This window comes from Trachypithecus francoisi, unplaced genomic scaffold, assembly GCF_009764315.1.
Source record: "Trachypithecus francoisi isolate TF-2019V2 unplaced genomic scaffold, Tfra_2.0 Lachesis_group15, whole genome shotgun sequence".
In the NCBI taxonomy this organism is placed as follows: Eukaryota; Metazoa; Chordata; class Mammalia; order Primates; family Cercopithecidae; genus Trachypithecus; species Trachypithecus francoisi.
This window is the reverse complement of record NW_022681460.1, coordinates 79,862,775-80,307,250: the sequence shown is the minus strand read 5'-3', so window position 1 is coordinate 80,307,250 and position 444,476 is coordinate 79,862,775. Positions and strand designations below refer to the sequence as shown.

At 40.5% G+C, this 444,476-nt stretch overlaps 3 protein-coding genes, 2 long non-coding RNA genes and 1 other non-coding gene across 12 annotated transcripts; 4 read left to right on the top strand and 2 right to left on the bottom strand.

Moving 5' to 3' along the window:
- Window positions 1–6,248: 6,248 nt before the first annotated feature.
- Window positions 6,249–260,656, bottom strand: MAP3K5 (mitogen-activated protein kinase kinase kinase 5). Of its 5 annotated transcripts, none has more exons than XM_033235351.1 (30): window positions 259,330–260,656; window positions 180,481–180,620; window positions 164,400–164,423; window positions 157,757–157,950; window positions 156,485–156,653; window positions 155,217–155,323; window positions 153,407–153,577; window positions 127,106–127,218; window positions 116,404–116,563; window positions 113,470–113,623; window positions 107,889–107,996; window positions 99,516–99,565; window positions 96,602–96,697; window positions 94,346–94,427; window positions 79,644–79,777; window positions 70,619–70,746; window positions 69,579–69,715; window positions 67,418–67,523; window positions 61,027–61,184; window positions 57,648–57,825; window positions 56,860–56,880; window positions 48,682–48,862; window positions 48,417–48,585; window positions 40,211–40,396; window positions 37,021–37,126; window positions 16,790–17,033; window positions 11,655–11,767; window positions 10,595–10,797; window positions 7,991–8,067; window positions 6,249–7,015 (listed from the first exon to the last, which is right to left on the bottom strand). In XM_033235351.1, exons 1-30 carry the CDS (start codon window positions 259,775–259,777, stop codon window positions 6,955–6,957), a joined length of 4,218 nt encoding a protein of 1,405 aa, XP_033091242.1. In that variant the 5' UTR covers window positions 259,778–260,656; the 3' UTR covers window positions 6,249–6,954. The 5 variants fall into 5 exon arrangements, with proteins under 5 accessions (XP_033091242.1, XP_033091246.1, XP_033091245.1 ...); XM_033235355.1 differs by having other exon boundaries at window positions 10,685–10,797; window positions 48,682–48,859; window positions 259,330–260,011; XM_033235354.1 differs by having other exon boundaries at window positions 10,685–10,797; window positions 259,330–259,891.
- On the top strand, window positions 47,367–63,962 carry LOC117097480. The gene is made up of 3 exons (XR_004442950.1): window positions 47,367–47,407; window positions 63,070–63,214; window positions 63,874–63,962. It is a non-coding gene; the product is annotated as an uncharacterized LOC117097480 (long non-coding RNA).
- LOC117097479 lies at window positions 250,760–253,018 on the top strand. Its single transcript, XR_004442949.1, has 2 exons — window positions 250,760–251,266; window positions 252,419–253,018. It is a non-coding gene; the product is annotated as an uncharacterized LOC117097479 (long non-coding RNA).
- A 29,428-nt stretch (window positions 260,657–290,084) lies between the features above and the next one.
- Window positions 290,085–384,786, top strand: PEX7 (peroxisomal biogenesis factor 7). Its single transcript, XM_033235350.1, has 10 exons — window positions 290,085–290,671; window positions 293,104–293,161; window positions 294,242–294,392; window positions 315,072–315,149; window positions 315,527–315,635; window positions 333,795–333,901; window positions 337,034–337,147; window positions 339,691–339,746; window positions 366,225–366,324; window positions 384,290–384,786. The coding sequence occupies exons 1-10, from the start codon at window positions 290,542–290,544 to the stop codon at window positions 384,356–384,358; spliced, it is 972 nt and encodes a 323-aa protein (XP_033091241.1). The 5' UTR covers window positions 290,085–290,541; the 3' UTR covers window positions 384,359–384,786.
- Window positions 323,250–323,383, bottom strand: LOC117098172. The gene has a single exon (XR_004443227.1). It is a non-coding gene; the product is annotated as a small nucleolar RNA SNORA27 (small nucleolar RNA).
- A 6,798-nt stretch (window positions 384,787–391,584) lies between the features above and the next one.
- SLC35D3 (solute carrier family 35 member D3) lies at window positions 391,585–396,948 on the top strand. 3 transcript variants are annotated; one of them, XM_033235349.1, is made up of 4 exons: window positions 391,585–392,081; window positions 392,395–392,584; window positions 392,787–394,154; window positions 395,182–396,948. In XM_033235349.1, the coding sequence occupies exons 3-4, from the start codon at window positions 393,716–393,718 to the stop codon at window positions 395,991–395,993; spliced, it is 1,251 nt and encodes a 416-aa protein (XP_033091240.1). In that variant the 5' UTR covers window positions 391,585–392,081; window positions 392,395–392,584; window positions 392,787–393,715; the 3' UTR covers window positions 395,994–396,948. The 3 variants fall into 3 exon arrangements, with proteins under 3 accessions (XP_033091240.1, XP_033091239.1, XP_033091238.1); XM_033235348.1 differs by having other exon boundaries at window positions 392,387–392,584; XM_033235347.1 differs by having other exon boundaries at window positions 391,585–392,584.
- Window positions 396,949–444,476: the final 47,528 nt, after the last annotated feature.

The following is a 444,476-nucleotide window of genomic DNA, read 5'->3' as shown; positions in this document are numbered from 1 at the left end:
ATGGTCTCGATCTCCTGACCTCGTGATCCGCCCGTCTCGGCCTCCCAAAGTGCTGGGATTACAGGCTTGAGCCACCGCGCCCGGCTACGAATTTTTTTTTTTTTTTTAAAGAAACAGATTATTGGCCGAGGAAAAAACAATTTCGCCCTAAAGGATAAGCAACAAAATACTGAGGGGGGAAAAAAGCCTACACAAATGGAAACATACGGAACAAAATCAAGGAGCGACCAGTTCCGCATGGTTACACTAAAATGCACTCCCACACTCTGGCTTGGCTGAAGATAACCAGCAAGCTCTGAACAGTTTAAAACCCTTCCAAGGACTGCAGCAGCACTGGACACCCAAGAGAGTCTGAGAACAGTATTGGATTCTTGTTAGGGTTACAATTTTCACTATCTTTGCGTGCAAAACTTGCCACTCTGAACCCAGCGAACTATTTTTATTTGGTTTACTTACTGGATTTCTGGATGACTAGGTCGAGATTTAACTAAAGAACACTTCTGCTATGGTCTGTGATGATGAATTTTCCTGTAGTGCCATTTCTATAATGGAATAGGCAAACTGACCATTTAGAATGTGATATTCCTAAATCACATTCAAATCAGTCTTATCAGAGACTTCTAATAAATAAAAATAAAGCACCAGGTGGCTAGAGGTAGTTTTTGACCTCAGCTTGGGCCTCAGCAAAGATTTTTTTTTTTTTTAACTACATTAAAACATCAGAGTTTAAGACACTTTTCTCTGAGCATGAGAAATACTCTCTTGGCTGAATTTAGAGAGTTGAACTATCCGGAAGAACCCCGGAGAAGGAAAGTGAGTTATTTTCAACCTTCTGATTTACCAGGGACTGAAATCAACCAATGGGTTGTTTCTTTGACCAAAAAAAAAAAAAAAAAGAGTCAAGACTTGTGATGTTTGTTTTGTTTTGTTTAGTTTGGTGTGTACTTACTCATTGTCCCTTTCTTTTGATAACCTATATTTGTCTGCCACAAGTTAAACAAAAATAAATGAAATAAGGAACGCACCAAAATCCTGGATACAAAATCCTGTATAGACAGTGTGTTCCAAACCTAAGGAGGTGTCTGCAATGGGGTAGGCTGCTGAGTGACTCTGCAGAGAATGGATGACATCTGTTAAATGTCAAACACCATCACGATGTACTTCAAGTTGTACTTTACTTGGAACATGGAAGCCATCTGTCTGGAGCTCCCACATCCATTTCAAATCTTCAGGGTTCCCCATTCCAGGGGAGGAGCTGAACCTCCTGACACCATCCACTCCCCTCCTGCCTCCTTCAAACATCATCCCTTTTTTCTCCCCAATCCCTAAATGTTTCTGCATCCAGGGGCTCTACCCCAATAAACACAGCTAAGACTCTTTGATTCTGAAAATATCTTCCTTTAACTTCCCACCCTCCAGAATCTGTTGTCATATGTTTTGTTCACCAAAGGTAATAAAAATAAATGTGGATTTTGGTGCCATTATTTTTCATTAAAAAAGTTATATATATTGTTTTTCATGCCTATGTATACAAATCAAATCCTTATTTTTAAATCCATCATTCCCCTAGACTTTCTGCCCCTAGAGTTTCTACAGCACTTGATCCTCTAATCACCTTGCTCTTGGTCTACCATTGGCTTGGTTTTTCTCATTCCTCTGTAGCAGTCCTTTCGTCTTTGTTGACTCAGATTCTTCCTCCCTTCTAATCCCCCAGTATTTTTACCGTCCCCAAATTGTAAGCCACAACCTTTTTATCTTTACTGTCTCTCACAGCCCTCATTTGCTATTACTTCCATCCTGGATCCTGGTGACTCCCAAATCCTGAATATATACCCTTAATCTCACTCCTGACTTCCACTAACACATTCTGAATGGTCCCTGCACAGTTCTATCAAGATACCCTGCCATTAATTTAATATGTTCCAAACCAGATTAATTTTGCAATATATAACCAGTTTACACAGACCCCTCCCTTGCTCAAAAACCTTTAATAGATTCCCCGTTCCTATATAATTAAATATTAACTCCACCTCCTCACCATCACTGCCACCACCCTCTAACTGGGCCCTGAGCTCTCTACTACCCATTTCCACTTTTCACCTCTGTAACTCATATTTCTAGCCAATGGAGTTGTTCATTCTCCAGAATACCTTCCAAATCCCTGCTTTCTAGCCTTTGTTCTTGAAGCCGCTCTGCCCAAAGTGACTTCCTTCATCCTGACATATTTAATAATACTTTCCCTCTGAGGCCCAGGTTAAGGTTTACTTCCTCCATGAAGCCGATTCTTCCTGCCCCGGCTCCCAGCATGCCTGTCCTTTGGACCTGGCCAGGGCTTGCTGGGCTTGGTACTTGTCCAGCTGTTAAAATAGACTAGGCATGAGTTATTGCAAATTTGCCTCCTCAATCTGTTGCACATTTTTGGTAGTAGGGACTTTGTCCTCTACTTCTCTATAGGGTGTCCATAAAGTCTAGAACTATCAGTTATTTTATTTGCTCACAAGTTGCAGATGTTCTTAATGACATCATGTGCACCGCCTGCATTCTGAACTTGGTAGGCATGGTATATATCTTTTGTGTTGCTACCGTGCCTCACACACGGTGGACATTCAAATGGGTTAATAATAATTCCTCAGTGCCCGACTTCTTTATGTGGTGGCCTAGGGATGAATGAAACCAAGTATCCAATGACAGGAGAAAGAGATCAAAATGCAGTTAAAAGGAAACATTAGATCTACTTCTCCCAGCAAATTCCTGTTTTGTTTCTTTTGTAACACTGCCACCACCCCTGCATAACTGTTCTGTTTCAAATCATCTTTCTAGGCTCAGCTTTGCACCTTCCCTCCTCTGGAAAGCTTTCCTTGACCCCTTCTGACAGTAAATGTGAGTACAGCACTGACTGCACCACTGTTGTTTCTGCTTTGTCTTGATTCCTTGACAAGAAACTTCAGGAGAAAGAACTGTATCTTGTTGGTGCACCACAATATGTAGTACCCAGTATTTAATAAATACTTTTGAATGAAGGATAAGTGATGACAATAGCAAGCATATCTCAGTGTTTACTATATGCTAAACATTGTGCTGAGCACCTCTCCTGCATTCTTTTGTGTTCTGAGACAGAGTCTTGCTCTGTCGCCCAGGCTGGATTGCAATGGCATGATCTCGGCTCACTGCAACCTTCACCTCCTGGGTTCAAGCAATTCTCGTACCTCAGCCTCCCGAGTAGATGGGATTACAGGCGTGCACCACCATACCTGGCTAGTTTTTGTGATTTTAGTAGAGACGGGGTTTCGCCATGTAGGCCAGGCTGATTTTGAACTCCTGGCCTCAAGTGATTCACCCACCTCGGCCTCCCAAAGTGCTGGGATTGCAGGCGTGAGCCACTGCACCCAGCCTTCATTTTCTTATTTACATCTTCTAATGGACCTATGTGGAAGGTACATCATTTCCTCCATTTCACAGATGAGAAAGCTGAGACTTGGAGAAGCTAATTAACTTGTTCCAGGTCACAAGTTGAGTTACAGTTTTGCTTCAGGCCTGTGTGTGTAGCCTCCTGCTACACTAAACAAGTGATGAATGTTAACCATCTTGCTATTCCCTCTATAGAAAGGGGCTCTCCATTTCCCTCTCTAGCCGCTGCCTGAAATAAGGAGGTGAGGCTTGATCATGTTAAATTACCTGTGAAACTAATTTTTTTTTTTTTGAGGCGGAGTCTCGCTCTGTCGCCCGGACTGGAGTGCAGTGGCCGGATCTCAGCTCACTGCAAGCTCCGCCTCCCGGGTTTACGCCATTCTCCTGCCTCAGCCTCCCGAGTAGCTGGGACTACAGGCGCCCGCCACCTCGCCGGCTAGTTTTTGTATTTTTAGTAGAGACGGGGTTTCACCGTGTTAGCCAGGATGGTCTCGATCTCCTGACCTCGTGATCCGCCCATCTCGGCCTCCCAAAGTGCTGGGATGGGTATCTGGGCCCCACCCCAAACCAGTAAAAACAGTTTTCCAGCTGGACACAGTGGCTCACGCCTGTAATCCCAACATTTTGGGAGGTCGAGGCAGGATGATCACTTGAGCCTAAAAGTTTGAGACGAGAGTGAGCTGAACAAGTGAAACCATGTCTCTACAAAAAAGTAAAAAAATTAGCCAGGCATGGTGGCCCACGCCTGTAGTCCCAGCTACTTGGGATGCTGAGGTGGGAGGACTAATTGAGCCCAGGAGGTGAAGGATGCAGTGAGCTATGATAGTGTCACTGCATTCTAGCCTGGGTGACAGAGACTTTGTCTCAAGAAAAAATAACAACAAAAAAACTCAGTTGTCCCAAGGTGGTGGCATCAATATTTTTGAAAAAGCATCCAAGTCATTTTAATGTGAAGCTGAGTTGAGAATCACTGGCCTAGATTGATCCGAAAAGTGTTTCAAATGCAAACCTTTCCATAATGGAGCCTTCCATAATGGAACTGTCTTCTTTTGTGCCTGAGACCCAAAATTCTGACAAATGGCTAATGATGTTGGCCTGGGAATGTGTTATGAACCATGTAGGGACACAGGATCATCTGCTCACAAAGACAGGGTAGGAGGAAGGTGCCAAGGGAAGACTGTATCATTGAAGATTTGGTTTAAGATGGGTACCTTGATCCTATATACAGTCAAAAGAAGCACTTCACCATTAGAATTGAGAAGATGAACTGTGGCTGAATAAACAGCTTCCTCTGTGTTTCAGCATGAGCCAAATGACATATCATTGAATTTATACCTCACTTCTTTCAGAATATCCACACAGGATACCAGAGACAACTGTGTCCTCCAAATTAGGATGTTAAAAAAGAGGCCAGAAGCAGTGGTTCACACCTATAATCCCAGCACTTTGGGAGGCCAAGGCAGGAGGATCACTTGAGTCCAGGAGTTCAAGACCAGCCTGGATAACACAGTGAGATCCCACCTCTACTAAAAAATTTAAAATTAGCTGGTTGTGGTGGTATGCCTCTGTAGTCCCAGCTACTCTGTAGGCTGACATGAGAGGACTGCTTGAGCCTAAGGGGACAAGGCTGCAGTGAGCTGTGATCGCACCACTGCATTCCAGTCTAGGCAACAGAGCGAGACCCTGTCTCAATCAATCAATCAAAACATTAGTGAGAATGTTTTGAATACTCTAATGCAATATAAAATATATTGTACCTTGATTTTCACATCGAAATAAAGATGTCTTCTGCTTTGTCAAAGACTGTTATATATGAGTGAAATCATGATATATAAACAGCTCTATGTCATTTCTATCCTGCCTAATAAACAGGTTCCTCTGTATTTAAGAAAATATATTTCATTTATCCATCTAGGAGCATCAGACTTCCTCTGATCAATATGGGCAGGCTCATAAAAATATACTATTCAGCTTAAAATAAATAAAAATATTTCTCCAAATATGAGTAAATTAAGGAGATAGAAAAATATACTATTCTTGGCCAGGCATAGTAGCACACACCTGTAATCCCAGCACTTTAGGAGGCCAAGGCAGATGGATCACTTGAGGTCAGGAGTTTGAGACCAGCTTGCCAAACATGGTGAAACCTCATTGCTACTAAAAATACAAATTAGCTGGGTGTGGTGGTACACGCCTATAATCCTAGCTACTCAGGAGGCTGAGGTACAAGAATTGCTTGAACCCGGGAGGTGGAGGTTGCAGTAAGCTGAGATGGTGCCACTGCACTCCAGCCAGAGCAACAGAGCAAGACTCTGTCAATAAATAAATAAATAAATAAATAGTATTCTCCATTAAGATGGTCTTTGCAGATGCCTTAAGATACACAATAGTCATCCAAGATAACTTGGGGCCTTGAGAAAAATATACTTTCCTTTATTCTTTTTTCTCACCCTCTTTTTTTTTTTGAGACAGGGTCTTACTCTGTTGCCCAAGCTAGAGTGCAATGGCACAATCATGGCTCACTGCAGTCTCAACCTCCTGGGCTCAAGTGATCCTCCTGCCTCAGCCTCCCATGTAGCTAGGACCACAGGTGTGCACAACCACACCTAGCTGAATTTTTGAGTTTTTGTAGAGATGGGGTCTCACTTTGTTGCCCAGGCTCACCCTTTCTTAAACCTCTGTTCCCCTGAGGAACAACCTGGATGTCAGTTGTCCGACTGCTTGAATAGAAGACAGATTTTACTAAATGTTACAGCTGGAGAAACAACTGGAAATTTAACACAGCAGATTATCTAGTTTGTCAATACAAAATAAGAATTCTTTAGAAGTTATCAAAACAGTATGTTGGGAGTCTTTTTAATTTTTAGAGTAAATATGACACAACGGATAGCTTTAGAACAAGCTAACATTACTACGGTTCAAGCATGTGCAACTGGTACAGTTCAGTAGTACATAAATGACTCAAACAAAGGTACGACAGGTCAGAAACTTAAGTTACAAAATATAGTCAATATTACAATTAACACAGAGAAGTAAAAACCATTGCTCTCAGATTCTGCACACTTAAAAAAACATAAACTATACAGTAATTGAAATTATGCATTTCTACTCAGATTATTAGAGCGTATTACAAACACACAGAAGCCAAAAAAGTTATGGTCACATTTTGGTTTTGTTCCAGTGGTGCACAATCACATGAAATGTTACATCCGTTTTGTGTGAAATAAACATTTGGCTGAAGTGCAATAGCTGCTGCATTAAAAATATTTCCATAAAAATGCTTAGATTAAAATCTTCCTGAACATTAGGGTTCTAATGTTCAGGATTATTTTAAGAGTCCTTATGAAGAGTCCTTAAAAATTATAGAAATAGATGTAGTTAGGAAATTTCAGTGTGTTTGTCTGTTTTTTTTTTTTTAACGTGAGTAAACAAATACTGGATTTAAAGTGCAGCTCTTTCTCCTCTCCCTTCGATTTTCCCACCCCCAAGAAGATCAGATCTGTATTAATTTTTAGAATTTCCATTGAAGATTAAATTGAGCAACAGTCAAGTCTGTTTGTTTCGAAAGTCAATGATGGCCTTCCACAGTGTGCACAGCATCCCTCCCCTGTTTAAAGACACAAGAACATGGTGAAAAGAACATTTCATTTGAAACACTGCCCTTGAAATAGAAAAGTGACTTCTTAGCTTTCATCTGCTCTGGTCAGAAGAAGATCCCAAAGTCTGATCAGTTATTATGTATTCTTTTTGTATATATTTTCTCATCTTCCCTCCATTCCTTCTCTTTTCACTCCCACAAACTGCTGTGTCCCAAAACATCATTTTAGATTTTCAGCATTTTTGAAATTTGTCTTTATAATGGTGGGTATAATAGTTTTCTGCTTGGGCTGGGTGCGGTGGCTCACGCCTGTAATCCCAGCACTTTGGGAGGCTGAGGCAGGCAGATCATGAGGTCAGGAGATTGAGACCACCCTGGCTAACACGGTGAAACTCCATCTCTACTAAAAACACAAAAAAATTAGCCAGGCTTGGTGGCGAGCACCTGTAGTCCCAGCTACTCGGGAGGCTGAGGCAGAAGAATGGTGTGAACTTGGGAAGCGGAGCTTTCAGTGAGCCGAGATCATGCCACTGCACTCCAGCCTGGGTGACAGAGCGAGACTCCGTCTTGGGAAAAAAAGTTATATGCTTGGCCTTAGTTAATAATAAATTATATCAGATTATACCAGGCTTTTGGAGGGCAAGTCAGCACCTCCTCCAAATATTTATTGAGTATAACACCATCATGAACTCAATTAAAGCATTTGTTTAAGGCAGCTTCAGAACATCTGCATGGACTTAGTCTGCATATTATTCAAAAAAATTCTTCCAGTTGATTTTCACTTACTAATATAGAAATATTGGTTATTAGAGCCCTCAAAAATAGAATGGTCCAACTAACTCAGTTTACTCAGAGCAGCTAAGAACTAGAGAGCTCTGTCCAGAACTGCAAAGCTAATTAGAGACCCAGCCTGGGCAGGTACTCAGACTTTCTTATATTAGCCTGGTACTCTTTCTATCGTGACAACAGAAAGAAAAGTGGTACCTTAGTCTCAAGCATTTTAAGTCATCACGTGTAACATAGTAGAGAACATCCAATAGTGTATAATCTTCAGCCAAAAACTGTAGAGAAAGTAAAATATGCACAAAAGTAAGATGTTTTATATAACTTTAATAAAGCACAAACTCTATTTATAATGTAAACCTTGACTATAATTAAAAATGAATCTAAAAATGAAATTACTAAAAACACAATCTTCTGTGATTATTAGGGGAAAGGCCTCCCTATTACTCAATAAATACAAATAAATGCATCCAGGCCGGGTGCAGTGGCTCATGCCTGTAACCCCAGCACTTTGGGAGGCTGAGGCAGGCAGATCATCTGAGGTCAGGAGTTCGAGACCAGCCTGGCCTACTTAGTAGTGAAACCCCCCCCCCCACTAAAAATACAAAAAACTAGCTGGGTGTGGTGGCATGTGCCTGTAATCCCAGCTACTTGGGAGGCTGAGGCAGGAGAATCACTTGAACCTGGGAGGCAGAGGTTGCAGTGGGCTAAGATTGAACAACTGTACTCCAGCCTGGGCGACAGAGTGAGACTCCATATCAAAAAAAAAAAAAAAAAATACAAATACATCCATATTAACTTCCAAATGCAAAAAGATTACAAGTGACACAGAACTTCTGAATGGTCTTCTAATGAACAGATGAGACTCACTTGTAATCACATCTGCTGTTCAAAAACAAATCTTGTATTTAGAAGTTCAATGCTATGTAGCTTTGTTTTTTCTCAAGTGGATAAAAAGTGTTCCTGGAAAGGTATTGCCTATGCTTAATTTCTGAACTTATTTTTTCATGGTTAAGCAAAGGCACTTAACTGTAATTCACCATAAAAGCAGAATCTTAATTTGAACTGCACCTTTACATTTTTAAATTTTATTTTTTTATATATAGAGAGAGAGACAAAGTCTCACTATATTGACCAGCCTAATCTCCAACAACTGGCCTCAAGCAATCTGCCTATGCTTCCCAAACTGTTGGGATAACAGGCGGGAGCCACTGCACCTGGCCTGAAGCTTTGAAATCAAATAAAAAAGGGCAATTATTTAGTAGATTATCAATTACTATTCCATAATTGGGATTTGAACCTAAGTTAGAGGAATGTATATTCTGGAGTTGTTTAAATTTATTCAGCTGTAACTTGTTAAATGTAGATGTCCGAGGTGGCCCAAAATTCTCTTAGTTAATAAATTATCAAGTCAAAAGAGATATCTTTCTTATTTATTTTAAAAATTTAAATATAAAACAAATTAAAACAATATTGTATTAAGAGGGCCCCTCTATCAAATATTACAATCTTTTAATGTATGCCTGTGTGTTCATATAATGAACATAAACAAATGCTATTCACGCTCATTACAAAAGTCTATAGGGGCCAGATGCAGTGGCTCATGCTTGTAATCTCAGCACTTTGGGAGGCTGAGGCGGGTGGATCACTTGAGGCCAGGAGTTTGAAACCACTCTGGCCAATATGGTGAAAACCTGTTTCTACTAAAAATACAAAAAATTAGCCGGGCATGGTGGCATATGCCTGTAATCCCAGCTACTTGAGAGGCTGAGGCGGGAGAATCACTTGAGGCTGGCAAGCGAAGGTTGCAGTGAGCTGAGATTGCACCACTGCACTGCAGCCTGGGCGACAGAGTGAGATTCTGTCTCAAAAAACAAAATCAAAAAAAGTCTATATGGAGCACAAAGGAATTAGATTATTATAGGTAAAATATGGTTTATATAGAAAATGTTTCTGAAATAAATCGACTAGATTCATTTTATTAAGTAGCAATAAAATAGCTGCTGCCTAGTGAAGTCTAATAATGTTGAAAGAGAATCAAAAATTTAACAAACAGGCCTGGCATGGTAGTTCATGCCTGTAACCCCAATACTTTGAGAGGCTGAGGTGAGAGAATCGCTTGGGGCCAGGAGTTCAAGACCAGCCTGGGCAACATAGCGAGACCCTTTCTCTAAATTTTTTTTTTTAATTAGCTGGGTATGATGGTTTATGTCCATAGTCCCAACTATTCAGGAGGCTAAGGTGGGAGGATCACTTGAACCCAGCAGGTCAAGGTTGCAGGGAGCTATGATCACTGCACTCTAGCCAGGGTAACAGCGAGACCTTGTCTCCAAAATAAAATAAAATAAAATAAAAATTAACATACAAAGAATTAGAAACAAGAATTTTTAAATTCTATCTTTATTTTTTTCCCACTCTTTCTGGTTCTCATTTCAAACATATTAAATTCCTATGTTTTTAGGATGTTCAGGACCACAGTGCTTTTGCCTGCCTCACTGTCTTTGTACACACTGCAGCCCCACTGCACAAGGTTCTTCCCTGGTCTCCCTCCCACACCCCTCCCGAACATACATACAATTGGCCTATTTACTCCCTCATATTCCGTTAGCCTTCAGCTCTTTCATCCCCTTCTCCAAGAATCTTCCCCAACCTCTCTCTCTCCCTGTCTAATAACACCTGATACCTTTTTCTTCATAGAATTTACCAGTGGAGAATCACATTTGTATCTGTGGAGTTAGCTGATTATCACATGCCTACCCTGGTCTGTAAGCCTCAGGAGGGCAGGGCTGGGTCTGATTTGCTTACCAGTGTCTCCCTTGTGCCTGTCACATAGCAGGCACCCAACATTATGAAATGAAGTGAAAGAATACTTGTCCCAGAGACAGTTTTCTTTACCCGGCTTATAGTGTCTTCATCTGCTCCATTCACTCTCAGCCAGTCGGTAAGCTCAGAATCTTCAGTATTTGTGCCAGGAGAATTTAGGTGAAATACAGGCAGTTCAGGAATTTCTAGAACAGAATTTTGGGAAGATATTCTTAGTTTCACCTAACAGAGGTCATCTGAGACCCTCACAATCAACAGACATTTATTGATACTTTAAAAGATTTTGCTCTATCAGAGAACAGTTCATAGAAACAATTGAGTTTGACAGTATAGATGATAATATGAATAAAACTCAGACAAGTGAATTTACTAGTAAACAAGGAGCAAAAGCAATAATGAAATGATACTCCTACGTTATACTTTCATATCAAATTTATGGTTTCTTAGAATAAACTCTGTGCACCAAAATTATACTGTTTTTCATGCAATAAAGATGAACACAATTAGCAGAGAACTATATAATGATCATAATCTCTTTTTCTACTATGAAAGAGCCATGTATCTAAACAAATAACTGAGAATTCTGTTTTCCTCTAAATGGGCTAAATAACATTCTCCCCACCTATGCCTTTTTACTACTACATCTTTATTCTATTTAAGCCTCTTCAAATTATAAGGAAAAAAGCTAGAATACACAGAATATAGATGCAAAATGACAAAAAAAAGTATTATTTATTCTAGTAATCTCATTGTGAAATCTTTAAAAATAAAGAAAGATTAAAAACATGGAGAGCCCTATTTACCTCAGGAATACGTAATCTCAGGAAAAGATGATTATGAATAATCTATTTTTACTGTACTTATAGAAATGAGTTTGCTAGAGTTAAAAATTGGATTTCTTTTTTTAAAGGAATTCCTGCTTGCAGTCATGGTAGAAGTGACAAATGCTGACTTAGCCACAAATAAAACTTCGTGTTGGCTTGCTTGGTTTTTTGTGGCAGCCTGGCTGAACAGTATTACTATAAAGTTTTCTGCTATTCACCTATGGGTTGGGACTTAAGCTTCAGGTGTTTAATTTCTTGGTCTTTTTCTTCAATAGCTCGATGAAGGAGTGCTTGTAATTCTTTCTCTTTCCGAACCAATTCTTCCAGTAATCTGCAGAAGAAAAATATATTAAGTGGCACAGGGTGACCTTCTATTGTTATTTTTATTTTTTAGATACAAGGTCTCTCTCTGTTGCCTAGGCTGAGTGTAGTGGCCCGATTATAGCTCACTGCATCCTTAAACTCTTGGACTCAAGCGATCCTCCCATCTCAGTTTTCCAAGCAGCTGGGAATACAGGCATGCACCACCATGCCTGGCTAATTTGAGTTTTTTTTTTTTGTAGAGACAGAGTCTTGCTATGTTGTCCAAGCTGTTCTCCGAACTCCTGGCCTCAAATCGTCTTTCCACCTCAGTCTCCCAAAGCTCTGGGATTATAGGTGTGTGCACATGCCATTGTGCCAGGTCTAGGGTGACCTTCTAGACATGAGCTATAATAAGCACAAATACCCCTGATTTTATTGAAATACAGATTCTGGTCCAGTGCCCCTGGAGTGAGTTCTGAGACTGTATTTATAATGAGCTCCCAAGTGACACTGATGTCGCAGGTCCACAGACCCCCGTGTCCAGAAGCAAAGCTTTGGAAGACTGTGCCTACAGACAAGAATTGAAAACCTCCACCACAGATTGTCTGCCAAAATCTTCAGAGATATGTTCTGCTATTTCTTTTCATGACCATAAATGTCAAAAATATAAATATGGGATACAGATATTAACAGACCTATATTTTACATATATGGATGCCCACTGAAAAAGTTGGCAAATGTGCATAATAGCATAATCAATGCAAATCAGAAAGGTAATCACTTTTTGTAAACTATGAAAATTTGAGAAATAGTCATAGGTGAGGTCGCCTAGAATATCTGGCACATACCAAATTCTCAATAAATGTTCATGGTTGTTGCTACCATTGTGATTGTTACTATTAGTCCTCTCCCTTCTAAGGGGGAGGGGGTGAAGCGGGTAAAAGGATAGCTGTGTTCCTGTTACACTCAGTTCCTAGTTGGCATCTGATGCAGTCTCCAAAGAAACAAGGAGAAACTGTGATATTCATACCAAAGTTCTTACCCACAGAAGGTTTGCTATGCAACTGAGAGCCAACTGGTAACCTACTCACCATTTCCAATAGAATTTCTCAAAGAAAACATTCCAAGTTATGAAAAGAGGTGCCCTAATTTTTTAGAAAAGCATCTTAGTGTAACTTGGATTCAGAAATAATAATTTAAAATATATCATTATTAAGATTATCGAGATAAATCGTTGCATAACCTACAGCTCTTAACAAGCTCTATTTGTTTCATTTTCTGAGTATTGATAGATTTAACTCAAGACCATGTTCCATCGAAAAGTTGGTTTCTGCTTCACTTGACATACTCTGAAGGCAGCATCGTGCAACTGACAGATCTGGGCTTGTGTCCTGGTTCAGCCCTGCACTTCCTGTGTTAACCTTACATAAATTACCTAATGCCTCCAGGCTTCAGTTTTCAAATTGTTTGTAAAAAAGAAAACTAAAGCTTTCAGAAAAGATTACTGTGAGCATTAAATGAGATAGCATAGGTACAGTGCCAAGTCAGTGTCTGGTCTTTAATAAGGGCTGTTCTGTTCCTTGCTGCCTCAGTCCCTGGAAAACAGCCTTTCCAGGGCTCAGTGGGAAGGAAACCTGCCCAGACCCCCAGGCTCAACCCAATTCCCACAGGACATAAAGATGAGATCCTCAGATAGGAGAAGGGATCACAGCTGAGTAAGTAGCAGAGGTGGGACAAAAGTAAAACACAATGAGAGGTAGACAGAGAAGGTGGGTGAAGGAAAATAGTTTAACAAAGACAGCTGCAGGGTAAGTGTGGCGCACAATGAGGTGGATGAAGCAGCATGAACTAAAAACTAGCAGAGGGAGCAGAAGGTTGGAGGGAGCCTTCTTATCTACTCCAAAACAAATGATATCCAAAGAAATGGGCAGCAAGCTCCGTGTGAATGTTTAAGTTGGCAGTTTTTTGATCTGGTATGTATTTTTGTCCTACTTGCTAAGTTATACGTATAGGATGGTGATGGTATCTTCTTACTGTTTTCTCAAGGAACATAGTGACATTTTCTAGAGTTTAACCTGTGTTTGTCTAGACTATGTAATTTCCTTTTATCTTTTGTTAAAGTGAATGAAATGTGGACTGAGAAGGACTCTGTACTTGCATATTTGAGTCCTCGTGGACAAACTATAACTTAACAGGTAGACAAGATTGAAAACCTAACTTAGGAGTGTGCGTCTGTAACCATAGCTGAGTCTTGGCTAATCCCAGGAGCCATCTTCAACCACTCATACACTGCTGAGTGTTCAAATAAGGTGAACACCAACCCATAACAAATCTAGCTCTTTCTGTACACTTCTGATTTCTGAACGTCACTTTACTTTTATTTTCTGTAAATTTGTTCTGGCCATGAGGCATCCCTGAAGTCTCCCTGAATCTGCCGTGATTCTGGAGGCCACCTGATTCGCAAATTATTTTTTTCTTGTTCAATTAAACTCCATTAAATTTAATTTGTCTGAAGCTTTCCTTTAACACCTTAAACACCAGAACTTTAACACTGGAAGCAGAGTATTGCCAGCCCACCTCATCTGCTCCAAATCCAGCTCTTAGAGATATGTATCTTAAGAACAATCCAGTATATCAATTTTATTTTTACTTTGTGTTTATTTAGTAGTGCAATATTTTGAAATCAAGGCCACTATCTGCCTTTCTGTTCCAAAACAGTATGGCAAGATCTGCCATGAGGTCAATTTTTAACCTTGGATGGGCAGGAGTGGTGAGGTGGATTGGTGGGTAATTCCAGAACTGCAGAATGGGGAAATTAGATAAAAGGCAGCTCCTCTTGAGATAGGTTTTTGTTTTTGTTTTTGAGACAGGGTCTTGCTGTATCACCCAGGCTGGAGCGCAATGGTGCAATCATGGCTCACTGTAGCCTCAACCTCTTGGGCTCAGGTGATCCTCCGAGCAGGATAAACCTGATTTCCCTTCATCAGTGATCATCCTAAATATTCTAAGCTTACAATTTTTAATATGAGAGCTACAACCTTTCCTAAAAACACAGTACCATTTCCTCTAGATTCATTTTGCAGTAGGTATGCCTTTATATTTCAGGTAGTATTCAACTGAAAATTAAAAGGACCAACATGGACAGGACTGGTCCCTTATTTCGATTACTTGGTTTTTGTACTAAAGCAGCTGTCCTTTCTTCAAATCAAGGATGAAGCAAACATCGTCCCTCATGTCACTTTTCTGCGGGTGATGGAGAGCCGTGGGAGATATTACTGAAAAAGGAAAAACGAGGCTGATTATCTGTAGATTTCACAGATTCAAATGTAAATATGTACAGGAAAAAGCAAAAATGTGTGGGTTGTTGTGAAAACTGCAGTTACGTACTAATGTAATAAAGAAATGTGGGTAAATGCTAGTCTTTTCAACAGAGATGGGCAGATGTGAGCAGCAGGGCCTCAGCTAGAACAAAGAGACCCTCAGAAGAGAAAGGGGGAAGCTGTGAAGAAAGTGGCCGGAAGCCCTCAGAGACTGCAGATGGCCCAAGCGTGGTAGACAGACAGTGGCGCCAGGGTGGTGAGCACAACGCTAACCAAATAGGCCAAGGAGAGAAGGGAAAGGAGTTGTGTCTAGGCTGCATTAGGAGAGGCAGGTCCTATTGACATTGCCGGGTGTGTAGACAGGAGGTTTCAGGACCAGAAAAGCAGATGTACCAGCTCTTCGGTAAACAAAGTAGCTTTGCTATCTGTGTAATTCTAACCAGAAGTCGTGGGTGGGAAGGGGTCAACCAAATCAGTAATGAGTGAACTTTCCTCCTCCAGAGATCACAGCAGGAGTCCAAAAAACACCACCACTTAGGACTGGGCAACAGAGAGTAACCTAGACTATCAGACAACTTCCATAATGATGGGGTGTTATCCTTGGACTCTTGCTTGAGAAGAGGAGGAATGAGGGAAACCAAGATTTCCATGAAGTCTCAGAAGAGAAAAGACCCAAGTTCCTTCCCACTAAATAGTAGAGATAGCAAGAGCTGGGTTTCAGAGGACAAAATTGGGATACGAAAGTCAAAGAGGCAGCTCCCTTTATTAAAATAAGACTGCTCTATGCACATCATAGAAGATGTGTCTATACGGATTTACTTAACCATGCAACCAAATCTCATGTTTCTGAATATAGGATGAGCTTTTACCACTTGTACTCATTTTGGTATACAAGCCTGCCTTTAAAAAGCTAAACTTTATGACTGGAAATAAGATATTTTTAATCTCCCTGGTGAACAACTAGAATTTTCAATTAAGGTTTCTAAATATTTGAACAACTGTTATTGATTCACTTAAAAAAAAGTTTTTAATGCAAACCCAGAGTAATAAAGTTAGTTTCCCACATGTCAACTGTAGGCAGTACAGGAAGCTACAAATCATAAAAATTCAGACCTTGAACTGTACCAACAACATCTGTGAAGAACAGGAAACATTTGCTGTTAACTTAATAATCTGATTTTGTGGGTTCTATGCTACCAAATTATCAAAGGCAAATTATACTCCAGATATGTTACAGTATATCAAAAACAAAACAGAATCATAAATGTGGTCAACTATCTTCCCTTTTAGGTTCTAAAATACAAATCTTTAGCACCATTAATTAGTTTTGTTCCCTCGACCTCAGTAATCTTCCTCTCCTATAAGAACTTGACTGGGCTTTCAAAAACATGAGCTTTCTGTTCTTTCAGCTATCTACCGGAAGGTACATGCTGCTCTGAGCCTGTTTCTTAGACAGTCCATGAGGCTATTAACGAAGCTACTAGAAAAATCTTAGGGCACTTGGAGATGAAGAAGTAATCAAATGCTGCTGAAAAAGGCTTAAATTGGTAGAGGCAGAAAGTGGTATTTGACAAAAGAGGCTAAACTAAACCTCTCTTGTTTTATAAAGAAAGGCATTCAATCAAGTTTCCACGAATGGGATAAGGGAATCATATTCTGTAGACCAAAAACACATGCTCTTTAGTAAAAGTAAAAGAAAAGAAACCAACCCATTTTAGTGTAGGACTTACCTATTGGTTTCTATTTTCATCCTTCCAAGCTGTACATTCAGTGACCGGTGAGCACTCTGGGAATCATGAGACACAGTAGAACTGAGCGTGCTCACGCCTGAGGTAGCCACGGCATCTTCAATGACAGCCTGAGGTCTTCGGACAGTTTGATTTGAAGGCTGTTCCTCATGGTCATCTTCTACATCCAAGTCTTCTTGATCAGCAGTATCACTCTCAGATGCAAGGCTGAAATGTGGCCTTAGTTCTGTTTGGCATAATATCAATAGTAGTGTTTATAAAATATGACTCATTGCCTTAATTTCTTAAGATATGAGTGCTACCCTCCTGCCCCACCATCAATAAGATATATTCCAAACTGCTTTTCCAAAAGTGAGGATGGATTTCTGAGCACTCAGATTTGTTCTTCTATTGAACTTGCAAAATTCACAAGATATGATCTAATTCAAACAGAATGATCTAATTCAAGAATGATCAATACATATTCACATTGCACATATGTGGGGAAAATGCTAGAAATCTGAAAGAAAGGCAAAGATATAAAAACCCTTTAAGAATATTTAAAAGTGTTTATACAAGTAAAGTTCATTTTCAGATTACACAATATCTGGCAACTATTAACTTGCTTACAGATAAGGAAACTGAGATATACAGAGATTATGTAAACACATGTGAGTATGCAGAATACTTTCTGCCTATAACATCCAAAATGTAAGGGGATGCAGAGCAGGTGCTGAAAATGCCACACACAGGCTGATATGTTAGTAAGACTATCTCTCTTTGACTATTAGGCTGATTTCTAGTGCGTGTTCTCCTCTAACCTGTTGACTAACCATTGAAATTTAAACTACAGAAGCTACAAGTTTCCAATTTAAACACACTGTATAACATGAGATCATCTGCCTGTCAGTTTAGAACTTGGATGACATTGTGGCTGGGCACAGTGGCTCATGCCTGTAATCCTAGCACTTTGGGAGGCCAAGGCGGGCAGATCATGAGGTCAGGAGTTTGAGACCAGCCTGACCAACATAGTGAAATCCCGTCTCTACTAAAAATACAAAAATTAGCCGGACATGGTGGCGTGCTACTTGGGAGGCTGAGGTAGGAGAATCACTTGAACCCAGGAGGCAGAGGCTGTGGTGAGCCGAGATCGTGGCACTGCACTCCAGCCTGGGCAACAGAACGAGACTCTGTCTCCAAACAAACAAACAAAAAACTTGGATGATACTGTAAACTAAAAATAAAATTCTAAGCCCCCCAACTGACTGAAGAACCACCTACCCCCAGGTCAAGGGGATCCCCAAGAAAACCTGAAAAAACTAGCTCAGGCCATGATGGGAAGAAAGGTCAGATATTCCTTGTTATACCTCCTCCCTTTGGAGTTTAGGCACGACTGACCAGCAATACCATTAAAATAAAGATCATAAGGCTGACAAAACAGACTCTTTGTAGCAATAAGATACCAAATTCCAACCTGACTCTAGTATACCATCCCATGACAAACAACAGTCCATAAAGGAAGTCACAGTATTTTGCCCCAAAATATATTTATTTGACATATTTTGGAATGGTCCTGCAAAGTCATCACTTGTGGGGGAAATCTGTATTCTGTAGACAATCCCTTCCCTTTCCAGGTCTTTTCCTGATCCAGAAGAGATTCAACTAAGAGTCTGACACTTCTTAAGGTCCAATAAGAGATTTTACCATCTATTCTCTCTGTAGTTTGCTACTTAGGGGCTTCATCTACATAATAAGAACCTTGGCTTCCACAATAGCCCTTATCTTAACTCAAGCATTTCTTTATGCTGACTTCAACTCTTCAGGCAAAGCTTAACTCTTTCAACCAACTGCCAATCTTCGAATCTACCTATGACCTGGGACCCCAACCACCTCCCCACCTCCCAATCCCTGCCAGATGTCCTGCCTTGCTGGGCTGAATATCTACCTTATACATATTGATTTATGTCTTTGCCTGTAACTTCTGTCTCCCTACAATGTATACAACCAAGCTATAACCCAAATGCCCTGGGCACATGTTTTCAGGACCTCCAGAAGCTCTGTTACAGGCCATAGTCACTCATATTTGGCTCAGAATAAACTTCTAAATAATATACAGAGTTTGGCTATTTTTTATTAACAATATCTTCCCATAAGAAAAAATATTATCAATTGTGATTAAATCCTTAAACTTGGTCCACAAAAAGGAATTACAGTCATAATTTAAGTGAAATCAAGGTAGCAGAAATATTGAATTTTGACTCCATATACTCTGGCACATAGAACATTTATCAGATCATGGAACCTACTAAAAATCTGATGAAAGTCATAAAAACTCTCCCCAGAAGAAAAACACATTCATGCAACATTTTGCTTAGATTTCCTGGTTTTACCTAGATTTTGCTATATTTGCACAGACTCCTGAAGCTTCTCCCAAGTTCATGAACCACAGGTTAAGAGCCCCTGTATAGAGGAGGGGAGTCCAGTGGGAGCTATGGAGGACCCCATCCCACCATTCTTATATGGGCACTTTGGCAAGGTCATCAAAGTCCCACCAGCCAAATCCTCTAGGTAACTTTTACCTTTACCCTACTTGATCTGTGAACAGTATTTTCGTCTAAATCTCTGGCTGCTATTTCTCTTCTTCAGAGCCTTTTTATCTACTACCTGCCCCCTTTTTATGCTGGAACCTGGGGTTCTATCCTTCACTTTTTTATGTTTCTACTTTTGCTCCATAGATGAGCTCATTCAAATCCATGAAGGTTAAGTACTTCTGACATGTGGATGACAAACTCTACACCTCTAGCCCCAGTCCTATTACATCTAGAACATCCTGGACATTACTGTTGAGTAGGCACCTTAAATTCAACAATCTAAAGAGAACTCATCATCTTTTGATTGTAACAAAAACTAGAGTGTCCTTCTTCAAAGCCGGGTTTACACAGACCTGGCTTGCTTTATCCCTCCTTTAAAATTCTGTATAGTGGTTTTTAAAAGTGCATGACAGAAATTTCACCATCTTAATCATTTCTGAGTACACAGTCCAGTAGTGTTAAGTATACTAACAGTGCTATGCTACCAATCTCCAGAACATTTTCATTTTGCAAAACTCAAACTCTACCCATCAACAACTCCCCATTACTCCTTCTCCTCAGTTTCTGGAAACTACCATTCTATTTTCTGTTTCTATGAATTTGACTACTCTAGATACCTCACATTTATAGTGACAGGAGACAGACAAATTCCTAGGCAGACAGGGATCGGTCTCCAGTGAAACCTGACCTTAAAGCCAAGGACAGTTTAAAGCCTGAGAAGCAAGCTGCCAATTCCGGAGACAGTCCACAACCAGAGTGAGAACTTCTATCCCCATCTTACCCACTCTCTCAAAATTGCTTCCTTCTGAATGATGGCTTTTAACCAATCAAGTTGTGCTTTTTCCAAGACCACCCATGAACCAATCACCATGCACCCTGCCCCCATTCTAAGCCCATAAAACCCCCAGACTCAGCCTCACAGATGGCTACCCAATTTCAGGTCCCCTCTCAAGGCTGAGAACTTTCTTTCTGTCACTCAGTTAAATTCTACTCTGCTTTACTCACTCTCCAATGTCTGTGTACCTTATTCCTCTTGGTCATGGGACAAGAACCCAGAACTCACTGAACTGTGAGACTGAAAGGGATGTAGCACTCCTGCTCGCCAAGCTGTGGGCGGCAGGAGTAATACAGCTGTAACACTCCCTCCCACTTGCTGAACAATGGGAGAGAAGAAGCCACTGGGTGCCACTCCCTCCCACTTGCTGAACTACAGGAGTGAAAAAGCCGTAAAATTATGGAATCATATACTATTTGTCTTTTTGTGACTGGCTTATTTTACTTAGCATAATGCCCTCAAGGTTTATCCATGTTGTAGCATGGGTCAGAATTTCCTTCCTTTCTAAGACTGAATAATATTCCATTATATGTATACACCACATTTTGTTTATCCATTCATCTGTTGCCAGACACTTGGGTTGCTTCCACGTCTTGGCAATTGTAAATAGTACTGTTATGAATATGAATGTGCAAATGTCTCTTTGAAATCCTTCTTTTAGTTTTTTTGAATATATACCCAGAAGAGAAATTGCTGGTTCACAAGGGTGCTTGCTTCTATTTTTAATTTCTGAAGAGCCATCATACTGTTTTCCATAGTAGCTGTATCATTTTACATTCCCAACAACAGTGTGCAAGGATTCCAGTTTTTCCATGTCCTCACGCTTTAACTCTTAAGGCTAACCAAACATCACCTCTACTCTATCTCATCTCTTATTCCAAAATCCCATTTCTTAATGTATTGATAGTGTAGTAGGAGTAAGTCAAAATCATGTGTTTTAGTTTTGTAAACCCAGCACTGATTGCAGGGGCTAAACATATTACATCTTCAAAAACTGTTGGCAGAATGGAAGGGTATTCCTAATAGGGTTATTTGTATTTAGAAAGTAATAAAGTAATTTAAAAATAATTTAAGAAAGTATGATTCTAGATTAAATTAGAGGACAAGATTAGACCTTTTAAAACTTTCTATAATTATTCTTACATTTCTGTTATGATTTCTAAACTGAATTTTTGTTTTTGTTTTTTTAGACGGGGTTTTGTTCTTGTGCCCAGGTTGGAGTGCAATGACATGATCTTGGCTCACTGCAACCTCCACCTCCTGGGTTCAAGCGATTCTCCTGCCTCAGGCTTCTGAGTAGCTGGGATTACAGGCATGCGCCACCATGCCTGGCTAATTTTGTATTTTTGTAGAGATGGGGTTTCTCCATGTTGGTCAGGGTGGTCTCAAACTCCTGACCTCAGGTGATCCCCTGCCTTGGCCTCCCAAAGTGCTGGGATTACAGGCGTGACCCACTGTGCCCGGCCCTAAACTGAAATTTTTAAATAATGTAAAAAGGTTTGTAGTCCTGTTGACTATAATCTCACTTTTAGGGAAGGAAAATTTCTAATCCTATTATATTTAAATATCCTCTTAATTCTGTAAACTTAAAATTATCATTTTACATATGTATATATGACATTAAAAATTCTCTGAAATAATTTAAAGAAAGTAGAAAATTGTAAGTTCATGCAGTGCTTTGTTATTTTGGTCTTTCATGGTGGCTCCCTGAGTGCATGTCATCGGATTAGACATTGTAAAATATGCAAATGACATAGAACATCTGGTCCTTTTTCTCAAAGAGATGACAATCTAAAGGAGAATTAGGGCAAATATACATGAGAGTGCTGAGAGCACATGCAAATATGACATGAAATTATAAGTGCAAATGAATACAGCTACAAATATCTCAGATTATCTCAGGTATAGACCTAGTTATATATATAATTCACATGTATATTGAGATGGTTAATTTTATATGTCAACTTGACTGGGCTAAGGATGGCCAGATAGCTGGTAAACATTATTTTGGATGTGTCTGTGAGGGGTGAGGGTGTTTCCAGAAGAGATTAGCGTTTGAATCAATGCACTTAGTAAAGAAGATGGCCCTCTCTATTGTGGGAAGGCATCATCCAATCCACTGAGGGCCTGAATAGAACAAAAAGATGCAGAAAAGGTGAATTCTCTTTCTCTCTTCTTGAGCTGGGACATCCACCTTCTCCTGCTCTTGGATATCGGGGCTCTTGGTTCTCAGGCCTTCAATTACAGTCAGCTCCCCTGGTTCTCAGGCCTTTGGAGTCAGACTGATTATACCACCAGCTTTTTTGGTTCTCCAGTTTACTGATGTTAAATGGTGGAACTTCTCAGCCTCCATAATCACATGAGCCAATACCCATAATAAATCTTCTCTTATATATCTCTATGTATCCTATTGGTTCTGTTTCTTTGAAGAACCCTAACACATACATGTAGTAAGGGTGCTAAGGGGTAAATAAAGTACATTTGCAATGACTAAATCCAGTGGTAGTTCCCTTACTCACTGAGGGATTCATAGAGGCTGAAGGGCCTATGCAGAGTTCTGGAGGAGGGGAGCCTTGGCTTGATAGAGAAAGAGGGAGAGGTATTTGAGAGAAGGAAGCTCGAACGGTGGCCCAGGACCCTCTGGGAACAATGTAAAGCAGAGGAGACTGTCAGGAGAGAGCCATGTGTCAGGAAAAACACTGGGACTCAAGGGGGCCTTAAAGCCTATGAGTGGGAAAGTGGAGCCAGTGCATTATTTCCAAACCAGCATGATGGGATCAACAACAAAACTATTCCCACCCAAATGGTTACTTCCCCAGAGGAAAAGAACTAGACCAGATTTCTTTTTCTTTTCTTTTTTTTTTGTTTTTGTTTTTGTTTTTTCCGAGATGGAGTCTCACTTTGTCACCCAGGCTGGAGTGCAGTGGCACAATCTCAGCTCACTGCAACCTCTGCCTCCCAGGTTCAAGCGATTCTCCTGCCTCCACCTCCTGAGTTGCTGGGATTATAGGCATGCACCACCACACCTGGCTAATATTTGCATTTTTGGTAGAGACAGGGTTTTACCATGTTGCTGGTCTTAAACTCCTGGCCTCATGTGATCTGCCCACCTTGGCCTCCCAAAGTGCTAGGATTATAGGCATGAGCCACCACACTTGGCCTAGACCAAGCTGCTTTAACACAAGGTATTTCTAATGCTTAGTAAGATCATAATACTTGTGAGTGCAGTGTATCACACTTGCATGAAGCTCCTCGTACGTACACAATGCTGTTCAATTCACATTAATGTGAACTTGGAGCACGTGCTTGATTCAGTTTAACAACTGGTGGTAATATCAAGTGCTTGAAGCAGCTTTTAACAATTATTGTTAATATAGGAAGTATGCTTACATTATCAATATTCTTACCTTAGCACTGCTATCATAGTCTCTGTGCTCAGCATTACTGCATCTAGTAACCCACAAGCAGACTGTACTAGAGGACTAATGCTGCCAATAATTTAAAAGTTGATTCTTGATGACAAGTGAGAAAATAGTCTGAGAAAAAACAAATTCTTAAGGGACTTGTACTGTACTCTCTGTTCTGTGTGCTCCTTTTGGAAAAAAGATTAAATACTTTTTTTTTTTTTTTTACTTTTTATTTTGAAATAATTTTAGGATAACAGAGAATTTGTAAAAATAGTGCAGAGAGTTCTTGTATAGCCTTCAGCCACTTGCCCTGACCTTAACAGTTTATATACCTCTAGCACTATTATCAAAACCAGGAAATTAACATTGATACAATACTTTTTTTTTTTTTTTTTTTTGAGACAGGGTCTCACTCTGTCCCCCAGGCCAGAGTACAGTGGCGCAATCTCAGCTCACTGTGGCCTTCACCTCCTGGGCTCAGCTTATCCTCTCGCCTCAGCCTCCCTAGTAACTGGGACCACAGGCACACACCGCCATGCCTGACTTATTGTTGTATTTTTTATGTAGAGATGGGGTTTTGCCACACTGCCTGGGGTGATCTCAAACTCTAGGCTCAAGCAATCCTCCCACCTCCGCCTCCCAAAGTGCTGAGATTATAGATGTGAGTCACCACGCCTGGCTTTGATACAATAGTATTAACTAATCTATGGACATTATTTGAATCTCACCAGTTTGCCTACCAATGTCCTTTTTCTGATCAAGGATCCCTCATTATAATTAGTTGTCACGTCATCTTAGTCTCTTCCAATATGTAACTAGTATTTCTTTATTTCTCATGACCTTCATCCTTTTGAGGAGTATTGGTCAGGTTTTTGTACAATGTCTTTTATTTGAGGTTCACTGATGTCTTATTGTGATGAGGTTGGGGCTGTGTATTTTTGGCAAGAACACCACAGTGTGATGCTGTGTCCTTCTCAGGGCATCCTATCACGAGGTACATGACGCTGACATGTCTTCTTAGTAGTGATGCTTACCTTGATCATTTGGTTGAGGGGGTGTCTACCACATTCCTTCACTGTAAAATTACTGTTTTCTCTTGGTAGTTAGTAAATATCTTGTGAGGAGACACTTTGAAAACCATTCACATATCCTGTTTCTCCTCATTCTTTGGCCTACTTTAACAGTCATTGATGGTCCTTGCCTGCAATAATTATTACTGTGGTGTTTGCCTACTGGTGATTTTCTGTTTCCTCATTCATTTTCATTTATCAATCGCAATTCTACTATAACAAAAAGCTAACCTTTCTCATCTATATATTTATTTATTCAATTATTTATATTAATATGGACTCATGGATGCTTATTTTATTCTATAATCTATAATCCAATATGATCATTATTTTATTGTTCGGATTGTTCTGGCTTAGACTATTTGGAACATTTTCAGGTTGGCTGTAGTGTCCTTTCAATAAATCTCCATCCTTTTTGACACTTTCTTATTTCTGGCAGGTATTTATTTATTTATTTATGACATGGGGTCTCGCTCTGTCACCCAGGCTGGAGTACAGTGGTGCAATCATAGCTCACTGTAGCCTCTATCTCCTGGGCTCAAGCGATCCTCCCACCTCAGCCTCCCAAGTAGCTATAGGCATGCACCACTATGTCTGGCTAATTTATTTTTATTTTTTTAGAGACAGGGTCTTGATATTTTAGCCAGGCTGCTCTCAAACTCCTGGCCTCAAGTGATCCTCTTGCCTTGGCCTCACAAAGCCTTAGGAGTACAGGGGTGAGACACCATGCCCAGCTACAATCTTATCTTTTATTTCCCCTGCCCCCAGCCCAGAATCAACCACTGCTCCAAGGAGACCCAATTCCTTTTATTGAAGAATGGCATTTAGAAACCAAGATCTGGGTCTTCTCAGCTGGCAGATCTAGGAAATGAAAGTACAATCATGTGCTGTATAATAACATTTCAGTCAAGGATGCATCGACTATAATACTGTATTTTACTATACCTTTTGTATGTTTAGACACACAAACACTTACCACTGTGTTAATATGCCCACAATATTCAGTATAGTAACACACCATACAAATTTGTAGCCCGGGAGCAACAGGCCATACCATACGGCCTGGGCATCCAGTAGGCTCTGCCATCTAAGTTTGTGTAAGCCCACTCTAGGATGTTCGCACAATGACAAAATTGCCTAAGGACACATGTCTCTGAATATAGCCCTGTCGTTAAACAATGCATGATTGTACTAGCGATGCTATACTTTTTAAACTTTGTGGTCTTCTTTCGTGTGTCTTCTGAAATGGCAGGTTAACTGTAGTATATCTAAAAGGAATTTTTATAAGGGGCATTTGAAGACCGTCTGTTTTCCATGTAGTTTCTTTATATCTTAATTGCATAACAAAATCTTTTAGGACATCGAGAAATTTCATGGAATTGTTGAATGACTGACATCACTTCATCTTGTCCACATATTTCATCATTTATATATTGGTATACAGTGTGTATGGATTTCTCTTATCCTGGGGGAAATACAAAAAGTACTGTCTCCATGTAATTCTCCTCTAAAATTTCCACTTTTCAAAAATAAGTGTTTTTAAACAGTAACTTCAATTGGAATCAGAAACTCCTAGTGGTCTCAAAGAAACCAATTTCATGGTGGAAGGACAAAGTCCTTTCTTTTTTTTTTATTATACTTTAAGTTCTAGGGTACATGTGCACAACGTGCAGGTTTGTTACATATGTATACTTGTGCCATGTTGGTGTGCTGCACCCATCAACTAGTCATTTACATCAGGTATAACTCCCAATGCAATCCCTCCCCCCTCCCCACTACCCATAATAGGCACCGGTGTGTGATGTTCCCCTTCCCGAGTCCAAGTGATCTCATTCTTCAATTCCCACCTATGAGTGAGAACATGCGGTGTTTGGTTTTCTGTTCTTGCGATAGTTTGCTGAGAATGATGGTTTCCAGCTGCATCCATGTCCCTACAAAGGACATGAACTCATCCTTTTTTATGGCTGCATAGTATTCCATGGTGTATATGTGCTACATTTTTTTAATCCAGTCTGTCACTGATGGACATTTTGGTTGATTCCAAGTCTTTGCTATTGTGAATAGTGCCGCAATAAACATATGTGTGCATGTGTCTTTATAGCAGCATGATTTATAATCCTTCGGGTATATACCCAGTAATGGGATGGCTGGGTCATATGGTATTTCTAGTTCTAGATCCTTGAGGAATCGCCATACTGTTTTCCACAATGGTTGAACCAGTTTACAATCCCACCAACAGTGTAAAAGTGTTTCTATTTCTCCACATCCTCTCCAGCATCTGTTGTTTTCTGACTTTTTTTTTAATTTTTATTTACTTTTATTTTTATTTTATTATACTTTAAGTTCTAGGGTACATGTGCATAACGTGCAGGTTTGTTACATATGTATACTTGTGCCATGTTGGTGTGCTGCACCCATCAACTCGTCAGCACCCATCGATTCGTCATTTATATCAGGTATAACTCCCAATGCAATCCCTCCCCCTCCCCCCTTCCCATGATAGGCCCCGCTGTGTGATGTTCCCCTTCCCGAGTCCAAGTGATCTCATTGTTCAGTTCCCACCTATGAGTGAGAACATGCGGTGTTTGGTTTTCTGTTCTTGTGATAGTTTGCTAAGAATGATGGTTTCCAGCTGCATCCATGTCCCTACAAAGGACGCAAATTCATCCTTTTTTATGGCTGCATAGTATTCCATGGTGTATATGTGCTACATTTTTTTAATCCAGTCTGTCACTGATGGACATTTTGGTTGATTCCAAGTCTTTGCTATGTGAATAGTGCCGCAATAAACATATGTGTGCATGTGTCTTTATAGCAGCATGATTTATAATCCTTCGGGTATATACCCAGTAATGGGATGGCTGGTCATATGGTATTTCTAGTTCTAGATCTTGAGGAATCGCCATACTGTTTTCCACAATGGTTGAACCAGTTTACAATCCCACCAACAGTGTAAAAGTGTTTCTATTTCTCCACATCCTCTCCAGCATCTGTTGTTTTCTGACTTTTTTTTTAATTTTTAATTTTTATTTACTTTTATTTTTTATTTTATTATACTTTAAGTTCTAGGGTACATGTGCATAACGTGCAGGTTTGTTACATATGTATACTTGTGCCATGTTGGTGTGCTGCACCCATCAACTCGTCAGCACCCATCGATTCGTCATTTATATCAGGTATAACTCCCAATGCAATCCCTCCCCCTCCCCCCTTCCCATGATAGGCCCCGATGTGTGATGTTCCCCTTCCCGAGTCCAAGTGATCTCATTGTTCAGTTCCCACCTATGAGTGAGAACATGCGGTGTTTGGTTTTCTGTTCTTGTGATAGTTTGCTAAGAATGATGGTTTCCAGCTGCATCCATGTCCCTACAAAGGACGCAAATCATCCTTTTTTATGGCTGCATAATATTCCATGGTGTATATGTGCCACATTTTCTTAATCCAGTCTGTCACAGATGGACATTTGGTTTGATTCCAAGTCTTTGCTATTGTGAATAGTGCCGCAATAAACATACGTGTGCATGTGTCTTTATAGCAGCATGATTTATAATCCTTTGGGTATATACCCAGTAGTGGGATGGCTGGTCATATGGTACATCTAGTTCTAGATCCTTGAGGAATCGCCATACTGTTTTCCATAATGGTTGAACTAGTTTACAATCCCACCAACAGTGTAAAAGTGTTCCTATTTCTCCACATCCTCTCCAGCACCTGTTGTTTCCTGACTTTTTAATGATTGCCATTCTAACTGGTGTGAGATGGTATCTCATTGTGGTTTTGATTTGCATCTCTCTGATGGCCAGTGATGATGAGCATTTTTTCATGTGTCTGTTGGCTGTATGAATGTCTTCTTTTGAGAAATGTCTGTTCATATCCTTTGCCCACTTTTTGATGTGGTTGTTTGTTTTTTTCTTGTAAATTTGTTTGAGTTCTTTGTAGATTCTGGATATTAGCCCTTTGTCAGATGAGTAGATTGCAAAAATTTTCTCCCATTCTGTAGGTTGCCTGTTCACTCTGATGGTAGTTTCTTTTGCTGTGCAGAAGCTCTTTAGTTAATTAGATCCCATTTGTCAATTTTGGCTTTTGCTGCCGTTGCTTTTGGTGTTTTAGACATGAAGTCCTTGCCCATGCCTATGTCCTGAATGGTACTACCTAGGTTTTCTTCTAGGGTTTTTATGGTATTAGGTCTAACATTTAAGTCTCTAATCCATCTTGAATTAATTTTCGTATAAGGAGTAAGGAAGGATCCAGTTTCAGCTTTCTACTTATGGCTAGCCAATTTTCCCAGCACCATTTATTAAATAGGGAATCCTTTCCCCATTTCTTGTTTCTCTCAGGTTTGTCAAAGATCAGATGGCTGTAGATGTGTGGTATTATTTCTGAGGACTCTGTTCTGTTCCACTGGTCTATATCTCTGTTTTGGTACCAGTACCATGCTGTTTTGGTTACTGTAGCCTTGTAGTATAGTTTGAAGTCAGGTAGCGTGATGCCTCCAGCTTTGTTCTTATGACTAGGATTGTCTTGGCAATGCGGGCTCTTTTTTGGTTCCATATGAACTTTAAAGCAGTTTTTTCCAATTCTGTGAAGAAACTCATTGGTAGCTTGATGGGGATGGCATTGAATCTATAAATAACCTTGGGCAGTATGGCCATTTTCACGATATTGATTCTTCCTATCCATGAGCATGGTATGTTCTTCCATTTGTTAGTGTCCTCTTTTATTTCACTGAGCAGTGGTTTGTAGTTCTCCTTGAAGAGGTCCTTTACATCCTTGTAAGTTGGATTCCTAGGTATTTTATTCTCTTTGAAGCAATTGTGAATGGAAGTTCATTCTGATTTGGCTCTCTGCTTGTCTGTTACTGGTGTATAAGAATGCTTGTGATTTTTGCACATTAATTTTGTATCCTGAGACTTTGCTGAAGTTGCTTATCAGCTTAAGGAGATTTTGGGCTGAGACAATGGGGTTTTTTAAATATACAATCATGTCATCTGCAAACAGGGACAATTTGACTTCTTCTTTTCCTAACTGGATACCCTTGATTTCTTTCTCTTGCCTGATTGCCCTAGCCAGAACTTCCAACACTATGTTGAACAGGAGTGGTGAGAGAGGGCATCCTGTCTTGTGCCAGTTTTCAAAGGGAATTTTTCCAGTTTTTGCTCATTCAGTATGATATTGGCTGTGGGTTTGTCATAAATAGCTCTTATTATTTTGAGGTACGTTCCATCAATACCGAATTTATTGAGCGTTTTTAGCATGAAGGGCTGTTGGATTTTGTCAAAAGCCTTTTCTGCATCTATTGAGATAATCATGTGGTTCTTGTCTTTGGTTCTGTTTATATGCTGGATTACGTTTATTGATCTGCGAATGTTGAACCAGCCTTGCATCCCAGGGATGAAGCCCACTTGATCATGGTGGATAAGCTTTTTGATGTGCTGCTGAATCTGGTTTGCCAGTATTTTATTGAGGATTTTTGCATCGATGTTCATCAGGGATATTGGTCTAAAATTCTCTTTTTTGTTGTGTCTCTGCCAGGCTTTGGTATCAGGATGATGTTGGCCTCATAAAATGAGTTAGGGAGGATTCCCTCTTTTTCTATTGATTGGAATAGTTTCAGAAGGAATGGTACCAGCTCCTCCATGTACCTCTGGTAGAATTCAGCTGTGAATCCATCTGGTCCTGGACTTTTTTTGGTTGGTAGGCTATTAATTATTGTCTCAATTTCAGAGCCTGCTATTGGTCTATTTAGGGATTCAACTTCTTCCTGGTTTAGTCTTGGAAGAGTGTAAGTGTCCAGGAAATTATCCGTTTCTTCTAGATTTTCTAGTTGATTTGCGTAGAGGTGTTTATAGTATTCTCTGATGGTAGTTTGTATTTCTGTGGGGTCGTGGTGATATCCCCTTTATCATTTTTTATTGCGTCTATTTGATTCTTCTCTCTTTTCTTCTTTATTAGTCTTGCTAGCGGTCTGTCAATTTTGTTGATCTTTTCAAAAAACCAACTCCTGGATTCATTGATTTTTTGGAAGGTTTTTTGTGTCTCTATCTCCTTCAGTTCTGCTCTGATCTTAGTTATTTCTTGCCTTCTGCTAGCTTTTGAATGTGTTTGCTCTTGCTTCTCCAGTTCTTTTAATTGTGATGTTAGAGTGTCAATTTTAGATCTTCCCAGCTTTCTCTTGTGGGCATTTAGTGCTATAAATTTCTCTCTACACACTACTTTAAATGTGTCCCAGAGATTCTGGTATGTTGTATCTTTGTTCTCATTGGTTTCAAAGAACATCTTTATTTCTGCCTTCATTTCGTTATGTACCCAGTAGTCATTCAGGAGCAGGTTGTTCAGTTTCCATGTAGTTGAGCGGTTTTGATTGAGTTTCTTAGTCCTGAGTTCTAGTTTGATTGCACTGTGGTCTGAGAGATAGTTTGTTATAATTCTGTTCTTTTACATTTGCTAAGGAGTGCTTTACTTCCAATTATGTGGTCAATTTTGAAATAAGTGCGATGTGGTGCTGAGAAGAATGTATATTCTGTTGATTTGGGGTGGAGAGTTCTATAGATGTCTATTAGGTCTGCTTGATGCAGAGATGAGTTCAATTCCTGGATATCCTTGTTAACTTTCTGTCTCGTTGATCTGTCTAATGTTGACAGTGGAGTGTTGAAGTCTCCCATTATTATTGTATGGGAGTCTAAGTCTCTTTGTAAGTCTCTAAGGACTTGCTTTATGAATTTGGGTGCTCCTGCATTGGGTGCATATATATTTAGGAGAGTTAGCTCTTCCTGTTGAATTGTTCCCTTTACCATTACGTAATGGTCTTCTTTGTCTCTTTTGATCTTTGATGGTTTAAAGTCTATTTTATCAGAGACTAGGATTGCCACCTCTGCTATTTTTTGTTCTCCATTTGCTTGGTAGATCTTCCTCCATCCCTTTATTTTGAGCCTATGTATGTCTCTGCATGTGAGATGGGTCTCCTGAATACAGCAGACTGATGGGTCTTGACTCTTTATCCAGTTTGCCAGTCTGTGTCTTTTAATTGGAGCATTTAGTCCATTACATTTAAGGTTAATATTGTTATGTGTGAACTTGATCCTGCCATTATGATATCAACTGGTTACTTTGCTCGTTAGTTGATGCAGTTTCTTCCTAGCCTTGATGGTCTTTACATTTTGGCATGTTTTTGCAATGGCTGGTACTGGTTGTTCCTTTCCATGTTTAGGGCTTCCTTCAGGGTCTCTTGTAAGGCAGGCCTGGTGGTGACAAAATCTCTAAGCATTTGCTTATCTGTAAAGGATTTTATTTCTCCTTCACTTATGAAACTTAGTTTGGCTGGATATGAAATTCTGGGTTGAAAATTCTTTTCTTTAAGAACGTTGAATATTGGCCCCCACTCTCTCTGGCTTGTAGAGTTTCTGCCGAGAGGTCTGCTGTTAGTCTGATGGGCTTCCCTTTGTGGGTAACCCGACCTTTCTCTCTGGCTGCCCTTAAGATTTTTTCCTTCATTTCAACTTTAGTGAATCTGGCAATTATGTGTCTTGGAGTTGCTCTTCTGGAGGAGTATCTTTGTGGTGTTCTCTGTATTTCCTGAATTTGAATGTTGGCCTGCCCTACTAGGTTGGGGAAGTTCTCCTGGATGATATCCTGAAGAGTGTTTTCCAACTTGGTTCCATTTTCCCCCTCACTTTCAGGCACCCCAATCAGACGTAGATTTGGTCTTTTTACATAATCCCATACTTCTTGCAGGCTTTGTTCATTTCTTTTTCTTCTTTTTTCTTTTGGTTTCTCTTCTCGCTTCATTTCATTCATTTGATCCTCAATCGCTGATACTCTTTCTTCCAGTTGATCGAGTCGGTTACTGAAGCTTGTGCATTTGTCACGTATTTCTCGTGTCATGGTTTTCATCTCTGTCATTTCATTTATGACTTCTCTGCATTAATTTCTGGCTATCAATTCTTCCACTTTTTTTTCAAGATTTTTAGTTTCTTTGCGCTGGGTACGTAATTCCTCCTTTAGCTCTGAGAAGTTTGATGGACTGAAGCCTTCTTCTCTCATTTCGTCAAAGTCATTCTCTGACCAGCTTTGATCCGTTGCTGGCGATGAGCTGCGCTCCTTTGCAGGGGGAGATGCGCTCTTATTTCTTGAATTTCCAGCTTTTCTGCCCTGCTTCTTCCCCATCTTCGTGGTTTTATCTGCCTCTGGTCTTTGATGATGGTGACGTACTGATGGGGTTTTGGTATAGGTGTTCTTCCTGTTTGATAGTTTTCCTTCTAATAGTCAGGACCCTCAGCTGTAGGTATGTTGGAGATTGCTTGAGGTCCACTCCAGACCCTGTTTGCCTGGGTATCAGCAGCAGAGGTTGCAGAAGATAGAATATTGCTGAACAGCCAGTGTACCTGTCTGATTCTTACTTTGGAAGCTTCCTCTCAGGGGTGTACTCCACCCTGTGAGGTGTGGGGTGTCAGACTGCCCCTAGTGGGGGATGTCTCCCAGTTAGGCTACTCAGGGGTCAGGGACCCACTTGAGCAGGCAGTCTGTCCTTCTCAGATCTCAACCTCCGTGTTGGGAGATCCACTGCTCTCTTCAAAGCTGTCAGACAGAGTCGTTCGCGTCTGCACAGGCCTCTCCTGCTTCCCCTTTTGTTGTTTAGCTGTGCCCTGTCCCCGAGGTGGAGTCTACAGAGACAGGCAGGTTTCCTTGAGCTGCTGTGAGCTCCACCCAGTTCGAGCTTCCCAGCGGCTTTGTTTACCTACTTAAACCTCAGCAATGGCGGGCGCCCCTCCCCCAGCCTCACTGCTGCCATTTCGGTTAGATCGCAGACTGCTGTGCTAGCAATGAGGGAGGCTCCGTGGCCGTGGGACCCTCCCGGCCAGGTGTGGGTATAATCTCCTGGTGTGCCCGTTTGCTTAAAGCGCAGTATTGGGGTGGGAATTACCCAATTTTTCAGGTGTTGTGTGTCTCAGTTCCCCTGGCTAGGAAAAGGGATTCCCTTCCCCCTTGCACTTCCCAGGTGAGGCAATGCCTCGCCCTGCTTCAGCTCTTGCTGGTCGGGCTGCAGCAGCTGACCAGCACCAATTGTCCGGCACTCCCCAGTGAGATGACCACAGTACCTTAGTTGAAAATGCAGAAATCACCGGTCTTCTGTGTCGCTCGCGCTGGGAGTTGGAGACTGGAGCTGTTCCTATTTGGCCAGCTTGTTTTCTGACTTTTTAATGATTGCCATTCTAACTGGTGTGAGATGGTATCTCATTGTGGTTTTGATTTGCATTTCTCTGATGGCCAGTGATGACAGGCATTTTTTCTTTAGCAAACACTTTTAATAAACAATGTGCCTTGTTCCACACATGGTTGGTCACAGCAGTGTCCATTCCTGGGATACTCGTGCAAGGACAGCTCCCTCTGCAACCTCCCTGCTGTTCTCCCTAAACCTAACAGAGTTTCACCTACAGTTACTTTTGCTTTTTAAACTTTCTATTCTGGAAGAATTTTAGATTCATGGAAACATTGCACAGATAGTACAAAGAATTCCTGTATACCATCCACACAGCTCTTCCTAATATATCTTACATAACTATGGCATGTTTTTCAGAATGATTAAATTAACGTTGGTACAATACTATTAGCTAAACTGCAGACTTCACTCAGATTCTCAGTTTTTCACTAATGTTCATTTTCTATTCTGGATACCACATTACATTAGGTAATCATTACTAAAAGGAAGTTTTTTGTTTTTCTTTAAATTAAGTAAACAGATCATTTATAGGCTATTTAAGTTGTTTCAAAATATACTCTCTTTTTCCTTTCTTCATTTAGGTGTCCTTAATTTAGGGTGCTACTGTATTTAACTCATGGCCCATACCTCTCCCTTTCAGTGATACACACTATTCCCCCTTTATCCCATAGATCTTTTGAATATCTAACCCCTCTATAGCACATTCCATACAACCAGCCTTATCCTAATGATAAAGCATCTGAAGAAAAGTATTGTTTGACTTCCTTAAAGCATGAACTTCTTAGGTTCACATCCAACTACTAATCATGTGCTTCAAAGCCTCTCTAGAATTTTTTTCTAAGTTTCTACACTATACAAAATTTCCATCCAAATTTTTTTTATTTTTTTTATTTTTTTTATTTTGAGACAGAGTCTCTGCCTCCTGGGTTCACGCCATTCTCCTGCCTCAGCCTCCTGAGTAGCTGGGACTACAGGCACCTGCCACCATGCCCGGCTAATTTTTTTGCATTTTTAGTAGAGACGAGATTTCACCGTGTTCACCAGGATGGTCTCGATCTCCTGACCTCGTGATCCGCCCGTCTCGGCCTCCCAAAGTGCTGGGATTACAGGCATGAGCCACTGCACCCAGCCCCTAATTTGTTATAATCAGGTGAAACTCATTTACTTATTGTTTCAACCAACTGTGAATCAGGGATTCACTGTTTTCCATGCACTGTACTGGACAGTATGCTAGGCTCAGAATAAAATAAACCAGAAACAGTTACCCTCTGGTGAGGGTAACAGCTATTAAACTAGAAACAAAAGTAGTTTCAGATTGTGGCATCACAAATTGGTGAAAACCATTTCCAAGGAGAGAGAATAACAGAGGAAGTCTACTTGAGATTTGGTGATAGGTCCAGACTCTCGGTGGCCTGAAGAATGCAAAGGTGCAAGCCACAGGACAGGAGAGACGTGGGGTGGAGGTGTGTTCCAGGTAGAAGTAACATGTTCGGGGATAGCAGAACTTCTGTTTCTTTCTTACATAAGAAATAACTTAATGTTGACCAATGTTTAACATAAAGATTGACACGGATGCTCTCCCTCTCATGTCAAACACTCAAGTGTTCTATGAGAAGAAAGGGAATTCCACAACTCAGAAGGGTTGGCCTGAACTTAAAAGTTTGTAGTACCATTTATAAATAATTTTAATTTAAAAATATTTCAGGGCCAGGTGCAGCAGCTCACGCCGATAATCACAGCACTTTGAGAAGCTGAGGCGGGAGGACAGCTTAGGCCCAGGGATTTGAGACTAGCCTGGGCAACAGAGTGAGACTTTGTCTCTACTTATAAAAAAAAAAAGAAACGAAAACTAAAATGAAAATATTTCATATCGATCTTATCCTTTTAAATTTATATTTTAGAATGCTTTATAATACAGGTACAAATTAGTACAACAGAACATGTTTCTAATTTGTTTATATAAATATATATAAATCTGTATCTATCCATCTATCAATTGGTCAACTGCTCTTTCTTTCTACCTACCTACATACTCATCCATGCATCCACCCACCACCCCAACACTCACACAGGGTGGAAGAGCTTTGCCTACAATTTTTTTATTAAGGGGTAGACTATCAACACATGTTGGAAGTTTTGCCTTAGAGTATGAATACACTCCTCACTTATGCCAAGAAGCCTTGTTTCATCAACACTACCCCTCTTGTATTTCACTGCCAACATAGCTGGGGCTGTGTCTAGACCAGTGATTTCCAAATTTGGCTGTGCATCAACACAACCTGGGAGCTGTATTAAAATCAGGTTCTTATAGGTGGGACACGGAAGATTTTTAGGGCTGTGAAAATATTATTATACTATAATGGTGGATATGTGTTATTATATATGTAGAATTCCTAGAGAATGTACAACACCAAGACTGAACCCTAATGTGAACTATGGATTCTTGGTGATAATAACATGTCAATGTAGATTCATTGATTGCAACCAATATACCACTCTGTGGGGGACCTTGATAATGGAGGAGGCCATGCATGTGTGAGGCTAAGGGGTATGTGCCAAATCTCCGTACCTTCCACTCAATTTTGCTGTGAACCTTAAACTGCTCTAAAAGACTAGTCTTAAAAAAATCAAATTCCTGGGCTTTATTCCTTGCAGATTCTTATTTGGCCTCAGATGGGGCTTTGAAAGCTGTAATTTTAAAGACAATTAAATTGCTCAATGCAATGAGCTATGCAGTGCCTCCTTAAATTGCTCAATACACTGGAAGATTTGGGAACCACTGGATAAAAGATGTAAGAATGTGTTTTGTGGTCCAGATATCTATATTTTGAAATGCATATTTATCTGAGTCACCTGTATATTTTTCTCTTTCTCTTCACATCTAAACACATTCCTTAAAGACAGGGGAAGCAAGCCTTCCTCACTCTTAGTAAATATTTTGCTTTGTGTACCATTATCCAGACTATAGGTACTATTTGGTGACATTGAAAATATTTCTTTAAAAAAGGGTATTATGATTTTTAAAGTACTAAAGTGATATGAGAAATAACAGATGAACACTAATCTAAAATATCCAAGCACTAAATATGTGCAGAGTAATTAAATATCTCTGACCTGGAACCAGGATGGTAATGGCTGTCTGCACCGCCTTCCGGATGATACTGTCTAAGGCAAACATCCAGTGCGGCTTGATGTTATGATTCCGAAGAACTTTATTGACCTGGAGAGAGAGTGATATTTAGCCTGCTTTAATTTTTAATTGCAAATAGCCTAGCTGATCCAAGCAGTTAGATGAAGTTCCATTTACAAAAAAAAAAAAAAAACTAAAAAGTTTCTTCACCTTGAATTCTTTGTAATTCTTCGTCATTGGAAAATAAAGTAAAAATTGCTACTTCAAATCAAAGTTCAGTGAGCCCCATGTAAGCAAATAAGTTATTTAAGTGAAAGGCAGTCTGGTTCAAATGAGAATGTTGCTTCTTTGGGACTCAGAATCTGCAGTTTTTAGCTTTTATGATGTCTACAGAATGGATGGAGGGAGGGGGTGAAGGAGGAAGACAGGCTCTAAGAGACTTTAAATAAAAATAAAGGCTGTTCTTACTGTTCATTATTTTCAGTTATTTATTATTATTATTATTATTTTTCGTTTGCTTTGGAGACAGGGTCTTGCTCTGTCACCCAGGGTGGAGTGCAGTGGCGGGATCATGGCTCACTGCAACCTGTGCCTCTGGGGCTCAAGCAATCCTCCTGCCTCAGCCTCCCAAAGTGCTGGCATTGCAGACAGGAGCCACCGTGCCTGGCCATCTTAGCCATTTTTAAGTATATGGTTCAGTGGCATTAAGTACATTCACATTATTGTACTACCATCACTGCCATCCATCCACAGAACTCTTCATCTTGCAAAACTAAAACTCTATACCCATTAAACAGTAAGTTCCCATTTCTCCCTTCCCACAGTCCCTGCAAACAAGCATTTTACTTTCTGTCTCTTATAAATTTCACTACTATAGGTACCTTCATATAAGTGGAATTACAGTATTTGGCCTTTTGTGAATGGTTTATTTCACTTGGCTTCATCTCTAAGCTTCATTCATGTTGTAGCATGTGTCAGAATTTCTTGCCTTTTTAAGCTTGAATAATATTCCATTGTATGTATTTATCATGTGCATTACCTTTCTAAAAACAAGCTTTTAGCATAAGACTAAGACAAGCTCACTTAAAGTTTGGGTTAACTCTACTACCTGTTGGCTCACACAGACCTCTAAAAAAATAGGCTATTCCCCCAACAGGGCTCTGGTTAGATACCTCTAAGTGCCTATAGTATGATTATGGAAGTATAATTTTATTTAAACTCCAAAAATTTAATCACCATCCCTACTGCAGCTGGGGAGATGGTGACCTAGTCACAAACCCATGCCAAGAGCTGGAGCTCCAGTAGCTCATGCCTGTCCTTGGTCCATCTTCATCAAAATCCCCTAGTTTGGAAGAGAGTCAATTTGAGGACTTCCTTGTAGTAGTTGCACAGGAAGTAAACCCTTGCTAGGTTCCCACTTGTTCTAGAAAATCCATCCAGGCTGAGTTTGTCCTGGTATCTTCATTTCTTTAAATAATTTATATGCTGGCTGGACACGGTGGCTCATGCCCTGTAATCCCAGTACTTTGGGAGTCCAAGGCGGGCGGATCACCTGAGGCCAGAGTTCAAGACCAGCCTGGCCAACATGGCAAAACCCAATCTCTACTAAAAAATACAAAACTTAGCTGGGCATGGTGGCAGGTGCCTGTAGTCCCAGCTACTCTGGAGGCTGAGGGACAAGAATTGCTTAAACCCAGGAGGCAGATGCTGCAGTGAGCTGAGATCATGCCACTGCACTCCAGCCTAGGCAATAGAGGGAGACTCCATCTCAAAAGAATTTACATTCTTATTAGGTGGAAGAGGGATCTGTTATAACCATGACCTGCTCCTTTCAGCTCTTTATTACATAGCAAATTACATCACAGGGCCCATACTTTGGGTTCATTCTCACCCTGGACAGTGAATAAGTAAGACCAGGCGTGTGTGTGTGTCTGACCTGGCCCAAGGCCCAGGAGTACAACCCAATAGGTCTCAGTCTGAATTCTACAGCAAACTTGCTTTCCAACCTCTAGGCTAGAAGCCAAATGTGTGGGCAAGTGCAAATTAGCGAAATTATTTCACTCTATTTGCAGGCAGCTGGGTTTCCCTAGTTGCAGCATAAGCATGCTTTTAGCATTTAATATTAGTGATAGGCTTTGCCAGTTGCTTTAATTTCTTATGCCCTCAATCAAGTCAGGACTCTTGTCCCTGTCCACAATATAGCATAAAGACCACGTGGCTTATACCGTGTCTCAGAGAATGCTAGTGGTTATTGAAGGATTCTGATTTGGCTTTAAATTGGGGATCATTTGATGTTGCATATAAAATTGTCAAGACATTTTCTACGTAGAAGCAATGCACACATTAGGGCTGAATTAATTTTTGGAATTTAAATAAAATTATACTTCCAGATTTATACCACAACCACCGTCAAGAACCTTCTTATTTCAGTCTCCCATATCTTGCTATGGGTCTTCTGGGGGTTGCTTGAGGCTTTTTGGCACTGAATTCCACAGATAAGTCTCACCCAAGAATAAGACAGAGGGTTCTGAATCCGTTACAGAAGACTAGCTTTAGTTTGTGTTGCATAGCAACTCAATTTTAGAGAGAAGATTTCTCAGCAATCTCTCATTAGATCATGTGCTTTAATTTTTAATCAGTGATGCTCTGTACTCTGAAAGTATATTTCTGGCTAGGACAGAGTAGGTATTTATGAAACAAATATGTTAAAAATGTTCTGTATGAAAACTAGAAAAAATTGGGAAAAAAATTACTGGTTTTATTCAGCAGTCACCATTTCAATCTGTACTGTTAAATTTTTCTCAGTGGCCACTAGATGGCATTTCTCATATAGCATTAGAAAATGTATGACTAAAGTGTGTTACGTTGCTAAAGTCGTCAAAATAAACAATGACCCAACATAATTTCATAAGAACGAAGTTCAGCCATGGGAAATATTTTGTTATTTTCCATGGTGATTCGGTTTTATGTGTTTTTAATTTGGGGAATGCAAACACACAAAACAACAAATCAGATACTTAGAAGCACACTGAGAGGCGAATAGCTCACATTTTTCATCCAAAAAGAACAGAGTTCAATGGAATTTTTAAAGAAAAATAACAGAACTTATGTTTTATCTTATTTTTCTAACCAATTTTAGTGTGTGGGAAAACACTGGCAAAATATCATACTTACAGCATCTTGAAAACCAAAGAGCACCACCTGGACTTGGCTAATGCCATGGCTGTCGAAGTCCAGCTCCAGTTTCAGCTTTGACAATGTGGTGGCTATGATTTTTCGGTCAGTGGATCTCACAAATTCTCTGAGGCTTGCAATGAGAGTTGTGATGTGTTCCCATTTTAGTTTCGGTTCTTCAGACCCCTGAGAATAAAAATCAACAATCCTTCAGTCAACATATGCCGGATATACCTGCCATGGGACTCCTATCCCCATACCCCCGTCCCCGCTTTTTTTTCTTTTGGTACAGACAAGGTCTCACTATATTTCCCAGGCTGGTCTCGAACTCCTGGGCTCAAGCGAGCCTCCTACCACTACTTCCCAAAGTGCTGGGATTCCAGGTGTGAGCCACCATGCCTATCCAATTCCCACGCCCCTTTCTGAGAAGAACTGGACTTCCAAATGTCTCCAAAGGAAAGACCACATTTTGAACTATATGGCTCCTCTGCAATCCTCCTACCAACACCAAGAAATAATCAGAGAGAAAAGGTACCTGCCCCACACGCTGGTCAGTAGCCATGACAGTCAGATAACAAAGCTTTGTCCAAAAAGACTGAGACCATAAGATTCTTTCAGAAATTTTAATTGGGAACTAAAAAGAGATTTGAGCAACAAGCTATAGGATCTCAACCTGAAAGTCTGCCCAGAAAGAGAAATTATAAAACAGGGTCATGAATATGTCCAACTATAAGAAAAGAAGCAGAAGCAATGGAATTGAGAAAGACAATAGGGAGTGTATTCGTTCGTTTTCACACTGCAGAAAACACACACCCAAGACTGGGCAATTTACAAAAGAAAGAGGTTTAATTGGACTTACGGTTCCACATGGCTGGGGAAGCCTCACATTCATGGCGGAAGGCAAGGAGGAGCAAGTCACATCTCACGTGGATGGCAGCAGCCAAAAAGAGAGAGCTTGTGCAGGCAAACTCGCATTTTTTAAAACCATCAGATCTTGTGAGACTCATTCACTATCACGAGAACAGCACAGGAAAGACCTGCCCCCATAATTCAATCACCTCCCACCGGGTTCCTCCCATGACACATGGGAATTGTGGGAATTACAATTCAAGGTGAGATGTGGGTGGGGACACAGCCAAACCATATCAGGGAGGGAGAGGAGAAGTGGACAAAAACAGAAATGCGCACCCAGAGGGTCAACAGCAACCAAGCCAGAGAAAAGATGTGCAAACTCCGGGAACTTGAAGTTCCTTAGGCTCATGTTCTGTTTCCAGTGTCTGTGAGACTTGGCTAGGCACTATGGTTGGAATTCCTTAGGAGTCTACTTCCCTTATTGCTATGCGTGTCTACCTATAACATGTCCTTGGTACTTCAGTTGTCCTTACAGTGTGTCAATTCCTTGAAACCACGAGGGGCTGATCTCAAACTTCATTCTTGAAACTACTCCTTACCCATCAAAGAGGCAATTGCTTCTAAGAATGGACTGATGGCCTATTTTATTACACTAAAATATATTACAATGTTCAAACAAATGCTCTTTCTCAAACTGAATTTTTCTTTTTGTTTTTTTTAAGAGACAGGGCCTCTCTTTGTCACCCAGGCTGGAGTGCAGTAGTACAATCATAGCTCACTGCAGCCCCTAATTCCTGGGTTCTAGGTCTCTTCCCACCTCAGCCTCCTGAGTAGCTAGGCACTATAGGCATGTGCCACCACACCCAGATAATTGTTTTTTAACTTTTTGTAGAGACTGGGTTTTGCTAAGTTGCCCAAGCTGGCCTCAAACTCCTGGGCTCAAGTGATCCTCCCACCTCAGCCTCCCAAAGTGCTAGGATTACAGATGTGAGCCACTTTCCCCAACCTCAAATGGAACTTTTCTCCTTTCAGCAAGGCACACTGCTTTTTTTTCTTTTCTTTTTTTTTTTTTTTTGGACAAAGTCTTGCTTTGTCGCCCAGCTTGGAGTGCAGTGGGGCCGTTTCGGCTCACTACAACCTCTGCCTCCCAACTTCAAGTGAGTCTCCTGCCTCAGCTTCCCAAGTAGCTGGGATTAAAGGCACCTGTCATGTCCGGCTAACTTTTGTATTTTTAGTAGAGCTAAGGTTTTACCATGTTGGCCAGGCTGCTCTGGAACTCATGACCTCAAGTGATCTGCCTGCCTCAGCCTCCTGAGTGCTGTAATCTCAAAGTGCTGGGATTATAGGCATGAGCCACCATGCTTGGCCCACACTGCTTCTTTAAGGAAGCATAGTAGGATGTTATTTGTTCCCATTTAACTGTAAGAAACTATAAGAAACTTTAAGAAACTATTATCTCATTTTTATTTTATATTGTACATTTTCTTACTGTACCATTAAAATTAAAATTCCTCAACTGGGCGTGAAGATTATAATTTCTAGGAGTCTATTAAAATAAAAAAGAAATGCACCATTGAGTTCTTTCTCTTAATATATTTTCATTTGGAAGCTCGGTCTCATGTTTATGTTTTCATGAGATAAGATTATACTGAAAAGCTTGAAAGCTGTCATTCAAGGAATATTTTAAAATCACACTGGAACCATTATAAACTTTGTTGGTTTTTTTCCTTACCACAAACTAAATTGCACCCAAGGTAAAGATTCACAGGCGAAATCATAACACCATGAAAATATATTCAAGAAGAAAAATGTGAGTTATGCAGAAATTGGAAGCTTCTCTTAATAAAAAATCAGTTGCAACATGTTTGCCAATAGCAGGCTTCAAATGACAAACTTATTTTTCGATGTTAACTTTGTTTTTACAACAGAAAAACATGTTGCTTCTGGTTTTTTGATGTGTGTGCCACTGTCCTACAAAGGAACATGCTCTACTCTGGGAAATGTTTTCTGTTCAGGCTATTTCATCTACTTATGTCATCGTTTATTTCTGTTCTGACTCCTGTCTCTCCATGTTAACTCATTCATGTGCCTTCAAAAACAAGCATCTTGGCTAGTATCTGGTGAGCCTGACTCAGTGTCAGCATAGATTTGACAGTATGCATTGCCTGCACTCCTAGTACCAGGGTGTGATGGTTAATACTGAGTGTCAACTTGATTGGACTGAAGGATACAAAGTATTGATCCTGGGTATGTCTATGAGGGTGTTGCCAAAGGAGATTAACATTTGAGTTGGTGGGCTGGGAAAGGCAGACCTACCCTTAATCTGGGTGGTCACAGCTGCCAGTGTGGCTAGAATATAAGCGGGCAGAAAAATGTGAAAGGAGAGAGTGACCTAGCTTCCCAGTCTACATCTTTCTCTTGTGCTAGATGCTTCCTGCCCTCAAATATTGGACTCAAAATTCTTCAGTTTTGGAACCAGACTGGCTCTCCTTGCTCCTCAGCCTGCAGATAGCCTATTGTGGGACCTTGTGATCATGTGAGTTAATACTTAATAGACTCCTCTTTATGTGTGTGTATATATATATATTCCATTAGTTCTATCCCTCTAGAGAACCCTAATACACAGAGTCTTCTTCAAAGGTGCTCTCCAGTCTTCATCCTTTAAATTTCCTTCCTCAAAAACCAGGAGTGGATTTCAGAAGGACGTTACAGATTACAAGGCTTTTCATGGTTTAAGGTTTGAGGACCTGTCCAATATCTAGATTTGGTTTTGTTATAAAGTGTAGGCTTAAATATAAATACATATCTAGAAATAATACAATGACAAGAATTATTTCTGATTGATTGTAGAAAAAATTAAAGATATTTAGATAACTATTACTAGCCTGCTTGATAATAACAATAACAGTTAACAGTTGTGGAATATTTTCTGTTATGATTTAAATCACTCACAATCTCCATTACTCCTGATAGCAACCTTATAAAGTAGACTCCTCCATTATAGATGAGGAAGTTCAGGCTCTGAGAGGTTAAATCAGTTGCCCAAACTGCACAGCCTTTAAGTGATGGAACGAGGCCTCAAACAGAGGGAAATCCAAGCTAAGCCCAAGCTCCTAACCATTATATTCTACTGCCCCAATGACCTGCAGTAGCAGCTGTCAACCTGGGTCAGGACCTGTTCTACCACTGAATCACCATTTGATGTCATAGGAAAGGATTCCCAGCATCCTTAACAGCACAGTCAGAAGGGCCCCCACCATCACGTGGCCATCATGGATTCAGCATGTGATTCTGCTCAGCAGTTTCGGGTACTCACTGGTAGCTTCATGCCGGTCCACTAAGGCCTCTGATGGTTGCTTTTAAGGTTTTCTTTCATTTCTTCTTTTACAGAGAACATTCAAATGCACTTTAAAACTAGGAGGTACCAAACAATTGAATATGACTAACCACTCCCACATTTAAGTATTTCAGCACAGTCATAGAAGTGATGACCAAGGCAGTCCTATTCCTGATGGCGCTATGGTCCAGCAGGGAGACAAAGAATAGACCCCAACAAGCTGGCATTTCCTGTACTGGAAAAGCACATTCTTTGGGGGCAGAGATTTAGGCAATTCCTGGATTTTATGTGTTTTTGACCTAAAACCAAGCATCTTAAAGGTCCACAGGAGAGGCCTTCACTCCACAGTGGCTAATGGTGATTTACTTTCCTTCTTTACCTCCAATGCCTACCCCCCACCCCACTTTACGTTTTTCCTAGCACTTATCACCATCAGGCCTACCAGCAAGGCAGAGCAATGTGGTGGTTAAAGCAAAAACTTCGGAGCCAAACTGCCTGGGTCAAAATCCTAACTCCATCACTTAGGACTGCATGACTTTGGCAAACTACTCAAGTCCCCTGTGCCTGTTTCCTCATGTGTAAAATGAGGATGCTAATAGAATTACTGGTATAGTACTACTATCATGAAAATTAAATGAGTACATACACATGGAATAAGAATAGTACCTGGCCTAAAGAAAATGTTAGCTGTTATTACTATATGTTATATATATATATGTATAGTTTTTCTTCTTCCACTAGGATATCACCTTCAAGGGGATGCAGATACTTTTGTTTGGTTCCCCAGGGTATCCCCAGCACATACTACAGTGCCTGGCCTTTGACTGATGCTCAGTAAGTATTTGTGGAATAAATGAATGAACTCCGAGTGCTGCCCAGCTGCTCTCTCCATCCAGCTTTGTTCCTCTTCTTGGATCAACCCAGTCCTGTTCTCAGTCCTTCAATGATCACAGTGAGCCAAAGGAAAGGCCAGAGAGAAAGCTGATGGCTCGAGACCGCTCCAGTCTCCACCGCCACGAAGCATGTATGACACTCAGAGGCCAGCTTCCCCTCACTCTAGAGCACCTTCTTCCTGCGCCTCAGAATAACTGCCTGAGACAGCTTTCCTTTAGGACCCAAGTCAAGGTTTTTGAGAGCGTGTAGAAGACACTCATTTCAGTTTTCCTTGCACCGAGGCCCTACTGGCACATATATGGCCTTTCAGCTCCTTCTGTGAGATCTAAAGAGATGGATGTTAGGGAATTCCAAAGGCGATAAAATGTTCAGCAAAGCAGCACAGTGAGGTTCTCAAGACAGAGACAGGCTGAGATTGTTTCGTAAGAGCCAAGAGAGAGCTTTGCTCCATTTATATCTCAATAAAAGATGAGAACAGGTAAACTGTTGTACTGAGAGACTAAAAACTTGGCTGGACTCCTCCAGCCCCAATCTTTTCTTGCAGCTATTTCCTCAGGACACAGGTAGGGAAGAAGCTATGAGCAGTAGTCCACAGTGATCATGAAGGACAGGTGGAGGCCACAGTAAAGGAGGCAGGTAGATGAGTTCCCAGTACCCACTGAACTAAAAGAGGATGAGAAGTGTCATACCAGGGATGACCGTGTCTGTGGGAGGTTGTATCCACAAGAAGCTTGGGGCTGAGGAAAATCCATTTTTCTCCTGGTGAATATTTGGGAAGGGGATTCTTCCTTGTATCTGTACACAGAATTCCAGGGAACACATTTTCCCAGGTATCATGGTTCTGTGTCCTCCAAATTCACATGTTGAAGCCCTAATGCTCAATGGGATATATTTGGAGACAGGGCCTCAAAGGGGCTAATTAGGACTAAGTGAGTCATAGGGGTGGGGCCCTCATCCAATTGAACTGATGTTGCTGGTGTCCATATCAGAAGAGGAAGAGACATGAGGGCTGCAAATGCACCAGAAAAGACCATTTGAGTGTATAAGCAGGTGGCCATCTGCAAGCTAAGCAGACAGGCCTCAGGAGAAACCAAACCTGCCAACCCCTTGATCCTGGATTTTCGGCCTCCAGAACTGTGAGAAAATACATTTCTGTTGTTTAAGCCACCCAGTACGTGATAGTTTGTTATGGTTGCTTGCCCTGGTTTGGATGTGATTTGTCCTGCCAAAACTCACGTTGAAATGTAATGATACTGAGAGGCGGCAGAGTCTTTAAAGAGGCATTTGGGTCATGAGGCTCATGAAAGGATGAATGCAGTTCTCATGAAACTGGGTTAGTTCTCAGGAAAGCAAGATGTCATAAAGCCAGTTGGCTCTCCTTGTCCCTCTCTTTTTTCCACTCAAGCCCTGCTGCCTTTCTACTTTCTGCCATGAGTGGAAGCACCACGAGACCCTCACCAGATGCAGACGGGCCACCGGATCTTGGACTTCCTAGCCTCCAGAATCACGAGCCCAAATAAACTTCTTTCCTTTATAAATTACTGAGTCTCACGTATTCTATTATAGCAACAGAAAATGGACTAAGACACAGCCCTAGCAAACTAGTATAACAAGGAATGACAGTTTCACTGACAAGCTTTTGTTTATTTCAGAGTACATTTGGCCTTCTAAACTATTATATACTGCAGATCCTCAAATAACATTGTTTTGCCCAATGTTGTCTCATTATAACCTTGATGAGAAAAAAAAGAATTGATTCCTGGTAGGGGCCACTGTCTGTGTGGAGTCTGCACATTTTCTCCATGTCTGTGTGGTTTTCCCTGGGTACTCTGGTGACATGGTTTGGCTGTGTCCCCACCCAAATCTCATCTTGAATTGTAGCTCCCATAATCCCCATGTGTCATGGGAGGGACCCAGTGGGAGGTAACTGAATCACAGGGGTGGGTCTTTCCTATGATGTTCTCATGATAGTGAATACGTCTCATGAGATCTGATGGTTTTATAAATGGGAGTTCCCCAGCACAAGCTCTCTTGCCTGCCACCATGTAAGATGTGACTTTGCTCCTCATTCACCTTCCACCGTGATTGTGAGGCCTCTGCAGCCATGTGGAACTGTGAGTCAATTAAACCTCTTTCCTTTATGAATTATCCAGTCTCAGGTATGTCTTTATTAGTAGCGTGAGAACAGACTAATACATATGGTTTCCTCTGCATCCCAAGGACGTGCACGTTAGGTTCATTTGTGTATCTGCGTGGTCCGTGTGAGTAAGTGTGGGTGTGTGTGGATGTGCCCTACAGTGGAATAGTGTCCTGTCCAGGGCAGGTGCCCGCTTGGTACTGAGCTGCCAGAATAGGTTCTGGCCACCTATGGCCCTGAACTGGGTAGATAGTTATCTTGTTTTTATTAATCTTTCTTAAATGTATATAGAGTTCACATTTATTTCAATGTTGAATATTAGAAGTGTTTTAGTCTTTATTTGGGAGTTTGGTCATTTTTTTGTGACCAGAAATATGCCATAGGAACTTAACTCTTGTTTATATCAATTAGTCTATGGTAACACTGGTTTGGTTATATGTAATTTTGCTTCAGTTACAGTTTTCAAGGACTTATCAACTACATTAAGTGAAGACTCACTACAATTTACTTCCCATTGCCCTTCGCCCTCCATCTAAATGTAACCTCACAAGCTCCAGGCTTCTGTTGTATTCACTGACATTTCCCAGATGCCGAGAGGAGCGACTGGCAGGTAGCCTCGTGCTTCTGTCAGAATTAGCAACTCATGTGGCTTAAAGCGTGTTTATTGATGGAATGAATAAACAAATGAATGAAGAGTAAAAGAGCCTTGTAGGGGCTAGCTGGAATGTCATCAATGTGAAAAATTTGCTTCTGACTTAAAAATAGCTTATGTTCAAAAATGCAGTGAAAAAAGCGTTTCCCTGTTTTCACATTAATATATTCCCTACTGTAGGATTTGCTTTCTTTTTTCCCCTGGGGTAGGTTTGTTTATCATGAGCACTACAGCTTCCTCCTGCCTTTCACATCATCTGTGACAGCTGCAGGTGGTTAGGACACAGGTAAAATATGTAACCTTTGGAAAATGAAGCACCTGGGAAAGGATTTACCTGAGCTAAAGATTCCATTAGATTTCTCACAACTTTGTCTTGGTCTTCTGTCAGGATCCTGTGAAGGGTGGCTCGCCTCTCACTGTCCTTCCTCAGCATGAAGAATCCGGAATCTTTTTCTTCAGGGGAAGGGGGAGCACTGTGATCTTCAAAATTCTCATCTGGAATGCTGAGAAAATTTATGCGGCATACATCACAGTTTCCTTTATAAAATGACACACTTAACAACACACTTCTCTCACCCCAAATAAAGTCAGGTCTTTACCCCAAAAAGAGTGTCCGAATTCCCTTGACGTCTCTTTCTCCACAGGATTTGGCTCTTGTTTTGAAAGAGAAGGGGTCCGCTTTCAACTCCGTGTCAGGTGAAACTGAGCCGTACTCACTGCTGCTGCTGGTGTCCTCCACCAGCACAGGTACTGGCAAAGATATACTCCTGAGATATTCTGCTTGTGATGAGAGGAAGGAAAAAATAATTGAGGCTTAAAAAATGTACACATACTGAAACACCCATTGAAAGAAAGCCATTTTCTTTGTCAAATATCTTGTTGCAATGAGCAGCATAATTATGCTATGCAAGGGGATGGTCATGTGTTACGACTGCCCCCTTGCTCAGCAAAACCCATACAGCAGGACAGCCAGGAAAGGGCATCCCAGGCCTTGGGAGGGATATCTCTGGGGTACCAAAACAGTCAAGGAAGCAACAGGTTCAGCAGGTCTGATCCCCTCATTTTTACTAATTATTTCTATTTATGGGTCTCAGTTTTCATATTTATAAAATTCAGGGTCAGATTGATAATCTTTAAGCCTGTTCTTCGGGGGCTTAAGGGTCTATGTTAGCATCTTGGAGCTGCCTTGGTTGGGATGAGTGAGGGGGATGCTGTAAGTCTAGACCACAGGTTCCAGTCGTGTTATACCTGAAACCAGAGCAAATATGATGACTGTCATGTATCACAGTTCTGCTTAAGGATTCATATAAAAAAGGATTCTTCACTGAAAACAAATTTTGGAAACAGATGGACTAGATGATCTCTTAGGTCCGTTCTGGTTCTCAGATACTATGATTTTCTAGTAGACATGAGCTGCTTCTTTATTTGGATGGAGAATAAGACGGTGGAGTTGCCTATATTTCCTCAAACATTGGTTTTAAAGAACGTAGTTTTTGCCAGAAACATCTTTATCAAACACACATCCTAATGCTACAAAAGTATTTTAATAAAGAATGAAGGTATAAAATTATGGAAAAGGAAATCCACTGTTGCCTGGAATCTCCTTCTTACTTAATTCCTCTTAGGCTGAACTGAATCAACTGCCCCGATCTCAAGGATAGCAGGGGACTCCTGACAGTGATTTCAGCTGTAGGGAGAAAGATGGAAGTATATACAGCTTTCAGGAACAGCTGACCTCATGGGAAACCACCTTACTGGTCAGTAACTGGAAAGTCTCCCCAGGATGAATTGGTTGACTTATCTGCTGTTATTTAAACAGTTCTGTAGCTGAATCACTAGAAGGCAGGAAGCAAGAGGAAACCACAAAGAGTTGCTGAATTGACCAATTAAGTATCAGTATGCAAATGATATATGGCAGGGGAAATGCCTGGCATGTATTGTTTCCAAATATTCTGGAGCAGCTCATGGGCCTAGCATTTCATGGACCATATTTTAGGCAGTGCTGCCACAGCAGAAAGGAAATGGGTGACCTCTTCCGTGCTGATAATAGTAAGGTTGTCTGAGAGAAGAAAGGTTTGAAAGGGGGCTCGAACACCGAACTGCTTTTGAGTCATTCCTGGCGAAAGTCAAGGCCTAGAGTGTGCCTTGTTTCACTTTAGAGTCAACATCATTGCTATTTGGGGGGGGAACAGATTTCAGAACAGAAAAAAACAGTTACTTGGGAGAAAGAGTTTCACTGCTATGAGATGTCAAGCCCCTAAAGTTAAATGTTGCTGATGGAAGAATACAGCTGAAGAAGATCTCTTGGCTTGACTGAGTAGGCGATCTCTTTATAAGAAGGGATGCAAGCCCTTCAGTGGAACTCACTGCTGATCCTTGAGACTTGGTGAGTTTCTTCACCAGCCCATTTTCATAAGATGCATGCCACACTCAGAAATGGAGGTGTGCATCATTCATATTTCAAAGACAAAACTGTTGTTTCTTGGGAGTAAAGAGACTAAATCCTATCTAGAACAGTACAAGATGAGGGATTCCTATCATGTGTTTCCGTGTTTGTGTGTGTATGTGTGTGTGTCTGTGGAGTACATGTATGTGTATGTAAAGAAGAGAGGGAGTAAGGTCTTGAATTAGCCTGTATTTTGGCTTTTTGGTCATATCGTGTGCTTTGATTATCCACTAATGAGAGGACTTGTGTCATACCTGTGAATTTTAATGGTGCTGTGACTACTGACTGCCTAAAAGGAGGTCTAATGAGGTAAAACTGTATATGCTTAAGGATGGAACCCAGTGCCTGTTGCTATGGCTCATTAAGGAAATAAAGGGACTTATAGATATTCTGCATGTTCTATGTGCAGAGCCCTGATTCCCTCCTTGGCTTGATTTTATTTTTATTTTTGAGATGGAGTCACACTCTTTTTCTCATGCTGAAGTGCAGTGGCATGATCTCAGCTCAGTACAACCTCCACCTCCTGGGTTCAAGTGATTTTCCTGCCTCACTCTCCCAAGTAGCTGGGATTACAGGCGTGTGCCACCAAGCCTGGCTAATTTTTGTATTGTTAGTAGAGAGAGGATTTCGCCATGTTGGCCAGGCTGGTCTCAAACTCCTGACATCAAGTAATCCACCCCCTTCAGCCTCTCAAAGTGCTGGGATTACTGGTGTGAGCCACCGCACCCGGCCTGCTTGATTTTAAATGAGTGAACCTGATTCTAGATTGAGTCCCCTTCTCTGTTAGGCACATGCATTCATTCATCTAACATACAGTTGTGGATCATCTACTATTTGTCAGGTAGCCAGCAGGAGTTGCTGATGGACCAGAGTGAAGGGTGTCAAAAGGAAGAATAAAAAATGACCCCAAAGTAGAATTCTGGCCTAAGAAACTGAATGGATGTATATTGTACTTATATACTAAGATAAGAAATAATACAGGCCAAAAAGGAAAAGTTCTTTTTACTGGATAAGGGGTGTTATTTGACAGTTCAGTTTGAAAAATGAAGAAGGCAATTGGTGGGGACGGGCGCGGTGGCTTACGCCTGTAATCCCAGCACTTTGGGAGGCTGAGGCAGGCGGATCATCTGATGTTGGGAGTTTGAGATGCCTGGCCAACATGGTGAAACCCCGCCTCTACTAAAAATACAAAAATTAACCTGACATGGTGGTTTGCCTGTAGTGACGGCTACTCAGGAGGCTGAGGCAGGAGAATTGCTTGAACCCAGGAAGCGGAAGTTGTAGTGAGCCAAGATCATGCCACTGCACTCCAGCCTCCAGCAAGACTCCATCTAAAAAAAAAAAAAAAAGCAATTGGATATGAGTCTCGAGCTCAGAAGACTAGGCTAGATAGAACCTCAGCAGCCTACTGGCTGGAGATGGAATTTAAAGTAAAGGATGACATAATTTGGGGAAAGATAAAAAGACAGCATAGACCCAGCCCTTAAGAATGCCAATATTTAGAGGAAAAGAAGGGGATGAACAGGCAGCCAAGGAGAATGACAAGGAGCAGCCACGAGGTTGGAGGAAAACAGAGAAAATGGGGTGTCATGGAAGCCCACACAGGAGAGGGCAAAAGTAAGAGAGAACGGTCATCCAGGCCGAGAGCCACTGAGAAGTTGAATAGGTTGAGAAAGGCACTTGTTGGATTTGACTGAAGAGATCTCATTAGACCTTGGCCAGAGCAGGCCCAGTGATCATGTGGAAGGGGAGACGCTACATGGGTGGGAAGGAAGAGGTGGAGATCCGGCGACACTGTACTTCAAGACGGGAAGCTGGGATGGGGGGCAAAAAAAAAATGGTGGTGGTATCAGCCAGTGAGGCCATTTGTAGATCAGGGGAAGGATGGGTTTAGGACAGAAGACACTACAGCATGTGTATATGGAACTCATCGGGAGAGGCAGAAGCTGGAGGAGTCACAGGGGCTCCACAGGAGCCAGAACTCAACTGTGGGGGATTGGCCTTCTGCAGGACAATGAGTGTTTTCTCTATTGTAAGGGGTGGAAAGAGCGAGACAGGTGGTGCTGAGACAGGTCGCTTTATACGTTTGTGGTGGAAATAGGATCAAATCCATGCCTGAGATTTCCAGCTTCTTAAGTTACGAATATTTCTAGGCAAGTGAGAATGCATAGAGCCTTTCTGTATCACTGTAAATGGGAAGAAGCTCAAGTATAAATATTTCCAAGGGAGCACGGTGACAGTTTCCAGATATCACAGAGGTTACAAGTTCCTTGAACATCAGCTCATACACGTGAGTGATTGGGACCCCAGGCTGCAAGAGAGGAGCCTGGCAGGATTTCCAGTCACAGGCAGCCTTACTGCTGATGTCTTGCCAGGTATTAAGGAGCCCTCCTCTATGGGGTTGACCATGAAGAGTCTAAAAGAGGCTGATAGAACACGTCAAAGATGCTTCTCTAGGGAGATGATTCTCATTGCCCTATTTCAGGGGCTGATGGGAAGGGGCATGAGCCCCATACCCCTAAGAGATAGCTTTACCAAGAGGCCAGGGGTAGGCTGGAGTCGGGAGGGGTGACTGGCCACTCTACAGACTCTAGATTGCTGGGAGCTCCCGTCTATGGAAGGGAGGTAGTGCAACCTTTAAGGAATTAGACACATTCCTGCTTTGGGCAAGTGGGGATTTTCTAAATCCCTTCCATTGCTGTGAGCGTGGCCTCAAGTCCTCACAGCTATTCATGATCACTAGGGATCTTTATGGTTCTCCTTCTCCTAGACAGTTTAGGAACTAAGTCTGGCCACAACACAGAGTCTCCTAACTGGCCATCCTGCCTCCAGTCTCCAGCTGGCCAAACATAGAATAATGGTTCTCACACTGCAGTGATGACAAGAATCATCTGGGTTTACTTAAAAGTACAGAATTCCAGCTTGCACCTCCAGATTCTGAGAAGGGTCAGGCATCTCAATTTTTAACAAGCATTGCAAGAGATCCATGCAGGCAAGATCTGGGACCAACTGAGGCACAGCTATATTCCTAGTGCCTCGTGCCTATATTCTAGTGCCAAGTGCATAGCAGAGGGTTAAAAATGTTATGGAATAAATGTTATTAAATAAACCATCCTCACACAGCTATCGGAATGATCCATCAATAGCTTCACTGTCCAACATGGTCGCTACTACCCTCATATGGTTATTAATATTAACATTCAAATAATAAAAATTCAGTGCCTCAGCCATGGTAGCCATGTGTAGTGTGTCTAATAGCCACATATGACTAGTGGCTAATGTATTGGACAGGGCAGGTACAGGACATTTATCTTACTGCAGAATCATATATCCAGTGCTGGTCTATAATATTATTTCAGATAAAAAATTTCCCCGGCTCCCCAACCCTCCTTGCTGATTCCTTAGCATTTCATAAGGAGCCCTTTGGGATCTGAGCCTGCTCCCCACTCCAGCATCATCCCTCTCCTTTGACTTTAAGCACCAGTGCTGCTGAGTCAGCAAGGCTTCCTGAATACACAATAAAGTTTCACACATCCTGGCATTAACTTATGCGAGGAGTGGCCTCACCTGGATCTCCACTCCCCATCCACCTGTTAAGTTCACATTTGTTCTTACTCATCAGGTGCACCTCACTGGAAAGTCTGCCTTGAAACGGCATTCTCAGACTGACTTCAATCACTGTCTCTCCCTTTTGACTCCTCTGCACAGACTAAACTACACTATGGTGGAGATGACTTTTTCCAGTGTTTTTCTCCTATAAGGTCAACGGCTCTTTAAAATCAGGAATTCTGTCTTTATCATCCTTATACATTCAGGGCCTAGCACATTTCCTGTGCACACCATAACTGTACAATTAATATTTAAGTTAACGTGAATTACTTAAATCTCTGGGTCTGTGTGTGGCCATGGGAGAGCAGTCAGGATGAGACAAGTCATGTCTCTCTCTAAAGGGGAAGGGGGTCTCATCGTCACCACCCTCTTACTCCCCTCTTGAGGGGAAGCCAAGTGCAGTTATGGGAGGTAGAGAACCTTGAGAGGTGGGCCTGTGCTCTGGACAGAAACACATACATGGCCTATAGAAAGTACCTGGCGAAGGAAGAGGCCTGTATCTTGCACTCATCTAGAAGCAGAGTAAGAGTAGCTAATAGGTCATTGTTTCAATTAACATGAGGCATGCCATTTTCTATAATACCCGGGAACAATCAAATGGGATTTTAAGCAAGGCATGGTGGCTCATGTAATCCCAGCACTATGGGAGGCCAAGGTGGGTAGATCACTTGAGGCCAGGAGTTCAAGACCAGCCTGGCCAACATGGCAAAACCCCGTCTTTACTAAAAATACAAAAATTAGCTGGGTGTGGTGGTGGGCACCTACAGTCCCAGCTACTCAGGAGGGTGAGGTGGGAGGAACGCTTGAGCCTGGGAGGCACAGGATTGCAGTAAGCTGAGATTGTGCCACTGCACTCCAGCCTGGGACTCCATCTCAAAAAAAAAATTGAGGGAGGGATTTTAGCTCCTAATTTGGTTAGCACATCTGTCCTGCTCTCCTAGGGAGGGCAGAGAGGAGGCACACCATCCATGTAATTATACTGTTTTAGCTGAGAGTCTGAACAGTTTAATTATGCAGGGAATTGGGGACTGCCCCTTTTTCTAGGCCCAAGTCCACGTGTGAGCATGAAGGGCGAAAGGGCAATGGGAACCTGACTGACTAGAGTTCAGCAGGTTTACACCTTCCATCTCATGCTCACTCTAAGGTACATAGTCACTGAGAAGACATGGGCAGAACTGTCCACTTAAATGATCGCTCTCTCTCTCTCTCGCACATGCACGCTCTTGCTAAGTGTGTATAGTTGAGTTCACAGAAGCTAAATGCATGTGTGTGATGGGAACCTATTTCCTGCGAACAAAAACCAAGCCATGTGGAAGGGATAAAACAATCATGGACTAAACTTCTGGGCACAGCTCCAAGGCTCTTTTAGGATATTATTTTATTTTATTCTCAGAACCAAATCTGTGAAGTAGGTAATGTTACCAGCAAAGAATGACAGAAGAAATGTGCATGTCCCATATTTAGAAAGTGGGTCAGTGGGATCAGAACCCACTTCTGTGTAATTCTGAAGTCAGTGTCCATTTTAGGATACCAGAAGCAGACTGGTCAGAAGGTTGCCAAGTGCTGCACGGCTGACTTTGTGACAATGCAAGGCTGCCTTCCAGAGCCCAGGCTGTCTGTGGAGAAAAGAGGCACAAGGATGTGCCTTTCCTCTTCTGAGTTTCCCCAGATTCTCAGAATGGAAGACATGGAAGAAGAAAAAGTAGAGAGGCTGTACCCAGGAAACCCCAATTAACAGGCCTCTACTCTGGACTGATTGGCTTTGGGGCATCTGAGCAACCTGCAAAAACCTGCCCCTGCCCCTGGCCTGCAGAACCTATGCACAATGAACATTAAGCCCCCTGAACTATTTAATCAACCACTCATCCAACTTAGGAAAATCCAACACCATGCTGTTCGTTTTTTGTTTTGTTTTGTTTTTTTTGAGACAGGGTCTTGCTCTGTCACCCAGGCTGGAGTGCAGTGGTATAATCATGGCTCACTGCAACCTCCACTACACTAGGCTCAAGCGATCCTCCCACCTCAGCCTCCTGACTAGCTGGGACCATAGGCATGCACCACCACACCCAACTATTTTTTTGTATTTTTAGTAGAGATGGGGTCTCACCATATTGCCCAGGCTGGTATCAAATTCCTGAGCTCAAGCAATCCACCCACCTCAGCCTCCCAAAGTGATGAGATTACAGGAATGAACCACCACACCCAGCCCCATGTTCTTTACTACTCTTTGAAATGCTTTAATGGATCTTCCTAGGGAAAATCTACCTTCTCTACCTTCCTAGTTATGATCCGTAAATGCCAACATTAGAAAACAAAGGCACAATAACTCCTGACCACTAAAAATACAATGTATCACTCCAAAGATGATAGAGGAAAGTATTCGGCATTGATATTTTCCACAAGAAACACATTGGGTAGTCAACTGGCTCCTAGATAAGGAAGCATTTACTTCACTCAAATTGAAGATGTCAAAAACACAGTTACTATCTTGCTTTTAGGGAGAAAAAATTTAAGCCACCCCCACTCATGAAAGAGAAAGATGAGGGGTTTCCAAAGGAACAACCCAGGTAGGCTTGCAGCTGCACACATCCTTATAGTACTCCCCCAACCCCCAACCAATGTAAGCCGGGAGCAGAGGATGAGGCTACTTGATGGGAAGTCTGGAGTTGATCACACGAGACACCAGGTCTCAGCTCAATGGGCAAGGTAAAAACAAACTCACCATTTGATCCAGCTGAAAGAGCTGTGGAAAGAAAAGCAAACAGCCATGAATAAGCACGTGCTGGGTTTGTTGTTAAACTGAGAAATCAACAAAAAGTGAATGCCTGAAATGGGATCAATGTCCTCTCCAAACATTCAATCTGCCCGTTCTCATCCAATATAAACACCAAAAAATGCCAAGAACAATTGGAACCTTTGCTTGTTTTTTTTTCCTGAGTTATAGACAATTATTGCAAAAGTACAATGTACTTATATTTTTACACTGCTGTTTTATTTATAGCTGGCAATCTTTGTTCTCTTTTTCCTTCTTTCCTTTTTTTGGGGGTGTAATTATTCAGAAGTATATACCCTAAGAGACAACAGGTATTTTCTACTGCCTAAAATTAAAAGAACCTATTACCTACAGAGCTTGGAAATTCAATAGCTCTATAATGGCTCTGTAGGCCCATTTATGGTAATCTGGGGTTTCAGCTCCAAAAGGCTAAATTTAACCCCTCTTACACTTGAACCTTAGTATCCACAATGCTAGAGTGACATAGATGCTGACATACTAACTACCTACTAACTATGTCATTGAAGACTACTATGTATGAGGTCCCAGCATTTGTGAAATTGATGGAACACAGCTCCCTGATGCTGCAACCAAATGCCTGAGAACACTGTGCTAATATTTATACCAATTTCCAGTGATATCTGTAAACAGGTTAGTTTACTTCCAGAAAATTCTTCCATCTTAACAGCTTAGGATTTAGGGACTCAGGCTATATCCTCTTCAATGCAATCACATACCTGAAAGCTTAGGTTGTGTCTTTTTCTTTTTGCTTGAAACTTTTAAAAACTCATCAACAAGCAAGTCGTTAGCACAGGCTCTCTTGTCAGGGTCTGGTTCAAAACATTTCAGGATGAATGCCTTGGCCTCTGCAGACATGGATTCTGGGATCTCAGGGTGGACTTTAAACATTCCCACCTAAGACATAAATATAAAAAGTGCAATGTGTCTTCTGAGTGAACACCTCAGCACCTGAACCCCAGCTTCCATAACTTGATGCCCCAATGCAACAAGATCTTTTATTATACAACACAAACTCATGGTTTTTCTCAAAGGGAGATGAGATGCGTTTGCTGTAGGTTATAGAAGATTGACAGAGTGCCTTGGTAACTTTACCAATGGCACAGGCAGAATAATTAGTTGAAGACAGTAGACAGCACTACGGAGTAATAATTTCGTCTTTCAAAGCTTTAGAACATATTGGTACACTGGCACACAAAAAGAATCTTTATTTTCATTTGTTTATTTATTTTTGAGACAAGGTCTCACTCTGTCGCCCACGCTGGAATGCAGAGTGGTGCAATCTCAGCTTACTGCAGTCTCAACCTCCCAGGCTCAAACGATTCTTTCATCTCAGCCTCCTGAGTAGCTCAGACTAAAGGTGCATGCTACCACGCCTGGCTAATTTTTTGTACTTTCTGCAGAGACAGGGTTTCGCCATGTTGCACAGGCTGGTCCAAACTCCTGGGTTCAAGCGATCCACCCACCTCGGCCTCCCAGAGTGCTAGGATTACAGCCATGAGCCACCATGCTCAGTTACTGAGCTGAGACCACTGAGTTGCTCACAATAGCTAAGTGCTGGGCTTTATGCTGGGGTTTCTCCACTTATGAATCTCATCAAATCCTTCCAACAACCCAGTGGATTAAATATTTTCCTTGTTACACCAATGAGGAAAATAAGGCTTAGAAAGGATGAGGTAACATGGTTAAGAAAAGAGGGATCTGGGATTTGAACCTGAACTGTTTGGATTAAAGCCCATGTTCTTTTCCCTATTACATGATTTGTGAATATTTTCCCTGTCTCAAATCACCTACATTAAAAGAGATACTTAAAAGCACTTTAAAATTAAACAAACCTATTTTTATAATAATTAGAATTTACTTCTTATTGCTTCTATTCTAAAAAAAAGTAATGGTATTTTCATTTTTTAGTACAGAGTAAATTTTCAAAAGAAATCCTTTTGTTCTTATATAGCTTATATAAATTCATCGTAATATAAACAATATATAATTATTTGTAAGAATTATATAGCCTATACTATGTGTCAGACACAGTTCTAAGTGCTGGTACATTTTACCTCATATACTCCTCAAAAAGCTCTTACTATACAGGTACTTTTTTTTTTTTTTTTAAGATGGAGTCTCATTTTGTTGCCCAGGTTGGAGTGCAGGGGTGTGATCTTGACTCACTGAAACCTCCCCGTCCTGGGCTCCAGTGATTCTCCTGCCTCAGCCTCCCGAGTAGCTGGGATTACAGATGCCTGCCACCATGACCCTCTATTTCTTTTTTTTTTTAGTAGAGAGGAGGTTTCACCATGTTGGCCAGGCTGATCTTGAACTCCCGACTCAGGTGATCTGCCCGCCTTGGCCTCCCAAAGTGCTGGGATTACAGGTGTGAGCCACCATGCTTGGCCAACAGGTACTATTTTTATCCTTATTTTATAGATGAGGCAACTGAGGCACAAGCAGTTTAAATAATTTGCTCAAAGTCTCAAATATCTTGACCATGCTGGAGCCTGGATTCAAACACTGTAAACTAGTGCCACAATCTATGTCACGCCGTCTCTCTAAGATAGCGTCACTTCCTGTGCACAGCTTAGACTGGCCTAATGTGACAAAAAACACATGGTATAATAATCACTACATTCATGAATTATAAAGCAGCATTTCAGATAAGTCCTAGACACTGGAGGAAACCTGAAAGACTGGCCAAGAAGAGAAAGACATCCACTCATGGCAAGAAAGGCACCTCTCTTGGCACCTGTCATTGCTCTTTGAAGTTTGGTCACACTACTCATTGTTATACCAGCAGTATCCTATCCGATTGTCTTCAAGCATAAAGCCAAGCTTTGCACAAAAGCGGAAGGTCTGTAACAACACATGGCCCCTCACAAGAGGCTACACACAGATGGAATAAGGGCTAGAAACATGGTCTGCAGCAGGGAGAGGAATAACAATTACCATCAAAAGTCCTCTCAGGCCAAATGCATGGCTCACGCCTGTAATCCTGGCACTTTGGTAGGCCAAGGTAGGCAGAGGGCCTGAGTTCAGGAGTTTGAGACCAGCCTGGGCAACATGGTGAAACCCCGTCTGTACTAAAATACAAAAAATTAGCTGTGTGTGGTGGTGTGCGCCTGCAATCCTAGCCACTCAGGAGGCTGAGGCATGAGAATTGCTTGAACTTGGGAGGCGGAGGTTGCAGTGAGCTGAGATCACGTCACTGCACTCCAGCCTGGGTGACAGATCGAGACTCTTGTCTCACAAAAAAAAAAAAAAAAAAAAAAAAAAAAAAGTCCTTTGCCTTGGATACCACAGGAGAGCACAATAAATAAATATATATATATATATATATATTTTTTTTTAAGTTCTCTGCCTTAGAAAGTAGCAGACTTGTGAGTTTTACTACTTGGGAAGCATGTTTCCATTTCAAACTCCCTGTTGGCCTGGCAGTCTGGCAGGGGAGGACTACAGGGATTCAAGACGCAGGTCATAGCCATGCTCAGTCCCCAGATCCCAAAATGCTGGCACTTGTGCTCTCACAAGCCTACTTTTATTATCAGGTACCTCCTACTGCAAAAGGTGGGGCTTCTTCCTCCTCCCATAGGAGTTACTGATGGCCAAATTAACAAGCTAGAGGAGTAGGTATATGAGAATAAGACTGATTTACTTAAAATGGTAATTATGTTCTTTTTTAAAAAATGAAGCCTTCAAACTATTACGGTAGAGAAGAAAAGGAAATTATTAATTTTGATTTAATTCCTAAACAGATTAAAAAATGTTCTTATATCTTCCTCCACAGAAAATTTTCAGACTGTTTCCCAAAGCGCTTAAATCACCTTCAGTATAGTCATGTGTTATTTATACTGTGTTGTTAAAAGGTGGTCAATGGAAGTTACATTGAATCTCACTTTATAGCTGAGAAACTAAGGCACAGAGAGATCCACTGTGTGAGGCACCAGCGCTGGCTCTAACTGAGAGAGACTCTTCTTGACCTTTAATGTGTTCTCAGTTCGTGTTTACTTAGCTCCCTTTATCTAAAAAAAATGACACACACACACAGAACATCCAATAGCTATAAAAAGCTTTATCCATTTGTTTTTAAGAGAAATGAAGTGTGACCTTGAACATAGCTGCTTGTGGTTCTCCCAGTTCATAAAATGGGGGTTTTCCTGTGGCCATTTCGATGATTGTACAGCCCAGAGACCAGATGTCTGCTGCTTTTCCATAGCCTCTTGGTCCTTTATCTATTATTTCTGGTGCCATATACTGGAGGGTACCTGGAAACAATTCAAACACATTTCCATTTTAAAAAGATAAAACAGAAGGATATCTAATGACCGTTTCAATTTTTCTACAGGAATTAGATAACTGTAAAAACATGATTCAAGTCCTAATATATTTTGTGAGTTCCAGTTTACTCTGCTATTTTTTTTTTTTTTTTTTTTTGAGACGGAGTCTCGCTCTGTTGCCCAGGCTGGAGTGCAGTGGCCGGATCTCAACTCACTGCAAGCTCCGCCTCCCGGGTTTACGCCATTCTCCTGCCTCAGCCTCCCGAGTTGCTGGGACCATAGGCGCCCGCCACCTCGCCCGGCTATTTTTTTGTATTTTTTAGTAGAGACGGGGTTTCACCGTGTTAGCCAGGATGGTCTCGATCTCCTGACCTCGTGATCCGCCCGTCTCGGCCTCCCAAAGTGCTGGGATTACAGGCTTGAGCCACCGCGCCCGGCCTACTCTGCTATTAATAAAAGTGGAAATAGCAGTTTTTATAATGGATTTCATCAGTGACATAAAACTACTTTGCCAATATTGTCTGGTTCTGAATAGGTATGCTCTCATTCCCTAGACAGTGGAGTATAAGTGAGGCATCATTTCACTGGGCCTCTTAGAAACTTCTAACAATTAGTCTTTTGAGAACAATAACATCAGCACACATTTCTTCAAATGCATGAAGACTGTTATTATGTATACTTCTAATCTTTTCCAGAAAAGAATATAGTTCATTCATACATTTCCTTAGCTCTATCTCTATTTCTCAGTTCCTAAATTGAATGCTTTAGCTCTTCTGTTTTCATTCTTATTTCTTAATCATGACAGCATGAAGATTCTGAAAGCCATTGTGAAAATTAATGCAAATAAATTTCTGGTGTGCCCTATTCTGTAATCCAAATATACATGACTCCTGCTGCTATCTGTGGTCCATGGACTAACAGGTTTAAGAGATCAAAGACAGGCCATGAGCCATCCATACAGACACATCATCAGATACCGTGACTAAGAATAAAATGAAGGCTGGGCGTGGTGGCTCACAAAGTGCTGTAATCCCAGCACTTTGGGAGGCCGAGGCGGGCGGATCACGAGGTCAGGAGTTTGAGACCAGCCTGGCCAACGTGGTGAAATCCTGTCTCTACTAAAAATACAAAAATTAGCTAGGCATGGTGGTGGGCGCCTGTAATTCCAGCTACTCAGGAGGCTGAGGCAGGAGAATCGCTTGAACCCGGGAGGTGGAGGTTGCAGTGAGCTGAGATCATGCTACTGCACTCCAGCCTGGGCAACAGAGTGAGACTCTGTCTCAGAAAAAAAAAAAGAATAAAATGAAAAGGGAAGAGATTTAAGGTTGCATGGAATCAGACAGGTGGAGAGTGTAGTACAATGGAAAGAATTAAGTGGAGAGGGCCACGAGCCCTTAGTCTGCTTCTGGCCAAGTATATCCCAGGTAAACACACAACTACAATTACCTCATTAACCCAAATGAGAGGCTGGATTTGAACTTCAAATACCCCATAAAGTGGTTTCCCAAAGTCTAGCAATGAGTCAGAAGCATGAATAAAAACACATTACCACATACCCTGCTTCTGATATACAAATAAGAGAGTCAGGAAACAAGAACTCATCCAAGATGCCATGTTGAATTACTTCAAATCATGAGGTGTTTGCCAAAAGAACTGCTTCAGTATTTTCTGATTCATAACCAAAGTGACAGACATTTTGATAAATACAGATGACACCTTTTAGGAATGCCTTGTGCATGGTTTATAGGTGAAAACAATTATGTAAAATTCCTGCAAACTGTTCCTCTGAAAACCACTATCATAGGCGAGAAATGGACTGTTGTTTACAAAAATAAAAGTGTATCATTTTCGTTACATATTGCCATCTTTCTAGGTTTATCCCGCAGACCTTATCACTGCATAGCGGTAGTTCACGTTCACATACAACTGCATATGTCTGCTCTCAGAAAGCCTTTCATCTGGCCAAGGACAAGGCAACCATGCTCCCCAAAGACTCGCCCACCCTTACTACAAAATCGGTATGATTTCTCTTCATTTGTAGCTTTTCCCCAAGTGATAAATTTATGACTTAAATACGCTCAAATAGTCTTTTAGAAAATGCGTTGACGTCTACCACCCGCTTTTGTTGTATCGGGGCCTAGAGTAGAATTCATGAGAGAATTTAAGCTGCATTAATAGCTAAATAGGAATTATAGCAGACCAAAATTTGGAAATTTTTAATTTTTAAACATCGTAAATTGCACAATTCAAGTAATGTCAACAACAAATTATGCAATATTTGATTCATCAGATAACATTTCAAAGCGCTCCATCTGCCAATTGTGTTTAATTATCCCCCACTGAGCAAGTGCCAGAAAAACAGGTTGAGTCATGTGTTCTTATCTGCTCTTCTTTTTACTCCATAAACACATGACACATAGTATTTTAAACAAAGCAATTTACGAAGCTGGATAATGAAGATGAGAGCCAACCTGAACATTGGCGGAAAATCAACGAGAGTATTTGCTCTAAAACTCATACCTCATGTATCTGCATTCTAAAGTTTTTTTAAAAAATTGCTTTGAATTAGCTATTGTAGAATTTCTTTGCTGCTGCAACTACCCAGGGAGGTGGTACAGCTTAGTGGTTAATTAAACTCTAATGTCACATTTCATTCATTCATTCATTCATTCAACAGATCCACATTGAGGGCCTACGATGGGCCAGGCACTGTTCTAGGCACTTAGAATACAGCAGTGGAGAAGACAGACAGAAATACCTGGACTTAGGTTTTTGCAGTAGAAGCCAGATGATAAACTATCAGCACAGTAAGTAAATTACACAGCATGTTAGAAAGTGATATATTATGACCAAAAAAATATAGACCTGAGTGAAGAGGATCAGCAGGAAGGCCGCCATGGTAAATAGGGTGTTCATGGTTGGTCTCACTGCAGAGGGGACATCTGCACTGAGACTGGAAGAAGGTAAGAAAGTTACCCATGCAGACAGCTGGGGTAAGTGTGGTAGCAGCAGGAGGAAAAGCCCGGGCAAAGGCTCTGTGGCGGGGCCCTGCCTGCTGTCATGGAGGAAATGCAGGAAGGTCCACGTTTCTGGCACAGAGTAAACAACAGAAGAAGAGTAGGAAATGAGGTCTGAAAGGGAACAGACTCCGAATCAGGTCAGAGCCTTTTCCCCCACTATAAGGGTTTTGACATTTGTTTACTCTGAAAAAAAAAAAAAAAAAAAGCCACTGAGGGCTCTGAACAACAGGACCCTGTTTGTTTCAGAGGGATCACTCTTGCTGCAGTGTTGAGAGTAGACAGTAGGGGGCAAAAGTGAAGCAGGAGCACAGCTGGGGAAGCCACGGAAAATGCAGGTGAGCGATGAGAGTGGCAGCGGCAGAGGCGGTGAGAACCGGTCCAGTGTTGGTGATGTTTTGAAGACAGAGCCATTAGGCTTCTTGGATGGACTGGGCTGGAGTGTGAGAAAAGAGAAGTGCCCTGGATAACACTATGTCAGGAGTGGCTGCCAACTGAGACAGAAGAGTGTGCCGGGGACAGGTTTGGGGGAAGATAATTAATTCCTTTTGGCCTGTTAAGTCTCGCTTGAGTCTCCGCTCTATTACTAACTAGCTTTGTGACCTTGGGCAAGTTATTCAACCTCTTTGAACCTTCATTTTCTCACCACAAACTAGGATAATGATACCTAATGATTAAGGCTGATATATGAATTTCAATAAAATGTATGTAAAGCACTTAGTGCAGAGCTAGGTACACAGTAAGCACTCCATAAATGGTGATTACTGCTGCATTTTCCCTCATCAAAATCACCAAGAGGTTATACAGACCAATTTATTGACTGAGCACCTGGGACTAAGCTCCTGAGACTTGATGACCACCAAGTTCATGTTTGAAGCCTACGATGTACAGGGCCCTCGGGACCAGTGCTGGGGACAGATCTATGCATGTTAGTGATGCACGTCACTCTTACGTGACACCAGTGGAAGAGGTCCACGCAAAGGGCTCTGTGAGGACTGCTTTCCTACAATTCCTTTGGAGATTTTACAAAAAAGATGTTCCCCAGATTAGTAGCACAAGATATTGCATTAACATCCTGTCCCACAAAGTGTGTGAAAGGAGGGATTTTCCTCTCAGAAGTTACTGAGTCTTGACAGCACTGAAACTGCCACTTGCCAAGTTAAGAGTATGAGGAAAGAAATGTAAAGACATTTGAAGTTATTAATAGGTCAGCACTTAGTTTTTTCAAAAAAAAATATTCAAAATGTGTTAATTCTGTACCCTAAAATATCCATCGCCTTGAGGCGGGACCTGGGTCAGGGGTATTGCTGACTGAATGCTCTGGGGAAAAAACTTGACACAGAATGTCTCTCTCTCCTCCTACAGGAAGGCAGAGAGAAAGATGGACTAAAGCCAGAAGGCAAAAGCAAAGAGCAAACAGTAGATAGCAAACAGTAGATACAAAATCTGAGTTCTGGCTAGGCGTGGGGGCTCACACATGTAATCCCAGCACTTCGGGAGTCCAAGGCAGGTGGATTACTTGAGGTCAGGAGTTTGAGACCAGCCTGGGCAACATGGTGAAACCCTGTCTCTACCAAAAAAACCACAAAAAATTAGCCAGGCATGGAGGTGCGTGCCTATGGTCCCAGCTACTAGGGAGGCTGAGGTAGGAGAATCACTTAAACCCAGGGTGGGAGAGGTCACAGTGAGCAGAGATTACACCACCATACCTCAGCCTGGGTTACAGAGTGATACCCCATCTCAAAAGAAAAAACAAGAACAAAAAACTGGGTTTTGCCAGGCATGACATCCTAGATACCTAGGAGCCTGCGGTGGGTGGACTGCTTAAACCCAGGAGTTCAAGACCAGCCTGGGCAACATAGCAAGACCCAGTCTCAAAAAAAAAAAAAAAAAAAAATCTGAGTTCTATCCGGTAAAAACTGCTGTGACTTCTGACTGCAATGTCACTTCTCTCCCAGGAAATTTTCTCGTCTGCAAAATGGAGGTACTCCCACCTACCTCACAGAATTGAGATGGGGCCATGTTGCTTCATATTAGACCAAAGATTATTCATGATCTTTTTCTCTTCCCTTCCCCTCCTCTTTTTTTTGGGGGGGGAGGGGGCTAAATTTCTCTATAAGAAGAAGAACTTAGCACTTCATGAGAATCAGCATGACGGAGTGATAAGAACTAAGAGTGGAGATCAGGTTTGAAATCTTACACACCCTCCCTATAACTGTTGGGCAGTCATGAATCTCTTGAGTCTGAGCTTCCTCTTGGCTACTGTTACCTTTTTGGAAATCACTTGGTCTCCACCCTCCCAGTACTTTGCACCAGAGGCAGCTCAGTGGCTGCATTGTCTAACTTGTCAGGAAAGCTCTCTCCCTCCCTTCTTCTGAGTCGGTGAGTCACTTCCTCTTTCTGAATTGAAATCCTAGGTTATTTATATTGTGGAGTAGGGGAGTCAACCACAGAGAGTAAACAGTAAAAGAGGGAATTTATCGTCCAAATGGGAAGTGATTAGGGTATGAGTAAGAATCACAGAGAGGTTGGGCCAAAGAAATGTTTAATAAAAAAAAAAAAAAAAAAAATCTTGCTAGAGTTATTGTAGGCCAACCAGGAAAGAAGTAATTACATGAAAAGAAAAACAAATAACAAGTTGAAAATTAAAAAAAAAAAAATCTTCAGTGGCAGTAAGCAGGAGACTAACTAAGCAAGTCATATACATACAGGAAGAAAAAAGGGCCAAATCAAATTCTGTAACACATACCAACATTGGCTAGGCGCGGTGGCTCACACCTGTAATCCTAACACTTTTGGAGGCCACAGGTGTATCACTTGTGCCCAGGAGTTTGAGACCAGCCTGGGCAACATGGTGAAACCTTGTCTCCATCAAAAATACAAAAAAATTAGCTGGGCATGGTGGCGCATGCCTGTAGTCCCAGCTACTCAGGAGGCTGAGGTGGGAGGATTGCTTGAGCCTGGGAGTTTAAGGCTGCAGTGATAGGTGATAACACTACTGCATTCCAGCCTAGGTGACAGGGCAAGACCCTGTCTCAAAAAAAAAAAAAAAGAAAAGAAAAGAAAAGAAAGAAAGAAAAGAGAAAAGATATCAACATTACTGTGTGTGAGAACACCAACTGAATTTCTCTCTCACATTATGCTCAAACTCAGCAATTATTTCTTTAATTACATAAGATCTGTATCATCATTGCAAAAACATACCAGTAAAAGTTTCAGTACAGGGGTTTATGCCAGCAAGCCTCTTTGATGTCCCGAAGTCAGAGATCTTGAGAACACCACTGTAGGTATTAATCAACACATTGTCACCCTAGAGAACAGAGGACTTTAATCACAAATGTTATCTTTCTTCAGATACTGTCTATTGTTGACTTGGTAAGTCCAATTAAAAAAAAAAAAAAAAAAAAAGGTGTCCTTACAGCAACCAACAACATAATTCTGTATTCTTCATTAATAGTTTATCTCAATAGTGAATTCTTGACATTGTTTTTTGTTTACATATTATCAGTTTGAGACCAACCGCCTTTGCAAAAATTGCAACAGTGAGAAAATTATGACAGTAAAAAAGAACTGATCTAACCACCACCATCTTGCCTTAAATTTCCAAACTGCCCTTGGTCATTCCAGGGTGTAGACCAAGCTCACTTGGAGAAATTTAATTTATAATTTATAGTTTAGATGATAATAGCCCTTCCCCAAAACTAAACCATCTTTGTAAAACTAATGAAAGGCCACCAGGTTAAGAGGATGAGAGGGGCCTAAAGTCCACTAAGATGTAGGCATAGCCAAATGATTATCAGCCCACTATTCTGGGGGGGTCACAAGATTTGCAAATTCTCCAATTATTCCTATAATTGACATCACTATTGTAGAACTGAAGACTGGCCTTTTGAGATGTCTTTACAGGCTTCTCCATTTCTGACTATCAGATGGCATCACCCAGACCTGTGACTCTGGACTCAGCCAGTCCTGTGGCCCCCACTCAGAACTAGACTCAACACACAAGAACTATTTTCCACACCTCTATAATTGCATCCCCAACCACCCAGACCCTAGCCCCCTGCTCACCAAACCATCTTTGAAAAACGTTAGCCTCTAAATTTTTGGAGAGGCTGATTTGAATAATCATAAAATCCAATATCTTGTTTGGCCATCTCTGTGTGTATTAAACTCTCAGTTGCAATTCTTACATCTTGAGAAATCAGCTCTATCTGGTCAGTGGGCAACATGAACTCATTGGGTGGTTATAAGTTCTTCATAATCTGCTACTCAGATCACAAGATTAAATATGATTCCTAACTGGTTAGATCTTGTTGCTATTTACAGATATATAATGATGTATGTATAATTAAATTATGATTTTCATAACTTTCCAGTTACTTTATTTTCTTTTCTATGTTTCTTTACTTCTTTTCCTGGAATATGTAGAGACATGATAGATAAATGGGCATTTTGGTTGATTTTAGGGTAGTAATATTAACTTATTTTCAATAGTCCAGACTTTGTAAAAAATGTATTAGTGGCCGGGCGCGGTGGCTCAAGCCTGTAATCCCAGCACTTTGGGAGGCCGAGACGGGCGGATCACGAGGTCAGGAGATCGAGACCATCCTGGCGAACACTGTGAAACCCCGTCTCTACTAAAAAATACAAAAAACTAGCCGGGCGAGGTGGCGGGCGTCTGTAGTCCCAGCTACTCGGGAGGCTGAGGCAGGAGAATGGCATGAACCTGGGAGGCGGAGCTTGCAGTGAGCTGAGATCCGGCCACTGCACTCCAGCCCCGGCGACAGAGCAAGACTCCGTCTCAAAAAAAAAAAAAAAAAAAAGTATTAGTTCTGAATTTTCTTTTTAAAAAGAGAACGTAAAGTTATTATTTTAGCTTATTTTAGAGAATCTATACCTTATAATCATAGTTCAATCAATGAATATGTGATACTTGTGAGAAAAGGGAATTTTTTTTTCTTCTAACCATTCATTTATTGATTCAATAAGTTATTTACTGAGTAGCTACTATGGGCAAGGATACAAAGATTAACCAGCCTGTAAGTTCCTCAGGACCAGAGGCCATCTCCTGTTTACCTTTAGATAGCTGTATCCCACACCACAGAGTTCCTAGGAAACATTGTGTAGTGGGAGCACAATCTTGTTGGCTGAACGCAGTTAAGCAGTTTGGTCTTTGAGCAAAAGCATTAAGACATGAACATAAAGAACTGATTCAGGGGTAAATGATTTCTTATATTTCTGCTGTTTCTAAGATTTACTTATTCACCATTCTAAATTAATACTCATAACACAATATGACTTTTGCAAGTAAAATAATAACCCAGCAAAGAAAGAACTCATGAAAATGAATGCTGGTGCACCTTACCTTTATGTCGCGGTGAACTATCTGATTGTCATGGAGATATTTTAATCCTTCCAGTATTTGCTTTGTATAAAAGCCAATTGTTTGCTCATTATCTTTTAATGGACCCCATTTGGAACGAAGGAGAGCAGAAAGACTTCCTGTAAAGTAGGGATAAATAGTAAATAAATCCTCATTCAAATGAGCTCTTTAAAGCGTATTAATAATGTAACAGTAATTTAAGCTAACATTCATTGGTTCTTCACAGTGGCCCAGGAGCTGTACTAGATATTGGGCTCAAACATGAATTTGCAAATATCCCTACTCTAAAGATGATTGCTATCAAATATGTCTAAGTAAAAGGCCAATGTCTACTGCTAACTTTAATTCAAGTCATGATGATTGATACTGAAATGGTTTCCATATTTATGTATTGTCTCTGTGAAATTATATAATTCACTTGTAAAGCTTCTGGAACTTTAAATTATTTAAGCCTTATTATTATTTAAGGAATGTGACTTTGTGGCCTGAGTCATGTAGCATTCGGTTGTAACTTCTGATTCTGCGATTATAGGCTAAATCTCTTCCGCATTTTTGTCCTGTAAATGATTGGGAAAGACTGAATGGTGCCAAATAAAAGATCCCTTGAGACCATTACCCCTCCTTATGGAATATTAAAATAATCTGCCTTGGAATATAAAGCTGTAACCACTTAAATGTAATGACCTTGTGTAGAAGATGTTGCCACCCTGTTAGTCTTCGGCCTATGTAAGTTCAACATGAACTTCCTCACTTTGGAACACTGGCCCATTCTTTTGGAGTCTGTGTTTCCTGGGTGGCTATCCTCAAGCTGTGCACCAGAATAAACTCCATACATTAGGATATTTTCTAAATCTCATTATTTATGGTTGACATCTCCTAACAAACTGGAGGTAATGTCACATGTCCAATTTTTCTCTCAGTTTAGACAGATGAAGACCTGTACTCTAGTAAATCCCATTCAAGTTTTCTCTCCTTCAAGGCTCTAAAAATTCACACTTTTTAAAGAAAGAAATATCTCTTACCTCCAGGAACCTGCTCCATGAAGATTTTAATGAAACCATTCTCACTGAAAGAGCCCAGATACTGGACAATATTTTTGTGCTTCAGGTGCTTATGCAATGCTATTTCTTCATGCAGGGGCTGAGAGTATCTAAAAGACATGCAGTTGTCAATGAGTTAATTATGTAGCCAGACCTTACTGTATAAATGTAAACAATACAAATGGAAAATATCAGCCAAATATATGTCCATATGTGAAACCAAAATGACCGTTTAAGGCCTTTATTTCTCCTAAGGTAAATTCTATGAAGTTGAAGGTGTGGTAGGATCTGAGGGGAAATGTGTCAGGTACTAAGCCAGTTGTATACGTTAATTCATTTCCATGAGAAGGTAGTGTTGGTATGCTCATTTTACAGATGAGGAAACTGATTCACAGAGAGGATGACTGACTTGCCCAAGATCCCAAAGCTAGTAAGTGACAGAGCTAAGATTCAAACCCAGGAGAACTGAAATCGTCCACACAGTTTACTCTCCATATTAACATATTAACATTAACATGACTTTCTATTCCACTGGCCTCATCAACACAACTTTATTATTGACTATAAAACTTTACTATCACAATTTACTAATGATCAGGAGACTCTTGCCCAGGAAGACAAAACTTGCAAATAACTTTAATGTACATTCTAGAACTTCCTGAAAGGCCCGTCAATTCTTCAACAGCAAACATAAAACCACTCATAGGTCAAATCTCTTTGAGCCCCTTGCATCAAAATCTTCACCTTACTGTGTCCACTAATTCTATTATATCATGATTTTTACCTAATCCTCATGAAGCCTCCACATTGAAAGTGTGACTTCAAAATTATGTACTTGATATATGTTGCTGATTCAAATTATGAAAGTTATTTTATATTTCTGGAGCAGAACAACACTTTTGATGATTATTGGAGGTACTGTAAAGCTTTATAGACTCTTAACCACCCTGAATTTAATGTAGCCCTAATGTAATTATTGTACTGCTTGCCAAAGAACATAATTTCAGCAAATTGAGTTTTAAAAATCAAATTGGCTTTTATTCATGATTCATGAGCCAGGCAGTATCCAATCCAAATAGGAGGTCCACTGGGCATGGCAAAACAGTGGGTTTTCTTTTGTAAGGTAGCTTGAGCAGGAACAAAAACAACACAGAGCAAAAGCCAAGTGGTTAATGTTAGGTTAGTTCAGGTTACTTCCCTTGCAGGGGTTAAAGCAGAGGGGACTGCCGGGCACGGTGGCTCAAGCCTGTAATCCCAGCACTTTGGGAGGCCGAGACGGGTGGATCACGAGGTCAGGAGATCGACACCATCCTGGCTAATACGGTGAAACCCCGTCTCTACTAAAAAAAAAAATACAAAAACCTAGCCAGGCGAGGTGGCGGGCCCCTGTAGTCCCAGCTACTCGGGAGGCTGAGGCAGGAGAATGGCGTGAACCCGGGAGGCGGAGCTTGCAGTGAGCTGAGGTCTGGCCACTGCACTCCAGCCTGGGCAACAGAGTGAGACTCCGTCTCAAAAAAAAAAAAAAAAAAGCAGAGGGGACTTCCTTATCATGCCAGCTCAGGTTGGCTGGGTGCCTTTTGATCAGCCCCTGTGACTCTGTTTTGTTTTTGTTTTTTGAAAATTGGCCTGTTTGAGAATTTGGCTATCATCTCTCTCCTGATTTTTCAGAAGGCCAGATCTTACAAGTAAACTGCTTAGTTTTGGTTTGGTGATGTGGAATCCTAGCATGGTTCCACAGGCTGGTCTGTTGGAGCCCAGTGCAGGAGCTCAGTCCAAATCTGTAGCCGCAAATTTTACTTAAGAAGCTAAATATTGTAGGGTGTCAGCAACAATAAATACAGACTCAAAGGAATTCCTCTCTCTCTCTCTCTCTATATATATATATACAATCTAAATCGAATATATATATCTCCTATAATGGAGGCTACCGGTGTGAAATACACTAATCATTCACATTAGTGCAAACCTGATGTCTCACATTTGCTTCAGTCCTCCATGTAGGAAATCCTTAGATCTTACACTGACAAATCCATTGGTTAATATTGAAGAATGCTATTTTCAATAAGCTTTTTAGAGTAAGTGATATAGCTAAAGCAATTAGTTTATAAAAATTTAAATTTACTTAATTTAAATTAATTTTTATTATCTGTGTAATGTTTCCAGAAAGCAGCCAACAGCAATAAAAACAACCAAATACTTGCATTTTGGATTGATTATTCTTTTTTTCTTTAGAATTGCTTTAGGAACTATGAAGGGCAGGTATTAAAATGAGCACTTTAATATTATACCAGTTAGAGATAGCAACAACATTTTGATAATTGCTTGAGTGAGATAACACCAGAAATACCAATATACAGTGTTACCAATAAGGTATTTAGGTAATGACTGTCTACTATAAGGGTATTTACAAGTTGCTTCTTCCATGAGGGTTAAAACACTTTGATGTTAGTTCATACCTGCTCTTTTTTTTTTTTTTGGAGATGGAGTTTCGCTCTTGTCGCCCAGGCTGGGATGCAATGGCACGATCTCGGCTCACTGCGACCTCTGCCTCGCAAGTTCAAGCGATTCTCCTGCCTCAGCCTCCCAAGTAGCTGGGATTACAGGCACCTGCCACCACACCTGGCTAATTTTAGCATTTTTAGTAGAAATGGAGTTTCAACATGTTGGCCAGGCTAGTCTCGAACTCCTGACCACAGGTGATCTGCCCACATCAGCCTCCCAAAGGGCTGGGATTACAGGTGTGAGTCAACAAACCTGGCTCACAACTGCTATTGATATGGATTAGTGGCAAATACTGTGCCTCTGTATTCTACAGACTTAAGAGATAAAGAAAAATCTGAAACAACCACTAACTCAGATGATGATGATGATGATGATGATGATTATTTAAGACAGGGTCTCTCTCTGTCACCCAGGCTGGAATGCAGTGGCACGATTACAGCTCACTGCACCCTCAGCCTCCCAGGCTCAAGCAATGCTCCCATTTCAGCCTCCTGAGTAGCTGTGACTACAGGTGTGCACCACCATGCCCAGCTAATATTTGTATTTTTTGTTTCACCATGTGGCCCAGGCTAATCTCAAACTCCTGAGTTCAAGTGATCTGCCAGCCTTAGCCTCCCAAAGTGCTGAGATTACAGGCATGCACCACCATACTGGGCCCTCAGTTAATTATTAATCATAAGGCTCCCACCTTCTGATTCTCTACTGAAAATCAAAACATCAATGCTTAAACTTAAGATCCTGGAGAAGCAATATCCTTACCTTATTACTTAAACTAAGAAGATAGGTCAAAATTTGCAATAATGGTCAGAATCCTTAACCTAGCTAAGGACAAGTACTCTTCTCCAATATAGAAAATATTACAAACACCCAGCATTTTCACTAAGTGTAAGTGCCAAGCATTAAACAAGGATGGAATTATAATTTGTTCACATCAACAAATTAGTCTTGTCTATGAGAATTATAAGAAAATCACATTTCTTCTCAATTACCTGTAACAAGGGAAAGAAGAAATGGCCTAGATAATCAGAGATACTTATATATTTGGTTTTGACAAAACTATTAATCCATAGGTATCTCCAGACACTCCCTTTGAGTCAAATCCCCACTGCTAACCATCTAGACCAGTGGTTGCCAACATTAACTGGATATTTACATTTCCTAAAGGGCTTCTAATTTCCAGGACCACCCTAGGATTTTTGGAAGTAGAGCTTGAGCATCAGTATTTTTAAAAGCTCCCCTGTTGTCTCTCATATACAGCTGAGTGAAAAATGTCATAGAAATAACCAGTCCATGGCAGGGTGCAGTGGTTCACTCCTGTAATCCCAGCACTTTGGGAGGCCAAGGTGGGCAGATCACTTGAGGTCAGGAGTTCAAGACCAGCCTGTCCACATGGTGAAACCCTGTCTCTACTAAAAATATAAAAATTAGCTGGGCGTAGTGGTGGGTGCCTGTAATCCCAGTTACTTGGGAGGCTGAGGCAGAAGAATCACTTGAACCTAGGAGGCAGAGGTTGCAGTGAGCTGAGATTACACCACTGCACCCCAGCCTGGGCGACAGAACGAAACTCCATCTCAAAAATAAAACAAATAAAATAAAATAAAAATAACCAGTTCAGGATATGTAGAATATCAGAAGACAAAGCCAACCTGAGATTAACAACTAGTTGGGGGTAGATGATGAGAGCATACTAAATCTACCTCTTCTCTCTTACAACCACTTTGATTCTCTAACAAAGTGGTTTTAGAACATGAAGGAAACAGAGGGGAAATTGTTTCCGTTGCTCTGATCCTTCTTTACAGATGGTAGTTTAGTGTACAGAGGTTGTATCATGCATTATTCACATCACACTACTTTTGTAATTATCCTTTGTAACTGTAACTGCTATCTTTTTCAACAGAACATCCACACCCCTCCAGGTCACATGGATAGAAACAACTTTGGCTGCTGTATCTTCACAATAATAGACTTGTCAGCAATCTCTTTATATTGTTAATAAGAAGATGCCCTGCACCAGCTGTTCAAGGTAAGGGCTTGTCATGCACAAATCACATATACCAACTGCATTGTTACAGAACAGGAGCTGAAACATCTTGTTGGTATTGGTGTGCTTTGTGTGTGTATAGCAGCATTTGAATAAACTTAAACTACAGGATGATTTTAAAAGTGAGTTTCTTCCAAGTGTCCACCTAAATCCATCAGGAGGGGAAAAGAGAGGAGCTGTGGCTAAAGGTTAGTGAATTTGGCTGCAGCAATTTGATAGCGATGACCTCGTTAAATTTCATATTGTTTCAAATCTATACTATCTATATATATGATCCTTAAGAACCTGTAGGACTAAAAGAAAAATTTTAAGATGACAACTTTATATATATTACCTAGGTATTTAATGAGTAATTTCCACTACTGTTTCATAAGAATCCATAATCATGTCTCATGAATGAACTAAGAGGAAATGCTGGAACAACACCAAACAAATATGAAATTGAATGAAACTACACATGCGGCAGGCAGCAACAGCTGTTTGCTTACCTAATATCTATTCCTCCCTCTTTCTATGATTTTGTTTGGAGAAACAAATGGCTGGCTAAAAAGCCGGAGTTCCTAGTTCCTTGTAGGTAGGGGTAGGCATTTTGGGCGAGTGCAACAGAGGGGAAAGTATACTGGGCAGTTCTGGGAAGCTCTGTTTTCCTTTTCCTTCTGGAATGACATATGGAGCCTGGAGGCAGCGTGAAAGTCAGGCACTAAGGATAAAGAGCTGGGATCAGGCACAGTGCTTGCATGGGAGGGGGTGTCTTTTTCAGTTTGGGGTCGTCAGAGAAGACCTCTCTGAGGGCTTGACATTTGAATTAACGCTTAAATGATGAAAATGAGGCAATCCTGCCAAGGTCTGGGTTGATCTTGGTATGCCCAATAGAGAGACACCAGTGTAGCTGGAGTGGAGGTGAGGCCACAGAGGAAGCAGATCGCCTGTGGCCTTGTGATTCAAAGTAAGGGTTCTGGGTTTCATGCTAGTTGCAATAAGAATCCACTGAAGGGTTTTAGGCAGTAGTGACATGATGTGATTTTTAAAAATAGATGTTATTTTTTAGAGCAGTTTGTAAGTTCACAGAAAAATTTGAGAGGGAGGTACAGAGATTTCCCACACACTCCTGGTTCCCAAACATGCACAGTCTCCCCCATTATCAACATTCCCCAGCAGAGTAGTCCATTTGTTACAACTGATGGACCTTCACTGACACATCATTATCACTGCATGATTTGATTTTAACTTCAGAAAGACCTCTGTGACTCCTCAAAGAAGGATGGACTAGGAGTGGAGGAAAGAATGAAAGCAGAGACCAATTACGAGGTGATTGCTGAGACTAGAAGGGAGTCCGGGCGAGAGGCCTGAAGGCTTAGATTAGAGGTGCAGGTGTGGTGATCGGAAAGAGTAGAGAGATGCAGAATATATTGCAGAGGCTGATACAACAAACAGTACAACCTACTGATGGAGTAGATGTGGAGTGCAAGACAAAGAGAGGAATCCAAATGAATCCTGGAGGTTAGCCTGAGCAGCTGGATGGATGGGGAGACAGTAACTGATGACACAAGGAGTACTTTAGGGAGAGTACATTTGGGAATAAAAATCGGGTTCAGGCCGGGCGCGGTGGCTCAAGCCTGTAATCCCAGCACTTTGGGAGGCCGAGACGGGTGGATCACGAGGTCAGAGATCGAGACCATCCTGGCTAACACGGTGAAACCCCGTCTCTACTAAAAAATACAAAAAAAAAATTAGCCGGGCGAGATGGTGGGCGCCTGTAGTCCCAGCTACTCGGAGGCTGAGGCAGGAGAATGGCATAAACCCGGGAGGCGGAGCTTGCAGTGAGCCGAGATCGCGCCACTGCACTCCAGCCTGGGTGACAGAGCGAGACTCCATCTCAAAAAAAAAAAAAAAAAAAAAAAAAAAAAAATAAAAATCGGGTTCACGGCTGGGCGCAGCGGCTCACGCCTGTAATCCCAGCACTTTGGGAGGCTGAGGTGGGCAGATCACTTGAGGCAGGAGTTCGAGACCAGCCTGGCCAACATAGTGAAACTCCATCTCTACTAAAAACACAAAAATTAGCTGGGCACAGTGGCACAGGCCTGTAATCCCAGCTACTTGGGAGGCTGAAGCATGAGAATTGCTTGAACCTGGGAGATGGAGGTTGCAGTGAGCTGAGATGGGGCCACCGCACTCCCGCCTGAATGACAGAGTGAGTCTCTGTCTTAAAAAAAGGAAGTAAATAAAAATAAAATCTGGGTTCGCGATTGGGTAATATACTGACTACCTAGGTATATTTGATGGATTCATTTATACTCCAGACCTAAGCAACACACAATATTCTTTTGTAACAAACCTGCACATGTACCCCGATTCTAAAATAAAAGTTAAAAAAGGAAAAAAATCCAGGTTCAGTTTTGGTCATGTTAACCTTGAGACGCCTCTGAGATCTGTAATTGAAGATGTGGGGTAGACAGGTAACCTGGGGAGCTCAGGGGTGGGTCCTTCCTAAGGAAGGCTGGTCACGTGGCCTATGACCACGGCCACAGAACGTGGACTCAAGGGCAGCCAGAATCAGCCCATGATGTAGCCCAGCATTAAAGCCTGGCTAAATATGGATAATAATAACCATCTATTAAATAATCAAATTCTCTCTCTTTCAGACTTTGAATATACAACACACACAACTGTGTATCATACACTACAACTGTGTTTCACTAATTATAGGAGCACTGCCTTACAGAGAGATGGAAGGGAAGCCCTAAGGCAGCAGAAATCGTAAGGTTGAGAGAAGACAGAATTATTAGTTGGAGAAATAAACCATAAGGCAGAGCACAAGAGCAGTGAGCAACAGATAATCCTATCACCAGAGCGCTTCAGTTTCCTGAACAACATTTTTGTTTCTAAAAAAGATTCCATCTTTCACAAGGCCTCACAACGCGAGGTTCAACTCATTTCTTCAAGTATAGGTTGGTGCAAAAATAACCGCAGTTTTTGCCATTACTTTTAATGGCAAAAATGTATATATTATACATTTTGCAGTTGTCACACAGTTCTTGGATATTGTCCCAGGTTTTTTTGTCTTTTTTCTCTTTGCTTCTTTAATTTTGAAAGTTTCTACTGATACATTCCCAAACTCAGAGATTCTTTAACTGTGTCCAGTCTACTACCACGCCATCAAAGCCATTCTTCACTTCTATTACTGTTTTTATCTCCAGCATTTTTGAAAATTATTCCTAGGATTTCCATCTCTGAGCTTACATTACCATCTGCTCCTGCACAATCTCTACTTTTCCATGAGAGCCCTAAGCGTGTGAATACGATTCACAATCTGATAACTCCAATATCCCGCCATATCTGGTTCAGGTTCTGACGCTTGCTATGTTGCTTAAACTGTGTTTTTTGTCTTTCAGTATGCCTTATAGTTTTCTATAGAAAGGTGGACATGATGTCCTAGGTGAAAGTACTACAGTAAATAGGCCTTTAGTGGTATGGTGGGAAGCAGTCAGGCAGGAGAAGAGTTCTGTAAGTCTATGATTAGGTCTCAGTCTTTTAGTGAGTCTGTGCCCCTGGGCTGTGAATTTTACAAGTGCTTCTTAGCTTTAGCCCCCTTAGATGAGACAGGATAGCTAGAGTTGGGCTAAATTTGGTACTCCCCTTCCCCCAGTTTGGTGAGGCTCTGGTAAAATAGAGTCTCTTGTGGACAGACCTTGTTAAGAACAGAATGCTCTAGTGTATTTTAAAATGGTGACTTTTCCTTTCTTGCTACCAGAAGCACAATGGGATTTTTCTAATTTCAGGTCTCTGTGAGGACCTGGTAAAGCTCCAAAACTCATGAAAGTGTGACCCTCACCCCCAGCCCCCAGTGACTGGGTCCCGCTGGAGTTTTTCACTCAGACTTCACAGTGGCCCTCTAGAGATTTGTTAGTTACAGTTCAGTTTTCCTACCCCCGCACTGGTTCCCACAGAGGTTTCTGATCATGGATTTCTGCTCAGTAAGTTATGAGTCTCTCACTTCGCCAGTCTCTCCAGTTTCAGGGGCAGCTGCCTGCCTTGCAACTTCACTGACAAATCCAACAAGAGCCATTGATTTCAGTCTGTTCAGCTTTCCACTTGTTAAGATAGAATGACAATTTCCAAGCTCCTCACATGCCCGATTGGAACCTAGAACTGGTTCCAACCTAAACCATTTCTGATAGTGCTTATTCCCCATCTATTCATATAATACATCCACCTTTATCCAAGACAACCTGAGCCCAGCACACACAGGGCCATTCTCTTTTGTAGTCTCTGAAAGCCCCGTTCTTCCCCACCAGTCTGGAACTTCAAACATTGAATGATGCAGCAGCTAAACCTCAGAAGGAGCTAATTGACTCAATGAAGTTTTCAGAGTTTCATTCATTAGAATATCATCAATATTTTCTAAAATACGATGAACAACCCAAAGTACTATAGAACAGCTTTTAGTAGCCACAATTACTGTACCTGCTGTCTCTCTCTGGGATTTCCTTAATAGCAATTCTGACTTGGTTGCTCAAGTCCCGACCTGCGTAGACTATCCCGTAAGTGCCTTTTCCTAAAACAACTCTGTCACCATTTTCATCATATTCATAGTCATACTACAAAAGGAAAAACAGGGAGAAAAGATTGAAACATTAGTTCATTCTACAGTTCAAACATCGATTTTTTTCCAAGAGCATTATTCCTTATCTTATCAGATGGCATTAACAGGCCAAAGTTCTAAGAAGCAGCTTCAAGGATGAACAAATAAATGCTCCCAACATAAACAAGATATTGTGTTTATGTTTTTACAACTGTTACAAATACAGTGGGGATTACATAGTTAACTTCATAGAAGTGCTTCTCCAAAAGCCATGTGGATTCTTTTACCCACTCAGTCCTGTTTTTCATTGATTCTGGAGATCAATGAAACTGCAAAACTAGAATGAACATCTATCAGTGTCTATCACATCTAATAAATCATCCTTTTGTTATTCAGCTTTTGATGCTGTTAAAGCATTTCACACTGCCAGGGGAATAAAACCACTGAAAGGCTTTGGGTAAGAAGAAAATTTTGACATCTTACCAGCTGCCAATGATAAAGTCAGGATTATTTTACTTCACCCCACCCCCCACGCTCCAAGACCCAGAAACATTTTTTTAAATGAAAAATAGAGGAAAATGTTTATCTCTGATGTAGAAAGGAAATATCTATATCTCTAAACTGCAAACTGTCAAGTGTGTCAGCCAAATATGGAAAACTGGATTTACAGAAAGGATTCAGTAGAGACCTCCTCAGATCTGGAGGCATCACCCCAAAGCCACATCCTTTGTGTTGGACTGAACTAAAGGATTTAGGGCCATCACATGATCAAGGCATGTCCCTGTAGAAACCCAGCACAAAACTACAGGCCCCTGGGAAAGAACATTAGAACAAGCTTTTCACACAGTCTACATTTTGCTGGAGTTTAAAACTGGCAGTCCATAGTTAGATTCAACTCACAGCAGGGTCTGAGTTGGCCATTAAAAAAAAATATTTCTGGCCAGGTGCAGTGGCTCATGCCTGTCATTCTAGCACTTTGGGAGGCTGAGGCAGGTGCATCACCTGAGGTCAGGAGTTTGAGACCAGCCTAGACAACATGGCAAAACCCCATCTCTACTGAAAATACAAAAATTAGCCGGGTGCAATGCTGTATGCCTGTAATCCCAGCTACTCAGGAGGCTGAGGCAGGAGAATTGGTTGAACCTGGGAGATGGAGGTTGCAGTGAGCTGAGATGGCAACACTGCACTCCAGCCTGGGCAACAGAGCGAGACTCCATCTCAAAGGAAAAAAAAAATTATTTCTAACATGTATAAGTCAACAAACTTAACGTTAATACTGATGAGTAATCTAAGAAGACGGCAATGATCACGAGTTTTTATGCTCTTTAACAACATAGCCTTGAAATATATAAAGCAGAGTTGATACAATTTCAGAGAAAAATACACAAATATCAACCACAATAGATTTTAACAGAACTCTTTTAGAAAGGAATATATCTGGCACACAGATTTTAAAATAGAGAATCTAATGGCACAGTAAACAAGTCTGATATAACATCTACAGAGAGAGCTCTGCACCCAGATACAGATTCCTTTCATGCATATATGAAAAATATATAATTGATCACATATTAGACAACAAAGAAAAATTTCAACAAATTCCAAAGAACTGATATCATAAAGACCATGATCTCTGAGCACAGAATACTAAAAATAAGACAGCCAAAAGTACATTTTACTTTACTTTAAAATAACCAATGGGTTAAAAAGGAAATGACCATGGGAATTACACAATCATTTTTTATATGAGAAGAAAAGCATTATTTACCAAATTCCATAGATATGGAGTTAGGTAGATGAAAAATGTCATGTTATTTTAAAAATCCATTAGAAAATAAAAATTTAACATGAATAAATTTAATGGTCAAGTCAAGGAAACAGAAAAAGAATAACATATTGCTACCAACACAGTAGAAGAGAGGCTCTGGATTTGGCAAGATGGTAGACCAGATACCTGAGAAGCTTCCTGCTAAAAACACATAGGTAAAATAAAGCAGATATACTTTTAAATGTCTAGCTGGGCTTACTAAAGAGTAAAGGTGACTGCAGAAGCTAGAAATGAAGAGGAAAGGAATACTAGCAGGTAATCACAAGAACTCCTGAAGCCCAAAAGGTAGGGATGAAGGCAGGATTTTCAGTTTCATTAATCTAGGGCAGGAGTTCATGCTCGTTTTTTGGTAAAAGGTCAGGTAGTGAATGTTTTAGCTTTGAGAGCCATATAGTCTTTGTAGCAACTACTCAATCCTGCCATTGTGATGTGAAAGCAGCCCAGCTGATACATAAACAAATGGACATGCTTATGTTCCAATAAGGCTTTATTTACCAAGATTCACAGTGAGCTGGACTTGATCCTAGGGCTACTGTTTGCTGATCTCTCATGTGGGGCTTGGGTTTTAATGCCCAGGAGGTGATAGGAAGTATGGCCTAGTGCCTATGCCAGACAAACAGCAGAAACACACAAAACCAGGCCCCTGATGAAAGGGTAGATTAGAAAAGTCAGCCCACTACACTGTGAAACCAAAAGAAAGCTGGTTTGTCTCAAGACTGAGCTCTGGAGGAGCAAAAATAGGTCTTCTCTAAACACTTTCAACCATAGCTGATCCTGGCTGTTTGAACTTCAAATGAACACTTATTGTAATACTCATAATTGCTCCTGAGCCTGGGATATCCCTGGAGTGCCTGGCAGAAACAAAGGAAAAACATTTTAATGGTAGACCCCTTGAAGTTTGCTATGCAGAATTCTTACTGATAATGCACCACTAAAGTTGAATTCACAATCCAAAAAATATAAATTATGTAAGGAAACAATTCAACATCAGTGAAAACATATATGACAAATCCCAATCCTCAAGACTTTATTAAGTCAGAAATGATAGAATATAGTTATAGAATATGTACGTTTAACATAAAGACATAAAATATTTAAAAATGAGAAGATGAGCTCTTCTAAAAAAGGCCAGACTTGAAAGAAAATTGAATACAACTTCCAGAAATTCAGCCCTAAATAGGAAAAATAAAAACAAATTCACTCAGATATGATATAGGGCAACTACAAAATATGAAAGACAAAAAGATCATAAAAGGGCACATTACCTACAAAGGGAGCTCATCAGATCACTCTGCAAACTCTTGGGTACACATGCATGACTCGAGAGGATGGGGCTGGGGTGGAGCATGTTCCTAACAGCTCCAGGTTATTTGTTTCCAACAGGTTTCCAAGCCCTTATAGAAGGGGGTCAGGTGGTGTCTTCTGGGGAAAATTATGTCTAATACAATGCTAGGGCTGGAGTGAGCACTGGCCTCCTTAGCATGAACTCTTCTCTGGCTCAGGACAAAGGCCAAGCTCTGGAAGGGAGATGACTACTTACCCATTGCCAAGTATCCAGTGGCACATTAGAGAATAGCCCTGTTCTGGCTGCCTAACGTAAAGCTGAAGACTGTCTTGGTCCAGGGCAGATGATCAGGTAGGTGGTCAGAGTGAAGGAACAGGCAGCAGGGATCATTTAGCAATATGCCCTAACTCAGAGTTAAAACTGGGCTCCTGTGAGGAGGCAGGAAGCATAATCCAAACAATGCCACCTGAAGGAGCCCAAGTCTCCACACCCAATTCCTGTGGTCTAGACTTTTGCAATGCTGTGCCTGCCACGCCGGAATTCTACCAGTGGGACCTAGTCAGCAGGAGGTAGGGCAGGGACCATCACTAAAGAAGCTCAACTTTGACAATGTGCCCTCTCAAGGATTAGAAACCTATACACTGAATCTAGTACCACCACCCCATTTTATACTACAATGCTTTATAATTTTAAAGGAAAAAAAAAAAAAACTTTCCATAACCCACCTCACTTGACTATCATAATATCATAGTAGGTTTCTGATTACTTTCAATTTACAAATGATCAGATTTTTTTGTTCAGTGAAAATATATCAGAGTTGTGGTTTGAAACCAGCTTGTGAGATTCCAGATTTTGTATCCTTTCCACTACCTATGCCCTAGGGAAACCCTATCATAGAATAAGAGCTTACAGGGTGATGATCATTACTTGTTTCCAAACACCAGTATTATAAAGATATTACAGTATATTGTTAATATAGATTGAACATCCATTTGCTTTTTCAAGCAGACATCTGGTAGCCACTGTCCTCTTAGAATTTTGCTTTTTTCCTTCTCTTACTCCATATTTCAAATTTATTGTCAACTGTTCTCAGATTTTTCTTCTTAAAATCTCACAAATCCATTTTACCTCCTTAATCTCACTGCAATTACCTCAGAATCTCTGTAGAAGTAGCACAGAAGCACTTCTCTGCAAAACAAAGTTCAAAGGCTTTTCTCCTCCATGTTGCTCCATTCCCCAATTTATTCTGCACTAAGTTGACAGTGAACTTTCCAAAGTCCAAAGTTCCACGTGAGCTTTCCATGTCAGTGCTACTGCATCTATTTTATTGGCAGTTTTTTACTTTCTGGATGAAATCAGAACTCCTTAGCACAGCATAAATGCCTGCTATGGTCTGAATGTTTGTGTACCCCCCTCTCCAGCACCTTCAAAATCTGTATGTTGAAACCGATTCTCAATGTATTAAGAGTTAGGCCCTTTAGAAGGTGATTAGGTCATGAGGCTAGAGCCCACATGAACGGGATTAGTCCCCTTATAAAAGAGGCTTGAGGGAGCCCGGTTGAGCCTTCAACCATGTGAACACCCACAGAAGGTACCATCTAGAGAAAGGAGGCCCTCACCAGACACTGAATCTGCTGGTGCCTTGATCTTGGATTTCTCAGCCTCTGGAACGGTGAGCAATGCATTTCTGTTGGGTATAAATTACCCAGTCTAAGGCATTTTGTTATAGCAGCCTGGATGGACTAAGACAACGCCCTTCAAGATCTTAGGGCTGCCTCTGTCATCCTCGTCTGGACACTGAGCTCTTTGAGAATTGGGACTTCATCTTTAATTACTCTATCCCTAGTTTTAGCATGTCGCTTGTAGTGATACTTAGTAATTATTTGTTTAATTAATTAATCAAGTTATAGGAAAATGTGATGAGCACTTTTTAAAAAAAGAGCTAGATCCCAAAACAAAACATTTAGAATCATTATTGGTTTATTCTTGGGTGAAAGCATTTTTCCAATAGATATATTTACAATCTTTTTTTTTTTTTTTTTTTTAAAGAATGTTTTGCTGCTGCCTAGGCCGGAGTGCAGTGGTGCCATCATAGCTCATTGCAGCCAGCCTTGAACTCCTGGGTTCAAGCAATCCTCCCACTTCTGCCTTCTCAACAGCTGGGACTTCAGGTGTACACCACTATGTCCAGCTAATTTTTTCTATTTTTTGTAGAGATGTGGTCTTGCTATGTTGCCCAGGCTGGCCCTGAACTCCTGGCCTCAACTGATCCTCCTGCCTTGGCCTCCCAAGCGCTGGGAGTATAGGTGGGAGCCATCATCCTCAGCACTTTTTTTTTTTTTTTTTAAGAGATGGAGTCTTGCTATATTACCTAAGCTGGACTCAAAGTCCTGGGCTCAAGTGATCCTCCCAAATAGCTAGGACTCAGGTGTACACCACCAGGTCCAACTCTACAACAGGTATGCTTATATAGAAGAGTGAAGAATACATAAACCTCGATGAGGCTGCTAAAGTTTTCATTTCCCCTAGAATCTAAGGCATCAGAAGACTATTTTTTTTAAAGATTATGTATTAGATATAGAAGCTGACTCCTGTTGAGCAAAATGGTGATAGTAAAAATGAAAAGGACTTGTAAAAAGAGCAGTGTGATTTAAGTAAAACCATCTCTGTGGGTAATTGCTGCTTTGTTTTTCTATCTCCCCTTTCTATTCTGACAAGATATAGATAGAAATTGAAATGGTAGTTTTGAAAGAAAGCTGAAAAGACACAAGAGACTGGTTCAGCCTAGAAGGATATAGAATTATCTATGTAATGGCCAGAAATAGTAGAAGAGCGCCTGGACCTCAAACCAAGAAAGGCAAGGTCTATTAATGACAAATACAGAAAAAAAAAAGTGGTGGGGGGGCGGGGAAAGGAGGGTTTTAAAAAATAAAAGGTAATATTACATTGCTTATATATTTTACATTCTATTTCTATGGTAATAGGTTAGCAAATCAGGTTGTTGCTAAGGGAAACAAGAATTTCATTCTGAGGCAATCATGAGAATTTTTCTAGAATCATCTCTTTATTGCTGTCTGCCCAGAACAATCTAAACCGGTAGTGGGAAGAGAATCAGTGTAGAAAGACAACATTGACAAGGCCAAACGACGACGTGGTGACTCACTGAGTCCTTGCACTCTCGAGGGAAACCACCACCTTAGAAAAAGCCATGCACTTTCGGCGGGGGCTTAACCACGTTAGCTGAGTAATCACTTCGAAGACTCCAATGGCAGCTTTGTTAATGTTCAGTCTGTATGGCCTTCTTAATATGTAAATGCCAAAACATTAATAACTACTAATAACATTAATAGAATGCCAAAAACACTGCAGGTACAAATATCTAGTGTGATGGATCTCTCCTCCCTTAGATCTTTATTCATATCTCACCTTTATTTATTTATTTATTTATTTAGAGTCTCACTCTGTCGCCCAGGCTGGAGTGCCTGGGTTCAAGCAATTCTTCTGCTTTAGCCTCCAGAGTAGCTGGGAGTACAGGCTCTTGCCATCATGCCCAGCTAATTTTTGTATTTCAGTAAATGATCCACCCGCCTCGGCCTCCCAAAGTGCTGGGATTACAGATGTGAGCCACCACACCCGGCCTAAATCTTACCTTCTTAATAAGCCTCCCAGGCCTTCCTGTCTAAAATTACACGTCCCTGCTACTCTGTAACTTCCTAAACCCTTCCCTGGTTTATTATTCTCCTTAACCCCAATCACCATCTAACATACTATAGATGGTATTTTACTTATTTGTGTTTATTGTCCGTCTCTCATTAGAAAGTAAGCTCAGTCTACAGCCACACCACCCTGAATGCGTCCAATCTCTTCTGATCTTGGAAGCTAAGCAGAGTTAAACCCGATTAGGACTTAGATGAGAGCATGTAAGCTCAGTGAGAGCAGGAATTTTTCTCCATTTTGTTCTCTGCCGTCTCTCCAGCACATAGAATCATGCCTACCACTCAATAGCTGTCCAAAAACTATGTGAGTACATTAGCGAGATCCACTTGGACCCACTGATGTGCAAGAAGATGATTTTAGGCTGAAAACATCAGAAAAACAGCAGCAGCAGAAAAAAACCTGATCTAAACTTATTTTGCAGACATAAGCAATGCCTCCTAAAATATAACCTCCAGGAGGTTAATGACCAAAGAGGAGAGATGGACCACTTGCACCTAGAGGAGATGTTGCATAAACAAAACCTTATCAAAACTTTCTGTTCCTCACAGTTGTTTCTCATTAGTTCCCCACCATACACTTTCTTAAAGTCCTAACCCTCTTTCTTATTAAGATGATATATAAACACTCAACTGTAGCTGTTTAGGGAGCCAATTCTTTGTGTAAGTCTCTTTCATTGACTTAGCATTGACTACATGAATAAACTTTGGCTAGGCACGGTGGCCCACGTCTGTAATCTCAGCACTTTGGGAGACTGAGGCAGGCAGAGTGCTTGATGCCAGCAATTCAAGACCAGCTTAGGCAACATGGTGAAACCCTGTCTCTACAAAAAATACAAAAATTAATCAGGTGTGGTGGTGCACACCTGTAGTCCCAGCTACTCAGAAGGCTGAGGTGAGAGGATCACTTGAGCCCAAGAGATCGAGGCTGCAATGAGCCGAGATCGCACCACTGCACTCCAGCCTGGGGGACAGAGGGAGATTCTGTTTGAAAAGCAAAACAAAACAAAAGAATAAAGTTTGTCTGTTCTCCTGTTAACTTGTCTTTTGTCAGTTAATTTGCAGGCCCCTGACCATTGAACATAATAAGCTGGCAGAAGAAAAAGGTTTTTCCCTGTTCCCAACAGAATGAATGAATGAATAACAAACTGATACTCCTATCATACAACACTATAAGTGATGTATTTTCTCAGTCAGGGAAGTAACTGGGTATTCAGTTTCATATCTGTACAAAAATCGAAATAGGATGTTAAAAAAAGTTTTCTACATGATGATTCCAAACTGACTGAAATAAATTCTAAACCATAATTACTAAGGTATATGAGTCCAATCATCAGAAAAGAAAACAGTAAGGTCTTTCATCACCCTGCAGATATTTGAGTCAAACGAAAATAATGTCACTTTTTTTTTCTTTGGTTTTAGACAGGGTCTGGCTCTGTCACCAAGGCCGGACTGCAGTGGCGCAATCCTAGCTCACTGCAGCCTTGACCTCTCGGGCTCAAGCAGAGAGGTCCATATGGATGGGAGGCCTTTTCCCATCCATATCTCTATCCTCCCAGTTTGAGATACTAGGTTGGTACAAAAGTAATTGTGGTTTTTGCCATTATTGCTACAACCTAATATTAAAACAACTCTGGTTTTGTCACTGCCCAGCTTCAAACCCTTCAGACTGAATCTCTTCTGCTTGGACACCTGGCACCATGCGAGCTCATGTGATTAAAAAGGGCATAAAGCCACCATCCTGCCATGGGACATTAACAGTCCAGTCCAGTGCTGGCTACCAGATTACAATGCATTGAGAAGAGCTAGGCCAGAGGAGTGGGCCAAAATGCTACGAGAACAGAGAAAAGTAAGATGGGGAGTTGAGAAATGATTCAAACAGAAAAGGACACAGGACCTGGATCTGAAAAAATAAGGCTTTGGTCACTAAGTGGGACTGAGCAGAAAAGCTTGTGAGGTTGGGCATCTGCATGTCAAGCCCAGAGGTCGGAGAAGCATGGCCACCTGGAAAGTGGAAAGGAGGTTGGCACCGCTGGACCACAGGGTGGAAAGCAAAGGGGAAGCTACAGCCAGAAGGATGAGAATGTTGTATGGTGCAAATACCTCCTTCTACAAAAAGGAGCATCAGCTGGGCGTGGTGACTGTAATCCCAGCACTTTGGGAGGCCCAAGTGGACGGATCACTTGAGGTCAGGATTCAAAGCCAGCCTGGCCAACATGGTGAAACTCCATCTCTACTAAAAATACAAAAATTAGCTGGGCATTGTGGTGCATGCCTGTAGTCCTAGCTACTTCGGAGGCTGAGGCAGGAGAATTGCTTGAACCCAGGAGGCGGAGATTGCAGTGAGCCGAGATTGCACCACTGCACTCCTGCCTGGGCAACAGAATGCGACTCTGTATCAAAAAACAAAAAGAAGCATCAAAGGTTTTTAATTTGGGGAGTCACAGGATTAAATCTGTAGGAGAGATTTCTCTGATGATAACAGAGACAAATCATGAGACACATTAAGCTATGACAGAGGGTGAAGACCTGAGATCAGGGGAGTGACCAAGAAGATGAAATGAAGGGGCTGCAGGAAAGAACAGGCATGAGGGATTAAGAGGGGATTGAGAGGGGTTTCTCAGGAAACTGGCTTGGGTTACTGGGTAGATGCCTCTACTCTTAATGAAGACATGGAAGGCAGGAAGAAGAACAATGGAGACCAAGGCTGGTTAACTCTCATCAATTGTTTGATGATTTCAATATAAATGTATTATAATAATAACATATTAAATTACTTATGAGTTCATGATCCTTGAGTCAAAAAGCATAACTTTGAATCAAAAGAAACTGATTTTCTTTCTGTTAAAAGACAGACAAGTCCGTCTCTGAGAAGTGGTATTGCATTATGTTTGAAATAACCTTGTACAATTTATACCAATCTTGGATATTATTTTTTAAATTAGAGGTAGGAAATGACATTAAAGATCTTCTTGCTCTTGGCCTGGCGCGGTGGCTTACACCTGTAATCCCACCACTTTGGGAGGCCAACGCGGGTAGATCACCTGAGGTCAGAAGTTCAAGACCAGCCTGGCCAACATGGTAAAACCGTGTCTCTACTAAAAATACAAAAATTAGCTAGGCATGATGGTGGGCGTCTGTAATCCCAGCTACTCAGGAGGCTGCGCTAGAAGAACTGCTTGAACCCAGGTGGCGGAGGTTGCAGTGAGCCGAGATCATGCCACTGCACTCCAGCCTGGGTGAAGAGCGAGACACTGTCTCAAAAAAAAAAATCATCTTTTCAACTCTAACTTAAGGAATGAAGTAATCTTAGCCCAGCAGGAGTATGAACTTTGGGGTTATGAAACTGACTGTTGGCAAAGTCAGAACCAGGGCCCAAGGCTCCTGACCCCAGCCTGGAGTTCTTAGTAGATCCAGCTTGAATCAGAAGGAAGAAGGGGCTGGTGACCTGAAAGAAGCCGAATCCCTCCCACAGTTGTACTGCTTCAAATAAACTTTATTGTTCCAGTCAGAACGAAAAACAGTTCTTGCTTTGGGCTTCTAAGAAGTCTTTCAAATTCTAGGAATTAGTTTCACATTTGTAGTTTATAGAACCACATTAATAGTTACTGTTTGCTGACTGCTGACAACACCCTAAGTGAAGTTAAAAACATGAAGTAGCATTTCCTGACCTTTCCAACATTTTTATTTTGTTCTGGGCCAAGGTAGCCAAAGGCTTCAAGGATAATTGACACATGTATTGAAACAATTCTAATTCTACCTTCAATTGAGGTAAACATCCGAAAATAATTGTTCTGCATACAAATCTTAACTATTGTGTTAAGACGATCTCTAAAGTAATTCTTCTTGTTTCCACTGTAAAGAACTGGAAGTGGAGGAATTATTTTTAGTTTGTTATTCATGGGCTGAAGTTTGAGTTCAGTTTGTGGTAATGAAATTAAAGAATTCATTTAAATCAAATATGCAGGATGCTGATAAAATAACTTTAATAAAGAATGTTGAAAACATCTAAGAAATGTAACTAAATACATAATGGAGAGTTATAAGTTATGCAAAAATATATGTTAAGGCTTAATAATTCATATTGGAAAGGTGCCCTGGCTACGAAAGGACATTCAGGGAGAGGGACAACCATGATGGATCTCATCATCCTCCAGTCGAGAGCATCCCTGTAAACATGCATGCATTCATGTTTTGCTAACAGAACACCCACAAAAAACATCAGCAATATCACTAGCTGGCACAACGGCAAACTAAGCCAAGACTCTTGAAGCCAGTCTGCTTGAATTCTTCCTACAGGCTCTAAAGTCCATTGGGAATACTGTAGAAGCCATTCTGGGTCAGAAATTTTACATTAATCTAATGAAATGCAAAGGATAGAAATGTAAGAATGTTTTCTTTTTTTTTTTGAGACCAAGTCTCACTCTGTAGCCCAGGCTGGAGTGCCATGGTGCGATCTCGGCTCACTGCAACCTCCGCTTTCCAGGTTCAAGCGATTCTCTTGCCTTGGCCTCCTGAGTAGCTGGAACTACAGGTGCACGCCACCATGATCAGCTAAGTAGAGACAGGGTTTCACCATGTTGGCCAGGCTGGTCTCAAACTCCTGGCCTCAAGTGATCCACCGACCTTAGCCTCCTAATGTGCTGGGATTACAGGCATGAGCCACCACATCTGACTTCAGAATGTTTTCTTTTCTTTTTTATTGAGATGAAGTTTTACTCTTGTCACCCAGGCTGGAGTGCAGTGGCACAATCTTGGCTCACTGCAACCTCTGCCTCCTGGGTTCAAGTGATTCTCCTGCCTCAGCCTCCTGAGTAGCTGGGATTACAAGCACCTGCCACCATGCCCAGCTAATTTTTCATATTTTTAGTAGAGACGGGGTTTCGTCATGTTGGCCAGGCTGGTCTCGAACTCTTGACTTCGTGATCCAACCGCCTCAGCCTCCCAAAGTGCTGGGATTACAGGCATGACAGAATGTTTTCTAACGTTAAAATAGAATCTTTGCACTTGCTTGAAAAGGCTGTTAGGAGCACTTTGATGAATCAGAGCAATATGATACAAGCTGTGTTTTGTGAGGTCAGCAGACTGACTAAAACTCTCTGGATATTACTAGGAAGAAACCTTAGCATTTCCCTCCTTCTTCAGTTGGTGAGAGTGTTTCCCAGTGCTTGCACAGAATTGCCTAATTAGGGAGGGTCTCTCACAAAGCTCACCCCATATACTACCGCATACAGAATAGGAGATCTGGGACTGGGTCCACCTGCTAGCTCTTTGAAAAGTCTTCGCCCCTTTCTTCCTTTACATTATAGAAACCTGGGGCTTAGAAAAATCAGCTAGCTAAATTCTAAGGCAATTAAAGCTGTGTTAAGCTATGCATATGGTTTTTAGAATAGTTCCCAGAGTAGAGCCTGCGAACGGTTGATTCAATCAGTTATAAAGACCAACCTTGTGTAATACGGTTACCACAGCCTGGCTAGGCTATGCATATTTTGGGTAAGAAGCAGTTAATTCCTGAAAGGAGGGTATGAAACAAAGGATAGCTATCTCTGGTTAAAAAAAGAAAAAAAAAAGCCAGAAATTTGTAACATTGCAGAAGACTTTATGAATTTTCCAGTCATCCCCTTCATGATTCTATATTATTGATAGAATCGTTTCATTTTCAATTTCTTTAAGTTTTACCTTGGCAAACTGCTGTGTATCAACTGATGCAAAATTTAACACAGAAACAGAGATAACAAGGTATAATCAAACGAGCCCTGAAGTAGGAGTCAAGAAAGCTAATTCCTAACAATCGCTTGAATAAGAAATAAAAAATTGTAAAATATAAAACATACAAAAATAAGAAGTATTATCTATTACTTCTATAGACAGCAAGCTAATGCATAGGAATTTTTTTTTTCCAAATTAGGTCTGTCATCTTTTAACAACTTTAATGAAAGGGCCTTAGGCTTAACTCCAAATATTAAAGCTATACAATTGCTAGACAATCATAGAACTTAACTACAGGCAGAGTTAACAACTGGCTATTATTATAGGCCAGGTGTGGTGCTTATCCCTATAATCCCAGCACTTTGGGAGGCCGAAGTGGGAGAACTGCTTGAGCCCAGGAGTTCAAGACCAACCTGGGCAACAAAGTGAACTCCCATCTCCACCAAAAAAAACAAAAAAAAAACAACAACAAAAAGTTAGCTGGGTGTGGTGGCATGCCCTGGCTGAAGTGGGAGGATTGCTGAACCCAGGAGGTCAAGAGGATACAATGAGCCATGATTGTGCCACCGCACTCCAACTCCAGCCTGGGCAACAGAGCAAGAGCTGGTCTCAAAAAACAAACCATTGATTATATTAAAAGTTTTTCTCAACTGTTACCTTACTAATTCAGTGTTTTTATGAAAATTTTAGTTTATGAGATGACATTATCAATGTGATCTAATAAATAAGTATGCCAATTAGACTGGTGAGCGACAGTTTCTTCAATTTTACTTTAACATTAAAAATATAATTTTCAGTATGGCTTGGAGGTACGAACTGAGTATTTGTGTCCTCTCCAAATTCCCATGTTGAAATCATAACCCCAAGGTGCTGGTTATTAGGAGGTGAGGCCTTTGGGAGGTGATTAGGTCTTGAAGGCAGAGCAGAGTAATATTAGTGGCCTTGTAAGAGAGACCACAGAGAGCTAGTCAGCTTCTTCTATCATGTAAGGACACAGCAAGAGGGCACCTTCTAAGAAGAACAGGCCCTCACCAGACACTGAATCTACCAGCACCTTGATCTTGGACTTCCCAGCCTCCAGAACTATAAGAAAATAAATGTCTGCTGTTTATAAGCCATATTGTTTATGGTATTTTGTTATAGCAGCCCAGTGGACTAAGATACTTGGATTCAGAGTTCTCTCCCAAGTCAAACACTGGGAAGAGCTTGGAGAAAATGGTGGCCATGTGTCAAGCCTGGAGAAGTGTCATCCTTCAGACACTGAAGATGCTAGAGTCAGCATTCTTGACACACTCTAGCATTGGTCCCTGCAGTGGAGGAAGGCTCCTCTTCACACAGCAGACATGGCAGAGAAAATGGACACAAACTAAAAGTAGGTATCCAGCAGTGAGGTGCAGTGGCTCATGCCTGTAATTCTAGTGCTTTGGGAGGCTGAGGTGGGAGGACTGCTTGAGCCCAGGAATTCAAGACCAGTCTGGGCAACATAACGAAAGCAAGTCTCTACAAAAATAAAAATAAAAACCATATAAAAGTAGGTATCCATAGTGATCTGTGTCCATCAGACATTAGTAAAAGGATTCCAGTTGAAAGGAACAACATTTGAAGTCACTGTTATCCCCTCTTCTCTTAATTCCATTAATCTTCCCTGGTTTCAGGTTCTCTGGGTAGCATATTAATGCCTGCCACAAGGGTGCTATCAACCAGAATCTTCACTGAATCTTCTTTGTCTGAATTGCACATATCTCAGAGGAGAATAGAAAATGTGTAAGGACACCGTGGCCCATGCGTTGACACTGTCATAGATAAAGCATAGTTACTTGCTATCAGATAAGTTAAATGCTAACACTTGGTGCTGCGGAATAAAAATTCTCCAATGTTAACTTTTTAGCCCTTTTTTACCAAAGGGATTCCAGAAGTTGTTTTTAACATTAAAGGAAAGCTTACAGATAGTCTCCTACCCTTCATACACCCTGCCTCCTGCCTCAGTAAGGCTTCAAATAGTTTGTTTTAAAATGAACTCTAAATGTAGATGGACACCTAAGTCATTACCTCCAGCGAGTCACTTTCACAGTCTCCTTCCTCTGTGCTTCTCCCCTTCTCTTCGGTAATGGTGTTCACCATCTCAAAAAACCTACAATACAAGTTAGCACATTAGCATCCATAACACAAACAATAGTAAATATAAGCAAGTACATCTTAAAGTGACTTCAGAACCAAAACTAAGAGCTAAGAGACTTTCTAGAACCAGGCAATAACACACTATCACGATCATGTGAAAAATACAATTTTTCAAAAAGAAAATACAGGTTGGTAGAATTTTCTAGAAATTTCTAACCTAATGCCTCACTTCAAATACATTTTTCTTCAGGAACTCTTCTTGGAAAGTTGTTTTTTTTTTTCTGGAGACCATTTCAGAGACAAGCAAAGTGATTACGGTGACAAACAGATTGGCATCCTGATCGCTGTGGCTAGTCCGTTCAGGGAGGAGGCTGATGGTTCACAGACATAAAGCCGGGAAGCACTCTGCACAAGGGCTGATGATCCCACAGGCAGGTCAAGCTATGCAATGCCACCCCAAGGGAAGAGCAGGTTATGGTGTGACAAGAAAAGTTTCCCTAACACAACTCAGAATCTTTCTTACCCACCCATCCATCTATTCATTCAACAAATACTCACTGAGTGTCTACTAGGATAAAGAACTGTTCTGGTCATTGAGATCATGATGATGAACAAAGTCTGTCTTGGAACTTGGACCCCATTGATGGAGTTCTCATGTGGTGTCAACTTCCTCACTCTTCCTATCTCTATACACATTTCTTGAAGGTCCATGACAAGAAAAAAATTCCCAAGCATGATTGGAATAACAGTATGCACTCATGATGATTAAACAGCACAATGAGTGAGAGAGAAAAGCTAGTTCAACCAAGAGGAAGAATAAAGTGAAAGATCAAAAGAAAAAAAATCTGGTCTTACAGACACAATTTAAGAGCTGGGTTAAGGATTTGCATCAGCCACTCATGTAAAAATTTTCAGTATGAACATCTCTAGGCAGAATATAACACTCAGCAGTGGGATGGGAGCACTAGTGTAATTTTCAGAAGCTTGCATTCTGAAGTCTCCTGTGCCTGGTTCAAACCCCAGATTTTTATGCTTATTGACTACATGATTTTAGGCTATACTCCCCAGGACTACATTTTTTATTCTTTTCAATACAGATATTAATACTACCCATCTAATGGGGTTTCTTTGAAGACTGAAATATTCGTCCTGGGGCACACACTTCATAAATCTTAGCTATAATTATCATAGAAATAAGTCAACAGACTTGAGAGTTTAAGTGTAAACTTCATAAATCTTAGGTGTAATTATCATAGAAATAAGTCAACAGACTTGAGAGTTTAAGTGTAAGTGGAGAATTAGTCCATACAAGAGCTAGGAATTTTCTTATTTCCAAGTGTTTTTTTTCCCTTACCATATGTTTTATGATAATAAAGATAAAGCTTGAGCCAAGAATTGTGGATTCAACAAACACTTTTCTTTTTTACACCAAGATAAAAATGAACGACTGTATATTGTAGCTAGCGTATCAGTCATTTATAATGAAGTTAAATAGTAATTATTTAAATAAGAACAATCCCCAGCAAAATTCTGAGTCCAAACTAACTTTCACCTATACTTTGGCTTCTAAATTATCACTCACTTCTCTAGTTTCCCACAGTCAATCATAGTGTTCTAAAGAAGTAAGAAGAATTTAATTATTAGCCCAAGAGAAACATACAATGGAGAAAAACACAAACATACAATGCAGTCCATGGATTTTTGGATGATCTCTTTTATTGGCATAGATCAGATCACTGGCTCTTAACCCAGGCTTCCCCCCACCAGAATGTCCAATATAATTAGTCTGAGGTGGGGGCCATGTATGTTTTTTCAAAGCTGACCAGGTGAATCTAACTAATATGAGCCAAGGTAAAGAGGTACTATTGTATATAATACTGAGATGATTTATATCAGTAAGTGAGCACTTAAAGTATGCATTATAATATTTAACAATTAACCAATAAGTCTTGGTTAATGTTTCATCTGTGGGAAAATAAGTTATGACTAAGATAAAGTTTGACTTATTAAAGAAACCCCCCCAAAATCTGTTAAATTTATGACATAATTATAAAATATTAGCCCAAATAAAATATTTATATAACCACATAGCCAAGAATTCTTCACAGGAGGTACATGTTCACTCATTAGTTGAAAATAATGATCAGGTAAGAAGAATCTTTTTCACACACAATGATTAATACATACTTTTTACAATGAAGTTCTGTACAGAAATAGATTTGGAAATCATCAGAATTGTGGAGCACATAAAGAAAGCAGCATCTTTCTTCAAATTTAGAAATACTGAAACAAACAAACAAAAAAGCATTATTCAGAGAACTACCAATTCTTCTATGGTCCTATGATGAAAAAGAAATAAGTTTTAAATTCAATCCCATTTATATCTATGTTGTTTATAACAAGCAGTTATAAATAGCACTTTAAAAAGTAACATTTCCTGCACCACACTACTAAAATTATTTACTCTTCTGAGAGGTGTCCTCCTCCTCATGTCTGCACAGGAGGTCTGCTCTAGGGTGTTGTAAGCACACGTAAACTACACATCCTTTCAACAGAGCAGGGAAAGGCATCCTGCCTACTACAGTATTCTGTGTGCTGGGAGGAAAAGCAGAAATATCAACTGGCTGGCCGACCTCAGTGATTCTGGTGCTACGCAATCTGTAGAACAATGAAATGTTTCCAAAGCTAGGCAGGCAATTTGTGGAGGCAGTAAAAGCACCTCATTCGTTAATAGAGATTTTAGAGGAGTGAAGCAATGCACAAGTGCGCTCGGTTAGGACTCAGTGAGTGGCTGACTTTATGGCAATATGAAACAGTTTTGAGTCAGCCCACTAGGCCATGCTGTTTTATGCCAGAGATTGGCAACCATTTTCTGTAACAGGCCAGATAGTAAAATACTTTAGGTTTTGCAGGCCAAACTATGTAATTCTGCTGCTGAAGCATGAAAGCTGCCTAAGAGGATGCATAAATGAATGAACATGGCTATGTTCCAATAATACTTTATTTACAAGACAGGTGGGGGACCAGATGTAGTCCATGGGGCATAGTTTGTCAACCCTTATTTTATGCCTTTGTGCCTGCTGTTCCTTCCATTTGGAATGCATGTCGTCTTTTACTTTTAAAAGAAACTCTATTCACGATTTAAGGCCCAGCTTAGACCTTACCCTTCTCTCCCTGCCCTACTTCTGCCCTAAACAGAAAGACTTCCTCTTACACCTGTGTTTCTGAGTTTACTTCTTTCATTGCTCTTCTCACACTGTATTGTCATGAGTTGTTAAACGTCTGTTCCTCTCCCTGCTGGGCTGTGAGTTCTTCAAGAGAGGAGTTGATGTCTTAGTCATTTTTGTATCTTTGGCAGAACAGGACTCAACATTTGACACGCAGCTCGTGCTCAGTTAATGCCCACTAACTCGAGCTGTGCAAGTTCTGAGGTGACGCAAGGCAAGCTGCTGACCTAGTTGGATTTTCTTCCATAGTTTGTCATCTCTTCTTTATGGAGGAGGAGGCCAGGAAAAATGAGCTCTCTTTGAAGTCACAGACTACAACTCAAGTTTCTCAGCATATAAGCCAGCAATAGTCAGATACTAGCAGCCTATGTCTAAGTCATAAATCACAACAACTGTTACATAGGGCTACCACACCTAATTAAAAAAATGTATTCACTGGAAAACAGATATGATAAAGTGAAATTTACATTTACCATACTTTCTTAAGTGGATTGCTTAAAAAAGCAGCAATAAATAGTGAGTGCCTTGCTAATGACTGGCTTAAAAAAGTAAATATTAAGAGTACAGCTTTATTTGAGAAAGTATCGACCACAAGATATATGAGTCAGTCCATCATCTTGCTTCTTTCTGTTCAGATCATTCATGAGGTAACAGGTAGCTTTACCAGGAGAACTTCAATTATTAGTGACTCAGACCGCTGTACCAATTTATGCTCTAATAAAACCAATTATTATTATTCCAAAAGCAACAGGATATTGCATAACCAGACTGCAAAAATCTGTTGTCTCTCATTGCTATGATGTGGGGGTAAACAGTAGTAAGCACATCTAACTTGGTTTGAAATTTGCAAGAGTTGATTCAGCATGAGCTTCAAGAGAACAATTATTTAAAGACTTAACCACTGACTCTTGATTCTTTAAAAAAAAAAAAAAATCTTATTTCTAAATCCCAAGAAATGGCATTTTCTGAGCTACTGGCATTGGGACAGCAGTCAGAACTGAACCAAACTGAAGTTCACCACTGTAATCTCACGATCAATGCAGGAAAGTGACCTCACGGAAAGTTTTGTTTTGTTTTTTAAATGGACTCCTTATCATCTGAAGTTATTAATATTAGTGGCAGGGGCTGGGTGGGGTGGCTCACACCTGTAATCCCAGCACTTTGGGAGCCTGAAGCGGGGAGATCCCTGAGGTCAGGAGTTTCAGACCAGCCTGGCCAACATGGTGAAACTTTGTCTCTACTAAAAATACAAAAATTAGCTGGGCATGGTGTCGTGTGCCCGTAATCCTAGCTACTTGGGAGGCTGAGGCAGGAGAATCGTTTGGACCTGGGAGGCGGAGGTTGCAGTGAACAAAGATCATGTCAACTGCACTCCAGCTTGGGCGACAAGAGCAAAACTCTGTCTCACAAATAAAAAATAATAAAATAAAATAAAATAAATAAAATTAGTGGCAGGATACATTCTGGTAGATGGCATGTGTGCTTTGGACCCATGCAAGGGGAGATGAGTTCCTGGTATACCAAAAGGACAGAAAATCATCCTATTATATAAACCAACAGCTCCGCTAAAGAGGAACTCCACATGGCTGAGTGTTATCTACATTTTGATTCTGGTCCACAGTTCACATTTACCCCACAGTTACCATATTTTAAGTAGGTCAGGAGCACAGAGTCAGCTCAACCAGCAGTGAACATTTTGTTGCAAATCTTTTCCTACTGGAGATAGTGACGCTGAAGAAGGTCGGGTGTTTCCACCAATTGAATGATTCTTGACATTCTTTGTATTTTAAAATCATGATTAAAAGTTCTATCCAGCTCATGAATAGTGGAGAAAAATATCTTACAAGTAAACAAAATGTACCAAGGAAACTTACCTCACTCCCCTGACAGAAGAGGCACTAAAATTCCACTCATGTATACCTTTCTAGAACAACAACAAGAAAAAATAGAGTCATCCAAATGGAAAATAACATAACAACAATAATTTTGTTTACTTATTTTTAAAGTGATATACACAGTCATTTTTCCTGGTACACTATTTTTCATGAAAGAATTATCTGGATGGAAAGCACGATTCATTCTCAAGTCATAAGGGTAATGTTTACTCTACTTAGTAATTCCTGTACTTCAATAAAATAGCTTCCAAAAGAGCCTAGGAGAATTAGTCTCATTAAATTCTAAAACTTGATTCTAGTAATAACTGTTGTGTGTTAATTTTTAAGTAAAAAAACTCAATGATCAAGGTAATTCTATTAGTACAGTTGAGAAATATTTCTTTTCTGAGAAAGATAAACATTAATTTGAATAACATCTCGGCAAGGTTTTAAAGATAACTATTTCTGAATTATCTTTAGTTAAGATTTCCAACTAAACAGGCGGCTCTATGTCTTCAGAAAGTAGTAGAGCAAGAATGTAGTGCCCATCATAACTACAAGGTATTGCTACCTAATTTATGCAAAATTCCATATGCTAATAAAGTTTGAACACAAAAAATTTGATTGTCATACTATAAACATGGGTGATTTGCAGAGCGAAGGTGAAGAAAAATGTGGGAATTTATTTCTTGAGTTTATTACTAAAGCTAAGATAAAATTATTATCAAATTCACATGTCCCTAAATTAATTACAAAGTGGATCATAATCCCTTTAAAAATGTGTGACAATATAAAATTAATAGCATAAATATTTTTACAGAAATAAAGTAGTTTATCCATGTGTCTAAGTTGAGCAAGTACAGTACAGCAATAAACTGACACTGAAATTCAATTCTATAAATTTAAAACAACCAGGAAAAGGAGTTCTTACCCACCTACTGCCAGGAGGCTGAGGTCTGGCCTGGGTTAATGAAATGGGTGGCAAAGCCTTGTGGCTCTGAGGTGGCCTAGAACCCTCCTTTTGGCTAAAGCAACTCAAAAGCCACAATTTATATCTAGAGCCCATAATTCTTTGCTAGGTCCATGCAACTTAAAATAAAAATAGATCCTCTCAAGTCAGATGTGAATTTACTAAAAAGCTAGTTTCAGTGCATATCAGTCAGGTCACGGGAATGTGACCTGAATGAGCACAGAGCAAATTTTGTTGCATGAAGTCCAGGAGGGAAGATACCATAAAAAGGTACTCATGGCATGTGGTGGCCCTCTTAACCAGAGTACAGAGGGAGTGAAATTAAAATAGCAGCCTCCAGCTTCAGCTGGTAATTTGGAAAGTTGCTTCTAAATCCTGTTGGCCTCAGGTGAACTTCTAAATATATATATGACCTGTACACTACTTGTGTGCAATGCAGCCTTATCCTCAGAGCCTGCAGCTGAGCTGCTTTCCAAGACCACGTCCAGGAGCAGGAGGTGGGAAGCAAGTGCAGAGCTGAGGCAGTATGCAAACCCGCCCCTGAACACAGCAACTGGCAAATACTAACAAGACAGCACTGGTAAAACGCATCTTCTATCAATCCTTTTCTGGGAACAGCTAAGTAGAAATTTTGGACTGGTTCCGTAGGAAAGGAGTGGAGTATTTCCAGAATGCTTGGTTCCTGAAAAGTTGCCAGTGCTGCCAGGGAACGTTCCATTTCAGTGATGTAAATAAAGCCCAAGCCCTGAGATGGAAGGTGGAAGGAGGCCTCCCTCCCCACCTACCTGTAGGACCCACCACAAGGAGGCGCTGATGAGCTACAAAGCCAACAGGTAGTTTAAAGGCTCCTGAGACCTGTCTGGGAATTAGGGAAAAGAGCCGGTCCAAAGGCAGCGCTAGCGATAATTGGCCCCAGCAGGCAAACCAACACTCAACCTAATTTAATCAGCACAAGCACCATTTTCTAGGAACGGGTTAGCTGCAGATCCCAGGCCCCAGTTAGGGCTAGAATAGGAGCTGGAAGTTAATGCTCTATTGACTGAAAGTGGCAGGAGTTATATTCCCTCCTTCTCCTCTGCTGATAAAAAATAAATTTTGCCCAGGTTCAGGTGGCAATGTTTATGAATGGTGAAATCGGTAAGTCTAAATTGGCCATGGCAAGTTCATTTGCCTTGCTGGGGATAGGTGTAAGCATGGTCATGTGATACAACTTATGGTATAAAGGAGAGCGCTTGGCCCTCCTCCCCGGGATGCCGCCTGTGTGAAGTGATTCTTGGAAGAGCTAGCTACTTAAGAACATGAGAGGAACACCAAGAGTATGCAGAGAAGCCAGAATTCAGAATTCTGATGCTGAAATTACCCTCAGAATCACCCCACCTCAAAATTTATTTTTTTTATCCAGGCTGGAGTGTAGTGGTGTAATCATAGCTCACTGTGGCCTGGATCTCCCAGGCTCAAGCGATCCTCCTGCCTCAGCCTCCCAAGTAGCTGGGACTTACAGGCACATATCACCAAACCTGGTTAATTTTTTAAAGTTTTTTTTGTAGAGATGGGGGTCTTGCTACGTTGCTCAGGCTGGTCTTGAACTCCTGGCCTCAAGCAATCCTCCTGCTCTGGCCTCCCAAAGTGCCAGGATTACAGATGTGAGTCACCGTGCTCAGCCTATAATTTCTTGTAATATGAAATACCATTTATTTAAGCTGCTTTCAGCAGGGAGTTTGCAGCAGAAAGCATCCTTGGTGGATGAGAGCATCAAATCATCTTAATCTAGAATCTGGGGTAAGCATGTTTCCCTCATAAATTTCCTGGGCCTTCTGTCAGTGGCCACTGGCTGGAGCTGGAGTGAGGGAGAAGAATCAGCACTTAATCTTCCACTAGGCCCCTGCCTTTGCTTGATAATCCATGAGATAGGCCAAGGGTGCCCAAACTTCAACCCCTAAAAGGAGGGGGGGAATTCTAAATAACCATTTAAAACGTCCTGCAAATAACTTCTCTCTTCCTCAATCTAAGTTTTTCTTTCATTGTACACATTGACTTTCTTCAATGACTAACTTACTTTTTAGCAACAACTATTCATTCAACCAAGAGAGAACTGTTAAAAGATCGGGATTTCAATTAATTTTACCCCTGAAGGTAGAGTAGCTCTCTAAGAGTCCCTGGGCATTGGGAATTGGTATATAATGTGCTTAAAGTTTTGAAAGTTGCAGTATAAAGTATATACTAGCTCACAGAGCTATTTATTCCATATTTTAGAATAAAAATAGAGAATGAGTGACTAAAGAAATAAACATGATAAATGAAAAGCTACATTCTCTATTCTAATTTTAGGAAAAAAATTTAAACATTCTATGATAAAAGCAACCCATGTTTAGTTTAACATAAGACCTATTAAACTGGTTGCTTTTCTGTTAGTTACAGTTGTTTTAAAGTAACATGGTAATAATAAAGTGTTTTTGTTTTTATTGCTTGTCCTCCTTCCAATTTTACCACTTTTATTTTTAAAAACTGAGAAAATGGTAGTGATAATGAATACACTATGGTTAGAATCAGGGTTTGCAAAGAAATTGACATAAATTCAGAATGGAAACGGACACAAGAAAGCTTCAACTTTTGAACAAGGAGAATCTTTAGCACTAAAAGTTATAGGAAATAAGGACAACATAAATATAATTCTTCCTGATCAAAAGATGGTGAGAACGGAAAATGGACAGTCCTCAACTTAAATTTGTAACCCTATTTCATGCACTTGTTTATATCCTAATACATATCCTAATATTTCTTAGCATAATATAAAAATTGTCTCTGTAATTGTCACAAAACATAAGAGAATTAATACGAGGCTCACTTTACTGAGCAAAGAATCTCTAGGAAGGAGAAAACAGTAACAAATAGCTGGAAATAGTACTCATTTTCCAAAAATCTCTGGCTTACTTTCTGTTCTTTTTCTGTCTTCCAAATTCTTCTGGCTCTCTATTCCTTCTCTAGGCCTTGCTAATCGCTAATTCCTTTAGCCTCACTCTGTTTCCAAGTGTCCTTGGATAACCTTGCTCTTTTCAATCAAGCCTTTGAAAATCTCCTCCTCCAGTCCTGCTCTCGTCTCCATAATGTCCATGTCTTCTAACTTCTCTTAGTTTTGTAGTTTCCACTGGATGATTACTGTAGCTCAGTTTGTGAGAACATGTATGTATATACCTGCATACATATAAAACAATATAAATATTGCACTGCACTGTAAAGCAATATCACTAACATGTATATACACAGTTATATTGATTATTCCCAATTTTGCCACTGGATGATTCCACTTGGAGTCTTACCATCAGTTTCAACTAAACACGTCCAAAATGAAATTCCTCATGATTCCTCTACAACTCAGGTTTTCCTTCTAAGAATCCTACCACCTTTATCAATGCAATCAAAACTTGAGTCACCTTATACCTATTCCCTCTTTTTAACCCTTCTTCCTAATTCGTGATTAAGTCATATACTTTTCTTTCCAAATCATCCATCCTTTTGTAGTCACAATTGTATTATTCCACTCTAGGATCTCTACCTGCCTCATATCTAGCTAGTTCCTCTACTAGTCTTCTCTGTGACCCTCCAGAGCCTCAGACTTCAGAAATCAAATGTCAAGACCAGATCAATTTTATAGCTACACTAGCAACCATTATGGAGCACTTGTTCCAAGCCACTTAGCACTGTGCTAAATGATTTCCATTCATCCTCTTATTTAATCTTCACAACAATTCTATGAAGTACTATTATTCTCATTTTACATATATGGCAACTAAAGCATGAGGAGTTGAAGTGGATGCCTAGGCCACGAAGCATGCAAGAGCTAACGTCAACCTTCACACCTATGCACTTTGATGCTGACCCTGGGTTCATAATTCATACTCTGTTCTGCCTTCACGCCAGCTCTCAGATTTTCAGAAACGTGAGTGACGTCCTGTTTCCTACCAACACATGCTTAAAATTCTTCTTCCTAGCTTACATAGCACTGTAGAGTTTTATGTCATCCTGCCCATCCAATCATATCTCCCACCTCCCTCAACACGTTTCCCCTTGTGGAAGGAGTCAGACTCTCCCAGCCCCTGAACGTCCCAAGCTTGCTTTCACTTTGGTGCCTTGGTTGGAATTCTGCCTTATTCTTCTAATCCAGTTTGTCTTCCCGTGTTCGTTTATCTCTTCCAGTTCAATGCACAGCCAAAGTACAGGTTCCACTTCCTTTAGGAAGCCTTCTCGAAGGACTCCATGCCTCACTGATCTGCCTCCTCACTGAAGGCCACAGACCAAGAACCTATAGTGTCCTCTTCAGGAACCGGCACAGTCCCAAAGTCCACAGAACTCAAAAGAATGCTGGTAGATTGATTTGCTCTACTATCATCTCAACAGTGCTTTCCTCGGGTGTAGCGTGATGCATTCTAACATAATTAAAATGACATGTTAGAAATGTTGCTGATGGGGGTGCTGGGGCAATGACTTCTTTCAAAGTCTTCCCTCTATGACTTCACTCATGGAAGTGAGTCTCATGGGAAGCTATGTCTTAGCTGAAAGCCTGTCTTCAAAGTCCTTTGTCAAGGAAGTTTTCTGTTATGAATAAATTAGTATCACAAGTAACTTTTTCAAGTGTTTCTCCATACAATGGACCCTCCTATTAATGAAAAAGAATCAAGCTTCTGACTCTGCACATAGTGGCAAATATTGGCATGTGTAATTTGGGGCTTGTTGGGTGATCGAAGATCCTTAAGTTACCACAACCTATTGGTAGAGTGTCTCTAAAATTCAGATGCAGCCAGTTCCAAACTGACTTGTAAAAGTGTCAGCTAGGACAGTGTTTCACAAACTGGGATTGGAGAAAGACCACAGTTCTGAAAGATGCTCCTCAGTATTCCTCAGTGCTACTAGATGGACTCGGTGTTGAGAATGTAAGAATGGATGGTTTTCTCCAAGGTTATTATGTAATTTCACGTTGCCAACATTAGTGTGCCTGCTAAAATACTAAGTTACAAGACTTAACATGACCAACTTTATCTAAATATAGAACAAATTAAAATATAAATAACATGCATTCTGGGTGCTGTTTAGTATCTATTCATTTTAAACACAAGACAATGCCCTTCCTAGAAACTACAGCACTGGGACCAGTGATTTCTCGCCACTCTGATAGAGGTCACAGGGCCTGGCCATGATTGACATCCAGGAAGGATCTGTCCCAGCTGACTTGAACATATCAGAACATGGGACATTCTTCTTGCTAGATTATGGACATGCTGTGTTGTTTTCCTGTTGAACTTCCTAAGGTGGTGGTTCACACATGTGAGATCTGAATCTACCTCATAGAACTGTCCTCAGTAGGTCTGACATGCAGATTAGGAATCTGCAATTTATTTTATTTTATTTATTTTTTGAGACAGAGTCTTGCTCTGTCACCTGGGCCAGAGTTCAGTGGCACAATCTTGGCTCACTGCAACCTTTGCCTCCCAGGTTCCAGCAATTCTCCTGCCTCAGTCTCCTAAGTAGCTGGGATTACAGGTGTGTGCCACCATGCCCAGCTAATTTTTGTATTTTTAGTAGAAATAGGGTCTCACCATGTTGGCCAGGCTGATCTCGATCTCCTGACCTCAAGTAATCTGCCCACCTCAGCCTCCCAAACTGCTGGGATTATAGGCATGAGCCACTGTGCCCAGCTGGAATCTGCCATTTAATTAAACCAGCTCCCTGGGTGACTCTAATGCTGGTGTTCCAGGGAACCACATCTTGAAAAGCACCATCCCCAGGAACCAGCTTAGCCATAAAGTCAAGGAAGTAATAATTCTTGAGCTACTACAATTGAGTAATTTAGTATGTTTACATCCCTATTAAAGTTGTTATCAACCATGGCTGCACATCAGAATCATGGATAAATCTTCATAAAAATCAATGTGTCCAAGCTTCACTCTAAGTATAAAGGATTTCAACTCAGTCGGTCTCCTGAGATCCAGGGTATTGCAGATAATTCTGATGCAGAGCCAGGTTTGTGTACCAGTTCAACACCAACAACCTCCCAAATGATTACTCCCATGCCATTTAAGGAGCAAAGCAGGGTTAAACTCTGGGGTTTCAAAGTTAGGATTTAGTCCATATAATATGTACACTGCAGTCATTTATAATTGTTTTTGTTGTTATTGTAGTTAAGACATTGAACATGTATTATACACCAGGCTCTGTGAAATGCACTCTACCAAATTACTTCATTTAACCTTCACAACAACCTTTCGAGGTGGACATTATTACCTCATTCTATAGATGAGGACACCACAGCTTGGAGAAGACAAGTTGCCCAAGGGCAGTGGTAGGATTTGAATCCAGGTCTATTGATTCAAGTCCACATGTAAAAAACTGCAAGCCCATACTCCCAAATTTACTTCCTGATTCTACTTCCTGCTTTATTTTTCCCTTCTCACCACTGAATATACCTATACATTTATTTATTGGTTTATTGCCCTCTCTGAGTGGAAAGCAAGCACCACGAAGGCAGGAATTTCACTCATTTTGGACACAGCTGTTTCCCCTAGGGTCTAACACCATGTCTGGTAGTGCCTGTCCAGAGTAAGTGCTCAATAAATATTTATTAAATAAGTTGATGAATAACGGTTAAATAAAATTATAAGGGCATTCTGAGAAACAGTTACGAGAAAGAAAATAAATTAACGATTTTTCCACAAGACTTCTCTCATATCTGTTGGTTTATCCTGTGGACTGAAGCCAGGTCCTGAAAATGTCTGTTTTTAAAAAATAGTAGGATGATTTGTACATGCATTAAAACTGATGAATATAGAAGTGGAAAGGCTTATCCACATGACTGCTATGAACGGAAGTGAGACTGTTTTAAGATCCTTCTCAAAATAGGTGGTCGCACAGCCCACCTCACTTTGTGCACAGCACACACTGAGTCAGTGGCTAATCTGAGATTTAGCAACTACTTAGATAACAAAACAGCTAGATGTAATGATAACTATAATGGTACCAGTGTAAGATTAAAAGTGGCATCATTCTGACAGGCTTCCTAAAATTAACATATGCATCTTTTATGTCAGGTATTTTAAGTATTAGTTCTTTGGTGCATAACTTACAGCATGAATTTACAAAAGATAAATATTCCAATTCTGAATATGCTTTGGATGGTTATGCCATCTATAATAAAAATCCAAATAGTTCAATTATACTTTATTAATATTGATGAAAATTCATAATTCAAATTTATCAAGTTTTATAATACAGAATGCATTTATGCCAAGACAGACACACAGCTGAGCTATTTCTTCTTAACTAACACAGACATTTGCTGGAGTCTGTAAATGCTAGAAGGGTGTAAAGTCCTTCATTACTAATGCTCTTGTGTTAATAATTGCACAAGTTACCTTGTCATCAGGAAGCACGTGCCAAATAGAGATTGTCTTTTCCTCAACTTCATTGTTGATAGACAAATAAGAAGGTTGATAGATTTTGGTTGGTTCTAATATTAATACCTTGAAAAGATAAGGCAAAGAAACTAATATCAGTAACTTAAGATTGAAACCACTTAGAGCTGCTGTAACACCCCACCACCAACATAGAGGATTATTGGATGAGCTTCTGAGTCTGTTGCTGGAGTAAACCATTTCAACTTCTGATTGCTGTTATTCCTATAAATCCTTCAAGCATTTTACAGTATTTATCAATTATCATAAGGTTCAATAATGCATCACCTTGTATTGCTAATAAACTTAGAAATAAATTTTTGAAGTCCATATATGGGCTCAGCTATCCTCAGGGAATCTACTAGCGATAACTTTTAAAAATCTTCTATTTTATCATGTACTACATAAGCTATTTCTATAAATATAAATGTGTCAAAGACAGACAGAAAAGGTCCATACATAGAACGTCACATCCTTATTTTAGTTTTCTGCTATCACACTTTATCATACAGATGTAGTAGTATGGTTTTCATACCCATGTAAATAAATTTAGAAATGGTTTTAGTTATTCCTGAGTTTTATATATAAACCAAAGAAACAAACTTAGCTATATGAAATAATAAACACGTTTTTGCACTGCCTTCCAGATGAAACTGGCATCTTCAATAATGATATATTTAGCCTTGTAAGAGAAAAACAGAAATAAAATTTGTTCCTATTTTGAAGCTCTATGAGGGGTATGTGATAAATGAGTTGAGAATCTCCATCCAAGGACTGCATGAAGTATTATATTATTACTAATATCTCACATTTGGAGTGAATAGTACTAAAATAATACACATGCCCTGGTTTCAAAGGTGCTATGATTCATTATCTACTTGTATAGATGCTTAAAGGCATCTTCCTGGCCCAAATTTCCTAGGCAGACTTCACTAGGAAAGTTTAAAAAAAGAAAAGTCAATACTTAACTATTAGAGAAACTGGAATAGTCTTTCTACTCTACTGCTTAATACTCAAGCAAATTACCTTTAGAACTAACCTTGAATCAAGCAAGTTTTCCAAATAAAAGTGGAGGAAAACTCCTTCAGAAGGCACCATCCATAAGGAATTACAAATTCATAATACAGTAAAACAACTCTCAGAAAGAAGGCAAAAGAATCTGGGCGTATTTGTTTTACTCCAAACTTATCCTAACAGTGTGTTTACTTAAGGTACAGGGAACTAGAGAAAGGGAGGTAGAAAAAACAATTTTTCTTTACTCTTTGAATATTAAAAATGTTAAGGGCTCAAAGAATTCTCAGTCAGGCTCTAGCTGTGAAAATAAGATGGGCTATACCACAAAAAAACACACGGTGAGAGCCCATAAGGGAACATATTCGGACTAAGGAACAAACTCACCCAGTGAATCAAAATCTTAATTCCAATCAACAGAGACATAAGCGGTAATGATGAATAATGAAAATCATTTTCCCATCTAAACTTTGCAGAAATGGTGCTCTCATATCTGAGTATCGCAATGTATATGAAATCAAAATAATAGAGAATAAAAGGTGGGTTTCCCAAAACATCATCCAACTCTCTTCATTGACAAGTGAGAATATACCCCGTTCCCAAATTATGTGGGCACACTATTATATTCAACAGAAGAAAAGCACCAGCTCCTCTCTTGTTAAATTATGTCTTTATTGTCATCTTAATATTTCTAACAGATAAAATCTAGACTATGTGTCCGTAACTTGAGACATGAAATAAAAACAAGGTTGTAACTATCACTGTCTTAATATTTGTTGAGCTCTTTGCTCTATCCTTGAAATGACAAAATGTGAGAAAGGCACAGCACACATTACAGAGGTCACAGAAAGGCTGGGAAACAGACCAGGGAATGGAGGCAACTTGATAAAGCCTTAAAGCTAGATATACCTCACTTATTAGTTTATATATTCTTGCTTTTAGTTTATTGTTTTTTAGGTTAATATTATAATTAACTGCTAATTTCATGTATCTGAATCAAAAAGGAAAACTGCAAGGCCTATAAAGAATAGATATTAACCAGATGTTTAAATTTCTACAGGGTCTTTGAAGCACCATACTTCTCTCCTTCCTCTCTCCTGACATTAGATAATGAGTTGATGGTCTCCAAACTTTTCAATGTAAGAAGGAAAGAAAATATATCAAGAAGAGAGCTAAGAAAAAAGAATAAATTAAAGTGATAAATGATGGTACCATTCAAATCATTTCCCAAGTAAACTTTCAACTTTCTTTTGCCCAGAGTCACAGTTAATTCTTGGAGAAATGAGAATGAATACAGTATTGAGATAAATAAAAACAATCAAATAATATTTTCTAAAATAGGCCATCCTGGATTTTATTAGATCATTTCAAAAGAAGGATAATGTTATCATCCTAATCAACACCTACTGCAACCTTTGTAGTGTGAGCCACGGAAGATGCTATGCTGAGGACACGACAAGTTGCAGTGACCAAGATCACCCTACAAGTACTAAAAGGCTGCATTTCTCTATGAGGGAGAGCATTGGTGGCAAATTCCAGAAGTGGTTACAACTTATTGCCCTAATACTGGTCCTGTTTTTCTGCTATGCTATCATGTATATTAAGATTTAAAAATCATCTATATGGTTTCCATTATTTTTTAAAGCAATATCTTTACAGTTTCTGCAGTGCTTCATCATACATGTAAATATAAGAAAACAATCAAGTGGTTAATTCTAAAGCAATTTCCATTAAATTTGGAGCTTCTTGGGAGACTGGCATTTTCTGGAACTCACACAGGTGAAGTCGTTGTAGGAAAACTCAAGAAGAACTACAAAATCGTACAGTTTTGCCCTCTGTGTAACAACAAACTATGGAAAAGAAATTTTGAGCACCTGAGTTATGAATTCTGATGTAGGAGTAGTATTTAGAGATGAGTGGGAAAACACTGCATTGTAGAGTCTTGTCACAAAAAGACAGACCCCAAATAAGCCACAAAGTTTCAAGAAGGAAATGGATTGCTGAGAAAAATCAAATATGCCATAAATATGTTGGCACGATAACACCTATGTGCCTACCACTCACAGATAACTAAGTGTTAACATGCTGTCATATTTGCTTCGAAATGTTTTCTAAAGAAATGAAACGTTGAAAATAAAGTTGAGGTCCTCAGGATCCCTTACACAATTATATCATCCCCTTCCCAGATAAAATCCCAGAATATTCAGCAATTCCCATGCCCACCAGCAGGCTCTAAAAATGCTCTTGTCTCCACAATGGTGTCAACTGTTGTAAAATGTTTTAATTCTTTGAGTCCAATGGGCAAAAAAAAATAGTGTCTCATTTAATTTGCATTTTCTTGACTAATCAGAAGTTATTTATCTCTTCATATAAATTTTTTCTTCTTTTATTTATTTATTTATTTATTTGAGATGGAGTTTTGCTCTTGTCACCCAGGCTGGAGTGCAATGGCATGGTCTTGGCTCATCGCAACCTCTGCCTCTCAGGTTCAAGCGATTCTCCTGCCTCAGCCTCCCGAGTAGCTGGGATTACAGGCATGCGCCACCATGTCTGGCTAATTTTGTATTTTGAGTAGAGACAGGGTTTCTCCATGTTGGTCAGGCTGGTCTCAAACTCCCAACCTCAGGTGATCCACCCGCCTTGGCCTCCCAAAGCACTGCGATTACAGGCGTGAGCCACCACACCTGGCCTCTTCTTATTTTATTTTGCTTATCACTTTATACAGGATTTTTTTGCATATTAGGCAAATTGACCATTTTACAGTTTTATAAAACATTTTCTCCCTGCCTAGCAGTTTCTATTTGGCATGTTCACGGTGTTTTGTTTTGTTTTGTTTTTTTTAATCAAACAAAAATATCCAGGCCGGGCGCGGTGGCTCAAGCCTGTAATCCCAGCACTTTGGGAGGCCGAGACGGGCGGATCACGAGGTCAGGAGATCGAGACCATCCTGGCTAACATGGTGAAACCCCGTCTCTACTAAAAATACAAAAAACTAGCCGGGCGACGTGGCGGGCGCCTGTAGTCCCAGCTACTCGGGAGGCTGAGGCAGGAGAATGGCGTGAACCCGGGAGGAGGAGCTTGCAGTGAGCTGAGATCCGGCCACTGCACTCCAGCCTGGGCGGCAGAGCGAGACTCCGTCTCAAAAAAAAAAAAAAAAAAAAAAAAAATCCATTTTTTTAGTGAAATCAAATTGGTGAATATTTTCCTTTGGGACTTATAAGTCCCTTTCTTGCTCTCTCAACTGGTGTTTATACCTATATTCTCCTAACTTCTCACTTAATATTTTCCGATTTATATTTTATATTCACTTATTTACATTTATGACAGACAACTGTCAAATATTTTTTATATTCACTTATATTTATATTATGACAAATTCATATGAAAATAATCTAAATGGGCTCAAAGTGACTAATTTGAATGGTTTCCTTTCATAGCCAATTTTCTAGTTGATCAAGTCAGCAGTCAATTAAATACCTGAATTCTACATTCTCTTCTTTGACTACATTTACTGCTACTGAGAGCAGCAGCTACAGGCACGCTGCCAGCTCATTCTAAGGTAAGTATTTTCCTAGGCTACACATTATCTAGGCTAGAAAATGAAGTGTTTCAGTTAGAAAGGCTTTCGATTAAAGACCCTGCTGAGCTCAAGGCTTCATCTGGAAGCAAGAGTAAAGCATGCTCATGTGAGCAATGGATTTAGTTAAGTGAAGCAGATGATCCTATCAACAAGAACTAGAAAACCAGATTTTGCAAAAAGAATTGAGAACTGTCACCACCTCTGAGTATGGAAGATAGAGATTAGAGAGCTCAAAGAGATTTATGGCACCACTTTGATGTGGAAAGAAATTTGTACATACAGCAAGTTACCAATAATTCTCGAATTGGATGCTGGACGATATTAAGAACTATCAGGAGAGGCATGGCACCATCTGAGAAGAGCAATAGGTGTTTTTTTAGTGTGTGTGTGTGTGTGTGTGTGTGTGTGTGTGTTATACATTTAAATCTGTGTATCTGAAGTCCACTAGAGACTAGTCAAAATGCGTTGCAGACCAGAAACTGCAAGTCATTATTTCCCATGGTCTAAAACGTTGTAAATAGTGATTGGGTAATGGGTGGTGGGGATGGGATAACATTGCAGGTGAGCCTGATACTTTTCACCACAGTACGGGAAGTAATACTGAAGACCATGTCAACGCAACTGCAGTATTAAGGAAAAGCATCCACTGGGCTGGCCTGAAGCTAAGCCAAGAGACAATCTTTGCATTGCTTAGGAAGTACACTTCACCACTTATCAAAAGGAACCACCCAAATTCCATGGCAAAACATAAAAACAGATCTCATTTCTCTGATTTTGAGAAGTTATTTTTAAAAGTAAGCTATAGCAAACCAATGTGCAGGAAATAAAGATATTAACCAGATGACTGCAGTTTTAGGGCACAAAAATCAGCCCCCAAGCACTGTTACAATCACAGTACAAGATGTTCTTTAAATAAAGAAATGTACTTAGATTTAAAGGAAGAGTACTCACTGGAAACCTAACCACAGTAACATCTGTCTTTGTGGCCTCGACCAGGAAATCCATCCAAAAGTCCACAAGTTCTTGCTTGGCCACAGGCTGTTCTGTGGTCAGTTTCACAAAATGCTTATATATCAAAATTGTCTCTACAATAGACTTGAGGTACCTGAGAAGTAAAAGATATAAAACATATAACAGACAAATTTAGAACCACCTGTTCCCATGTATCCCAGTCTAATTCTGTAAATGTAATTTATATATGACATTAATAGTCATGCATTCAGATTCACCAAACGTTATTCGTTATTTGTTACATATCATGTACTTTCACACTTTCTTTTTTCTTTCTTTTCTTTTTTTTCTGTTGAGAAAGAGTCTCGCCCTGTCACCCAGACTGGAGTGCAGCGGCGCAATCTTGGCTCACTGCAAGCTCCGCCTCCCGGGTTCATGCCATTCTCCTGCCTCAGCCTCCTGAGTAGCTAGGATCACAGGCGTGTACCACCACGCCTGGCTACGTTTTGTATTTTTAGTAGAGATGGAGTTTCACCATGTTGGCCAGGCTGATCTCGAACTCCTGACCTCAATCTGCCTGCCTCGGCCTCCCAACATGCTGGGATTACAGGTGTGAGCCACCGCGCCTGGCCATGCTTTCACACATTATCTCATTTCTATCTCACAAAAACTCAATAACGTTGGTTATTTTATCCCTATTTTAGAGATGAGGAAACAGGCTTAGAGGGCTTGGTAACTTGGACTAGGGCCATACATGTAGTTAAAACATGAATTTTAAAATGCCTATATTCTATTCAAGGAAGTAGTTAATGCATTTGTTTTTAATTATGCTTCTTTGAGGAAGCTTTCCTAAATAGACACTTCATAAGAGATCATTATTTAGCTCTGAGGCAACTCAGCTTATATATTATACGAATACCCTCAAACCTAATAAGACAGATGGTGCCTCAAAAGAAAAAGTTAGGAAAAATGAGGAGTGGGATAATTATAGGTGATAATGGCTATGCAGGCGCTTTATGGACTATAAATATGGAAGTTAACATTCCATAAAAATTAAGTTAGTAAACCTTAAGGCACTGTTTTGCGGCTGTGAGTACCATCGCATAGAATAGTGCCTGTTTTCTTGCTAACAGAACCAGGATGCCTAAAATACTGCCATCAGAACGGTCATTGTAAAGAAATAGCAAATGTGACTCAATATCATGCATGCATCTATTAGTTCCTTTATTTCGTATCATTTGCTGAATGCCTACTGCTGCACACAGTGCTGTGGGGATAAATATCAAAAGATGTTATAACACCAAGAATAAATATCCATGGAGATATGATTAAAGAGAGAGACAACTTAAAAAGCCATACACTAAGAGAGTATTAAGAGAGGCATAACTACAGAATGACAGAAACACTAAAGAAGGGACTTGGGTGTGAGGAAGGGCTCTAGGTCAAGGTCAGCTTTATGAGCAGGTGTGACAGATGAGTATTCCCTGGAGAATGTGTGCATTGTGAGAGGCATGCTCAGCACGTGCTCAGACACTCATGCATGAAACCAGCAGTGTGGTATGAAGAGACAGCAGTGTAAACCCAGGGGTGTGACAAGAGCTGAGGCTGGAATGCCTAAAGGCAAATCTTGTTTGCTAAGACAAAATGATGGACCTTATCCCTTAGGCTGTGAGGAACAATTCAACTATACTGATTTAAGGATTTCAGTGCAGGCAAAGTGTCAGGTGTGCATTTTTGAAAGATCACTGTGAGCTTTACAAAGATCCCTGGGGAAGACTGGCTAAAGGAGACCTGAACATAAGGAAAATGCTTTAAAAAGTCATGAGGGTCTAACATGGTGGTCTCTTCCTCACACGGTTTCTGTTATAAAAACAGGTAAGTCGGCCGCCTGGGCTCTGAGCAGCCCTGAAGAGGCTTTCACTGTATCATGGTTAGCCTTTTAAAGTCTATATAGCTAATGGTTAATCGCTACATGTGATACTAACAAAAATTCTTTTTCTTTTTCCTTTTTTATTTTTCTTTTTCTTTCTTTTTTTTTCTTTTGAGACATGGAGTCTCGCCCTGTCACCCAGGTTGATATGCAGTGGCGCGATCTCGGCTCACTGCAACCTCCGCCTCCTCGGTTCAAGTGATTCTCCTGCCTAAGCCTCCCAAGTAGCTGGGATTACAGGCATCTGCGACCATGCCCAGCTAATTTTTGTATTTTTAGTAGAGACGGGGTTTCACCCGGTTGTCCAGGCTGGTCTCAAACTCCTGACCTCAAGTAATCTGTCCACCTCAGCCTCCCAAAGTGCTGGGATTACAGGTGTGAGCCACCACACCCAGCCAACATTGTTTTTCAAAATGGTCCTGAATGCAGATGAAATTTTGTTTCCACCTCTCCAATTACCACATAGATAATGATGAGATGTGGGTGTACTCCAAGAACAATTTGAAATTAGAAAAACATACATATATAGGAAATACTCAAATGTGTCAGTCAAATCCTAAGAAAGAAGAAAAGAAAAATCAAGAATGAGAATTCCGAAACTGAGATTAGATCACAGAGGAAACAAAGGGCATATGTTTGGAGTAGAGGTCTAACAGCTGTAATGGAAATGTGGTCTCAGGCCCCAAACATAAGTTATATTTGCAGGTGCAAAATGCGTGACCTCTGCATGATTTACATGGGTGACACTGGCCAACCTGGGTCAGTGGGTTGGTCACTGTGCAGGAAAGGCAAAGTCAGGAACCTGCTGACATCACCTATGTCCAAAGTCATCAGAATTTATGTGTAATACATTTTATGAATATCACAATTTTCCTCTATATTCTGCATTTTATTTTATAAGCAAATAAAATCATCTAATTGTCAGTTCAGTAAATACAATGTGGGAACAATATGGAGCTGTTTATTAAAAATAATTGTATCAACATATAATAGCTTATTATTACCACGCTGGTGTCTTCAGTTTAAAAAGCTTTTCAGATGCTTGAATGACTCTCATGTGGTCATTGGCTAGGACACTGGCCCCCAGAAAAAATCCAACTTCCCAGTAGCTCTGGAGTTTCTCCAAGTTTCCCTTTTTACCAAGAAGACTACTTAGCTTCACCCCTAGAATACAAACAGGAAGTAGAGTGTTACAAACACACCCCAGACAGGTAGAACCAGGTTTTCACTAAAAAGTAAAATTAAGCTTTCATTCCTCTCTTCAGATTAAAACAGCTTTGTTAAGTTTCTGATTATTACGGTGGTTTCAGTTCACCATAAAAATAAGTCATAAAAAGGAATGGAACACTGATACATACAATTACACCACAGATGAACTTGGAAAACATGCTAAATTAAATAAGCCAGACACAAAAAGACAAAGTTTGAGTGATTCCACTCACAAGCGGTACCTATAACAGTCAAATTCCTAAATGTGGAAAGCAGAATAGAGCTTAGTAGGGACTGGGGGAAGAAGGGAATGAGGAGTGATAGTTTAATGGGTATGGAGTTTTAATTGGAAAAGATAAAAAAGTTCGGGAGGTAAATAGTGGTGCTGGCTGCGTAACAGTGTGAATGTTCTTAATGCCACTGAAGCGTGTACTTCAAATTTTCAAATGGACATTTTTGTTATGTACATTTTATCACAATAAAAGCTTGGGTGAAAAAACAATAGTAAGTCAGACTAAGCAGAAAGGTACACAGAAGAAAGTGAAAATTAACTTCTAATTTGAAAACCCGGCCGGGCGCGGTGGCTCAAGCCTGTAATCCCAGCACTTTGGGAGGCCGAGACGGGCGGATCACGAGGTCAGGAGATCGAGACCATACTGGCTAACACGGTGAAACCCCATCTCTACTAAAAATACAAAAACTAGCCGGGCGAAGTGGCGGGCGCCTGTAGTCCCAGCTACTCGGGAGGCTGAGGCAGGAGAATGGCGTGAACCCGGAGGCGGAGCTTGCAGTGAGCTGAGATCCGGCCACTGCACTCCAGTCCGGGCGACAGAGCGAGACTCCGCCTCAAAAAAAAAAAAAAAAAAAAAAAAAAAGAAAACCCAAGCAAAACTGCTATGGTCACTTTAATGTACATAATTTTCCCATAGAATTTGTATATATGTCAGTATATGCACAAATTAAAAGGCAATAATACAAACATTGTTATGTAACCTTCTTTGTCTTTTTATAACATGAATTCTTAAATAACTTAAAAGGGAAATCTCACCTTTTTTATGCTGAAATTCTATCAGTTGAAGTATGAATGTATACAGTATATATATATTTTGCCAGAGTAAAATGCTATAATAATTTTAGACACAAAAAGTTACATACCTAAAACATAAAAGAAATAAGGAAATATGCTGGACGTGGTGGCTCACACCTGTAACCTCAGCACTTTGGAGGGCCGAGGTGGGAGGACTGCTTGAGCCCAGAGGCACTAGACCAGCCTGGGCAACACAGCAAGATTCTGTCTCATGAAAAAAAATTTAAAAATCTAAAAAAAAAAGAAAAAACAGAAAAAAAAGGAAATAGACTGACAGATAATATTGTCTTGTTATGTCACTGTCTTAAAAGTCCTGAAATCCAGTAATATAAATACTCCAACTTTGTTCTTTTTCAACACTGTTTTGGCACTTCTACATTCCTAATGTTTCATCATATATTTTCAATTCTACTGTGTCTTGTATTATTTTTGCATTTTATAAGTATTTGTTTGCTTAAAAAGAATATGTCCTTATAGCACTGTTTGGTGCCACTAACATCCACCATATTAAATGGTTGGGAAAATTATCTGAGATTTAGGAATAAGGCAAAAAGGTAGGACGTATCATTTCCATATCATATGGGAGGATAAGGCCACTCAAGGACTGTCTCGGGCAAGTGAAGCTAGTTCATCTCATTATGTACCACTTATTAAAGGCCTCAGGCGTACCGAAGTTTACTTGTTAACCTGCAGATTTTTGTCCAGTAGAGATGCAAATTTCTGTAGAGTGGAATGGATGAATCCCTAAGATTTATGGCCTGTGGACATAATACAGCTTTTTTCCTAATCAAACTCAGATATCTTAACATTTCTTTGTTGTCTATGAATAGAAATGTTTTTTTGAACTGGACATTCCATCTTACTAGTTTCCATATTAGTTGAGTTAAGTAAAATATTTTATATTTGCTGAGGGTCATGATTTTATATGTGTCCGTTTTATATTTGAGGAGAGTCATGATTTTACCTTTTTGAAAATTATCTGTGAATGAAACAAAATAACTTTTAAAATTTTTCATGTTACTTTTTATCATATAATTCCACTCAAACCACAAGTATTTCAGGGAAAATGTCCATTTGGGAATTCTTCATATTCTGTGAGGGTAAAGAGAGAACAGCTTTGCCACTGCTGTTTCATGAGATGAAAAAAAATTACACACGCATAGGACAATATCCACGGTCTTCTATCTGGACATAATTGTGCTGCTGTTGTTTTTGAGACAAGGTCTCACTCTGTCGCCCAGGCTGGAGTGCACTGGCATGATCACTGCTCACTGTAGCCTTGAATTTCTGGGCTCAAGTGATCCTTCCACCTCAGCCTCCCAGGTAGCTGGGACTACAGGCACGAGCCACCACGTCTAGCTAATTTTTGGGGTTTTTTTCTGGAAAAACAAGGTTTTGCCACGCCAGTCAAACTCCTGGGCTCAAGTGATCCTCCTGCCTTAGACCTGCTAGCTGAGAAAACAGATGGTACCACAACTGGCTAATTTTTAAATTTCTTTGTAGTTTTTACTTTTTTTTTTTTTTTTTTTGGAGAGACAGGGTCTCACTCTGTGGCCAGGCTCGTCTCGAACTCCTGGGCTCAAGCAATCCTCTCGCCTTGGCCTCCCAAAGTTCTGGAATTACAGGCATGAACCCAATAATTGTTTTAAAATAAAATTTCAGATGCACTCTTGAACCTCAGAAGTTCATTTTGTGGTGGTGATATTTGGTTTTGGCCTTGCCATATATTTATCACATGATCGTGACACCCAGTCAGCATTTGGATAAAATGTATATTTTTGATGGCAATTAGTATTTTAGCATATGGACGTATCACAATTTATTTACCCAAATGCAGATGGGTGGCCATTTTTCCTACTCTACATTCTTGCACACACAGCTTTGCGTATTTGCTCAATTATTTCTTTATAATAAAGTTCTAAACGTGGATTTGTTAGGGACAGAAGACATGCCCATTTTTAGTGTTGATGTATTTTTGCCAAATTGCCCTTAGAAAATGCTGTATCAATTTATACTTTCACTGGAGGCATCTGACAATAAGCTCTTACCCACAGCCTTCCCAGTGAGGGAGACTATCACGTGCATTCATCTTTACCAATCTGACAGAGGAAAAAAAGGAACATTGTCTTTTTTAACCACTGAGACTGGCTCTCTTTTCATGTTTGTATTTCTTTTGTGAATGAGCATTTATGCTCTTTGCACAAACTTGTTTCTACATGAAGAGATTAATCTTTTAAGTATGGAGTTAAGAACATGGTTCTAATTTTTTATATTTAGAAATCAGTTCTCTTTCTCTCTCCCTCTCTCCCTTTCTCTCTCTCTCTTCCTTTCTCACTCTCTCTCTCCCTTTCTCTCTTCCTTTCTCTCTCCCTCTCTCTCTCTCCCGTTTTCTCTCTCTCTCTCTCTTCCTCTTTCTGTCTCACACCCACACAGAATATAGAAATAAACATCTTAGTGCATAAAATTTGTTTTGTATTTAGGATTTTTTCCATAGGATAGAATTTCAGGAGTACTGTTATACTTGGTTCCAGACTACAATATTTTTAGGCTCTTCATTCATAGGGAAAAATTAGTAAAGCACAATTCGTGATGTTCAGTTGTACCTTTTTAACCAAGTCCTTCCAGATCAATACTTTTCTCTATTTAAAAATATTTTGGTTGAATTTGTAAGCAATGAGCAATATGTCATTTCTGTGTTAACAACCAGTTCACCATTTATTTGATTCAGCTGCATATTTATGCAATTTAAATGCTGACAAAGTTGTCATTAAAATTGGTTGACTTACACTGAGGATTTTTTAATAGTTTAGTTTTTATCATAGTCTTATCACCTTGCAGCTGTTATTATGTTCAAGGCTGTTTTAGTGGAAAATGGCAGACTTTACTGAACACTCAGATGCCTAGCACTGTGTGTACTGAAAATGTTAACTCTATGAATCTATACACTACCACAGTGAGTTAGAAATTATCTCCCTTTTGTGGTAAGGAAAAATAAACCCCGGAGAGGTTTATCAACATGCCTAAAGCCATACACCTCATAAGTGGTGGAGATTAGATCCTTTTTAATTTTCCATTATGAAGAATCTCAAACATACATCAAAATTTAAAAACTACAATGAATGACCATATTTTCAACAATCATTAACATTTTGCTATTGCTTCATCTCCCTGAATATTTTTGCTGAACCATTTCAAATTAAATTGCAGATATCATGACATTCCACTCTGAAATATCACAGCATATACCTAAAAAGTTTCCTCCATATCCTATTCCATTATTGCACCTAACAAAAACAACTCACTGGTATTATCTACCATCTAGTCCTGATTCAGATTCTTGGATTGACTCCCAAATGTCTCTTACAGTTTTTGTTTTTCCAAACCAGAATCCAGCCAAGGAACATCAATTGCATTTAGTTTTTATGTCTCTAAATCTGTCTCTCTCTCTTTTTTTTTTTTTTTTTTTTTTTTTTGAGAAAGAATCTCACTGTATTGCCCAGGCTGGAGTGCAGTGGCGCAATCTCTGCTCACTGCAACCTCCACCTCCCAGGTTCAGGCGATTCTCCTGTCTCAGTCTCCCAAGTAGCTGGAATTACAGGTGTGGACCACCATCCCCGGCTAATTTTTGTATTTTTTTAGTAGAGGTGGGGTTTCATCATGTTGGGCAGGCTAATCTCTAACTCCAGACCTCAAGTGAGGCCCACATTGGCTTCCCAAAGTGCTGGGATTACAGGCATGAGCCACTGCATCCGGCCTCTAAATCTCTTTTAATCTAACCAATCCCTCTACACATTTTTTTATGACCCTGACTTTTCGAAAAGACAAGGAGTGCTATAGTGCAGGGTCCCCAATCCCAGGGCCACGAACAGGTACTGGTCTGTGGCCTGTTAGGAACAGGGCCACACACAGGAGGTGAGTAGCAGGCAACTGAGCAAAAGGCTTCTTCATCTGTATTTACAGCCATTCCCCATTGCTCTTGTTACTGCCTGAGCTCCGCCTCCTGTCAGATCAGCGACAGCATTAGATTCTCATAGGAGCGTGAACACTATTGTGAACTGTGTGTGTGAGGGATGTAGGTTGTGCGCTCCTTACAAGAACCTAATGCCGATGATCTGTTACTGTCTCCCATTGGCCCCAGATGGGACCGTCTAGTTGCAGGGAAACAAGCTCAGGGCTCCCACTGATTCTACATTATGGAGAGTTGTATAATTATTTCATTGTATATTAAAATGTAATAACAGAAATAAAGTGCACAATAAATGTAATGCGCCTGAATCATCCCTGAACCACCCCTTGCCCCTGGTCCATGGAAAAACTGTCTTCTACAAAACCAGTCCCTATTGCTAAAAAGGTTGGGGACTGCCGCTCTAGTGTTCTCACATTCTGATCTGTCTGATATAACTTCTTGGGATTATTTAACTTATTTCTCTAGAGCTTGTGATTCCTATTAAGCCAACTTTAGATCTTAAGATTCAAGTTAAACATTTTTGGTGAGAATATTTCACAGGAGTTGCTGTACACTCGGCCGGGTGCGGTGGCTCACACCTGTCATTCCAGCACTTTAGGAGGCCGAGGTGAGCAGATCACTTGAGGCCACGAGTTCAAGATAAGCTTGGCCAACATGGCAAAACCCTGTCTCTACTAAAAATACATGGGCATGGTGGCACGCACCTGTAATCCCAGCTACTTAGGAGGCTGTAGCATGAGAATCGTTCAAACCTGGGAGGTGGAGGTTGCAGTAAGCCAAGATCGCACCACTGCACTCCAGCCTGGGAGACAGAGTGAGACTCTGTCTCAAAAAATAAAAGTTAAAAAACCAAAAAGAAGAACTGCTGTACACTTCATAGTCATCATAATAAAGTCCTAAGGGCACATGTCTGGCCACCCTATTATTAGCGATACAAGGATGGGTCACTGACAGCTGGGTCCCTCCATTCTACAGGTACATTTGTTCCTTTGTGACTGACAAGTTATATATGAGTCAGTTTTTGGTATCATGTAAAAGGGGTAAAACGAAATTTTTTTAAGTAAGCATTTCAATTTAATGTTTTTAGTTCTAATTGATGATCCTTGCCAGAATCAACTATTTCAACATCACTCTCATTATCAGCTTTATCATTACTTTGTTAACTATAATAGCGTACTTTTGAAGAATACATTCTCTGGAAGAAGAATATATCTACTATGTAGTATACCTCAAGAAGAGCGGTTTTTTTTTTGTTTTTTTTTTTTTTTTGAGATGGAGTTTCGCTCTTGTCGCCCAGACTGGAGTGCAGTGGCACAATCTTGGCTCACTGCAACTTCCATCTCCCGGGTTCAAGAGATTCTTTTGCCTCAGTCTCCCAAGTAGGTGGAATTACAGAAGCGTGCCACCACACCCAACTAATTTTGTAATTTTAGTAGAGATAGGGATTCACCATGTTAATCAGGCTGGTCTCGAACTCCTGACCTCAGGTGATCCACCCTCCTTAGTCTCCCAAAGTGCTGGGATTAGTGTGAGCCACCACACCCAGCCTAAGAAGAGCTATATTTCATCAATGGGATGAACTACAGTATTTCTGAAAGAAGAAGGAAATGTACTTACGTCTTTCCTTATAACTTCTAATTTTCTGAAAAGTTGGTCACTTCCATAGGTGACAAAGGAGTTTTTCAGTGGTTGGTGATAGATTTTGTTTTGATTATTTTTCCTTGATTATCTCTAGTGACTCATGGATTTTTATGTACAGTAATATATATTTTATATTCAATATTTTTTAACGCTTACTGAAAATGATATTTAAATAGTGGTTTGTCTGAATTCCAAACATAGTGTTCTTTTATTATATCATCATTACTGTTGGAGACTCAAACCTCTAAGTCTGACTCTCACCCATAAAATGTCTCACAGTGGGAAAATTCCACAGAAGATGGAAGCATCATCTTGTATTTAGCTAAAGTTTGAATTTTTTTTTTTTTTTTTTTTTTTTTTTTTTTAGGCGGAGTCTCGCTCTGTCGCCCGGACTGGAGTGCAGTGGCCGGATCTCAGCTCACTGTAAGCTCCGCCTCCTGGGTTTACGCCATTCTCCTGCCTCAGCCTCCCGAGTAGCTGGGACTACAGGCGCCCGCCACCTCGCCCAGCTAGTTTTTGTATTTTTAGTAGAGACGGGGTTTCACCGTGTTAGCCAGGATGGTCTCGATCTCCTGACCTCGTGATCCGCCCGTCTCGGCCTCCCAAAGTGCTGGGATTACAGGCTTGAGCCACCGCGCCCGGCCTGAATATTATTTTTAAGGCTTGTGAAGGTGAAAACAGGAAGAAGATGTAGGATATGGCTCTGTGTTTTTAAATCCTAGCTCTAAATAGCCTAAGCATCAATGATTCTTCAAAAACTGGAAAAGTAAAACACAGATCCATGAAGCAATTAGTCATAATCACAAACAAACACACAACTAGAATTAAGAGTCTTTGGGCAACAGAGCATGACAGTTAAGAATCATTTCTGTGTTACATTTGAGATCTTAAGATAATACATTTAGCTTCATATTGAGTGCTCATCTTAATTTTTAATTGTTTGCCCTTTATAAATAAATCAAAATTTCAAAAAGCATCTAAAGAATGGATTTCATAAGTAAAAGTCTGATTATTATAAGAACTCAGTAATTCAGAATAACTTGTATGTTTGCAGAGGCCAACAGGAGGAATGGGAGATATAAATTACTGGAAAAGCTGATTGGAGCATTTAAAGAAAGAATGAAACTATGCCAAGTATGTTGTCTCATTTTTATTATATACTCTCAATTAACATCATTATTATATTAAACTACCAATTTATTTAGCCAACCTGTCTTTCCTTGAAAATCCATTTAATCCTCTTACCATATAAAAATTAACTTTAGCTCAATCAATGCTGATTAGCATAATTTGAGTTTTAACTATGTTTTCATTATTGAAGGACAATACAATTTAGAACACATATCACAGTATTTTAGAAGCCTAAAACAGTTCTCACGATAGCTAAAAATTCACTGTTAAGCCATATTTTAAGTCTATATATGTTACGCAATTTCTAAAATTTTAAACTAACTTTATATGTTTTCAAATGTTTGTACAACGTGTATTACAAGTGAGTCCTTCCTGAAAAAAATTAACATGTTTCTCTTACATATTAATCACACTTCCTCAAACCTCAGAGTTCTGACTATCTTAATAAGTATTTACCTTCAAAATGAAATTTAGAATAAGTACATTTTCAAACCATTGTCATTGCTCTGCCTACATATGCAAATCAGTGTCAATTCCTGCAATAATTTAGAGGCTTCAACAAAACCTCACCTTGAGTTAAAGAACAGAACAATAAATGTATGACAGTATCAAAATAGAACATATATTCTGAAAAAATATCTATCTATTGTATATCAATAAAAACAATGAAAAAAGCAACAAAAGAGCAATAAAAATATTTTTAGAACACTGACATAGGGGTTTTGGCTAGCATAGAGTTTTTAATTTAGTCTTAGACACAAAATTTTATTATAATCATAATTTCTGAAAAGCACAAATTGCAATGTACCTTCTCTGATTTCACTGAACCAATCAAAAGAGTTATTTCAGGCTGGGCAAGGTGGCTCACACCTGCAATCCTAGCACCTTGGGAGACCCAGGTGGAAGGATCTCTTGAGCTCAGGAGGTTGGGATTGCAGGGAGCCATGATCATGCCAGTACACTCTGGCCTGGGTGACAGAGTGAGACCCAGCCTTAAAAATAAATAAATAAATAAAATAGCACAGGTTTTTGAAAAAAGCACTAGGAAAGCACAATCTAAGCCAGCCTGGGCAACATGGCAAAACCTCATCGTTACGAAAATACGAAAAAATTATCTGGGTGTGGTGGTACATGCCTGTAGCCTTAGCTACCCAGGAGGCTGAGGTGGGAGGATCACCTAAGTCTTGGGGGTCAAGGCTGCAGTGAGCTGTGATTGTGCCATTGTGCCCTGAGCAGCAGAGTAAGACTCTGTCTCAAAAGAAAACAACAAAAAAAGAATTATTTCAAACAGACCTTTCTGCCTTTAATACCACTGCTATCCCACAGTAATAAATATTTTATCATTCTTTTAGTCTGGGCATTTAAAAACATAAACAAATAAACATTCTGACTTTAGTTAGCTTCAAAGATTTTCCAGAACATTACATATAGACATGAGCTCTTCTGAAATAATGTTTTTTTTAAGTCTAGGATTCATTTCTCTTTAAGAAAAGTAAAAAGAAATTCTCCAGTTAAAGTGGGCCAGGTGCGGTGGCTGACACCTGTAATACCAGTACTTTGGGAGGCTGCGGCAGAACTGCTTGAAGCCAGGAATTCAAGACCAACCTGGGCAACACAGTGTGGCCACATCACTATAAAAAAAAATTTTTTTTTAATTAGCCAGGTGTGTCAGTGCACGCCTACAGTCCCAGCTTCTTAGGAGGCCAGAGTGGGAGGATCGCTTGAGCTCAAGAATTCGAGGCTGCAGTGAGCTATGATCACACCACTGCACTCTTGCCTGGGTGACAGAGTGAGATCAGGTCTCTAAAAATAAATTTTTTTTTTTAATTTTGAAGAAAAAAATTTTTCTACAATTCATAGCTTCACTAAGCTGAACGGGTTATTTTTTCCCTATGAAAACTAAGACTGAATATTTCTATGTCTGTAGTAACTCCTAAAAGAGTTGGAAAGGTTCTCTGAAAGGAGGTGGTTAGACACCCAGTGGAGCAAAATATGATTCCCATAGACAGGATTCCAGTATCTAGAATCTTTAAAAAACGTGAGCAAAGCCAAAACCAAGAAAATCACTCAAAATTTGTTCACTAAGATGCCCTAACTTCTTTAAATCCCCAGGGAAAGGCAGCAGATGAACTAATGTCTACAGATAAAAGGAACAAAAGCACATTCTGTCGATGGCTATGATTCAAAGACCATTTGCTTAACCTGTTGCTCCTGGTGCTTTGGGAGGCTCTTCCCCCAACACCAGTGAAATCATAGAGACAGGTGTGCTTGAGAAACAGATAAAAGAAATAGCAGAAGTTTTTGAAAAAAAGCACCATGAAAGCACAATCTAAAATAGGAAATATTCCTGATGTCTCACAAAACACTAACATTATTTAGGAGTTAGGGGCTGAATGCAGAGCCCATATCCTCAATATTAGTTTGAGCTAGAATATTAACCAGGGGGGCTTTTAGAGACAGATAAGAAAAACTAAAAATTGAATTATGTCCTAATATCAGGATTCTGTACAATAGTATGAAACACCAAACAAGGAGATATAATAAGCCTTTTTTTTTCTCTTTAGGAAGTATGAAAAGACAGCAAAAAATTTATCTATTCAGGATTCTTTTTCTTTGCACCAAGTTGGGTCTAGTTTCTTGATTTCCATGTAAAATATCAAGTTATAATTACCAACTTTCCGGAGCTCAAAGGAAGATTCAAACTGGTGCCCAGCTGCCAGGAGGAGGACCGCATAATTAATTCCTGACTGTAGTGTTGGCTCAGATTCAAATGCCTTTTTGAACCTATAAAAAACCACAAATGTACAAGTTAACTTTCTCAATCATGAAACCCTGGGTGTGTAATAGCTTCTGTTTGTATAACTCCAATGCCTGAGCAAGTAAAAATATTGCACTGGTCTTCACCCCAGAATCTGGTGTGCTATTAGCACTTAACGCTTCAGAAACTGCTTATCTTTGTCCACAGTTCTATTGCTTTCCCCCACTTAGCTCACCCTCAACCTACCTAGTAACCCTAGTCTTTTAAAAAATCCTGTCTTCAACTATCTACCAGAAATATGTGAATGTGAAAATTTAGTTACAAGGGCACTTGTTACAAGATGAAAAATTACTCTAAATATCCAATATTATACAGTGTAATATGAAATAACATATATTCCAAATGTTAGAAAGCAATGTAGTCATTTATGTTGTAGGAGCATGTTAAAAGTCAGAAGAAAACTAGTGTTTCCAAGTAAAATGCAGTCGTCTACTTGGAAGCCATCATTCAGGGTGTGTGTGTGTGTGTGTGTGTGTGTGTGTGTATGTGTGTGTGTGTGTATGTGTGTGTGCGCGCGTGCAATAAACATTTAAAAATGAGAACCCTGCACATATTTTTTAAAGTAGTTTTTAAAAACTCTTAAAAATATACAGAGCACTGAGGAGGTAACATACTGAAATGATCAATTCCATAAGAATGATATAAAAATGAAATAATGTCAATTATAAGATGAAATTAAGAAAAGCAGAGATTGTGTCTCTACACACTAATTTTGGCTCAGAGAGTTATAAAAAGACTTTTCTGGGCCGGGCGCGGTGGCTCAAGCCTGTAATCCCAGCACTTTGGGAGGCCGAGACGGGCGGATCACGAGGTCAGGAGATCGAGACCATCCTGGCTAACATGGTGAAACCCCGTCTCTACTAAAAAATACAAAAAACTAGCCGGGCGACATGGCGGGCGCCTGTAGTCCCAGCTGCTTGGGAGGCTGAGGCAGGAGAATGGCGTAAACCCAGGAGGCGGAGCTTGCAGTGAGCTGAGACCCGGCCACTGCACTCCAGCCTGGGCGGCAGAGCGAGACTCCGTCTCAAAAAAAAAAAAAAAAAAAAAGACTTTTCTGAATATGCATAAAACCGAGTATCAACCTTTGAAAACACTTCAATATTTAAAAGGACTTCAGTGTTTGGATATTTACTTTATTTTCAAGGTAATACTTCCTAGGATACATTTAAGGGTTTCCTTACATGCATCATTAAACAGGCAATGATAGTCAATATAATTTCACTTAGGGGTACGTAAAGTCAGAAAAATAAAATAAATGCCCTAGTGACTAAGAGGAACTGCCTGAGGCCAACGCATGAAAAATGAAACTTTTATGTTTAAAAAAATCATACTGAAGAAAATATAAGAACTAAATATCTAACAAATGACCATTTGATGATACCAAAAAAGGTTATGTGGGAAGAAATACATTACAATTCCAAGATAAAAGCATTCTCACCTAAGTCATAACTGTGTAAATAAAAAACAGGAATACTAAACATAGTGATAGGTACAATAGTGTATATTGTAGGCACAATACGTGTATATTCTTGGCTTTGATACATACTCAAAATTTTCCATAATTTAAAATAAATTAAACATCAAATGAAAACAAAAAATATATTTTTCTGAATATTGAGGACCATGTCTTTTTTTTAAAGGTCTTGCTCTTTAAGTAGAACAAGCATCTCTGAATGGAAACAAAAATAACTATGAATCTTAACTAGTTGGCTCTGATAGTTATGTACCTATGGAATAAAAAAAAGGTACCACTACATCACTATAGGTGATTAAAAAGCATTTTTTAATGTTTCCAGAAGTATACATGTTTCCATTCTAAAATGAAAAAAGTATATACACCTAGACTACAGATACTCGAAACTATATCAAGGCAAGTCACAACTTACAGGTCAACTTACAAGTCTTAGACTAACATAAGTCTCAAAGTTCTTTGTCTTTGTTCAGAGGCAAGTATAGTGTCCCAACAAAAAGGATTTAGGAGAAGAAAGAAGTAGACACTTCCCTTTCTACCAATTCATATCAAGATACGTAATATTTTTCATTAAATACATTATTGCATTTTCCCTGAAACCAAAGAACATGAAATGTCTCTCTTAAAGATATGAAAAGGAAGATGCAAAAATGAAGACATATCAAAATCAATCAATAAATATTGGCGAATATCTCCTATGTGCCAAAACCAACCCAAATGAATATCTGGGTTTATATCTGTTTTTCTGTTGCCACAAACAATATATATTTTTGTATTTTAAATGAAAATATAAATACCAATAAAATTAATAATTCACATTTTTCTTAAGCTCCCCTCCATCCATGAGACTAAATTGAATACTGTATTGAGGAAAAAGTCTTAATGTTTTCTGGAGCTTAAAAGAGCACGTAGGTATATTACAAAAGAAATAAAATCCTGTCATATATCATTAGTATACCACTGCAGGAAGTGGGAATTCTCCCATACTGTAAAAGCAAAGAAGTACAGTATTCTTGGCAGAAAATTGCCAATATCAAAACTATATAATTTTTGTTTGTTTGTTTGTTTTTTTGAGATGGAGTTTCGCTCTTGTTGCCCAGGCTGGAGTACAATGACACGATCTCAGCTTACTGCAACCTCTGCCTTCAGGGGTCAAGCAATTCTCCTGCCTCAGCCTCCTGAGTAGCTGGGATTACAGGCATGTGCCACCATGCCCGGATAAATTTTTGGCTTTTTTTTTTCTTTTTCAGTAGAGACAGGGTTTCTCCATGTTCGTCAGGCTGGTCTCGAACTCCAGACCTCAGATGATCCGCCCACCTTGGCCTCCCAAAGTGCTGGGATTATAGGTCTGAGCCACTGCACCCGGCCAACTATAGAAAATTTTTAAAACTATGTATACCTCTTAACAAAACAATTATACATTTGCAAATTTATACCAAGAAAAAATATTAAACATGTAATCAGAAGTTTCATTACAAGGGCATTTGTTACAAGATGAAAAATTACTCTAAATTTCCAATAATACTACAAAGTATAATATGGAATAAAATATTATACAAATGTTGGGAACCTACATAGCCATTTATATTGTGGACAAATATTAAATGTGAGGGGGAAAACTTGTGTTTCCAAGTAAGACGTAGTCGTCTACTTGGGAGCCATCACTCCTGCTTCAGTAACTAGGGGGAAATAAGAACACATATCAACAATACATTTTTGCAGACACTGCAGATCTATGGAAGCAACAAAAAAATCACTGAAGTAAATTCCAAAGAGGGAATGTATGGCCTTCCAAGAGGAGCTGAATTGCTGTTGTCTTTCATGGGGGCATTTGCTGATTCTGACCCTAAGATTAGGCTTGGGCTTGGCATGGGCAGAAAAACTCTATTTTAAACTTTACTAAGAAAAAGAAAAACTAGTGGATTTCTTGATAATTGTGTGGTTTGGCACGACAGAATGAAATCTGGAAGAGCCCCAAATGTTTGGCTGCTTTCTTCACAGGACATTCGTTGAATGCTGAGTTGTACAGGAGGCTAGGGCGTGGAGTAGCGCTGGGATGACAGAGTGAAATCTCCTGAGTGTTTAGGAGAAAAGTCCCACTAGGGAAAGGAGTCTACAACAACCATAGGAAAACAGTCTCCCCTTTAAGAAATTTACCACATTTTGGGCTGGGCACGCTGGCTTCCAGCCCTTTGGGAGGCCAAGGTAGGTGGATCACTTGAGGTCAGGAGTTCAAGACCAGCCTGGACAACATGGTGAAATCCTATTTCTACTAAAAATATAAAAATTAGCCAGGCATGGTGGGGTGTGCCCCTAGTCCCAGCTACTCGGAAGGCTGAGGCAGGCAAATCACTTGAACCCTGGAGGTGGAGGTTGCAGTGAGCCAAGATTACACCACTGCCCTCCTGGGCAACAGAGAAAGACTCTGTCTCAAAAAAATAATAATCATAAAATAAATAAATAAAAAAAAGAAAAAGAAAAAAGAAATCTATCAAATTTTGGAGAATAAAGAGCTAAACACAAAACTCCGAAGGACAGATATGAAATATCCCACAGTATTTAATGGATAAGAAGATAGAAATCTGCCTGCCTATCAAGCAGAAGTTCAAGAGGGTCACAGCTAACAAGCAGAGACAAAACAGAAACAGACAAGGTCAATGAAAACAAAACCCCAGACCCAACCCGACTCAACTGCATTTGTTGAGGTAATCAGCTTCTTACCCTATCTGGCTAACAGAGGAAAGGGAAAATCTCTGTGAGTGAAAATAAAATCATCTCCAAGTCTCAATAAATTTTTATTACAAAATGTCTGGGATACAATAGAGAAATACGAGACATGCAAAGAGCCAGGAAGTTGTGACCAATAAACAAGAGCAAACACAGACAAGAAAAGCTGACCTACAGATAATTCGGATACTGGAGTTCATAGACAAGGACTTTAAGATAATTATGACAAATATGGTAAAGAATATAGAGAAAAAGATAAAATGGATAAAAGATATAAACAACTTCAAAAGAGAATCAGAATCAAAGAAATCACATAATCTAGCACCAAAACATACAATACCTGAAAGCAAGAATTCAATGTATGGGCTTACAAGTTAATTCAACAAAGTGGAAAAACAGTTTTGGTGAACTACCTTCTATGACAATAGAAGGTATCTAAACTGAAGCAAAGATATAGAAAAAAAGAAAGAAAAGAAAGAAAGAGAGAGAGAGAAAGAAAGAAAGAAAGAAAGCAAGCAAGCAAGCAAGCAAGCAAGCAAGCAAGCACACACACACACAACAATAAAGCATAAGAAACAGAGAAGACACAGTTAAATGGTCTAACCTATGTATCACTGTAGCCCCAGAAAGAGAAGAAAGAGAATATGGAGCACAAGAAATATGTGAGATATAATGGATAAAAACATTTCAAAACTGATGAAAACATCAACCCACAGATTCAAGAAGCTCAGCAAAACTCAAGCAGGATAAAATAAGATAATTAGAGTCTAAATGCCAAAACATGTTACCAAAATCCAAAAACACAGTGGAAAATCTTTTAAAATCAGCCAGAGAAAAAAGATACATTACTTTCAAAGGAGCAATAAAATTGACAGTAGACTTTGCCATACAAACTCTGGAAGCCAGAATAAAACGTAATGACATCTTTAGAGTAATAAAATTTTTAAAAAGCCTAAAAAAGATATTTTCAGACAAAAACTGGGAACTAGTTGCCAGCAGATCTGAACTATAAAAAAATACTAAAAGTGCTTCAGACTAAAGGAAAATGATTTCATTTGGAAGCACTGAACTTCAGAAAGAAAGAGCATCAGAAAGAGTAAATATGTGACAAGATCTAAAATACAAAAATTATTTAAAATCTATTGATTATTTAAACTGCTCCAAGTTTCTTTCCTTGTTCAGGAAGCAGTAAAATACAAAATGTAAGGTGACTATAAAAGTAAATGATGCAAGTTGTAATCTCTAGGGAATACTCAAAGAATAATATGAAAACTATTACTAAAGTGCTAATGTAGGAGAAAATGTAATACTAAGTTAATAAAAATAAAGCAAGAATGGAGGACTAAAGGAACAAAAACACGTAAGACAAATACAAAATAAATAAGACAAATAGTCAATACTATTGATATAACCCCAACTATCAGTTACCACATTAAATGTAAATGATCTAATCATTCCTAATAAAAGAGATTTTTCAAATTGAACTGAACAATAACAGCAAAATATGCAATTATATTCATTTTAAAAAGGCACACTGTAAATACAAGTTGAGTAACCCTAATCCAAAAACCTGAAATCTAAAATGCTCCAAAATCCAAAACTTTTTGAGTGCTGATGTGATGCTCAAAGGAAATGCTCATTGGAGCATTTCTGATTTCCAATTTTCAGATTAGGGATGCTCAACTGGCAATTATAATGCAAATATTCCCAAATTCAAAAATATAAAAAATCCAAAACACTTCTGGTCCCAAGCATTTTATATAGAAAAGATACTTAACAAGTATTAGGACACAGGTAGGTTGAAAGTGAAATGATGCATAAAGATGTATCATCCAAATATTAAATAAATGTTATTACAGGTTAATATCAGACAAAATTGACTTTAAGATAAAAATTATTATAAGAGAAAAAAGGAACGTTTCATAATGATAAAGAGCTAAATTCAATAGGAAAATGTAATAGTCCCAAATGTACCTAATAGTATGGTTTCAAAACATACACAGAAAAAATGGACAGAACTAAAAAAGCAGATATACAAATCTACAATCATAGGTAGAGATCTTAAAACACTCTCAGTGATGATCAAACAAATAGACAAAAATTATCAGTGAGGATATAGATTTGAATAACATTATTAGCCAAGTTAATCTAACTGACTTACATGGAACACTACACCTAACAACTGTGTACCATATTCTGGGCCATAAAGTACTTCTCAACAAATTTCAAAGGACTGAAATAATGAAAAATGTGCTCTCTCACCACAACAGAATTAAACTACAGAACAATAAAGAAAGGTATATTTGGAAATTGGGCAACTCAGTTCATAACCCAAAGGTCAAAGAAGAAATTGTACTGAAAATTAGGAGGTATTTAAACTGAACAATATATATATATATGTTGTTATATATGAGGTAATGAAAGTCTAATAGATAAAATGTCTGGGATGCAGAACAAATTATACCTTTAAATGTAGATATTGGAAAAGGAGCAAGGTTGAAAAATCAATGCTCCAAGTTTCCATCTAGTAAACGAACAGCGTATCATCTTCAAAGTAGATGAAATCAGTGAAATAAAAAACAAACATGCAATAAAGAAAATAGTGTCGGCCGGGCGCGGTGGCTCAAGCCTGTAATCCCAGCACTTTGGGAGGCCGAGACGGGCGGATCACGAGGTCAGGAGATCGCAGACCATCCTGGCTAACACGGTGAAACCCCGTCTCTACTAAAAAAATACAAAAAACTAGCCGGGCGCGGTGGCGGGCGCCTGTAGTCCCAGCTACTCGGGAGGCTCAGGCAGGAGAATGGCGTAAACCCGGGAGGCGGAGCTTGTAGTGAGCTGAGATCCGGCCACTGCACTCCAGCCCGGGCAATAGAGCGAGACTCCGTCTCAAAAAAAAAAAAAAGAAAGAAAATAGTGTCAAAACGTGGTTTTTTGCAAAGATTAATAAAATTGATAAACTCCTAGGCAGACTTCTCATGAAACAGAGAAATAAAACTTACTGCTAAGCCCTCATAAACAACAAGAGGGGCATCAGTACAGATGATATGAGCATTAAAAGCAAAGTAAAGGACATTTGGAACAACTTTATGCCAATAAATATAACAACACGGGTAAAATGACAAAATTTCTTAAAATCACATGTAAGCATGACACAAGAAAAAAATGGAAGCTCTGAATAGCTCCATATCTGTTAACAGAATTTATAATAACCCGAAATTCTTCTTTTTATTGTCTGTCTGCTCCAAGAGAATGTAAGCTCTGTAAGAGCAGGAACCTTATCAACCTTGCTGACCAATGAATCTCTGGTACTTGAATCATCAGAATACCTGACACGCTGCAGGTGATTATGAAATACTTGTGAAATGAAGAAAGAATGCATCCACTTCCTACCAAGAACCAGGCTGAGATTACTGGTAAATACGTCAGTTCATACAAGATACAATCTTTTAACTTCCGTTAGTGATCTAAACTCTGATCTTGATAAAACCATATTACTAGAAACTACATCCTTGGACCACCTTAAACAAGTGAATAGGATATAACTTTCACTGTGTTACATTATTCACTGTGTTACATCTTAATGTTATTGGAGTTCACAACTTCAATAAAAATATTGATGATGTTTATATAGCTTTTATTGATTGTTGTTTATGTAGATTTTATTTACACAGGGTCTGTCATGAGAAATTCCTTTAATTTACTGCGAGGGAGAGTTTAGCTTCCTCTGAATAATTGGTATTTTTTTTTTCACTCTATTACTAAAAAGCATATTGGCTTGAAGCTTAGTCATAGCAAGCATGTTGATCCTTATTACTGCCATATTTACATTCTCTAGTTTCTTTGTGTTAATTTTCATATATATTTTATCATTTTGTTAATTTTTCTTTTTTTTGAGATAGAGTCTCACTCTGTCATCCAGGCTGGAGTTCAGGGGTGCGATCTCAGCTCGCTGTAACCTCTGCCTCCCGGGTTCAAGCGATTCTCCTGCCTCAGCTGGGAGTAGCTGGGATTACAGGTGCATGCCATCACGCCCGGCTAATTTTTGTATTTTTAGTAGAGACGGGGGTTTCACCATGGTGGTCAGGCTGGTCTCGAACTCCTGACCTTGTGATCCACCTGCCTCAGCCTCCCAAGGTGCTGGAATTACAGGCACGAGCCACTGCACCCAGCTCATCTTGTTTGTTTTTCTAAGACTCAAACTTGATTTTACAAATGTAGATGTTAAAATAATGATGATATCCATTTTAACGGAAGATGCTGTCTCAGACATTTTAGGGTAAGAGTGTCACAGTATCAAACAACTTGCAAACCCCAGTGGCTTGCAACTCCTGTTCATGCCACATATCTGTGTCATGAACTCTGTGTCATGGTTCAGCTCTGCTCCACATTGTCTTCCATCTGGGATCCAGCCTGAAGGAGCAGCCTTCTTGTGGGAATGGCCAAGGAAAAAGTACATGTGGTACAATCACAAAATTGCTCTCAAAGCTTCTGCTCAGAATACACATCAATCAAGACACACAACCAAGTCTGGTGTCATGGGTGGGAATATTTAATCTTCCTACAAATGAGGACAGTGTATTTCTAACAATAACACAACAGCATGATTATAGTCTCTATCAAAGAAAGCTGTGATTAACATCAAATGGTAAAAGAATCAATAGTAGCTGCCTCTGATTACCGAGCAACTACTAGGTACAAGGCCTTGAATGAGACATTTCAGGCATAATACTTCTAATTCTGACAATTCTTTAAAGTAGGGGGAATTCCTTGTCAACAAGAAAATTGAAGCACAGGAATATTAAGTTATGCAGTGAGGAAGTGGTCAAGCAGGAACTCTACCCAGTTCTGCTGGATTCCAAAGCCTAGGCCCTTTTCTTTGTATGGCTCTGCCTACCCTTTGGTTTGTACTAACAATTTTTCTAGTTCCTTTTCATTGTTTTCTGGGAATTTTTTGCTTTTGTTTTTAATAAAAGGGAGTTGACTGAAACAGGAAAAATAAAAATGAGAAATAAATGAGAGAATTGCTTTTATATTAAGGATAAAGCTTGTATTCTATATACAACAGAAACAGATATTGATATATTCTAAAAAGAACGGTGTTTTTCACAATCTATTTGATCAGTCTCATAAAACAAAAGACTAATATTTCAAAAAGACTTACATGGCAATACTGCTGAAATGCATCCATAAAAACACACCAAACAAGAGTTTTACATTGTTGAGAATGTCACAGTTTAGCAAGAGGATACGTAAATATGAACAATATGTAAGTCTATACATAAAGAAACCTATAAACAATGATTAAAAGTGCAAAACTATAAAGGTAGATAAATAAAAGGATGAAGCAGAATTCAAGAAGGAAATAAATCTTAGGGAACTACACATTTACATCTTAAGAGAAATTTAGTGGCTATCTTTGGGTAACCATATGAAGTTATTTCCACTCCTGTTGATTTTTTTTTTTTTTTTTAGCACTAAATATTTGTTGAAAGGGGCAAATAACTTTTTTTTTTTTTTTTTTTTTGGAGATGAAGTCTTACTCTGTCGCCCAGGCTAGAGTGCAATGGCGCAATCTTGGCTTACTGTAACCGCCGCCTCCCAGGTTCAAGTGATTCTCCTGCCTCAGCCTTTCGAGTAGCTGCGACCACAGGCATGCACCACCACACCCAGGTAATTTTTGTATTTTTAGTAGAGATGGGGGTTCACCATGGTGGTCAGACTGGTCTCGAACTCCTGACCTCAGGTGATCCACACGCCTAGGCCTCCCAAAGTGCTGGGATTACAGGCATGAGCCACCGCACCCAGCCAAAAGGGGGCAAATAATTTGCATTATTTAATTCATTATTTCATTTAAAAGTTGAAAACTTTTCTTTCAAGCTTTCAAAGCAATAGGTTTCTGTTCAAGAATTGCCTTATGATTAGTACTGTATTTTTTACCTGATTGCAAACTAGCTTAAAAGCAGTTAAGTCCTTGATTACAAAGTGAGTGATGAAGTCTTCACAAAAGACTTTTCACTTTTTGCATCCACACTGATATGTTCAACAGAAATCAAAAATAAAGAAAATATTTTTGAACTGATTATTTCTAGCTGGAATATCTACTTTCCAACAAAGAGGACACTGAGCTCAAGTCAAGTTCTTGCTATTTTTCATTGTTGTGATATAACAGCTGTGATTCTTTCTATGAGACACAAAGGTAATTAAATTAGAATTGCATGGTGTTTTTTATCTCCAGGGATATTTCTGAAATTAACACTTATAAAACAACTCAGAAACAAAGCAGGACAGCATGTGAAGAAACTAATGCTGAATCACCCTACTGTTGTGATCTGCTGGTGGGGGTATAACCCTCCAATTCAAACTACTTATTTGTGTACATATCTTCTTATAATAGAAAACTCGGGAACAAAATATAAGAACCCCAAGTTCTAACTGTGTTTTTCCAGTCCTTTTACCACGCACATATTTTTTTCCAAGAAAAGAGAATCACACTATTTTTAAGATCTGCTATTTAACTGATGAAATATCATGATGCATGTTACTATTAAACATTTTTCAAAACCACAATTTTCTTCTGAGCATATACTTAAAATAACTGAAAGTAGAACCTTAAAGAGATATTTATACACCAATGTTTAAAGTAGCATCATTTACAATAGTCAAAAAAGTTGGCAACAACTTAAATGTCCATCAAGAGATGAATGGATAAACAAATTGTAGTATATACACACAACACAGTTATTATTCAACCTTACAAAGGAAGGAAATTCAGACACATGCTACAACACGGAGGAAGATTTGAGGGCCTTATACTTAGCAAAACAAGACCACCACACACACACACACAACCCAAACCAAATATGACACCACTTACGTGAGGTACTTAGAGTAGTCAAATTCAGAGAGAAAGACAGAAAGTAATGATGGTGCCTAGGGTCAGGGGAAGGAGAGAATGGGAAGTTGTCTAACAGATACAGAATTTTAGCTGTGCAAGATAAAAAAATTTTCTGTGGATGGATGGTGATGATAGCTGCATAACAATATGAATGTACTTAATGCCACTAAACTGTACACTTAAAATGGTTAAAATGGTAAATTTTATGTTATATATATTTTACCATCAAATTTTGAATGAATGATATTCCATCCTTTGGAAATGTGATTCTTTGCTTAACAACTTCTCTATTTTTGGATATTTAGATTTCTTCCAACTTTTTGTAAAGTTCAGTGTCATGAACACCATTGTAGATCTTTGTTTCTATGTCTATCATTTCTTTAGGATAGTTTCTCAGTGACAGAACTGGATCAAAGAACATGAATGATTTGAAAGCTCTTGATGCACAATGCCAAACTGCTTTCCAGAAAGGTCTTTACCAATTCACATTCTCAAGAGCGGTGTAGGAGGGTGACTTTTACAGCGCACCCATGCCAAAATAAATTATTCTCATCTTTGCCAATTGATTGCAACAAAAAAGAATAGCTCAGGATTCTAACTTGCTCTAATTTGATTACTCTTAAGGGTGAATAGTTTTCATATGTTTATGATGCGTGTATACTTCTTCTTGCAATAACTGCCCCAATTATTTAAAAAGAAATGCAATCCCATATTCTGAGAAGGTTGGAAAGATTGGAAGAGATACACTTGGAAGAGCTCTGAAGGGGAGGTGGGGCTAGGGGTTTAGATTCAATCTTTGAGGCTATGAAGAACAGTAAAGATTTAGGAGGAAGCGAGTGACAGCAAATATGGAGAAAATCTAAATATTTCATGCAAGGGGAATAGTTACATTAAGCAATTATGATTAATCTATGCTGTAAGATGGATCCACTAAAGCAGAATCTCCAGGGGCAAAGAATTTCACATTGCTGAAAAATTCCCTAAGCAATTCTGATCTTCTCAGACAGATTTGCAAACAATCGCTTTGGTTCACTAAATGAAATCACTCCTATTCTTTCATATTCTCCTTCCTTTTCAGTATAATGCTTGGCAAATATCTAGTTCTCTCTCTCATTCCTCTAATAACTGAATTACATAAAGCAAGCCTTAGTTTCTCTCCTTAGGTGCTCCTTCTTTGTTAGTCAATTAGGAAACCTCTACAGAGACATAGTAAATACTCATTCTGGCCGTGTACAGTGGCTCACGCCTATAATCCCAGCACTTTGGAAGACTGAGGAAGGATCACTTGGGCCCAGGAGCTTGAGATCAGGCCTGGGCAACATAGTGAGACCCCCATCTCTAGAAAAGATTTGGAGAATCAGCTGGGTGGTGGTGCACATGGGTAGTCATGGATACTTCAGAGGCTGAGGCAGAAGTATAGTTTGAACCCAGGAGGCTGAGGCTGCAGTGAGCCACGGTCACAACACTGCACTCCAGCCTGGGTGACAGAGTGAGATCTTGTCTCAAAAAAACAAAACAAACAAAAAAAACGCCTGTAATCCCAGCACTTTGGGAGTCCAAGGTGGGCAGATCACGAGGTCAGGAGATTGAGGCCATCCTGGCTAACACGGTGAAACTCCATCTCTACTAAAAATACAAAAAAAAAAAAAAAAAATTAGCCGGGTGTGGTCGCAGGTGCCTGTAGTCCCAGCTACTTGGGAGGCTGAGGCAGGAGAATGGCGTAAACCCGGGAGGCGGAGCTTGCAGTGAGCTGAGATTGCGCCACTGCACTCCAGCCTGGATGACAGAGCGAGATTCCTTCTCAAAATAAATAAATATTTATTTATTTATATTTTTTATTATTTATATATTTATATTATTCCGTCTCAAAATAAATAAATTTTATATATATATATATATATATAATTATTAGACCTCAACTTGGTCATGCCATAACACAGCTTCATCCAATCCATCGTCTGCTGAATGTGGTATTAAATCAAGGTCAAAGCTTGAGACCAATGTTCCAGGGTGCTTGTTTACAAAGTCTATGGACACGCTGTGTGTTTTACCCAAGTTCCTAGGTCATTCTGGAACTAGTGATCCCTTAGGAACCCAGTACATCTGGTCACCAATGAGCTGGTGTCAAGCTGAGTTACTAAGAACTCTTCAGGCCTTGTGTTCTAAAAATAAAAATCATCCAAAATTTGGGGACTCATATAATAGACACAATAAAGGACTAAGCAAAAATAATGTTAATGCAACTATGGTGAGATAAAACTCTGGAGGTGGGGAGAGTGGGGGAAGGAGGGTGGTAAAAACGAAGAGAACACTGAGAAACAACTCAAAGCCAAGACAAAGGAAACAAGGCTAATCTGGCAAATGGAAAAGCGACATTGCTCTTTATTTGTCTGCTGATTAGCTTGTTATATAACTCTTCCAGAGTAGAGCCAACCCCATTAATAATGTAAAAACTAAATCTTTATTAGGCACACATTACTGTTTGAATAGCACTGTCACTGACGTAAAAGAAAATTAGTTGATAAGGCCAGGCTCGCTGTTCTTCCCCAAGTTACTACGGAAAAATGAACATACTAATGCTAAAAACAGACTTAATGCTTTTAATTTCCTCGCTATGGATCTTTTTTGGCATTATAACAAGAAAGACATGATTATGCTAATACAGTACAAGCACCTAATTTCCTTTCGAAGTTCTCAACATGACTTCATATCTTCCCTTAAGAATGAGAACACCGTTTTCTCCAAAACCAACTGTGATTTCAGGCAAGCATTACCTATCCTACATGGCGCCACAATAGCCCTGATATATGAAATTCAGACAGGGCCTGTGTAAAAATTACACAGATTCTATACATTTTCCCTCATTAGCTAAAATGTTTAGCTACATCCAGAAAGGAAAAAAAAATGACTTTTAGAAATATTTTAGAACAAGGGAAATTTAATATAGTCAATGTTCATTTTGAACATGGATAAATATATCAAATATGTAAAGAAATGCAAAATGGGGGGCAGAAAAAAATACAAAATTACTCACTAAGGATGTATTATACACCAAGGATATAACACTAAAGGCTTACTAAATTTCAGGACTTTAACATATGTTGTTTTATTCAATTCTCACAACAAAGCACTCATCCCAAAGAGATTAGTCTAAACCGATTGTAATAATCCCATCCTCTTTGCTAGTGATTTGTGTAGTTTGGGGCTGATGAAATACTAGAAGCATGAAAGCACAAAGAAAGTCTGGAGTGGGTTTTTACAAGCATGTTTTCTCAGTCCTAAGAGAATGATACAGGAAAAGACTGTCTCATTTCCCCTCGACACTGGTGCAGCTAATCTGGATTGATCCTGGAATGGCCATAGCCATCTTGCAACCCTGAGTAGGGCAGCCCAAGGTCAGAGCCACCCATGGCCATAGGAAGAAAAAGGACCTGACTGATGTCTTTCAGTTGCTGGTTCAACCTGCACTTGAGCCAGTCCTACTTCTGAACTTCATGTTTTAGGAGACACACTTTCTTATGATTAAACCCATTGGAGTAAGATGTTCTGCTACTTGCAATATGCCAAGAGCATTCTAACTCATCTAAGCAAGTGTTAATTATTTTTTAAGTAAGAAAATAGAATATTCTAAGGGTAATTTGCCCAAGATCACACTGTTTCCAAGTATTGTGTCAACATTGATCCTTTGTGAATCTCCCTTTAGTTCATACTTCTTCAACAAAACTGAAATCTAGACATTTCTGGAAATGTCTATTCCTGGAAACTTCAGGAAGGAGGGCCTAGGATACAGTAAAAACAACACTGGATCTGAAAAAGTAAGATCTGAAATTTTATTAATCACAGAGCAACATGAAATTCACTGGAATTCTTTGACTTTCAATTTCGTCAGTTGTAAAATGTGAAGAAGTGGCCAGGTGTGGTGGCTCCCATCTGTAATCCCAGCACTTTGGGAAGCTGGGGCATTAGTATCATTTTGCTCCAGGAATTCGAGACTAGCCTGGGCCACATAGCGAGATCCCATCTCTACAAAAAATAAAAAATTAGCCAGGCATGGCAGCATACGCCTGTGGTCCCAGCTACTTGGGAAGCTGAGGTGGGAGGATAACCTGAGCCCAGGAGTTCAGGGCTGCAGCGAGCTGTGATCTGCGCTGGGCGAAACAGTGAGACCCTAATCTCAATTTTTTTTTTTTTTTTTTTTTTGAGGCGGAGTCTCGCTCTGTCGCCCGGACTGGAGTGCAGTGGCCAGATCTCAGCTCACTGCAAGCTCCGCCTCCCGGGTTTATGCCATTCTCCTGCCTCAGCCTCCCAAGTAGCTGGGACTACAGGCGCCCGCCACCTCGCCCGGCTAGTTTTTTTGTATTTTTAGTAGAGACGGGGTTTCACCGCGTTAGCCAGGATGGTCTCGATCTCCTGACCTCGTGATCCGCCCGTCTCGGCCTCCCAAAGTGCTGGGATTACAGGCTTGAGCCACCGCGCCCGGCCAATTTTTTTTTTTTTTTAAAACAGGAAGAAAAATGTCAGCCTTGCCTACTTCACAAGGTTCCTGTAAGCCTCTCTCATTAGTAACATGCACAGAACTTTGTGTGAACTGTAAGGGTTAAGGGCTCAATTATTATTAATATTTCTACCTATCTGAGCAAATACTGCATATAACAAAATTTTCTAAGTAAGTCATACTGCATAGGAATTCAGCATAACCATTTCGTGGTTATTTATTTTTAGATTGGCTTAAAAAAGAAAATGTGGAGATAATCTGGCAATGAGAACTTCCGCGGTCCTCTAAGGCATGGTGATTTGTCCCTAACACTTCCTTGGATCAACTCCAGGGGTTAAGTTTGCCACTTCAGAAACTTGGTGACTGTCTTTTAGGATGTAAGTCTCAGCTCTTTAGTCACAAATTCTCACCCTTTGAAAGCTGGCTCTCCTCCCAGCTTCTCACCCTCTCTGCTGTCATCTTGCTCCTTCTCCTGCAGCCCAAGTCGTCCTCTAACTAGCACGTGATGAGCACCACTGCTGCCTTTAACTAATTTAAATCTTTACGTTGAAAAGCTATGAGAAAAATGTCACAACCTTTTAAATACAAACTGCATTATTTCAGCCATTCTCAAGAGCTTAGATGAACAAAAATAACTAAGGAAATGACAACGCAAAACATCAAATGTTAGAGAACTATTTTTTTAACGCTTAAATTAGGATGTATTCATTCAAACCATTCACTCTCTGTCTCACATAAGAGTCAACAATCACTTTGTTCCAACAACATACTGTAATTCAGCACACTTAGAAAAATCTAAACCAACCAGGCGCGGTGGCTCACGCCTATAATCCCAGCAATTTGGGAGGCGAGGCAGGTGGATCAGTGGAGTCCAGGAGTTCAGGATCAGCCTGGGCAACATAGGGAAACCTTGTCTCTGCAAAAAATACAAAAATTAGCTGGGCATGGTGGCACGCACCTGTAGTCCCAGCTACTCGCTAGGCTGAGACAGGAGGATTGCTTGAACCCAGGAGCTAAAGGCTGCGGTGAGCCAAGATTGCACCACTGCACTTGAGCCTGGATGACAGAGCAAGATCCTGTTCTAAAATAATAATAATAATAATGATAATAATAATCTAAACCATTTTTCCCCTATTTTCTGTTTTCACTTTCTAAACCTACAACTAAAGCTATCGGAAAATAGATCACATCAGAGGCTCTCTGTAGCACTAAAACGCTGCCATTTAGTACTTGGATGAGATAATATGCCCAGGAGAGTAAAACTTCCTCCCTCTACTGTGGGTCAGGAACATTTATTAATATTATTAAAAAGGAGAATTGCAGAAAAAGTTCGATGAGCCATTGTAATCACAACTGCTTGGATTCTCTTTCCATTGAGTTGGAGCTCTTATCCTTATACTTTCCACGGTCAGTGGCTTACTGTTTATTCAAGTCAACAGAAAATGACTCAGTCCATGGAAAGAAGCCCGAGGGACTGACTACCTGCCCTAACACCTCACTCTTTATCCCAGCACCAGCATTTAAGAAATGAAAACCCAGAGGATTATGACTCAAAAAAAAAAAAAAAAGGTCAGTGGAAACATCCCTTTGGGACGCATGACTAATGAGGGGCATAATCCTGGGTACATCTGGCCAGATGCCCGACAACCTCAGCAGCCCTGCTCCCTGTTAGCACCTTGACAGGGCAGTTTTCCTTCTCAGCTCTAACAGAAAGGGAGGTCGGGGACAACTCCAACACAAATAAGAGTATGTCTGCACTACAGTGGAAGCTGGACAAAAAACTAAGAAATACCAAAATAGCTTTATAAGCAAGAGCATGAAAAGACATCTATTTTAAGATTGGGGAGTGGGGGATCTCTTTTAGTGTTAAATAGGACAAATGGATATAATGACAATAATGGCAGATTATGGATAGGTCCTCTACAGTAAAAGTGGCATTCTTACTTTACTAAATAAATCAGTTAAGTGTCATGTGCAAGATCAACTCCTGAAGACTGTCCCATTAGAAGACTTTGAGCTCATAAACTAGGTATTGATAGAATGTATCTCAAAATAATAAGCGCTATTTATGACAAACCTACAAGCAATATCATACTGAATGGGCAAAAGCTAGAAGCATTCCCTTTGAAAACCGGCACAAGACAAGGATTCCCTCTCTCACCACTCCTATTCCACGTAGTATTGAAAGTTATGGCTGGGGCAATCAGGCAAGAGAAAGAAATAAAGGTTATCCAGATAGGAAGACAAGGAGTCAAATGGTCTCTGTTTGCAGATGACATGATTGTATATTTAGAAAACCCCATCATCTCAGTCCAAAATCTCCTTAAACTGATAAGCAACTTCAGCAAAGTCTCAGGATACAAAATTAATGTGCAAAAATCACAAGCATTCCTATACACCAATAGCAAACAGAGAGCCAAATCATGAGTGAACTCCTATTCACAACTGCCACAAAGAGAATAAAATACCTAGGAATACAATTTACCAGGGATGTGAAGGACCTCCTCAAGGAGAACTACAAACCACTGCTCAAGGAAATCAGAGAGGACACAAACAAATGGAAAAACATTCCATGCTCGTGGATAGGAAGGATCCATATCATGAAAATGGCCATACTGCCCAAAGTAATTTATAGACTCATTGCTATCCCCATCAAGCTACCACTAACATTCTTCATAGAATTAGAAAAAACTACTTTAAACTTCATATGGAACCAAAAACGAGCCCATATATCCAAGACAATCTTAAGCAAAAAGAACAAAGCTGGAGGCATCATGCTACCTGACTTCAAACTATACTACAAGGCTACAGTAACCAAAACAGCATGGCACTGGTACCAAAACAGATATATAGATCAATGGAACAGAACAGAGGCCTCAGAAATACCACCACACATCTACAACCATCTGATCTTTGACAAACCTGACAAAAACAAGCAATGGGGAAAGAATTGCCTACTTAATAAATGATGTTGGGTAAACTGGCTAGCCATATGCAGAAAGCTGAAAATGGACCCCTTCCTTACACTTTATACAAAAATTAACTCAGGATGGATTAAAGACTTACACGTAAGACCTAAAACCATAAAAACCCTAGAAAAAAACCTAGGCAATACAATGCAGGACATAGTACCGGCAAAGACTTCATGACTAAAACACCAAAAACAATGACAACAAAAGCCAAAATTGACAAATGGGATCTAATTAAACTAAAGAGCTTCTGCACAGCAAAAGAAACAATCATCAGAGTGAACAGGCAACCTACAGAATGGGAGAAAATTTTTGCTATCTACTCATATGACAAAGGGCTAATATCCAGAATCTATAAGAACTTAAATTTACAAGAAAAAAAAAAACCATCAAAAAGTGGGTGAAGGATATGAACAGACACTTTTCAAAAGAAGACATTTATGCAGCCAACAAACATATGAAAAAAAGCTCATTATTACTGGTAATTAGAGAAATGCAAATCAAAACCAAAATGAGATACCATCTCACGCCAGTTAGAATGGCAATCATTAAAAAGTCAAGAAACAACAGATGCTGGAGAAGGTGTGGAGAAATAACGTTTTTACACTGTCAGTGGGAGTGTAAATTAGTTCAACCACTGTGGAAGACAGTGTGGTGATTCCTCAAGGACCTAGAACCAGAAATACCATTTGACCCAGCAATCCCATTACTAAGTATATACCCAAAGGATTATAAATCATTCTACTATAAAGACTCATGCACACACGTGTTTACTGCAGTACTGTTAACAATAGCAAAGACTTGGACCCAACCCAAATGCCCACCAATGATAGACTGGATAAAGAAAACGTGGCACATATACACCATGGAATAGTATGTAGCCATAAAAAAGGGTGAGTTCATGTCCTTTGCAGGGACATGGATGAAGCTGGAAACCATCATTCTCAGCAAACTAACACAGGAACAGAAAACCAAACACCACATGTTCTCACTCATAAGTGGATGTTGAACGATAAGAACACATGGACACAGGGAGGGGAACATCATGCAATGGGGCCTGTCGGGGGTGGGGGCTAGGGGAGGCATAGCATTAGGAGAAATACCTAATGTAGACGTTGGGTGGATGGGTGCAGCAAACCACCATGGCATATATATACACCTATGTAACAAACCTGCACGTTCTGGACATGCATCCCAGAACTTAAAGTATAATTTAAAAAAAAAAAAGAAAGAAAGATATCTAGAAATCTTTGAGCTCTAACAGCATTTCCTGTTCTTACTAGAAAATAAATGGATAGCTTAAAATGAAATCATAAAAATCCTGACATCTTCAATTTGACCTGACGACCTTGAACACAAAGCTCTTTTGAGAGGCAGTTAATGTTCCCAGGCTAAATGGGAATTATTAAAATAAAAGAGCCAGAATTTGTAAGTACAGAAAATTGAAACAAAAACAAAACCAGAAAAAACTCTGCTCCTTAACTGAACTTTATGCGACCTTGAAAGCTTTCAGTCTTCTAAATTATTGTGTTTTCAAATGGAAAAATACTTCTATTTTATCCTGGTACACAATGCACTCTGACTTCATAGGAGACGTTTCCTATCTTAATTCATTAACCTTGAAAACCAGGCCTTTTTGGATTACCTATGCATTTCATTGTCACATACCAAAGCATTTATGCTGGGCATAATGTTTCTCAAATATCCAATTCTAAATTTCCTACAACTAAGAATTTTCCTAAAGTGTGGCTGCACAATTACACTCCTCTTTTTTAACAGCAGAAAACAACAACAACAACAACAAAAACTTGGTTAAGGCCAAGTACAGTGGCTCATGCCTATAATCCCACCATTCTGGGAGGCTGAGGCAGAAGGATCACTTGAGGTCAGGAGTTCAAGACTAACCTGGCCAAAATAGCAAGACCGTATCTCTGCAAAATATGTAAAAATTAGCCAAGTGTTGTAGCGTGCACCTGTAGTCCCAGCTACTCAGGAGACTGAGGCAGGAGGACTGCTTGAGGCCAGGAGTTTGAGACCGCATTGAGTTATGACTGTGTCACTGTACTCCAGCCTAGACAACAGAGCAAGACACTGTTTCTAAAAAATAAAAGTTTAAAAAAAAATTTGGTTAAGATAAACTGTAAAATTCTTAGCAGTGTAATAAAAATTTATAGTACAAATTTAAAAGTCCAAAGCTTCCCTAAAGGATCTAGGAAATTACCATCCCCAAGTGTTTCTCCTTCCCATTACCCTACTTTCAGTTGTTGCTATGGTTTGAATGTTTCTCCCCAAAAACAAGTATTGGAAGCTTAATCCCCAGTGCAACAGTGTTAGGAGATGGAGTCTAATGAAAGGTGAAAGGCCACGAGAGCTCTGACCCCATGAAAAGATTAATGCTGTTAGAGCAAAAGTCAGTTCCGTATAGAGGGAGTGGGCTCCTTCTAAAAGAATGTGTTCAACCCCATTTGCCCGCTGTGTCCTTCCCCTTCTGCCATGAGCTGATGTAACAAGAAGGCCTTTGACAGATGCTGGCCCCTTGATATTGGACTTCCCAGCCTCCAGGACTACAAGAAGCATATACGTACTCATTGTAAATTACCCAGTCTCTTGTATTCTGTTTTGGCAGCACATAAAATAACTAAGACAGTCCCTCTAAACTGTGAAAATGATCTAAGATTTCTAAAAGCTAAGATTTCTGTTTCAAAACTTAAAAAAAAATATGGCTACCATACAGGAACTCCTAAACTAAGTTGGCCTCCTTTAATTTTTTTTTTTAAATCAAGGACTATTTTGGGAATGTGGTAGGAATACTAAGTACAAAAGAATAATATAAGCAATGCCCCAATATACTTCCTACTCAGCTTAAGAAATAAAATATTTTTAATATACTTGAAATTGCATGTGAATCACTCCAGGATCTCTTTCTACTTCTTCCTCCCCACTGGTAACCATTATACTGAATTTGGAGGTTATGATGCCCATCCGTGCATCTATACTTATACTAAATCTCTATGACTGTTTTTAAACATTCTATAAATGATACTGTACTCTGTATCCTTCTGCCACTTGCTTACTTTACTCAACTTTTTAAAAAGTTTTTTTAATGTTGAAACTTTTATGTAGAGAAACATCTAAGATTTACTGTAAGGTATATAAATCTGCTTGATCTATGGGAGGCAAGTTCTCAACTTTCCTCAACAATGCCAAAATCTCTTAAGTGCGTATAGAAATTTATAGCACAACCAGCAGGCATTAGGACTCACATTTCTCTAACATCCTGGCTAACAACTGATATTGTCAGATTTATAAATTTTGGTTAATCTGAATAGAGAAAAGTAGTATAAAAATAATCTTTTTATATGTTTCAAAAATATGTTTATTGGCCATTTGTGATTCCATTTTTGTGAATAACCTGTTCATATCCTATGCATTTTTTAAATCTCTTTTTCTTAGAGATATTTTGAGGAGTTATTTATATATACTGAATACATATGCTATATTGGTTACATGCATTGTTCCCTGTCTGTGATTTCTTTGTTGATGGTATCTTTTATATTTATTCATATATTTATCATTTCTACTGCTATATGCGTTTTCCTATAGATCCATTTGGTTTCATTTCCCCTCAGCCTGAAGACTTTAACATTTCTTGTAGTGAAGTTCTGCTGGCAACAAATTATCTCAGTTTCGACTTATCTAGAATTGTCTTTACTCCACCCCCATATTTTAAAGACATTATCACTGGATATAGAGTTCTTGGTTGATTGGGTTTCTTTCTTTCAGCACTTTAATGTTATTCCATTATCTTTTGGCTTCCTTCTGATAAGAAGTCAGCACTCACTCTTTCCCCTGATGTATCTTCTTTCTTAGGCTGCATTTATGACTTTTTTTTGTATTTCTGTTTTTCACCAACTTTACTATGATGTGCCAAGAGATAATTTTCTTTGATATTTATGCTTCTTGGGTTTTGCTGAGCTTCCTAGATCTGTGAGCTGTTTTCTATTTGTTTGTTTGTTTGAACAGATTTGGATAATATTTGACCATTAATTCTTCAAATATTATCCCTGCAATAGTATATCTCTCCTCTTCTTCTGGGACTCCAGTTAAAAGTATTTAGACCACTCAAGGCTGGGTGCAGTGGTTCACACTTATAATCCCAGCACTTCAGGAGGCTGAGGCAGGTGGATCACTTGAGGTCAGGAGTTTGACACCGGCCTGGCCAACCTGGGGAAACCCCGACTCTACTAAAAATACAAAAAGTAGCTGGGCATGGTGGGGCATGCCTGTAGTCCCAGCTACTTGGGAGGCTGAGGCACGAGAATCGCTTGAACCCAGGAGGCAGAGGTTGCAGTGAGCTGAGATTGCGCCACTGAACTCCAGCCTGGGTGACAGAGCAAGACTCTGTTTCCCAAAAAAAAAAAAAAAAATGTATTTACAACACTAAATGCCACAGGTCATTGAAACTATTAATGACTTAATCTTTTTCTTTCCTCTGCTTCAAATTTAATGATTTCTGATAACCTGTTTCCAAGTTTATTGCTCTTTTATTGTATTGTGTCCTACCTGCTGTTAATCTGATTTGATGACATTTCAACTTCAGATATTGTACTTTTCAGTTCTAGAACTCCCGTTTGGTTATTTCCAGTTTCCAAATATCTCCTATAATTCCCCATATTTTCACCCATTTTATTCATCTTTTCAAGTAGATTCTTTGATATATTTATCATTGTTATTTTTATGTCCTTGTCTGGTAATTCTAAACTGTTTTATCTATGGGTTTATTTCTATGATGAATTTTTTTCTTAATTATGAATCACACTTTCCTATTTCTTCACCTCTTTAGTAGTTGGGGTTTTTCTTTTTCTTTTTTAATTTGTTTTTGTTTGTTTGTTTTTGTTTTTGTTTTTTAAATAAGACAAGTTCTTATTATACTGTCCAGGCCGGTCTTGAACTCCTGGGCTCAAGCCATCTTCCCACCTCAACCTCTTGAGTAGCGGGAACAATGGGCACATGCCACCACACCCAGGTTCCTCAGTGATTTTTATGTTTAATAACATTTTGGATCATATGCTATAGAGAGTTTGGATTTGTTATCCTCCTCTTAAGAGTATTTAGTTTGTTTGTTTGTTTGTTTTGAGACAGTGTCTCGCTCTGTCGCCCAGGTTGGAGTGCAGTGGCACGATCTTGGCTCACTGCAACCTCCACCTCCCGGGTTCACACCATTCTCCTGCCTCAGTCTCCCGAGTAGGTGGGACTACAGGCGCCCGACACCATGCCCGGTTAATTTTTTGTATTTTTAGTAGAGACGGGGTTTCACCATGTTAGCCAGGATGGTCTCAATCTCCTGACCTCGTGATCTGCCCACCTCGGCCTCCCAAAGTGCTGGGGTTACAGGCGTGAGCCACCATGCCCAGCCAAGAGTATTTAGTTTTTAAATAAAAGGTAAATAAATTATTGGTGGTTCACCTTGTTCACACAAAGCCTTATCCCACTCAATGTCCAGGTCCTCTGGCAGCCTCAAACTCACTCTCAGGCCAATAAGACTGTGATTTCCTGCTAAAGTTCTATCTGTCCTGCTCCCTGCAGACCAGGGAATGCCCCAAGGGAAAAGCCATTCAAATGTGGAGTTTATCCTATGTGGTGCCTGTCAGCCAACGATGAAAACCTCTCCAGTTTCTGGCTACTTTTAGTCACTCTTCAGTGCTTTCCAACTTTTTCCAACATTTATAATTGTTATCAACAGGAAGATCAGCACAATAGAATCTAGTCTGCTGTTTCCAAAAGCTATTACTTTATAAGCAGAAGCCAATTTTCATGCGGACCATTTTTCCAATCTTATCTTTTATGGTATACGGCGTTTTTAAGCCTTGTTTAAGAAATCTTTGCCCCAGCCAGGGCAACATGGTGAAACCCTCTCTCTACCAAAAATACAAAAAATTAGCCAGGAGTGGTGGCACACACCTGTGGTCCCAGCTACTCAGGAGGCTGAGGTGGGAAGATCACTTGAGCTCAGGAGGCGAAGGTGGCAGTGGACCAAGACTGTACCACTACACTACAGCCTGAGTGATGGAGCAAGACCTTGTCTCAAAAAAAAGAAAGAAATCTTTGCTTATCCAAAAGTCACATATAATTTGTACATTTTATTCTAAAAATATTTTTCTAAAATATTTTCTCATATTTTGGTCTTTAATTCACTTAGATTTCATTTTTTTGTGTGTGTGCATGGCTTAAAATGGGGATAAAACTTTATTTTCCCAAGCAAATAATTTTCCCAGTACCATTACTACAGAGTCCATCCTTTCCTTTACAGCTCATGAAGCTGATTCTGTCATAAATCTAGACTCATGTATATCTCAGTCTATTCCAGACTGTCTCTTCTATTCCAGTGCTTTGTCTGTCTATGCCTATAGCCATACTGCAATATCTTAATCATTACAGCTTTATAATGAGTCTTGTTAACTGGTGGAGCAAGTCCTTCCACCTTGTCCTTTTCCAGAATTGCTTTGCCTATTCTCAGTCCTTTATTCTTTCAAATAAATTTTGGAATTGGTTTTTCAAATCACATGAAAACCTCTGCTGGGGGGAATTAAAATCTTTAAAATATCAAGCCTTCTCATCTACAAACTCGGTATATTTTTCCTTTCTTTTTTTTTTTTTTTTTTTTTTTGAGACGGAGTCTGGCTCTGTCGCCCAGGCTGGAGTGCGGTGGCCGGATCTCAGCTCACTGCAAGCTCCGCCTCCCGGGTTTACGCCATTCTCCTGCCTCCGCCTCCCAAGTAGCTGGGAGTACAGGCGCCCGCCTCGTCGCCCGGCTAGTTTTTTGTATTCTTTAGTAGAGACGGGGTTTCACCGTATTAGCCAGGATGGTCTCGATCTCCTGACCTTGTGATCCGCCCGTCTCGGCCTCCCAAAGTGCTGGAATTACAGGCTTGAGCCACCGCGCCCGGCCTATTTTTCCTTTCATTCAAGTCTTTTAAAATGTCTTTATATAAATTTTTCTACAAAATTATATTTTATTTACATTAATTAATTATATACATTTACATACATTAATTATTTAAAATATCTTTTTAAAATTATATTTCCTAAATTATCTTTTCATCTAATTTATTCTAATTTACTCTACCATGCTACATGAATTTTATCAAATTATTTACTAAAATTCTGTAAGATTGGCCAGGCATGGTGGCTCACACCTGTAATCCCAGGAGGCAGAGGCAGGTGGATCACCGGAGGTCAGGAATTCAAGGCCAGCCTGGCCAACAGAGTAAAGCCCGTCTCTAATAAAAATACAAAAACTAGCCAGGCATGGTGGCGGGCACCTGTAATCCCAGTTACTTGAGAAGCTTAGGCAGGAGAATTGCTTGAACCTGGGAGGCAGAGGTTGCAGTGAGCTGAGATCACACCATTGCATTCCAGCCTGGGCAACAGAACAAGACTCCATCTCAAAAATAAAATAAAATAAAATCTAAGGTTTAGTTCATAATACACAATATTATGGATTATAATAATACTTTAACACTCTCATTTGCAAATACTTTTTTATGCTATGGATTTACCAAGTAAGTAGCTCATTTATATACTATATATTTACCAAGAAGCTCCATGGTCTCTGCTTTCGGTGTCTGTGAAATTAGAGTCCAAAAACATATCTTTGTAGATTCGACCAACTAGGCAATACATATCTGAAGCAACTTGTCCTTCACTTTGCACCATGGGAATCATAATATCAAGAGCTTTTGCTCTGTCTCCAGGGAGATTTCTCCTAAGGTAGAAAACATTGTTGTTTCAATATACATTACAGAAGCAATACAGGTCAATTCTTTTTAAAAAGCTCTATTTAACATGTTGATTCACATTAGAGAAATTTGCCAGGATAGAAACAATTAGATTTTGAGAGTTCTCTGTAAACCTCTGTCCTGGGCCTAATTTTTTGATTTATCCCATTGTATGTCTACTGGGTCTAACAAGGATTTCTTTTGAGTTTCTTTGTTGATAATGGTGATGGATTTGTATTTACTCATCCACAATCCTTCCGACTTCCCTGCAGCCTATATGCAGGTTTGAGTTGGTGAAACGAGATTAGAGTTGTATTCTGTGGTTTTGAATAGGGCAGAGTAAGTTAATCCAAGTAGGGACAAAACCCTGACCTTAGGTTTCAATGGCTTTTGCTCCAAAACTTAGCAAACTCATTCACAGACGATATCAAATATCAAATCAAACCCAACAACTGCTTGATTTCTACATGTGACTAACTGATTATCTAAGGAAGTTGCTTTATGTAGCATGTTTTAAAACAGTATGTGTAGACAGTTCATAAAACCAGATAAAAACTACATGGAGTTATCATTTCTTGGACCTTGAAAATATTATGCTAAGTGAAAGAGGTCAGTCACAAGGGACCACATACTGTATGATTCCATTTATACGAAATGTCCAGAATAGGCAAATCTGTAAAGACTAGAAGTAGATTCGTGGTTGCCTAGAGTTGGGGATTTGGGAGGGAAATGGAAGGGGGGCTGCTAATGGGTACAGGGTTTCCTTTTGGAGTGATGAAAATGTTTTAAAATTTATTGTTTTAATGAAATGTATTTCTTTTTTGTTTGTTTGGAGACAGAGTCTTGCTCTGTTGCCCAGGCTGGAAGGCAGTGGCATGATCTTGGCTCACTGCAACTTCTGCCTCTCAGATTCAAGCGATTCTCCTGCCTCAGCCTCCTGAGTAGCCAGAACTACAGGTGCACGCCGCCACGCCTGGCTAATTTTTTTGTATTTTAGTAGAGATGGGGTTTCACCGTGTTGCCCAGGCTGGTCTCGAACTCCTGAGCTCAGGCAATCCAACTACCTTGGCCTCTCAAAGTGCTAGGATTGCAGGTGTGAGCCACCACGCCCAGCCTGTGAAATATATTTCAATAAAGCTATTACAAAAAATGTATCATTTCTATTCTCAATTACTACTTTAAATCTTCTGTCCATGAAATTCCTTTTTTATCCTTTGTACTAAATATCTAACACTATGTTCACCTAGACATAACCATCCTTATTCTAGTGAAAACTTTCGTGTGAATGACCATCTGGTGTTGAGTGTATTTGCTTAAAGATAACATCATATTCATGTAACTTTTACAATTCTAAAAAATATGAATAGCAAATACAAACTTTGACAGAGCAGAAAAACTGTAAGAATTTAAATATACCAACAGTGTGAGACTTTTTTTACTGAAAAATAAATCAGAAAAAAATAAGAATGTGTGCTTCCTATATTTCATGGGGCTGAAGCAGATATGCTAATATTACATTTTAATAGGGACTTCCTGCAATGCTGCAGTAAACACATTCCCTGCAAAGAAATGCAGGTTACACAATAATATGTTAATGCATTCTGGAAGGGAACTTTTTCTTCTTACCTATTCAGTGCAAATGCATAATGAAACTTCACATGGTGATGGGAGGCCAAATCAAAGGTTGGCAGTTTTTCTAAAGTCTCTACCAGCTTCACAATAGAATCATAGTCCTTTCAAACGAGATGAGAATAGCACAGAATTAAACCATTAGAAGAAAATTCTGACAATAACATGTCTTTTGACAACCAGGTATCTGAATTCAAGAAACACATTAAAAAGACATTAGAATCCAGAGAACACTTTGAAGAACCTAGAATAAACAGTTTTTGTTTTTCTTCTAAAAGGTTTAGATCATATATATATATATAAACATTAGAAACATAGTTACCATGTTGAACAAAAACTAAAAAAGCAAAAGAAACAAAAACACCAAGCATGATAATGCTCTGCAGTCTAAATATGGGTGGTTTATTTCTCCATAGATCCAGATTCCTGGTATGCAGTGTTCTAACAATTTCAGGGAAATAAAAATGTCAAGGACATGAGGCAATTGGTTGAACTTCTGTTACAAGTAGCAACACAGTTTCATGTCACATGAGTAAGCACTCTAGCCACAGGATCCTATGTGCCACAGCCCTCCATGGATATGAGTCTGTCTCGACCACATGAAGCCTTTACACAGACCTGAAAGGCTAGGAATGGAAAGAAGAAACCAGATGTCACTTAAATTTTACTATTAAAACCTAAGAGCAAATCCCTAACTTGGAGAGGATTTTATTCTACTTACCCTATTTTTAAAATTTTAAGACATGTCAATAAAAATGATATAGCCTGTTAGTGTGTTTTACATTACATAGTTTTAAAGTTATTTCTATAAGTAATCAATTACATATTTTTTCCTTCGGGCAAGTTAGATTCAGCACTATCAATTTCAAGCAATACAATTTCAAGGGATTAAAAAGTATGTCCAGAAAGCTCTAAAAATGTCTGCTATTTGCCAAAACAAAGCTTTCACTGACAGGTGTGCCTGAGGCGAACAGTAGAATAGACTGTGTCCACAGGTTCGCTGTGCCAGCAGATTTTTCTTTTTGTTCTTTTGGAGAAAAAAGTCAGGCCTTTACCACACAAGTCTTTCACAATCACTGATGGTTAACTCACATGAGTCTTTTTCATCCATCATAAAATTATAGGATGGAAAGCTTAAGAGAGTCAATAAAAAATTACGTGTAGTAACATGAACTGCTTACCAGCAAACTGAAATTTGAGGTTAATACTCCCTTATCCCTCCAACAAGCTACATGACAAAGATTTCACTTTAAACATCTTCTCACCTGGATATCTCTGTAGGAAAGTAACAGATTTATGACAATATCTGCTGTCAAGACTTCAATATTATCTACTCGCTGCCGAATTCTTGCCAACTCAGCTGCCAATTCTTTACCAGTGTATAAATTACGAGCTTTCCTGATATCATTGAGTATAGATTCCCGGAAATACTGGCTGGTAAAAACACACACATTTCAAAGAGTTTGACATTAGAAATGATTTCAATTGAAAGCAATAATTTTAATAAAGAAATGAATGATATTTGCAGCAATAGCTATAAAGCATTCGTAGCTTTCAATTCATTCAGATGGCTTTAATAAATATTTTACATATCTGGCATTATTAAGTTAGCAGCCAATGTATTTCTTTTAATATTCTGCCTTCAGAAAGAATTAAAGGTAAAGGTACTCCATATTAATAAATTTTCCTGCAAAAAACCACTTAAAATGCCAAAACTTTGTTTTCCATTTTACTGTTTCCAGTATAAATTGTTCTAAATAAATTAGATGTACTTATGATTTTTTGTTTGTTTGTTTTTTGCTTTTGTTTGTGAGACAGAGTCTCACTCTGTTGCCCAGGCCAGAGTATACTGGCATGATCCTGGCTCACTGCAACCTCCATCTTCTGGGTTCCAGCAATTATCTTGCCTCAACCTCATGAGTAGCTGGGATTACAGGTGTGTACCACCATGCCAGGCTAATTTTTGTATTTTTGGTAGAGACAGGGTTTTGGCATGTTGGCCAGGCTGTTCTCAAACTCCTGATCTCAAGTGATCTGCCCACCTCGGCCTCCCAAAATGCTGGGATTACAGGCGTGAGTCACTGCACCGGCCATGATGTATGATTTGAACATAATATAACCTTAACTTTCTGACTCAGCCTATCATTTATTAACATAAATAATTGTTCTTCACTGAAAGAACAATTAGAGTTAAGAATTAATTAAAGTTAAAGTGTTCTTGCCCTTACACCAAAAGTCCTTGGACATTTATCCTGGTAATGTTTCTGTACTTGCTCTGTATGTATTTTTAGTTCTACCATCACTATAAAGCAGTTAGTAGACTTTTTAATTTTTTGCTGATTTCAAGTTGTCCTGTTGCTGTTCTGTGAATAAAATGTATTATGTGGCATCTATTTTATCTACTTGGAGGATAATAAACATTTTCCCCCTGGTTCTTAGCTGTATACTAATATCTCAAGAGCACCTGATATCATGCACAAATAAAGAAGTATAATAACACTTCATTATCATCAAGAAATGGCATTATTAAACTTTACCTAGAACTTGCTTGTGCCACCTTCAAAAGTTGAATAAAACGATCCACAAGAGGTAAGCAGATGGGTCCAAGAAGCAGCTCGAAGTTCGGTTGCATGAGCTCTGTCAACCCTTTCATGAAGCTGCTGTCACAGCAGTAGACCTTGTTATGTGGCGTTATCATATAAGGAACAAAGGTGTAGTTCCCAGTGCACATCTGTGGAGAGAGGCGGCACCGGGAAGTGGGGAGCTGGCCTGGAGACACAGCACAGATGGTCCCATGTCTTACTCAGTTTCAATAATTCCAAATGCAAAGGGAAATAGAAAAGCCTCATTACTTATTTATGACCTATGACAATGAAAATTTCCCCAATTCCTTTCATTGCTCACTTCAAATAATGAGGACTTCAGATGACACCAAAAAAAGAGTGGAACAGTTTCTATCCGTCAATTAAATATTGATTCACCACTTTAAAGGCCAGGGCACTACGTTACTGCTGTTGGAAAAAGTAGTTTAAAGCATGGCCTTCAGCCTTCAGGGAACTTATAATTTAGTCACAGGGTGCAGCATACATATATGAAAATGCTACAAGCTCACATTTGAAGGGCTTCCTACATGTAAGGTGATGCTGCAAGTAGATCCTGCTCAAATCCACTCCCTGGGAGGCTGCTCTCTCTCTCTGTCTCCCCACTACTAAAACTACAGGCCCAGAAGTTATCCTTGATGCTTCCATTCCCTTTCCCTTCCATATCCTATCGAAGTCCTATCTGTCCTGACTTCAAAATATAATGCCATATTTGTCCATTTCCCTCCATCTTCTTGGCCAGCACTTTAGTCCACACACCAATGGACCTGGCCCAAGCCACTGCCATCAGCTTTAACTGGTCCCCCTGTTTCCACTCTTGTCCTCTAATTCACTCTCTACTCAGCCATCAGAGTGATCATTCAACACCCTCCCTCAGATCACTTCCCGCCCCATCTCTTGCTCTTGGGAGGAAGAAGAAACTGCAATGCAATGTACAAGGGCCTGACTATGCAGATCCTGCTCCTCTCTAACCTCAGCCCTGCCACTCTCCCCTCGCCCACTACAACCTAGGCTCACTGACCTTCTCTTGGTTCCTGGATGATGCCCAAGTGAGGATAAACTGGTGCAAACAAAAGCAGAGCAGGGATGAAAGTGGAAAGTGAGTTGGATACCCTGAGTAAGCAAATATGACTAGAGCTTGGAGCTCAGGGAAGGGAACTAAATGCAAAGTTAAGGATGTTAGACTGTACATTCTGGGAAATGCAGAATCATAGAAGGATCCACAGAGGGAAAGAAAACACAATCAGCCGAGTGCGATGGCTCACGCCTGTAATCCCAACACTTTGGGAAGCCAAGATGGGCAGATTGCTTGAAGCTAGGATTTCAAGATCAGCCTGGCCAATATGGTGAAACCCCATCTCTACTAAAAACACAAAAATCAGCCAGGTGTGGTGGTGCACACCTGTAATCCCAGCTACTCAGGAGGCTGAGGTGAGAGAATCGTTTGCAGTGAGCCGAGATTGCACCATTGCACTCCAGCCTGGGTGACAGAGCGAGACTCTGTCAAGAAGAACAAACAAATGAACAAACGAAAGAAGGAAAGAGAGAGAGAAAAGAGGGAGGGAGGAGGGAGGGATGGAGAACTGTGCATTTTCACAATGCACAATCAAAATGCACAAATCAAAATACACAATCAAAACTGTACATTTTGGCAGCCTGGGCAGGTAACAAGATGCACTAAAGTAAAGAGAAACAAGGTTTGAAGAGATGAGGCAGGAAGCTACACAGCATGACCAGGCCAGCAGAGGTGGGGATAGAGAAACAGACACATGCTCGACTGAAGGAGGAATCAGCTGGATCTGGTAACTGATAACACAACCTGAGAAAGGGTAAGGCATCAAAGGCAACTCTGCAGTCCTAAGGGTGACTGCCTATACAGAGTGGTATCATTAACAGAAAGCAAGAATTCAGAAAGCAGAACCAGACTAAGTTATTTATGAACACACGACTCTTCGAGACACTTGTGTATCAGGTAATTAATCAAAGAATCTGAATTCTAGTTAAAATATGAGAAGAACTTCAAAAGGTTGAGATTTGCATTTGGTGGGATGGGGTGAAACACTCACTTTTAGAGAGGTTGGGATTGAGGTGGGGCATGACACCTAATGTGAAAATGTCCAAAAGAGAGCTAGAAATATGTGATTGAAACATAAAATAGTTTCAAGCCAAAATACAGACCTGAGAATTATTGGATATGGTAGAATCAAAAGACGTGGGAGAGACCTCCATGAGAAAAATCATAGAAAAAGGCAGAGGCTGAGAACTAGAGAGAGATATGTGGGAAACCTGACTACTGCTATCATGCGGAACAAAAAAAGTCCAGGTTATCCATTGCTAGCCATATTAGCAGATGGAGAATAATACAGCATTTCTCTTACCCTTAGCACTTAAGTAATAAGTACAAACATGTATGCACCATGTGCGTGTGCCTGGGTATGAAGAGTCATAAGTCAGTGGGTCACAACCTACAAAGAAGCTTCTGTGGCCTTCATTTTAAAAGTGAGGAGACAGGTAAGGCTTAGAGAGATCCTACAGTTGGTCTGTGACATGTTTGGCACTCCAGCCCAGGGACCTCTTTCTCTAGAGGGCATGTCCTTCCCACTAGGGGGATATGCACCCTCCTGAGTGGCCTTTACAGCAGACAAACCTGCTCTCTAACCTTCTGTCACTTTCTGTGGGAACCCTGCACGAGCCAAATGACTGTTCACAGAAAACAGACAAGAAATGCCAAATGCCCTTATGACCAGACTCAATTATTTATGATCATATTATCCTTTAAGGCTGCTTCTTGTATGTCAGGTAATGAAGCAGAAACCAAACCTCACTTCCAGTTAAAGCATGAGAAGAACTTCCAGAGAGTGAGATTTGATTTGAAAATCAAGTATGCTAAATTGTTCCTGTCTCAAGTTCTCCTCCATGGAACAATAATGAGAAGGGGAAACAATAATTGGAAAAGGGAAAGTGAACATGTCCTGCTTCTAAAATGTTACCAAGATCCCACAGCACATCCGCCCAATTTAATCCTTTTACCCAAGCTACTGCTGAAGCAGAAAAGAAAGGCAAGGATACCAAAGAGGCTGCTTTCCAAAGCATCTAAAGCTTCAACTATGAGAATTGTTCTAAAAGAACGACAGAATCAAACACTATTGCAGATAAGCACCATAACTCAAAATTACAAACGAAAATTATCTGAATCCTCCAAGTCACAAAATGAGAACAAAGAGCCAAAAAGCCAATGAAGCAGAAAAGTAGTATCAGAGTTTTAGCTGCTGGATAAAATTATGTATCCTCAGAAGCCTTAATACTACTTATATTAGTTTATCAGACATTATTATTGAAATACGGGCAATGGGGAATACTGCACCTGTGTAAAACTAATTCTGGGGGAGAATGACTATCAGATGTCTGGGTGTGTGTTAGGCAGAGGAGAGGTAAAGTGGTAGTAATGAGTACGCAAACAGTAGAGAAAAGCAGTTCCTGAAACAAACCCCATGGTATAAGGCTTCAGAATCTTTGCTGAAAATACCTACGCATGCTAAGGGTTTTCCCAAGTTCTAGGCTTTAATGCATTCTTTGGAATTTCTTTCCCATGTTTCTAAGGCAATCATTTTTTTTTTTCAACTTCCCATTGCCAATGTCAGGAAACAAGGGGGGTGATAAGCTGCAGAAGCCACATGGCTACAACTGGGCCTGAGCTAAGAGGCAGCCCAGTGAGTATGCAGTGGGGAAAAAGCTGTGTGACACTGTGTTTTTCAAAAAGATACAACTGCCCAGAAAAGCACTTTTGCAAAATGATGAAAACTAATAGTATGGGAACATTTATTTCCCAAGTTGGCTCACATGTAACTTAGAAATGTTATTTCTGTATTTGCTGTGTGCAGACTGCCACCAAACCCATAGTTTGAAATAGCTGATAACCCAAAGTAAGTAAAAAAAATCCGATGTGATCAAGAATAGACACCTGAAGTGGAACAACTGCCTTTTATTAATAAAGTACTCAATCTAAAATATTTAAACTTGCTTCAAAGACCTTGTTTCCTTAAATTTCAAAACACTGAGGCATGGTCATAAAATGACAACACAAGCTATAAAATCCCACAGCTCAAAATCTAGTCTTATTCTAATTCATAATTCATTTTTCTTGTCGTTGTTGTTGTTATTCTAATTCATAATTCATTTTTGTTGTTGTTGTTGTTTTTGAGACAGAGTCTCACTCTGTTGCCTAGGCTGGAGCGTAATGACGTGATCTCGGTTCACTGCAGCCTGCACCTCCCGGGTACAAGTGATTCTCATGCCTCAACCTCTCAAGTAACTGGGATTACAGGCATGCACCACCAAACCCGGCTAATTGTTGTATTTTTAGTAGAGATGGGGTTTCACCATGTTGGCCAGACTGGTCTCGAACTCCTGGCATCAATTGATCCGCCTGTCTCGGCCTCCCAAAGTGCTGGGATTACAGGCGTGACCCACTGCCCTGGCCCCTAATTAATTTTTTTCACCGTTTTAAAAAAAACACAAAAATACTCCAATTCTGTTTAGAAACTACATAAAGGTAAACAGAAGTGTGTGTTGAAAATGAAATGAGCTTCTGGAAAGAAAAGCTCTCAGCATTGAAATGTATTAAAATAGATGCTTGAAATATTCAGCTTTTTATAAGAACATTCAGCACCTGAAATGCAACAGCTCTCTCTCAAGTCAGGGGGCAACTTCTTCACAATGTACAATATTTGGTCTTTTTATCAACCTGCTTCTCCACAAGTCCAAGCTGGGCTAGGCAGGATGGACTTCTTTCTGCCATTCCAGTCTCAGGGAGTGCTACCTTCTCTGAAAGACACTGACGTAATGGCTACTCTGTCTTTAGCACATCACCTTACGTTCATTTTCTAATTTGTCTGCTTCTTTGTTTGCTGATTTTCTACCAATTAGACTGTCTACACAACAGTTACACATGTGCTTGTTTCCACTTCCAGCCTCCCCTGTGAGAACCCTGAGGCACCAAGCCCAAAGCCTGGCACGCAGTGCATGTCCAATCAATATTTGTTAAAAAAAAAAAAAAAAAAGTGTGAGAAAAATTAAACAGTTTAACACCTTTAACAAATTAAACAATATTTAAAAACAGTGCATGAAAACATGAAGCAACAATTGCTCATTTCCTGTTGAGATAGGGAGGATAAGAGTTTATAATAGCAGCATTATTTATGCTGAAATATGTGTCTGCCCTGGTTAAATCTTAAGCATAAGTTTTAAAATTACTTCAGAGTTGTATAATCATTACTTAAAAAAAAAGTTTTAAAATTTCTGATTTAAGGAGAAATGATCAATTGTACTATTAATTTTGTCATCTTAAATCAAATCTTGTGCAGGCTTTTATAACATATTGTGTATTATCTTCACTCCAAGTTGCAGGGGTACATTCTTTAAGGTTTTTAAATACTGGCTTACTTTCTGAAATAAATGTACAACCACTGGCCACAACCGTTGGCCTAAGAAGGCTGTTTCCACTTTATATTATAATTCTTCTTCACGCAGCATTTTTTAAATTTAAAATTTACTTTTCTCATTTTTTCACATTTGTTTAATTCTGTGTGGAAGGTAGGAATTCTGTAGTGTGGTCTCAGAGGCAGACTACCATACTTAGGAACTTAAATCAATCTCTTGAAGTAGAAGACAGATAATAGATATGTCTATATCAATATACATTAATTATATTGAGCTAGCTAGCTCTCAATATAAGCTATCAGTATTGTTATTCCTATACCTTTCCATGATTACAGACACTGGAGAAATGATCTTGAAAAGCCTGTCGTATCAAGGCTTCACTGAGGTTGGTGAATCATGATTTAGAAAAGGGAAAAGGGAACAGTATATTGGAAAGGATGGCATGAATGCTGCCATGGAAACTTACTACAGACACATATATATACACACATATGTGTATCTCTGTGTGGATATAGGTTGCTTTAGAGCCACTCATAATTCCACAACACTGAATATACTATAAAACATTTTCTTTTTTATTTATTTATTTTTTTTTTTTTGAGACGCAGTCTCATTCTGTCACTCAGGCTGGAGTGCAGTCTCCAGCCTGGCTCACTGCAACCTCCGCCTCCCGCATTCAAGCGATTCTCCTGCCTCAGCCTCCTGAGTAGCTGGGATTACAGGAGCATGCCACCATGCCTGGCTAATTTTTGTATTTTTAGTAGAGATGGGGTTTCACCATGTTGGCCAGGCTGTTCTTGAACTCCTGACCACAGGTGATCTGCCTGCCTCCGCCTTCCAAAGTGCTGGGATTACAGGCATGAGCCATCATGTTTGTCCTGAATATACTATGAAACATTTTCTTCCAAAACTTAATTATATACAGAAAAAGACAGTTATCAGTGTCATCTCTCATTATGAAAAATAAAGTTTCACTACAATGAAGTACTTAGATAATCATGTTTATATTGACACATCAGAAAAATCTAAAGAGGAGTAACAGAGAGAGAAATTAATAATTTGTGATTTTAAAAATACTGAAGATTAGTTAATGGAAAAGAAAATATCTTTAAAACTCTGGAAGGCTAAATAAAGTACTCACAGTATTCTTCTGGCAAATGAGTTCCTGAAAAACAAGAAAAAGATATACCACAAGTTAATATAAAACTGAATAATTCAACAACATTTATTGAACTATATGGGAAAATTTGTATTAACAATTATATTAGCAATCAGAAATTTCAGGAAGTGTAGATTCCGTTCCTGCATCTGAAAAGTTTTCTATCTATCTATCTACTTATTTTAGAGAAAGAGTCTGGCTCTGTCACCCAGGCTAGAGTACAATGGCACAATCATAGCTCACTACAGCCATGAGCTCCTGGGCTCAAGTGATCCTCCCACCTCAGCCTCCCAAGTAGCTAGGACTACAGGCCTACAGGTGCATGCCACCACATCCAGCTAATTTTAGTAATTGTTTTTGTAGAGACAAGATCTCACTATGTTGCTCAGGTTGGTCTCAAACTCCTGGCCTCAAGCAATTCTCCCCCTCTGGCCTCCCAAAATGCTGGGATTACAGGTGTGAGCCACCATGCCCAGCCCAAAAAGTTTACAATCTGTGGAGGAGACAGGAGAATACAAAAGTATTGTCTGTGGTTTAAAAAACAAAACAAAACAAAAAAACAGCATAAATATGTAAAATCCCCAAACTGAATAACCTAAAAATAATTTCTGCACATTACCTGATCAGCCACCATCTCTTTGGGAAGAGGTTAAAATGAGTTTGCTTTCCCTAAGCACAATCTCTCTCACACTCTGGGAGGGGAAAAAGCAGTGTGTTACATCCTGAGCAGCTAGAAGTAAAGGGTATTGGCCACGGGCAAATCCACACACAGATGATCAGGACATTTGACAAAAAATAGTCATAATTTGCGTATTTTTCATTAAGAAATATAATGGGATAAGTGGCCGGGCACAGTGGCTCATGCCTGTAATCCCAGCACTTTGGGAGGCAGAGACAGGTGGATCACCTGAGGTCACGAGCTCGAGACCAGCCTGGCCAACATGGTGAAACCCTATCTCTACTAAAAATACAAAAATTAGCCAGGCATGGTGGCATATGACTGCATGACTATAATCCCAGCTACTTGTGAGGCTGATGCAGGAGAATCACTTGAACCTGGGAGGCGGAGGCTGCAGTGAGCTGAGATCGCGCCACTGCACTCCAACCTGGGTGATTGAGACTCCTCAAAAAAAAAAAAAAAAAGGAATGGGATAAATACACAGTGTGTGGGCAGTGTGCCTATCTTCTAGGTTGTGAAGAGTGAGTGAGATTATACAAATAATATAGCTATACAGTGTCTGACACGTAAAAGCTCTCAATATAAGCTAACGATCGGTATTGTTATTCCTATACCTCACCATGACTACAGACACTGGAGAGACGATCTAGAAAAGCCTGTTGTATCAAAGCTTCACTGAGGTTGGGGAAACATGATTTAGAAAAGGGAAAAGGGAACAGCATATTGGAAAGGATGGCATGAATGTTGCCATGGAAACAGAAATTGTAAGGCATTTGTGGAGCCTCAAGGGCGAGTCCATCTGGCTGAGGCAAGGAGCCAGATCTGGGAGGGAAGAGTGTGGCCAGGCGAGGCCCGGCTGAGTGGCCATCATCTCCAGCCCAGAACCAGGATGCTGAATCCACATGGGGCAAAGAAGAACCAACGAGGGCTTTCATGCAAAGGAGCATGTAAGATTTTTGAATGTTTAAGGATAGCAGATGAGAAAACAAAAACTGACAGACGAAAGAATTACACTGGGTAGTTGTGAGGGCCATGAAGATGTATACAAAATACTAAAAATGCCTGGTGCCGTGGCTCACACCAGTCAATCTCAGTGCTTTGGGAGGCTGAGGCCAGAAGATCACTTGAGACTAGGAGTTTGAGGCCAGCCTAGGGAACATGATGAGACTCTGTCTCTAGAAAACATTTGAAAATTAGCTGGGTGTAGTGGCACACAACTCACACCTATAGACCAAGCTACTCGGGAGGCTGGGGCAGGAGGATCACTTAAACCCTAAAGATGGAGGCTGCAGTGAGCTGTGACTGTGCCACTGCACTCCAGCTTGGGCAACAGAACAAGATCCTGGTTCAAAAAAAAAAAAATGACTAAAAGATATTCTTCAATACCTCACAATGTTGCTGATAAAAAAGGACATGTACACATTTAACATTGAAACATTTATGTAAGTCTGGATGGACATTTGTGTATACACACACTTGCTCAAAGTAAAAAGAATGACACAGACAGCAAGAGCTACGCTTTATCAGAGAAAGATGTTCCTGTAGATTGAGAAAGCCTGGGAAGCTCAGCAGAGAAGGCGGAACTCAAGCTGAGCTGTGAAGGGCAGACGCGACCTCCAAAGGCAAAGCCCGAAGGTGGGGATCCAGACCAGAGAGCTAGGTAAAGCAAAGGCCCATTTGATGAACAATAAATGTTATCAAAGGGAGCCAAAGAAGACAGTTCACTTGGGGACCTATGGAAGAGTGAATTAAAGAGGAACTTGGGCGGGGAGCAGGGGGAAGGAAGAAAACCTTGAATGTAGTCATTGGGCTAATGCAGAAAATTCATTTTGACACACACAAAAAGTAAAATCAAAAAGCTATTTGGAGCCTTATTGAAGAAGGCTTTGAATGCTCCAATAAAGTACTCTGCTCTGTGAGCACCTGGCAGTCAACATGTTTTTTAAGTTGAGTGATATGTTCAAAGAAGTATCAGCACATATTGGGGCACCATTTTTAACAGTAAAAGCTGAGAACAACATAAATGGCCATCACCTAAAAACTAGTTGAGTAAATTCTAGTACCTCCATACACTGGAATACATTACAACCAAACAAACAATGAAGAACTTATTGAAGTGATAAAGCAGGATCTCCCAGATCTGCTAAGTAAAAAAAGGCAAAGTAGAGAACAGTTTTTTATCCTATGCTCCTATCTATGTACAAAAGAGAGAAAAATGAAATTCTAATTTATAAATTCATAAAATCTCTCTGGCAGGATGTATAAAAAGCTAATAACAGTAGTTGCCAATGGAGTTGGTTGGCTGACTAGGGGATAAAGGTAAAAGAATAAATGTTCACTATATATCCTTTTGTACTTTTAAATGTTTGTAGCAAGTGAATGTATTACCTTAAAAGGACAAATAAATAAAAGGTAAACCTTGTTAAAGTTTTACGCAAACTAATTTGATGATGGTACTTAGTATTAATTATTATTTTTTTAATTTTTTGAGACAGGATCTGACTCTGTTAGCCAGGCTGGAGTGCAGTGGTGTGATCATGGCTCACTGCAGCCTCAACTTCCCAGGCTCCAGCAATCCTCCCACCTCACTCTCCCAAGTAGCTGGGACCACAGGTATGTGCCACCACGCCTGGTTAATTTTTGTTTTTTTGGTAGAGATGAGGTTTCACCATGTTTCCCAAGCTGGTTTCTAACACCTGGACTCAAGCGATCCACCTGCCTCAGCCTCCCAAAGTGCTAGGATTACAGGTGTGAGCCACCGTGCCTGGCCAGTACTTAGTATTTGATGAAGAAAAGCATTTAAGTGGCTATTGAAAAAGTCCGGAGACATCATAATAAGTGCTTAGTCAATGGGAGTGCCCCAGGAATGGAAATCAAAGGACAGATGAGTAGCATTTTAGAGGAAGGTTGAAAACGGCTTTTCCTGCAGGTGTTTCAAATAATTAATATCACACACACATAGAAATGGCTCATGAACAAGGAAGTTGAAAAATGTTGGATAATCACAAAGCCAGGAACACGTTACGCAGAATTTTTCAAACTTGATTTATGGAGCATCTCTCCAGAGTAGCAAACCACACGCTTGCAAATATGGCTCTCGCTTGATAGAATATCCTTCTCTCTTCCCCTCTAAGTAACAAGGAAATGCCCTCTCCATCCTCTCTGCGCAGCATCCTCTGTGCAATGTATAAGAAACCTGTCCTCTGTGAAGCTGGCCTTCACTGTGTTCTGTGACACCTATCTTCCCAACAGAAGTAGATTATGTCTTCATCTGTGCTGCCATTAACCCTCATACAGATCTCCTTGATAATACTTCACTTACTATATTGCACATTTTTGTTCCTAGGAGTCTCTCACCCTACATCATGACTTCCTGGGGGCAAAGACCATGTATTTTATTCATATTTGTATCTTGACTGATGGTCTAGCAAATGTCATGACATATAGCAGGTATCACAAAAGCATGAATAAATGAATAAATTAATGAATGTGTAAAATATTGGACTATGAATTAGGGGTAGATATGTGCAAGATATAGCTCTGCTCCCAGTTAGCCATTTCACTTCTCTCTCATGTGACACTAAGAGAGTTGGACTAAGTGATTGCTAGTCTCTTCCAACGCTGTGTTCATCATTTGCTTTTGCCTAAAGGGCTCTCATGGTCAGTGTTGTCCTTGTGCTGCTAGAAGGAGAGATGCCCTCACGCTCCCCCAGCATACGAGATATTCTACCCTTGACTCCGTTTTTGATGCACCAGGCACAGAAATGCAAGTGGCAGGGAAGGGAGCAGTGGTGAGTACTGAGTGAGCAGAAGGCTCTATAGAAAAGCAAATGGCCACTACTGGCTTAGTGCCAATATGGTATGTCTTCCTTATGAATTACTCATTGAAATAATAACCCTCTTACATGTCTCCTCTGCCTTCCTGTCAGATTATGCATACATTATAAAGCATGCATTTCAGATTATGCTTGCAGATTGTGCCTGCAAATTATAAAACTCTATTAAAATCATTCCTGAGCCAGATGGTGGTGTGCACCTGTAGTCCCAGCTACTCAAGAGGCTGAGGCAGGAGGGTTGCTTGAGGCCAGGAGTTTGAGGCTGCAGGGAGCTATGATTGCACCACTGCACTCCAGCCTGGGTGAAAAGAGAGTCCCGTCTCTTAAAAAGAGAAAGAAAAATCATTCGTATAACATCTGAATTCTCGTTAGCTATTGCTTATGCTTTGTAGAAGCTAAAGCTGAAGTTTGTAGAAGCTAAAGCAGAGTTTATTCACAGTTTATCATGTAATCTTAAAGGAGGCATCAAATTTAACGGAGCAAAGGTACTGTCTGTGCATTTAACTCAATTCAAATAAATAACAAATAAGACCTTGAAAGTTATCTAGAGCAGAGAATGCTTAATTTGTATTAAATCCACTAAAGAGGGGTGGGAAGGAAAGGGAATAAATTTAAGACATAACTGCTCTATTTCACATCAGCTCATCGAAATTTTCATCTCAAGTACCTATGAATAAGAAGATAAAATCAACATAAACTCCAGTTCCTTACCAGTGGCACATTTCTGAAGGTGCATTATCCCACTACAACTCTGTACTCGTCTGAGGTCTTTAGGGGGTTTTTGGTCAGTGTAGCCCTGGCTATACCAGAAACATCCAAAAACATTTTTTTCCTGATTTTCTGGTATTGGTTGATAACCAAGTAAGGGAAGCAAGACAAAAGAAACAATCTAGTCCACGGCTCATTTGAAGGCAAATACTAACTTTTGATAGCTCTCTGGAGCAATATTTGAAAAGGCCACCTCAGGGATAACTAAATGGAGTATTTCCACCACTAGAAAGTTTTTGTGCCTAAAATTTAGGTAACTGCAGCCAGGGGAAAAAGTGGGAATCGCAGGCATGGAGTGGCCAAGTCGAATCAGACTTGGGGTGGGAGAAGCAGGAATAGGAACCAGGATTTCAGCTTCCTGAAAGAAGAGAAAGGAGCAGGCTGGGAGTTCTTGGCCAGGGAAAGAACCTGGCCCTGGCTGGTGGCTTTCTGGGTCTTCCATTCTGATCCCTCTTTTTGTCCTAGTGGAACTTGGCAAGTTTTCCATTAAAGTGGGGGAAAAGAAGAATAATCCCTATACTCCTCAGCTCCATCTTCTTAACTCATTTCAATGTGTCAAAAAAGCAAAACAAGGAACTATCAGATGGGCTGTGTGGGCCTACTGGGTCTTGCTGAGAAGGAGAAACACTCCCTTTACCCTTTCTGCACACTGCTAAAACAAGCTGAGCAGACTTGAGGAGAGTAATCCAACACAAGTGTCAGAGAGCCGTGCACAGAGTCTTTAAAGACAGACAGGAAACAAAGTACTTTTGTGTTTACACGTTATGCCTACATAAGCGCAAGCTTTAAAAGAAAAAAATCTCAATAATCTTAAAAAAAGAAAAAAAACACCTAGAAAATCATCTTTTTGCAGAACATATGAAATCTGTGGGCCTGGCGCGGTGGCTCAAGCCTGTAATCCCAGCACTTTGGGAGGCCGAGACGGGCGGATCACGAGGTCAGGAGATCGAGACCATCCTGGCTAACACGGTGAAACCCCCGTCTCTACTAAAAAATACAAAAAACTAGCCGGGCAAGGTGGCGGGCGCCTGTAGTCCCAGCTACTCGGGAGGCTGAGGCAGGAGAATGGCGTGAACCCGGGAGGCGGAGCTTGCAGTGAGCTGAGATCCGGCCACTGCACTCCAGCCTGGGTGACAGAGCAAGACTCCGTCTCAAAAAAAAAATAAAAAAAATAAAAAAAAAAGAAATCTGTGGACAGACTGAGAAAGACAAGTACCAGATGACAAGTCAAAGAATATGGGGCTTATCCTTGCCCCGACACTAGCTGTGTGTGTTCCTCAAACAAGTCATCTCATGTCTCTGTACTTATTTCTCTTCTGTAAAGAAAATATCTTCTGGCCAGGAGGGGTGGCTCATGCCTGTAATCACAGCACTTTGGGAGGCAGAGGCAGGCAGATCACTGGAGCCCAGGAGTTTGAGACCAGCCTAGGAAAATGGCAAAACCACATCTCTACAAAAAATACAAAAATTAGCCAGGTGTAGCAGCACGTGCCTGTATACCCAGCTACTCAGGAGATCGAGGTGGGAGGACTGCTTGAACCTGGGAGATGCAGGTTGCACTGAGCCAAAATGGCACCACTGCACCCCAGGTTGGGTGACAAAGTCAGACCTTCCCTCAAAAAAAAAAAAAAGAAAAAAGAAAAAAGAAAATACCTTCTATCTTTCCAATCCAAATAATATCTAACTTGTCTGTCTCATTGGGTTCTATGTAAAGGCCAAATGGAGTAAGTTAACGAAACTATTTGCAGTACTTTAAAGCCATTTATAGGAGGAGGTATCAATAAATCAAAGCAAACAACTCTAACTCAATTCCTGCACTGCCAGGTCTAGAGACCTTTTACATCTACGTTATTCATGACAGGGGCTAAGAACACATCCTCCTCTTGAATATGAATACCTATCAGTTAAAACAACTAGTATCAAAAACCAGGTTAAATTATACCAAAGTTGGAAAGTAATCCTAAAAGGAATTCTAGCCTCTCTTCTTTCCCTATTAAATTCTTTTCATATTTAAATAAGTATATCTTGGTGGAAGAACTCTGCCGTAAGTAGATATCTCTCTGTAAACTGGGCTGGAATGCTGAAAAATGACATTTTGTACATAAAGCATTTAACAGAGCTTTTTTTTTTTTTTTTTGGAAACATGGTCTCACTCTGTCACTCTATCACCACCCAGGCTGGAGTACAGTGATGTGATCTCAGTTCACTGCAACCTCAACCTCCCCAGGCTCAGCTAATTCTCCTACCTCAGCCTCCCAAGTAGCTGGGACTACAGGCACACACAACCATGCCCAACTAAATTTTGTAATTTTTGTAGAAACTGGGTCTCACTATGCTGACCAGGCTGGTCTTGAACTCCTGGGCTCAGGTGATCCTCCTGCCTCACATTCCCAAAGTGCTTAGATTACAGGCATGAGTCACTGTGCCAGGCCTAATAGAGCTTCTTAACACAAACTTCACTTTATACTGTGTTGCTATTATAATCAACTTCTTCTTTTTAACTAGCTGTTTCTTTCAGCAACATCTAATTGGGTCATATTATTAAGTGCATGTATTACTTTTTTTTTTAACTGTATTGTTAAAGTTGGAGGTATAATGAATTTTTCTACAGTAAATCATACTTTGCACATTGATAGGGTTTGGCTGTGTCCCCACCCAAATCTCATCTTGAATTGTAGCTCCCATGATTCCCACATGTTGTGGGAGGGACCTGGTGGGAGATAAGTGAATTATGGGGCGGTTTCCCTCATATTGTTCTCGTGGTAGTGAAGAAGTCTCACAAAGTCTGATGATTTGATAAGGGGTTCCCCCTTCCACTTCTCTCTCATTCTACCTTGTCTGCTGTCATATAAGACATGCTTTTCACCTTCTGCCATGATTGTGAGGCCACCCCAGCCACACAGAACTGTGAGTCCATTAAACCTCTTTTTCTTTATAAATTACCCAGTCTCAGGTATGTCTTTATCAGCAGCATGAAAATGGACTAATACACATACATATTTCTGCAACAGTTTCAAAGATATATTCTAAAAAGGCCCAAAGAGGGTGATGGGTTACAATGCCAAAAAGATCAACTTTCACAGAAAGAGTCAATTATTTAGAATAAATGAAAAGAAAGATAATTCAGCAAGGCTTGCCCCACTCCTTCCTCTGTGCGCAGAGGTAGTCCTTCTTGGTCTTTACGGGTAATCAAAATCACAGGCCTATGACCAGAGTCATTACAAATGAGACAAATAGCTAGTGCCTACCCAGTCATATAATGGCATTGTGCATCGCCTCTTGGACAAAATGGTAATAAGAGATTCAAAACAGTGGGCAAGGAGTGAGGGTGGTTAAAGAGGAATCAGGAAGGAGAAAGCAAGGGCATATTTTACCCAGTCTATACATAATTCCTTAGAAGGTATACTATTGCTAATTGATATCCAAGAAAGCTGAATTCTCCAGTCTTGGGTCCTTTCAATAACCTCAGGGATTCTACAATTGGGAAGTCAACTTCTGCTAAATAAATCATTCATCTAGCTTGTCAATTCAAGATCTTCAGAGAAAACCTTCACAAAGCAATGTTACATGAATGGCTTATTTGCTTCTCCCCACAAATTACCTCTTTCTTTCCCCAATTTGAGATGGAATGATTATAGCTTAGAAGAAAGTCAGATCATTTCTGAATAAATAAAATAAAGGAACAAGATTGTTTCTACCAAATGATAGGAAGTGTATGGGATGGCAACGTTGAACCAGGAAGAGTACAGAGTCCCAGCATTTTTAAATCAACAGCTGGTTATAAAGTAAGCTAGAAACTTCAGGCATGTCCAGAGGCAGCACTATTAAAAAGTGGCAGGGCCAATGTTCCCGGTTCACAAATTGTGAGACCACTTTATAGGATCATATTTTACAACAATGTTTTTAAAACACATTTATTGAATGTGTACTTTGTACCACTAACAAGTTGATAATTTTTAAAATGCTGAAAAGAATCCAGCAAAAAATCCTTTGTTAAACTAAAAGAATCCTAAACCTTTGAAAAAATAAAAATGTTAATTTCATGCACAACTCAAGCTAAAACCAAATTCACCTTATTTACTTTGATAAGGGAGGCAAAACTTTAACAAAAGGAAGTACTGTTTTTTGTTTGTAAAAACAAAAAAAGAGATAAATGTTTTTATGGGTTTAAGAACACTCTGGAATCCGAGTAGATTCTCCAAATACAGGTAAGAATTCAATTTAAGTGTGAGGTATTTGTAATAAATTACCAGACGTCCTCACCAATTTACAAACCAGTATAATCATCAAAATTTACACATGGACATCACTGTTATTTTCAAAACTACAACCATTTTCTTCAAATGGATATGAATGAGTGCCAGAAAGACAAGACTCCATGTTTAAGTTCTAAAGGAGATTGGGTCCCTCAGTGCCTGCAGATAAAAGATCATGGGTCTAGGTGCCATGCAAGTGCTTGAATAAGCAGTAGTTTTCAACGTTCATTTATGTTGTACCATGTGTCAAAATTTCCTTCCTTTTTAAGATTGAATAATATTGCATATATGTACATACCACATGTTGTTTAGCCAATGATCTGTTGATAAACATGTGGGCTGCTTTAACCTTTCGGCTACTAAGAATAATGCTACTATGAACATGGGTATACAAATACCTCTTCAAGATCCTGCTTTCAATTCTTTTGGGTGTATATCCAGAAATGGAACTGCTAGATCATGTGGTAATTTTATTTTCAATGTTTTGGGGAGCTGCCATATTATTAACATTTGCTGATTTTTAAGGGCTAATTTAGTGAAGTGTTACAAATTTTGGTTTGTGCACCTAAGATTTCGTGCTAGTCAGATCCCGATCTAGAAAATAATAGACGCACTGAGGCAGAGGAAGGGTTTCAAGCATCACATATGTGTGTTCTGTATTCAATGAGATAGTGAAGAAGGAAGCATGTAGACAGGCTGCCACAGAGAAAGACTGTCTATTAATGAAAATCCCATCCATAAAGTAACTTTTCAGCCAATGGTTAAAGATAAAAATACAACTAAATCTTTTGAACAAGAAATAATCTAATATAATCATTATGTTTCAACACAAACTGCATCGCCACTAACTGATCTGCCTACCAATCTATCAAGAAACATGGAAACATCTCATTTAATGGATAAAATGAGAATAAAGTCTGTTTGAGTGCAGAAAGGGAAATATCCAAATATCTGAAGCTTTCTAACCACAGCCAGAACATAGAAAAGACACTAAAAATATTTTGGGATTCCAGTGTCCAAAATGCATATACGTTATCCTGATGGATACAAAAAATAAAAGAATATAGCAACCTATTCCTTTTTTTAAAAAAAGGTTAATTATTAAGTATTTCAAGTATATAAAAAGCATAAAAATTAGCACTCATGGTCTACCACCTAGATTTAGAAATATAACATCACAGATATAGTTGAAGACTCTTTTTTTTTTTTTTTTTTTGAGACGGAGTCTCACTCTGTTGCCCAGGCTGGAGTGCAGTGGCCGGACCTCAGCTCACTGCAAGCTCCGCCTCCCGGGTCTACGCCATTCTCCTGCCTCAGCCTCCCAAGTGTCTGGGACTACAGGCGCCTGCCACCTCGCCCGGCTAGTTTTTTTTGTGTGTGTTTTTTTTTTGTTTTTTGTTTTTTTTTTTTTTTTTAGTAGAGACGGGATTTCACCGTGTTAGCCAGGATGGTCTCAATCTCCTGACCTCGTGATCCGCCCGTCTCGGCCTCCCAAAGTGCTGGGACTACAGGCTTGAGCCACCGCGCCCGGCCCCATAGTTGAAGACTCTTATATTCCCTTCCCAATTTTATTCCATTCCTATCCCCGAAGAGGTAACTATTCTGAATGCTGTTTATAATTCCCATACACATGTCTATCCTTTTATAACACAAGTGTGCATAAAAACATCCTCTTGCACATGATATTTTATATAGATGGTATGATAGTGTACACAAGTAATTTGTTTTTTCCCCCAACACTGTTGTTTTGAGATACATTGATATTGATGTCTAAAGCACTAGCTGATTTAAGTACTCTACAATATTCCATTAAATAATTATAGCTGGCTGGGCACAGTGGTTCACACCTGCAATCCTAGGACTTTGAGGGGCCAACGCGGGTGGATTGCTTGAGATCAGGAGTTTGAGACCAGCCTGGCCAACATGGTGAAACCCCGTCTCTACTAAAATACAAAAATCAGCTGGGCGTGGTGGTGGGAGCCTGTAATCCCAACTACTATGGAGGCTGAGGCAGGAGAATTGCTTGAACTCAGGAGGCAGAGGTTGCAGTGAGCCAAGATAGCATGACTGCACTCCACCCTGAGCAAAAAAACAAGACCGTCTCAAAAAAAAAAAAAAAAAGATTACAACTGAAGGTATCTATTAATTCTCCATTTCTTGGGAGGAGGAGTTATTATAAACATGTTAACATAAACATTCTTGATTATATCTCCTTATGCATGCAAGAGACTTTTTACAGTATACATTTAGGGTCAGAATGACTAAGTCTTGGTGATATGCTCATTTGATATTATTAAATATTCTCAAATTACGCTTCAGAAGGTAGTATCTCTCCCACCAGTAGAGCGTAGGTTTCCCACTCTCCACAACCTGGCCATCTGTAGTATAAGAGGTTTTAATTCTTGACTATCTGGCACGTGCAGTCATGTTTCATTGTTTCGTTTTGCTTTGTTTTATAGTACCATTGTTTAAAGTGAGTGGGGAGTGGCCCAGAACATAGAGAAGGAGCTGAGAAAGGGAGTGCAGGAAAGGATCACAAGAAGATGAGCGGAGAGCTGGTGTTATAAAGGAATTTCTAGTGCTAAGAGATGGTTCATGAAAACAATTTCCTCACTCTACACAAAATGGCTTCATTTCTCCTAAGTCATCAGAGGTGTTTAATGCATCTGCGCCACAGCTCATTGACCAGGAGTGTCCAGACTTACTCACCACTTACTGAGAGATCCCAAGTGGAAGTATGATCATTTCATAATGCATGAAATAAATCGCAAAGTAATTGTTACTAGCATTTCTTATTTTAAACCAATGTAAATCTTGGCACAGATATTCTCTCAATAAACATTAGTAGGCACATGAGAAATTCTCATGAGATTTATTTAAAGAAAATTATAAAAAATAAGTGTTGTTACAATGCTAAAGAAAAGAAAAAGAATTGGCCGGGCACAGTGGCTCATGCCTGTGATCCCAGCACTTTGGGGAGCTGAGGTGGGCAGATTACTTGAGGTCAGGAGTTCGAGACCAGCCTGGCCAACATGGTGAAACCCCACCTCTACTAAATGTAAAAATTAGCCAGGTGTGGTGGCACATGCCTATAATCCCAGCTACTCTGGAAGCAGAGGTTGCAGTGAGCCGAGATTGCTCCATTGCACTAAAAAAAAAAAAAAAAAAAGAAAAAAAATCAACTTCCTTCTCTCAAAGTGTAATGGTCATCTTTTCTAAAAAAAAAAAAAAAAAAAAAAAAAAACCAAAAATTTTCATTCTTAGTACAATAAAATAGTACTTGTGATTTAAAACAATGGATATAAAGCTTATTACAATTAAATACTATGATTAGATTCTAAATATTCTTTCAAATGATACTTCAGACATAGATTTTTAAAGTACTTTTATAGCTCCCATTATTTTTCCAGGAGCTTATATTTAAAAAAAAACTTTTTTTCTACAATTTCTTCCTGAGAATTTGCCGCCAAAGAGAAACTGCAGTCTTCAACAAAGAGCAACAGATTAAAATAAAACTTGTGCAGCTGTACTTTCTAGATGGCCAAAGAATCAACCTAAGTGAAACTAAACATATGGCAAGAATAGCATTCTAAAACTGTCTTTGCCCTGTGAAAACAGAGGGATGCTTTGTTTTTATTTTGCTTGGCTAATCCTTACATGATATATTATTTTAAATATCTCTTGTTCTGCTTATTTCATTGCAGTTTTCCTATCTGTTGGTCAATGGCAGGAATAAGGGTTACATCTTTAACTAACTGCCCAGAAAGGAATAAAACTAAAAATACATACACACACCAATTATTTTCAGTAGCACAGGACCTGAGGAACTTTCAGGACTCAGAGGAAATTGCTAGACTGCCAAAAATGCTTCCTATCCCAGATATTTCTGTCCTCTGCAACCAGACACATGACCTACCAGGCTAGGAATAGTCTAAATAAGAAAACAGCAAAAGTTTCAGTTAATAGGAGGGAATAAAGAATAAAGAAAAAAAGATGGATGTTACCTAGGAAAACTCAGGAGGCATAGCTGATAGGTTTTTCTAAATGAATACACTCAGCAGAAATATATGATATAATTTTAACTAGAAGTAACTGACAATAATGCAATAATGCTTAGCGGTCAAGGGCAACAGGTTTTGGAGTCAGGCAGTCCTAATTCCAAATTTTCCTAGCTATATCACCTTAGGCAAATGACTGAATTTCTTTGGGCTTCAGTTTTTGATATTAAAAAAAAATGCTAATAGAATATACACCTCACAGAGTTCTTTTAAGAATTATTATCATTATTATTCTTTGTTTTGGGATTTTTTTGAGACAGGGTCTTGCTTTGTTGCCCAGGCTGGAGTGCAGTGGTGTGATCTCAGCTTACTGCAACTTCTGCCTCCTGGTTCAAGGGATTCTCATGCCTCCCAAGTAGCTGGGATTACAGGCATGTGCTGCCACACCTGGCTAATTTTTGTATTTAGTAGAGACAGGGTTTCATCAGGTTGGCCAGGCTGGTCTTGAACTCCTGGCCTCAAGGGATCCAACTGCCTCAGCTCCGCAAAGTACTGGGATTACCACACCCAGCCCCTCCTTTAAGAATTTGAAAATGTATGGAGATAAAGCACTTGGTACCTAGCACATAGTTAAGTGCTCAATAAGAAGCAGATAATATGTACAAGATAAATGAGCAGAGTTTAGACATCATTCGCCTTTTTAAGGAACTACTTCAATCAAATGACAGTAACACCTCTAGACAAAGGCTAGCTTAAAACAATAAGCCAGTTTATTTGTCCCAGACATATGTGTGGTAAGATTAGCTTTATCTCTTTCTCTCAAATGTAAGTTCATTTCATTTAAAAATACTTCCCTAGGAAAGAATGGGCACAAAATTAAAGCACCAGATACTAGTAGGAGCAAGAGCAAAAAAATACTGTAGAGAGTAAAAAATCTCCAACATAATAGTGCCTGCTTAAATAAACTTAATCTGTCTAGGTGTGGTGGCTCACACCTGTAATCCCAACCCTTTAGGAGGCCAAGGTGGGAGAATCACTTGAACCCAGGAGCTCAAGACCAGCCTGGGCAACATGGCAAAACCCCATCTCTGCAAAAAAAGAGAACAATTAGCTGGGTGAGGTAGCATGCGCCTGTAGTCCCAGCTACTCAGGAGGCTGAGGAGGGAGGATCACATGAACGCAGGAGGTCATGGTTGCAGTGAGCTGTGATCACGACACTGCATTCCAGCCTGGGTGACAGAGTGAGACCCTAAATAAATAAATACATACATAAACTTAATCCAAAGAAAAATGAAAAGAGCTAAATCAAAGAATCTAATTCCTTCATCAAATGCTAATATGGGTTGCAAATAGCAGCAAATCAAAATGTCTAATTAAAAATGAATTACAACATTTTATGATGTATTAATTAAAGGGGTAAATCTGGAAGAAAATTAAGGAGGGGCTTAAGGATTGCTCCAGGTCAAGGATTGCTCTAGGACAAAAAACAGACTTAGGACAAGTAGGGGCAAATCTCTTAGAACTGTTTCAGAGTATTCTGGAAAGGGATATGCCTGTCAATCACCAGCACAATGCCCGGCATGTAGTAGGTACGTTTGCTCAATGAAGTTCTGCAGATTTTTCAAAGAAAGCCACACATGCTTTAAATACTCAGAATGCAAAATGCTATTGACACTTTTTTGCATGAAATATGGGTTAGAGATACTCATAGAACAATTGCTAAGTCATTAGTAATATGGTTCAGGATTCTAGAGCTCAGTGTCGCAAGGTTGGCTCAGATTTGGGCCAGAAGACAGAGCTGAGAAAAAGCCACATGAAGCTAGTTGGAAGTTTCACAAAAGAAATGGATGATGGCAAGCACAGCATGCGTTTCACTGAACTGTGGGATGCTTTTCAAAGAATCATACAGTGTAAAATCACTTGGCCTTGCAAAAAGCATTTTAGGCAAACTTTTTTGGACGGAGGAAATGCCTTTATAGCAGTAAGTTCCTATTACTGGAGAGAAGGACATTGAGACAGGTTGAATTTTGTAGACAAACATAGTAAGTTTCTCTTCCTTTTCTCCCATCTTAGTTTAAATCACACCCTAGTGAAAGAGGATGCCAACTATTTTGGTATACTCAGAGAGAATTTCTCAGAGCACTTTCAAGGAGGAAGTGTACTTTTAGTTAGGAGACCGGTGGGCACCATGAAGCTCCCAAAAGTGACAGAGCATGAAGGTTTGACCATATCTTATGCAATCTCCCTTCTCCACGTCTGCGCCGATGACTTCCTATTAACACAGTCTCCTCCGTTGCAACCATAAGTGAAACTCAGAACTCAATGTGAACTTTTTTCCTACTCGTGTCATCAAATTTCTACAGTGAATTCTCGATAAACCTCCCAATTTGACTAGTAATTGGTGCATACTGACCACACACATAAACGCCTTTCACAAATAAAAGCTACTTAAAATGTTTGGATGACAAACCGGTATCCCTGAAATGCTGATGCTAAAATGAAACATTCAGTAAACAAGGGAGGTACCTTCAGCGACTGCAGAGAGTCCGAGTTAGTATCACAGTAGAGGATGATGTTGTTGGCCATGCTGAAACTTTCTCTCACCCCAAGGTGGTAAAACAAGGACGGCTGCCGGAAGGCATCGCTCATCTCCACCACTGCAATATCTGCAAACAGAAAACAAAGTCCCCCAAAGGATGACACCCAAATAATGCCCAATCAGCACATTTTGGTTTCAATTATCTTAGTACTCAAAAGAGGAAATAAGGAAATGATAGGGATTTTCCCTCTTCATTTATCACTGAATTTTTAATTTGCAGCTCTACCTGGAAGCGGTTTTATAAAATGTAACAATCCTCCTTTTTCTGTTTTTAAGAGGCAAGGTCTTGCTCTGTCACCCAGACTGGAGTGCAGTGGCACGATCGTGGCTCACTGAAGCCTTGAACTCCTAGGTTCAAATGATCCTCCCACCTCAGCCTCCCTAGTAACTGGGACTATAGGCATGAGGCATCATGCCCAGCTAGTTAAAAAAAAAAATTTAGAGACAGGGTCTTCCTATGTTTCCCAGGTGGAACTCAATCTCCTGGCCTCAAACAATCCTCCTGCCTCGGCTTTCCAAAATGCTGGGGTTACAGGTGTGAGCCACCATGCCTGGTCCAAACCTGCATTTTTTTAAACAAGAAGGAGATCACATGATTACTGGAAACCGAGGAGAATTTGTGATGGTGAGAAGCAGGGGCTAATGCTCTCTCATAAATTTCAACATTAAAACAAGTTAACTAAGGTTTCAAATAAGAAAACTTTTTTTAAAAAAGCAGATTCATAAAAAATAGCGGTAACACATGTAAAATGAGACTTAAAAAAATAAATAGGTAAGCTTATTAGTTAATCCAGAATTGGGTTTTAGAGTTAAATAACTAATATCTAGTAAGTCCCTGGTAAGTATAATCAAGAAAAAAAGAGAGAAAAAAGGTATAGAAAATATAACTAAGGGGAATATAACCACAGATGCAAATCCATCCAAGGCTCAAAGATGACCAGTAACAAGGTAGTAGAAATTTGATATCAAAAATTGACAATGTCACAAAAATGAAATTTGGACTAGTCTAAAACTCCTTTATGGCTATAAACAAAAATATGAAAGAAAAACTAACAAAATGTATCAAGTGTTATAAGACCAAGATCGTAGTTTAAAATTTATTTGGGGGACGCAAGGATAGCTCAATGGAAAAAAGTCATCAGCATCTCGAATATGTTCCAAGTGCATTAATTAAAATTCTCAATCCATTTATCACTAAAAATAATTGCTGAGCTGGGCATAGTGGCACACCTGTAATCTCAGCTACTCAGGAGGCTGAGGTGAGAATAATGCCTGAGGCCAGGAGTTTGAGGCCAGCCTGGGCAACACAGCAAGACCCCTAGCTCTAAGAAGAATAAAATTTTAAAATTAAAAAATAATAACTGCAAATTAAAAATTGAGGGCATTTCCTTAACATAGAGAATAATATACATTTTATAACAACTTCCAACTTTGTGCATTTAGGTATTCTCACGAAAATCAGAAACAACGGCTGTCAGCTATTGCCACTACTTCTTATATAATGGCTTTCTGAAAAATCCCAGCCACTGCAATAAGATTTCTAGAAAGTAAGAAGATATAATTCTAGAAAATAAAATACACAATTATCTCTACTTGCAGATGTTGTGGATGTCAACCAAATACCCCAACAGACTTAGCTGAATGGCTATTAGAAGTAATAATACAATTTAGTAAGGCATCAAGATGGAAAACTATTATGAAAACAAAGAGCTTCCTTTGTAATTGCAATAAACATTTTGGAAATATAAAACAGAAGCCATTCATAATTACAATGAAAATGTTAATATATAACAAATTTAAAAGAAGATAATTTGTTAAAAATTATGCAATATTTGAGAGATGAAAGGTTAATATCTTTATAAATCATCTCTTATGATCAATTTAAAATAACTCAGCAATGATAAAAACATTACATTAGACAATCACACTATAGACATCAGCAAGCAAATTCACAGAAATTTAAAATGGTAAATAAACATATGAGAAATTATTCTTCATCTTGCTTCTAATAAATGCACATTAAACCAACTATAAAATGCCAATTGTTTTGCCTAAGTGAGCAAAGTAAAGAAGTCAATGAAAATGCAGAGAAATGACACTCTTTTATGCTGTGGGAAGTGTAAACTTTCTTCTTTCTTTATTTTCCTTTTTCTTTTTTTTTAAAGGCAGACAGTTCTCAGTTTGTTGCCCAGACTAGAGTGCAGTGACAAAATCATAGCTCACTGTATATGCACAGCCTCAAAATCCTGGGCTCAAGCGATCCTTCAGCCTCAGCCTCCCGAGGAGCTGGGACTACAGGTGTGTGCTACCATGTCTGGCTAATTTTTAAAACTTTTTTGTAAACACAGGTGTCACTATGCTGCGCAGGCTGGTCTCAAACTCCTGACCTCAAGCAATCCTTCTGCCTCAGCCACCTAAAGTACTGGGATTAGATGCATGAGCCACCACACCCCAGCCAAGTGTAAACTTTCTAGGAGGCGTAAATCCTAAAAATTATGTACACTCTGACCCAATAATTCCATTCCTTGGAATTTACTCTGAGAAGATTATTATAAATGTGAAAATAGATTTACCTGTCTGTCCATTGAAAAATTATTTTTTACAATAAAGTAATAGAAAATGTCTAAATACCTATCAGTAAGAAAATGGTTATATATGTATGTGTGTATGTGTATATATGTAATCATGAGATATATATATGTATATCATAATTTCAAATAATGGGATTACATGTAACCAAAGAAAAAGAAAAATGTAGAAGAATACTTAGCAACAGGGGATAAATTCAAACTATATTAAGTAAAAATAAAAAGTAAAATATAATATACATACTGCCATGTATAGCATATACATTAAAAATACAATGTATACATTATAATGAGTGTATTATGATGTTTACATTCTATGTATATATCCATGTGCATAAAAAAATACCTGAAAAGTTTTACACCAACTTTTGTTGGTAATAGCTGTGTTATAGAGATTATGGATTATTTTATTTTTCTATTTTATACCTTCTATATTTCCCACAATTTCTATTATGAACATTGATTACTTTCACAATTTAGGAACCTATCAAAATATAAAATGAACAACATTCAAGACCTGTGTGACAGAATATAAAACCAAAGTGCAGCACATAAAAATACCGCAGACGCTTGAGAAGCGGTTTGGTGCAGAGTCCATCTTGTCTAATGGGTATGAAATTAACATTAAACTTTGGTGAATGAGAAATCAATCAGATGAAATTGAGGTAAAAGACACAGAAGAAGTTTATGAAATGGGAAGACAGGTCAAAGGAGCTTCAGAAGGATTTTTTCCCCCCTCGAGGCTAAAAATGACTTAAGGACTCTTTAATACAAATAAAGAGTTTTCTTTTGGGGTCCTTAACATTTCTGCATCAAAAATCAACACATGACAAAAGTGAGTCATTGCATCCTACCCACACAGCCCAGCTGCCTCCTGCACCCACACGGCTTCCTCCTCCCACAGGTGCCAGCCACTCAGCAGTCAATCACATTGCTTTAAAATCAAGAAGCTGCGTTATGTGGGACTTGAAGAAACCAAATAAAACACTTACTGATGAAAAATAAAGAGACATGCAAAGAAAAATACTAGCTAAGTTAAAGTAATGAAAGGAGGGGATAAATTTTTCCGGAGAACTGACATGTGGAATTAGATGCTAAAATAAAATAAAAACACTGCAGAAAGTTTTCAGATTAAGAGAGAAACTAGATTTTTTCTTTTTTTTCTTTTCTTTTTTTTTTTTTTGTTTTTTGTTTTTTTGAGATAGAGTCTCACTCTGTCTCCCAGGCTAGAGTACAGTGGCACGATCTCAGCTCACTGCAACCTCCACCTCCCGGGTTCCAAGTGATCCTCCTACCTTAGCCTCCCAAGTAGCTGGGATTACAGGTGTGCACCTGCTAATCCATCCGGCTAATTTTTGTATTTTTAGTAGAGACAGGGTTTCGCCATGTTGGCCAGGCTGGTCTTGAACTCCTAACCTCAGGTAATCTGCCCACCTCAGCCTCCCAAAGTGCTGGGATAACAAGCATGAGCCACTGTGCCCAGCCTAGATATTTAAAATAAATGGTGCAAGCAAAGTAAGGTATATTTATTACCTCTGAACATCTAAGCAGGAACAGATCCATTTCTGGATGCTATAAAGAATACTGAAAGGTGCTTACTGGTCTAATTTTAAAATACAGTAATACAGTACGGTAACTTAGAAAAAAGTTGGCTTTTTTCTATTTCAAATTCAAATAAGTGACTTGTTCTAAGACATTTCTATTCTTTCCTAAATTTACTTTTTAATTGTCATACAGCAAACTTCATTCTCTTTGTCTCTGATGTACAGTCTAACGGGTTTTGAAAAATGCATATATACCAGCATAGTCATGATACAAAATAGATCCTTCACTCCCAAAATCTCTGTCATGCTCTCCTTTTGAGGTTAGTCTTCCCCGCCCCCCAAATCCCAGCCCCTGGCAACCACTGATTTATTTATTGTTCCTAAAATTTTACCTTTCCCAGATTGTCATATAAATGGAATCATACAGTATGTAGCCTTTTGGGTTTGACTTCTTTGACTTAGCAAAATGCACGTGAGATTCATCCACAGATGTCCAATCACAGGTTTGAGGACATTTGGGTTGTCTCCAGCTTGGGCAATTTTGAATAAAGTTGCTATTCATATACAAGTCTTTATATAGACATATGCCTTCATTTGTCTTGAGTAAAGACCTAGGAGTAGGATTACTGGGTCATAGGTAAGGGTATGTTTACCTTAATAAGAATATGCCAAGCTCTGCAGTGAGCTGAGATCCGGCCACTGCACTCCAGTCCGGGCGACAGAGCGAGACTCCGCCTCAAAAAAAAAAAAAAAAAAAAAAAAAAAAAAAAAAAAAGAATATGCCAAGCTCTCCCAAAGTGACTGAAACATTTTGCATTCCCACCAGCAAAGCATGAGGAGCATCTCAACTGTCCAACATCTTTGTGAGTGCTTGGTACTGTCAGTTTTTCTTCTAAAGCCAGTCTGATAGGTATGTAGTGGTATCTCATTATGGTTTTAATTTGTATTTCCCTAATGACTAATGAGGTTCAGCATCTTTTCATGTGCTTATTTGCTATCTGTATATCTTATCTGGTTAAGTACTCAATGCTTTTGCCCATTTAAAAATTATTGTTGAGTTTGTATTCTTACTGTTGAGGTTTGAATGTTCTTTATATTTTCTGAATATTGTTCCTCTGTCAGATATGTAATTTGCAGATACTGTCAGATTATGACTTGTCTTTTCATTCTCTTCAGTGTGTCTTTACAAGAGAAGAATATTTAAATCTAATGAAGTCCAGTTCATCCACTTTTTCTTTAATGGATTGTGCTTCTGGTGTGGCATTGAAAAAAAATATTTGCGCAACCCAAGGTCACAAAAGTTTTCTTTTATGGTTTATTCTAGAAGTTTTATAGCTTTACATTAAATTTAAGTCTATGAACCATTTAGAGTTGATTTTTGTATATGGTGTGAGGCATGGGTCAAGGTTCATATTTGTTGTAAAGGCTGTCCTTTCTCCATTGAATTGCCTCTGCATTTTCATCAAACATTAACAGGCTATACTTTGGTGGGTTTATTTCTGGACTCTGTTTTATTTCATGAAATCTATGTGTTTATCCTTTGTCAATACAACACTGTTTTGACTGCTGGAGCTTTACAGTAGCTGCTGTAATTAGGTAGGTCAACTCTATTCTGTTTTCAAATGTGTTTTGGCTGTTGTAGCTGTTCTCTTTGCTTTCCTGTGTAAATTTGAGAATCAGCTGGCTGTTGATATCTATCAATTGATAGCTAAAAAAAAATCCTGGATTTTGATTGTAATTGTGTTGCATCTAAAAAATCACTTTAGAGAGAACTGACATCTTAACAACATTGAGTCTTTCAATCCATGAATATAGAATATCTCACCTGTAATCTCAACACTTTGGGAGGCCGAAGCAGGCGGATCACTCGAGGCCAGGAGTTCAAGACCAGCCTGGCCAACGTGGTGAAACCTGTCTCTACTACAAATACAAAAATTAGCCAGGTGTGGTGGCACATGCCTATAATCCCAGCTACTTGGGAGGCTGAGGCACAAGCATCACTTCAACCTTGGAGGCAGAGGCTGCAGTGAGCCAAGATCACATGACTGCACTGCAGCGTGGGTGACGGAGCAACACTCTGCCTCAAAAAAAAAAAAAAAAAAAAGAATATGGAATATCTCTCCACTTAGGTCGCCACTGATTTTTTTATTAGTATTTCATAATTTTAAACATGTAGATCCTGCACATAGTTTGCTAAATGTATACCTAAATGTTTTCTTTTTTTGGTGCTATTATAGATGGTACTGTTTTTAAAATTTTCAAATCATAATTGCTCATTGCTAGTACATAAAAATACAATAATTTTTGTAGATTGATCTTGTATCCTGAAATTTAACTGAACTCAGTTATAAGTTCCAGAAGCTTTTTCATATATATTATTTTATACGTATTATTTTACATAGACAGTCATGTAATCTGCAACTAAAAGTGATTTTATGTTTTCCTTTCCAATTTGTATGCCTTTTGTTTTTTGTTTTTGCCTTGTTATACTCGCTAGGACTTCCAGTAACACAGCACTGTTTAAATGGTAATATTTCATTACCTAACTAAAGAAAATATTCTCTGTGGCTACTTCCTGACTCTGTTGGGTACCTTCTCAAAAGTAGTAAAACAAACAGGTGAAAATTATCTTCCTTGTGAAATGATCCTAAGACATATTAAAAATACAAATGAAGATGTAATTATAATACATCAAACAAACGCCTGACACTCCAGAATTCCTGAGCCCCATTTATAGGAGGAATAGTTTATCCATTAAATTTTATAAACATATATTCAGTACTCACTATGTGTCAGGCACTATATGCTTTTCAAATATTAACTCAATCTTCCCCTTTGTGATGGGCAGTATTATTTCAGGACACTGAAGCAGAGAATGTACCTGTCAAAGATCAGCTAGATAGTGTTGCCACCGGAATTCAAACCCAAGCAATTCAGCTCTACAGTCCAAGCTCTTTTAACTCTTCACTGACTCACATCCTAAACTTACAGGAGACAGAAATTCACAAGTTCAGAACACAAGTGAGATGTGAAAATAGATTTGGGGATCAAATCATACCAGTCTTATTGTGTATTTCATGAGTAAATGCACTTAATAATTATCTAATTGAGTTGTCGTAATAATACTGTAAGTAAAACTGCCACATTTAGAAATTTAAGAAAGTTAGTCATTTAAAAGTATAGATAAAGACACAAAAATCTCCGACATTTTTACCTAAGGTGTAATTTGCTTCCCTGTTCCAATTGAGTTAATGTTAAATGGAGGATAACATGAGGTTTACCAGGGGTTTATTAAAGCATAATAAAATTTTTAGGGTAATAACATTAAACTATTAAGCTTAATTGCATTTTGGTCGTCAAATGGCAGTGGCTGATAGTCTGTGGGGTTTTTTAACTGAATTTTCCCTTCATAATAGGGTATCTGTTAGTTAAATATCTCACATGAGTTGCTGCTGCTTGTGAAGAGAAGAGTTGAGTTGAAGGAAGATGTTAATTGGTATTTGCTGAAATTTAACCTAAAAGTCATGTCCTGGTAGCGTCTCCTAAAGACTCCAAGTCACTTTTCTAAAGTGTGGCAAGTAGATAACACTGGGAAACTGCAAAAGTCCTGTTATACAGCTAGGATTGTTGCAATTTTCAAGAAGGACATAAGAATCATCTATCATTGTAGCCTTGAACTGGTCATGGTTTGGCAATCCCTACTATAAATGACTACTTTTTCAGCTTCATCAGCCTCCTTTTAATTTCTTGTGTGTTATTTGGTTAATTATACCATGTAAAATGATGCAAATTTATATCAACAGTATATTCTGGCCCATAATTTCCTCATCACTAAACTCTAATAAATGTCTGCATGGTGATTCAAACATGAATCATTCTTATATTGCTAAAGCAAATCATACCTAACCTCTTCAACCCAGCCCTAATTTTCTTATTTGGTGACATTGTATTACACTGAAGTGTTTTGCTGGCTTTTTGTTGCTGTTGTTAATCCGCTAAGTGAGGCCTGGTGGGGAGGTAATCAGAGGGATATTTTTTACTTCCAGAGGTTAACCTTAAAAAGAGTTGAGAGCCACTACACTTACAAAAGGAAAGGGAAGAGAGAAAAAGGGAGAAACCTAGTGGGGAGGGAGGGCAGAAGAGAAAAAGAGAAGAGGAAGAGGGAGGAAGAGTGAAACAGAGACAGAGGAGGGTGCAAAACGAAGATGGGTGTTACAATAACTAAAGACACCTTACCCAGGCAATAGCTGCAAGAGCTCAGCTTTAGAGAATGTGAAGGTGGAGAAAGCACACATCCTTCGGAGGTGATCAGACCAGAAGGTCAGGACCTAGAGCCACAGCTCTCTGCCAGGAGGACACGCAGCCTCAGTAAACCACTCCATGGAGCTGAAGAGCTGGAAAGGAAACACTCCCATCTCCAGAAGAGTAATGAGCATGTAAATAACAGACAAGCTGTTCTCTGACTTTCAGAGTTTGAATCCCAGTTACGTTTCTGGATGGATGACGTCAGACAATACCTCAAACTCTCTGAGCTGTGGTTTCTTCAAGTATAAATTGGGAATAACAACATAGGTATTGACTGCACAAAACTGTTGTAAGGATTACATGTGTGCTAGGCACAGTAAACTCACCATGAATGGTAATCACATGGAGCCAGGACAAGAAATGCCCAGAGGAGACCCTTTGAGCAAGGAATCATCAAAATGTGATTGAAGATAATGCTATTATACAATTCAACACCTCCTGATAAAGCCTTATATGAGTAATTTCTCATAGAAATGATGTTGAAGGCAAACTTTTGAAAACATAGAAATCCAACATAAAGAATTTTGACTTGATTCTATAACCAATGGATGGATCCATCCATGTCCATGGGTTTTCAGAAGATGTATGTCATGATCTAAGCTTTGCTTTGGAAAGATAAAACTAGAATTTGTAGATGGATAATAGACTACACAGACTGGGGGCTGGGAGATCGTGTGGGAGTCATCCGAGAGAGTGTGTCCCTCAGCTAACACAGACAACACGTAGGGAAACCCAACAGGCTTCAGGGACTTGGTATTTATAGGCAAAGAAAGAATTAAAGATGATTCTGCTTTGAACATGCATAATCAAGAATAATGATTTGCCATTAACATAGTAAGGGAGGTTTTGTGGTATTTTCTGAGACAGGGTGTCACTCTGTCATCCAGGCTGGAGTGCAGTGATGCAATCATGGCTCACTGCAGCCTCCAACTCCTGGGCTGAAGCAATCCTTCTACATTAGCCTCCTGAGTAACTGAGAGTACAGGTACACGCCACCATACCTAGCTAATTTTTTTTTTTTTTAGAGACAAAGTCTCACTATGTTAACCAGGCTGGTCTCGAACTCCTGGGCTCAAGTGATCTACCCGCCTAGGCCTCCCAAGTGCTGGGATAACAGGCGTGGGCCACCACATCTGGTCAAACTTTCTTTTTTTTTTTTTTGATAGGAGCTTGAGCTCAAATTGGAACACACTAAATTGGGGGGTGGGGTGTGAATATATTACTGATAGCAGTCCTTTTGAATCTCAGCAGAAAGATCAAAAATAGAAAGAGGTAAGAATAACAGCAGGCCAGGCACAGTGACTCATGCCTGTAATCCCAGCACTTTGGGAGGCCGAGGTGGGTGGATCATGAGGTCAAGAGATCGAGACCATCTTGGGTAACACGATGAAACCCTGTCTCCACTAAAAATACAAAAAATTAGCCAGGCCTGGTGGCAGATGCCTGTAGTCCCAGCTACTCGGGAGGCTGAGGCAGGAGAATGGCGTGAACCCGGGAGGTGGTGCTTGCAGTGAGCCAAGATCGCACCACTGTACTCCAGCCTGGGCGACAGTGAGACTCCAACTCAGAAAAAAAAAAAAAAAAAGAGTCACAGCAATGAGTGACCACTGAAACAGTGAATGTAGATGAGGTTGTCAACTTAGAGTACAGAAAGAAATGAGGCTTCCTGGACTCAGGAATTCCCCTTCTCGTTATATACCCAATAGAAACACAGATATGTGTTCATGTAATGAATGTTCATAGCCATAGTATTTGTAAACCATTAACAGCAGAAGAAATGAAAAAGCATGCTATCTAGAGACAATGAGTACTATACAGTAATGAGCATGAAAAATCTACAACCACACGTGACAACATGGATGAATCTCACAAATGCATTATTGAGAGGAGGAATCCAGATACAGAGGACTAGGCACCGTGTGATTCTGCAATATTAAAAGTCACAACGGCGCACACCTTGGAGAGGATGGGCCATGACTAAAGGGGGCTTAAAAGGGTCTTTTGGGGTGCTGGTAAAGTTCTACTTCTTGATCTAGGTGCTGGTTACTCCGGCATGTTTGCCTTGTGAAAATTAACTCATTTCTAATCGATTATTTTGCCCAGAATGTTAAAAGAGAATTGCATTAGCTTCCTGTGCCATTGTAACAAATTATTACAAGCTTGATGCCTTAAAAGAGCAGAAATGTCTTCTTTCACAGTTCTAGAAGCCAGAAGTCCAAAACCAAAGTGTAGGCAGGGCCAGAGCCTTGCTTCCTCCAGAGGCTCTAGAAGAGAATCAGTTCCTTGCCCCTTCAAGAGTCTAAGTTTTCAGCATTCCTTGGCTTGTGATGTGTATGCATGTGGTGTCAAATCGTTCTCTGCCTCTTTTATAAGGAACCTTATGATGGCATTTAGGACACACCCGGATGATCCAGGATTATCTTATCTCAAGATCCTTCACTTCACCATATCTGCAAAGACCTGTTTTCCAAATAAGGTACCATGCACACCTTCCAGAGTTTTGACATAGATATTACAGTGGCAGGGGAGATGAGGGACAAATTTTAGCTTACCACAAGGATTATAAAGAAGCTGCATGGCCGGGCGCGGTGGCTCAAGCCTGTAATCCCAGCACTTTGGGAGGCCGAGACGGGCGGATCACGAGGTCAGAAGATCGAGACCATCCTGGCTAACATGGTGAAACTCCATCTCTACTAAAAATACAAAAAAACTAGCCGGGCGAGGTGGCGGGCGCCTGTAGTCCCAGCTACTCGGGAGGCTGAGGCAGGAGAATGGCGGGAATCCGGGAGGCGGAGCTTGCAGTGAGCTGAGATCAGGCCACTGCACTCTAGTCCGGGGGACAGAGCGAGACTCCGCCTCAAAAAAAAAAAAAAAAGAAGCTGCATTATAATGAAGGTGACTACAACAGAACAAAAGGTGCTGAATACAAGATGAAGGAATGGAGGGAAGGAGCCCAAAGGATTCTCCAAAGACTGGCGAAGAACAAAAGGTGATTAACATTTTCCAAGGTCCATGGTAGGCACCTTTACAATCAGTAAGGAAAGCAAGAGATCAGACAATATTCTAATGCGACAGAAAGATTAAAGGTTTTTAGTGTTAGAATGGTGTACTTGAACATTATTAGAACATGTGGAGATTGTATGCATTTTTGAAGTCAAGCTGAAAGAAAAAAAAGAGAAAGATTTTAAAGGGGGTGCTAATTAATGGAGGCTATCTCTACATTTTCAGATTAGACAGATGGGTTGGGTTCTATGACAGAGGAGAAAAGTCAACCATGGGGGAAAAGGGATACTTTAAAGGTAAGAAGGAGGGAAGTACCAGGCGCAGTGGCTCACGTCTGTAATCCCAGCACTTTGGGAGGCTGAGGTAGGTCAGGAGTTTGAGACCAGCCTGACCAATATGGTGAAATCCCGTCTCTACTAAAAATACAAAAATTAGCCAGGCACAGTGGTGGGCGCTTGTAGTCCCAGCTACTAGGGAGGCTGAGGCTGGAGAATCACTTGAACCCAGGAAGTGGAGGTTGCAGTGAGCCAAGGTCACAGCACTGTACTCCAGCCTGGGTGACAGAGCAAGTCTCTGTCTCAAACAAAACAAAACAAAACAAAACAAAAAGGAGGGAATTAATTAATGGCAAAGACAAGAAAGTGAAGAAGTGAAAGGAAGAACACTGATCTCCTCCTTCACTTCAGGTGGTGACTCACTGATAGACAGCCAGTGGTCAACAGAAAGGAAAGCCCTCTCCAGGGACAGCTGAAATAGGCCTGAGTGACATCATTGGAAATGTGCCTGAAAGTAGCACTACCTGAGTTTTTGCATGTCGTGACCCCAATTCGTCTTCTTTTTCACTAAAAGGAATTTATTTTAGCATTCCTTTTACTTATGATAGTAACAACGCTTACATCTACAGCAACAGAAGCAAGATGTAAGCCTCATAAGTATCAAAAACACCATTTTTTGAACTCTTATCTGCCTACAATAGAGGTAAAGGAAAATATGAAAAGAGGGAAGATCTAGACTAGAATTAAACTTCATTCTGCTTAGTGGCCACAGGCAAAAGCCTTAAATACACATTAAAATCCCAATCTTACAAATGATTGTTGTTGGTCACAAAATGGACTGGACAAACAACATATCCAGTTTCAAGCACATAGTACTTTTTCTTTTTTGAGACAGGGTCTTGCTCTGTTACCCAGGCTGAAGTACAGTGGCATAATCACGGCTCACTGCATCCTCGACCTCCTGGGCTCAAGCGATCCTCCCACCTCAGCCTCTCAAGTACTTAGACTACAGGTGTGCACCACTATGCTCAGTAAATTTTATTTATTTTTTGTAGAGACAGTGTCTTACTATGTTTCCCAGGCTGGTCTTGAACTCCTTGCCTCAACCAATCCTCCTTTCTTGGCCTCCTAAAGTACTGGGATTACAGGCATAAGCCACCACGCCTAGCCTCAAGCATACAGCATTTCGATGATGGTTTAGTGTTATTAAGGGAGCACTGCAAATACTGTCACTGGGCTCAGTCTTCAAGTGAATCCCTCATATCACTTCACAAAAAAAAGTGGGTAAATCACAATTTATATCTTCTGGTGCATACCAACTACTTTAAGAAGAGACATTTTCCTGATATAAGCATAGCAATCGCCTACATAATCTTGCTTATTAGAAAAGTACAAATAGGGCCGGGCGTGGTGGCTCAAGCCTGTAATCCCAGCGCTTTGGGAGGCCGAGACGGGTGGATCAAGAGGTCAGGAGATCGAGACCATCCTGGCTAACACGGTGAAACCCCGTCTCTACTAAAAATACAAAAAACTAGCCAGGCGAGGTGGCGGGCGCCTGTAGTCCCAGCTACTCAGGAGGCTGAGGCAGGAGAATGGCGTAAACCCGGGAGCCGGAGCTTGCAGTGAGCTGAGATTCGGCCACTGCACTCCAGCCTGGGTGACAGAGCAAGACTCCATCTCAAAAAAAAAAAAAAAAGAAAAGAAAAGAAAAGTACAAATAGGTTCTACCCAAAAAAGTGTTACTCTCTTTCCAAGTTAAAATAGAGCCTGATTTATGCCTTAATGTTTTGTTTTTGTCTTTAAGTTAAAAAAAAAAAAAAAAAAACTTTTTTTAGAGCTCTTTTAGGTTTACGGCAAAATTGAGAGGAAGGTACAAAGATATCCCATATACCTGATGCCCTCACACACACACAGCCGCCCCCGTTGTCAACATCCCCCGTCAGAGTGGTACATTCTTTACAACTGATGTGTGATACATCATAGTCACACAAAGTCTATAGTTTACATTAGGGTTCACTCTTGGTGCTGTACATTCTTTGGGTTTGGAAAAATTTATCATGATACGAACCCACCACTATAGTATCACAATTGTAGTATCATACAGAGTATGATACTATAACACCCTAAAAATCCTCTGCCCTAAAAATCCTCCAGGCTTTGCCTATCCATTAAAAAAATTACATTTTAATGTCATGGTAACAGCAATACAACAGGTCAATGACCTTCAAAGAGTATATAAGAAATGTATAAGTCAAAATGAACCATAGGGTTTATTATATGACAGGCACATGCTATACATTATAAATAGAAATGGGTGCCAGGCACAGTGGCTCACACCTGTAATCCAGCATTTTGGGAGGCTGAGGCGGGCAGATTACCTGAGGTCAGGAGTTCAAGACCAGTCTGGCCAACATAGTGAAACCCTGTCTCTACTAAAAATACAAAAAATTAGCCAGGCGCGGTGGCACACGCCTATAATCCCAGCTACTTGGGAGGCTGAGGCAGGAGAATTGCTTGAGCTCGGGAGACAGAGGTTACAGTGAGCCAAGATCATGCCACCCCATTCCAGCCTAGCCAACAAAGTAAGACTCTGTCTCAAAAAATAAAAAAAAAAGAAATGGGATAGGAGGCTGCTATGTTGGTAAAAATTTCTGTATCACCATGGCAAGGCATTTTTCTCCTTGAAATGGTTATATTTCATAAAGGTGTGCTGGGTTTGAGTCTATATGCATAAATTTAGACCTCTATAAACTCATTTTGTATAATATATTTCAGTCCTTAAGTAATCAATCTACTTTAATCAGATACTGAAAATGCTGCTCATGAATATATGAACAGGCTTTTGTAAAACTTATTACAGTTTTACTGTGGTTAAGGTCTATGTCATTTGTTTTTTTGGTCTCTCATATTTAGTTTTAATTAAACCATCAAAGCTTCATTCATTTATGCTTCAGTGAAGTTCCCCAGGCACACAGAGTAGCCCTTTGTAACTTTAAGATTCTTTTGGGAGCATCCTCCCTCACAACCCAAACCAATAATCTGCCTCATTTAATTGGCACTTGTTGAAGTTACATAAGATTATAGGAGTTGATTTGTGATAATTTTTGAAGAAAATCTGACTGTTCCTCACAGCTGTGGATGCTGAGTAACATACTCTTACCTAATTGTCCTATACCTTCACAACCTCTTCACATGGAAAACAGAAAGAACAGGGAGAACTTCACATTCTCTGATGATATTCAGTAGCAAAAATGGCTGTGGTAGTTTAACTCATGTTTGAGGTTGTTCTGATTAAGAGGAGGTATTTCTCACTCTGGCTAGAGAAATAACTGTCATTTATGTGAATTATGTTTACATAAACATTAATAGTTATTAAAGCAGTATAACATAGTGATACAGCAAAACTCAGACTCTAGAAAATTCTACAGAAAAAATGACCTGAATTCCTTAACAAAAACATCACAGAGGTGAAGAAGAGATGGAAGTAGAAATTAGATATTAAAAGAGACTTAAGGGACATAGTCAACTGTAATGTGTGGATCTTGGTGGGATTCTTCAAAAGCAAACTTTAAAAAATCATGGCATTTATGAAAACTGACAGGATATTTGACGATATCAAGAAATGAATTATTTTAAGTATGATAAGGTACTGTGGTAGGAGTCCTTACCTTTTAGAGAAGAAAAATGTAGCATTATTGGCTAAGTGAGGTAGCTCAAGCCTGTAAGTCCCAGCACTTTGCGAGGCTGAGGCAAGAGGATCGTTTGAGTTCGGGAGTTTGAGACCAGCCTGAGCAACATAGTGAGACCCCATCTCTATAAAAAATGTTAAAAATAGCTGGGTGTGGTGGTGCATGCCTACAGTCCCAGCTACTCAGGAGCTGAGGCAGGAGGATGACTTGGGCCCAGGAGTTCGAGGTTACAGTGAGCTACGATCGTGCCACTATACTTCAATCTGGGTGACAGAGCATGAATCTATCTCTAACAAAAACAAAACAAAACAAAAGCATGGTAATTTCATCCTATGTTAAAACATAAAGAATGCTAATGTCTGGTACCACATGATGTATGAATTCTTTATCAAAAAAAGCATTATTTCACATGCCAGGGAAATACAATTGTAAGCAATAAACACTATACCATTATTGCTGTAGAAAGGAAATCAGTAGGTTTTTTTTTTCTTTCTTTCTACTGCCGTAGAAACTAAATTAAATGAAATCCAGTTGCATACTACTTGTGGGCAGAAATTGTTGCTCATGCTGGTAAGCAAGCCAGTTTGGAGGGTTTTCCCCTTGCAATTATGGCTGTCATTTCTTGTGGTCTTAAATTCAATTGGATCTAAGAAGTGTGGGTGAGCGCCTGGGAGCTCCACAGTGCTCCAAGATTCTTAATGTGTCAACAAATGGAAACCTCTCACAGTCAGGATTCAACATCTCTAAAAGACGTCATACCCTTCCTTTTTTTCTACTCTGTTAAACTCACTTTCAACACGTAGTAAATAATTTCATCTAGTCAAAATGTGCAACAGTTTTTGTTCAAATTTATTTCTAATAGTATCTGTAATTCTGTTGACATGACAGATGTATACATGATTCTGCCAGTAAATAACTTCATTCCTAGCATACGTGTTGACATTCCATTTGAGTCCAACAATCCATTTAGGGGGGTTTAGACTTCTTTCTTGAGAATGATTAGAGGAAATGGGTAGGATTAAAACTATTCATTGCTAACTGATCTTTTAACTGCTGACAGATAGGTGGCTGGACTTCGCTGACTATAATGAAATAGTCTCCTTCTTTTTTTCTTTCTTTCTTTCTTTCTTCCAATTGATTAAATCCATCAGTAAAGGAGCTCGCATACTCACTAGGAAAACTAATATTGTTGTTGTTTTAGAGACAGAGTCTCACTCTGTCACCCCGGCTAGAGTGCAATGGTATGGTCATAGCTCACTGGGCTCAAGTGATCCTCCCACCTCAGCCTCCCAAGTAGCTGAGACTAGAGGCATGCCCCATCACTCCTGGTTAGTGTTTTACACATTTTTTGTAGAGACGGTGTCTTGCTAATTTGCCCAGGCTGGTCTCAAACCCCCGGACTCAAGTGATCATCCCACCTCAGCCTCCCAAAGTGTTGGGATTACAGGTACAGATATGAGCCACTGTGTCCAGCCATGCTGTTATTTTTTTATGTGACAAATTAATTTTACATATATATAACTTAAATGTGATTACATAAATGTCTCTTTAAAAGAAGCCTATCAACGGAGGCCAATATCCTAAGCAAATTACTGCACGTACAGAAAACCAAATTCTACATGTTCTCACTTATAAATGAGATCTAAACATGAGAGTACACATGGACATAAAAATAGGAATAGACACTGGGGATACTAGAGACAGGAAGGTAGGAAGGGGGCGAGGGTCGAAAAACTACCTATCTGATATTATGCTCACTACACGTGGGTGATGGGATCATTCGTACACCAAACCTCAGTGACACTCAATTCACCCCGTAACAAACCTGCGCATGTATCCTCTGAAACTAAAATAAAAATGAAAAAAAAGGCCAGCCACACAGAGGTGAGACAGGCAACCAAACACCCTCACCAGCCCCACAATGGGGAAAATGAGATAAGCCTGCTGAATAGAGACAACAGACCAGAAAGGAAAGGAGAGGGCAGTCCCCGCCATGTATCACATACTAAGTCCCTCCAAGGAGCCCTTTGATGGCTTCTTATCACGCTGCCCAGGAGGCTCCAGTTTCTTCGCCTCAGCTTCCATCCATCACAGCACCGTGGAAGAAAGAACTCCCTTTACTCTGCTCTCCCACATGTTGATTTTAACACACTTGATTGTCTATTCTTTGCAAAGTACTGAGAAGGGGTCAAAGAAATCAGCACCAGCCCTTCACGGGCTGATACTCTTCAAGTGCAAGGGCTGGACACGTGAGCGGCAGACGTGCAAAGTCAACTGAAATAGGTGTAAATGTTCTTTGGGAGCAGAGGACAAGGAGTGGCTGATTCTTACAGGAGTAACGGAGAAGGCCATTCAGGGCAACAGCTTCACAGTAAGCCTTGAGAAGTGGTAGAATTTCAGGACACAGGGCCTGGGAAGAAGGGACATTCCTGGCTGCTTTGCAATTGCATAATATAGGAGTTTCTTTTTACCAGAAAAAATTGCTCCACTACCTAAGAATGGACATGTACACCACCACCCACCGAATGAGAAATGGCTTATCACTCTGCCCAGCTGGTCTTTCCACAGGAAGTTTACAGGGAAAAAAAATAAATTGCACAATCATTTTTTGGGAACACTTTTCAGTAAAAACTTTTCTTATTAGGGAGAGAGAAATTTCCTTTTACTTGTGTCTTTGTGCATTGTACCGTGCCCAACTAAATGCATCCTCTCCTGTAACGTATCACTTGGATCCCCCACTTTCCTAGTCCGAGGGGAGTTTTTCAGTCCTCTTCCTGGCAAAGCTCTCTCTACTTGAGACCTTATAGCTGCAGACCTGCTTGTCTGTGTACTCCAAGGGACCTGACCGTTTAACAGAAACACCCAGCAGAGGAGGCATTTGATGGTAAGGAGACAGCTTCTAATTCACATTGCTAAAATGAGAGACAAACAAACAAACAGAAGACCTGTGGAAAAGGCTTCTGAATAGTAATAAAAGAGTCTTCCAACAGGCACTCAGCCCAAGAGTCCACAGATCATCGCCACAGCAACAGACAGTATTTGGAGGCAATGAGCACAAAATGCAGATCTGACAAAGGCATCAGCAAAATTAATTCATTTCAAGGAGGCTATATAAGCTCCTGAATTTGCAGCATTTGCTTCTATATGTATATTAACCATCGGAAACAGAAAGCGCTAATGAGCCGAAGTGCTGGTGAGAACAGTCAAAGTACCACATACAGCTAGCACTACTTGGAACAGATGGCTGACGGCCTGAGGAACCTGTAGCCACATCAGCTCCAAAGCAGGGACCGGTTCAGTCATCAGCGCAGCCAATGTTCATGAAATCCCTACTAAGTGCTAGGTCCAAGGGATACAAAAGTCATCCAAACACACACACGCACGCACACACATGCGCGCGCACACACACAAACACCCATGCTCACTGGGTTCCTGCCCTCAGAAAGCTGATGATCTAGTGGGAGAACAGACAATCAAATAAATGTACTAAAACAAATGTACACTGTGGTAAGTGTGTTGACAACATGACACAGGGCATTTTGAACAGTACAACAGACAGAACTGATTCGTCGGTGGAGCTCCCCTGACAAAGTAACGGGGTCTGAAGGATATAGAAGTAAAGGGATGTAGAAGTAAATGTGGCCTATCAGTAGTCAGTGCTGACCAGGCATTACAAATGACCACAGTGTCGCTCCTGCCTGCTACGCCTGAGGTATAGCTGGCTGGTGTCAGAATGCCCAAATCCATACTTGCTCTGTGCAGCCCTGAACACCCTGAGCCCATTTCCTCACCTGTCAACCAACAATAACAATAGTCCCTGTCACAGACAGGGCTTAACAACAAAGAGGCATCAATGAACATCAGCCATGAGTAGAGAGTGGGCCATGGGTCGGGGGGACGTCCCTTCACCTCTCACTCCCACCCAAGGGTACTGTCAATCACTTACAGACATTTTTCCTATTTCCTGTACTTATTTCCCATACTCTTCCTATTTGATAAACAGGAGGTATGGAATCAATAAGACAAATTTCATTCTTTTCAGTAGACCCTTTAGTGCCTTAAAAAAGTCTGAAGTTAAACAGCATCTTCAAGAGAGGTCCTACACTATATGGACACAACCAACATTTGCAGTCACTATTTTGGGGGTCTGAAGGGGGCAGACCAGGGCAGCTAATGGCAAGCCCCATAGAAGGTACAGAAATTTTCCAGCTGAATACATATTCCAGTTTGCTTCAAACAGTCTTAGATGTCTGCTATCCCATGATATGTATGATCTCACTGTCATTTCTAGTAGATTCTCCCTTTCATTCTCAAGTGTCCTGGTTGGGGCCTAAGCAAGGGGCAGTTCCCACAGCATTAGCTGTCCCTTCCATGGACAGTGGCAGCAGGGGCCTGCAGCAGCCAAGAAACTCAGCAGGAGCCCCTCTTTACAGCTGCTACTCTAGGTGGCTTGGCCCCGGGGCTTTCACAGGATGAAGACCTCAGCCCTACATGTTCTTCAAATTATTCTCAGACACAAGCTGCTTTTTCCAAATCTCCCAGCCAAGGTAATGAGGGAAATTTTACAAATGGCATGGAGTAGAATCAGACAGCTTTTAAACTCTAGCCCTTGCTCTTTACGGTAAATTGCATTTCATCTTGCTGCGATTTTTCATCTTTTCTTTGGTCATTTTTTTTGTTTGTTTGTGTGGGAGTGTGCACGGGCGGCTGGGGACAAGGGGAGGTGAGGTGTTTTTCCCTCCTTTTTACCTTCCTCCTCTTTCACCTTTAATCTTGGGTTTCCTTTTTTGGAATCTGCATCTTCCTCCAAGGGCTGATCTTTGTCTTCTTGAATTTCTGCTGTTTACTTATGATTTCTTACTGAAAAAATTCATGTCAGGTCAAGTTTCATTTAGACATCGACAAGCCAGGGCTGGTTTTATAATGCAGACCACATGTCCCCTGAGTCCTGGACTAAAAGTCCCAAATACTCTTTGGAAACTGGTTTAAACCAGGTGGCCATATCTGAAAGACTTCTCCCCAGCTCTTTCTACCTCCATGTGATTTATTTAAGAGCAAGGTTGAGACAATAAAAAAAAAAAGATTTAAAAAAGGAAGAAATTTTACCTGAAATTCCATCATCCATAATGCCACCATTAACCAAATGACATTTTTCCTAGGATTCTCGAGTGAGCTTTTACGTTAGGTTACTTTTAGAAAAAGTGCTACACAAGTTATTTTCTTCAACTGCTCTGAATCTTCCATTTGTTCCTGTCATCATAAATAAACCAGACTTCTGAGAAGGAGCTTGAGTGCTAAATAACAAAGGGGCAATTTTCTGCCATTTAATTGGATCCTACTGCTCTGTACGAGAGCTAGATTTTTTACTTGTTTTGAAAATGAGGGTTACATTAAGATGGTTAATTTTTTTCACTCCTGGAGAGACTATTTACTCCTTCATGTTGAGTTCCCAGTAGTTCTCAACACATTTCATTATAATATATGCACTTGCTTTCTATCAATAAGACTGTCTTGGTTGTTGATATAGACCATGACACTAGCAATGTAAGCCTCTTAACTAAATGTATGAAATAATGAAACTATACCAGGCAAATGATAAACAATTTAATGGTTGACAACCCTCAAAAATATAGTATATTTAGTCCTCAGTAGCAAAGAACTATACATATTAAAATGACCTGTTATTAGTTAGCACACGGAGATACTAAGCATTTTGGTATTTCACTGTAAGCATTTCCCTATACAATTTATTATGAATACAAATAAGCATACACATGCCCATTTGGTATGAGAGCAAATTCAAATTATTGGTTTATATATTATTAATTCAAAATTGAATTATAGATAATGTTTCAATCACAACCACTTCTAATTGCTAACTTCACAGCCGGAGAAGCCTGAATAAGATGTTGATAATTTGCAGTCAAATCAAAACAATGAAAGTGTTCAAACACCTACAAAAAAAACCCTATAGCTAACATCATACTTAATGGTGAGAAACTAGCTTTCCCACTAAGGTGAAGAAAAGGGCAAAGTTGTCCCCTCTCACCGCTCCTTGTCAACATCATATTGGAAATCCCAGCTAATGAAATAAAAAGAGAAAAAAATAAAGAGTATACTGATGGAGACAAGAAATAAAACTTGTCATTGTTCACAGATGGCAGGATCATCTATGTAGAAAACCCAAAAGAATCAACAATAACAAAAACCCTCCTAGAATTAATAAGCAATTATAGCAGGGTTTCAGGATTCAAGATTAATGTGCGAAAGTAAATTACTTTTCTATATGCCTGCAATAAACAAGTGGAATTCGAAAATAAAAACACAATGCCATTTACATTAGCACCCCCAAATATGAAGTACTTAGGTTTAAATCTCACAAAATATCGATAAAAACTACATGAGGAAATCTATAAAACTCTAATAAAAGAAATCAAAAAAGAACTAAATAAATTGAGAGCTATTCCATGTTCATAGATAGGAAGACTCAATGTTGTCAAGATGTCAGTTCTTCAAAATTTGACCTATATATTCAATGCAATCTCAAGCAAAATTCCAGCAACTTATTTGGTGGATATTGACAAACTGATTCTTAAGTTTATATGGAGAGGAAAAAGACCAGAAGAGCCAACACAATATTGAAGAAGAACAAACTAACATTACCTGTTTTCAAAACTTACTCTTAAGCTCTATAACAAGACAGTGTTGTATCGGTGAAAGACTTTGGAAATAGATCATCGGAACAGAATATAAGGCCCAGAAAGAGATCCATATAAACACAGTCAACTGATGCTTGACAAAGGAGCAGAGGCAATATAATGAAACAAGGATAATCTTTTCAACAAATGGTGCTGGAACAACTGAACCTCTACATGCAAAAAAAAAAAGAAAGAAAGATACAGACCTTACACCCTTTGCAAAAATTAACTCAAATGGATCATAGTCCTAAATGTAAAATGAAAAACTATAAACTCCTAGAAAATAACATAGAAGAAAATATAATTGACCATTGGTATCATCATAACTTTTTAGATACAATATCAAAGGCATAATAAAAGAATTATAAGCTGGACTTTATTAAAATTAAAAATTTCTGCTCTGCAAAAAAACACTGTCAAGACTGTCAAGAGAACGAGAAGACAAGCCACAGACTGAGAGAATATATTTGCAAAAGACATATCTGTTAAAGAGTGTTAGCCAAAATATACAAAGAATACTTAAAACTAAAAAATAAGAAAACAATTAATGAGATTAAAAATGGGCCAAGACCTAAATGGATACCTCATCAAAGAAGACATACAGATAGCAAGTAAGCATATGAAAAGATGTTCATGGGGCCAGGCACAGTGGCTCATGGTTGTAATCCCAGCACTTTGGGAGGCCAAGGCAGGAGGATCACTTAAGGCCAGGAGTCATGGTAGAAGGATCAACTGTGCCCAGAAAGCTGAAGGCTGCAGTGAGCTAGGCTCATGCCACTGCACTCCAGCCTGGGTGACAGAGTGAGACCTTGTCTCTAAAACAAAAAGAAAAGAAAAAGAACAAAAGATGCTCAACACCATCTGTCACCGGGGAATTGCAAATTAAAACATTGAGACACCACTACACACCTATTCGAATGACTGAAATCCAAAACACTGACACCATCAAATGCCAGTAAGGATGTGGGACCACAGGAAGTCTCATTCATTGATAATGGGAATGCAAAATGATACAGCCACTTTGGAAGACAGTCTGGCGGTTTACGATAAAACTAAACATACTCTTGCTATACAATCCAGCATATGCACTCCTTGGTATTTACCCAAATGAATTATTATGTCCACACAAAACTTGCATACAGATGTGTATAACAGCTTTATTCATAATTGTTAAAACTTGCAATTAACCAAGATGTCTTTCAGGAAGTAAGTGGATAAATAAACCATGGTACAGCCAGACAATTCATTATTATTTAGGGCTAAAAAGAAATGAGCCATCAAGTCATGAAAAGACATGGAGGAAACTTAAATGTACACTGGTAAGTGAAAGAAGCCAGTATGAAAAGGCTGCGACATTCTGAAAAACAGAAACTATGAAAAAAGCAAAAGGATAAGCGGTTGTCAAGAGTTGTGAGGAGGGATGAATAGGCAGAGAACCAAGATTTTTAGGGCAGTGCAACTATACTGTACAATATAGTACTATAATTGTGGATACATGTCATTACATATTTGTCCAAACCCATAGAATATACAACACCAAGAGTGAACCCTAAAGTAAGCTATGGGCATCAGGTGATAAAGATGTGTCAATGTAGGTTCATCAGTTGTAACAAATGCACCACTCTAGATCAATATATTAACAGCAGAGGAGGCTGTGCTTGTGGGAGGGTAAGAAGTTCATGGGCAGTCTCTAAACCTTCTGTTCAGTTTTGTTGTAAATCTAAAACTGTTCTGAAATATACATATACATGTATATATGTATATGTGTATATACGTGTATATATACACACATGTGTGTATATACATGTGTACATACGTATATATATACACACGTGTGTATATACATGTGTACATACGTATATACACATATGTATGTATATATGAGAACCCTTGACTCTCCCATGCTCAAAAAAGTCTCTGTTCACGGTCTCAGGGTTATAAGGAAGGCCTCTGACACTTTGACAGAAGCCAAAGAGCTCCCGCAGATATCTTGACACTGTGCTGGAAGGAGAACCTAGTCCATGCCACCACAGTTTGGAAATCAGCAGCTCCCAATCCAGCAGCAGAAAGCAGAACCTTCAGCCCCATGCACTCCAACATGGACAGGTATCCACACCTTGCACACCCCTCACCAACCCCTACATCAGGGAGTTCTGGTTAGAGAAGTTATGGTTCAATGAAGTGCAGCTGCAAAGCCTAGTCATTTAAAGAATAATTCACAGCCTTGGCTGCACACTGTAATCACCTGGGGGCTTTGAAAAGCAGCAAGTCTGAGTCCTCACCCCAGAGATCCTAATTTACTTGGTCTGGGGTGTAGGGTGGCCATCAGGATTTTTGGAATCAGGTGATTCTAATTTTCAATAAGGCTAAGAACCACAGACTTGGAAGCTGATTTAAAGATACTCATCCATCAAGCATGCCGCAGAGCACGGACTGCTTATTTTAGCGTTTTGATCCATTATCATGCTCCTTAGAAATTCTGGCAACAAATATTCATTTTCATATTAATGGAAATAAATTGCTCTTAAAATGAAGACCAGTGTAAGTAGTATTTGGCTGGAACATAATGTTTCCTGTTCAGAATGCTGACAGGGCAGCAGCGGGCATACACTTGGCAGTTATTAAAGTTTTTTTTTTTTTTTTGAGCAACTTAATTGGAGCTTCTGCATCTATTATGTATCTTGTTTAGAAAAGTTCCTTTAAAATGGTTGAACAGATGAAGATGACTATTTTTCCCTTTCCTATATCAGAGTATTAAAAATGGGATAAATATCATAATCATCTATTTCACCAACACATGAGTTGTTGGGAGGAAAATTAATTTTCCCTCCATTTTCAACTCTCAACACACGAATACACTTTTTGAAAATACAAGAACACGGATGTGACCTAGAAAAGAGGTTTTGTCAGGGCGATCAAAGAGTTAAAGGAAAGGCCGGCCAGCTCCCTGCCTCTGGCTGCTGTGGGAGGGAGGAGGATGCTGGGAACTCTCCCCGCTGAATGGCTCTTTCTCCCCTTCTTTGAGCTGGGAGTAGAGGAATGCAGTGACTCCCAGCACACCTCCCATTCTGCCCATGAACATCACAAAACCCTGTTCACAGGGTGGACTCTAAAAATAAAATTCCCTGTGCTGCTGCCTGTGCCTCAGTTTTTCTGCAGGTATTCTGCATGTTTCCGCTGCTTGTTTGTTCAAAGCTTTCCAGCTACCAGTTGTGCACAGAGAAAAAGGGCCCGTGGACATGAAAAAGAGCTCACATCTGCATCTGCTACTCCAAGATATTTTCAATAAAGGCATAGATTATGTCTTTTTTCGTAGCAAGAAATTTAATCTAGATAATTCCAAGGAGAGTCAGCATAACCCAGGGATTTCTTAGTCACATTCGAAAGTCTCATCCTAATGTTAGCTTAATGTCTAACATTGCTTCTCCCTCAAACCCAGATTGATTCTGTAACGTCTGCTTATGGGATGTCAGTTGGTAAGGAGCATGCACAGCCTGGAAACAGGGTCAAGAGAAGAAGCAGGAAGACTAGTTAGGAGGCAGCTGCATGGGTCCAGATGCGAAATGCTGATGTTTGAACTAGGATGATGGCAGTTTTGGAAGAGCATCAGATACTTAAAATGATTTAATATCTTAACTCTTGACTTCCCCAATAGAAGAAATACCAACTATGGTAAATACAGCAGGTTTATGGCTTAATGTTCAAGTTAATAAGTATTCTCTAGGTTTACAGAATGAAAAAACTAGACATAAAGGAATCAAATGAAATACATTTCATAAAATTTTGAGGTGGGGTAAGGAAATACAAATACGTTCGTGTCTGTAGGTCTGTGAAAAATGATACAGGTAGAAGATAATCTTACTTGTAATAACAAGATATCTGACTATGAGCTATTAGTTACAACTTAATTATTGACCCAGGAATTTCTGTGTACTAGTCTATGGAGGTATTTGGGTCTCTAAATGAAAATGACTAGCAAGGCACTGAACATCACAGAAAGAATACTGGATACACAATTGAAAGTAGTATGCATTTTAATAACTATCCTAGAAGAAAGCTATGGCCCCACTACACAGAGAAAACCATGCAGGGTTCTAATACCCACGAGAGAGGGTGACAAACTCTATGTATAATCGTGGTTTAAGAGGGAAAAAAACCAATTTGAGTATGCACAACAATATACTTTCCTTTTTGCAATAAAAAAGCAATGAGGATTAGTGAGAAAGATTAGGGGAAATCCCCCAGTCCTCTTTCTGACCCCTACTCTTCAGTACCTCTGGTGGTCTTGGTTTGAACACTGTCTATGCTCTAAGAATGGTCAGTTTGCTACATACAGGTGGAAGAACTACACTTCTTATTAGAATATTCAAATTCTTTAAAAAATTTTTTTATACAAACGCAAAATCTGTCTCTCTCTAACTTCTAATCATTCACTGCTTCAATTTTCTTTCTTTCTTTTGTTTTGTTTTAGAGACAGGGCCTTGCTCTCTCAATCATAGCTCACTGCAGCCTCAAACTCCTCAACTCAAGGGATCCTCCCACCTCAGCCTCCCTAGTAGCTGGGATTATAAGCATGCACCATGATGTCCAGCTAATTTTTAAATCTTTGTAGAGGCAGGATCTTGCTATGTTGCCCAGGCTGGTTTTGAACTTCTGGTCTTAAGTGATCCTCCTGCCTTGGCCTCCCAAAGTGCTGGGATTACAGGCATGAGCTTCCATGTCTGGCCCATTGCTTCTATTTTCTGCTTTCCTAAAACTTCACTGAAAAACTCAAATTCCTTCTCCTCCAGAAACCTTCAGACTTAAGAACATGGCATCCCTGACATTTTCTTCTCCAGGTTACAACATCTCTAGTCCCTTCACAGGGCAACAGGGCGTCTAGTTCTGTTAATATGGGTGCTGTCTAGACAGACTCTGGCCAAATAATGTATAGGGAGCAAATGCCCATTAAAAGAATTTTCTGGGGTGAAACAAAGTATAATTCTAAAAGGAACCAACAGAACCGAAAACCCACCACAACAGTATATGCTGGAAACGTACAGCAAAGGCTCAGAAGACTTGTGCATGCTAGTATTAACAGGTCATGAGTGTTTTTTGCAAGATTGGCAGATTAAAAACAATGGATTGAAGAATAAGTAGGAGATTACGAGGCAAAAATAGTGAGTTCAGACGAGTGTTCTCAAATTTAATGTGTACATGAATCACCAGCATATTGTGTCAAATAACAGATTCTGATTAAGTTGTGTGACACAGGAATGATGATTAACTTTCTAATAAGCACCCAGGTGATGCCCATGCTGCTGTGTAGGGACCACACTTTGAGCAGCAAGGGTGTAGACTATTGTCAAGCAATCTCCAAGCAGTGGCCATATCGTAAATCCATAAACAGGGTAAAAAGGAATGCTTTCAGCATACAATGAAGCCAACTTTAGCCAACAGGGCAAATATTGCTATATGTAAAAACCCAGGTCTATCAGATATATGGTGGTTCTTTGGAGGCCATTTTTATTACCATGATCTAAGAGATGGATTTCAAGATGCCAAATCTCTAAAAAAAAAAAAATTTCCACTTTCTGTCCCAAAGTGAGAAATCCTAAATAAAGCAATATTCCTTGAGTCATTTGTAGAGCTGTGAATGTGTCCATGTAGGCATAGAGTGTACGATATTATCCGTTTCACATCCTTATTCAGTTGACTAAATCTCACCTTTCTGAATCAGGTGTGGATATCTTGGTTGACAAGCTTCTCAAGTATATTCAGATAAAGGAAGCACTTGGAAAAATGTCAATATTTATCATTACACAGTCACATTTGAACCTTGTAACGACTCATATTAATTTATACCTAGTGTTCCATTATTGGAACGCCAAGCCAAGCATGTAGGAGTTATTTGTATCCTACTGCTCAAGGTCACCACCAAGGTCTGATCGCAAACATTCAAAAACTTGCAACCTCAGTCATAAGCGAGTTAAAATCCCCCAAAATATCTATATGTGTATGCTCACACAAATATGTATTTGTTCAGAAAAAAAAAATTGAAGAAAAATTGTTCTAAAAAAATGGGGGAGTGTTCTTCACAAAACATATGCAAAGAAAAGACACAGGGCAAATAAAACATGAGAAAATATATAAAAGATTACAAGATATTAATAAGGTTAGTTTTTTGAAGAATAAAGATGCAATTAAATTGCAGAATTTAACACCTGGCATAGTACAATAAGATATCTTAGAAATAAAGAATTAAAACTTGAAGGCAAATTTTTACAAGTTAAAAGTTGAAGCACGTGTTTTGTAGAAATTGTGGTCAAAGGTAAGAGAAAAACTTCTAAGAAATGAGTGTAAAATATTTTAAAACAGCTTTAACTAGATAGTTTTAACTAGATTAACACTGATTAAGGCTCTTGGATACCTGCACATGCAATTAATTTTGGATAATTAAGGAGAAGAAAGCCAGTGGCTGTTGTTTTACTCAGCATCTTTTAGATAAAGTTATAGACAAATTCATGATTTTAGTTAAGAAATAAAATTGGAACAAGACAGAAAATTACATAATATGTTCAAAAGTTATAGTCAAATTGCCTTAATTATTAGGGCTGGCCGGCACAGTGGGTCACACCTATAAGCCCAGTACTTTGAGCGGCCAAAGCCGTTGTAACCCGGAGAAGAAAATGTCAGGGTTGTTAGCGGCTCACTTGAGGTCAGGAGTTTGAGACCAGCCTGGCCAACATGGTGAAACTCCACCTCCACTAAAAATACACAAATTAGCCGGGCGTGGTGGCACGTGCCTGTAATCCCAGCTACTTGGGAGGCTGTGGTAGGAGAATGACTTGAACCTGGGAGGCAGAAGTTGTAGTAAGCCGAGATCATGCTACTGCACTCTAGCCTAGGCAGGAGTGAAACTCTGTCTCAAAAAAAAGGAATTACTAGGGCTCCATTAGGGGGCGTTAAGGTCGCCAGTGAAAATACAATGCCTCCATGATACTCTGTTGGCAGGTGCTGCTGTCTAATGTGACTCCAATATCTCAGGACCACTGTCACACCCACGGCCAGATAACCTTCTTCAAAATGAAATGCTCATCATCAGCACCTAGGGCTCATTTATCTCCGAAAACAGAGGGCTCAAACATTGCCTCCTACGAGATTTCCTGCCACCCACAGCACCACATCTAGTTTGCAATCACCACGAACTTAAAATCTGTCATTTTTTTTTTTATCAGTCTTGTCCAACAGAATGTGAACTTTCAGGCAGGGGACAAGTCTAATTCATCTGATGTCTATAAGCCCACATGGATGTCGACTGAATGACTGAGGACCAGGATGAATAAGGCTGGAAGTCAGCAGCCAGGGATGAAGGAAGCACAAGGAGGAACCCGGGGCAGGCTGTGCTTTGCAACACTCATCCACCCAGTATTTAACGCTCATGGTGAGCAGCTATATCGGTAAACCACCTACTGATGCTGCTTTCAAATTCCTCCTCCTCCAACGTATAAACCTGCAAACAACCAGTCATTATCCAAATGCCCTTGCCCAAGGTACTCATCAAAGCAGAAATTAGAGACAAGGTGTGGCCACCCTCTCTCCACACCCCACTGGCCTTCCGTCCTTCCAGTTTTGTTATTTTTTTAAGATGGAGTCTCGCTCTGTCGCCCAGGCTGGAGTGCAATGGCATGATCTCGGCTCATTGTAACCTCCACCTCCTAGGTTCAAGAGATTCTCCTGCTCCAGCCTCTCGAGTAGCTGGGATTACAGGAGTGCACCAGCATGCCTGGCTAATTTTTGTATTTTTAGTAAAGACAGGGTTTCACCATATTGGCCAGGCTGGTCTCGAACTCCTGGCCTCAAGCAATCTGCCTGCCTTGGCCTCCTAAAGTGCTGGGATTACAGGTGTGAGCCACCATGCCCGGCCTTGTCCTCCCAGTTTTTCAGTAGTTAATATAGATTAGTTCAAAAACATTTCCTGTAGATCTCTAAAAGACCATAAATACCTCTTCTCATGCCAGTGAGGTGTTTTGCAGGACTGCTGAGAACCAACAGTTCTCTTCAACAATGAAGGGGTGAATTGTTCATGTCGCACTTGAGTATTTTTGTTGTTAAAAATAATTTGTCAAATTACCTTTTTGACAAGATCATGTAGCATCTTTAGATAGATTTAGAATATGTTGCTTTTTGAAAGTATTTCTGAATCTAGATGAAAAAGTTCAGCCTTTTCCCCCAATTTATCTTTTGTTTCAAATGATGGAGAAAGGTCTTAAACTTGTGAAGATCCTGTCACTCTCATACATTTCATCTTCTTCCTCCTTCTAAAGAAAGTCATCCTGAGTCCTAGACCTGCAGTGTGTTTACACAATTGTCTCCTGCTCCTAAGGATCAACTACAAAATGCAAAATTTTCCACAAATATTCCTACTTAGTATTTTGGGATGTTAAAAGTTCTGAGTTTCTTCTGAAATTTTTCCTGAAATAAATTCTCAACTCAGCTCATCAGAATGACTAACCACAGAATATGTTCCTCTCTTTTGGGCCCTTTCTGAGGTCAAATTTTCTCATGACTTATAACCCCAGTGAGTTGTTTCTTCCCCACTTTTTGACCACTTCATCCCAGAATAGCATTCTTTTGCTCTAATGCAGATTTCTCTGCACAAATCTGCTCATAATCTCTGCTTCTCTCTGGGCTCTGGCTGCTTTTTTGGCTTATGATTTTACCACCTTCATTTTTTATTAGGTCATCAGAAGGCCCATTATCCTGAATCTTCCCACACATGTTAAGTGTTTATTTGGGGATTACGGCAATATCTTTCTGAAGTTTAAATCACAGATTAGTAAAAGGAACTAAATTCCAGATGGCACTGCTGTAGCCCATGGGAATTGGTGAGAGTTAGAATTTACTAGCATTAAGGAGACACTCAAGAAAGCACTGATAGACTGTTAAATATGGTTATGAGAACTTTGGTCAAATCTAGTAATGATCTTTACAAAAGAACATACTGATAAAGGCCTGCTTATTTCTTCCTTCTCTCCTATGCATACACAAACACCAAAATGCATCTCAATGCAGAAATCTGCTGGCAGTTGCAGCTTGCAGGTGCTGAATTAAACACTCCTTCCCATCCCACTCAACAATCAGGCAGTAATGTTTTATGAAGTTTAAAGATGTGACCTCAGCCTAGAAAAACTGTGAAGACTGCTTAAGAGGAAGAAAGCATATTGGTATGCTTCTCTTTTTCTGGCCCAGAGTATGATTTGCCAATGCAGGCTGCTAAAGGGATGTGGTTATACAGAAAGTAGATTTAGGCTTGCATTCTTGTAATCGAAGCCACCAAACATGTAAAATATTGAAAACACACAAACTTAAAAGAATGAAGCCAAGCCACTCCTACTTTCGGAAGGTTGCCACCCTTTAGACATAGGTGAACTTTCAGTTTGATTTATGGCTTGATAGAATCCCAGTGACCATAGTAATCAGTTGGGTTCTAGTTAAATTTATAGAAACATCTCTGGTATTATTTTTTAAGTCATCTTAATTTACTTTTCTTTCTAGAGCCTTCTTCTCAGTGTGCTTCATAGTTCAAAAAAATTTTTTTACATTCGTTCTCTGCCTCCCCTCATTCCTACTTCCATCCTTCCTTCCCCTGTTCCCTCTCTCCCTCATTCATTCACACACTCCACAATGAGTCAGCACCTACACTGTTCCAGGCAAGGTTCTAGGCCCTGGCACTACAGAGATGATCAAGTCATAGTTCCTGTTCTTAAGGACTTACAGTTAGTGGGGGAGGAGACTTTAAACACACCACCTACCATTCAAATCAATAAGGACTGTATTAGAAACAGGGATGGCGCCGAGGAAGCAACACAGTCAGAGAGCCCAGCTCTTCCTGAGGAGGAGGAGGGGGAGATGGCTAGGCAGGTGGGTCATATCTGCCATTTCAGCTGGGTTCTTTTTTGTTTTTGTTTTTGAGATGGAGTCTCGCTCTGTATTCCAGGCTGGAGTGCAATGGGATGATCTTGGCTCACTGCAACCTCCACCTCCTGGGTTCAAGCAATTCTCCTACTTCAGCCTCCCAAGTAGCTGGGATTACAGGCGCATGCCACCACACCCAGCTAATTTTTGTATTTTTAGTAGAGATGCGGTTTCGCCATGTTGGCCGGGCTGGTCTCAAACTCCTGACCTCGGGTGATCTGCCTGCCTCGGTCTCCCAAAGTGCTGGGATTACAGGCGTGAGCCACTGCGCCCAGCCTTTAGCTGGGTTCTGAATGTGACTTTACTCCAGGAAGAAGATGAAGGGCACTCCAGACAAAGGCACTTACGCAAAAGCACAGAGCTGTGAAAGCGCAGAAATTCAGTATGGCTGGGACAATGGCTGGAGGGGAAAGAGGAAGGGGTCAGACTGCAATTGCAAAGGTCAGCTTTTAGAAGACAGGCTCTGCTCCCTCTGCCTGGTACACGCTCCTCCCAGATCTGTGCATGGCTCCTTCACACCACTCAGGCCTGGTTACCAACACCACCACCCCACAGTTCTTGCCTCCATGCCCCACCACCAAATTTATAATCCCTAGCTCTAGCCTAACTCTGTGCCCTCCAACACTTTATCTTTCCTTTCTGGTACTTATCCCAACAGGAACCCACTATTAATTTGTTTCTCTGCCTGTTCATTGCATGACATTTTTCTAACACACACTTCAGGACCCACAGATGCTATAAAAAAAAATGTCTACACTTTAAGTACTTTTGTTTTTAACATGGGAAGACTGTATTTAAATACATCTGAGTTGTCAGTCCATTAAAACAATAATAGGCCTTTACCACTTTTTTTCAAGTGAACACAGGGAATTCCCTACTTTCTTTTACCACAAAAGTATATGAACCTAACATTAGGCAGCAACAGTGTGGGTCCCCATGGTGTGGATGAAGACACCTTGGGTACAGCATGCAGAATGGTAAGGATGGGGCATGAATCTCTCTTGGCCTTGCCAAGTTATAAAGGGAAATTCTGTGGCAGCAGGGGAACATCACCACAGATATGTAGATATAGATATAGATATAGATATATTTTTTTTCCAGAATCTAAAAGGACCAGAAAGCATTTTGATAATCTTATTAAAATACTTTAAAAAGCAAGGCATGGTGTTAAATTGATGGACTTTAAATTACCTGAAAATTAATTATTCTTGGGTGAGGTGAAAAAGTATCCACTGAATGCTTATTCACTCTCCACGAATATCCCATCATGTCTCATTCAGGCATTTGTACTAGGTCTGAGTGAAATACAAAGATGAATCAGACCTCAGGTAGCTTATCATCATAAATAATGCTAAGGCCTGTCTCAAAGCCCCAAATGCCAGAAGACAGGCAAAGAGGATGCACTTGAGGGTAGATGATGCACAAGGAGAACAGCAGCGTCCGACAGGGCTTTGAAGTAAAGGGAGAACGCAGCCCTGCTGAAGGGATGAGCGCATTTCAGGCAGATGCGGGAAACTGAAAGGTGTTTGTGAGAAGCAGCGAGTTCAGTTTGGTGGAAGAGGAGTACTAGAAAATCCGAGGCTGGGTGCAGTGACTCAGACCTGTAATCCAGCACTTTGGGAGGCTGACACAGAGAATCGCTTGAGTCCAGGAGTTCAACACCAGTCTGGGCAGCATGATGAAACCCCATCTCTACTAAAAATACAAAAATTACCTAGGCCTGGTGGCAGGTGCCTGTAATCCCAGCTACTCAGGAGGCTGAGGCAGGAGAATCACTTGAACCTGGGAGTGGAGGTTGCAGTAAGCCAAGATCATGCCACTGCTCCTTGGTCTGGGTGACAGAGCGAGACTCAATCTCAAAAAAAAAAAAAGAAAAAATCCCCAGGCTGGGTGCAGTGGCTCACACCTGTAATCCAGCACTTTGGGAAGCTGACACGGGAGAATTGCTTGAGCCCAGGAATTCAACACCAGCCTGGGCAACATGGTGAAATCCTGTTTCTACTAAAAATACAAAAAATTCGCCAGATGTGGTGGCACATGTCTATAGTCCTAGCTACTTGGAAGGCTGAGGCAGGTGGAACACTTGAGCTGGGGAGGTTGAGGCTGCAGCAAGCGGTGATGGCATGCACCACTGCACTCCAGCCTGGGCAACAGAGAGAGAGACCGCTCTAAAAAAAAAAAAAAGAAAGAAAAAGAAAAGGAACAGAACAGAAAATCCTGTTTGAAGGTGGATTGTAGGGCTCCCCCACCCTATGCTTAATCTGCAGAAAAGGGAGATTGATCAAAGGTTTTGCATGGGCACAGTAAGATGTCCAGAAGAATGCTTCTGGAAGAACAGAACACCCATGTGCTGGACTAGAGAGAAGCAAATCTGCAGAGGACACCTCACGGGAGGTCCTCAGCAGCCTAGGGAAGAAAGACGGCAGTGCAGATGGAAAGGAGGAAACAGGGCTGAGGCACATTCCTGGGGTCCACTGACAAGATCTAAATGCTTCGGATGTTGGGGAAACCATTATTCTATTCACGCAGTTGCCCATTCCAGAAATATGAGGCTGTCGTCTCTTCCTCAATCCAGTGAATCATGAAGTCCCATCAATTCTAATTCCTGTTGAGTCCATTTACTCCTATCTATATGGCCCATCTGGTCTCCTAACGCATGCAACTCCACTCCATTCGCAACACAAAATTCATGTTGATCTTTTAAAAAAATGCTAAGCTGATAATGACATTCTCTTACATGAAAAAAACCTTTAATGGCTTAGAAAGAGGCCGAAAACCCGTCACTTTAGTCTCTAATGCCCTGCTTAACTGTGTTCCTGCCTCCCTCTCCAGCCTCATCCAGCTCCTCTCTGCCCCTGGCTTCCTCCTAGATCCTCATGCACAACTCAGCTCTTCCCTGCTTCCCTCACCCCAAGAAATGCCCCTCACTCTTCACCTAGGCCCTCAGACACGGGGTCTCCTCTCCCAGCCCTCTAAACTTCCCTTTGAGCACATAATTTGTAATTCAATAGCTGAAAAGCAGCCATGGTGCAGTGGCTCATGCCTGTAGTCTCAACACTTTGGGAGGCCTAGGCAGGAGGATCGCCTGAGCCCAGGAGTTCAAGATCAGCCTGGGCAACATAGTGAGACTCTGACTCTAAAAAAATATAATAAAATAATTAGCTGGGCATGGTGGCACATGCCTGTGGTCACAGCTAAGAGCCTGGGAGGTCAAGGCTGCAGTGAGCCATGATCTTGCCAGTGTACTCCAGCCTGGGTGAGAGTGAGGCTCTGTCTCCAAAAAAGTTAAAGTTGAAAAGCTACTTTTTAATGACTGTTTCCCTAGACTTGCCCTCTGCTCCAGGCTTACCCTAAACATACAGGCTAGAATAGTATCTTGTATATAGAAGGCACTCATTAGATGAACAGATGAATAAGAAGCAAGGAGACAAAGATGACACTGAGGTTTCCAGTCACGGTGACTAGAGAGAAGACACTATCACTGGTAAGCAAAGGGGTATAAGTTAAAAGGAAAAAATCATGACATTAAAATTGGAAGTTTAAAAATATGTTCAGCAGATTGGTGGAAAAGTAGAAATGGAGCTAAAGAGAGAAGAATGGGCTAGAAATATGTACTTGAAAGTCACTGTCACACTTTGGGAAGCCAAAATGGGCAGATTGCTTGAGCCCAGGAGTTCAAGACGAGCCTAGGCAACATGGCGAACCCCATCTCAAAAAAAAAAAAAAATAATAAGCCAGGCATGGTGGTGCACGCCTATAGTCCTAGCTACCCGGGAGACTGAGGTGGGAGGATCATTTGAGCCCGGGAGGCAGAGGCTGCAGTTAGTTGAGATGCTACCTTTGCACTCCAGCCTACATGACACAGCCAGGCCTGTCTCAAAAAACCAAAATGTAGGTCATTTTCATTGAGCTGGACATGGATGCTATACAGCTGAGTCAGAGTGCAATGAAACGATCTCTTTGAATATATCTTTCCAACTAGACTAGAAGCTCCTTAAGGGTATTGCCTTTTTGTTGTTGTTGAGACAGAGTCTCGCACTGTACTCTGCAGTGGTACGATCTCGGCAACCTCCGCCTCCCCGAAGGGTATTGCCTGTGTTGTACTCACCTTTTTATCATAAGTGTCCTAAATAATGAGAGAATAATTGTTCAAGAGAAAAGGAGTGTCAGCCCCTTTACCCTCCTGTCAAGGAAAATTAAGCCTGAAGGTCATATTATTGAATGATTAAAGGCCCTGCTGATTCATCAGAAGACAGTTTCCAAAAACTGATGGGAGAAAGACACTTGCAAGACTTAGGTGAGTAACATGAGTCGCTTCTTCTAGATTATCAGAGAATTGTCAGCACTGAGGGGCGGATGGCCCAGTGCATGTGGATAAGGTCTCCTTTTCCTCTTCCATCTCATTAGGAAGACTGACCCCAAGACTCCAAGAGACATTTTCTCAAATGTGCATAGGCTTTCTCTTCAGAACCACATGAGGCTCAGAAGTAAAGCTCATTTTGGCTTTCCAGCATCTCTATGGTTTTCCAGCAAATCAAGGTGAAGACCTGAGAAAACTCAGGTTTTCAGTGCTGCAGTAGAAATTGATAGGAAGACTTTGGCCTGCTTTGGTTCTAGACCATTCAAGTCACCAAGTCCAGGGAAGATGTCGTAGGGTTCCAGCCTGGTTCACCAGAGTTTTACGCTGGGATGTGGGGCAAGAGCCCTGTGTAATAATCAAGAGATGCTTTGCTTTGGTTTATTTTCTGACTACATACCTACCTCTAGGACTTTTCAAGAAAATAAGTTCCAGGAAAAGATTGTGGAATTCCTTAGCAACCCAGCCAAATACAACTATAACAGCATCTCAGTTTCAACACAGTTTACAGGAAGTAAGAGAGTCAGGGCTGGGTTTTTGGAGAAATAAGCTCAAGGGAGATGTTTCTGTGTTGGGAAGCAAGAATTTATGAGCTGTCTGTCTAGTCAGATAGCACCACAGATTTGTGAATAATGTTCATAATAATTAGCAAGATTCCTTTCGATTACTGTGTTTACCAATTAGAAATATGAGAAGATCAACAGACATATTAATCAGAGAGCTCATTTTATAGATTTATTTTATTTATTATTCATTTATTATTTTATTTATTTATTTAATAATATATTAATAATATATTAATATTTAATAATTATTAAATATATTAATACAATATATTATCTAATATTATATATATTATATAATATTATATAATATTGTTATAATATTAATATTTAATACTATGTTAATATTAATAATATATTAAATAATAATATATTTATTGTTATTTATTTATTTATTTAATTTTTTGAGATGGAGTTTCACTCTTGCTACCCAGGCTGGAGTGCAACAGCACAGTCTTGGCTTACTGCAACCTCTGCCTCCCAGGTTCAAGTGATTCTCCTGCCTCAGCCTCACAAGCAGCTGGGATTACAGGCATGCACCACCATGCCCAGTAATTTTTTTGTTTTTAGTAGAGATGGGGTTTCACCATGTTGGTCAGGCTGGTCTGGAATTCCTGATCTCAGATGATCCACCTGCCTCAGCCTCTCAAAATGCTGGATTACAGTTGTGAGCTACCGTGCCCAGGCTCATTTTATACATCTTAGAGACTTCTTTTCATACCTGAAATATCTGAATATATTTTAGGGAACACAAAAATAAAACCATTTAAACTGGCAAAGTGGTAATAGGAGAGTTAGCTAAAAGTATTAGAACTAAATAGCCTTTCTGTAAATAACTAAAGCTTATTTTAACACCAGCACCCAATGCATGACTGTTGCTAAAATACTGAGAGTATATTAGGCTCTTTAGTAATTTAGAAACAAATGCTATTCTGATTTTACTTTCTCTTAGATACACTGCAAATCAATGTCATCACATCATACTAAAATTTAAGGTTCAACAATTTCCATGCCTTTTAAAAGTAATCTTCTTTGCCTCTGCAAATTTGTTCTTATATAATATTTTAGAGCACTACAAAAAATCATTACAGAACAAAGCCTTGCAGTCTTTCTTTTTTATTATTTTGACTAATTTTTATCCTTTATGATGTTCCCATGATAGATTTTTTAAAGTCTCATAACTTTATATATGATGAAAACTGAATGAAAATGAAAACAGTCTCTGAATTTACACTGCATTTATACCTCTCAGAGACATTCTTCCAGGACTTCAAATTCATAAATGTATCTTTCGTTTCCCATTATTTTAAAAAAGCCATGGGCCTTGCCCACCCCCTCAACCACTTTCAAGTGGCATGGCAAATCATTTTCGCAGTGTGGGCAGTGAATCCGGATCTAGATTCTTAGACTTCAGAAGCAAATCATCTTTACCCCTCCTTTACCTATGGATTAGAAAAATCAATAAAATAGAAATGAGTAGGAAGCAAACGACAAATTCATAAGTGAAGGCTCTGTTTATACTTTAATAATTTACAAGGAATCAATTATTAGGTTTCAGTGTATTCTGCCTTCATTAAAACTGTTAGTCTACCTAAGAAAATTAAAATGTATTTTGAGTTTTTACACATCTTACATTCACAGTAGGAATCCTGTTTCTGCCTAAGTTTCTATGTGCCAAACCTGTATTAAATACAGACTTTTGGCCAGGCACAGCGGCTCACGCCTGTAATCCCAGCCGTTTGGGAGGCCAAGGCAGGCAGATCACTTGAGGCCAGAAGTTTGAGACCAGCCTGGCCAACATGGTGAAGCTCTGTTTCTGTCAAAAATACAAAAAAATTAGCTGGATGTGGTGGCAGGCACCTATAATCCCGATTCAGGAGGCTGAGGCACAGGAAACCCTTGAACGGCCAGGCGCGGTGGCTCAAGCCTGTAATCCCAGCACTTTGGGAGGCCAAGACGGGTGGATCACGAGGTCAGGAGATAGAGACCATCCTGGCTAACACAGTGAAACCCCGTCTCTACTAAAAAACTACAAAAAACTAGCCGGGCGAGGTGCCGGCGCCTGTAGTCCCAGCTACTCGGGAGGCTGAGGCAGAAGAATGGCATGAACCCGGGAGGTGGAGCTTGCAGTGAGCTGAGATCCGGCCACAGCACTCCAGCCTGGGTGACAGAGCGAGACTCCGTCTCAAAAAAAGAAAAAAAAAAAGAATCCCTTGAACCTGCAAATGCCACTGTCTGACAGCTTTGAAGAGAGCAATGGATCTCCCGGCATGGAGGTTGAGATCGGAGAACGGACAGACTGCCTGCTCCAGTGGGTCCCTGACCCCTGAGTAGCCTAACTGGGAGACATCCCCCACTAGGTGCACACCGACACCTCACACCTCACACGGCTGGGTACACCCCTGAGACGAAGCTTCCAGAGCAAGAATCAGACAGCAACACTTGCTGTTCAGCAATATTCTAGCTTCTGCAGCCTCTGCTGCTAATACCCAGGCAAACAGGGTCCAGAGTGGACCTCAAGCAAACTCCAACAGACCTACAGCTGAGGGTCCTGACTGTTAGAAGGAAAACTAACAAACAGAAAGGACACCCACACCAAAACCCCATCAGTACATCACCATCATCAAAGACCAAAGGCAGATAAAACCACAAAGATGGGGGAAAAAGCAGTGCAGAAAAGCTGGAAAATCAAAAAATCAGAGCGCATCTCCCCCTCCAAAGGAACGCAGCTCATCGCCAGCAACGGAACAAAGCTGGATGGAGAATAACTTTGACGAGTTGAGAGAAGAAGACTTCAGTCAATCAAACTTCTCAGAGCTAAAGGAGGAACTATGTAACCAGTGCAAGGAAACTAAAAACCCTGAAAAAAGAATGGATGAATGGATAACTAGAATAATCAATGCAGAGAAGACCTTAAAAGAACTGATAGAGATGAAAACCATAACACGAGAACTACGTGACAAATGCACAAGCTTCAGTAACCGACTTGATCAACTGGAAGAAAGAGTATCAGTGACTGAAGATCAGATGAATGAAATGAAGCGAGAAGAGAAGTGTACAGAAAAAAGAGTAAAAAGAAATGAACAAAGCCTCCAAGAAATATGGGATTATGTGACAAGACCAAATCTACGTCTGATTGGTGTACCTGAAAGTGATGGGGAAAATGGAACCAAGTTGGAAAACACTCTGCAGGATATCATCCAGGAGAACTTCCCCAGCCTAGTAAGGGAGGCCAACATTCAAATTCAGGAAATACAGAGAATGCCACAAAGATACTCCTCGAGAAGAGCAACTCCAAGACACATAATGGTCAGATTCACCAAAGTTGAAATGAAGGAAAAAATGTTAAGGGCAGCCAGAGAGAAAGGTCGGGTTACACACAGAGGGAAGCCCATCAGACTAACAGTGGATCTCTCAGCAGAAACTCTTCAAGCCAGAAGAGAGTGGGGGCCAATATTCAACATTCTTAAAGAAAAGAATTTTCAACCCAGAATTTCATATCCAGCCAAACTAAGCTTCATAAGTGAAGGAAAAATAGAATCCTTTACAGACAAGCAAATGCTTAGAGATTCTGTCACCACCAGGCCTGCCCTACAAGAGATCCTGAAGGAAGCACTAAACATAGAAAGGAACAACAGGTACCAGCCATTGCAAAAACATGTCAAAATGTAAAGTCCATCGATGCTAGGAAGAAACTGCATCAACTAATGAGCAAAATAACCAGCTAATATCATAATGACAGTATCAAGATCACACATAACAATATTAACCTTAAATGTAAATGAACTAAATGCTCCAATTAAAAGACACAGACTGGCAAACTGGATAAAGAGTCAAGACCCATCAGTTTGCTGTATTCAGGAGACCCATCTCACATGCAGAGACACACACAGGCTCAAAATAAAGGGATGGAGGAAGATCTACCAAGCAAATGGGAAACAAAAAAAAAAAGCAGGGGTTGCAATCCTAGTCTCTGATAAAACAGACTTTAAACCATCAAAGATCAAAAGAGACAAAGAAGGCCATTACATAATGGTAAAGGGATCAATTCATCAGGAAGAGCTAACTATCCTAAATATATATGCACCCATACAGGAGCACCAGATTATAAAGCAAGTCCTTAGAGACTTACAAAGAGACTTAGATTCCCATACAATAGTAATGGGAGACTTTAACACCCCACTGTCAACATTAGACAGATCCACGAGACAGAAAGTTAACAAGGATATCCAGGAATTGAACTCAACTCTGCACCAAGCGGACCTAATAGACATCTACAGAACTCTCCACCCCAAATCAAAAGAATATACATTCTTCTCAGCACCACATTGCACTTATTCCAAAATTGACCACATAGTTGGAAGTAAAGCACTCCTCAGCAAATGTAAAAGAACAGAAATTATAACAAACTGTCTCTCAGACCACAGTGCAATCAAACTAGAACTCAAGACTAAGAAACTCAATCAAAACCACTCAACTACATGGAAACTGAACAACCTGCTCCTGAATGACTACTGGGTACATAACGAAATGAAGGCAGAAATAAAGATGTTCTTTGAAACCAATGAGAACAAAGATACAACATAACAGAATCTCTGGGGCACATTTAAAGCAGTGTGTAGAGGGAAATTTATAGCACTAAATGCCCACAAGAGAAAGCAGGAGAAAGATCTAAAATTGACACTCTTAGCATCACAATTAAAAGAACTAGAGAAGCAAGAGCAAACACATTCAAAAGCTAGCAGAAGGCAAGAAATAACTAAGATCAGAGCAGAACTGAAGGAGATAGAGACACAAAAAACCCTACAAAAAAATCAATGAATCCAGGAGCTGGTTTTTTGAAAAGATCAACAAAATTGACAGACCACTAGCAAGACTAATAAAGAAGAAAAGAGAGAAGAATCAAATAAACGCAATAAAAAATGATAAAGGGCATATCATCACCGACCCCACAGAAATACAAACTACCATCAGAGAATACTATAAACACCTCTACCAAATAAACTAGAAAACACAGAAGAAACGGATAATTTCCTGGACACTTACACTCTCCCAAGACTAAACCAGGAAGAAGTTGAATCCCTGAATAGACCAATAGTAGGCTCTGAAATAAAGGCAATAATTAATAGCCTACCAACCAAAAAAGTCCAGGACCAGATGGATTCACAGTCAAATTCTACCAGAGGTACAAGGAGGAGTTGGTACCATTCCTTCTGAAACTATTCCAATCAATAGAAAAAGAGGGAATCCTCCCTAACTCATTTTACGAGGCCAACATCATCCTGATACCAAAGCCTGGCAGAAACACAACAAAAAAAGAGAGAATTTTAGACCAATATCCCTGATGAACAATGATGCAAAAATCCTCAATAAAATACTGGCAAACCGAATCCAGCAGCACATCAAAAAGCTTATCCACCATGATCAAGTGGGCTTCATCCCTAGGATGCAAGGCTGGTTCAACATACGCAAATCAAAAAACGTAATCCAGCATATAAACAGAACCAAAGACAAGAACCACATGATTATCTCAATAGATGCAGAAAAGGCCTTTGACAAAATTCAACAGCCCTTCATGCTAAAAACTCTCAATATATTCGGTATTGATGGAACATATCTCAAAATAATAAGAGCTATTTATGACAAACCCACAGCCAATATCATACTGAATGGGCAAAAACTAGAAGCATTCCCTTTGAAAACTGGCACAAGACAGGGATGCCCTCTCTCACCACTCCTATTCAACATAGTGTTGGAAGTTCTGGCTAGGGTAATCAGGCAAGAGAAAGAAATCAAGGGTATTCAGTTAGGAAAAGAAGAATTCAAATTGTCCCTGTTTGCAGATGACATGATTGTATATTTAGAAAACCCCATTGTCTCAGCCCAAAATCTCCTTAAGCTGATAAGCAACTTCAACAAAGTCTCAGGACACAAAATCAATGTGCAAAAATCACAAGCATTCTTATACACCAGTAACAGACAAGCAGAGAGCCAAATCATGAATGAACTCCCATTCACAATAGCTTCAAAGAGAATAAAATACCTAGGAATCCAACTTACAAGGGATGTAAAGGACCTCTTCAAGGAGAACTACAAACCACTGCTCAGTGAAATAAAAGAGGACACAAACAAACGGAAGAACATACCATGCTCATCGATAGGAAGAATCAATATTGTGAAAATGGCCATACTGCCCAAGGTAATTTATAGATTCAATGCCATCCCCATTAAGCTACCAATGGCTTTCTTCACAGAATTGGAAATAACTGCTTTAACGTTCATATGGAACCAAAAAAAGACCCCGCATTGCCAAGACGATCCTAAGCCAAAAGGACAAAGCTGGAGGCATCACGCTACCTGACTTCAAACTATACTACAAGGCTACAGTAACCAAAACAGCATGGTACTGGTACCAAAACAGAGATATAGACAAATGAAACAGAACAGAGCCCTCAGAAATAATACCACATATCTACAACCATCTGATCTTTGACAAACCTGACAAAAACAAGAAATGGGGAAAAGATTCCCTATTTAATAAATGGTGCTGGGAAAATTGGCTAGCCATAAGTAGAAAGCTGAAACTGGATCCTTTCCTTACTCCTTCTATGAAAATTAATTCAAGATGGATTAGAGACTTAAATGTTAGACCTAAAACCATAAAAACCTAGAAGAAAACCTAGGTAATACCATTCAGGACATAGGCATGGGCAAGAACTTCATGTCTAAAACACCAAAAGCAACAGCAACAAAAGCCAAAATTGACAAATGGGATATGATTAAACTAAAGAGCTTCTGCACAGCAAAAGAAACTACCATCAGAGTGAACAGGCAACCTACAGAATGGGAGAAAATTTTTGCAATCTACTCATCTGACAAAGGGCTAATATCCAGAACCTATAAAGAACTCAATCACATTTACAAGAAAAAAGCAAACAACCCCATCAAAAAGTGGGCAAAGGATATGAACAGACACTTCTCAAAAGAAGACATTCATACAGCCAACAGACACATGAAAACATGCTCATCATCACTCACCATCAGAGAAATGCAAATCAAAACCACAATGACATACCATCTCACACCAGTTAGAATGGCAATCATTTAAAAAATCAGGAAACAACAGGTGCTGGAGAGGATGTGGAGAAATAGGAACAGTTTTACACTGTCGGCGGGACTGTAAACTAGTTCAACCATTGTGGTGGACAGTGTGGCAATTCCTCAAGGATCTAGAACTAGAAATACCATTTGACCCAGCCATCTCACTACTGGGGATATACCCAAAGGATTATAAGTCATGCTGCTATAAAGACACATGCACACGTATGTTTATTGCGGCACTATTCACAATAGCAAAGACTTGGAATCAACCAAAATGTCCATCAATGACAGACTGGATTAAGCAAATGTGGCACATATACACCAAGGAATACTATGCAGCCATAAAAAAGGATGAGTTTGTGTCCTTTGTAGGGACATGGATGCAGCTGGAAACCATCATTCTCAGCAAACTATCGCAAGAACAGAAAACCAAATACCACATGTTCTCACTCATAGGTGGGAACTGAACAATGAGATCACTTGGACACAGGAAGGGGATCATCACACACCAGGTCCTATTGTGGGGAGGGAGTGGGGGGAGGGATAGCATTAGGAGATATACCTAATGTAAATGACGAGTTAATGGGTGCAGCACACCAACATGGCACATGTATACATGTATAACAAACCTGTACATTGTGCACATGTACCTTAGAACTTAAAGTATAATTAAAAAAAAAAAACTAAAAGAATAAAATAAAATCCCTGAGGAAAAAAAAAAGAATCACTTGAACCTGGGAAGTGAAGGTTGCAGTGAGTCAGGATTGCGCCACTGTACTCCAGCCTGGGCAACAGCGTGAGGCTGCCTAAAAGAAAATAAAATAAAATAATAGACTTTTGAAAGTAAAGTTTTACTCTATATAGCCTTACTTATTCATTCAAAAAATATTTATTGACTAAGTATTATGTGCCTGAATATAGGCTGAACAATACAGGCAAAGACGAACAAGTAGTTGATTCATGAATGTACCATGTTCCAATAAAGATAAAAAGGCAAAAGTCAGTAACAAAAACCCACATTGTAACCTAAGAATAATATGATCCTGAGAAAATCTTCAAAGAAGAAAGTTTCCTAAAATAACCTTTATACTAAAACCATATATACATATATATGAGTTAAAAGTTTGAGACAGAGTACCACTCTGTCACCCAGGCTGGAGTGTGGTGGCACGATCACAGCTCACTGCAACCTCTACCTCCTGGGCTCAAGCAATCCTCCCACCTCAGCCTCCTGAATAGCTTTGACTACAGGCACACACCACCATATCCTGCTAATTTTTTCTATTTTTTGTAGAGATGAGGTTTTTGCCATATTGCTCAGGCTGGTCTCAAACTCCTAGGCTCAAGCCATCTGCCCGCCTCAACCTTCCAAAGTGCTGGCATTATAGGTGTTAGCCACCGCACCCAGCCCTCTATTTTCAAAGAATAGGTTCTATCTACTATTATCATGGTAAATATCCATATTAGTTTAAGAGAAAAATGAAAATAATGTTTGAATCCTGTTCTTACAGACACCAAAGAAAGCAGGACAGAATGCACATTGCACTATTCAATTTGTTCATTTGTCCTGTGTCATCTTGTGGAGAGTGATAGAGTATTTTTTAATTTCTTCAATTTGGATAGTCCAATTGCAATAAGTTGGCATAAACATGCTATCTCATGCTTAAAATAGTAAAGACTAGTCAGCAGTCAATTATATATATAATCATCACCAGACTACAATTTTTTTCCTTATAGAAACAAGAAACATAAAGCCATTTAATACTAGTAAATCCTATCACAAATCTCAAGGCACATGCCATCTTATATATTAATTAGCTCTCTCTTTGGGCCATAACAACTAGAACAAAAGACAAAAGATTTTCTGAATAAAGCTCTTACATGAGGTATTATTTATGAAAATGATCAAATCTGTAATTCACATATGTTCAGTGAATGTAATTAATGGTATTATTTGTTAATTTATTGATTCAGTAAATACTACTAAGGTCTCAATTTTTGTGTTCCCTAAAATTCATCTGTTGGAATCCTCACCCCCAAGGTGATAATATTTTTTTAGAAGGTGAGGGCTTTGGGAAGTGATAGGTTAGGAGGGTGGAACCCTCATGAATGGGATTAGTGCCCCTATAAAACAGACTCCAGGCCAGGCACGGTGGCTCACATCTGTAATCCCAGCACTTTAGGAGGCCGAGGTGGGTGGATCATCTGAGGTCAGGAGTTCGAGGCCAGCCTGGTCAATGTGTCGAAACCCTTTCTCTACTAAAAACACAAAAATTAGCCAGGCATGGTGGCACATGCCTGTAATTCCAGCTACTGGAGAGGCTGAGGCACAAGAATAGCTTGAGCCTGGGAGGCAGAGGTTGCAGTGAGCTGAGATTGCACCACTGCACTCCAGCCTGGGTGACAAAGCAAGACTCTGTCTCAAAACAAAACAAAACAAAATAAAACAGAGAGAAGCTCCAGAGAGGAGAGGTCCCTCTCCTTTTTTGCCCCGTGCGATAACAGAGAGAAGACAGTTATTTATGAGGAAGTGGGCCTTCACAAACACTGGATCTGCTGGGGCCTTGATCGCGGACTTTCTAGCCTCCAGAACTGTGAGAAAATACATGGCTGATGTTTATACGCCACCTCACTTATGGGAGTTTATTATGGCAGCCAGACTGAATAGGACAAATACTTGTAGAGCATCTATTACATGTGAGCACTACGGGCACAAGAATACAGAAAACAGACCCTAACCTAAAAAAAAAAAAAAGAACAGTCTCAGCCAGGAGGCTGGCCACTAAAATGCAAGAGTGCATGCAGCAGGCACTGTGGGAAGACAGAAGACTAGATCCCAGGTGTCTGGGCAGAGCTGCGTGGAGGAGAGAAGGTTCCCAGAGCTGTCCTGAAGGATGCCATGCCAGGAAGGAGCCAGGAGCCTGGGAGAATCGTTCTCGCATCCCAAATCAGTGGTTCCAGCAACTGTCAACACAATAAAACTATAGAATTTGAAATGGGAAGATAAGTACAGAAGGACAGATGTGCACCAGGGTGAGGAGATCCCAACCTCTTTATTAGAGAAAAGACTGGCAACCCTGTGGCTGGGGCTGGTCACAGAAAGGGAGCCTTGTGAAAGGGGCTGCAATGAAGCAGATGGACGCCAAACCTTGACACGCTTTGCTGCTGTGCTAGCAAATTTAGTTTCCTCCCGTAGCTGGTCAGGAGCCCAGTGAACTCCAAGCAGGAAACTCCACTGATCAGAAGGTAATTTCTTAGCAACTACTCAGACAGCACAGAGAAGCAACGTAGAAGGAAGGGAAAAAGGGAAAGCCGCTGAATGGCCCACTTGAGACTAGAAAAGGTCAAAAGTTTAAGGCAGATAAAACGCATTTGGGGAGGACTGGGCATTCTCCTAACCAGGCAGCAATCCTGCCGAAAATTAAAATGAGTAGAGTATCTGTTCACCAACCAAATATTAGAAAAAGGAAACAACGTAATCTTGAAATGAACTCTGCAGTCTTTTAAAATTTAAAATCCATGACCCTACAGAAAGTTATGCAAATATTTTTTGTTTCTAATTTTAGCAGAGAACAACACTGTCAGTCTGGAGTAAGTGACAAAAATAAGAAAGGGAAATCTATCCTGATGCCCAGCCAGGGAAAAATTGGAAGAAACAGGCAGAAAAGAGACAGAGAAGTAAATGGGAAGGGACAAGGTATGGGAATAAACACACGGAAAACAGAGCCCATGACACTGTATGGTTAAAGCTGTAAATGTTTTGTTCACCAAGTAGAGAAACTCATGCTTTTTCCAAATATAGACAGTACATTTGATAGGATACACAGCCAAGAACTGTCTGCCCATGCTTGCACGTGACCCTCAGGTGTTCCACGGACAAAGATTAGGCAGAGAGGGTGGCTCATGTGCCTCAACTGGTTCAGCCATGGGCAGCATCAGAAACAAGATAGTGAGTGTGTGAGGGTAAGCGGGAAGGAGGGCTTAGTTCAAGAAAAGTACAAAAAGAAAAATAAACTCCTAGTTGAGTTTCTAAAGCCAAGTGGAATTAAACAGGGTAAAGCACCGAGGGAAATTATACCGGGAAAGTACACCTCCTGTCCTCTGTCTTTATCTGGAAACTAGAATGCTTGCTGCAAGGTCCTCTAGGGACAGGCAGGTTACAGGTGAATTAAAGCAGTCCATAAACCACATGCCAATGTCTGCATTGCCCCTGGAGAAAGTCCTCTCCCCCTTTCTCCTCCCAGTCTTCTGGAGGTTTCTAACACCATTGCTACCCTTGTATTCTCTGTGAATCCACCCCTTCGTTGCCTTGCCCTCTTCACAGCTAGAGGAGAAAAACAGCAAATGTCGCCGCCTATTTCCAAGGCTGCAATGAAATAGTATATACAGAATGCATGTTAGCATTATGTTTATTTTATTTTATTTATTTATATTATTTACTTATTCATTTATTTTGAGACAGGCTCTCACTCAACCTCCGCCTCCCAGGATGAAGCCGTCCTCCCACCTCAGCCTCTCAAACAGCTGGGACCACAGGTGCATGCCACCATGCCCAGCTAATTTTTGCATTTTTTTGTAGAGACGGGGTATCACTATGTTGCCCAGGCTGGTCTTGAACTCCTGGTATACCTTTATAAAAGGTAACCATCTCTGCTTTCCTGCATAACTAGTCATCTAAGATGAAGTCTTGGATGTGTAAACAGGATTTTTACAAGATTGTTCATTGCCTTCTCCTCTTCAAACATCAGCAGGGTAGATCTTCAGCTGTCTTGTCTCTGTTCAACCATTTAATCTCAATATGCCCAAAGATGTGGGAAAACAGGTCAGTTTACAGGCATATGCTCTTCTGACTGGTTAGCAAAAAGTCTCAGGTGCAGTATTCTGACAGTATGTTTTCTACTCATCCTATCTATAGAAACTGAAAATTTACAGAGGGAAAAAGAGTTTTCACACAAAGCTTATTCTTGCTGAATCTAGTCAGGTACCTTGTATTTTGAATTTCAATTGCTACTTTTTCAAAATCTGATGACTGTTCTCAAGGCCTCAGTTTCCCTCTATGACTTGGCCACCTGATGGATGCAAAACAGGCAGAGAGCTACTGCTGTGGTTTGAACAGAACAGGTGTCCCCTCCAAGTCTCATGGTGAAGTTTAATCTCCAATATGGGTGTACTGAGAGGTGGGGCCTCTAGGAGGTGACTGGATCATGATGGCTCTGCTCTCATGAATGGATTAATCCATTAATGGATTGGGACTGGTGACTAAAGAGGAAATGAGACCTAAGCTAGCCCCCTTGCCAAGTGATACCCTGCTCTGTCTTGAGACTGCAGAGAGTCCCCAACAACAAGGAAGCTCTCACCAGATGCGCCCCATTGACCTTGGACTTCTCCACCTCCAGAACAGTAAAAAATACATTGCATTTCTCATAAATTACTCAGGTTCAGAAATCCTGTTATAAGCGACGGAAAATGGACTAAGCTACTGCCCTGCTGATCAGCCACCTGTACATGTGCACATCCAGATGACATATGCAAGAGTGTTCAGACCATGGTAGATGTTTCCAAAGATGGCCCCCATCAAGTCCTCACCCCTGTGCATGCACATGCCCCCTCTCCCATTCAGTTACCCCTGTTCCCTTGAGTCTGAGTTGGTGCTGTAACTGCTTTTACCAATAGGATGCAGGCAAAAATAATGTTCTGAGAATTTCGAGATCAAAACCTAACAGACTGATAGCTTCTATGTCCTTCTTCTTGGAACACTCACGCATAGAATGCTCCCTCTCAGAACACAGATACCATGTGAGAAGTCCAACTGGGTCACGTGGAGAAGCCACACAGAAAAGAACTGAGGCGAGACAGCCCACACCACCTTCCAGCCGTGCGAATGAACCTTATTGGACATTCCAGCCTAGTCAAGCCCCCAGATGGCTTTGGACCCAACCAAGTTTATGTGAAACAGAAGAGCCACACAGCTGAACCCACTCAACCCACTAAATTGTGAGAGATAATAACAGGTTGTTGTTAGAAGCCACTACACTTTTTTTGTGGTTATGCCACAACAGAAAAACGAAATATAGACCTCTCAAAATCACAAGTCCACACTGTGAAAATATAAACGCTAGCAAAGCACCCACTATGGGCCTGCTCCTTTAATATATATTTTCTCAGTTAATGCTCAAAACTATGCTATCAGCTTTCTCATGGCAGAGAGATTATATAAGAGGCAGAACTGAAACTCAAGGCACACTTCCTGGCCCTAATTGATGTGTTTGTCATACTGCATCTCAGAAGCTGGGACAAGTGACTCTGCGGGGTCAACTCTCAGCTCTCTGAACATGTATCTGCTTTGGGGACCAGTATTACCATGCGTGTTTTCAGGATCATGTTCCTCTACCATCCAGCCACTAATGCCCAGGCAATGGAGAACTTTTTATACAGTATCCTAACAAAAATTAGGAAGTCATCATTAGATTCCCTCTAATCAAATGTATAAGACAATACAGAAACATAATAAAAGCACATCTAAAAGCCTCTTGGTAGATTCATGCATCAGATAAGATGACAGATTATACAAACTCTGAAGTCCTTTTTCTGCCAAGCACTGTGCAAAATTCCTTACGTGCATGATCTCATTTAACCTTCTCAATAAGCCTATATTTATAAAGTAGAAACTGTTTTCTTTAGAGGTCTTTGGCGTCTTGCTCTGTTACCCTGCTTGGTATGCAGTGTGCTAACATAGCTCACTTTAACCTCAAACTCCTACACTCAGGACATCCTCCCACCTCCACCTCCTGAGTAACTGGAACTACAGGCACACATCACCATGTGTGGCTAATTTAATTTATTTATGCATTTTATTTTATTTTATTTTATTTTTGAGATGGAGTCTCGCTCTGTCGCCCAGGCTGGAATGCAGTGGCTCTATCTTGGCTCACTGCAACCTCCACTTCCTGGGTTCAAGCAATTCTCCTGCCTCAGCCTCCCAAGTAGCTGGGATTACAAGCGCCCACCACCACGCCCGGCTTTTTTTTTTTTTTTTGTATTTTTAGTAGAGACAGGGTTTCACTATGTTGACCAAGCTGGTCTCAAACTCCTGACCTCAGGTGATCCGCCGAAAGTGCTGGGATTACAGGCATGAGCCACTTTGCCCAGCGGTAACTGCTTTTATCTCCCCCTTACAGATGAGAAAGCTAAGGCTTAGAGAAGCAAGAAAACAGAAATAGTAAGTGGCAGAGCCAAGATTAAACATCACAGGACTCCCAGATCCACAGCCTAAGTTTTGTCATAAAATATACAGTTTCCATTCCTTCACTAGGAAGACATAATTTGTGGACTTGCTTTGATTACACATATTCCAAGAAATTGTCCCAACTCCCAAAGAGCCATCCCAGCTGCACCACAGGTCATGAGTTGTGCAAGAATCTATCTGGTACAGCATAAAACCATGGAAGCTACAGGTAAAGCCAGAACCCAAGCCAACTTCCACTTCCCGCCCTGGGGAGAAGTTGGAGACTGAGTGTATAAACACTAAGCCTCCAAATCTGCACCAACTGTTCTATGGAATAAATTTCTGAATTGCTGCTCTAGTTTATCTTTCAGAACAAGGCCAAGCAATAACTCTTTAAAGAAGGCCCACAAGGATGACCTCTGGAAACACTTCATAATTTAAAAACCAGAATAGCTGGGCACCACTGATCCCACAGCCAAGTAGGTCAAGGCTGTGGCCCCTACCAGTTCTACATGTTCATATCTGCTTTATCTGAATTCACTCAGGGTCATGAATAGAAGGGTAGGGTATCTGAAGTTCTGACGTCTTCCCTTCATTACCAGACACACCAGCCAACAACTGGGTTTTAGGGTACTGAGTACAAGGACATCTGGCTCAACAAAACTGAACAAGTCAGAATTTGTGGTTGGGAACAGAGGTCATTAAAGGATTTACACAGCAAAGAGCATGTCATCGTGATCTCCAAATTCGAGGTAACATTTCAGAGAAGGTTTCCTATTAGACCAACATAAGACCAATTTAAATCTATAATAAACTCCATTTCTTCATCTTACATCTTAGTGCTAAAATGTACTCTGCAAAACACAGGATGCTAAACTATGCACCCTGGAAATATTTACAGATAGGAATTACTTCCAGAAAGAGCATGAACTAGTAAGTATACTACAGGAAAATTAATTTTTATAAGTTTTTTTCTTACAAAAATCAGAGTTTTTACAGAGTACCCTAACAAAAATTAGGAAGTTTCATTAGATTTCCACTATCAAATTTACAAGGCAATATAGAAACATAATAAAAGCACATTTAAAAGCCATTTGGTAGATTTATGCATTAGATAAGGTGATAAATTACATGACCTCTAAAGTTCTACTTCATATGTATATATATATTTGCATAAGAAACTAAATCACAAAGGACAAGTTTATCTCTATAATAAATCTTTCAAAAAATATTTTGACTTTCCACATTGAAATATTTAAGTTTTAGGTAAAAGGTAGACAAGATAAGTAGTGATTCTCATTGATTTCAAAGTCAGAGTCTAACACCCATAATTCATAAGCACTAAACCCACGGGAAAGAGGGAAGGAAGAAAACATAAAGGAGGGAAGGAGCAAAGAAATAAAGGAGAAAGAATCAAAAGAAAGGAAGGAAGGAGAAAGAAGGGAGGAAGGAGGAGGGAGTGGAGTAAAGGAGGGGAGGGGTGAGAGAAGGAGAAAGGAAGAGAGGAGGGCAGGGAGGGAAAACCACCCACACCACTGGGCTGTGATAAATGACAATAAATGCCAAAACCTTGAAAACCTGAAAACTGCAATCTACAATTCACTGATCAGTTCAGTAGTCAATAGGTAAGAAGCAAAACTTGAGTCCAGCTGTCATGAAAATCAAGAAATATGAATGAAACAAAAAGGAAAAAAAAGTCATGACAAAAGAGAGAATATTGGGGACAGTTAAAAATAGGAGGAAGATCTAACTGCCTTTTTTGCAGAAATTAACAAGCCTAAAATTCATATGGAAATACAAGGGAACCAAAATAGCCTAAACAGTCTTGAAAAAGAAGAAAGCTGGAGGCCTCACACTTCCTGATTTCACAACTTAATACAAAGCAAAAGTAATCAAGACTACGTGGTACTGGCATAAGGACAAACATAGATCAATGGAATCAATGGAGAGTATGGGAATAAACTCATACATTTATGATCGATTGATTTTTTACAAGGGTGCTAAGAAAATCCAATGACAAAAGAAAGGTGTTTTCAACAAATGATGCTGGGCCAATTAGATATCCACATGCAAAAGAATGAAGCTGGCCTCCTACCTCACATGATAGATAAAAATTAACTCAAAATAGAGCAGTGACCTAACTGTAAGAGCAAAAATATCTAACTCTGAGAAGAAAACATAGGTGTAAATCTCTGTCACATTGAATTGGGCAACGCTTCCTTACGTAAGACAATGAAAGTACAAACAACAAAGGAAAAAACAGATAAATATGGACTTTATCCAAATTAAAACATTTTGTGCTTCAAAAGACATTATCAAGAAAATGAAAAACAACCCACAAGATGATAGAAAATATTTGCAAATCATATATTTGATAAGGGGCTTGTATCCAGAATAGGTACAGACTATTATAACTCAGGAATAAAATGACAAATTTAAAAATAAGCAAAGAATCTGAATGGACAGTTCTCCAAAGAAGATATACAAATGGCCAATAAACACATGAACAGATGCCAACATCATTAGTCATTAGGTAAATGCAAATCAAAACCACAGGAAGGTACTACTTCACACCCACTAGGATGGCTTAATAAAAGACAAGATAATAACAAGCACTGGTGAAGATGTGGAGAAACTGGAACCTTCATTCATTGTTGGTGATACTGCAAAACAGTACAGTCACTTTAGAAAATGGCTTGGTGGTCAGGCGTAGTTGCTCACGCCTGTAATCCCAGCACTTTGGGAGGCCAAGGTGGGTGTATGACTTGAGGTCAGGGGTTCGAAATCAGCCTAGACAACTTAGTGAAACCCCACCTCTCTTAAAAAATCAAAAGTAGCCAGGCATGGTGGCAGGTGCCTGTAATCCTAGCTACTTGGGGGCTAAAGCAGGAGAATCGCTTGAACCTGGGAGATGGAGGTTGCAGTGAGCCAAGGTCGTGCCACTGCACTCCAGCCTGGGTGACAGAGTAAAACTCCATGTCAAAAGAAAGAAAAGAAAAGAAAAGAAAAGAAAGTGACTTGGTGGTTCCTCAAAAAGTTAAGCATTGAATTACCATATGACCCAGCAATTCCACTCCTAGATATATACTTAAGCAAGCTGAAATCATGTCCACCCAAAAACTTGACATGGGTATTCATGGTTTATTCATGATAGTCAAAAAGTGGAAACAATCCAAAGGTCCATCAGCTGATGAGTGGATAAACAAAATGTGTTCAAGCACCACACAGCAGGATAGTATTCAGCCAGAAAAGTAAACGAAGTACAGATCTCTGCCACAACATGGATCAAGCATTATGCTAAGCGAAAGAAGCCAGTCGCAAAATGCCACATATTGCATGATTTCACTTCTAAGAAATATCTAGAATAGGCAAATTCATGGAGACAGCAGATTAGTGGTTGCCAAGGGCTGGCTGAAGGGGGAGTAACAGCAAATGGGTACAGGGTTTATTTTCGAGGTGCTAAAAATCTTTTGGAATTATATATTGGTGATGGTTGCACACTTTGTGAATCTACTGAAAACGACCACATTGTACACAGTACTTTAAAATGGTAACTTTTATGGTAACTTATAAGTTATCTCTCAATTTTTAAAATAAATTTAAAAACAGAAGAGAGAATATACAGAAGTGGGGTGGGGTAACATTAAACATAAAAACAAACAGCGAGGAGATGGAAGAGGGAAGCCCACCGCCACTGAGTATTCAACGGGCAGGATCCATGTCACATACACTTTCTGTTCCTAATGTCTGGCACTGGCACACACAAGGCTGGCCCAACCAATGTGCACTGAAGGAAGGGAGGAAGGGAGGAAGAGAAGAAGGGAGGAAGGGAGGGAGGGAGGAAGGAAGGGAGGGAGGGAGGGAGCGAGGGAGGGAGGGAGGGAGGAAGGAAGGAAGGGAGGAAGGGAAGAAGGAAGGAAGGAAGGAGGGAAGGGAAGGGAAGGCAAGGGAAGAGAAGGGAAGGGAAGTGAGGGAGGAGAGAAAGAGACAGAGGCAGGCAGGAAGGAAAAAGTGAAGTTTAAAATAGACAGCTACTATATACATCAGTAAGTCCTATGCTACACTAAAAGTGACTAAATGACTGCTACTAAGTTTGCCTCTTCCTGCAAGGGAAGGGGAGACCATGTTCAAAATAGGTTTTCAAAATATTTGGCTTCATAATGGTCTCCCTTTTTATTTTTATTTATTTTTATTTTTTCAGACAGAGACCATGTTTATTTTTTTGAGACCATGTTGGGGCATCTCTCCCCTAAGGGATGGACTGAGGCATACAGTAAAAGGGAACGCTAAGCCCCTCTCACAAATTATATTACAATGTAATACAATAAATACAGAACAGTGCAATGTTTATAACAGCAGTTCTGGGCAAAGTAGAAAAGGTTAAATTATTTTCAGTATAATCCTTAAAAGCAAGGGAAAAGATTTTTCATACAAATAACTGATACATTTCAGACCATGCCATGACCAAATACCACATGTTATTTAAAGAAATATTAAATTTATAAATTTCACTTAGCCCACAAATTGTTTCTTCTCATCAATCATAGTACATTTCAATACAGACATATTACTTTTCCTATATCATAGAACAAAATAAATTCAAGATGGAGGTAAGAGTCAAGTGTAAAAATAAAATATATTAAACTTTATAGAATAAAATATAGGCCAGATGCAGTGGCTCATGCCTGTAATCCCAGTACTTTGGGAGGCTGAGGCAGAAGGATTGCCTGAGCCCAGGAATTCGAGGCCGCAGTGAGCTATGAAGGCACTACTGTACTCCAGCCTGGGCAACACAGCGAAACTTTGTCTCTCAAAATAATAAAATACAAATGAATATTCCTCAGATATATGTATGAAGCAAGAATCTGCACTTAAAAGCGATAATCTTGACTAATTAAAAAATATGTCAATAATTCACATAAAAAATATCATAAACATAAAATTAAGGAAAAATATAATAAATTTTTAAAAACAAAGGGTTAATATTCTTAATATGTATACAACTCCTTATTATATTAAAGAAATCTAAAGCACATTTCTGGTTGTAAACACTGGATGTCATTTAATGGGATGTTAGGAACTAGAGATGGAAACCAATTTCTGTATGAAACTACGTTTGAGGCTCCTGTGGGCCAGCCAGCAGGTATGGAGAGTAGAGCAGATGCTTAACCTACAGCTCTGAGGTCTGGGCTACAAATATGTATTAGGGAGTCATCTGATAATCAAAAAGGCATTTTCTTCATTTCACATGAACCAAAGAAGTGAAACCTCGCTGATTTCCCCCTACTGCAAATAGAAAACTTACTATCCTAATCTCATTATTATTATCATGATTATTGCTGTCATCAAAAACCATTCTGTACTGAGGTAGAAGGCACGACTTGACTCCAGAGGTGGGGCTTGGACACCGGACCAGATTGAGGACTAGCTAAAACAGAGCCAAAGCAGAAGCAGCTTTCAACAACAAAATGACATGCCCACCAGTATGCTGTGTCAATTTACTGTTGCCATGGCAATACCAGGGCATTACCATCCCTTTCCATGGCAATGACCTAGTGACCCAAAAGTTACCACCCTTTCCCTAGAAATTTCTGCATAAACCACCCCTTAATCTTCATGCAATTAAAAACAGGTATAATATGACTGCAAAGCTGCCCTGAGCTACTACTCACTGCGTACTGGGTAGCCCTGCTCTGAAGAAGCAGTCACAGAGTTGTAACACTGCCTCTTCAATAAAACTGTTTTCTTGCACCTCTGGCTTGCCCTTGAATTCTTTCCTGGGCAAAGTCAAGAACCTCATGGGCTAAGCTCCACTTTGGGTCTCGCCTAGCAGCTCTATCTCAACAACCCAATATTTTAAAATATGTTCTTTTTGGAAAATTCATGTTTCCAACCTGAGAGTTGATTTTCAAAATAGTTGGCTTTATAATGGTCTCCCTTTTTATTTTTTATTTTATTTTTTTGAAACAGAGTCTTGCTCCATCACTCAGGCTGGAGTGCAGCAGCTCACTGCAACCTCTGCTTCGCAGGTTCAAGCGATTCTCCTGCCTCAGCCTCCCACGTAGCTGGGACTACAGGCGTGTGCCACCACACCCAACTAATTTTTGTATTTTTTAGTAGAAACAGGGGGTTTCACCATGCTGGCCAGGCTGGTCTCGAACTCCCGACCTCAGGTGATTTGCCCCCCTCCTCGGCCTCCCAAAGTGCTGGGATTACAGGCGTGAGCCACCACACCCAGCCTGTGGTCTCCCGTTATTTTGAGAGAGAGAGACCTTAGTCCCTAGTAAAGTAATTCTCTAGTATATTAAGTATATGAAATGTTTCTACGCAAATGTGTTCCTTCCTACCCTACTGTGGTAAGCATGGCACAGAAGACCCTATAGAAGGTATCATCAGAAACAGCAGCCAATACCGTGCACCTCTCTGTACACAGATAAGGCAGAAGGGAGTTCATTCCAAGACGTGCAGTAAAATAATAGTAACTATTCAGAAAAGGATGGTTGGGGGCGGTGGGGGTGCTTCTTTTTGGAATGGATAAACACACTATGAAAATGAATGAATGCACACACACTAGTGAGACAATGCAGGTTAATCCAGGGTTTATTTCAGTAATCTACTGACAGCAGTCCTCCACTGAGGAGGGGTTAGGAAGCTTAAGATGAAGAAAACCTAAAAATCAAGCAGTTTTGAAAAAATGTTAAGTGTTTCCACGGTAAGTTTACAAAGTAAGGTGGCAAACTGAGCAAAAAAAAAAAAAATCTCATTTTTAAAAATGAATCATGTTCACTATTATGCAGCCAGCATTATGAGCAATTAAGTGTTTCGAGTGGTTGAGAAAGCAAGAAAGGCATTTCGGGTTCCAGTTCTTATTCTTGAGCTTTCAAAAGCCTTGTGAAATCTGGCCATTGGGGACAAACGCATGGAAGACTTACCTGGCCTGAGAGATGGGCACGTTCCCTTCCTGAAGAAGTCCTACACTTCTGTAAACTGGGTTCAAACCAGTCAAGAATTCTCAACTTAAGCTGTATTACTGTGAATTCAAATTTCTCTAAGTTAGAGATTCTCAGAAGGAAAAATAACTCTATTTTCAGCCAATTAAAATTAGCAAGACAACAAGTACATTTCCAAAGGGTCATGCTCCAGAAGTTATGCTCGTAAGAAAGTGGTTGGGAATTGCCTTCCCTGTTCCCATGGAAACCCTGTTAAATAACACCTGAGCCCACAAAGGCCTACTGACCTCATCCTGTCTGAGGCATGAATACCAGCAGCCAGGCCACGTGCCTTACCTTGGGAGTAGCCTGCACCGCTTCCAGAGACTGCCTTCTCTTTCTGCTTCCCTCATGAACACATTTCTTTAAATAACACTCCCTGTTACAAGCCTTCTGTTGTCCTCCAGAAATCAGTCAAGTCACTGTACCTGACACCTACCGCCACCTGCTTTCCTGAAACTGCTCTGGCAAAGTTATCAGGGGTTTTCTGATCTCCAAGTCCAGTTATTTCTCTGAAACTTCACTGACCTTCGGACAAGCCCTCTTTGCATTGCTTTTACAGTTAATCCTTTCTCTCTCTCCCTCTCTGAACTTTCTCTCATCTGTTGTGCCATCTTACCATCTTCCCTTTCTCACTAGATGACGCCTTCCTCTGCCCTTTTTTTGGGGGGGGGGGGTTGGATGGTTGTTTTTTGAGACAAAGTCTGGCTGTTTCACCCAGGCTGGAGTGCAGTGGTGCGATCTCAGCTCACTGCAGCCTCTGCCTCCTGGGTTCAAGTGATTCTCGTGCCTAAGCCTCCCAAGTAACTGGGACCACAGGCGCGTGCCACCACACCTGGCTAATTTTTCTATTTTTAGTAAAGATGGGGTTTTGCCATGTTGGCCAGGCTGGTCTCAAACACCTGACCTCAGGTGATCTGCCCGCCTCAGCCTCCCAAACTGCTGGGATTACATTACAGGCATGAGGCACCGTGCCTGGCCATCCATCTTTAAATGCCAGCGTTTCCTTAGTTCTATCATAGGCCCTCTCTTTATTCTACCCCTTTCTTATGGAGAGGCTCATTTATTTCCATGATTTATTATAAAATGTCTGGCACATATTAAGTGCTCAATAAATGTTAGCTTTCATCATTATCCTTCAAAACCCAGTTCAAATGTCACCTCCTGTCCAATGTCTTAGCCAACCTCCTCCACACTTCCTTCTCCCCCAAAAGAATCCTCCATGATTTGTGTTCTCAAAAAACCTTACATAAACCTCTAGTATAACAATTAGCACCAGCCTAGGCAACATGGCAAAACCCCATCTCTACAAAAAAAGAATTAAAAAATTAGCCAGCATGGTGGCACACACCTGTGATCCCAGCTACTCAGAAGGCTGCAGTGGGAGGATCGCCTGAGCCCAAGGAGGTTAAGGCTGCAGTGAGCTGTGATCACACCACTGTACTCCAGCCTGGGTGACAGAGTGACTCAGTCTCAAAATTTTTAAAAAACAACAACTACCATCAATTAGCACAATATATATAATACGTTCATAGGCTGGTCTCCTTTATCAGACTGTGAGTCCCTCCAGGAAAGGGATGACATCACTGAATTGTATTCTATAAACATCATTAAGTGTCATCTACAGGTCACACACTGATAAAAAAGACCTGGGGGATGTCAAGAACCACAAAATGTGATCTTTGTCATTAACTCACACTTAAGCAGAAAAAGCAGACATCAAAACCAATAACTAAAACACCACTTGGGGGAAAGTGTGACATTCATTCAATCAATCAATCTGCATCAAGTGCCAAATACTCCATTAGGTACTAGAGGTGCAGGGTTAACAAGACAGAAAAAGAGACATGGAGCTATATTCTAACAATTCTTTAAAAAACCAGAGACTGTTCCTTGTTTGTCAGATATTTATAGCAAAAGGTTTTTCATTATTGTGTAAATTGGACTTGACTTTTTCAGTTGTTCCTTCTTACTCATATCACATATGATGCAAGACCTATGGAGCAACAGGTTTTTTATAGCTCCCAAAGAATCAAGCATGATTTGAATACTGAATCCTTAAAGCAAATCAAAATTTATTTAACAACCTTCAGAGATCATTTCAAGAGGGAATAGATAGGGGCTGCTAACAGAAATGTGCATTAAAAAAAAAATTCAGATCTTAAAGAGAGAATAAAAATAGAGGGATAAATAGTTCCAGGATTATTCGTACCTTAAAAGAAAAAGAATGCTAAGGTCAAGCTTTTAAGCAACTATGCCATGTGCTGGATTCAGGAAGAAATTTACCTGGTGACCACATATTAGGTATAGATTATGGCTCAAGTTGGGTAATACTTTTTGCTGTGGCTAAATGGGACAATGACAAGTCTTGAAAAAGTAATCTCAGACTAAATATTAAGTTATCAGAAGCTTGTAACCTAGTCCAGGTCTCAAATTAAGCTTTCAGCATGTAGACCAGGTAACTGAAAACTGAAAGCAGATGAGAGTCTCAAATTCTCCTATCACAGCCTTTTTCTTCTTCTATGCTCTCAGAAAACCTCCTCACATTAAATGTGGCATATCCTCTGGCACAGAACTCTCTTTAGGTAACATGCTCCTGATAATAAACCATGGAGAATAACCCAAAGAACATACAGTGTGAATACAGAAAAATCATGATTGCTTCATACATCCACTCCTACAAACTTAGTCCAATGTATCTAATGATGTTTTTAGAGGAACATACAAGCCTATTAAATAGTTGTGGCCTGGGAAAATTAAGGCATGGCAATATACAAATACCACAGTGCAATTTTGTTTGAAAATTCTCAAGCAATGTCACAACACGGTGGCAATAGCTTTTGTGTGTACAATGTGTTCCCTTCTGGGATCACTTGAAGATGAGATCTGGCCCTTCTTGGGCTACTTCAAATTAGAAGTTAACTTGCCTGCAAACAGGTAATGATAAGAAGATCCAATCCTGAATAATCAAGAGATTATCCATCAAGAAGAATGTTCATTATTTATTTAACATGATAAAAACCTACTTCTTTAATAAAACCTACACGAAGTGGAGAGTCCTAAGTTCTACGAAGCTTGGAAATGGTGAGGCTGTACTTTCTCATTACTTATTTATATTTCACCCAGCAGTGAAAATGTCTCTCCAGGTAAACCAAGGAGATACATCAGTATCTTAATTTCAGTTTCAAGTATATACATGATTCAGCTAAAGTAGAAGAGTGTCACTTGTATGCTATTAAGGTTTTAGGGTTGTTTTTTGTTATTTATTTATTTATTTGAGACAGGGCACTGCTATCACCCAGGCTGGAGTGCAGTGGCGCAATTACAGCTCACTGCAGCCTCTGCCTCTCTGGCTCAAAGTGATCCTCCCACCTCAGCCTCCTAAGTAGCTGGGACTACAGGTGTGTACCACCACAACCAGATAATTTTTGTATTGTAGAGATGAGGTCTCACCACCTTGTCCATTCTGGTCCTGAACTCTTGTGCTCAAGCGATCCACCAGCTTCTGCCTCCCAAAGTGCTGGGATTATGGGCATGAGCCACCGTACCTGGCTGCTATGAAGGTTTAATTTTCTTAAAGATTTCACAAATGGGCACCAAATGAGCCACAGGTGAGGATGTTATAAATTTAACCATAATACTTCCGGAAGGTTACTTAAGCTCAAACCTCAAACACCAACAAATTCTTCAGCTTGGAGTTGTCTGCCTTTTGCATGCCCTCTGTTGCCTTAAACACAGCCAAGAACCAAAGGATTCTATCTGAACTTCTAAACTTCCCATAATTCCAGGCAAGGCATTCTCTAATTTTGTCATTAATGAACACTGCTAATGTTTAAACATCAGCAGCTTTTAAATGCTCCTGCGATTTGCCTTTTATTTGAAACAGAGTCTCACTCTGTTGCCCAGGACTTATGTCATCCTCCCACCTCAGCCTCCTGAGTAGCTGGGACCACAGGGATGCATCACCACACCCGGCTAATTTTTTTAAATTCTGTGTAAAGACATAGTCTCCCTATATTGTCCAGTCTGGTCTCAAACTCCTGGGCTCAAGTGATCCCCCCACCTCTGCCTCCCAAAGTGCTGGAATTACAGACATGAGCCACTGCACCCAGCCTGCCTTCTTAATTTGTATGTCTTCGCATCTTAGATTTCTTCAAAAGAATGTCAAAACATGAACTTTGTAAGCACACTATGTTCCTAAGCATGAATTTTTGTCACTTGTAACTTGATTCAACATAAATTAATCAAAATCAACACTGATGTGACAAATGTGCCCTTTTTTGAATATATGCTGAATGGATTGGTAAGCACTAACACAATGGTCCTGTAAGTTACATGGTAATCAAGTCAAAATTGTAAGTGACTGCAAAGATTTCTTAACGCTGACAGCCCTTACTTTCAGACTTTGGAAATACAAACAACGCAGATCTGCAAAATGACATTCCAATCATCACCGCAGGATCGGTCCTTGGGTAACCCACTCACATGTCATATTTAATGGCTAAATGAGTTTTCTATACTACTGGTTTTATAAGGGAAAGAAAAGCCTGGAACTCTGTTAACAGTCTAGGATAGTATTTCTTTTTTTTTTTTTTTTTTTTTGAGACGGAGTCTCGCTCTGTCACCCAGGCTGGAGTGCAGTGGCCAGACCTCAGCTCACTGCAAGCTCCGCCTCCCGGGTTCACGCCATTCTCCTGCCTCAGCCTCCCGAGTAGCTGGGACTACAGGCGCCGCCACCTCGCCTGGCTAGTTTTTTGTATTTTTAGTAGAGACGGGGTTTCACCGTGTTAGCCAGGGTGGTCTCGATCTCCTGACCTCGTGATCCGCCCGTCTCAGCCTCCCAAAGTGCTGGGATTACAGGCTTGAGCCACCGCGCCGGGCCTAGGATAGTATTTCTTTTCCAATTTGATTTCAGATTTACCAACTGCCAAGTGTACTTCAAGCACATAAAATATTGGTAGCACTGAGTTGCTCGGCAAGAAAAGTCAAGCCAACTATTCTTGTCATAACTCATGTGCAAGCTACGACCTTGTTCTCTTTCACTAGGTCAAGCCAAGCAACTTGTGCCCCAACCCTGCTTTGCAATAATATACACACACTAAGAGATTGTATCAGTTTTTAAAACCAGACTCCAGGCTCCTCTAGAGTATCTACAAATCTTTTTCTTACTCAAATTCTATGTATACAGTAAGCACTGGGTCACTATATCTGGGAAACTGACCAGGAGGTGTTTTGTTGTTTAATTTTTTGAGACAGGGTCTCCGTTTGCCCAGGCTAAAGCGCGGTGGTACAATTGCAGCTCATTGCAGCCTGAAAAATTAAAATCCGGCTGTCCAGATTTGAAACCTGAACTTTCCCTGGATCAACCAAAGCTAGTTTCCCAAGACCAATTTCCTAACAATCTAGGAGATGTCATGGAAGAACCAACGCATATCAACTGTATGTATGTGACTCAAAAACAATCAGAAATGTTACATAAATGTTTAAAAAAGAAATGTTATATAAAGTACACATTCATTAATGTTACTTAGAACTTTCAGAGGTAGCCCAGATTTCTCCCTTAGTCATGTTTTATGTATATCATAATACAGATATGGTTCAGCATTGACAACGCATCTACTACATCCGCCTTTATTATCAAAAGGAATCTGGTTTGTTTATTTGCTATTCTTATTCTGGTCCAGCCTTTCAAATGCTTGGCATGCAGGTTGACAATTTTCTGTCAGCCAAGAACCACACGCTCTACACATCATCAACAAGCAAGCAACACAATTTTATTATGTAACACAGGTCAGAAAAATACTGAATTGAAATTATGTTGTTGGCATATTTTAATTACCTAAAACAACCTAGATTTTTTCACAAGTTGAAAAGACTAATACAAAGGACTTCAAATTCTACTACTAGGAAAACAACATATTTTTTAAAAGGTTCTAAATCTCAGGCAATAACTCTATTTGTTTCCCTAAGAGTCAGTATAAACAAGTTCTTCTTAATTAAAGAATCATAATACCCCTCTTGGAAGTAAATTTAATAATATTTTATCTGTATTTATAAGAGATCTGAAAGGTTTTTAATAAAATCTTGGAATTTATATACGTAATTTTCATTATGATACTGATTTCATTAAAAAAATTAAGTGGGAGTCTAATGCATAGTATGATATTGTGTAAGTTTTTTTTATTTTTGATGCATTTTCACATCTTTTATAGCAGTAATAAACACTGTTCTCAAGTGTACAGTTCAATGAAATGATCTACATTATGAAGTCCTTAAAATATTCCCTTGAATTTTTTACTTATTCATTACTTAGTTCATTATATAATCTTACATGTTGTAGGCTCCCAACAATTATTTATTAAATTGCTGAATTCAAATAGTAGACTATAAAATCATAAAAGGCCGAAATTACACCTTTTTAACCTAATTTTATACAGACCTTAGAAAGAAATCTTACAGATTTTAAGTAGCCAAAAAATGTCTGCTGATGTGATGTCTGTAATCATGTTATTAATAATTATTTCAATGTTTTCAAATAGAAAATGCATTTCTATGAGACAGGAGAACATAAGTTATAAGTGAATAGATTCTGGAATCTGACAGACTTTGATTCAAAATTGGACTCTGCCCCTCAGTAGCTATGTGACACTGAGACCACTGTTGGTAACAGTTTCAGGGGCTCAGTTTCCCCAAACAAAAAAAACTGATCAACTGATGCTATCTGCCTCATAAAGTTGTTTTAAAGATTAAATAGGCTGGGTGCAGTGGCTCACGCCTGTAAGGCCAATGCCAGCACTTTGGGGGACAGATGCCGGAGGATCACTTGACCTCAGGAGTTTGAGACCAGCCTAGGTAACATGATGAGACCTTGTCTCTACAAAAAATAAAAATAAGGCTTGGCGCGGTGGCTCACACCTGTAATTCCAGCACTTTGAGAGGCCAAGGCAGGCACATCACTTGAGGCCAGGAGTTCAAGACCAGCCTGGCCAACATGGCAAAACCCTGTCTCTATTAAAAACACAAAAAATACTTTGGGAGGCCGAGACGGGCGGATCACGAGGTCAGGAGATCGAGACCATCCTGGCTAACATGGTGAAACCCCGTCTCTACTAAAAATACAAAAAACTAGCCAGGCGACGTGGCGGGCGCCTGTAGTCCCAGCTACTCGGGAGGCTGAGGCAGGAGAATGGCGTGAACCCGGGAGGCGGAGCTTGCAGTGAGCCGAGATCTGGCCACTGCACTCCAGCCTGGGCGGCAGAGCGAGACTCCGTCTCAAAAAAAAAAAAAAAAAAAAAACACAAAAAATTAGCTGGGCATGGTAACGTGGGAGGCAGAGGTTGCAGTGAGCCAAGATCACACCACCACACTCCAGCCTGGGTACAGAGTGAGCCTGTCTTAAAAATAAATAAAAGATAAAAAATAAAAATAAAAACATAAAAAATTAGCCTGGTATGGTGGCACATGCTTGTAGTCCCAGCTACTTGGGAGGCTGAGGCAGGAGGATCACTTGAGTCTGGGAGATCAAGACTGCAGTGAGCCATGATCATGCCACTGAACTTTAGCCTGGGCAACAGAGTGAGACCCTGTCTCAAAAAAAAAAAAAAAAAAGATTAAATAAGGTCACACATATAGAGAGAGTGATTAGCACATATGCCTAGCACACAGTGAAGCATGCTCTTTGTGTATGGCTTGCTTTAATTTATAAGACCAAAGTGTCATATATTCAGCTTGTCAGCTTATGTAATCTTACAGCAGTTTGCTAGCCCTCTAAAATAAAATAAGGACCTTTTTCCTCCATAAAATAGGCTTATTTGGAGCAGTCTAAACTAATGAAGGTCCCATAGTAATAATTATATTATCCTAGTATAAGAATGAAGTTGGGTTTCCAGACACTGCAAGCATTCCACTAGCATATTCCTGACTTGGTTATGGCCACATGGCTTATATCTCTTCTCATATCCAAAACCTAGGGGAACTGACATCCTATTGTCAATTTGTACACGTTCCCTGACCTAAAATAACCATGACTAGGAACCCTGGTTAAAGCAAGGTATTCTGGGACCCTCTCAGGGCAAAAGGCTTCAGATGGCACAGTAGCAGAGACAATAACAGGTCCTTTAAGTCAGGCTGAATTCAGAGCACTTGGAGAGACAGGCATAGAGCCTGCTGAGAATGACCAACCTTCTGCAGGGAAGAGCTGTCAAAGACTTGGAAAAGGTCAAAAGGTACTGAGTATCCTTTCAGTGGAGGGCTGGGCTTAGGGCAGCCCTCCCTCTGGGAATTATCTGATTTTAAAGGGGTGTGTACTTTTGATTGTCCTCCTAGTGATTTGGCTATTTTACAATGCTGTTGGGGTAAATATTACCTTGTGCAAAACTGATAGTAATGCAAATATTTTTTGTCCACAGCAATACAAATGAATAAGGTTTGCTAGAGATACAATTGATTTCCACCCTTTAGAATAGATGACTCCAGTGTTTATACTTATAGAATTGCCTTACATAATATTAGCCAGTTTTGCATCTATTAGCAAATTCATTTCACCATTCCTGATTTCGTACGTGTGTATATAATATTTGCTCTTCAAACTCTCGTTTCAACCAGTTTTAATATCTTTCTGGTTTTTCTCATTACATAATAAATTAATTCAATATTTGGCATATGTTTATATTTGTAGAGAGTCGTTATTTTAGATTGTTGTAAATTATAGTTTAGAACATTGTAACGTGGCGCTTCCTGTGAAGAAGGCACTTTCACAGGAAGAGAAACTGATGAGATAGAAAGGAGCTTTTAGTTTTACCCAGAATTATTTATTTTTCTAAGAAAGAAAAAGAAGTAAAACAAGTATGTCAAAATGTTTAACTGCCATTAGCTATTACATTTAGGTAGTATGTAGATGCATAAGTGTCTATTAAACTATTTTATATACTTTCTTTATGACTAAAATGTTTCATAAATTTTTTAAATGTTTTTTCTAAAAAGAATGAGTCTGGTAGAGAGGAATGGGGAATCTAGGTCGTTCCTCCTGACTGCTTCCCTTAGCTTCAGTTTTTCCCATGCTAACAGATACACGTTATAAACCTTTATACTCCTGAAGATTTATGCCTTCTTCTGCTTCTTAGTTCTTCAATACATCCTAATTCAGTAAGAGGCATATTATAGGCAATTAATAATAAATGCTTACAAAATTTAATTACTTAGAATATGCTATCACATTAAGGGAAAGTGCATCAGACTCCAGAGCCAGCACATCTCAGGGAAACAAGGAAAGAACAGTCCCCAGGCTGTGCTGTAAACCCAGCTCTCTGGATCATTCTAGAGAAAGGCTGGTTTTGGCCTATCACAGTCCATCTAACCATCATGCCCAGAAAACAACCCAAGACTTGCCTGAAGAAAGCCCAACTTACAGCTTAAGGCCAAGCAACTGGCAACCACTATTGAGTTGGCTCCCTTGTTGACATTGACCGAAAAAGGTAAGTCAGCTTTTTGATTAAGATGTCACTAAAATCTGCCAGCAAGAGGGGATCAGAAGGTATGTGACTACTATGACTCTTCCTCATAACAATAACTGCCATCGTGGACCAAAATATTAGAACTGATCCTCTTAAACAGAACATGTACTTCAGAATGTTTTGAAATGTTTTTCACTGCAGGTGGAAACTGTAGTATAGCGAACAAAACATCTGTATTGTTTGGAAGTTGGAAGACCTCCTATCCAACCACTTGATTTAATCTGGCCGTTGTCATAGCCTTTACAACTGTAAGATATAGTTAATTACACTGCCACACCTACTTATTTTATAAGAAATAGGATCATCCTATTGAAGAGTAAGACAATCAAAGGAGGAGGAGTAGCATTGAACAACTGATTCACTGAAACTATCATTCTGACCCAACTGCATAAAATCACTGGAACCTGAGAGTGATCAAATTATAAATTGGGAAATATCTAGCTACAGGCCAAAGCGGTGGCCCCTGGAAAGCAGAAATAGCACTCCCGTCCTGGTTGCCCCGGCTTTAAGCTGACATTTGTCATAATGACCATATTACAAAACTTGAGTGTGACATTAAGAGGTATTTGACATGGCTGGGCACAGTGGCTCACACCAGTAATCCTAGCATTTTGGGAGGCAGAAGCAGATGAATTGCTTAAGCCTAGCAGTTCAAGACCAGCCTGGGCAACAAGGTGAAACCCTGTCTCTACTGGGGGGGAAAAAAAAAAGGCTTTTGACATGTAATAGCTTTGGATGACTTTTTAAAAATAATAAATAGGAGTAATTAGGCCAGGCACAGTGGCTCATGCCTGTAATTTCAACACTTTGGGAGGCTAAGGTGGGAAATTCCCTTGAGTTCAGGAGTTAGAGGCTGCAGTGAGCTATGACTGAGACACTGCATTCCAGCCGGGAGACAGACTGACACCCCGTCTCAAAAAAAAAAAAAAAGAAGAAGCAGAAGAAGAAGAAGAGATAAGAAAAAACAAAAGAAACAGAATTAATCAACATTTTTAAAGGAGAGAGAATTCTCTGGCTTAGGCAAAGACTTGGTTTTATATGGCTTGGGGTCAGTGGACAGATAACCTGATGCTGATTGATACTGACTAGGACAGCTCTCCTCCATGTTTCTGGTTCTTAAGAGTTCACGGGTATAGAAGAGGCTACAAGTATTGGAAAGTACTGGTATAACTGGTCTCAACCATTTTTAGAGATTGCCTGTACAAAGGAATATAACTTACTTCCTGTATGAATCATATACCAAAGGCAATTGCTTTCCTCATTGTCGATGAACTACTGTAACAGAAAAGGTCTGCTTATAGTGGAATGTTTTCTGTTACCCTGTGCAACTTCTGTGGCATTTAAGTTACACAGATCTGCTCTACTATGATTTTATTAAACAAGAGATGCCCAAAAAATATTTAAAATTCTCTCTCCTGTCTCCCCTAAGAAAATTACCACAATGCAGCTTCAGTTATTTCTGTTTTCCTTTGGAAAACCAAAAACACTACAAAATAAAATTCATATAAAATGTAAGTGATCAATTATTTACATTTTTTGAACAATTAGACAAGATTGTGAAAATCGGCTTTGTCTCGTATCCTTCCTTCTTTTCCACTAACCTGGCACATATTTCGATCAGTGTCTCTAGTCAATACCTCTGGCCAAAGAGAAAAACTACTACATTAAAACAACTAGGCTAGGCGCAGTGGCCCACGCCTGTAATCCTAGCACTTTGGGAGGCTGAGGCAGCAGGATCGCTTGAGTCCAGGAGTTTGAGACCAGCCTGGGCAACATGGTAAAACCCCATCTCTACATAAAAATACAAAAATTGGCCAGGCTTGGCTGTGCTCAAAGCAAGAGGATCGCTTGAGTCCAGAAGGCGGAGGTTGCAGCTGGAGCTGAAATAATGCCAACATATTCCAGCCTGGGTGATAGAGCAAGATCGTCTTTAAAAAAATACATAAATAAATAAAAACCCACAACTACAGAAACCAATATATTACAGTCACCAATGGATTTTTAATTTATCATTTTGCCTTGATTTCTTTTATTTCCCTTTTATGCCACTAATAAAATTTTCAAGATCTTTCTCATATCTAGCCAGTTTCCCCACCTACTTATATACAAATTACAGGAAGATGAGGCTGTCTTCAAGATATATTTTTCCCAAAGCTGTGGGTTCCCAGTTTCTTCTGATAACCACACAGCTGTGGGTTCCTGCAACACTGCCCACCCCCACCACATTTCCCACTCTCATCTTGCCCCAGGTGGAGTGGGGCGACTGCTGGCATGTTCTACAGCCACAGTGAGGGTCCCATGGGTGACGGAAAGGGGAGTGTGTGATACAAGGCCCTCAAATGGCCTCCTGGGAGGGGCCATCATTACATAGCACACTGTCAGCCCTGAAGTCAGTAGCCAACAATGCATTTTCCTATGGTTCTCTACTTTCCTGGCTTGGGGTGGTGTTTGAAGGCACCATTTGGAGGAAGTACTTGGAAAGTAGGCACGGTTGGTACCTCATGCTGAAGAGCCTGCACATTTACTGGACTTTGTGCTTGTCCATCTCCTACCACTTCACAAAGAAAGTATGAACCAATTTTATCCTGCAAACCAGAAACAGGAACTGAATGGGCCTCTAACCAGACCTCTGATACAGGAAGTAGGGCACAGTTCTTATAGCCACCAGAGTGGAACTGCCCTATATAAAGACTCCCAAAAGGCTGGCTCCAGCCAAGGCACTGGTGAGACAAGCCTGTGTTATACACTTATATAATACACAGGCTTCACCTAGAGATAGAACAGCTCGAACTACCAACTGATAATGTCTCAAGCAGACAAAAGGTGACCAAATTAAGGAAAGAAACCAGGATCCTGGGAGCCTAGGAAGCAGAGCTGGTCATGACAACATGCAGTTGATGATATGGGGTAAGAAATTGGTACTCTAAAAACTAATCTATTTTTGTGCTCTGGAGTTTTCTTTTTGATTTTGCTTTTTTCCGTCCGATTTTCTAGTTAAGCTCTTTTTAAAAAATTATAGTTTTACCTTAATTGACCCATTATCCAAGAAAGCAAGAAGCAGCACAGTGCTGTCGGTTTGTATGAGGTGGGTGGCAGCTGCCACAATGGTGTGCCAGGGAACGTGAACAGCTCAGAGAAAAATCATGTGTTGGGCACCACTGGGATTTTTTTTTTTAATCGTTTCCTAACCAGAGTTTTGCCTTACGAGTTTCTCCACGTTTGCTCTTTTGATAATTTTACTAAGGTTCGTTTTTCACGTGAAGCAGTGGCTGAAAGGTGGGAAGGGGCTGCAGGGTGGTTCCAGTCAGAGGCTCTCAAACACTACTCTATTGACTGGTGTGATAAAGTTTTCACTCATCCATAAAGAAATGGGAAAAATAAATAAAAAGTCATGAGTGTTTCCATACATTTTCTGTATGCAAAGATCTGCCCTTCATTCCAAAGTTATGTGCCCCCTAATTTTTTTTAACATAAAACTTTCCTTTTTAAGAAATCATGGCAATAGGTGGCTGGTTGTTGATTTTCTTCTCTCTCTCTCTCTGTCTCTCTCTTTCTCTCTCTCTCAATTTTCCTCACTTTCTCTCTCTACTTATAACAATACTCTTATTTAGAAAAATTTAAACGTTGGCAAACACATGTCAGTCCTCCAAATTTTTTAACTGGTTCACTATTTAGGACATACAGACTTTACCCTCTACTTCAAAATATATGAGATAATATACTTGGAAAGCATATTGAAAGTAGAAATGCAGCAGTGGGCTGGAAAATTTTCAAGAACTTCTCCATCTGGGATAGATAGGATACAAGGTTATGTTCTGTTTTGTTTTATTGTTTTACCAAATAAGATTAGAAGTTCTAAGGAGCTTTGCTGGAAGCAAGTTGGAGCCAAAGCCTGGCAAGGTCAGATGCCTCTCCGGCGAGATGGCATATTAACACATGAGCGACTTTTGTCACAAGCTCAAGGAAAGTGGGAACATACCATGGATGAGAATAGAAAAGCTAAGTTCTCACAATTTCAACTAGCATGTGCTTCCTTCCTGTTACCTATGATTGCTACAGGGTGAAAGCTGAGTAAGAGACTGCAATCTGCAGTGAGCCAAGCTGAAAGGCCCGGGCGGATGTGAAGGCTGGTGGCAAGGAAATGGGAAGCGGGCAGCCAAGCTAACCCTGTGTCCACTGAGGGAGTGAGGTGGCCTTGAGCACAGCAGTATCCCTGGGTCTTACATCGGCAGGAAATAGAAGGGGAAGAAGCCTAAAGGAAGTGAAAGTGTTGCTGGATCTCCTGCTGGCATTGCCTCTTCTTTCACACAGCATCCTGGTTCTCCCTGCAGCCACCTGATCTTCCTTTTGTCCCCTACCTCACCACAGTCCCACCCCCTTCACCACTCCAAGTTGATGCTTCTCCTACATCTGGCCAAGACGCTACTCAGAGCTGGATGAAAGCAAAAGTAATTGCTCTAATACAGGTTTTAGGTTTCAGAAACAGAATTTTCCCGAATGTTTAAAATGGTCAATGGTTCCATACACTGTGTTAACCAGGCTTCTTATAAGCTAGTCCCAGAATCTGCCTACCATGTGCAATACTGTTTTTACAAAAAGTGTGCTCCAAGCAAGAACCTTCAAACATTTAATCTGAATGAATGAATATATCCTTTTCAAGGTTCAGTGTTTTCATAAGCAAAATGAGAGAACAACAGAATTGATGTCTTTTGAAAAAAAGTTAGGGCTGAGTGCAGTGGCTCATGCTTGCAATCCCAGCACTTTGGGAGGCCAAACAGGCAGATCACTGCTGAGGTCAGGAGTTAGAGACCAGTCTGACCAACAAAGTGAAACCCCATCTCTACTAATAATACAAAAAAATTAGCTGGATGTGGTGGCACACAATTGTAATCCCAGCTACTCAGGAGGCTGAGGCAGGAGAATTACTTGAACCCAGGAAGCAGAGGTTGCAGTGAGCAAAGATCGAGCCACTGCACTCCAGCCTGGGCAACAAGAGCAAAACTCCATCTCAAAAAAAAAAAAAAAAAAAGTATTTGGAAAGCTTCCCAGTTGGGATCTGTCCACCTACCCAGGGCAACACGATAGTATTGACATCTCTTAGCTTTTACAGAATTTTCTGTCTACAATGCAGAGGGCGAAGAAGGGGTATTGTCAGCTTGGCTTTGCTGTCTCTGAGTGACAGTCTGTTGTATACGTAAATAAGATGAATTTTCATAAAAGCATTAATAGAACATTAGTTTCACCTCAGAAAGAAAATGAAAAAGCAAATGACAAGAGTAGTCAAAGAAGAAATTAAAATATAGGTAAATAGTAATCAGATTGAGAAAAATCAGTGCAAAGGTTTAACTTGTAACCTATTCTTTTTAAAGATACCAGTACACAAAGATTGGGAAAGTTTACTAAAAATGTTACCAAACTTTAAGTTCTTCTTGTTTTTTTGTTTTTTGCTTTTTGTTTTTTTTGTTGAAACAGGATCTCATTCTGTCACCCAGGCTGGACTGCAGTAGCACGATCTCAGCTCACTGCAGCCTCAGCCTCCCAAGCTCAAGGGATCCTCTCACCTCAGCCTCTCGAGTAGCTGGGACTAAGTTCTTATTCACTCCCTTAGGTTGAGCTATTCAAACATCACTGTTTCCCATGGAAACGCTGAGACCTTCATTAAGCTCTCCATGCTTACCCTGCCATTTCACTTCAGGTGTCACCTCCTTTAAGAAGCTACCCCTTGCAGGTGTGGTGGCTCACACCTTTAATCCCAGCTCTTAGGGAGGCAGAGGCAGGAGGATTGCTTGAGCCCAGGAAATTGAGACCTGCCTGGGCAGTATAGCGAGACCCCATTCTCCACAAAAAGGAAAAAAGCAAGCAAAAATACGCATAATAAGCTACCCTTGAGCCCACCGCAGCCTCAATCTGATTTTTTAAGCTGTTTCCTGGGAGCCCAGGGCATCCTGGCACAGAGGCACTGCTATGGCAAAGGCATTGGCCCGCCCTCCCCACCAACTCTGAGCTCTTCAGGGGCAGGAATATGATATATACAAGCAGTTCATTTAATCTCCATCAGCTGAAATGATTCATTTGTCTTAATAATGTTGTCATTTTAAAGTACAGAATTTGAGAGCTGGACAGAATCTCAAATACCAATTATTCCAGCACTCCACTCTTTTCTGAGGCTTTAAATGACTTGCTCCAAGTTAGAAAACAATCAGGACCCAAAGCCAAACCTTGAAAATGCTGTTCTAATGCTTTGTGCCTGCATCCCATGCTGCCTTGCCTTTGTAAATTCACAGGATTAAATAAGGGAATCCTAAAAGCTGTGTTCAATTCCCCCTTTACTTCTATCCCTGGTCAATTTTACAAGCAAAGAAACACCACTGGAGGCAATGAAGGGCCGTTCTCACAATTACATGGTTCACAGCAGAGCTGGGATGAAAAATCAGATCTGATATGAGGGACCATGTTCTTCCCACTAGCTCATAAAAATTCAACTTTCAAGTACAGGTCGTGGGTGTAGAGCAAAGGTCAGCATGGCACAGGGGCCAAATCCTGCAGGTCACCTCTTTTTGAGTATGGCTTACAAGCTAAGAATGGTTTTTACATTTTAAAATGGTTATAAAACAAGAAATCATACTTTATGAAATATATGAAGTTCAAATTTCAGTGTCCATGAATAAAGTGTGGTTGGAACACAGTCACGATCATTTGTTTAGGTCCTGTTTAGGTCTTGAGTAACAGGGCAGAGCTGAGAAGTTGTGAAAGAGACCTCAAGAAATAAAACCGCACACCTAAAACCATCTGATCTTCAACAAAGTCGACAAAAATAAGGAATGGAGAAAGAACTCCCTATTCAATAAATGGTGCTTGCTAGCCATATGCAGAATAAAATTGGACCCCTATCTATCACCATATACAAAAATTCCCTCAAGATGAATTGAGGTTTAAATGTGAGACCTCAAACCATAAGAATCCTAGAAGAAAGCCTAGGAAATACCATTCCGCATCGGCCTTGGGAAAGAATTTATGACTAAGTCCTCAAAAGCAATCGCAACAAAAACAAAAATGACAAATGGGACCTAATTAAACTAAAGAGCTTCTGCATAACAAGAGACACTATTAAGAGAGTAAACAGACAACCCTCAGAGTGGGAGAAAATATTCACAAACTATGCATTTAAGAAAGGTCTACAAATCAACAAGCAAAAAAACAAATAACCCCATTAAAAAATAGGCGAAAGATATGAACAGACACTTCTCAGAAGAAGACATACAAGCAGCCAACAAACATATGAAAAAATGTTCATCATCACTAATCATCAGAGAAATGCAAATCAAAACCACAGTGAGATAACATCTCACACCAGTCAGAATGGCTTTTGTTAAAAAGTCAAAAAATAACAGATGTTGGCGAGGCTGCAGAGAAAAGGGAACACTTATACACTGTTGGTGAGAATGTGAATTAGTCCTGCCACTGTGGAAAGTAATTTGGAGATTTCTCAAAGAACTAAACTACCGTTTAGTAGAAAGAGCTGAACTACCGTTCGACCCAGCAATCCCATTACTAGGTATATACCCAAAGGAAAATAAATTGTTCTACCAAAAAGACACCAAAACCAGATACGTTCTCACTTAAGTGGGAGCTAAATACTGGGTACAAGTAAACTTAAAGATGGGAGGCTGGGCACGGTGGCTCACGCCTGTAATCCCAGCACTCTGTGAGGCCGAGGCGGGCAGATCATGAGGTCAGGAGTTCAAGACCAGCCTGGCCAACATGGTGAAACCCTGTCTCTACTAAAAATACAAAAATTAGCCAGTCATGGTGGCATGCGGCTGTAGTCCCAGCTACTTGGGAGGTTGAAGCAGGAGAATCGCTTGAACCTGGGAGGCGGAGGTTATGGTGAGCCAAGATCATGCCACTGCATTCCAGCCTGGGCAACAGAGCAAGACACCATCTCAAAGAAAAAAAAAAGCTTAAAGATGAGACCAACAGACAGTGGGGACTACTAGAAGGAGAAAAGAGAGGGGGCTGAAAAACTACCCATTGGGTACAATGAAATTTTTTTTCATTCATACCCCAAACCTCAGCATCACATAATGTATCTCTGTAACAAACCTGCACAAATACCCTCTGATTCTGAAGTAAAAGTTTTTTAAAAACTGCAGTCTAAAATATTTAGTATCTGGACATCTCCAGAAGTTTGTCAACCCCTAGTGAGGAAGAACAAGCCCTGTTAGAAGTCAGAAGAAAATAAGTTCTACTACCATCAAACTCCACGGCCCTTAGTTTAGAAAAAAAAAACAAAGGGAGGCTGGGTGAAGGTCTCATGCCTGTAATCCCAACACGCTTGGAGGCCAAGGCAGGAGTACTGCTTGAGGCCAGAAGTTTGAGACCAGTCTGGACAACATAGAAAGACCCTATCTCTACAAAAAATAAAATAAAATAAAATAAAATTAGCCCAGTGTGGTGGCTCATGCCTATAGTCCCAGCTACTCGGAAGGCTGAGGCAGAAGGATCACTAGAGCCCAGGAGTTCGAGCCTGCAGTGAACCACGATCATGCCACTGCACTCCAGGCTGGGCAACAGAGTGAGACCCTGTCTCTAAAACAAATAAAATAAAATAAAAACAAAGGGTTTAGATGAAACTGAAGCACTACCTTCATTCTGTCACATTTTCATGCTTTCATGCTGAATGAGAGGGCACTCATCCTGGGAGTTCATGCCACCCAGATGGGCAGGGGTTAAACTGAGACCTGTCTAGGTTGAAAGAAGCAGTAGGGAGGCACAGGAACAAGAGGCTTCCCAGAGCATGCCCTCCCCACTATTCCATATGCACCTAAATGCCTGGTAAGATCTTTACCAGCTCACTCACATGATTCCAAGATAGGGAGCTTCCCTTGATTATGAGAGTAACTCAGCCCACTTAAATGGAGGAAGCAAGGGCCAAGCACGACCTTTTTTTTTTTTTTTTTTTTTTTTGAGACAGAGTCTCATTCTGTCACCCAGTTTGGAGTACAGTGGTATAATCTTGGCTCACTGCAACCTCTGCCTCCCAGGTTCAAGTGATTCTCCTGCCTCAGCCTCCTGAGTAGCTAGGACTACAGGTGTGCACCACCATGCCTGGCTAATTTTTGTCATTCTAGTAGAGACAGGGTTTCACCATGTTGGCCAGGAAGCTGGCCTCGAACTCCTAACCTCAGGTGATCCACCCGTCTTGGCCTCCCAAAGTGCTGGGATTACAGGCGTTAGCCACCACACCTGGCCCAAGCACAACCTTTTAGGGTCAGCCACCTGAAGTGGAATCCTGCATTGGCCACTTACTCCCTATGAATCCTAGGGCCAGTTAGGGATCCCTGGGTTTTCTCACCTAAGAAGGTATTTCCTTCACAGGCTTGTTTGGAGGATTCAATGAAATACACTCAAACTTCAGCTCCCTTCTAATCATTCTCTCTCTCCCTTTCCCAGAGACAGTATTTGGAGAATAACAGAAATCAAGCCTTGTTAGGAAAGTTTCTCTCAAATTAGCTTAGAGTTAAAAAAAATTTTTTTTCTAGAGCCCTAGAAAAAAACACCCAATCAGTGCAATAAAAATAGGCTCAAGTGTTCAGTTGGGTATTTTCCTCTCATATCTTTTAGTTCTTTGAAGCTTCTTCCAAATTATAATCCAAAAATGAGAGTGCTATAATTTTTAGAAAAGTTACGTTGATGTAACTTTTATAGCAAGCTACCCAAAGAATCAAGCTATAATACATTATAGCCATGCTCAGTTATGAAGACCAAAACTATTTTAAAAATACCAGAACCAGAAAGTCCTAGTTTATTTAGTCTGGCTTCCTTAACATGAAGTTCTTGTTGTTCTTAAAATATTCAGCTTTGGCTGAATTCCAAAACTGACATAAGCCTACTTCAGGTGTTTGGAAGATACTGAAGAGAATCAGAATTGAAAACAAGATTGGAAAATAAAGCCTTTTCTGTGATCACAAATGCAAGAAGTGTATTGTTTTGAAACCATTAAACCAAGGTTTTACCCACAAATGTAAACTTAAATATGTATATATTCTCAACACTGGATGTACAGGAGGCTAAAGGTTAATTTCGATAACATGGTATTATTCCTAACATTTGCAAACAGCTAATTGCTTCAGTTGCTAGAACTGCCTTAACATTTTCTGAAATCTGACATAGGTTGAAAAGATACATTTCTTTCACGGATTATGCTAGCAATCACTTTAATGACCAAACTAATCTTATTACTAGGATAGCATATAGGTGTTTTAGACAATGTTAAATTATAAACTTTCTAGCTCATCATGGTTTATGGGGTAATAAAAAACAGGCCCTGGTTCTTTCACCAAAATCCTCACAAAGATAACACACAAGTTCAGTGTAAGTTGTGATGTTATTGCCTTTGGAAGCACTGTAATTACTTCAAAGTCTGGGTTGGTGAGAGGAAATTCAAGCTACTAAAACTTATTGAGGGTAAGGTGAGTTGGGAAGATCATGATACGGCGTGCAAATTACTATAGTTACACTCTGCGTGCATGGTATGTCATCGTTCCTGTACTCTCAAAACTACACAGAGAAAAGGAGAACCTCGTCTAAAACGGTCACAGGTATATGAGAAGGAAAACAGGGACCAAACCTCACAGAAGCGAAACCGAGACACTGAACGGAGAAGGACTGACTGGGGCAAATATCTCTCACTGCTAGAGAACAGTTCAAGTCGATCGCAGGGACCCAGGGCTCCAGCGGGGGCGGTGGGTGGATCCATGGGTCTCTCACACAAATACAGACTCTTTCACAAGCACACACGCTCTCCCCGGAGCAGCAAGCGACAAGAGCAGTCACGCAGCAGCGCTCGCTGCCCCCAAAGTGGGGCAAGAAGTAAATGCTTCCCGCCCACAAAAATGAAATGCCCCAAAGACGGCCAGATTAAACGTGGCTCCAGACCGCGCGGGATGGGAAAGGGGTCACACACGCACCTGCATTGTAAAAGCGGTCCAGCACGGTGGTTTCACCAAAGTCGAGTTTCCCAAAATGCAAGGTTTCCAGGGTGGCGCCCACCGTCTCGCACGCCTCCCGCAAGCTCTGCAGGGCCTCGCTCTCGGCCACCACCAGTTGCCCCTGGCTCGCTTCGTTGATCACATATGCCACTGTGGTCCGTCGGCTGCCCCCGCCAACAGAGCTGCCCCGGCCTCGGGTGGCACTGCTCGCGGAGGTGGCCGCGGGACACCCGATGCCTGGGGCGGCGGCGCTCTCCACGTTCCAGAAGCTGCCCGGCGGCGGCGGTGGTAGCTGGTGCTCCTCGCCCTCGCCCACCGCCGCCGCTCCTCCCCTCCTGCAGATGCTGCCCTCGGGGATGGTGCAGAAGCCCGAGGGGGCGAAGGGTGGCACGGAGAAAGTGATGCCCTCGCCCGCCTCCGTGCTCATCTCTCCGGGCCGGGCAGCAACGGCGGCGGCGTCCCCCGCCCAGCCGCACCGCCTGGCCAGCCACAGCTCGGGGCTGCTCCGCGCCCGCCGGGCTAAGCAGCTGCCATCGCGCGCCGCGCCCTCGCCGCCTCGCCGCCGCCTCCTCTCCGGCGCCCTCTCCCCCGAGGGCACGCCGCTGCCCGGCGGCGGCTCGCTCCTCCTCGGCGCCTCCGTGGCCGCGCCGCTCGCCCTCTGCAGGGTTTAGAGTACAAGGGGTGGGGAAGCCGGGTGAGCGGGAAGGGACTGAGCTTCCTTTTCTTGGCCGGCTGACAAGTCGGCTCACAAACCTGCGCCGCGGTGCAGCTCAAGGGCGCCGCGCTCGGGTTGCAGCCCGCCCTTGCCACCCGCCGCGACGCGCAGCACAGCTCCTTCCGTCCCGGCTGCTCTGGGAGGGGCCAGGAAGGGCGCCCCCTGGGTGCGGAGCTACCTGGCGCGCATCTTACGAGCGGGCCGGCTCCCCGGGCGGCGTCCCGGAACAGCAGCAGCTGCAGCCGAAAGCACCCTCCTCCCTCCCCGGCGGCAGCTCCCCTTCATCCGCTGGATTTCCTCCTCCTCGCCCGACCTCGTTTCTCTTCCGATCGCCTCCGCCAAGTCGTCCCCGCGCCAGCCTCTTCGCTCCTCGCAGTCGCTCTCACTCTCCGCCACCAGCTTCTGGCCACCCACTCATCGCGGCACTGAGGATCAGGGCCCGCCCCCAGGTAGGGCGCTGCTGGGAAGCTGGAGCCCGGACGGAACCGACCGCGCTGCGGCCCTCGGACCCCAGCCCTTCTCTGAGTGCGGCCCGTGGCATGTGGTCCCCGTCCTCACCCACCCGGCCCCCAACTAAGAAGACCTGGAGCGCAAGCGATTACAGGGTGGCGCAAAAAGTCTCTCCAGCCAATACTCGGTCCTCGGAGTCCGCCCCGAAGCATTTCCAGTGTTCCCCGCGACGAGGGCGCCCCCCTCCGGGCCTTGGAGGCCTAGTGGACTGGGACCGTGCGAGGCGCTGGCAGGACAGGCTCCTGAAGACCGACGCTGCGCGAGGCAGGAGGTTGCACATAGCGCCCTGGACCCAGGGCCTACACCGGAGGGTGCTTCATTAGTGACTGTGGCACTCCAGAAGTGGCAGGCCAAATTGATCAGGTTCTCCCATGTACTTTTCCTTTTAAAATTTCCAGTGGCTCATTCCGTTATCAGTAATGAGTAATTGATTAGTGCCAACTGTCGAAGGACTTAGCATTCTCATTTAGGATCTTAATTCCCCCACAAGCGCCAGATACTTACTTAAGATGGAAGATGGAGTCTATACCCGACTCCACAAATTTTCAGCAAGATGAAACAGGGGAACTACGTGACCTATTCTATTTTTTAAACTGCATCACTCGAGGAAGGGAGGGAAATACCCAGATTGTTTAAGAGCAATCAAAAAAGTACCTGCTTATTTGGGAAGCAAAGAACAGATGTGTAAGTTCCCGGAGAACCCCAGAATGCTGTAATTGTTAGGAAAGCCAGTGCAAGTTACAACTGAGTAAAGGAATAGGTTTTGTATTTCCCGTCTCCAGGAACTGAGACTGGTGAGTCCTATGAAAAGGGCAGAAGAAAATGTAAATTACTTTTTTCTTTCTTTTCTTTTTCTTTTTTCTTTTCTTTTCTTTTTTTTTGAGACAGAGTTTCGCTGTTGTTGCCCGAACTGTAGTGCAATGGCGCGATTTCAACTCCCTGCAACCTCTGCCTCCTGGGTTCAAGCGATTCTCCTGCCTCAGTCTTTCTAGTAGCTGGGATTACAGGCATGTGTCACCACGCCCGGCTAATTTTGTATTTTCAGTAGAGACGGGGCGAGGCGGGGAGGCTTCACCATGTTGGTCAGGCTGGTCTCGAACTCCTGACCTCAGGTGATATGCCTGCGTCGGCCTCCCAAAGTGCTGGGATTACAGGTGTGAACCACCGTGCCCAGTTATGAATTACATTTCAAACCGGATAAGAAGGAAGGATAAAATAGTTGAATACTAAAGAATTAAAGGAAAGGCTGGGCGCAGTGGCTCATGCCTGTAATCCCATGGGAGGCCGAGGCATGCAGATCACTTGAGGTCAGGAGTTCGAGACCAGCCTGGCCAACATGGTGAAACCGCCATATCTACTAAAAATACAAAAATTAGCTGGGCATGGTGGCAGCCGCCTGTAATCCCAGCTACTTGGGAGGCTGAGACAGGAGAATCGTTTGAACCCGGGAGGCAGAGGTTACAGTGAGCCAAGATGGCGGCACTGCACTCCAGACTGGGCAGCAGAGCGAGACTCCATCTCAATTAAAAAAAAAAAAAAAGAATAAAAGGATTAAAAGAAAGAGTTTTTTAATTTTCTCCAAGGTGGGAGGATCGCTTGAGTCCAAGAGTTCAAGATCAGCCTGGACAACATATGGAGACCACCGTCTTAAAAATAATAATAATTAAAGGAAGGCAGGAAATAGTCGTGAGGAAAAACACCTACCAGCTACACAACTGTATCCTCAATGAATCAATGTGACATTAGATTTTTCTAAAGGTGTATAAAATAATAGAACTAAATTCTTAGTAAGGAAACTTTATTTTCTTCATGTAAAATGGAATCTATGTGACCCACACTAGCTTTTGGAATTAATATCAATAGTAAAATAGGTAAATAGTGAATCAGTGATTATACTGAAAGAAAATGTTGATGAGCTACTAATGGTTATGTGCCTTTTAATATTTTCAACAACTTGTTAAACCTCCAAAACCTTGTAGGAGTAAGATAATCCTCCCCTCCATCCTCACCAAGAACAATACACTCTGGAAATCCATGAGGGTTGTGTGTGGAAACTAAAATGCCTAAATGTTCAAGTGGCATTTTACTGTAGAAATACAAAATCTGAGATTATATATCAAGCTATTTTCCAAAGCCGTAACTTTTTATACCCTCTCACCTTGTGCTTTCCTTCCAGATCCTTTCAGAGCCATTTTCATACACAATTTTTATTTTTTGTTTTACTTTGCTGGCTTTTTTGATTTATTAACTTTAAATATGTTTTTGATGTTAGGCACCCAAACCCCAATACAATGCTGAAATGCTGCTGCTTCTAGCTGGTCCTGAGATTCTCCCTCTACCTAAAAGGCACGGGTTAGGTAATTTATGTTCCATAGCATAGGGTTATGAGATAATGAGGAACTAGCTGGCAAGATTCTAGAAGAAAGGACAGGAATCCGGAGGGTGAGTCTACAGTCAGGGTTCCCTTTGGCTTTAGGATTTTTGTGGATCTGAATTAGGCAGCTGAAAGGCTGAAGTGAATTCTTTTTAATGAAAAATAATGGTATTTTGCAAAACAAAACAGAATGGTGACACTGTTGTGCATTTTCACAAATCTTTTTAATATCTGGCTCAATAGATGACAGTAGATTCTCATTTCTGCTTCTACATTCATGCTGTTGCAGCATGTTGTTTTGGTTGAAGGATATGAAGAAAATCTGGAGAAGTTTCTGAAGTGTAGGAGGTATTTGAAGAAGTATATGAAGAAAATACTCTGGGAGGAGTACAGTCACTTCCACTGTGAAGGCACACATGAGTTCTTAAAAATCACTGTATGCAAAATAGTGCTTTTTTAAAAGTAATTTCAAGTTTTATTTTAGACTTGGGGGTACATGTGCAGGTTACATGGATATATTGCATGATGCTAAAGTTTAGGGTACAATTGTTCTTGTCACTCAGGTAGTAGACATAGCACCCAATAGTTAGTTTTTCAACCCTTGTTCCTTCCTTCCCTCCAGTCCACAGTGTCTATTGTTCTCATCTTTATGTCTCTGTGTATCTAATGGGACCATCTCCTGGGAAGGTATTAGGACCCACAATCAGAAACAATCAGAAAGGTGGGGGGTTATTAGCAGGTAAAAGGAGAGCAGGAAAAGGTCAGAGGCCTGCCTCTGAGGCCTAACACACTCAACATAACCAAAGACTATAACAAGGGTTGTAGGAGTTACAAGCCAGAAACCACAGATGAAAACCAATATATAGCATAACACCACACTCTGTTCATAGTCTCTTTTGTTGTGCAGAAGCTGTTTAGATTAGGTCCCACTTGTCAGTTTTTGGTTTTGTTGCAAATTGCTTTTGAGGACTTAGTCATAAATTATTTCCCAAGGTCTATGTCTAGAATGGTATTTCCTAGGTTGTCTTCTAGGATTCCTAGGGTTTGAGGTCTTACATTTAAATCTTTAATCCATCTTGAGTGAATTTTTGTATATGGTGATGGGTAGGGGTCCAATTTTATTCTGCATAAGGCTAGCCAGCACCACTTGTTGAATAGGGAGTCCTTCCCCATTGCTTATTTTTGTTGACTTTGTTGAAGATAAGATGGCTATAGGTGTACGGCTTTATTTCTGGGTTCTCTATTATGTTCCATCTATCTGAGTGTCTGTTTTTGTCCCAATACCATGCTGTTTGGGTTACTGTTGCCTTACAGTACAGTTTGAAGATGGGTAATACGATACCTCTGGCTTTGGCTTTAGCTATTCAGGCTCTTTTGGGGTTTTATTTTATTTTTTCCTGCTGTTCTACAGGCTCCTTTTTGGTTCCATATGAATTTTAGAATAATTTTTCTAATTATGTGAAAAATGATGTTGGTAGTTTCTTAGGAACACCATTGAATCTCTAGATTGCTTTGGGTAGTGTGGCCATTTAAACGATATTGATTCTTCCAATCCATCAGCATGGAATATTTTTCCACTTGTTTGTGTCATCTATGATTTCCTTCAACAGTGTTTTGTAATTCTCCTTGTAGAGATCTTTCACTTCCTTGATTAGAAGTGTTCTAGATTTTGCATGTGTGTGTGGCTATTATAAATGGAACTGTGTTCTTGACTTGTCTCTCAGCTTGAATGTTATTGGTTTATGAAAATGCTACTGATTTTTGTACATTGATTTTGTATCCTGAAAATATACTGACATTGTTTATCAATTCTAGGAACCATTTGGTGGAGTCTAGGCATAGAATCTTATCTTCAGGGGACGAGGCACAGTGGCTCATGCCTGTAATCCCAGGACTTTGGAAGGCCAAGGCGGGCAGATCACTTGAGGCCAGGAGTTCGAGACCAGCCTGGCCAACACAGTGAAGCCCTGTCTCTACTAAAAATCAAATTATCTGAGCATCTAGTCTGTAGTCCCAACTACTTGAGACGGAAGTTGCAGAGAGCCGAGATCGTGCCACTGCACTCCAGCCTGGGTGACAGAGTGAGACTCTGTCTCCAAAAAAAAAAAAAAAAAAAAAAAAAATTCTTATCTTCAGGGAAGAGAGAGCATCTGACTCCTTTTCTTATTTAGATGCTTTTTATTTCTTTCTCTTGCCTGATTGCTCTGGCTAGGACCTCCAATACTATGTGGAATATTGAGAATGGGTGTCTTTGTCTTGTTCCTGTTCTTAAGGGGAATGTCTTTAGCTTTTGCCTATTCAGTATGTGTTAGCTGTGGGTTTGTCATAAATGGTTATTATTATTTTGAGGTATGTTCCTTTGATGCCTAGTTTGTTGCGGGCTTTTATCATGAAGGGATGTTGGATTTTATCAAAAGCTTTTCCCATACCTATTGAGATATTCATCTAGTTTTTGTTTTTAAGTCTGTTTATGTGGTGAGTCACATTTATTGATTTGCATATGTTGAACCAACCTTGGATCCTAGGAATGAAGCCTATTTGATCCGGGTGAATTAACTTTTCAATGTGTGGCTAGATTCTGTTTGCTGGTATTTTGTTGAGGATTTTTGTGCCTGTGTTTATCTGAACTGAATTATTGATAACATCTTGAGGATAAAATTAAAGATGATATACCCTACAAGTAAGAATGAACTACAGATTAGATGGCCCATACGTGGACAGCAATCCTACTTCCAGACATCTGAGTAACCCAGAAAGAAATCTCAAACCCTAAACTTGTATTAAGGTAGTTCCCTGCATTTGAGAAACAAAATTCACTCCAGAGAAAGATGACATCATCTTGGGCCATGAATTATTTCTACAAATATAAGATCTGTAAATGTAAGCAAATATTTAAATGCATGGTAGAATGGTGGAATTGGAGCAAGAATGTGAATTGAAATTTTTGCCATCTGTTTCTGACTTTTCCCCTCTAGATTCACTCTCCATTTATATCCCCCAGAGTATCTCTCTTGGGAGACCATGAATTAAGTCAATGGGCTCCCTTCCTTTCTGTTTATCAGTTGGATTTGGTCAATGGGGAGTCTAGACAGGGATCTGCAGGAGGAAGGAGATTGGGAGTTGGGTATTTCTCTCCTGGACTCACTCTGGATGAGTCACTACAGGCTGGCTGTGTTCTTCAACAGAAGGTCATTGCTCTTCCCAAGGTGACAGCTCCTATGGGACTCACTTTCTTACAGGGTCTCATAACTGTCCCTCGCTTTGTTGTTTATTGGCACCTAGAAATGATAAAGTTGTTAGCCCCAAGCTCATGCACAATTCCTTGAAGCCTCCTTATACCCTTCCACACCTTTGAATTAGTCGCTTTGTAAATAAACTCACTTCAAATTATCCTACCTGTTTCCTATTGGGACTCTGATAACTACTAATGAGTGTTTAGAAATTAGAAAACTAATTTAACCTTTCTGGACCTGTTTCTTCATCCACAAAACACAATGTTGAATTAGATTCAACTGAAAATCCTTTGAAGCTCCAACGTGCTATTTTAAGTATTCAGTTAAGATTCCAGTTCTTATACTGAATTGAAATGTGTAAAGGACGAAAATACCACTGGGCAACCAAATAGTAATAAGGGAACTTTCTCTTTACAGAAACATTCCAGCTAATGCATACAAAAGCCTGATGTCATTATAATATCACCATTTTGTAACTCTTAATGAATTTGGATTCAGATGTCAATTTTTTTTTTTTTTTTTTTTGAGACAGGTTCTGGCTATATTGCCCAAGCTAGAGTGCAGTGGCTCCGTCTCAGCTCACTGCAACCTCTGCCTCCTGGGCTCAAGCAATCATCCCACCTCAGCCTGGTAGCTGGGACCACAGACACGTGCTACCACACCCAGTTAATTTTTGTATTTTTGGTAGAGACAGGGTTTCACCATGTTTCCCAGGCTGGTCTAGAACTCCTGGGCTCAAGCAATCCTCCTGCCTCAGCCTCCCAAAGTGCTGGGATTACTGGCATAAGCCACTGCACCCAGCCTACATATCAATCATTAAAAATCACTAATATCATTAAAAGAGAGATGACCAGATTATTGCGTGCCTCCTGATGAAAGAACACACTACCAACCATGAGGTAGTCATCCCAAAAACAGTGCACATGAATCTATCAAAGCCCTAGAACCCAAGGGCTGGCTTCAACAGTGAATTTCAGGCAATATTAAAGTCATAAAAACAGGATCAAATACTCTGGAGATGCAATGAGTAAAATCTAGACTGTGGGAAACTGTAAGACAAATGGCTCACTTTCTTGCACAAATAAATTGCAGTGGTGGAAGAGGGCAACGTTCAGATTAAAAGATTGTTAATTTGTAAAGATATAATAATGATATTGTGCTTATGTTAAAAAGGGAGGCTTCATATTTCAGAGACTACATACAGAAATACGTATAAATGAAGTAAAATGACTTCTGGGATTGGTTTAAAAATAATATAGGCCAGGCGCGCTGGCTCACGCCTGTAATCCCAGCACTTTGGGAGGCCGAGGCGGGCGGATCACGAGGTCAGGAGATTGAGACCATCCTGGTGAACACGGTGAAATCTCGTCTCTACTAAAAATACAAAAAAATAAGCTGGGCATGGTGGCGGGCGCCTGTAGTCCCAGCTGCTCGGGAGGCTGAGGCAGGAGAATGGCCTGAGCCCAGGAGGCGGAGGTTGCAGTGAGCCGAGATAGCGCCACTGCACTCCAGCCTGGGCGACAGAGTGAGACTCTGTCTCAAAAAAAATAATAATAATAATATGGTAGGACGTACAGGAATGCATGAGAATACAGATGAAAGCAGATTGACCCGAATTAGTGATTTTTTTTATAATGGGTACATGGAGGAGGTTCATTATACTAGTCTTTCTACTCTTGTATGTGTCTGAAATATTTCATAATAAAAAGTTTAAATTAAATAAAATCATGGAAACAGAAAGAATGTAACAGAAAATGTAAGACAACATTTTCATATGAAAAATGTTTTAGCATTCTGACCACAAAAGAACATTTGTATAGTCTCATGCAAATCATCTTTTTATTTCATTTTTTATTTTTGAGATGGAGTCTCACTCTTTTGCCCAGGCTGGAGTGCAGTGGCACGATCTCAGCTCCTCAGCTCACTGCAATCTCCACGTCCTGATACAAGCAATTCTCCTGCTTCAGCCTCCTGAGTAGCTGGGATTACAGGTGTGTGCCACCACACCCGGCTAATTTTTGTATTTTAGTAGAGACGGGGTTTCACAATCTTGGTCAGGCTGATCTCAAACTCCTGACCTCAGGTGATCCACCTGCGTCGGTCTCCCAAAGTATTGGGATTACAGGTGTGAGCCACTGCACCCAGCCTAATTAATATCTATTTTAATGTGGTGAGTGTTCCTATTGAGAGCTTAAACAGTTTTTACTTTGAAAATTAAGCCATGCCTGGACATATGTAGAAGACTCAGGGAAGAGTCCACCAGGAGAATCAGTTCATGGTTAATAGAGAAGCCTTATGAAGGTCAATAACCCCAAGGGAAGAAATAGCAATGGTAAATCATTATGAGAGTGGCCTGCAGATGGAAGTACAACAGGGTAGGAGTGACTCAGTTTGCCCTACAGTACTGCTTGGACAAGAGAGGCCCCTCCCTTGGGCCCTATGTTTTAGAGGGCCCGGCCATGTCCGTTTCTCAGAGAATCAGAGGTATGAACCCACAGAAAAATCCCCCTCTTCTAATTTGCCCTCTGGAGACCCCAGACCCCAGGATTATCTGCTCAAGCATCATCAAGCCCATTTTCAGAGCCTGTTTGTGAGGGCCATAGATGGAGTTTGGCTGCTGAGGCTGAGATGTCTCCAAAAATGTCTATAAGATCTTGTAGAGCTAAAGATGGCAAGAAAGGTCACTCTCTCCATGCTACCGCACTTGGGTGTGGAACTCCAAGAAGTTCAATTGTAAATTCAAAATTCACCTTCCTAGCCTTTATGCAAGTATATTTGTCAAGGACAAATATATTTATTTAATAGTATATTAGCCTGATTAATGACTTTTAGGTAGGGCATGGTGGCTTACAACTCTAATCCTCACACATTGGGAGCCTGAGGCAAGAGGATCACTTGAAGCCAGATTCGAGACCAGCCTGGAAAGCATAGCCAGACCCCATCTCTTAAGAAAAAACAAAAAACAAAAAACAGCATGGCAGCACATGCCTGTAATCCAATCTACTCAGGAGGCTGAGGTGGGGGGATCATTTGAGCTCAGAAGTTCAAGCTTCCAGTGAGCTATGATGGTGTCACTGTATTCCAGACTGGGTGATAGAGCAACACCCAGTTTCAAAGAAAAAAAAAAATTTTTTTTTGTATCAAAGTCCTAGCTAGTGCAATAAGGCAAGAAAGAGTAATAAAATGAATAAATATTGGAATTAAAAGAGTAAAACGGCCTTGGAGAATGGCATGAACCCAGGAGGCGGAGCTTGCAGTGGGTCGAGACGGCGCCACTGCACTCCAGCCTGGGTGACAAAGCGAGACTCCATCTCAAAAAAAAAAAAAAAAAAAAGGCCGGGCGCGGTGGCTCAAGCCTGTAATCCCAGCACTTTGGGAGGCCGAGGCGGGCGGATCACGAGGTCAGGAGATCGAGACCATCCTGGCTAACACGGTGAAACCCCGTCTCTACTAAAAAATACAAAAAACTAGCCGGGCGAGGTGGCGGCGCCTGTAGTCCCAGCTACTCGGGAGGCTGAGGCAGGAGAATGGCGTGAACCCGGGAGGCGGAGCTTGCAGTGAGCTGAGATCCGGCCATAGCACTCCAGCCTGGGTGACAGAGCGAGACTCCGTCTCAAAAAAAAAAAAAAAAAAAAAAAGTAAAACTGCCTTTATTTGTAGACATGACTGTGTATGTATAACATCTTTAAAAATCACCAAAAATAAAAAATACTAGGACTAATAAGAAGTCCCAATTTAAATCTCCCAAATGTGATATAAAAGTTTAACACAATGTCAAGCAAAATTTGTGCAGGCTTATTTTTGTAGAAATTGATAAGCTATATCTAAAATATACTTTTAAAGGATCTGAATACATATATAAACATATGAAAAGCAAAGGGACTTGTGTAGCTAAACAATTTTGAAAGGAAGTCTTATACTGCTTGTTATAAAGCTCTGGTAACCTGACAACATGAAAAGAATGAATAAGAATAGAGTCCATAAATAGGCACACAGATATGTTCAAATTGTTTTCAATAAGGGTATCTTGGTAATTCAGTGGGGATAGGGCAGTCTTTTCAAAAACAGTGTTTGAATAACCAAATACCCACAAAGAAAGAAAAATGAACCTCAATCCTTACTTATGCTACACACAAAAATAACTAAAAATGGATCATGGGCCTAAATTTAAAGCAAAAGCTGCAAACCTAATAGAACAAAATAATGGAGAAAACTTTTGTGAACTTGGGCTAGGCAAAGGTGTCTTAGATATGACCTAAAATAATCAAAATAAATTATAAATATATAATTTGTATGTGAATCTTATATAAATATGTATAAATATATAAAAATGTTATACATTGGACTTAATCAAAATTAAAATATATGCAGTTCCTAGACATTGTATAAAAATGAACAGGCTTGGTTGGCCAGGTGCAGTAGCTCACACCTGTAATCCCAGCACTTTGGGAGGCCAAGGCAGGCACATCACTTGAGGTCAGGAGTTCAGGACCAGCCTGGTCAACATGGTGAAACACTATCTTTACTAAAAGTACAAACATTTAGACAGGTTTGGTGGTGCATGCCTGTAATCCCAGCTACTTGGGAGGCTGAGAAATGAGAATTGCTTGAACCTGGGAGGGAGAGGTTTCAGTGAGCTGAGAGTGTGCCACTGCAAGGGCAAGACTTAGAAAAAAAAGGAAGGAAGGAAGGAAGGAAGGAAGGAAGGAAGGAAGGAAGGAGGGAGGGAGGGAGGGGGGAGGGAGGAAGGAAGGAGAAAGAAAGAGAGAGAAAGAGGAAGGAAGGAGGGAGGGAGGGAGGGAGGGAGGGAGGGAAGGGAAGGGAAGGGAAGAAAGGGAGGGAGGAAGGAAGGAAGGAAGGGAGGGAGGGAGGGAAAGAAAGAAGGAAAGAAAGAGAGAGAACGAGGAAGGAAGGAAGGACGGAAGGGAGGAAAATAAATGGAAATATCCAATATTGTTAAGATGCCAGTTCTCCTAAATTTGAACTATATGTTTGATATAATTCCAATCAAAAATCTGATTCTAAAATTCATATTGAAATGGAAAGGACTTAGAATAGCAGAAACAACTGTGAAAAATAGAAATAAAGTTGGAGGACAAACATTACTTATTTTAAGACTGCAAAGCTGTAGTAATAAACACAGTGTGGTATTGGCATCAATACCCAGCTACTTGGGAGATAAATAGAGACATGAAACAGAGTGGAGTCCAGAAATAGATATATAGTACATGTATATGGATGGCTGACTTTGAAGAAAATTTCAAAAGCTATTCAGTAGAGAAAGGATAGTCTGTTTGTATATGGATATCTGGTCACTATAGCTATCCGTATGCAAAAACAATCATCAATTTATGTGCAAAAATATGAACTTTGATCCATACCTCTCACATTATACAAAATTAATTCAAAATTATCATAGTCCTAAATGTAAAACTTAAAACCAGGAAAGTTCTAGAAGAAAACATAGCAAAGGGCTGGGCGCCATAGCTCACGCCTGTAATCCCAGCACTTTGGGAGACCAAGGCAGTGGATCACCTGAGATCAGGAGTTTGAGACCAGTCTGGTCAACAAGGTGAAACCCTGTCTCTACTAAAAATACAAAAATTAGCTGGGCGTGGTGGCGGATGCCTGTAATCCCAGCTACTTAGGAGGCTGAGACAGGAGGATCACTTGAACCCCAGAGGTAGAGGTTGTAGTGAGCCAAGATCATGCCATTGCACTCCAGCCTGGGTGACAGAGTGAGACTCTGTCAAAAAAAAACAAAAAAAAAATGGCAGAAAACTGCTGCAACTTTGAATTAGGCAAAGATTTCTTAGATAAGACACCAAAAGCATGATCCATAACAGAACGAATTGATAAACTGGATGTTATTATAATTTAAAACTTCTGCTCTTTGGAAAACCATATTAAGAGAATGAAGAAGCAAACCACAAACTGGAAGAAAATATTTGCAAATCACCTATCTGACAAAAGACTTGTAAGAATATAAAATTTGCAATGCTCAACAATAAGAAAACAAAAAATCCAGTAAATGATGAGCAAAAGGTTTTAACAGATATTTAACCAGTGACAAATAAGCACAGGAAAACATGCTCAATATCTGTAGTCATTAAGGAAACACATACTAAAAATCACAATGAAATACCACAACTGACCATATCAAGTGTTAGTGAGGATATGGAGGAACTGAAACTCTCTAACCCTGCTGGTGGGAATGTAAAATGGTAGAACTCTTTGGAAATAGTTTGACAGTTCCTTTAAAACTTGAACACATATCTCCATTGTGACTCACCATATCACTTTGGTGTATTTAGCCAAGACAAATGAAAGAATATATTCATAAAAAGATTTGCATATTAATATTTATCAAAGCTTTGTTATAGGCAAAACCTGTAAACAACCCAAATGTCCACCATTAGGTGACTGAATGGACAAATTGTGGTATACACGTACAACAAACAGGAGTACACAATGAGAAGAATGGACTGCAGATACACGTAAAAACAAGCTGAAAACAAGGTGAAAGAAAGTTTGTTTGGTTTTTTTTTTGAGTCAGGGTCTCAGTCTGTTAACCAGGCTGGAGTGCAGTGACCCCATCACAGCTCACTGTACCCTGGACCTCCCGGACTCAAGGAATCCTCCTGCCTCAGCCTTTCATTGTAGCTGGGACCCTAGTCATGGGCCACCACGCCTGGCTAACTAACCTTTTGATTTTTTGTAGAGACAGGGTCTCACTTTTTTTCCTCGGTTGGTCTTGAGCACCTCGAGTCAAGCAATTCTCTCACCCGGGCCTCCCAAAGCCATGGGATTACAGGTGTGAACCACTGTGATAGGCCTGTAAAATTCTTTAAAAATGCTAATTAATTTATAATGAAGCAGATTAGTGGTTACCTGGGGAAGGAGAAGGGGAGCACAGGAAGGAGATATGACAAAGGAGCATGAAGAAACTTTTGAGGATAATAGATTTGTTCATTATCTTGATTGGTGCCACATAAATATATACAATTATTTTGTGTCAATTAAAAATAATAATAGGCAGGTACAGTGGCTCAGACCTGTAATCCCAGCACTTTGGGAGGCCAAGGCGGGCAGATGGCCGGAGACCAGAAGTTCAAGACCAGCCTGGGCAACATGGTGAAACTCTGTCTTTGCAAAAAATACAAAGATTAGCTGGGCATGATCGGGCCTGCCTGTAGTCCCAGCTACTGGGGAGGCTGAGGTGAGAGAATCACTGAAGCCTGGGAGGCAGAGGTTGCAGTGAGCCAAGATGGCACCACTGTACTTGACAGAGCGAGGCTCCATCTCAAAAAAACAAAAAAGAAAAAAGAAAAATTGAGGTGAAGTCTTGCCGTGTTGCCCAGGAGTGCAATGGCATGATCACAGCTCACTGCAGCCTCAGCCCCCAGGGCTCAAGGGATTCTTCCACCTCAGCCTCTGGAGTAGCTGAGACCACAGGCATGCGCCACTACACCCAGTTAATAGAGAAAACTCTTGCTATGTTGTCCAGGCTGGTCTCGAACTCCTGGGCTCAAATGGTCCTCCTGCCTGGATCTCACTAAATGCTGGGATTACAGGCCTCAGCCACCAAGCCTGGCCTATTGGGTGTTTTAGTGGTAATAATTGTATTGTGGATATATTTTTAAGGAGTCCTTATCTTTTAGAGATATTTGATGAAATTTTTATAGATGAAATGATATGATGTCTGGGATATGCTTCAAAATAAAACAGGAAAGTAGTGGAATATATGGAAATACAGATGAAATAGGATTGGCCACAAATTGATAATTGTTTTACTTGATTATGAGTTTATGAGGGTTTATCATAGTAATCTCTCTACTTTTGCATACATTTTTCCACTATAAAAACAAACAAAAATTATCTGGAAAGATTTGAAAGAACATTTAAATGATAGAGAGTTTTGCTATCAACATCTATGAGAAAAATGAATGCCACAATATATTATTATTATTATTCTGAGACAGAGTCTCACTCTCTTGCCCAGGCTAAAGGGCAGTAGTGCAATCTCAGCTCACTGCAATGTCTGCCTCCCGAGTTCGTGATTCTTGTGCCTCAGCTTCCTGAGTAGCTGGGATTACAGGCGTGGGCCATCACACCCAGCTAATTCTTGTATTTTCTGTAGAGAGGGGGTTTCACCATGTTGACCAGGCTGGTCTTGAATTCCCGGCCTCAAGTGATCTGCCTGCCTCAGCCTCACAAAGTGCTGGGATTACAGGGGTGAGCCACCACACCTGGCTCCTAAAATATATTAATTCATAGCAACCTTAAGTTATAAATTCAATCCATTTCAAACCCAATCAACTTAAAACTCAAAATTTTTGATGAGCAGATCCTAAATGTTATATGAAACTAAATGATTGAGACTAGCCAGGATAATATTTAAAGAGTAAAGAGGGAAAGATTCAATGTAGACATAAATCAAGACATTTTACAAAGGTAAATATGGTTTTATAACATCAGAATGATACTAATGCAGAGACAGAGATATGGCCCAATGGGACAGACCCAGAAATGACCCCGTGCACATAAGCGAGCACATATGTATAGCAACATGAGTAAATATAAAAAAAAAAAAAACTCTGAGAGAGAAAAATAGTACATTGCAAAAGGACAAGTGTCCATTTTAAAAACAAACCAAATAATACTGTGTATTATTTGTGGATAGATATATGTGCAGTAAAAGGCAGAAAAACATGGACAAAAAGGATTCATAATTATTCTAGGAAATATATTTACTCCTAGAAATGAAAAGAATAAAATATAGGGAAGGAGGATCAAGTATGTTCTCTCTTCTGAAATGCCCTTGTATCAGAAAATCTCTCATTTTTTTTTGAGACAGAGTATCACTCTGTTGCCCAGGCTGGAGTGCAGTGGCACGATCTTGGCTCACTGTAGCCTCCACCTCCCTAGCTCACGCGATGCTGGTGCCTCAGCCTCCTGAGTGGGATTACAGGCCAGTGCCACCACACCTGCCTAATTTTAATATTTTTAGTAGAGACGGGGTTTCACTATGCCAGGCTGGTCTCGAACTCCTGACCTCTAGTGATCTGCCTGCCTCAGCCTTTCAAAGCGCTGGGATTATAGGTGTGAGCCATCGCACTGGGCCAAAAATACCTTTTAACTGATGTAATTGAATATATATATATATATATTTTTTATTATACTTTAAGTTCTAAGGTACATGTGCATAACGTGCAGGTTTGTTACATATGTATACTTGTGCCATGTTGGTGTGCTGCACCCATCAACTCGTCAGCACCCCTCAATTCATCATTTATATGAGGTATAACTCCCAATGCAATCCCTCCCCCCTCCCCCCTCCCCATGATAGGCCCTGGTGTGTGATGTTGTAATTGAATATTTACTAATTTCTACATCTATTTTCTCAACTATGTGGATAAGACCAGTATGACCATTAACAATGCCATATTCTCCTCCATTCACTTTCCTTCAGAACACTTTTCTCTTTTGGCACGTCATTATGGACTTAGGGCCTTTCACAGATTTGATATATTTTAATCAACTACAGCCTTAGTTCTCTTTTTTTTTTTTTTTTTTTTTTTTTTGAGACGGAGTCTGGCTCTGCCGCCCAGGCTGGAGTGCAGTGGCCGGATCTCAGCTCACGGCAAGCTCCGCCTCCCGGGTTCACGCCATTCTCCTGCCTCAGCCTCCCGAGTAGCTGGGACTACAGGCGCCCGCCACCTCGCCCGGCTAATTTTTTTGTATTTTTTAGTAGAGACGGGGTTTCACCGTGTTAGCCAGGATGGTCTCGATCTCCTGACCTCGTGATCCGCCCGTCTCGGCCTCCCAAAGTGCTGGGATTACAGGCTTGAGCCACCGCGCCCGGCCTTAGTTCTCTTTTTGATGCTCAAAGTCACAACTTGGCCAATGAAGCCCTTTATTAAGTAGCACCCATTTCCTTTTGACACCACTGCATTAATCTTTGAAAGTTTCCTTGCTTTGGGGTAAAAGAAGATATGCCAGGCTCAGTGTAGCCCTGCCACAAACATGAAATCAGTTAGCATTCTAAGGAGACTCATGCCTTTTATTGACTGACTGGTATAAGAAGCCATATTTCAAGTACTAGGGTTGCCTATTGGGTTCATCTCATCAGGGGAACCAGAAACTCTGGGGTCCTCTCAAGTGGATAGAGTTAGAAAGGAAGAAAGGATGTGGATGTATTTTTACATCTGCACATACAATGAAAGGAACATCTACATATTCCATTTTGAGATGATAGGGAAACTCGTGCAATTTAAGGTTCTGTATAGCCTTAAATTGTCACTCTATGATTTGATGGATGTCATCTTACTGTCATCTAGTCCATTTTCAATGCCTTACTGTATAATTATAAGAGCAAGACTCATGTATATAAACTTTTATATATATATAAAGTTCTGGCTAAACAATTTGATCCTTTCTTTTACTATCTAAATTCTAGCAATATTAGGACAAAAGTGAAAGTAGACAGACATAGGGGATATGGTTTGGCTGTGTGCCCACCCAAATCTCATCTTGAATTGTAGCTCCCATAATTCCCACGTGTTTATAAATATATAAAAGTATATTTGTATATACTTTTTAACATATAATATAAAATATATGTAAAATTATATATATTTTATATATTTTATATTATACTTTTATGTATTTCATAATATTTTAATTTTACAAAATCCTGGCCAGTTATCAAAGGCTTTACGTTTGCTTTGCTCTTTTTTCTGAGTTACTAGTTTTTCTTCTTTTAAAAGACAAAACATCCCCCTATCAAATTTATATAATATTATGCTATGTATTATTATTTTTTGAAATTTGCTTTGTATAAATCCGAACAACTCTCCCAATTAGTAATATCTTGATGCAATATCTCTTAGAGTCTTTCATTTTCCAGTAGGAAATCAAAGATGATCTTGGTATTTGGAATTCCATGTAAATAGGAAATATTGATGCATGTAAATATCAGCTACCCTTGAGATTATTTAAAATCCTCTTTTGATGTATGGGCCAAAATGTCATATATATTTCTACTACCTTTACTTTAATTACAGGTAACTTTACTCTCTAGTATAGAAATCCAATTAAGAAGAGGCCTTTGAATAAATATAAACATTTATTGTTTTAGTGGTTTGTGAACTAAAACCTCCAAAAGCCAATAAGAAACTTTTCAAAATCAGATTTTATCTAGACTAATTAATTAAATTAATTAAATTGATAACTGTGATAGTTAATGTGTCAATATGGCTAGACTAGATGCTAGATGACCAGTTGTTTGGGCAAACACTAGTCTAGATGTTGCTGTGAAGGTATTTTGTAGAGTGATTAATATTTATAACCAGTTGACTTTATTATTTTATTATTTTTTATTTTTTTAGAGACAGGATGTTGCTGTGCCACCCAGGCTGGAGTGCAGTGGTGTGATCATAGCTCATGGCTGCTTTAAACTCCTGGGATCAAGTGATCCTCTCACCTCAGTCAGCCTCCTGAGTAGCTAGGACTATAGGCATGTGTCATCGCACCCAGCTAATTTTAAAATTTTTTGTAGAGACATGTATTAGTCCATTTCCACTCTGCTATAAAGATACTACCAGAGTTGGCCGGGCGCAGTGGCTCATGCCTGTAATCCCAACACTTTGGAAGGTTGAGGTGGGCAGATCACCTGAGGTCAGGAGTTCGAGACCAGCCTGGCCAACATGGCAAAACCCCGTCTCTACTAAAAATACAAAAATCGGCCGGGCGCGGTGGCTCAAGCCTGTAATCCCAGCACTTTGGGAGGCCGAGACGGGCGGATCACGAGGTCAGGAGATCGAGACCATCCTGGCTAATACGGTGAAACCCTGTCTCTACTTAAAAATACAAAAAACTAGCCGGCGACGAGGCGGGCGCCTGTAGTCCCAGCTACTCGGGAGGCTGAGGCAGGAGAATGGCGTAAACCCAGAGGCGGAGCTTGCAGTGAGCTGAGATCCGGCCACTGCACTCCAGCCTGGGTGGCAGAGCAAGACTCCGTCTCAAAAAAAAATAAAAATAAAAATAAAAATAAAAATAAAAATACAAAAATTAGCTGGGCGTGGTGGCGGGCACCTGTAATCCCAGCTACTTGGGAGGCTGAGACAGGAGAATTGCTTGAACCCAGGAGGTGGAAGTTGCAGTGAGCTGAAATTAAGCCACTGCACTTCAGCCTGGGCAACAGAGCAAGACTCTGTCTCAAAAAAAAAAAAAAAAAAAAAGATACTACCAGAGTCTGAGTAATTTATTTTTTATTTTTTATTTGAGACAGAGTTTTGCTCTTGTTGCCCAGGCTGGAGTGCATTGGTGTGATCTCAGCTCACTGCAACCTCTGCCTCCCAGGTTCGAGCGATTCTCCTGCCTCAGCCTCCCGAGTTAGTGGGATTACAGGCGTGTGCCACCACGCTCAGCTAATTTTGTATTTTTAGTAGAGACAGGTTTCTCCAGGTTGGTCAAGCTGGTCTACGAACTCCCAATCTCAGGTGATCCGTCCACCTTGACCTTCCAAAGTGCTGGGATTACAGGCATGAACCACTGCGCCCAGCTGAGTCTGAGTAAAGATTAAGGAAAGAAGTTTAATTGATTCACAGTTCCACATTGCTGGGGAGGCCTCATTAGACTTACAATCATGATGGAAGGTAAAGGGAAAGCAAGGCACGTCTTCCCACGGTAGCAGGAGAAAGACAGCACAGGGGAAATTGGCACTTATAAGACCATCCGATCTCCTGAGAACTCACTCACTCTCACGAGAAAAGCATGGGGAAACTGCCCTCATGATCCAGTCACCTCCCAGCAGGTCCCTCCCTCAACACATGGGGATTACAATTTGGATTACAATTCAGGATGAGATTTGGGTGGGGGCACAGAGCCAAACCTGTATCAAGAAAGGGTTTCACTATGTTGCCCAGGCTGGTCTCAACTTCCTGGCCTTAAGTGATCCTCCCACCTCGACCTCTCAAAGTGCTGGGATTATAAGCATGAGCCACTGCACCTGGCCCATTTGACTTTAAATAAGGAGGATTACCCTCCATAATGTAAATGGGCCTCATCTAATCAGTTGAAGGCCTTAAAGCAAAGATTGAGGTTTCCCGAATAAGACTCAAGACTGTAACATAGAAATCCTGACTGAGTTTCTAGCCTACCCTACATATTTCAGACTTGCCAACCTCCACAATCCCATGAGCCAACCTTAATATAAACCTCTTTCTCTCTGTATCCCTGACTGATATAATCATTCATATAAAAAAAAAAGTGTCAAATGCTAAACACTGTAATTTTACTCAGTATCAAAGTGGTCTATAGATTCAGAAAATTTTCTACTTTCCTAACTCTTGCTAAAACCAACTCACAAAATATACATGTGCCTATACACTTCCAGCACAATAAATTCCATTTGAAATCACACACATTTCTTTAAAAAATCATATTTACATAAATATGACTATTTAATTTTAGTGCACAATTCCAAATTTATTTATGCAGTCAAATATACTTGGCCAGGTGCAGTGGCTCATGCTTGTAATCTCAACACTTTGAGAGGCCAAGGTGGGAGGATCACTTCAGCCCAGGAGTTCGAGACCAGCCTGGGCAACATGGCAAAACCCTGTCTCTACCAATAATAACAATAATAATAATACAAAATGCTAGCCAGGTGTAGTGGCACATACTTGTAGTCCCAGAGACTCAGGAGGTTGAGGTGGGAGGATCGCTTGAGCCCAAGAGATGGAGTTTGCAGCGAGCTGAGATGGCACCACTGTACTCCAGCCTGGGCAACAGAGCGAGACTCTGTCTTAAAACAAATAAAAATGAAAAAACAAGTCATTCGATGCCTCAATTACCAGTTTTATATTCTTTAGTAACTGTACTTATCATTATTGAGAAAATCTATAATAAAACTATATTCCTTTAAAAATAAGGTAAAATTAAATCTCCCTGATTCATTGTAGAATGTTATCCTTTTAGATATTTAAAATTGTTTAATATAAAAATACCCAAATTTAGAATTTTTTTTAAAAGAAACTAATATTCATAAATCATTCTTTTACTTAGAAAAGGGTGGGGAGTAGTTGGTTTAATCCCCATCTTGGTAAAACCAGAGACTTTGCTGTTAGACATGATTTAAAACTGCCATTTTTTCCCTTTCTTTCTTTGAAGTTTCTTGCTTATCTTCTATCTTTGAAGTCCTTTTGAAGTTTTTCTTCTTCTCTTGTAGCCTGTTATTTTTCATTTTTTCTCAGCTTACAGCTAATTTCAGAACAAAATACATTGTTTTAAAAAGTTTAATTTATACTACTTCTAGCTTTATATGAATGCATTTATAGTTACCCTTTCTGGATTAAAAATAATTTCAGGTGAACTATTCAACTTCCAGTTCCTTGTATATCGTGCATTTTACCAATCAAAGTTTCCCAATTTCAGTTTCATCATCTTTGGAATATACGAATCTCATTCTTGTGCCCTGAGTTCTCTGAATGCCATTTCCAGTTCAAGAGGCTTCTAATGTGTTTTTGTGATTCACAGTGCTCCCAGCTCCTTTTGGAAAGAACAGAAACTTTTAGCTGTAAAACAGATTACCTTATACTCTAAACCAAAGTCTTAACATTTATGAATATTTAAAATCTAGCATCTACTTCCTGCCTTCTGATTCACTGGGATTCTTTCTTTCAAACGTAGCCAATTCCTTTACCCTTGTAGTCTAGGCTTATTTTGATTTGCAATTTCTGAAATCCTATGGTTTAGACAATGAGGAGGTGGATTTTAATACATCTCAACTCTCCTGGAGAGGTGACTTTAGTCCATTTAAGCGAGATGGGACAACCTCCACTGTAGTACAGCACTTTTATAAGGTACATACTCTGGTGATCCTAAAACTATCATTTTTGTAGTATTCTCTCAGGCTAGCTTCTCATCAAAGTACAAGATAATTAGGGCCAGGCGTGGTGGCTCACACATGTAATCCTAGCACTTTGGGAGGCCAAGGCAGGTAGATCACATGAGGTCAGGAGTTCGAGACCAGCCTGGCCAACAAGGCAAAAACCCATCTCTATCAAAAATATAAAAATTAGCCGGCTGTGGTGGCGTGTGCCTGTAATCCCAGCTACTCAGGAGGCTGAGTCAGGAGAATTGCTTGAACCTGGGAGGCAGAGGTTGCAGTGAGCTGCAATCGTGCCACTGCACTCCAGCCTGGGTGACAGAGAAAGACTGTGTCTCAAACAAAAGCAACAGCAACAAAGTAGAAGATAATTAGAAAAGTCCCAGGGACTAACTCTGACTAATGTGGGTTGGGTCCAGTGCAGTCCTGGGACAACATGGTATCTAGATAGGGGTGTTAGGAAAGGCTCAGTCCTAAGCACAGGCCTATGTTGTGAAGGTTAGGTGGAGCAGATGTTAGCTTCCAGAGGAGTAAGGGGTGCTGGGCAGACTGACTCAATAGCCTCTGCCAAGATTTATAATCACTCCTTGTGGTCTGAAAGGAATGACCTACTGTAACCTGCTTTTGCATGAATTCCATAGCATTATTCCCATCAGCTTTTCCTGAATCCTCAGCCTTTGTGACACTAGTAATCCTTTGTAAATACTATAAGCCAAAAATACAACTCTAAGCCCTTGCCAACAATCATCTGAATGGACCCCTCCTCTAGGCAAGGGCATTCCAAAGTTAGCCTGGAAAATAAGATCAGGCCATGATGGGAATGGGGAGCTGGACACACCTCATTATACACTCCTCCCTTTTGGAATTACTGATAGAACAGACGCTTTAAATCTGGTAAGAAACATTTACATACTGCTTTGGATCCTGAATAAATTTTTTATAAAAATTTTAAACAGGGAAACATTTCCAGGCTTCATTTGCATGATAAAGCCTTGGTCTCCACAACCCCTTATTAGTAACCCAGATGTTCCTTTCTATTGATAATGACTTTTTCAACCAATCACTAATCAGAAAAATCTTTAAATCTACCTATGACCTGGAAGCTACCCCCTCTCTGAGTTGTCCCACCTTTCTGGACCAAACCAATGTAAATCTTACATGTTTTAATTGATGTCTCATGTCTCCCTCAAAAGTATAAAACCAAGCTGTACCCCAACCACCTTGGGGACATGTCATCAGGACTTTCTGAGAATGTGTCACAGGCACATCCTTAACCTTGGCAAAATAAACTTTCTAAATTGATGGAGACCTGTCTGAGATACAGTACTCAAGGTTACTCAAGGTCGTAGTCACATAAGAGAGACTATGTTTTTGCCAGTAGTCCTGCTACCCAGCATGAAGAAGATTAGATAAAGAATAGTTGGTGGTAATAACTGGAAAATAAAAGCATTTCGTGTTTCTTCCCCCAATGAATTGAGGCATCTTTATCACAATATTTATGGTCATTTATCACCAAATGCAGAAATTACAGTTTGCTATGATCTTGCTGACTGCATCACTTCCACATGTATGTGTATCTCTGCTGAACAGAGTTGCTCATACTTTGAACCAAAGCACATGGTTTCAATAAAGAAGAACCCTGAAAACAATGCACTTCATGTTGTGATGATTGATCATTTCCATTCTTCCTGGTGATTATGAATTTATGAAAGAGAAACTCTGGAATGTGTTTTCCCCTATTACAAATTTTCTCTTTTGTGCCCTTTAAAGATACATCTTTGCTGTACTGCTAGAGTAAAGGTTTTCAGAATTCTTTTTCCTTTTTAGGACGTAAGTTGGTGTTTTCTTGAAATCCTGGGCTCGAGAGAGCCTCCCACCTCGGCCTCCTGAAGTGCTGGTATTACATGCCTGAGCCACCATGCCTGGCCAGTGTTTTATATTTACATAAACATTTATAAAGGTTTGCAAAGGAAACATTTTCATTATTTTTTTTTCCAAAAGCTTATTTGATACTCTAAATCCATATTAGTGTTTACTTTGGCACTCTCTCATTCAGCAACCATTTCTCTGCTCATTTATTATTCCTCCCATGTATCTGTTAAGTTTGGATTAGTTTAATGGGAATATAATGTGAATTCTCCCAAAAATAAGGCACTTAACAACCATCATTAATAAACATTAGATTTTCATTTATTAGTGGCCCTCACTCATTCTAAGTTATACAGAAGAAAGCATGAATGAACTAACTGAAAAGAAACCTGTTGCATTAAGCAATATATCTCCAATGGCATTTTACTTTTGTATTTCATAATAATATTTATCAAATTTTATTAAATGTTTATGTAGTTTTAATCAATAATGCTATTCATACTACTACTAATAAAAACAAATTAATGATAACTCAGTCTAGAAAAATATAATCCTTACAGCCATATGGTTATAGAAAATTTATTTTTTATTATTATTATTTTTTGAGACAAAGTCTTGCTCTGTCGCCCAGGCTGGAGTGCAATGGCGCGATCTTGGCTCACTGCAAACTTCGCATCCCGGGTTCAAGCCATTCTCCTGTCTCAGCTTCCCAAGTAGCTGGACTACAGGAGCCCGCCACCATGCCCAGCTAATTTGTATATTTTTAGTAGAGGTGGGGTTTCACCAAATTGGCCAGGCTGGTCTCAACTTCCTGACCAGAGTGATCCGGCCCCCTCAGCCTCCCAAAGTGCTGGGATTACAGGCATGAGCCACCACGCCTGGCCCCAGGAAATTGTTTAAAAATTAAAATTTCAGGCTGGGCACGGTGGTTCATGCCTGTAATCCTAACATTTTGGGAGGCCAAAGCAGGAGGATCACCTGAGTCCAGGAATTAAAGACCAGCCTGGGGAACATAGTGAGACCCCCCTCTCTGTGTGAAAAATAAAAAAATTTGCCAGGCATGATGGCTGGTGCCTGTAGTTCCAGCTACTCAGGAGGTGGAGGTGGGAGGATCACTTGAGCCTGGGAGGTTGAGGCTGCAGTGAGCTATGATTGCACCACTGTACTCCAGCCTGGGTTACAAAGTAAGACCCTGTCTCCAAATTAAGTTAAACTAAAACGTCAGTTTATGTTCATAATTTTCTAATGTGATATATATGATAAAGAGATCAATAAAATGATTTCAAGCATAAATGAATATTACACTAGAGCAAATTCTGCAAGAAAATAGTAGAATGGAATTACAAGTTCAAGAAGAAAAGAAACGACACATTTTTCTGACAGTTAAAAATGACCTTGTTCGAATGTTTTTTAAAAATTGATAGTAGTGGATAGCGGGCTTTATAAGATGGCCCCCAGTGATCCTTGCCCCCAGGTATAATATTTATGCCCTTGTGTAATCTCATCCCCATGAGACTGGGCTTGACCTAAAGACTTGCTTATAATAAAGCCAATACAGCAAATGATGGGATGAGGCTTCTGAGATTAGGTTGCCAAAGCCCTGTGATTTCTATGTTGCGCTCCTCTTTTGCTCTCTCTTTCTCTTTTCCGTGCTCTGAAGAAAGCCAGTTGCCATATTATGAACTACCCTATGGAGAGCCTCATGTGACACAGAACTGAGGGAGGTCACTAGCCATTAGCCAGCAAGAAACTTAGGCCCTCTGCCCTATGGTCGATAAGAAACTGAATCCTGCCAACAGTTATGTGAGGAAGCTTGGGAGTAGATCCTCCCCGAGTCAAGTCTTCAGATCACCCGGCAGTCCTGGCTGACCCCCTGATTGCAGTCTTGTGAAAGACTTTTATCTGCCCCAGAGAAACTGTGAGATAATAAATAGTTGTTTTCAGCTGTGAAGCTTAAGGACAATTTGTTACACAGTAATAGATAACTAATATAATAATGATGAGTACCAAAAGCCTATTGTTTTTAGAATCCATATGATACATTTAAGGGTGATCAAATGTTTTTACTTTTAAAGTGACATTAATTTTCAAGAAGCTTGAAATTATGTCATTTGCAGCTATTTAAACTTATGAGAAAACATTTTTGAGGGCAACTTAAAACGTAGATGTGCTTCATCATGATTATCAATTCTTTTAGGAAGTATATGAGCCAAAACATTAGGAAAGTACTAACAGCATTGAGAAATCATTATTTCTTGGTGATAGTAAAAGAGGTTAAGAGAGAGAATCAAGAGTGAAATGGGGCCAGGCACAGTGGCTCATATCTGTAATCCCAGCACTTTAGGAGATCAAGACAGAGGTCAGGAGTTTGAGACCAGCTTGGCCAACATGGTGAAGCTCCATCTCTACTAAAAATACAAAAATTAGCTGGGCGTGGTGGCACATGCCTGTGATCTCAGCTACTCAGGAGGCTGAGGCAGGAGAATCACTTGAACTTGGGGGGTGGAGGTTGCAGTGAGCCAAGATCATGCCACCGCAATCCAGCTTGGGTGACAGAGTGAGACACCATCTCAAAAAAAAAAAAGAGTAAAATGGGAACTAGACGGTTTAACTTCCTGCCATGAAGAAGTAACTTTAATACTTGAGCCAAGTTAGAATGCACACAACTTAAATAATAGCCTCTGCCAATTGAGGGCTTACAGTTACACAAGATACCTTCCCCACTTAATCCTCACAACAACCCTTTGAGGGAGATGTTATCAGGATAGGGATTTGAAAGAGGCAATATATCACACCTCATGTTGTTTTGTTGAGTTGAGCCTGCAGAAGAGGCACCTGTCTATCCAGCCATGTGGGGAGTCAAGGAGCTGTCAGTACATGTGCACATCACCTAAAATATTAATCCTACCCAAGAGCTGAAAGTAGATAAATAGATGTCACACGCTTTCTATCACACAAGCTAAAAAGCATAAGGCCTGGGTTCAATCCCAGGTCTCTGACTCTAAACACCATGCTCTTAACTGCTGTCTTTCCAGAAAAGGAGGGAAAGACTAAATGCATTTTCTACTATGATCAGATTATACCAATTGCTCATATATTTTTTTCTCTCCTTCTACATAGAAGTGCAGTAAATGTATGTCCTAAACCAATACGCTACTTAAGATTCCAATTTGATTGTAGTAAAATATACATACCATACAATTTACCATTTTGACCATTTTTAAGCAAACACTTCAGTGATGTTGAGTACACACACATTGTTATACAATCACCGCCATCTATTTCCAGAACTTCATCTTCCTAAACTGAAACTCCATGTCTATCACCCAATAATTCTCCATTCCCCACTTCCCCTTGCCCCTGGGTAACCACCATTCTATTTTCTGTCTGTATCAATTTGACTACTCTATGTACCTCATGTAAGTGGAATCATATGGTATTTGTCCTTTTGTGTCTGGTTTATTTCACTTAGCATAATGTCTTCAAAGTTCATCCATGTAAGAATATCCCTCCTCTTTAGGGAAGAATAATATTCCATCGTATGCATATGCTACATTCTCTTTATGTATTCACTTATTGTCTTGGTTGGTTCAGGCTTCTATAACAAATTGTCATAAACTTGGTACCTTATAAACAACAGAAATATATTTATCACTGTTTTAGAGGCTGGAAAGTCCATAAGCCATCAGCAGCAGGTTTGATGTGTGGTGAGGTCCTACTTTCTGGTTCATAGATGTTCACTTCCTGCTGTGTCCTCACGTGGTGGAAGGGGTAAGAGGTCTCTCTCTGCAGCCTCTTTTACAAAGGCAATCATCTCATTCATGACCTAATTGCTTCTCAAATGCCCCACCTCTTAAGACCATCACATTGGTGATTAAATTTCAACATATGAATTTTGGGGGGACAGAAACTTTCAGACCATAGCATCTGCCAGTGGACACTTGGGTTGCTTTCACCTTTTGGCTATTATGAGTAATACTGCTGCAAACAGGAGTGTACAAATATCTGTTTGAATTTCTGTGTTTCTTTCAGATATATACCCAAAAGTGGAATTGCAAGATTATATGGTAATTCTATGTTTAATTTTTAAGCAATTGCTATCGTATTTTCCATACCAGCCGCACCATTTTACATTACCACAGATTCTAAAATTTTTAACAAGAAAGTATAAGTAAAATAATAAGTGATGAATGATATAAAATGAGCAATGTAGACAATTAGCCCATAATTATAGACTCTCGGAGCTTTAAGGGTCTCTAAAGTGCATCAGTCCAAGTATCCATCATATATTTGAAGATAGTGCTTAAAGTTCTTGGATGATGATTACATTAACCCTCTGGCAAACGTTGATTAAAGGCTTACTAGTTACCCGGCACAATGCTGTGCAGAGCTAAAAGGAACAATGAAATTATCCACTCTTTCTTGGAATTATTTCGCATAACTACCACATGCAGCCTTAAACATAGCAACTTGCTGATTTACCTAGGATAATGATTCACCTGGGTGGAAAAACCACGTATTTCAATTATTTTACTTCTGGTCTCTCTCCATGGGAAAGATAAACTAGCTTTAAAAATGATGTGGGTTGGTAAATATTTGCAGTTAGAGTATGAGGTCACCATAGCAGTTAGAAAACAAAACAATCTAAATACAATTGTAGATCCTCATAGAAACCTGACATCTAGCTATGTCCGCCTACATTATTAGGCCTTCCACAGAGTTAAAAGGTCTTCCACAGAGTTAAAAGGTCTTCCACAGAGTTGGCCAAGTTTAGAAATTACACAACTCTGAGGTGTAGTGAATGTTTATAAAAAAACGGTTTCTGTCTCCATTGGGAAATACCAAGTACTCCTAAACGATGACAAAAACAGGTGGTAGACAACAAAGAGAGTTGGTTTTTTGTATGTGTGTTTTTGTTTTGAGACGGAGTCTCTCTCGCTCTGTCGCCCAGGCTGAAGTGCAGTGGTGTGATCTCAGTTCACTGCAACCTCTGCCTCTAGGGTTCAAGCGATTCTCCTGCCTCAGCCTCCTCCAGAGTAGCTGGGATTACAGGTGCCCACCACCACCATGCCTAGCTAATTTTTGTATTTTTAGTAGAGACAGGGTTTCACCATGTTGGCCAGGCTGGTCTCAAACTCCATACCTCAAGTGTTCTGCCTGCCTCGGCCTCCCAAAGTGTTGGGATTACAGGCATGAGCCACCATGCCTGGCCCTTACAGGCAATTGTTAACTCCAATTCTACCCATAACCCTAGCAAACTTGGACTCCACTTGGTAAAGTACAGGTGGAGGAAGGGGTGTGGAGCAAGGGCAGGGAACAAGGAGAATCTAAGGAGCATTTCATGTTCCTTTTCCTTAATTTTCAAGTTCAGCTCAAGTTGTCAAACATTTGTGCAGCGTTTACTATATATTGGACATTCTTCGAGGTACTGGAGACACAAACAAATTACACTTGGACATTACTTCAAGATGCTCAAAATCTAGTTTGAGTATGGTTTATTTTTTACATGTTTAGTTGTTTGCATTTTAGAAAGCTTCACAGGTGGGATGAAATATTTTACAATGCTATAATCATGTATGGTTAGGTAAGGAGCAGATAATAGCTCAGTTTGTGTGTGTGTATGTCCAAGGTCACTGTAAATAGTTTACCCCAGCTGGAACCAGCCTGTGTCCCTCCCAGAGAGACCACACTACTTTTAGCTTAGATTGGATAACTCTTCACATACAACGCTTTGCCAAGGTCCCAGCTGCTTCATGTTTGCTTAGTTTGATATTTTATTAACACCTATTTAGCATTTCAATAAATGCCAGAATGTTTCCAGGTTACTTTTTATAGTATTACAAAAAACAGTGATCATTTAGGCACTGTATTAGGCTGCATTCACTCAACATTTCCCGAATGCTTAAATACCAGGTCCTTGGGATACACCAGCGAACATAACAAGCAAAAATTTCTGCCCTCATGCAGCATACATTCCAGTGACTACATACGATAAAAATCCAAAATAATTGAGGCCACACTGGTCTGGATCCTCAAGTGATCCGCCTGCCTCGGCCTCCTAGCGTGCTTGGATTACAGTTGTGAGCCACCGCACCCAGCCTGCTAAAGTCTTTTGTAATCCAAACTCTATCCTCCATATTAGTGTTGCAGGACTTTTTAAAATAAAACCTTGGTCATTTAATTTCTCACATTAGAAAACTTCCACTCTTTTTTCTTGTTTACAGTAGAAATCCAATTCTCTTAGTATGGTATATAAGACTCTTCATGATCTAGCCCCAGTACAACACTCTATAGTCTCCCCACCCAATATTCTTTTCACCGTATCCCTTCCATCTGGCCAGGCTGAGTCCTGGCAGCCACGATCCCCTATGGATCATGCTGGCTGAGATCTCCTGGGTTGCTCATGTTATTCCTGCTCCTACAAATATCTCCATCTTCTTGTCTACTTAAAGAAAACCTACTCATCTGTGTGCAATCACCATAAAGACGATCTCTCTTCTGCAGCCTTTCCTGCACTTCCCATACCTCTGGCACTGACAATCACCTTTTAAAAATACCCCACTTATATTTCTCCTAGCCTCTACAGTATTTTGGTTACACTTAACTAATTACACGACTTCTCTTTTAGTCTTCTTCTCTAATCTCTTGAGGCCATGGACCATATCCTATTATTCTGAATCCCAAATGCCTAATACTGTGCTTGGTATATGGTTAAGGTGATCATATGACTTGGTTTGTGCCTGTTGACCCGGCTTAATAATTAGACCCTCTTTACTCTCAAAAGTATCTTGGTTTGGTAAATATATTATATTTGGTCATTCTCCACATAGTACATGCCTGGCAATGAATGAATAATGAATGAGCACCAGAATCTGAGCACTTATTACCATACAATATATACATATATAGTAATACTTTTTTAAAAAAGTTGTTTATGACGATGTGCTGCTTTTTTTCTTAGCTTCATTAGAACTGGCCAGCTCCTCTTTCTCACTTGCCAAGTATGGGGAGTTGGTTTGGAGTCGGTGTCTCATCTTTTCCAGTTATAGTGTGAAAGTAGCCCACCAGCCCACGCTGTTATTCCTAAAGACCGCACTGACTCCACGGACTTAAGTTATCATTGCTTCCAGTTTTCTTCGGCAACGCAGCACGCAATTTTGGACGCGCTGCGTGGTTTCAGAGTCGGCTGTAACTTGTCTCACTTTGTAATCATCAGGAAAAGTTCCTGATGCCAGTCTTCAAAACGCTCAATGAAATTAATAAAAACCAGATAGCACCGCAGAGGAGGCTGAGATGCAACGATAAAAGTTGTCGTAATTACTAATAATACCTAACCCTGGATTACTCCCCTGATAGATCTGTATCTTTGCAGCAGGCGCAATTTAGTCTGGTTTCACCCAAAACAAAAATGGTCTCCGTCGGAGTCCATTTCCTGTGCGGACCAATCAGAATATCGAATACAGGGCACGGGGCCCGCACTTCCGCCCGGTCTTCCCGGTCTCTCTAACCGCGCCAGCGCGCCTACGACTCGGAACGACTTCTGCGGCAAGGGCTGCAGGGGCCGGGGCCGGGGCCGGGACCGGGGGCGGCGGGCGGGATGAGTGCGGTGTGCGGCGGAGCGGCGCGGACGCTGCGGGTGCCGGGACGCCACGGCTACGCCGCCGAGTTCTCCCCGTACCTGCCGGGCCGCCTGGCCTGCGCCACAGCGCAGCACTACGGCATCGCGGGTGAGGCGGGGCCGCGCAGCCGGGGCGGGGGCGCGCAGCCGGGGGTCGGGGGCGGGGGCCAGCCGGGCTCCAGTTCCTCGCGCTCGAGGGAAAGCCCCTCTGAGCGTAGACGGTTCCGCGGGTCCGCGCCAGGGGGCAGAAGAGGCGCTGGTCGGCGCCGCTCACTTTGCGGAGCGGGAGTAGTTGGTCTGAAGCGGGAGTCGATCCTCTTCAGTTGTAAGTGCATATAGGTGTAGCCTGGTAGCCCGTGTCCTTGTTCCTTGAGACCGGCTGCCTCCGTCACCTGTCACACGCCCAGGCACACTTCCCCGTGCGGAGAGCCGGGGTAGCCTGCGCGGTATCTCGGAGCGCTCCGCTCCACACAGCAGTACGGAAAAGACGGTCTGAGCCAGAACCGCCCCAGGGCTCGCGAGTTTGCCCACATTTCCCGGTCTGCATTCGAGCACTGAGCCGCGACCTGCGGGCTGGCCTGCCTAAGAAGGATGCTCCTGAATGGACGCCTGGAGTCCAACGGGTGACACCATGAAATATATTAAGTTCAGTTCTCACCTGTAGTTGTCTCACGAGGAATGCATACTTTAGCAAGTAGCTGTCACAGAATACAGTTAATTGTCTCCGTCAGGGCGCATTGGCTCAGCCTGTAGTTACAGCTGCTCAGGAGGCTGAGGCGGGAGGACCGCTTGAGCCCGGGATGTTGAGACTACAGTGAGCTGAGATCACATCGCTCGGCCCCAGCTCGGTGAGCTGAGATCCTATCACTCCACTCCAGCCTGGGTGACAGACTGAGACACCGTCTTAAAAGAAAAAAGGCCGGGCGCGGTGAGGTGGCTCACGTCTGTAATCCCAGCACTTTGGGAGGCCGAGGCAGGTGGATCTCCTGAGTTCGGGAGTTCTAGACCAGCTTAACCAACATGGAGAAACCCCGTCTCTACTAAAAATACAATATTAGCTGGGCGTGGTGGCGCATGCCTGTAATCCCAGCTACTCGGAAGGCTGAGGCAAGAGAATAGTTTGAACCCAGGAGGTGGAGGTTGCGCTGAGCCGAGATCGCGCCATTGCACTACAGCCTGGGCAACAAGAGCAAAACTGTCTCTCAAGAAAAAAAAAAAGAAAAAAGAAAAAAAAGTTAATCATCCCTCTCCGTGGACTAGATGAAACGGCGTGGGTTCATTCTCACTTTTGTCTTAATTCATGTCGTAGCTATTATACGCACTGAAGCGAGATGCAACAACTCATTTCATAATGTCAGTGGTCTGTTGTATTTTTTGTTTTGTCCTACAGCAGAAAAAAATGTTACTTCTAAAACTCAGAGAAATACTTGATTTATTTTCGTTATTAGCTCTTAGTGCTTGGCACATTCAGATTTACATGGTCCACCAGTTGGATTGAAGACTCATGAGTCTATAATGGTAGTAGTTTCCTTTTTTTCTTTTTGTTTTTAGAGACAGGGTCTCACTCTGTTGCCTAGGTTGAGTAGAGTGGTGCAGTCACGGCTCACTGTAGCCTCAACCTCCTGGGCTCAAATGATCCTCCTGTCTCAACCTCCCCAATAGCTGGGACCACAGGCACGTACCACCACACCTGGCTAAGTTTTGATTTTTTATTTTTGTAGAGACAGGGTATTACTATGTTGCCCAGGCTTGTCCTAAACTGGGTGCAAGCGATCCTCCTGCCTTGGACTCCCAAAGTGCTAGGATTACAGGTGTGAGCCACTGTGACTGGCCTGTAAATGCTACTTAAAATCTTATGCAAAAACTCTTTAAAAGGAATTGGTATTTTAAAAAACATTCAGCCATGTTTAAATAGAAGAGATTTTCCCCCTTGGTCTCTCTAAAAGTAAATATAACTTTTAAAATACAATGGTCCTTTGGTAAAATAATCTTTGATGGGTAACATATTAATACTGTTTTCAGCAGTGTATTACCACCAGTTATGTGGTAAATCCCACCAGGTATCTCCGCATTCATATTTTGCTTTAAAATCTGTGTTAGATGTATTTTAGATTTACTGGTGAGGAGTGCAGTCCCTGGGGTCTGTAAGCCAGAGGTTTCTCATCTGTCAGTAGGGATGATAACACCAACTTGGAAGGTTTGTGTCTCTGGTGCCTTGTCTGGCTACAGAGTAGGCCCTTAAGTATTTCACCCCTCTGTTAGGTCCATGTCTGCATTCCAATCTTAGGTGCAATGGGAAGTTTAATATTTAGTGACTGAAGTACAATATGGAAAAACAGAAATAGAGAACACATTTGGTATTCATGTCCCAAAAACTTTAGGGAGAAATTGATCACCTGACCGTTTGGTATTTAAGGTCTGAAAAACTCTGGGGAGAAATTTGTGGTATTAAAATCAGGTACCAATTACTTGATAACTCCTTGACTTTTGATGTTACCCTGGCAGGTTCAAAGGGATGACCTTGATTTTTTTTCTCTTTAGGCTGTGGAACCCTACTAATACTGGATCCAGATGAATCTGGGCTAAGGCTTTTTAGAAGGTGAGGGGGCTGAAATTATTAAAGGTATTTATTGTTGCTAGTAAAGCCTTAATAGAATTAGGTTTTGACTCTTTGGTTAATGTTTTAATATACAATATAAAAGGAACCTTGGCGTTTACATAGGATGAAGCTTATTTTTAGCTGGTTGTGGTGGTGCACACCCATAGTCCCAGCTATTCCTAAGTCTGAGGCAGAAGGATCACCTGAGGCCAGGAGTTCAAGACCAGCCTCGTGGGCATAGGGTCCCCCACTATGTTAGGGGCACCCCATCTCTAAAAGAAATTTTTTTTTTATGCACAGAGTCTGGCTCTGTCACCAAGGCTGGAGTACAGTGGCGCAATCTTGGCTCATTGCAATCTTTCGGCCTCCTGGGTTCAAGTGGTTCTCCTGCCTCAGCCTCCCGAGTAGCTGGGATTATAGTGCCTGCCACCATGCCCGGCTAATTTTTGTATTTTTTAGTAGAGACAGGGTTTCACCATTTTGGCCAGGCTGGTCTCGAACTCCTGACCTCTGGTGATCTGCCCGCCTTGGTCTCCCAAAGAGCTGGTATTACATGTGTGAGCCACTGGGCCTGGCCTAAAAATTTTTTTTTAAAGATTAGCTATGCCGTGGTGGTGCACACCTGTCGTCCCAGCTACTTGGGAGGCTGAGGTGGGAGGATTGCTTGAGTCCAGTTCAAGGCTGCAGTGAGCTGTGATTGGGCCACCACATTCCAACCTGGGTGACAGAACAAGACTCTTTCTCTTAAATAAAAAACAGAACAAATCTGAAGCCTGTCCCTTAGTGTCCACTCGTAAATTATAAAACTTAAACATAAAAAAATGTGGAGTAGTATACTGTGTAGCATTACATTTTTGGATTGTTACGTTCCACTGGACTGTTTTTTTAACCTTTCTGAATCTGTTGCCGTATTTGTCAAGGACCTGCTCTCTTAACTCCCATAGTTGTGAAGATTACATGAGATATACGTGTTAAAATATGTGATAAATTGTAAGAAAAAAAACCATAATTATAATTGTTTTTTGTTGTTGTGTAGCTGCCTATGTAAGTGTTGTGTTTTTTTGTTTCTTCCTAGTGTAGCTTTGACTGGAATGATGGTTTGTTTGATGTGACCTGGAGTGAGAACAATGAACATGTCCTCATCACCTGTAGTGGCGATGGCTCGCTGCAGCTGTGGGACACTGCCAAACCTGCGGGGCCACTGCAAGTCTATAAAGAACACACTCAGGAGGTAGGAGGGGGATCCTTCTGAGCTGATTATTTTTCTTTCTTCGACTTTGGTTGAAATCCATTTGGGGATGTACACATGGAGAAATATCTTCAGGGGACAAGTTTAAACTTTAGCATTTCTTATACATATTAGATGTCACTTATTATTTGATTATTCAAACATAAAGTACCTTTGGCCTAAGGAGCTGGGTAAGAAAAGAAAAGGTCAGTCTTCTCATTAGGCAGAAGAAACGCCTCCAGCAGTGTACTCTGGCACCATTTCCTCCTGAGAGGCCCATCACTTTCTTTGTGCTCTAAGAATGTGCTTGCCACACAGTGCCTTAAGATAGAGGTAGGTGGACTTTTCAAACATAGACGTCATAAGATTGCCTTTGGGGCTTCAGTGAGATTCTCGAGGTGTTTCAGAGTATATTGGAGCAAGAGCATAAAATACTGAGTATGAGGCAGAACTTACTGAAGGGATTTTATATCTAAATCTGGTTCATGTGTCTAGATTTTGTGTGTGTGTATGTATAGCATAGACAATAGTTTGGACTTCAGTTATACTAACATGCATGTATATTTTCAGTGAACATAATAATGAAGACATCCTCTTTTTGTGTTTTTACCTTAAATGTTTTAAGATTTTCCTTAAGGTAGCAGTACATCCTTCAAATGAAAACTTGCTAATCTACTTTCAAATTTTTGTCCACCACAGTGCCTGGCCCGAGTAGGCCCTCAATAAATGCTTATTAGATGCAGGAATATCAGTCTTTTGTGGTAAAGATTAGTTATGTGACGGGTCCAGATGTTTTATAGCTATAGCTATTGACAGTCAAGATTTCTAAGATTGTTACTGAAATAATGAAAAATTTTAGTTTCTATTTTAATTGTGGTAGCTATTTGAATAAATGTAGTTGTAAATTATCATGTTTTCAGGGAATTACTGAGTACTAAGACAATTTTGGTAAAGGAGAAGTTTTAGTTTCAGGATGGTCAGTGCACGAATCTCTACAGAGCAGTATGTCCAAAATTCAGATACTTTTGTGGAACCTATGTGAATTTGTGTGTGTGTGTGTGTGTCAGGGCCTCACTCTGTTGCCCAGGCTAGTGCAATCTTGGCTTACTGCAACCTCCACCTTCTGGACTCAAGCCATTCTCATGTCTTAGCCACCTGGGTAGCTGGGATTACAGGTGTGCGCCACCATTCTCTGCTAATTTTTGTATTTCTAGTAGAGACGGGTTTCACCATGTTGGCTAGGCTGGTCTTGAACTCCTCGGCTCATGTGATCCACCTGCCTTGGCCTCCCAAGTGCTGGGATTATAGGTGTGAACCACCGTGCCCAGTCAATTTGTGTGTGTGTGTGGTGTGTGTGTGTGTGTGTGTGTATGTGTGTATTTTTTTTTTTTTTTGTAGCGATGGAGTTTTGCTTTGTTGCCCAGGCTAGTTTTTGTGATTTTTGACTTTTTTTTTTTTTTTTTTTGGAGACGGAGTCTCGCTCTATAGCCCAGGCTGGAGTGCAGGCCGGATCTCAGCTCACTGCAAGCTCTGCCTCCCGGGTTTACGCCATTCTCCTGCCTCAGCCTCCCGAGTAGCTGGGACTACAGGCGCCCGCCACCACGCCCGGCTAGTTTTTTGTATTTTTTAGTAGAGACGGGGTTTCACGGTGTTAGCCAGGATGGTCTCGATCTCCTGACCTCGTGATCCACCCGTCTCGGCCTCCCAAAGTGCTGGGATTACAGGCTTGAGCCACCGCGCCCGGCCTGACATTTTTTTTTTCTTTTATCATTTGTATTATAATTAATTTAATGTTTTTCTTTTCCTTCTTTCTTTTTTAAAAAATATTTTTCTTTTTAGAAGTTTTTTTTTCTTTTTCTTAAATCTTTGGTGCCTTTTATTACCTATATAAATTTAAGGGTGATAACTAACATCATAAAATAATATTGCTACTTAAGTTAAATTCAGTATATTGACTTAATGTTTTTCTTTCAATCAACTAAAGTTGTTGCTTCATTTATCCTAAAACAGTAATATTCATGAAACAATGGGGTTGATGGCTACTTTAGTATGTACATTTATTTGTTTTTAATGTATATTAAGATAAATAAGTAATGAATAAAATAAATGTATGTACCAGTTAAAATAATCTCTTGTGCAGCTATTTTCTGGGAAATACTGTTCTAGGATGTCCTGGATGGATGGTCACTCAGTCTTCATCTCAGTGGAAGTAAATTTCACTTTCTCTTGAGATAACTTATTTGATTTTTAGGTTGTTCTGATGATTAAGAAACTGCTTCTTGTAAGCCCAAATCTACCTTCTATAGCAACCAACTGCTGCTCTTAGTGCCTTTCTCTGACGTGGTAAGACCGAGTCCAGCCCCTTTGTCCAGGAAACCTCTTGAAAATAGCCATTGTGCTCTCTTCCAGACTGTGCACTTGTCATTTCATTGCCCTGTCCTCAGATGACATGATCTCTACATCTTTCATCCTCCTGGTAGCCTCCTTTGATAATCCTTTGAAACAGTGCCTTAGAAAGGGGCACTGTTTTTCAGTGTCCCTTTCAATATATACCTAATTTATTCCAGAAATGTGATGAAGGGCTAAGCTTTATAAGATTTTACCACCATAGTCTTGAGCCCCTAGTTCTAATAATATTATCTAAAGTGGCTATACATTGTTCTCAGCCATGTCTTAGTGTTGGGTTACTTTGAGTCTACTAGTAACACACTTACCTCTTTTGTTATCTGAACTGCTGTTGAACCAGTTTTACATCATTCTATAATTTTGCAAATGATTTATTGAACCGAAGATACACTTCTGTTTTTTAACTTTTTAAATTTGTTTTGCATGCTACTATTCTAGTTAGCCTTCGTTTTCTTTTCAAATGCAATTTTTGGTAAGCGTTTGTATCAGGATGCCTTGAATGTTAGTGTAATAGAAAACAATTAGGTGGCTTCAACAGTCAGAGTTTACTGTTTCAGATATTTTGCTTGGTTATGTGAAAAATAAATGAAGATAACCTTTTTAGGTATTTGTTACAACAGCACCCCTAATTATTGGCACCAATTTCTGCCTCAGTCTACTCAGGCTGCTGTAATAAAGTATTATAGACTGGGTGCCTTATAAAGAGCAGAAATTTATTTCTTACTGTTCTGGAGGTTGAAAGTCCAAGGTCAGGGTGCCCACATGGTTGGGTTCTGATGAGGGTCCTTTTTCAGGTCAAAGACTACTACTATCTTTTCATTGTATCTGCAGGTGATGGAAAGAGGATGAGAGAGGTTTTGGAAATCCCTTTGATAAGGACACTAATCCCATTCATGAGGGCTCTGCATTCATGATCTAATTACCCCCCAGAGGCCGTACCTCCTAATACATTGTAGGGGGTTAAGATTTCAACTTGTGAGTTTTGTGGGGACATATTCAGTAAAATACTTAAAAGGATTTAAGCTCAAATGAGAGTTTTAAGGAGCTTGTAAATATTTGTTGAATAAATTAATAAATGAGGCTGAGTGCAGTGAGTCATGCCTGTAATCCTAATACTTTGGAAGGTCGAGGTTGGCAGATCGCTTAAGGCCAGGAGTTTGAGACCAGCCTGGCCAACATGGCGAAAACCCCGCCTCTACTAAGAATACAAAAATTAGCTGGGTGTGGTAGTGCACACCTGTAGTCCCAGCTATTTGGTGACTGAGGCACGAGAATCAGTTGAGCCTGGGAGGTGGAGGTTGCAGTGAGCTGAGATTGTGCCACTGTACTCCAGCCTGGACAACAGAGTGAGACTCTGTCTTAAAAAAAAGTTATTAAAAAAAAGTTGATAAATGAATGAACATAGCCAATTTCTGTTTGTTTGTTTTTCCACCAGTATGTTCAGGGAAGCTATGTTGTGAAATAGAACAACAACTAATGGGTCATTTTCTTCTATGGAAGAGATTATATAATAAACATGTATAGCATGGTTTTAGTCAATCTGGGATTCGAATCCCAGCTTTGTAAGTTACCTGTTGTGAGACCTTGCATATGTCACATGTTTTTCCTAAACTTGAGTGTTTTTATTTGCAAACTAAGTTTATTAGTAGTCTGTATCACAGGGTTGCTGTGAGTGCTTGAACTAGAACCAGCATTGAATAAATATGAGCTAGTATTATTATTTGCTCTTATTATAATAGAGAAAAATATAAAACAAGTTAGAACTTTTCCAGTTATCCATTTTACCACTTGATGGCTGTGTGTCCAACAGTCAATGTTCAAGTTGTCAGATGAAGCAAAAAAGAGAAATCCAAGATTTAGATATATTTTAGGCTTTGAGGAATGAAGGTCTTGGTGAAATGAAAAGAAAGGAAAATGTGGACATTATCTGTGTGAATGGTTGCTAAACTTAGCATCGAAGTAGGAATCAAATTATTCTGTGTATTGTTTAACTGGTGTCTGCAGAGGTCATTGTGTCTTTTGAGTCCCATAAAATGCCTTTGGCTTTGCTTATTCTAATGCTGCTGAATATATAACAAAAATTTTAGAAAATTCAGTGAGAATAGAAAAATAAGAGTGAATCAACAATTTTATTTCACTGCTTTCTGACTTAAAACATTGTGCTACTGAGAGTGAGTTAAAGTGACTTTAAAGATGACATAAATCAATGTAATATATTAATTTCTAATTTTCAAACTAATGAGTTTGCTTATCACAGTTTTAAAAAGTGAAAATTTGTTTTCATTGTCAAATAGCAAGGTTTATCAATTTGCTGAATTTTTATAACATATTTGATCCATTGAAGTTTTTGAGCATTGCTTATAAAAACTTATTTTTGACCTAAGTATGCAACTATTAGTATTCTATTATGGAGGAAATGTATTTGCTTATACATTTTAAGAGTTAAAATCTTGTTTACTTTAACAAATGAATCATTTGCTTTTTGATAATGATAGAAGTTGAGAAGTCAATGATGATAGGTACTGTATTAGTCTGTTTTCACATTGTTACAAAGAAATACCTGAGAGTGGGTGATTTATAAAGGAAAGAGGTTTAATTGACTCACAGTTCCTCATGACTGGGGAGGCCTCAGGAAACTTAACATTATGGCAGAAGGTGAAGGGGAAGCAGATGACCTTCTTCATGAGGCAGCAGGAGAGAGAGAAAGAGAGAGAGAGAAAGCAGGGGAAACTGCCACTTTTAAAACCGTCAGATCTTTTGAGAACTCACTATCACAAGAACAGCATGGGGGAAACTGCCCCCGTGATCTGATCACTTCCTACCAGGTTCCTCCCGTGACACATGGGGATTACAATTCAAGATGAGATTTGGGTGGGGATACAGAGCCAAACTGTGTCATTCCACTTCTGGCCCCTCCCAAATCTCATGTCCTTTTCACATTTCAAAACCAATCATGACTTTCCAGTAGTCCCCCAAAGTCTTAACTTATTCCAGCATTAACCCAAAAGTCCAAGTCCAAAGTCTCATCTGAGACGAGGCAAGTCCCTTTTGTCTATGAGCCTATAAAATCAAAAACAAGTTAGTTACTTCTAAGATACAATGGGGCTATAGGCATTGGCTAAATGTTTCCAATGGGAGAAGTTGGCCAAAACAAAGGGGCCACAGGCCCCGTGCAAGTCTGAAACCCAGCAGGGCAGTTATTAAATCTTAAAGCTCTGAAATGATCTCCTTTGACTCCATATCTCACATCCAAGGGGTGGGCTCCCATGGCCTTGGGCAGCTCCACCCTTGTGGCTCTGAAGGGTGCAGTCCCCATGGCTGTTTTCATTGGCTGGCATTAAGTGCCTGTGGCTTTTCCAGGTGTACAATACAAGCTGTCAGTGAATCTACCTTTCTGGGGCCTGGGGGACAGTGGCTGTCTCCTCACAGCTCCAGTAGGCAGTGCCCCAGTGGGGACTCTGTGTGGCGGATTCAACCCCACATTTTCCTTCTGTACTGCCCTAGCAGAGGTCCTCCATGAGGGCTCCACCCCTGCAGCAGACTTCTGCTTGGACATTCAGGTGTTTCCATACATCCTCTGAAATCTAGGTGGAGGTTAAAACTCTTGTCTTCTAAACTCTTGTCTTCTGTGCGCCCACAGACCCAACACAACATGGAAGCTGCCACAGTTTAGGGCTTGCACTCTCAGAAACAATGACTCGAGCTGTACCTTGGCTCTTTTTAGCCATGGCTGGAGCTAAAGCAGCTGGACGCAGGACAGCATGTCTTGAGGCTGCACAGAGCAGCAGGGCCACTGAGGCCCACAAAACAATTTTTCCCTCCTATGTCACTAGGCCTGTGATGGGAGGGGTTGCTGCAAAGATCTCTGACATGCCCTGGAGACATTTTCCCCATTATTTTGGCTATTAACATTGGGTTCCTTGTTACTTATGCAAATTTCTGCAGCAGGTTTGAATTTCCCCCCAGGAAATAGGTTTTTCTCTTCTACCTCATGGTTAGGCTGCAAATTTTCTAAACTTTCTTACTCTGCTTCCCTTTTAAATATAAATTCCAAATTCAAATAATCTCTTCATGAATCTGTTATGCCCAGACCGTTTATTCCCCGAAGAAGACCACCAGAGTCCAGAGTCAAAGCCAAGTGGCAAGGATCTTTAATGCAAGTTCGAACTTGGTCCCTCCGTTCCACAACATACAAGAGGGCCTCGAATGATGCATGTGCCCACTTTTTATAGTCCGATGTATACAGGACATGTAGGGTTACAGAGGTACAAAGGAATTCTTTTGGTTGCAGCATTACAACTGGTAATTGGTTAATATTTTAAGTTATACAATTAACAGTTTTCTATTTGTTCCTGCGCATTTAGTAAAACTACAAACGGTTGTGACCTTATCAGGGGCTCTCTAGGTGGTGTTTCTGAGATGTGGGGGGGGGGAATGTGTTTGTGTTGGGCTCAGGAAGTTGGGACAAAATAGAGGATTGTGTTTGTACTGGGCCCAGGACTGAGATATGTGGCAGACACTGGTAATCAGAACAGAGCAGGACAGAGACCTTCACAACGTTTGTCCTTACAATGTCTGGAGTCTATAGATAACCTAATCGGTTAGGTCCGGGGTCGATCTTTAACTAGGCTCAGGGCGCCGCCCGGGCTGTCAGGGCGCCGCTCGGGCTGTTTGCCTGTGGACTTCATTTCTGCCTCTTAGTCTCTTCATTTGATCGCTTTCAAATCCATGTGACTGTACACTTTTAGAAACAACCGGGTCACTTCTTCAATGCTTTGGTGCTTAGAAATCTCTTTTGCCAGACACTGTAAATCATCTTTCTCAAGTTCAAACTTCCATGGATCTCTAGGGCAGGGGCAAAATGCCACCAGTCTCTTTGCTAAAACATAGCATGGATGACCTTTACTCCAGTTCCCATTAAGTTCCTGACCTGTATTTGAAACCACCTCAGCCTGAACTTCATTTTTCATATCACTATTAGCATTTTGTTCAGAACCATTCAAGAAGTCTTTGAGAAGTTCCAAACTTTCCCACATCTTCCTGTCTTCTGAGTCCTCAAACTGTTCCAACCTCTGCCCGTTACCCAGTTCCAAAGTTGCTTTTACATTTTCAGATTATCTTTATAGCAGTACCTCACTATCCTGGTACCAATTCTCTGTGTTAGTCGTTTTTCACACTGCTATAAAGAAATACCTGAGACTGGGTAGTTTATAAAGGAAAGAGGCTTAATTGACTCATGGTTCTGCATGGCTGGGGAGGCCTTAGGAAACTTACAATCATGGTGGAAAGTGAAGAGGAAGCAGACACCTTCTTCAGAAGCTGACAGGAGAGAGAGAGCAGGGGAAACTGCCACTTTTAAAAACATCAGATCTCATGAAAACTCATGATCACTAGAACAGCATGGGGGAAACTGCACCCATGATCCAGTAACCTCCCACCAGGTCCCTCCCTCAACACATGAGAATTACAATTCAAGATGAGATTTGGGTGGGGACACAAAGCCAAACCATATCAGGTGCCAATAAGAAATATTAATGCAGAGTGACAACCAGTCCTGCATTTAAAACCAGTGTGTTTTCTTCAGAAATGCATTTATGTTTAAAACTACACAACAGATTTATCAACTGAAGGCATTTTTTTCTTTCTTTGCATCCTGTTTCTTTTTTAAAAATTGAGGAAATAGTTGGACTTGATATATTTCCTTTTGCATGTTTAGTCATGCCCAGCCATTGATTTTGGAATAGGTTACTGCGGCAAGATTTTATTACAATTTATAATAGCCATTTAAAGCTTTTCCCTGTAAAGATTGTGATTGTACAGAAAAATAGTTTCTAGTTAGATGTCAGTTGAATCAATTCTCCCTTTTTGGATTTTACTGCCATTAGGATGTGATATGTCATCACCTTTCAATTCTCATGTTTTAAAAGCATTTACCTTCTTTTGACTTTGTTTTATATTTTAAAGTTTAGACTTGTATTAAAAAAGGCAGACCTGTCTCTTTGTAGCACATATTATGTGCCAGGCATGTGCCAGTCATTGAAGTTGCAGGTGTAAATAAGACTCATGTGCTGTTCTCTGGTTGTAATTCAGGGACATGTAAACAAACAATTTAGGGTCCCATGTAAATTAAAAAATAAAACAAAAAAACCATTCCGTACAAGATGATAGATGTTGAAAAGAGGTATCTAGAAGGTACATAGAGAGGAGAACCAGGGACTTCAACAGATGAGGTGATATTTGACCTGAGTCTTGGGAAGTTAGTAGTTTTTAGTAGTTTGTTAGGCAACCCTAAGGGGAAGGGATGTTTCTTTTTTTGTTTTGTTTTTATCTTGAGATGGAGTCTCACTCTGTTGCCCAGGCAGAGTGCAGTGGCACAATCTCAGCTCACTGCAACCTCTGACTCCTGAGGCAAGCAATCCTCTGGCCTCCTAAGCTCGAGCAATCCTCCTACCTCAGCCTCCTGAGTAGCTGGGGCTATAGGTGCGTGCCACCACGCCTGGCTAATTTTTGAATTTTTTGTAGAGATAGGGTTTCTCCATGTTGCCCAGGTTGGTCTCGAACTCCTGGGCTCAAGCAATTCATTTGCCTTGGCCTCCCAAAGTCCTGAGATTATAGGCATGAGCCACCACACCTAACTGAAAAGGACATTTCTGATGGAGAAGAGCCTCTACAAAAGTTAAGATTTGTAAAAGAGCATGGCATATCCACGCAACCACATGTCCTTTGATGTGCCTGGAGCATAGAGTGTGTGTGCTAGGAGATGGTGTAACGGAGGTAAGGATCATATCCTGATGGGCCTTGAATACCTAGATGATGGAGGTTGGACTTTATGCTTTGAAAATTCAGGAGAAGGATGAATTGTGTAGATTTTGGGCCACACACTGTGGGCAGAAAACAGGACATACATGGATAGGTAAGTATTATCCATTTTCTACTTAATCTACTTCTTCAAGTATTAGTTGTCAGGTAGGACTATACTATAATTCAGGCATCTGGAATTTTAATACTTAACATAAAAAAGGTATGCAAAGGCTTGTCTTAACTCTGTAGTTTATTTTATTTATTTATTTATTTATTTATTTATTTGAGATGGAGTTTCACTCTTGTTGCCCAGGCTGGAGTGCAATGGCGTGATCTCGGCCCACTGCGACCTCTGCCTCCTGGGTTCAGGTGATTCTCCTGCCTCACTCTCCCAAGTATCTGGGCTAACAGGCATGCGCTACCACACCTGACTAATTTTGTATTTTTAGTAGAGATGGGATTTCACCATGTTGGTCAGGCTGCTCTTAAATTCCTGACCTCAGGTGTTCTGCCCCCCTCAGCCTCCCAAAGTGCTGGGATTACAGGCTTGAGCCACTGTGCCCAGCCTTAAGTCTGTGGTTCTTAAACTTTGCAACAGATTAGCATTGCTTTGGGAGCTTTTCTTTAGAGATAAAGTCTTGCTCTCTTGCCCAGGCTGGAGTGCAGTGGCATGTTCTCAGCTCACTGCAACCTCCACCTCCTGGGTTCAAGCAGTTCTACTGCCTCAGCCTCTTGAGTAGCTCCAATTATAGGCATGTGCCACCATGCCTGGCTAATTTTTGTATTTTTAGTAGAGACGGGATTTCACCATGTTGGCCAGGCTGGTCTTGAACTCCTGACCTCGTGATCCGCCTGCCTCATCCTCCCAGAGTGCTGGGATTACAGGCATGGGCCACTGCGTCCAGCCAGGAGCTTTAAAATATCTTCATGCCCAGGCCACAGTGTCTGGGACTGGAGCCAGACATCAGTATTATTAAAGATTCCCAGATGATTTCAATGTGCAGCATTGTTTGGAAGCCACTGCCTTGACTTGATAAGCGTTCAATTCTAATGACCTTGATACGTGTGTTATCTAATAATTTGGAGATTGCAATATTCAAAATGTAGATTTAAAAAATCTTTAATAAAAGGAGCGATTTGGTTTACCTTGCAAAATCATTATTCCCAACCCGTTATCTAACCTCAAAGTTTTCTAAAATTTTTTAAAGAAGAGAAAATGATAGTTTTAAATAGATGGAAACTATAATAGAATATGTTCAGATAGAGAAGGACTTTCAAGCATGACTACCGCTACTATATCTGTAGTCTCTCTCATACACACAGTGTAGGTGTCAACACTATGCGTGTCTCTGAAGTGAGTTAGTGAGTGAACTGTAGATAGAAATTAAAATCCCCATCTCTGATTTTAGAATCTATTAAAAAACATATGTAAGAGAATTATGCAATTTATATGAAACTAGAAATTATGTTTGGTTTTGCTACAAGCTAATATGAAATGAAATTATTGGCAGAGCTATGTAAATGTATGTAAAATTTATGTTTTACATAAAGAGAGGAATAGAAGCACATATATATTTAACTGTACCAGTTATATATTACAAATATATATATATATTGTGTATATACATTTCAAAAAGAAACAACGGAAAAATAATTCAAAACTAATAAAAATGGTTGCCTTTAAAGGGGGTAGGGGGTAAGGTAGAAATCAGGGGAAAGGGGACCAGAATGGAAATAAGATTTCTTCACATATAACTTGTATTATAGTTTTTACCTTGGAACCATTGAAATGTTTTATGTAATTAAGAATCCCAATGTATTAATAAGTTGGAAAGAAAAAGCAATTGCTAAAAATTGAAAACAAGCACATTAAAGGTCCATCAAATTGGTGCCATAACTAGGTATTGGAAATAATTATTTCAAGTGACTTTAGAAACCCAGTATTGTGATTAGACATTCCTAATAAGATCAGTCTGATAAACAAAAATAATTAGGCCTGGGCGTGGTGGTTCATGCCTGTAATCCCAACACTTTGGGAGGTCAAGGCGAGTGGGTCACTTGAGGCCAGGAGTTCGAGACCAGCGTGGCCAACATGGTGAAACCCCATCTCTACTAAAAATACAAAAATTAGCTGGGTGTGGTGGTGCACACCTGTAATCTGAGCTACTTGGGAGGCTGAGGCAGGAGAATCGCTTGAACCCGGGAGGCAGAGGTTGCAGTGAGTGAAACTGTGCCACTGTACTCCAGCCTGGGCAACAGAGTGAGACTCTTGTCACAAGAAACAAAAACAAAGAATTGGAAAGAAATTTGAAACTACATTCAAAAAATTTAACATTGCTACTTTGAAACTCACATGTACATTGTAGGATAAGGCATACCAGTAATTATGTCATTAGAAATTGAAAGTTTTAGCCAAGCACAGTGGCTCACGCCTGTAATCCCAGCACTTTGGGAGGCCGAGGTGGGCGAATCACGAGGTCAGGATATCGAGACCATCCTGGCTAACACGGTGAAACCCCGTCTCTACTAAAAATACAAAAAAAAATTAGCCGGGTGTGGTGGTGGGCACCTGTAGTTCAGCTACTTGGGAGGCCGAGGCAGGAGAATGGCGTGAACCCAGGAGGCGGAGCTTGCAGTGAGCCAAGATGTCGCCACTGCACTCCAGCCTGGGCGACAGATTGAGACTCTGTCTCAAAAAAGAAAAAAAAGAAACTGAAAGTTTTAAAGTGAGAGAAAAGCGTTATGCGAATAAAGAAGTAGAAACGATCTTAAAGTTGAATGGGGAATCGTCATATAAACTTGTGATTTATTTTTCTCTGTCTAAAAAAGGTACGTATTTCTTAGTTTTTTGCACAATGAAGATTTAGAAGCAGTGACAACTGAGTAGCAGTGAATATTCTTAGTGCCCTGAGTATGGCCTCTAAATACTGTTTGCCACTAACAGGAATCGTGTCTTTGGAGAAGTCATTTATTCCAGGGCTGGGCAGGAATGCAAGACATCTTCTTGTGTTGGAAAACAGGAAAGCTGTGAAAGGTCGCTGGAGACATATCAAAGGTTTAGAAGGTACAAGTTGAAGGGATTCTCATTGGCCAAAGATGAGACTATTGGAACAACCAAAAGAATGTAAGCAATGAATTTAAACACCACACACACACACACACACGTGTGTGTATCAGTCCTTACATGGAGATAGAGTTGTGATTAGGAAAAATGTAGTTACCATTGAAGATTATTAGGACAACCAGCTCATTATTCTGAAAATTGATAAACGTAAAGAATCAAGGCATTTACCTTCCCTTTCTTTTATGACTTTTATTGTGGTATTATAAAATAGTTGATAAGAAAAGTTCTTTATAACAGGGTTCTAGCTAATAAATGCAGAAGGAATAGCAGAAATTAGAAAATCACTATTTAGTAGCCCCTAATGAAATAATGATTCTAGGCAGGGATCACTGTGGATGCTAAAACCATTAGTTTAAGACTGAAACATTCTCTGAACAATCTTAGGATCACTAAAAGTGGGTCAACCAGAAATTATATGCCTCCTAATATAATTGGAAGCCAAAAAATAAAATGAACTAATCTGATTAAGCCTCCAGATCTAACTTCTAATTTAAAGGAAATTGGAAGGGTAGAGAAAAAAGTTAATTACCACCATGAGGAAACATTTGGGATAATCCAGAAGGCAAGACATTCTACGAGACCAATAACTTGGTTTCTTTCAACAAATAAATGTTATGAGATGTGGGGCAGGAAGATCAAGGTGTGGGGAGGAGGACTGTGCTAACTTAGAAGAGACTTAAGAGACATAACAGCTAAGTGTAAAATGTGGGTCTTGTTTGGATACTGATTCAAATAAGCTGACTGTAAAAGAAACATTTTTGGGGACAGTCAGGGAAATATGAATTAGGACTGAGTGTTAAATTATATTAAGTAGCCATTGTTAATCTTGTTGGGGTGAAATTGGCCTGTGCTTATGTAAAAAAAGACAAACTGGCCTTACCTACTGAAGTATTTAGGAGTAAAAGGTCTGATGTTAAAATACTCCAGTAGTCAGCCATTCAGTCAATAATGGGGCAGATGAAACATGATGGGCAACATGTTGATCATTATGGAAGGTGCGTAATGGGTGCCTGGGGGTTTATTATACTCTTCTCTCTACTTTTAGGCATGTTTAAACATGTCCATAATGAAAAAAAATTGAAAATTTAAGTTTCAGGGCTAGAGGTGGTGGCTCATGCATGTAATTCCAGCACTTTGGAAGGCCTAGGCAGGAGGATTACCTGAGCCCAGGATTTAGAGACCAGCCTGGGAAACATGGTAAAACCCTGTCTCTACAAAAAGTTTAAAAATGAGCTGGTGTTGTGGTGTGCACCTGTGGTCCCAACTACTCAGGAGGCTGAGGTGGGAGGATCAATTGAGCCCAGAAGGTGGAGGCTGCAGTGAGCTGTGCTCGTGGCACTGCACTGCATCCTGGGTAACAGAGTGAGACCCTGTCTCAAAAGAGAAAACTTAAGTTTCACCTTAAAAGAAATATATAGCCCTTTCTAATCACTCAGGAATTAAAAGTCAATGACCCTTTCCTTTGTATTGATACAGATAAGAATAAAAATTCTGGACATAGTTTTTGATTTGACAACTTTTAATTAAATAGACCAACTTAAAAAGGGCAGTACTTTACAGTAGATTAAAGATGAGCTCTTTGGGAATTGGTTTCAGTAATAAAATTTGTCCTCTCAAACTGTGGTTTTGATGAGGTTCAGATTTCATAAAGCAGCACAAAACATTGTGCAGTGGGTTTTATTTCTTTTTCCATTCTCCTGGTTAATTTTCTTCACCACTGCCAAGAGTTATTTCATCAGATAGGCCTCTAGAGGACCCTGCTCTTAAAGCATAAAGTCAGGCACTGCATATCTCTCTTCCTTTTTGTATTTAATTTGACCATTTGCCATGCCCACTATTTGAGTGGGAGTGGAGGGGGAGGTTGGGAATAAGGAAGAGGTGGAAGAGGAGACTAATAGAAGATGTGCTTTCCATTCAGATTTGTTTCTCCTTTCCTTCATTCATTCCAGAAACTTTTATTAACTCTACTGTGTGCAAGATACTGTACCAGGCTAGCTGGGAAGACAAACACCTTAGGCATGCCCTTGCCCTCCTGGAGTCCTTGCCCTGTCTAGGGAAGCAGACTTCTGGTTATCTAATGTCTAATGTGGTAAGAGCTGTGAATGTATGCAGTGTTATAGGAAGGGAGGATTTGTCTGGGGAAGGGGCAGGGAGGGCATCCTTTGGTCTAAAGGGGAAGTTGGAATGAATTATTCAAGTGGATAGGCCAGGGTAGTAGTGTTAGAGTCAAATGAAAGAGCACGCTTGACCAGAAAGGATAGAGCCTGTGTGCTTGGAGCAGTCAGTGTTTTGGCCATTGTGCCAAGATCAGGGGAAAGACATTGCAGATTTTAAAAATCGATGAAATATTTTATACATTATAAAATACATGTAAGATGTAAAAATGATATATTGAACACACATATTCACCATCTAGCTTAAAGAAATGAAACATTACGTATACCATTGGAGTCCGCTGCTTACCCTTTCTAGTCCTATTCTTCCTCTCTCTCTATTTTTTTTCCTCCCTTCTTCCCAGGAGTAACCACTAGCCTGAATTTTCTATTTATATATCTTTTGCTTTTCTTGCTATTTTTACAACATATGTATGCATCCCTAAGTCATGCATAGTTTTGCATGATTTTGACCTTTGGGTAATAAGAATCAACATGGATGAATCTCACGTAATGTTGAGCGAAGATGCTAAGCTGTAGGAGCTACATATAGTGTGAAACCATTGAAAGGCTTTGTACAGGGGAGTGACATTTAATTTGTATTTTCTAAAGATTACTTTTTATGCAGTGTGGATAATGGATTGGAGGTAAACAAAAATGGATGGGGAGAACAGTTAGAAGGATGTTGTAATCTAAAAGGTAACTTATGGTTGGTGGTTGTAACCTCTTAAGAGAAATCATAGACACATTCTTAGCCATAGCTCTTCAGGATCTTATCCCTCCCAACGATTCAACCTTGCTATTCCCCAAATCTGGCAAGCTTGTTCCTTGTTCAAGGTCTTTCCCTGTTCTCTGTAACCTGAGCCTTTCATCTCAGGCCTGCAGAGTTCAATGTTTAACTGCACTCAAGTCTCTGCACAGAGAGGTCTTTCCTGGCCATTTTGTTGAGAAATGACCCCCTGCTCTTGTCATTATTTTCTGTTCTCCTTACTCTGCTTTTTCTTTGTAGTTTTTTAAAAATTGCAACTTGAAATTATACATTTATTTATAGCATGTTTTCTGCTACTAAAATGTAAGATCGATAGGGGCTGGTCTTATATCAACTTGTAACCTCCCTTCCCCCCGTACCTAGTACATAGTGGGTGCTTACTAAGCATTTGTTGAATAGATGAGTGAATTGATTGAAGTTGGGATAATGGAATTCATTCTTCCCTTTTCAGCTGTATCTCAAACGTCTCTCTGGCTGTGAACTTTTTTCAGAGCTTGAGGTTAATGCCCAAACCCTGTCTTGCTGTCACCTCAAACTCAGTATATATAAAATTACATTATTTTCCTTCCTTCAGTCTTTTACTTTTGTTAATGCTGCCATCACTGACAGTCCTCAGGCACAAAACCTTGGTGTTATCTTGCAGTGTTCACTCCCCCTGACCCCTAGGGTGCTGTATATTCAATCCATTTATGTCTTTGGGGAAGTTTTCTGGTTACTGTTTGATCTCTGCTTTTTGCCTGTTGACATTTTAGCCAGCCCTCAGGGCCCCACTTCAGTCCTTCTCTTAGGTCTATAGTTTGTTTTGTTTTGTTTTTGAGACAGGGTCTTACTCTGCTACCCAGACTGTAGTGCAGTGGCATGATCACGGCTCAGTGCTGTCTTGACCTTGACCTTGTGGGCTCAAGCCATCCTCCCACCTCAGCCTCCTGGGTAGCTGGAACTACTGTTACATGTCCCCACACCTGGCTAATTTTTAAAATTTTTTATAGAGACGGGGTCTTGCCATATTGTCCAGGCTGGTCTCGAACTTGTGACCTCAAGCAATCCTCTTGCTGTGGCCTCCCAAAGTGCTGGGATTACAGGCATGAGCCACCATGCCTGTTGTAGTTACTCTTTATTTAATTAAAAACAAAAAAAACCCCACACAGTCTCCTGATCTGTTAGTTCCTCTCCCATGTCCTAATATTTTAAACCTAGTATTCAGTTGCCTTTCTTTTTTTTTTTTTGAGACAGGGTCTCACTCTGTCACTCCGCCTAAAGTACAGTGCCACAATCTTGGCTCACTGCAACCTCCACCTCCCGGGAGCGATTCTCCTGCCTCAGCCTCCCGCATAGCTGAGACTACAGGTGCGTGCCTTCACACCCGGCTAAGTTTTATATTTTTAGTAGAGATGGGGTTTCACCATGTTGGTCAGGGTGGTCTCGAACTCCTGGCCTTAAGTGACCCGCCTGCCTCAGCCTCCCAAAGTGCTGGGATTGCAGGCATGAGCCACTGCACTCAGCCTATTTCCTTCTTTATTATCCCATTTTTAACTTCACGACCATGTGTGTCCTATCTTTAGCTCTGTCCTAGAGACCTAACGCTTGCCACTGGTTGTGCAACAGAAGGCAGCTGGCAGCAACAATGCCATCAGCATGGTTTTCTTACTTCGTATCTTTAGTGTTGATTCAGGCTGGATTCTCTTGAGCCTCTGGAGCTCCTGCAGTTTTAGAAGGTGAGAAGTCATAAGGTCTCACCTGCTGCTTCACTCTGGAAGTGTGTGGAGGCAGTGGAGTCTGAGCTGATGATGCTAGTATTTACTTAGCAATTCTCTATACCTACCTAGCAGTGATTCAGGTTGTAAAGAGAAACGATTGGTTAAATTGTTTTAACCGATGTTTGAATGCCTATTTTACTGTGATGAACGAAGATGTACAAAATGTTTTGCTCATTAGGAGTCTCCAAAATCTAGCAGGTATGTCAGTTATGTAACATTCTTTTTAGTAAATAAAATATGGTAAATGCTGAGTTAGAAGTACGTGCAAGCTGTTGTTGAAGGCAGCATATGACTCATTGAAGGGCTTATCAGGGGAGGCTTATTTCATACGGGATGTAATGGGGCCACATCTTGACAGATAAATGGAAATTTATAAGTGGACAGGGGCTTTAAGATCCTTGTATAGGTAATTCATGAAAACACAATGGAATCAATCTGGGCCCAAATGTAGCTCCAGTAAAGGGTGATACCAGCAGGGGTAGAGCTTTAGTTCCTTGATATCATGGCTTAAGGTAGCCAAGAAGTTCTGATTCAACAGTGCCCTCAAGTAGCATGCTGTACAGATAGCCTCGCATAGCGATTAAGAGTGGGCTCTGGCCGAGCGCGGTGGCTCAAGCCTGTAATCCCAGCACTTTGGGAGGCCGAGACGGGCGGATCACGAGGTCAGGAGATCGAGACCATCCTGGCTAACACAGTGAAACCCCGTCTCTACTAAAAATACAAAAACTAGCTGGGCGAGGTGGCGGGCGCCTGTAGTCCCAGCTACTCGGGAGGCTGAGGCAGGAGAATGGCATAAACCCGGGAGGCGGAGCTTGCAGTGAGCTGAGATCTGGCCACTGCACTCCAGTCCGGGCGACAGAGCAAGACTCCACCTCAAAAAAAAAAAAAAAAAAAAAAGAATGGGCTCTGCAATTAGGCTGCCCAGGTTCAGAGTTCATCTCTGCGCCTTACTAGCTTTGGGACTCTGGACAAGTAACTTAACCTCTCTGGGCTTTGACATCGTATCTACTTCATATAAATGAAGATAAAATGAAATAAAATACATAAAGTGCTTATCAACAGGATCTGACACTCAGAGTGTTCAATAAAGGTTTGCTATTTTTATTTTTGACTGTTTACATCAGCCTAGAGCAGGGATTGGGAAACTGCATCATGTGGGCCAGGACCAAATCAGGCCTGCAGTTAGATTTACAAATAAAGTTTTATTGGAACCAAACCATGCCCATTCATTCAGTATTGACTATGGCTGCTTGGTGTGTGCTGCAAGAGCTGGGTTTAGTAGTTGTGACAGTGACCAAATAGCCTGTAAAGTCTAAAGTATTTACCATGTGGCTCTTTGTAGAAGAAATGTAACTTTTTGAAGAAACTTACCATTTACTATATGGTCCTTTTTTTTTTTTTTTTTTTTTTTTTTTTGAGACGGAGTCTTGCTCTGCCACCCAGGCTGGATCTCAGCTCACTGCAAGCTCCGCCTCCCGGGTTTACGCCATTCTCCTGCCTCAGCCTCCCGAGTAGCTGGGACTACAGGCGCCCGCCTCGTCGCCCGGCTAGTTTTTTGTATTTTTAAGTAGAGACGGGGTTTCACCGTATTAGCCAGGATGGTATCGATCTCCTGACCTCGTGATCCGCCCGTCTCGGCCTCCCAAAGTGCTGGGATTACAGGCTTGAGCCACCGCGCCCGGCCCTATATGGTCCTTTGTAGGAGAAATTTAGAGGATAAAATCAAACTCTTTAGCTCTCAAGATCTTCAGTGATTGCTTCCAAACCAGCCTTTTTTCTATCCATTACTAACAGATGGCCACAGCAGCTTTGGTTTTCACTGACCCTTCTATTCCTTTCATAGCTGCTGCTGGATTGTGCTTCCTTTAGTGTCCCAACTGCTCTTCTGTCTTTTGCATGAATATGGGCAGAGTCAGGGCCAGGACTAGGGTAGGATGTGTGAGGCACTCTAAGTACACAATTTAAGGGGGCCTCAAAAAACTTGATAATCAAGATAATTTGTTAATGTTTTTAAAAATAAAAATTAATGCGAAAAACCCATGATGAACAAAGTATTGATATTTTACTTTTTTATTCCTTTTTTGGAAGCTTAATATAATTTTATTAAACTTTTTTCCAGGTTTAGTATGATAGGCAAATAAAAATTTGTAGGCTGGTCACGGTGGCTGTAATCCTAGCACTTTGGGAGGCTGAGGCGGTAGGACTGCTTGAGCCTACAAGTTTGAGACCAGCCTGGGGAACATGGTGAGACACTGTCTCTACAAAAAATAAGAAAAAAATTAGCTGGGTGTGGTGGCACGCAAGTGTGACTCCAGCTACTTAGGAAGCTGAGGTGGGAGGACCGCTTGAACCCAGGAGGTTATGGCTGCAGTGAGCCAAGATTGTGCCACTGCACTCCAGCCTGGGCGACTGCGCAAGACCCTGTTTTGGAAAAAAAAAAAAAAAAATCTAAATTGTACAGCTTAGTGTTTTGATCTAAATATATCTTGAGTAATGATTCCTACAGTCAAGCTAATTAACATATCCATCACTTGAATAGTTACCATTTTCTTGTTCTCACGATAAGAACATTTCAGATCTACTCTCTTAGCAAATTTCAAGTATTCAGTAATACATTATTATTTATAGTAGTTACCATGGTGTACATTGAATCTCTAGAAATTATTCATCTTATAACTAGAAGTTTGTATCCTTGACCAACATATCTCCATTTCCCCTACCCCCAGACCCTGGCAAACACTATTCTACTGTACGTTTCTCTTAAGTTTGACTTTTTTAGATTCCATATATAAGTGACGGGATCAGTATTACCGATGTTTTTTTTCCTCAGCCTGCAACATGGCTTAACATAGTAGTGGGCAGCAGAGAGAAAGTAACCCACATTTAAGTGGCTTAAGCCCAGATACTCATACTTCCTACATATATGTGGGAGAGAGTAATAAGATTCAAAGTAACCTGCTGGCTGATCACCAATGTAATATACCAATGTCATATACGCAGGTCCTTGTCAGGACTAATTTCATAAAGTATAATTATGCACATGTTTTGTTGAACTTAGTTTACAGGAGTGATCTGTGTATAATCTGTTGTATAAAATTAAAGAATGAACACATTTCCAAAAGTTTTCAAATGGTTCATTTGAAATGGTTCACTGAGAGCAGTGAAGCATACATTAGAATAGCAGCATTGGATAACTAAAACTGTTTACCAAGAGATCTGGAAGGATCACCTGGTTCCTGCAAGCTTTTTCTAAGAAAGGCCAGATAGGGATATTAATTGAATTTTAATGCTTTCCAATAAACATTGACCCAGCAAGCTTTTTTAGATGACTAACTTTCTAATCTGCTTTGACATTTCTTCGTGGGGCTGCAAACAGTGATTTGTTGGTAGGTTTTAAAATATGTATAATTTGTTTTAGTGAAGAAGGTTTGGAAGTATACTGTAGAATTCTATGAAAGCAGAATGGAGTCTTATCTGTAAGGAATAAGTCTGGAGGAATGGACAAGATCACCTTCTCATTTCTCAGACACCTTGTTGAGATGGATAGGAATTATTTGATGTTTTGACGTAGTAAATTAGTTGTTCTGCCTCTCACTGTTATATAACAAGAGATAAAATGCAACGTTGAACTTGATGGTCTTTTGCATTCTAAATGCTTTTCAATGTTTTTAGGTGTATAGTGTTGATTGGAGCCAAACCAGAGGTGAACAGCTTGTGGTGTCTGGCTCATGGGATCAAACTGTCAAATTGGTATGTTAGCATTATTGTATTCGAAAACAAATATTCCCCTCTCTACAACTTCTGCTAAATTTTCTTTTCTTTTCCAAACATACTTCTGTAGCTTTATGATTGGACAGCTGAGTTTTCTTAAAAAAAAAAATTAAAACATTTATTAGAACTTAAAATTTTCTAATCTTTTGGCTGTGAACTAATAGCTCAGCATTAGTTTGCCACTTAAATACCATCCTGCTTTATATCAAAATAGATTTTTAAAAATCCTTGAGATCTGTATATATATTGTATGTGTATATATAAATGTATATAGTTTATTGGTATGTATAGTATATGTAAAAGCATAAATTTGAATTTATCCCTCTTGAGTAATTGATCTATTCATTTATTTTTAGTGGGATCCAACTGTTGGAAAGTCTCTGTGCACCTTTAGAGGCCATGAAAGTATTATTTATAGCACAATCTGGTCTCCCCACATCCCTGGTTGTTTTGCTTCAGCCTCAGGTAAGTAATTTTGTATTTACCAAAAGCCTTATTTGTAGTGAATGGTGGCCTTGTTTTTACCATTAGGTGGCGCTGTGTACCTTAGATTCAAAGAGAAAACAGGAGAATATTACTATTCTTTTGTGCTCTTAAGACTTTACTTCTTTTTTTTAATTTTAATTTTTTATTTTTATTATTATACTTTAAGTTCTAGGGTACATGTGCACAACATGCAGGTTTGTTACATATGTATACATGTGCCATGTTGGTGTGCTGCACCCATTAACTGGTCATTTATATTAGGTATATCTCCTAATGCTATCCCTCCCCCCTTTCGCCACCCCATGACAGGCCCCAGTGTGTGATGTTCCCCATCCTGTGTCCAGGTGTTCTCATTGTTCAGTTCCCACCTATGAGTGAGAACATGTGGTGTTTGGTTTTCTGTCCTTGCAATAGTTTGCTCAGAATGATGGTTTCCACCTTTGTCCATGTCCCTACAAAGGACATGAACTCATGTTTTATTATGGCTGCATAGTATTCCATGGTGTATATGTGCCACATTTTCTTAATCCAGTCTATCATTGATGGACATTTGGGTTGGTTCCAAGTCTTTGCTATTGTGAATATTGCTGCAATAAACATACGTGTGTATGTGTCTTTATAGCAGCATGATTTATAATCCTTTGGGTATGTACCTAGTAATGGGATTGCTGGGTCAAATGGTATTTCTGGTTCTAGATCCTTGAGGAATCGCCACACTGTCTTCCACAATGGTTGAATTAGTTTACAATCCCACCAACAGTGTGAAAGTGTTCGTATTTCTCCACATCCTCTCTAGCACCTGTTGTTTCCTGACTTGTTAATGATCACCATTCTAACTGGTGTGAGATGGTGTTTCATTGTGGTTTCAATTTGCATTTCTCTGATGGCCAGTGATGGTGAGCATTTTTTCATGTGTCTGTTGGCTGCATAAATGTCTTCTTTTGAGAAGTGTCTGTTCATATCCTTTGCCCACTTTTTGATGGGGTTGTTTGATTTTTTCTTGTAAATTTAAGTTCTTTGTCGATTCTAGATATTAAGCTCTTTGTCAGATGGGTAGACTGCAAAAATTTTCTCCCATTCTGTAGGTTGCCTGTTCACTCTGATGGTAGTTTCTTTTGCTGTACAGAAGCTCTTTAGTTTAATTAGATCCCATTTGTCGATTTTGGCTTTTGTTGCCATTGCTTTTGGTGTTTTAGTCATGAAGTCCTTGCCCATGCCTATGATCTGAATGGTATTGCCCAGATTTTCTTCTAGGGTTTTGATGGTTTTAGGTCTAACATTTAAGTCTTTAATCCATCTTGAATTAATTTTTGTATAAGGTGTAAGGAAGGGATCCAGTTTCAGCTTTCTACTTTATGGCTAGCCAATTTTCCCAGCACCATTTATTAAATAGGGAATCCTTTCCCCATTTCTTGTTTTTGTCAGGTTTGTCAAAGATCAGATGGTTGTAGGTGTGTGGTATTATTTCTGAGGGCTCTGTTCTGTTCTATTGGTTTGTACCTCTGTTTTGGTACCAGTACCATGCTGTTTTGGTTACGGTAGCCTTGTAGTATAGTTTGAAGTCAGGCAGCATGATGCCTCCAGCTTTGCTCTTTTGGCTTAGGATTGTCTTGGCAATGTGGGCTCTTTTTTGGTTCCATATGAACTTTAAAGTAGTTTTTTCCAATTCTGTGAAGAGAGTCATTGGTAGCTTGATGGGGGTGGCATTGAATCTATAAATTACCTTGGGCAGTATGGCCATTTTTGCAATATTGATTCTTCCTATCCATGAGCATAGAATGTTCTTCCATTTGTTTGTGTCCTCTTTTATTTCATTGAGCAGTGGTTTGTAGTTCTCCTTGAAGAGGTCCTTCACATCCCTTGTAAGTTGGATTCCTAGGTGTTTCATTCTCTTTGAAGGTATTGTGAATGGGAGTTCATTCATGATTTGGCTCTCTGTTTGTCTGTTATTGGTGTATAGGAATGCTTGTGATTTTTGCACATTGATTTTGTATCCTGAGACTTTACTGAAGTTGCTTATCAGCTTAAGGAGATTTTGGGCTGAGACGATGGGGTTTTCTAAATATACAATCATGTCGCCTGCAAACAGGGTATTCAATTTTCCTAATTGAATACCCTTTATTTCTTTCTCCTGCCTGATTGCCCTGGCCAGAACTTCCAACACTGTGTTGAATAGGAGTGGTGAGAGAGGGCATCCCTGTCTTATGCCAGTTTTCAAAGGGAATGCTTCCAGTTTTTGCCTATTCAGTATGATACTGGCTGTGGGTTTGTCATAAATAGCTCTCATTATTTTGAGATACATCCCATCAATACCGAATTTATTGAGAGTTTTTAGCATGAAGGGCTGTTGAGTTTTGTCAAAGGCCTTTTCTGCATCTATTGAGATAATGGTGTGGTTTTTGTCTTTGGTTCTGTTTATATGCTGGATTACATTTATTGATTTGCATATGTTGAACCAGCCTTGCATCCCAGGGATGAAGCCCACTTGATGTTGGATAAGCTTTTTGATTTGCTGCTGGATTTGGTTTGCTGGTATTTTACTGAGGATTTTTGCATCGATGTTCATCAGGGATATTGATCTAAAATTCTCTTTTTTTGTTGTGTCTCTGCCAGGCTTTGGTATCAGGATGATGCTGGCCTCATAAAATGAGTTAGGGAGGATTCCCTCTTTTTCTATTGACTGGAATAGTTTCAGAAGGAATGGTACCAGCTCCACTTTGTACCTCTGGTAGAATTCGACTGTGAATTCGTCTGGTCCTGGACTTTTTTTTGGTTGGTAGGCTATTAATTATTGCCTCAATTTCAGAGCCTGGTATTGGTCTATTCAGGGATTCAACTTCTTCCTGGTTTAGTCTTGTGAGGATGTATGTGTCCAGGAATTTATCCGTTTCTTCTGGATTTTCTAGTTTATTTGCATAGACGTGTTTATAGTATTCTCTGAAGGTAGTTTGTATTTCTGTGAGATTGGTGGTGATATCCCCTTTATCATTTTTATTGCATTTATTTGATTCTTCTCTCTTTTCATCTTTATTAGTCTTGCTAGCGGTCTATCAATTTTGTTGTTCTTTTCAAAAAACCAGCTCCTGGATTCATTGATTTTTTGAAGGGTTTTTTTGTGTCTCTATCTCATTCAGTTCTGCTCTTATCTTAATTATTTCTTGCCTTCTGCTAGCTTTTGAATGTGTTTGCTCTTGCTTCTCTAGTTCTTTTAATTGTGATGTTAGGGTGTCAATTTTAGATCTTTCCTGCTTTCTCTCGTGGGCATTTAGTGCTATAAATTTCCCTCTACACACTGCTTTAAATGTGTCCCAGAGATTCTGGTATGTTGTATCTTTGTTCTCATTGGTTTCAAAGAACATCTGTGTTTCTGCCTTCATTTCGTTATGTACCCAGTAGTCATTCAGGAGCAGGTTGTTCAGTTTCCATGAGGTTGAGTGGTTTTGAGTAAGTTTCTTAATCCTGAGTCTAGTTTGATTGCACTGTGGTCCGGGACACAGTTTGTTATAATTTCTATTCTTTTACATTTGCTGAGGAGTGCTTTACTTCCAACTATGTGGTCAATTTTCTAATAAGTGTGATGTGGTGCTGAGAAGGATATATATTCTGTTGATTTGGGGTGGAGAGTTCTGTAGATGTCTATTAGGTCCGCTTGGTGCAGAGTTGAGTTCAATTCCTGGATATCCTTGTTAACTTTCTGTCTCGTGGATCTGTCTAATGTTGACAGTGGGGTGTTAAAGTCTCCTATTGTTATTGTTTGGGATTCTAAGTCTCTTTGTAAGTCTCTAAAGACTTGTTTCATGAATCTGGGTTCTCATATATTGGGTGCATATATATTTAGGATAGTTAGCTCTTCTTGGTCCTTTTACCATTATATAATGGCCTTATTTGTCTCTTCTGATCTTTGTTGGTGTAAAGTCTGTTTTATCAGAGACTAGGGTTGCAACCCCTGCTTTTTTTTGTTTTCCGTTTGCTTGGTAGATCTTCTATCCCTTTATTTTGAGCCTATGTGTGTCTTTGCACGTAAGATGGGTCTCCTGAATATAGCACACTGAAGAGTCTTGACTCTATATCCAATTTGCCAGTCTGTGTCTTTTAATTGGAGCATTTAGCCTATTTACATTTTAGTTTAATATTGTTATGTGTGAATTTGATCCTGTCATTATGATGTTAGCTGGTTATTTTGCTTGTTAATTGATGCAATTTCTTCCTAGCATCGATGGTCTTTACAATTTGACATGTTTTTGCAGTGGCTGGTACCGGTTGTTCCTTTCCATGTTTAGGACTTTACTTCTTTATCAGCCTCTTGACAAGAATTAGTTGTGATTCAGATTACTTTTTGATGATTCCAGCTCCTAAAGAATAATTCCCAGATTTCTGGCAAGGACAAATTCATGGATGGTAATGTTATAACTGAGATATGATACATGTTTGAAAGAGAAGGTCTTGAGTTTTGTTTTAGAACACTGTTTCAGAACCTGTGAGACATGCGTCTGCTTGTCAATGAGCAGGTTGAGCTTGGAGCTGAGAACTCTGGCTTTGTGAATAAAAATTGTATCATTGGCTTAGAATTGGTAACTGAAGCCATTGCAGTAAATCAGAGCACCTAGGAAAGACTAAGTCAAAGAAACCTTGGAATAGAGCACAAGTTGGCAAACTGCTGCCCTCAGATCAAAACTGATGGTTTTTATAAATAGTTTCGTTGGGATACAACTATGCCCATTTATTAACATATTGTCTGTGGTTGCTTTCACACTGTAGTGATGGAGTTGAGTAGTTGTGAGAGAAACTGAAAGGTCCTCAAAGCCAAAAATATTTACCGCCTGTGGCTCTTTACAGAAAATGTTTGCTGACCTCTGGTATAAATCCTTAAGGAGAGAGAAAGAAGTGGAAACTCTTTTGTGCAGTTGGCTGTTTAGTAGAGAACAGAAGACATTAGGTGGAAGAGGAGGTAGTGCTCCTAATAGTGTCTCCTCTTTCAGTTATGCAGCATCCAAAGATAGGCAATAGGTAGGATAATTGTTACTTACTTTTTTTTTTTTTTTTTTTTGAGACGGAGTCTCGCTCTGTCACCCAGGCTGGAGTGCAGTGGCCAGATCTCAGCTCACTGCAAGCTCCGCCTCCCGGGTTCACGCCATTCTCCTGCCTCAGCCTCCCGAGTAGCTGGGACTACAGGCGCCGCCACCTCGCCCGGCTAGTTTTTTTTTTTTGTATTTTTAGTAGAGATGGGGTTTCACCGTGTTAGCCAGGATGGTCTCGATCTCCTGACCTCGTGATCCGCCCGTCTCGGCCTCCCAAAGTGCTGGGATTACAGGCTTGAGCCACCGCGCCCGGCCAATTGTTACTTTCTTGCTAATAAACTATATCAGTGCCCTGAGTTGTTGAATTATATTGATTGGCTTTCTTAGGAGATACAATATTACACACTTTTTTTCCCATTATTTCATTATTTTTAATTTTAAAAGTGAAAAATGACCAAACCATCCTAAATTGTGAAAGTACTATTAGGTTGAAAACACTCAGAAATGGAAACCTTCAGGTAAATTATATACAGACAAGTGTATCCATTTAGATTATGCAATTTTCTTTTTATAGGGAGCATGATTAAGGTGAAAGATTATGTAATTTTTTGAGATCCTAATAATGAATACTAGTAATGCCTATGTGTAGAGGCATAGTTAATAAAAGAAAAAATATTTTTGTTCTCTGATAAAAATTAACAGTTTTCTAGAATGATGAACAGTACACACTGTCAACTTATAAGGTTATAAACTATTATTTTTTGAATTTTTAAGCTAAGTCATAGCTTTTTTTGTCCATAATCTGAATTAAATCTTTTCTAAGATTTAATTTACATTTTTTTCTAAGACTTCATATGAAGTCGTTTGGAATGGGACCAGTAATATATTTTTTCTTCTCATGTTACCTTTTCCAAGCCTGAATTCCTTCTTTGGTCTTTTATCTTTCTGTAACATAATTAACCATAAGGCTGAGTGTGTATTAAGTCAGTGGTAGCAATATTAATACATTTAATTTGAATCAGTAAATGCTTTCACTTACATATATAACTTGAGTTAATTATCTTTTATGTTTTTATTATTATTATTGAGACAGAGTCTAGCTCTGTCGCCCAGGCTGGCGTACAGGGGTGCAACCTCGGCTCACTGCAACCTCCGCATCCCGGGTTCAAGCAATTCTCCTGCCTCAGCCTTCTGAGTAACTGGTACTACAGGTGTGCGCCATCACACCCAGTTAATTTTTGTATTTTTAATAGAGACGGGGTTTCACCATGTCGGCCAGGCTGGTCTCGAACTCCTGACCTCAGGTGATCCACCCACCTCGGCCTCCCAGAGAGTTAGAATTACAGGTGTGAGCTACTGTGCCTGGCCTAAGGTTTTGATTTGGAATAAATGGTAATGAGTTTTGTGCTTATAGTGAATTGGATCTGTAAGTTGACCACACTTCAGTTTACTGGTTTGTAATTTTACCACCGGTGAAAGGTTCTACTGCAGAGAGTATTAGTTTAAGTCGAATTAAAGTTCTTGTAAGGATGTGAATTAGATTGACATTAGCATTATTTTCTTAGATGAGGGATGCCTTTTGGCATTATATCCTACAGTTTCAAAGGAGTCATTTCAAACTCTAGATTGAATTAGTGGTGTAGAATAGATCCACCTCAAAAATGAACTGAGGCCAGGCACAGTGGCTCACGTCTGTAATCCCAGCACTTTGGAAGGCTGAGGCAGATGGATCACTTGACAACAGGAGTTCAAGACCAGCCTGACCAACGAACATGGTGAAACCTGTCTCTACAAAAATACAAAAATTAGCCGGGCATGGTGGCACACACCTGTAATCTCAGCTACTTGGGAGGCTGAGGCAGGAGAATCACTTGAACATGGGAAGTGGAGATTACATTGAGCCTAGATAGAGCCACCACACTCCAGCCTGGGCAACAGAGCAAGACTGTCTCAAAGAAAAAAAAAACTGAAACATGCTTCTCTTCTAGTGAAACAGTGAAGACCTATCTGCCAGGGAGCTCTAATTGGCAACATACACAGTAAACTAAAATTAATAATGAGAGTATAATTTTGTATAGTTAGAAAAGTATTCATAAATACAATTCCTTGAACAATTGGTAGGTCTTAAAAAATTCCTCACCTTTCTATTTTATGTAATCTTGTTGATATTTTTTATTATTGAAGGTTCTTTTCTTTTTCTTTTCCTTTTTTTTTTTTGTTTGAGACGGAGTCTCTGTCGCCCAGGCTGGAGTGCAGTGGTGCAATATCAGCTCACTGCAACTTCTGCCTCCCTCCTTCAAGCGATTCTCCTGCCTCAGCCTCCCGAGTAGCTGGGATTACAGACGTGCGCCACGATTCCTGGCTAATTTTTGTATTTTTAGTAGAGATGGGGGTTTGCCTTGTTGGCCAGGCCTGGTCTCGAACTCCTGAGCTCAGGTGATCCACCCGCCTCGGCCTCCCAAGGTGCTAGGATGACAGGCGTGAGCCACTGTGCCCGGCCTATTTAAGGTTCTAAAATTGCCTTGATTTGGGCATTTTTTTTGTTGTTTTTTGTTTGTTTGTTTGTTTGTTTTCAGTTTGTTTTCTCTGACAGGATACGTGACTATGACAAACATCAAGTTTGCCTGAGTTTTAAAAAGGCTATTTCCTTTGCCCCACAGGAATGACCAATAATGACATACATCTAGTTGGCAGAGTAAAAAGAGGGTATTGATTTGTTTTTAATCATTGTTCTCTTTATGTGTATGACCAAATGTAAACCTGATAGTGACAAAATCGCAAACTAATGCAGCTGCATTTTTTAGACGTCAGTCAGAATTGTGTGTATTAGCCATTAGTCATTTGAGCTGAGTCACACACACCTCTTCCTTTTACATTGGTCTTTGTGTAGCATCGAATACGTAGCATTGACTCTGGATAGTGCTGTAGAATCTGCGGTGTATAAGACTGAATAACAGAAGATTAATTGTTTGTAGAGCGTTAGTATAATCACAACACTTAACTTTTCAAACTATCTGAATAGTGTAAGTGGGTAGTAGAAAAGCGATCTTTTATCAGCAGAATGACTGTTTGCTTCTGTAGAAGAGAAGACACCTGTTTAATTACATTATCTTCATGTGTTATGTTAGAAATTAATATAAATCTTGGTCACATCAGCTAGGACTTCTTTGGTTGAAAGTAGAAAAAAAAAAATTCTCACCCAAAGTACTTTAAGAAAGAAGATAACTTATTTGCTCACATAAGTGAAATGTTCAAAATTAAATCTGGCTTTATAGTCATGGTTGGATGTAGGGCTCTGTCTTCTGTTGTGTTGGTTTCAGAATCAGGGTATCAGGCACCACATGATGGCAAGATGGTGGTAGCTCCAACCCCTAGTACATCCTTTCTGTTTTCTGTCCAGTAGGAAAAAGTGAAAGATTCCTTCTCAGACATCCAGGCAGTTTCATTTTCTGTCATGGGCTCTGATGGGTCCTTGTGGATGTACCTGAACTAATCACTGGGTGTGGGTGAGGGGAATATAATGTGTCGATTGGCTTAGGCCTGGTTAGTCCCTGCAGTTGGGAATGGAAAATGAGAGAGGGTGTTACCCAAGCAACATGGACTGAGGATGAAAAGAGTGAATCCAGATTAGGTGAAAGTAGGTGGATGGAGTCTAAGGGGCCAGTATTCACTAAATTGGCTGCACATCTAAGGCTTCAGATAAATCAGAGGGGATTTGATGAAAATCAAGTACTGGACCTGTAAGCTCTAAAATAGGTTATTTAAAAACTTTCCTTGTGAAATGGATACAGTAAAGCTGTTTTCTGCCAATTTTTATGACTTGGGGAACTCATTGGAAGATTGATTTATCAAACATTTGCCATTTTCCTGAAATAATCCTTTGTGATGATTTACAAATATTAGTCTACTTAGTACTTTTTAAAAGATTCAAAGTTCTTCTTCCACTCTACAAAAATATTGGAAGGAGCTGAGGTATAGTAAAAAATCAAGGCAAGTTCTGAAACTCTCATTGTGCCTTAGCCATTTCAGAGACAAGAACATTTACTTACTGAGCTATGTACCATGCGTTTGTAAGCAAATGCAGTGCTTAGGTCTTCTTTGCTTCGCTTGTTTTCATAGATTTCCTATGACACTTGTGTATTCTTTTACATAGCCAAATGCCTTACATAGCCAAACATGAAAATATTTTTGATTGTTATTATATAAGATATGGTAGTAACCATCTTATTCAAATTTTTAAGACATATCTGAGTTCATTTTGATTGTTGAGAAGGACATTGCCCATGAGTCAGTCAGATATTTATGGAATGTCCATCATTTACTGGAGATTCAGTGAGGAAGACAACAGATGGAGTTCCTGCCCTCCTAGAGCATATCGTCCAGTAGGAAAGAGGAATGCTAAGACAAAATCTAGAAGCAGCTAATGATGAAGACTGTAAAGTTCTTTAAGGAGAGGTAATATAGCACAGTGGTCAGGAATAAGAATTCTGGAGCTGGACTGCTTCAGATCAAGTTCTACTTTCCTGCTATTAGGAGAATTTCTTTGGTCATGCCGTTTAACCTCTGTCTCCTCATTCCTTATTTCTAAAATCAGGGTGATAATGGTATCCATATCATAGAATTTTGAGGAGGATTAAGTGGCTAATGTGTATAAAGGGCTTAGTTAGAACAATGACTGGCAGAGTAAAAGCTCTATGAGCATTACCTTTTTTTTTTTTTTTTTTTTTTGAGACAGGGTTTGGCTCTGTTGCCGAGGCTGGAGTGCAGTGGTCTGGAGTGCAGTGGTGCCATCTCAGCTCACTGAAACTGCCTGCTGGGCTCAAACAATCCTCCCACCTCAGCCTACTAGCTGAGACCACAGGCGTGCGCCACCACCTAGCTAATTTTTGTATTTTTGGTAGAGACAGGGTTTCACCATGTTGCCCAGGCTGGTCTAGAACTCCTGGACTCAAGCAGTCCTCCCGCCTCAGCCTCCCAAAGTGCTGGGATTACAGTTATTATTAACACGTGTGCCCGGAATCCTGTGGAAATGTATAAATGGATTCCTGAGCTTGTCAGAGTTGACTGGTCAGATTACTTCCCTCAAGAAACAGTCTAAGCTACTATTTTATTAACAAGTAAGAGGAAATGGGAAGTGAGAGGCAAAAGCTGGAATGTGGAGAGAACAGAGCATTTTTGAGGACCATCAGAATGGCCCTTGCAGTGTATGTGTGCTGTAACAATCGACAGTTAGTGCTTATCTGAGAGCTAAAACTCATAAAGCTCTAGAGTAACTTGTTCTAGGTAGACTCTGGAATGCATGGTTGTATAGTAACGTACTAGTCCAGTGATTCTAGAATCTGGCTAATCATCAGAACCATTGGGAGAGCATTAAAAAACAGCAGCAGAATTCTGGACTTCATCTTAAGTCTTGCTGAGTAAAAAGACAGAATACCTCTGCGAGGTGTATTTTTAAATCCCAGCTGAATCTAGTAAGCAGTCCAATTTGGGAAGCACTGTACTAGTCTATGGAATAGCTCTGTTTGAGATGCCAAGTTGGCAGCTTAGTTCTATTTGAGGTAATGGGAATTGCATGTCTGTTTTCCCATTGTAGAATATACTCAACTCGTTTTTAAAAAGCCTACACAATGGTTTCAGTGCTGAAATCAGAGAAGTGGTTTCTTTAGTTTGAGAACTGCTTGGTTTTTTCCTCAGTTTTGCTAGTGAGTTTATCTTTATTAACTCTCTTGCCTTGTCTTCTTGCTTACAGACAAGGGCTTGTTATAAAACATAACATAATCTTTGCATAAAGTAATCCCAATTGCAGTATGTAGTATGGAACCCATAGTTGTAAAATACTTGTTTTTCATGGTGGAAGCTTATGTGATAGGCAGTCAAGATGTATTTTTATGTCTAATCCTGTTGCACACATATAGTTAAGTGTATCTTTCAACTGATTACAACAACTTATATTTTAAGATTATATATGAGAACATAGCATTTAGTTTACTCCAAGAATTTAATCACCTTCAAGGTTGTATAGTTTTGCAAATCTGGAATCAAATTTGTTATCATTAGCTAAGCTAAGACAGGCCAAAATGGGGGAAGTTTTTAGAGAACTACTAATAGATCTAGATTTACCTTCCATAGCAGAGTTCCCTAAAGACATTGCATTTTGCCTATTTCATGATAGTTGTGTTAGTACAGAATTCATATTTCTAAATTATATGAGATAGAAGGGAAGAATATTTGAGCTCTTTTTATGAAGAGGATTAATATGAAGTAAGTTATCTTTGGAATCATGAAAACTAAATTATTGCTGTCACAGACTCCATCTAGTTGCGTAAGTCATAACCATGCCTGAATGTGTGGGATCAGTAGTTAAAGCAAACCTCATTCTACTGTAAGAAAAAGTCATATTACAGCCGAGAGGCACAGGGCATTTTCATTAAGTTATATTATATTGGCCCCAAAGTACCTTATTGCTACTCAGTTCACCTCCCAGTTTTAGACTCTATGTTTACACTCATTCTCCTTATGCAACTTCCTCTTACCTTCTGCAGTTTGAAATTAGACATAGTAACAGCCAACACTTCCTCGTCCGTATTGTATATTTAAATTCACTGGTTCTGGCCAGGCACAGTGGCTCACGTCTGTAATCCCAGCACTTTGGGAGGCCACAGTGGGCGGATCACTTGAGGTCAGGAGTTTGAGATCAGCCTGACATGGTGAGACCCCATCTCTACTAAAAGCTCAAAAAATTAGCCGGGCTGGTGGCAGGTGCCTGTAATCCCAGCTACTGGGGGGGCTGAGGCAGGAGAATCGCTTGAACCCTGGAGGAGGAGGTTACAGTGAGCCACTGCACTCCAGCCTGGGCAACAGAGTGAGACTCTGTCTCAGAAAAAAAAAAAAAAAATTCACTGGTTCTGTCAGTGGCAGGTCTGCAATTGATGAGAAGCTGGCAATTCAGGTGAGTCTATGGCACCATCACAGGGCCCTGATAAATGTCTGCCTGTCAATGAAAGGCCAATTGTCCAGAAAATTCAATTTGAAAAACAACATAAATACAGATGTCCTGGCAGCTGAAAGAGCTGAATGAGTCATTGTACCATTTGGTCATTAGGTCTCTTTCCTACCTGGAAAACAAAATGGCGAGGACAAAGTGCCAAATGGTTACATCAGGAGTTGCCGTCAAGGAAGTGGAATTCTCAGCTCCTGCCCAGCAGTCTTCACATTTTTGTGCCCATTAAATTAACTGCAAGAGGGGACAGCTCAAGCCATGGCTTTTTTTTTGTTTTTGTTTTTTTGATATTACGTGAGAGTGGTGGTGTGGAACAAAACCTCCCAACCTTTGTTATTATGTTTTTTAATCTTTTATTGAAGTATAATACACATATTGGACAGTGTATAATCTTAGTATACAATTTGGTGAATTCTCACAATGAACACATCATTGTAACTGGCACCCAGGTAAAGAAACAGAACGTTCCCAGAGAGCCTCCTCCCATCCTTGTAGTCACTTCTCACCACCCCCCACCCCAGGTGACCACTGTGTGGCCTTCCGTAACATGGATTAATGTTGCCCATTTTCATACCTTTGTTACTGGTTGCTTTCATGCAACGTGATGTCTTGTAAGACTCATCCATGTTATTCCTACAGTAACAGTTCTTAATCTCCTAGTCCGCATTCCTTGTAATGTTTTGTCACTTTTAAATTTTTTTAATTTTGTTTTTTGAGACAGAGTCTGGCTCTATCACCCAGGCTGGAGTCAGCGGCACAATCTCGGCTCGTTGCAGCCTCTGCCTCCTAGGCTCAAGCAGTCCTCCCACCTCAGCCTTCTGAGTAGCTGGGACTACAGGTGCATGCTACCAAGCCTGACTAATTTTTGTATTTTCTGTAGAGACAGGATTTAACGGTTGCCCAGGCTGCTCTGGAACTCTTAAACTCAAGCGACCTGCCTGTCTTGACCTTCCAAAGTGCTAGGATTACAGGTGTGAGCCACCATGCCTGGCCTGTTTTGGTACTTTAAGTCAATTCACATACTCTTATTAAGGTGAACCCAAGCTCATTGATCTTGAAACAATGCTGTAGCTATAGTAGAATTTATAGTTTTAACCTAGTGTTAGATATAAATTCCTGAAAGTTAGTATATATTGTTTAGGCATTTCATATGTTTTAATGGAAGCCTCGTACTTAATCCAATGGTTTTCTTTGGAGCTAGCTTCAGGAGACTGAAGCTTCAGGAGAATACCCTTTGCTCCCTTATTGTAATGAGTGATTTCCTTTGCCTACAAGTGATAGAACTGAAACTATGTTAGATCTTTGTGAAATTTGTTAAAAAGCGTACTCCAGAAAAGGAAGGGCTGCTTGAAAGGCCCAGGACACATTCTGTCTCTCATCTGGACTTTTCTCTACTTGTTGACTTGACTCTGTGGACTGGCTTTCTCTACACAGTGAGACACATGGCCACCAGTGAGTGGCTCCTGAATTTATATATATATATATATAGGTAAATTCACTATATATATACACACACATATATACACTGAAGGCTGAAGAAGGTCATGAAAGATTATTTCGTCAAAGCTATATATATATTTTTTCTGTATTTTTATATATATTTTAAAATAAAATAAAATAAAAATTATATATATTATATATTAATTATATATATATAATTTTTATTTTTTGAGGCAGAATCTCACTCCATTGCCCAGGCTGGAGTTCAGTGGCATGATCTCAGCTCACTGCAACCTCCACCTCTGGGGTTCAAGTAATTATTGTGCCCCGGTGTCCTGAGTAGCTGGGATTACAGGCGTGTGCCACCATGCCTGGCTAATTTATTTATTTATTTAGTTAGTTAGTTAGTTAGTTAGTTATTTTTGTATTTTTAGTAGAGACAAGGTTTTGCCATGTTAGCCAGGCTGGTCTCAAACACCTGGTCTCAAGTGATCCTGCCTTAGCCTCCCTAAGTGCTGGGATGACAGGCATGAGCTTCTGTGCCTGGCCATATTTCTATGTTTTTGAGACAGGGTCTTGTTCTATCATCCAGGGTGGAGTGCAGTGATGCGATCATGGCTCACTGCAGCCTCGACCTCCCGGACCCAAGCAGTTCTCCTACTTCAACCTCCAGAGTAGCTGGGACTACAGGTGTGCGCCACCATGCCTGGCTAATTTTTAAATTTTTAAATTTTGTGTAGAGATGGAATCTCACTGTGTTGCTCGGGCTGATCTCGAACTCCTGGGCTCAAGTGAATCCCACAAAGTGCTGAGATTACAGGTGTAAGCCATCATGCCCGGCCTCCTGAATTTTTTAAGTTGTAAATGCTACCATAAGAGAAGGACAGACATTATTTTTTCAGTTATAGTTCAGAAAAATCCCAAGTATCTACCTTTGACCTTTCAGCTGTAGTCAGAGCAGGGACTGAGGTACTGTAGTTGGTCTTGCCTGGACCTACCTTTGGTCAGTCAGTTGTGTTGAGGTGTAAGTCTTTATAGAATCACTTGGTGAGAAAAGGACATATGAGATTCCTAGAAAAAGGGTATTTCTGGGCAGGCCAAATACTAGACATCCACGTCACCCTGCGTTACACACTGAAGGCTGGAGAAAATCATGAGAGATCATTGCATCAAAGCTGTTTGGCATTCTGGAAGCAAATTCTACTGACTGGTGGCTAGACCACAGACAGTGATTTGTTTTTCACAATGAGATATGTTGTCACCAGTGGGTCCTGAATTTTGTAACTTGTCAATTCTGCCATAGAAGAGAGACTGACATTATTTTTCATTTGTAGTTCAGAAAAATCCCAAGTACCCCCATTTGGCCTGTCATCTGTAGTCTGAACAAGGAATGAGGTGCTATGGATGGAGGTACCATCCTTAGATAGGTCCAAAAATGTTTGTTACTCTCGTCTATCAAAGTGGTTTTCAACCTTTTTTTAATGTAGCAAGACAATATTTTTAAATCAAAAAAGGAAAAAAAAATCCTGCATACAAAGCAGAAGTAGTACCTATTTGTGGATCCATAAAAGTGTAATAGAAGTATTACCAAAACGCAGACTAAAGGGCTGTGGACCACATTCATGACTGTTGTGGTCTCTGGGCAGGGAGATGGGAAGTGGTATTGAAAACATAACAGATTTTTCTCCAATTTAAAGAAAAAGTAACATAGGGCTGGATGCAGTGGCTCACACCTGTAATCCCAGCACTTTGTGAGGCTGAGGCAGGTGAATCGCTTGAGCTCAGGAGCTGGAGACCAGCCTGGCCAACATGGCAAAACCCCGTCTCTACCAAAAATAGAAAAATTAGTGGGGCATGGTGGTGTGCGCTTGTAGTCCCAGCTACTCGGGAGGCTGAGGTGGGAGGATTGCTTGAGTCTGGGAGGTGGAGGTTGCAGTGAGCCGAGATTGCATTGCTGCACTCCAGCCTGGAAATTAAAAGAATTAAAATAATTCCTCCAGAATTAGCCAGCATTGATTGTATGACATTTGTCCTCCAGCAACACAAGGAGGCAGCAGTGTAGCGTAGTTGTAAAGCTGTAAAGTACACATGCTGGGGACCCAGACTCCCTGAGTTCTGGGTCCAGGTCCTGGTTCTGTTGCTTACTATCCTGGGTAAGTTATTTCATCTCTATATGCTGCATTTGTTTAGTGCTATATTCCTCATTTGTATAGTACTATACAATTACTTTTTATATCTCCAAATTCCTACTTTATGTAGTTGTGATGTTTTTAGAAAAAATATGTATAAAATGCTTAGAACAGTATGTGGCACATTGGAAGCACTCAATAAGTATTAACTATTATTCATGTTGTTATTATTGGGGGGACAGAAATAACTTGTAATCATGGGTATTTTTTTCATTTAAAGAAACACATATTAAGAGCTTACTACACATCTGGCACCGTACTCACGCTACTACCTTGTCTCATTTCAGCCTTACAAGGCAGTTATTTTATTGTAGGTAGCAAACTGAAGATCAGCGAAGTAACTTGATTAAGCGTCAGTGACCACCAAATGATTGATCTGGATTAGAACCACGCTCGGGAACTCCAAATGCCCGGTTCTTAACCTCTGCATTTCATTACTGCCAACACATTTCTTATCTTTCTTAAGCAACTGCCAAAGAAGCCCGAAAAAAATTGCCTAGGATAGCTAAATTTAGCTTAACAATATATGATTTAGAATTGCGAATATAGGAAAATATATGTAGATAAGTAAAAGATACTTTAAAAATTTAGCACTTTTATATACCATATTTGGCAGTGTCTACTATGTGTTAGAGACCATGCCAGGTGCTTTACAGAAACTTGGTGAAATTCTTAGACAGTGCTGCATGTTGGGCATTCTGTGTCTCCTTTAGAAATGAATCAGTCTCAGAGATATGACCTATCCTATGCAGGGACCTAGAACCACAAAATGGCATTCATGACCCCATCTGGTAAAATGCCAGAAGCTGCATGCTTTTCATTACACGAAACTGAGTTTTCTCCCATCGTCAGTTGTTTGTACTTTACTTTTGAGGTAGCTGTATATATTCTGGATTTTATTCATCTTGTCATCTTTTGTTTCCTATAGTTTAGAAAAATTGGAGGCAAGCAACATGTAAAACATTTAATCAGGTGACTGTGCAGTTAGGTAATGCAAACTATTTTTGTAATAATGCAAAGTGTAATCTTTAAATGTTTTTAGCTTGTTGGCCAGGCGTGGTGGCTCACACCTGTAATCTCAGCACTTTGGGAGGCTGAGACGGGAGGATTGCCTGAGGTCAGAAATTCAAGACCAGCCTGGCCAACATGGTGAAACCCTGTCTCTCTCACGTTTGTTTGTTTGTTTGTTTGTTTGAGACAGAATTTCACTCTTGTTGTCTGGGTTGGAGTGCAGTGGCACAATCTTGGTTCACTGCAACCTCTGCCTCCTAGGTTCAAGTGATTCTTCTGGCTTAGCTTCCCGAGTAGCTGGGATTACAGGCGTCTGCCACCACGCCCAGCTAATTTTTTGTATTTTTAGTAGAGACAGGGTTTCATCATGTTGGCCAGGCTGGTCTCAGACTCCTGACCACAGGTGATCCCCCCACCTTGGCCTCCCGAAGTGTAGGGATTACAGGCGTGAGCCACCACGCCTGAGTGAAACTCCATCTCTACTAAAAATACAAAAATTAGCTGGGCGTAGTGGCACACATCTATAATCCCAGCTACTTGGGGGGCTGAGGCGTGAGAACTGCTTGAACCCAGGAGGTAGAGGTTGCAGTGAGCCGAGATCATGCCACTGCACTCCAGCCTGGGCAATGGAGCCAGACTCTGTCTCAAAAAGTATTAAAATAAATAGGCCAGGCGCTATGGCCCATGCCTGTAATCCTAGCACTTTGGGAGGCTGAGGTAGGCCAATCACGAGGTCAGGCAATCGAGATCATCCTGGCCAACATGGTGAAACCCAGTTTCTACTAAAAATACAAAAATTAGCTGGGCGTGGTGGTGCGCACCTGTAGTCCTGGCTACTGGGGAGGCTGAGGCAGGAGAATCACTTGAACCCGGGAGGCGGAGGTTACATTGAGCCGATATCGTGCCACTGCACTCCAGCCTGGTGACAGAATGAGACCGCGTCTCAAAATAAATAAATAAATAAAATTTCTTTAGCTTTTTTTTTTTTTTTTGAGGAGAAAAGTACATCTATAGCTGGCCCAAAAACATATAGCATACTTGACAATGAAAAGTAAAAAATTCTCCATTTTGGCTTGGTAGACTTTGCCCGCCTTTGGCAGTAAAATTGTTACTCTATTGTTGGTTTCTAGTACAATACGCTGGTACAGAGTGATCACTTTATTTCCTAACACGAGAATTTTCAGGGCCTTTCCTCCCTCAAATAAAAAAGCAGCAGGTGTGTGATTAGTCAATATTGTGTTTATCTCTGTGAGATTCAAATTTTCCTCCTAAAAGCATTATCACGGTGCAACATCACTTTTGTATTCCTTCATTTGAATAGTTCCTATACATTATTATGGTTTAAAAAGTAAGTCTAAAGGTGGCAATATCCTAACACTGAAAGCAGTGTATTTTTACTTGACTTATTATTATGAACACATTATGTCACTGCGCATTCATGTGGTGTGATGGGAAATGATCAAGTCTTCCTTTTTACCAGGTGATCAGACTCTGAGAATATGGGATGTGAAGGCAGCAGGAGTCAGAATCGTGATTCCCGCACATCAGGCAGAAATCTTGAGTTGTGACTGGTGTAAATACAGTGAGGTACAGTGTATGGCTCTATCCTAAGCTGCTGTCCTTCCTAATGTTAAAATGTTCTAAATTTTATTTATCTTTGTTTATGTGGACTTTGGTGGTGTTCCTGGACCATGCAGTTAAATTCTGTCCCTTTCCTTTCTAATTAATGATTGTGACTGACCTGCATTAGCATTAATTGGATATAAGTGCTCATAAAACGGGCAAAATAAGAAACAGAAATTTTCAGAGTTCAACAGTGCAGCCTTACTTGTTTGTTTTGGGAAGCTGCCTTACCAATTTATGTAATGTTTTTCTTTATTGCTCTTAACTCTGCAATTTTGTATCATCTTTTGCTTTTATTTCTTTTTCACTTTGCTAGTCAGGCTGTTGAACTATTTGTAATTTGATTTTTAATTTGACAGTCCATCAGTTTTTAAATTTTTCTGTTTCATCTTCCTTTTTAAGCCTAACCAATTTTCATGCCTCTGTAAGATAAGTGTCCGTGTGCAACTTTTTTAAAGCTTCAGTTAACCACATGAGCATATGAATCAGAGATAGAAATGGATTAAATATGTGTTAATATACTACAGTCATGCACTGCATAACAACATTTCAGCCAATGACAGATTGCATATATGACAGGGCCCTTAAGACATAATGGAGCTGAAAAATTCCTATTGCCCCCAAAGACCTTCCAGCAGGACAAGATGTGGAGGTAGAAGACAGTGATATTGATAATCTTGACTCAGTGTAGTCCTAAACTAATGTGTGTGTGTCTCAGTTTTGTAAAAAAAAAAAAACAAAATTTAAATAGAAAAAAACTTATAAAATAAGGATATAAAGAAAGAGAATATTTTTGTATAACTCTACAATGTGTTTGTGTTTTAAGTTTTGTTATTATGAAGAATCAAAAAGTAAAAAAAGCCAGGCATGGTGGCGGGTGCCTGTAGTCCCAGCTACTCGGGAGGCTGAGGTAGGGGAATCGCTTGAACCGGGAGCCAGAGGTGCCACTGCACTCCAGCCTGATGACAGAGCAAGACTCCATCTCAAAACAACAACAACAACAAAAAATTTTTTTAAAAATAGAAAATTTATGAAGCAAAAAATTATAGTAAGCTAAGGTTAATTTATTATTGAAGAAAGGAAATTAAATAAATTTAGTGTACAGTAATGTTCTAGGCCTTCCCATTCACTCACTACTCATTCACTCACTGACTCACCCAGAGTAATTTTCAGTTTTGTAAGCTCCATTCATGGTAAGTACCCTACTACCATATTTTATCTTCCATACTATATTTTTACTATACCTTTTCTATATTTACATACAGAAATCCTTACCATTGTATTACAGTAGCCTACAGTATTCAGTACAGTAACGTGCTGGACAGGCTTGTAACCTAGGAGCAATGGACTGTTTCATCTAGCCTGGGTGTGTAGTAGGCTGTACCACCTAGGTTTGTGTAAGTACGCTCGGTGATGTTCACGCGAAGATGAAATTGCCTAATGCCATATTTCTCAGAGCATATCCCCATCATTAAGTGATGCATGACTGTATTTATGTCCCTGAAGTAGTCTGTTGACTGTGACAAATACATAAAATATATGCTTTGTTTTTTCCCAGTTTTAAATTAATTAAAGCTAAAAGAACATTGTACTGATAGAGTTCTTTAAATAAAAATAAGTAAATTAAGTTATTAATAAGTACATATGCAATGATATTAATCTAAACATTTCAATGCTGATGACTACAGTTTCAAAGTCATAAATGAATTTTTCATATTGGAAAATTAATTATGACCTGTATGTTAGATGTTTGGGAATTCTAAACAAAGATGCTGATAGACATTTGAGAGTGGTTTACAAAATTTATTTTCTGAAAACTGAAACTTTTCTTCAAATTAGCTTACACTGAAACCCAACATAGTCAGACAATGTTAGGTTGGTGCGAAAGTAATTGCAGTTTTTGCCATTACTTTCAATGCAAAAACTGCAACTACTTTTGCACCAACTTAAATCCTTTGCTGTTCTGGGTTATGTGGGGTGGACTGAGTGTGGACCCAGCACTTGACCTATTCAGTTAGGACCTCAGGGTTCACTTGGGGCTCTAGTTAGCAGAATTTGTAAAGCCAGAATAGATAAGAGACTCACCACTATTTGATTACATTCTTGGATATGATTAGATATTGTATTAAGAATTGTGGTCCAAGAGGGTTGGAAACAATGATTAATTTAGATTTAGAGAACATGGAAAAATTTAATTCATAGCCTTTGCTTTTTCTGATGTACCTAAATGAACGGACCTCTTGCCTTTTAATGCCTGGAAAAACCTCAGAGTATGTTGAAACCCTTTTTGTTTGTTTGTTTTTTAGAGACGAGGTCTCACTGTTGCCCAGGCTGGTCTCAGACTCCTAGGATCAAGTGATCCACTGGCCTCGGCCTCCCAAAGTGCTGGGATTATAGGAGTGAACCACCGCACCCAGTCTTGAAAACCTTTTTTGAATTTTTATTTTTATTTTTAGAGGCAGAGTCTTGCTCTGTCATCCATGCTGACGTACAGTGGGGTGATCACAGCACATTGTAGCCTCTAACTCTTGGGCTCACACAATCCTCCTGCCTCACTCAGCCTCTCAAGTAGCTAAAATTACAGATGTGTGTTACCATGCCTGGCTAATTTTTTAAAAATTTTTTGGGTAGATAGGGTGTTGCTTTATTGCCCTTGCTGGTCTCAAGTTCCTGGCCTCAAGTAATCCTCTCACCTTTGCCTCCCAAGGTGCTGGGATTCCAGGGAAAACCATTTGAAGAGAAAGCTGGGCTCATTTGTCAGATAAAAATTTTAATCCCCTGTGCACTTACTGCCACTTCTAAAAGTGGATTAGAAAATCCACAATGCTATTTGGAACTATGCCTTTTCCAGCTGTGTGTAGTGTTCCATCGTGTACATAAAGCATATTGAGTTCTTTTTCTCACAAGTCATATTAAGTTTTTGCTATTAATGTCTATGTTGATTCCTGTCTGTACTTGTTATACAACTTTTCAAAAATGGCTCCTGGGTTCATATTAAATAATTATCAGAAAGTAGATGTTGTTTCTAGTAGGAAAGCCTGCATACTGTTTTATTGCAAAGATGTCACAGTTTATGTTTCTCTGAATTGTTTTTAGAATTTGCTGGTGACAGGCGCGGTTGACTGTAGTTTGAGAGGCTGGGACTTAAGGAATGTACGGCAACCAGTGTTTGAACTTCTTGGTCATACCTATGCTATTAGGAGGGTAAAAGTAAGTTTTCATCTTTTCTTTTATGTGTAGAATAAAATTACATAAATATAATCAATGAAGCATGTATTAAGAAGTGTTCTGGGTTTAGGGATTGGAGTTACTAATTCTTTTTTATATGTGGTTTTGTTACCCAGTTAATTAATATTGAAAGCTAAAATTAGTTAAGAATATTTGAATAATTATTGAATGAATTTGGGCAATGTAGACATTCAATACTTAACGTTAAATAAAAATCTTTTTCTCATTCTTTCACCCCCAATCTTATTTCCTTTAATATTATTTTTTTTAACTATAGTAATTCACTTTTAGTATTATGTTCTTTATAAGTTTGTAATCAGTGAGAGTCTTTTTGTTGAAACAGGTGTAAAGAGATGGTTAATTCTTCCTTTTTCCTACCATGATAACATACATGACTGTTCACAGATGTTTGGGATATAGAAAGTTTTCTACTCTGTGAATAGCAGAGGATGAGGTAAATTTTTAATGATGGTCCCAGTAAATTTCTCTGGGTTATAAGATGACTTAAGTTAGTTTCCTGGCTTTCATTTAGGCAGATTCTGCTGAATGACTGTGGAAAGCATCTTATTAAGTGACATCTCCCAATTTCATCCTTTTTTTTTTTTTTTAACGTTAAGGGTAAAAATGTACCTTATTGATTATTTTAATAAGATAATTATGTTATTCCTACTATTTTAAAAATTCTAAATTTTTTTTTTTCTTTTTTTTTTTTTTTTTTTTTTTTTTTTTTGAGGCGGAGTCTCGCTCTGTCGCCCGGACTGGAGTGCAGTGGCCAGATCTCAGCTCACTGCAAGCTCCGCCTCCTGGGTTTCTGCCATTTTCCTGCCTCAGCCTCCCAAGTAGCTGGGACTACAGGCGCCCACTACCTCGCCCGGCTAGTTTTTTGTATTTTTAGTAGAGACGGGGTTTCACCGTATTAGCCAGGATGGTCTCGATCTCCTGACCTCGTGATCCGCCCGTCTCGGCCTCCCAAAGTGCTGGGATTACAGGCTTGAGCCACCGCGCCCGGCCTTTTTTCTTTTTTTTGAGATGGAGTCTTGCCCTGTCACCCAGGCTGGAGTGTGGTGGCACGATCTCGGCTCACTGCAGCCTCTGCCTCCTGGGTTCAAGCAATTCTCCTACCTCAGCCTCCTGAGTAGTTGAGACTACAGGTGTGCGCCACCATGCCCCGCTAATTTTTTTGTATTTTTAGTAGAGACGGGGTTTCACAGTGTTGGCCAGGCTGGTTTCGAACTCCTGACCTCAAGTGATCCACCTGCCTTAGCCTTCCAAAGTGCTGGGATTACAGGCTGAGTCACCATGCCTGGCCAAAAATTCTAAATTTTTAGTTAAGTTAATATTTTAAGTTTCGCTGGCTGCAGTGCAACATAGGAGACACAGTGCTGTTTTATTTCTTAATAAAAATTTGTTTTATGTGGACAAGTTTTAGCAGTTGAAAAATATGCTCTATGTATATTTCAGAGTGATTCTGAGAATGAAATAAGGTAATGTAGTGAAAATACTTTGCAAACTAAGTGCTGGTCAAATGTAGTTATATATGTGTATTTAACTATTAAAGTGCTGGTAAGACAAGCACTGAAGAAAGGTAATTGCAGAGGTCAATTTATTAAGTACATTTTTACTCATCTGGAAGACGTTACTTGTCTTTAAACTTGCATTTTATCCTTGATATCATTTTCCATTAGCTGTAATATACAAATAACATAAAAATATCTTAAAGATGTTTTTATTTAACATTTAAATGTTTATTTTGATAACTTGTGATTATAGTAATCATATATTTGTAAAATTGGTAAATGATATAACTATATATTTGTACTATTATATAATTAAATCCCTTATATTTGTAAGAGTCATTTTTGTTTGTTTGTTTGTTTGTTTTTGTTTTTTTTTGAGCCAGAGTCTCTCTGTCGCTCAGGCTGGAGTGCAGTGGCATGATCTTAGCTCACTGCAACCTCCACCGCCTGGGTTCAAGCAGTTCACCTGCTTCAGCTTCCCGAGTAACTGAGATTACAGGCATATGCCACCATGCCCTACTAATTTTTGTATTTTTAGTAGAGACAGGGTTTCTATTAAACCATGTTGGCCAGGCTGGTCTTGAACTCCTGACCTGAGGTTATCTGCCCTCCTCAACCTCCCAAAGTGCTGGGATTACAGGTGTGAGCCACCGCACCTGGCCTATAAGAGTCATTTTTGGATAGCCAGTATGAAATTGTATTTAATTTTTCCAGAATAGCAACATTTTGGGAATATTTTATTCTAAGTAAGTTCTAAAAAGCTTGAGGGATAATTTTCTTTGGAGAATATAAAAATATTTTTCCCGAAGATGGATACTTAAAAGGCCAGAAGATTTTGGCCTCAAATTAAAGCATATATGCTTTGGAAAAGCATAATTTTAAGTGACAGCTCTGACTCAACTTAAATTTATTATAATGTTTATGGAATGATCTTAGAAAGCAGTATTATAATCACAGCTGACTTCAAAAAGGGTTTTTTTCCTTCTCTCTTTTTTTTTTTTTTTGTAGTTTTCGCCGTTTCATGCTTCTGTGCTGGCCTCTTGCTCGTATGATTTTACTGTAAGGTACAGTGGTTTTTAATACATTTCCTTGTGAAATACCAGATAACATTTTCATCTTTGCAACTTTTATAAAGGATAATATGATTACTCTTACTAACATGAAAATAATCTGAGATGGGTACATTTAAATATTTACTAGGATTAATATTATATTTTTCCTGTTTTCATGATCCAGTCACATATATGAGTAAATTTTTTCTCTTCAAGTATTAACCTGGCTATTCTGTTTAAAAGCCCTCTTTTCTAATAGATGTTCTTATGGTAACACTTTCCTGCACTATGAATCGCATAGCCAATATCTTCGAAATTTAGATTTAGAAATTTGGAAATTTCATATCTTCAGGTCTAATTATATGAGTCTTAAGGCTAAGATTGCTTAGATGAAAAAAACAATGACCATGAATGTATGATTTTTTGTGAATGTAGATATATGAACATATATGTGTATATATGTGCCTGGGTATCTAGATAAGAGTGTGTGTGGGTGTGTGTCTCTATTTATACTTCCAGTTACAGTTCCACACCACACAGGATTTATTTTCTCTTTCCAAATTTGTAACTCTTGACTTCCATTTTATTCACAATATATTTTCTTATGTGTTAAACCCTGTAATGCTTAGAAAGTAGTTTCAGAATTGCAAAAACATACCTTTGAAAAAAAAGAATCTTACTGATTAGAGCTTAGCACTTGCTTAGAGTTTTTTTGTCTTTAGTTCAAATACTATATTCAGAAGTTACTTAGGTTAATTCTCCTCTTCTCTGTTAGAGTGTGGTTATATTATTCACTTGAAACATGATTCCTTTGTTTCTGTTTGTATTCAATTTTAGGGTTTTCCTCCCATCCTTGTTGATTTTGTCTAGGCAAAACATTGACATGGTTTCAAAAGTCAAGATGTACATAAAGATATATTCAGAAAGGTGTCATTTCCCCCCTTCTATTTCCTCAGCCTTTCTGTTTTATTCTGTTCCATACTCTATAGGTAACTAGTCTCACTCATATACATAGACAGATATGTATTTTCTCATTTCCCCATTTCTTACACAAAGAGTGGGGTACTTTGGACACATACTCCTTTAAATTTTGCATTTTTCACTTAAAATATATCCTGGAAATCATTCTATAACAAAGAGATCATTCTCATTCTGCATAATACACCATTGTGTGGATGTACTGTAGTTTATTTGGCTACCCTCCTATCTATGGAGATTTAGCTTGTTTTCAATGTTTTGTAAATAAACAGTGCCACACTGAATGACAGCTTTGTGTTACTAGAGAATTAATGTCTGGTATCCTAGAAGTGGGATTGCTGAGTTAAAAGGTAAACACATGTAGTTTTGTTAGATGTTACTGAATTCCCATCCATAAGGAATATGCCAATTTTGATACTCAGCAGCAATGTTTGAGAGTACCTGTTTCCCTGCCATCTAAAGATCATTGATTCATTAGGGTTTTCCAGGTGTATGATCATATCACCTGCAAGTAAACGTGGTTCTACACCTTCATTTCCAATTCTGACGCCTCTATTTGATTTTTCTTAAAATTGCCTCCACAAATACCACTAATACAGTGCTAGTTTATAGAGAATGTCTGATTTCCTGATACAAGTGCAAATGCCTTTAGTGTTTCTCTATTAAAAATAAGATTCTGACTGTGATGTAAATTATATATGTTTACTTGTTTGTCATACTAAGAAAGTATGCATGAATTCCTATTTTCTTGAGTTTTTTTTTTTTTAATCAGAAATGGATCTTAAGTTTTGTTGAAGGCTTTTTTTGCCCAGCATTTATGGAGATAATCATGATTTTTCTTCTTAGAGATGATGTACTATATTAATGGATTGAACCAACCTTGCATTCCTGGAGTAAGTCTCTCATGCTCTTTGTGTATCATTTTCTCACCATGATGTTGAATTGTGTTTGCTAATATTTTATTTAAAGCTTCTGCATCAGTAATCAAAGGTGATATTAGTTGCAGTTTTCTTTCTTTTTTCCTTTTGTTTATGTGTCTGCATTTTACTTGCTTCATAAAAAAGAATTAAGAAATTTTCCTTTGTTTCCAAAGCTCTGGAACAACTTGTATGGCATTGAGGCTGTTTGGTCTTTGAATCCTTGGTAGGATTGCTCTGTGAAACTGGTGAAGCATGGTGCTTTTTGTGGAGTACTTTCTTGATAACTTCATTTCTTTTATGGAAATGAGTCTGTTTAAACTTTGTGTCTCTAATGGGATCAAGTTTGGAAATTGTCCCTTGCTTGTAGGTTTTCAAATTTATTTGTAGACGTGTCTGTAAAGTGGGTGGACACGATGGCTCGTGCCTGTATTCCCAGCACTTTGGGAGGCCGAGGTGGGCAGATCACCTGAGGTTAAGTGTTCAAGACCCGTCTGGCCAACATGGTGAAACCCTGTTTGTACTAAAAATAGAAAGATTAGCCAGGCGTGACGGCGGGTGCCTGTAATCCCAGCTACTTGGGAGGCCAAGGCAGAATTACTTGAACCCATGAGGCGGAGATGGCAGTGAGCTGAAATCGTGCCATTGCACTCCAGCCTGGGTGACAGAGTGAGACTTTGCCTCAAAAAAAAAAAAAAAATCTGTGAAGGAATGTTGTAGGATTTCTTCTCTTTTATTGGTTGTTTTACTCTTGTTATTTCTGATTTTGTATCTTTATGAGTTCTTTGGCTATCTAGTGGTATGTTTATTTTGTTATTTTTCTTCAGCAGGCAGAATTTTAATTTATTAATTAGAACTACTTTTTTCAGCCAGGTGCAGTGGCTCATGCCTGTAATCCCAGCACTTTGGGAGGCTGAGGTGGGTGGACCACCTCAGGTCAGGAGTTCAAGACCAGCCTGACCAACATGGTGAAACCCCATCTCTACTAAAAATACAAAATTAGCTGGGCATGGTGGTGCATGCCTATAATCCCTGCTACTGGGGAGGCTGAGGCAGGAGAATTGCTTGAATCCAGGTAGCAGAGTTTGCAGTGAGCCAAGATTGTGCCATTGCACTGTAGCCTGGGCAACAAGAGCAAAACTCCATCTCAAAAAAAAGAACTGCTTTTTAAAATTAATCACTGCTTTTATTTTTATTATTTCCTTTTTGGTACTTTGTTGTTCTTTTTTTCAGCTTCTTGAGGTGGGAATTTATTTGTATTCTTTCATTTTGTTAATAAAGTGTTTAAGGCTATAAATTTTTTTCTGGTTGTTATTCAAACTATAGCCCATAGATTCTGATATATAATGTTTTCATTATCATTTAAAAATTTTTGTAAGTTCTGTTTTACTTGCCTTTTCTTCCAAGAGTTGTATAATAGGAAATTACTTAGTTTCCATATGAAAATGCCTTTTAACTTAAAAAATTTGTTAATAATTTCTAGTTTTATTGCATTAAAATCAGAGAATACTATTTTAGTCATTCAGTTTTATGGAACATATTGACATTTGGGGGAAGTGGAACCTAATAAATGATCAGTTTTTGTTAATGTTTCATTTGCAGTTGAGAATAATGTATATTCTCCATTTTCAGGCTGTTAAGTTCAGTATATAATCATCAGCTTACAAATTGTTTATGTTGTTTAGGCTCTCTGTATCCTTTCTTATTATTGGTCCACTTAATCTGAGAATGGTATGTTACTGAGAGTGGTGTGTTAAAATCTCCTATCATTAGCAGGCTTCTACATCTCCCTGCATCTTTTGTAGTTTTGACTTTATAGAAACAGATGCTGTGTTTCCAGTATGTACATATTATAATGTATATGGCGAATTGAGATGTTTAGCATTAAAGAATATCCTTGTCACAGTTAATGCTTTTTGTTTCAGTTATGCCTTGTCTCATATCAGAATCATTGCCCTCGCTTTCATATTGTGTTTACTTTCCAGATACTTTCCCCCATACCTTTATTTTGTTTTTGTTTTATCATATATTCAGTTCTTTAAATTTTTTTTTAAATTATACTTTAAGTTCTGGGAGATATGTGCAGAATGTGCAGATTTGTTACATAGGTATATGCATACTATGGTGGTTTGCTGCACCCATCAACCAGTCATCTACATTAGGTATTTCTCCTAATGTTATCCCTCCTCTAGTCCCCCAACCCCTGAAAGGCCCCCGATGTGTGATGTTCCCCTCCCTGTGTCCATGTGATCTCATTGTTTAACTCCCACTTATGAGTGAGAACATGCAGTGTTTGGTTTTCTGTTCCTGTGTTAGTTTGCTGAGAATGATGGTCTACAGCTTCATCCGTGCCCCTGCAAAGGACATGAACTCTATTGATAATTTTTTATGGCTGTATAGTATTCCATGGTATATATGTGCCACATTTTATTTATCCAGTCTATCATTGATGGGCATTTGGGTTGGTTCCAAGTCTTTGCTATTGTGAACAGTGCTGCAATAAACATACGTGTCTTTATTGTATGTGTCTTTATTGTAGAATGATTTATAATCCTTTTGATATATACCCAGTAATGGGATTGCTGGTTCTAGATCAAATGGTATTTTTGGTTCTAGATCCTTGAGCAATCACCACACTGTCTTCCACAATGGTTGAACTAATTTACACTCCCACAAACAGTGTAAAAGCCTTCATATTTCTCCACATTCTCTCTAGCATCTGTTATTTCCTGACTTTTTAATGATTGCCATTCTAACTGTTGTGAGGTGGTATCTCATTGTGATTTTGATTTGCATTTCTCTAATGACCAGTGATGATGAGCTTTTTTTCATGTTTGTTGACCATATTAATATCTTCTTTTGAGAAGTGTCAGTTCATATCCTTCACCCACTTTTTGATGGGGTTGTTTTTTCTTGTAAATTTGTTTGAGTTCCTTATCGATTCTGGACATTAGCCCTTTGTGAGATGGATAGATTGCAAAAATTTTCTCATATTCTATAGGTTGCCTGTTCACTCTGATGATAGTTTGTTTTGCTATACAGAAGCTCTTTAGTTTAATTAGATCCCGTTTGTCAATTTTGGCTGTTGTTGCCATTGCTTTTGGTGTTTTAGTCATGAAGTCTTTGCCCAGGCCTATGTCCTGAATGGTATTGCCTAGGTTTTCTTCTAGGGTTTTTATGGTTTTGGGTTTTACATTTAAGTCTTTAATCCATCTTGAGTTAATTTTTGTATGAGGTATAAGGAAGTGGTCAGTTTCAGTTTTCTGCATATGGCTAGCCGGTTTACCCAACACCATTTATTAAATAGGGAAACCTTCCCCCATTGCTTGTTTTTGTTGGGTTTGTCAAAGATCAGATGGTTGTAGGTGTGTGGCGTTATTTCTGAGGCCCCTGTTCTGTTCCCTTGGTCTATATATCTGTTTTGGCCCCAGTACCATGCTGTTTTGGTTACTGTAGCCTTGTAGTATAGTTTGAAGTCAGGTAGCCTGATGCCTCCAGCTTTGTAGGATTGTCTTGGCTATATGGGCTCTTTTTTTGTTCCGTATGAAATTTAAAGTAGTATTTTTTTTTCTAATTCTGTGAAGAAAGTCAGTGGTAGTTTGATGAGGATAGCATTGAATCTGTACATTACTTCTGGCAGTATGGCTGTTTTCACGATATTGATTTTTCCTATCCATGAGCATGGAATGTTTTTCCATTTGTTTGTGTCCTCTCTGACTTCCTTGAGCAGTGGTTTGTGGTTCTCCTTGAAGAGGTTCTTCACATCCCTTGTAAGTTGTATTCCTGGCCTAGGTATTTTATTCCCTTTGTAGCATTTGTGAATGGGAGTTCACGTGTCATTTGACTCTCTGTTTGTCTGTTACTGGTGTATAGGAATGCTTGTGATTTCTGCACATTGATTTTGTATCCTGAGACTTTGCTGAAGTTGCTTATCAGCTTAAGGAGACTTGGGACTGAGACAATGGGGTTTAAATATACAATCATGTCATGTGCAAACACAGATGATTTGACTTCCTCTCTTCCTATATGAATAGCATTTATTCCTTTCTCTTGCCTGATTGCCCTGGCGAGAACTTCCAACACTGTGTTGAATAGGAGAGGTGAGGGAGGGCATCCTTGTCTTGTGCCGATTTTCAAAGGGAATGCTTCCAGCTCTTGCCCATTTGGTATGATACTGGCTGTGGGTTTGTCATAAATAGCTCTTATTATTTTGAGATACGTTCCTTCAATATGTAGTTTATTGAGAGTTTTTAGCATGAAGGGTGTTGAATTTTATTAAAAGCCGTTTGTGCATTTATTGAGATAATCATGGGGTTTTTGTCATTGGTTCTGTTTATGTGATGGGTTACGTTTATTGATTTGTGTATGTTGAACCCCCATACCTTTATTTTTAAACAATTTTGTTGAACCATTTTGTTCTAGGTATGTCTTTGTATAGAGCATATATTAGGATCTTGCTTAGTGAACAAATAGCCTTTTTATTAGAATATGTAAGTTTAACTCTTTCATATTTCTTGATAAAAATGTTTAGCATCGAATGTGTCATATTTTATGTTATGATTAGTATTTGTATTTTATTTGCTATGTTTCTGTGTGTGATGTGTTTTTCTGTTGTGTTTTGTTTTTTTTCTTTGACTTAAAATTTTTTTGACATTTAGGTAAGTTTTTATGTGTTTGTTTTAGTGGTTGCTTTTGGTGTTACAACTTTTTAAATGTCTTCATAAGTTTTCTTAAAAAAACTATTTATTGCCTGGTTGTAAGTTTTTCATTATATTTTTGTGAAATCCCTCCTATTTCTTATATAATAACCAGTGAACTTGTTCTACTTTCCCTTTTTATTTTTCCCTTTTCCATCAAATTTTGTTTTATTTATGCTTTGTTAGAACATGCAACATGTAACATATAGCACATAGCATATGATATATTTTTACTTGGTTTCTACCTTCGTTTTAGTCTTAAATGTATAATTAAATATATTAAATGCTCATTATCAATTTTTTTTTTGCCTGAGTTTCCCCCATTATCTGATGCAGTTTATCTTGAGGAAATGCCATAGATTTCTCAGGAGGGACTGATGGGCATAGAATTCTCATGAACTCTTGTATGTTTAAAACTATTTTTCTGTAGTTTTCCTACTTGGAGGATAGTTTAGCTGAATATAAACTCCTTGATTTACATTTCTTTCTTTGAGGTTTTTGAAAATGCTACTATGTTTTTACCTTGTCTTCTATGTCGTTTTTGAGAATTCTGATGCCAGTCTAATTTTCTTGTAGTTGTAAGTTGTTTGGCACACTCCCCGCCCCGCCCCCCCAACTCCTGTCTTCCTCCTCAAGACCCCTGGGGGGAAAAAGAACCCTTGTTGCATTTTTGTTTTTCTTGCTGCAGGCTCAGTGAGCTCTTTAAGTGTATAGATTGGGGTCCTCTTTTATTCCCAGAAAGTTTTTTGGATTATAATTTTAAATAATAGTTCTACTTAATTGTTTAATTTTCTATGGAACTTCCATTATATATAAAAGGACTCTCCTTTACTTGTGTTCTGTATCAGATACTTTCTCTCTGATAATTTTTCCTTCTTTCTTTCTTTTTCTCATTTTCATTTTCTTGGTTGTTTTCCTGTTGTCTTCAATGCCCTTGTTATGCTTTTGTGTGAATCTGTTCTTCTTGGGCCCCAATGTAATTCTGTGTTTATTTGTGAAATGATTTTGCCTTTTTTCTTGTATTTCTTTCTTGAGTTCAGTCAGGTCTGTTTCAGTTCTTTCTGTTTTTGTCCACTTCTTTTCTTTGTTGTTGAGTTCCTAATCAAGGGTTTTGTTGGTTTTTTTCTTCCATGTCCCCAAGTGCTTGCTTGAAGATATTTGATTCAATTTAGAATATGTTACAGTTTTCTACTTCGCTATTTTTTTTTTTTTTTTGAGGGAAGTTTTTGTCAGATGAATTGTTGGAATTCTTGTAACCATTTATTTGTGTATGTGTGTTTTTAAAAATAAATAAAGAATTTTTTTGTCTCTTTATATCTGTGGACAGGGTTGATGGTTTGAGGTTGGCACCTTTCCTTCCTTTTAATTTCCTTTCCCCCCTAAACTATCAGCTTTCCAAGATCACCTCCCTGTATCCAGTGTACTTTAAAATCTGTAATCTAATCTTTATTATGCCTTTTTTCAGTATTTTCACTCATAGGATGCACTTTCTCTTTCTCATGATGGTTTTATGTCAGCGTTAGACCTAATCCTAGCTCCTGCCCTCTCTGTACCATTCAGTGTTCCCCTAACTGTCCTTGCCATTCACACAGCCTTGCAGCTGGAACAAGGAGGAGAGCTCATAAGGATTCTGTTTTGATTTTTCTTCTTACAGTTAATTTGAAGTTTGGATGTGTGGAAGACCTGAAGTTTGTGTAGTTTTATTTGTTCTCTTTGTTGTTCTGTATTGGTTTTTGTAAGAATACAGTAACAGTTTTGGATTTACACAGCCTCATTGCCTAGACTACCCAAATCTCCTCTCTCCTCACTTCTGAGTCCATATTAGATATGGCCCAGTCTATACAACTTTGTTTGTATAAAATGTACTTCCAATAGAATAAATTACAAAGCCTTGAGATGCATTTCATGCCTTAACTTGGTTTTCTTGATTCATTCAATACAAGCAGGCAGACAACTGGGAAGCATAATCACATGGAGGCTCCCAGCTCTCAAAAGTGTACTATAACCAGGCTTTTGTTTGTTTGTTTTTAGTATTCTATATAAAATAATAAGTAGTAATTATAGATTTTTCAACTTGGGAACCAACTAATGGCAACACAACAGAAAGGAAGAAACTGGAACTGCGGAGCTAGATCACTGACCGGAGGTGAAGGCTGTGCATGTAGATTTGGACACCATTTACTTACTGATAGTTCATTCCATAAGAATGAATAAGCCAAAGGGAGATAAGTGTACAGAAAGAACAAAAAATTCCTTTCTTCAGGAGGGAATTCATGTTGGAAAGCAGGAAGGAGCAGCCCACCAGGAACAGGAGGAAACCTTAGAGCATGCAATAGTCACAGAAGCTGTGGGAGGAGGGGCTTTCAACAAGGTGTGAATGGCCAGTAATGTCAGATCCACCAGATAGGTTAAGCAGGCTGAAGAGAGAACTTGGAATCTTCTCTTACATATTGTCGCTTATGGGTTCAAAAAGATTTCCACATACAGGATCTTGGAATTCGAACATCTTTCTGGGAAGAAAGCATAAACTGAGATGAGACATTTAATCTTTTGGTGATCTCGCATTTGGTATTCTTAACAGTTTTAATTGGGACATCTTAAATCCATTTGGTGCTTTGTTTCTGATTAAAGAGAAAAATCTAATGACTACTGAGACTTTCTTCTCAGAATTGTCATTATGATCTTAATCGTACTGACTGACCACTCCCTGTTTTATGTATTTAAGTTCCCCTAAACACCCTGTGGGAAAATGCTTTACTTTTGTAGATGTAAGTTTGTCTCAGGAATGTTTGTTGACACTGGATGTGAACTACATTTCTGAAAATCTTGGGAGTATCAAACCATGCTCAGAATCCTTACTTTTCTCTCCACTGTTAAGTGCTGAGTCTCTGAGTATGGACGGGGGAGGGGGAATAGGTATTTAGTGCCCCTGGTGAGGGAGGTGGCTTAGGTCATGGTCCTGAGACCAGATCAAAGGTGTTGTAGCTATATTTGTAAGCACTTGGGAAAATTGAGATTTGTAGTTCAATAATAGGATATCTTTAACATAAGTTAAACATAAAGTTAAAAATATATTTGAAAGCAATGATCCTGTATAGCTGAGAGTCCAGGTTTCTTTTATTAATATGTAATATGGCAACTAGTGACATCTGTGCTCACAAGCTCACAGGGTGATTACAAGAATTATATGAGAAGATATTCTTGAAAATACTGTGATAATTCTTAATTGCTTTTCCCTCTCTTCTTCTTCTTCTTCTTTTTTTTTTTTTTTTTTTTGAGACAGTCTCGCTGTCACCCAGGCTGCAGTGCACTTGTGCGATCTTGGCTCATTGTAACCTCCACCTCCAGGGCTCAAGTGATTCTCCCACCTTAGCCTCCTGACTATCTAGGACTACAGGCACACACCACCACCCCCAGCTAGTGTTTGTATGTTTAGTAGAGATGTGGTTTTACCACGTTGGCCAGGCTGGTCTCGAACTGACCTCAAGCGATCTGCCCACCACAGCCTCCCAAAGTGCTGGGATTATAGGCGTGAGCCGCCACACCTGGCCCTTTGCCTCTCTTCTAAAGCCATCTTCCCAACCCTATTCCCTGCACATTCAGCAAAAGATCTTACCTTTAAAATAATAATAATAATTGTGGGACTCAAGCACAAATTATCTTAATTTCTAAGCTAGGCCTGCGGATTTTCTCTAAATCTGTAGCTCTTCGTTCCTCCTGTTATTTAGAACCCTTAGACATGCATGCTGTTGATCCCTCATACTTGTTTTCTTCAGGACTTTACGCCGTGAAGCAACCTCTTCTCCCCCCGTATCTCTGTATATCTTTAGTGTCCAAATCTCTGGTGACTTTTTCCTCAGCCTGTAACATTTTCCTTCATCCTGCATTTGACTTTAACTCCTCTCTTACATCTCTCTTTTTTTCTTAGCCAAGCTTTTAGTGTCCCCATAAGCTTCCATTCACCAGGGCCATTTTAAGGTCTTCACTGTCCCAGGGTACTCTATGTTGGAGGTCTTACCCTGGATCACTTGAACCTATACAATGGATCCACATCACTGATTAAATAGGGTTAGTTATTTTGAAAAGATTTGTGGCTTTTGCTTTTGAAGTGATTTGCATTGAGTAACTCACTTATGATTGATTATGATTTTTTGGCAATCATTATGCTTGCTAAGGAATTCATATGAAGTAAAAAAAAAACAACAACCCTAACCTAGAAATTGTTTCCAAGTGGAATGAAATGTTTCTGAGTGCCAGGTTTATCAATTAGTAATGTTGATTTATTAATTTTAAATTTAATTATTTTAAAAGTTTAATTTAAATGTTCAGCTCTCAGGCATTTTGTAGACCTTTGAAAGCTTATAGGCATAGGCACTTACAGTTCTTCCTAATGGCACAACTGGCTTCAGTCCCTACTTCTTTACTGAAATTGCTCTGGCAAAAACCACTGGCAACCTCTGTAAAACCAAATCTAGTCCACTTGTCAGCATTTGTCATGCTGAACCTTTTTCTGTTTTACACTGTCAATCATACCTTCCATTCTGGAAACTCCTTATCCTAGGGATTCCATGTTCTTTTTTGTTTACTTGTTTTACTCTCCTCTGACCCTTCCTTCTTCGAGTTCATCATAGAATCTCCTTCCCTTCCCCTTAAACTTGGTCAGCTCCCTTTGGTTTAGAACTTTTTTTTACATGCCCATTCTAAATGATGATTCCAGACCCTTCCAGGTCTGGCCTTTCTTGAGAGCCTTAGGCCTGCATATTCTGCTGTATCTGAACACAGGCACCTGAGTGTCCAAACAGGAATTTCACACTGAACTCCTTCTTTGCTTGTTTATCTGTGTTATTTATCTCAGTTAATGGGAACCTTATCCCTATTCAAACAAGCCAGAAACCTGGAATTCTCCTTTTTCTTGAAAAATTGGTGAACATTTTCCCACTACGAAGTGGAGCATTGCTTCACAGGCAGTATATAGAAGCAGCATCATTTTTTTAGAAATATAATTTTAATTTTAACATATATTGTAGCTACTAAATTACTGTTTCACCTCCATACTGAATGTAACTGGAGGCTAGTGATTGTGTATTCCAATATAAGATTATTGAAGACTTTTTTGTAACAAGAAAAATAAATAGAAAAGAAGCCAAAATCATTTGAAAACCCTTCACTTTTGACTATATTACATGTATGTATATTTGTAATTTTCAACACATGTCAAGAATAAGACTTTAATCGTTCTAATGCCTGTGGGAGTCTAGTCTCATTATTTGAATGCGGTGACCACTGATTGGAAAGGTCAGAAAAGGTGCGTTTTTGGTGGATTTTTACTCCATGTGATATGAGTTAAATTTATCCTCTGAAGAATTTTAAATCTGATTGGATTGATGATATTTTTAGTGTCAGAAAACCATTTTAACAAGAAGAAAAATATTTCAGATATAAGACCAGCAATAACCTGTTTAATTTTTAGCACTGATAACTATACAAATACTACCTTTAGATTCTCTGAATGGCTAATATTTGTAACACAAGCTTTTTATTTTATTTTATTTATTTATTTGCAGTTGCAAGATTTAATAGAGTGAAAACAGAGCTCCCATAAAATGGGAGGGGACCCAAAGCGGGTAGCCGTTGCTGGCTCGAATGCCTGGGTTTATATCCCAATCATTGTCCCTCCCCCTGTGCTCTCAAGTGATAAATGATTGGCTATTTCTTTACCTCCCATTTTTACCTAGTTAGCATTTTAGTGAGCTCTTTTTACCACCTGATTGGTCGGGTGTGAGCTAAGTTGCAAGCCCCATGTTTAAAAGTGGATATGGTCACCTTACCAGCTAGGCTTAGGGATTCTTAGTCAGCCTAGGAAATCCAGCTAGTCCTGTCTCTCAGTCCCCCCTCTCAACAGGAAAACCCAAGTGCTGTTGGGGAGGTTGGCTGACGACTGCTCTAACTGCTTCCTGCTGAATTGGGGCGTAGTAAGGGTCGTGCAGTTGAGATTTCCTTGGGAGGGGTGCCTTCGATGTCATTAACATTGGAACATGGGCTAGCAGGCCAGTCCAAGGGTCCGCAGTAGATCTTAGTCATGGACTGCATCTGGGGCTCCGTTTGAAGAAACATTTGCAGTTTTACATCTTCGATTCTGGAAGAGACAAACCTAACAAGGAGGTTAAAGATACAGGGATTGAAATGTATGGCCTGCAGTGCAGGGCATTATTTCTTTAGCACACTTCATAGGCCCTGGCTATCTGCTTGATAGTTTTGAAAAGGCCTGGTCCAGTAAATAATGATTTGGCCATCTGATGGGTGCTATCAATACCCAAGTGAAAGGTCTGGTGAAGGGTTTTAAGTAATTTCCATTGGTTAGCTGCAGGCAAAAGTATTTTCCCTTCTTGGGTGGCTAGCCATCCTGAGGGGAGGAAACTGTATCCTCGTGAGGTTCCCCTTCCTATTTCTCTTGCTGAGTACTGGGGCTTGGTTTCCCAGAGGGGATTACCCCATGCTAGGGGTCCTTCTATAAGCATTTCTGCTGGAGGGTCCTGCCTTGTGGCTCTTTTGGCTTCAATATCCACTTGGCAGTTCCCTTCTATTTCCCTTTCCTTTCCTTTCTGATGACCCCGGCAGTGTAAGACTGCCACTCTTTAGGTTTCTGTACAGCTAATAATAATCTCCTAATGGCTTCCTGATGTTTGATAAGTGTTCCCTCGTAAGTTAGGAATTGCCTTTCTCTCCATATTGCTGCGTGGGCATGGAGGACTAGGTAAGCTTACTTAGAGTCTGTATATATATTTACCCTTTTTCCTTCTCCTAATTCTAGTGCCCGAGTGAGGGCTATTAGTTCTGCCAGCTGAACGCTAGTTCCTGGAGCGAGCAGGTTACTTTCAAGTATTCCATTATCACTGACCACTGCATACCCTGCTTTTTGAAGTCCTTTTTCTACAAAGGAACTTCCATCCTATACAAGTTGAGGTAGGGGTCAGTCAAGGGAACCTCTAGAAGGTCCCTTTGAGTGGCGTAGATTTGAGCAATCACCTGTTGACAGTTATGTTCTGTCTTTTCTGCATTGTCTGGAAGAAACGTGGCTGGGTTAAGAGTTGCTGAAGTATGCAGTCGCAGCACTGGCCTTTCAATTAATAGAGCCTGATATTTAAGCAAATGGTTGTCTGATAGCCACAAGTCTCCTTTAGCAGTGAGTATGCCGTTTACATCGTGAGATGTCCACACAGTAAGATCTCTTCCCTGTATCATTTTAACTGCTTCAGATACTAAGACTGCTACTGCGCCACTACCCGTAAACAGTGAGGCCAACCCTTTGCCACTACATCAGTTTCCTTACTCAGGTATGCCACGGGTTGCAAGCTGGTCCCTCGGACCCGTGTAAGGACTCCTAGAGCTATTCCTGTTTTTTCTGTGACATATAAAGAAAAGTCTTGCCCAGTTGGCAAGCTTAACCCTGGGGCTTGGGTTAGGGCCTTCTTTAGGGTCTGGAAAGCTGCTTCTGCTTCAGAAGAGCTAAGATGCACAAATGCTGGCACATAGTAAGTACTATGTAAGCGTTTGCTACGTTTGTCATTATTAAGGCTAGAATGGGTGGTGATAGAAGGCTGTCTCACTGGGCTTGAGGCCATTTCAGCTTTAGTCTTCAAGGGTGAGGTAATAATTTTTATTTTACAGCAGCAAGAGCAAGCAGCCCCATCTAGCCTTTTGTTGTCCTCTGCTCCTTGGAGGTGAAAGAGAAGTACAAATTGGGGATAGGAAGTTATCTAGAATCAGCTCTGTCCCTCCACATCCCTGTTCTTTGGAGATATTTAGGAACGTGCTATAGATTAGACATCTATTACGTAGTGGGGTGAGCATGTAGACCTTTGAGTGAGTCATACTTGAAGTGAAAAGCTGACTCCTCTATTTACTAGCTGTGAAATATGGGAAATGAACTGTGATCTACCTTGCTGGGATGTTCAGAGGATTAAATGAAGTAGTATCTGTAAATACTCTGGCACATAGTAAGAGCTCAAAAAAATAGCAGATGTTTTAAATGAGAATACTAATAGTAATAATGTTTCCCATTTTAAAATGTAAGTACTTTAGGGAGAGTTAAGATATATAATCATTCATGCATTACCTAGCATTACATTAATAACATAATTATATTGCTTACAATCACTAAGGAGCTTTGTGAATAGGAATTTTCATTGCACTGTGAAGGTGAAGTAGGAGAGTGAACCTAGTGAATGTGGTGCAGCGTGAACCAGGATAATGGTCACACCATACAAAGTTGAATATGTTTGGGCATTTGATTCAAATCTGCTCCCAGAGGGGCTGAGCGCAGTGACCTATGCCTGTATTCCCAGCACTTGGGGAGGCCAAGGCGGGAAAATTTCTTGAGCCCAGGAGTTCGAGACCAGCCTGGACGACATGATGAGACCCCACCTCTACAAAATTAAAACATTAGCCAGGTATGGTGGCACACACCTGTGATCTCAGCTACTTGGGATGCTGAGGCAGGAGGATTTCTTGAGCCCAGGAGATGGTAGCTGCAGTGAGCCATGTTTGCACCATTGTACTCCTGCCTGGGCAACAGAGTGAGACCCTATCTTGAAAAAAACAAACAAACAAAAAAAACCTGTTACCAGGTGACCACTTCTACTTCATTTCAATCTATTTAGAAATTTTCCCCTAAATTGTTACGTATTACCTACACACATTTGTTGAAAAAATTATTTCATAAGGAGGCAGCATGATGTAATAGAAAAAGAGATACAGCTTAAAATCCTGAATTTGCCATTACTAGCTATGTTATAATTTATTTATATATTACTTAATATATAATTAATGTAATTTGGTTATATTTGATCTCTTATAAAGTGACTTAACCTCCCTGAGCCTTTGTTTCCTCAGTCATAAGATGTACTGTTATGAGATTTAAATATCAATATATGCAAGGCTGTTCCCATAGTGCCTGGCCCATATCTGGCACTCAGAATTTTATTTTTTATTCCCATATATATTCTTCAGACTTTATTCTTGTTGTCATGTCACTGTAAATATGTTCTTATATTTCTGATCAAAATTGCTGAAAACCAGCAAAATGACCAAGACAAGTTATGATGTCTGCAGTTTATTTTTAAATGGTTCAGCAAAAATATTCCTTCATATGCATATGTGTAGAGAGAGAAAGATAAAACAAATGTGGCAAAATTTCTAACAGTTAGTAAACTAGACAAAGGACATATGGGTGTTCATTTTATTCTTTGAGGTTTACTGTGGGTTGGTAATTTTCAAAATAAAAACACTTGAGAAAAAAGCAAGCTGTATTTACTCACGCAAAATAAGAGCCTGAGATACCTTCTAGTTAATGTTATTATTTAATGATATCAGTTTAATTGTAGAATAAGATAACTAGCTTTATTATATTGTGTTAAGTGAGAAAATGATTTTTAATTGGATTGTAGTAAACTTAAAATCTTAAAGTAGAGGATGCAGAAATACCTTTTATCTTTGTCACAGATGCTCTCATGGGATTTGCCCTTATCTAGTAAGTGTCTTAACTTTGGTGTGGCTGATGGGCTTTTTTGATCCTTATGTTTATTAGCACAGAGATTTTCACAAGCAGATACTTCTCTTTCTTCCCCTTCCCCTTAAAAAAAGGTCAGCCAAAGTAAATAGATAGTATAGTTGAATATGTACTCTGCCTCACAAACCTTTCATTTCAACTTTACCTAGTCCCCCTTACCAACAAAAAAAGGTCAGTCAGAGTAAACAGATAAGAAATGTGGCTGAATATGAGCTGCCATGCAGCTTCAGATGATCATTTTACCTCATCTTTTAAGATAGTTGTTTTTAATTCCTCTACTTTTGTTCATCAAACCACAAGAAATCATGTGGCTAATGATATGATACTGATTGTTAACATTAGCAGGAACGACAGTTAAATTCTTAGGATGATCAGAGATTTTTAAAATGTGCTGTGCCTTCAGATATCTTGGCTAGAAATGTCTTTGTAACCTATCGCCGTTTCTCCCTTTGTGAGACAGGTTCACCACACCTCACCAATGACTTTAGAAAAGCATCTTAATAGTCGTCTTTGGTTTCTTTTTAAGAACGGGAATATTTGCGTTCCCCGATGTGTGTAATCCTTGCAAGGATATTTTAGTACTGAATTTATTCTGTGTTAATAAAGCACGTTGCTTGACAGGGTAGGACTTCTCTGTTTGGCTGTTTTGTCCCTGACTCCTGGGATGTGGATATACTAAGTACATGTTTATACATGTAAGTGAATTCGAATTAAATGAAAAATTGTGATATCCTTTGGTCACGCTGACTGTAGAAGCTCAAACACTTGTATTTTAATGTGGTTTCCACTTTAAATATTCCTGAAGCAGTCATTAATAAAACAATTTAAGGTGGAAAGTCCTGTTGGAATGCGAAATCTTTTCCAAGGAGAAAACTTGCTGTTCAATTGTGGTAAAGTCAGCACTGACTAACTAATAGAATGTTAGTATTTAGCACATTTGGAACCATCGTGTTTCCTGATTGTTAACTAAAGTGACAGATAAACATTTTTATTTTTTTCTGCAAATCAATTGTAATATGCAATATACTGACAAATCTCTAAGCTTCATATACCTTTGGGTTAAGATACATATTTGTATGTATGAAGCAATAACTCCCAAGTTTGTTGATATGTTTTTAATATGTCCCAAAAGAGTTTTTCCATTTGACTTGTTTAAATTAGAAAATTCTTGTGTTAATTACTATCATACTGGAAAGATCTTTTCATGAAGTGAAGTATACTTTTGTAAGTTAAGTACCAGATGAAAATGGAAATAATTTCCTATAAAATGAAACAACGTACATTAATTGGAAAGAAACTTGTAAGACTTTTGGTTTTAAATAGCTTGCTTTATAACTGCAGAGCATTTTCAGAATTATTTGTTACTAACATTTTTCTTTAAGAATCAAACCAGATCCATGTCTAATTCATAACCAAATGCAAGCACATGAATAAATAGATAAATCTAAAAGGAGCGAGGAATGTTAAGCCTTAGCTTAATGCAGTGTAAGTCACTGCTTTGAACTTTGAATTCTGCTGATTAGTTCCTACAGAAAATTTATGGACTTTGTCAGTTAATTTGCATCGTACTTTTTAAAAAATCCTATTGTGCGGTTTCAGTAGGGCAACTGAGTAGATTTTGTTGCATGTATTTGTATTTTTAAATGTAGATATTGCTTTTTCTCATTTTTCAGAGTAGGAAGTCAAAAGATAATATCTGAAAATGACAAAATAAATGAGCTCCATGAGCATATTATTTAGAAATATAGAGTAAAATATCAGAAGAAGCAACTAAAAGAATTTAGAGTGATTGCCTCTGAGGTGAAAGATTGAAAAAGTACAGCAGGAAGCTGCTGTTTTCTGTTATAAACCTTGTAGAATTAGTTGACTCTAAGCTGTGCAATTATAGTTTTTAAGAAAAGGATAATTGAGCAGAAAACCTGTCTTTCCCTCTCTCTGTTATTTGCACACATAGTAAGCCTATTTACTTAGACCAACTGGGTACTGCCAGTCAGCTGGTAGTAGTTTACACAGTTCCCAGAGAGCACAAGGATGAATAATGCACCCTTTGAGGCCTGTCTGGAAATCCTAGAGTGTGGCAACACTAAATATTCTAAAATGGAATTCTTAGAGATTGGACTTAATGAAATGAACCATATGGAGAATAAAAAACTGTAATTATTCATCTATTTTCATCCTAAATAAAATTCAGCAGAGTCCCTTATCTTTCTTAACTATATTATTTACAGTATGTGTGTCTGTGCACACATATGTAAAACAGACACCATCGTTAGATAGCTTAAATATAAACGGAGGAGTATTTCTCAGACTGTGGGGTCCCTCAGAGCCCAAAGGCAGGAGCACGGTGCGCAGTGCGGCCTATGGAAGGCAGTGAAACTGTACAGCTGACTTTGTCATTCCTCCTCGTCCTGCAGGCTGATTTTTTTTTTTCTTTTTTTTCCTCAAGCTTTCATGTCCGTTTACAAGAAAAGGAACAGAATTATTTGGTCTGCTCTGTCTCTGTTTTTTTCTCTCTTTGTCGGTGTCTGTCTTCTCCCCCTCCACACCCCCATCACTGTGTCCACCGTCTGCTGAGGAGAGAGTTGTTAAATAAAGGAGATCATCGTAAGCAGTGCGGACATTCCATTACGTGACGGCCTGAGTGGGTTTATTCATAAATGCTTAGCTGCAGAGATGAGGACATTAAGTATTTCATGGTAATGTTGCTAATAAATGACCAAAGCATAGGCAGCTGCTGTAAGCTTAATGATTGTCAACGTTTAGATACGGGGTGAAGTTCTAAAGCAACGCTATGTGGTCACATTATCCATCGGTGAAATGCTCTTTTGCTCTAGGTGGCCACATTTTGGTGCTGCCAGTTACTCTTCAGATGTACACAGACTATTCTTATTCCTAAGATAGTGATACTATTTCATGAGTAGAGTTCTTCCAGTTTTCTTTCTTTTTTAGTCAAGTATTTATTTGAAAGTGTATTGCAAAAGTCATTTCATGATTCTTTGATTTGTACCAGTAAGCAATACACAAACCACAGAGGAGTTTTGGCTCTTTTCCTTTATCTTCTCTTACTGAGATGTGGCATTCTTTAGAAAGTCATCCTGCATCCCTGTGGATCTCTGCCATAAATACTTTCAGAGCAGGCCTTCCATCAGCCTGATGATTTTCATTAATTTGTCCAAGTACCCTAGGCTTTGTGGTATGTGGTTCCCAGGCTTAATGTTTATTGTGATGAAGTAAAGTCTGCTCCTCTAAAATATTGATCTGATTAGAGTTTTAGATGAAATATTGTGATGGACTCATTTTGAGAGGGAAGCTTAAGTCTGGAGTTTTATCATATGTAACCTTCAAAGTTTGTAAATGTGGGGTTTCTGGATATTAGTGATTGAACATTCCGAGAGACATCTTTGAAAATTGTTCAGTAATTTTTCACAATTGATCATGTATTCTTCATTTAGCAGGTAGTTAGGTTTTTTTTCTGTTTAAAACTTTATTTTTGTTATTATTAGTACAAGTTCCAAAACCAAAAAACAATTTTTAATCAAATCATGCAAATAAATGAATGTTATCATTAATAATTTTTTTGTTTTTTGAGACAGAGTCTCACTCTGTTGCCAGGCTGGAGTGCAGTGGCACAATCTCAGCTCACTGCAACCTCCTCCTCCCAGGTTCAAGTGATTCTCCTGCCTCAACCTCCCGAGTAGCTGGGACTACAAGAGCCCGCCACCACCCCCACCTCATTTTTGTGTTTTTAGTAGAGACCTGGGTTTCACTGTGTTGGCCAGGATGGTCTCCATCTCTTGACCTCGTGATCCACCCGCCTTGGCCTCCCAAAGTGCTGAGGTTATAGGCGTAAGCCACCACGCCCAGCCCAATAAATATTTTTGAGTGAATGAATAGCTTAACTCTATAAAACTGTTTTGCTAGCCAACAACTTCTTTTTTTTTTTTTTTTGAGACAGAGTCTCACTCTGTTTCTAAGGCTCACTGCAGGTCACAGTTCTCTGCAGCCTCTACCTCGTGGGTTCAAGTGATCCTCCTGCCTCAGCCTCGCAAGTAGCTGGGACTGTAGGCATCCACCACCATCCATGTCTGGCTAATTTTTGTATTTTTGGTAGACAGGGTTTTGTCATGTTGTTCAGACTGGGCTTGAACTCCTGACCTCAAGTGATCCACCTGCCTTGCCCTCCCAAAGTATTGGGATTACAGGCATGAGCTACCATGCCCGACCACTTCTGTTGTTTAATCTCTTCCAAAAGTGATACAGATCATAAATAAATAGGCCCATGAGTCCATATGTTCTATAGGGGGTTCACTGCAAAAGGATGGAAATCTGAGTGGTTACAGAAAGAGAGGTGAGTGATACATAAGTTAGAAAGAGACAGCACAGTAGACTAGAGGATGCAGTATGTGCATGTAAAAAATATTAGAAGAGAGAAAAGAAAATTCCTAAAGTCCTTGCCATGGTAGTTCAGATGTATTCTGGCTCATAATTTCCTTAGGGTTTTGATTGTAAGTGGCTGACTAATGGGCTCTTGGCATGGGCTTTGGCTTATGAAATTCTTTCTGTTGTTTGAAGAGTTTGGGGGATACTTGACTTGGTCCGGGCCTATTTGAACTTTCAGGGTGTTAATCAAAACCGCCTGAAGAATTCCAGATTCTGCCCACCTACATTTAAAATTTTCTGGCATGACCTAGGCCTAGAGAAAAAAATGTATGGTGCCATCTATTTTGTTAGAAAAAGTACTAGACATGATGTCAGGAGGGTCTGTGTTTTGGGGCTGCCATTTATTAGCTCTATAACCATGGATTGCTTAATTTCCTGGACCTTATTGTCTTCACCTTTGAAATGAGAATAATTATACCCATTGTATATTTATTTGCTTATTCATTCATTCATGAGTGTCCACAAGTTCTTTGGTTGACCATGTGTCAGACATTTTTATACATGCAAGAGATACAAAGAAGAATAGGACACTGTCCCTGAATTCAAGGAGCTTATTGCCTATTAAAGGAGGATAGATTTGTATTAAGAAATAAATAAATGCATGGAAGTATTATGAGTATTATGAATGAAGCAAGAAACATAAGAATCTTTTTTTATGTCTTCTGTTCCATTAATCACCAGGTTGTATTAATTCTTCTGCCTAAATAAATCTCCAGTCCATCAACTTTTCTTCATCATCACGGTCAGCACCTTAAGTCCAAGCTGCTATGATCTCTTTTTGGACCACTGATCTTCCCTTACCCACTCAAGCCCTCAAGTCCATTCTTCTCACTGTGGCCAGAGACACCTTTGAAGGCAAAGCTGACCATAGACAGATGTTAACAGTAGGGGAACCTGGCTGTTGAGGTGTATGGGACCCCTCCTTTACTATCTTCACAAGTTATCTGTAAATTTAGAACTTTTCTAAATGAAAAATATTTATTAAAATGCTTTAAAATAAAGTAAACTGACCACACAAATTTAAGTTGCTGCTTAAAATCCTTCAGTGGTTTTTTTTTTTTTCTTTCTTTCTTTTCTTAAAGAGAAAATCCCAAATTCTTCAAATGACCTACAAGACCTGTTTGACCTGGCCCTGTTTATGTCCTGGAACATTCTTCCCTTTCCCTGTGCCAGCCTCATGGGCCCTCCTGGTCACACACTGTCAGGCTCCTTGCAGACAAGGGACAAGCTGCTCTTCTGTTCTCTCCCTGGCTAACTCCTCAGCCTTCAGATTTGCAGCTCAGATGTCACTTCTTCAGGACATCCTCTTAAGTCATCCTGCATTGTCTTTTTGGGGCACTTGTCAGTTGTCATTACATTTGTGTTTTGGTGATTTTTCAAAACATGTCAGTTGATCTCACTGAACTATGAGCTGCACAGGAGGGCTGAGGCCTTGTCTGTCTTGCATATGGTGCTTAGCACCTACCTGGCACATGGAAGGACTCATAAATTGTTGAATGAATGAGTAACTAAATGAGGTGAAAGTAAGTGTCGTTACATTTTTGCTACTTGCTCTAGAGACTATTGTGCCCAAGCACTGCAAATGGAGAGGAGTATAATAGTGCAATTTGCTTAAAATTATAAAAACACAACAAAAATTAATGTACATGTAAGGCATTGAAAAATAGCCAGAACATTGTCCCTTTCTCATGGTAAGGAAAGACTCATAAGTAATTCGTGACTAACTCATGAGTTGAGTACAGAAAAGGAAAAGAAAGAACTTTAAAAAAATACTTTAAACCTTCTGCTGAATTCATCTGTTGGCTAAATTTCAAGTGTTAGTATAGAGATTTCAAATTACATTTGGTTGAAGTAGAAAGTAAGTAATTTCAGCTTAATCGTTGAAATGATTTTGACATTTTATTTAATACAGACTATGAGGAGCCATGCGTAGTGGTACCCACCTGTAGTCCCAGCTGTTTGGGAGGCTGGGGTGGGAAGATTGCTTGAGGCCAGGAGTTTGAGGCTGCAGGGACCTATGATTTCACTGTCTCCAAAAAAAGTAAAAATAGGTCGGGAGCAGTGGCTCACGCCTGTAATCCCAGCACTTTGGGAGGCCGAGGCGGGCAGGAGTTCGAGACCAGCCTGACCAACATGGTGAAACCCGGTCTCTACTAAAAATACAAAACTTAGCTGAGCGTAGTGGCATGCGCCTGTAATCCCAGCTACTCAGGAGGCAGGAGAATCGCTTGAACCTAGGAGGCGGAGGTTGCAGTGAGCCGAGATCGCACCACTGCACTGCAGCCTGGGCGCCAGAGCAAGACTCCATCTCAAAAAAAAAAAAGTAATAATAAAATGTTTAAAGAAGAGAGATGTAATATAGTGCTGTGTACTTGCATTGTTCAAGAATTGTGGAACCAAAAAGCAAAAAATAACCAAGACATTATATTATGACATAATGATTTAAATGAAAAATGTTCCTACAGTTCTGTAATATTTTTAATCGTTGAAGACTTATTCAGTATATTTACTTCCCATGAGGGAGATTAAACAGTCAATGATTTCATCAGCAAAGAGACAAAAAGGCACCAAGTAGTATATGTGCTGGATCAAAACAAACATTTCACTTCAGAATAATATGCCTTATTTGACCACTTAATGATATATTACAGTATGACTTCTCCCAGCAAAAAGGAGCCCATTTTACTTACGCGATATATGCATGAAGGCCCTTGGATATATAGCACTTATGGGATGCTTGAATCCAGAAGAAGGTTGCAAGGAGAGACCATGCCCACTCCTTTAATTGCAAACTTGAGAAAACTTGGAGAAACACCCGCTTTCTTCCTGTTAGCTCCTCCTCCTTTCAACTCACTCTTTCCAGGTGAAACTTGAAGAGAGGTACATAGAAAAACTCTGGAAGTATACTCATGAAACGGTTAACAGTGGTTGCTAATTAGAGAGTGAGAATGGGGAAAAAAATACATATATTTATTTTGTTATTAAAAAACCATTAGCAGTTAAATAATAAATTATAGTGTATTTACATGCCGTTTAGCATTTGGTTTTCTCAACTTAGTTTGTATAATTTACCGTATTTAACAATATTTTTGATATTTCACTACTGAAAAGTATTGTTAAATTTTGCATATTAATATTGATTGAAAAAGTTTTCCTGACTCCTGATCCCCTTGAGGTGAAGAAATCTGAAGCTTAGGTTGTCTCTGTTTAACAAATCCTCTCAAGGCAAAAGCTGGCTTCCTTGTTCCATTTACTGCTCAGGGTTCCAGTCTTTACTTGGTTTTTACTATTTACTTTACTTGGTTTTTACACTATTAGTGTTCCTCACTAATGCTTTAATGAAGTTTTAATGGTGATGGTTTGTTTTTATGTTTCCTCCAGGGTTTTTAGTTGTTTTTAAAATGTTGGTCTAGAAACCAGGTCAGCCATTCTGTTGGAAACGAACCTCTCTTAGTTTTTGTACCATAATGTATATACTTGGTGTGTTACATAATTTCTACCAGAGCTGTGAAATGGTATAATGAAGTGTCTTTATGCCATTCAGTAGACCAACCCTCCCTTTACCGAAAAGTTTCAGCATGTATTTTCTTTGATGAATTCTTTGCAAGATGCAGATAAATACTGGATCGTTTTTCCCAGGTTAAGATTATGTCTGTGATTCTGTGGTGTAGAACTCTGTGAGGTTTTGACTACCCATTAGCTGTATATTAGAGCAAATTCAGATGGACTTTTGAATAGAATCACAGTTCTCCTGAATGTGTGACTTCCCTCATCACACTTTCAGACTGAAGTTGGATAGCTGCATCCATGTGTCTTTGTGAGGCATCTTAATTTTCATAAGGCCCACCTTATCTTATCTCAGTGCAGCTTTGTCCTAAGCTGGCTCAAAACAACAGAAACTGCATTCCAGGAATTTATCAGGAGAGTATAAATAAATTCTCGTTGCTTTGTATTATCCTTACGTTCTAGAAGAAACCAATTTTTATGGTTTACATAAAGAATATTTAGTCTACCCATTCTGCTGAAATAAAATCTAAATTTCAAATGAAGTCAGAGAGTTAAATACCTGGATGACATCAAATTGACTTTGCCGTAGACCCATTCTTTTAAACTGCCCTTTAGGGTGATGCCGTTCACTCATAAGCAGCAGCTGGCAAAGCATCTGTATGTTTCCTCACAGATGTTGAGGATGTTCTTATTACATAAACGTTGGGTTTCTTGTCACTGAACTCCCAAGGGAGAATTTCCTTCTGAGCTTTCCAGGAACAATTTGGTTGTGGACACCAAGCATTTGGGTCTTGATTGTCTCCCTTTTTTCTTTGGCTGCTAGAAAGCTTAGCATCTTGAGGTCCTTCCCTGTCAAGGACATAGAACTTCACGGAATGTACCAATCTCATTGCAGATGCCATCTTACTTTCCTACCCTTAATTTTCCTTTAACTCATTTTTTGCCATATTAAATGCCTATTTTTAAATCATTTTGAGTATTTTTTGGAACATGGTAGCCACATGCAAAATCATTTGATTATTGTTTCAAATAATGCAAATCAGTGAATAACCATGTTTTAGAAATGAAATTACAAAATTATATGTTACTTTTGCTTCTCTAAACATTATCGGGATCCAGAAAATTAGATTTTGATATAATTCACTGTCTCTAGAATTCGAAGAAACAAATATGCAAAGACAGTGGAGACCACTATTAGGATTTCTGAGAATGTGTACAGCTTGTTCCCTCATTTGGTTGAACAGACAGATTTTCAAAAGTAAAATCACTCTCCCCAAATATTTTGTAGATTTCAGTAATCTGATAAATGAGCTATTTACTCATTGTTTCTTTGGTACCCACACAGTGGATTATCCATAGCAACAACCCTTTTCAGAACTTAATAGGGCCAACTCTGTATTTATTAGGGAAATAATACCACCAGGTTAAACAAACTATGGCTCTTGGTTCTGTGAATTTGCTCTCTTTCAGCGGGATCTGTTAAACTTTCAGTGTGCCATGTTGTAGATCATTAGAGAAGCTGAATTAGGATATGATTCTATGATCCTGAAAGTGCCATTTTTATAGTGTGTTTAGAGTCAAATAAAAAAGATGATGAGCAAATAAAGCATTTGAAATAAAGTACTATGTTATGTATTGAAAACAGGGCCAAATTCTTGTCTGCACAGTACAAATGAGAGCTTGATGATGGTAAATATTACCACTTTCAGTCTATGGAGGTTAAGTAGAATACATAATATTGGCTCAGGAAAATACATTTCTGTTTTTCTTGATTCTAGGAATTATATTGATGTGGAATCTGTAAGAAAGGCTATGCCTCAAAAAAGAAAAAAAGATAATTTCAGAATTACAGAGATTTTCATAAGAGAACAGATTTTTTTCAAAGAATTCTAATTGCTGTTGAAATTTAAATTAAGCCTAAGATCTTTCATGTCAGTTGTTGAGAAATGAAGTCGTATTTAAAATCACAAAATGTTAGCGTTCATTTAATTCAGTATCCTTATTTTACAGCCATGAATGCTTTTAGAAATTGCTACAAAAGCATACTGACTATCATCTCATGTCCTTGTGCAATATAAAAACATATTTTAAATTAAAACTTGTTAAGCTTCTGTCCTACCAGGTATACTAATGGGAGTAGAATAATCTTTTATAAGGGTAGATTGATGAATAATTAGGGTTTTTTTCTATATAATAGGATGGAGTACATTTTTTTTTTCTTATAGGATTTTTTATGTGGGGCTTAATAGTGGGGTTCTGTATTTATGAATTGGTTGAGCCTGTTTGGATAAAATCTTTGCTATGTCAAATATCTATTTTTTCTTAATATAAGTTTTTTGGTAGTTTTAGCATTTAAATTATTCCCTTTTGTTTATCTTTATAGATTCTGGAACTTTTCAAAGCCTGACTTCCTTCTTGAAACAGTGGAGCATCATACAGAGTTTACTTGTGGTTTAGACTTCAGTCTTCAGAGCCCCACTCAGGTAACGGATACAATCTCATGATATTCTCTTCTGCCCAAGTTCACAGCCAACTCTGTGTGGCATGCGTTGCTTTTATGAATAACGTTGCCATTTTAGCTATATAAGTTTGTGTGTTTGAGCATTAAACTACTAGGGAATAAGAGGTATCAAGAAAGTTCCCATACCTTTCTCCTCTTGAAAGATTGATTTCTCTGAGAGAAAAAGGAACCTTCCCAGGAGGTATTATCCTAACATTTTGAAGACTTTCTCTAGGCCTCTCCCAACAGAAAAGTGACAAGAGAAAGATGGAATACGGCAGGATTGTTGCCACAGGCTGGCAGGAGTCAGGAGCATGTGGTCCTGACTCAGCTGTCCCACTAGGCAGTTGAGACCATGGGCAGGCAGGTCACTACCCTCTGAGGACTGTCGCCCTTGTCTCCACACCACATGTCGAATGGGAGGCTTCAGATGGAGAACAAGTAGAGGAGAATGTCTACTATTTAAGTTAATAAACAATATATTTCTCCCTTTTTGTTCTCTTGAGGACTTGAGAGTAGACACTTTGCACTTTAAATATCCCTCAGGGTTTTTTTTAAAAAAAGCTTTTTCATTTTAGAAATTGTAAAGTCAAGTCAGAAACACTACAGTATGTTGAGTGATAAGGCCCTTTAAATACAGACTATGTTAAAGAACCGGCATATCAGTGAAACACAATATTTAGAAATTCTAGAGCATGACTGTGGAATTGTGCTTTTATGATAACTTTCATAAGTTAAACAAAAAGGAAATCCCACTTCACATTAATGTGTTCTGAAATTTAAATAAATATATAAGTTTTTTTTTGGGGGGGGGTGCAGTGGGCAGAGTTTCACACTGTCACCCAGGCTAAAGTGCAGTGGTGCAGTCTTGGCTCACTGCAACCTCAACCTCCCAGGTTCAAACAATTATCCCACCTCAGCCTCCTGAGTATCTGAAATTAAAGGCATGCACCACCACACCCAACTAATTTTTAACTCCAGCCCAGGCTGGAATGCAGTGGTACAATCTCGGCTCACTGCAACCTTCGCCTCCCGGGTTCAAGTGATTCTCCTGCCTCAGCCACCCCAGTAGCTGGGATTACAGGCATATGCCACTGTACCCAGCTAACTTTTTATATTTTTAGTAGAGATGGTGTTTCGCCATGTTGACCATGACCAGGCTGGTCTCAAACTGCTAACCTCAAGTGATCCACCTGCTTTGGCCTCCCAAAGTGCTAGGATTACAGGCATGAACCACTGTGCCTGGCCTAATCTTTGTATTTTTAGTAGAGATGGGGTTTCACCATGTTAGCCAGGCTGGTCTCAAACTCCTGACCTCAAGTGATTCACCCTCCTCAGCCTCTCAAAGTGCTGGGATTATGGGCATGAGCTCTCGGCCTGTGAGTTTTTCATTTTAGGAATTAAAGATGTAATTCTGAGTTTAAAAGATTTTCATTCGGTATTAGAATGTTCCCATTAACATTAGAAATAATCATTTAAAATGACTTAATGGCATATAAGAAGAGAAAAATCTGAAATAGTGATGAGTGAAATGGCATTATTTTCAGCATAAATATAATGTGTTTCAGATGAACTAGTCCTTTTCTGATACATTTATTATAGATGGTTTTTAATAAAATGATTGTACCTGTTTTCTATTTTAGTCTTAAAAAGTTATAATGTACATACTGAAACATGGCACCCCCAAAAAAAGGATCCTAAGGAAATATTCATTAAATCCTCATCCTTACGTGTTTCTATTCCCTGTCCTCTGTGAGCCCAGACTGGAACCTGTGGCAGCAGCTGCAGCACCCCCATTTCCTCAGCTGTGGCGCTTCCTCGCCAGGTCTGAAGAATACCAAATGTTTTCTAAATCCTCCACACATAGTAGACCTACCTTATTAAAAGCAACTTTGTGATGAGAGGACTTAATCAGAGGACATACATCCCTAAGTAATAGATTTTATTCAAATTAAGATGGTGATCTCAACCAGTATTTTATTTTTTTAATATATCTAACATTAATACATTTTAAACACAAACATTTGAGTTGTGTATATTATTAATTTATATATATTTAAATGATAATTTGTATTATTTTAATTATTTATATGTACAGAAAACTCAACAGTGTACATTTAATCCAGTTTAGTGGCAGGTTCTTTAGCCTTTGCCTTTTCCAGCTGGGCAGTGTGAGCCACAGACTTGGGACCAAGGACATTGACCCCCCAGTGACAGCAGATCTCATCATGTCTGTCATTGCACTTGGTCCTGATAGCTTCCACCATCCTAACCAAAGCCCTTTTGTCTTCCGAGTTAATCTGTGTGAAGGTGACGGTGGTGCGGGTCATCCTGTGGACCAGTCTTGCCCTTTCCTTGACAGCACAGTCAGGGACCCCCATTTTATGAGACAGGGCAGGCAGGAAGACAGTCAGCTCAATGGGATCCACGTCATGTGCAGTCACCACCAGCTAAGCCTTCTTCTTCTCCACCAAGGTGGTGACGGTGTTAACCCCAGCTTGAAGAACAGGTGGTCTCTTAGTGGGGACATCCCCTTTGCCAGCAGCTTTCTTCTCAGCCTGAGCCGAGTCTCTGCTTCTTCTCTTGCTTAGTCTCTGGTCTGTATTGTGGGCCAGCTTATGTCCTTGAGCAGCTGTTTGGTGGTCCCAGGGCCTGGGTGAACTGGTTCATCACAGGAGGCACTTCTAGGCTCCTGTAGAGGGTAGCTCTTTGCTGTTGCAGCCTGACATAGTGGGGCCATTTCACAAAATGGGTGAGGTCCCTTTTGGGCTGGATGTCCTGTCCAGTGTCAGAATTCTTAGGCCTTTTCTCAAACAGGGGATTCATCACTTTCTTGGCCTGTTGCTTCAAGACAGCAGGGACTGGGGCCACCGTCTTGCCCTTGGTCTTCTTTCAGCATCTTGGGCGACTGGAGGAGAGAGATAATTTGTATTTTTGCAAGCCACATCAAACTCCTTTCTAGGGGAGATATGAATCAAGTTCTACATGTATCTCCATATTTTTCCTTTCACTTATTTTGTCTGTTGTAACGAACAACTCCCAGGACTTAGTGGCCTAAAACAACAATTTTACTTGCCCACAATTCTGTGAGTCAGCAATTTGGACCAGGCTCATCCTAGCAGTTCTTCTTTTGGTCTTTCCTGTGGCCACCCATGTGGTTCCAGCCATCTGGTGGCTTAACTAGGGCTGGGTAGTCTTAGGCCTTGTTCAGTGTGTCTGGTGGGTAGTGCTGGTTGTCTTCCAGGCCGTGTGTCTGTAGGTGTGCCCAGGTCTCTGCATTTAACAGTTGTGTGTTTCCAAGAGGGCAAGAGCAGAAGCCGTAAGTCATCTTGAGAACTGGACTTGGAAGCCACACAGCATTCCCTCTGTTGCAAAGCAAGTTGCGAGGCCAGCCCAGATTCAAAGAGTGGGAAATAGACTCTACCGCTTGATGGGAGGACCTGTGAAGAATTCATAGTCACTTAAAATCTGCCACACTAACCTTTGTTGGTATAGTAGGTGGTTTAAGTTTTGTTTGTTTGTTTGTTTGTTTGTTTGTTTTGAGACGAAGTTTTGCTCTTGTTGCCCAGGCTGGAGTGCAATGGCACGATCTCGGCTCAATGCCACCTCCACCTCCTGGGTTCAAGCAGTTATCCTGCGTCAGCCTCCCGAGTAACTGGGATTACGGGCATGTGCCACTATGCCCAGCTAATTTTGTATTTTTAGTAGAGATGGGGTTTCGCCAGGTTGACCAGGCTGGTCACAAACTCCTGACCTGAGGTGATCCACCCACCTCGGCCTCCCAAAGTGCTGGGATTACAGGCGTGAGCCACTGTGCCCAGCCAAGTTATTTTTAACATACTATATTTATCCTTTAGTCTCATAATGTATCACATTTACAGATTGTAAGTTGATTTTGCTCTTTGATCATATTTTATTCCCTTAGAAAGTATCTTTCTGTCACCTCTTAGTATCTTTCCATCTGCTTTCATATACCTATTGTCTCTTGTGATCTTAGCAGCTGTAAGACCTTGCTGATGTTACTTTAAGGCTCTGTGTTTTTATATATTCTCAGTCTTAAAAGAGATTTATCTGAGTTCTTCTGTGTATAATTCTGTTTCTTTTTAGCTTCTCCTTTCTTAGAGATCTGAGAAATGAGGTCAAGGGCATTCTTACATTACACCACCTTTCTTCTTAACAGAATGTAAGATCTTGTCTTTAAAAGTTTAAAACTTGACAAGTAAGTGTCTGGGGTCATTCTTTAAGGATAATTGCTGAGAAATGCTCTACACCCTCTTTTGTTAAGCAGGCTGAAGGCATCGTTTTCTTTGATTTTTTTTTTTTTTCTAATCATGATTTGTACAGTTCTAACATTTTATCTTTTTTTTCTTATCCTTATTATTTCTAAATTGGATACTCTTTTTCTTTTTGTAAGTTTGTGATTCTAGACCTATAATATACCTATTTATATAACTGGAATTTCTATATTATCTTTAGAATTCCTGACTTTGTGCTCTGCAGTATCAATTCTGCTCTTCCAAATGCTCAGTGATGTTTAGTTTAGTATTTATAAGCTGGATACATGTTTACATGTCTTTATACATTCTTTTTGGGGCATGTTTATTATTTTAATCTCTTTTAAAGTAAACGTTATCACTTTCAGATATCACTGCAGTATGTTTAATAAGCTTTAATGTTTTCCTCATGACAAAATTTTGGAAATTACATTTAGAAGAAAGAGAAAAGAGTACCTATAGTCTCCCCACTTGAGAAAGAATTTCTGTTATACCATATTATTATGTTTCTTTTAAAATTCTGTTTTACCATATTATTATGTTTCTTACATTTAATTAAATGTAAATTTGTATTTTAAAATGCCCATATTTTTAAGTGTACAGCTCAAATAGTTTTCCAGAAGTGACTACCCCTGTATAACCACTATCCACGTTGAGATATGGAACATGGCTTGCATTCCAGAAGCCTCTTCCCAAATCTGAACCCCTCCTTCCCAGTGGTAGCTACCCTTCCAGTCACTATCTGTGTGTGTATTTTTCAAGTTTTTCAAAGTTTGGTTATAGTACATATACAGGTTTACCTTCTGGGACTCCCAAAATGCTTGGTAAGCAATCTTTCTTTCTCTCTCTCTCTTTTTTTTTTTTTTCATAGAGACAGGATCTTGCTCTGTTGCCCAGTTTGGTCTAGAACTCCTGAACTCAAGCAGTCCTCCCTCCTCGGCCTCCAAAGGACTGGCATTATAGGCATGAGCCACCATGCCCCACCTAACATAATCTTTAATTAGTGAATATCTGAATCTGTCCATGTTAGGAACATGTAGCTCCTATATAATGAGTTTTCTTTAAAATATTAATAGAGTAGAAGTAGTTTTGTATATTTTTGTTTTGTTTCAGTGTAAGATGATTAGATTTGGTTCTGATTTAAACTAGTTCTTTAGATGTATTTTTATTTTTAATTATTATTATTATTTGAGACAGGGTCTCACTATGTCACCCAGGCTGGAATGCAGTGGTACGTCATGGCTCACTGTAGCCTTAACTTCCTGGGTACAAACGATCCTCCCACCTCAAGCCTCCACCCCCACCCTACCCTACTGAGTAGCTAGGACTACAGGTGTGCACCACTTTCTTATTTTTTTACTTTTTTGTACAGATGAGGTCTCACTGTGTTGCCCAGGCTGGTCTGGATCTCCTGGGCTCAAGTGATCCTCCCACCTCAGCCTCCCAGAGTACCAGGATTACAGGTATGAGCCACTGTGCCTGGTTAGGTATCATTTAAAAATTCAGCTCTTGTTTTGGTTCAAATCTCTATTTCCATAATCTTTGATATCAGGTTTAATGGTTGACAATAGATAAAAGTATTTAAGAATTCTCTAATGAGTTTGGAAAATTGGATTTTAGAAGATGGCAAGCATTATTGGTAGTTAGGATATTTGTGTCCTGTTCACCTTTTATGTCAGGTGATATTTTCTGCGTCTGTCACAGACTAGCTTTAGAGTTAAAAAGAACAAGTGCCAGAAACAGTCGGTGTCCTCAGGCATTAGTCTCTGCTGTTTCCTCATTGATGCTTTCATAATTGTGTAATTTTTTAGCTTACAATGATACAAGTCCTCGTTGTTTTCCCCAAGCCATAAAACATTTCCCAGGTCCAGCTCTGTAGGATATCAGTGTGCTCCTTAGATGGATGGTATTAGGCTGTGTCTGCTGCCCTCTGCACTGCATAGACACCCTGATATGGTTTGGCTGTGTCCCCATCCAAATCTCACCTTGAATTGTAACTCCCACAATTCCCACATGTCATGGAAGGAACCCGGTGGGAGGTGATTGAATTATGTGGGCAGGTCTTTCCTGCACTGTTCTCATGATAGTGAATGAGTCTCATGAGATCTGATGGTTCTATAAGGGGGAGTTGCCCTGCACAAGCCCTTTTTTTTTTTTTTTAACTGCTGCCATCCATGTAAGACGTGACATGCTCCTCTTTGTCTTCTGCCATGATTGTGAGGCCTCCCCAGCCATGTGGAACTGTAAGTCCATAAAACCTCTTTTTCTTCCCATTCTCAGGTATCTTTATCAGCAGCATGAAAATGGACTAATACATACCCCTTGCAATTATAGCATCCCATTACTGTTGACATCTGCCTCTGAGCTTCCGTTTCTGAATCACTCACTTTCCTATTCAATTTCCTTTCTCTTGATTATGAAGCATTGCTTCTAAAAACCCACCAAACATAGTGACTAGGCACACTTCAAATAGCTTTTTAAAAAAACTTCATTTGGGCTCTTGGTCCTACTCAACTTACCTTTGAAGTCTTTCTGATTTTACCTTTGAAGCCTTTTGATTTTTTTAGCCCATTCTCCCATTTTCCTCAACCTTTTTCAGTGTCAGTATCTGGACATTTGACCTTATGTTCTACTTACTGTTAAAAGAAAGTTCCCAGGAATGAGCATCTTCTTCCGTCTCTGTCACCCCAAAATGTTTGCATGTTATCTCTGTTTTTTTTCCCATCCTTCTATTGGGTTTCTAATTTTCTCACTGGTTCCCTCATCCACATCTTTGCTTCTTCCCTTACCCACTGTTTTTAGATCTTCAATCGGTTCTTCTGTTTTCAAAGCTCTATGGGGCTTACCCCACTGTCCTGTCTCACTATCAGTAAGTTCTATTTCTCTTCTATTATTAAATATCTAGAATTAGTAGATTGACCTCTTGCTTTTAGTTTCTCAGAATCTACACTCTCTTTTAAAGCTGTCTTCCTTTTCATCATTCAATTGAAGTTAAGCCCAAAAAGATCACCAGTAAACTCCTGAAAACCAAATTAGCCTTTTTTCAGACTTTTTTATTTAGCCATGAAATTTTGATATTTGAAAAAAATCTTCCTGTCCTATTTTTTCAATGCTACCATGCTAACCTCTTCTTCCTTACCTCTTTGCTAAATATCTTCATTACCATCCTTCCAAAAGTAGATGTTCTCCAATAGTCAATCTTAGCCCTCTTAACTTTGGTGCAACTTCTCCTTGAAGCTGTCATATAATTCTATGCTAGTGATACTTGCCCTATGTATCCAGCGGACTTTACTGTGAGATCTGAGTTGATGTCATGCTTTTCCTTCAGTATTCCTAACCTGGTCAATTGATTGCATTTTGGGGCCATACTAGAGATCTGGGAAGTCATCCTAGTTTTCCTGTCTCTTCACACTTCCTAAATTCAACTTGGTATCGAGTTTATGAGTTATTTCTCACCAATATCTCTGAAATCCAGACAATGCCTTTCTACCTACAGTGCCTTAGATTAGCACTTATTTGTACCTTTACCATGGATTACTGCAACAATCTCAAAGCTAGTCTCTGAGCTGTTTCCATTATCACATTGATTCTCCATGTTGCCTCTAGGGAGAGGTTTCCATAAGGCAAATCTGATTTTGTTAGTGCTTGATCTGAAACACATTAAAGATAGGAGCAAGATGAGAACTGCCACCATCACCACTGTAAATTAACATGGTTCTAAAAATTGTGTGGCCAGTTAGAAATAGGAGAAAACAAAATAGAATATAAATTTTTTAAAGGTAGAACATTTTGTTGTCGTTTGTAATTCATATGATTGTCAAATTGAGTAAGTATTAAATATATCAACTTCAAACCTATTAAAAATAATGAGAGTCCAATAAGAAAGTCAGTTAAAATAAATATATAACATTGAATACCCTACAGATATAACAATTACCAGTTAGAAAATAAAATGGGAAAAATCACTTTTACATGGCAACAACTGTGTATGTGTGTGTGTGCATGTGTGTGTGTGTATGGGTGTGGGATTCCTAAAGAATAAAAATTAAAAATATACAGGACTCTAGATTAAGAAGATTATGTAACTTTGCTAGGAGACCTTTGAAAAAAGACAGACATATCATGTTCCTGCAACAGAATACATTTTTCCTTTTGCTGTCCCTTTTTTAAGGCATTTGTCATCCAATACAGATACTACTATATTTGCCTCCTAACCTGTCTTTCTCTTTTTAGAATTCATGGTTAATCACTCCTGTGATACTTTTAAACCACTCTGACCATTAACCTCCTGCCATACTATTAAATACTAGTTTTAATTTGCAAATTAATCCAGTTAAATTGTCATTTTTATCACTGTCATCTTTGCTCAGAAACCTTCAAGAGGAAGCCCATTCATGCCCTTCAGTGTAGAGTCTGAACTTTTAATCTTGCTTTCAGGATTCAATATAATCTGTTTTCCTTTTTCATTTTAGTTCTTGCCATCCTATGTAATCCTCTATGGCAGAACAATTACATTTTGTTATTCGTCATATCCCTGTTTTTTACCCCTGTTTCTCTTGCTCTCCTCCGCCTCTGCCTATGGAAATTATTTCTGCCTTTTTGATTCCAGAATTAAATTCTTCTCTTCCTTCTCTCCTCCTCTTCTTTTCTTCTCTGCTTCAGTAAATATTTTGTGTCAGCTAAATATCTTGAGTGCCCGGAGACACACAGAGGATTAATGTCAACTACCTGATACGTAGGTGCTAAATAGCTATTGAATGAATTAATGAAAAGGATTTTTTTAGTTTATTGAGCAACTCTTTTCTTGCTTTTGCATGAACTCCATAATGATTATCATAATAAACCATATTCTCTCCTGTAGTCACTTTCTATTGTAAGCTGGTTGAGTAAGTAAAACATGTTTCTTCCTTTAGTCCCAAGTTTAATATACTGCAATATAATGTCTTGGCTGCTTTTTCAAAATATAGAGTTAACTGTGATTTTTTTTTCATTCTATCTGTGTCTTTCTGCCTGTTTCTATTATTTATTTTTGCTAAAGAGGCCATATGTCATAAAGATAATTACAGTAGATTGAACAAGTTTCCCAAGGGCAAAAGCAATTGTCCACGAAATTGAGAAAAAAAGGGTATAATGATAAATAGGAAATGGAAAACTTCTTAATAAAGCAAAGCTCCTAATGAGTCAGTTGGAATTCTTATTATTAACAATCACATTAAATCATTTGAGATAAGTTACCTTATCAGTTGCATGTGTAAACATTTTAATAAAGTGGAGGGAATTGATACAATTAAGGGATATAAATTCATTTTCTAAATTTTACATGTATTTAAAGTGTCATATTTCCGTTTTAATGTTTCCTTCTCTAAAATCCACATTTATGGGACCATTATTATTGAAGATGTTCTATAATACATGTGATTTAATCCACCACTGGTAAATTTTTGTTATAGTCTCCTTAGTGAATGCGTGTTTCTTTACTATTTTTGGATTTATGTAGCATTTAGTCTGGTATTTTGCACATAGGAAATACTGAAATACTCGTTTAATACAGTTGTTCTCTGGCATTCCATGCATGAAGATATCTTAATGTTTATGCCATACATACCAATTAATAGACTTTATTGACATAAAATAAATTTCTGTTCAGTTTTTCAAGCTTTATTATATGTTTCGTAGAAACTGACATTTTAGTTCAAAGCAAGTAATTCATATTTCTGATTAGTGTGCTTGTTCTTTTAACAGAAATACCTATTTTGCTGTATTAAAGTGAAAATGAAATAATTAAAAATAGAACTTATATGGCATCTTACCCTATTGGTTTAGTTTTTTTTTTTTTTTTTTACTACCCTAGTAGATAGCATCTTTTAAAATAGTAACAAAGATTGATTCTCTCTTCAAATTTTACATTAAGTAAAAAAAATAACATTTTGACAAACCATTTTTTTCCCATAATGTCAGTAATTTTAATTCTGACTTTTGATGAAAAGAGTAGTATGTTGATCTTAGCTTACAGGAAATTCAGAAGGGCATAGGGATGAAATGTACCACAGTGGGGGCTTGTGAGTAAAGGAATACATTTTCCACTTGCATATCCTTGGACAGAAGCAGTAGAGCCTGGAGGCCCCTGCCATTGAGTGTCCACATGCACACTCATACTGTAAGGGAAGAGGGTCAAACAAGAGATGCCCCAGCCTTCAAAAAACCCTAGATGGGATTCAGAAAAAAACTGCCTCTCAAAAGATTGAGTTTCATCAGAGAAGTTATAATGCAATTATAACTTTTAAATGAAAACTAAAACTTTCAGTTCTTTACTTACTCTGATGTATCCCACTGCCTAGAACATTTTCCTTTTTTCCATTGTGCCACTGTCCCAAAAACAGCAACAAATGCTGTCTGGCCGGCTCCTCCTTTAAGCCTCAGCTTAGATATTACTTCCACCTGAAAGCAGGCACTTCCCTCACATTCGATGATAATGGCCCCTTGCCTACTTTTATGGGACCCCGTAATTCCTCTATCATTGTACATATTACTCTACAGTATAGGTCTCTCTTTGCTTACCTGTCTCTCCATTATAGTCAAGATCTGTGGAGCCAGAGACCAGGACCCTTGTATTTATTGTCAGAACCTGTACATACTTCTGACACAGAGGAGGTTCTTAATAAGTCTTTGTTGAAAGAATGGATGAATATGATGTATACATAAATTATCTTTTAGATAGCTGTGTAATGCTGAGGAATATTTAACAAACAGTTCTTAGGACACAAAGGAAAGCTCCCTGTGAAACTTCTCTAAATATTCCTGAAATTAAAAACAAACAAACAAAATATATATCCTCCAAATCCCATAAAACTTGTTGTTTTTACCCATATCTCTGAACTCACACCTAATTGGATGCTGTTTATTATATGAGAGGCTCTCTCTACTCAACAAAATCTTGCAGAAAACTATGGCGCATACATGGATTCACTTAGTCAACAAGCATCTATCAAAGGTTTACTGTATATAGAACACAAGGAATATAGATTTACAGATTTAATCAAGATACAATCCCTGACTCTAAAAAAAAAAACTATCTTGAGGTTTAGTTTTTATAAACATACATGAATGTTACTAGAAAACAGATACTATATTACTCAGCATGCTTTTGCTTCCTTGTTCATTGTTATAAAGCATAGAACCTAAGTTATTTTGCCAGTATTACGATGTGCTCAGCTCTGATGCCTGAAATCTTTTTGCTCCATTTGTTCCCTTTAGAACAGATTTTGTTATTTGGAATTGACTTTTTTTTAAAAATCTTTATTGGCTTTTTGTGGTTTAATCTATAAACCATATCAGCCCATTTAGAACTCAGCAGGATACAAATCTCAAGGAAAGTAAATAAAAATATTGTGATTAACCATAGTTTAAATGATTAATAAAATTTTCTCATGCCTTTCAGTAGAAATTCTGGATACTGGCTTATGTAGAGTAGGACCAAGAAGCTACATAAACTTTTGATTTAGGGGTGCTTCAGGGAGGACTTTGGTTTTTGTTTAAAGATAGTTCAATCATGTTTCCTCTTAGTCCTCCTCCCAATTCTGTCTCCTCCTATCTCATATTAACCTATCAGATTTGAAACTTAAATTTTAAATAAAAATGTAAAAATATGGCACAAGGTATTTTCCGTTGTGTTAGTGGCATGTTCTTATTCTTTCTCCTCGGGAAAGGAAGAGAATATTCCTTAAGAATATTTGAATCCTGCCAAGTTTTGAATTTCTTTTAATCAACAACAGAAAATTCCTACACAAGTCCCCCATCTTAGTTCACATGACAGAAACCCAGTTAAAAAACTGATACATGTTACACTGTTTCTCAGCGGTCCTCAGTCCTAGCTGAGTGTTGGAAAGGGCCGCAGACGATTACAATGCCCAGCTGAAGAATTCTGTGGATTCATGTTTGGGGTCAGGGGTTGAGACACTGAAGAAAATTATGGATTCTCTCTCCCTTCCCACCAGAATGTAAATATACACAAAATGTTGTATGTATGGACTTTCTGAAGCCTATCTGTGGACCTTGGCTTCAAGACTCCAGCCTGTGTCAGCCCAAAGTGGAGCTAGTGATGCTGATCCCAGGACCCCACTTTGAAGCCTGAGGCTAGGGAGATGGGGACCAGTCTATGTGACCTCCAGGTGATTCTCATGCACACTAAAGCTTGAGAACCACCGTCTTCTAGAAGTACCTCCAGTAAACTATAGTTTAATGTCCGCCTTTGGCCTACTGGAGGGTTGAGATGTTTTTACAGCCTTGTGAAGAAAGATGTATTTTTTATAAAGCCACTCTTTTGGCACTGAATAATTTTTGTAATGGGGGCATGTTATGTATTTCTCTTATAGTCAAGTACTAGGAAAAACTTTTATATCCTCTGATGAGCTGGTAAATTGATCGTATCAGTATATCTTATATTATTGTTTGCATTTAATTTCATGCCCAATTTTAGCAACTATTCTCAGCCTCTTTTTAAAATATAATTATGTATCCGTTTTCCCCATTTAATAATGTTTGTTCTGTTAATGAAGTGGTTTTACTGTTACTCACTATGTATGTCCTATGAGAAAGCAAGAGTTAACGATGTTTCATTGAAATAATGATTACCCCCTTGACACAGTGAACTGAATCCTGTGTGTGGCCATGTTAAAGGATAATTTTCAAAATGGTGACATGACTCTCATAGTGTGAACATGTGTCAAAGATTTTATTTAACTCATTTATGTAACTCATGTAAGATTTGACAGCTAACTTAAAGGAATCATTGAGTGCTGAAATGAATTTACTAATAGGTGCAGAACTGGACACTATCCACAGGGCAATAAGACTTAAGGTTTGGAGTCATCTCTTGCAGGGGATAAGCGGGGGCATCAGTTGCATCTCTACAGGACAGGATTCCCTTGCAACTTTTATGAATGGGAAATCATTTGCATTGCTATCTGTTTTCTATAATTTACAGAGTTCTAAAGTAATCTAGTCAGAAAGTGAAACGCACAGAGCTCTGGAGAAACAGTAACCCTTATGGTCCCTAAGACAATGCCAGCCTCCCACTGAAAGGACACTTAGTCATCTTTTTTTCTGGTTTCAATCATTCACAGTTTTTCTCATAGCAAGATAATGGGCAAATAAGTGGGGTTCTCATATATGGGACTGAAACTGAGAAAGATAATCTTGGGTAAGTAGAAAAGGATATTCCTATCATCATCTTTCTCATTCTGTATCCTGAGTCTGGCCTTGAAGGAGTCTTCATGGCCAGGCATGCATTTCTGGGGATGGAAGGGGAAGCTTTTGTTATGAGGAAGCAGGTTGGGAGCCAGGAAAGATGCCTCTTTGTTTGACAAGCTAAAGAACGAGTGTATCTCATCCTATAAAGCAGATTATTTATTTTCATGCCATTTTCTTTACTTGTTTTTTCTGTTTGTTAACACTTTTTTTTTTTTTTTTTTTAGCAAAGTCTTTTTTTAATATGTGTCTTTTTGTTAGCCCTTATTTTTAGTACAGTCTTTTTAAAAATGTCTCTTAGGCTGACCACAGATAGGTACCATGGGGCATTAAGAACCAACCCTGTGTTTACTTTCAGTTCTAGAATTAGAGGGGAAGTAGTGCTACCCCAAGCCATTGCAGTGGTGGTGATCATTAATAAGAGGTTCCCTGGGGACCACATGGCACAATAGTTTTTTCTTACCAGGAAGTTCCCACGTGGCAACCTTGGAGAATCTGGAGCCTCTTTGTTAGTAAAGTGCTTTTTTCTTACCTTATTATTATTTTCTTTATTGTTAGCTTGCTTAAATTTGTAGAACCAGATAGGGTTTAATTAACAAATAGAGAAATACTGTTTTCATCAATTTGAATTAATCTATTCCTAATTCTATATCATTGCAGTTTTACATCTATCTTAGTCCAATTAAGTATAGATTTATGAACATTTGCTGAATCAGTGGCCTTAACATTTGGTAGTTATTATAAGTCCTGAGTAAATAAGAAGCTGGATTGAAGAGTGCTGAATAAGGTTTCAGAAACATAATTTATAGATACCTTGCACTAGAAACCTAAGTCTTATTTATCTGATTCTCTTCTCTCCAGTAGTGGATGTTTAACTTGTGGAAAGGCCCAGCACGTGGAAAAAAATAAGCATAGATGAGATGGTTAATTTAACATAATGATGTTTGTGTCCTCTGGTATAAAAACTGAAAACTGCAAGATTAGGCAAATAATGGTTTTCAGTGTGCCTTTTCTATGAGGCACTGTTTTTAGTGGATACATTCAACAAGTTTAGGTTCTGGTTGTAGCTCTGCTACTCTAGTGTGAACATGAGGACAGAGTTAATCTCTGAAATTTTAATCGATAAGATTAATTTGTTGAGCTAATATTCATTGAGTTATGTTCTAATAAGACATGGTCCATGCCCTGAAAGAGCTGAAGACAACTCTTTGTCTTCAGTCAGTAAAATAAGTACAATCAAGTGTTATGGGTACAATGAAGTATTATGGATACACCTCATAGAGGAGGTGATGCCTAAACTGAGACATCTAAAAAAGAGACAGCTCTGGCAGAGCAAGGCAAAGGGGACAGAGGAGCAGACAGAAAGGGAGGGAGAAGAGGAGTTATTAAAGAGAAGCGATCAGTAAAGGAACAAGAGCATCAAGATGCATAAGCAGCATGCTTGGATTTGAGGTGTGATCCTGGTGCAATGAGAAACTAAGTAGGAACAAACAGATTTTGAAGAGTGTGGTTTTAAAATGTAAACATTTAACTAAAAAGTCTATAATGCTCTCTGTAACTTGGATTCTTATCTCAGAATATTGCTAGTGAATGATAAGGAGCTAATATTACTCTGATTAATTTGAATGGTTCTTGTATTCAAAGTTAGTGATAGCCAAGGAATTACATTAGTCAAAACGAGGGTTCTCTTGTATAATTTTCAACCTTTGTAATAACCACGAAAGGCTGGGAAATGGAGTGCAAATGCTTTTGGTCAAACGCACTCTCTTCCTACTTCATCTTTCATTTTACTGCCTACCTTGTTTCTTTTCTTTTTTTTAATTGTGGAAATTTTTGAAAACATACAAAGTAACAGAATCAGATAATGAACTTCATTACTTAGCTTGAGCAACTATCAACATTCTTATTTATTCCTGTACTCTCACCCATCATTTAGTTATTATCGCTAACATTATTTTTTATATTTTAGGTATAATTAACATATATTTAAATTTACAAATCTTAGATATGCATTTTTGACCAATAGATATGCCTGTGAAATTCACATCATCCCAGTTATTTGATCTTTCCCCCAGTTTCCTTTTTACCCCTTTCCAATCTCCCCTATCCCCACCCTTCCCTCCAGGTGAGAAGAGTAACATTGTTCTGATTTTTTGTTTGTTTGTTTATTTTGTTTGTTTATTTACCTTAAATGAGTTTTGCCTGTCTTAGAATTCTACAAGGAACTCTTCTGTATGTCCTAACTTGTTTCTGGCCTCTTACCTGTGAGCTTCATCCATGGTACTGAGCCTGTTAGCAGTTCCTCCCTTTGTTTTGCTGAGCACATTCTGTTGTATGAATTTACTACAATTTGTTATCGATTCTTTTGTTAGTGGGTATTTTGGTTGTTTTCCTTTTTTTTTTTTTTTTTTAAGACAGAGTCTCACTCTGTCGCCCAGGCTGGAGTGCAGTGGCACGATCTCAGCTCACTACAGCCTCTGCCAGTTTCAAGCGATTCTCCCACTTCAGCATCCCTAGTAGCTGGGATTACAGGCATGCACCACCATACCCAGCTCATTTTATGTATTTTTAGTAGAGGCGGGGTTTCACCACGCTGCCCAGGCTGGTCTCGAACTCCTGACCTCAGGTGATCCACCTGCCTCAGCCTCCCAAAATGCTGGGATTACAGGTATTAACTGCTGCACCCAGCCTTGTTTTCAGTTTTTTGCTATTGTGAATGAAGTTGCTGTGAACATTCGTGTATACATTGTTTTGCAAACATATGTTTTCATTTTTCTTGGACAAATATCTGGGAGTGGAATTACTGGGTCAAAAGATAGGTATGTGTTTAACTTGGTAAGAAACGGCCAAATGGTTTTCCGAAATGGTGGTACCATGTACATCCCTACCAGCAATGTATGCGATCACAGCTGTTCCATATCCCTGCTGACATTTGCTGTTGTCAGTCTTTAATTTTAGCCATAATGTGAGTATATGGTGGTATCTCATTGTTACTTTTATTTGCATTTCCCTAATCCCTAATGATGTTGAGCACTTTTTTATGTGTGTACTGTTGCCCATCATTTTTAATTAGATTGTCTTTTATTATTGAGTTGTATTTGTTCTATAATTTATATATTCTGGATACAAGTTATTTGTCAGGTGTATATTTTATTAATATTTTATTTAACTGTGTCTTGCCTGTTCATTTTCTTAACAGTGTCTTTTGATGAGCAAAAGTTTTATTTTTGATTGAGAGTAACTTACCAAATTTTTGTGATTATTACTTTTTGTATCCCTAAGAAATCTTTACTTACCTCTGTATTGAGAATATATTTTCCTTTTTTTTTTTCTAAAAGTGTTTTTATATTTAGGTCTGTGGTCCATCTCAAATTCATTTTTATGTGCAAAGTTGGGGTCAGGATTCACTTTTTTCCCTATGGATATTCAGTTGTTCTACCACCATTTATTGAAAAGACTTTTCCTTTTGCCTTTAATTGTTTTGGTACCTTTGTTGAAAGCCATTTGTCCTAGTGTGGGGCCTATTCCTGAACTCTGTTCTCTTCCTTTGGTCTTCTTGTCTTTATCCTAATCCTGCACAGTCTTGATTACAGTAATTTCTTGCTGAGTCTGTAAGTCAGCTAGCATAAGTAGTGCAGCTTTGTTGTTTCGTTTCAAGATTCTTTTGGCTAAGGCCTGGCATTTCCACATAAATTTTAAAAATTGCCTCATCCATTTCTATTAAAAAATGAGTATATAGAAATACAATTCATTTTCATGTATTAATTTTATACCTGGAGACATTGCTACACTAAGTTTTTAATGCATAGTTCCTGAACACCCTGGACTTTCTTCCCTTCATGTTTTCCTATGGCTTTGTAGATGTGAATGTCCTTGTCTTTTGTGTCTACCTCCTACAGAGGTCCAGTGGAAATGCCATGGCATTGTGAAGTTGTCTTACACTGTCCCAGCTGGAATCATATAGTCCCCCTAAGAGTCTCTGTTAGTACACCTTCCACAGTCAGTCTTGAATGAGCCATTTTTTGAAGTCAAGAGCTTTACTTTATCTTCCTCTCCATCCCCACGATATTGAGCACAGCATCTTATTCACAGTCTGGAACGTATCTTTTCAACATTTCTCTCAGATGGTAGGGAATTATGTAGTTGTTGGGTGAAGGTGGGGGACATTCTTATAGGAAACCTCAATCAAGTGGAATACACCAATTGGAATATACTCAATCAATTGGAATCAACTGGAATACCCTGAGGTATATCTTAAAAAGGGAATATAGACTTTTTATCAAAAACTTAGCCATATGTTTTTCCTATTCAAAAATATGTTTACTAGTGGATGATTTATGACACTCTAAATGACTTGGGTTTTTGCTGCCAATTTTGAATTTTCGTACATCTAAATATGTTTCTTCTTACTTCATTTTTGTTTTCTAGGTGGCTGATTGTTCTTGGGATGAAACAATAAAGATCTATGACCCTGCTTGTCTTACTATTCCTGCTTGAGATACACTACTCTGATCAGAAACAGAGGATGTTGGCTGAAGAACTGCCTAACAGCAAATAAATTAACTATGGAAAACATAGACATTATGCTTTTATATGCTATTCGGATTTCAAATCTTTCCAGTTTACCCTGGAATCAGTTTTGAGGGAGCTGATAAAGGCTTTGGCTCACTCATTAAGCCTGATACATAAGCCATATTTCTTAAAATTCTAAGAAATAATTAATGTTATGGTATATCTTATAATATCTATTAAAATGTAGTCTCTGGGTCATAAAATGGATTAAAATATGGGATATCAGGTTATACTTATATAAACAGTGATATATTTCATTTTTAATTTGTCATTTTTGATGTAAAATACAATCACTGCTGTGATAAATAAACTATATCTGTGGATCATTTATCATTTTATGACTTCCCCAAAAAGACTGCTCTTTCTAATACATTGTATATGTGAATACAGTATTATATGTAATATAGATATATCTGTGGTTCAGTAACAGGACACTAGAATATATTTAATTTATTCTTTTATTTAGTAGCTGTTTATTGAGCATTTACTCAGTGCTTGACACATAGACTGAGTGAGATTCTCTCAAGGACTTGTGCTATGTTTTTAAGAACATGGAATGCTATGAGCTAAGAGCTTACTTTTTTTTTTTTAGCATTTATTCACATATTTTTAGATATTATACTTATGACTCTATAATTTTGTCTTCCCACTTCTCTAATACCAAAAATTTTTTAAACTGTCAATTGAACAGAAAGTTTTAGGTCCTACTAAGGCTTCTAGCTATTGCCCTTGAAACCAGGCCTAAGTGCTGCTATAATGCTCCTTGCCACATCCCTAAGGTTCTTGAAAAAGCTCTAGGTGCAGATGAACTGAAAAAAAAAAAAATACGTTAAAGGGGAAAAATCAATGAAACAAACTACTTTGCATAACACTTATATTTCCTATATAATATTAAGATATACTATAAATGGTAAAGATTATAATTCTTAAGTTCTTTTTAAAGAACAAAATATGCTCATAATAACCAGAGCAAAAATAAACTAAAATATGTATATTGCCTTTATAAATTTGCTTGTTTACTTCTTGCAGAAAAAATTTAAGACAGCTTAAGATATAAAAACAAAACAGCATAAATTAAGAAGTGGAACCAAAGACAGAAAGTGGAGCCAGGAGTGGGGCTTGAGTATTGAGTATACATACCTCAGAGTCCTGTAAAGTTACTACTGACTGGGCCAAAGATTTACCGCTAAGGTTTCTAGCCTCATAAATGGGAAATCTGATCAGCTACACAGTTCGGTGCCTGTAGCCTAGAGGGCAGACTCTGTCCTTGTGCCGGGCTTGGCCCTAGCACCCTGCCTGGCTCAGGCAACAGAAGAGGCTCAGCAACTGTTAGTTAAATGAATGAATGGTCTCAGGGAAAATACAGCTCTTTTTGGTTCTTTTTTATTTTTATTTTTCCTGTTCTTTGAGAATGGAGCCTCACTATGTTGCCCAAAACTGGTCTTGAACTCCTAGGCTCAAGCCATCCTTCCACTTCAGACTCCCAAGTACCTGGGACTACAGGCATGTGGCACGGTGTTTTTGGTTCTTAGATCAGCAATACAGATTGCTTTTGAGAGGTTCGATAAAGAGGACACCGCTTAACCTCCTAAGTATACTGCAATGAACATGGTGCTTAGCCACATCCTTAGAGTTGTCACACTGATAAGTTTGACAGCCTTTTTTCTTGCTGCTTGCCTCTATATGAACTAACGGCATTACACCAAGGTGTGGTCAGTAAAAGTGGGTTTACAATGGGTGTTCTCTGTATCAGCAGAATCTGAGATAGACCCTTAAAAGTATCCAACCCAAAGTAGTCAGACATGGTGGCATGCGCCTACTGTAGTCCCAGATACTTGGGAGGCTAAGGCAGGAGGATCGCTTGATCCTGGGAAGTTGAGGCTGCAGTGACCCAGGCTAAGGCATTCTGGCCTAGGTGACAGAGCAAGACCTTGTCTCAAAAATATCTAACCTAAATAATATTTACAATGAAATTATTTCCTTTCCTTCTAGAATGCAAGAGGTTTTATTAATAAAATGTTCTATCATGTATCTTTTGAAACAAAAACTTATAATTTAAAAACTAACCTCTCCCTTGATTTATTTTTTCCCTCTACTCCAGGAATGTTAGAGATGTTTAGAACACTGGCTTTATAATATATAACTCAGGTTCTTGGAGTCTATCATTGTGAGAGTGGATGAATGCTTATCCAGTTGGTTCCCTGGAACTAGAATTGGAAAACTCTAAGGATTCTCTCCTGAAAGACAATGTGCAAGATTTTTGAATCCTTGGTAGATCACAAGTTAAGCAGCTTTTGGACTTTAGAGGATGACCAGTCATTCTTTCTGGGTTGGGAAATCAGCATTTGTCTCCTGGCTGCTGAGCTCTTAGCTTTCATCTTGCGGGCCTCCCCACAAGCTCCTCCTGTGCCTGCAGTGACAGAACAGCACTAAAGAGTGGATAAAGGAAAAGGGAACTCAGTTACTGATTTGTGGTCAGGGCACCATGTGAGATGCTTTATGTATGTTATCACTTTTAATCTCTATAACATCCCTGCAAGGTAGCCCTCCTTGTTTTCAGGACAAGGAAGCCAGTGTTCTCAGGAGTCATAATAGCCAAAAAATAATGAAATGAATTTGAAATCTGGAATGATTGAATCCAAACCCATGGTCCTGCCACATAGTCTCCTTTTCTTAGGAATAACAGAAATTGGCACACTGAGAAATAGTTGTAAGATGAAGAACTCTCTGGTGAGTAGATCCTGATTATTCCTGAAAGAATTGACAGAATTGAGTTTCCAAGTCTCAAGAGCTAAGCTGAGCCTTAGTCTTGGTAGGGAGTGACCCTACCAAGGTCCATCACGCCCAGGGAGATCCAGGCTGAGTCAGCTATCCTTTCTGCCTTTGGCATTTCTTAACTGTGTATCTTAGCAATAATTTGGCTCTTCCAAAAATGAACTCGAATTTCTTACTTAAAAGTCTTCTCCTTGTATTTGCTTATCCACTTAAATGCTTTTTAGTTTCATGTTAATACTGAATACTCCCAAATCTGTACACCTACCTTCCCCACCTGGGTTTCCCACAAGCCTTTGCACTCATTTTGTTCCAACCAAACTCACTTGCCCACTAACCCAGCTTTTCCTCCTGCACATGCTTTTTCATTTGTTGACAAAAGTCAAGCTGTTATAAAAGATCCATTTGGGTCAAGCTAAAGACCTAAACACCATCCTTGGTCCTTCCCTTATTCCCGCTTCTCCATATATATCGAATGAGATCCTTTTTAACCCCTTAGCACTGCTCCCTTCTATCTCTTCCCCTCAGTCCAACCACCATTGCTCCAGTTCAAGGCATCATTAGCTTTTCTCTGGACAATTGCAGCAGCTTCCTAAATGGTGTGTCTGTTTCCAGTTCTGTGTCCTCAGAGCCCTCCTCCTCAACACAGCTGCCGGAGATGGATCTCAAATGCAATCTGATTACATCAATTTCAGTATAAAACCTTTCTCTGCTTATAGGATTACCTATAGGAAAAAATTCAAGCTTACTAACCAAGCAGCCAGGGTCCTCTGGGGATGGCCCTTGCCTCTGTCTACAGCACCACTTCTCTTCACACACAACCAGTGTGCTCACAAATTCCTCATGTAAGTGATGCAGGTTTTTGGCTGGTCCGTGTGCCTGGACTACCCTGCTCTTGGCTTGGTAAATTCTTACCCATCATGTAAAAGTCACATTAGGCTGGGCACGGTGGCTCATGCCTGTAATCCTAGCAGTTTGGGAGGCCAAGGTAGGCGGATCACCTGAGGCCAGGAGTTTGAGACCAGCCTGGCCAACATGGCGAAACCCCGTCTCTACTAAAACTACAAAATATTAGCCAGGCATGGTGGTGAGTGCCTGTAATCCCAGCTACTTGGGAGGCTGAGGCAAGAGAATTGCTTTAACCCAGGAGGCAGAGGCTGCAGTGAGCCAAGATTGCACCATTGCATTCCATCCTGGGTAACAAGAGCGAAACTCCATCTAAAAATATAATAATAAATAAAAATCCCATTAAATAAAGAATACGATTGACAACATACAAAAATCAAAATTGCAAAACATATCACTAGCAAAGCTAAAAGAGGACCTAATGAAAGGATATACTGGCAACACACATAGAATGGATGGTTAATAGCCAAACTTTACAAAGAGCTCTTAAAAATCACTAAGAAGTCTGGGCATGGTGGCTCACACCTGTGATCCCAGCACTTTGGGAGGCTGAGGCAGGTGGATCACCTGAAGTTAGGAGTCCGAGACCAGCCTGGCCAACATGGTGAAACGCCATCTCTATTAAAAATATTAAAAACTAGCTGAGTGTGGCAGCGCATGCCTGTAGTCCCAGCTACTCAGGAGGCCTAGACAGGAGAATCACTTGAACCCTGGGGGCAGAGGTTGCAGTGAGCCGAGATCAAAACATTGCACTCCAGCCTGGGCAACAAGAGCAAAACTCCGTCTCAAAAACAAACAAAAAAAGTCACTAAGAAGATACCAAACAAAAGTTGGACAAGGATATCAATAAATAATTCACAGATGCAACCTCCACCTCCCAGTTTCAGTGATTCTGCTGCCTCAGCCTCCAGAGCAGTTGAGATTACAGGCATGTGCCACCATACCCGGCTAATTTTTGTGTTTTTAGTAGAGACAGCGTTTCACCATGTTGACTAGGCTGGTCTTGAACTCCTGACCTCAAGTGATCCGCCTGCCTCGGCCTCCTAAAGTGCTGGGATTACAGGTGTGAGCCACCATACCCAGTCAAAATTTTAAATTACCCTTTGACCCAGCAATTTCACTTCTAGGATTCCCTGTCTCCCCCTTTCCCAAAATACCTGTAGAAGTATGGCTATGTCCAAGGGTATTCATTACATAGTTTGCTAAAACCCAAATGCCTGTCTGCAGAAAGGTTATACTGTAGAACAGTTATTGAAAAGAATAAGTCATTTGAAAAAATATGCTATTTCTATGTAAAAAATCACTCCAAAACGTGGTAGTTTTAAACAACACACATTTATCATCTCACAGTTTCTATAGATCGGGAATCCAGAAACAACTGAGTTGTTTGAGCTCAGGTTTTCTCATGACACCACAGTTATTTCCATGGTTATCAGACCTCAATTACTCAACCACATTGGGACTCTCCATAGGCAGAATGTCCCTAAATGTGGCATTCGGCTTCCCCAGACTTAATGATACGAGAAAAAGGACATACAAGATGGAAGCGTCAGTGTTTTATAAACTAAAGTCAGGAGTGACCTCCATCACTTCTGCCAGGTTCTGTTAGCTACACAGACCAACCCTGGTACAGCGTGGGAGGAGTTAACATAAGGGTGTGAATATGGGGAAGCAGGTATCACTGGGGACTATCTAGAAGGCTAATTCCCATAATACACTTTTTAAAGTAGGAAATTATAGACAAATATGTATGATATCCTGGTTTTGTTATTTTTTTAAAGGGAGAGTTTGTGTGTGTGTAAACATACATACAAAAAGACTGAAAGGTTCCACACTGAACACAGCGAGCTCTATGTTGTAGGGTTGGGGATGGTGAACACCGAAGAGAGCGTGTTTACTTATTTATAAATTTGTTTTTCTCTTATGTACCACAATAAGCATGTATTACTTTTACAATTAAAAATAATGAAATAAGCTTTCAGGCCGGACGCGGTGGCTCAAGCCTGTAATCCCAGCACTTTGGGAGGCCGAGGCGGGCGGATCACGAGGTCAGGATATCGAGACCATCCTGGCTAACACGGTGAAACCCTGTCTCTACTAAAAATACAAAAAATTAGCCGAGCGTGGTGGCGGGCGCCTGTAGTCCCAGCTACTCGGAGGCTGAGGCGGGAGAATGGCATGAACCCGGGAGGCGGAGCTTGCAGTGAGCCGAGATCGCGCCACTGAACTCCAGCCTGGGCGACAGAGCGAGACTCCGTCTCAAAAAAAAAAAAAAAGAAATAAGCTTTCAAAGAGAATGTATTTCCTTCTCCAGGAAGCCTTCTCTGCTACTGCTATCAAGCTGATGTACTTGCCCTCCTGGCGCTCCGTTTTCTGCCACACAATCCCACTGTTGCTAAGGACGAAGGCGGTGTGTTCATCTTTGAGTCCTCTGTGGCTAACAGAGTACCTAGGCACAAAATACTTGTAGTATATGTTTGTTGAATGAATGGATAAGCTAAAGGATTTATTTAATTCCATTAATGTTTATTGAGTAGCTCCAAAGATGATGTGCTTGGGTCTAGACCCTTGGTACCCTGATACCAATAGCTATTTGACCTTTAGATCTACATTTTTGTTCATCTAGATCATTTAACCTTGCTAAACATGGTATTCTTAGTTTTTCACAATTTTTAAAAGGAGCTCATCTAGTATCTGGTTTTGTGGGAGATGGGGGTTAAGGTTTTTTTCTTTCCAAAAGAATTATATGCAACAAAGTGGAGAAAATGTGCGGTTTTATGTCACTGTAGGTTTCAAATATTGAGCTAAATTGTCTTGCCTAAATGAGAAGAGTAAGGTAGCTGAATCAGCCCCAAATCTTTTACCTAATGTTAGTATCACAAATGGATGCAATTATAATTGCGGGCAGAAATGAATCATTCCAAAAGTAGGTCTGTGCAGCCACTTCTTTATATTAATATAAAGCACTTGGGATGGCTTAAAGCAGCCATACTTTCACTGGAATAGTCTCTAGAAGCAGAAATCTGTTATTTGCCGATGTCTATAAGTTAATTTTCAGAGCTTTTAATCAATATATTTTGAATATACAGTTATACCACACACATACACATAATGTGAACTGGTGCTTCAGACTTCATTATTTCCTTTTTTTTTTTTTTTTTTTTTTTTTTTTTGAGACGGAGTCTTGCTCTGCCACCCAGGCTGGAGTGCAGTGGCCGGATCTCAGCTCACTGCAAGCTCCGCCTCCTGGGTTTACGCCATTCTCCTGCCTCAGCCTCCCGAGTAGCTGGGACTACAGGCGCCCGCCTCGTCGCCCGGCTAGTTTTTTGTATTTTTAAGTAGAGACAGGGTTTCACCGTATTAGCCAGGATGGTCTCGATCTCCTGACCTCGTGATCCGCCCGTCTCGGCCTCCCAAAGTGCTGGGATTACAGGCTTGAGCCACCGCGCCCGGCCAGACTTCATTATTTCCTAAATAACATTAACTCTAGAAAAAAAGTCACTTAAACAGCCAATAGTGTGTAACCACAAGTTTTAGCAACAAAAACCAAGAGCTCCCCAGAGAACCGGAAGCACGTGTTTCAGTATAATGCTTTCCAGCTATTCCTGGAAAGTTGGCACCCTGGGCCATTCACAAACATTTTTTGAGTGCCCACCTTGGGGGGGGCACAGGAAGGTAGCCCTCCTAGGCGCCGGGCACATGAGCTGATGGACTGGTTGACACCGAGCTCTCCAGAGCTCACCAAAGTGAGCATCCAAAGCCCAAAATGCTGGCCAAATGAAGGGCGGCCGTGATGCTGCTGATCCCTGCTGTAATTTTTTTTTCTTCCCCTGTTGCAGTAAATCACGACTTCAACACTTTGGCTAAAGCGTCGCGTTCAGCACAGAGATGGAAGTAAGAGGCAGAAAACAGAAGAACCGCGAGAGAAATGGATCCTGTCTATTAAGGCAACATGATGCAGCGTTAAAAGGTTAGGAGGTTGCGATCCCCGGGGCTAAGAGAAATAAACTGCTGGCGGTGAACGAAAGGGGTGCTGGAGCGCAGCGATCTCCAACCTTTCCTTTACAGCCAAACCCTGGCCAATGCCACAAATTTCAAATCGCCTTAAAACTAAACTGTCTGGCGCTTAACGGTTCCTTCGGCTGAGCGAAACCCTTGGCTGCTGCTGATTTAACTACAGGTCCGCGCGAGTTACTTTCCAGGGAACTGAATTCAGAAGAAAGAATCACCGAAGCCTTACTCCTATTCCAAAATTAGAATTCCCTTTTTCTTAAGTCATATAGGAAACACACAGTTCACAAGTCCTGCGGTGCAAAGGTGTGAACCCTGGCCCAGGGAGGTGGTGACTCCCCCGCCCTCTGCCTCCCGGTTGTCCTGCTTCCGAAAGCAACCCACGACGGTCCCGCAGGGTGAGGGTTCCCTGGGATCAGTTCCCTGGGATCCGGAGAATGCTACGCGGAGTCTCCCTACAGGGTGAGGGGCCCCGGGTTCCCGCCCCCTCCCCTTCTACTCCCCCATTCTGCGAGTGCAGCCAGCCTCCTCTCCCACGCTTCGGGAAGCGTCGCCCCCGAGCTTCTCGGTTCCTGGTGGTGGCTACTTGCGGTTGTGACTTCGTTTGTGCGCATTTGCTTATTCACATCTTTGCCTCAATTCTAATGTGTGTCCCCGCCACCAGGCTCCGCTGCTGTACGAGACCACTGAACCCCCTGAAAGCTTCCCTGGAGCCGCGTGCATAATCCCGGGACCCTCTCTGGAAGGCGCGCCGAGAGCGGTGCGCATGGCCTGGCACCGGAAGGAGCCAACTTCCGTGCTCCGAGGCACCCCCGGACAGCGCCCCGGGCCGTGGGTTCCTCCTCTGATACCCGGGCGTCGGCGCCGGGATCGGGAGCTTCCGGAGCCCACCGGCACTAACGGTTTTCGTTTCCCTGGCGGGCAGCTGGACGAGGTCCCGCCGCTGCACCGGGAGGGACCGTGGGTAGAAAAAGCCGCTGCAGCGCCGGGGCGATGGGGCTGAGGGCACCGTCACTTGTTGCGACCAATAAACGGCGCTCGATCCTGATGCGCTGTTTCTAAAATCTTTAGCTGTGTCCCGATCCCTCCAACCCAAGCCCCTCGGCTGGGAGGAAGGGGCAAGCGAGAGCCGCTGGCGCTGTGGGAGGGGAGGGGCGCCGCGCCCCAAGAGCCCCCGTCCCGCTCTGCGGCAGCCGCCCCGGGGCGCCCGGCCGCCCGCTTCCCTCAGCAGAGCGTCTTCCCTGACGGTGAAACCGCGCGGGACACAACCCACCGCGGCTCATCACCCACTTACAAATAGCTGTCGCTACGATTCCCGCCACTCCTCTCAGACCGGCCCCCCCGCCACCTCTGCCACTTTTCGGAGTCCCCCGCCCTCGTCACTGCCTCCCCGGAGCTGCGGGGCAGTCGGACGCAGAGCTGCCGAACCGCGAGAACGCCTGGCCAGAGCTGCCCTCCGCAGCCGAGCCGGCGCCCCCTGCCCTTCACCGCCGCGCTGGGCGGGCGCCCCCGCCGCCCTCACTCTGCTCCTCCCGGCTCCTCGCGCGCAGGTCGCGGAGCTCCGCCACCGCTGGGTGCAGCGAGGCCGGCGCGATGCGGCAGCTGTGCCGGGGACGAGTGCTGGGCATCTCGGTGGCCATCGCGCACGGGGTCTTCTCGGGCTCCCTCAACATCTTGCTCAAGTTCCTCATCAGCCGCTACCAGTTCTCCTTCCTGACCCTGGTGCAGTGCCTGACCAGCTCCACCGCGGCGCTGAGCCTGGAGCTCCTGCGGCGCCTCGGGCTCATCGCCGTGCCCCCTTTCGGTCTGAGCCTGGCACGCTCCTTCGCGGGGGTCGCGGTGCTCTCCACGTTGCAGTCCAGCCTCACGCTCTGGTCCCTGCGCGGCCTCAGCCTGCCTATGTATGTGGTCTTCAAGCGCTGCCTTCCCCTGGTCACCATGCTCATCGGCGTCCTGGTGCTCAAGAACGGCGCGCCCTCGCCAGGGGTGCTGGCGGCCGTGCTCATCACCACCTGCGGCGCCGCCCTGGCAGGTGAGCGGGCCCCGCGCCGATCCCCAGCCGACCCCACCCACCCCTCTCCGTCGGGCAGAGACCGCGGGGATCACTGAGTGCAACGACCTCACTTCCAGATAGGGAGACTGAGGCAGAGAGGGGCGGAGAGCTTTGAAAGTGGTCGCTCAGCTCGCAAAAGGGACTTCCGAGACCCAGCGAGCTCCCCAGCTCTCCGGCTTCCTCCCACAAGTCCCCCTGCCCCCTAATGTCCTGGATTCCGACCCTCGACCCTGCTTCACCTGGCATCGCCCTTCCTGCCGCCCCCTCCCTTGGTCTTCCCCTGTCACCCCACTCTCCGGGAGAGGTGGGAGGGCCGCCTGAGCCTGGGAGCTGGAGTTCTCCAAGCCAGGACCAAGCCGGAAGGAGGGGGCCGTGAACTTCCTTGGGTCACCAGGGGCTGGAATGGAGGTGGGGGATGGGGGCGAAGCTTAGGCTCCCGGGGCTACTGCGGGGTGTGTCGTGCCGCGCGAGGGGCTGCGGGCCTGAGGCAGACGACCCAGATGCTGAGCGAGACGAGAGCCGGGGCAGGGGGAAGCTTCACTGGGGGCCAGGACAGGCGTTCTCCCCTGCTCCTGGCCGCTCCGGGTTACAGGCCACTGGCTGGGGCTCCCTCTTCCTTTGGTGCCCTACGGGGCAGGGGCTGCGGAGTGCAGGTACCACGAGCCCGAGTGACCTCGGTGCCAGCTCGGGGAAGCCACAGTACCTGCCCCGAGGGCATCTGCGCTCTCTGGGGTCTTTGTCGTGGACAGGGGAATATGGGGTGACCCGGGGATATGGCGGGAAGGCGCTCTGAGCACTGACTGAGTTTGGCTGTCGCATTTGACACGGGTGGCTGAGGGATGGCGGGCGTCTGTCACTCAGGAATCGGTGGGCAGAGCTGGGGCGCGAACCCAGTCTCCTTTCCTATCCGATACGTTTTCCTGGTGGGTCCACGCCCACGCCAACCTGCTGTCTTCTCTCTTTTACCTTCCTGACCGGGCTTGGCCGTCCTCCTCGTGCGCCGCAGGAGCCGGCGACCTGACGGGCGACCCCATCGGGTACGTCACGGGAGTGCTGGCGGTGCTGGTGCACGCCGCCTACCTGGTGCTCATCCAGAAGGCCAGCGCTGACACAGAGCACGGGCCCCTCACCGCGCAGTACGTCATCGCAGTCTCCGCCACTCCCCTGCTGGTCGTCTGCTCCTTCGCCAGCACCGACTCCATCCACGCCTGGACCTTCCCTGGCTGGAAGGACCCAGCTATGGTCTGCATCTTCGTGGCCTGCATCCTGATCGGCTGCGCCATGAACTTCACCACGCTGCACTGCACCTACATCAACTCGGCCGTGACCACCAGCTTCGTGGGCGTGGTAAAGAGCATCGCCACCATCACGGTGGGCATGGTGGCCTTCAGCGACGTGGAACCCACCTCTCTGTTCATTGCCGGCGTGGTGGTGAACACCCTGGGCTCCATCATTTACTGTGTGGCCAAGTTCATGGAGACCAGAAAGCAAAGCAAGTACGAGGACCTGGAGGCCCAACCCAGGGGAGATGAGGCGCAGCTAAGTGGAGACCACCTACCATTCGTGATGGAGGAGCTGCCTGGGGAGGGAGGAAATGGCCGGTCAGAAGGTGGGGAGGCAGCAGATGGCCCCGCTCAGCAGAGCAGGCAAGAGGTCAGGGGCAGCCCCCGAGGAGTCCCGCTGGTGGCTGGGAGCTCTGAAGAAGGGAGCAGGAGGTCGTTAAAAGATGCTTACCTCGAGGTGTGGAGGTTGGTTAGGGGAACCAGGTATATGAAGAAGGATTATTTGATAGAAAACGAGGAGTTACCCAGTCCTTGAGAAGGAGATGCATGTATGTACCTATGTGCATACACTTATTTTTTATGTTAGAAATGACATGTTTTAATGAGAGGACTCCCCATTTTATTCTTTGAGGAGTGGGAAAGGGAAGAAAAGAAAGAAGCTGAAAGGTACTGACACAGAGCAACAAAATTAGCACCTGTGTGAATTTAGTGTGACTTCACCTGAGGCATCACAGAGACAAAAGAATGTGAAGGTACTTAACAAAGTAAGGCAATGGTTTCTGCTTCAGACTCCTGGCACATTTACTTTTTGTCATTATAACCATAACTAAATATCTGCATGTACCAAGAATCCCCAAGCCACCCGCTCCAAAGATGGAGTGTAGAAATGATGAGAGCACTTAATAAGTTCAAAGATCACATTCAGGGATGCATTTTTGATGCTAGAACTACAGTTTTTATCGCCAGCTGGGCAAAGAGTATATTGCTGAAATGATATATAAATATACTGAATTGGTGTTTACTGATTATAGTCATCTGAAATACCATATTTACTCTGATTCTACTCACTTGTTTTTTAAAAATAGGTGTCCTATTACTGTATTATATATTGATAGAAACTGTAAAAGCTATTTTGAAAATATGAGTTCTTAGCTTTAATCGCTTTAATCATGAAGTCTAGTTTGCTTTTAGTAATTATTTTAAAAATTGTTCCATTCATTGCTTTATAGTATTTATTATTGAATGCCAAACCTGTTCTTTTTTTTTTTTTTTTACTGTGTCCAATATTCTTTCAAGCAAATGCAATGGCTGGAACATAATTCAGAATTAACTGAAACCCAGCCAGAAGAGGGACCACCTGTAAAGCAAGTCCTTTCAAGTTGTGCTGCACATCCCAAACCATGTTACAAAAAGAGCAACTGCTATATTCACATTATGATATTTTTCTATCTTAAATTTGTCAAAATAAAGTATGAGTCTAACTATTAAAAGATACATTGTTAGAAATTTATTTTAGACACCTGTTCTATTGTTGCTGTATAGTTGTTTGTGTTTGCCTCCAATGTGTGGTCATAGTATCTGGTGTGTAGGGGCCGCACCACTGGAAACTTCCTAAATTAACAAAGCTGTTTGGTTTGAAATAACAACAAAAACAGAAACACATCTTCCAGTGAAGGAAGCTGTTAATGGCCTGGTGCGGCAGCTCATGCCTCTAATCCCAGCACTTCGGAAGGCCAAGGCAAGCAAATGGCTTGAGCTCAGGAGTTCAAGCCAAGCCTGGGCAACATGGCAAAACCCCATCTCTGCAAAAAATATCAAAAATTAGCCAAGCGTTGTGGTGTGCACCTGTAGTCCCAGCTACTCAGGAGGCTGTGATAGGAGGATCACCTGAGCCGGGGAAGTCGAGGCTGCAGTGAGTTCTGATTATGTCACTACACTACAGCCTGGGCAACAGAGTGAGGCCCTGTCTCAAAAACAAACAAACAGGGCGTGGTGGTGTGTGCCTGTAGTCCCAGCTACTCAGGAGGCTGAGGCAGGAGAATCGCTTGAAGCTGGGAGGTGGAGGTTACAGTGAGCTGAGATCGTGCCATTGCTCTACAGCCTGGTAACAGGGTGAGACTCCGCCTCAAAAACAGACAAACGAACAGAAAATGATAAAACACTCCATTGCACTGAGGTACAAAAGCCATCCACACCAGACTTCAGTTAACATGGAGTCTGAGAAGTAATAAATGGTCATGTCCACCAAGGAGGAAGCCTTCTGTGAGCTCCAGGCAGGAGAGATACTTTGAGAGTGAGGGGATATTCAGATCTGCCAGCATGTTGCTGAGATTCTCAGGTAGTAGCATCTTATATTTTTCTTTCTTTTCTAAAAAGCAAAGCAAAGCAAAAAGCAGAAGCAAAAATGAGGTTTCAGCTCCATCAGTTTGGCTCCACAAGCGACTGAGCAAGTGCAATTGTGGTTTGTGATTGGCCCTGGTTTGCTGGTTTCCACAGGCAATTGACTGTTTCCAGAGGTGCCTCCACAAGCCATTTAAGATGTAGGAGACCTCACATACTGCAGTTAGAAATGGTTTGCCAGGGATATGATGACTTCTTCAAAAATAAGCATTAATTTTAATGCTAACATGCCAAAGGGCAACATCGCATTGCAACTCTATAAAGCTGAGAATTAATGAAAAGCAGCAAAGTTGGATGAAGCATATATTTCTTGTGGCTATCACTGCCAGATAAGTGGATAGAATGATTGTTTTTCACTGAAAAAAAGAAAAAGAAATCTCCTTTGGTTAAAAATGTGAGTTTGCATTTATAGCAAAAGGATTAACTCTTTCCTGCCAATGAACTTATAGAGACACTGTATTTGACTTCTTGTTTCTAGAGAAACAGAACCCATAAGAGAGTGAGATTTTAAGTAAGTGGTAATTGTGGGGCAGTCTGAACTCTGTAGGCCATGCTGGCAGGTGAGAGACTCAGGCAGGGTTTCTATGTTGCAGTCTTGAGGCAGAATTGATGTTGCTACTTCTGGAAACCTCGCTCTTTGGTCTGTAGGCCTTCAACTAACTGGAAGACACATCTTACAAATGTCTTTGCAGCAACATCTAGACTGCCATTTGACCAAACAGCTGGGTACCACAGCCTAGCCAAGTTGACATATAAAAGTAATCCTTCCTCCACTGGAGGCAATCTGAGACTCTGGTCTACCCTGACCTTCGGGCTCTAGTAAGACCTTGCATCAAGCAGGCAGGGGGTTTCTGAGGAGCTCCAGGATATCCTAATGGGTGGGACTCCACTGGAAGTCACTCACCATTGTTGTTAGACTGACCCAGTCTTTTTCGGTCTACCCCATTCTGACAACTTGGATTTTCCCTTGTTTCTGAGATTACACCCCCACCTAGTACCCAACTGAGCCCTCGCTTCGACAATCCGTTCCTATATCAATTCTTCATGGCTGAGGCCCAGCCTCATGCTCACCTGTCACTTCCCAACTAGAATCTGTCTCTAAAACACAACGTGATGTCAGACAGACCTTCTCAATGCTGGACCTGTTGCTGACCCCCTCCCCCTACATGCTGTCTAGCCTTATTTTATTTTATTGAGACAAGGTTTTGCTTTGTCACCCAGGTTGGAGTGCAGTGGTGCAATCATAGTTCACTGCAGCCTCAAACTCCTGGGCTCATGTGATCCTCCCACCTCAGCCTCCTGAGTAGCTGGGACTATAGCTGCATGCCATCATGCCTGGCCAATTAAAAAAAATTTTTTTTTGTAGAGATGAAGGTCTCACTGTGTTGCCCAAGCTGATCTCGAACTCCTGGTCTCAATCAATCCTCTCACCTTAGCCTCCTAAAGCATTAGAATTACAGGCATGAACCACTCTGCCTGGGCCTAGCTTTCTATTATTAAGGAATACATCAATCAGAAACCCTGGGGAAAGGCTGGGCACAGTGGCTGACACTTGTAATCCCAGCACTTTGGGAGGCTGAGGTGGGCAAATCACTTAAGCCCAGGAGTTCAAGACCAGCCTGAGCAATATGGCGAAACCCTGCCTCTACAAAAAAATTAGCCAGGCATGGTGGTGTGTGCTTATCGTCCCATCTACCTGGGAGGCTGAGGTGCGGGGATCACCTGAGCCCAGGAAGTTTGAGGCTGCAGTGAGCCATGATCGTGCCACTGCACTATAGCCTGGGTGACAGAGAAAGACCTTATCTCAAAAATAAATAAATAGGCCAGGAGTGGTGGCTCACGCCTGTAATCCCAGCACTTTGGGAGGATGAGATGGGCAGATCACGAGGTCAGGAGATCGAGATCATCCTGGCTAACACCGTGAAACCCCGTCTCTACTAAAAATACAAAAAATTAGCCAGGCATTGTGGTGGGCGCCTGTAGTCCCAGCTACTCAGGAGGCTGAGGCATGAGAATGGCGTGAACACAGGAGGCGGAGCTTGCAGTGAGCCGAGATCGCGCCACTGCACTCCAGCCTGGGCAACAGAGTGAGACTCTGTTTCAAAAAATAAATAAATAAATAAATAATAAAGAAACAATGGGGCAATGACTGCCAGAACTGTGTAGGTGAGAGGGTGCATGCATGTTACCGGGGTTGCTGAGCAGAGCTGAGCACTGACCTGACCTCTTGTAAGACCAGCAGTCCTACAAAAGCAATCACTCATTGTCAGAGGACACAGTGATCTAAGCGACTAATAGCAATACTTCACGAAGACAAAAGTGAGTGAAACTCTTAAGTCCTTAACTGACTGAAGACACTTTTGCATTTCAGTTTGGGAACTTTCTATTGACCTGTGTTCAAGCTCACTGATTCTCTCTTTGGCTGTGTTCAGTCTTTGGATGAGCCCGTCAAAGGCACTCTTCATTTTTGTCACAGTGTCATTGTTAACTTCTAGCATTTCCTTTTGATTCAGAGTTTTTCTCCTCTCTGTTTACATTACCCATCTGCTCTTGGATATGTCTGCTTTTCCCATGAGAGCCCTTACCATATTAATCACAGTTATTTTAAATTCCCCATCTGATAATTCCAGAACCTGTGTTATATCTGACACTTGCTTTGTCTCTTCAGATGTGCTTTTTCCTTACCTATTTAGCATGCCTTATAATTTTTTTATTGGAACTTACATGCTGTATTGGAAAATATAAACTGAGGCAAACAGGCCTCTAGTGTGAAATTTCATGCTAATCTGGCTAGAAGTCAGGTTCTGTTGAATGTTTGCTGTGACTGTAGGTGCCAGAGGCTGCAAACTTCCTCTAGTGTCCTTGTTTTTGTCTCCCTGTTGTCTTGGGCTTCCCTGAGAAGTCTTGCTTCCTTAGAGCCAGGCACATTGCCACTCTTTCAGCTGGAATCCACTGCGGGTGTGGTGGTAAGGTGTGGGGGAGGGGAAGTGGTCTGCAATCTTATTAAACTTCAGCCTTTTAGTGGGCCTGTGTCCCTAGTCTCTGACCTTCACAAGTGTTTGCTGGTGTGTTTCCCCCTCTCCTTACATGAGACAGGAAGTCTAGAGGAGCCAAAAATGGGAGAGATGCCCTTTCCCCAGATGGGATAAGGCTCTGGTGAGCCTTTGACCCTGGGAGTCACTAGCCTGAGTCTTAGTAATCTTTTTTTTTTTCTTTTGAGACTGAGTCTCACTTTGTTGCCCAGGCTGGAGTGCAGTTGCGTGATCTCGGCTCACTGCAACCTCTATCTCCTGGGTTCAAGCCATTCTCCTGCCACAGGCTCCCGACTAGCTGGGACTACAGGCGCCTGCCACCACGCCCCGCTAATATTTGTATTTTTAGTAGAGACAAGGTTTTACCATTTTGGCCAGGCTGGTCTCGAACTCCTGACCTTAGGTGATCCACCTGCCTCAGCCTCCCAAAGTGCTGGGATTACAGGCATGAGCCACCGCACCCAGCGGAGCCTTAGTAAAATTGACCCCGGTATTGTCATGGAGAGTGCTCTGGTAATCACAGTGATCACTCTCCCCTCCCCTATCCAGAGGGTAAAGGGCGCCTTCTCAGCTCTCCACCACCTGTGGGGCTCCTGAAGGTCAGGCCCATGAAAATGTGATCCTGAGGAATTTCCCCCTCTCTTGATAGACCATATTCAGCCTCCAGAAATTTATCAAAATTCCATTTAAGTGTTTTGACCAATGGCCCCAGTGGCCTCTGCTCCAGGTAAGGAGATCTCAGCTAGAAACTTTCCGGATTTACCTCTCTCCAGGTTTAGGGGTGGCAATTTGCCCTGTGACCTCAGTTCTCTGGTCCAAGAAATGTCATTGATTTTCAGTTTTTGTTTATCTTTTTTCTTATGATAAGGATGGAAGTAACCACTTCTAAGTTCTTTCCACATTGGAGCTGTAACCAGAAGTCCTGGGTGAAGACTTTTGAAAAGTCTGCTCAATTTCTCTAAAAGCAGAAGGTGTGAAGGGAACCTAGACATTCCTAAGGAAGCTCCCAAGAGAAAACAAAAGTGCTCAAAGCTACTGGCCCATCTTGTAACTCCCACCCTCCCATACCGCATGTTGAGTGTTGGTCACTTCTGCATTCAGCCATGGTGACATATGCATGTGGGTAACATTCAAATCCAAGTGCATTGTGAGCAAGAGTCCATGCATATTAAGATTGGCATGCCACGACAGCCGTAATTAGTATCAATTGCTCCTTCACCTTCTTGGAATGCTTCACTTCTGCATAACACAAGCCTCTTCCACTTCTGGATTTTCTTTTACCATGTTTCAACCACCTTCTCTGACACTTGTACTTTTCATGTTAATTTCCCAGTGATGACTGCTAGCCTGACTCATCTGTTGGCTTAGTCTCTAGAAACCATGTTAGATCTGTTAGATCTGCCAGGATGGACTTCATCACAGCATCTACTGAAATGGTACCCTCTCCCTGGCTATGTCCCCTCCCACTTACATACATCACAAGTACTTCTAATTCTGAAATATTTATCTCCCTGTCAGCTTTGTCCTGCTGCTAAGATAAAACAGTAGGGTTTGGAAGAGAGCCTGTGAGCAGAGCAGAGTATAACAGAATAGCAGGACACACAACCCATAAAATAGAATCCTAAATCCCTCCTGGGAAACCATCCCCTTCCCACTCTGAGCTCAGGTGGTTCATATGGTGTTGACTCCATCCCTGCACCCTTAGAATGAGATTCCAGCCAATCCAAAGTATGTCTTCCACTTGGCTACCAAGGTTAGGTCAGTGACAGTCATGGGACCTGGTCAGAGCCAGTGAGGTGCAAGGATGCTTTTGGCAAGACTTAATTAGGTTGCATATTTTTTTCTCACTGGATTTGTACCTAGGAGAATGGAGTAGGGTGAAGCAGAGGTGCTGTTGCCATCTTGCCATGAGGAAAAGATGTAATAGGAAGGAAACAACACAGAAAGGTGAGCGGGGTGCAGTGCAGGTTTCTGGAGAGACTGAGTCTTAGTGATCTTAACTGGCCCTGCTATTAAGCTGACTTTCGCCTTGAGTTTGCACTTTTCCTCAGATTGCCAGTTACATAAAACAAAGTCTTTGTTGTTGTTGTTAATTGCTTAAGCCATTTTGATTTGGGACTCCTGATACTTGCAACCCAAAGAGTCCCAAGTGACACAAACATAAATTAATGGCTTTCATCAAGCAGGGTTGGGTAGAGGACCAAAAGAGAGTTATTGTTTGTTTGTTTTTGGTTCTGATTTCCTCCAGGGATATGAGCGAAGAAACACAAGCTGGCTCCCTGTTGTCCCTTGCACCCAACTAGGGACTAGATAGGCCTCTTTGGTCTCTTGTAAATCACTGTCTAGCATGTACCACCCATAGTCCTAAATAATCCGTGAGTTTTTCTACTCTCTTTCTCTTCAATTTGCAAGTCAATTGATTCCTACGTTTATGCTTAACAAATTCACTGGAGATTGCAGGATAGTATAAATTGCATACTACTATAAATAATATAATAGTAATACCAGTAACACCCAGTGCTAATTATTAGTATGCCTGCTATTTGCTAGGTTCAGTTCTAAATGTTTTATATTTACAAATTCATTTTATTCTCACAACATTCCTGTATGTTGCTATGAATATTAGCCCAATCATTCAAGGGGTAAACTGAAGTATAGAGGGGCTAACTAATTTGCCCTAGGTGTTATAGCTAGTAACTTGTAGGTCTGGGATTTGACGTGAACCCTGGTAGTCTGGCTTCAGGGCCCGTGTTTCCCCGCTGTGCCATTCTGCCTCTTGGTGAGAAGCATTCAGTCTGATATCGTAAAGCTGGAGGTGGTGGAAGTGGCAGTAGGGAGTTCTAGCGGTACATGCTAGACAGTGATTTGCAAGAGCCCAAAGAGGCCTATCTAGTCCCTAGTTGGTGCAAGGGACAATGGGGAGCCAGCTTGTGTTTCTTCACTGACATCCCTGGAGAAAATCAGAACCAAAAACAAACAAACAATGACTCTCTTTTGGTCTTCCACCCCACCCTGCTTGATGAAAGCCATTAATTTATGTTTGTGTCACTTGGGACTCTTTGGGTTGCAAGTATCAGGAGTCCCAAATCAAAATGGCTTAAGCAATTAACAACAACAACAAAGTTGTTGTGCAGCTCCATGAGGACCCTGGATCTAGCATTCACTCCTTTCTGCTGTCCTCAGAAGGGAAGAGGATACAACACTATTAGAAGCAACGTGTGGTGTGTCTGTGTGTGTGTGTGTGTGTGTGTGTGTGGCTTTCTGTTTGTGAGAGCTTAGGAACCAAGAAAGCAGTTGAAGAACCATGAAAAGCAGAGTAGAGAAAGGTCTCAATTGTTACTATAACGAAGTAGCCCCAAGCTATCCAAACTTTTGGGTCAATATCTTCTTTAATATTCAAATAATATAACGTATTCCTTCACCTTATATAACCTTGGAAAGCACAGACCTGCACTAGTATTTCAAAGGAGTCGTTGAGCACCGCTGCCCTATCTTAGCAGCATAGCTCAGTGCTGCTGGTTACTTCCTGCTCCAGGCTGCTGTGCTGATGATCACTTTTTTAAAAAAACAGCTTCACTAAGGCTGGGCATGGTGGCTCACACCTGTAATCCTAGCACTTTGGGAGGTTGAGGTGGGAGGATCACTGGAGCCCAGGAGTTTGACACCAGCCTGGGCAACATAATGAGACCTTGTCTCTATTTTTAAAAAATTAAAAAAAAAAAAACCAAACCCTCATTGAAATATAATTTAGATACCATAAAATTTACCTGATTTAAGTGTAAAACTAGTGATCTTTAGTATATTTACAGAGTTGTGCAACCATCACTACCGTCTAATTTTAGAACATTTCCTTCATCTCAAAAAATAAAAAACCCTATACCCATTGGAAGTCACTACCCATTTCTTCCCAATCCTTCAGCCCCCAGCAATTACTATCTACTTTCTGTCTCCATGGACCTGCCTATATGGATTGATCATTTCTTGGTATCCCAAATTGTTTTTCTAGCCTGCTTTTCTTAACCTACTCTTGCACTCCTGTTTTTACCCAAAGCACTGCAGAACAAAGGTGGCACTGGGATGCAGTTGACAAGATTTACTGAACTCTTGATGCCACCTACTATAAGGGCATCTCAATGTAGAAAAGGAAAACGTGAAAGCTAATGTCAGAAGTCCCTGCTTGGAGTTTCTTGGTCCTCCCTCCATGGACCCTGCCTGCTGCTATGTGGCTGGGTCCTCTGTAAATCAGAACAGATTCTTTTTTCATAATTACTCTTACTCTAGACTCGAGGACCCCAGTTCTTCATTTTCTCAAGAATAAACCAGAAAGGCTAGAACAGTGTTCTCGAAAACTAAAGAACAGACGTTCTCCAATATAATTCTTCACCACTTCCCAGAATGTGGAAAAGTCATTGTTACTAAAACATCACCCCTTTTCCGTCCGACTATGCAAAATTCATATGCTGAGTGGAGACTTATCCTGGAAAATGTTACAACCAATACAAAGTTGGTTGTCTGCCCATTTGTCCTCCTACCCTCCTACCCTCCACTCACCAATTCTTCCTTGCACTCAGAACTCCAGATTCATTCAGGTACAAGCAGCAATGGGAAGCGGAAGGGAAGGAACATGGACAACATCCGTATCCCTTGTTTAAAACTGCTTGTTGATGAAAAGTTTTGGAAATAGATAGTAGTGATGGTTGTACAGCATTGTATATGTAATTACTGCCACTGAATTGTACACTTAAAAATGGTTCAAATAACAAAATTTGTGTTATATATATTTTACCAGAGTTAAAATATTAATAATGTAATACTAAAATCTGTTGACTTGTACATTTTAAATGGATGAATTGTATGGTATGGGAATTATATCTTAATAAAGCCACTTGAGAAAAAAAAAAGATACCTGCTTGTCCTTTCCTTCCTTCGTTTCCAGTCCCACAGCCCAACGGTGGCTGTGGCACTGGCCCAGCCATGACAATGCTCCAGCGGACATCAGAGCATAGACAGAGAGAAACTGGGGCCCTGAATCATCCTTTGAGCAAGGCTTTCTACCATTCTACCCCCATCCCTGCTTTCAGACTATTAGGAGTAAAAGTACACTTTTGTCTGTTGAGCTTTTATATGTAGGGTTCTTTTTAGTTCAACTGTGTGGCCCGTATTCTAACTAATCCACTGTCACCTCACCTCTCATGAGAAAGACAAAGAAACAGTAATTGAGGGCTTCTACCTGCCCTATTTCTTCTTCTTCCTCCCTCATCCTGACCAGCCCTCAGCTTGTAACCAGTCATGCCCCAGATTCCACACTCCCGGTACCCTCTACGTTAGTTTGCTTTTAATTTACTGAACTGTGGAAGGCACAGTACTGTATATAAGGGTAAGCTGCTATCGTTTAATGTTTTCATTGATTTTATTAATAGTTGATAGTTTTGATGAGTACAGTATCCTACATTATAACTCAAATAAGAATTAGTTCATGGAGTGGCCTGAATGCAGTGGTGTTTACAACTAATTGATGACAGCCAGTTACAGATTTCTTTGCTCCTTCTCCATTCCCACTGCTTTTCACTTGACTGGCCTAAAAAAAGAAAAAAAAAAGGATGAGTTCATGGTTTATGCCAACAGAGAGTCAATTGAATATAATAGATATGTTCAAAAAAGGCATCGAAAGCATGTGTATTTGTCATCTATTCCTTTTATGTCATCATAGAAAAGATTTGAGACCATGACAGCAAAAGGATAGAAACCATCATTTTTTTCAAACTCCTCCTTTAATGTAAACTAATTTGGTAGACCTTCAAAGCTTCCAAGAATGTAACAATGGATGAACCTCTGTGATACGTTCTGAAAAAATCCATAAAATAAACTTGATGCCACAGAAAGAACAATTACTTATTAGAAAAAGCATGCCATTGGTTTTATCCCTCCATGAGATATTATTCCCAATGTGTTGGATCCATTCCTGCCTCTGAATCAACCCTCTCTTTTGGTGTGATGGAAAAAAGTTTAATTTCAATCATTTGATGCCAAAAAGCCTAGTTGGAAAAAATGTAAAAAACCATTCAACTTAATGTTTTGGGGACTTGATGCAGAGCATCAAATTTCGAGATATCTGGGCAGTAGACCAAATGTGTTGATTTTTGTTTGGCTACTCGGCTTCATGTAGACTGTGTCTGTGTGTGTCTCTCTCCCACTGTGTGTGTGTGTTTCCTTGTATCAAAGACTCCTTAATGAATGTGGGGTGCTGTCGGTCTTGGGACTGGCTTTTCATACAATTACGGTGTGACTAGAATGCTAATCTATTGTATAATTTAATAGAACACGACCAGTTGTGAATCTCTGCTGTATAGCATCCCTGCCTTGGATTAGTGAGAGTTAACACAGGTCATGACCGGAATTCAAAAGCCCTGCCTGTATGTAGAGTGCATCCACTCTGATTGCCGGTTCTCTGGAGAGCCTCCATGCTTTTTTGTCAATAACTGCTACACTCATAAAGCAGTCCATAATGAGCAACCCAGTTCAAATGGCTAGTTTCTGTTTTTCCTGAAGGAGTAGCATTCAATTTTCAGATGAATTGGGTAGGCAAATAGAGAAAAGTTTTACATTTTGCAATTCACCTAGTGGCTGTCTTCCAAAATCTGCAATATATTTTATAAACGTTATTACTGACTTGGTAAGCAGCCATTTCTGTAGGCACTTACTGTCATTGCAATGGTATAAAGGGAAATTCACTTTGCTTAATATTGCCTAAGCCTTCCAGAGCACTGCTGTAATCATAGGATAGAACTGCCTTTTTCATTTGATGAATGACTTTGAGTAAATACTGTCCTCTTTAATTCCACACCCATGTGGAAAGATGATTGTAGAAAGGGAGGCAGAGGCCTGACAGTACACCTCACAAAGGCAGGCATTCTGGCTATTTTATCTGCTCCAGTACTCCCTGGTGCCCAACACCGTGCCTGGAATTTGGTCCAGCGCTCAATAAATATTGGTTGACTGCCTGCTGAAAGAAATCAAAGTCATGAAATCAAAGCCTAACTTTAGTTTTCTTATTCAATTGGCAACTACACAGCTCCTTTGGAGATGGCTTGATACATAAGTCTGATTTGCCTATAGTACCATTCTTAGAAAAGCAAATGCTATAAATTAGTTCTACTGGGTAAGAAATGGGCTGGGTAGAGTCTGCATAAAAGGTGGAGGAGGGCCGGGAGCAGCGGCTCACGTCTGTGATCCCAGCACTTTGGGAGGCCGAGGCAAATGGACCACCTGAAATCAGGAGTTCAAGACCAGTCTGGCCAACATGGTGAACCCTCGTCTCTTCTAAAAATACAAAAAACTAGCTGGGCGTGTGGCAGACACCTGTAATTTCAGCTACTTGGGAGGCTGAGGAAGGAGAATCGCTTGAACCCTGGAGACGGAGGTTGCAGTGAGCCAAGATTGTGCCATTGTGCTCCAGCCTGGGCTACAAGAGGGAAACTCTGTCTCAAAACAAACAAACAAAATGCAGAGGAGCAGGAAGGCTTGGCACATGTGTTTGGACGTTCACTCAGTCTGAAGTGCTCTCACCAGCACCCCAGCGCCCAGGAGCTCCCTATAGGCAAGTTTTTTTTTTTTTTTTTTTGAGACGGAGTCTCGCTCTGTTGCCCAGGCTGGAGTGCAGTGGCGCGATCTCGGCTCACTGCAAGCTCGGCCTCCCGAGTTCACGCCATTCTCCTGCCTCAGCCTCCCCAGTAGCTGGGACTACAGGCACCCGCCACTGCGCCCGGCTAATTTTTTGTATTTTTAGTAGAGACAGGGTTTCACTGTGGTCTCGATCTCCTGACCTTGTGATCTGCCCACCTCGGCCTCCCAAAGTGCTGGGATTACAGGCGTGAGCCACCGCGCCCAGCCCTATAGGCAAGTTTTAAGAGGCTTGCCCTGGCTCAATCCAATAAAAATGTTCATAAAGAAACCTTTTTTTTTTTTTGGCTAGGATGCCTGTCTTGAAAAATAATACAGAACATTGTTAACAATTCAGACAGGGAAGGTAGAAATAGGTCAGACAAAAAATGAAGGGTGAAGCTGTCCTGGCCTTTCTTTAATCTTTTGAACAGTGTTTGAAATAGCTTTTGGCAGATGAAATTTGTTCTGTATTTTGGAGTTAATATCTGTGCCAGGATTTCTGTCACTCCTCTGGGGGTGGGGTAATCAATATAACTAACAAATAGGAAATGATTAGACTGAACCCACTGGAGGCCAACAGTCTCCCTAACAGGGCCTCACAGCAGAAGACATCCTGGGAAACTGGTCAACCACATCCGAGTCTGGAGGAATGTGGGTCTTCACAGAGCCGTCCGTGGGCACTAAGTTAGTGCTGCACTATCTTAACAGAATTAGCAATACCTAAAGAGAAAAAATAAAAAGATAAGAAAAATCAGATGGCAAGAAAGTGAATCAAATGAGTGTGGGAAGAAGCCCTAGAAAAGGGTGAATGAGGAGAAAGCAAGGGGGTATGAAGGATAGCACAAGAGTTTGCTGGGAGTCAGTAACTCCAGTGATGTCTAAGATGCTTTCAGGGGCACCAGTGTTATAAAGTGTGCATTCCAGTGCCAACACAATCTAAGTCATGCCCAAGATAAACTCAGATTATAAAACAATGAGAAAGAAAAAAATATGTGGTTGTTGACTCAAATGCAAAGGAGCCCAGGCTGCTCTGCTGCCAGTTTGCTCTGTCGCCCAGGCTGGAGTGCAAAGGCGTGATCTTGGATCACTGCAACCTCTGCTTCCCAGGTTCAAGCAATTCTCCTGCCTCAGCCTCCCGAGTAGCTGAGATTACAGGTGTGCACCACCACGTCCAGCTAATTTTTGTATTTTTAGTAGAGATGAGGGTTCACCATATTGGCCAGACTGGTCTTGAACTCCCAACTTCAAGTGATCCACCTGCCTCAGCCTCTCAAAGTGCTGGGATTATAGGTGTGAGCCACTGCACCCGGACCAGAAGGATTTTTAAGTTTAATGGTTCCATAAGAAAAGTTAAGGAAGTCTTCTTTAGAAGGCAACTGCCTAATTGCTGATATAGGAAGCAAATCTAATTACTAAGTCCTCAATCATGTCAGCAGGAAGTTGTATGAAGACTGGAAGCCAGGAGCTTTTATTTTTTTAGAATGATGTGTACGCCTCAGTTTGTTTTTTTTAAGCTTAAAATGTAAACTTCTAACAAAAGAGATAGTTCGTATTACAGAAGATTTTTTTTATTTTTTATTTTATTTTATTTTTTGACAGAGTCTTGCTCTGTTGCCCAGGCTGGAGTGCAGTGGTGTGATCTCACTGCAACCTCTGCCTTCCAGGTTCAAGTGATTCTCCTGCCTCAGCCTCCCCAGTAGCTGAGATTACAGGCGTACACCACCACACTCGGCTAATTTTTGTATTTTTAGTAGAGATGGGGTTTCACCATGTTGGCCAGGCTGGTCTCACACTCCTGACCTCAAGTGATCCTCCCACCTAGGCCTCCCAAACTGCTAGGATTGTAGGCATGAGCCACTGCACCCAGCCTGTTTTGCAGAAGTATTCTCAACAGTTTTTCTGAAGAGCCTAGTCAATTTCCTTGAGCTTATCTAGAAGGGTCTATTCAACACCTGGTATAGTACTTGCATCCTGTGTTGTATTTTTATTTATGTTTCTGTGCTTGTGGTCCCATTAGACTCAGCTGCCAAGGAGCAGGGCTTGGGTTTGTTCATCTCTGCATTCCTTGTGAGTAGGCATTTAGTGAGTGCTTACTCAATGCATGAACTCCTTCTGGTGCACTGAAAACATGTTTTGATTTCTTGAAATAATTTTTCTTTCTTTCTTCTTCTTCTTTTTATTTTTATTTTCTTTTAAGAGACAGTGTCTTGCTCTGTCATCCAGTCTAGAGTGTAGAGGCACCATCATAGCTCACTGTAGCCTCCAATTCCTGGGCTTAAGCAATCCTTCTGCCTCAGCCTCTTCAGTAGCTGAGACTACAGGTGTGTGCCACTATGCCCACCTAGTTTTTAAAATTCTGTAGAGATAAGGTCTTGTTATCTTGCCCAGGCTGGTCTCAAGCTCCTGGCTTCAAGTGATCCTCCTGCCTCGTCCTCCCAAAGTGCTGGGATTACAGGCATGAGCCACTGTGCCCAGCCCGAAACTATTTCCTCAAACTAAATTTAATTTCCAAAACACATTCATCATAAAAATGAATGAAACACTTGCTACAAGGAGATTCACAGACCCTTCAATGGCAGACCTTGAAAACAGGTAACCCTTTGAAAATCCTTTCTGAATTTCCTACTATTGGATTGTTGTCAAAATATGAAAACCAAATTATAGCACAGATATCCAGTTTCTTCTTTTCTTTTTATTAAGTTGGCTCTTAATCTCTTACTGGAAAATTAGGCTGTCCTCAAACCTGGACAAGACATTATTATATAAGCTGAACAGCTAGGGCCAAAAAACTTTTTTTGACTTTGTTTTCAGATTCAATAATGGAAAAAGATCCTTGGGGAGACGGGCAAAGCTGGAGAAGTAGGGAGAGTCCAGCTCTGGGAGATTAGCAAAGGTGGCATTCTAAAGTGGCCTAGTGAATGGAGCCACTTCTATTTGTCTGAGGATGTGTTCAAATGCCTGCCAGAGCTTGTTGTTAGTTCCAGATGAACAATAAGAACTCTAAGTTTTACTGACTTAACTTTAAGGATTCTCCCAAAGCTGGAGGTACTCTATTTAAATCTTCAAATCTTTTAACTAACAAACTTTCCTAAGCAGGCTAGGGTTTCTCCTGATTGAACACTCTTAATATACCAAATAGAAGTGCAATATACTCTACTAGATAATTATTTAAATGAGATGCCAAGTACTTGGTTGAACAGACATCTTAATTAGCAAAACAGATATATTCATATTTTGCATTTGAAATACTTAATAATACCACTCTTCAGGATTTATAAAGACTGTCTTCTCTGAGAAGGTCAAGGAAGCCCCTACATTGCTCATTTACATGCATTCAGAAGTACCTTTCTTATTTCCTTCTATTCATGTCACTTGCGTGGATTGCTTAAGAGGGGTGTTACACTTGCTGAGAGAATAATTTTCATCGTCAGATATGTAAAATGATGCTTTCTTGAGATTGTACAAATTGATCGAGGTGAGTGAGAGCAAGAATATAATCTAAAATGTTTTGTAGTGAGGCACTCAGCTTGTTTGTGATATCTTTGTTAGCTGCTTGTGGGCAAAAAGCCTTAGCTCTTCCAGGGTGGATCAGAATTGGTTATGGTCCTCATCTGAAGCTGTTATTAGAATTATAAAAGGAAAGGTGCTGTTATCTCTGATACTCTATCGGATGTTGATTCATTGATTGTCTGTAACAGTGGTTTAAGCTTGAAAAACCTCAAAATCAGGTAGCATATTCCTAAATGTAAAAAATATTGATATGGTCTATTAGGCTTTTTTCCCTCTTTACCAACCATCCAATTAGCAAATAGTTTCTAGCACTATGTTGTGTAAGGCCCTTTGGGCATAGAAAGAAAGACTTAGTTTCTACATTCAAGGAACTATCATTCTCTTTGAGAAGATAAGACATATACATAACAAGTGACCTAAGAATCCAAGACAGTACATTAGCCAGTTCCAAAGGCAAAGCAAAGCAAAACAAAAATAACAATAGACCCTGAATTTGCTAACTATAGATGCTTGCTCCAAGACAGAGAATAAAGTTAGTAACTTCCAAAGCTGGGCTAAATTTCACTTCCCTGGTAAATCCCTAAGCTTGAAAGATTGGAGGCACATAATATGGGAATGGGAGCTATCTATCTACAGTGAAGACAAATCTAGATTGTAAGCTAGATCTTCCAGGCAGGTAGCAAGTAAAATTAATTTCCTAGAGATTATGTAAAAGGACTAGATTTATCAAAATAACTATCAGAAAGTGAACTGATATGGTTTGGCTCTGTGTCCCCACCGAAATCTCATGTTGAATTGTAATCCCTATGCATGGGCTGGTGGGAGGTGATTGAATCATGGGGCCTGACTTCCCCCTTGCTGTTTTCATGATAGTGAGTGAGTTATCCTGAGATCTGGTTGTTTAAAAGTGTGTAGCACCTTCCCCTTCTCTCTCTCTCTCTGTCTCTCCTGCTGCCATGTGAAGAAGGTGCTCACTTCCTTTAGACACTCTATCATGGTTGTAAGTTTCCTGAGGCCTCCCAGCCATGCTTCCTGTACCGTCCATGGAACTGTCAGTCGATTGAACCTCTTTTCTTTGTAAATTACCCAGTTTCAGGTAGTTCTTTATAGCAGTGTGAGAATGGACTAATATAGGAACCAATCATTCCAGCAGTTCCTAGTCATGTTGGAATTATTGGACACAAACAGTGTAACTAAATAATATTAAGGAGAGTCCTTTTTATGTGCCACAAGAAACATTATTTTTCTTCAAATTCATAGGGTCCAAGGAAAAACTTCCCCTCCACGCTCCAAAGTTTCACTGAAAATGAACTTACAATAGGCAGATTAATAGGAGGAGAAGATACACAAAATTTACAAAAGTGCATATGAACATAAGAGCCATACACAAAGCATGAGACTCAGAGGGGCAGGTGGTTGATGCCTGAATACTCTCTTCATGGGAGAGTCATATGGACATGCGAGGCAGACATTAATTTGTAAATGTTTCTCTTTGGAAGCTGAATGGGATGGACAAGTTATAGGAAGGTGAAGGACCGAATGCATAGGAATAAAGGCTGTCTTATTAGATAGATAAAGTCTCCTAGGTAATCTCTGGGAGCTGCCCTCAGGAAACTAGACGAAAAGTCTGTCTGAGCATGGTAATGACTCCTAAAGTGTTCTCTTCTCAAGCGGTTAATATTTCCTGGTTATTTGATGAGATTTCTACATAGAAGGTCTTAAGACAAGGCATTCATTTTGGAAAGAAGTTTTCCTAGTCAGATAAGAAAATGTCCAGAAAGAGTGCCTTTTGGTGCTTCTGGAAAGGGAATCAGATAAACAAGGAGGTGTGGGAAGATCAGAGAGATGCTAGGGCTGCTTGTTTAGCTCAGCATGTCAAAGTGCTATATTCTCAGGTATCATTTTTCTGAACCCCAGCATTTCACATCTTTCTCCCACAATGTCTGATTTGCTGTTGACTTTTTTGGATGAAAATATTGCACAGTTTAATGAACCTTTCTTCTTGATGTTCACTCTGAGACTCTAGATTTCGCCATCAGAATCATTGTCACAGAGGGATCTTCCACTGTCCCCACCATTGTGCAATAAGGTAGTGGAAATAGAGTACTCAAAACACATCAGTTGCTTTCCTACTTCCTTCCCTCTACCCTGAGAAGAGGATACTTTACTTTAGCTGTTTCAAACCATGCTCCTCCAGACTAGAAATGATATATAAGAAGATCGGACTCTGAAAGGTTGTCCATGCTTGGAGATGGTTAGAATCTGAATGTGACTTTGCATAAAACATGATTAACACCTGAAATCTAAGACTTGTGGCTGGACATCAGTGGCAGCCAATATATGACGAACTCATAATACATGGAGGTTTTAGGGACCACTATTATTTTCAAATGCAAAGTTTCACATTGTTATAGAAAAGGGAATACAGAGAAAGGCATGGGAAAAGAAGGAGTCTGACTCAGAGAACTTAAACAGTAATATTTCAGGTAATGAGCCGCCAGTAGTTTAAAAAATTCGCAAGTCTCCATTAAAGCGAATTTCCAACACATTTCTTTCATGATCTGCTAATGAGGACAGTTTGACATTCTCTCAGGTGAAATAATTTAAGTAGAAACCATGTGACATTATAATCAATTTAAGTAGCTCTCTACCTACTTCAAGTTTGTCAAAGTGTTTTACATTTAAAGCTATAATTAGCTAGCCCTTCTACATTCACTGTGAGGTAGAGAGTTGAATTATCAAGCAAGCTTTATAACTGTGGGAACAAAGAACAAATAATTTTCAAAAAGAGTCAACCATTTGAGTGCTGGTTACAACAGTGTGTTCACCTTGTGAAAATCTTTCATGCTGAATGCTTAGGATGTGTTCACTGTTGTAAATGTATATCACATATCCATGAAAAGTTAAAATCTAAATATACATATAAAGAAACCTGATATAAAGTGAAGAAAAAAAGATTCCCAGCCAGGCATGGTGGCTCATGCCTATAATCCCAGCACTTTGGGAGACTGAGGTAGGGGGACTGCTTGAGCCCAGGAGTTTGAGATTAGCCTGGGCAACATGGTGAGACCCCACACACACCCACCCTATCTTTACAAAAAAATAAAAAAATTAGCCACAGGTGTCATGGTGCACACCTGTGGTTACAGCTACATGGAGGCTTAGGTGGGAGGATTACCTGAGCCCAGGAGGTCAAGGCTGCAGTAATGCACCCCAGCCTGGGTGACAGAGTGATACCCTGTTTCAAACAACAAAACAAACAAAACAAAACAAAACTCTTCCCAGAAAAACTCTTCTGAAACTGCCTAACAAAGGCATTTGTGTTTAGTGTAATGGGCCTTCAGCATGCTGAGCTAGCCACTTACGGTGCTAAAACCACCTCAATTCCTCCTACACCTAAATTAGAGTTTGAAAATAATAGAATTGTGTGCTCAGGTATGCAGATGGAAGCTGGAGTGGCAAAATAAAATAGATGGATTTTCACATGGTTTGTTTGCCAAATGGTTTGCTTCTTCAATAGAACTCTTGAGTCTTGACTGCAAGGTGCACCAAAGAGAGTAAACAAGTACCTCACTGTGACCTCCCAACCCAATGCTTTCATTTCACATATAAGGAAACAGACCCCTGGGGGCGAAATTGCTAGAGGGTGGCTGGCCTTCTCTCTCACTACCAGGGCATCAGTGCCTTAGATTCAGGAAGACCTGGAACCAAATTCTCACTCCACCGTTACCTACAGTGGGCCTTTGGGCAAATCAGTGAACCTTCCTGACTTAGTATCCTCAGAAGTTCAAAGCGAGACAATATAAAAATGTCCATGGGGTAGAGCTGCTGGGATGACAAAAGGAAAAAAATACATAAAGCTTTTGACATGCAGTAAACATTCCATGTGTACTGATTCCTAGACAATACACACTGTTATTTCTTTATTTTTTTTAACTTTACCTGAAAATTGGATTAGATTAGTGCTGGAGTTCTCAGTGGGCAAGAAAGAGAAAGAGATGGTATCTTGTTAAAGAAAACCTCAAATCTCTCTCTCCACCTCACTCTACCCCTGCCTTGGCCTAGATCTCCTTCTGTTTTTTGTCCCTTCTTCCTACTTGCCTTTTTTGCCTCTTGAGATTCCAGTTGCTATTCCTTTCTCTGCTTTCCCATCTCCATTTGGTCTTCGGTCTTTGAGGTCTGGGTTCTGCCCTGACCACTCCTCTAAAACTGCTCTGCCAAGATCTGCAAGGATGTCATGCTTACAAAAGCCAAGTCCCTTTTTCAGCTTGATCTGATTACTTTTCTATGGCAGATCACTCTATTTCTAAAGCACATTTCTCTCCTTGGCTTTTACATGGCTTTCATGGTTTATTTCCGCCCATCTGACCTTCTCAGTCTTCTCTCTCTCTCTCAGGGTCCCTTGTAAATGTTGTGGGCTCCATCTCTCTCCTTGACCGTCTCATCCCCAAAAGTGACTGCTCCTATCCCCTGGATGGCACCCAAATATATCTTTCTACCCTTCTTGTCTTCTGAGCTTCAGATCCAATTGCCCCTGGGATAGTTCCATTGATTGAACTCATCTCATCTAAACTGTGCCCACCATTGTCCCCCACCCTACTTCCTCCTCTATGAAGCCCCCTATTCCTGAGCCCTGAATTGTGCTACCATCTATGTGGTTGCCTTAGCTCTCACTCACTACCCACATCCAACCCATTTGGTACACCCCTTTCTTATAAATATCTCTTGAATCATATGTGTGTCTTTGTCCTCACACTCACTTCTCCAGCCCTGTCATTATCTTAGTTGGTTTCCCTGATTGAAGTCATTTGGGGAGGAGAAGACAGACTTTACTGATGTTGTTAATGCAAATCAGATAACTCCCTTCTTAAATATCCTAGTCATTGCTTCCCATCAACCTCAGAATGTTGTCCAAAATTAATGTAACCTCCAAGACTCTTTGTGTTTGTCTCTACTTTCTTTTCCAAACACAATTTTCCCATACCATGTCTTACATCTGGGAATTGCATAGCTGAGAATGCCCGAAATGTCCTTCCCTTTCCTGAACAACTCCTGTCCATCTGCAAAATCCAGTCAGCTGTTACCTCTCCTGGGAAGGTTTCCTTAGCCCCTGTACCCTCATCCCCAGCTGGGTCAGGTGCCAGGTTCCTAACTTCCTGCTCCTGTCAGTGGACTTCTGGCTCTGTGGGTCGTTTTAAATCTACCTGTCCGACTTTCTCATTAGAGGCAAATAGTGTGTTCTTTCATCTATTTTTCCTGGGCATAAACACGATGACCACATGTATCAGTCAAATTGCATCAGTGCAATTTGAGCAAATGATGATTTGGCTAGGGAAGGTCTGTGGACAACTTTGATGTGAGTGTGGAGGAGTAGGGTGGCATGAGTGTGTATAAACTGGGTGGTTTATCAACTCTTCCACGGTCTAGAACTAGCTCAAAAGTCATTTAAATAAAAATAAGGAGAAGTTCATTTTTTTCCGGATCCACCCACGTTCTCATTTCACTGCTACCTAGAAGACTAAAAACCATATAACTTTCTGTTGCTTGCATGACTGTGTCAAAAGATCTGAAACATGTCATGCATGAGCAGTCTCTCCTGTGTGTCTGCCACCCACAAGATCAGATTCCTTCCAATCTTTGCTTTTTCCTCCTTAATTCTTCTGAAGCACATTATATATTCCTGGGAGCTTTTTCATCCTGGAACAATTCTCTAGCGAACGCAGCCCCTTCATCTTGTTCCAACCTCCTCTACCCCAACAAACCTCCACAGATAGAAGAAAATGTATGACTTTTAAAAAATTTTAACAAGGCACCTAGAGGAGTGGCATAGGATGGGATTTTAATATTACATTTAAAAGAGAAAACATGATTAGTCTGAATATTCCTTTGGAAATGTATCAAAGTAAAACATAGAATTCAAATGTAATTTGCAAGACAGGAAAGAGTGTCCATTAGAATGAAATTAATGCTGAACAGGGGCCCAACAATTCCACAGAAACAAAGAATATTCTTTCCTTTGAAGTAAAGTAAATGTTAGTCATATTTTTGACCTCATCTGCTTCTTCTTAGAAATACTAATATAGAGTGGAAGATAAAAATCCAAAGGCAAATGATTAAGCTTAATCTTGTCTTTATTAATAATTCTCCTCATTGTTATCTTATATCAAAGTCTATGTCCACTTAATTTATAAGGAAAAGAATATTTATTCCATGACTGTGTGATGAAGGAAAATCATTGAATTAAAAACCAGTTATTGGGTGGGGGGAAGTGTGCAATACTGGGGAAATATTGTACTTTTTGCAGAAATCAGTTTCTGTTAGCAGCTACCTTACAATTATAAAAATTCATCTTGCCTAGATAAGAGAAAGCCTCTTATAGTTACTTCCTTCATTTTTAGTGGGTGTTTTACTAATAAAATGAGAATGAAAGGGTGATTTTTTTGAGCAAACTCCATTTTACTTTTGATTACCAAAGGCCTAATTATCTTCATAGCGTTACGATCTCTTAAAATCTTCTTTTGTTGTTGTTTTCTTCAACTTTTATTTTAAGTTCCGGGGTACAGGTACAGGATATGCAGGTTTGTTACGTAAGTAAGCAAGTGCCATGGTGGTTTGCTGCACAGATCAACCCATCCCCCAGGTACTCAGCCCGGCATCCATTAGCTATTCTTCTTGATGCTCTCCGCACTCTCCTGTTGTTTTGTTTTCAGTAAACACAGCCATTAATACTTCTGCTGTGACTAGGCCCCTAGCCACCTGCTGCTGTGGCCATGGCTATTGAGACAATTGAAAAGGGAAGAGGCCGGGCGCGGTGGCTCAAGCCTGTAATCCCAGCACTTTGGGAGGCCGAGACGGGCGGATCACGAGGTCAGGAGATCGAGACCATCCTGGCTAACACGGTGAAACCCCGTCTCTACTAAAAAAATACAAAAATCTAGCCGGGTGAGGTGGTGGGCGCCTGTAGTCCCAGCTACTCCGGAGGCTGAGGCAGGAGAATGGCGTAAACCCGGGAGGCGGAGCTTGCAGTGAGCTAAGATCCGGCCACTGCACTCCAGCCCGGGCGACAGAGCGAGACTCCGTCTCAAAAAAAAAAAAAAAAAAAAAGAAAAGGGAAGAAATCATGTAGGGGGGAAATGGAGAGCAGCACAGTCATAGCAGAGCTTCTCAGTGATACAGACGTTCCTTGTCCGTTTCTATCCCACATTTGTTCAAGTTCCACCCCTTCAAAGAAGCCTTCCCTGCCTCTTCTTTCCATTCCTCTGATCATTCTTTCATTCCAGAGCCCTCAGCGACTGCATTTATACCTACACTTATGTTTGGACGTTTTTCATGTAGTTCTCAGAGTATCGTCCACCAATAGGTTTGATTTCCTCAGATAATTTCTAGCCTAAGAGATGGGGTTTCTGAAACTGGAATGTGACAGAACCAACTACTACTACATGAAGGTGACTCTTTCACTGGGATATTATCTTTATCAGGAATTTTAATACTATTGGTTTTGTACTCTGGATATGGCCCTTTCATGGAGGCTGAGGTCATTGATTGGGTCAGTCATTGGAGAAAAAACTGCTGTACTTGATATTTATAGAAAATATCAGAGAGAAAGAGTTCCGGGAGGCTCAGCAAGTTATCTTGTGCATGTCAACATATTGATTCCAAAGGTTATACGGAGAGCAAAAGACCCAGAAAAGCCAATGGGATATTGAAGGAGAAGAACAAAGTTAGAGGACTGACACTAGCCAATTTCAAAACTTACTGTAAAGCTACAGTAATTAAGACAATGTGATATTGGTAGAAGAATAAACAAATATATCAATGGGACAGAATAGAGAGTCCAGAAATAGACCCACATAAATATAGTCAACTGATCTTTGACAAAAGAGCAGAGGGAAAATAATGGAAGAAAGATCATCTTTTTAGCAATGATGCTGGAACACTGGACATCTTCATGTAAAAAAAATGAATCTAAACACTAACCTTATACTCCTCACAAAAATTAACTCAAAATGGATCACAGACCTACATGTAAAATGCAAAACTAGAAAACTCCTAGAAGATAACAGAAGAAAATCTAGCTGATCTTGGGTTTGGCAATGACTTGCAATTTTTGTTTTCATTTTTGAGACAGGGTCTTGCTTTGTCACCCAGCTTAGAGTGCAGTGGAGAGATTATAGCTCACTGTAGCCTCAACTTCCTGGGCTGAAGTGATCCTCCCACCTCAGCCTCCCAAGCAGCTGAAACTACAGGCATGCACCACCATGCCTGGCTAGCTTTTTTTTTTTTTTTGGTAGAGATGGGGTTTCACCGTGTTTCCCAGGCTGGTCTTGCTTGAGCCCTTGGGCCAAAGTGATCCTCCCAAAGTGTGAGATTACAGGTGTGAACCACCATGCCCATCTTGGAGATGACTTTTTAGATGTAACACCAAAGACATGAGCCATGAAAAAAAAAATCTGGTATGTTGGACTTTATTAAAATTAAAAATTTCTGCTCTGCAAAAGACAATGTCAACAGAATAAGAAGAAAAGCTGCGCTGGGCATGGTGCTCATGTATGTAATCCCAGCATTTTGGGAGGAGCAGGTGGGCAGATCACTTTAGATCAGGAGTTCGAGACCAGCCTGGCCAACATGGTGAAAACCCATCTCTACTAAAAATACAAAAATCAGCCAGGCGTGGTGACACATGCCTGTAATGCCAGCTACTCGTGGTGCTGAGACAAGAATCGCTTGCACCTGGGAGGCAGAAATTGCAGTAAGTCGAGATTGCGCCACTGCACTCCAGGCTCAGCAACAGCGTGAAATTTCATTTCGAATGTAAAAAAAAAAATAAGCCAGTGACTAGGTGAAAATGTTTGTGAAAAAGTATCTAAAAAAAGACTGTTGTCCCAAATATACAAAGAACTCTTAAACCTCAACAATAAAAGAAACAACCTGATTTAAAAAATGTAACCAAAGACCTTAACAGGCACCTCATCAAAGAAGATATAAAGATGGCAATTAAGCATTTGAAAAGATGCTCCACATCATATGTCACTCTGAAAATGCAAATTAACACAACAATGAGAGACCATTATACACCTAAGAAAATGGTCAAAGTCTAGGACACTGACAGCACCAAGTGCTGATGAAGATGTGGAGCAACAGGAACTCTCATTCACTGCTGGCAAGAATGCAAAACGATACAGCCATTTGGAAGACAGTTTGGCAGTTTCTTATAAAACTAAATGTACTCTTACCATATAATCCAAAATTGTACTCTTTGGCGTTTACCCAAATGAATTGGATTCTTATGTCCATACAGAAACATATACACAGATATATATGGCAGCTTTACTTATAATTGCCAAAATTTGGAAGCAATCAAGGCATTTGTCAGTAGGTGAATGGATAAACAAACTGTGGTTCATCCAGACAATAGAATTTTACTCAGGCCTAACATTTTACTCAAGCCATGAAAAGACATGGAGGAAACTTAAATGCATATTATTGAGGGAAAGAGGCCAATCTGAAAAGTCTACATATTGTGTGATTCCAACTACATGACATTCTGGAAAAGGCAAAACTATGGAGACACTAAAAAGATCAGTGGTTACCAGGGATTGGGTGGTGAGAGGGATGAATGGGTGCAGCACAGATTTTAAGGGCAGTGAAACGATTCTATATTATACTGTCATGGTGGATACAGGCCAGGCACAGGTTCGTGCCTATAATCCTAGCACTTCAGGAAGCTGAGTCAGGAGTATTGCTTGGAGCCAGGAGTTAGAGACTAGCTTGGGAAACATAGTCCGACCCTGTCTGTACAAAACAAAAACCAAACAATAAGAAACTTAGGTGGGCCCGATGTTGCATGCCTGTAGTCCCAGCCACTCAGGAGGCTGAGGTGGGAGGACTGCTTGAGCCCAGGAATTTGAGGCTGCAGAGAGCCATGATTGCACCACTGCACTCCAGCTTGGGCAACAGAGCAAGACCCCAACTCAAAACAACAACAACAGACAACAAATGGTGGATATATGTCATTTTACATTTGTCCATACTCACAGAATGTACAGCACCAAGAGTGAACCCTAATGTAAACTATGGATTTTGGATAATGACGTGTCAATATAGGCTCATCAGTTGTAACAAATGTACCACTCTGGTTGATACTGGGGGAGGTTATGCATGTGTGGGAGTAGTGGATAAATGAGAAATCTCTGTACATTTCTCTCAATTTTGCTGTGAATTTAAAACTGCTCTTAAAAAAAACAAAAGTCTTTTTTAAAAAAGAGTCCCAGGAGGACTGTGAAATGGAAGTGTGCCAGGGTTCTGACTTGAGGGTATCAAGATGTCCCGGAGGTAGTTCCCCAGTGTTGGACCATGAGATGATGATCTCCATACAGAACAGGCTGGGAGCGAGAGAAGGAATCTGCAGTTCTGGGTTTGCCGTTGGGGCTGGATTAGAAGATGGGAACTGAAGACACGAGCAGTGAACCGTGCTGAGTCAGCCATGATGGGGTCAGATACCAAAGCACAGGCTCAGAATGCTTGTGTGCTTATTTTCTTCTCTGCATTCATTTCCATTTTTGTTTTCTGTGTATATTTAGTAAGATCTTTTTGAAAGTTTAAGCCTTTTTCAGATACACTGAGGAGCTCAGGGCAGGTGCAGGCTTGGGTTAGGCTTCTAGACCAGGAGTCTTTTGTTATTTTTCCTTAAAGGATCAGATAGTAAATATTTTCAGTGTTTTAGATTTTGCAGGCCATATGGTCTCTGTGGCCACTATTCAACTCTGCTGTTGTAGTGGGAAAGCAGCCACAGATGACACGTAAATGAATGAGTGTGGCTGGGTTCCAGTCAAACTTTATAAAATCATGGAGCTAGCAGCTTTGGCCTCCTGGCCTCAATGTGCAGTACATAGTTAAAGGGGGTCTGGCCCATCCCTGGGGCCCAAGGAAAATGATGGCAGAAGTAATTGAAGTGAGAGAAGCCTAAGGAGCAGGTGGCTCAGGAGAGAGACCAGGTTCTCTCTGTCTGCTTAAGCCTTGAGAGTTTAGGTATTCATTAATTATTATTATTCTTTTTGAGATGGGGTCTCACTCTGTTACCCAGGCTAAAGTGTAGTGGCATGATCATGGCTCACTACTGCCTCGGCCTCCCAGACTCAGGCCATCCTCCCATCTCAGACTCCCAAGTAGCCGGGACTGTAGGTGTGCTCCACCACATTTGGTTAATTTTTTGTGTTTTCTGTGGAGACGGGGTTTCACCATGTTGCCCTGGCTTGTCTGCAACTCCTGGACTTGAGCAATCCATTTGCCTTGGCCTCCCAAAGTGCTGGCATGAGCCACTACATCCAGTTGCAGTTTTAATTTATTAAAAAGAAACACCTCCTTCACCCCATCTTAACACCAGGGTTTCTTTTCTTTTCTTTTTTTTTCTTTCTGTTGTTGTTGTTTCTGCTATGTCCTTAGCACCTACAGCAGTTGCTTGACATAGACTAGGCACTCAAAAATATTTGCTAGTGGATATTGAATGAGTGAAATTCCCTTACACAGCAGGGTTGAATGAACACTTGGTATCCCTGTGACCCTGGACATGTAAAACCAAACAAGAAACAAACAAATGAGAATACCAGCTTTGGTGTTGTGAAGCTAGAAAAGAGAAAATAAAGAGCCAAGAGAAGAAATTAAACATATCCTCTTAATTTTAAGGTAATTGCAGGCAAGCACTGGGTTCCCTCAGTGCTGCATCCTGTAGGTCGTCCTGCCTGATCCACACTCAGTGTTTGGTAACTGGAAGCTTGAGGGTGGGTCCAGGTTCTACTGGCAGATTCTAACAGTTGGGCAGGAAAGGAGATTATTAAATCTTCACTAGGCTTTTTACAGAATTATTCAATGCACCCACATGGAGGCCAACCCTTTCTGCACATGTTAGTTATTTCCGTAATAGTGCCTTTTGGAGACTATGCTGTTAGGTTATATTGTATATAGTTACACTAAAGTATTATGCAGACTGAGTGCTTATGTCTACACTAATTGCAAAGGAAAGGCAAGGTTCCTGCCCTTTTCGAGTTTGCTTTGAAAGACAGGGATGTTCCCAAGCACAGAGAGGGTACATAGGAGTGTAAGCAGAAGACAGACAGGAGGAAAGGAGGAGAGCCCTGTTAAGGCTCAGAACATATCCCAAAATATGGCACCTTGGTGATGGAGAAAACTACTGAAGCAAGAAGGTCACTCTGGCTTCTCCTGCCTTCTCCCCAGAAACATTGGTCATAGGGGATTCTCTGACCTACCTCTCCTGACAGTGGGCCACAAAACCCTCATTCCAGAAGGGTCCTGCCCTACACCCGCCCAAGAAAAATCCAAACAAACAGGCCTTACTGGGATCCCCCCTTCAGTCTATTACCATGAGATCACACCCTTTTGTCCAACCCCATTTCTACACACTGTCAATTCTTCATCAAACCTAAGCATAAAAACACAGTGTCTCCTAGGTCATTGGGTCTTTATTTCTGAAGGCTCCTGTGTCACATAAAACTTAGGCTAAATACAATTGGTTATGCTTTTATCTTGTTAATTTGTCCTTCATTATGGGGGTGTCAGTCGAAAACCTCACGGTGGTAAAGAAAAGATATATTACCTTTTATCCCCTACAGACTTCACTGGTCGGCCGCTCTGGTTCTGTGTGTGTGTGTGTGTGTGTGTGTGTGTGTGTGTCTGTGTGTGTATGTGTGTGTGAGAGCGAGAGAGAGATATTGCCTCTCCAAAGACCTCCTAAAATCAACCTTTTTGGGAAAGATAATTCATTAAGTCATCCAGTGATCACTGTCTCATTACAAGTTGTTTATCAGACACTTCCGTGGTGTCAGAACAAAGTGCAACCACTTATTGACTGGCGACCACAGATGGGCACTTGGCCAAGTTCTCTGCATGCTCTCTACTTTAATCGTCTCTTGTGACTCTGGACAATAGTATTATTTCCTCCATTTTATTAAGGGGATCACTGAGGCTCACAGGAGCTAAATAATCTACTGAGATCACTCAGTAATAAGTGGAAGTGAGGCAAGAGGGGCACCTAGAGTGCAACACTTAGGGAGGCAAACTCTCTGATCTGTGCGTGTGTGTGCAGGGTTGATGTGAGCTTGAACCGGAGATGAGTGTCTCAATATTTGCACCCTTGGTCCTTGCTTGCCTCACCTGGTCCTGGTTCTATGTCCTCCTGACTCAAAAGCCTGTGCTCCCAACTACTGTACCATAGCTGAAAGCAGAACGTTATGGATGGCAACGCTGGGGAGGGAAGAGGTGTGCACTGGAATAAGGTAGAGCAGTGGGCTTCAAACTGTTTTGTTTGTGTGTCCCAAAGAGGATTTTTAAATGCTATGTATTCCTTGAACATTTTTAAATTGATATTTTAAAAATTTGACTTAAATCTACACAATTGCAAAGGATGGTAATTTCTCCTTTTGCTTTAAAATTATTTTTAATGGTTTCAATGGAGGCTAGGTAGCATAATGATAAGAAAGGCATAGGTAGACATGAGAGAGAAATTTTATATCCTATCCTTTTTCCTTAAACTCTTTGAAATCATATTTCAATTTCATTCTGCAATAGAATTTTATCCTAGTGTTTTCTATGCTTAAAAATGTTAAATCTATTTCTGAAACAAAAATATGTATACAAATTGAAATTGATGTTTGATTTTCTTTAACTGTAGGACTCCAAGTATTTAAACATTTTCTTCTGGATTTAGTTATCATTACAAGCCCTGAGGCAATCCATGGTGGCAAGTCCCAGTAGATGAGATGGATGCCTTCCTTTTTTTTCTGGTGAAGAAAGGGTGCCTGTGAAAGGGGAGATGGAAACAGAGAACCAGCAAGACACCTGAACCACACAGGCTCTTTCTCAGGGAGAATGGTTTTCGGCAGAAGCCCCTAAGGATGGCGAGGATCTGGGAAGTGATTTCCATAATATGACATGTGCCTATTTTGAGGATCACCAATGTAGGGCATGATGGATGCATTCATGAAAAAGGAGGTAAGAACTCTTTTGAAAGATAGGATGGGCAAGGATGGGAGTAGGGTGTAGAGAGGGCTGTGGGGGAAGAGGAAGGGAGTACCAGTCAGGTAGGGAAATAAGGGATAACTGAAAGAGCAGGAAAGAGTTAATTCAGTTTTGACTGTGGCTGGGCCCTCTGTGTTATAAACTGACCATCAACTCACTCTCACCAGCACAAAATTTAGAACCCAGTGTTTTTGTCTTGGGTTTTGTTTTGTCAATTAACACCAAAGCAGGCTAAATAATAATACATGTTTGGTTGTGAGACAGTGTGCTGGAGGGGCTGATTTTTATTCAGGGGTTTAATCAAGAAAGGAATTAAAAGTAGAATTCAAGGTTTATAAATTAGGTGAAGATTAGAAGATAGGGGCCGGGCGCGGTGGCTCAAGCCTGTAATCCCAGCACTTTGGGAGGCCGAGACGGGCGGATCGCAAGGTCAGGAGATCGAGACCATCCTGGCTAACACGGTGAAACCCCGTCTCTACTAAAAAAAAGTACAAAAAACTAGCCGGGCGAGGTGGCAGGCGCCTGTAGTCCCAGCTACTCGGGAGGCTGAGGCAGGAGAATGGCGTGAACCCGGGAGGCGGAGCTTGCAGTGAGCTGAGATCCGGCCACTGCACTCCAGCCTGGGCGACAGAGCGAGACTCCGTCTCAAAAAAAAAAAAAAAAGAAGAAGATAGGAAGGGGACAATTTGAAAAAAGGGGAGAGGACTTAAGATAAAGCCGGGGCAGGTTGATTCTGTTTCCCTGGTTTCCATCATTAACATTGTTTTAGCTGCAAATGTTGCTTCCTCTTCCCAAATTAAATTAAAATGTCCTTAGAGCTGGAATAATGTAGTTCAGTTCTCTCTCAACTGGACTACACTATCTCTCACTTTCAAAATGGATAATGGTCTTTATTGTGTGTGTAAACTTATTTTGTGTGTAAATATTTCGAGTGTCATTCAGAAACAGGCCATTTCTCGGATCAGTCTTTTCATTTGCAAATCGACAGAGCTGTATTAATAGCAAGAAATGTTTGCTATCAGGTTTACATTGTTACCAATGTAATTCAAAATTATCCTTGGTAAGATTAGGCTCTTTGCATGGAAAATCAACTAAGTTAAAATTTAAAAGCCATCTTTGAATGTGACATAAGAAGTAAAACAACAAAATAAAATTTTAAAATCTTTGCATGAATTCAAAGTTCATGAAACCCTTAATTTATTTTGAGCATATAATTTTAAAATTAAAAAATATTTGAAAATTGGTTTTATATTTTTTAGCATAGTTTTTAACTGTTCACTGGAATTGAGAAACTCACCTGCCTATTTGTAGAAATTCTGATTTCTAAATAATGTGGCTCCTAAGCATATATATGTAGCCGATAGGTTTTGTTTTTTGTTTGTTTTTTAAACAGAGTCTCACTCAAAATAGTGACGTGATGTCAGGAGTGCAGTGATGTGATCTCAGCTCACTGCAACCTCTGTCTTCCAGGTTCAAGCGATTCTCCTGCTTCAGCCTCTCAAGCAGCTGGGACTACAGGCACACGCCACTACGCCCGACTAATTTTTTTTATTTTTTCGTATTTTTAATAGAGAAGGGGTTTTGCCATGTTGTCCAGGCTGGTCTTGAACTCCCGGCCTCATGTGATCCACCCACCTTGGCCTCCCAAAGTGCTGGGATTACAAGTGTGAGCCACTATGCCATGCCTGTTTCTCCTTGTTAACATATATCTTTATGAAAGCAAAGGCAAATGTTACAGTCACACAATTATAGAATAATGTTGTATATATAATTTCTATTTAAATGTAAAGTCAAACAAGTCCTCTGAGACGGAGCCTTCCTTTATGAAATGCTCTACCCTGTTCCTGGCTGGTGGCAACCAGATCATTTTTCAAACTGATAATCAAATTGTTAATTTATAAAATCGAGTAGATGGGAAAAGGTTTCTACTTTGGCTTTGACTTTAATTATGTTAACAACTTTTTTCTTTCTCTCCTAAAATACAACTTGTTAGCAAACGCCACCTAACTGGTACTTCCTTTGTGACTTCGCAGCTGTCATTGTTATGCATTCATCAGGCCGGAAGTGCTCTTCTGTGTATTTTTGGAAAGCTATTCATCTGTTTTAGCTAAACAAACAGAGCTGTTTAAGCTGTTAAAATACAGTACCATAGTTATTTGTTTTTGCATCTTTGAGTTGCATGTAAATGAAAGGTTCGGGCTAATTGGTTCTAAGAATAGTATTCAAAGCAGTTCTAGAGAATTTATCCTGGTAATTAAGTGGAATGCACTCTGGGACTCTAGTCCACCTCACACAGAAGGGCCTCTTGGCTTTCCTTGTGGCTGTTTCTGCTTATCTTAGCCAGTTCAGTGGCTGTGGGTAATGGGCTGTGGGCTGTGGGCTGGGGTGATGAGGAGGGGAGGAAGAAAAAAGTTAATTACAGCCCAGTGCAGGCAGACTGGAGCTCAAGGAGGAGGCACTCCAATGGAGAAAAAGGAGCTGGGGCAGGGCCGGCTGCATAGGCCTGCGACCAGTGCTGGCACACAGCCTCTGACCCCAGAAGGGGGCCCCGCACTCCCAATGTCTGCAGTTACTGTCTTGTAATTCTGATTTATCTTTGAATACGTGGTGCCTTTTAAGTGAAGTCCTAATGGGATGATGGAGCAGAAGCTGGGAGCTTGGAGCCTCCTGCCACCTCCCTGCCTTTCCTGGCCCTGGCTGCAAGCTCCCTTCCCACCCACCCACCCAGTCCCAGGCTCCCCAACCACCACCCATCTAGTCCCAGGCTCCCCCACCACCCACTCACCCAGTCCCAGGCTCTCCTCACTCCCCACTCGCCCCCAGGCTCCCCCACCATTCACCTACCTAGTCCCAGGCTCCCCTCTCACCCACCCACCCAGTCCCAGACTCCCCTCCCACCCTCCCACCCAGTCCCAGACTCCCCTCCCACCCTCCCACCCAGTCCCAGACTCCCCCATCACCCTTCTGTAGCAGGATGAGCGGCAGACAAAACTCCTCAGACACTGAGTTAAAGAAGGAAGAGGTTTATTCGGCTGGGGGCATCAGCAAGACTCCTGTCGCAAGAGCCGAGCTTCCCGAGTGAGCAATTCCTGTCCCTTTTAAGGGCTCACAACTCTAAAGGGGTTCGTGTGAGAGGGTCGTGATTGATTGAGCAAGCAGGGGTTATGTGACTGGGGGCTGCATGCACCGGTGTTAGATCGGAACAAAACAAGATAGGGATTTTCACAGTGCATTTCTATACAATGTCTGTAATCTATAGATAACATAACTGATTAGGTCAGGGGTCGATCTTTAACTACTAGGCCCAGGGTGTGGTGCCGGGCTGTCTGCCTGTGGATTTCATTTCTGCCTTTTAGTTTTTACTTCTTCTTTCTTTGGAGGCAGAAACTGGGCATAAGACAATATGAGGGGTGGTCTTCTCCCTTACTTCCACCTAGTCTCAGACTGCCCCCCCACCCACCCAGTCTCAGACTCCCCCACCACCCATCCACCCAGTCCTAGACTCCCCCACCACCCACCCACCTAGTTCCAGGCTCCCCTCTCACCCCCCACCCAGTCCCAGGTTCCCCCACTATCCACCACCCAGTCCAGATTCCCCCACTGCAACCACCCCCTGCCCCAGTGTGGGCCATGGTGGTCTCATGTGCATGCTCACCCCCACCCCCCACACCAACCCCTTGCTTCTGAGGCTCTGCATTCACCTCACAGTATTGTTGTGCCCATGGGCGTGTGGCATTACATAGCAAATAACAACCACCAGGAAGGAGAAATAGAGAAACCGTGAGGGGGAGAAAGAAAAATCCTTTCTCTTGGTTTTCAAAAAAGGGGCCCCACATTGTCATTTTGCACTGAGCCCTGAAAAGTAGGTAGCAGTCAGGAGCCAATGCACTGGTTCACCACCAAAGACAGCAACTCAAAAAGCCCAAAGGAAGGCAACCTTGCCAACAGTTAGAATACTCCTAAGAACCTGCAGGAGCCTGACATTCACAGGTGAAGTCAAAGTTTCTCTTGCCAGAGTAAGGGACCACAAGGAGAGCATCTAGGCGATTAAGCCAGAAGCCATGAATAGAGTGAGGATGAACTACGAGGTGTGGGGATAGAATAAGGGACTTAGTTTTTCAGATAAGTTAAATGATGTAGAGCTTAGACTCTGATGCCAGGTGGTCATGGTTCAAATCCATTTCATCCATTAATACCACGACCCTGGCCAAGTCACTCAATTACTCTGAGCTGCCAGAGAAGGATCTGTGGAATCATTTCTTGATTAGTCGGATAGTTTGCTTTTTCCCCATCTTTTCAGTTATTAAAAATTAAATAAAATTATTATTTAAAAAGTGGAAATACTTCAACTTAGTCATATTTCTGTCTGGTTGGGTTACAACGTCTTATTTCCCTCTATTGATGTTAGTCATGCTTCTGGTGGTTGCACGACAATCCTAATATAAGTGACTACATGTATAATCTTGGCATTGAGAATGCCATTTATATGCATGATAGGGATGGGGGCAGAGAAATTCTAGGCAGAAAAATGTGGTCCCTGACGAAGTCCCACCCTCAAGCCAAAAAGCCTGAAACCCATGGTCCAAAGTGAGAACTTCTATGCCTGTTTTACCATGTGAATGTTGCCTTTCCCTAAACTACCGTGGCCCACCCTGCCCCTATCCTGTGCATAGAAGACTCCAGACTCAGCCAGCAGAGAGGAGAAGCAGCTGGGTGTTGGGGTCTAGGGCTGGAAGTTGGAGAGAAGCAGCTTGACTTCAGAGGGACAGCTTGAGCTTCGGAGACTAATTTGGAGAAGAATCTCGCCAAAGACGGCTGGACATCAGGGGAAGATTACCTATCCCCCATCCCCTTTTCAGCTCCAGTTTCCTCTGAGAGTCACTTTCCTTGGCAATAAAATCCCCCGCATTTACCATCCTTCAATTCGTTCGTGCGACCTCATTTTTCCTGGATGCCAGACAAGAGCTTGGGAGCCACAAGTGTGGACACAAAAGGCTGTCACACTGGCCCTTTGCCCTCGCTGGTGGAGGGCAGTCGTCTCACACGAGGAGGCAAAGGCCTCACCGAACTGTTAACACTTAAGCAGTCAGAGGACAGCAGAGCTAAAAGAGCACTGTAACACGCCCTCTGGGGCTCCAGGTGTCACAGGCATCTCCTGCTGCCATGGGGCCTGCACAGGGCTCCCTCCTGCTGGTGCTGAAGCGGCTGGCCAGTTCCAGGCCTTGTGCACTCCAGTCCCCGCCTCCCTCGTTTGCTCGTGCACTCCCTCCTGTGAGGAGTCGAGAGTTGTGGGCTGAGTAAACGATGCACCCCTGTCTCAAGCCCCACAGAGGGGTCAGGGAAATATCCTGCTTTGTGTACACACACATATAATTTTTTTCTTTTTTTGGGAGGGGTACAAATAAGGGAGGAGACCACCCCTCATATTGTCTTATGCCCAATTGCTGCCTCCAAAGAAAGAAGAAGTAAAAACTAAAAGGCAGAAATGAAATCCACAGGCAGACAGCCTGCTGCCCGGGGCCTGGTAGTTAAAGATTGACCCCTGACCTGACTGGTTATGTTATCTATAGATTCCAGACATTGTATGGAAAAGCATCGTGAAAAATCCCTGTTCTGTTCTGTTCGGTTCTGATTACCGGTGCATGCAGCCCCCAGTCATGTACCTCCTGCTTGCTCGACACCCTCACGTGGACCCCCTTAGAGTTGTAAGCCCATAAAAGGGACAGGAATTGCACACTCAGAGAGCTTGGCTTTCGAGACGCAAGTCTGCCGAAGCTCCCAGCCAAATAAAACTCCTTCCTTCTTTAACCTGGTGTCTGAGGAGTTTTGTCTGCGGCTCGTCCTGCTACACGGGATCTCACTCTGTCACTCAGGCCGTAGTGCAGCAGTGGATCATGATTCACTGCAACCTCCATCTCTCAGGCTTAAGTGATCCTCCCACCTCAGCCTCCCTAGAAGGAGTAGCTGGGACCAGAGGTGCAGGCCACCACATCCAGCTGATTTTTGTATTTTTGGTAGAGACTCGGTTTCACCGTGTGACTGAGGCTGGTCTCAAACTCCTGAGCTCAAGCGATCTGCCCACCCCAGCCTCCCAAAGTGCTGGGATCACAGGTGTGAGCCACCGTGTCCGGCCACATATAACTTTTGTAGGCAAAAAAATTCTCCATTACCAAGCTTATTAAAAATTGGGGGAAAATATTTCAACATCTGTATCAGACAAAAGGTTAATATAAATACATAAGGAAAATATTATAATCAATAAGAAAAATTTCAAAATTCCATTAGAAAAAGAAACAGGAAAGGCAATTTGCAAAAGAATTCAAATGATTATCACCTAACAAAGAAATGTTCAGCTATTAATCAATAGAAACAGATATTTGAAAAGCTTTTACTTCTCAGTCTGACAAAATTTTATCAGTGTTGGCAAGGGTGTGGTGGAAACAGGTGCTCTCACATCCTGTTGGCTTGAGGCTTCCCAAGGGGCGCGTGGGCTTCAGCTCTTAAAAGTATTAGAAAGTGAGTATTCTGGCCGGGCGCGGTGGCTCAAGCCTGTAATCCCAGCACTTTGGGAGGCCGAGACGGGCGGATCACGAGGTCAGGAGATCGAGACCATCCTGGCTAACACTGTGAAACCCCGTCTCTACTAAAAATACAAAAACTAGCCGGGCGAGGTGGCAGGCGCCTGTAGTCCCAGCCACTCGGGAGGCTGAGGCAGGAGAATGGCGTAAACCCGGGAGGCGGAGCTTGCAGTGAGCTGAGATCTGGCCACTGCACTCCAGTTCGGGCGACAGAGCGAGACTCCGCCTCAAAAAAAAAAAAAAAAGAAAAAGAAAGTGAGTATTCTTTGATTTGGCATTTTACTTGCAGGTATTTATCCTGAAGAAATAGACATAGATATACCTGTGTTTATCAGGAGTATAGCCACTGTGATTTATAATAGTGAAAATTGTTAACCGCCTAAATGCTCAACAATGGAGGTTGGTTAAATATATAAACATATATTTATAAACATATAAATAATAAATACTATGATATAATATATATTTGTATATATACATATATGTATACCTAGACTATATGAATTACATGTATATAAGATTTTTTTAATTGTTAAAATAATTATATAAATGTATATTAAGGCTAGGTGCAGTGGCTCACACCTGTAATCCCAGCATTTTGGGAGGCCGAGGCAAGAGGACCACTTGAGGCCAGAAGTTTGCCAACATGGCAAAACCTTGTCTCTACTAAAAACACAAAAATTAGCCAGGCGTGGTGGTGCATATCTGTAATCCCAGCTACTTGGGAGGCTGAGGCATGAGAATTGCTTGAATAGGGGAGGTGAAGGTGGCAGTGAGCCGAGATTGCGCTGCTGCGTTCCAGCCTGGGTGAGACTGTCTTAAAAAATATATATACATATATATGTGTGTGTGTGTGTATATATATGTGTATATATATATGTATATATATATGTAGTAAGAACCTGGAAAGAACTTTACATTATATATTTTTATGTGAAAAATAGCATGTGTATTTTGGAAAAGCAGAAAAGGTTTTAACATTAACTTTTCATCTGATACAGATGTTGAACTATTTTCCCCAATTTTTACCAAGCACTGTGGTTTGGTGCATGGAATCAGAAGTCAAACTGCTTGGCTTTGGATCATGGCTCTGTCCCTTTCTAGTTCCATCTCTTAAAAGCTGTGTGACCATGAGTAAGTTACTGAACATATGAATAGGACAAGAACTCTGGAGGTGTGGGGATGGAAGGTGGAACTGAGATTCAAGTCCCATTTGAGAGCAGAGCATGTATTCTTAACTTCTGGGCTACATGGAGCAAAAATAAACAAGTGGCAGAGAAAGAGAGAGAGAGGGAGACACAGACAAATAAAGACAGTGAAGGGTATTGGATTGATTATGTTTTAAGTACTTTCAAGGCAAGATTTTCTTTGTTTGTCTTTGAATTCCCATCATTTAGTTCCACACCTGGTGCATAATAGAGACACTCATTGAATCATCGGATAGGGTCATAGGCGTGATGCAGAGCAGAAATGTTTTGTTCTTAACAATGGGGCCATGGGTTGGCCATTCAGATTTGTAATTTGAAAAAAGAAAGAAAGAAAGGGCGAACCCCAGCACTTTGGGAGGCTGAGGCAGGCAGATCACCTGAGGTCAGGGATTCAACACCATCCTGGCCAACATGGTGAAATCCCATCTCTACTAAAAATATAAAAATTAGCCGGGCACGGTAGCACATGCTTGTAATCCCAGCTTCTCAGGAGGCTGAGGCAGGAGAATCGCTTGAACCTGGGAGGTGGAGGTTGCAGTGAGCTGAGATTATGCCACCGTACTCCAGCCTGGGCGACAGAGGGAGATTCCATTTAAAAAAAAACAAAAAAAGGATAGACAAAAAATAAAAGAATAGGGAACTTTGTAAAATGAAAAAGGGACACTAAAAGAGAGTGTGGAATATGGTAGACGAAGGGATCAACTCCTTTCAGCCCCATAACCTCTTCTTTTTAAGGCTGCTTGAACTATTTATTAGCCTGTAATTAGAGTCCCAAGCGTTTCCTTCTGTTTCCTAAAGGGTTGGAAAAATGCCCCGAGGGCTTGTCACCATAGGCCTTCCCCACTTCTAATCAGCCAGATGGCAGCTGCAGGAAGTGGCTGCTAAAGCAACAATCACAATGTGGTGTTGACAGTGTAGATCTTCCACTGAATAGGGAGTATGAAGAAGCGCAGACAGTGGAGTTTCTCAGCCTGCGATATTAGAATTGGTTTTTGTCAGTTGGGCTTTATATATTAGTAGGGAATAACTAAATAATTTAAACAACAGCTATTTGATTATACTAATCTATTAGGCCAGAATCGAAAAGTACCTTTTAAAAAGTCCTCCTGGATTAAAAATTTCTCTTAGAAACATTCATAATTCATTGCTGCTCTTACTAATGTCAAAATCTTACTGACTCAGTAAATGGCAAAAGGTACATGTGGTGTTTGGGCTTATGTATTTATTTCATTATTTATTTGGATATGGGATACTGCATAGAAAGAAAACACACTCTGACTCGTTAGGTATATAAATCTCATACTTAAGGGAAAAGAGACCAGGAAGTGTATTTACCATTGGAGATTTTCTTTGACATTACAGACTTAAATACTGTCACTGGCCTCCCTTTGCAAGGGCACATTCTGTTCAGATGTGTTAATAGAAAGAAAGCAGGGTCTAATGAAAATGCCAGAATGTCCTTTGGAAAGCTGACAAATAGAGTGTACTGCTGATGTGGACTCAAGCTGCAGACCATCCATAGGCCTATTATTAGAACAGGGACAATGTCCAACCGTTCCTAATTGCTGAATGACATACACCTGCCACTTAATTTCCTCGGTGTCACCTGTGAATTATACCTAAGATCAGACAGCAAGAACACGTATTCATTCAGATATCTGTGTGTCCATCCATCCATCCATCCATCCTGCCAAAAGATTGAATGTTTCATTTAAAACTGAATACAGCAGGCTTCATCTGATGGTGCAAATATTTCTTCTTGGAAACTGTGATGTGGCAAGGTTTTATAGTTAAATAGGTTATATATTTCCATCAAAACAATACTATAATTGAGAGCTTGCTTCTGTTCAAAATAACAGAAATAATTACTAATAAGCTCCAACTATTTAGCCAAAGCAACAATATATGTAAAACCTTACAAATCTCTATAATCTATAATACAGTTTTTAAAAAAGCAAATTCCAAAACATAGAATCTGGGAGATGGCAGAGACATTGATAATCTTTATTTCATAAGAAGTGAGAAAATCAAAGCTCAGAAGACTGAGTGTCACCCACTGAACTTGCCTAGTGTCACCCACTTAACTCAGTAAAGCAAAGGTCCCCAGGTTCTCAGATCCATGTTCCCTTTTTAACATACTCTTCCTGTCCCCAGAAAAATTCTAAGACACACACACGCGTGCTCTCTCTTTCATCTCTCACATTGCTTAAATAAGAGACCACAACATACTGTAAAATGTGCATATGACATGAAAAGATTCAACTATTGTTCATGTGTCTAAATTAATAGCTAGCCAAAATAAATGTGACCAAACTTACAACTTTAAAATTTGTTTGCTCTGTAAAAAGCTAGTAAAATATGGAGGTAACAAGGTAGAAGCCTGTTTCTCTTAACAAAACTATTTGGGAACATTTGAGTCAGTAATTACGTGGACACCATTGTCTGTCCCACCAAGACCAGCGTTCATTCATTCCTTTTTCCTTCCTTATAGAACCGTCATTTTATTTGGGTCCCTGCTACTCCCCTGCCCCTGGGCGGCGTCTGTGCCTCAGGGGAAGCCAACACTTCCAGGTCCAGGTCCTGAAGGTCTCAGGGGTATTCCAATCCCTTGCTTGTGATTGATTCTGGAAAAGGCACCTCGCTCAAGTTAGGCAAATGGGACAATATTGGAGGGGAGGCCTACTGGAGACTCTCGGGGAGCTTCCAGAAGGTGCTCTCTTTTAAGGGAGGACCGAGACTGGCCACATCACCTCACTACCTAACTGACTTCCAAGTAAGCGAGCTCACATTGTTAATCATTTAAGCCTACTGAATGCTCCCAATGGTGACATTCCACCATGGAGACATTCCCAGTGGAGAATTCCACAGTCAATGTGAATTCAGAATCCCTGCCCCAAAGGTGCTAAGGGTATATAGACTAGAGTTTCTTGACTGTTTTTCTTTGTCACCTCTCTAAAGAATCTTTTTAGATTTTTTTTCTGATATCCTCCCCACAAAATTCAATACCACAAACATACTGTTTATCTGCGTGTGTTCTCTGTATCGGTACCTCACACGTTAACATAGGAAGAGTTTTTTGTTTCCCCAGAACAATTTTTGTCTTCTTGAAGATGATATCATCTCCACCAAGAATGACTTAGAGGGAGAGACAGGGAGAGACAGGCTGTCCTAATGGGAGGTATTAGGATGAGGATATCCCCAGGATGGGGGTACCCACTCATTTACAGAAAGTAGGGGCATTGCAAAGTCTTTTACAAAATTGCCATTGCCGAATATAAATATTTAAAAGTCTCACCACGGACTTTATTTGGTCTTGAATTCATTCCATTCCATTCTTTTTTCTCATCCCCCTTCATATTCTCACACAACAGCAACATTCTAGCAGCTTGGAAGGAGAAAAGAGGCACAAAGGTCACCTTGGGATAGCAAGGGGGTGCAGGGTCCTAAGCCTTGGCTTTGTTGGCAAATCGCCTGCATTTCTGTCATGTATCTGAAATGTCTCTCCCATCTTTATCTTCTTTTTCATCTTCTTTACCACCATCTTCATAAGCCTTCATCACCTCTGATCTGGGTAATGAATTCTCTTTTCTTTCTTTTTTTTTTTTTTTTTTTGAGATGGAGTTTCGTTCTTGTTGCCCAGGCTGGAGTGCAATGGTGCGATTTTGGCTCACTGCAACCTCCGCCTCCTGGGTTCAAGTGATTCTCGTGCCTCAGCCTCCCAAGCAGCTGGGATTACAAGCATGCGCCACCATGCCTGGCTAATTTTGTATTTTTAGTAAAGACAGGATTTCACCATGTTGGTCAGGCTGGTTTCGAACTCCCAACCTCAGGTGATCCACCCACCTTGGCCTCCGAAAGTGCTGGGATTACAGGCGTGAACCACCATGTCCAGCCACGATCTCTCTTTTCTTAAGCATTTATTGAGGACCAACTATATTTCAGTTGCTTTCTATTACAGTCTCAATCAACACAGCAACCCTGTGAGTTACATATTAATGCCTGCATTTTACAGATGAGGAAATGGAGACTCAAAAATTTTAGTGTCTTGTCCAAAGCTAGACGCACCAGTAAGATATAGACAGAGCTGGGACCCAGGTAGGCCAAGTAGTGCAACTTACATCCATACTCCTTCTACTGGATTTTGTAATATCTTTAATGTATTTTAAAAAATCACATAAATGATAAATGAATACATTCTCTTTGCAAACAAAAAAAAAAGATGCAATAGGTTAATGTTCCCATTAATCATCTCTCTATTCGTGTTTTCCCCACCTCCATTCCCCAAGGTAACCACTGTCACAGTTTGACGTGGCTCTTTCCAGATTTTATTCTAGAAATTTCATATATCTATCTGTGTCTCACTGTACACGAGGGGCCAGAACAGGATGGTGGTGCTCACAAGACCTGGGAGGCCATGATTGGGATGAATTCCCATGACGCTACATATTGCATGTGGCTAAGCAGCCCCACCTGGGAATGGGTTAGTTTGTAAATACTTCTCCTCAGAAAGTACAGGTTTGTGATGTGCAGGTGATTCTATCCTCTGCTCCAGATCATGTAGTGAATATTTAGTATGTTTCATTTTGTTTATTTCCATCTCTTTCCCTTCTTTAGACGATTTCTCCTTATCGTCTGTTTTTTTTCTCTTTTTCTTTTTCTTTTCCTTTTATTTTTTGAGATGGAGTCTCACTCTTTTGCCCAGGCCAGAGTGCAGTGGCGCAATCTCAGCTCACTGCAACCTCCGCCTCCCAGGTTCAAACAGTTCTTCTGCCTCCGTCTCCCAAGTAGCTGGGATGACAGGCATGTGCCACCAAGCCCAACTAATTTTTGTATTTTTTAGTAGAGATGGGGTTTCACCATGTTGACTAGGCTGGTCTTGAACTCCTGACCTCAGGTGATCTGCCTACCTCCGCCTCCCAAAGTGCTGGAATTACAGTTGCGAGCCACCACACCTGGCCCCTCATCACCTTTTAACCAGAACGGTTAGGTCCTTTTCTTTCTCTTTGTGATGGCAACAGTTATTTTTATAGCTGTCTGGGGAAGGTGCTTAGGTAAATATCAGTTTGAGCTGTGCAGTAAGCTTAATATAGCCCTTTTCTATGATTGATGAATTCACTACCTTCTTTTTTGCACTTTGTGTTCAGTCTGTAGAACTCGTGAATTTGTGATGGGGAAGTAAGTTATTTTAAGGTTGACAAACTTCCTAGAATCATACCCAGGGATGACACTAGACCAGATATACACAGTCACTCCTGCTCCTGTACATTGGTCCTCCAACCTTCCACTTCCCTGCAGTGGGACATGCAGAAGGAAAAGGACACATCTGTGAGGGAAGAAGATGCTGCTGCGGACGGGCACAGACACAGGCACAGGCACATAGAGTCCGAATCTGGAGGGACCAACCATGGGAAACTGTGCTGTGCACCCCTAGAGCCACTATGCTATGACTGTGCCTCCTTGGAGCCACCATCCAGCCTGGAGATCTCTAGGTAGAGTTTTTGGTGGAGATCACACAGGACAGCAATCATATGGCCATAATGCTATTGAAAAGGGGGCAGTTCATCTTCCCGCAGAAATGGAAGTCAGACTTCCATCTTCCACTTAGACTATGAATAAAGACATTTTCTCTACATTGGTGTTCACTAGGGCACGGGACCAGGGGGTTAAGCTAACTAGCTTGAAGAGATGTGGAAAATGACCAAGAAAGGGTGGTAGCCACTGCTTACACCCCCTTCAGGTAGGGGCAAAGAGACGAGAAGGTTCACACATGTGATCTGTCCCAGGAGCGTAACAGCAGGTTAAGAATTAGAGAGAGAGAGAGAGAGAGAGAGAGAGGAGAGAGAGAGAGAGAGAGAGATGGGTGCTGTGGTTCCGAAATCACTCCCCACTCTGGTGGGAGTCGGAGGTCGGCAGTCAGATGCTGCCACCCTTGCTACCACAGGGATGACTGTCATGCTGCAAGGTCTAGTCCACATTTAGTTCCTGATGTTAAAGAGGGCTGGGAGGAAGGTGAGTGGTCTGAGAGATGAGAAGAACGCAGACAGGAGAACCAATCTGATGACATTTTGGTCAAGTGTGCTGTCTTCATTAATTTTCTGTCTCAGGACTCCTAATATGGAAACCAGTCAGTATGTATTTTCCTTAGCCTTTCATCCCTAAGTCCTTCCGGGGCTGGACAGAGGTAATATAACAACTGTCGCCACACGGTGGCAGCAATATCTTCTTGGCTGCGCTCACCTAGCCTAGTGGGTGCTTTTTCTCTAGCTATACAGAAGCCATGGCTTTCTTCCCTCTGGGACTTCAAGTTGCTCTTTGAGGAGCTGAGGTGCCTCACAGCACTTATTACAAGGAGTTTTCTTCATGTTTTTCTTCTTCCTTAAATGAATGTCTTGGAAAATATGAGGTTATGCATTAGCGGGTAACTTTTGTTTTTGTGTTGAGGCAGGGTGGCCAAAACAAAAACTTGCTCACTCGGTCGCCCTGGCTGGAGTGCGGTGGCATCATCTTGGCTGACTGCATCTTGATCCTCCCACCTCAGCCTCCTGAGTGGCTGGGACTACAGGTGTGCACCACCACATCGGCTAATTTTCTTTTCTTTCTTTTTTTTTTTTTGAGACGGAGTCTCGCTCTGTCGCTGGGCCTGGACTGCAGTGGCCGGATCTCAGCTCACTGCAAGCTCTGCCTCCCGGGTTCACGCCATTCTCCTGCCTCAGCCTCCCGAGTAGCTGGGACTACAGGCGCCCGCCACCTCGCCCGGCTAGTTTTTTGTATTTTTTAGTAGAGACGGGGTTTCACAGTGTTAACCAGGATGGTCTCGATCTCCTGACCTCGTGATCCGCCCGTCTCGGCCTCCCAAAGTGCTGGGATTACACGCTTGAGCCACCACGTCCAGCCTCACATCGGCTAATTTTCTATTTTTTTGAAGAGATGGGGTTCTCATGATGTTGCCCAGACTGTTCTCAAACTCCTGCTCAGCTCAAGTGATCCTCCTGCCTCAGCTTCCCAAAGTGCTGGGATTATAAGCTTGGGCCACCATGCCTAGCCAGCAGGTACATTTCTGTCTTTTCCTAATGGCTAATAATTTAAATCTAACTATATCTGTGAAACTAGTGGTTTTGCCACAGGATGAGGAGGCGCCAGGGGAAGGGAAGGTGACCAGATGTTCTAATCGAGTCAGCCTTGGTTCTGGCAATGAGCAGGTGCTCTGGAAGAAGTCCCAGGCAAGCTCTGCTGTGCCCCTTATCTGAACCGAGCTGATGAGCTGGCCCCCGTCCAGAGGACGATGACCAGAGCAGAGAGGGATCTGGAAACCAGGAGTGACAGGGACGTGTGGAAGGGAAGGGAACATTTGCAGAGGAAGGGATGACTTGAACACTATAGTTAAATGTTGGAAGGGTTGTCATGGAGAAGAGAGGTCGTTAGAATCAGATTGGAAGAACTAGAACTAGAATGTTAGTTTTGGAAGGGACTTTAGGAATCTCATCAAACACACTCCTCATTTTACAAAAGAAGAAAATAAGGCTGAGAGAGTGACACTTGTTCAGGGTGACACCATTGGCTGGTAACAGACAGACAAAGGACTAGGACACAGCCCTTTGACTACACCCAAATATGGTCACCCATCAGGTTGTAAGCTATAGGGTGGGTAAGGAGGGTAACCAAGGTGGTGGCCTCTGTTTAGTGCTGAAGCAGAAACTGGGTGTCCAGAGAGTTCCTGAATTGCCCAGAGGGCTGGCCCCAGCCTCGTCACTGGAAAATGTCTGTGTTTACCTCTGACATACTCTATCTCTGTGTGCCATATGACTGTCTTAATAACTGCCAGGTAATTCATGGTGATGAAAGTTTGTATGTAGCACGTGGGGTGGGAGAGGGAGTTGGTGTCTGGTCTTAGAAAAGGCTGCTTTTATGTGGCAGCAAATAGGAAGCTAGCAAGGTCTCTGGCTCAGGATTGCCTGGTGTCCTTGCCCTTGCAGAGTCCCCAGGCTCCATCTTGGGGAAAAGGGAGACAGGAGAGGGAGTATTGCAGGCTTCTGTAGGCCCTCTGGGGCGGGAGCAGCACTATGGGGAGATGGATGAGCTTGTGTGCTGAACATCGCTAACTTCACAGGGCTTTGCTCTTGTCTCCATCCCTGAAAAATCCTTCCTAAGCACTGTATGGTATAAATGTTTTAGTATCTTTCCATAGATTGGCTTGTTGCCTTTGTTGAGCTGCATGCATGATCTGGGCCTGGTTTCATCACACCTTGTGCAACTGCGATCATTATCTGGATGACAAAGAAGTGGGTGCAGGCCGTTCCCTAGATACGAAATGCTGAGGCAATTAAGCACATCTAATGACTGTTTTCTTAAGATGAATAGGAGCGATAGCAGTACACAAAGCAAAATGAGGTCTTACAGTCCATGCAGTCCAAGCATGGACTGTTCATAGTAGAAGGAATGATGTAATTATGCTTCCCAAATGTGTCACCTGTACCATATGTATTCTGAAATGACTTCATGTGTGAAGACAAACATTTTCCTTTTTCTTTTCTTTTCTTTTTTCTTTTTAGAGACAAGGCTCTGCTCTCCCACCCAGGCTGGAATGCAGCGGTGGTGATCATAGTTCACTGCAACCATGAACTCCTGGGCTCAAGTGATCATCCTGCCTCAGCCTCCAGTGTAGCTGGGACTATAGGCACATGCCAGCATGCCCAGCTAATTTAAGAAAAACATTTTGAAATGAAATTGTTGTGCATATATCTTCAACTGTGTTAGAAATATACAGCTTGTGTATTAAATTTATTTGCTCAGTATGAGGCTAAAAAATTAGTTTAAAAGTAAGTAGGTTAGGAAAATAACAGCTGTTACTAAGAGCTAACTGTGTGCTGAGTCTTGTACTAAGTGCTTTGAATGTAGTTCCTCATTTAATCCTCACAATAGCCCTGTGAGTAAAAATTTTGTTTTACAGAAAACTGAATTGAAGCACAGAGAAGTTGCATAAGTTGTCCAGTTCACAAAATTTTAAGGGGCAGACCTATCTGAATCCAGACAAACATTGATCTGTCTGAATTCAGAGCCTAGACTCCTAACCACTGAGAAATATATGGCTTTCTAAGAATGTAGCCACACCCCCAACAGAGGGACTTTGGTTTAGCTGGATCTCCATCCCAGAGTAGGTCCTCAATAAATCCTTGTTGAATGGCTGAATGAATGAATGAATGAATAAATAGCACACAATATATGCTGATTCCGGCAAAAATCGCAAGGTAGCACGTGAATGCCTGACGCTTAGGAAACTTGGACCTAGTTTAATGGTTTCAAAGTGTGTTCTTAAGAGCCATCCTGGGGTCAGCTGAAGAGGAGATTCCAGGGCTGCTGTGAGGGAAGGAGAGGCAGGTTCCCAGCCTTCTCCCAGCTACCACAAGAGCAACTCCTTGTTATCCACTGCCCCTCCTCCCACTTGAATTTTCTTTTTTTTTTTTTTTTTTTTTTGAGACGGAGTCTTGCTCTGCCGCCCAGGCTGGAGTGCAGTGGCCGGGTCTCAGTTCACTGCAAGCTCCGCCTCCTGGGTTTACGCCATTCTCCTGCCTCAGCCTCCCAAGCAGCTGGGACTACAGGCGCCCGCCATGTCGCCCGGCTAGTTTTTTGTATTTTTTTTTAGTAGAGACGGGGTTTCACCATGTTAGCCAGGATGGTCTCGATCTCCTGACCTCGTGATCCGCCCGTCTCGGCCTCCCAAAGTGCTGGGATTACAGGCTTGACTCCACTGCTGTTGAAATGAAAATAAAGAATTCCACCCCTACCTCTTAGTGATCTGGTGCAATAACATCATTATATAGATGAAGACACCAGGGCCCAGAGAAGTAAAAGATTAGAACAAAGCCAGAGCTTGGGCCAGGTGCAGTGGCTCACGCCTGTAATCCCAGCACTTTAGGAGGCCAAGGCGGGTGGATCACCTGAGGTGATCAGCCCGGCCAACATGGTGAAACCCCGTCTCTGCTAAAAATACAAAAATTAGCTGGGCATGGTGGTGCGTGCCTGCATTCCCAGCTACCTGGGAGGCAGAGGTGAGAGAATCACTTGAACCTGGGAGGCAGAGGTCGCAGTGAGCCGAGATTGTTCCAGCCTGGGCAACACAGTGAGACTCCGTCTTGGAAAAAAAAAAAAAAAAAAAAAGAAGCCAGAGCTTGAATCCAGGCTTTCAGACCCCTTTGCCCGTTGCTTATTTCATCACATTGAGAAAGTTAGATCTGGGCCGGGCGCGGTGGCTCAAGCCTGTAATCCCAGCACTTTGGGAGGCCGAGACGGGCAGATCACGAGGTCAGGAGATCGAGACCATCCTGGCTAATACGGTGAAACACCGTCTCTACTAAAAAAATACAAAAAACTAGCCGGGCGATGAGGCGGGCGCCTGTAGTCCCAGCTACTCGGGAGGCTGAGGCAGGAGAATGGCGTGAACCCGGGAGGCGGAGCTTGCAGTGAGCTGAGAGCCGGCCACTGCACTCCAGCCTGGGCGGCAGAGCAAGACTCCGTCTCAAAAAAAAAAAAAAAAAAAAAAAAAAAGTTAGATCTGAAGCACACTGGAAAACATCAGGGTAATACTGATGTCTGCATCTGG

Bases quoted from the DNA above. Each gene is read 5' to 3' on its own strand.
- MAP3K5 (XM_033235351.1), bottom strand. From the start codon at position 259,777: ATGAGCACGGAGGCGGGCGAGGGCATCACTTTCTCCGTGCCACCCTTC. The intron at 69,716-70,618 runs GTAAGAGATATT...CCTACTTTACAG, and splicing joins CATGGAGCAGGTTCCTGGAG to GAAGTCTTTCTGCTCTCCTT. The intron at 48,586-48,681 runs GTAAAGACCTGA...AAATTTTCTCAG, and splicing joins ATTCGGACACTCTTTTTGGG to CATTCCAGATGAGAATTTTG.
- PEX7 (XM_033235350.1), top strand. From the start codon at position 290,542: ATGAGTGCGGTGTGCGGCGGAGCGGCGCGGACGCTGCGGGTGCCGGGA. The intron at 315,150-315,526 runs GTATGTTAGCAT...ATTTATTTTTAG, and splicing joins GGGATCAAACTGTCAAATTG to TGGGATCCAACTGTTGGAAA. The intron at 366,325-384,289 runs GTAACGGATACA...TTTGTTTTCTAG, and splicing joins GTCTTCAGAGCCCCACTCAG to GTGGCTGATTGTTCTTGGGA.
- SLC35D3 (XM_033235349.1), top strand. From the start codon at position 393,716: ATGCGGCAGCTGTGCCGGGGACGAGTGCTGGGCATCTCGGTGGCCATC. The intron at 394,155-395,181 runs GTGAGCGGGCCC...CGTGCGCCGCAG, and splicing joins CTGCGGCGCCGCCCTGGCAG to GAGCCGGCGACCTGACGGGC.